The following is a 564,391-nucleotide window of genomic DNA, read 5'->3' as shown; positions in this document are numbered from 1 at the left end:
GCACATTGCGAGCATCGATGGGAAGCGTGGGTTGTTCACAGGCTTAACTCCAAGACTGTGTTCAGGTGTCCTTGGAACTGTGGTCCATGGTAAAGTTTTACAGGTAAGAATATCAAGTTATCTTCCCAAAGATTTAGATTACCTTTTATGCACAGTTTGTTCTACTGACCAAGAGCAATTTCAAAGATATATTTATGACCATGTCCTTTCTTCCTCTTGAAAACACTTACTTCAAATACCCATTCTTAATTCTTCCCTGGGATGCAAGGGGAATTTATATAAAATGAGGTGATAGATTTTGATCTGTAAGCCTTCTTCCTCTGAACCAGTCATTCTGAGCAGAAACACTTGATCTCCTGTATAGCTCATTTTATTTCTTTAAAGGGGGAAAGAAGCTGATTGAAACACATATTTCCTTCTGGAGTTATTTTCCTCTTATTTCTAACATCACCCCTAGTAAAATGTTTTTGTTACAAACTTATTTTTTTGTGTATTTATTTTTTAAAATATTTAATTTATTTATTTTTAAAGTAAGCTCCACTTCTAGCGTGGGGCTTGAACTCCCAACCCTGAGATCACAAGTCACATGCTGTACAGACTGCACCAGCCAGGCACCCCAGAAACTTATTTTTTGAAAAAACTTAACAAGATGAACATAAAAGTCAGGATAGTGGTTATTTGTGGGGAGAGAGTGGGGAAAAGGGATCATGCATGGGGCTTGGGGGTAATGGAAATAATTTTCCTTGACCTGGATCATGACTATATGGATATTTGCCTTTTATTTATTTATTCCATTGTACATTTGTATTTTGTGCCCTGCTTCTGCAAATGTGTTATGTTACATAAATTTGGGGGCAGGGAGAACACCTTTTTTTTTTTTTTTTTTAAGATTATTTATTTATTTATTTATTTGACAGAGAGAGACACAGCGAGAGAGGAAACACAAGCAGGGGGAGTGGGTGAGGGAGAAACAGGCTTCCCGCAGAGCAGGGAGCCTGATGTGGGGCTTGATCCCAGGACCCTGGGATCATGACCTGAGCCGAAGGCAAACGCTTAACCACTGAGCCACCCACGCGCCCCAAAAAACACCTTTTTTTTTAACCTTACCAAAGTGCACATCAGTTGCAGGCTAGTGGTTACTTTTGGGAAGTGGGGGAAGAGATGAGAGGTGGAACTTTGGCTATCTATTTCTGTGGCATTTTAAGAAGGCCAGAGATCTGAAGCAAAAAGGGCATATGTTAACAAGTTTAACCTTGGTGATGGATATGTAGGTGAATTATTAATTTTTCTTATGTTTGTAGTGTTTCATAAAATGTTTGTTAAAACATCAAGGTTACATTTCTTTCTCACTTATCCTTTTATTTTGCCAGCTTCTTTTCATCTCAAATGCCAAAGCTAATGATTCTGATGGTACTGGTTTCTCAGTTGTACCAGTTACCATTTAGGTCAAACAGAATGGCCCTTTATTGTATTTATAAAGGTGTTATGAATATAAATTCTGTACCATTTAGAATAGTCCATGGGAAGGTATTTAGCATGAGTGTAGTGAAGAATATAAAACTAAGGGATTTCTAGTTAATTATTTTTTGTCTCCTACTGGCACCAAGGTATGTTATCCTCTGTGCTCTTCATGCTCAAAAAATGTCACAGTGTATGCTAAACAAATCTATATAATATTATCAACCTATATAATACATCAGATGTGTTAAATTCCAAATGGTTACTAACTGCTTTTTTAAATAGTACTTGGCACAGGGAGCCTGGGTGACTCAGTCATTAAGCGTCTGCCCTCGGCTCAGGTCATGATCTCAGGGTCCTGGGATCGAGCCCCACGTGGACTCCCTGCTCCACGGGAAGCCTGCTTTTCCCCCTCCCACTCCCCCTACTAGTGTTCCCTCTCTCGCTCTGTCTCTCTGTCAAATAAATAAATCCTTATTGAAAAAACAACAAAAAAAACATTAACCCAGTTCTTATGTTTTATCATCTGATGAGCATGTCTTGATTTTGTTAAACAGCTTCATGATCTAATAGGCTTAGATTTTTTTTTTAAGTTTTTATTTGAATTCCAGTTAGTTAACATACAGTGTAATATTTTCAGGTGTACAATATAGTGATTCAACACTTCCATACATCACCTGGTGCTCATCAGGATGGGTGCCCTTCCTTAATCCCCATCACCTATTTCACCCATCCCTCCACCCACCTCCTCTCTAGTAACCATCAGTTTGTGCTCTCTAGTTAAGGGTCTGTTTCTTGGTTTGCCTCCCTTTCTCCTTTTTCCCCCTGTGATTGTTTGTTTTGTTTCTTAAATTCCACATATGAGTGCTAATTGGCTTAGATTTTAAATTCTCCTCAGCCTTCCTTGATTTTTGAGTTGGAGAGGTTCTTCGGTAGGTTCCTCACATGGAAGCTCTTTCACCCTTCAGTCATTTTGTTACTCTTTACACTCATTCTTTTTCTCTTTTTTTTAAGTAAGCTCTGTGCCCAGTGTGGGGCTTGAACTCACAAGCCCCATGACACTGAGGTCAAGAGTTACATGCTGTACCCACTTTACACTTCTTCCTCTTGTTATGCCTGTGGGCCAAGTGTGGAAACATGCAGGTGGCCCATGGGTCAGAGTAATGGAGTCTTAATGGGCCCATGTTTTTGGTGGATTGATGACTGGTCTTTTGTCCCCAGCCACACCCTCCCCTAGGCTCAGTAAAGTGTTGCCCTTACTTAAGTGAGCTTTACGTATGGAAAGACAGCTGTCACCTAGTCATCAGGCTTTGTGTGTAGACTTAGAGCAAAAGTGAAAGTACTGCTAGAGAACCAAGTTCCTTTACATACAGGAAAAGTAAGATAAAGTCGAGTTAAGCAGGTACCCTGAATGTGTGTTTCACAGGTAACATGGCAGGCAATTGGTATTACACTTAGTATCAAAAGCAGCTTTATGCATCAGAAAGAAAGACCAGTTCAGGGTTGTTGAAATTGTTAGCCTTTTATTTATTTATTTATTTTTAAAGATTTTATTTATTTATTTGACAGAGAGAGACACAGCAAGAGAGGGAACACAAGCAGGGGGAGTGGGAGAGAGAGAAGCAGGCTTCCCGCCGAGCAGGGAGCCCGACGCGGGGCTCGATCCCAGGACTCTGGGATCATGACCTGAGCCGAAGGCAGACACCTAACGACTGAGCCACCCAGGCACCCCTTGTTAGCCTTTTATAAGAAAGAGTTTTGTGTATCTGAACAAGAATGAAATTGAATTCTGTTCAGAATAATGTAGAAAGGACAAGTAGAAAATTTTATTAACGGGGTAAAAAAAGCAAAGTCTAGAAATGAGCAAGAATTTTTAAATACACCTGAAATTGAAACTATTAGAATTACTGTAACTAAAGACCTGGAATTTGACCCAAAAACATCATTTTGCTTAGTCTTGAAATTTGTTCTCTTTCTTCTGATTTTCTTTTAAGTCTTTTTACAAAAGAAAGTGGTGTCTATTTTTTTAATCTGGTATGTCTAGTGGCTCTGTTGTCTGATTCTTTTATTTCACCTAGCCCGTCTTCTATTTCTGAAATATCCCACAAATAATATTTCATCTTCCAATAAAGTCTGAACTCTGGCAGTATTTAGTACTTTAGAGGAGAACAAAATCTTCTCTCTTGCTTGTTTTAGAAACAGATACAAATGGAAAAGTGAGACGATTTTAGCTATTCAGACTTGGCACCAATTTCTGTTCTTTTGTGCAGTGAAGAAAAGAGCCTTGCCCTAATTTGGTATTGGTACTACTTTTTTTTTTTTTAAGTGAGGTAAAATCAGTACATTTTAAGTTTCAGGTGTACATTATAATTTGACATCTGTATTCATTACAAGGTGATTTTCTGGTTATCATCCATCACCGTACATTTGACTCCCTTTCCCCACTTCACCCATCTTCCATCCCCTTCCCTTCTGTTAACCTATTCTTCCTGTCTGTGAGTTTGGTTGGTTGGTTTGTTTAGAGTCCACATGTGAGTGAAATCACAGCTTTTGTCTTTCTCTTTCTATTTCACTTAACTTGATACCCTCAAGATCCACCCGTGTTGTCACAAATGGCAAGATTTTTTTTTTAATGGCTGAGCCATATTCCTTTGTGCATATACACCATAATTTCCTTATCCATTCATCCATCGATGGCCATTTAGGTTGTTTCTGTATCTTAGCTATTGTGAATAATGCTGCTGCAAATACCAGGATGCATATATTTTATCAAATTAGTATTCATAGTCTTCAGATGTGGAATAGCTGGATTTTATGGTAGTTCTTTAAATTCTTTTTGTTTGTTTGTTTTATTCAGTAATCTCTAGGCGTGGGGCGCCTGGGTGGCTCAGGTGGTTAAGTGTCTGCCTTTGGCTCAGGTTATGATCCCGGGGTCCTGGAATCAAGCCCCGTGTCAGACTCCTTTCTCAGTGGAGAGCCTCATTCTCCCTCTCCCACTCCCTCTGCCTGTTGCTTCCCTTGCTTGTGCTCTCTCTCTCTCTCTGTCAAATAAATAAATAAAATCTTTAAAAAAAAAAAAATAATCTCTCTGTACAACATGGGGCTTAAACTCACAACCCCGAGATCAAGAGTCCCATGCTCTAACAACTGAGCCAGCCAGGCGCCCCTATGAAAGTTCTATTCTTAACTTTTTTAGGAACCTCCACACTGTTTTCCACAGTAGCTCTACTAGTTTACATTTCCAACAACAGTACTGGCTCATTTTTCTGCACATCCTCTCTAACACTTGTTATTTCTTGTCTTTTTGGTGGTAGCCAATCTAACTGGTGTGAGGTGATACCTCGTTGTGGTTTTGGTTTGCATTTCCCGATGAAGAGTGATATTGAACATCTTTTCATTTGCCTGTTGGCCATCTGTATATCTTCTGTGGAAAAATGTGTATTCAGATTCTCTGCCCATTTTTTAATCAGGTTGTTTGGCATTAGTCCTGCTCTTTCTTTTCTTTCTTTTTTTTTTTAAGATTTTATTTATTTATTTGACAGAGAGACACAGTGAGAGAGGGAACACAAGCAGGGGGAGTTGGAGAGGGAGAAGCAGGCTTCCCGCTGAGCAGGGAGCCCGATGCAGGGCTCGATCCCAGGACCCTGGGATCATGACGTGAGCTGAAGGCAGACGTTTAAGGATGGAGCCACCCAGGCGCCTGGTTCTGCTTTTTCATGAAAAAGCCATGAGGCTTTTTCCATAGCTTTTGTGCTAGGTTATGTTTTTACCAGCTTATTTCTGCTAAATGTGTATGTGTAGTAAATAATGCCCTTGGATTTTTAGTTTTGGTTTGTTTTTCTATTCTTTTAGATAAGAGTTTTCATGAGCATTTGCTTATTCCTCCAACTGGCCAGTATGTTAAACTTAGCAATAAGATCATCATAGAGACACTTTTTTCCAATTGATTAATTAGAAATAGAAATTACTGGAGATATGCAGCCAAAAAAAAAAACAACTTTTATTTTCATTTTATGTCCTCTCTCTCACACTATGACAGCCCTAATCCTTTCTTTTCTTTTTTCTTCTTTGTAGCATTACCAGGAATGTGACAAGGTTGAGGTATGTTGGAGCTGATTTGTATGCGTGGGCCCATTTCCCTTGCAAGTTGTTATTGCTCTTTGGTTGTCTTTCGGAGAAGGGACCAGCAGTCAGTTCCCCTTTCATCTCAGTGAGTGTTGGCATACAGGGTGGCCACCGGTTTGAACAGTTCTATTTAAAACCATCAAGATAGGGGTGCCTGCCTGGCTCAGTCAGTGGAGGGTACAACTCTTGATCTTGGGGTTATAGGTTCGAGACCCATGTTACATGTAGAGATTACTTTAAAAAAATAAGGCCTTTAAAAAAATAACAGTATCAAAAAATAAAACTATCAAGATACCTGTCTTCTTTCATTTTGATTTCCAGGATTTAGGCCCCGGAAATGTACAGAAAGAAGTCACACCTTCCTTTGACCAAGTTATCAAAGAGGTAAGAGACTGATTATGTCCTATGCTGTTTCCCTAAATCACAGTGTATGCAGTGTGGCAGTTTGTGGAATCAGGATCATCAGGCCTGTGTGTTCAGTGTTTATTCCAAATGAAACTAGACCTTCAGTTTAATTTGGGCTTTTCTACATGTATACCATAAAAAAAGAGAAAAAAGCATTGCTTGCTATTTGGGTTAGATGTATTTCAAGGAAACTAATTTTGTCCACTCATTTCATCTTTAAAATTGGAGAGGTTTCTACTGAAAGTCTTCTAATAGAGGTGTAAACCTCTGACACAGGTGTGTTGAAGTAGTGGCCAGGCCCTTCGTGTGTTAGATATTATCTATCTGGAGATGCTTTTACAACATTATTTTGACTCGGGATTGTTCCTCATACCCATTTCCCATTCCCTTCTTCTGCCATTGCAGCTTGTTTCGTGCCTGACTTAATATTTATGGCTTTCAAAACTACTCTCTTATTTCTTAGTCTTTACATTGTTTAATTGTCTTTAGTAAGATCACAGTCTTTAGTAAATGCTGCCTTCTAAAATATATATTCCAAAAGAAGCAGGTCTGGATGTCAGATGAATCAACTTTGTTTTCTGTAAATTTTCTACTTTATTTTAAAAGTAGAGGTACACGTATTAATAATTTTTTTTTTAGTAGTTTTTGTGTTTTCTTAACTTGAGTTAACCCATCCTCTCCCACAGGCTCTTCTCACGACTATCATTGGCGTAGGGGCGAGGGATGTCTTAACTAGATGACTGAAGATAATGTTTAAATGCATAAATGAATAACAGGCCTGCTCTATTCACTACCTACCTCCCCAGTGTTGTAATTTAATTTTCTCTGCTACTTCTTTACAGAGCCCTGGGCAAGAAAGATAAATTAGGATAAATAGCAGCTCTGAGATACTGCACAGTCACAGGGTGGTGGTGGAAAAACTAATCAGAGTTGTTATGTTGGCACAGATTAAACAGAGCCTGACATTTGAATAACATAGATGTCAGAGATCTCTGAAATCGCTCACAGGGAGAACGCAGCTTAAAAATCTAAATACCAGGCCTCATAGTTTTATTACCACTTGGTTACTGTTTGCTAGTGACCCTCTTCGTCTTCTTTGGTTTTGTTTTTTTTCAATCTGTAAAATTGAGAAGATAACAGAAATCTGCTTTGCATATCAATTTTGAGAAGTAACCATAACAGAACATTGAAATCCATGAGGAAAAGGTATGCGAGGATCGACAGTATATTATATTGTATCACAGTCAGGGCAGGAGTGCAGTGTCACCCATGTTATTTCTCACAGGAATCTGAGTGTCGTTTATTTAGATTTCAGACGTGTGTGTTGATTGTTTCTAGACAACTCGAGAGATGATGGCCCGTTCTGCTGCTACCCTCATCACACATCCCTTCCACGGTAGGTTTACCATTGGTAACTGAAATCTGATTTGTGACCTTACTTTCATAGCATGATCTCTCCTGACTGCTTAGATAGGTTGATATGGGAGTTCACTAAAGTGCCTTGCGTACGTTGTTTTTTGTTTACTTGCTTGTTTTGGCATTTATCCGGTTTATCCAGAGAGCAAAGTGTCTTTAGATGGAAAAACTTTTTTTCTTTTTCAGGGCTATCAAAATTTATCTCGACGTAGTTTTAAAAATCTTTTCTCTATGTTCTGCAGTGATCACTCTGAGATCTATGGTACAATTCATTGGCAGAGAATCCAAGTACTGGTAAGTGTTTTTGTTTTCCAGTATTCAAAGAGATCTGTTGAAGTGCTTTACATTTTTATGGTGCCTTAGAGTTTACAGAACAAATTGATAGATCATTTGTTCTGCACAAAAATGAACAAAAACTGGTAAAATAGAAGAAAATGGCCCAGGCAGGTTTAGGAACCTACCCAGGATCTCAGAGTAATTTGCAGAGCCACTGAAGCCAAAACTCACCCTGACTCCATGTGACTACACCCTTAGGTCATGATATCTCCACTCCTGTCTCCAAATGCAGCTGTCTTTGCAGAGTGAGGGTGGCAGAAAAGGGATGGGACATAAAAAGTGATAATTGAACATTTTCTTTAATAGCTCCAAAATAATCTTCATGTATTTTTGCCTTTCCATCTTCTGTACCTAGTGGACTTTATGACTCCATAGTAACCATCTATCGCGAAGAAGGCATCCTAGGATTTTTTGCGTAAGTAGATTGTTGATTTACGTGTGCAATTATTTGTGGGAGTAGAAAGCTTTAATGAAAATCAGGACACGACTCTGTTTAGTCCTTGGAGAAGATGTACTGTCTGGGTTTACTTCACGGGAAGTTCTGTTAAAGCCCCTCTGACTTCGAGAATTCTTTTGTCAAGATCCCAAACCTTTGCTTCTAGACATCTAAAACATTGGATATTAAGGGTTTTTTTGTTGTTGTTGTTTGGGGGTTTTTTGTTTTGTTAAAATTTTGTTAAATTCATTCCAAGTTTCTACCTTTATAGTAAGTTCCTAATGATATACAGTTGATAAACTGGGGAAACTTAATTTTTGAAAAATGAGAAAATTATCTTCTTTATCCTGAGAGTAATACATTTTTGCAAGGCTGTATTCATTCCCTTGGGTTTCCTTTGGAAGAACTTAGACTACCAGTCTCGTTCTTCTGTTGACAACAGAAACTAGAGATGGTCCTCTTTCATTTTCAGAGTGTTTCCATTAACTGTTTTTATTTGGGCATCATAGCCTCAAATAAAAGGGGGCCCCTGGCTCACTCAGTTGGTAGACCATGTAGCTCTTGATCTCAGGGTCTTGAGTTTAAGCCCCACGTTGGGCATGGAGCCTACTTTAAAAAAAAAAAGAATAAAAATAAATAAGTAAATCTTCTAGGAGATAGGATAGCTCTTATATTCTTATTCTAGAGATTAGAAAAAGTTGGTGCTCTGGGGAGTTCATTTGCTGCCGTCAGACAGCTGATAAGTGATGGGAGTGGCATTTGAACCCTGGTCTTCAGTCTGTGGGGTGAGGTTCATCCTGCTGCCTCACCTAGGCCACCTAGGCCACCTAGGCCCTGGTATTTTTTGATGTCCCTCACCTATCTGTTTATGCCATTCCCATTTTGTAATTTTGTGGTCAATTTCGGCCCTGTCAAATTTGAATATCAAGTAGCTTAGCCAAAACTGTATTTAAGTCTCTTCTCCAAAACAGGCACATTTTTGTCCCCCCGCTCATAGTTCTTAACAGTAAGGTGAGCCATTGCGTGTAGCTTTGAGGGGATATAGCTGGCCTGCATTTGAAAAATAGGAATGAAAGTCATTAGAGGTTAACCTCAAGTACAGTTATGTTAACTAGAATGAACTAGTTAATGCTAGATTCTGGCATTCAGTGTCTTTTCAGTTCTCTCAAAGACTGAAATCTCTCTTTGAGAAGTGTTTGTATTGAGTGGGTTATCTTTTTACTGATCACAATTCTTGGTTCTTATTTTTGTTTTTTCTTCATGTAGGGGTCTTATTCCTCGCCTCCTAGGTGACATCATTTCTTTATGGCTCTGTAACTCACTGGCCTACCTCGTCAATACCTATGCACTGGACAGTGGGGTAGGTGTGATCTTGATAAGATGTGCTGGTGCTGACTTTATTGTATTCACTGGGCAGCTTGGTTAGCTTTATTTTTTTATTTTTTATTTTTTTTAAAGATTTTATTTATTTATTTGACAGAGAGAGACACAGCGAGAGAGGGAACACAAGCAGGGGGAGTGGGAGAGGGAGAAGCAGGCTTCCCGCTGAGCAAGGAGCCCGATGCAGGGCTCGATCCCAGGACCCTGGGATCACGACCCGAGCCGAAGGCAGACGCTTAACGACTGAGCCACCCAGGCGCCCCAGCTTGGTTAGCTTTAAAGTAAGGTGGTGGGGCACTTGGCTGGCTCAGACAGTAGAGCATGTGACTCTTAATCTCAGGGTCGCAAGTTCAAACCCCAGGTTTGGCATGGAACCTACTTAAAAAAAAAAGATAAGGTGGCACTTTGCCAGACTCATCGTTATGTGACTAAACATTGTCAGTCAAGTTTTCAAAGGCTAATGGGATGACCTAGTCTAGACTATGTACCATAGAAAGATGTACCTAAAAAGTCCCTAGGGTATAGCTAAGTAAGCCGAAGAAATCTAGCCCTGTCTCGGAGCTGCAAAGAGATCACCTCTGTACTGATCCATGATTTTTGAGGACACTGCAAAGCAGGACGGTTTTATAGTGTATCAAGGCTCTTTCCTCTAATCTGAAATGTTAAAGGGACTCCTGGTTTGGGCTTTTTAGAAACCTCAGCCTGGGAGGTTTTGAGAATTAGCCCTTCCTGGAAGCTGCGGGCCTCTCTGTACAGAGGCAGCCCCATAGCATGGTGGGAGATAGAACACACAGAGGGAGGACTAAACCCACAAATACATTGCGCTTCTAGAGTACGGAGACTGGTCTCTGCAGCATCTGGGACACAGCTGGGCGCATACAGAGGTAGTGACTTGTCCCTCGGATACACCACAGATGTCGTTTCCAGGGATTGGATTTCTAGGACATGGCAAAAGGTTACCAGTCTCCCTGCCTTTTTTTTTTGCTCCTCAGCCATCATAGTCTCATGCGAGTTTTCTCTTCACGTTGAACGAAGTTGATCCTTTTGTCCACTGCCTTTTTATGCTCATAATCAGTATTTTATGTTTTCATCTTCAAATTAATTTTGCGGCTGTCAGAGAAACTAAAAATTTAGAATAGATTGATATGGTTGGGGACAATTCGCTCTTAACATCATCTTCATTTTCTTACTCATTCTAATACAGGCTTTTTTCCTGTTTTAGGTTTCCACCATGAGTGAAATGAAGAGTTATTCCCAAGCTGTCACAGGAGTGAGTGTTTTTAAATCCTCTTAACCTAGGGATAGTTGTGTTTTGTTTTCTTTTAAATTTCACCTGGGTCATGTGTTATCGCTGCTTTAAGACAACGAGATGTCTCAAAGGAGAGTCTCTTAAGTTCGTTAATGTTTGTCAGAGATGAGAATAACCCAGAGTCCCTGCGTCACAGGAATGGCACTAACAATCCCACATGGTTTGGTCTGTTTGGCTTGCTGCGGGGGTGGGCATTTCTCACCATAGCCTGGCCTCCAAGTCTCAGGCCTGCTTCCCACTGCACCCTGCTGATCCTGCCCCGGAGAGCTTCACCCTCTTGAGTCGTGTGAAGTCTTCCAGTAGTTGACTTCTGAAGTAGCTTCCATCATCTTTGGAAGGACACTCACATTTTCTTACTGTCTCCAGGGGTGTTTCGAAATGCTTCATTGTATTTAATTGTGTTTACTTTTTCTGTTAAATAATGTGCTTCAGTTTACACAAAAGAGGACTCAATCACAGTAAGAGAAGCCTTCTGGCCTTTTGTTAAATTGTTGGATGTAGTGGGATGTTAGGAAGAAGCATCTCCTCCTATTCAGGCTCAAAAATGTGTGATTTCGTCTTTCCTGGGATGCTGAGAAAGCAAAACCAGCGTTGGAGTATTGACCGCAGTGGCACTAGGACTTGAAGGGAGAGGAAAGAAGAGACTAAAGATGCGGAATGACCTAATAACTTAGCTGTCTCTTACCACTTTACAGTTTTTTGCCAGTATGTTGACCTATCCCTTTGTGCTTGTCTCTAATCTCATGGCTGTCAACAACTGTGGGTAAGTACCTTGCATTTCTTATCCTGGTAGTTGGCTGCCTGAACGCCTGACAGGCAGAGCAGTCCAGGGAGAAATTTGGGGTAGAAAAGTACAGTTGATGCCATTACTGGATTTCCTGAATTTTTTTCTCTGTCTGCTCCATGCACAAGCAGTGGCGTCAATTTATATTATAAGCAGCCCCTTCATGTCCTCTTTTAGAATAGAGAAGGGCATAAAAATATTTCTCAAGTACTTACAGATAATGTACAGTTGCCTGTAGTTTAGGCGGGATTGTGATCAAATTACTTTTATTTCCACATCCTTCCTTTATTTTAAATCTTTATCCTCCTTCTTATGAAAGTTACAAAGGGTATGTCAGGGATCGAATGATAGTCTGTACCTGTTTTTCCTAGGGTCCACATGGAGAAAGTAAGTTTAAAGAAAGAAAAATAGGAAATTTGGTCCCTAGAAAGGTTCTTTTTTTTCTTTTTTTCACGGGAAGCTTCTTAACCTTTCACTGTATTGGTTGGGAGGGTGGGTGGTGGTATGGCGGTAGACACCACTGATTTCCAGCTTCTAGATGCCAAGTGCCTGCACCACATTGGGCAGAAATTTTGCCTCCTGCTTTAATTCAGGACTATTCCAGTACAGTCCCTGACACAGTGTGCCGTGAGACCTGTCATGGTTTTCAAACAAGAGGTCAAGCAGAGAGTCGTGTGGAGTTTTGAACATAGTTGTCATATTTCATATCATGTCGCATTCTGTTTGTTTTGTGATTGGTAGGGCGGTGGCCACATTTTAGTCCAGAGAATACTTGAAGGATGAGTTGAACGTATTACTGTTCCTTACAAATGTTTAGGGAGGAAGTGATTATGGGTTATACGTGAGTAAAGCATGTGGTAGCCACGGTTTAGATGCATTGTCCTATTTAGGTTCTTTTGAACACCGCTTAGTTTTTAGTTTTTAAAGATTTTATTTTTTTATTTATTTGACAGAGAGAGACACAGAGAGAGCACAAGCAGGGGGAGCAGCAGAGGGAGAAGGAAAAGCAGGCTCCCTGATGAGCAGGGAGCCCAATGCAGGGCTCAATCCCAGGACCTTGGGATCATGACTTGAGCTGGAGGCAGACGTCTAACCGACTGAGCCACCCTGCCCCCACCGACTTAGTTTTTAAATCCCCTTTCTCTGCACTTTAATCATATAATTGCTACCTTCTAGAATTATATTCATCCTCAAATTAAAAACCCGGATGTTTTTGAAAATTCATAACTGGTTGAAGTTTCTGTTTACTTGTTGTTTCACAGCCTAAATGTGAAGGGCACCTGGCTGGCTCAGTAGGGGAGCATGTAACTCTTGATCTCAGAGTTGTGAGTTCGAGCCCCACATTGGGTGTAGAGATTACCTAAAAATAAAAATTCTTGGGGCGCCTGGGTGGCTCAGTCGTTAAGCGTCTGCCTTCGGCTTAGGTCATGGTCCCAGGGTCCTGGGATCGAGCCCCACATCGGGCTCCCTGCTCTGCGGGAAGCCTGTTCTCCCTCTCCCACTCCCCCTGCTTGTGTTCCCTCTCTTGCTGTGTCTCTGTCAAATAAATAAGCAAAATCTTTAAAAAAAATAGAAATTCTTAAAAAAAAAAACCTAAATATGAGGGAGGGAAATCCTTTTTGGATGCTTTTTCTTTTCCCTGCCCCAGTATAATTTGTTCCATTAAAACTAAAATTGCCTCTTGGGGAATTTTCTAGGTAGGAGAATATTTTGACAAAGATTTATTGAACTCTGAGAGAATGCTTTGGAAATGTTCATTTGAATAGCTCTCCCCCCCCCCCCCCCCCCCGTTTTCAGGCTTGCTGGTGGATGCCCTCCTTACTCCCCAGTATATACTTCTTGGATAGATTGCTGGTGCATGCTACAAAAAGAGGTACTTCTGTCTCATTCTCTCTCTCTCCATTCTTCCCTCCCTCCTCACCCCTCTCTCTCTCGTACTTTGTTTTGTTTTTGTTTGTCTTCTTAAATAATGTCTCTGGAATCCCAGGTTAATTTTTGTAGGTTACCCTTTAGTTACCAGTTAATGTACCCTTTACACTGCTCTGTATGTCACCCCAGCATAGCATTAAGGTGTGTTGCTTAGAAGTATCAGGAGGGGTAATGAGTTAAGAATCCCTAGATGTGACCTAGAAGCCATTTGAGTGGTCACATTCAAATTATAAATAGGGTCTGGGTAGACAGTTATCCTGGTTTTTAAAACGATGACCTCAATTTCAGATTATTTTTTTCTAACGTCACCTCTTTTTGTAACTTCTCAGGATCTCCTTATATATTCATGTGTTTTCCTCCAGTATAGTAGAGAGGAAACTGAGAAATAAGGGGTTGTTTATGACATTGTCACAGTGATGATGATGGAGCTGGTCTCTTACTTCTAGAGTCTTTTTAGAGAATGATTTCATCCAGACTCCCAATTTCTTCTTTCTTACTGCTGTGAGGTGTGTCATCTACAACCAAAAATTCTCAGCCAGTCTAGGCAAAGCTTTATTAGGAACCAAAATAATGGGTGGCTCTGTGCTAAATTTAACACAGGATCGCTTTAAATGGCCATCAGTTTAAAGCTGTTTTTAAGTAGCAAGCACTTTTTCAAGGATTGTAGAAGATAGTGTATGAGGAACCTCTTTGCCGCATTAAATTATAGCACTAGTAATGCGTGTGAGAAGGGCCTCTGTTCACAGAGCTCGGGCTCCCCCAGCCTGAACTCCAAATGAAAAGGCCTAAGTGTTACTATAGTTGCCTTTGCTCAGCATGCAGGCCAGGCAAGCCCCTATGTGGAGCCAAGCTGCAACACCTGAATCATTTCCATACAGACCTAACAGTGAACATTTTGGGTTTCATTCTGAGTCTTACACTCTCTGTTGGGCAATCTCCTGTTGTGGTCCCCATTTAAAAGGAAAGATGGCCCTTCTTTCCCTACTTTCTAACTAACCCTCTGCTGTACAAAGAAAGTAGATAGAAAATGTATTAGGGTATCAGATACCTTACCTAGGGAGCTGTCAGTCCTCTAAGTGCTTAGGACAACAAGTCTTGATGGGGTATTTACTATACATCAGGCATCGTGCTGAGAGCCTCCTATATATCAGCTCCTGTAATCTTCAAAATAACCATATGAGGATAGGTACCATTCTTTATCATCCCACTGCACATCTGAAGAAATTGGGACTTTGAACCGTTAAATAACACTAATTATATAATCCAGGACTACACAGCCTGTATTTGTGAGAGTGGGATCTATGTGCAGTCTATTCCATTAAGCTTACAACATTATTACTCTAATTGTAAGATTTTATAAGTACTTCTTGGAGATCTGACCATTCCATTAAAAAGTAAATAAAAGCTAGCCCTTAGTGAGTGGTGGGACCGTCTCAGCACTCTATATGTATTGACTCATATGATAACCTAGCTAGCAAGTGGCAGAGCCAGAATCTGAACTGGGAGTTCTGTCTAAATAAGAGATCCTTGCCTTATCCACGTGGCAACATTGTAGTGAATTCCCAGAAAGCTCGGCTGGGGTCAGAGTGCACACTGCTGCTCCGTGGTGAGAGCCCCAGTCTTGTCCTGGCCCTTTTTAGTTACAGCTCCAGAAAAGTGTCCAGGTGCATCTCTCTGCTGATTTGGACTGGCTGATCTCATGTTCACACTAGACTTTATTTGTTTTTATTTTATTTTTTTTTCCAGGGAAATATGAGCCGAGGAAATAGCTTGTTTTTCCGGAAGGTCCCCTTTGGGAAGACTTATTGTTGTGACCTGAGAATGTTAATTTGAAGATGTGGGGCAGGGACAGTGACATTTCTATAGTCCCAGATGCACAGAATTATGGGAGAGAATGTTGATTTCTATACAGTGTGGCGCGCTTTTTTAATAATCATTTAATCTTGGGAAAATGGAGGTGTTTGGTGTCTGCCTTTTTTGTTCTTTTTATCAGCACTACATAATTTACCACTGATGTTCCCCCTTTAGTTATCCTGAAATGGGACATTTTTGCTCCAGACTCATTCTTTAAACAGGGAAGAAAAAAAAGTTGCATTTTCCCAAAAGATATAGGCAGGTTGTTACGTGATTTGAGTCTTAATTTTAAGGCTTTGTAAAATGTAGAGTACATTCTCAAGAAGAAAGAAAGAATTCTGTAAAACTTGAGAAATGTAATAGTGTAAACTATATGGGAGGTTATGAATTACCTTTTCTTTAGTAGACCCTAAAACGTCAGCATCCACCAGAATCTGCCTCCCATTATATGCTTCTAACCATGTTTCATTAATCCTGTCTCTCATTCCTGAAAAAGATAGTCCATTGCTAATGACCCTGGAAAATGTCTACACAGGGTATGTACTCCTTCATCCTTACTGCAAAGTAGTAAATTATTGCCAACAACAAAAAAGGGGAGGGGGGCTTACAGAGAACAAGCAAGATTTGGAAAGGAAGCATATTGGCTTCTTTTTCCCCCAAAAAGAAATTCTTATATAAAGTATGAGAAGCGAATACTGCAGCAGTAGCCACTTGTCTAAAAGCTAAGTGTTTGCCAGTCCCTAAATTATATCATTATACAGTTCTATGCGTATATAATATTTCTGTACAGATTATCATCTTATAATCTTTTGTTCAGTTTTTAATTTTGTTTCTTTGTTGTTGCAGAAGATGAGTAGTTTGCTTTTCTTTCCTAGTGACGCCCTTGGAAAGTGTACTTAAAACTTCATACCTGGTAATGCACACTTAGGTCCGCAGGGCGCTTAGGATATTGACCACTTCGCATGTCATACCCTCAGTTAGTCATGTTAGCATTCATAGGAGGAAAAAACCATTTTAGAAGGAAATCATTGCAGCTCAAGCATAAAGCTCCTATTTCCTCAGGCCTTTTAAAAGCAGTTCAGATGCTCGAAGATGAGAAAGCATATGGTTTCACTTAAATAATCCACTGGCATTTTGCCAATGAGTAAGCACTTAATTTGCTACTGCTCAGATTTCTCTATCAAAAGAGCAGCACCCATCATATTAGAGTGAGCATGCAGGGGTCTCCTCCCTCCCGCAGGGTTTGGGACTACGGCCTGAAGCTCATGAGCATGAAATGTCTTTGATGTCTCTTACTTTGTCTCAAAAAGTAATGTAAATTTTATATTCTATTCAATATTATCTGCATTTGTTTTCATATAAAAATGTTTTGCATTACCCACTCCCCCCCCAAAAAAAATCTTCAGTAAAGATGATCTAGGAAAATGTGCCATGTTTATTATCCTGTGGCTTCTGTGCTCATCCATGCCTGCCTATTCCTACTGGAGAAGCTTATGACTGTTAAGAACCAGTCTGCCGCCAGAGGGCGCCAAGGCTTCGGTTTTTGCCTATGCAAGTTGGGCCGTGAAGAATTTTAGGAAGGCCTGGAATTTTTCTAAGTGTTGTCTAGTCAGTCAGTCTTACTTCCTCCAAGCTATAGATCCAATAAGGGTAGCTACACCAGTGGTCCTCCATAAAATTATATAGGCTGTTAACATAATCAGATATCTAAAGTTTATTCAAGGGTTAAATGGATGTAGGTATTCTTAAGATCCACCTGCAAGAAATAATGAATTGACTCCTGTGTAAATAAGGATCATCTAGTAAACTACACCTGTGAAAATGGGCAAATGGTTTGCCTTGGGAGTGCTGAGCTGAGTTGCCAGGACATAGTCCCCCAGGGAGTGTGATGGTCATTGAAGCCTTGATTGAAGAAAAGAATCTGGGGGTTTCCTGCAACGTCTGGAGTGGCTGTAAAAGTAGGGCATACAAGCAGCCTTAGGGTGAAAGAAACTTTAAACATACCCCTGCGTGGGGCTCCTGGGTGGCTCATTCGGTTAAGCATCCAACTCTTGATCTCGGGTCTTGATCTCAGGATCAGGAGTTCGAGGCCCAGGCTGGGCTCCACTTGGCATGGAGCGTGCTTAAAAAACAAAAATCATAGCTCTACATTCCAGATTCTTACTGAACCTAAACACAACCTCAGCTTTACTATAATTTTCTACTCTAAAAATACCCTGCTTTCCCTCTCTGCATTGAGATTCTCCCTGTACAGTGAGATTCCATCTTAGTAGCCATCTCTTTGTGAAGTCTCTCAGTCCTCCAGACCAGATGAGGTCCGCCTTCAAACTCCCCTCCTCCACAGCTTGTAATTACAGTACAGACTAGTCTGACAAAATGGAAACTGCGTCTGTCACTCACTGCTAAGTTCAAGGCTTACACAGCAGTGGCATTATTTCTCTCTGATCTGAAAATCTGTGGGGGGAAAAAAATCATTTAGCCCTTTAAAGCAGGCCCACCAAAACGTCAGCCTTGCTGGGCTTTAGAGAAAAACTAGACTGTCACATTGCAGTCTGTGCAGCTGGTCACTTTAAGGTGCTGTGGCAGGTTAAGGGAGCGAGAGAAAAAAACATTGGGAAGGAATGAAAGTAATGACTATCAAGCCTGTCGTGTAAGTTTTAATTCTCAGAATCTTTGGTAGAGGAGGTATCCCCACTTCAGAAAGAAAGTGAAAATGTAGGAACAAGGAAAATTAGTAATGCATTCAAAATTACATAGATAATTCCGAGCTGGATTCACACCTGAGCCTTTCGAATCCGAAATATGTTTTCTGCTTCACGGAGGCTATGAAATGCTGAGAAAAAAGTAGCCACTGAACCAGATGATGAGTAATTCAGGCACATAAGCAAAAAGGCCCTGCATTTTGGTCAAAGCAGTGAAACCAAAAAACATGCCGCCCACAGAGTAGAGTAGAATGGTCGGAAATCAGGACAGACCTAGTTCTTGCCTCTGCAGAACGACAAACAGGTGAAACAGCCGAAAGTAGGAATGATCGCCAGTGCTTTTCCCCAACCGTTCTGATAGTTGCAGATGGAAAGCTGAGTTATTATTACACGGTGAAGATTCCTAGGAGGACCATTAGTCCATGTGTGTGGACTCCCTACTACACTGGGGGGATAACATTTCTTGAAAGTGATTGATGTGTCAGCTCCTCTGATGGATTCTTCTAGAACATCCTTGCATATTGAATGGGTTCATTCAGGCTGCCTCCCTTAGTGCCATAGTGATTTATATCTTCGGAGGTTTTTGTTTTTCAGATATAGACAAAGACATGTGTTTTATCTCCTTTGCAGAGATTTTTAGGCTTACCTGAGGATGTCACATGTGACTTCTCATTTTATTTTTTCTCCATTGATCCTTCATCTTATTGTCTCTTCAGACAAGTGATCCAGAATCTTGCATTCTGGTTTTTGTCCTAGAGGGAAAGTTGTGAATGAAAGATTCTTTTGTCGCCAACCAAAAACTACCCTCTTTCAGAAAAATATCTTTGATGGTAACAGCGATTAATTTTCTAAGGCAACTGAGAGTGTTTTCCTTCCAGCCACCTCTGTGCATGTGAATCCCATTCCTCATCTGTTTGCTGCCTAAAGCGATGTCTGGAGGAGGCCCCCTTAGCAATGCTTGTGTTCAGTCTCCCCAGCAGGCCCTGCTAGTCTGCCATGATTGCATGGCCAGGTGACAGAATCTTGAAAAGCCCATTTTTCCTTAGTCTCATAAGTGGATTCACCTGCAGTCCAGGCCCCCAAATGTCCTGTCTGGGACCACTTAAGCAGATTTTGCATTAAAACCACAATTGTTCTGGAACAAACTTACTGCAACCCTGAAAAAGAATGTTTTCAGTTAGGTGCAGATCTGTACCATACACCAAAATGTGGGCAAACAGTGCTTCAGAGAGTGGCAAGGGAGAGAGGGAGAGAAACAAATCCGACTCAGAGGTGCTATTCAAGATTAACCACCTTCCTGCGGGGGAGATGGGGGAGAGCAGGTCGTGGAACAAGGCCTGCCCCTCCCAAGGTCCGCAACAGGACAATGGGTGAGAAAGTCTTCGAGCAGCACCAGCTCCTACCTTGCTAAGGCAGCCGGAAGAACAGACTCTCCCCTGCTAATGCTGCATTTTTATGGAAAAGCTATTCGGTATTGCAGTTTATTTCCAGAGTAGCATTAGGAGCCAGAGGTTAGATAAGGACAAGAGAGAAAGTACCTACTTGCTTTCCATCCAGTCTGGGGCCCTGCCCTTTTGGTGTTAAAAGACTGGAGAGAATGTGCTTTGGCTGGAAATGAGTAAGGAGGGTGAAAACGGGAAGAACAGAGCCGCACCTCACTTCAACCGGCTCACCTCCCACTGGAACGCAGTATCATTCATGCCTTCTCCCCCACCCCTGCCACCCCACAGCGGCCCACATTTAGAGTTTGTAAATGCAGCGCTCAGTTATCAAGTGCGCAACGTGCGCACAGTCCTGTGCCAGGGGCTTGGGGACTGAAGGCATGTAATCAATCCCATCCCGGGGCGCTGGCTGGGCAGCGGGGGAGGGGTGCAGCATGGCAAGGCCGTCAAAGCTAGGAATGTTGGGAGGATTAAATGGAACCATGTGTGGAACGGCAAAGCTGAAAGGGCCCTCCCCGAGTCTCCAAGCTCCCTGTGGTGGCTTGTACAAAGCAGGGCAAGCCAGCAGAAGCTGAAACCGAGCACCGCAGGATCCACTGGAGGGCACACTCGCATCCCGTTCGGGGGAACTCAGGGAAGGCGTCATGAAAGAGTGGCATTTCAGTTGGTCTTTTAAGGACAGTGAGGATCCTGGGAGCAATTTCCAGCTCTGTCACTTTGCAGCCCTGTCACTTAGCAGCCACATGAACTTGGGCAAGTTGCTTGATCGTTTGAAGCCTCGAGCTCCTATCTCAAAAACAAGAATACTGCTTTTCTTACTGGAGTGTTTCATTTAACGCAGCGCCTGATGGAGTACATTTGGAATCGGGAGCTGTTATTACTTAAGAATTAGAAGCGGGGGATACTCGAGTACAGACAGTAGGGGCAAGGTCACGGAGTCCGCAGCAGAGGCTGAGTCGAGGGCAAGGGGAATTGCATCTCCCAACAGTCGTGACCTCACCTCAGAGCTGTACTCCTGCCATGTGATAAACCCCCAGAGCGGGAACTAACACGTAGTGTGCCGTAAGCATTTGTGGCCTGAACGGACGTCCTTCAGGATCCTCAGACTGATGACGTCTCAGCCCCTCGCCCCAAGCCTGCCTCGATGGAACTTGCATTCTCAAACCTGACTAAGCCCACCACTGGCCCGGTTTCCCAGACTAAAAACCCCGGAGATGACCTTGAGTTCTCTCTACCCCTCCCTCTACTTCTGAGAAGTCACAGTTGGATTCCCAGAAATGCCTCTTGACTTTGTCATCCCAGCGCCCGGGTGCCTGTCTCTGCTCGGCAGCCGCCTTCTATCTTGTCTTCCCGCCGCCCGCGCAACACAGGGGCCTGAGATAAAGCTGGAGTGCCAGGGCCCGCCCGGGTTGTGGCCGACCCTACTGCTTTTCTCTGCCTACACAGGCTTCCAGCAAGGGATCAAAGGCGCTTGGTGACCCAGTTGCTTAAGATTTCTTGCCATTTCATCCTTAAATCCTTACACCCTGTGCCCAAGCCTGTCCCAGTGCCCCGCCTACGACCCCCTCTGCGCTGCACACTTGTACCTACTAGCAGCTGCTCTGTGTTCTCTTCTCTGAAGCTTCGTGCAGGCGGAGCCAAGCTCGGAGACAGAGACAGAGATGTATTTATAAGTACAAAGTGGGTGTAAACTTCTGCAGTTGCCAACGTTTTAAACAAACCCAATTCCACCTCCCTTCCGTTCGAACGTTGAAATTCCTGTCCACCACCTCCTCTTCCATCTCCTCCCAAAGCCTGTGAGTTCCTGTCCTCTTGATAAGCCTGGAAACCTTGGTGGCTACACGATGTGACCGGGGAAGAAGTGAGGGAAATACAAACAGCATCTGTAGGCAACTGCGCAGAGTAAAAAGTATTGAGATGACATAAACGTACCTACTACCTAATAGGATGTTCTTCTGATGGCCTATCTCATGTCCTGCCCCTACCTATATCCATTAGCGCACACCCATCAAACACCCACATCAGCAAAATGTTACCCCCATTTTACTGAGAAAAGTGAAGCTCAGAAGGGCTAAGTCACTTACCCCAAACTAGTAAGTGACAAAGCCAGGATTCAGACCTGGGTCTGCGAGTCTGAGGAACTTCTAATAGTATGCCACGCGCATGTATTGAGTCTTGCTATTTTTTTCTGCATTAAAATAGGGGGACAGACTTAAACGAGAAGTTAAACACAAAACTCCATGCAGGGAACCCGTGACTTTATAATAGTGAAAGGGTCAATGTCGCATGTTACGCTGGCATACTGAGAAACCCAACAAACTGGCTTAATGACTAAAAGGAATTGATTGGCCCAAGTAACAGAAATGGCCAGTAATTAATCCAGTGGTTGGAACAAGGGCATCGGGATTCCCACTGTTCTCATGCCTTCTGTCCATGGGCCTCTGCCTGGTTTCCCTCTCAGACGGGCTCACTCAGTGTAGCAGCAAGAGGCCAAAGGGCAGCTCTACTCATGTGACTTCTTAGAGCTTGTAATTCCAGAGAACAAATTTATCTCCTAAGGAGGCTCCAGTAGAAATCCCCTGGAGGAGCCTGGCGGGAAACACAGGGCTTTTGGTAAACCATTCGGCGCGTCTGGAGCACTCCGCCCGCTCTCCTGGCCACACCTGAGTCACAGGCCCAGCCTGAAGGGCTCGGGATCCGGGCTCCACCCCCCTGGAACCATATACTTTGAGCTGGAGGGGCCTGGCTCATCAACGGAAGGTTCTGCAGTCCAGTCAAAAGAAGGAGTTTGAATAGAAGGGGAAAGAAAACAACACGATCCACCAAGAACATGTAACTCCTGAAGACCCGTGAACCTGAGATGAGCACGGGGCTTGACGCGAAGCCTATGTGCCGGTATGTCCATAGATTATCTCTGTCACCCCATCGAGCAGATTCTACCCCCATTTTTTTTTAAAAAGTGTGAAAAATTGAAGCTCAGATTGAAACAACTTGCTAGGAAGGGGCAGAGCTAGAATTCAGACCCGGCTATGTTTGACTCCAAACCCTGCGGGCTTTCCACAGCGGGACACTGCCAAGCTGGGAGGAACCAGTCGCAAGACTGATAGAGGAACACTGGGGAGCCATGGCCCTGAGGGCAGCATGACACCAGGCTGGGAGGCCGCGGGCAGCTACCAGCCGAGCTGCTGAGAAATGCTTCACGTGCATCAGCACAGTGTCCTCTCAGCGGGAAGAGCGAGCTACCAGGGAGCCGCCCCCAATCCTTACTTCAGACCGAGGCAATGTCCTGTTGGTATCACAGGGGCCACAGGAGAAAGTTGGATCAAGAAGGAAGAGCCATCGGGGGGGGGGGCACACAGGGCATGGAATGAATGGGTGAATGAATACATAGTCCTAGAAAAGAAGTCCTAGAAAAAAAATTGGGGAAAAGTTATGATCCCATGTTTAGAGGCCTACATGGGAATGTGGCCAGAAAGGGATAGAAAGCTCTAAAAATGGGAAATGAGGACAGCCCATTTCCAGAAACCCTTGCACAGTGCAAGGCCGTGAGCTGAAGAAAGCGTGGCACTGTAGAAAGGCCTCTTGACACTCGAAGAGGCAGGGTGTAGACGTAGAAGGAAGAGAAGGAAGTCCTGGATAAACTGAGACTTGGAAAAGGTGCAGACAGTAAAAGACACCTTTGGTTATGTGCAGAGCGTGAGGAATAAAGAGAGGATTCATTATATAGGGTTCCGCCTGGGGGTGGGGGTGGGGGTGTCAGGTTAGCAGTCAGAAAACAAAATACTCAGCCCCGATTTGCTTCATTCTCCCGCAAGGAAGAGCATTTCTAAACTGAGTCGAGTAAAGCAAAACATGATTTAGAGGATATTGACACTCCAAATAGAAGATAGTAAGGGAAAACCTAAGCACCTAGCCATTTATAATGAGGTGCAAATCCCAAAGCCTCGAAAACCTTTGCAGAGAGGATCCCGGAACGCTTGCCGAGGTAGGTGAGAGAGCTGGGGAGAGAGACAAAGGGGCCACAAGAGCCTGAAGGCTGCAGATGTCCTGACACTGAGAAAAGTGGAAAAGGTAGATTCTGGAAACTCGAGGTGGGTGTATTTGAGGTGAATTCCTCCCCAAAATTTATTCTAGTATGTATTAGACTGGGTTTGAGAACCCCTAGAAAAAGAATCAGAATCTTCACTAAGAGCAAGATAAGGTAGATGATAATACCAACAGTAATTTATTATTTATTTGGATGGCCACCAGGAAAATTCCCTGGACATGGTGTGCCTCGTTTCCAGTTAGACATCGGAATGTTTCCCAGTTGAGGAGATTACCAGGGAAACCGTGATCTCAGAGATCACCCAGTCAGGTGGATTTATAACCCATTCACCACTGTGCCCCTCTCCCTCCAGTTGGTGACTCACTGGATGCACATCTGGGGAGAAGTCTTAAAGTTCCATGCTCCTGACTCTGCGTTCGGTCAGCTCAGTAGTTTCCCGTGCCTGCCACACTCACCATGTTTGCAGATGGCACTGCTACTGGGAGGGAAGGTTAACATTGGATGTCAGAATCTAGCTTCTAAAATATCTTGAAACGGGGCTGAGAGCAGCAGGATGAGTGAACAAGCAGTGGAAAGACTTGCATTTATTTTATCTATTTATTTTAGCTTAAAACAGTGCACATTCATTGTCTTACAGTTCTGTAGGCCAGAAGTCTGGAAACAGGTCTTACAGGGTTAAAGTCCAGATGTTGGCAAGGCTGCATTTCTTCTGGAGGCCCTAGGGGAGGATTCTGCCATGCCAGGTTCAAGCCGTGTTCCTTGGCCTGTGACTTCATTCATCCTCAGAGCCAGCCGCGTAGCATTTTCCAGTCTCGGAAAGACCTGCGTTTAGACTTGATTTGATTTCTTTAATGAGCTGCACAAGCACAGGATGGAGGAAGTTTGTCTTGACAGTGGTGCCCGTGGAAAAGGCTGGGGGCTTTCCACGGATGTCCGTTGGAATTGAAACCAGTAGGAATAGAGCCGCTACCAGAAAAGATAGTAGTTCTCCCCATCCCTTCTTATTTTAAGTGCAAAAGGATGAGACTGAAAAGTATGTATGTCTCCCTATAACCATTCCTCTCCCCAGGAGGAGTCAGCCTGATGTAGATCCTCCAAGAGGTATTCTATGCACATAAAAGCAAATGGGTACTTTTTTATGTAAATGATAGCATACTGTACACCTTTTTTTTTTTTACTTAACAGTAAATCTTAGAGATTATTTTATGTCCCTTATATGAAATAATTCCTCATTCTTTTACAAAGGGTGTATAGTATTCTATTGTATATGTGTGTGTGTATATATATATATATATAGTCTAATATATATATACCTCAGATGTGTATATATATACACATATATATATCAATTTATTCGATGGGTCATCTGTTGCTGCACATCTAGATTATTTCCAATATTCTGCTATTACAAACAATGCTACAGTGAATAGCAGCATGTCATTTCAGACATATGGGCATGTATCTGAGAAGCAGCTTTTCAAGAAGTGGAATCACTGAGTCAAAGGGCATGTACATTTTTGGTAGGCATTGTCCAGTTACCCAGTTGTTCCAGTTGACCATCCCACTAGCAATGTATGAGTTTTTCCATCTCGTCACTAATAGAGTGTGTTATAAACCTTAGCGCTCTTTGACAACTTGAGAGGTAAAAAAATGATGGCATCACATTATGATTTTCTTATTCTAATAGTTATTTGTATTTTCTTTTTTATTAACTGTTTATATCTTGTACCCATTTTTTACTGAGTTGTTTTTTTCTCAGAACTCTTTATATATTAAAGAAATTTGCTCTTTGTGATATGAACTACAAATATGTTTTCCATTTTGTAGTTTGTCTTTTGATTTTTTTTTTTTTTTAAGTACGCTTCACACCTAGTGTGGAGCCCATCGTGGGGCTTGAACTCAACCCTGAAATCAAGACCTGAGCTGAGATCAAGTGTTGGACGAATTGAGCCACCCAGGTGCCCCTAACTTTTGATTTTGTTTCTGGCAGTTTTGCTGTGTAAATATGTTTCTCTCTTAAGCTGTAGGAAATGTATCCATCAATTTTTTTTTTATGACTTCTGGATTTTATGTCATACTTCAAAGTTCTTCACTCTGAAATTTTTAAAAAATTATCACTTGATTTCTTTCAGTACTTTTTTAATTTAATTTTTACGTTTAAATATGGAATCCACTTGTTATTTGTTTTGGTATAAGACATGATGTATGGATCCAACTTACTATTTTTCCAAATGGCTACACATTGTTCCCATACAATTTATTGAATCATATATTTCTTCTCTGATTTAAAATCCCACTTTTAGGGACACCTGACTGGCTCAGTAGGTGGAGCTTGTGACTCTTGGGGTTATGGGTTTGAGCCCCAGGTTGGGTGTAGAGATTACTAAAAAAAAAAACAAACTTAAAATGGGGCACCGGGTGACTCAGTTGTTAAGCATCTGCCTTCGGCTCAGGTCATGGTCCCGGGGTCCTGGGATCGAGCCCCGCATCGGGCTCCCTGCTCAGCAGGAAGCCTGCTTCTCCCTCTCCCACTCCCCCTGCTTGTGTTCCTTCTCTCGCTTTGTCTCTCTCTGTCAAATAAATAAAATCTTTAAAAAAAAAAAACTTAAAATCCCACTTTTGTAGTATTCTAATTCCAGTATGTATTTGGATCTAATAGTGGATTCTACATTCCATGCCACTGATCTACTTCTTTTGATACATTTGAAAGAAATTACAGTGTGTTGATATTTTAAATTACATTTCAAATGAAAGCAATAAGTTTGTTAGAAAAAGTTTGGGAAATAAAAAAAATTCTACAGAGAAAATGTCGTCCCTGAACCTACCAAAAATAACTAAATATTTTGGTGTTTATTCATCCAGGCTTTTCCTATGTAATTGTATTTTTTTACCCAACTGAGATGATACTATGTAAGTCTAATTTTCCATCCCCCAAATCTAGTGTGATGTGATCTCACTGCCCTAAGTGAAACCAATGATCATCTTACCCAGAATCCACTCCTTTTTTGCCATCTTCCCAGATACCCATGCAAGAGGTGGACTCTTCCAGCTCCTTCCCAACCCCCTCATTCTAGTCACCAAGCCCTCTTCTTTTCCTTTCATAGACTCACAGGCCCTAGTCTGTGACATCCTCTCAATATACAGTTGAAGAAGACCAAGAGAGGGGAAAATATCCTGTAAAAGTTAGTGCTTTTAGCCGCAAGGAACAGAGGATTCAGCTCAAAATGGTTCAACCAAGAAGGGGATTTATCATCTCCCATAATGAGAGGTCCATAGGAGGGTAAATCCAGAATGTGTTAACTCAGTGGCTCAGTGATATCATCGAGGACCATGATCCTTGACATCTGTCCATTCTGTCATCCCCAGTGTATTAGCTTTTGTCCTCATGCTTTTCCCCACGTGGTTGCCAGATGGTGGCAGTAGCTCCAAGTATCATCTTCTCATACCATGTTACAGATGGCCTGGAAGGGCGCCTGGGTGGCTCAGTTGGTTAAGCGACTGCCTTCGGCTCGGGCCATGATCCTGGAGTCCCGGGATCGAGTCCCATGTCGGGCTCCCTGCTCAGCGGAGAGTCTGTTTCTCCCTCTGACCCTCCCCCCTCTCATGTGCGCTCTCTCTCTCTCTTTCTCGCTCTCTCAAATAAATAAAAATTAAAAAAAAAAAAAAAAAGATGGCCTGGAAGAGGGCATGCCCCTTTCTAATCCCACATTGCCCAAAGCAGGAGCTGAGGGTAGTTGGGAAAGGTGGGAGAGCATTTTGGGTTGTCACAATGATTAAGGGATACTATTGGCATCTAGTGGGCAGTGGCCAGGGATAGTAGATGTCCTATGATGTTTAGGACAGTTAAGCAAAACGTTAGCTCTCATTCCTTACAACATTAATGTAGGTAAAAAAAACAACCTGGTTTTCCATACAGAACAAGCTTTTTTGCATGGTTTTAGTGCACACTGAATTTTCCAAGAATGCAACTTTCCTGCAAATTGGGGAAGGATTGTAATTTGTTTTGTTTACAATTTCACCAAGAGTTGTTCATGTTAGACATCATAATGGTGTTGGGGCTCTGGACAGCACACCCTTGTATCAGCATGTGTTTGTGGTTCTTGCACTTGTGGTGATTCTGTGGAAGATTCTATACTTCTAGAGGTATAAACATCCATCTATATTTGGTATTTATTCTAGTGTGGCAATGTGCAAGTATTTACATATTGAAAAACATTATTTTAATAAAATTACTTTCCTTTTTTTCTTCTTTATGTCACGCTTGGAGCATTATATTGATTTTTTGAAAATATGTGTCAGTAGACTTCATTCTCTATGAGTTTCATTTCAGTGTAGGAAAGACATTCCAAAATACTTACAATAAAAGAAATTAGGTCAGACAGGATTGAGACCCACGGGCTAGGAGAATAAAGTCTAGACAGCTTATCCTGGCACTTAAAATCCTTCACGATCAAATTCAAAACCCATTTTTTGGACCTGTTTCCCAGCAGCATCCCTGGATTTCACACTTCAGCCACACCAAGATTATTCATTTTTCAAACACACCAAGCAGTGTAATAGCACATATTGAGCGCTTACAGTATGCCAGGCTCTGTGCTGGCATTGAGTAGGTCTTTCAGTGCTGTCGACAAGCCAGCGAGGCAGAGATGACTTTTCTTGTCCCCATTTCACAGGTGGGGAACCTGAGGTGAAGCTGGGATTCAAACCTAAGCAGTGTGATGCCAGTCACCGCACTTTACCGGGACTGTATTGCCTCTGAGGGGGATGGCCCTGCTCCCTGTCTTTTCTCCCAGGATGCCTTTCCCATCTCTTGCTACCTGTCAAGGTCTAGGGCAGCCTTTAGGACTTCTATCGGTGTCGCTTTGTTCAGTAACTCTTGGGTCAGGGCCAGCTTCACGGGAGGCAACTTTTGCAGCTCCACGAGCCCCGCCCTTCAAAGGTCTCAATGCCTGGTTGAATGCTCTATGGTTACCATTTAAATCCTTAATTTTTGAACAAAAGGCCCAGCATTTTCATCTTGCACCAGACCTTGCAAATCTGGTAGCTGGTCCCGACCAGGGTTGCTGGCCACCACATCTTCACATATGGCCTTTCCATGTGGCCTGGGCTTTCTCACACCAAGAGAGTTTCAAGAGAGAGAGTGAGCACCAGGCAGAAGCGGTATCTCCCTTTACGACCCAACCCAAGTCCTCCTCTTAAGAGGGGAGTGGCAAGGTCAAGGTATAAAAAGAGCATGGGGGATGGGAGATACTGTCATAGCTGTCTTTGGAAAATGCCATTGGCCACAACTGCTAAGAGCAGGTCACCTCCCCATCCCAGGCCTCAACCTCCCTGTGTGTAGAAGGGGGCTGGGGGCCCAGTCCCCCTCTGGGAAAAGGCCAAGGCAGAGTTGGGAACCTGATCCTTATAGGCACCCCAGCTTTCCCAGTCTGGGGTCACTTATCAAGCACTGAGAGGACCTGGAACCCTGGGGGATGGGACTAGAACCCCCACCCAGGAGCTCTAAATGTCTGTCCCCCCCCCCCCCCGCCCCGAGGGCTGAAATCTCTGAGGAAGGCAGAGACTCCACACACCCTGACATCTGTTTCTCCTGCCAGCATCTCTGCTGGGCTAACAATTCCTCGTCTTTCATTTCTCCCTGGGGCATGTTGTTGTCTTTCTCATTAACCTCTCCTCAACTCCCAGCAAGGTCCCTAGACTCTGAGCTCTGCTAATTCCCTTGTAATCCACTGGCAAGCCAGGAAGCTAATTAAATTGTGAACTTGTGCGGGTACTCTGTCTGCCAGTCTTTGACAGTCTCTCTCCCGTCAGTCTCCTGCCTTGCTTTTCCTTTCTGGCTAGCCCTGCATAGTTTAGATTCATCGGCACACTTGTCCTCTTGCAGGTCTCCCTGATGGCTCTTCTTCTGTCTCCTGTCTTTCAGCTAGAGTAATCTTTAAAATCCAGCTCTGAGTTCTGTCCCCTCTGCTGCAGGATAATCTGAGCTCCTTAGCTGGGCATTTAAGCACATGCACCTTACCTGCCATAACTTCCAATCACAAACCCTTCCCTCCGGAGTTGAATCATGGAAGGTCTCCTCCCCAAGCCCTGACACCTTTGCTCATATTATTACCTTTGTTGGGATCCCACCCCGTACTCTTCCATCTCACTGTCAAATCCTTGCCATTATTTAAAAATAGCCTTCTCTGTGGGGCACCTGTCTGACTCAGTCAGTAGAGCATCAAGACTTACTCAAAAAAAAAAAAAAAAAATTTTTTTTTAAAGAGCTAAATTAAAAAAGAAAAAAAATAGTCCCTTCTGTGACATCTTCCTTCCACCAGCCCCCCCCCCCCCCACACTGCTGGTGGAATTCCTCCCTCCCTGAGTTCTCATAACAGTTACCAGCTCAGCTCCTGAGGCTGATCTCTTTCCACCTATTATGCTTCTATCCACATCCAGCCACTTCTACTAAATGCTTAGCTCCTTGAGGGCAGAGTCTCTAGGTCTTTTTCATCTCAGCGTCTTCCTGAGCGCGTACCTAAGACCGTGCCTTAAAACCCTTCATTGGTGTTTACTGGCCCAAGATGGCAACTGGGGCTGGAAGAGGGAAGAGAAAAGGGAGGGCAAAAGAGAGGGCCTCTGAGCTGAGTCGGTCCCTTTCAAGCACTTTCTCTCCCAATAGCTTCTGTTCACATCTCATTGACCATGCCCGACGGCAGGAGAAACTGGGTACATGGTTTCCCTTCAAACTCAAGAGCACATCCCTTGTTTTACAGATGAAAATATAAGATCTAGAGAGGATCAGAGAATAGGGGAGGCTGCTGAACATGGTTAAGGATCAGGCTTCAGAGCTAAACACACCTGGGTTTGAATCCTGCCTCTCCCTACATAGAACCTCTTCATTCCTCGTTTGTAAAATTGGGTTAATGGTATCTACTTCGGGGGATGTTAAGAAAATTAAATGAGGTTAACGGATGTGAAAAAGCACTTACCGTGGTTTAAGACACAGTTATTGTCCATTGTCTTAGTTTGGGTTCCCCCAAAAGCAGCACACTTCAAGACAAAGATTTGGGTGCGAGTAGTTTATTTAAAAGTTAACCCCAGGGCTCCTGGGTGACTCAGTCGTTAAGCACCTGCCTTTGGCTCAGGTCATGATCCCAGGGTCCTGGGATCGAGCCCCGCATCAGGCTCCCTGCTCTGCGGGAAGCCTGCTTCTCCCTCTCCTGCTCCCCCTGCTCGTGTTCCCTCTCTCGCTGTCTCTCTCTGTCAAATAAATAAATAAAATCTTAAAAAAGGGCGGGGGTTGTGGCCGACACAGTTTAGCATTCTGCCTTCCTCAGCCCTCTGGCCACATCCCTGCGTGACTCATCCCACCCTCACCCTGCTTCATGACTTCCCATAGGCCCATGACCCAAGCTTTTGAAACTGGTGAAGGAGACAGTCATGATCTAACTGGGGCTAGACAAGTACTTCACCCTAGGCCCCAAATACCCCCAGTGCCCAGCCTGAAATGCCTCCATTCATTTCCTTACATTGAGGCACATATTCCTCATCCTTCACCTAACACCCTGAAGGAAATTTAACGAGCCCATCATCATTATCGACGCCTTCATGAGGACTAACCTGCGTCAGACTGACTGGGGTCACATAACTTTTGAGAGTTGCAAAAGGAAAGCTCCAGAGGGCAGAGGGCTTTCCAGGGTGCCAGGCTTCTCTGTGTCCACCCACATCTGGTCTGTGGCAGAGCCGGGACCAGAGTGGAGGCCTTTGGCATCAACCAGGGGCAGATGGAGGGCACCAGCTCCTGGTACATGAGAGCCATCCACTCAGTCAACATCTACTGAGTGCCAGGCCGGGGGGGGGGGGGGTGGGGGGGGGTGTGTGGGGGGGGTGGGGGGGTGGGGGGGTGTGAGACTCCGCCCCCAGGCAGGAGAGACCCCCACAGCTGTTGGAAGACAACAGCAGCCCTGATGAAGGGAGTCCGAGATGGCTGCAGGGGTCAAAACCCAGAGTGGAGGCCATGGGGGGCCCTGATGAGTGCTGGGGCGGGAAGACCACTGTTCCCAGCCCTGATGTCTGGCCGGATCCTGCTACCCTAGCCCCAGCTAGGCAGGGTGTCCGTGTCCCTCCCCAACAGGCCCTCCGAGCCCTCCCAGTGCCTCTCTCAACCTTCCTTCGTGTGGGCACCAGGGAAGCAGTGTACTCAGCCAAACCTCAATTCTGCCCCAAGGATGCCCTTCCTTTGCATCGCCTCCCCAGGGGACCGAGGCTGACCCTCCGAGGTCTGGGGGCATGGTCTCCCTCCTTCCTTCCTAACCAACTACGGGCATTTTCAGATTCAGAAGCAAGGAAGAAAAACTAGGTCACTTCAAGCTCTTTCTCTACTGGTGACATTGACCCATTTACCCTTCTCTTCCCTCAGACCCCCTCCCCCAGTGCCACTCAGCCTGGACATCTGGCCCAGACAAAATCTCACCTTCCACTGTCCTTGCCGCCCAGGGGCTTGTCCAGGGCGTTCTGCGGCAGTCCCCTCTCCTCAAACCGGGGAGGAGGCCGGTCTGGGGAGTGCCCTGGGCCACCCGCAGTTTGTCCTCTACCTCCGGCCTCAGTTTCCCCGCCTGCTAACTTGGCTTGATGGTGCGTGTTCTGTGGAGCCAGAGGATGAAGCTCCAGGGAGGTCACGGAGGAGGAAGAGCCCAGGGCGGGGCGCAGCCTGCGCAGGGCCCTCCTCGGTGCGGTGCCCCTAGGCCCAGCGCGGCTCCCCTTCCTCGGCGCGCCCCTCCCTCTCCCTTCTCCTCCCCTCTCCCCCTTCCCGCCGCTCCTCGCGCCGGTCAGCTCGCCTCGCTCTTTAGCTGTCCTCGTTCCCTGACGCCTCGCTGCCCCGCGCCCGCCCCGGGGTCCCGGGGTCCCAGCGCCCCGCCGCCGCCGCCGCCGCCCCCGCCAGGCCGGGCCCCGCCGCAGCGCGGGCGGTCAGTGCGCAGCCCCGGCGCCCGCTCGGAGCCGGGAGCCCGGAGCCCGGAGCCGGATCGCGGGCTCGGAGCGACCCGACCCGCCCGCCGCCCCCAGCCAGGTGAGGGCAGCCCAGGGCCGGGGAGCCAAGCTTTCTCCCGTGTGGAAGCGGGGGCGGGCGAAGGCGCGGGGGAATCGGGCTCCTTGTTCGCTGAGAGGAGGACCGGAGAGCTTTTTTATGAAAGAGGCTCAAGGGCTTTCACTCGGAAGGGATGGATGAAGGAAGGTTGGCATGGGGGCGGGGGGGTGGGGGAGCTCTAGGGTATCCCCTCCTGAGGGATTTCTTTTTTCAGGAGGAAGGGTTAAGTGGCTTCTGTAAAATGGGGACTTATCTTCTTGGGAACATGAGGGGCTTTCAGGGTGGGAGGAGGCTCCGGCGAGGCTTGAAGGAGGGGGTAATTGGGGAGTGCGGTTTGGCGGGGAGCGGGGCTCCGAGATCGCCTTCGCCTGACACCGCGGCACCTCCCGCGTCGGTTCCGGGGCTCTGGGTCTGCCTAGGTCTCCGTGTCCCAGTTTTGTCTCTTTGAAGATGACTATTTTGAGCCCCACCTGGACAGAGCTAGGAACAGCCATTTCCTTTCCCGGAGCTGTGAGGCCCACCTGACACCCTCCCACCTCTGACCTGACCAGGGAAGGGGGTTTAAGGAAGGATGGGGACTTAGGGATCTGGGAAATGGCAGTGCTGGGTGAGAAATGGGCAGAGGCTGGGTACTGAACACACGGAGGACCCTCTGGCCCTCGTGGGGTGCACCAGACTCTGCAGGGAGATTGCTGAAGGTAGGGTGGGCAGGTGCTCCTGGGGCAGGACCTGCTAAGGGAGACGAGCAGGGTCGGAAGGAGTTGAGATGTTCCCATACTCCTAGAAGGCAAAACGCTAGAGTTCTTGTTTCATTGGTTTTATTTGCTTTTTGCTTTCTTTCTCTTTCACCCTGGATCCCAAGATTCATTCCACTTATCTCCCCTCCTATTTTTGCAAAAAAGGGAAACTGAGGCTAAGGACAGGTTGACTGGAAATATCTGTGTCTATGAGGAATAGATGGGGGAGAGGAGGGTGTACTGAATCTGGAATCAAAAGACCTTGGTTCAAGGTTGCCTCAGTGTGCATGATTACCTTGGGCCAAAATGCTTCCCCTGTTTGGGCCTTGACTTTCTCATCTATAAAGTGGGAGAGGGCCCACCTGTCTCGAAGGTTTGCCGGGAGACCAGATGTGCCCAAAGAGCTTAATGAAAGGGAATACTCAGGAGGTGCAATCGTCATCACCGTAGATGGGTCCCCTCCTTCCTCCCTGCCCTCATCAAGAGTATCGGCTAGCCCATGGGGTGCCTTTGTAGGAATTACAAAAGGTCCCTCCTCTGGAGGGAGAGAAGGTTCAGCTGGGTTAGGGACTTGGGGTCTTTATTATGAAAATTAGAAAAAGGCACACTTTCCCCAGGTGCAGCAGCTCCACACTGTGGGGCAAGTAGAACGTGAGCTAGATTCCAGTGCCCACCTACCCTAAGGTGAATGTCCTTGTGTAGGGTACATCTGCCCCTGGCAGCCCTTCTCAGCAAGCCCCCCGTGTCTCTAAGAGACACAGAGCCACACACACTCCCAGGGTCCTTCCCAGAGAAGCCCATATCCAGGCTGTTGCCAGCTCATTTTCTTTCCTACTTTGTCTCCACTTCAGGGCCTTTGGGTATTCAAGCCCCAAAGCCTATGCCCTACTAAGAAGCATGATGGAGTTAAGCATTGCTTTCACAAGCTCCCAGGGGTAAGAGTTACTGAGTCCCTAACTCCTTATGTCAAGAACTCTATCAGATCACTTTTCTCAAGGCCAAGAAGAGAAGCATCTGCACACCTGGGCAACACTGCCATTCACAAATGGTGTTTGCACCTGCTATCTCAGAGCATCCTCACAGTAAGACTGGGGCAGGTCTCCCCATTTACATAAAAGAAGCCATGCCCAGAGAAGTTAAGGAATTTGCCTAAGGTTTCACAGCATTTAAGTGGTAGAGCCAGGAAATGAGCCCAGGTCGAGCTGCCAGTCTTTCACTCCACCACTACTGAGGAACAAAGCTGCTGACCTCACAGTCTTGCCAAAGCCTTGCTGCAACTGTTGCTCTCCTTCTCTATTCACAGGAGCCCCTGGTTCTCTCCTTCTGCTCAGTGACCAGCCCTCAAGCCCAGAGGAAAGAGTCACTGTCTCTTACTGTGATTTCACGGGGAGGGAGCTAGGTCAAAGCCCAACTGTTCTGGCCTCTTTACTGCAAGAAGGGCCCCCGGGGAGTCCAGAGGTCCAGAGTGGCGGCTGACCCTTGTGGGTCAAAGGCCAGGAAAGGGGTCAATGAGCAGCTATCTCCTTTCCTGTCCATATGGGGGCTGAAAGAGTGGCCATCAGTACAGAGAACTAGTGCCTGAGTGAGGGGCAGGCCAAGGTCCATAGAATAGCCACAGGAAAATTCAGCAAACCAGGCTGAAAGAAACTGAGACGCCCTGACCACCCTCTGTGGTGCCAAGGTGGGGAGGGGGGAAGCCCAGCGACAGGCTATATAGGCCCCTTCCACCAAAGCATTTCTGCTTGTATCTGTGGTATAGGTGTGTGAGCTTTCACTTGAGAAGGGGGTTCGTTTCTTACAAAAAAAGGAGAATCACTGGCCTAATCTTCTGGTTCCCAAAGTGTGGTCCCTGGACCAGCAGCATCTGCATTACCTGAAATTTGTTAGAAATGCAAACTCTCAAGCCTCCTCCTAAACCAAATGAATGGAAACTCTGGGGGCGGGGGCCCAACAACGTGTGTTCCAGCAAGCCCTCTATATGACACTGAGGCCCGCTGAAGCTTGAGAACCGCTGACATAGTCCAAGTGTGTAGGAAACCGAGTCCTAGTTGTGGGTCAGGGGCAGAGCTGTGAAAGTAACGCGTCTCCCAGTCTCGGAACTCGGGGCATCTGGGGGCCGCCCCTGGCACAGCCCCCTCTCCTTCCCCTTCTGCCTCCCCTCCCAGGCGCCATGCTGCTGCTCCTGCTGGGCCTGCTGGGCCCTGCCGCCTGCCGGGCCCTGGGGCCGGCTCCGGGCTCGACGGAGCTGCGCTCGGCCTTCTCGGCCGCACGCACCACCCCCCTGGAGGGCACATCGGAGATGGCGGTGACCTTCGACAAGGTGTACGTGAACATCGGCGGCGACTTCGACGCGGCCACAGGCCAGTTCCGCTGCCGCGTGCCCGGCGCCTACTTCTTCTCCTTCACGGCTGGCAAGGCCCCGCACAAGAGCCTGTCGGTGATGCTGGTGCGCAACCGCGACGAGGTGCAGGCGCTGGCCTTCGACGAGCAGCGGCGGCCCGGCGCGCGGCGCGCCGCCAGCCAGAGCGCCATGCTGCAGCTCGACTACGGCGACACGGTGTGGCTGCGGCTGCACGGCGCCCCGCAGTACGCGCTCGGCGCCCCGGGCGCCACCTTCAGCGGCTACCTGGTGTACGCCGACGCCGACGCGCCTGCGCGCGGGCCGCCCGCGCCCCCCGAGCCGCGCTCGGCCTTCTCGGCGGCGCGCACGCGCAGCCTGGTGGGCTCGGACGCGGGCCCGGGGCCGCGGCACCGGCCGCTCGCCTTCGACACGGAGCTCGTCAACATCGGCGGCGACTTCGACGCGGCGGCCGGCGTGTTCCGCTGCCGCCTGCCGGGCGCCTACTTCTTCTCCTTCACGCTGGGCAAGCTGCCGCGCAAGACGCTGTCCGTGAAGCTGATGAAGAACCGCGACGAGGTGCAGGCCATGATTTACGACGACGGCGCGTCGCGGCGCCGCGAGATGCAGAGCCAGAGCGTGATGCTGGCGCTGCGGCGCGGCGACGCCGTCTGGCTGCTCAGCCACGACCACGACGGCTACGGCGCCTACAGCAACCACGGAAAGTACATCACCTTCTCCGGCTTCCTGGTGTACCCCGACCTCGCCCCCGCCGGCCCGCCGGGCCTCGGGCCCCCGGAGCTCTGAGCCCCGCCCGGGGAGAGGAGCCCAGCGGCGGCGCGGGGCGTGCATGCCGAGAACGCCCGGCCGGCGCGAGCATGACGGCCCGCCCAGTGCGGCTGACCCTGCCAATAAAGTGGGCCTGCGCCGGCGCCTGTCTGCCTGGGGTCCTGCGCTCTGTCTTGTCTGCGACGCTGTGGTCTCGGGCGGGGCGGGAAGGCACTGACTACTGCAGACCGGGGGTGGGGGTCGGAGGGCCGAGGGCAGGATTTGGTCAGGCCCGGCGAGGGCGAGGAGATGGGAGTTTGAACTGAACCTGACTCGACCAGCCCCCTGCGGGACTCCCCTTCACGTTACTTTGTAGTCAGTCCCTCTGCCTCCTTCCCACTGACCTACCAGGTCGCTTAGGGTCCAGCTGGTTCTTTCTTGTGACAAGGGACCACACCCTGCTCCCTTTCTGGGAATACGGGATTCAAGGAAACAGAACATTCTTTCTTCTAGCAGGGTGTGTGTGGGATGAGACACTGATACCTGGTTGTTCCAACTCCTGCCCTTCCACAACGGGGAGGGTGAATCGCCCAGGGCAGGGGTTAAACAACTTACTTTGGCATAAAAGGGCACAGGCTGCAGACCAGAACAAAACATTTTATGGGACAGCTACACAGGATCAGGAGGACTACACCAGCCAGACTCAGCTTGTCTCTCTCAATCATTTCCCTCGCAGCCTCCCTTCCCCTCTGAGGTGTTCATCTGAGACTTGAGATGGACCAAAAAACCTGCTCCCTCCCCACCCCGCCCCACCCCCACCAAGGAAAGGTAATGTTCTTCCACCTGCTTTCCTCCATTCCTCCAACAGACTAAAAATGTCCAGTCTATTCTAGTCCAGATGGGGAACTTGGGGCACAGGGACTCCAGAGCATTGGTTGGGATTTAAAAAGGTATGTAAATTAGGACTGGGTGCTGGGCATTCACAAGGTTCCCACAGATTCCGCAGGACTTGTCACAGACTGCCAGGGTAGGACTTGGAGCGTCGGACTTGGCCTTCCTTGGGGGCAGCTTTCTTTTCAGCATCCTTGAACACACTTCTCAACCCTAACCCCAACACATACCTGCAATTCCTGCTTTTAGCTCTGTGCCTGTGTCCTGAGACCCAGGCTCTTAGCCTACCAGGGCTCAGGGAAGAAAATGGGGCAGGGGTAAACTGCGTTCAGGGTACAATCCAAGCCCAGAGACCTGAACACAGTGGGAAGGACCACATGCCAGATGAAAGCCACTGCCCAGGCTGGGTCTGGCTTGGGCCACAAGTTGGGGGGCAGTGGTGGGTTGGCAGGTGGAAGGGGAGAGTCAGGGAAAGGGGTCAAGGATCAAGGCCCAGGGCCCCAAAGATGGGGGCTGCCCCTGGGGGCAGAAGCCCTTGCACAGGTCCCAGAGTGTTTCCTGTGCCAGCAGGGCGAAGACCTGAGCCCAGCGACCCCTCTCTTCAGCCTCACTAGCCTCATGGAGCCGGTAGACACAGGACAGGCCTGTGAGGAGCAGATGTTCAAAGTCCCAAGGGCTAAGAGGAGGCCCTTTCCGCAGGTCCTGGAACCGCCGCAGCCGCTGCTTAGCACCCTCCAAGTCACTGGGCACGTGTTGCTGCAGGAGGAGCCTGAGTCGGCGGCCTGGGTGTGTGGATGCCAGTTCCTCGTCCTGGATACGCAGCTGCCCCATGACATCCAGCTCCAGCCCAGCCCAGAGCAGCTGCAAGGGGAGCCATGTAAGGGGTGGGCTGGGGCCTGGGAGGGCAGGGCAGGGCAGGGAACAAGAGTGGGCCAGGGAGGGCATAAGCAGGCAGTAGGACCCATGCTGGGTTACCCTCCCACCTCCCCACCCAGCAGGACTAGCTTGAGACATCCCCCCTTCCCAACCCTAAGCTTAGGGACCTCTGGACACTCCCTCCCCCATATCCCAGGCTGGAGGAAAGACCTCAAACATCACTTCCGGGGCCTCTGGCTCCTGCAGGCCACCTCCCACGCTGGCGCTGTCCATGGGCTGCCCTGGGGCAGCAGAAAGGAGTCAGGCCCCTGCCAAGCTCCACCCTGAATACCCCAGCCTTCCAGAAGTGCCCCTTAGCTATTTGGTAGGAATGCCTAGAGGTTCTTCTATCTACAAAAGAGCAGGAATGCCATCCCATGTCCCCCTTCCCTTACACACACACACATATACACACACGCATGCACATTGACATTCAGCCTCCCAGGCGTAGGTCTTGTGATCCCCAAATCATCATCCCAAACCCAGATACCACCTCAGCAAATGTCCAGGACTCCTCCTTGAACTTCTACAGTTCCCTTGGCAGAGAACTCGACCATTGGGTCACAAGACACTTCACTTCCCACTTCCCCTCCCTATAATCATCTGGGACAATGTGACCTAAAACAGTGCCAGTGACTCTCCCCAAGGGTCAAGGACCCCTTTAGGAAGAAATCTACTCCTTTCTTGCTCCTCAGTAGTGATCATGCAAAAGGCAGGGAAGCCAGGCACGGCAGGTTGTTTGCTGCAGCTTCCTTCATCTCACACTCTGGTGTGCCGCCCAGCCCTTAGAATGACGGTCCCAAGCCCAGGGCAGGTCCAGAGGTCCTGCTTTGCACATCTAGAATAAGGCCACTGTCCACCTCTGTCCAGGGCTGGCACTGAGGGCACCTGGAACTACCTCCCTTCACTTGGGCCTTTCTGGTTCCAGGGTTGGAGCCCAGACTATTACCCCTGTTGCATAGGTTAATCTGGTACCACGCCCACAGTGCCTACGCCCCGCTACGTTCAGATAGAACCGACTTTAACTGCTATCAGCCAGCAGCATTCCTTGGCTCCCATCCACGCCACCCTAAAGCCCTGGTACCTGGACGGTGCTGGGTTGTAGTCACCCCAGGGAGAAGGCAGATGGTTACTATTAGCCAAGCCAGGAACTGCATCGTCCCAGCCATGCCCCACCACGTCCCGAGTCTTCCTCTCCCCGGCTGTTCTCTGCTCCTGCATCCACCCGCCACACAGCACGGCTCCAACTTTCCACCGCAGGCTGCTCAGGCGTTCCCTATTTTGTGTGTCAGCCTTCAGTGCTAAACAGGGAGGGGTTGGCTCTGACTTCCCAGGACCTTTCCATCCCATGGAAACGTGGAATCTTTAGTTGCTGGCAGTAGGAGTCTGGCTCCCTGCTTGTCAAGCCCTCAGCCTGTTCCTGTCCAGATGGGCGGGATGCTTGCTTACTAGAAAAATGGTGCTTGGTAGCAAATAGCTCTAGCTTGGCCCTCCCAAGAAGTAGGAAAGAGCCCAGGCAGTAACACTACCTTACTATCTGTCCTCACCCCCAAAACATCCTGCAGCTGAGCTCAGGCTCTAACACCCAGTCCAGCCCAGCCCAGCCTCCAGGGAGCCCCTCGGCAGCCAAAAGCATCAGCTGCAAAGCTTGGTTCTGGAATTGCAATGGTTCTCCAACTACATGACAGGCTGGCTGCGTGGTCCCATGGACCAGCAGAGCTGAGCACTTGCACCTCAGGTGCCATACTGACCCCAGGCTGGTTAGGGTGGAGTCCTGTCACCTAGAAGACGTATCTGCAGCTTCTGAGTATCTTCTGCAGCAGCCCTGGGACTTCCTTTGCTTGCTTACAACATTCTCAGCTCTGGCTGGAGTCTAGGAAGATTACCTTAGCCCAAGCGTGATGAGCTGTTAAGACAGCGGGGACCAGGATGCAGGGTTCAAGACTCTAAACTGAGCTGTGGCTCGTGGAACCCTGTGGATGCTTGGATGGGATGGGGGTGCGGGGTTCCCTGGTTCCACTAGACCCCTCGACCCATCAGCTGCCACCAGTCTGCTGTGACCAGGGGTTTTCTCCTGCAGTTGTTGAGGGCCCTCCAGTTTTCAGGAGACACCATGCCACACCCATCCTAAGCCCTGTGGACAGTGAGAACTTTCTGTCTCAGCTCCAGAATCCCTCTCAGAAGTACATCCACGCCTGCAGGTCACCATGTCTGCAACTGTACTAAAAGAGATGCCTGGGTTGGTATTCTCTTTAAGGGACAGGGGGGAAAAAAAACCCTCTCCCGAGTCAAGCTTCACTTGTACCGGTAAGCACACAAGAACTCATTCACCTAAGGATTTTATTTACAGAGATGCTCAGTTATAGATAAAACGCTTTCTAGTATCCACATGCCTTCCTTGGAGCTACTTGGTTTCAGGTTTCTTGTCTCCTGCTTCAAGCTTGAGACTCTCAGGGGGCTGGCGATAGGCAGGGAAAGCCTCCCATGGGCTGTTCAGGTCAAACTTGCGGAACTCCTGGGCCAACTCCACCGGCTCAGCCACCACCCGCTTCACCTCATCGTCATAGCGTAACTGCAGAAGAGAAAGACACGTTTAAGCACTGAGGAAGACCTTGTTCAGAGCTACTGAGCCGCTAAGGAGCCTATGCTCCCAAGGGCATGGGTGACTTCACCAACTGCATTACTTCTCTGTCCTTGAGTGCTATTCCAGCCTCTGTCAGCAAGTCTCCATGCACTTCAGTATTACCGATCAAGTCACATCCCACCCTTAGTCCAAAATGGCCTGCTCTCACCCAGCCAGGCTCCCCTGCTCACCATCCCCACATCATAAGCTCTGAGCAACTTTTCCAGCACCACTGACTTTGCTCACCCACCCACTCTTATAAGGAAATGGTAAGCATCAGCCCAGGATTAGGAAGCAAGTCAGTGGCTGAAAAGAGTGAACCTAAACTAGTAAGCACTCAGGTTCAGACCATGTGGCTTTGGCATTATCACTGTCAAGATGCAAGGCAATAAATTTGGCATTGCTTTTCCTGGTGGGAGGATCAGCTGGATAAGGTACAAACAGGTGGTGCGGTGAAGAGGCAAACCAGATAAGGGAGACAGTGAAAACAAGGAGAGGGAAGTAGCCCTCCCTAACCAGAAGTAGCTGGAGAAGCAAATGAGACCATGCAAAACACTGAGAAAACAGGCATCTTTGGGTACTGAAGAGAAAGGGTGGATTGCTACTAGCTCAGCATTTCTAAAAAGTTACTTTGCTACAAAATCACTGTTTATGTATGCAGGAGACCATCTTCCTGCTCATGAACAACTTGTAGCACAAGGGTGGTAAAGCAAAGCACTGGAATTCTTCATAAGGCCCTTGTAGTCACACGTTACTGATCCTGCCTCTGACCATTCTCAAGGGCTAAACATTAAGTGTCTTCCCTGTCAGGTGCCTTCTCAGAGGTCCAGGGCAGGGTAAAATGGTTCTCTGCTTTTAGATATTGTGGACAGACAAAGTGTGTCCTCAAGGTCACCCTGGTCATTAAAATGATCATTTTGATAATGGCTGGTGTCAACTGAGAATTTACAGGACACCAGGCTGTAACCATAAGTCATTTAGCTCACCATAAATCTTATTAGTTAAGTACTATTGTTACCATTTTGCAGCTGAGAAAATCGTCATAAAGAAATTAAGTAACAGGACCCAGATTACAAAAGCAATGCTAGGATTTGAATCCAGAGCCTATGTTCTCCCCGCCCCAAGGCTATGCTCTTAGACCCACCACAATACACAGACCATGTTCCCTGCCAGTCCTTCCCCGAGGCTGCTGCCCCAGTTTCAAGGTTCATCCTACCTCAATGTAGCCAGACAGGGGAAAGTCTTTCCGGAAAGGATGTCCCTCAAAGCCATAGTCTGTCAGGATCCTTCTTAGGTCAGGGTGGTTAGCAAAGAAAACTCCAAACATGTCCCAGATCTAGGAAAAAAAGGCCCTCAGGCAACTAGTCCATCATGGCCAACACAGGGGTGAGGATGCACTGCATGCAATAGTTTCAACCAATTCTGCAACTCTGGCCTAGAGTTACTATCTAGTAACATGTCTAGTAACTTACCTCCCTCTCATACCAGTTAGCTGCCTTGTACACAGAAACAGTGGACTCAACGGGTGTCAGCTCATCTGTATAGGTCTTCACACGGATCCGAGAGTTGAAGCGCAGAGAAAGCAGGTTGTAAACAATCTAGGGAGAGCAAAAGGAACTGGAGGACCAAGATGGCCACACAGTCTGGGGTGGGAGTCCCTGAGTGAGAACATCAATGACGAGGATACAGTGTGGGTTAGGATTCTACCTGTGAATGTGTCTTCTGTCCTGAAGCTCAAAAACCTCAAGATCCTCCTATATTTACAACTACTTCTGAAGGCCTAAGCCATGCTATAGCTTAGCATGTCAGCATGCTTACCTTTGCTCATGGTATTCCCTTTGTCTGGGATGACACTGGACCCCCACCACCCCCGCCAGCCCCAATCCTTTCTGGGCTTATTCCTGGTCTCTTGATCATCCATGAAGGTTCAGCACTAACTTTCTCTCTCTCTTCAAAGCCTCCCAACAGAACTGAGTGCCTCTCCTGTGTTCTCAGAGCATCTAACATCCCATGCATTATATGTTATCACGGTCAGCCCTTTATGTGTCCTTCTCCCTCACTAGAGTTGGCGGGGGGGACTCCTTGAGGGCAGGTATTGGGTACTACTTCTCCTCTGATCCCAAGATCTGGCAAATAGATGATTAGTAAAAATCAACAGCTAAACGTATTAAGAACATACCACGTGCTGGCAATCTACCCGTACTATCTCATTTCATCCTCACAACCACTCTATGAGGTAGGGACAATTTTATGCTTATTTTGCACATAAGAAATCTAAAGCTTAGGGGCACCTGGGTGGCTTGATAGGTTAAGCATCTGACTTTGAACCGAGGTTCATGATCTCAGGGTCCTGGGATCAGGCTCCCCACTCAGCAGGGAGTCTGCTTCTCCCTCTCCTTCTGCCCCTACCCCGTTTGTGCATGTGTGTGCTCTCTCAAACAAATAAATAATCTTAAAAAAAAAAAAAATCTTAAGCTTAGATTAAACAAGAGGCACTGGGTGGCTCAGTCGTTGGGTGTCTGCCTTTGGCTCAGGTCATGATCCCGGGGTCCTGGGATCGAGCCCCGCATCGGGCTCCCTGCTCTGTGGGAAGCCTGCTTCTCCCTCTCCCATTCCCCCTGCTTGTGTTCCCTCTCTCGCTGTTTCTTTCTCTGTCAAATAAATAAATAAAATCTTAAAAAAAAAAAAGACTAAACAAAATGTCTGAAGTCACGTAGCCTATTAGTGGCAGAGCTAGGATTCAAACTTGAGGTTTGCTTGATTTGAGGCCCTAGTTTAACTGCTGTGTGGCATTGTTTGTATCGTTGTATTGTTTGACCTGAACTAAAACTAAGGAGGCCTATGGTTCCCATTGGTAGCTATCACCCTAAGACACACAAGCCTTTTCTTTACACACCAAATCTTCTCAAATTTCCTGACTGACCTCAAAACGATTCTGCCGAGTAGGGATGTCCACTGCTGTCAAGTCAGCCAAGGATTTGAACTGTGCATTGGTGTGATCCCTAAGGAAAGTCAGCACTGGGATGACTCCATCAGGATGGATACAGATCTCTAACTCATTGAAGCAAGACACCTGCAAATACAGAAAGAGAAAAAAGAAGGAACAAAGAGCTATTGAGAGAGCAGCTAACTTCAGATGGAGTCTCCTGGTTTAAGACAGAAAAAAAAGTCCAAGTGGGATAGAAGAGACTGGTTTCTTTCATACCAGGCTGCCTACTCCTACATACCCTGAGAACATGGTTCTTTCTTGACCCATGACCAAACCACGGTTGTGAATATTACCTGAACTTGTTGGACATACTTGGGCAGGATTTCAGCCACATACTCTCCAAAAGCTGAGAGCTGCTTGTGGGCCACATCATCCCGTGGTCTGACAGTGGCTGGAAGGAGAAGGCATATTTAACAGAGGAATGGAGAAGGCAGCAGCCACGCCTGCATTCAGTCTCTTGGGCTCCCAAGGGGTGTTGCCTCCCAGCAGGGCTCCCTGCAGAACCCTGAAGAAGGTGAGGGTGGAGGGTTCCTCATCCAGGGAAAACTTAGGAAAAATGTCACCTACAGAGTCCACAAAGACGCTTCTTATTACTGCAATTGGGGTATTTGCCGCTTCTCAAAGCTATTCCCTGGTTCTTCCTTCACAACGCCTGCATTTCTACTAAAGCAGCATATTATCTCAACTCTTACCAAACCAGGAACTCATTAAGGGTGGGAACCAGAATGTTTGCTTCTCTGTTATCTCCTTAGCACCTGGCTCACAACAGGTTCTCAAGCTAAGAACTTCAGGGCTGAAGAGCCCTCAAAGATTATCTAGTTGAAACCTTTTGGGGTGGGGGGCTAGGTGGTTCAGTTGGTTAAGCGTCTGCCTTTGGCTCAGGTCATGATCCTAGGGTTCTGGGATGGAGCCTGCTTCTCCCTCTCCTCCCTGTTCATGCTCTCTATGTGTCGCTCTCTCTCAAATTAATAAAATCTTAAAAAAAAAAAATTTTCCCGCCCACTGATAAGGAAACTGAAGTCCAAAAGGAGGAAATGCCAGGTCTCCTGACTCCCAATCTGCTTATGTTGATTGTAATATATCTCCATACATCCATTCACGCATCCCTCAATCACTGAGTACCCACACATCATAGGTTGCACACACCGTGGTTAAGTGTTCTCTGCCTTTGGCAGCAGGCAGGACTACTCTGTCACTCACTAGTTCTGTGACTCTGGACAAGTTACTTCTCTGAATTGTCTCCTCATCTATAGCAAGAGGATCACAATGCTATCTACCTCATAATATTGTTCTGAAGACTAAATAAAATCATTTCGCTAAATCACTTAGCAAGCTGCCTAGCACACAACCTAGCACTCAATGCGAACTATCTTAACAGGACTCTAAGACCCAAACGCTGTTTCTTGCTCTCAAAGAGCCGACAGTTTAATCAGAGAGAAAAAGAATCATGGAAACGGACAAGCAGTAATCAGGGCCAGAACAGGGAGACACATAAGGACACAGGGAGAGCCCGATTCTGCTCGCAGAATGAGGCCTACTGCAGTCAGGTTTCCACAAGCAGAGATCTGCCAGAGGACACAGGGAAGGGCATCCCAGGGCAGGGGGCAAACACCTGACGAAAAGAATGAAGGGTCCCCCGCCTGTAGTCCCGAGAAGGGCCCGGCCCGCACATACTCACGGCGCGTGTCGGCCGCGGCGCTTTCCCTCCTCACCGGCAGCAACAGCACCGAGGGTCGCCCGGCCCCTGCACCGGAAGATAAAAAGACAAGCGCAAGGTGAAGCTTAATGGGCTCCCTGCGCTAAGCGCGCCTCCGCTCCCGCCCTGGGCCTCAGCCAGCTGCCCCTGGCTTACCCCTGGCCAGCGCCACGGACCCCACTAGGCCCCGCCACCACCCCCTCGCCGCCGCCGCCGCCATGTTCCGGGATGCAACCAGGCAGGCAAGGCAAGACCCACAGGGCACGGAGCCCCAAGGGCACGGACCGGAAGCGGAAGTGTACGTCCGATTTTTCTTCCGGGCAGACGCGGGGCCGAAAGCAGAGGTTCCGGATTCCGGGCTTCAGAATGAAAGGGTAGGCAGGTGAGAAACCGAGGTAGACAGGTGGGCAAACCGTGAGGTGAACGTGGTCCTAGACTGGTGTAGCAGAGGCTGGAGAGAAGGCGAGGACCCTAAAGAACCGGACGGGTGAGAGGAGGGGAAGGGGCCGGGGTTCTGGGTTCCACATTCCACTCCCCGCCCCCGCCCCCCGAGCTAAGCTTTTGACTGGGGCCCGCGGGCGCCGGGAGGGGGCGTGGAGAGGAGCCGGGGGCGGGGTGTTGGGGAGAGGGAGAGAGAGGGAGAGAGAGGGAGAGAGAGAGAGAGAAGAACGGTTTCCCTAGCCACCGTTTCCTAGGCGACTCAAGGCGCTGGGCCTACTCTTGAACCGGGCTGAGGACGGCTGGGCTTCCGTCTCGCGTTCTGGGACGGAGTCCTGGGGAGTCATTAGGGCGAGCAGGGAAGTGCAGGAGAGAAGCAGGAAAGAGAAAATGTGGGGCTAACAGATGTCCCAGGCCAAGCCTCATTTTGGAAGGTCTGAACTCCATGCGTGGGGGAAGAGGGACCTTGTCCACAAGAACACGGGGGTCTATTCTGTCGGGTTCTGCTGCTCAGAGCCTCACTAGTTTTGTGCCCAATAGTCATTTGGTTAGTAAGGCTTTTTGCCAGGCTTAAGATCATAGGCTTCATCCAGCGCCTTGCTTTCACGTGTTGGCCTAAATACCAAGCCTTTTGTTACATCATGGAAAGGAATATTCTGTTTTCTTAGGGAAACACCCAGAGTAGGAAATTTTATTGATTTCATTAGGGATGGAGTGCACTGCAGAATGAACTCAGCTTTGGTTGAAGGAGAGCTTCCGAGAGGTCATTAGGACTAAGGTCAATCTCCGCCTACTTTGCTGTCACTTTTATCTTCTCCCTCCCTGAATTGAACAGTTGGATTCAAAGACTGTGGATTCCCCATTACTCAGGGTGGTGTTGCTTTGCAGACAGCTGGCAGAGAGAGAAGTTGGCTACCATGGAATCACCAGAGGAGCCTGGAGCATCCATGGATGAAAACTACTTTGTGAACTACACTTTCAAAGATAGGTCACACTCCGGCCGTGTGGCTCAGGGCATCATGAAACTGTGTCTGGAGGAAGAGCTCTTTGCTGATGTCACCATTTCAGTGGAAGGCCGGGAGTTTCAGCTCCACCGGCTGGTCCTCTCAGCTCAGAGCTGCTTTTTCCGGTCCATGTTCACTTCCAACCTGAAGGAGGCTCACAACCGAGTGATTGTACTGCAGGATGTCAGCGAATCTGTTTTCCAGCTCTTGGTTGATTATATCTACCATGGGACCGTGAAACTTCGAGCTGAAGAGCTGCAGGAAATTTATGAGGTGTCAGACATGTATCAGCTGACATCTCTCTTTGAGGAATGTTCTCGGTTTTTGGCCCGCACAGTGCAGGTGGGGAACTGCCTTCAGGTGATGTGGCTGGCAGATAGGCACAGTGATCCTGAGCTCTACACTGCTGCCAAACACTGTGCCAAGGCCCACCTGGCCCAGCTGCAGAGCACAGAGGAATTTCTCCACCTGCCCCACCATCTACTAACTGATATCATCTCGGGTAAGTTGAGGGAGGGGGCACACCATACTCAACTACTTGGGTATGATGTTTAGTGGAGCTTCTAGTTCAGGAGAAAGGAATCTTCAGGCTTCCTGGTATTAATTTACATTATTATTCCTGGTAAGAATTTAGATCCCTTTTGAGAGACTGAGGTGAGATTTAGCTGCTGTCCTAGGCAGTCCTTTCCAGAGCAAGAACCCTGGAAAATAAAAGCAGTACTTTGCGATATACAGTTAACCCCTGAACAATGTGGGGATGAGGACTGCGACCTCTGCACAGTCAAAATCCATATATAATTCTGACTCCCCCCAAAACTTCACAAATACCCTGCTATTGACGGGAAGCATTATCAATAACATAATCAATTAATGAAACTAGAGAAAAAATGTTATTAGGAAAATCATAAGGAAGAGAAAATACATTTGCAATACTGTACTACATTTATTGAAAAAAATCCACATATAAGTATACCCACACATTTCAAACCCCTGTTTTTTAAGGGTCAACTATATACAAGTATTGAATTAAAAAAAAATAAAACCAAAAGGTAGTGAGGAGCTGTTTTGTGTATAAATGTTCTCATCTATCCTGCACTTTGCCTGTACCTGTGGGACTGGTTACCTAAGTAAATTGATGATGAGTCAAGATATTTACATAACAAACATTTTAAGTGATGGGCCTACTTTACATAACAATCCTGACCCTGGGGGCGCCTGGGTGACTCAGTCGGTGAGCCTTGTTCTCTTGGATTCAGCTCAGGTCCTGGTCTTTGTGTTGTGGGATCAAGCCTAGTGTGGGGCTCTGCACTCAGCAAAGAGTCTGCTGGAGATTCTCTCTCCCTCTCCCTTTGCCCCCCCCCCCCGCTCATGCGTGCTCTCTCTCTCAAATAAATAAATAAAAAATTTTAAAGATTTTATTTCTTTTAGAAAGAGAGTGCCATTGTGTGAGGGTGCAAGTGGGAAGGGCAGAGGGAGAGGGAGAAAGAATCTGAAGCAGACTATGCACTGAGCAGAGAGCCCCATATGGGGCTTGATCCCATGACCATGAGATCATGACCTGAGCCCAGACCAAGAGTGAGATGCTAAACCAACTGAATCACACAGGTGCCCAGTAAATAAATCTTTAAAAAGGAAACAAACAAAAAACAATTGTGACCCTGCAAGTGAGGTATGCAATTTAGGTTAATTTCTTACACACACACACACACGCGCGGTGATAGTCCGACAAAGTGATTCACAAAGTGATCACAACAAAGTGATTTACAGTGGCTTTAAATTTCCCTTTTGGATTGTTGGATTGCCATCGACTGTCTTTCCTCTGACTCTCACAGATGGAGTTCCATGTTCCCAGAACCCAACAGAGGCAATAGAAGCCTGGATCAATTTCAATAAAGAAGAAAGAGAGGCTTTTGCAGAGTCACTGAGAACTAGCTTGAAGGTAAGGCAGATTTCTCTTTAGGGTTGGGACACCATAATATCTGTGCATTCCAGCTATTGGTCTGGCCTCATTGTTAGCTGGTTAATGAGTCATCTCTGGCTCAAAGTTAAGAACCGGGGAAGAGGATGTGTGCATGAGCCCAGACACCAGCCTCTGAGCTCCACAAAGTTCCTTGAGAGAACTACTTTTACCATTGCACTAATCCTAAGCACCTTTTTTTCTAAAGCACCAGCTCAGGATGAGAGCAACAGATTCTCTGCCCCAGCATAAAATGCCTGAAAGAAAATGATTGGAGGACAGTCAGAATGGCACACAGTAACTCAAGGGAAGTAGGTTTAGAGCAGGATACAAGTGTGCGGTCCAGAACCTTAAGGGTAGGCTTCTCAGCTGAGCCTTAGCCTAGAACTGATAGATGTCATCTATGATTTTAATTTTGCCAATAGGAGATCGGGGAGAATGTGCACATTTACCTGATCGGGAAAGAGTCATCTCGTACCCACTCGTTGGCTGTGTCCTTACACTGTGCAGAAGATGACTCCATCAGTGTAAGTGGCCAAAACAGCTTGTGCCACCAGATCACTGCAGCCTGTAAGCATGGCGGAGACTTATACGTGGTGGGAGGGTCCATCCCACGGCGCATGTGGAAGTGCAACAATGCCACTGTGGACTGGGAATGGTGTGCACCTTTGCCCCGGGACCGGCTCCAGCACACCCTGGTGTCTGTGCCCGGGAAAGATGCTATATATTCACTGGGTGGCAAGACACTGCAGGATACCCTCTCCAATGCAGTTATCTATTATCGGGTAGGTGATAACGTCTGGACAGAGACAACCCAGCTAGAGGTGGCTGTGTCAGGGGCCGCTGGTGCCAACCTTAACGGGATCATCTACTTACTGGGCGGGGAGGAGAATGACCTGGACTTCTTTACCAAACCCTCCCGACTCATCCAGTGTTTTGACACAGAGACAGACAAATGCCATGTGAAGCCCTATGTTCTGCCCTTCGCAGGTCACATGCACGCAGCTGTGCATAAGGATCTGGTGTTCATCGTGGCTGAAGGGGACTCCCTGGTGTGCTACAATCCCCTGCTAGACAGCTTTACCCGACTTTGCCTTCCTGAGGCCTGGAGCTCTGCCCCATCCCTCTGGAAGATCGCCAGCTGTAATGGGAGCATCTATGTTTTTCGGGACCGATATAAAAAGGGGGATGCCAACACCTACAAGCTTGACCCTGCCACTTCAGCTGTAACTGTCACCAGAGGCATTAAGGTGCTACTTACTAATGTGCAGTTTGTGTTGGCCTAAGGCTGTGGGGGGAAGAGCAGCTGACTTCTGCCCTCCCATTTTCTGGCACCTATCCATCCAAATTCAAAGTCCCTGGGGCCCTGATCAGAGTACTATGTTATTTTTTTGGCACACGTTAGAAAGGGCAGCACCTCAGTCCTTCCTGAACCCACAGGGGTGTTCCCTTTGGGGCTTTTTAGACCGATGCTGCTCAGCTGGCTGCTCCAAGAGTAGGCCAGCCGGCCCTCTGCCGTCCCCTGGTAATCCTGTGCCTCACTGCAGATGGCTCTGAGTAAGCCAGTTCTCAGACCGTAGGCACAGCCACCTATTCCCTGATCAATGTTAGGTAGAGGCACCTCTGATCCACGACAGAAGGAAAGATGCCCCCATCTTCCTTTTTTTTATAACCTGCAAAGTGGCTAGTTGATAATTTTCCCACAAAGAATTAGGTGTTAGAGTTTTCCTTCAGGCTTTGGTTGGGAGAATGGTCTAAGCTGAAGGTGTCCTTCACCAGCAAGCACCGACTCTAGAATTCAGGACACTGCATCTTGTGTTTTCTCACCTGTCAGGAAATGAACACTGGGGATTTTTTTGTTTGTTGGTTTGGGTTTTTTGTGTGTTTTTTTTTTCTTTTTTCCCTCAGTATACATGCTATTTATTTATTTATTTTTAATTTTTCTTTAGACTGTATTTTTTGTTTCAGGGATACAGCTCTGTGATTCATCAGTTTTACACAACGCCCAGTGCTCACCACAACACATACCCTCCCCAGTGTCCATCACGCAGCCACCCCATCCCCTCACCCCCTCCCCTCCAGCAAGCCTGTTTGTTTCCTAAGATTAAGAGTCTCTTATGGTTTGTCTCCCTGTTTTCGTCTTATTTCATTTTTTCCTCTCTTCCCCTATGATCCTCTGCCTTATTTCTTAAATTCTGCATATCATTGAGATCATATGATAATTGTCTTTCTCTGATTGATTTATTTCACTTAGCATAATACTCTCTAGTTCTACCCACATCGTTGCAAATGGCAAGATTTCATTTTTTTGATGGCTGTGTAATATTCCATTGTGTGTGTGTGTGTGTGTGTGTGTGTGTGTGTGTGTGTGTGTGTGTGTGTGTGTGTGTATACCACATCTTCATTAATTCATCAGTCGATGGACATCTGGGCTCTTTCCATAGTTCGGCTATTGCGGACATTGGTGCTATAAACATTGGGGTGCACATACCCCTTCGGATCACTACATTTGTATCTTTGGGTTAGATACCCAGTGAACACTTTGTTGGGTTTTTTTGGGGGGGGGGTTAAGATTTATTTGAGAGAGAGAGAGAGAGAGAGAGAGAACGAGTGGGGGGAGGGGCAGAGGGAGAAGCAGACTCCCCAAAGAGCAGGGAGCCTGATGCGGGACTTGATCCCAGGCGCCCAACAGTTTGGTTTTATTTCGGGCTTACTCCAAGGAGTAATCCAGAAAGAAGTAGAAAGTATTATTTCTGATTAATAGCAGAAATTTTTTTCAAATTTAAATATATAAGGTCTTTACTCTTTTAAAAGCACTAAGGTAAGCCAAGAGCTAGGAACTGTTCATACAAATAAAAGTTTTGGAAGGGATATGTGTGTCTGTTTTGAATTCTGAAGGAGTGATTCCCTAAGGTAAATGGATTACATATGCGCCACAATACTGACTGGATCCTGTACTTCCTTTTCTACATACAGGATCACTGCGCCAAAAGGGGAGGAGAGCCCCATGGGGCCCATGAATTGGGGTCTGACAGTGGCAAAGAGTCTGAGCTGAGTATTTCTCCTCTTTTCCCAGTGTTAAATGTTTTTGAGTCGTGCTAAATATCATTGGGCACAGCGTTAGATACACAATAGATTTCTTTGACCCTCTTCGAGAAAACAAGGACCCTCATCCCATATCCCCATAGCCAGTGAATTGAAGCCACACTAACTCTCTCCAGGCATACAACAGTGTTACTTCAGGAAAGTGAAACAAGACAAAAGGAGCAAAATTATCCATTACTTAGCACATTTCTGCTATGTCAAGTCTGGGCTTTATCCCCCTTGGTCCTGTTAAAACTATTTGAATCTATAGCAAGCAGGGTTGTCTTGAGTTCTTTCTAATCTGTGTATTTCACATCTGTGATGTGTGACCAGTCTTATCCTTTGCTGCCCCTGCAGTAATCTCCTTGTGGAACTCTTTGAGAACTTCCAACTGGCCAGATCTGATGTGGATGTGTGACCGGATCTTGGTGATGGCTCTTATAGCCTCCTCTGGACTCCAGTTGTACACCTGAAGTACAGGATTGGGAAATCAGAAAAAGAAAGCAGGTGTTAAGGTGTCCTTGACCTAATAATGTGCTAATGGACTCTCAGAATTTCATTATTTTAAAAACTTCATTTTGGGGGGGCATTATAAAACATGCCCCATATATTATAAATGGGGGGGGTAGTATAACCCCCTCAGTTAACCAGTCCCAAAATACTTTGCAATAGGCTGAGCGAACAAGTCAGTCTTTCTACCTAATTCTTGCTCTGCCAAACCCTGGAAAAAGAAAGTTGAACATGCAAAGCTGAGATCCTAATTCAAGCCTGCATAGGCCTATTAGATGTCCTCTGGGAGCTGGGCAGTTGGTTATAAGTTTCCTGGAGATAGTATATGGTAGATGTTTTTATTCAACTGGTCATCATGGCTAGGAAAACAGCACTTTTTAGATTTAAGTAAGAGAGTTATCTTTGTATCCTAAGGATACCTATTGGTTTAGAACTCTACAAAACCAAGAAACTACAGATTTCAAGCCCAGCTGGGTCAATTCTCACCAAGTCCAAAATACCCTCCTGAGAACCCATTTCCAGTAAATGGAGTCCTAATGATCAGAGCTTTAATACTGTTAAATCACATACCAGTCCACAGTAACTCAAAGCCAGGCCTGTTATCTCTACATTTCCTTTTTCCTTAAACTATCCATATAACTTAGTAAATGTTCTACAGGGGCCAGACAGGTAACAAAAAAATGATTTAAGTTGGGAGTTGTGTAACAGGGAGTAATGGACTAGAGAGTATTTGCTTATAAATATTCTTAAAAGCCTCACACCTGCCAATCATAAAGTGATAGACAAAATTCCATTGGATCCTCTGTTTCTAGAAACTAATGTCTGGAACTTTATTCTGAAATACTTCAAGAAATCTTGAGTCCTACAGAGCTGTAAGTGACCAGCACTACTATCTACAGTACTAGATTTCCTGACGTGCTATTTATAAAAAATGCTTTTATTTTAGTCTTTTACTGGTGTTAACATCCTTTGCAACTTCATTTTTTGAGTGCCTGTTGTAGGTAGGTCAGTGCTTGACATACTTTCTCATTCAAGCTTCATGACACATTTAGTTTGAGGATCAGAGAGGGGAAGCCACTTTTGCCTAAGGTCACACGGCTGTTAGGTGGCAAAGCCAGAGGTCAGCCTATCTGCAAACTTCAGGTGCTTTCCACCTCCCAACAGCCAGAAATTGGGGACATGGCTCCTTCCAGCAAGGCCTTCCAGTAGACCACACCACTGAAAGTTCTAGAAATATGCTATGAATAGACCAGTCCAGAAAGACCTTTCCTACCTGAATCAGATATGCTGCCACCATAGTGGCACTTCTGGAGCGCCCAGCCTTACAATGCACGTAGACAGACTGGCCCAGCGCCTGGTACTTGAGAGCAAACTGGACTCCCTTCTGGAGGTTAGCCAAGGTTGGGACTCCAGTCATGTCTACTGTGCTGAGGCGCAGCTGCTCGACTCCTACGTTCCTCCATTCCTGGAACCAGGTCCGCCAGCATAAAAAAGAGAATGAAAAAAGCCTGATATGAGTAGTATGAATACAGGCTCCCGAGAGATAGCAAAATAACAAGGAAGCTTAGGGTTTACTACAATGTGGATATACTTAAGAAATTTCTTAGAGAGATGTCTTTAAAATGGCTGACCTGCATGATTGGTCTTTCATCAAACAACAGCTGTGCTACTGAATTAGAATTATGTTCAAGATTTAAAATGTTCCTAAAGTACCCCTTGGGTATTTGAATTTTTTTTTTTTAAAGATTTTATTTATTTATTTGACAGAAAGCGCAAATAGGGAGAGCGGCAGGCAGAGGGCGAGGGAGAAGCAGACTCCCTGCTGAGCAGGGAGCCTGATGCAGGGCTGGATCCCAGGACCCTGGGATCACGACCTGAGCTGAAGGCAGACGCTCAACGACTGAGCCACCCAGGCGCCCCCGGGTATTTGAATCTTTAGCTGCAAAATATTACCTGTATAAAATTCATCTGCAAAAGTTGTGTAACTGTTTTTGCATAATCTTGGCACCCGTGCAGTGACCCAGCTGCAGGGCTGGACTACTGTATTTTGCAAGAGTTTTCTATTTCTCTGTCTATAAGTCTCTTCTTTGCCACTTTTTTTTTTTAAGATTTTTTAATTTATTTGACAGAGAGAGACAGTGAGACAGAACACCAGCAGGGGGAGTGGGAGAGGGAGAAGCAGGCTTCCTGCGGAGCAGGGAGCCTGATGTGGGGCTCAATCTCAGGACCCTAGGATCATGACCTGAGCCCAAGGCAGACGCTTAACGACTGAGCCCCTCTTTGCCACTTTTTTTTTTTTTTGAGAGAGTACACGGCAGAAAATAGAGTTACCATTTTAAAATTAAAACAACACACCTACCTTTGTTAGTACATTTTCACTTCAGAAAAGGAAAAGAATAAGTGATAGAAGAAATAAGGCCTCTGTCATATCAAGCTTTTTTTTTTCTTTTCCCCCTTTTTTGCCTGTAAGACTCCAGATAAGGTGGTGCCTGTCTGGCTCAGTTGGTAGAGCATGCGACTTATGATCTGGTTGTGAATTCAAGTCCCATCGTGGGTATAGATTACTTAAAAAGTAAAATCTTTAAAAAAAAAAAAAAAAAGACTCCAAATAGGCTCCAGCTAATGAGTGAAGCTATTTAGTTGGAACCAAAGACTTTATGACTGAGTGAAGGTCAATATTTCATACTGCTCATGAAACTAACAAAAAAACAGTTTTGCAGCATGGGCCTTTGCATCAATTATGCCAGAAATACCTCGGGAGTTTGCTAACTCTTCAGATTCCTGGATCCCACCCTAAAGTTCCTAAGTCAGAATTTCTGGGGGGTTGTACCTAGGTATCTACTATTTTAACAAGACTGCCAGACAATATTTATGCTTATTAAAATGTGAGAACCATGGGCGCCTGGGTGGCTCAGTTGGTTAAGCAACTGCCTTCGGCTCAGGTCATGATCCTGGAGTCCTGGGATTGAGTCCCGCATCGGGCTCCCTGCTCAGCAGTGAGTCTGCTTCTCCCTTGGACCCTCCCCCCTCTCATGTTCTATCTCATTCTCTCTCTCAAATAAATAAAATCTTAAAAAAAAATAAAAATGTGAGAACCACTGCCGTGGAGATTTCTTTTCTCTAGGCTAGTTGGATAATATAGCTCCATCATACAAGTGTCAATGCCTCAGACCCAAGGACTTTTTGTGATTTACTCCACAGGACTGACCACACTAAAGAACATTTAACATTGTGGCTAATAATTCCTGAGGCCTTGTAGCAAAGTACTCTGGGAAATCCAAGGAACTGTTATCCATTTCCTAAAAATGTATGTCATCACTAATGAATATATTTTAAATGTGAGTCCATTTCTAAGGTTACCGGTTGAAATAATAGCCTCTTCATCAGGTTGTATCAGTAAACAAGAAAGATGATTGTGTAGTGCTGATAGATGTCAACACGATAAAGATAGGGCAACATTGTTATTTATTTATTTGACATGGGGAGGGGAGGGAGAGAGACAATCTTAAGAAGGCTCCACATCCAAAAGAGAGCCAGAGGTGGGGCTGAGATCATGACCTGAGCCAAATTAAGAGTCCCATGCTTAACCGACTAAGCCACTCAGGCATCCCAGGGCAACATCTTTATATAAAGATAGTGCAATGTCTAATAACCGTGTGGAGAGTTACACAAACAAGTATTGAAACTTAATGAAAATTGTTTTAGGTCTGAACTCTTATGACAATATTTTGGAGTTCCGCTTTATCGTTAACATATGAATAAAATCAATGCCAAATGAAGCCTATGCAATTTTTCAAGGGGTTGTTTTATGATAAACATACTTGGGGACTCGGCGGGTGGCTTTTCTTCTTAGAGAGTATAGGGTCTTCATCTTGAATGCCTAAGGCAGTGCTTGATAGTGCTCAGTAAGTGTTTGAATGAATGAAATCAGCAAGCCATCGAAAAATTGCCTTTCGATTTGGTTACTGACTTGATTTACGGAAATTAAGAATACATTTGTGCACAAAGGAGTAGTCAGACTTTGTCAACTACTTTTAAATGCCTTTCACATCGGTTTCCCTTTCACAATTAGTTTCTACCTCCAGCCACAGCCATTTAAGCTTAGAGGGCGGACCCTCCTCTTGAAGAGGCGGAAAAGCCTGGGGCACGTGTCCCTGGAGCACTGTCACCTGCAGCTTGCAGCTCCCTCTCCCCCGACCTTCCCCCCGCCGCCCCCCCGTCCCAGGCCCAGCCAGGGTAGTGGACGGGGCTGGCGGTTGCCCCTGCCCTTGTCCCTGCCCCGCTCCCAGCCCCTCACCTTTGAGGAGTTACACAGGAACCGCGTCTCATATTCCTCGTTCATGGTGATCACCCCGCGCACGTTCTCGTCCTGTACCAGCTGCCGAGGCAAAGAGGGGGCTCAGAAAGGGCCGCCGAGGCGCGGGCGGCTCTCGCCGGCTCCCAGTTCCGCCGCGGCCGGGCCTCCCGGCCCGGCTCCCCCGCCGCGGCTCACCCGGCGCGTCATACTCCGCAGCGGCAGCGCACCCAGCAGCACCGTGGGGTCGATGCGGTGGTACCAGTCGCGGTGCGCCCGGCCTGGCACTTTCCCGCGGAACACCGTGTACAGCAGCGTCGGGTAGAAGAGCACGCGGGCCAGGCCGGCCTCCAGCAACGCGCTGGCCGCCATCCCGCCCCACCCGGCCTGGCGCAGCCGCGACCTGCCCACGCCTAAACTCGAGGTCGGCGGCCGCGAGGAGGGCCCCGAGGGCGACGGGGACGAGGGCGGCGAGTCGTCTGCCGCCTCCCACGAAGGCGACGCGGTCGGCGCGGGCCCCTCGGGCGCCGAGACTTCGGGCCCGGCCTCCCGGCGCTCCGCGGAAGAGCCCGGGGCCCCTGGGCCCGGCTCCATGGCTCCGGAGGAGGGGCCGCCGGCCTGGGGGAGGGACCAGGGATTCCCCCGCCGGCAGGTGGGACCCGGCCGTGGGAGGGCGCGTCCTGGGCCCGAGCCCTGCGACTCTACCGCGGGTCAAACAGGGACCCCTGTCCGAGGCCGGCGGCCTCTCTCTCGGAGGGGGCTGGGACCCCAGGTGGGGGGGGCTCTGACCCCGCGTGTGGAAACGGGCCCCGGGCCGGACCGAGGAAAGGCTGGCCCTGGCCACTCTTCCCAGTCCCCGGCCAGAGGGAGGGGGCTGCGACCCCAGGTGACGGGGGATTCCACCAAAGGAAAGACCAGTCCAGGAAGAGACTCTGATAGGGGCAGCCCTGAAGGGGAGAGTTGAAGAAGGGGCTTTAAGCTTTTAGGCCGTGGGGGTGGAGTGGGGGCTATCTTGGCAGAGAGGGCTAGAGGGGCACCTGGGTTGATATGGCCGTTCCCCCACCCTCCCCATCTGCCAGAACTCATTGCTCCCTACTCCTGCCCAAACCCCAGTGTGTGTGTGTGTGTGTGTGTGTGTGTGTGTGTGTGTGTAAAGAAACAATATATAAAAATATCTAATTATGAAAATATATTAAAGTATTATAATAAGCTTAAATGTAAAAACCACACCCTACAGAGAGGTAAGAGCAATGATTGTGATGCTGCTTATTTACATTTAAGTAGAACATGCATCTGGTGCTATTTATTTATTTGCACCTGGTGCTTTTTTAAAAAAGGTTTCTTTTCTCCTCATAGAAGTAATACATACTTGGGGTGCCTGGCAGGCTCAGTGGGTGGAGCATGGAACTCGTTTTTTTTTTAAGATTTTATTTATTTATTTGACGGAGAGAGACACAGAGAGAGAGGGAACACAAGCAGGGGGAGTGGGAGAAGGAGAAGCAGGCTTCCCACCAAGCAGGGAGTCCGATGTGGGGCTCGACCCCAGGACCCTGGAATCATGACCTGAGCTGAAGGCAGAAGCTTAACGACTGAGCCACCCAGGCGCCCCGAGCATGCAACTCTTGATCTTGGGGTTGTGAGTTCAAGCTCTACATTGGGGTTAGAGTTTACTTAAGAAAAAAGAAGTCATACATACTCATAACAATTGGAAAATACAGTGAGGTAGAATTTACTCTAATTACCCATGATTTCACCACCTCAGATACATTTTTTCCTCCAATTCCCTATGTGTACCACTAGACAACTTTTGTAACAACTTTGAGATCTAACTCACATACCATACAGCTCACCCATTGAAAGTGTACAGTTCAATGGTTTTTATTATATTCAGAGTTGTGCAGTCATCACAATTTTATTTTAGAGAAAGAGTGCGAGTGGGTGGAGGGGCAGAAGGAGAGCAAATCTCCAACAGACTCTGCCCTGAGCTCACAACTGGATGCGGGGCTCAATCTCATGACCCCGAGATCACCACCTGAGCCGAAACCAAGAATGGGATGCTTAACCAACTGAGCCACTCAGGCGCCCCACCACAAAGGATTTTAGAACATGTCATTATTACCCCGCCCCAAAATCTCATATCCCCTTATCCCCCAGCCCTAGGCAACCACTAATTTACTTTGTCTCATAGATTTGCCTGTTCTGGACATTTCAAGTAAGTGGACTCCTACAATATGTGTCTTTTGTGTCTGGCTTCCCTCACTTAGCATAATGTTTTCATGGTTCATCCATTTTGTAGCAGGTGTCACTACTGTATTCACTTAAGTAGGCTCCACACCCAGCGTGGAGCCTAATGCAGGGCTTGAACTCACGACTCTGAGATCAAGACCTGAGGTAAGATCAAGAGTCAGACACTTAACCGACTGAGCCACCCAGGCGCCCCAGTACTGTGTTTTTTTAAATTGCCAAATAATATTACATTGTATGGATATATCACGTTTTGTTTCCTCATTTATCAGTCGACAGACATTTGACTATACTTCTTGGCTATTTTGAATAATGCTGCTGTGAACATCTGTATACAAGTTTTTGTGTGGACATACGTTTTCATTTCTCTTGGATGTCTATCTAAGAGTGGAATTGTTGGGTCATATGATAACACTTTGTGGTCTATGTATACCATTTAAAAAAAAACACCATAGGGGCACCTGACTGGCTCAGTCGGTAGAGCATTGCAACTCTTGATCTCAGTTTTGTGAGTTCAAGCCTTATGTTGGCTTTAGAGATTACTTAAAATTAAATTAAAAAAAAATTTAAATCATTGTAATCATGTTGACAAAATTTTATATCATTTTTTTTCACAAAATGTGCTATGAGGACTTTACATATTATTACATTGTTTTTACCATTTGGAATGAACCTAATTACTAAACCATAATATGATCATTCTCCTATTATTGGACATTCAGGATATTTCCAAATATTATTTTATAAGTCCAGCATGAAAATTTTTTCTATATTTCTATGTTTTCCATATTTAGAATTACTTTATTAGGATAGGTTCCTTTTTTTAAAAGATTTTAGGGGCACCTGGGTGGCTCAATCGGTTGAGCGTCTGCCTTCAGCTCAGGTCATGATCCCAGGTTCCTGGGATCAAGTCCCGCATCAGGCTTCCTGCTCAGCGGGAAGCCTACCTCTCCCTCTCCCTCTGCCTGCAGCTCCCCTTGCTTGGGCTCTTTCTCTCTCTGTCAAATAAATAAATAAAATCTTTAAAAAATTAAAAACATTAAAAAAGACTTGGGCGCCTGGGTGGCTTAGATGGTTAAGCGTCTGCCTTCAGCTCAGGTCATGATCTCAGAGTCCTGGGATCAAGCCCCACATCGGGCTTCTGGCTCAGCGGGGAGCCTGCTTCTTCCTCTCCAGGAAGGCAGACGCTCCCTGCTCATGCTCTCTCTCTCTGTATCTCTGTGTCTCAAATGCATAAATAAAATCTTTAAAAAAAAGATTTTATTTGACAGCATGCCTGAGCACAAGCAAGGGGAGCTGCAGGCAGAGGGAGAGGGGGAAACAAGTTCCCCATTCAGCAGGGAGCCCGATGCAATGAGGGTCTTGATCCCAGGACCCTGGGATTATGACCTGAGCCAAAGGCAGATGCTTAACCAGCTGAGCCACCCAGGCACCCCTATTAAGATAGGTTCCTAAAGTGGAGTTACTATGTCAAAGAATCATTTACAATTTTTGCTTCATAGAAAGTACATAACCTGAAAAATTCCATCCGTATCCCCAAACCCACTCTTCAGAAATACAAATTTTTATAAACATATTTTTCCAACATTTTCTGATGAACATTTTCATGATAAATTAACTGAATAACTGAATAAATTGAACAGGAAAAACCCATATAACCACCATCTAAATTCTACAATTAATACTTGGTTTTATCACATACTCACCTGTTAATCTATTCTATTTTTTTAAGTTACTTACTTACTCACCTATTTATTTATTTATTTGTTTGTTTGTTTGTTTGTTTATTTTAGAGACGGGGGCAGAGAGAGAGAGAATCTTAAGCAGGCTCCACACCCAGCACATGAGCCCAACGCAGGGCTCAGTCTCACAACCCTGAGATCATGACCTGAGCCGAAATCAAGAGTCAGATGCATAGTGGACTAAACCACCCAGGAGCCCCTAAGATTTTATTTTTGTAAGTAATCTCTACACCCTACTTGGGACTTGAACTCACAACCCTGAGATCAAGAGTTGTATGCTCCACCGACTGAGCCAGCCAAGTGCCCCTAATCCATTCTATTTTTGATAAAGTATTTTTTTATTTTTTTAAGATTTTATTTATTTATTTGACAGAGAGAGACACAGCGAGAGCAGGAACACAAGCAGGGGGAGTGGGAGAGGGAGAAACAGGCTTCCCGCTGAGCAGGGAGCCCGATGTGGGACTCGATCCCAGGACCCTGGGATCATGACCTGAGCTGAAGGCAGACGCTTAACGACTGAGCCACCCAGGCGCCCAATAAAGTATATTTTATAAAAATTGACTTATCCTAGGGTGCCTGGGTGGCTCAGTTGGTTAAGCGACTGCCTTCGGCTCAGGTCATGATCCTGGGGTCCCTGGATCGAGTCCCGCATCGGGCTCCCTGCTCAACAGGGAGTCTGCTTCTCTCTCTGACCCTCCCCCCTCTCATGTGCTCTCTCTCTCATTCTCTCTCTCTCTCTCAAATAAATAAATAAATAAAATTAAAAAAATTGACTTATCCTATATTTACTGTTGTGTAACCTGCTGTTTTACTCAACAATATTTGTAAGTATTATGCCGTGTCTATGTAGACACATGTATATTTACTTTATGCTTTTCAAAGAATTAGTATTCCAATATGTGGATTTCTTTTTTTCTTTTTTTTTTAAGTAAACTCTACGCTCAACGTGGGGCTCAAACTCACAATGCAAGATGAAGAGTTGCATGCTCTACAGACTGAACCAGCCAGGAGCCCCCAGTATATGGATTCCAATTCAATTGAAAAACACTTGGCATATGTCAGTGAACAGTATTCCTGTCTCAACTGTGTTTCAGGGCAACCAAGTATCCCCAGTTGGTGAGGGAAATTTCTTTACAGCAGACTTCCTGTTAATGAATGCAGAAGGAATAATAAAATTAGAAATTCAGTATTTCGTATCCCAGCTAATAAATGTGGAAGGAATGATAGAAATTCAGCATTTTGCATCCCTAGTCAAATAATTGATCCAGTCAATGGTCATCAATGGACAAAAGCATTAGATGCAACACTGATAGGAAACTTTACCTGGAGGGATCGAGCTGTAGCCATCTGAACCGCTCCCTACATTGTTAAAAGCAGGACAACCTGCCATTGTATGTCTCCAGACACTCATCGCCTCAACCTCAAAAAAGTCCAACCTGAATTTAAACAAGCCTCAAGAACTTTCTTTCTTTTTTTTTTTTAATGACAGCTCTTTATTTTTATTTCCATTTCACTACTTAAAAGGGCGCCTGGGTGGCTCAGTCGGTTGAGCGACTGCCTTTGGTGCAGGTCATGATCCTGGAGTCCTGGGATCGAGTCCCACATCGGGCTCCCTGCTCAGCAGGGAGTCTGCTTCTCCCTCTGACCCTCCCCTCTCTCATGTGCTCTCTCTCTCTCATTCTTTCTCTCAAATAAATAAAATCTTAAAAAAAAAGACAAAGTATTTTATTTTTACACACGTATGTGTAAAACACGTTTTTCTAATAGATTAATTTTTATGTGCATTTACATACTATTTTATATTTTGTAGTTTAATACATATGCACACACACTTTGGTCTTATATTGTTTATGCAGTGAAACCAAAATCTTTTCCTCATGCTCTTTGTTGTCGGTTTTTTTTTTTTTAAGATTTTATTTATTTATTTGAGAGAGAGAGAGAGTGAGAGACAGCACCAGAGGGAAGAGGGTCAGAGGGAGAAGCAAACTCCCCACTGAGCAGGGAGCCCGATGTGGGACTCGATCCCGGGACTCCAGGATCATAACCTGAGCCTAAGGCAATCGCTTAACCAACTGAGCCACCCAGGCGCCCTGTTGTAGGTTTTTTTTTTTTAATTTCAATTCCAGCGTGGTAACAGTGTTATAAGGAGCTTTTTTTTTTTTTAAGATTTTTAAAATTTATTTATTTGACAGAGAGAGAGAGAGAGAGGGAGAGAAGCAGCAGAGGGAGAGGGAGAAGCAGTCTCTCCCTCTGCCTCCTCCCCCCTGCTCATTCTCTGTCTCTGTATCTCTTTTAAATAAATAAATAAGGGCGCCTGGGTGGCTCAGTTGGTTAAGTGACTGCCTTTGGCTCAGGTCATGATCCTGGAGTCCAGGGATCGAGTCCCACATCGCGCTTCCTGCTCAGCAGGGAGTCTGCTTCTCCCTCTGACCCTCTTCCCTCTTGTGCTTGCTATCTCTCATTCTCTCTCTCTCTCAAATAAATAAATAAAATCTTTAAAAAAAGTAAAAATAAATAAAATCTTTTTTTTAAAGATTTTACTTATTTATTTATTAGAGAGCGAGGGAGAGAGAAACAGCATGAGAGGGGAGAGGGTCAGAGGGAGAAGCAGGCTCCCCACTGAGCCGGGAGCCCGATACAGGACTCAATTCCAGGACTCCAGGATCATGACCTGAGCCAAAGGCAGTCGCTTAACCAACTGAGCCACCCAGGCGCCCTAAATACATAAAATCTTAAAAAAATAAAAAATAATAAGAAGGAGTTTAGTGTTTTTTGTACTTTTTTTTGTTTTTTGATTTCAGCTTTTATGCAAACATTTTATTGCATTCCCTCTACCCTGGTTTTACTTTATAGTTTCTGATTATAATAGTAACATATGTTTATTATAAAAAATGCAAGCACTTCAAAATTATATATAAAAAGTGAGAGTTTCCTATAATCTTACCTCTGGAGATAATTAATATTTCAGTTAGATGTATATTCCCCCAGGGATTTTGGTTTTTTTCTTTTTAAAGACTACCTGTCCACCAAAATTCTTTTTTTTTAGATTATTTATTTATTTATTTGAGAGAGAGAGAATGAGAGACAGAGAGCACAAGAGGGAAGAGGGTCAGAGGGAGAAGCAGACACCCTGCTGAGCAGGGAGCCCGATACGGGACTCGACCCCGGGACTCTGGGATCATGACCCGAGCCGAAGGCAGTCGCCGAACCAACTGAGCCACCCAGGCACCCCCACCAAAATTCTTTATCTACTTCTCTTACAATATCTGAGCTGTCATATGCTCAGTGTCCCTTGCAGTAAGAGGTGATATGGCACTCAGTCACCTCCAATGGAGTGTGAGAGGAAGTGATGTGTGCCAGCATCAGGACCAGCAGGCCTAGTCCATAACTCCTCCATGAGTCTCCTTCACACTCTTTTTCTCCTCTTGGGGGCTGGAGTAGTGATGAGGATTGCTGGAACCATCTCAGCAGGAATGAGTTATACGTAGTAGAGTCCCCATTAATGTGAGTCACTAGGAGTGCCTGGGTCGGTTAAGCATCTGCATTCAGCTCAGGTCGTGATCTGGGGATCCTGGCATGGAGCCCTGGGTTGGGCTCCCTGCTCAGCAGGGAGTCTGCTTCTCCCTCTCCCTCTGCCCCTTCTCCCACTTGTGCTCTCTCTCTTGCTTGCTCACTCTCTCTCTCTCAAATAAATAAATAATAAAAATCTTTAAAAAAATATCTGGGGTACCTGGGTGGGTCAGTCAGTTAGACATGTGCCTTCAGCTCAGGTCATGATCCCAGGGTCCTGGGGTTGAGCCCCGCACCTTGCTCCCTGCTCAGCGGGGAGTCTGCTCCTCTCTCTCCCTCTGCTCCCCCCACCCTCTCTCTCAAATAAATAAAATATTTTTTAAAAAAATTTGGGTCACTAAATAATGACTTCGAGTAGAAGCTATCTCTCTTCACCCTCCCACTAACTGGGAACATCTTCCCCAGTCTGTTGAGGGAGAGAGAAATAAGCTTCTTGGGACACCTGGGTGGCTCAGTCAGTTGGGCGTCTGCCATCGGCTCAGGTCACGATCCCAGAGTCCTGGGATCGAGTCCCGCATTAGGCTCCTTGCTCAGCAGGGTTCCAGCTTCTCCCTCTGCCTGCTCTGCCTGCTGCTCCCCCTGCTTGGCTCTTTCTCTCTCTCTGACAAATAAATAAATAAAATCTTAAAAAAATAGAGAGAGGGTGCCTGGGTGGCTCAGTTGGTTAAGCGACTGCCTTCGGCTCAGGTCATGATCCTGGAGTGCTGAGATCGAGTCCCACATCGGGCTCCCTGCTCAGCAGGGAGTCTGCTTCTCCCTCTGACCCTCTTCCCTCTCGTGCTCTCTATCTCTCATTCTCTCTCTCTCAAATAAATAAATAAAAACTTAAAAAAAATAGAGAGAAATAAGCTATTTTGTTTCAACTATTTACTTTAGCTAATGTAAGTGCACTAGTCAGTTGCAATGTGAAGCCCAAATCTTTTTTTTTTTAATTATATCAAAATATACATGCTATAAAATATGCCGTCTTGGGGCACCCGGGTGGCTCAGTCTGTTAAGGGTCTGACTTAGGCTTGGGTCATAATCCTTCTCCCTCTGCCTGCAGCTCTACCTGCTTGTGCTCTCTCTCTCTCTGACAAATAAAATATTTTTTTAAAAATATACCATCTTAACCATTTTTTTATTATTAAAAATACTTATTTATTCATGAGAGACAGAGAGAGAGAGAGAGGCAGAGGGAGAAGCAGGCTCCCACTGCGCAGGGAGCCCGATGCGGGGCTCAATCCCAGGACCCTGGGATCATGACCTGAGCTGAAGGCAGACGCTTAATGACTGAGCCACCCGGGCACCCCACCACATCTTCTTTGTCCGTTCATCTATGGATGGACACTCAGGTTGCTTCCATATCTTGGCTGTTGTAAATAATGTGGCAATAACATAGGGGTGTGTGTATCTTTTCAAATTAGTGTTTCCATATTGTTTGGGTAAATACCCAGTCGTGGAATTACTGGATCATATGGTGACTCTATTTTTAATTTTTTGAGGAACCTCCATGCTGCTTTCCAAAGAGATGGCACCAATTTGCATTCTCACCAACAGTGCATGAGGGTTCCTTTTTCTTGGCAACACTTGCTGTCTCTTATGTTTTTGATTTTAGCCGTTTTGACAAGGGTGAGGTGCTATCTCATTGTGGTCTTGATTTGCATTTCCCTGATGGTGGGTGCTGATGAGCATCTTCTCATGTGTCTGTCAGCTGCCTCCATTCTACTTTCTGTTCTTGGAATCTTAACTACACTAGATACCTCATATAAGTGAAATCATGTAGCATTTGTCCTTTTGTGACTGGCTTCTTTCTTTATTTGGGAGAGAGAGCACATAGGTGGGAGGAGGGACAGTGGGGGAGGGAGAAGCAGGCCCCCGGCTGAGCAGGGAGCCCGATGTGGGACTTGATCCCAGGACCCTGGGATCATGACCTGAGCTGAAGGCAGATGCTTAACCGACTAAGCCACCCAGGCGCCCCATGACTGGCTTATTTCACTTAGGATAATGTCCTAAGAGTTCATCCATGTACCAGGTATCAGAATTTGCTTCCTTTTTAAGGCTGAATAATATTCCACTGTGTGTATGTGTATGTACATATATACATACGTGTGTGTGTGTGTGTGTGTGTATAATATGTTGCTTATACATTCATTCACTGATGGACACTTGGGTTGGGTGATGCCTAACTTTTTTTTTTAAGTTTATTTAAGTAATCTCTATACCCAACAAGGGGCTTGAACTCACGACCCTGAGATCAAGAGTTGCATGCTCCTCTGACTGAGCCAGCCAAGCACCCCTTGATGCTTAACTCTTAACTAGCTTGGGCAACATGGGTGATCTATTGACTCGTATAACAAACTTCAGAAAGGGCAAGTAAGCAAATAGCAACAATCCAGGGACTCAAATGCCATCCAGACCTTTTGTCTCTCACTATTCCTTCCCAGGTCCACATTTCCCCATATTTACCGCCCACAAAAAACTACCTCCCTTCCCTTAGTTGTTAACAACACGGAAAATTTGAAATATTGAAATACATATAAATATGTATTTCTATATATATATTAAATACATATATATATATGTATTTCTTTAAAACAAAAATGGGAATTTTGTAACTTGCTTTTTAGTACTAAATCATGTATTTTTAACATATTTCCATGGCAGCTTATATATATTTTTTCTTTTTTTTTAAGGATTTTATTTTTATGTAATCTCTCCACCCAATGTGGGGTTTGAACTCACAACCCCAAGATCAAGAGTCACATGCTCCACTGACTGAGCCAGCCAGGTGTCCCATATAGGTTTCTAATAGCTTTTGATAGGCCAATGTGTAATATTGTACTATCATTTTTTTCATTTCTCAAAGTTATAACCTACATAGTTACAGAATATTTACTTTAAAAAAACAGCATTTTACAAATATATATATGTATATATACAGAAGTGATTTAAATGAAAACCTCCAAGGTACGTAGTTTCAGGTAGGTATTATTGCTATCTATACTTTCACTCCATTTATTAAGCTGCTTCAAGTTCATAAATTTACAGCGAGGTACAGAGCCCAACCAAGATGGGACAGAATGTGTCTCAAGTTAGAAGGAGAGTGCCTGGCTCCTCAGTGACATCTCTCGTAGAGGGCCAGTGCCCCATTGTACAATTAAAGTTTTCTTCCCACATATCTGAATGGGACCTTCTAGATCCTCTGGCTGTGGCTGGTTTTGTCTCTTGATTCTTACAAGCACGCTGCTTTGTTGCCTAGGACATTGATCCAAGCTTCCCGGCCTCTCTCCTTTGGGCTCCTTCCAGGCCCCTCTATTACATATGTGTGAGATTCAGGAAAGCTGACCCATCGGAAGGTTGGGAATGCTTGCTTAAAGGTGGAAGCTCCGTACCAGTATACACTATCCTGAATCCTACTGCAGAAACTGTTTTCCTTCTGGGGATGGTGAATACTAGATCATGGCCAACAAGCAGATGTTCTAAGTGGCTTCCTCTGAGACTTTCTCCCCAAGAGGGAGCCATCTGGCCACTTGCTTTTTATCACATTTCTAATAGCTGCTCCATTTCCTCAAGGGCTGTTGTAAAATCATTTACTTGACTATTACATAAAATCTGCTGTTCTGCGAACCGGGCCCTCTCTTCTTTCATCTTCAACTTTACTTTCAGGGCCTAGAACTCCTCCATCTGTTTTTTGGCTGTTTCTTTAAAAAAGCTTCAGCTCATCTTGCAAAGTTTCTAACAACAACATAGAGCCCACGGGATCCGTGTGGATTCTTGCTGTGATGCCAGGGTCTCGCTGCCTAAAACTGCCTGCAACATCTCCAGCGGCCCCACTCATTGGGTCGGGTCCTTCGGTTCTTCCTGAGTTTCAGTCCACTTCTCGCACAACTGCTCCTGGACAGCCTCGAGGAGGTGGTTCTCATCCTGGAGCTCCCCTCTAATTCTGCTTACTCAGTGGTTCGCGGCTCTTTCTGACCTTCCTCCTGATGGCGGTGTCTGCAGCCTCCACCTGCCCATTCTCTTCTTCAGTTTGATAATTTTTTTTTAAGATTTTATTTATTTGTGAGAAAGAGAGCACGCGAGCAGCGGCAGAGAAAGGGGCAGAGGGACAAGCAGACTGCCCGCTGAGGCGGACCGGGGGCTCTATCTCAGGACCCCGAGGTCATGACTAGAGCTGAAGTCACACACCCCTCAGTTTGATGATTTTTGTACCATCATTCTTTGAATGTCCTGAATGAAGAAGTCTGGAAACATTGACTTCTTTGGACTTAACAGATAATAGGCTCCAAGAAGTGGTTCACATTGGGGGGCGGGGGTGGCGCCACTGAGCATGGAGGGAGGCTGCAGTGTATACACTATGTTAACCATGCAGGTCATCGTAGAGGCCACACTGGCTGCCCCCAGGTGTCTGCTACTCCTGCCCATGGCTCTGGTTGCTCTGGTTTCAAAAGACACTCCACAGCATCTACCGGTACCATTTCCATAACCATTTCCCTATTGATGGATAGCACCTTTTTTTTTTAACCAATAATAAATATAGTTGGTTTCATGAGGGCAGAGACCTTGTCTATTTTATTCATGCCTATAACCCCATTTGTCTAGCCCAGTGTCTGACATAGTTGGCATTCAATAAATACTAGTTGGCTGAATCAAAGAATGTGGCAGAAGATGCCCTGTATATGCTTCACCCACTTATGTTTCTGAAGGAAACATTTCCAGAAATGCAGTGGCTATATTAGAGGATATGTGCATCTTTTTAAGAGGGTCGCAGGAAATTTTTTATAGTTTTCTTGAGTATAATTGACATACCCTAAACTACACATATTTAAAGTATACACTTTAGGGTTGCCTGGCTGGCTCAGTGGGTGGAGCATGTGACTCTTGATCTCAGGGTTGTGAGTTCCACACCCATGCTGGGTGTAGAGGTTACTTAAAAAATGAAATCTTTTTAAAAAGTTTATTTTTATTTATTATTTTTTTAAGATTTTATTTATCTATTTGAGAGAGAGAGAGAGCCCGTGAGCATGGACAGGGGGAGGGGCAGAGGGAGAGGGAGAAGCAAGGCTCCCCCTGAGTAGGGAGCTCCAAAGCAAGACTCGATCCCAGGACCCCGGGATCATGGCCTAAGCTGAAGGCAGACACTTAACCGACTGAGCCACCCAGGCGCCCTAAATCTTTTTTTTTTTTAAATAAAGTATACACTTTAATACATTTTGCTATATGTATGTACTTGTGAAACCATCACTATAATGAAGATAATGGAACATATTACCCCCAAATAAGTGTTCTCACATTCCTTTGTAACCCCTTCTTCCCATACCTCTTTACTCCCTCACCCTGTTCCTCAGCAACCACTGATCTGCTATAGATTAGTTAGCATTTTCTAGAATTTTATATAAATAGATGTGAATGTTTTTAATTTTAATGACTATTGTTATATTTCTCTCCAATATGGCTGTGTGCGCATACACTAAGACTGCCTGTTGCTCACAACTCCACCAACTTCTTAAATTTAATTATTTATCTCCCATTTGACAGTCCAAAAAATCCACATTGTTTTAATTTTTTTTTTTTTAAAGATTTTATTTATCCGACAGTGAGAGACACAGCGAGAGAGGGAACACAGCAGGGGGAGTGGGAGAGGGAGAAGCAGGCTTCCCGCGGAGCAGGGAGCCTGATGCGGGGCTCGATCCCAGGACCCTGGGATCATGACCTGAGCCGAAGGCAGGCGCTTAACGACTGAGCCACCCAGGCGCCCCTTCACATTGTTTTAATTTTAATATCTTTAATTATTTGTTAAGATTGAATATTTCTTGTTTATTAGCCATTTGTATTCTTTCTATGAATCATATATTCATTTCCTTGTCCATTTGTCTAATGGGTTGTTTGTTGTTATTCTTCCTGGCCATAGAAAACACACAAATTCCAAGGGCATGGTGTGATAAATTTCACATATTTATACATCCATGAGACCACCACTCAGACTAAGATATAACACATTCCAATATTCCAGAAAGTTCCCTCCTTCAGTCAATTCCCTCTTCCTGGCAAAGATTACCTCTATTCTGACATTTCTTATTATTTTTGCCTCTTCTCAAACTTCAATTAAATAGACTTGTACAATATATGCTCTTTCTTTCTGACTTGTTTTGCTTAATAGTACGTCTGTGAGATTCATCCATGTTGTTATGTGCAGTAGCAGTTTCTTCCTTGTCATTGCTATATAAATAGTCCATTATAAATATATTCTACAATTTATTTATCATTTCCAGTTTGGGTTATTATTTTTTGGGAGGTTATTAATAAAAGTGCTACAAACAATTCTTTTGGTAAAAAAAATAAAAGTACTCATTTCTGCTGGAAATGGAATTACTGCCTCATAGGGTATAAGTCCATTTAGTTGTTTGGGTTTAGTAGATACACTCAAACAGTCTTCCAAAGTGGTTGTACTAGTTTTTATTCCTACTAACAATATATGAGAGTTCAAAAAAAAAAACTTCAGGGCACCTGACTTGCTCAGTTGGTGGAGCATGTGACTCTTAATCTCGGGGTCAGGAGTTCAAGCCTTGGGTGTGGAGCCTACCTTGAAAGAAAAAAGAAAAAAGAAAAGGAAAGAAAGAAAGAAAGAGAAGCTTCACTGCAAATCTCAGTAGGAAAAGATGTCTTTCCAAATGGTGATGGATCAACTGGATATCCACATGAAAGACAAAAGAAAAGAAACTTGAACCTATCTCACACCATACACAAAAACAGCGGTTGGATCTTAGATCTAAGTGTGAAAGATTAAAACAATAAAGGAGAAAATTTTCATGACCTGGGTAAACAAAGATCTCTCAAACAGAGCACAGAAATCACCAACCATAAAATAGGACCAAAAAACAGGGCCTTGAAAAAAACAAAACAAAAAACAGGGCCTTATTAAAATTAAAAAATATTTTTTCATCAAAAGAAACCATTAAGATGGTAAAGACAAGCCACCCTGGGAGAAGACATAAGCACTACACATACCCAACAGGGAACTTGTATTCAAATATGTAAAGAACTGGAGCACCTGGGTGTCTCAATTAAGTGATCTCAGCTCAGGTCTTGATTTCCTGGATCTTGATCTCAGGGTTGTTAGTTTGCCCCACATTGGGCTCCTCACCAGGCATGAGCCTACTTAAAAAAAAAAAAAGGTATATAAGAGAGAGAGGGAGAAAGGCTTGAGTAGGTGATTCACAAAACAGCATATCCAAATAGTCAATAAACACTTATGTAAAGTCTCTCAACATCATTAAGGAAGTAAATATTTAAACCACAATAAAGGGCGCCTGTCTGGCTTCGTTAGTAGAGTGTGTGACTCTTGATCTTGGGGTTGTAGGTTCAAGCCCCATGTTGGGTGTAGAGGTTACTTAAATAAAATAAAATTTAAAAAGCCCACAGTAAAATATCACTATATCCTACCAAAATGACTAAAATTAAAAGGGCAATGCCAAGTGGTAGTGAGGATTCAGAGCACTGTTAATTTTTTTTTTTTAAAGATTTTATTTATTTATTTGAGAGAGAGAGAATGAGAGATAGAGAGCACGAGAGGGAAGAGGGTCAGAGGGAGAAGCAAACTCCCTGCCAAGCAGGGAGCCCGATGTGGGACTCGATCCCGGGACTCCAGGATCATGACCTGAGCCGAAGGCAGTCGCTTAACCAACTGAGCCACCCAGGCGCCCTCTTTCTGGGTTTTGTCACTCTGCACAAACACACTCTGTAACAAAGGTGGAATCATATTGTAACTATATTTTGCTACCTGCTTTATTCACTAAGCATGTGTCATGAACATTTTCTCCACAATTGTATTTTCCTCTATCATTGTTTGAGCTTATATATAATATTCTAGGCTATGGATATACCATATTTTATCAGTCTCCTTATGCTATTTCAACAGTGTTTTGATCCATACACACCACTGGTACATCTCTGCACTTATCCATGATTATTTCCTTAAGAAAAATTCCTAGAGGGGCGCCTGGGTGACTCAGTTGGTTGTTTGCCTTCAGCTCAGGTCATGATCCTGGGGTCCTGGGATCAAGCCCCACATTAGGCTGCTTGCTCAGTGGGGAGTCTACTTCTCCCTCTGCCGCTCTCCCTGCTTGTGCTCTCTCTCTCTCTCAAATAAATAAAATCTTAAAAAAAAAAAGAAAGAAAAATTCCTAGAAAGGTATGTAAAATTTCAAATTTAGACAGACTATCTGAACTTTACTCTCACCAGCACTTGGAGAGGGCCTGTTTTTTTGCACCTTTGATAACACTGGCTATTTTAAAAAACTAATCTTTAATATTATTGTTGTTGTTATTGTTATTTATGTATTTATTATTTTTTAAATGTAAGCTACATGCCTAACGTGGGGCTTGAACTCACGATCCCAAGATAAAGAATCACATGCTCTACCGACTGAGTCAGCCAGGAACCCCTTTTTAAAAAATTATTTATTTATTTATTTATATTTATTTATTTATTTGTTTTTTGTTTTGTTGTTTATTTTTAAACAAATTTAATGAATTTCAAAGGCAACAAATGAAATAGGGGCACCTCGCTGGCTCAGTTCGTAGCGTCTGTGACTCTTGATCTCTGGGTTGTAAGTTTGAGCCCCACGATGGGTGTAGAGATCACTTAAAAATAAAATCTTTAGAGGCGCCTGGGTGGCTCAGTTGGTTAAGCGACTGCCTTCGGCTCAGGTCATGATCCTGGAGTCCCGGGATCGAGTCCCGCATCGGGCTCCCTGCTCAGCAGGGGGTCTGCTTCTCCCTCTGACCTTCCTCTCTCTCATGCTCTCTACCATTCTCTCTCTCTCTCTCTCAATAAATAAATAAAATCTTAAAAAAAAAAATAAAATCTTTAAGGGGCGCCTGAGTGGCTCAGTTGGTTAAATGACTGCCTTCAGCTCAGGTCATGATTCTGGGGTCCTGGGATCAAGTCCCACATCGGCTCCTCCTGCTCTGTAGGGAGCCTGCTTCTCCCTCTGCCTCTGCCTGTCACTCCCCCTGCTTGTGCTCTCTCTGTCAAATAAATAAATAAAATCTTCTTTTTTAAAGATTTTATGTATTTATTTATTTGAGAGAGAGAATGAGATAGAGAGCATGAGAGGGAGGAGGGTCAGAGGGAGAAGCAGACTCCCCGCTGAGCAGGGAGCCCGATGTGGGACTCGATCCTGGGACTCCAGGATCATGACCTGAGCCAAAGGCAGTTGCTTAATCAACTGAGCCACCCAGGCGCCCTAAATAAATAAAATCTTAAAAAAAAAATAAAATCTTTAAGTGAAATAGGGAGCTTTTCATACTTGTTTGTATCTCAGGCTTTTTGTATTTGGGCTGTTTAGTATTTTGTCTGTGCCCTGAAGCCCTTTGAAGTTATAGGAGCCTATTTGTGCTTTTCATGTAATTATCATGCCCACTGGTCTCCACCCACCCACCACTTTGGGCTGGTGGGCTGTGGCCCTCACTAGTACCCTGCAACAAGGGTTAGTTCCTCTCTGCCAATGGGAGCCATAAGTCAAGAGACAGATAAAAAAGGGAAAAGTTTCTGGTTGCCCTGCAAGAAATATCTACTGAGTCAGATACTATGAAGAAAAAAAGCAACAAAAACCTGGAGAGACAAGAGAATAAGAAAATGGGTGTGATCCCTACCTTCATCTAACTCATGGGTAGGTTCCAGGAAGCTTCTGAAGGCTAAGCAATTCATTCTCTTTTTTCATACCCAGCACTTAGATATGCTTATTCATGAATTCAACAATATTTATTGATGGGGGAGGGGAAGTGGATGAAGATGGTCAAAAGGTATAAACTTTCAGTCCTAAGATAAATAAGTACTAAGGATATAATATGCAACATGATGACGATAGTTAACACTGTGGTATGGTATATGGGAAAATCGTTAAAAGAGTAGATCCTAAGTTCTCATTACAAGGAAGAAAACTTCTTTTTTTGTATCTATATGAGATGATGGATGTTAACTTATTGTGGTAACCATTTCACAATATATGTAAGTCAAATTTAAAAACTAGTATTTATTGAGCATCTATTACGGTTAGGCATTATTCTAGGCCCTGAGGATATAAAACAAAGTCCCTATTCCTGTAGAATTTACCATCTGATTGGGGTGGGGTTTACAAATAAAGTAAGTAAAATATGAAGTATAAAATATACTCTGTTAGATGGTGATTAGTGCTTTGGATAAAAATAAGGCAGGAAAGGGGGATTAGAAGCATGGGAGTATGTGTGTGTAATTTTAATTTTTTCTGTCTTTCTCTGTGTGTGTGTAATTTTATTTTATTTATTTTATTTATTTTAAAAGATCTTATTTATTTGAGAGAGAGAGCATAAGCAGAGGAGGGGCAGAGGAAGAAGCAGATTCCTTGCTGAGCAGGGAGCCTCACATGGGGCTGGATCCTAGGACCTGAAGGCAGATGCTTAACTGACTGAGCCACCCAGGCACCCCTGTGTATGTGTAATTTTATTTTTTTTAAAGATTTTATTTATTTATTTGACAGAGAGAGAGACAGCGAGAGAATGAGCACAAGCAGGGGAAGTGGGGGAGGGAGAAAGGCTTCCTGCAGAGCAGGGAGCCTGATGGGGGGGGGCTCCATCCCAGACCCTGGGATCATGACCTGAGCCAAAAGCAGACGCCTAACGACTGAGCCACCCAGGCGCCCCGATGTATGTGTAATTTTAAATGAGGTGGTCAGAGAAGGCCCAACGAGAAGGTGATATTTATGTCAAGACTTGAAGGAGGTAAGGAAGTGAGCCAGGTGCATATCTGGATGATTCTGTGGCCCACAAAGACAGTCTGTTTACAAAGTTTGTACAATCTATGGCAGCTGGGAGACAAATATAAAATTAATTGTGGTAATGTATATGACAATATTCTATAATTTGTAATGATCTATAAACAGGATGTTTTCAGTAAATTACACATATAATTATTAACAAGAACAAGATCATATATCAGCATTATAAATGTATATAAAATCATAAACTATATGGTACAATTAGGGAATATGATAATGCATAATTTAGGGGCAAATTGTTCCTGTCTGTATAGTACCAGAAAAACTGTGTTTAGTTTTTTTCCCCCCAAAGAGGAAAGAAGTGTTTCCAACACATAGGGAAACCCTTGAGGCTTCTGCTTGGGAGTGCCTTTATTATTTATTTTTTTATAAGATTTTATTTATTTATTTCAGAGAGAGAGAGAGCGCAAGCATGAGCAGGGGAAGGGCAGAAGGAGAAACAGACACCCTGCTGAGCAGAGAGCCTGACACTGGGCTGGATCCCAGGACCCCCGGATCATGACCTCAGCTGAAGGCAGTCGCTTAACCAGCTGAGCCACCCAGGCGCCCCCCTTTTTTTTTTTTTTTGTGGTGTGGTATAATCTGTATTTGTGGAAATAGGAATTATTTGCTCTGGGAAGCCAGGTGATGTTACAGAGAAATCATTTGCAACCCTAGGAGTTAATTGCCTGTTGCTGGGGCCAAAAGGTCCCAGAACTAAGTTTTCTTTTTTTATGTATATTTCACTGTCACATAAGATGTAGGACCTGCATTAGCCTTTTTAAACAAACAAACAACAAACAGTTGTGGTTTGAATTCCACCTAGATCTTGGGATTCCTGAGTCACTCTGAAGGAGGTCTTTCAGGACCTAACTTGCGTTGTTAAAAAATTTTTTTGGGGGGGGCGCCTGGGTGGCTCAGTCGGTTAAGCGTCTGCCTTAAGACTCAGGTCATGATTACAGAGTCCTGTGATCGAGTCCCGCATCTGGCTCCCCGCTCTGTGGGGAGCCTGCCCCTCCCTCCCCCCCCCACCCGTGCCCCCTCCCCCACCATCCCCGCCTCCCTCCCCCAAATAAAATCTAAAAAAATTTTTTTTTTCTGGGAAAAGTAGGCTAGGGCTGGGCAATCAATCTTTTTTTTTTTTTTTTAAGATTTTATTTATTTACTTGACAGAGAGAGAGAAGGACAGCTAGAGGGGGAACACAGGCAGGGGGAGTGGGAGAGGGAGAAGCAGGCTCCTGGCCGAGCAGGGAGCCCGATGCAAGGCTCGATCGCAGGACCCTGGAATCATGATCTGAGCCGCAGGCGGACGCTTAACGACTGAGCCACCCAGGCGCCCCGTGGGTAATTAGTCTCTTAATAAGAGCCCTTTGAGCTTCCTGGCGCTGCAGGGATTTTTGCAAGGTTGTGCGTTCACACAGCAGATCAACCTGCTAGAAAGCACTCCCCTAACTCAGAAAGCTTGCAATATACACTCACGTTCCACATCTCAGCAAAGAATGAGGGAGGCCTGGATTCCGTTGCTTGTTTGTTGGGGCAGAAGGAGGGTGTGTCATGTGCCCAAACCTGGCCAAGCACCAGTCCATTCACTCATTCATTCATCAAATATTTTATTATGCGCATGATTCAGTGCCAAGCAGAGGTCCTCGCCCACTAAGTCATCCAGAACTCCTGTGGGTACGGTGCTCAGGGCCGAGAACTTCAGATTCTCAGGCCGGGTCTTTCCACCCTTTCCATCAGTAGAGCTCCGAGACAAAGAGATGCGCTCCTGTAGCTCCCCGGCCTGAGGGTTCCGCCCGCAGCCCCGGGGGCTTCGGCGCGGCTGCTTCTCCACTCCCCAGCCCGAGGGGGCGCTGCAGCGCCGCGCCTCCGCTCGCCCCTGCGCCACGTTCTGCTCCGCTCTGCTCTGCGGGCCGCACCGCGGTGGTACGTTCCCTCTCACCGCCCTCCCCCTCCTTCTCCTCGGCCCTCCCCGCCGGTGGTAGGTGCCGGAAGTGCCGCCATTTTGGGGTGTTCTGCTCTGGCGGCAGCGGCAGCGGCGGCGGGACGCGGAGGCTCCCCCGGGACTCGGCCTCAGCAGCGAGGCGGCGGCAGCGGCTGCGAAGGCGCAGGCAGCAGCTGAGGCAGCGGCGGGCTCAGGTGCAGCCGCTGGTGAGTGCGGCAGCCACGGGTTAACGGGCCGTGGGTGGGAGGGAGGGAGTGAGGGAGGGAAAGGAGGCAGGAGGGAGGCGCCGCGGGGCGGGTCCGGTCCTGGCGGCTGCGGGTCACAGGGCCCTTCGGGCGCGGCCGCTCTTGGCTCCCTGCGCCCCGGGGGCAGGTCGGCGATCTCCTCCCGCGTGTCGGGGCCCTCCGCTCCCCGGGTCCCGCCGCCCTAGTCCGGCGCGTGCCCCCGCGCCCAGGGAGACCCGCCCTCCTCGTGGCCTTGCCCCTTCTCCCCGCGCCCTTTGCCTTCACCCTCGGGGCCCCGAGGGCTTCGTTCCCCACCCAGGGGTAGCTCCTTTCTCTTTTTTCCGGCCGCCGTGCCAGACCCAGGCTGTCTGCCCGGGACACCCCTTCCTTCCTCCTGACGTCCCACGTGTTCGTGGTGCCGACCCCTGGAGGGGGGCCCAGGACCCCTGCCTTAGTAGGGGGGGCAGCGCTTCTCCTCGGGAGCCTCGAGAGCCCCCCGTTCCTCGACCCAGATCCGCTAGGGCCTTGGCTCGCCCTCCCCCCACATCAGGTGCTCACCCAGTCGTGGCCTAGTAGCAGGGCTGGAATCTCGCACCCGAGAGCACGGAGAGCACATTTAAGAGCAGCTTTTTTCTCTAGGGACCTGGCTTTGGATTTAAAGCCGGTGTGGTGTCTTGGTTGCGGTCTTTGGGGCAGGATGTTTTAATTCTTAGGACTATAGCACAGGCTCCAAGGAGCTTCTCGTCGGTTCAGGCTCATCCTCCTAGTTGACGGGAAGGTGGTGAGATTTTGGTCGGAGTCTGTTTCAAGCAAAATGGAATCTTTTTCTCTCCAGCAGAGTTAATGCTGTACTTTTATTACCCTCGAGTAGGAAGGCTGTGTAACAGTTTTAAATAGCGGCAGTGCTTTATAATGTCTGCAGTGTAAGAGGTTACAGGTACTCAGCGAATCCTTTACAGGAACTTCATCTTTTAAAGGTCTTTTCGCTTTTTTCGCTGTCTTTGATTCTTTGTAGATTGGAGAGGCTTTAATTGCATTCTTTCACCTTTTTCCTCAAGTGTGGCGTCTCTTAGAGGACTATGCAAGTTCAGCTTCTCCTTAACATTCTTGGGGAGAAAGAAGGCGTCTCCACATAGAAGCACACAGGGTTTCTTTTTGTTTTAACATTAATGGGTCCACTCGGAAGATGATGAAGTTGCCATAGCATGCATAAACTGTTGCCAGAGCCCCCCCACTCCGCATGCCAGTTTTTATGCTCTTCTAGCTTTGCTTACAGTGTGTGGTTTCTGATTATGAATTAGCCAAGATTGAAGCATTGCTGTTAGTAAAGCAGAGCTGGAGCTTTCAGCTGTTGCTTTAACCAGGAAGTTTGTGGTTCCCCCAGTGGTTTTTTTCCTCTTGACTGTCCACCACCTGTTTCCATTAAGAATGGCTTTGGCCCAGAGCATAGGTCTCAACTTTTCTCCAATCCTTCATTCTTGTGCATAGGGTTTTCTTACGCTAGATGGTATCTAGGCTTAAAATCTATTAGCATGTGGGGCTGTTAGACATAAAATATCTTTTCCAACTCTTGCTTTTCAGATGAGGAAACTGAGGCCCCCAGAGGTTAAGTGACTTACTTGCCCAGTTACATAGCAAGTATTCTTAAAAGAGTCCCATCATAGATTTAAAAAACAAAACAAAACAAACAGTATTAGCAATAATGCAAATTGCCTTTTAAGATGTGATGCAATGGGAAGGGCCCTGGGATTGAAGTTAAAAGGACTGATGATTCTTGCTTTGTCAGTTGCTAGCTATACAACCTTCACCAAGTCGCTTAACTGTTCTGAGCCTCAGTTTATTCTCATCTGCAAAATGGAGGAAATAGTGTCTATCTCCTAGGGTGCTAATTCAGCTTCAGTGCAGTATGTGTGAAAGTGCCTGTGGTGTAAGAGGCAGACAGTGAGATTTTGAGCCAGAGTGTTTATTTTTCTAAAGATTTCCACTTAATTTTCTTACTACAGAAGCTACAGATTCATTATAAAAAATACAGAAAAGAAATGAAGAAACTCACCCTTAGTCCCATCACTCATAAATGATTGTTAGTCCTTGGTCTTTATCTTGTCCTTTTTTTATCCTAGACAAATGTTTATTGTTTTTCCAAAATAATAAGTTTATCCTACACACAGTTTTGTGATGTGTTTTTAAGATTTAATAGTATATGATAGGCATGGTTTAACAAACACAGTTAATTTATTATTTTTTTAAACAAATATATTTTAAATGGTGCTGTGGATTTAATAGCTCCAGCACATGTGAGGTGGGCCAGTTGGATGTCCGGCACAGGCACAGAAAAGTTGCTCTTTTTATTTTTAAGATTTTACTTATTTATTTTAGAGTGAGAACACCTTCGTGTGTCGGCAGGGGGAGGAACAGGGAGAGGGACAAGCGGACTCCACTGGGAGCGTGGAGCCGGATGCCGGGCTCAATATCATCACCCCAAGAGCCGCATGCTTAACTGACTGAGCCACCCAAGTGCCCCAGAAAAGTTGTTCTTTTAAACATATGCTGGGATGGAAGAAGAGAAGGAAAGGAAGGGCAGAGACCTAACATTTATCATATGTCTACCATGAAAAAAAATACATATACATATATATTTTTTTAATAAAGATTTGGGCTCTCCTGCTAAATGTTGGTGGTGAGTTCTGAATTCTGTCACCCTCCCCATGACACTGCTGTTGAAGTTTCCTGTGAGACTGGACCTAAGGAAGGAGTGGAGGTTAGAAGGTGATGCTATGCCTTGCAAAGGGGGAGAAGAGTTGTCACTTGGCGGCCCTGGTGAAGACGTTGGAGGAAGTAGGAGCATAGTAGGAGCAGAGTCACCTCTGCTCAGGGCTCAGGGTACTTTGAACAAATTGCTCTTTCTTTTTTTTTTTTCCAAATTGCACTTTCTAAGCCATGGAATTAAGGATTTAGGTAAGTTATTTCCTCAGCTTTTTTTTTTTTTTAGCAGCTTTATTGAGATACAGTTCATATACCATACAATTCAGTGGGCTTTCTATTACCTTATTAATTTTAAAAAATTGTGGTAAAGGCAGCTCTTTCTGCCCACAGGTCCTGTCCCTGTGCTTTAATAAAACCACCTTTTTTGCATCCCCCCAAAATAAATGAATAAAAAATTGTAAATTATTTGTAACAAAAATTGGCCATTTAAATCAGTTTTTGTATTTGCATTTTTTTAAAAAGATTTTATTTATTTAAGAGAAGGCAAGAGAGCACAAGCAGGGTGAGCGGCAGAGGGAGAGGGAGAAGCTGGCACCCTGCTGAGCAGGGAGCCTGATGCCAGGCTCAATCCCAGGACTCTGGGATCATGACCTGAGCCGAAGGCAGACCCTTCATCTACTGAGCCACCCAGGCAGGCACCCTGATATATTTGCATTTTTTAATGTTAAAAAAACAACATAAAGCTTGCTATTTTAACTATTTTTGTGTAGTTTTGTGGCATTAAGTGCGTTCCCATTGATGGGAAACATATCTTCAGAACTTTTTCGTCTTGGAAATCTGAAACTTTATACCCATTAAACAACAACTCCCCTCTTCTTCCTACCCCCAGCCCCTGGTAACCACCAGTCTGTTTTCTGTTTTATGAATTTGACTGCTTGTGGATACCTCATGTAAGTGGAGTTATATAGTATTGGCTTTTTGTAACTGGCTTATTTCACTTACCATAATATCTTTAAGGTTCATCCATGTTGTAGTATGTGACAGGATTTCCTTACTTTTAAAGGCCAAATAGTACTGGGGCACCTGGCTGGCTCATTCAGTGGAACATGCGACTCTTGATCTTGAGTTGGAGCCCCATGTTAGGTGTAGAGATTATTAAAAAAAAAAAAAAGTCTGATTAATACTCCATTTTATGTATATACCACATTTTGTTTATCCATTCATCTGTTGATAGACATGAGTAGTTTTTACCTTTGACCATTGTGATTTGTGCTGCAATGAGTATGCACATATCTCTTAGAGACCCTTCTTTCAATTCTTAAAATAGCCAGAATTGGGACTGCTGGATCGTATAGTAGTTCTATTTTCAATTTTTAGGAACCTTCATAGTGTTTTCCATAGTGGTTGCACTTTACAATCCCACCAACAGTGCACAAGGGTTCCAGTATCCACATCTTTGCTAACATTTGTTATTTTATGTGTACGTGTTTAAATAGTAGCCATCCTAATGGGGTGTGAGGAGATATTTTTTTTAAATTGTCGTGTAGTTCATGGAGATATTTTTTTTAAATTGTCGTGTAGTTCATGTTCAATATTATTTTAGTTTCATGTAAGCAATATGGTGATTGGACATTTATATACATTACTTCATTGTAGTTTTGATTTGCATTTCTCTTATTAATGATGTTAATTGAACATCTTTTCATACGGTTGTTGGATATTTATGTATTATCTTTGCAGAAATGTCTATCCAAGTCTGAAATCAGGTTATATGATTTTCTTGTTGAGTTGTAGTTGTTTTATGCATTGTGAATATTGATCCCTTATCAGATATATGATGTGCAAAAACACTTTTGCCCATGTCTTTTCAGTGTTCATTTTGTCTTTTGTCTGATTTTGCTTTTGTTGCCTATGCTTTTGGTGTCTTATCCAAGAAGTTACTTCCAAGTCTAATGCCATGAAGTTTTTCGCCTATGTTTTCTTCTAGGAGTTTTATGGTTTTAAGTTTAAGTCATTTTAACTTTTTTTTTTTTTTTTAAGATTTTGTTTATTTGACAGAGAGAGACGGCGAGAGAGGGAACACAAGCATGGGGAGTGGGAGAGGGAGAAGCAGGCTTCCCGCTGAGCAGGGAGCCCGATGCGGGGCCAATCCCAGGACCCTGGGATCATGACCTGAGCTGAAGGCAGACGCTTAATGACTGAGCCACGCAGGCGCTACAACTTTTTTTTTTTTTAAGAGTAAAATTTAGTGGCATTGAGTACATTCACAATGTTATTCAGTCCTCCTCACCACTGTTTCTAAAATGTTTTCTTCATTTGAAATGAAAATTATGTAACCATTAAGCGATAACTCACCATTCTGCCCTCCTCCTAGCCCCTGTTAACCTCTAAACTACTTTCTGTCTATATGAATTTGCCTATTGTAGGTATTTCACGTAACCGGAATCAGAATATTTGTCCTTTTGTGTCTGGATTATTTCACTTAGCATGATGTTTTCAAGGTTCATCCGTGTTGTAGCATGTATCAGGATGTCATTCCTTTTTGTGGCTGATTTTCTCTACTTTTTTGAGCTCAGGGATATCTCCTTTTTTTTTTTTAAAGGTTTATTTATTTGAGAGAGTTCGTGCTAGAGCAAGAACAGGGGGAGGGGCAAAGAGAAAGGGGGAGAGGGAATCTCAAGCAGTCTCCTCTCTGAGCACAGAGCCTGATGCAGGGCTCGATCTCATGATCCTGAGATCATGAACTGAGCCGAAACCAAGAGTTGGACACTCAACTGACTGAGCCATCCAGGAGCCATAGGGATGTCTCTTTCAACTTGATACCTCACCCTCTCTTGGAGCTCTTTCATAAAGCCTGTTGAACTGATTCGAATTCATGTTCTTAATGTGGGTTCCCAGTCACGGGGGATGTCCACCGACATACGCAAAACTCTTGAAAATTCAAACATACTAGTGTGTGTAAAAGTCAATAATGGTAACCCAACCAAGCCATAGTTATTGGCATCATTTCTAATTCTAAGCTAGTTGTAATTTCCAGTCTTTCAATGTACATCATTTTCAGAATATTTTGTGATGTACAGAAAAAGTGTCACATGAAGGGAACAAGAGTAAAGAATAGGCAAATTTCTGCCTTTGCTTTTTAACTATGTAGTGGTTTTGTTAGAGGGGTGGTTTGATATCTAAGTATTGCATATTGTGTAGAGAGAGGTTTTTTATAAACATAGAATTTAATGGCCTAGTTAGAGTAAATAACTAATGCTCTTAGGGTAAGAGCATTTTGAAAGTAATCATAAGGTCTCCTGGTTTGTTTCAGTATGGACAAAACTTTTCAGAGTATTCTCATGCATGAAAGGCTTTTTTTTTTTTTTTAAAGATTTTATTTATTTGACAGAGAAACACAGTGAGAGAGGGAACGCAAGCAGGGCGAGTGGGAGAGGGAGAAGCAGGCTTCCCGTGGAGCAGGGAACCTGAGGCGGGGCTTGATCCCAGGACCCTGGGATCATGACCTGAGCTGAAGGCAGACGCTTAACGGCCACCCAGGCACCCTGTGAAAGGCTTTTTTTTTAAAGATGAGCTTCTGCGTGCCTTTTTTTGGGAGGTTAATAACTGATTTTTATCTGCTTATCTACTTTTCTTCTCTTTACTTTTTGGACTTAGCCTCCCACTCCATTTTCCTCCTCTCCAGTTATCAAGGGAATTTTAATATTAGTCCTTGGGGTATGGGGCTGAACTGGAAGTTTTATTTAGTCAGTCGTTGTCCCAAAGCTATTACAACCCTCACAGTACTTAACACATGGGACTTTATTTAGGGTCAGGGAGGACATACATAGTTTTTCTTCAAACAACATGAAACCATTCTTTTGTTCAAAACTATTTTTTGATTTTTGGTTATTTTTAATAAGTTATTTTAATAAAATAATTTTTAATAATATAATAATAATTTAATAATAGTTAGAATGTATTATGAAAGTTTAAGTATTTCAGAAATATAGTTTGAACCAGAGATTAAATCCAGTGTAGTTTTTTGGAATGGGAATTCTTTTTAAGATTTTATTTATTTATTTATTTATTTGAGAGAGAGAGAGAGAGAGAGAGAGCGAGCGCGCGCGTGTGCACCGGGGAAGGAGCAGAGGGACAAGCAGACTCTGTGCTGAGCAGAGCTAGATGCAGGGGGCTTGGGGCTCAAGCTCAGGACCCCAAGATGATGACCTGAGCCAGAATCAAGAGTCAGCTTAACTGACCGAGCCACCCAGGCGCCCCTTTGAATGGTACTTCTCACAAAGGCCAAGGTTGATTGCTCTTAGTATAATCTTGTATTTACCTGTGCATTTTTTCCTAGAGGTGCTATGGATGCTGAAATGGTCAAGTAAAATAGAAACAAAAAATTTGTTAAAACCTGGAAAACTAGTCTCCCCATAATTGAGATTTGATCTTTGATTTTCTAGTCCTTAAAATGGAAACTTGTGGCTTGAAAGAATGATGTGATTTGAAAGAGATTTATAACCATAGCCTGGGAGGGATAGGTGTGACTGTTGCAATCAAAAATTAGTACCTTCACTGTGTCACCTTCAACATTTCTGGGCCTGTTTTTCCATCTTTAAAATGGAGATACCAACTTGGAATGGTAATATGAGAATTAATTGAGATAACTAATGCTTAGCACTGAGCAGTGCCTGCTAAAGTGTTGATAATGTTATTTTTCTTCATCTGTAAAAATGGGTATATATTTATCTCATGAATCAGTAACACAGTTCAGCCAAATAAAACAGCACAGTTAAAATGCCTAGCAGGGCCATGCATAAACAGGCAGTAAGTTAGTGTTCATTTTGTTTCCCCTTTTGGGTGTATTTTGTTTCACATTTTCTTTTGTGCTGGCTTAAGGGATAAGATTGTTTCCTAAAGTTCAATTTGTGCATCTGAAATGTTTTGCTACACAGGGCATCCTTCCCCATAGAACCTTTTAGCTCATTGTTCCCTCTGGAATATTTGGGTAGTGTGGTTTCCTAGATTCATTTTCACTGTATTTCTCACATGAGAGTCTGTTGATAGGAGTCTTCTATGTTCATAGAAAACTGAAAAATACAGGTGAGCATATTACTGGATTTGTAATAGGATCACCTGGGTCTCTTTCTAATTAGATGTAACTAGTTTCAGGCATGGAGGGAGAGAGCCGGCTCTGATTATTTAGAGTAGTAATATAGATGAAAGAGTTAATCATAATCAGTTTAGTTGTTTGCTTTGTAAGCTATGTTGTAGGAAGAATCCTTATTTGAGCTTTGTAATTTGCTAGTTTACGTGATGAGTTCTTTGTAATTGTTAACTCTGTCCTTGTCATGAAATTGGCTGTTAAAAATGTCTTTATTTTTTTTAAGATTTTATTTGACAGAGCGTGAGCGAGAGAGAGCAAGTGAGAGAGCACAAGCTGGGGTAGGGGCAGAGAGAGAAGCAGACTCCCTGCTGAGTAGGGAGCCCAATGCAGGGCTCTATCCCAGAACTCCAGGATCACGACCTGAGCTGAAGGCAGACACTTACCTGACTGAGCCACCCAGGTGCCCCTAAATTGTCTTTAAAGTAGAGATTTTCTTGCAGAATTAATGAGCAGAACTGTTCTGTAGTTATTTTTAAATCTCTGCTATGCTATGGAGGCCATGTGTGTATATCTGTTTATTTTAAACTTACTTGAATTCCAGAACTGTAAAATTTTTCAGGAGTTTTATATCCATCATAAAATTCATATTGACTTAACATATTCTTTCTGCTAAGGAAGTCTTTAATTCTCCTAAAAATTTTATCTCCAGGTCAGAGGGATAAATAGCAAAATTTTCTTGAGGCATTGAGGCATGGGTGTTTTTTTTCCTTCAGACTGACCATTGTTTTACCTTTTTTTTTTTTTTTTTTCTTTTTTAAAGTAAGCTCTACACCTGATTTGGGGCTTGAACTCACGACACCGAGATCAAGAGTCCCATGCTCTGGGGCACCTGGGTGGCTCAGTCCTTAAGCGTCTGCCTTCAGCTCAGGTCATGATCCCAGGGTCCTGGGATAGAGCCCTGCACCATTCTCCCTGCTCAGCCGGAAGCCTGCTTCTCCCTCTCCCACTCCCCCTGCTTGTGTTCGCTCTCTTGCTGTCTGTCTCTCCGTCAAAAAAAAAAAAAAAAAAAAGAATCCCATGCACTACTGACTGAGCCAGCCAGATGCCCTGATTGTTTTAAAATTTTTATACAGAGAACATAAATTTTATAAATACGAAAAGTAACATTAAAATTAGACATTTTTTTTCCCTCAAGGGATGAGAAAGCCTAGTTAGGGGAGACTGTGAATACTGCGTAAGTTATTTCAGTATCTAAAATGATAGAAAGCATTTTAGCTCTTAGAACTTTGTGAAGTTCTGGGGCGCCTGGGTGGCTCAGTCATTAAGCGTCTGCCTTTGGCTCAGGTCATGATCCCAGGGTCCTGGGATCGAGTCCCATATCGGGCTCCCTGCTCTGCAGGGAGTCTGCTTCTCCCTCTGCCTGCCGCTGCCCCTGCTTGTGTTCCCTCTCTCGCTGTGTCTCTCTCTGTCAAATAAATAAATAAAATCTTAAAAAAAAAAAAAGAACTTTTGTGAAGTTCTGATGTGACCCTCTATCAGCTGACCTCCCCACTTTGTGGGAAATGGACTCACTTTCACAACAGCTTTTGGATTGTAACATTTTGATTTTTCTTTTCCTCCACTTAGAAAATAATGGTAGCAAATATAAAGAAAAATGGTGAGTTCTAGTTTAGAGACTGCAGTGAGATCTGATGGATCTCACTTAATTTTAGTATGTCACTTGGGGATTTGTTCATAGGTGCAGAGTGGCTTTAGAAGGAACTGTTGACTAACTTTTCTGACCTCCATGGACTGCCAGCTCTTCTTTTAACAGCTGTGTTCAGCTTTGAAAAATGGAGTTGAATATCACTTTTGCCCTATGTTGAAACTACTGAAACTTTATTTTCAAGTTGGGAAATGTCTTTAGTTTGGGGATTATACAAAATGAAATTTTTTGTTTCCAAAGCTGTTTAACTTTATAGTGTTATACTTTTAATTTTGGAAGGTTACTAGTTTCCATTTACCTGACACTGCTACTCTTCAGCAAAAGAATCACTAAATTAGAAGCTGTCACCACTTTCTCATTGTTCTTTTACCTTTTTGTTTCCTATGAGACTGAAGCAAGCTCTCACCGAAGACTGGGAATGTGTGATATTTTGGCGATATTGTGGGGTAACTAAGAGTCTACAGTGTGTAGACTGTCTTTTTTAACCCATTATTTGGACATCTGTTAAGTTTTTGCTAGTTTCTGTTTTGTACAGATAATTTACTATAGGCTTTTCCCAGTTTCTTTGTGCTTGTAGCTTTTGTGTGTGGAAAACACTCCTCTTTTTTGCTCCAGTTCCCTCCCCCCACACTACCATCACATAGCTTGGCTACTGTTTCTTTCTTTCCTGCATGACTTATGTCTGCGCGATGCTGCCAACTTACCATGCTAGATGGGGTGGGATATTACTAGTGAGAAACACCTGTGCTTCCTATTGGCTGCCTGCCTGATTCTGAATGCTGTTGTCTGAGCAAGAATCTTAGGGGTCTGGAGAGTGAAAGGAAGTCAGGGTAGTGGTGACAAACAACTTGAAAATCCGTAACTGACATCATCAGCTAGCTTGTTATTACTGCATATTCAAGCAGTACTGTTTTGTGATCATATAGCCATTGTAAGCCTTATAGAGGTTTTCAACAAGGATGTTTCACTGGAGGTTGTTTATGTGGTAAAAGACTATTCCTTAGGTCTGTATTTCTTAGACGGCTAGAGCAAGAAGAGCAGGCTTTACATTTTTCATTTGTCAGCCCTTCCCTGCTCATGGTTCGATTTCTGTTTGTCATTTAGTGCACAGTTTTTCATGAAGCTTTTTCTGTCCAGCCATCCCAAACCTGTATTGTAGGATGTTATTTAGTATTTTACTAGACACATTTTTTCATTTCAGCAAGATTTTAAGTTTTGAGCATGGAGTTTGCTTTATTGCTTCGTGTATTATATAACTTAAAAAACATTTTTTAAAGACTTTATTCATTTGTCAGAGAGAGAGAGAGCGAACACAAGCAGGGGGAGCGGCAGACAGGGAGAAGCAGGCTCCCTGCTGAGTAAGGAGCCCGATGTGGGACTCGATCCCAGGATCCTGGGATCATGACCTGAGCTGAAGGCAGACGCTAAACCGACTGAGCCACCCTGGCGTCCCCCCAAAAATTTTTTTTAAAGTAAGCTCTAGGCCTAATGTGGGGCTTGAACGCAAGATGCCAAGATCAAGAGTCACATGCTCTCCTGACTGAGCCAGCCAGGCACCTTGTGTATTATATAACATTGAGGAGTCAGGCACACAGTCCCTACACTAATTACCTAGCCCTTCTTGTAAAAGCTTATTGGACCAGAGGTAGACACCTAATTCAAGCTGGGTAAATCAGTTTCTCCTAGGAATTTGAGATTGTGACTGAGATTTAAGTCTTTTTTTTTTTTTTTAAGATTTTATTTATTTGAGAGCAAGAACACAAGCAGGGAGGAGGGGCAGAGGGAGAGGGAGCAGACCCCCTGCTGAACAGAGAGCCTGATGTGGGATTCCATCCCAGAACTCTGGGATCATAACCTGAGCTGAAGGCAGACGCTTAACCAACTGAGCCACCCAGACGTCCCACGATTTAAGTCTTTAGGGAACAAACAGGTAACCTGTTTCAAGAGAACTTGAAACATATCAATTCACATGCACAGTCAAGTCCAGGCTTGTCATATATCAGGAAGCAGTGAAGGCCAGTCTGCAAGGAGGGATAATTAAGTAGATTCATCCTGAAGTATAGATGAGAAATGCATCTCTGGAGAGGGAGGCAGCCATCCACATGCAGACTAGAAACCTAGGTGCTTAAAGCCTTTTTAAGTGTGGCCTGTTGTACTTTCTGCCTTTGGATTCTTTGAGATACTCCAGTATCCTTTCAATTAATTTCATTTTTTTGCTTAGGCTGGCTTGAAGGTTTCTCTTAATTACAACCAAAAGCTTTGAAAAGAGTACAGAGCTCTAACATTTCTTAAATTCATTTGAATTTTAGAATAGTCAAGCCTAGGATCATGGCTTTTGGAAGATTGTCCTTTGCCCCCAACAGGTGCCCCCCACACTCCCTTAGGGTGCTTGAGGTCTTGGCTCCTCTGTAGTGTAGACGTTCACCTATGTTGTAGCTTTTGGTGTATAGAGCGCTCTTCTGGTGCTTTGCCAAATCAAGATTGAGGTTTTGTTTTTACGCGTTTTTAATGATTATTTGTTTAGTTTATCTGTTTAGTTTATTTGCTTAGATTATTCTTTTCAGCATATGTGACTGATAATAAAATAATACTGCTATTTCAGATAGGAAACTTAAGGTGAGCCATCATTTTAAAAATAATTTTTTGTGAGGCATATGGATTAAGTTCTTCTTTTCTAGTTGAGTAACACATTTGTTTTAGTTCCTGATTGTTTCCTCTTAAGAAAAGTTGATGGACTTGAATGGAATACAATAATGTGAGTTGAATGGCAGTTGAGACTTTAAACAAAGGGTAATGGTGAATGGCTGTGTGCCCAGTTGATGGAGTCTGTCTCGTCTCGGCTCAGTTAGTAACTTCATGAATGATCTGTAATAGGAGCATCACAGTGGTGTTTTTCTCTTTGAGAAATGTTAATGAGGGAGAGAGGGAAGCTCTGAGAAAGATAGTTTAAGTTTTCTAATTTTTTTCTTCCTATGATCATTTGGTATTTATTAAGTTGAAAGAAAAATGTAAAATTTCCCTGTAATATTAAGGAGCAAGAATTAAGAGACTAGAGCCAGCTTTGAAATGTGGGTTTGCATACAATCGGGAAGGAATGGATTTGCAGGGTGGAAAAAACTGGAAGACAGTATTTCACAGTGGAGGCCGACCTAATTGTGACTGTGTACCTAACCAATGTTACACCTTCATGGAGTGCATGTATGATACTGAGTTGACTGCTCTGCATAGAGCAAGTTTTATTGTCCTTAGTGCTCAGTGGTATTGGGCCCTTGTGCAAAGTAGAGACTTGATAAATATTTTTTAAATATTCTATGTCTGGTCAAATGGCACTTTTGTTTTGAGACTGTTTAGTACTGAGGAATAGGAAGAAAATCTTTTGAAATTCTAAGAATTTCATTTGTTCACATCATTGTCTTCTGAAGATAATCAGTACTAGAAGGAGTTTTCTGAAAAAAAAAAAAAGCAGCTTTCCATTGAAAGACATTAAGTTGGCTAAGATTTGTACTATAAAAGCCTTTGTGTACCTCTGTAATCTTGAAACCTCATATTGTATATTGCCTGGACAAAATCAGAAGGCTTTTAGACAACCTTGATTCTGGCTCTGTTTTCTCTAGCTCCAGAGAATAAGAAAAGGAGAATCTGATACTGCTGGCAGTCTATGCTCTCTTGCTTTTCTGGGCCAAGACATGCGTTTAAAAATAAAATCAAGGAAATTGTAAACCAGTAGTAAAAACGAATAAAGTACCCAGGGGTTTGCTTCCTCTCATGTCCTGTGGCCTGAGTCTCTCTTTTTTCAAGCCTTTAGGCTGGTATTAAACTAAGGTGGCAAAACTGTGCTCTGGCTTTGTCCTTCTTTACATCCCCTTTAAAATTTATAGGAAATAATTATGGAAAGACACCATGTTTATTATGTATTTGTTTTTATCATATACTATTTCTGTTTAATACCCTCTGGGATACATTTACAAGTGCAATTAAAAAAAAAAAGCCTGCAAACTTCTTTATTGAAATCAAGTGCTGTTTTTTATTTATTAATGTTCATTTGTCTGGTGTAACTTTGCTCTGGCCTAAGAAAGACCTAGAGAAAGACTTCATTCTGTTCCAGGAAGCGTACAACTTAGAAAAATGTTTTCTTTTGAATTCTGACTGCTCCAACTTCTGTGAACAAACCAGATCCACAGATCAGGTTTGTAAACGATCTGTTTTCTTAAGGTATCTTCTAACAGAATGGGTCTCAGGGGAAGCTGAGTGGCAGCACACATTTAGCTGGGAGTAGCAGTTCATCTCCCTGACATACATCCCCTTTGTCCGCACAAAGCAATTTTGGAGGCAGGCTTGGAATTTAAATGTACACTTCTCTGTTCTGGCCCAGTTTGTCTTATTTAATCCATTTTATTTTTTATGTTTCATATGTCTGATATATTTCTAATATAATCATGTAGAAACCTGCTTTGGAGAACTCTGAAGTCTTGATAGGAAGAATTCTAAATTTATTGTATGCAAAATGGTGATCTGGAAAGAAATAGTATACATAGGTCACTGAAACTATTGAATTTGTATTTATTTGTTTTTATGAATGGGGGAAGGTTAAGACTTGAATATATTTTATTCTTTTGTAAGAGAGTCACTGAAACAGTTTCTGATATTTCTTCAGCATTGTATACTACGTGGTAATATTTCTTGAAGATAGCTTGCTGAAGAAAAAAATTGAATCAGGCTTTCTGAATTGCCAGATCCAGAACATCAAAAAATGCTTTGGACCAAAAAAAAAAAAAAAAAGAGGCCTGCTGGATCCACCCCCAGGAATCCTAGTGGGTCCCCATGGTAACAGCCTCCTTGCTTACAACTTGTCACTGTGTAACTGTCACTGGAGTTCAGAGAAAAGCCAGTATATCAAGAACTGTGTGGCATTAACTACTCCTTGATAAAATGCTGTTGCACATTTGAAACGAGACAGAAATAGAAAGTTAAAGGTTTTAATTTCTGTGTTCCATTAATTAGATGCTTTAAAAAGCTGCCTAATTATGGTAAGGTGCAGCAGTGGGAAGGTGGTGGGTGGCCGAGGCAGGGCATAGGAGGAAGCCAGAGTCTCAGAAGGTTAGAATCTTCAGGGTTTTTTCTTCTCTAATCCCTTCATTTTTCAAATGAGGGAAGTGAAATGCCTTACTTAGGTTCACAGAGAAGCAGAAACAGGATTCCAGCCCAGGCCTTCTAATTTCCAGCATAATGTTCTGCTGTCTCTACTCACACCTTGCATTTACCATGCCTCTATGTTTCATAAATGAAGTCTCAATTTCTGAGGTTAGAAAAGGACCTTAGAGGTTATGTAGAGAAACTTTCTACCCTGCAAAGGAGTCCCGTTTGCACCATCATGGGCAGTCAGCCTCTGCCTCTTCCCTCAGGTGGGGGTTATCTGTTCAGTTAGCAAGAACCCCCTTGCCTGAGTTCAAAGAGAAGATAGTTTTAATTTTAAAGCTATATGCCTTATTTTTCTCCTCTAATAAAATAGCAATTGAAAATCAGACCCAGTGTTTTTTATTAGCATGTTTATCTCCATTTAAGTCATGCTTGTCAGTCATGACAAGACAGATAATTCTTTAAAAGAATTATGTCCTTATGTCCTGCCTAAACCCTAGAACTTTGAAAAGGTAATGCCATATTTGGAACAAGCTAGTCTTCTAATGGGTGGGAGGGAAGAGATTGATAAATGTTATATTCAGCTTAAAGTATTTTATAAGGTGCTTAATAAGATGAAATTGATTATAAGCTAGAGTATCAAAAGAGGCCTCAATGTACTTTAAAAGCAAAATCAAAGCCAAATACGCAAGTGGTTTTGAATTCTTGCAGTGCGTTTTATGAATGCTTTTGTATAGAGTAGGTTCATTTACATAAAAGTGTGAGTTTTGGGTTCAAAACCAACATTATTTAGGCAATTATTAATCACCTATGCCAAAACACTTTTTGGTCTATTTTTTGGATGTTCTGTTGCTCAGTATGCCAGTCATCAAATGCCCTTGTCAAAGAGGGCTTCAGCTTTATTTCACTTTTACTCTTTCAGAGTAGCTTGAAAGGTAGTAATAGGTAAACATTTAAAGATTATAAGCTTCAGGGGCGCCTAGCTGCCTCAGGCGGTGGAGCATGTGACTCTTGATCTGGGGTCATGAGTTCAAGCACCACCTTGGGCGGAGAGCCTACTAAAAAAAAAAAGATTATTAGCCTGAGGGTTTTTTTTTAATACCTTTTAAGAAAAGCACATATGCATATTTTCTAAGATATACAGAAATGTTTTCAGTTTCTCATAACACAGATATTTTTTCCTCGAAGAATTTACCATACCTAAAAATGGAGAATTTGGCTCCAAGATTAACTTTTCTTTTTGTCTTACCAGAAAATTAAAGTGAAAATGCTGTTGGCAGTCTTTTGCTGTCTTGACTTCAACACAGTAGAGAATGCTATAATGAAAATGTGGCTGAGTTTTTAATATTCTGGGATTTCATGACCACCAGCACTTGTTGTGCAGCCAAGGTAATTAAGGTAATCAAATATTTTAGTCATTAGTAGGTTTGGCCTGGCTCTTAAAGAAATCTCTAATCCTAGCTATATCCCCAGTGCCCTTTTCATTTTTAGTCTAAAACATATTTATTATTTAGTTGTTCTGGCTCTTAATTTGACCAGTGAATTTTTGCATAAAAATTCATTTGTGAAGTTTTTCTTGATTAGAAAGTATGCCAAATTATAGTGTAATGAAAGAAATTGTTAGACTTCACATTGATGGGGGAGGGAGGAGAGACAGAGACAGGGGTGGGATGGGAGAAGAGATACGGTTGCATCCTTACCATTTGTTAGACAAGGAAATTCGAAGTGTTAGGAACCTCTTTGAGGAGAGTAACTTATTTGGGGCATCCGGCTATTAAGTGGTAGGACACTGTGGGACTGCCAGTCCACACTGCAGATGCTGTACTCTTTCCCTATACTTTTCTGGCTTGTTGAGGCCCAGTCTCCTAACAGTAATGAAATAATTTATTTTTGTAGCCATTCCTTTTCATGTGGTAATGTAATTTTTAACCATTAAATCGGTGATGTAAATTCAGTATCTCATTCTAGAAGTTCTTAGGTTGAGAGAGTTAGGAAAGTAGGCACATCTATTAACTGCCATGGTGTAAGATATTTTTTGTGTACCTTAACTAAACTGTTTACCTGTTTTCTTATCAAAAAGTGGGAGTAATTTACCCTTAACAGAAGTGGCATGGAAATGTGATTTTAAGGTAGGTAGCATTCATAGCATCCTCAAGTCTTTTAAAAGAAATGCATGGATCATAATATAAGTTCCTATTGGAGGTATCCCTCTCACGGGTCATTTAATAGATCAGAAAACTGGGTGTTAACAGCTTTATTTGGTTCCCTGATGAGACATGATGTGACATTAAAGATTGTCATCTCCTCCTACCCCCCTTTTTAAAATCTAGTCACTCTCTCCCAACTCTCATGCCCCATAGCCATCCTTTTGGCTCTGATAATTACTTCTTAATTTTTTTTTTTTTTTTTAAGATTTAGAGAGAGAGAGAGGGTGCAAGGGAGAGGGAGAAAGAAAATCTCAAGCAGACTCCCCACTGAGCATAGAGCTCCGTGTGGGGGCTTGATCTCATGACCCTGAGATCATAATGTGAGCCAGAATCCAGTTGGGTACTCAACTGACTGAGCCCCCCAGGTGCCCCAGAAAATGACTTCTTAATTCTAAGCAGCCATAGTCCATGAGCTCCTAGAAAAGAGAGAGAAAGAGAACCCCAGTCTCTCCAGGGGGCCTTTCAGTCAGTGCCATATTTACCAAGCAGTCTGTCTGGTCTGTGACCACGTCCTCTTTTGTCTGGGCCCACATGAAAGAATGTCCCAAATGCTATCTTGATATATGTCCTCACTAGCGATCTTGTTCTTTAAGCCTCCTTTTACAGGTTGATTCACAGTAGGGGAGTCATGTTCAGAAACTTTCTGTGATAGCCTGAATTTTCTTGTCTTTCATCTCTTTGCTTCTATTTATGTTCTTTTTACCTCTTCCTTGAGCTTGCACCTTCTGCATAGTTGACTCTATTATATCATCTTTGGGGCTGAAGAATAAAGTTGGAAGATTTTAAAGTTAAAGTTCCCAGAATAATGTAGTCGCCCACATTGCACATATGTCACATTTTGAGTTTACTAGTTAAGCCTCTAAATATGTGCTTTATATACAGTATGTGCAGTGTGATGACTTAGGTTGCCATGAGAACCTAAAAATTTTAGGCTTAAATTGTTCAGTAGCAGACACACATTTTTCCCTTATTGTCTTAGAGGGAGGATAATTTCTTCTTTTGTCTAATATACCTTTTACAAATTGAGATATTAGGCAGTGGTCCTTCTCATATATTGCCTCCTGCTAACAGGATGGGTAGCTTCTTTGTCTATTATCAGTCTCCTTCACTGCAGTCTTCCATGCTCTAGTTTTTTTCCTCTGTACTTGTCTCCTTTTACTTTCTTGCTACAGGATAGAATTAGAAGTAGGAAACTGGAAGCTTTATCTTTTAAAAAACTGTACCTAGTATGAGAGGAGCTATATAGTGGGATATCCCTAACACACCTGAGGAATTCTGGTCTCATGTAAGCCTCCTGAGATGAGTGTTGGGATAACATTGGCTTGAAAACCTTTTTTTTTTTTTTAAGTATTATGATGTTAGTCTGTCATCTGAAAACAATTCAGGTTCAGTTTGAATTGGAATACGTTATTTTGAGTAATTTTTGGCCAGGGTAACTTGTATATTCTTGTTTTTTTTTAAGATTTTATTTATTTATTTGACAGAGAGCGAGCGAGCACAAGCAGGGGGAGCGGCAGAGGGAGAGGGAGAAGCAGACTCCCTGTCGAGCAGGGAGCCCGATGCGGGACCCGATCCTAGGATCCTGGGATCATGACCTGAGCCGAAGGCAGATGCTTAATGAGCCACCCAGGCACCCCTAACTTGTTTATTCTTGACCGGGTTTAGTCATGAGGACTCCCTTCTTTTTGGACCAGGCAGTACAAGAGGAGATAAAAGGATGTTAGAGGTGGAACAGACTGTATATTGTTTAGTCTTAAATCTGTTTTGGATCATGGACCCCCTTTTGAAAATCTGGTAAAAAGTTATGGACCTATTTCCCTATAAATAGAAGTAAATAAGTACAGTTGAACAGTGCAGAGATTAGGAATGTCCTGATCTGGCACAGTAGAAAACCCACTTACACCTTTTGATGCTCTAGAAACTTTACTAATAGCCTACTGTTGACTAGAAAGCCTTACTGATAACATAAACAACACATATTTTGTATGTTATATGTATTATGTATTGAATTCTTACAATAAACCACAGAAAATAAAATGTTACTAAAAAAATCATAAGGAAGAGAAGATACATTTGTAGTACTATACTGTATCAAAAAAATCAAGTAAGTGGATCTGTGCAGTTCAAACCCATGTTGTTCAAGGGTCAACTGTGCATAAATACATTCTAGTATATATGTAAAATTTTGCACATAATGGAGTTTATGGAATATCCATGAACTATCCAGGAATTTTGAATCCTTAGATATGGACTGCTGTTCTGGTCTGGTACTATTTTTCACTTGAGGAAATGGGAAATAAGAAGTGACTAGCCCAAGACCACACTATAGGTGTTTATAGCCATTTTGATTTTGAGGTTATACTGTAATCACCTTGGTTTATACAGTTGTGGTCTTTTGCATCGTGTTCTTTATTTTTACCTAGTTGTCTTCACGTAAGTAACCTCGGTAAAGTATGTAATAGATAATTAAAGCTGTGCTCTTATGCAAAAAGTAGCATATTAATTCACAATAAGTTAACTTTTTGGGAAATCAAAACAGGCTGCTCAGAAAAACTAAATATATATAAACCACTATATACAATTAAGAGATTTTTATTTTTTTGTTTTTTTATTTTCTTTAAAGATTTATTTATTTAACAGAGAGAGAGACAGGAACGCAAGCAGGGGGAGTGGGAGAGGGAGAAGCAGGCTTCCTGCTGAGCAGGGAGCCCGATGTGGGACTCCATCCCAGAACCCTGGGATCATGACCTGAGCCGAAGGCAGACGCTTAACGACTGAGCCACCCAGGCGCCTCCCCCCCTTTTTTTTAAAGATTTTATTTAAGAGATTTTTTAATAAAATGTTGAACGCTTGCATGTCTGTGTTTTGTTGGACATGAAAAGTGCCTCTTCTGCAGGAATCCTGATGTGTTCTTTTCTTTTTCAGCATATAAGACGGTGTGGACAGGGCTTTGCCTTGCACTAGGAGATCTAGGTAGTAGGATTGAGAGGTCAAGTTTGCTGTCATTTAGCATTCTTTGCTCATCGTTACAACATTACAAGGGGCAAAGAAAAATATCAAAATTCCCAAATGGTTAGTTTGCTGATAAAATATATTAGAGCAAGTAATTATGGTGGATATGTTTTATCTTGAGAATTTGAAGAGTTTTCTTAAGTTTCAGAGAAAGGGGGGGCTCCCTAGTGTATTTGTTTATTTATGCCACATAAGCTTGGGCTCATGCACACATATATATCAGACAATTCAGTGATGGGAAGGAACTAGGCAGGGCTCTGTTCTCTGGAGCTCCCCATTGTGGCTGAATGACTGGCAGTATTTTGTAATCAAAGATCTCAGAGTATATCAGCATCAACATTTTATTTTTATTTTTTAGAGAGTTGGGCGTGGTCAGGGGGCAGTGGGGGAGAGAGAGAATGTCATCTTCAGCAGGCTCCATGCTCAGTGTGTAGCCCGACACAGGGCTCAGTCTCCCCTGAGCCAAAAATCAAGAGTTAGATGTTTAACTGACTGAGCCACCTAGGCACCCCTTTTTTTTCTCCTTCTTTTAAAGGTGGTATAAAATTTCCTCAAAAGGCTAATCAGAGATTTCTGAGATAGAAGAATATGTTCCTGAAAGTATGATAAGAGAGATGTTAGCATGGATGCTGAATTATGGTCTGAATTCATTTTTCTTTTTTTAGAATATATTTTCTCCGAAGTCGGCAGAAACTATACATTTTTTTTAACTTTACATTTTTAAATTACAGACTCAAAGAATTCCAGAAATGGAGGGACCTTAGAAATCATCTAGTTAGGGCGCCTGGGTGGCTCAGTTGGTTAAGCGACTGCCTTCGGCTCAGGTCATGATCCTGGAGTCCCGGGATTGAGTCCCACATCGGGCTCCCTGCTCAGCGGGGAGTCTGCTTCTCCCTCTGACCCTCTTCCCTCTCATGCTCTCTGTCTCTTATTCTCTCTCTCTCTGAAATAAATAAATAAAATTAAAAAAAATCATCTAGTTCAAATATTATAGCCTCATGTTTAAGATAATGGCGGGTGCCCTTAGAGTACTGGGAGGTGGGACCTGTGGAAAAAGATCTATGTCTGTCTGTCCTGTCTTTTTCTTAATTTCTGTAGTGTTTATAGTTGGTACCCCACACTTTAGCACTAGTCAGATGCTATCAGCTTTTATTTTCTCATGTATTAATCTTATCTCAGAACTAGATATTAAGTGTTGGGAGTCAGTGATTACAGTTGATGTTTGTGCTGCAGCCCCTGTAATACTGAATATAGACAGTGCCTGGTAAATACTCGGTTGATTCATTATGAACTAAAGTATGGAATCATATGAGCCAATCAGCCATGCATTTTTTTTTAATCTTGGGAGAGCTCCCTCTGGCCAGAAATTGAGCTGCTCATACACTTCACATTGAGATGAATCTGAATGAATTGTTTTAAGCAAAGTAATTCTTGGGAAATAAATATTTGGCTTCTGATTATATAAACCAGCATCTTGGGAAATTAAAATTACATGAGAGGGGCGCCTAGGTGGCTCAGTTGGTTGAGTGTTCGACTTATGATTTTGGTTCAGGTCATGATCTTGGGGTCAGGAGATCGAGCCCTGCATTGGGTTCCACGCCCGGCAGGGGAGTCTGCTTGAGATTCTCTCTCTCTGCTCCTCCCCCCTCTAAAATAAATAAATCTTTTTTAAAAAGTACATCAGAATTTATTTTAACTTGTACCATCTGCTGCCCTCCTCCCCAGGAGACCCCAAAACATAGTCTTAGAGTTGGGATGAGATCTTGATTCTGAAAACAGCAAAGGGCCAGTGAAGGTTAGGGTTGTTCACACAAATGGGGAATAACCTTTTTTTTTCCCATGTTCAATTTCATACTTTAAATGATATATTAAGCCTCACGGCTACTGCTGATCTGGTAAGAATCTGACCTAGTAAAGTTTTCACACTGTCTTTTCTGTTCCCATGGCTGGGGGATTCTTGGTGTAAGTGACTGAGATTATTGGGAAGTTCCTTGACTGAAATAGAATCTCTCAAACCCTTCTTCAAGTACCAGCCTGTGTGTTTCTGGTTTTTGTCTGGACCATGTGAACAGAATGCATGTGTGTGAGATAATTGGGCTTTTCCTAACGGCCCCCTTTCAGCAACCATGTATGGGTAAAGCTGTTCAGGTCCCTGCTCCTCCCTCTCTGAGCAGGGAGCAGAATGTGTTCTGCTGAAGCTGCTGTTCCACTTCTCAGCTTTCTATATTTGTACAGCACCAGCGGCCCACTAGCGAGGCGGTGTGGCCGCCCTGTGCACCCATGCTGGCGCAGGCCTGAGCAGGGCTCGCAGTTTGTGTTCTTACGTGCGTCCCTCTGTCTGTCTGTGTACATTTCTGTGGAGGACTGAGGTTTTCAAGTGAAGGAGGTGATCGTTCGTCTTTTCTGTTTTGTCAGTTATAAATTGTAGAGAATGTTTCAGAATCTTGGGGATGGGGCAAAGAGACAAGATTTGTATTATTTAACAAAATATGTTTTAGGGAGGAAAGCCAAACTTGTAAATAGAGGGTCAGAAATGGTCTTTGGGTTCTCTTCGAAACTTATCTTTTTAAAGAAATCGTGTTTTTTTTTCTTATTTTTTTTTACTGGTCACAGAGATCAGTTCTTAGGGGTGGAAGTGAATTCCTTGTTTGGCACACAAATTTCCTGATACAAAATTTGAGTAGAAAAGACTGAGACACCTCCACCTCTTTTTTTTTTTTTTTTTTAAGTTTTTATTTATTTATTTGAGAGAGAGAATGAGATAGAGCATTGGGGGGGGGGGTGTCAGAGGGAGAAGCAGACGCCCTGCTGAGCAGGGAGCCCGATGCGGGACTCAATCCCAGGACTCCAGGATCATGACCTGAGCTTAACCAACTGAGCCACCCAGGTGCCCCACACCTCCACCTCCTTAAGAAATCATTTTGTACACATCTTTTTGGAAGAGGGTGTAGTAAGGGCTAAGTCTCTTAACTCGGCCCTTTGCTGGGTAAGGAACTGTGGGAAGTGCCCTGTTGTTTTGGGCTTTGCAGCAAGTGTCCTACGCTGTGTTGCGCGGATTCAGAGTGCTTGGTAAGTTTGGCCTTACAGAGGGCTTGTAATGTTTTTTGGTGTCATGTCTATTTAAGGAATAGTAGGGGATGTGACATGTAGACAGATTTCAGGCTGTTTTCAAAGAGTATTGGGTTTGTTACTCTATTTTTAAAGGATCATTTTCTTGGTTTGTTATGAGATATTCTAATTAGGCAGAAATGAATTCCTCACTTTCGATCAGCTTCAGTCTAAATTCAAGTTTGTTTCTTTGTTTTACACTTTCTTTTTACTCCCCTCCCCCCCCATGAGTCATAAGCATGCAGAGTTGGGAATAGAACTTGTCAGCTGAGTAAGGATGAGACAGTTCTCTGCACATATTTGTTGCTGTGGCCGATGAAGAGAGAAAAGGGCTTTAAATGCTGGAGGAACATAGTTCCCTGAGGCAGCTTTTTCCTGTGGCTGTGTGGTATGGTTGGAGAGTTTGTGTGACTATTTGCTGATAGATTCTGGCTTTGAATCACTTAGGAATCTTTTCAGTGACTTGTCCATTGTTGGCTTTGGGTGTATGTGTTTGTTTAGAGTTTGAGACCTGGTGCTGAGTCTCTGGTGGGTCTTGCATACTTAATGACTTTCTAAAATTCTGTTGAGTATGACTTTAAATTGGTTTCACCCTCCCCTTCTTGGCAACTCTTAGTGCCCATCTCATTTTACCATCCTACTAATGTTTTCCCATTTATACTATGAATCACGATACCCTCTGTAGGGGCTGTCATTGGAGATTAAAATCAGTGGCAGCTCTTTGATTTTACAGCTCAGCCTCAGTAAAGGACACTAGCTAGCACATCTCAATTCCTGCTTTCCCTTTGTTTTTGACATTTAAAAAATATATATGTATGTAATTTCCCTGCTCTCATTAGTTTATATTTTCTTCATTGTATGCATTTTGAAAGCTTCCACAATTTTTTTTTTTTGGTATGATGGGGGTAATAAATGTTTACAAATAAATGCTCTTAGAACAAGTGGTTCAGTATTTCCTAATGAAGGTTATACTCACTGGTTGCTAACAGGCCTAGTTGGAGGTTGAAGATGGGTCAGCCAGTCATTGCTTTCTTATCTATTCCTCCCAACCTTTTTTTTTTTTTTTTTTTAAAGTAGGCTCCACACCTGGCATGGAGCTCAATGTGGGGCCTGAACTCACGAACTTGAGATCAAGACCTGAGCTGTGAGCAAGAGTCAGACGCTTAACTGACTGAGCCACCCAGGCACTCCAACACACCCCACTTTTAATAAAAAATATTTCTGTAGAATCTTAGGTATTCTATTATGTAAAGATAAAACTCATCCTTTTTCACCATAGGCACGAACTTTAGTTTCTGTTAATGATAGCAAACATTTGTTGAGCACTTTATATGTGCCAGGCACTATTCTAAATGTTTTATGTATATAAATCCTTTAATTCTAAGAAACACCCTATAAGGTAGATACTGTTATATAGCCATTTTCCAGGTGAGGAAACAGGTATAACAGAGTTAAGCAATTTGTCCCTAGTTACCTGGCTAGTAAGCAGCAAAATTGGGTTTAGAAAGTGGTGGTGTGACTCCAGTGTCTCAGTGTAGGATATAAGGTTTATAGTAAATACTTGTCTGTTAATTTTATTAACATGTATGGAATATTTGGGATTATTGAATTATAAATTAGTCTGACCCACCTTAATTTTAGAATTTCCTTAATGAAAATGATTATGACTTTGGTTTTATGGCTCGCTGTCAACTAACTCATTTATTGATGATAAAAAGCTGCAAGGCAAATAGCAAGTTCATGGAGTATCCCCAGAATTACTACTTTATCTCTGCTAGTGCCTGCCTGTTTACTGAAGATACTGCAAGCAGAATTAACTTTAGCTTCTTTAACTCTTGTTACCTGCACTGTTCATCATCAGATGTCTTGACAGGAGGAGTATGAGAAGGGGGAAGTTGGCAGGTTTTGCCCCATCCATTAACTGTGATCTGTGTGAGTGTAACAGGGTAACGGGGAGATCTGTTCAAAAGGAATGATGATGGGAGAATTATTGGTAGGCTGAATAATTTCAGTTGAGGGTAGCAAAAATATTACTCTTTCCTAGACAGTGTGATTGAATAGCACGAAAATTTGAGTTAGGGAAATAGGAATCAGCTCTCCTGAGATGTTTTAGTCTCTCTCAAATTGATGGCAGATTTTCCCTTGGATGTATGCTGTCCTGTGCTTCTTGTTCTTGTTCTTTTCTTGTTCTTGTAAGTCATGTCTTCTGAACAAGATTTAAAAACTCATTAAGGACAGGGATTGGACCTTTTTTGTGACCTCTCTAGTTCTGAATATATAGAAGATTTTTTTTTTTTAAGACTTTATTTGAGAGAGGGAGAGAGCAAGGGTACACAAGCAGGGGGAGTGGCAGGCAGAGGGAGAAGCAGGCTCTCCACTGAGCAGGGAGGCCGATGTGGGGCTCGATCCCAGGACCCCGAGATGACCTGAGCTGAAGGCACTTGCTTAACCGACTGAGTCACCCAGGCGCCCCTAGAGGATGTTTTCTATATGGATTTTTGATTGATAGAGCTCCCATTTTATAAAGAGCTTGTTTTTGTAGAAATGAAATCAAAGTACTGACAAGTTTAATTTTGTGGAACAGTGGGATTTTTTTTTAAGTAGTGTTTGTTTTTTTTTTTTTTAAAGATTTTATTTATTTGACAGACAGAGAGAGAGGGGACACAAGCCAGGGGAGTGGGAGAGGGAGAAGCAGGCTCCCCACTGAGCAAGGGAGCCCGATGCAGGGCTCGATCCCAGGACTCCAGGATCATGACCTGAGCTGAAGGCAGACGCTTAACGACTCAGCTACCCAGGCGCCCCTTAAGTAGTGATTTGAAGGAGGTGAAGGAGATCATATAAATGGGTATTTAAATGTGAGGAACACTTTTAGGAGCACAGTTCAAGAGTGATGAAAGGATGATAATTGAAGTCACTTTTTAAAAAAGTGACAGTATTAAGGAGATATTTAGAATTTGCACCTAAAGCTGTGTATTCTTTGGGGTGAGTCAAGCATAACCAAACATGCTCCGTGATTGGCTGAAGCAAAGGTATAAGTTTTGTTCTTTCTGGCATATAACCTAACCATCTCAGAAAGCATCTCCACAGAAAAGTTGTTTTGTAGGATTATGATATTAAGAACAGAAAGATTAAATAAAGTTTCCTGCTATTCAACAGAATGGGATAAACTTCCTGAGACAAGACCATATGGAAGCATCCTGCTTGAGTGACCCTGTGTTTGGGGTGAGGTTGGGGCAGATGGTACAGGCAGGGTTCTTGGCTGCTTGGTCAAGGGTTTTGGAGATGATAGAAGTTAGATGCGAGGTGCTGTGGAGGGGCTGTTGTATGTCGTGTGTACTGGGTATGTCTGCCTAAGAGGTGGAGTGAGCTCAGTGAAATGATATTCATGTGTTGGGTAGTGTGGGGGTAAGATAAGGGAAGAGGCTGACTTGGAATGATACCTGCAATTCGATCTTAACCTCCCTCAGAGATTAGGGAGAGAGAGACAAGATATGGTGTGAGAAACAAGATTCCAGATCCCTAACCTCTTCTGTTCTTTAGAGCCTTCAAGTAAGATATTGCAGGACTGTAGGATTTTTCTATTTAAGCTTGAAGCTGTTTTGATTCCTTTTTGAGATACTAGGCCAAAAGCTGTATTTATAGAACTTGTTTTGACATATTATCTCACCCTGTCCCTTGCCTTCCTTACTGGAAGCCAGCTAATGTTGCACTCTGCCTGGCAGGAAAGGTTGATTGAAGAAAATGTACACACAGATATACAGCTGAGTGATTGAAAATAGCTCCAAACTTTGTAAATAGGCCAGCCATAAGGTTTGCAGTCCAAGCTGTGTGAACATCAGTTGAGTTGCTGGGATAATTTTCAGATGGTGTAAGGTCCTTACCCAACCAACTCACATGTGGTGTGGATACTGCTTCACCTGGACAATGGCTGTTTCCACACAGAAGTTTCAGGCAGAGCAGGAAACAATGCAAAACAGAGTGCTTGTTTTGGAATAAAGCATGAGTTGGGATTTTTCTTTGTCCCTCATGGTTTCAAGTTTTTTTTTAGAATAGGTAACACCCATATTCGAACAATTCAGCCAGTATTCCACTTCTGCAACCTTGTTAACAGTTTCTTCTTTATCTTTCCAGACCTGTTTTGTTCCTATACAAGCCAGGTATAATTCCTTTCTTACCATATAATCTTCTTGACCAGTCCTTAGTGTAGTGTATTGGAATTGCCTTAGTCTCTTTAATAGCTGCAGCATTCCATCACAGTGCTATAGTATAGTTTATTTAACCAGCCCCTAACTGATGGACATGTATATGTTTCCAGTTTTTCCTATTATAAACAATGTTCTCATTAATGCCCCTTTGCATACTTTGTGTACATCAGATACAAGTGTATTTAAAGGCTATATTTCTAAAATTGGAATAGTTGGATTCAAAGAGCATGTGATGTTTTCAATATTGATAAAATACTTGAGATCCTTTTTTAAATTTTGCGAGGATATTATCCACTGAAGAATGTTATTAGTGGATAGAAAGTTCTTAATGCAATGATAGTCAGACTACCACCCCAGTTACTTGAATGAACATGTATGACCTGAAATGGAAAATTTAAGAAACCTTCTTGAGATAAGTTTAGTTATCAAATCCAGCAATCATTATTGTTGGAGAAGAGGCAGATTGCTCAGAGTAGGGAAGTCCAATATTTCTCTTACTCTCAGAATGTTAGTTTCACCTGTTTATGATCTCTACCAATTAGAAAAACATTAGTGGTCTGTGGTTCATCCAGCCCTCTCTTAAAACAACTCGGATGGATATCATGAGACCATTTAGTCATCAGAATTAGTTGCAAGTAGTTGTGATATCTGAAGTTTAATAATCACCTCAGAAAATAAAAGCAAAGTAATATTCTGAACCCCCCCCCCCAAAAAAGGGCATTTTACAAACTGACTTATTTTACTAAGTAGAGTGCTGTAACTCCAGAAAGTACAAGCCTCACTGGCTGGTGGTGGAACTTGGGTCACTTAATCCGTTCTCTTCACTTTATTTCCCTTGTCTGAAAAATGGGAGTGAAAATCCTGAATCTCTGAGTGCTCGGAAAAATAATTATAAAGTCATTTCCAGAAGGTTATGCATTATAGAAATGAGCCTTTAGAGACATCAAGATTGTAAGGTAATTTAAAAAGTAACTCTGACAGTGTTTTAGAAAAAAATTAGTCACATTCTGCCTACATGGAACTAACATATGGTGCAGCCCTGATGAGCTGCACAAGTGGGCTGAAATCAAAATGCATTTGGAGAGAGGAGCAGTAGTGACTCACTAGATGAGACAGATTTGGCCTTATGGCAGGGCAGGGAAACTAAGGCGGAACTGGTGGTCTTAGAATATGCCAGGTTTGAGCAAGTGATACATGAATATTATGGGAAAGTAGAAGGACTGAACTGTTGTATTTGGATTAGGTGCTTTGTCCTGGGTCTCAGTCCTTGTAGTTAGGCTCCCTCCATCTGTGTCTGTAGAGCCCCTACTTCTCCACACAAGGGGGAATTTTTGCTGCCTCTCACTTCTGTGTGCATGGTTCCCTGTGTCTTTGAAGGTAGAAGCCACTAGGCAAATATTTAACATTGATATGCCGGGAACATCGGGATCAAACTAGAAAGATACATAGAAGAGTTAGCAGTTCTGCCTGAAGAAAGCTGCCTGCTAGCTTGGCTACCATATGTAAATTGCTCCTGCTACATCCAGCAGTTTGTTGCCCAGCGCTGACAGTGCTGCCAAGGAAACAGGAGGAGCTAAAGGCAGAGTGAGATTCCTGCACCCCACTCCACCCCCCAGTAGAGAGCTGTATGGGGAAGAGAAGGGGAATACTTAATGGGGATTTGAGAATTACTTTGAGGGTATAGACATTTTGGAATGATGTAGGAACAGATTTTTTTTAAATTTATTTTATTTATTTATTTATTTTGTAGTGGGCTCCACACCCAGTGCAGAGCCCAGTGTAGGGCTTTAACTCACGGCTCTGAGACCAAGACCTGAGCTGACACCAAGAGTCAGACATTTAACTGACTGAGCCACCCAGATGCCCCAGGAACAGAGATTTTTAAAAATGTATTTTGTAGGGGCGCCTGGGTGGCTCAGATGGTTAAGCGTCTGCCTTCTGCTCAGGTCATGATCCCAGAGTCCTGGGATCAGCTCCTGCGTTGGGCTCCCTGCTCAGTGCAGAGCCTCCTTCTCCCTCTCCCTCTGCCATTCCCTCCTCTTGTGCTCTCTGGCTCTATATCTCTGTCAAATAAATAAAATCTTTAAAAATAAAAAATTAAAAATGTATTTTGCCTTCCCTGTATGCCTCACCTGACCACCTCCAAAATGGGATGCCTCTTATTTAGAAAGATATGGAAAGATAGCTAAACAGGAGATAAGATGCCAGATCAGGATTTTTTTTTAAGGTTTATTTTATTTTTTTAAAGATTTATATTAGGGAGTGAGCGATGAGCACATGAGTGGGGGGAGGGGCAGAGGGCGAGAAGCAGACTCCCTGCTGAGAGCGTGGAGCCCAGCACGGGGCTTGATCCTAGGAGATCTTGATCCAGGGAGATCACGACCTGAGCCTCAAGACCTAAGCCTGAAACCAAGGGTCAAGACGCTTAACTGACTAAGCCACGCAGGTGCCCCTCTATTTTGGGGAGGGGCAGAGGGAGAGAGAATCCCAAGCAGACTCTGTACCCAATGTGACGACCCTGAGACCACAACCTGAGCCGAAACCAAGAGTAGGACACTTAACCAGCTGCGCCACCCAGGCACCCAGAGATGGCAGATCAGGGAAAGGAAGAACCCATAGCCCAACTCACCCATCCCCATTCAGCTTTAGTATACTACTTTTTTTTTTTTTTTTTGAGCACTTTCAGGGGATTTACTATTATGTGGCTTTATGAAATAGGTTTTATATTAATTGGTTATGACATAAAGGTAAGGATGCTGTTGGCAAAGTTAGTCTTCAGGCCAGTTGTGACTCTTGATGCTTAAATACGGGCTGTTCACAAGAAAATGTTTATAATTGTTAAGTGAGAAAGGTATGTTATGCAATAGTATATACAGTACGATTTGTAATTTGATAATAATTGTGTGTATTTGAGTATGTGTGCATAGAAAAAAGCCTGGTAGGGAATGAACCAAAATGTGGTTTTATGTAAAAATGAACAAATAGATAAAAAATTTTAATTGAAGTGGAAAAGTTAAGGGGGAATAAATATTAAATATTACTTCTGTAAAAGACTGCTCACAATGTTGTTTTTACCCAAATGCCACAATTTAAAGGGAAAAAAAGGACTTTTTACTAAAAAGTGCAAATATTTATGTGTAGATATCTCATTAAGAATATGTTAGTGTACGGGCGCCTGGGTGGCTCAGTCATTAAGCGACTCTTCACCTTTGGCTCAGGTCATGATCCCAGGCTCCTGGGATAGGGTCTTAGGATTGAGCCCCACATCGGGCTCCCTGCTCAGTGGGAAGCCTGTTTCTCCCTCTCCCACTCCCCCTGCTTGTGTTCCCTCTCTCGCTGTGTCTCTCTCTGTCAAATAAATAAATAAAATCTTAAAAAAAAATTGTTAGTGTAAAATTTACAAATTAGAGCAGATAAGCTAGGGAACGAATTTCAACAGTTGAAGGTCTCATACCTGTAACCTTTTTTTTTTTTTTTAAGATTTTATTTATTTAGGGGCACCTAGGTGGCTCAGATGGTTAAGCATCTTCCTTCGGCTCAGGTCATAATCCCGGGGTCCTGGGATCGAGCCCCACATTGGGCTCCCAGCTCAGCAGGGAGTCTGCTTCTCCCTCTCCCTCTGCCTCCCCCTGCTCGTGCTCTCTCTCTCTCTGTATCTCTCTGTTTCAAATGAATAAATAAAATCTTAAAAAAAAAAAGATTTATTTGTGAGAGAGAGAGAGAGCACGAGCAGGGGCAGCAGCAGGCAGAGGGAGAAGGAGAAGCAGGCCCCCCGCAGAGCAAGGAACCCAATGCAAGACTCGATCCCAGGACCCTGGGATCATGACCTGAGCCAAAGGCAGACGCTTAACCAACTGAGCCACCCAGGCACCCCTAATATGTGTCATCTTTATTCCGGGTATCCTGAAGATAAATAAATAGAAAAGAGAAGGAAGGACTCGTTACTTGTTCTCAAAATGGTAGCATTTGAAATCTATTTCATTAACAAAAATTTAGAAGTGAGATTTACACAATAGTTTCTCCCAGGTGTATCTCATGTGGCAGGGACTGAACTAGAACTAGAACTGTTTGAAATCAGAGAAAATAGAATTAAGCTTTTAGATGATTTAGTGATAGTCTGGATTAATCTAGTACCATCTTATAGTTTTATAGATCAGGAAACTGAGGCCCAGAGAAAAGTGACTCAAGGGCATGCAAATGGTATCAGATCTGGTCTTTGTCTAACATACTCTTTTGTTACCTCGAAGCAAGGAGAGTCAGAAGGGAACATTCTAACAGTAATCATGAGCTCCTTAAGAGAATCTGGTGAATGCTGTGGATTCTCTCTTCAGGAAACCTCATGTGTCCATCTACACGCAGTTTAGCAAAAAAATATCACAGTGTTCATAGACCTACTCCTTCTTCCCCAAAGCCCATGACTTTGAAGAGATGTGAGGGTCCAAGATTAAGAATCTTTTTTTTTTAAGTAATCTCTGCATCCAACATGGGGCTCCAGCTTATAACCCTGAGATCAAGAGTCGCACGATCTCCCAACTGAACCAGCTAGTTGTGCTCCCCAGCTTAAGAATCTTGATGAAAAAGGAAAGTTTTTAAAATTGTTGTTACGTTGCACAATAATACTGAACTGTACACCCAAAAGTGAGTTGAAATGATAACTTTTATGTATGTGTTTTTGACCACAATTTTTTTTTAAAGATTTTATTTATTTGCCAGAGAGAGTGCGTGCACGCACACAAGCGAGGGAGTGGCAGGCAGAAGGAGAAGCAGACTCCCCGCTGATCAGGGAGCCCGATGTGGGACTCCATCCCAGGACCGTGGAATCATGACCTAAGCCGAAGGCACACAACTGACTGAGCCACCCAGGTGCCCCTGACCACAATATTTTAAAGCTGGAAAAAAGTTATTACCACTAGAGTGCATACTGGCCGTTGGAGAAGGAGTTGAGATTGAGATGTTTATAAATTTCTCTACTAGGGTCAGGAAAAGGAGCACACATTGATAACTCCGTCAGTAGAGTCAGAAGCCCCACACCTAAGCCTGAATCATGGAAATGGTAGCCACAAAACAAGTGTCACGAGGGGGAAAAAAAGATTTTTGTAGACCCTATAGAGAAAGTGTTAAGTTTTATCCCTTAGGTCAGAACTAAGCCTGATGTAGTGCAGGACCTGGACTGTTCAACATGGAGCAAAATTACAGTGGAAGGAGCTGCTCTGGGAATGAGTGACAAGCAGGGAATTTACTGTGTGCTTCAGTGTATCTCTTTAATCCACCTAACCACCTCAGAGTTACAGGGAAACAGTTAACAGTTTAGTTTCTCTATAGTCATTCAGACTAGGGTCCACCAGTTTGTCTTAATGTTCTCACACAATTTATTTCATTTAACATTAGACTCTACCTACAGTTAGTTGTCATGTATGTTCCCAGGACCCTGGATGAGAACCTGGTGGCAATTGTTTCCCTGCTACAGATTCCTAAGGAAGGTGGGGAGATTTGGGGAGATTGGAGTACTATGCAAACTCTATTGGATCTTAGCACGAGGCCCTGGTGGCGTTTTGCATCGTAATGAGCTGGGCTAGCCAGGAAAGCTTCCCTTTTGATCTTTTTATCTGGTTACTCGGCTTTCTAGGATATGTGGGTGAGAGGACATAGAGTTTCCCAGTGCACTAATCCCAAACTTTTTATTGAATTCGTCATATAATAGGAAAAAGAAGCGAGAGTATTGCAAAGCAGTCTAAAAGGTAACATTTTTTAAAAGAGGACAGTTTTCCTAAGTAATTTCTATTGTTTCTTTCCTCTTCTATTTAGAAATTTGTACAGTGACTTGGTGTTGTATTCTGGGCATCCATTTGGTTCCTTTGGAGGTAGGTAGTTAAGTTCTCTAATTTTACAGATGAGGAAGCTGACACTTGGAGATATTGATGAACTTGCTCAGGTCACACATCTACTCATTAATGGCAGGAGGTTTTCACTACCTTAACCATATTTCTCTTGTGACGGTTAAAACTTTGGGTATTTACCTACTTAGATTTGCCTTAGAAAAATGGTCAGAGTCAACTTTATGGTCCTCCATATTTAAACAGTCTTTTCTGTGGTTTGTGTGCATGATCTTCTTTAATCTGAGTCACCTTTTCACCCAAGAGTCGAACTGCCTGACTATATATTCCAACTTCTTCATTGTCTGGATTCATGTGATCTTGAGAGTTACTTCATTTGTGTCTTCTCTCAATTGTAAATGGAGATAGGTCAGGTATGAGGATTAAATGTAAAGCACCCAAAACACCACATGGCATAGAGTAAGTGTTCCGAAAATGTGAGCTCTTAAAATTATTGCTACTTTGGGCACCTGGGTGGCTCAGTTGGTTGAGCGACTGCCTTCGGCTCAGGTCATGATCCTGGAGTCCTGGGATCGAGTCCCACATCGGGCTCCCTGCTCAGCAGGGAGTCTGCTTCTCCCTCTGACCCTCCTCCCTCTCGTGCTTTCTATCTCTCATTCTCTCGCTCTCAAATAAATAAATAAAATCTTTAAAAAAAAAATTATTGCTACTTTGTAAATGTTTGGACATATCTCCCTACTTCCAGGTGATAAGGTTTACAGTTTTGTTTTTTAAAGTAAGCTCTGCGCCAATAGTGGAGCTTCATCTCATGACCCAGAGATCAAGAGTTGCATGCTCTACCAACTGAGCCAGTCAGGCACTCCAAGGTTTATAAATTTTAAATACTATATTCTATCAACTCAAGCAAGCACACATTTATTACCATTAATGGCATTGGAAATTCCTTGATTTTTGGTAACCTATTAGATTCTAAATATAGAAAAATCTGTTCAAAAAACTTACTCATCTCAAAGCTGGATATAAAATTGGTGAATTATCTGTTGTTTTGAATTATTCCAATTTTAGTATATGTGCTGCTGAAGCGAGCACTGTTTTGAATTTTCCAGGTCTATTTTCATTTCTCCCAGGAGACCTGGGGTTACCCTGAGTGCAGGAAAGGCAAAAGGTGGGGCCTGCCTTGCCCTTTTCTGTCTTCAACCTGAACATCAGCTTCACTTTTATGTTTAGGGGAGAAACACTTCTGTCTTTAAAAACATTTTGAGGGCGCCTGGGTGGCTCAGTTGGTTAAGCGACTGCCTTCAGCTCAGGTCATGATCCTGGAGTCCCGGGATCGAGTCCCACATCGGGCTTCCTGCTCAGCAGGGAGTCTGCTTCTCCCTCTGACCCTCTTCCCTCTCGTGCTTGCTATCTCTCATTCTCTCTCTCTCTCAAATAAATAAATAAAAATCTTTAAAAAAAAAACAAAACTAAACTAAAAAATTTTGAAAGTCTCTGGGTGCCTGGGTTGCTCAGTCATTAAGCGTCTGCCTTCGGCTCAGGTCATGATCCCAGAGTCCTGGGATCGAGCCCCGCATCAGGCTCCTTGCTCAGCGGGAAGCCTGCTTCTCCCTCTGCCACTCCCCCTGCTTGTGTCCCCTCTCGCTGTGTCTCTCTCTGTCAAATAAATAAATAAAATCTTAAAAAAAAATTTTTTTTTAAAGTCTCTGATCTGGATATCTGTTGAGTTCTTCATTAGCTTCCTGCCTTATATGAAAAAAGTTTTTCAAAGTGTTGAGGGCATTTACTAACAATTGTTAGTAAGAATTGGTGAGTCGGACTAATGAGGCCAAGGTCATGAGTTCAGGCCTTAATGTAGGTCATTGAGCATTACTGTGCCTGCGACCAGCCCCTGTATCTAGAGTTTGTGATTCAGTGCATACTTTGTAAGAGTTGCTGATGGTGAGTGAGTCAGTGGTCATCTTTCTGGGAAGGATAGTGTTTTGTCATTCACTCAACATACAGGCTCTGTAGGCCAACAGAAAACTCTGAGAAATAAAAAAAGGTTCATTATCTTGCCTATTCTAAGGAAAGTGTATAGGAGATGTGAGTGCTTTTGTGTCAGAGAGGTAATGCTGTTCATTTGCTCTTGCATCTTTTTTTTTTTTTTTTTAAAGTAATTTCTACACCCAATATGGAGGCTCAAACTCACAACCCTGAAATCAAGAGTCGCATGGTCTACTGACTGGGCCTGCCAGGTGCCTCAGCTGTTGCATCTTTGAAGCATGTCAAGATCATATAAAGTCCAAGATATATTCCAAAACCAAATATAAATTCTTTCCTGATTATTTATCTTTCCTTGGGGGAAATTGTGGGATAGGTAGTTTGCCTTTTAGAGTACCCTGTACCACTGACTTGCTAAGTACAATTTTCAAACTCGATAGGAGGTCCTATTTTGAACATGTTAATGTTTCACAAGTAGATTTATACTGCCTGTTTTTGTCAGCGTTAGCTTGCCCTCATCCTTCTCTTGTCTTGTGCAGCCCCCCAGCCCCACTTTCGGTACACCTTTTCCCCCTTAACTCTCTCTTTCTTGAGAGAGAGCGTGTGAGTGCACAAGCAGGGGGAGTGACAGGCAGAGGGAGAAGCAGGTTCCCTGCTGAGCAAGGAGCCCAAGGTGGGACTCCATCCCAGGACCTTGGGATTATGACCTGAGCTGAAGGCAGATGCTTAACTGAAACACCCAGGCATCCCTCCCCCTTAAATTTTTTCACCTCTCTTTGGAACTGCCTTTATACCTCCCCTTATGCTGACTGAGAAAGGTAGAGATAATGTTAACAGAAACAGACTTCTGTGGAGCTCCAAGGAAGTACAAGACAAATGTGGTCCAGGTTTCCTCAGAGAGTGCATGCATTTTGTTTGGTTCCCCACAGAAATGAAAGATGTGAAAAGCAAACCTAAAGCTTTTAGTTTCCATTCAGTTTTCCTCTCTCCCCAAAGCATGTTTTCTTACAGACTAGGCAACAGTAGGAAAAGCAAAAGTGGGAAGGCAAAGCTTTTAAAGAAAATACCTTCTTGTGTATTAAGCTTCCCACTGTCCTTCAAGTGACAAGGGTCTGTGTGGAAGACAGTGCTAATCCTTTTTTGTGTGTGTCTGAATTTTCCTTTAAAAAGTCTTTGGTGACGGGCGCCTGGGTGGCTCAGTCGTTAAGCGTCTGCCTTCGGCTCAGGTCATGATCCCGGGGTCCTGGGATCGAGTCCCGCATCGGGCTCCCTGCTCAGTGGGAAGCCTGCTTCTCCCTCTCCTACTCCCCCTGCTTGTGTTCCTGCTCTCACTGTCTCTCTCTGTCAAATAAATAAATAAAATCTTTAAAAAAAAAAGTCTTTGGTGACTTAGGAGTAGGGTGATTAATATCCTACTTATGTGTTTGGTTTTTTTTTTTTTTTTTTAAAGAATTCATTTTTCTCTTTCTCTTGGCTAGGCAATTAGGGTCTTCCTTAGCCCCTTTAGGGCTGCTGTGTTCTCTGGGACCTAGATATGTGTCCTTCACTCTTCTGTACATTGGCCCTTCTTAATCCCAGGCCTCTCTTTTGCTCCCATGCTCACAGCTAGCATGCAGTCTGGTCTCAGAGCTTCACACAACAGCAGTGTTTCTCAACTGTTCCATGCACGTTTCATATGACATTTTGGGAAACATGACTCTGGTCTTTTCTTTGTCCTTTACATCTTCCAGAATAAAATGAACAGAAATTTAACTTGCTCTCTACCCTCCAAGGTGTAGCCACTATTCCAGAGCCCTCTCAACACACTGTCTCAGTAAAAGTTTGTACCTCCTAGGTCATGGTCACATGTCTCAAGAGAGACCGACCATGGGCTCTGGGGTTAGAATCCCTTATACGGATTATTTTAACATCTAATTCCTTAGAGTAGTCCCCACTTTAAATGTTGTTGATACAGGTTTAAGTGAGGTATTTTGAACTTAGTAAATATAAGTTCCTTTCCTCTTAATAACTTTTGGTGATGTAGGCAGCTGCAAGTAAATCCTTTTAGAAATTATTTTGTTTTGCCTTAAAATGATTGGAAGCATCACTACTTCATTAACAAAATTGGAAACCAATTAGATCCATGTGAAAAGTCAAGTACGTAAGCACCTATTTTGTGTCAAGCAAGAAACATCTTTGTCTTAGGAAGGGTAGGTAGAGTGCAGTGTCTCATAGTTCTGGTTCTGGCTTTGTCTTTCAGAATTCTTATTTTCCAAAGTAGACTTCATCCTTGATGACTTCCAGCAGTTCTTTGTCTTTAGGCCAGGGCCAGACAGAAGTCCATCTGGCAGGGGGTATAGAAGAAAGTTTGAAGGAATTTGGGCAGCTTTATAGAATCAATCTTTACTTGCAAGATTGTTCGATAATGTTTAAAAATAAAACAAATTGGTTTTGTGGTTCCTCTGTTTGCTTTTAGCTTCAATTAACTTCCCCATCTTCTGGATTTTTTTTTGTTTGTTTCAGTGGTTCACCACCGCCCTAGGGCCACTGGAGATGCATTTACACAGGCAGGAACTTGGTTGTCTTTGAAGAGTTTTATGCCTGGCACCTACCTATTCAGGAAGGTTGCTTTGGTGAAATAGCGTGGTCTTTTCACATTAATAACATGATCCTTGATTGCTAAAAGAATTATAAGGCCTTTAGCTCTATTGTAGTTTCTCATCCAAAAGCAGATGCTAAAAATGATTTTTTTGGTGACCTAAATGTACTGAAATTCAGCCTCATAAGTTGTAATCATTGTTTTGCTATTTGTTGTGACATTTGGGGACAAGCCTGTGTGAAGTCTTTTAGTATTTTTATTTCCCCATCTTTTACAATGATGGTGTTTTTAAGTTAACTTTGAGATGTTAAATGCAATTGATATTTTAAGGTATTGTGTACTTTAAAAATGGGAGAGGGAGGAGGTTTTGGGGTTTTTTTGTTGTTTTTTGTTTTAATTCTCGGACATGGTGACAAAAGGGGGCTTTTCTTAGGAAAAGAAGCTACATATCTGGAATTATTAGAAGTATAGTCATGGCCCACTTATTTTTCTTTCCTTGGTTTTTTAGAGTGAAGACATAGTCCAGAAAGGGAGGTGTAAAGCCACAGGTATGGGCTAACTGCTGGATGAGTGTGCTCTCTGGTCATCTCTTTAACCTTCTTGCATGAGGCCTGTTGTGCAGATTTGAAAACATTGCATTCAGAAAGGTGATGGCTTTTTTCCTACATTGTGGGATGTAATTTCCTGTTCCTAGGAAGCTAGAAATATTTTCTTGCTCTTTCTCAACTCTTTCTCCTTAGCTGTTTCCCAAGGCAGGCTTATCTCCCACTTGAATTAGCTGCTGCCTGGTTCGAGAGAGAGAGAGCGCGCGCGCGCGCCTGTGTGCGCGCGTGCGTAGCAAGTACTGTACACACAGCAGCTACCCAGCTAACTTTCTTTCCCCATTCTATTTTGTGCCTGAAAGACCCTGCGTAAACTAGAACAACGATGAGGACAGAACTTAGTGGATTCCACACAAACGTTACCCTCCTGGAACCAGAATTTGTTCAACGTACTGATTTTTTAATCGGCACTGGAGCTTAAAGTTTAAACTTATATAGTATATTGTTACCAACTAAGAATTACACTTAAGTTCCAAAACCATTTTGGGATCTGAAAATATGACCTGATTTGAAGGGTGGTCACCATTTGACAGGACAGTTTATTAGGTCAGAGTTAGTTTCAGAAAGTCCAAGGGAGGCTCTGAGTTTATACTTTTGCTGACAGCACTAAACACAGAAGAATGTCTTTCCGCCAGTCCTTATCTTTGACAGTGATTGGGGGAGGAGGTAGTAGTGATTAAGGATACAGGAGGAGGAAGTGGAAAACTTTTTAGGTTTCAAAAAAGTGATAGGTTTCCTACCTTCAGCCTTGTCATATTCTCTCAGTGTACCATAAATGATAATTTTATAGTCGAACCAGTTTGAATACAACAGTAACTAAACTTGGTGCTTTTTTTTTTTAAGATTTATTTATTTGAGAGAACTAGCGGGAGCAGGAACACAAGCAGGGGGAGTGGGAGAGGGAGAAGCAGGCTTCCTGCTGAGTAGGGAGCCCGATGCAGGGCTGGATCCCAGGACCCCAGCACCCTGGGATCATGACCTGAGCCGAAGGCAGACGCTTAACGACTGAGCCACCCAGGCGCCCCTAAACTTGGTGCTTTTTGTCTCATGTCAGTTGTAGATTTAAAATAGAAAATTAAAAAAAATCTTTAAAAAAGATTTATTTATTTTAGAGAGAGAATATGAGCAGTTGCGGGGGGGCTGCGGAGAATAGGGGGAGAGGGAGAGAGAATCTCAGGTAGACTCCATGCTGAATGCAGAGCCCTATGTGGCTGATCCCAGGACTTGGAGATAATGACCTTAGCAGAAAGCAAGAAAGAATGAGACGCTTAATCTTCACTGAGCCACCCAGGTGCCCCATAAGTACTTAATTTTTGAGGTGAAATTCAAGCCCATAAAGGTTTTTGTTTTTGTTCTAAAGATTTTATTTATTTATTTGACAGAGAGAGACACAGGGAGGGAGGGAACACAAGCAAGGGGAGTGGGAGAGGGAGAAGCAGGCTTCCCCGCCGAGCAGGGAGCCCGGGATCATGACCTGAGGCGAAGGCAGATGCTTAAAAGACTGAGCCACCCAGGTACCCCGCCCATAAAGGTTTTAAGCTAAAATTTTAAGTTAGTCTGGTTGGTTATTTTTTTTTTTCTTTCTTTCTTTTCTTTTCTTTTTTTTTCTTTCTCTTTCTTTCTTTCTTTCTTTCCTTTTTTTTCTTTCTTTTTCTTTCTTTTTCTTTCTTTCTTTCTTTCTCTTCTTTTTTTTTTTTAAGATTTTATTTATTTATTTGAAAGAGACACAGCCAGAGAGAGGGAACACAAGCAGGGGGAATGGGAGAGGGAGAAGTAGGCTTCCCACTGAGCAGGAAGCCTGATGCGGGGCTCTATCCCAGGACCCTGGGACCATGACCTGAGCCGAAGGCAGATGCTCAACAGCTGAGCCAGCCAGGGGCCCCTATTTTCAAGTAGTATCAGTAGCTTCTTTTCTACATCCCTTCTGTCACCTAACTGCTAGAAGCTTTGGGGGGGAAATATCTAATCCATTTAACTGTCTGAGATGTCATGAGTTTTCCCTAGATTATTACACTTTTCCTTATATAGACTGTTGGTGGTTTTTAATGACATAGGTTCTCTTTTATAATTTGGCAGTAGGCTCTGATTTTCTTTATGCTCATATAACCAGACGTCACATTTTGCCCTTTAAAACTCATTTAGATTATTGGGGTAGAAGTATAAAATCCTTTCACTTGTCATTGAACTCCCTGGTTCTATCAGTCAAGATAGACAGCCTGACGTTTGCATGTGCTACCTGGGCCTTTGTGCTCAACTATGCTTTTCTTTGCTCTTTCACTCTTTTGACAAAACAACTGCTGTGATTTCTAGCATTTCTCTCTCCTAATCCAGTTTTTAAACTGTTTATTCCATTCTGATGTTCTGAATGCCATGTGTGCTGTTCTTTAGAGGGTTTCCCTTATCTACCAATCAGTTTTAATGATTTTGGTTCTTAATGTTACAGCAGGCTGATTGCCCCTACCCTCACATCATTGGGCTTTTGAATTGTTGCCCTTAGAAAAGAAGTAGAGAATATTCAAGGCAAAGAAAACTAACACAGACCATCAGGGAAAGAAAAGGAAACCATGTATGTAAATTTATAGTGAGAGGACAGACAGTAAAAAGGGAGTGAGGGAAAATTAAAACCTCTTGCAGTGGACCCTTGGTTGTAAGCTTTCCTGCCATGTCTTTACTTTTAATGCATCCTTTGTGGGAAAAGCCTGGAATGTGTTTCTGATTAAGAAATTTAAAAAACAACCTATGGGCAGTTTTCTGTGAGTAACTGCTAATTCTACTTTTTAATTTTCCCTTAACATCTGCATTTTTGTATTTGAATAATTGTTTTTATCATCACTTGACTTTTTAATCTTTGTCTAAAATTGTGACTTGTGATTAATTTCCATGCTTTCTTTTCCCACAAGCATGTTGAATTTAATTATACTGAGATGACTCTTGTGACCTGCCTAAAGAGAAGCGCCCTCCTTCATGTGATAACATTTCCATCTTTTAAGTTTTTAAAGCAGTCTTGTCTTATAAATCATAAAATGGATTTTAAAATGTTACTCTAAAACCAGTGCTTTTCAACCTTTGGCTTGGTAAAAATTACTGTAAGGAGTGCACATCCTTCCATGCACTGAGCAGTGCCTGGCTGCTCAGTAAAGTCTTCCACATTAAATACTTTCGTTATACATGTGATTCTGATTAAAATGGGGATAGAACTAGATATATTTTTAGTGAATAGTGAAAGCATAACAATAACCAGTGAGATTCCTTATTGTTGATTCCTTTTTAAAGGAACCCTTGAACTAAAAAAAAACCCAAACAACCCTAATTTAGTTGTTGACCGGCCTCACAAAGTTACTCCTTGGTCCTGATAGCTTTCTATAGGAAGAGGCATGTGATCAGCTCCAGGGTACATAGAAGAAGCTAGGTCAGAACTAACCAGTAACTTAACCAGTCCCAGCTAGGGTTACTGTCTTCTGCCTGCCTGGCAGTCAGCACTTGATGAACTGTGTGCTCTGTGTGCTCGTTGCAGTCTCCTCTCACTGCAGCCTGGTTTAGCGTCCCCCTTTAGTAGGTGGAAAAGATCTCCTGCAACTTCTCTCTCCAAAGTAGTAGGTCAAAGGAGCCAGGGTCTCTGACAAAATAGAAAAGCGGTTAGCTGTTGTTGTAGTTCTAACTTTCGGATGGTTATGCCTGTTTATTAGGAGACACACTTTCTACCTTCCATGGTCAGATGCAGATGGGGGTCAGGCACTGTTAGCCAGGCTACAACACTTAGGCCTATGCAATGACATGTTGCCTTTCATTATTTTTGTTTTTAAGTAACGCTATACGTTTAGGAGTTCATTTGTTTACCTCTTTACAGGCTGAACATAACTTCCTTTTTTCAAAATTCCCTGTGTTGTGAACTGAGCTTGAGTGAAGTGAAATCTTTGAGGTAAGGCGATCCTAATGATAAAAATGGAAAGAAGGCCTGCGCAATTTGGGAGCCTTCAGAGATATAGTTTTAGAGTCACTGCCTAAATATTGAAATGCCACCATTTGTTGTTTGGAGGATGGGAAGCTAAATTGAGAACGGGAGCACCACATCTGCCTTGACTGCTAAGTATATCCATTTCTACTGCTCACCCATAATAGAATTTTTATGTGTGTGTTCATTAATCTTGGTTTTAGCATCAGTTTAAAGGAGGATGGAGAACGAAGAGACTTAGTTTACATTCCTCTGTCCTTCCCTTACATGTTTGAGTGTTTGCTCCTAGTGGGCCCCGCTTCTTTCTCATTATCATCACTCTGGTGGTTTTTGTTTCTCTAGAAAGGTCGAACAACAGAAAAGACATTGTTTCCTAGTATTCTATCAAAAGGCAGAATATCATTTTTATTTTTGCTTTTTAAATTTTCTGGTAAAATAAGATTCAGAGTAAAGTTTTGCCTGTCCCACCTAATGAAGGTCACTGAATCAGGAATTTTTAAAAAGTCCTTCACTCTGATGAGGAACCATTAGGGAGCACATTTGCTCTCAGCACACCATCAAGAAGTTGGGGTTGGTCCAGTGCAGGTAGTAGTTCGTATATGAGCCCTTAAGTTTTTGGTGACCAGTTCTTCAGCCAGCTGGCCTCTGGCCTGCTTCTGACGGTCTGAACCATTCCTTATGTGACTATGCTGAGGTTAGTTTGGACCCAGCACTGTGCTCATTGCTGTCTTTGGCACATGGTAACTAAGTTTAAACCAAGGCCAACAACCCAGTTTTCCTTTCCAGAAACATTTTCAGACCACATGAGGTGAGCTTTCTTTTTTTTTTCCTTAAGCTGTTTTCATTTTTGGTTTTTGAGTTTTGTTCTTTTTTTATTTGTTTGTTTGTTTGTTTTTTTGCTTTAGGTAGTTTTTAGGCTTTGGGGCCCCTCAAAACCAGATTCGCAGAAAGGAGTTTGGAGGATGTGAAACAAGTTTGTGTTTCTTCTGCTCTGTTAGCCACTGCTATCTTCATGGATCTGACACTGTATTTATCTGACAGTGCACTTAGTACTGCTTCGCCAGGGAAAATCACACAAACCCAGCCTGGCGCATCAGCACTTTCATTGTGTGCCGGGCTGAGCCTCCCTTCACATGCTCACATCCCCCTTTTAATCCAGTACTCCCCTTCCCCTCCCCAGTCCTGCCTGTTTCTGTGGCACTTACTGCTGGTTTCCCTGAGCTCCTCTTTCCACTTTGTGTTTTTTGTGGGGCCCAGGAAGCTAAAGCTGTGTGTATTTGTGGATCAGACAAGTGCAGCAAGTTAATATCATTGGCTTCTGAAGGGGAGAGTGAGGTGATGGCTGCGTTTAAGTTGGATTTCCTTCCAGAAATGATGGTGGATCATTGCTCTTTGAATTCCAGTCCTGTGTAAGTATTTTTGTCGTCTAATTTTTATCATAAGCAGAGGAACTGGGCTATTTTCTTTGTTATTTGATGAAACTGGTCCCTTTCCCTAAGAGAGGGAAGAAAAAATTGGGTGAGGAAGCCAAAGTCCACACTATTATTATTTTCTATTGTAGTCTGATTCTGTCTCATCACTGCTGATTTCCTTGGGGCTGTAACTAAGTTCTCTACAGAAGGGTGTATTTGATATATGAGCAGCAACATCAACTCAAGTGTGTTGGCTCCAATCCTTCAAGCTGTAGTGTTTTCCCATATGATAGATTCCAAGGTATTTTTTTTTTAACCTTAGCTTTACTGCTTTGCATTGGGTATGCAATTTCAAATAATCTTTTGGGAAGTTATGTATGTGAAATTCTTAGATCACAGAGGAGACTGGTTACTAGAGTGTATTTAGTGTTGTATGCAGAATGCTGTATTGGTATCTAAACTGTAACCCTGGGCTCTGATTTTTTTCCCAGTCTAATTGAAAATACAACACAATACATGATTTCAGGGATGTCAGATTGACCCCCCCCCCAAAAAAGCAAAACTGGATCAATCTTGATTGGCAGTTTGCCCAAATTTTCAACAGAGGAATGAGAAATCTAATCAGTGTGCAGTACTGTTCAGGAAGTGACGCTGCCATTGTACACAGCTAAATTGCTAACCTGGCCCTGAGCTGTAGCTTCAGGGAACCTGAATTCTGCACTTGGTAGAGAAGAACACATTTCTGACTCCTGATTTCAGTTACTTTAACCAGGCTTCAGAGTATCTTGAAACCTCAAGCAGATGAGCCTTAGGTTATTCAAAGCCAAGAATATTAAATGCTAGAATAGTCCCTAGATAACAGGTGGTAGTGTAAGGCCTTGAGATCAGGGCCTCCATTGGAAATCAGTTTACCCTTGGGATTACATGTAACAGGTGTGGATAATAGCATATTCTAAACAGTGCTCTGTGGAATGGTTTGGGGGATCTCAAAGTTAGCTGGCTTGCTCCTTTGAAATGGACGCTATGCCTTCTCTGTAGTATCCAAAAATAATGGTAATTTAGATGTGTCTTTTTATGCAAGTTCTTTACTGCTAAAATTTTATTTTAGCTGTAGATAACAAGTGAAATCACACTGAATGCCACCGTAAAGACTTAATACATAATAGAAGGACTCCCATGTACTAGATATATCTCCTTAGAAAGAGGACTTTGTGGCTCATATTGTCTTTCATTGTAACAGTTTCTCTCCATGCTTTGCCACTGCCTTTATTTGGCCTGTAGATACAGCATTTTTCCTCAGCCTGATTTCTCATCTTTCATGAGGTTAGACTAGTTCAGTATCCCATGAAATCTGGATCACAGATCACTGCAGGAAAGTTACCTGGAATGTAAAAGTGCTGATCCCTGGACCCATGCCCAGATAGTCTTATGCTTAGAACAGGACCCCAGAATCTGTATTTTAGCAATGTCCCATGAGGTTTTCATGCACACTAAAGTTGGAGAGCTAATGGACTGAATGCAGCTCATTCTGTTAGAGGTGATGGGACACCATCGCATCATTTCTTCCCTAGTGCGTTTGCATTTGTTTAGTCCTCCATCCTATAAAAGCTTCAGGAAGTTAATTGGTCACAGGCTATTGCCCCTGTTTTACAGATGAGAAACCCAGTTGAGAGAGGCTATAGCTGACTTGCCTGGGGACAGTTGGTGTCAGCCTTGGACCTAAAACCAAGTTTAATGATACCCTCTTTTTATTTTTTACCCCTAGACCAGGTTGTCTCAGGTGTCATTGAGCCAGGTACCCATCAGCTCCTCTCATTATTGCAAGTCCTCGGGCCCACTCCCATGGGTATTATATGCCAAAACACCACAGAGTTAAGGAAGTTCTTGATGATGTGTTTGCCACTTTTTTGTTGGATTCTCAGCTCTTCTTTTAACTCATACTCATTAGCAGGAGACTTGATATCACTGGTTTTCTCTCTCAAGTGATTTTGCCTGGGAATATAATTGAGCAATGTATCTTTTTCAAAATTTCTTTACAACAAAGAAGAGAAGAATGGCTGGTGGAGGCGTGGAAGGGTCAGGGGACCTGAACTGTAGTTCCTAGTCTTATTTTTTTTTTTTAAGATTTTTATTTATTTATTGAGAGAGAATGATAGAGCATGAGGGGGGGGAGGGTGAGAGGGAGAAGCAGACTCCCTGCTGAGCAGGGAGCCTGATGCTGGACTCATCCTGGGACTCCAGGATCATGACCTGAGCCGAAGGCAGTCCCTTAACCAACTGAGTCACCCAGGTGCCTGTTTCTTTTCTTATTTTTAACAATGTCCTTGATTCTGCTCTGACCACTCTTCAGCTTCCCTGGTTCCTCTTACTTTGCTTATATCCTAGGAGCTGGGTGTTGTTCAGGAGGTGTAGCTCAGGCCCTTTTCTCTTGGCTTTCCCTTGGCTTAAGGGGGTACCAATGTACTTCTCTGATTCTCAGATCTCAGTATTTAATCACCCAAATGTCCCCTGAACTTCCCATGCAAAAACACTTTCCCAGATTGTCTCTACTAGAACCCAAGAGTGATCAGTAACTTCTTCCCTTTTCCTCTTTTTCATCAAGGGATCTCCCAAGTTCTATGAGTCCTGCCCCCAAATTTTTCAGCATTGCCTGAGACTGAGCCCTAATCTTGGGAGCTAGTTTGTATGGAAATCTCCGTATTTTCCCATTTTATTTCATCCTCTGTATTATTGCCAGGTATCTTTTATTTTTTTATTTTTTTCTTAAGATTTTTATTTATTTGACAGAGAGCACAAGCAGGGGGAGCAGCAGCTGGTAGAGGAAGAGGGAGAAGTCAGCTCCCCAATAAGCAGGGAGCCCAATATGAGGCTCTATCCCAGGACCCTGGGATCATGACCCGAGCTGAAGGCAGACGCTAAACAACTGAGCCACCCAGGCACCCCTGACAGGTGTCTTTTAAAAGATAAATCTGATCACTTCCTTGTTTAAAAATCTTGGAATAAAGTCCAAGCCTGTCAGTATCACATGAAAAGCTCTTCACTGGGTCTCTCCAACCTGTCTGTTTATTCTCATTGATTTTCTAATGTTTTCTCTCTTTTTTCTAATCTTTTAAAATGTTTGTGTACTCTCCCCTCGCTTTCTCAGGTCCTTTTCTACCTTTCTAATGCTGTCTGTCTCACTCTCCTCTGATCTCTTTTTCCTGAGTTCTTACCATGCCCTCATCATTCCATGCTATACAGCAGTGTTTCCAGCTCCTCTGTCCATTCACCTTAAACCCCTGCCCTCCTCCCCCAAATAAAAAAACCTATCCTAGCCACTTTCTTTCACAGAACTTTTATATATCTGTGAAAATATTTGTAGGGCATTATAGTTGTGTCCTTCCAATTGTTCAGTGTCATTGCCTTCAGGGCAGTGTTGCTCAGTCCCCTTCTATAGCCCCCTATAGTGTGTGGTATCTTGCACATAGTAGGAACTTGGGAAGTACAGCTGAATGAATGATAAGCCCTGTGAGGTTTGTTGTTTTTTTTTTTTATAATTAAAGGTAGTTACTGAACTAAAGTCTCCAGATGCTACCTCCCTTCCTCAGAAAAGGCTGAAAACCTTCACAAGCAGATCGTTAGCCTGAAAGGTGATTTAAAAACCTTTATTACTAGCCTTTTCTAGTACCTAACACCCCAACTAACAGGAAGATTTCCCTTTATCCAAATGGAAGTTCTTCCTTCCAGCGTACATGCATTTTGTCTGGTTTGCACTAGAGAACAGCTGGTAAGTAATTCAGGCCAGTGTTTCTGGGTCCTTTCTATTCTCATGTTCTTCTGTGCCAGTTTCCACAGCACAGAGAGGGACCTGATAGGGGTGGGTGGGTGGCTGGAGATCGGGAAGCAGCAAATATTTATGCCCCTTGGGGAGTTGGAAGGATTGGTAAGTATCTGAAATTTTTCTGTTTATGTAATGAACAAGTGGAGGTCAACAGGTAGTGAGAAGGGGTGAGAGAAAAAAATGAGTAATGAAAGGTTTTGGAAATGATTTTTTAAAATGTATTGAAGTACAATTGACATACTAGTTTCAGGTGTGCAGCACAGTTTTTGACATTTGTATTGTTGTGAAGTGGTCATGACAATAAGTCTAATTACTGTCCGTCACCTTGAAGAGTTAATAGTTTGTTTTTTTGTTTTTTTAGATTTTATTTATTCATTTGACAGAGCACAAGCAGGGGGAGCGGCAGAGGGAGAGGGAGAAGCAGGCTCCCCACTGAGCAGGGAGCCCCATGTGGGGCTCAATCCCAGGACCCTGGGATCATGACTTGGGCTGAAGGCAGACGCTTAACCAACTGAGCCATCCAGGTGCCCTGAAGAGTTAATAGTTGTATTTACTATATTCCCATGCTGCAACCCCATGACTTACTTATTTTGTAACTAGAAATTTGTACTTACTTAATCCCCTCTACCCATTTCGTTCCCCCCAAGGAAATGATTTTTAAACAGATATAAAGGCAGTATTTGCCAGCCTGTTTGGCTGCAAGGAACAGATACTCAGTCGAGCTAGCATATATTGATATATTAAAGGGTTTTCTTGTAAGGACACACATGGACGAGACTGTAATGTAATCAGGAACTCCACAGCCGGAAGACCTGGAAACTCCCATCTTTCTGGCCCTGGACACATGTTCTGCTCTCTCTGCATGTGCTGCCACTTCTGCTTTTCACTCACCTCACAACTGTGGGTGCAGCACAGCTTTGCCTTGCCACGGTCCTTCCAGCCTGTTTTCTCCTCTTGCTCTGTATAGGTCTCTCTCTCAAATTAAGATGTAATTCACACAACCAAATTTACCCTTTATTTATTTAGTTATTTAAAGATTGTATTTATTTGACAGAGACACAGTGAGAGAGGGAACAACTGAGCCACCCAGGAGCCCCAAAATGTACCCTTTTAAAAGTGCACAGTTCAGTGACTTTTACTGTATCCACAAAGTTGTGCAGCTTGTCACCACTGTCTAATTCCAGGACACTTTTATCACCCCAGGAAGAGATCTTGTCCCGTAGCAGGCATCCTCCCCACCCCCAGTTCCCATTCGTAGGCACCTGCTAACCTGCTTTCTGTTTTTATAGATTGATCTGTTCTGGAAATTTTACATAAATGAAATCACACAGTGTGTAGCCTTTGGCGGTTGGCTTCTTTCACTTGGCATCATGTTTTCAACCTTCATCTGTGTCATAGGATGACCTCTTGTTATCTCTTGCCACTGCCCTTTTATCTTGTCAACTTATGCTATCTCTAGTTGCAACTCTCCCACTTCTGACTTGACCACTGCCTATTTCTGTTAACCAGTTCCAGATTCTTTTCTTTTTTTTTTTTTTTAAAGATTGTATTTTATTTATTGGAGAGAGAGAGCACAAGAGGGGTTAGGGTCAGAGGGAGAAGCAGACTCCCCACCAAGCAGGGAGCCCGATGCGGGACTCAGTCCCGGGATTCCAGGATCATGACCTGAGCCAAAGGCAATCGCTTAACCAACTGAACCATCCAGGTGACCCAGTTCCAGATTCTTTAGAGCAATGTAATGTGCCGTAGAACTTTCTGTGATGATAAAATACCTCTGCTGTCCTGTGCAGTAGCCACATGTGGCCAGTGGCTATTGACTTGCTCAGTGTAGCGGTAAGGAACTTGATTGGCCAGGCCTGTCTTTCTGTTTTAGGCATAGGTCTTAGATTTCTGGCTAGCCAGTAGATCAGTTTGTTGGGTTAGGATCCACCCCCTTGTCTAGTTGGCTGGGGTCAAGGGATGGGAGAGAGGGACAGAACATCAACTCTGTGCCCCTGAGCTGGCCTTAGGCCAGGAAGTTTTGAAAGAGAGATAGGAGAAAGAGAAAAGAGGGTTTAAGAATTCTGAACAAGTATGTGCTTTGAAAATAAGTTTTCTCTTTCCTGTCTCTCTTCCAAATTGGTTCTCTGTTTTATTTTCCTGGGGCATGTTCCATCAAGAATCAGGGTAGACAAGGCAGCATCTGGTCCTGATTTTTCATAATTTCTCATTCCTAATGTTATTTGCCAGTTGCTGCCAGAAACATTAAAAGAGGTGGGTTGGTGCTGTTCCTGTCCCCTAAAACACTTGCTGCCTCCTCATCTCTCTTCTTCCCTCACTGCTATGGGCCCTGCTTTTCCTCTCTTCCATCCTACTCTCAGGTCAATACTTTCACAGAGGATAAGAATTTCCATAGACTTGGGCGCCTGGGTGGCTCACTCATTAAGCGTCTGCCTTCAGCTCAGGTCATGATCCCAGAATCCTGGGATCAAGCCCCACCTCGGGCTCCCTGCTCCGCAGGGAGTCTACTTCTCCCTCTGCCTTCCGCTCTGCCTACTGCTCTCTCTGTGTCTCTGTCAAATAAATAAAATCTTTAAAAAAAAAAAAAAAGAATTTCCATAGACTTGCCTCTTAGGAATGACAGGGACAGTATAGGTACTTCTCCAGGGGGCTGCTGAATTCATTGGTTCTTGAGTCGGCATAATAAATAGCAATAATTTATGATCATGGACTCTGAAGAGCTCCCCATCAATGGGGAGGTAAGGCACATGTTTGAGAGTGTTTTTAGTGATACATGGAATAAATGCCATACATGGATGATGTGGGGTCCTTGCCATATCACATTGAGAGTCTTGTCCCCAGGTGACTTTTGTGCAGTGGTGACTTTTAACTAAGGGCAACATGCATACTGGAACTATGTGTGGAAGGTTGAGGATAGAAGAACATTGTTCTCTGACACAGTAACAGTTGATATCCACATTTTCCTTATTCAACAACATATACCACATTTCACACAGTGTCAGGCCTGTATAACTAAGTGCCCACTATTTGTTAGAGGAAGGGATAAGTCAGTGCAGAAACTCCACAGTTACCTGATGTCCATGGCATCTTCAGCCTGGCCTGATAATTTGCTACACTCTACAAGTGCTTCTCAGATTGGTGAAGGACAGTGAGAACACTGTCCTGCTGCCACCCGACTTATAAACCACAATAAAAACATTTTAGTAGGAAAACAAAATAATAAGGCGTAAGCTTGCATTTCGTATCTTTTTATTATCACTAGATGGAATATATATATAAAGTTACTTAGCTCAATTGCTGTAGAAGTTTCTAAAGGGTTAAGTTTGAAGATTTCCCCTGCTCCTTAGGCACTTTAAATAGCACTGGTCTAGGGGATTCTTCCCGCTAATGAATTGGGATACACAGGGGAAACCATGGTTCATGGAGTGGGTGGACATGAAGAAATGGAGAAAGATTTGGAGAGTAAAGAGAAAGGGAGGGCATTTGTCTAGAATGCCAAGTCTCCACTGTACTTTTGGATAAATCATAATTCATATATATTGACTGTGCTTCTGCTTGTGCACTAAACTGTGATGTAGAAAATTTAGAAAGGGCACACAAATGCAGAAGGAAGGGACAGACTGAGAGCTGTTGCCTCCAGTGTAATTACGAATTGATAAACCCCCACCTCTTTTCAAAAATAGTGTCAGCGTCCTTATCAAAACATATTCTGAGAGCCATTTGGGTTCTCTGTTAACCCTCCCTAGAATAGAAATATGATTAAAGACCAGCAGCATTTTAATAAAATGATAATTAAACTTGTTGGAGGCAAGTTGTAGGGAGCAGCCACCATTGTTTGATTAGTCATGAGGCTTGTTTTTTTTTATTTATCACAGTAGCATGATTTCTGTTAGAACATTGCGATTAAGCTTCTAAAAGTAACTACAAGTATATTTTTACAACAACTTGACACACTTGGTTTTGAATTAGTAAAGGAAAGCCAATAAAACAATGCATTTCAAAACACTTGGGCAAAAAAAGGATATTGATCCTGTGAGAATCAAATAATGACAGGCGATACTAGCTGCTGCTCTTTAATTTGTGAGCCCTCTTTGTGCACAACATTCATTTTTATCAGAATTAGTTGCTTAAAGGGGGGAATTAATGAGAAGAAATTGCTCCCATCCCAGATCTGAGTACTTCTTTGAGCCACAGCCTATATACCAGGCTGTAAGAATGAATAGCCAATAAAACAGTTTCTGCCTTCAAGGAACTGTCAGTCTAGTTGGGAGAGGTAGATACAGCCAGATGATGCTAAAAGGTGGTAAATACTATAATGAAGGTGGGAATTTAGTACTGTTTGAGTCCTGACGAGACTGACTAACCTGAAAGAGTATGGGAAACCTTTACAGACATCGTGACAAGAGTTGGTCTATATATGCCATTTGTCTTACACTTTTGATATTTAGTGCTAGATTCAGGCAAGGTGACGTGTAATAGTCCCTGTGGGTGTTCAGTTGTAAGAAATTTAATGGAGTGCCTGGGTGGCTCGGTTGGTTAAGAATCTGACTTGATTTCTGCTCAGGTCATGAACTCAGGGTAATGGGATAGAGCCCTGAGTCGGGCTCCACACTCAGTGGAGAGTCTGCTTGAATTTCTCCCCTGGTCCCTCTGCCCCTCCCCCTGTGCTTGTGTGCGCGTGCTTGCACGCGTGCACACACACACTATCAAATCTTTTTAAAAAAGACATATAGTAATTAAAATACAGAGGTTGAAATACCTGCATAGATCCAGCATTTTCAGGGGTCTTCAGTTATTGTTCAGAAGATAGCAGTGGTGGAAAAACTATTGTTTTGCTAGAAAACTAGCATTTTATTTAGTGTTGATGTTAGGACATGGCAAATTTGAATATGATGAAGTGATTTCTGGATTAAGCAGACACAGAAAAGTTAACAATGCTAGCTATTTGGAATTTAAGTTGTTAATGGTTGAGATGAAGGCTAAAGAGGAAGATCTTGGGCAGTGGTAGGAGAAGGACTTTGATTCATTCTGATTGGAAACATTTGTAGTCCAGGAAGGAATCTCCCTAGGTTATTGGTAGTGGGAGGGATAAAAATGAAGGTATTAAGTAGGAGCATTACAAGTTTGATGTGATAGGGTTGTGACAGTTTAAAAGGCAAAGCTTTTTTTGCCTTCCTCTTCCCACCCTCCCCCCCCCCCCGCCCCCACTAAAGTGGGGCTCAAACTCAAAACTCTGAGATCAAGAGTCACATGTTCTACTGACTGAGCCAGCCAGGAGCCCCGGGCCAACATTTTCCACTCTTTTCTTAGCTCAGGCCTTGGAAATCAAGTGTTCTGTTCCGATGTCTGCTGAAAGAAAACTTTTACCTGTCATTGTATACATTGGGAGTCCTGAATCTTATTCCATAATCAATAGTCCTTTGTGATTTTTATGTACATTTTTAAAAGTTTTGTTAACTGTGCTTCAAAACTATGAAAACTTGCATTAGAAACTTTACGTCTTAAGTTCTGAGAATTCTCATGCTAGTCAAGGAATGAGTGATGCCTGGTTCCTTAGTTAAAACCCAGGATGTCCTAATCAGAACGTGACTTCAGTTTGGGATCTAATGGAAGGCATGGCCATGGGTGAAGGGGAGGACCAGGGAACTCTGGTGTATTGAATGGCAGTAGTAAAAAGAAGTAGAATTCTTTCCCCCTACTTTTTCAGGAAGTAGTTGAGATGTTTAAAGAAAAGAAACATCCCCCTAGAGAGCACCATGAATACGTAATAGAAGCTATATTTTGTTTCATGCAGCTCAAAGAAAATGAACGGCACGCTGGACCACCCAGACCAACCAGATCTTGATGCTATCAAGATGTTTGTGGGCCAGGTTCCGAGGACCTGGTCTGAGAAGGACTTGAGGGAACTCTTTGAACAGTATGGTGCTGTCTATGAAATCAATGTCCTAAGGGATAGGAGCCAAAACCCCCCTCAGAGCAAAGGTAAGGGCTTTGGGTTTTATAGGTAATTTCTGTCAGTGTGCTTGCTATCATTGCCAGAATGCTCCTCTGATCACATTCTAAAGGGAGGAACTCTGTCCTTTTATAGTAGTTATATCTTCCAGCCCAAACACATTTAATGGCATAAAAATAAAAAGTTAAGGTGACATCATGAGGATAATTTGTAAATTGGATTGTAGGTGGTCCTTTGCGAGAGCTCTGAATTCAAGAGACAGACTCATGAGTGTGTGTGTGTGTGTGTGTGTGTGTGTGTGTGTGTGTGTGTGTGTCTTTTTTTAATGTGAGTGTCTCTTGATCTTGGGAATGGAATGACAAAGTTGAAATAAACCAACCACATAAGGTTTTCTTTGGTGTTTTGGCTAGACTAAGCTGAAAGAAAAAGACTGTCCACACCATACCTGTGGATTTCTGTTAGTGTTACAGAGGCCTTGCAGAATGGCTTAGCAACCAGGAGGGACCTGTTTGTAGGTAACCTGTTTGTTGTAGCCTACAAGATGAATGGAAGAAAGGCTGAGCTACTTGCAGAAATACCTACCAAAGTAGAAGCTTTATGGAAACAACGGTAGAAAAGCCATTAGCTTTGCCCTGTACACGCACATATAATATTCTTTTCCAAATAATCTATTTCATAATAATTTTCTGTGGAAGCTGTTCTACAGTGCAGATGTAAGCAAGCAGAATTGTTATGTTTGAAGCCAGTTTAATAACAGAGGATCTAGAAGCAGAGAAATTATTTTCCTTTTCTGGCATAGTTAACCAAAAATATAAAGTATTATAGTTTCTGAAAATGACTGGCGATGTAACATGCAGTGATTTAGAATCTTAATTGCACTGATTTTGAAAGGAATCAGTGTTGTATCTCCTGGGACTAGGAGCCCATATTTACAAGACAAACTTCTCCCCTCCTATCCCTAATAAAGATACAAAGCACAAAATCTGCAGATCTCCTCAGTCAGGGCCATGTGCTGTTAGAAGCTTAATTATATTTGATGAAAACCAAGGGTCCAAAAAAAGATATTAAGTGTTTCTTGCTCTTTCGTCATTTTATAATTTAATAAATGGTAATTATGTTTGAAGCATATGGTAGAAATTGGCTACAATGTAAGGAGTGATTTATTCTGAGAAAGAATGAGTTCCTGGTAGACTACAAGCCGCAAGAGTGCAGGGCCCGTCTCTTTTGTTTGTTCCTGAATGTCTTACCCCACATAACCTGGTGCTCCAACTAGGGTGGGTTGAATGGCATGGTACAATGACATTTGTAAAGGAAGTTATCTTTCCCAGAGAAGTTAGAGGAGCAACTAAAGAATTTTAGTAGAACTCAGAGACTATAACAATAAAGAAAATGCATAGAAAGTAATGTAGGGTTTTTTCTGCTTCTCTCCCCCCCCCCAGGAGGGGGGTTGCTAATTTTAATAAGTTTAGCCTTCTCTTTGAAGTTCCAGTATGTCCATGGAGGAGGGAGTACTCTAGGGATTATCTGCTTTCAAAGGAGTTTGATTTGGTGAAATTTTATTTATTGCAGGGTGCTGTTTTGTTACATTTTACACTCGCAAAGCTGCATTAGAAGCGCAGAATGCTCTTCACAACATGAAGGTCCTCCCAGGGGTAAGAAAGCTCCTACTAGTAAGTGGAACTGTGGTGGTTTCAAATATGGAACATACTTATGCATGTCACGCACACACTGAAAACCATTTTGGGGAAAAGGTGACTGCCTGAGGGATTGATATAAAGGAGGGCATAAAGGGAACATTACAAAGAAGATAGGCTGAAAGTGGTTTAGTTCTCTCTTAACCAAGGGAATTTTGACTTCCTGATTCAGATTCTGTCTATTTTGATATTTTGGGAAGAAATGATCATGAGGCAGATGTGAGGTCAGAGAAAACTCTTAAGGCTCTAGTTTCGGTATTTCCTTTAGAGTCCTCGTTTATATTTCTGAATGCCTTCAGTGGGTACAATGATAATATGTGTGTGTTTTCCTTATTAGATGCATCATCCTATACAGATGAAGCCTGCCGACAGTGAGAAGAACAATGGTAAGCAAGTGTGTAAAGCCCTCCCCTTATAAGGTTTCTTCTAGTTTACTGTTCGTTCTGATGGCATCTGGATTGTATTTGCTTTAAGCAATTGTTTTTAAGATTTTATTTATTTGACAGAGAGAGACACAGCGAGAGAGGGAACACAAGCAGGGGAAGTGGGAGAGGGAGAAGCAGGCCTCCTGCCAAGCAGGGAGCCTGATGTGGGGCTCGATCCCAGGACCCTGGGATCATGACCTGAGCCGAAGGCAGATGCTTAACGACTGAGCCACCCAGGCGCCCCTGTTTCTGTTTTTTTTTTTTTTTAATTGCCATCTCAGTGACAAAATACTAAATTTGTCTCAGGTGTGGAACATAATGATTCGGGACTTGTATATATTAGAAATGATCACCCATGATAAGTCTAGTTAGTATCTGTCACCATACAAAGTTCTAAAAACTTTTGATGAGAATTTTTAAGATCTACTTTCTAAGCACCTTTTAAATATGCAGTATAGTACTATTAACTGGTAAGTTTGTACGTTTTGATCCTTTTCGCCCTTTTTGCCCACTCCCTTATGCTCGACCTCTGGCAACCCCCAGTCCTGTTCTGTGTATCTGTGAACTTCGTGGGTGGGGGGTGGGTTTGTTTGTTCGTTTGTTTTTTAAGGTTTTACATGTGAGATCAGACAGTATGTTTCTCTGTCTGAATTCTTTCACTCAGCATAACGCCTGCAGGGTCCTTCGTTCTGTGTTGTTACAATGGCAAGATTCCATTCTTCTTTATGGCTGAATAATATCCGAGGTGTGTGTATGTGTGTACCCCACATTTTCTTTATCTGTTATCTGTCAGTGGACACTTAGGTGGTTTCTGTCTCTTGGCTATTGAAAATAATGCTTCAGGGCGCCTGGGTGGCTCAGTTGGTTAAGCGACTGCCTTCGGCTCAGATTATGATCCCAGGCTCCTGGGATCGAGTCCCGCATCGGGCTCCCTGCTCAGCAGGGAGTCTGCTTCTCCCTCTGACCCTCCCCCCTCTCATGCTCTCTCTCTCTCAAATAAATAAATAAAATCTTAAAAAAAAATGCTGCAGTTAACATGGGTGTGCAGCTTTTCTTCTTTTTTTAAGATTTTATTTTTACGTAATATCTACACCCAATGTGGAACTCGAACTCAAAACCCCAAGATCGAGAGTCGCACACTCCACTGACTCAGCCAGCCAGGCGCCCTGAGTGTGCAGCTTTTGGAGTTAGTGTTTTCATTTTCATCAGATAAATACCCAGAAGTGGAATTGCTGGATCATATGGTTAGCTCTCTTTAATTTTTTGAGACCGTCCGTATTTATTTTTACAGTAGCTGCAACCAATTTATATTTCCACCAACAGTACACAAGGGCTCTCTTCTTCACATTCTCACCAACTCTTGTTATTTCTTGTCTTTTTGATTATAGCCATTCTGACAGGTGTGAGGTGATACCTTATTGTGGTTTTCATTTGCATTTCCCTGATAATTAGTGATGTTGAGCATCTTTTCGTATACCTGGTGGCCATCTGTATGTCTTTGGAAAAATATCTGTTCACATCCTCAGCCCGTCTTTTAACCAGGTGTTTTGTTTCATTTGCTGTTGAGTTGTATGAGTCTTTATTTTGTTTTATTATTTATTTATTTATTTTAATCTTTATGTTCCTTTATTGGAGCAAGATTCCTGATGTATTACTAAACAAGACCTGTGGAGAGATTACATACTATCCATCTAGACAGGTTTTCATTACACTTTGCCTATTGATGGAATAGTTCCGTTTATAAAGTTTTATACATCAGAAAGCTTTGAATTTTGACCAGACTGTCCATTAATTCATCTCTGAAAAAGTTAAGTGGTATTTAATTTTAGCTACTATAATTTACAGCATTAAAAAGCTTATGCATTAGGCAGCTTCCCAAAATGGTATTCTGTGCCCAATGGCATTTAGCAGAGCAGGGCCCGGCATCTCACCCGGATTCACACAGACAGGCCTCGCTGGAGAGCTATATGCTAAGTAGCTAGTACTTTGAGACAAAAGTACTCCTGAGTTTCTTACCACCAATATGGACTTCTTACTCTGAGAGCCTGTCTTCTCGGCCACATTTCATAGTACCAATGAAGACATGCCAGTAACTGCCTTGTGTGTAACTTGGCATTAGAGCACCAGGTTTGTCTGATGGTGGTGGCAGGCACTATTATTATATCCAGGTAAATAAAGGCCCATTTTTAAAAATGCCAATTTGAGACACAAATCAAGGGCACAACATAATCAGAACTGAGTTTTGAGCAATCTGGTATCCTGATGGATATGAAGATTTCAGAAACTGACCACAAATTGTACCCACTATGGCTCCTGGCTTTGGAGACATTACTACATTGATTCAGATCCCTTTCTCAGTCCACACAGCCCTGAGGTCATCCTGCAAAGTGCGGATCAAAAAATATGATGGAGTCAGGGTGACAAAGTTTGACAATACGTTATACAAGTCATACTTGGAAAATCATATTAAATAAATATACCTGTTCTGAGAGAAAAGCTCCAGATCCTTTTTGTACACATTTAGTTTCATTGTAACAAAGCAACTTGTACACTTTTAATGTTTAAAACAACATCATCTTTCCTTTCCAGTGAAACAAAAAGAAAATTTAAAAATAAACAGGAACAAAATTACAATAGAGAATGTCAATTCCAAATAAGGTCCTACAGGTTCTGCTGATTCTCCCATCAAGTGGCAGGGCTCAAGTCATCATTAGTAGAGAGTTTTGTTTTAAAAGTGTCATCTTAAACTGCAAGGATGTCCGTTAAACATCACAGTTAAACATGCCAAAGGAGAAGCCATGTCACAATGCCCACTTAACCCACCCAAACATCTCAAACCCGCCCTTTGCTGTCCTCCTATAACCCCATTTTTTAAAGTTTTTTTTTCTGTTTTTTAAACAAGAGTAGACAGGTACATGTTGGTAAATGCTAACTGTCCATATTCACATAGAGACACAGTGTAATCTCTGAGCCCAATATACAGAGAAAGGAGGAGAAAAGCTAGAATTCTGTGCACTACTACACAGGGGCCTAGCACCCTCCAGCTTCCAGCAGAGCTAAGGGAGCAGAAGGTTTTTCTTTTTTCCCACAGAGCATGGTGGTGTTGATTCCATAAAGTTTTTTGAGACAGGAAGGGATAAAAATGAATTTGGAACAGAAAGGGGTAGAGATTCTTTTCCCACTGTATTCTGCTCAAGGTATTTCCCCCCAAAATAAGTTGAGAACCATGGTATAAAGGGAGAGAAAAGAGACTTCAAAAAACAGGGCGAATGAGCACAAGAGGAGGTAAAAAAAAACAACTGTAACTTGCTCCCAGGGACTGACGAAAATTAAAAAAGGAAGGTTGGAATCCATCAGCGTTCCATTAGTTGTCTTCTCCTATATCCTCCTCGCCTTCCTCCCGCTTATCATCACCTTAATCTTCTTCACCTTCATCCTCATCTCCTCCTTCACCGATATCTTCCAATCCTTCTTCTTCTTCATCGTCATCATCATCATCTTCCCCTTCTTCATCATCCATATCGGGAACCAAGTAGTACTCTAACGGATTTGGCCAAGTACCATCTTTGATGACCCCTCCTGACTCATCTGCACCTGCATCAGAATGGTCCGTAAACCAGGTGAAGAAGCTCTCTGGTTCCTCATGCTGTCTCTTCCTGCTGGCTTTATTCTGTGTTTGACTTGAACGTTTCGTCAAATATGAGTCTTTATTTTAGATATTAACCTCTTACCAGATAAATGATTTACAAATATTTTCTCCTATTCAGTAGGTTGCCTTTGCATTTTGTTGGTGGTTTTCTTTGTAGAAGCTTTTTAGTTTGATATAGTCTCACTTGTTTATTTTTGCTTTTGTTGTCTTTGTTCTTGGAGTCAGATCCAAAAAATCATCTCTAAGATCCATATTAAGGAGCTTTACTACTTACGTTTTTAGGAGTTCTATGGTTTCAGGTCTTATAGGTTTTATGGTTTCAAGTCTAAGCCATTTTGAGTATGAAGTAAGATAGTAGTCCAGTGCACTAAGTAATCTATCATCTAGATTTTTCTTGTTGGGGCACCTGGGTGGCTCAGCTGGTTAAGCATCTGCCTTCAGCTCAGGTCATGATCTCAGGGTTCTGGGATTGAGCCCTGCATCGGGCTCCTTCCTCACTAGGGAGTCTGCTTCTCCCTCTCACTGTCCCTCTGTGCTTGCTTGCACTCTCTCTCTCACTGTCTCTCTCTTAAAAAAATTAAGATTTTATTTATTTGAGAGAGAGAGGAAGAGTGAAACAGAATGAGCGGGGGGAGGGGCAGAGGGAGAGGGAGAAGCAGACTCTGCTGAGCAGAGAGCCTGATGTGGGGCTTAATCCCAAGACCCTGGGATCATGACCTGAGCTGAAGGCAGATGCTTAACTGACTGAGCCACCCCAGGCGCCCCTAAATAAAATCTTTTAAAAAATAGTTTTTTTCTTTAAATATGGTAAATAATAGGTAAACAGTATAAGAACATTTTAGAGTAATCTAGGATGTCTTTGATCAGTATGATTTCTTCTGGACAGAAATGGGGGTGGGAGGATGGACAAGTTAAGGAGGAGAACATGGTCCTCAAGAGAATAATCAGAAAAGGAAAGTGACAGGCTCACTGAAAGGTGTTGTGTTTCTCTTGTTGTATCAGTTAAATGTGAAAACTCATCTTTTGGTACAGTAGTACTGCTAGTAAGAACAAACATCACCAAGTGCTAGGCATGTGCTTTGCATGTAATACCTATAGCTACTTTTGAAATAAACTCGTTTATCCCTATTCATCAGAGGTGACAGCCGTGGAATGGTTAAGTAACTTTCACAAGCTCACAGAACTACAATATGTCATCTAAATGCTTCCAATTTTAATCTTAAGGTACAATTGATTATAAGAGGAGGTGCTAAATGATGAAAAAATGCTTATCTTGAATCCAAGTAATATGGTCTAGAGGCATAGGATTCAAACATAGTCTGACTCTAGAGTCTGTGCTACACGATCTCTTGTAGTAACGTTCAAGCCTTTTGTGTTTTACTCTCTTAGCAGTGGAAGACAGGAAGCTGTTTATTGGTATGATTTCCAAGAAGTGCACTGAAAATGACATCCGAGTCATGTTCTCTTCATTTGGACAGATTGAAGAATGCCGGATATTACGGGGACCTGATGGCCTGAGCCGAGGTGGGTACATTTTTGGCTTTTAAAGATATTTAAATTTGGAGTCTCTTTTAGTTGGACCAGTGGAAACCAGTGTTCCCTAGCCAACATGGCCTTGTCATGATGGAGAGGTTGGGCTTGGTGTTGTAAATCTAGGTCCCATCATGGCTCCTCCTACCAGTTGATTCCTTTAGAATCGTCCCAACCCCCTAAGGAGTCTACATTCTACACTTCAGTTTCATGTGTTAAAATTTTCTCTCTTTGTGCTTGGAGAGGTCCTTAATGCCAAAATGGAACACTTTCTTCTCAAGAGGAACTAGAGGACTGTGATTCCTCCTTTATCCCCTTATCATGTTACTTACTTTCCTATTGTGCTTCCCTGTTTTTTCATGAAAGCACTTAGCACTGTTAAGATGTATCTGTCTCCTCCACTAGATCGTAAACCCCCTGAAGGCAGGAACCATAACTGTATTGCTAGCATAGTACTTGGCACATAGTAGGTGCTCAGTAAATGTCTATCAGGTAATTAATAAGCAAATGAATGAATGAGTTATTGACACTTCTCTTACCAGGTTGTGCATTTGTGACTTTTACAACAAGAGCCATGGCACAGACGGCTATCAAGGCAATGCACCAAGCACAGACCATGGAGGTAGGGAGCAGATGAATGAAAGGGAAAGTTCCTTAGCCTGAGAGTACTAGGACAAGTTGGCCATCAAAGCTCTGCAGCATGTACAGCATCCGATTGCCCTAAAGGTTAAGCAGGCTAAACATCTTAAAGTTAAAAAAATGATGCTCTCTTGAAGTTAACATATTAGAAGTAGCCCTTTTAAATTTGTCTTTTGCCACTTGTGTCTGTCAGGAGAGAGTCATTTTGGCAGTGAATGAAATTAGAATGCATCCTGTGTGTCACTACAAAGGATTTTTTCTTTCACCCAGAAGGAGGAATTTGACCCTTTGGCTTTGGTGTTTTCATAGGGTTGCTCATCTCCCATGGTGGTAAAATTTGCTGATACGCAGAAGGACAAAGAACAGAAGAGAATGGCCCAGCAGCTCCAGCAGCAGATGCAGCAAATCAGCGCAGCATCTGTGTGGGGAAACCTTGCTGGTCTAAATACTCTTGGACCCCAGTATTTAGCAGTGAGTCTTTGTGGTTTGCTTTCTGCAGACTGTGCAAGCTCCCAGCTGTTTCTTCTTGTGCTGTCCCTAGCTAATAGACACAATGGCATTTACGACTTTAACGTGTCGGGGTTTTTTTTTGTAAAACTTCAGGCAATGCAATATTCTTTAAGTTACGTTAGTGTATCTGTCTCACCATCTCTCTTTCTCTTTTCTCTCTCATCACACATCTTGGGTTATATCTTGAGATTTCCACTACTATTAAAGTGAAATCCTGATTTCCTGATACAAAGATTTAGAAAGATCTCATATGTCCCTGTCCCTTTAGTTTTTTTAAAAGAAAATCTTGAGGGAATCTTTTTAATACCTTAATACCAAATACCTTTCTCCATTTCTTTTTCCCAGATGCAGAAGGCTTCTTTAAAATCCTAGTTGAGTCTTCCCTGAAGAGTATGATAAATGTTTCTTCCCACCCGCTGAGAGGTCAAGATATTGATACAGACATTATTAAATGAGTATTACAGGTGTATATTTGAGTTTACTACATTGTAAATAGATCCTTTAATTTGATCTCTCTTTTGTTGAGTTTGAGTCATGTAGTCCAAAGGCTCCAGTTTGTTATTTAGATTTACTAGATCTACAATATATATTATAGGGGATCACCACTGATTTAACCCTTGAAAGAATAGCAGACGGTACAAGACACTTAAAACTGTCTCATCTGTGAAGCTATCACCGAAGGAAAATCAGTGCTGAAACCATTAGATTTGTATGGATAGTCCCAGAAATACACACATAAGAATAAGTATAGTCCTTCACTCCTCATCCTTTAAAACATTGTTCTATATAGAAACAGAAGAAAGGCAATGATTTCTGTCCTTCGGTACTGAGTTTTGGCTAATTTGACACCAAATATGGCCTTCATATTTCTAAAACGTTAGAAGAAATCCCAGTTTTCCAGCTAGTATTTCTCCGAAGTAAAAAAATGTAGATGGGGGGCGCCTGGGTGGCTCAGTTGGTTAAGTGTCTGCCTTCGGCTCAGGTCATGATCCTGGAGTCCCAGGATCGAGTCCCGCATACGGCTCCCTGCTCAGCGGGGAGTCTGCTTCTCCCTCTGACCCTCCTCCCTCTCATGCTCTCTCTCATTCTCTCTCTCTCAGATAAATAAATCTTAAAGATCATCACATATCATTTAAAAAAAAATGTAGATGGTTGATATATCTCAACAGATTAAAACGTTTCTTAGTGCTAGAACATTGCTTATATAGTTCAGAAAATTCAGGAAGATTTTATTTTGGTCTTTTGCCAAAATGATAATATGTTGAAAATGATCTCCATGATAAACATTTGCTTTTCTTAGTTTTGAAGCTCTTTTTAGGGAAGACTCCCCTTTTTATTGCCATTGACATATCCAGCAGTGCATGATGGTATTTGTTGAGACCTGAAAGTCTCTTTGTTTTAGTTAGACATGATCCCTGCCCTCAGAGCTGTTCTCATTTAGGGAGGAAATGAAGGTGCCAAGTACAGTATGCACAGTCCACCAGTTGGAATTGAGCACATTGCCCGAGGTATTTCAGACAAAAATAAAGACGTGGGTGTATAAATGGTATATTATCATTAATTGTGAGGTTCTTTCTGGAATAGGTGGACTTGAACCTGATCTCTTTTGGACTAGAGCAGTGGTTCTTAATCTTTGTGGGGTGTGGACCCCTCTGAGAGGCTGATAAAAATTATGTGCATGCACATTTTTTCATTCCGTATCGGAGGTTTGTGGACCTCCTGAAACCTATGTGGACTAAAGAGGTTCATGATGACAGGGGAACCAGGTCAGGTGTTTATGGGAATGAGCAGCGGGTTGAATAAAGGATACAGAAACAGGAATATCAGTTGTCCATAAGGAAAAGTGATTGGCTTTGAATGGAGCAAAGGTTTTTAGCAGGTTTATTAGACACAGATTATTATATGCTAAGATAGTGAATAAGGTCACAAAGATCCATAAGCTCATGGACAGGCCCTCTTGTTTTGTTAAGGAACAACCATTGAAAGGGAATACACACTGAACTGATCTATCAGTCTGTCAATCATTTGGTCATCTGCAACAGTAGAGACCGATTTGGGGGGGAGGAGATAAATGGGGCTGGATGGGTGTGTGGAGAGTGTGGGAAGACTGATTAGTCATGGGTCTATTGTGACCAGCAAAGAAGGACTCCAAGAAAGAAAGACTCTGAAATGGTTAGATTTGATATTTAAAATAGTTGTGTGAAGTAGAAATTGAAAATTTAGACGGAGACAATCTACAAAATAAGATGTGTGGCCCGAACTAAGGAGAACTTGGGAGAGAGGAACTAGAAGTGGCGGTCATCCATGTGTGGATGCTCATTGCAGTGGATTGCATAGCTGCTTGGGTTAAGCTTAGTTCTCTGCTCTCCTCCTGTCCTCTGCTGTGCTGCCCTCTATTGCCCAGGGACTTGAGCCTGGCTCAGTACTCAGTGAACATAACTGTCTCCTGGGGCAGGGCTTTAGCCGTGTCGTATTGTCCTGTGCTGTCATAAGCCTCATGTTTCTGTTGTGTTGGCTTGGGTTCTTGTCTTCAACTCTCTTCTCTCTGGGGGCCTCTGCACTCTCGCTTTGCTGTGCTGTAGAGTTATCCCAGATGCAGAACCAGCCCTCACTCTCACTCTTGTTCTGTTTTTTGGTGTAATGTCTAGCTTTATTTGCAGCTCCTTCAGCAGACTGCCTCCTCTGGGAACCTCAGCACCCTGAGCGGCCTCCACCCGATGGGAGGTAAGTGTTTCACTGCTGTGGAGGAGCGGCAGCAACCAGGCCACGAGGCTCAGCCAACAGCAGTCTGAGAGTTTTGCACCGTTTGTACAGAAAACAGATGTTTTCCCACCTGTTTCATAAACCCAACGTGAGATGAACATCCCAGGACTCAACTGCCTTGTCTCTGGAAGGTGGCTCTTTTAGTTGCTATACAAGATCGCTCTGGGGTTGTCTGATGCTCTCCACCCCTTTAACTGTTGAGGAGGAAGATGGAGAAGAGCTCTTTGCACAAGTAGACTATCTGAAGACATTTTGATAAGGAGAAAATTGCAGGAACTCTTTATTTCCCCAATAAAGTGATTTTTCCAGTGACTCTTTGAAGCCTAAGACAGCATTCATGCAAATGTCTTACCAGAAACTGCTAGAATCTAGGTAGTTAGTTTACCTCTGTGTCTTACACATGTTATTTCTTAGGTGAATTACCTTTTGTTGCTGTTAATGTGCACGGAAAACTTAATTGACAAATACCTAAGTTATGACAAAAGATGGGGCTCCACAGACAAACTTGAAGGTGGGGCTGTCAGACAAGTTAGTGGAGTTGGGGAGCGAAGCATTTCCAGTGCCCCCTGCCGCTATCCCTTCTGCCATGGATTAAATGCCCGTGCTCAGCAGGTGCATTTGAGAAAGGGGTAGTCTTAAGTGAACTGCATTTTGCTATATGAGAAACTTTGATAGGGGTTCACTTTGGCTCAAGGACTTGGAGTTTGCTATGTTTTTGGAAATTTGCTAGATTGTAAATCTGTGTTGTAGTTCAGTTTTATTCTCACTAACTCTCCCCCCAACCACCACCACCCATCTGCTTTTCCATCATCTAATGAGTGGTTTGCAGCACACTGTCAGTGCAGTTCAGATTTCTTGCTCCTTTTAACTGTTGCTTGGAGGTTTTTTCCCTTGGTGTTTTTCTCTCCTCCTTCTAATGAGTAATCTGCTATTCAAGTGGTGGTTTTTCTTTAGTCTTTCTCCTATTCCTTTTCTCATGTGCATCCTCCTCTGTCATTATCCCCCTTGGTCACCTGGATCCTGCTGCGTTTTCTGCCTGTCCACCTCCATTGGAAAGAGCAAATCCCCTATAAAGTACGAGTGAGGGGCTCGGATGCAGTTCCATTCTGTGCCACAAGTTTTGTCATTTGTTGTTCTCTTGGACACCTGGCTTTGTGGTGGACCACAGACCTTACCCTGTCTTGGTTTCCTCATTGCCAGTCCCTTTTATGAATATTCACTTGGGGTGGCATGCTATTGGATTGGATATCTTCTCTTGAGGCAGTGATGTCAGGTTTCTTAATGAGTGATATCTGAATCTTTTTTAGAGCCTTGTAGTGTTGCTTGTAAGGCTTACCTAGAATAGTTCCTCTTTGGAACCAGCCTTCACCAGTGTGTGCTGTCATTGATGGAACGGATACAAGGAACCTTTATGTGCTGGCTGATCTCTTGCTTTGGATGTTGCAGGGTTAAATGCAATGCAGTTACAGAATTTGGCTGCTCTTGCCGCTGCAGCTAGTGCAGCTCAGAACACACCAAGTGGTACCAATGCTCTCACTACATCCAGCAGTCCCCTCAGCGTACTCACCAGTTCAGGTAAGTGTGTTATTGGAACCAACATGCCCTTGTGTGCCTTGGGCAGAATCCCCAGAGAGGGGTCTGTCATTCTAGAGAGTAGTTAACATCTATTTCCAAAGGGGTCAGACTATGAACAGTTAATTTTCAAATGTCACCTTCTGACTTAAGAGAAATCTCATAATTTTTAGTTTGTTATAACTGTCATTTGACTTTATGTCCTGCAGCAACAGTAATCGGAATCTGAAAACCTTTTTACTAAGAGAATACTTGAGTAGTATCAGTCTTGTGCTTTGGTTCCTGTTGACATGCGAAGCAAGGGTTGGCTTGACTTTAACATCTGGGTTTCTGATCACAGGGTCCTCACCGAGCTCTAGCAGCAGCAGCTCTGTCAACCCCATCGCCTCCCTGGGAGCCCTGCAGACATTAGCTGGAGCGACAGCGGGTCTCAATGTCAGCTCTTTGGCAGGTGAGGGACGGCCCCTGGATGTCATCAGGCCATTCGTTGTGCAGGTAGCACATTTTAAACAACCGTGGTAGGTCACCATTAGAATGAACAGGGTGGCCTGGTAAAGTTAGAAATAATCATGGGATTTCAAGTTAGACCTGAGTTAAATCCCACCTCTGCCCCTTAACTAGCTGTAACATAATACCACCTAAGGTCATTTTCTCATCTGCGAAGTGGGAAAGGAACACTTTGAGGGTTGTTAAGTAAATGAGAACATAGGTAAAGTGCTGAGCACATGGCTTAGTACAGTGTCAGGCATGTAGAATGTGTTTAAATATTAGCTGCTATTTTGATGATAGGGTTTACCCACATCTTGTCCTAGACCACACATACCCCTTTTAGCACCCAAACCTGAGATGCTTATTTTACCACGTTCCAACTCTGTGTGAGAAAGTGACAGAAAAGTCAGAAGATGGAGCAGGTCATGTGTAAGTGATATCACTTCCTGCACAGGTTGGAAAAAGGTAATGGGGAGAGCCACAGGTGGGTGTGGCATTTTTAATGTTCCCATGAGCGATAAGGCCTGGTGAGTGTCCTGAGATCTGACCAGTCAGATGGGTGGTCCTTCTCAGGGAGAAGCTGAGAGAGAGCAAAAAGGGAGAACTCTGGAGTTTGTTTTTGGTGCCACTCGAGTCTTTTCAATATGTTAATCCCGGTCTTCCCCACCACCAAGGGATGGCTGCTTTAAATGGTGGCCTAGGGAGCAGTGGCCTTTCCAATGGCACTGGGAGCACCATGGAGGCCCTCACACAGGCCTACTCGGGAATCCAGCAATATGCTGCTGCAGCGCTCCCCACTCTGTACAACCAGAACCTGTTGACACAGCAGAGTATTGGTGCTGCTGGAAGCCAGAAGGAAGGTGAGTAGAGAAGGGAGGCTGCAGTTAGGGACTGGGAGGACGGGGGATCACTCTACCTGCAGCAGAGGTGAGGCAGGGCAAAGGCCCAAGAGGACCAGTCAGGCGGTCAAACCCATGCTTTTCTTTGCACTGTCCAAGGTAGACTGATAAGCTCTGTAAACTGTACTCTGCTTTTGGAATGTTCTCTGGATGTGGCTCAGATCAGAACCTCTGTTTACCCTCCTGTGATCAGGCTGCAGGTTTTATTTTTTTATTTTATTTTTTAAAGATTTTATTTATTTGACAGACAGAGAGGGAGCACAAGCAGGGGGAGGGGAAGTGGGAGAGGGAGAAGCAGGCTTCCCGCTGAGCAGGGAGCCCGATGCGGGGCTCAATCCCAGGACCCCGGGACCATGACCTGAGCCGAAGGCAGATGCTTAACGACTGAGCCACGCAGGCACTCCCAGGCTGCAGGGTTTAGATGAAGAAGCATACTGACCTTACTGTTTGACAGCATTTCGCAGTCTTTTGTTGTTGTTGTTAAGAAGTCGTCTTTGTGGATTACAGATTTGTCAGAGGATGTTTTCTGTCTGGGTGTCCCTTTTAAGCTCTGTTATTTGGCATTTTCCTCATTTTTTGATCTCCATTTTTCCTAATTGAGGACACACTGAAGAGGATGGGACAGAAAGAGTTATGGCCCATGTGTTGGTGAATTGGGAAGTGTGTGCTTTGACATAAGTAATATTAAATGCAGGAGAGACTTTCTAGGCAGAAAGAGGCCTGACAGTGGTTTGCATGAATACAGAGTCCTGCTGACACCTCAGTGCTCGTAGTTGACTGGATTTCTGTGGCCAGAAGCTGGCAAGGTTTAAGCACTAATGTGGGGGAAAGACACGTATCCTCTCTTGCCACAGCAGCAAGGACTCCTGGTATTGTGCATCCTCACCTGCTCTGTTCTGTTCCCTAGGATGTGGTAGTAGGGGAACTGAAAGAACTGTGGAGACAGACAGTAAAGCAGGAAAGGCATGAGGTGTTCCACATGATGCTCTGAGGACTGATGAATGGGAATGAGGGATGGAGGGCTGGAGAGTGGCAGAGGCACAGCATTTTGTGTAGAATGGTCAGAGGTCTCTAATTTCACATCTAAGCAGAGCCCAGAGGAAGAAAGGAAGCAAGCCATGCCTAAATCTAGAGGAAGAAGAGTAATGGGAGCAGAGGAGCACCAACTGCAAAGGCCCTGAGGAAGCACTGTTCTGTAATGTGTTTGGTAGCGGCAGGGAGGCCTGGTGGCTGGAGAATGGCTGGACTGCAATTGTAATAAGACTTCTTTGGTTAGAAAGTCATTGAGCATAAGTGGTTGGAAAAAGAAAGCATATTCTATTTTGAGCTCAGTGTTAGTCATAGGCACTTTTTATTTATTTATTTATTTTTAAGATTTATTTATTTGACAGAGAGAGACATAGCGAGAGAGGGAACACAAGCAGGGGGAGTGGGAGAGGGAGAAGCAGGCTTCCCGCGGAGCAGGGAGCCCGATGCGGGACTCGATCCCAGGACCCTGGGATCATGACCTGAGCCGAAGGCAGACGCTTAACGACTGAGCCATCCAGGCACCCCTGTAGGCACTTTTTAAAACGTAATTTCTTTTTATTGAGGTGCACTTTACATATGGTAAAATTCACCCTTTTGGGAATATATAGCTCTGTGAGCTTTAATGAATGCATATAGTCATGGAACCACATTCACAGATGAAGAATGTTTCCATCACCCCCAGAAATTCCCTCATGTCTCTTTGCAGTCATTCCCTGTCCCCACCGCCTGCCTTGCAACTGCCAGTCTCTTTGCTGTCCCAGTAGTTTCTAGCACAGTTTTGAAACCTGTTTTGTTTGTAATCTCTTTCTACCTCTTTTTCTGTGTTTCTGTACAAGCCTTAGTCTCCGGTTTTGCGCCACACACAAGTCTGCCTACTTTGTTGTCCTAGCACTCACTCCTCCCGTAAGGTCTAATTCTGATACCCCTCAATGGGAAGGAGTCTGTTCCAGTGATTGCTCTTCAGTTTCCTGTTTTGTATTTGGAGAATCTTTAGTTCTCCAAATGAATCTGTTTGTTGCGATACAGACAGGTTTTGTTTTTTGTTTTTTAAGATTTATTTATTTATTTGAGAGCAGGGGGGCGGGTGGAGAGAGAGGAAGGGCAAAGGGAGGGAATCCTTAAGCAGACTCCTGGAGCAGTGCGGGGCTCGATCCCAGGACCCTGAGATCATGACCCGAGCCAAAATCGAGAGTTGGCTGCCTAACTGACTAAGCCACCCAGGTGCCCCAGGATACAGACAGTTTTAACGCAGGTAGAAATGAGAAACAGTGGTACTAGGGTGGGGGCGGGTGGAGCGGGGGTAAGCTTGACACTGATGCCTTTTCAATCATTGGGTATTTTGAAGGTCCAGAGGGAGCCAACCTGTTCATCTACCACCTGCCCCAGGAGTTTGGAGATCAGGACCTGCTGCAGATGTTTATGCCCTTTGGGAATGTCGTGTCTGCCAAGGTTTTCATAGACAAGCAGACAAACCTGAGCAAGTGTTTTGGTATGTTGGCTTCTCTTCTGGTGTTGGGAGAGTTAAGTATCGTTACCACTGAGAATGAGAAGGGGCTGATAGCAGGAAGAACTGGGTTTGAGTTTGGGTTACTGTTTAACTCAACTTTGGGCAGACATCATGACCTCTTGTTGAGCCTCAGTTTTTTCGTTTCTGTAGCAGGGTGGTGGGTTTCTACCCACACTGTTGTTCCAGAGGTTAAAAAATAATAATAATGTATGGAAACAGCTTGGTCAAAAAACTTAAAAGTGCCATGTAGATGTCAAGTGGCACAGTCGGGAACCTAACCTATCTCATGTGATGTAATTCCCGGATTGCTTGTCCCTGCTGAGAAAGTTGGGATATCAGACTGTGCTCACTCATAAGGTATCTTCTGTGTAAGGAGGACCCAGAATCTCCTTGCCTCATCATGCCCCTCCCCCTGTGTTCTGCTTGGACACACAGGTTTTGTAAGTTACGACAATCCTGTTTCGGCTCAAGCTGCCATCCAGTCCATGAACGGCTTTCAGATTGGCATGAAGCGGCTTAAAGTGCAGCTCAAACGTTCGAAGAATGACAGCAAGCCCTACTGAGCGTGCTCCCCTCTGAGACTGGAGTGAGAGGGTCTTCTGGTAAGTGGGGGAGGAGCACCCTTAATGATTCGAAGCCCTAAGGCTGTGTGTTGACAGCCCTGGACCCTGACCCCCGCCACTCTGCAGGCACAGCTTTGCCCTGAAGACTCGGCTACTGCCTTCTGTGGGAGTTTCGCTTCGTACAGAGGACGAGTTTGTGCTTTGGTTTCCAGTGTTTTACTTTGGAGTTTAGGTGCCATATCCTAAGTTTTTTTCTTTATTTAAAGTTTGCTGTGTTTGTAACCAGTGTGTGTTGAGAAGGACCAACATCAAACCGCCCTGGGGGAGGAGGGGGAATGGAGAAACATTAAAAAAAGAAGATGAGAGCTTTCCTCAACCTACCCCAAGAGAGAGGACTGAGTGAAACCAAAAACTGACCCCAGAATCTACCTTAGTGCAAGAGTGGGTGAAATAACTGGCGCCCAAGAGCCTTGGGGGGCGGAGGCAGGGCTGCCTTTGGAGGTGAGGAGAGTTGACCCACACCCAGCGGCCCCGGGAGCTGGAGGCTGGAGCACCTCCCTCACTGCCTGCTGAGTTCTTGCCACCTATTTTGCAAGATTTCTGCTCCACTTTCTCAAGAAGGGGATGACAGTTCTCTGGGAATAAAGCACCTGTTAAATTAGCCTCACATATGCAAAAAGCAGGGAGACGTCCCCCATTACCAGCTTTTCCAGCCATCCATTGGTGTTGGATTGGCTCTGCCTGGCTGGTGGCTGGCTGTTAGGAAGAAGCAGCCAGTCAGGTCGTTTTTAGTTTATTTCAAGACCACATGGCCCATTTCTAACAGGTTCCTTTAAACAAGGCCTCTAGGGAAGACACTGTCTGGTTTCCTTCTGTGTAGTTGACCACAGCAGAGAGTGTCATTTCCATCCCGAGGCACAGTTTTTTCTTGAGGGTAAATCCAAGAGGGGCTTATAGTATCTAGCTGAAGGGGGCACCTCTCCTGAGCAGAGTAATTGAAAGCCATCGAGTTAGGGGAGGAGGAGCCTGCTTCTTGGTGTACCTGAATCAGAAGGTCTCTTTAAGCCAGAGTGCTGCATTGGTCAGTGGCCAGCACTAACTACTTAAAAAGATGAGAAATCTACGCTTGCCTCCTTGGTTGAGGGGTCCCAGATGTAGTATTCCCCCCGAGGCAGGCCCCTCTTCTAACCACTCCAGCCCCTTCTGCTCTTGGGGACACAGGAGACAACAGGACGTTTACAGCCTCCATATGGATTTAGTGTTCATTTACCTCAGTATTACCATGTTCATTTTTGTCCTCGTGCTTACAGTTAGCTCCCTGCTGCCTCCCACAGGTCTTACTCCAGCCCTTGCCTGTGACCCACACAGCCTCTGGGCCCTGCCTCAGCTCCAAGAAATGCTGTGGGGGTGGAGAGCCAGAAAGGACGTGCTGTTGGGAATGTGCATCTGGGCAGAGGTAGCCCTGTTGGGATCTGACTCTTAGCCAAGGCCAGGGACTGGGTCCCTGGGATCTTCAACCTCACAAACATCAGTCCTGACCCCTAGCAGCAGAGATGAGATTCAAGGGGTTGGTTTGGTATTAAGTCAGATTGGGGTGGGGGGGCGGCTCTTTCCTTGTCATGCTGTCCGTTTGGGTCACAGACAGGGATTGACCATCTTGCTGTTGTACAGGTAGTTTGGTGGTGTTGGATTATCCCATTGAAGCAGGGACAGCTGTTCCCTTCTCATAGTGATATCTTGGGTTTGTTGTCCTCTAAGAGACGTGAAACATACTTCTTAAGCTGAACCACGTAAACTTGAATTCCGCGCACTGGGAGAAATGTGTCCTGTGTTTCAAGGATAAAACTGTTCCAAAGGCTTCCAGGGTCATGATGGGATTTTTTAAATAAATGCAAAAAATAAAAATAAAAAAGAAAAAAGAAAAAAAGAAAAAAATGCTAGGTTGGGGAGGCGCTGTTCTGAATCCCAACCGGCTGGAACCAAGAATGTCGTTTCTATTTTTATAGAAGTTTTATACAGCTCCTGGGTGGAGAATATTTATTACCTAAATTATATCTCTGGAAAAGGCCAGGATTTTGTAGAATCCAGAATGTGATTGTTGTACACACAGGGTGCTGTGTATGATTGAAACTACTGACTCTCTGTGGCCCGTTTGCAGCCCAGCTAATAATCTGCCAGAGGGGAAGGAGTTAATGCTGTGAATTGGCAGAGGAGAGAGCTGTGCTCCCCAGGGTGCTGCCGGTGCTGCCATAGCTGACCTTCTGTTCCGTCTTCCTCCTTGGCCATCGCGGGGTTTTCCAAAGCCCAGAACTCCACTCCCTTCCTACACTCTCTCCCCTCCCCCTCCTCCCCCATTTCACTATTATTTGTCCTGGGCTCTGGGACCTTATGAAACGCCTTTTCGAATAACATGAAAGGCAAAGATGCAATCAGCCTGCCTTTGCTAGCAGACCCAGAGGTTCCATATCTGCTTGTGGGGTTCTCTTTTCTAAAAGGGGCGTGTACCACAGCAGGGCCCTGGGCTGCCTTAGCCGCCAGCTGGTGAGACCAGGCACTTCTCTCTGCTCTCCTCCCCCTCCCCGGTGAGTGCGCATAGTAGCACTGCCCTTGAGCACAGTTCTCTCCCCAGGCCAAAGATGGTTTGTGAAGAAGCTGCTCCCCTACAAGTCTCATGGTGTGGAAGGGTTCAGCTCGGAGAGTGGAGACTAGCAGTCAAGTCTTAAGCAATCCTTTTCTGTTGTGTGGGGGTTTCACCTAACATAAATGTGTTTTCTGCCTATAGTTTTGTTTCTTACTGGGTTTCATCATGAAATTGATTTGCCTTGAATGCAGCCAGACATTGTCTCCTGGGTCCCACATGAGTGGCCAGGGCCTGCGTGGAAGCTAAGAGCTTGGATTTCTGGAAACACAAGGCCATCCCCATAGAACTGAGGGGAAATCCTGGCCCTCTCCCCTAGAGAGTTCCCCCCCACCCCAGCCATTGTCTTCTACTTTCTCCTGGGTTTGAGGAGGAGAGAGGCTGGAGCTCTGTTCCACCAGAGACCTATCTTCTTCTCCCACCACGGACTTGTTTGGGCGCCTCAGGGGAAATCCAAGCCTTAGGTTCCCTTCTGTCTCTGGCACTTGGATGTTTTCTTGGTGTCCTCCATGTCCTTTTTGACTTTTCCCTGTGTCCATTGTTAGCATGTGCAAAAGTTCCTTGTCATTACCCAGCCCCTGCCCCGCCCGCCTCCTCATTTCAGGGCTGTACACAGTGAGTGTTCCTCTTCTCTCTCTCTCTCTGTTTGGATGTATTGCTCTGTGTAACTCAGTGGGTCTCCCTCTTTCTGGTTTGTTTTTTTTTCTAGATTCCTGCCGTTTGTTCATCGTTGTGCCTAAAGCATGTCGATGTGGCGTCAAGTACATCGTCCAAATCCCTGTCTCTTCAGCTTCTCTGATGCTTGAACTCTCACCTTTGACCTTGTGTTGACCTTTGATGCTGACGTGTATTTTTATTATGTTTGTTTCTTTCTTTGTTATTTCTTTTTTCTTTTCCTTTTTTTTTCTTTTGTGCTGCCAAATTGGTTTTGCTAGAACGACTGCTGAAGGGGAAATATTTAAACTTGCATTTGAATATAAAAAAAAATCTATTTTTCTAGAACTTCATAAGATAACCACTTGATTTTGTGATTCCAATTCTTTGTAACTGTCTTCAGAGCAGCCCTACTAGCACATACCGCGTGGTGTTTGTATTTCTGTGAACACACAGCCAGTCCGTTTCTAGGCTTTGTTTCTCTGTGTGCTTAGTTTTAAAGACAACTTTGAAGTAAACAATGAAATAAAAGATGTCACTAAAACCTTTGAGGCTCCTGAGCACATTTTGCTGATAGTTTGTGGGGCTTGAGGAGACTGCATGTGTTCTTTTGTTTTTCTGAGTTCTCAACTGCAGAAAACACCTGAACCCCCTTTCCTTTTTGACCGCAGGCTGCAGTTTTGGGCCCCAGCCAGCCCTTTTTCTTTTTCTTTTGTGGTTCTTCCCTGGAGTGACCCTGCAGGGAGCCTTCAAGTCCCTCTGGCCCCTTCCCCTCAGCCCCACTGTGCCCACCTCCATGCTTGTTCCTACAGTCTCCACAGCAAAATGTGATGCTTTGATTTTTTGTTTTTGTATTGTTTTGTGTTTTTGTTTTGAATTTTTTCCTTTCCTACTAAGATTATGCCCAGAAAAAACAAGTTTTGCATGTTTCCTGCTGTTTCTTCACACCTTCGTATATATATCACCTTCACCTCTCTGTTTTCTATAGTTTGTGCAAAAACTGACCGATTTAAAAGGGTTTCAAAGAAGCTGTTTTAAATTGTTGCGGGGTTGATTATTTTTTTCAAGATTGTATTGTTTTATTTTGAAGTGGCAACTTTCTCCTCTATTGCCCTTAGAGCGTTTGCCTGTGCACTTAGACTGTCACCTCATGTGGCCTCCAGGCCTCAGTGGGGCCAGGGGAGGGGGGAGCCCCCCAGGAGGCTGGCTGCTCTGCTCAGAGATGGGTGGGAAGGGGGCCTGGAGAGGCACAAGGAGCAGAGGGTAGAACCCAGAAGGTGGCTGCGGGGGTGGGGGTAGGGGGCGGGCAAGAGGTTTTTAGCGCATTAGGGGTAGTGAGCGCCCCTCAGCCCCGAAGAAGGAGGGTGCTCTTAATCGCTCGGAGGAGGCCATCTGTGCACTAAGCGGCAGTATACCTGCCTGCGCCTCTCCCTAGGTGACAAGCACAATACTACAGTCTTCACACTGTTTACAGCCCTGGCCACCAACTACCCCACACTGGCTCTTCACCACAGCTCTGCTCTTGCTTAGCTAGTGGGGTCGGGGGGAGGGCAGGGATCTCTTTCTTTCTTTTTTAATTGAGTGAAGAGCCAAATAGCTACTGTCCCTGGGTGCCAGGCAAGCCAGTTCCTTGGTTCCCTGAAGGGAACTTGCTCTCCTCTCTTGTGGCACCATCAAGCCTCAGGGTCTTAGGGACTTTTGAGTAAGAATGTGAATGGTGGAGGGAGAGGCCAGAGGAGACAAGAGGTCACAGGATGGATCTGTGGAGGTAAGAGGTTGCAGAGGGAGGAGTTTGTGATGGATTCCACCCAGACCTAAGCTGTTGGTGGGTGGGAGAGCTGGGAAGTAGGATTATCCAGGGAAGGGTGAAGAGGGGGTAGCCGAGGGTACTGGGGAGGGAGGGGGGTGGGGAAGGTAGAAGCACTGTTAGCATCATCCATGCAGGGGTTGATGAAGGGGAAGGGTTCCTGGCAGAACTTCTGCCCTGGGACCCACAGGTTGCTTAGTATTATGCTGGAGGCCACTCTTACTAGGAAGAGAGGGCGGCCAGATGGAGGCCCAGTGTATGGTAGGTTGCTTAATTTCCTGGAAGGGGTGATTGGGTGGAAAGAGGCCAGGAACCCCAGCCTGAGCGAGACTGCCGTGCACCCCACAGTCTGACTGCACAGAGCCGCCTCTGTTGGCAGAAGGCGCTGAGGCTCCCTTTCCTGTGTATTCAGAATCCGTGTTTGCCAATATATTTTGCTTTCAATTCCAAGAGGAGCTCTGGGAAAACCTGTGGATAAAACCAAATGCCAAACGTTGGACGTTGTTTCCTTTTCCTTTTCTCTCTCTGATTGTTTTAATTGTTCTGTGGTGGTTTTAATGGATTTGAGACCCTGGAGCGGCAGCTGCCTTTCTGATTTCCAGCTGCTTTTTGTGAATAATTTAAAAAGAAAAAAAAAAAAGAAACTTTACATTTTGGAGACAAACCTGTGTGAGTTTTTTATTGGTACAAACGTTGTATTTAACACTAGGGGTTTTGTACAGTTTTTTGCCTTTTCTACTAGAAAACAATGTAAAGTGATTTCACAATGTGAAGAGAAAAAAAATTGCCACTATGACCAAACGCACAGTCTGTTCTGCAGCAACAACGGGATTCAATCAACTCAAAGTCGTGATTCAGCCGTAGAAATGCTTTTCCTTTACCTTGTTTGAGCTTTTCCTTTCTTTCCTGTTTTGATTTGCAAAAGAAAATGTCTTTTTTGTGTGAACTTGTGTTGTACTATGTAGAAAATTATGGATTTTACTTTAATGGTTTAAAAAAAAAAGCAAGAAGAGCCTTTGTTGCTTTTCTGACTTGATCACAGTTTGTGTAGTGGATTAAAAAAGAAAAAATTGTTACAAGTTTGGAGCAAGGGAGTATGTGTTTAAAAGGAATCTCCTTCCTTTTTTGTGTGTTTTTCCTTTTGTCCCAATGGGGAACCTAAATCTGTTTTAATTGCACAGACACACGGACAAAAAGTCATTTTGTATCTGCCAAGTGTGGTACCTTCCTTTGTTTATTTGCTATTAAACTGTTTGAGAAGAACTGATGTTGTCTCCAGAGTTGTTATTGACGGTCGGGGCGGTCAGTAGGGTCCTTGGGGCTGGTGCGGGTTGGTGGCATCCCCGAGGAAGGGGTGGGGATCCTGGTAAGGTTTCAGTTTGGTGTGCCAGTTTCATGAAACTGAACTCACCTTAAGGCTCCTGCAAGAACGTAATTTCTCCCAGAAAACTACCTTCCCCATCATTCTCCATTCTTCTAACAACGTCCCTGCTGACACAAGAGCACCTTCAAACTTTTTTGGCAACCTTCATTTTTGTGCTGCTTCCATTTCTAGCATCGTGGCCGCCACACTGCAGAATTGCCAACTTGTGAGTGCACATCCCTTCTCAGGGCCTTTTTTTTTTTTTTTTTTTTTTTTAAAGATTTTTTATTTTTATTCGAGAGAGAGAGAGAATGAAAGATAGAGAGCACGAGAGGGAAGAGGGTCAGAGGGAGAAGCAGACACCCCGCTGCGCAGGGAGCCCGATGTGGGACTCGATCCCGGGACTCCAAGATCATGACCTGAGCCGAAGGCAGTCGCCCAACCAACCGAGCCACCCAGGCGCCCTCTCAGGGCTTTTCATGCTCCAGCCGCTTTCCCCCTCATCCTGAGCTCAGAACAAGGTCACAGAAGGGCATTTCTAAGATTGCGTTTACTACTCAAGTAATTGTACATCAGTCTCCAAGTGAAGCCCAACATCTGAGCCGCCTCAGGCATCCGAGAACTGCAGGCTCAACACTGGGCTGGGAGTCTTAGAGGCTTGCAACCAGCACATGGGCTGTGAGGTGGGGTGGGGTGGGCCAGGTCTTAACCTCCTCAGAGTCCCTCTCTGTGGGGTGTGTCTGGAGGAGCATTTCTCAGTGGCCGTTGCACTGAGTACTAGCCCAGGAAATGTTCTATGAAGTAAGAGTTCTGAACACAAATGCATTTGTGAATAGTGCTTTCTCGTTTGCTTTCATTAAAAATAAGTTTTTTCTTTTTTTTTTTTTTAAAGATTTATTTATTTATTTGACAGAGACACAGCGAGAGAGGGAACACAAGCAGGGGGAGTGGGAGAGGGAGAAGCAGGCTTCCCGCCGAGCAGGGAGCCCGATGTGGGGCTCGATCCCAGGACCCTGGGACCATGACCTGAGGAGCTGAAGGCGGACGCTTAACGACTGAGCCACCCAGGCGTCCCCATTAAAAATAAATTTGGGGGGGGCGCCTGGATGGCTCGGTTGAGCGACTGCCTTCGGCTCAGGTCATGATCTCGGGGTCCTGGGATGAAGCCCCGCATCAGGCTCCGTGCTTGGCAGGAAGCCTGCTTCTCCCTCTCCCACTCCCCCTGCTTGTGTTCCCTCTCTTGCTGTCTCTCTCTCTGTCAAATAAATGAATAAAATCTTTAAAAATTTTTTTAAAAATTAAAAAAAAATAAGTTTAGGGGCACCTGGGTGGCTCAGTCGTTAAGCGTCTGCCTTCAGCTCAGGTCATGATCCCAGGGTCCTGGGATCGAGCCTCACATCGGGCTCCCCGATCTGCGGGAAGCCTTCTTCTCCCCTTCCCACTCTCCCTGCTTGTGTTCCTCTCTCGCTGTGTCTCTCTCTGTCAAATAAACAAAGTCTTTAAAAAAAAAAAAAATTGGGCGCCTGGGTGGCTCAGTTGGTTAAGGGACTGCCTTCGGTTCAGGTCATGATCCCGGAGTCCCAGGATCGAGTCCCGCATCGGGCTCCCTGCTCGGCGAGGAGCCTGCTTCTCCCTCTAACCCTCCCACCTCTCATGTACTCTCTCTCTCTCTCTCTCATTCTCACTCTCTCAAAATAAATATAAATAAATCTTTAAAAAAAAAAAAGAGGGCGCCTGGGTGGCTCAGTTGGTTACGTGTCTGCCTTTGGCTCAGGTCATGATCCCAGGATCCTGGGATCGAGCCCCGCATTGGGCTCCCTGCTCAGCAGGGGAGTCTGTTTCTTCCTCTCCCTACCCTCATGCTCTCTCTGGCTAGCACTTTCTCTCAAGATCTTAAAAAATATTTTTTAAGTGGAAACTTTGTATTACTCTGTAGTAATTATCCTAGCTAATGTTCATTGTTTACCACAATCCAAGTGCTGTGGGAAACACTTGATACATGTTACATGTTTTAATCTTTATAACATCCCTGGGAGGGAGCTACTGTTCCCATCCCCATTTTGTAGATGAGCAAACTGAGGTTAAGAGAAATTGGGTTGGGGCGCCTGGGTAGTGCAGTCGGTTAAGTGACTCTTGGTTTCAGCTCAGGTTGTGATAGGGTCGTGAGGTTGGGCTCTGCGCTGAGTGTGGAGTCTGCCGAAGATTCTCTCTCCTTCCTCTGCCCCTCCACTGGTGTGCTTGCTCGCTCGCTTGCTCGCTCTCTTTCTCTCAAATAGCAAAAAGGGGATTGTGTTGCCTACCAGAAAGTGGTGTGCGCTGAGAATCAAACCAGGTCTGCCCACCTCCCAGGCCCTTTCTCTTAACCATGACTGAGGAGAATATGCCAGAAAAGCAAATAAATGTGCTTTAGTTAACCTGTGCCTTCTCATCACAGGATTGCACAATGTCCTCTAAGCTCTAGTGAAGGGAATGTGGGGGGCCTACAACTTGTGCGGCTCCCTCAGGTGGTGAAGCATTGCAGCCTGGTCCTCCTTCGAGCAGCTGTCTTGGTGTAGAAGGGATTTACTGATAACTCACTGCACCCAGGTAGGTGGTCAGCATGATCCATGAGGTGTTACTTCCTGTGAGGAATGGGGTGCTTCCTGTGTCATTCCAGCCGCTCAGGTCTTTCCTGGATGTGGTACCACCTAAACTATTCTTTACCTATTTTTTTTCCTTTGTGGCAAATTACATAGAACACAAGATGTTTTTCTTAAAACCCCTCATAAGTAGATCATTCAGTGGTATTCAGCACATTTACAGTCTTGTACAATCACCACCACCTGATGTTTTAAATCAACTTGAAATGCACCTATTTCAACTTCACCTCATTCTGACCATTAATATTTATGAAATCACAAGTTTGGTATTTTGTTTTTAAATGTACATTAATTATATGTGTTTGAATGCACATTAAACTACATAACCAATATATATATGAAATGCCCATAAGGCGCCTTCTCAAAGAGGTCGTTTTACGTGCTGGGAAATGGGGCCAAGATGGAGAGTCAGGGGCTTTGAGGACTCCCTTCCTGACTTGTTTTCTCTGTAAGGACAAGGTGGCTGAACCCGAAGTTCTCTCCCATCCAGCACAGATTCTTCTGTCACTCAAGAAAAAGGTGGCAGATCGGGGCGCCTGGGTGGCTCAGATAGTTAAGCGTCTGCCTTCAGCTCAGGTCATGATCCCAGGGTCCTGGGATCGAGTCCCGCATCGGGCTCCTTGCTCAGCAGGGAGTCTGCCTCTCCCCCTGCTTGTTCTCTCTCTGTCTCTCTCGCAAATGAATAAATAAAATCTTTAAAAAAAAAAAAAGAAAAAGGTGGCAGATCTTGCCTTTAAGTCTTTGCCTTGGGACTTTATTCTCCTGAGATAGAACTTGGTATAAAAATAGAATGTGAAGTACAACTTACATCTTTCAATGTGACATCGTACTTAGGCTGTTGTTTCTCTTTAAAATTTACCAAAAGAATATGCCCAAAGTACTATTTTTTAACCTTTTAAAAATGTAGGTTTGTGCACCTTTATAATCATACAGCTTTGTCTGAAACTGTTTGTATTCCTTTTTGAAACCCACATGCAGTCATCTTTTATATTTGAATAGATTCCTCAGCACCTAGTTGTTGCCACATTCCTGGTTCCCGGCTCACCACAGAGACAGCCCCTGCGTCGGCTTTCCCAGCCAGCACGCGGCTGCCCTGATGCTCCCAGGTCTTCCACACGATGTGTCCCCTGAGCCTCTCAGTCCCTGATGAAGAAAGGCATGGGGAAGGAAACGAGATCAGGTTTGTGACTTCACCGCTGGGAATGTCACACTACTGTCTGACAGCGTTGCCCTTCCAGGAGGGATCGTAGATGGCTTTTTCTTGCACCTTCTGCCTTTCTCAAGCATCTTCCTTCTCTCTCAGGAGTCCTTTCCAACCCCCACCATCTGGTGTTTAATTTCTTCTGCATACATTGACTTTCTCTTTTCCTGGTAAAGGCTTCAGCTCTAGGGATGGCTCTTGCTTTTTTATATCAAAGTCAGAGTCTTGGGAGGGGAAGTGGAACAAAGCCAGGGCTTTAGGCCTGCCTGCATCCGCACCAACACCCCCTTCCGCCCCTGAGGGGGTCCCACTGTCCTGAGGCCTCCTGAGATTTTGGTGTTTTTAATCGCTACCATTCACCCACATCAAGGGGACAAGTCCTTGGATTTTAGCGTTGTGCAACCATCACCACAACCTAATTTTAGAACATTTTCATCACCCTGAAAAGAAACCCCGTACTCATTAGCAGCCACTCCCCTTCTCACCTCCCCCTCATTCCCAGCCCCTGGCAACCGCGAATCTTTCTGCTCTACAGATTTGCTTATTCTGGACTATCCTATAAATGCAGTCATAGAATATGTGCCTTTTGTGTCTGGCTTTCACTTAGCCTACCTCCCAAGCCATGTTCTTTCCTCCTTGAAAGCAACTCACAGCCCTAGGCTTGTGCCACCCACGGCTGCCATTCCTGGTCCTTCTGAGCGGCCTGCTCGCAGTCCAGCCACATTCCTGCAGCCCCTGTCCCTTCCCCTTCTCCAGTTGCTCCTGTTTACCTGCTGCACCATCTGCCTCACCCTGCATCTGGCTGTCTTCGGGACCTGTCTGCACTGTCCTGTTCGACCAGCCACTAGCCACTGTAGCTGTTAAACTAAGAACTTTCATTCCTCACTTATGCTACGAAGCTCCATGTGACCAGGGGCTACTGTACTGGACAGTGCGGGGCCTAGACCATTTCCATCATGGCAGTCAGTTACAGTGGTCAGGGCCATTCTAGATCTTAACTCTGCATTTAAGAAGACAAAATAGGGGCGCCTGGGTGGCTCAGTAGTTTAAGCGTCCGACTCTTGATCTCGACTCAGGTCTCGATCTCAGGGTTGTGAGTTCAAGCCCCGCATTGGAGCTGTTCTTCTCGTCCACCCAGCACCTGGCAGCATAGGAAGGTAGACGCTGAGGCACAAAGAAGCTACAATCCTTGTCACATAGCCATAAGTAGGAGAGTTGGGTTTTTAACCCAGGCCAACCTGATTCTGAAGTCCTGCTGGACTGTATTCCTTTGGGAGGGTCTAAGGTGGGCCCTGGTTTAAATTCCACCTCTAGACTGGAGCTGCATGAAGGCAGGGACTATGCATGTCTTGTTCGTCGCTGGAGCCCCAGGGGCTGGCAGGTAATCAGTATTCAGGAAACATTTAATGAATAAATGAACAGATACCAAAAAATGATAGTTGCTTTTGTTCAAGAGCTTCCTGACGTGCTTCCCCGCACCCCCACTACGTTAGAGTTTGATTTAGAAATTTCCATCCACTCCAGAAGAAAGGGAATAATTTCATACCTTGTTTATAGATTGCTAGCCACCGGCCAATACCTGAGTTTTCCGTAGGCCCTCAGTAGCCATGTAACAAATGACAGCCAAGTCCCTTAGAGCCACTTTACAGGAATTCTAATACAACTTCCGAGGCAGCCATGGGGGGGGAGGGGGACGTCCCGTGAGGAAGTTGGTACCAGCCCCTGCTTGGCCCTCAGCTGCTGGAGAGCCCCTTTGGCAGTCTGGGAACTCCCCAGAGAGGGGCACCTATCTGCAGTCCTCTGGCCTGGAGAGTGCCACAAACCCAGTCATCCTTAAAGTGTGCCCAAGTCTCTCTCTCTCTCTCAAGTAAAGCTTTAAAAATTTCATTTTAGGGTCTGAGGGTTTTTTATTTATTTTTTTTTTAAAGATTTTATTTTATTTATTAGAGAGAGAATGAGAGATAGAGAGCACAAGAGGGAAGAGGGTCAGAGGGAGAAGCAGACTCCCCGCCGAGCAGGGAGCCCGATGTGGGACTCGATCCTGGGACTCCAGGATCATGACCTGAGCCGAAGGCAGTCGCTTAACCAACTGAGCCACCCAGGCGCCCAGGGTCTGAGGGTTTTTTAAATGCAAAACATTAATATAGTTATATAGAGGAGACTTTAGAGTATGGTGGGAAAAGCTTTGTTCAGGAGTCTCTTAATCTGGTTATACCACCAGTCCCTGTGACCTTGGGCAAGTGACTTGAATCTGTCAGCCTCAGATTCCTCATCTGCCAAAGGGAAGTGAAAACACCCACCTAGCAGAGCTGGGAAGATGAGAGATTGGCTCAGGGCCGCCCCTGGCAGACACTTGTTCAACTTGCTAACAGCCCTAAGTATATAAAAGTTAAAAGTGAACGTTTCTCCATCCCACAGCCCATTGATAACTGTTAAACAGATGGGGTAAGTATGCTTCCAGAATTTTTCTCTCTATATACAAAAAATATGTACATATATAATTTCTGTTAATAAAAATGAGATCATGCCATAATGTACAGAATGTTCTTCATGCATTTTTTTCAGTTACTATGTCACGGGCACCCTTCCATCTGGGTATGTACCACCAGGATCTACAACTTTCATTTTTAGAGGCTATAGAGCATGTCATGGTTTCTTAACCACTTTCCTACTGGACATAGATTATTTCTAGTTTTTCCACTCTTAGAGACAGTAAAAGCCAATTCCAGGAAGGTTCAGAAGGCCCATTATAGGGGCGTTAGTTCAATGACTTGTTTCTGCCTGCCTGCCTGCCTGCCTGCCTGCCTGCCTGCCTTCCTTCCCTCCCTCCCTCCCTCCCTCCCTCTTTCTTTTTTTTTCCTTCCTTCCTTCCTTCCTTCTTTCCTTCCTTCCTTCTTTCCTTCCTTCCTTCTTTCTTTTTCTTTCTTCCTTTCTTTCTTTCTTTCTTTCTTTCTTTCTTTCTTTCTTTCTTTCTTTCTTTTTCTTTCTTTCTTTCTTTCTTTCTTTCTTTTTCTTTTTCAGATACTCATTTGAGAGAGAGAGCGAGCACGAGAGTACAGAGGGAGAGGGAGAAGGAGACTCTCCCACTGAGCAGGGAGCCCAACACGGGGCTCGATCCCAGGACCCTGAGATCATGACCTGAGCCAAAGGCAGATGCTTAACCAATTGAGCCCCCTAGGTGCCCCCAACAACTCGTTTTCAAAGCAAGTTCTTGTTTTATCTTTTCATTTGGTTTTCATAGAAACCTTACCAGAGAGCTGATAACCCCATTTACAACCAGGAAAATGAATTCGTCGAGAGGGACAAACTGCCCAAGGATCCCACAAATTGTGGCAGAGGGGGCCTGGGACAGTCCCCTCGGCTTATGTTTGTCATGCTTCTGGAACAGGTGATGCACGTGAGTGGAAGGAGGCCCATATAAGATGACAAGTGACACTTGGCTTCAGTGTCAAGGCGAGAATAGTGGGAGCAAGATGGGGTCTGGACCGTGCAGAATCCCAGGGCCCGGTTTGCCTGAGCCTCTGGTCTCCAGGAGAAGCAGGAAATGCAGAGTTTTGCCTGTAATCTCCCAGGTGACAGAAGGGGCCCAGCCAACACACAGCTCTTCAGCGCTCACATGCCACAGGGGGAGACAGAGACCCCCTGCTTCAGGCCCTAACTTAGATTTTCTACTTTTGACTGGAAAGCAGGGGTCTAACCTGCAAGGCCTGTAGCTGGTACCTGACACAGATGGCACTTGGTAGAAGGCTCTGTGCCCCTGCGCCGTACCCCCTGGGAGGTTAAGTGGCCAAGAAAAGACTGTTTGATTTTGTGGCTTGTCCTTCCAGCTTCCAGGGGCCATGTGTCTGCCTCCACTGCCAGGCACTCACCAGAGCAGGCTTGACTCTTGAGCCTCTCCTTAGCCTTCTTTATATACAGTTCTTCTGGCCACCCTGACCAGAGCCTTGGCTAAGGTTCCCAGGGAGCTTGTTGTGTGTTAGGTAAAGATCACTGTGATTTCCGAAAATGGGTCCCATTCCCCTTTACTTCTCTCCCTCTCCTCCTTTTCGGGAACAGTATTGTGGTTAAGAGTGGGACCCCTAAGTCACATTGCTCAGTCTCTAGCTGTGTGGTCTTGGGCTGGTCGTGTTACTGCTCAATGCCTCAGTTTCCTTATCTGTAAACTGGAGGAAATTATTAGCTCAGAAAATGTCAGCTGTCATCTGTTGGTCTCTCACTTTTCCAGGGGTTGTGTAGGTGCTCAGGGTACAAAGACAAACCATAGCCCTTGCCCTTTAGAACATGACCTTGACGTAAGTGTGTGCAGTCATCAGCAAAGAGCTGACTCTGGGGCAGAGGAAACCTTTCTCCCGTCAAGTTCAAGTTTTGAGATCATTTGAGTTCCCAGGTACCCAAAAGGCTCCCAGACTCCTTTGGGGCACAGATGCAGGCTGCCCATGTCCTTTCCTTCCTGCCAAACTCGGGTCTGGACTAGTGAGTGGGAGAGAATCTGCGAGCCCTTCAGCACTTCCCGAGTGGGCCCAGCTTCCTTCCCCTTTGGAGGTTAACTTTCACCAAGGACCCACCTTTCCAGATGAGAGGAAGAGCCCAGACAACTCCCCTGTACCTCTCCCTCTCGCCCCCTTTTCCAGCTCCCTGGGGTGGGGGTTCAAGAGCACTTTCCCCTGGGGAGTCTTGGTGGCCTTGCCCAGTCCCAGGGGTCTACTTCTAAATCCCCTCCACCTCTGCTGACCCTTGACCCCTGAGCTGGCGATGTGCCCCCTGCTCCAGATTGCCCCTCTCCGGACCTGCTTTGGCTCACAATAAACAAGAAGCCCTCTCTGCCCGGAGCTGGGGCAGGAGGTCATCACAGATTGGCTGGGAAGCCTGCAACAGTTGCTTTAAATTTCAAAATTAGACTTTTGTTCCTCTCCCTTTTCCCATTCATTCGTTCAGTACGTGTATTGAGTAACCCCTGTGTGCCCAGCCTTGCTCTGGAGATAGTCAGTGGTGGCTGAGACAGTCACTGCCCACACATTTGAGTAGGGGAAACCAATGTTAAGCAAACAACCATATTGATGACTATAAAATTGTAGAGAAAAGTCTTGTATCAGAATGGAATGTAATTCTCCATGAGAGTATACTAAGCTGACTCACCCTAACTAGAATGTCACTGGGCAGAATGTTGGGGTAGGGAAGAGGAAAAGATTCAAGATGTACAAAGGCCCTGGGGCAAACAGCTCGGCAATTCCTCAGAAGCTGAACAGAACAAAAATGAAAGTAGGAAGATTTGTACATGAATGTTCATAGCACTGTTACTCTCTACAGCCCAAAAAGTGAAACAACCCCCAAATGTCCACCAGCTAATGAATGGCTAAATAAAATAGATCCCTACAATGAATACTACTCAGCCATAAAAAGGAATGAAGTACTGGTTTACAGTATGGATGAACCTTGAAAACATGATGCCAAGTGAAAGAAGCCAATTACCAAAGGCCGCATATTTACTGAATGATTGCATTTATGTGAAATGTCCAGTATAGACAATTCCATGGAAAGTAGATGGGGGCTGCAGGGTGTATGAGTTTGCTCGGGCTGCCATCACAAAGTACCAGCAGGGCGCCTGGCTGGCTCAGTGGAGTGTCTGGCTCTTGATCTCGGGGTCCTGAGTTTGAGCCCCACGTTGGGTTAGAGATTGTATAAATAAATAAACCTAAAAAACAAAAAGTACCACACACTGAGTGGCTTAAACAATAGAAATTTGTTTTCTCACAATTCCAGGGGCCAGAAGTCAGAGATCAAGGGGTCGAGAGGGTGGATTCCTTCTGAGGCCTCTCTCCTGGGCTTGTAGATGGCTTGTCCTTTTGCTAGGGCTTCACTTGGTCTTATTTTATTTAGCCATTCATTAGCTGGTGGACATTTGGGGGTTGTTCCACTTTTTTGGCTGTAGAGAGTAACAGTGCTATGAACACTTGTGTACAAATCTTCCTACTTTCATTTTTGTTGTGTTCAGCTTCTGAGGAATTGCCGAGCTGTTTGCCCCAGGGCCTTTGTACGTCTTGAATCTTTTCCTCCTCCCTACCCCTTCACTTGGTCTTACCTGATCTCATGACACTAGTCCTGGATTAGCGCCCACCCTAATGACCTCACTTGACCTCTTTAGAGACGGTGTCTCCAAGTACCTCCCATCTGGGGGTTAAGAAGTCAACATAGGGGCGCCTGGGTGGCTCAGTTGGTTAAGCGACTGCCTTCGGCTCAGGTCATGATCCTGGAGTCCCGGGATCGAGTCCCACATCGGGCTTCCTGCTTAGCAGGGAGTCTGCTTCTCCCTCTGACCCTCTTCCCTCTCGTGCTTTCTATCTCTCATTCTCTCTCTCAAACAAATAAATAAAATCTTAAAAAAAAAAAAAAAAAAAAGTCAACATAGGAGCCTGGGTTCCTCAGTCAGTTAAGCATCTGCCTTCGGCTCAGGTCATGATTCCAGGGTCCTGAGATCGAGCCCCACGTCAGCGGGGAGGCTGCTTCTCCCCCGCCCTCTGTCTACCACTCCCCCTGCTTATGCTCTCTGTCAAATAAAATCTTAAAATACATATATATATATATATATATATATACACACACACACACACACACACACACATTCAGAGGAGTCTCTGAGGTTTTAAAAACAAAAAAGAATTCAACATATGAGCCTGGGTGGCTCAGTCAGTTAAGTGTCTGACTCTTGATTTCGGCTCAGGTCATGATCTCAGGGTTGTGAGATCGGGCCCTGTGCACTGGGCTGCATGCTCAGCAGGGAGTCTGCTTGAGATTCTCTCCCTCTTCCTCTGCCCCTCCCATGGGTTCATGTGTGCACACTCTCTCGTACTCTCAAATAACTAAAAAAGTCTTTTAAAGATTTTTATTTATTCATTTGAGAGAGAGAGAGCACAAGAGAGCACAAGCAGGGGAGAGGCAGGGAGAGGGGGAGAAGCAGACTCTCCGCTGAGTGGGGAGTCTGATGTGGGGCTCGATCCCAGGACCCTGAGATCATGACCTGAGCCGAAGGCAGACTCTTAACCGCCTGAGCCACCCAGGCACTCCACTAAATAAATCTTTAAAAAAAAAAATAAAAAAGGAGTTGGGGCACTTGGGTGGCTCAGTCAGTTAAGCATCTGCCTTCAGCTCAGGTCATGATCTTGGAGTCTTGGGATAGAGCCCTGCGTCGGGCTCCCTGGTTATTGGGGAGTCTGTTTCTCCCTCTGCCCCTTCCCCCACGCATTCTCTCTCTCTCTCTGTCTCAAATAAATAAAAAGAATCTTTAAAAAGAGAATTCAGCGTATGATTCAAGAAGGACACCCATTCAACTGTAACGGGAGGAATGGAGTGACTGCTCATCAGTATGGGGCTTCTTTTTGACATGGTGAAAATGTTCTGGAGTTAGTGGTGATCAATGCACAAATTTGTGAATGTACTAAAGACTGTCCACTCTGAAAAGATGAACTTTGCCCTGGGGCAAGAAGGAGCATGGTGTACAGAGAGGAAGGAGAAAAATGGGGGGAGACGAGATGGTGAAGTTGGGGCCCTATTCCCTAGGGCCTCTCAACACTAGGAGCCCCCATATTCCAGGAGTCTGCTCCCTGCATAAGACTTTGCCCTTCTCCACAGTGTCTGGCATTAAAGCTCATTTTTTGGGACCCTTTCAAACTGGGTTGGGGATTGGAATTAGGACACCTCTTTAACCCTTCAGGGATCAACTCCTGTCCCTGGTGGGCAGTAGGCCATGGAACAGTCGGACACAGCTCGGGACAACCTCTTGCTGTTCTACGTCCTCTTCAGCTAGTAAGTCCTTAGTTCTAACAATCCACTGCGGTAGGTAGCAGTACGCTCTTGCCCAAAGTCACATGGCCCACACAGCTAATGGCAGAGTCTGCCTGGCTCCAGGGTCCATGCTGTTCCCTACTACCCTGTGCTGCCTCAAACAGCCCTCTGAGTCAGGGTTTATTAGCCTATTGTTATCCTCATTTGACAGATGAGGAGGCTGAGGCACAGAGAGGTGAATGACTTGGCTTGGGTCATACTGTGAGCTAGGATGAGATGTTGGGAATGGTGTGGGCATACACATGGGTAAGAGCCCTCGGTGCCCGGCGCCCAGCGAGTCCCAGACACAGAGCCTGGGGGAGGGTAGGTCTAGGGGGAAGGTTGTGATGGGGAGAGGCAGGGCTCAGGGCTGGCCACCTGCTTCACGTCCTTCCCACTTCCGCCGGGCCCTCAGCCCGTCCCTGGGGGCGGCTCCTTGGCCAGGCTGCCGGGAGGGCCCACACTGCCAAGGGAGGTTGGGGCCAGTGTCAGAGGTGCTGAAGAGCCACCAAAAGGGGTGCCCAGGGAGCAGGGTGCCTGCATCCTTGGGAAGCCACCTCCCAGCTTGGGGGTGGGGGCGGCAGAGGCCCGCGTGACAGTGTGGCTGACATTCCTCAGCGGCCACGTGGCCCCAACTGGCAGGGACAGCTGCGGACGGGGGCCGGACCAGCTTTGTTCCCAGGGTGGCGCCCGCTCTCCATCCAGGCCCTGCTCGGCTCCTGCCTGGCACTGCTCTCCTTCCTGGGGCTTGTGGGCAGCTGACCCTGGGGTCCCCACCATGAATGCCTAGAAGCCCAGAGCCACCGGGGTCTCTCCGTCCTCGAGCGGCACAGGGCTCTGGAAGGATGGGGCAGGACCAGACGAAGCAGCAGATCGAGAAGGGGCTCCAGCTGTACCAGGCTAACCAGACGGAGAAGGCGCTGCACGTGTGGATGAAGGTGCTGGAGAAGAGCGCGGACCTTGTGGGGCGCTTTCGCGTGCTGGGCTGTCTGGTCACTGCACACTCGGAGATGGGCCGCTACAAGGAGATGCTAAAGGTGGGCCCGGGCTGGCTACCCCCAGGCTTCGGACCCTCCCGCCTCCTCAGACACCCACATGTCCCACAGGCTAGCAGCCCCGCCCCGCTGGGGCTCTGAGTACGGTCGAAGGCCCCTGTGGCCTTGAACTTTGCTCTGAGACTGAGACAGAGCTTCTCAGCTTCAGGGTTCGAGAATCTCCAGGCTGGGTCTCGGAAGCTAGGTTCCAGCCTTCCTGTTTGGGGTGCTGAGTCAGAGCCTGAGGGGGCGTGAGCTCCAGCTTTGGGGCTGGGGGTGGGTGGGTGGGTGGGTGGTGCGGGTAGGCTGGGGTCAAAAGGTGAAGGCTATGGGTCTGAGTGTGGCTCCAGGTCTGACACTTCTAGCCTATGGCTGGGGAGCAGAGAACTTGTCTGAGGCCTTGGCTGGAAGCTCTGCGTCTGAGGCCTCAGCTGCGAGGCAGGGAGGAGGCCCGGGTCCGAGGCTCAGAGTCCAGGCTGACCGCACTGCCCCAACCCTCCGGGCAGTTCGCTGTGGTGCAGATCGACACTGCTCGGGAGCTGGAGGATGCTGACTTCCTTCTGGAGAGCTACCTGAACCTGGCACGCAGCAACGAGAAGCTCTGTGAGTTCCACAAGACCATCTCCTACTGCAAGACCTGCCTCGGCCTGCCCGGCACCAGGGCAGGCGCCCAGCTCGGAGGCCAGGTCAGCCTGAGCATGGGCAATGCCTTCCTGGGCCTCAGCCTCTTCCAGAAGGCCCTGGAGAGCTTCGAGAAGGCCCTGCGCTATGCCCACAACAATGATGACGCCATGCTCGAGTGCCGCGTCTGCTGCAGCCTGGGCAGCTTCTATGCCCAGGTCAAGGTGGGCTGGGGCCCCAGGGGCGGGTGGGGGAGGGCTTGGGTCCCCTGACACCCTCTTGCAAGCCGCACTCCTCATTCAGGACCTTGCTCAGTCCTCCCACGTAGGAGAGTCTGAGAGGGAAGACTCCCCCAGGAAGGTGCAAACTTACCAGGAAGGGCAGGGCCAGAATTCAAACCCTGGTCTGTCTGCCTTCCTGGGGGAATGGGAGGCTCCTTCTGAGGACTGGCCATGAACCCGTACTGCCCTGTGTTTGCTATGTGGTCTTGGCACCTCTCGTCTCCAAACCTTGGTAGGTACATCTATAAAATGAGGGAGGGTAGGGCCCACCTTCCAGCACAGTTGTAAGGCCTCATTAAGTATTTATTGACTCTTTATGCCCAGCTCTGTGGGCTTGGGAGGCAAGCAGTGAAAACAACGGCAAAGCCCCTGGCCTTGTGAAGCTTGCGTTCTAGAAAGAGTCAAATAAACATAGTAAGTCAATCACATAGCGTGCTAGAAAGTGCTTAGGAGGAAGGAAAGCGGGAAAGGGGGTGGGAAGTGCTGAGGATGGGGTGTTGCAATTTCAAATCAGGTGATTGGAAGGCCTCATAGAGGTGTTATCAGTCTGATGATTGGAAGCACAGAGAGGGTAAGCCATGCAGAAATCTGGCAAGAGCCTGAAAAAGCTCCTGGGTGAGGAGGGGGGCATAGCTGATTGGAAGCACAGAAGAGGGTAAGCCAGGCAGAAATCTGGCAAGAGCTTGAAAAAGCTCCTGGGTGAGGAGGAGGGCATAGCTGGTCTGTTCCAGGGATGGTGGAGACCAGCATGGCAGCAGCCGGTATGTGGAAGGTGGTGAGAACCAAGAGGTAAGGGGGGAGGGGAGAAGGCAGATCGCTTTGAACTGATGGAGCCAGTGACCAATGGCTGGTTTCTGGTCGAGTGTTTGTTCTCCTGGGACCCCCTAGGCATCCAGGCTGCGCTTGGCCCACGGGAGATGTTGATGCCCGGCACACAGTAGATGCTTAATAAAATCTTGGGGTAAATGGGTGTATAAGTGCTGATGAATCAGAGGTGGGATGCGAGGAAATGAGAGTCATCCAGGACGACACCGAGGATTTTGTTTTCAGCAACCAGACACAGGAAGAACCCACTCAGTGAGACTCGCTAGATGGGAGAGGGACAGGGTGTTTTAAAACCTTTTTTATTATGAAGACAATTAACCGTACAGGAAAATCGAAAGAATAATATACTGAACCTCCATATCCCCACCACCTAGATTGAACAATTATTAATATTATGCCATATTTGATTTACATATTTTAACTGAAGTGTTGTGACATGAAATTATAGACACCATGATATTTTACCCCGAAGTACTTCAGTATGCATCTCAGAAAGAAAAAAAAAAAAGACATTTTCTTATATAAGGACACTTTCTTACATAATCACAATTATCTCTTGAATTTCTCTGCTTATCTTGAAAACACGCCTCTACCCTCGGCTTCTATAAATTGGAACACAGACATGAGGCACACGAGCAGTGGGCATTATGTGTCCTAAAGTCTCTTTCAGTAGAAGATTTCTCCCCTCCCCGTTATTTTCCAGGATTTATCTAACAACAGACTGATTGCCCTGTTAACAGGTTTCATCTCATGTCCCATTGCTTCCGCAAGGAGTCACATGACTGGTCCCCCCGACCCCCCTTTGCTCCCAGCGAACTGGAACTTAGTGATAAGGGAAGACTCGGGTCACACCTCTTTGGTGAGAAGATTATGTAGGCGCTGCTGCGTGCTTCATCACATCCGATAGAGGGGGCGACAACGCCATCCCTCGGTTTCAGGGTTAGCGTTTTTTCCTTCCCTGACCAGCAGGTGAACTTGGGGGGCGGTGATGCTCCGGCCCCCTGTGAAAATTCAGTTCTGCGGCCACAGTTTTCATAATGGATTTAGCATCCAGTGATGCTTGTTGCCCGAATCAGCTCTCTTATTTCGACTGTAAGGAAATGGCGATTTCCAAGTTCTACCTTTCCTTCTACAGTTGTTGGCTGGAATTTTCTCTAAGGAAGAACGCTCCCCCATCAAATAGGGCTAGTTGGCGCCTCTGAAATGCAGTTCCTACAGGAAAAACAGGATACTTTTTCCTTTCCTTTAGTTCCCACTTTGATGATAAGGAGTTGAGGTCATAGCTGCTTCCAGTGATCATACTTATTTGGTTTGCTTTCTTCTTTTGGAGTACCGTTATGAAATCCTGGATTTTTTTTTTCTGGACTTTTTTTTTAAATATTCGGTCTTCTTCAGTTAATTGCAATAGTGTGCTTTGTGATGCTCAAATTATCTTGACTTTAGTTAATGGAATTCCTTCAATAAGTCTCCTGTGTCCCTTTGGAGACACTTCATTTAAACACTGAAAGTGTTCTTGTTTTCTGCAATGATTGAACTGTCCCAGGCTCAATTTGTATATTCCCTGCCCCAGACCTGGAATCAGCCATTTCTCTGGGCTCTTTTTGGTGGGAAATTGTATTAAAGACCAAATGTGGGTTCTCAAGGTGCTTACTGCTACTGGGTTGTGATGGCTTCTAAATCTTTTTAGTTGCCAAGACAACTGAAGTTTATGCTAATATTTGGAATTCAAGTCTAATGTTTCAGGATTTTCCTTAATTTATTTTAATCTTGATTCTTTTCTCTTAGACTGAAAATGTTGGCTTTTAGCAACATAATTACACATTTATTTTATTCTACAAAATACTTTCCAAAGACAATACCAATATTACTTTTAAAAAAAAGACAACTGAAGGAAGTTTAAGATTTCTTTGCCTTCCGTTCTTTTGTCTTTATCAAATATCCTGCTATGGATGAACTGCCCAAGGACATACATTCCAAGGTCATTTGAAATAGTTATATTTTTCTATGTGGTTATATTACTATAATGCAATATAATCCATTATAATGTAATCATATAGCATTATGTTTTAATAGTATATTATTACATTATACTAATTCTATAATTAAACTTATAATTAATTAATTATATGAATATGATGATATGTAGTTAGGGTCATTTATTTCCATTTTCTATTTTTAGGGTTTAAAAAAAATTAAAAAATTCTGGGGCGCCTGGGTGGCTCAGTTGGTTGGGAGGCTGCCTTTGGCTCAGGTCATGATCCCAGAGTCCTGGGATCGAGCCCCACATCAGGCTCCTTGCTCTGCGGGGAGCCAGCTTCTCCCTCTCCCTCTGCCTGCTGCTCTCCCTGCTTGTGATCTCTCTCTCTCTCATTATCTCTCTCTCTGTGTCAAATAAATAAAAAGTCTTTTAAAAAAATTAAAAAATTCTGAAGCTGTAGAAAATTTACATGGCTTCAAATTTAAAAAGTGCGTCACGAGGGGCACTGGGCTGGCTCAGTTGGTGGAGGGTGCAACTCTTGATCTCAGGGTCGTGAGGTCCTGCCCCATGTTGGGCATAAAGATTACTTACATAAATAAAACTTTAAAAAAAAGTATGCAACAAAATTTCTGAGGAACAGCTTTTTATTGGAGTTATCGAGAGTTCTCTTTTGGTCATATTAACTTGGAGATGCTTGTTAGATATGAAGTGAAAGATCAAACAGATTTTCTATGAGAAAGAACAGAGCGATGGGGCTATAGCTGAAGGGGACATGAGGTCAAAAGAAGGTTGTTTGAAATTGATTTTTTTTAATGAGGCAAGAAATGCCAAAATGTATTTGTACGCTGATGGGAAGGAATGATTGAGTGGAAAGAGATGGGGGCGGGGGGCGCCTGGGTGGCTCAGTCTGTTAAGCGGCTGCCTTCGGCCCAGGTCATGATCCCGGCGTCCTGGGATCGAGCTTCCTGCTCAGTGGAGAGTCTGCTTGTTCCTCTCCCTCTACCGCTCCAGCTCACCCTGCTGTGCGCTCTCTCTCTGTGTCAAATAAATAAATAAAAGCTTTAAAAAAAAAAAAAAGAATAAGAAAGAGCCAGAGGATTTGTTCCCAAGCCCCGTGGAGGGACTCGCATCTGTAGGAGCAGGGAGTCCTCCACCAGAGTGGCAGGAAGAAGGCAGAGGGGTGGAGAAGGTAGTCCTCTCTGACTCTCTTCTGTTTTCCCTGTGGAGTATGAAGCAAGATCATTAGCTGATAACGGACAGGTAGAAAGAGCTTCTGGAGGTTTGAGGAGAAAGAAAGGATGAAGGAATGATTTCATTGCCTCAGTGAGTCTGTTCCAGTGTTCTTTGGAGCAGACTGTGCTGGCAACCAGACCCTGAGCCTTTAGTGAGCACCTGCTGCGGGGTACCAGGGGGCAAACACTCGCGGGGGGCCTGGCACCCCCCTTTGTGTGTCTCTGAAGATAAGGGGCCCAACTGGGATGAAGTGAGAAAAGAAGCCAACTGTATTTTCTTGCCTTCTCATTCATCCCTTCATTCAACAAATATTCACTATGCATCTACTAAATGCCAAGAACTGTGCTAGGCTCTTGGGATGCATCCGCAAACCCGATGAAAATGCCTAGGTTCACGGAGCCCACACCTTTTCAGTGGCTGTGCCTTCTGCCTGGATCACTCTTTCCTGGGACACCTGAATGAATGAGCGAACACTGGCGGGGCCCTGGAGCCCTTGACTTAAGGGCAGCTCCGGCCATTCAATGGGCCCCTTCTTGTCCCACCTCCTCCCTGTGTTCCCCCTCCCTGCAGGACTATGAGAAAGCCCTGTTCTTCCCCTGCAAGGCCGCAGAGCTCGTTAGCGACTATGGCAAAGGCTGGAGCCTCAAGTACCGGGCCATGAGCCAGTACCACATGGCTGTGGCCTATCGCCTGCTGGGCCACCTGGGCAGCGCCATGGAGTGTTGTGAGGTAGGCCAGGAGGGAAGGCGGGCAGGCGGGGGTGGTGGCGTGGGCTTGGGTGTCCTCCCACATCAATCCACCTAGGGCCCCAAGATTTGCCCTTGGTCCCCCTTCTCCATGTGCCCCGAAGGATGCATTTGTTCTGCCCACTCCCCTGTCCCAAACCTCACTCCCTTCCAATCCATTCTCAGGGGAGGGGCTTCCCTCTGCCCTCCCCCCATACACACTCTCTGTGGGGCCCTTTCAATAGGAAGAAAGCCAGTCTCTGGAGTGCCACTGACCTGACCTGGCTTCAAATCCTGGCATCACTACTTACTAGCCAAGTGCCCTTGGTCAAGTCACTTCTGTCCACTGGGTGGGTGTGGTGAGGCCTCAGTGGTTCCATGTGTGGGGCCTTGGCACCGTGCTAGGTCTGTTGGGCTCCGAGAATGTTGGTGATCCCTGGGCTGCCCTGTCAGAGGGGCCCACTGAGTAATGACACACCAGTGGTTGGGGGGGGGTGCAGATGTGCAGGCCTGAGCTGCCAGCCTCCCTTCACAGGAATCTATGAAGATTGCTCTGCAGCACGGGGACCGGCCACTGCAGGCCCTCTGCCTGCTCTGCTTTGCTGACATCCACCGGAGCCGCGGGGACCTGGAGGTGAGGCCCCTGGAGTGCGGAGGGAGGGCTTGCAGGCCTGGTCCAGTCTGACTGCACTCTCCCCCCGGCTGTGCAGACAGCCTTCCCCAGGTACGACTCTGCCATGAGCATCATGACGGAGATTGGAAACCGCCTGGGGCAGGTGCAGGTGCTGTTGGGCGTGGCCAAATGCTGGATAGCCAGGAAGGCGCTGGACAAGGTGAGATGGGGCTGTTTCCTACAGCCCCCGGCTCTCCCCGGTGCTCCCATTTGGAGCCAGTAGGTCAGCCAACACTCTGTGGGGCTGGTCCTAGGCAGGACTCTTTCAGACATTTTGTCTAACATCAGCCTCACCCGAATCCCATAAGGTGAGTACATTCCAAGCCATTTTCCAGACTCAGAGAAGGCCCACGACGTGCCCAGACCCACAACTAGTAAAGGGCCAGAGGTGGGTTGGAACTCAGGATGCTTTAACGGCTTTCACGATATCGCAACACCCAATGAGACAGGAATATTCTTCCCATTCTGTATCTGAGTAAACTGAGGCAACAGGTAACTTGACCACACAGCTCTGTGACTGGGCTCCAGCCTCCTTTTGCTACCTTCACACGCAGGGCAGCTGCCCAGCCATGATGTCCTCCCCAGGCCCACCCCTCCCAGCCCCTTCCTTTCCTGTGAGCCAAGGCCTCTGTCAGCTCTGCCTGCAGCCCTGGCCTGTGCTTGCCTTCCAGGCTCTGGATGCCATCGAGAAAGCCCAGGACCTGGCCGAGGAAGTGGGGAACAAGGTCAGACCTGATTTCTGTTTTCTGGGTCTGGAGTCAAGAGCCCAAGGTGGGATCTTGGGTGTGTGGAGAGGGCTTCCCTGAGCCTGCACATGCCCTGAGCCCTTCTGGATCTCCAGGAGCTGCCCCCACCCATTCCCACACCCAGGCTATTTCTCTTCCACCCACAGAGCACTTTGGAGGGCAGGGCAAGAATTCTGTAGTTCAGAGGACCTCAGAATTCCTCAGAGCTTCTTGATGGTCATTTAATCTTCCAACAGTGGGTCCACTCATTAAGAGCTGGACACACACACGTTCTTCTAGGTATTGGTCCCACTCCTCACTGTCTCCCTGCAAGGTGGGCACTGCAAGCCCCATTTTACAGGTAAGGAAAGCGAGGCTCAGGGAGGTGCTCCAGGACCCACACTTGGTACCTGATCCGTCTTAACTCCAAAGCCCGTGATCCTCGCATAGTGTCTGTGGCCTCTCAAATTTAATAGTTATATCCAAACCTTTAAATGTTGACAATAGGCTCAGTGTTTCTTGAAGCCTTCTAGAAGATACGGATTTCTCTGGGATCCAGTGCACAGCCCAACTAAAATGCCAAATATCTTTGTTTTGGGATAGATTATAGCCACTCAGTTTTACCCAAGTATCTCAGGTCGGTCAGAAATGCTGATGAGCTGTTGTGCGTATTTAATTAACAAAAACAGGAGAGCAAATTAATCATTATGGTGTCAACGCAGCAGATCTGATCAATAAAATCCTTCAAAAACATGGGGTTCCCAGCTAGTTCTAGGGGTGAGCACTGACTACCTCCCCCCCCGCCCATTCTGCGTGGGGGAGAAGCCAAGGCCCAGGGAGCGTGGGACGGTTTTCCTAGGCCCATCAGCGAGGCAAGAATGCTGCCAGGACCAGACCCTGTGTGTCCTGACTGCTCGGTGGGCCCCCGGGGACAGCTTCTCAGGCTGGGCAAGGAGGGAGGCTCACCAGTACTGATGTGGTCTTGTCCCCCACGCCCGCTCTCCGGTCCCTGCTGGCCCCAGCTGAGCCAGCTCAAGCTGCACTGCCTGAGCGAGAGCATCTACCGCAGCAAGGGACTGCAGCGCGAGCTCCGCGCCCATGTCGTGCGCTTCCACGAGTGTGTGGAGGAGACCGAGCTCTACTGCGGCCTGTGTGGCGAGTCCATAGGTGAGAGGAACAGCCGGCTGCAGGCCTTGCCATGCTCCCACATCTTCCACCTCAGGTGAGGGCTCCTGGCCAGTGGGCAGGGGGCACCCACGGTCTCTTTGGGGTACGCTAGGGTCCCAGCTGCCCTAACCACAGTAGTACCACTGAATGTAGAGTACTCTGTGTTCTAAGCGTGTTCTAAAAGCTTCCCCTGTAATAACTCATGGAATCCTCCCAGTAGCCCTATGAGGTGGCCATCATTATTCCCCCCAAAGAGAATTCAGAGAGGCCTCTCAAAGGCCATGAGATTCGGACACCCAGGGCTAGACCTGCCTCCATGCCGACCTCCTGACTCCTGACCTCCTGGAAGGCCCAGGACAGAGTGTCAGGGGCAAGCAGGGACGCTGGGAGGAGCCTGGGAGCCCTACCCTCTCCTTTGACACCGTTCCAGCTCCTGCAGAGGGGAGGGGAGGAGAGAGAGCCCAGGCCCAGGATGGAAGCCCTGGGTTCAGTGAATGGACAGAGTCCTTTGCCTCCCAAGGTGTCTGCAGAGCAACAGGACGCGTAGCTGCCCCAACTGCCGCCGCTCATCCATGAAGCCTGGCTTTGTGTGAGTCCCACCAGCAGTCTTGGGCTTCTGCCTCACTTCCCCCTCCTCCTTGTCCGTCATCATGCTGGGGGCCCCTGATTCGCCATGCCTTGGACCCTGTTTGCTCCTGGGGCAGCTGCCAGGGCCTCCTCCAACCTGTTGGGGCCCAGGACCTGCCCACCTGTTGTTCCTCCAGGTTCCACTGCCCTCCCTGCCTCTTTGTACTTTGCTCTTTGTAGAAAAATAAACTGTTTGTACCTGAGCCCAGCGATTCTGACTCTTTTTGCCAGTGTGCTGGGGCCAGCACAGACAGGACAGCTTCTTCCCCAACTGGTCTTCTTGACTCCAGTCAGGCAGCTCTGACAAGTGTGAATTTGGGGTCAGCAGCTCCTGTGCTGACACCAAGTCACTGAACAACCTTGGACAAGTCACTTAACCTTTAGCAAATGCTGTTATTTAAAGAAGTTTCTGCTTTCAACTGCTTCCAAGAAAACCACTAGTTTTCCACCAAGTTTAGGGGTTCTTAGTGAAGGCTTGACTGAAAATATATGCCATGTGGCTCACATGAAGTTCATTTTAGGGGTGCCCTGGGTCTCGCCTTAGAGTCATAAGCAGAGATCCTCCAGAGCAAGTCACACAGATACAACAAAAATGGGTCTCATGATCCAGAGAACTGCCCTACTCCTTGAGATGACAAGAAACGTTTACAGATGTGAGTCATAATGTTTTTAATTGTAGAGGCTGTTGTCAATTCAGCTCTGCCCACGTGGGCAGGTCTGTGGCGCCTGCTCAGAAGTTAACAGCAGCGATTTCTCTTTAAAACTGGTTAATGATTCTCTCTGGTAACCTTGGGCATGCCCTTTTTTGGCTCTCTGCACACGTCTGGCGTATGTTGCCTATGGTTTGGGAAGCAGAGCCATCTCGCGAATCCCCTAATTCCTAGCTGCGCCAGATTCTGAGGTCGAATCATTCCTTCCAAAGCGCCCTTTCAATTACTGGCTAGATTAAGACTACATTTCCCAAGGGCCCTCGAGGTTCCCATCGCTTCTCCCTCCCCTTCCGGTTTTACATCCAGGCTCCGCCCATTGCGCGCACCGACCAATAGCGCATCCACCTGTCGCTCCCGGCTTAAACTGGACGAGGGTGGTAACGTTTCAGGAGCGGCGGCGGGGCGGGTCCTGTGTCCCGGGCTTGGTCTTTTGAATCGGAGAAGCAGATTCGCTCTGGCAGTGGCGGCCGGAACTAATTCGGTCAAGAGTCAGGAATTGGAGAGAGAGGTTCGCCAGTAGTCAGGAGCAGGCCTTCAGAAAGATAGTATTAATCCTGGCTGAAGTTTCTCTCCAGTCCGATTTTCGGTCTTCTCCTTCGGGATATGAATCTGCTGCCGAAACTCGAGAGTCCAGTGACTCGGCAGGAGAAGATGGCGACCGTGTGGGATGAGGCTGAGGTGCGCGCTGGGAGAGTTGGGGGCGTTGGAGCCGGGGCCAACGGGAAGACGCCTGTGGCGGGAGGGTAGGAAGTGGTTGGGGGAGTCAAGGTCTGGCCTGGTCCCGGGGTCGGGGCCGCTTGGAATGTGGGCAAGGGTCTCGACTCCTTCATTTTGGTTTTTTGGGCGGGGAAGCTGAGGCTGTGAGTGGGCTCTGAGGATGCGGAATCCTTGACCTGAGTTTAAAAAAAAAAAAAAAAATTTTTTTTTTTTTTAACAGCAAGATGGAATCGGGGAGGAGGTGCTCAAGATGTCCACAGAAGAGATTATCCAACGCACACGGCTGCTGGACAGTGAGATCAAGGTGGGCTCACAGCCCCAGTGGCGGGCAGCGAAGCCCCCACAGGGCAGGCCCTGGATCCCAGCAGCGTCTTTCACGTTGTTCTCGGCCTTTCCGGGAAGACATAGGGCCCACGGATTAGAAAAAGTGAAAAGAAAACTAAGCCTTAAAAGGGACACGAAGAGGGACAGGGTGGTGGGAGGGCAGGTCTGAGAGAAGGATTCATCAGACTGCCTTTTCCAGCGAGGTCTTTATTTTTTTATTATTTTTTAAAGATTTTATTTATTTAATTGACACACACACAGCGAGAGCAGGAACACAAGCAGGGGGAGCGGGAGAGGGGGAAGCAGGCCTCCCGCCGAGCAGGGAGCCCGATGTGGGCCTCCATCCCCGGACCCTGCGATCATGACCGGAGCCGAAGGCAGTCGCTTAACCGACTGAGCCACCCAGGCGCCCCGCCAGCGAGGCCTTTAAATACTACTTTTGAGAATCTTTCTTTCAGAAAGTCCTCATTTTACAGATGAGTAAACAGAGAGGTTTTTACTGTGGTGAAGTACCCAGCCCTTAATTAAGAAGCAGAAGCTAAAACCTGTATTTGTCTGATGCAGAGGCCTGCTCTTTTCCCTCTGCTACAACTACCTTCAGGAGGTTTCCAGACTGGCCTGTTTTGCCCTCTGCTGGATGTGGACACAGGTTCACCCTTCAGCTGAGTGAATGGATGTTGGAAGGTCCCCTGGGCAGCCTGGGCCTCACCAGTTACAGGGCCCTAGGTTAAGCTGAGCCCAGGCTGAACATTTGCTTCCACTCGCCCTCATCCCAGATCATGAAGAGTGAAGTATTGCGAGTTACCCATGAACTCCAAGCCATGAAGGACAAGATCAAAGAGAACAGTGAGAAAATCAAAGTGAACAAGACCCTGCCATACCTTGTGTCCAACGTCATCGAGGTGTGTGTGTATGTGGAGGGGAAGAGAAAAGGGTCAGCTGGGCTTGGGGACAGCCTGCGATGGGGCCATTGGAAAAAGGGTGGGTGAAAGGTTTTGAGGCCCAAGTTGCACGTTAGAACTACACCTCCTGGGGCCCCCTCCCTAGTGGGCATTTCCAGGGTGCTATATATACACACCTAGACACCCTGAAAAGGCCTCAGAAGCCACACATGTTTCCTCTTGGACGGTAGAGAGCCCTTGGGGGACAGAAAAGCAACACCTAAAGGGACCTTACCAATCCCCTGGCTTATCAGCCACACCTTTGCTGAGCCTGGGGCTAGTCTGAGGAACGGAGTGGATTGTTTTCACCTGGGAAGTGCTAGCCTCTGAGGAGTTCAGGGGGCTGAGCGGGGCCTCTTGACGTGAGCTTTTTCCCTTCCCAGCTTCTCGATGTTGATCCCAATGACCAAGAAGAGGATGGTGCCAATATTGACCTGGATTCCCAGAGGAAGGGTAAATGTGCAGTGATCAAAACCTCTACACGACAGGTGAGGCTAGCTCAAGGGTAGAACTAGGGAGGGTGAGGGGTGGAGGTGGGACAGGACTAGGGAGCTTTATTACTGAAGGCAGTAACTGAGATTCAACCTAGAATTTTTCCTACAGACATACTTCTTGCCTGTGATTGGGTTGGTGGATGCTGAAAAGCTAAAGCCAGGAGACTTGGTGGTGAGTGGTGTCCCTGAGCCTGGGCAGGGCTTTTCCAGTGAGGTTTCTCCCACTGACTAGCTGAGCCTCTGCCACAGGCCCAGGTCACTGTTGGCCCTGAACCTTGGCAGAGCAGCCCGGGGAGTCCGAGCTCATCAGCTTGCTCTTTGGTTCTTGTCTTCCCTAGTCCTGTATTTTCCTTTCTCTTTACAGATACCTGCCACCCAGCCAGTTAGGTCTTGAGCTGGGACAAATCTGAAGGCTTTGTGCTCTGTCCCCAGGGTGTGAACAAAGATTCCTATCTGATCCTGGAGACCCTGCCCACAGAGTATGACTCTCGGGTAAAGGCCATGGAGGTGGATGAGAGGCCCACAGAACAATATAGTGACATCGGGGGCCTGGACAAGCAGATTCAGGAGGTGAGGGAGGCACGAGCTGCTAGTAGCAGTGTTGCCCACCTTTTGTGTTTTTCTGCTTCATTGACCAGAGCACTTACTGCCAACATGCCTCTTATCATAGCACCCCAGGGAGGTAAGGAGGGTGCCATGTAACAGTTAAGGAGACTGAGGTCCAGAGAGATTAAACGATTTGTCTCGAGGGTCACAGAAGGTTAGGACCAGAGCCAGGACTGGAACTCAGGCTTCTCGTTCTTCTCCTGGTGCCTTTCTACCATGTCCTGCTGTTCCTGGAGCGGCCGTAGCCAGCCTTGGTGGGAGTGAGCATTCTGTGTCCTTCTGATGCAGGGGAAGGAGAGGCCGTGTCCCTGAATTGGCGTTAGGAGGTTTGCGGGTTGGGGTTGAAGTCATTAAGTGTCAGGCTGTAGGAGCCCTCCAGGCTTCACTCTCCTCACCCAGGACTTCTTCCTGGCAGCTGGTGGAGGCCATTGTCCTGCCAATGAACCACAAGGAGAAGTTTGAGAACTTGGGGATCCAGCCTCCAAAAGGGGTGTTGATGTATGGCCCACCAGGTACGGGGAAGACCCTGCTGGCCCGGGCCTGTGCCGCACAGACCAAGGTGAGTGCTTTGGAAGGGAATGAGGAAGAAATGGGCAGAAGCTAAAGCTCTACCAAGCAGGCTCAGAGGGACCTCTCTTGGTGCCTTTGGCCTGACTCTTGTCACCGTGCCCCTTTGCCAGGCTACATTCCTGAAGCTGGCTGGCCCCCAGCTGGTGCAGATGTTCATTGGGGATGGTGCCAAGCTGGTCCGGGATGCCTTTGCTCTGGCCAAGGAGAAGGCTCCATCCATTATCTTCATTGATGAGCTGGATGCCATTGGCACTAAGCGGTAAGGGGTTGCTGAGTGGGGCGCCTGGGTGGCTCAGTCGTTAAGCGTCTGCCTTCAGCTCAGGTCATGATCCCAGGGCCCTGGGATCGAGCCCCGCATCGGGCTCCCTGCTCTGCGGGAAGCCTGCCTCTCCCTCTCCCACTCTCCCCGCTTGTGTTCGCTTTCTCGCCGTCTCTCTCTCTCTGTCAAATAAAATCTTTAAAAATGGGGGGTGGTGCTGAGTGCCACCAAGGAGATTGTTTTAAATTCCAGCTATTTCCCACCCTGTCCCCTCCTTCCCCTGGAACAGTGGCAACTCTACTTTTGTGGTTCTGTGTCCTGAAATCTGTTCTAACTAGCTTCCTTGCTTCTTTTTTCCCCTGACCGTCCATTCTCCTCACGGCTGCCAGCCGTATGTTCCTTTCATACCTGCTTGCTTCCCTCACATGCACCCACACTCCCTCACACAGACATCCTACTTGAAACCCTTTGTGGGCCCCCATTGCTCCTTGGGATAAATGCTGGACTTACCATGGCCTGCCTGGTCTGCTCTGTGGCTGTCCCTGTTCCCCTCCACTTCATCCTGGACCTGTCCCTGCCCCCACCTCTTCCCAGCATCCATTTAGTTATTTTTTTAAAGATTTTTATTTATTAAGGCCATTTATTTGAGAGAGCAATTGAGCACATGCACTTGAGGTGGGGGGGGCGGGGCAGAGGGGAAAGGAGAGGAAGAGGGAAAGAATCCCAAGCAGACTCCACCCCTGAGTGCAGAGCAGGAGGCGGGACTTGACCTCATGACCTTGAGATTATGACCTGAGCTGAAACCAAGAGTAGAACACTTAACCGACTGTGCCAGCCAGATGCCCCAACATCCCTTTGGGTAATAGGTCCGCTCTATAATCCAAGTCCATCTGGCCCTGGTGGGAGAGAGTTTGCACCTGTTCCTTTTCTAGAATGTACTTTTCCTGTTTCTTAGTGGTTGGTTGCCTAGCCTCTGTGTTCTCAGCCTGAGAGATACTTCCTCAGGGATGCCTGCTTGGGCTCCCCTTTACACTCCAAGTCTGGATCCCATATTTCTAAGCTTTAGCTCAGTTTGCAGTGGCACATTCATTGGGGGATAGCCCAGACAGTGATTGGTTTTGCTCACTGTTTTATCCTCAGCCTGGCTGATACCAGGAGCCTTTCCAGTCTCTGACACCTGTTCTGTGTCAGTCCTGGGCTGGGGGCCCCAAGTTGAGCATGACCTTTCCCTGCCCCGGATAGTTGGGTTAGACTTCTGGTGGCTGGAGGAGGGGAAGGCTCTGCCCGAGTTGTGGCCTCATCAGTGTGTTGGGCCTCTTGTGTGCCCCAGCTTTGACAGTGAGAAGGCTGGAGACCGGGAGGTGCAGAGGACAATGTTGGAGCTTCTGAACCAACTGGATGGGTTCCAGCCCAACACCCAAGTAAAGGTGAGTATTGTCATCACAGATGAAGAAAATGGAGCTTAGAGGGCAGGGCACCTTCTCGGTCACCCAGCTAGTGCAGCTAGAATTAGAAATGAGATTGTCTTTTAACACCCTTGTTTGATCTGGACCCTGGGCTGCCTCTCTGCTCATCATGGCCTTGACTGTTGTCTGGGAGCCCCATCTTCCTCAGTTCACGTTGCTGCTTCTCCCCTTGCTCAGGTGATTGCAGCCACCAACAGGGTGGATATCCTGGACCCAGCACTGCTCCGCTCAGGCCGTCTGGACCGGAAGATTGAATTCCCCATGCCCAACGAGGAGGCCCGGGCCAGAATCATGCAGATCCACTCCCGCAAGATGAACGTCAGGTGAGCAAGGACATGAGCAAGGCACTGAGACCTGAAGGGGCAGCAGCAGAGCCGTCTCTGTTGTCTTTCTCGTACTGAGTGTCCCCAGATCTCTGCCCACTCCTTCTCTCCTCTCTGTTCACACACAGCTATTCCACATGCCAGCCTCCGTTTCTCCCCACAAGCCTGAGATAGAATCTTGCTCGGCTCCAGGCCCCGATTCTGGGTGCTCTGCTCCTTAGAATCACCCTGCCTCTTCTTCCCCTGTGGTCTGAAGGTGCACAGGATGGGGGCCCTCAGTTCCTTGACTCCCCCAGCCCAGCGGCTGAGCACAGCCCAACATGGATCTGGGGCAGGGGCCGGGTGGACTTAGACTCAGATCTGTGTGACCTCCAGTAGGTGGTAATCCCCATCGAAGCCTGAGTTTCCTTGTCGGGTGCTTAGGGGTAATGGCACTGACCTCACGGGGTTGTGGCACGACCAGGGAAGTGCTCGGCACAAGAGAGACCAAGGAAGCGCTGTGCTGATGCAGGGCCGGCACGACGAAAGGGGGGGACAGCCATCCTTGTGCTCCCCCGCCCCAGGCTCGCTCAGCCCCTGGAATCTCAGGTGCAGGTTTCTAGAAGGCTAGAGCTCAGAAGACAGAAATAATCTGTTCTCTGCTTTGACCTAACTGCCCTCCATTCTGTATCTCGTACTGAGAAGAGGACAGGCACGGGGGGGAGGGAGGGATTTGCTGATGTCACGGGCCGAGTGGACCTCACTGCCCGAGGGGGAGTATGGGAGGATATCCTCTCCCGCCCCTCCCCATAACCGTAAGTAACTGAGTCCTGTGGTGTTTGTCCCCCCCGCCCCGGCCCCCCAGTCCCGATGTGAACTACGAGGAGCTGGCCCGCTGTACGGATGACTTCAATGGGGCTCAGTGCAAGGCCGTGTGTGTGGAGGCGGTGAGTGGTGGCATGGGGGAGTGGGTTACTTCATGCCTTCTTGCCCCCCTTCCCTAAACAGGATGGGGTGTTTGGTGGAGACTGCTGGGTGGGGGAGAGGCTCAGAAGGCCGAGGCCTCTAGGAGCCGGGCCAGGGGTGCGGGAAGGCACCCTAGAGCCTGTCTGTCCTGGGTGCAGGGCATGATCGCACTGCGCAGGGGTGCCACGGAACTCACGCACGAGGACTACATGGAGGGCATCCTGGAGGTGCAGGCCAAGAAGAAAGCCAACCTGCAGTACTACGCCTAGGAGGTTGCCTACCACACGTGCTCCCTGGTCTGGTGCTGGTTAAAATCCATAATAAAAGATGGTTGCAGGTCCCTGCCACCTGTCTGTTGCACCTTTCCCGGGGCCTGGCTGGAAGGAAGAGTGGGGCCTGTGCAGGAGGCTCCCACCCCACGTGCTGCTGCCTGGAACCTCTGAAACCACTGTGGGCCTCAAAGCAGTCATTAGGCGAGGCCCTCCGGGAAGGATGGGTGCCTGCTACAGCTGCTGCCTGGGGTCTTCCACCCCCCCACCCCCCACTGTGCCCCTCCCCACCCCCTTTCCCGCTCCCTGCCCCACCCCTCCACTTTAGAGTCAGGGCCCTGCAGCTCCAGAACCAAGGCCCTGAAAGAAGCCCGCCTTTCTCCTTTGGCATTTTGGTCCCTCATCATTGCTTCCCTGTAAAGCCAGGCTCTGCGTCTTTGCTCCTTGAAATTCCTCCGGTTTCCTGGCCCCTGAGCCTCCTGTTTCTCCACGTCCCCATTAGCTCTCTTGGCTCATTCCCTCCTGCTGAGAAATGAACCTTGAGCAAGAGCACTGAGAGCCCTTCTGGGCCTACCTTTGGTCACAGTGTGTTCTCCCCCCACCGCCCAGTTCCGCCATCAGCCCCGCTCCCCGTCAGGTCCCATGTCCTGTCTGTTTCCTCGAGTATCTCGTTGGTCCTCTTTGTCCATTCAACCTTCCAGCTCCCCTGCATCGTAGCTGGCCTCGTGTGGCTCACTGAGGGCCTGTTCTGGGCCCTGTGCCCAGTGGATCTTGTGCATAACTGGATCTAGTTACTCCAGGAGCCCCCAGTGGGGTAGTCCCATTTCCTAGATGTGTGTGGGCAGCTGGGATTTAAAAACCCAGGACAGTAAAGCACGTCTGCTTTCAGGGACCCCAGAATGCCTTCCAGAGTAAGAGCGTCTGAGGACGCCTGTCAGCTCTTACTTGCCCCCTAGCAAAAGCCCCCCCCCCACTCCTTTTCCCTGCCCTCTCCCTGAACGGACGTGCCCACGGTGAGCTACTGACAGAGCCAGCTCACCCGGAGGGCTCGGCTCCCGGCTGGCTTTCCAGCCCTGGAGTCCCGTCGCCTCCAGGCCGCCTGCTAGAGTGTGCCAGTGCTCGCAGGGGTGACCCCCCCGGGGCAGTCCCATTGACTTCCACTCCTTGCCCACGGCGCTCCCAGTACAGCCTCCGAGGGCTTCTGGTTACTGTCCCCCTGTTCGGGGACAGACTTGGCCGGGGACAGACTCTGGCCGCCATTACTTATGCATTCTCTGGTCCCTCTCCTGACCAGTCAGGGCGTTCACCTCCTGACCGTGGCACTGCAGTGAACCCACAGTCCCCCACCCCCCCACCCCCCACCAGCTTCCTCACTCCTAAACGGGGGCCTCACTGCCTTCCCCGGGCAGGCTGAGTCCTGTGATTGCACGTGTACCTGTCACCTGGAAGGGCTCAACACGGGTGGGAGTCCCAGTGCCACCAAGGGGAGGGTGGGGGCGGGACACCCCGGATTCCTTCCTTCCTGGGGCCCTGGACTGTCACAGCCAGGTGGGGTGGCTCCCTTTCTGCTGACAAGCCGCTGGGTCAGAGCCAAGCACTCCCTGCTGAGGATGCTGCTGCCTGGGGCTTCAGCCTGGAGCGGCCTCCAGGCCGGACGGACGGGGCAGTGCTCAGCCAGGGGCTCCTGAAGGCCGGCCTGGATGGCTGAGCACAGTGGGACTCTGCTCTCCCCTTCCTGCCTTCTCTGGCTAGTGCTGTGGGGAAGCAGCACCCCCCGGTGCCCGGGGCCGCCTTCACAACTCAGAGGAAGTGAGAATCTGTGGAGTAAGGACCTCATGGTCTTTCTTTCTAATTTCACTGAAGCAAAACTGGAGATGACTTTGTGGATGGACCTCCCTTCCTCCGTTTATTCAGGGGACAGGCTGGGGAGAAGCCCCTGGCTCTTAGGTCCATAAAACGAGGACAGCCACCCTCGGGGTGCTGTTGGCTACAGTGGCGTGGTGCCAGGTTTGTGGCTTTGGGCTCCAGAGCTGACAGGCCAGGTAGAGCATGAACGGCTATGCCCTGTTCTGAGAAACACTGCAAGGGTAACTGTTCAGAAAGGGGCATGAAGCAGAAGAGATGGAGTGGGGCAGGGGATGCCAAGGTGGGCAGGGTGGCCCGCTGAGCTGGCGGGGGGGGGGGACACAAAGCCACCAGCCTGGCTGGGGCAAGGGCATCCAGGAAAGCCCTGCTCAGACCACGGACTGTGGTGTGCAGAAAAGAGGCAGCCAGTTTGTATATAATATTTATTTTTATCTACAGTTATTTACAAAAAAACGGAACCACAGCACGACTGCTGTAAACCCATTCAGACCCTCTTGATGGCTGCTTCTCAGAACGCCCACGGTTGAGCAGCAGGGCTGAGCCTGGCTGTGGAGCGGGCTGGCTGAGTACCTGGGTGTCAGCCAAGGGAAATAGCTGGGGATTACGGCTTCAGCGCTCTCCCAGAGCACATTCCTGCGTGCTGGCAAGGCGGGGCCCTCACCACCCCCCAACCTACCCTCAGCTGTGGTGGGACAGGAAAAAGGGCCTGGGCAGGGAGGGGCGGCCACAGCCCACTCTTCCTGCCTCCAGGGTATCTCCGCCTGGACCAGCGTGAGCGCCCCTGAGCAGGACCAGCAGGCCTCTCTGGCCCAGGGCTGCTCACTGCCCTGCAGGCTGCTGTTTGGCAGCGGGAGGTGGCAAAAGCTGCAGGCGCTGCCAGGGAGCATTTCCTGGGGGCACAGGAGCTGGCCCAGGGCCAGCAGCCACGAGGAGAAGGTCTTGGGAAGCACCCCCAGCTCCATCTGGGCTGGGTGGGACTGTCAGTGCTGAGTGCGGCGAGGGGCGAGGGGCTACACGAGCACCTGCCTCTCCTTTCTTTGGCCTTAGAACTGACAAAGGAAGGGCCAGGACAACAGACACAGCAGAGAAGGCTCCCCAGCCTCAGCCCTCAGGCTGCCCAGGGCTTGGTGCCCGAGCAGAAGGCCGGGAACCCCAAGGCCCCAGAGGGAGACAGCTTTGGGCTCCCCGAAGCCCTGGACTCCTGGGGCTCTTCTCACTCCCTCTGTGGTCTTGGTGGGGAGAGGCCTCCGCTTGGGAGCAGGGCTGCTATTGCTCAGTGCTCGCCGCGGGAAGTGCCGGATGACGGGGCTAAGGAGACAAGACCACAGTGCGGCTGGGCGCGGGCATCGGGCCCTGGGCCCAGCGCACGATCACAGTGTCGGTCTCATGCGTACCTCTGGTCACACACACACACACACACACACACACACACACACACGCATGCGCGCGTGCGTACACCCCGTCCTCTAATCTGGTCAGAGGGGCGCTCTCAGGCACTCGCCCCGTGCCTCACACATGGTCACAGACTGAATCCGAGTCTCTTATTGCTGGGGGCGGGGGGGGCCGTCAGGGGCGGTCACCCCGTGAAGAGCGAGAAGAGCACCATCACCACGATGCCTGTGCAGAGCAGCAGGACTTGCTGCAGGGAGCGCCTGTGGGGAGAGGGGCCGGGCTCAGGGAGGCGCTGAGGACAGGCCAGAGCCCAGAAGCCCCTCCTCCCCCACCCCCGGGGGGCGATGGTGACGGGCGCTTACCACGGGTCATCTTCCTCCAGGAGGTCGGGCAGCACGTTCACCAAGGCGATGTAGAGAAAGCCGCCAGATGTGAAGGGCAGGATCCAGGCCACGGTCTCCTCTGCAGTGGGAGCAGAAGTCCCGACCGGCTGGGGGCCCAGGCAAGCCGTGTGCAGCACCCGCTCCCACGGGGGACACTTGGGGCAGATCCTGGCCTGGACACCGGGCCAGTGCAGCTGTGCCCTCTGGCTGGGGCCCCTCCGCTGACCACCACCTGCCGCCACCACCCACCATGCCCGTACCTACTCCCTTGGGGGACTGCGTACAGATGGCAAAGCAGGCGCCCAGCAGGCCCCCCAGCGCCGTCGAGAGCTGCAGCTTGGCTGCGCTCCATCGGTCAAAGCCGGCCCGGAGCAGGATGGCAAAGTCGCCCACCTGAGGGGAGGTCCAGATGATCACTCTGGGTCCCAGGGGGTCGGGTACGGACCTGCACACCGAGCCCCCTGCACTGGCCCTGCTGCTGGGCCCCCCAGGCCGCATCGCCGAGGCTGGGACCCCATTCACCACCACCCCCCACCCCCACCCGGAGGCTGGAGCACAGCTGAGATGGTGGCCACAGCCTGGTGGGCTGAGCAGCTCCAGGCCTCCAAAGCCTCGTCCCCAAGCCTGCTGCTTCTGGGCTTCCCACCCCAAATCCCTCTCCCAAGTCCCACGCCCACACTGCTGCCATAGAAACCCTCTGGCACACACCTCGTGGGGGATCTCGTGCAAAAGGATGGCCATGGTGGTCAGGAGCCCAATCTGCAGGGAAGGGAGTCTGTGGGGTTCTGGGCCGAGGGCCAGGCACCCACTTGTCCATTCAGTTTACAAATATTTACTCTGCGGGGTGCTCTGGCTGGACACCATGTGGCTACTAGAAATACAGCAGACAAGGAACCTGTCTTCACAGAGCTAACAGTCTGGAGGGGGAGGCGAGGACTGAATGAACACACAAAGAACCACAAGATTACACAGTGACAGGTGCTGTGGGGGAGGAGATGGACCGGGTGGCATGGGCATGAGTGACAGGAGCCTCATTTAGATGAGGGGCCAGCAGAGGCCTCTTTGAGGAAGTGCATGTCAGCCGAGGCCTGAAGGATTAAGGAGCCAGGATTTCAAAGAGTGGGAGGAAGAACATTCCAGGCAGATAGAATAGCATGCGCTGGAGGCCAGGAGAGGGGAAGGAGCTAGGCCAGCTCAAGAGTAGGCAGACCACTAATGTCAGAGAGGGCCGAGGGAAGAAGTGGGTGAGAAGCATCTAGAAGCGGGCAGGGCCCAAGCCTAGCAGCCTGGCAGAGGTATGCAATCCCAACAAGGAGTGTTCACAGTAAGAACAGACCACTGGCTCAGACAAAAGGCGGCCACGTGCAGGGGCCCTCAGGGCTTGGATGAGGGTGTTGGTGATGGAGAGAGTGGGAAGTGCACAGACTGGAGACCTATGTTGGAGGCAGAGCCAACTGGTCAACACAGGCACCATCATTCCCACCAGAAAGGCCTGGGGCCCACCTGGCCCAACCCCCCCACTCACCTTCTTGCTCACAAGGAAGCTGGCAGCTACAGCCAGCCCGTGAGTGAAGTTGTCTATGGTGTTGGCCAGCAGGTTGAGATAGCCACTGACCTGCGTGAGGGGAGAGGAAGCCAGGCTGAGCCAGGCGGGCAGGGTTCAGCTGGGCCTGCCAGTTGGGGGGTGGGGGACAGCTGCAGGAGGAGGGGGCCCTGAGTGGGCCACTCACTTTGATGGTCCGGACCACAGCACTCACGCCGGGCTCTGCAGCCGGCTGGGCCAGACAGTGGCCTCCACTGAGCGCGGCAGCAGCAGCGGGGTCTTTACTGGGGGCCTAGGGCCGGGAGAAGGAGGGAGAGGGGACATGAGATGTTCCCCCACTTGGCCGGGGTAGACACAGGAGGGGAGTGGGAGATGGAGACACAGAGGCAGGAAAGAGCCCTTTGGTCTAGCTACACTTCTCTGTTGCTCAGTCAGCTGTGTGCCCCCAGGCTCCAGTGACCACCTTCCACGCCGCTGTCACTCCCAGTCTAAGAGAACAAGCCACAGCAGGGGCCCACGTCGTCACTCCCCGGATCTTCCCAGCTGGCCCAGCCTCCCAGAGCCCAGAGGGAACGGCCAAGAGACCCTCTTTTCAGGGCTCAACTCAGGACCTGCGCCTCCAGGCCCTGGCACCACATCACAGAGGCTGACCTGTGCAGGCCCCGGGGCTTGGGGCTCACCTGGCTGGTCCCCTCCTTCTCCTTGCTGTCCGGCAACATCTTCTCCAACGCCAGAAAGGTGAGGAAGCCAGCAATGACCCACAGTCCCAGCTGCTGTTGCTGCTGCAGGCTCTGCCCCTCACCACCTGCAGGGGGCAGCACTGACAGGCCAGGCCAAGCCAGGGCCACAGAAGCGGGGGCCATTTGGAATGGGACGTCGTCAGGGGCAGCGACAGGGGAAGCGGGACAGGACTAGCTGGTGGGGAAGCTGGGCCCCAGGGACTCCCCCAGGGGCCAGGGTGCTGGAGCAGGACGAGTTCCCTGCCAGATGCCCAGACCCCCTCTCCCAGTCATTCTGGCAGAGCGGGCAGGGCCTAGGCCAACCTTGGGCGTGGGCACCAGCTCCCTCTGCCCTCCAGCCCGACTGTGGCCTCACTCACCAGGGCTGGCACTGCATGTGTAGGCCCACGCCTCGGGCAGCAGGTGGAGAAACACATTGCCCAAAAGTCCCCCCAAGGCAAAGCTGAGCAGCTGCTTCAGGCGGCGGGCCCCAGCTACGGAACAGAGATGCGGAGATGCGGGGCTCGGGGGCTGGCCTATCAGAGCCCCCGGCCAGACCTCTGCCCTACCCAGCTTGCTGGGCGCTGCGTATTTTCAACCAGACTGCAAGCTTCCAGAAGGCTGGACTTGGCCTGCTGCCCTTCCTGGATCGCTCCCCCCCAACCCCCACCCCCACCCCCAGGCCAAGCCCTGCCTGGGTGCTCAGCAGGAAATACATCACGACCCACTGGACGACTGTGGAACCACTATGGCTTCATGGTTAAGAGACAGGGTGTGGGAGCCCGATGGGTCCCAGCTCCCCAGCCCAACAGCTGGTGACCCTGGGCAGGTTACTTCTGGGACTCAGTTTCCCCATCTGTAAACCGGGGCTGATTGTTATCTGATAGGGACCTTGTGGGAATTAAATGACAATACACATAGCAAGCGCTCTTTAAGTGGGAATTTCTCTCTTCTCAGTCACTGTTACTCTCAGAAAAGTGGCAGAGATTCAAGGACTTTTGTAGACTTGCAGCATCAAGAGTTGGAAGTGCCGGAAGGCTGTCTCCAAACGCTTGGCTTGATAGAGAAACAGGCCCAGAGGGCAGAGGCCGCTTGGGGGGTCAGGTGGGATCCCAGGGGAAGCTGCCGCTTCCAGGCTCTGTGACCTCAGCCTGGTCAAAGAATTCCTCTGTGCCTTTGTTTCCCCATTTGTGAAATGGAGTTAAAAATCCCAGTCCCCCGGAGGCTGACCTTGCAGGGGCACTCTAAGAGGGGTGAGATGCTGCACAGGCCATGGCAGCAGGGCCCCACGAGGGCTCTCTTCACAGCTGTGGCGCCAGCCCTCAGCCCGCGTGCACCACAGATGTGCTCATAACCATCTGTGCACAGTTCCCGGGCCAGGCAGGCGGCAGAAACCTCTGGAGCACGCATTCCGAACAGACTGCTAGAGCCCCGGGGCCAGGCCTGCTACGGCGCACTCCTGGGACGGGCAGCAGGCACCTGCACTTTCAGCAGCTACCCATCTAGTCTTCTGTAGTTTTCATTACGAGTTACGATGTGTCATCTGTGCATCGACAGTGCACAGCCGCGTGTGAGGTGCCAAAGGGGAGCCTCTGCCCCGGCCTGTGCCCCGCCCCCCAGGTCCCCTCCCCAGAGGCGGCCCGCCACCAGCCTCTCGTGTATTCCTGGGTAAGGCCGACCCAGGGGCCCTGGGTGGGGGGGCTTTTCTGCACTAAGGGTGGGGCAGCACATGGCTCACCAGCACATAGCGGTGCGCCCCCCCCCCGCCCCAGCACCAGGCCCCCTTCTGAGTGCTCCGTCCGTATGAGCTCCTCTCCTCTTCACAGTAGCACCTATGAGGCAGATACTAGTATTTATCCCCATTTTTAAGGATGGGAGCCTAAAGTGAAGTAACTTGCCCCACGCTACCAGCTGGTGAGTGGCAGAGCCAGGCGTGGAACCCAAGCGGCCTGGCACCCATGTTTCCAACCACAATCTATATTGTTTCTTGGTGAATGTTTGGTGGCTTTTATTCTTTCAGAATAAACAAATGCACAAGTGAACGAATGAGCGTGGCGCACCCTGGTCTCACAAGGTGAGAAGTTATGTGTTCTATCCCTGCCCTCCACCCCAGACAGACGTGAGACCCCACTCTCCCGGGGCCCCGGGCGCCAGAGGAGGGCCACCTACCTTCTGAGCGCAGCATGGTCCCCATCTCCAGGGGGATCACGAGCAGTGGGAAGACTCCGCTGAGCCCCACCATGAGTGAGCCCAGGAGGGAGCAAATCCAGGTGTCCAGCCTCTCTCCGCTCAGCAGGGCCCCCCAAGATTCGCTTTCCTTGTTGTCCAGGCGACAGGCAGCTGCAGGCCCCCGGCTCCGGAGGGCCGGCTGGGAACCCCCAGCCCCTCCCAGGAGCTCTAGGACAAGCGCAGTGAAGAAGAGGAGCCTTCGGCCCGCCATGCCACAGCCAGGACAGGGACATGCAGGCATGCCACGTGCTGAAAAACACAAAGGCTCTTACGTGAGCTGCCACCCTTGGCCGCACACCTGCTTAGCAAACGTGGCCTCCTAACCCTCCCCCCAGACAAGCGGCCATGGCATCCACTCTCCCACCGGCCTTGCCCAGGGCCTCTGAGGACCCCAATGACGGGTGCACAGAGCAAAGGGGCTCTACTCTTCCACACCCCACTCCCGAGGACCACACAGTTTTTCCTCCCGAGCCTACTCCAGACTGTGTGTCAGCGTATCTGCCTGGGGCTAAACTTTCCCTAATGACGGGGTGAGGCGCTGGCTGGGTTCCCTTCAGCCACCGGCAGGCCCAGCCCAGTCGGGTGTCTCCAGCTGCCAGGAGAGGCTCTGCGGCCGGGATGTGCTCCAGCGAGGACACCCCGGGGACTGAGGCTGCCACTGTCTGGCCTGATGGGCAACACTGGATGGTGCAGGTGTGGAAAGCAAACAGCGGAGCTAGGGCAGAACCATCAGAGCTTCCTCCTCGGCAGTGAGCCCCCTGTCCCCAGGGTGCAGAGACAGACAGGAGGTGGAACCGAAGAGAAGGATCCTTCAGGCGGGAGCTGCGTCAAGGATGTGCAGAGCACAGGCTTTGGAGACCAGCCCGGAACTCTGTGCTCTGCACCTATAGCGTTTTGAGTGCGGGCAAGTCCCTGAAGCCCCTCTCTGGGCCTCAGTTTCCTTGTCTGTGGGACAGGAGAAGAACTGCCTCCCTCACAGGCTGTGAAGATGAGAGAAGCTTGCTAAGGCCAGTGACCGTGCCTGGCAACGGAGGAGGCCCGGGAAAGCCCTCCTCATACTGCAGGCGGCCTGGGACACCCCCGGAAGGAAGGTTCCCAGACACTGGATCACAGGACCTGGATGTGAGTCAGCCAACAGAGAAGTTCAATCTGGAAACTCGGGGGTGAGGGTTAAATGTGGTCTGCCCTGCCTCATCTGGCCGTGACCTTGAGCCAGCGATGTCCCTGCCTCAGTTTCCTCATCCCCTGATGGAGGTGGGAGGGTGGAAAAGATGCCCGCGTCCAGGAGCTCCGGGCCTTTACGGGGGACCCTGACGAACCCCGCCGGGGCTCCCTGGGGGCCAAAGGCAGGACTGGGCCAAGCCAGACTTGGAGGCCAAGGCGGGACACGCAGAGGTGCGGGGACCGCAGTCTGGGGAGCGGGGAACGGGGTAGGGAGAGTGAGAGAGGAGAGGGAAGGGAGAAGACAAGACAAAGTCAGGAGTGAGAGAGCCAGAGTGGGAGACGGACGCGGAGGAGGAAAGCGAGGGAGCGATGGGCAGCGACGTGCGGGGCGACAGGGGAGAACAGGAGCCCAAGGAAGTCGAACTGCCCGGCTCTGGGCCAGAAGGGGGGCCAGAAGCCCGAGTCTAGCCCGGGGCCGGCAGGGCCGGGGGTCGGGGGGCGTGGGGGAGCGGCCGGGGCGTCCCGCCCGGGGCGCGGGCCCCCGAGGGTCGGGCGGTCACTCACCGTGCAGCGGCGGCGGCGGCGGCGCTCCGGGCGGCCCCGGCCATCCAGCAGCGGCGCCGCGCCCCGCCCCGGGTCTGCCCCGCCCGGCTCGGCCTCCCGGCCCCCCAGCCCAGAGCCGCCCCCGGCGCGCGGCCACGTCACACGGGACCCGTCCGGAACCCGACGCGCAGTGCGCCGCGGGGCCGGGGGGGGAGCGGCGGTCGCGGCGCGCTTCCGCCTCGCGGCCGTGGGGGACCCGGGAGGCCGGCGCACTTCCGCCCGGGCGGACGCGGGAGGGAGACGGCGGGGAGGGCCGGGCGGAAGTGGAAGCCCCAGGGGCAAGGCGCTCAGCCCCGCTGGGGAGGGCGGGGGCGGCGGCCCCGCAGGGACCGCGAGCGGCTGGGTGGCTGGGCTTGCGGGTCTGGCCGCCGCTTCCTCTCTCGGGCCGCAGCCCCGCGCGGCCGCACGGGGGCGCGCTCGGTTGCTAGCAGGCGCCGCCGGGAGCCCGGCCGGGGTCGGGTGGGTTCCTGGCTCGGGCGCTCCAGCTCTGAGTCAAAGCGGCCTGGCTCCTCCATGAACAAGGGAAAGGGGAAGTGCCTGCCGCAGGGAGGGGCCTGGCCCCGGGAACCTCAGAAGAGGGAATTTTATTCTTACTCATCGAATTATTTTTATGCTTTGGTTTTTCACTGGGAACCTCAGGCCTTTGTCTCCAGGGCTTGTAACCCTTTGGGGTCCAATGCATGGTGTCTTGATACTGCTGCTCGGAACCCCAGACCTGGGGGAGCTGTCGCTTGTGCTTCCCTCACCAGGAGGAAGCTAGGCCTGACCCCAGCCTGGGGCAGCAAGCAATAGCATTATTTACTGAACACTACTACGTGCCTCACTCCATTTGCACTGCCTCGCTGAGACCTTTGATCCCATTGAGGTGTGTACTGTTAGCCCAGGGCCACACAGTGGCACAGATGACAGAGCCAGGTTTGCATCTGGGTGTCCCCGAACCCAGAGCATGTGATAGCACCTGTCACTTCTAGGGGGTGGGAGTCTTTCTCTCTGGGAATCAGGCAAGACTGTATAATATTCAGGATGGGGCATGTGGGGGCTTGGGCAGAGATTGTCTCAGGATGGGGGTCTCCAAGCCTCTGACCCTCCTGTGTCTCCCTTGGTAGCTCCCTTCAACTGTCCTGTGTGGCTCTTGCCTACTGAGGACTCTGAAGGCACACTGGGCTCTCACACACTGCACCTGGTGCCCTGTTTCCACTTCACACTCCAATGTCTGCTCTTCTTAGACCCCCCCAACTCCTTCCAGATGGGATCAGCTTTCCTCCCAAAGCCTCTTGTCTGCCTCAGCACACCGGGCCCATAGGTCTGCCAGAACGCTCTCCTGGGCCTGTCCCTGAGTTCTGAAGTGGAAGCCCTGGGTTGGTTTCTTTGCAAAGGGAGGAAGACAATCGTGGATGCTGCTCTGGGATCTCAAAGATGCCACCCCCCCACCCTTTATGCAAATCTCTCCATCCTATGCAAAGCACTTCACAATATACAAATGATTTCACAATAACACAGTCAGCATTCCTGCCTCTGGGGGCCGAGGGCTGCGGGCCACCTGCAGGAGGGTAGGCAAGACCCAGCCCGAAATGTCACTTGCTGCCTTCTCACTGTCCTTTCCTCTCATCTGGCCTGGAATTTCCACCATCAGATTCCCTAATGGAGTCAAGAAACAAAGCACGTTGGGGGGCTCTAGAAGAGGATCGCGAGCAGGGAGGACCAGGTGGAAAGACATGGTGGGTGGCCTGATGTGTGGCTGTTAACACCAGTGAATTAGATCTGCCAGGGGCTTCCAGGTAGAGATGAATGAGAAAAGAAAGATGCAGAAATGATTTATTTAATATGATCTATTTTTATTTTTTATTAACATATAAGGTATTATTTGTTTCAGGGATGATCTATTTTTTAAAAAGATTTTATTTATTTATTTGACAGAGAGAGCACAAGTAGGCAGAGGGGCAGACAGAGAGAGGGAGAAGCAGGCTCCCTGCAGAGCAGAGAGCCTGATGCAGGGCTCCATCTCAGGACCCTGAGATCATGACCCAAGCTAAAGGCAGATGCCCAACCGACTGAGCCACCCAGGGGCCCCGATCTACTATTTTAAAATAATGACAAAAGGGGGGTGCCTGAGTGGCTCAGTCAGTTGAGCATCGGACTCTTGATATCAGCTCTGGTCTTGATCTCAGGGTTTGTGAGTTCAAGCCCTGCATTGGGCTCCACTCTGGGCGCAGAGCCTACTTAAAAAAAATGACAAAAGAAACCCTGTATAAGTACACGTGTTTATAGGTATCTATAAGTCCATGTATAATTGTGAATAAGTAAAAAATATAGAAAATCATACATTGGGTGATAACATGGATTCCATGGTTGGGGGAGGAAAAAATTTTAAAGGAAAAATTTAAAACATGTATATGATCACATTTATGCAATTATGTAAATTTATATGCATTTGTGTGTGTATAAAATCTCGTGTGTGTGTGCACGCACGCACACTATGACCTCCTAGCTTTTTTGCTAAGGCTGTCAGATTCTTGTACCAGACTTCCTGGAGCAAATTATTTGACTTCCTGGGGCACCTGGGTGGCTCAGTCGGTTGAGTGTCTGACTGGGTTTCAGCTCAGGTCATGATCTCACAGTTGTGAGACTGAGCCCCCACATTGGGCTCCATGCTCAGCTAAGAGTCAGCTTCAGATTTTTTTCTCCCTCCTTCTCCCTCCCCCCTGCTCCTCCCCCTGCTCACGGGCACACACGAGTACACACACACCCTCTCTCAAATAAATAAATAAATAAATAAATAAATAAATAAATTGTTTAAACAAAATGCTTGACTTCCTATGCCTCAGTTTCCTCATCTGTAAAATGGATTACGGTATCAGATTGTTGTGAGGAGTAAATGAATGAATATACACAGAGCACTTAGAACTATGCCTGGCATATGAGAAGTTCTACTTTAGGGTTAGATATTATCATCATTCACATGTGTGAGTACATGGGTATAAAGAAAATGTTACAGGGGCACCTGGGTGGCTCAGTCGGTTAAGCGTCTGACTCTTGATATCGGCTCAGGTCATGATCTCAGGGTCATGAGATCGAGTCCTGCGTGGGGCTCTGTGCTGGGCGTGGAGCCTGCTTAGGATGCTCTCTTTCCCTCTCCCTCTGTCCCTCCCCCACCTCTAAAAAAAAAAGGAGGGGGTGCCTGGGTGGCTCAGTCTGAGCCACACATTCACACATTCTTCCCAGCTCTGGTATCTTTAGTTGGGGCTTTTTCAGCAACCAGGTCTCACCCCTCTATTTCCTGAAGGTAGGACTGCCCTTGGGCCCGGGCCTGCTGACAAGGTGGTGGCTGCAAGACCACCATGGCCTGGAGTTGTCAGTGTTAAGATGACCTTCGCCCTCCTCTGGCTGTGCAGTGCTGGATGCTCTAGGCTGGGGGTTGATGCACAGTTTCTCTGCTTCCAGAGTGTGGACTTCTCCCTCTCAGGGCTTTCCGTGGGGTCCATGGGCCGGCAGCACCTCTGTAGAAAGGCATCTGAAGCTCAGGGCCACGATCACCTTGTCCAAGGTCACAGCTGAAATGAGGCTGTTATTACAATGGACTTGGGCTCCACCTCTCCACACCAAACCTGCCCCTGGGGAACCCCTGACCTTAACCCTCTCTCAAGTCATTCTTCCTAGAGTAGCCTCAGCTTCCTAGTGAGTTTCTGGAGTGTTTTCTCCCCCAGATCCTGAGCCCTGGCCAGATGATGCCCCAGCAACTCCACAGCACCACCCCTTTCCCCTAGCCACCCTTCCTGGGCAGCCCATGGGCAACCAAGCCTCATTACTTTCTGTCCGGCCTCTCTGCCTTTATTTTAATTTTTTTTTTTTTGACTTTTCTTTCTTTTTTTTTAAAAGATTTTATTTATTTATTTGAGAGAGAGAGTGAGAAACAGCATGAGAAGGGAGAGGGTCAGAGGGAGAAGCAGGCTCCCCGCTGAGCCGGCAGCCCGGTGTGGGACTCGATGTGGGGCTCGATCCCAGGACTCCAGGATCATGACCTGAGCTGAAGGCAGTCGCTTAACCAACTGAGCCACCCAGGCGCCCCTGACCTCTCTGCCTTTATAAGCCCCTTCCCATCCCCTGGCAGGCCTGGCATGTTCTTCCCCTTCTGCCATCTATTGACTGAAATCCAGCACGTTTACAAGGCTGCCCCTTCCTCCTGAAGCTTTCTGGATCTGTCCAGGCTGAAGGCCCTCAGTGTTGTGTGCCTTTGGGGTTCTTAGCCCCGTCTCCTGCATGCACACGCATCCCCCCCCCGCCCTTGTGGGCTTCTGGAAGGAAAGACAAGCTTTTGCCTATACCCTGAATAAAAATCTGTCCAAATGAATTTAATGTCTTTCTTTCCCCTTCAGGAGCGCAAATGCAGATACTTCTGTATTATGCACGGTCATTTGGGCCTTTGCAGGGCCCTCTTGTACTTAATGTATGTGTTTATTGAGGTATTTTCTTCCTTGTCACCCCTTCCCCATTCCATCTCCCTGCCTCCTTCTTGGGGGAACCTGAATTTTGCAATGATCAATTTTTTCTTTTTTAATGAGTTTTCTCATATACCTGTATGCCTGGACAATATTGTTTGATTTGACTTATTGATTGATTGATTTTTAAAGATTTTATTTTTAAGTAATCTCTACATCCAATGTGGAGTTTGAAATTACAACCCCAAGATCGAGTCGCATGCTCCACTCACCCAGGCACCGCTTGTCTCTTTTTAAGACTAAGGAGAATAAAAGTTGTTATAAGGTTCTCTTTTACATTATTCAGTGAATTTTACAATTGTTTTCATATAGGACCTGCATAATTGTTAATACGTTTGCTTTAAAGTATCTTACATTTTTGCAGCTATTTTGAATAGGATAATTCCCATTACATTCTGGATGATTTATTGATAACCCACAGGAAGGCAAATTATTTTTATGTATTCCTTTGATACCGGGTAAATCAACTACATTTTTTTTTACAGGTTCTCATAATTTCTCAGACTTACTCTTAAGTCTTCTGTCATCTCCTAATAACAAAAGTATTAAAAGGAAGGAACCAACATTGCTATTTGTAGAGGTATGTTTTGGCTTGGTTTTGAACTTCACAGGAAGGGCAAGTATTTGTTTTCTGGGACTGGCTTTTTCACTCAACAGTATGGTACTAAGATTCATGTTATTATGTGAAATTGGTTCATTTGCTTGCTTAGCTGCTGAACCATGTGCCTCTGTGTGGATGAATCCACTGTAATTTATTTACCCACTCTCTTGTCGGTGGACTTTTGGGCTATTTCAAGACTTCTGCTATTAAGAACTGAGCAGCTTTAAACGTTCTTGCCCGGTGTCTTAGAGCACCTGCCAAGGTCCTCTTGATTTTACGCCTGGGGGGTGTGGGTGTGGAGACAGGCTGGGCCTCCGCTTTATGAGATAACGCCAGATTGTTTTCTCTAGTGGTTGCAGAGCTGACTAGCAATGCCCTGGAGATTGCGCAGCTCTATCTCTTCTCCAACACGTGGTGCTGTCGTCCGGCTTGTTCATTTTCGTCCCCCCAGGGGTGTCAAAGAGCATCCCACCCTGGTCCGTCTTTGTGGTTCCTTCGACACCAATGAGCTTGAGCATCTCTCAGATATTCACTGAACACGTGTGCTTCCTCTTCTTAAAAATGTCCGCTTATATCTTTTATCAATTTTTCTGCCGGATTCCTTGTTTCTTTTTTTATCCCCCCCCGCCCCCCATGGACTTGCAAGAGTTCTTTATGTATTTTTGATGCTTAACCTTTGCCGGTTGCACGTGGCGGGCGTCTCCTCCCGATTTTGTGGCTGGCTTTTCACTTTCTCCAAGGTGTCTCCACTTCTCTCTTCCCTCCCACATCTGTGTCAGGGACGCCCATGGGCGTTGCTAGTGCGCGCGCGTGCGTGTGTTTGGGGGGGCTCGTGTCCCTCAGAACCCCGCGTAGGCCCACCCCGCCGCTCCTCCTGCTCCCGGGGATTTTGGGGACCCCGCTCCTCTCCCCTCGTAGCCTCCCTCCCAGCTTCAGTAGGGGAGGCCCGGGGCGGCGGGCTGAGGGAGGGAGGCCGCCCCGCGCCGGTGCCCCCGCTCCCCCCCCCCCGGAGTTATTGATCACTTCCGGCTCCTCACCTGGGGGCCGGGCCCCTCTCCGCTCCGCGGGGCAGCGGCCCGCGGCAGCTCGGCGCTCCCTGGGGGCGGGGCGCCCGGGGAGGGGCCCTCGGGCCGGCGCTCCGGAGGCGGGGGCGGGGGCCCGGCCTGCGGCGGGGGGCTGGGCTGGGGGGGGGCGGGCGGAAGCTGCGCGAGCAGATAAGCGCCGAGGTCGGTCCTGCGGTGAGACAGTGCGGGACGCCGCCTCCTCCCCCTGCCCCCGCCGCGCCGTCTCCGCACCCTCTGTTCCCCACTGCCCCACGCCGGGCTCGGCATACTGGGTGGAGATCCCGGGGCGGGGAGGGGGGGGGAAGGAGGGGCTCCGGTCTGCGCCTTCATTTCCCAGCCTCCGTGATCTCAGCTGGAAAGTGGGGGTAGGAGGCTCCACTTACTCCTCCCGGGGCTGTTGGAGACGGAACAAGTGGAGGCTGGTGAAAGCCCTCGGAGGATTTGAGCCTTTTGTAAAGGATGGGTACCCCGAGCCCTTCTCATTGGTCCTGCTGTACGCGCCTGACGCCAGGCTTCATTCTCCTTGCATAGATGGGAAAGTGAGGGTCTCACCTAAGGTCACACAATGCAAGTGCAGAGGAGGATGGAACGCTTTCCACTGTCCCCAGCCTGGGGACAGAGCTAGGTTTCGTAGAGCGCGATGCTTATACAATTTGAGTCTTTACGAAAAAGACTACAAAATCACAATACAAATTTGCTGAGGTCTCTTCCAGGGCCTTGGAAGGTGCCTAAACAAGAGAGAAGCTCAAGTCTGGCTTCTCCATTTGGTTGGCTTACCGGCAGGCCCCCTAGAAGGACTTACATCCCTCCACGGGAGAGAGTCAGACACCCATCATGGGTACAGGGTAGGGTGGCCCCAAACAACATGGCCGGGGAACCGCCTGGAGGAGTCCCTGCTGCAGCTGGTCCCAACCCCTTGCGTGCCCAGGAAGCCATCCGCAAGCCCAACCCAAAGGCAGTCAGGCATTTGGGGACTGCACCACAGCTGGGCAGGGCCATCCAGTCATGGTTGAACTTGTCACTCAGGGCCCCGGACCCTGTGGGTTGGCGGTGGCAGAGAACAACAGTTCCTAGGAAAGAAGGAGGGGGACCTCTCTGAGGCAGTGTAAATGCGTCTGACTTGTAGTTACTCAGGATTGGGGTTCAAGCCCCCGCCAGGCTGTGTGACCTGGGGAAGACTCGTTCACCTCAGATTCCTCATCTGTAAATGGGAGTTATAATAATAGTACCAACCTGTGAGAGCTGTTACGAGGCTACATGAGACCATGCATGAAGAGGGGCTGAGCCCTTGGCTTCTAGAAACAAACTTCCCTTCTGTGAAATCTCCAGGCCAGGAGAAGCATTTTTCTCTCTCTTCTGGGGTTCAGTCCCTTACCTAGGGGATGGACTCTGTTGTAGAGCTGAGATTTAAACCCATGAATGTCTGGCACCAATGCCTTGCTTCTAACTGTCAGGGAACACTGCTCCCCTAGGGCTTTCTCCCCAGGGGGTTAAGTGCCCCTGCTTAGGTGTGCATGCGCAGGGCCAGAGCCAGGAGGAGCATGGATAGCGTTTGATTCAGGAGACTGTTCACCTTTCTCTCGCTTTTATACTCTCTGCTCTCACGGGCACCCGAGGCTGGAATTTTTCCAGCTCTGACATCCTACAACCTGGACCAGGAGAAGCAAGAGACTCTGGCGATGGAGACAGGGCAGGGGGAGCTGGGAAGAGGCCATGACCACGGGGCCTGGGCAGCAGTGACATCCCAAAAGGCTCAAAGTCTTTTTCTTTTCTTTTTTTAAAGATTTATTTATTTATTTGACAGAGAGACACAGTGAGAGCAGGAGCACAAGCAGGGGGAGTGGGAGAGGGAGAAGCAGGCTTCCCGCTGAGCAGGGAGCCCGATGCGGGGCTCGATCCCAGGAGCCTGGGATCATGACCTGAGCCGAAGGCAGACGCTTAACGACTGAGCCACCCAGGCGCCCTCAAAGTCTTTTTCCAAACAAAGAGGTGCTGCTTTGCCTCATGGTCCGCACAGGATCCCCAGCAGGTTAGCGGACAGAACTCCGCTCTCATCTCCGAGCTGCTCCTTTCTGGCCCGCTGGCCTTCCTCCCCTCTGAGCCTCGGGGTTTTCCATATTTGAAATGGGGGTAAGGACAGTCGCAGCTGTGAGGATTATGAGATGTTAGTGAGTAAAGTGCCTGGCGAAAGCCACGGGTGGTTCAGATGGGTGTGGCTGTCTGCAGACAGAAGTGGGGTGTTGCGTGAGGGCATGAGGGGTGTGAACAGCAGTGGGGAGTCCTGCCAAGGAGGGAATTTGGGCCTCCAAGGTCTCTCTCGCAGAGGGTGTGCCTTGGGGGTAGGGCTGGGAACCCCAGCTCTAACGCTCTCCCAGATCAGGACAGGTCAGAGCAAGGCCAGGGGCCCTGGGGGTGCAGAGAAGAGCAGGGAGCAGAGGTTCTCACCCCACCTCAGGCAGGTGAAAGGGAAAGGAGGGAGGAAGTGGGTGCTTCTGGGAGGAGACGGGAACGGCGGCCGCCGTGTGACACAGGCCCCACCAGCACCCCAAGGCCCCATCCCATGAGCTCTTTGGTCTTTCTGTGTGGATTTTCAAGGCAGGCATTTTCCAAGTAGGGAAACTGAGGGTGGGAAGGGAGGTCCCTTGGCCAGGATCACGCACTGCAGGCTGTCGATGTGTCTGGCCCTGCAGCCTGGGCTCCCAGCAGTCCTGGTGCTTTCTGATCTTATCTGCCTGACAAGGTTGTGAGTGAAGCAGCGATCTCAGAGGCTCAGAGAGATCCCGGGTCCTGCCCCGCTTTCTGGTTAGCCGGGCGCTCCAGGCTGGCGGCTGCCCAGGAGGCATCTTCTGGAGACCCAGGGCTGAGGCTGAGGAGAATTTGCTCCCAGGGAGAGCAGAGACCCCTGGAGTACGGGAGTGAGCGCACCGTCTCTGGAGGGCTTCAAGTGGAGGCATCCTGAGTGTCCACAGGCACCCGAGTGGCTGAGGAGGCTCTGCTGGGCATCTGGGGGCCTAGCTCAGTGTCCCCCAAAACTAGCTAAAATGCTTCTGAAATTCCTTGTTTTATCTTAAATATTCATACAGATTTGCATCCTTCTTTTTAGTATGTGAGCTCTCTTCCTGCCTTTAAAAAAAGTATCTTGGGGGTGGGAGGGGAAAAAAAAAAGTTTCCCCTCTCAGTCTCCATGGTGAGTGGACACTTCAGAAAGATGTGCCGGGTACAAACAGTGGCCCCCGGGCCCTGGTCCCCTGGGTCTGGCTGGAGAGAGCACAGGAGCTGAGTTGAGGTCAAGGCCCTGCCTACTCTCACAGTCTAGGGCTCTCCCCACCTCTGCTCTGTACTCCTGCCTCTTGCCTCGGCCCTCCTGTCTGCTCTCACAGACATCTGTCCAGCCGAGCCCAGCTGTCCACTAGGAATTTCCAGAATGCCTCACCGTCCCTTCATCTCTGTGATCCCTTTGTCCTGTCCAGAGGGGCAGCACCCAGCTTCAGCCCTCTCTGCTGGGCAGCCTGACCCTTCACTCTCCAAACCAGCACGCACCCCCAGGGATTTCTGTGTCCACGAGGAAGTAAACTGAGGCCCCAACCCTAGAGGTGCCTGGGTCCAGGATGCACAGCAAGAAGTGTTGGCTGCCCGGGAGGTCTCTGGGCGGGGGGGGGGGGGGGGGGGGGGCGGGCTCCCTAGGCCCGAGGAGCAAGTACCAGATCTGGGCGCTGGCCAGGGAGGCAGGAGGGAGGAGGGAAGGCCATGGGGAGCCGGGGGCTGCTGCTGCCTGGCAGGTCCTTGTGCCCAGGGTAGGGAAGTTTCTTATTTCTCCTGCTCTGACTTCCCCCTTTGATTTATTATAGCCATGAAATGCTCTGCTCTCTTCTCTTTTCCCGGCTGTCCTCGGGGCTGGCGGAGCACGGGCCTCCCCAGGCACGGGGCCTCCGTGTTGCTGCACTCCCATCTCCTTCCGAGGGTTGAGGCCAGGTGGCCAGAAATGGGAGGTGAGTCGGGGCAGGCAGGGCGGGATGAGGAAGGGCTCAGGTCTCCTAAGGGCTAGCCTGGGCAGGACCCCAGGGCCAGCGAGGTCTTGGTTGGGAAGGGCGGGGGCTCGGCACGGGGTGTGGCAGGCATGGACTTGACAGCGGATGGCTCCCTGGGGTCATGGGGGTGGCGGGATCCAGGCCAGCTGCCTCAGTGAGGCTTGGGGATCAGGCCCTGTCAGGGGCTGAAGGCCAGGCACGGAGTCCTCCAGCGCCAACCACCAGGTCAGAGAAATGGCTTCCCCATGACCCCTGACCCCATATTCTGATTTAATGATGGCCAAAGCAGGCCTAGCTTAGGCCAGCCTGGGATGGGGCTGAGAATCCAGAGGAAGGCATGAGGTGTGAACCCTAGGAGACCCCAGGCTCCTCGAGGCCACAGCTGGACATTCACCCTGTGGCCCGGCCCAGGCAAGTGAGGGCTGGAGTCTTTCTGTCCGGTTCTTCGGGAGGCCTGGCGGCCAGAGCGTTTCTGCCTGCCACTGTGTGGTGCCTGTGGTAATGGGGCTGTTGGCGTTTTGCAATGGGCCGGGGGTGGGGAGGCTGTGCGCACACGCTTCCTGTGGTGACTGGGCGCTTCCTGTTTTCTCAGGCGCCGGACTTGCTACTGCCGATGTGGAAACAGGGGCAGCTGCGGCCCAGGGTGCCTCTGGGCTGGGCACCCCGACCCTGCGCGGAGGGGCCTAAGGAGGCCTGCCATCCCGGGCCCCAGACCTGGGTGGTGGATGGCCTGAGGTGCCCCCCCCGCCCCCCCCCCCCGCACCAGGTCCCCCTCCTTCCCATCCCCATCAGCGTTCACCAAGTGGAAGGGGCCAGGCAGGGCCGTCACGCAAGGCCAGGCTGGGGCCGGGGAGGTCAGAGGTCTGGGGGTCAGGGCTCTGGGCCAGGGGTCAGGGCTCTGGGCCAGGAGTCAGGGTGTGTAGGTTTGGTCTCAGCTCTGTCCTTTGCTCACTGAGTGCCTTTGGCCATCCCTGGCCCACGCCAGATGTTGGCTTCCTCTTTTGTGTAGTGATTGTGGCACCCAGGATCTAAAATCTCTCACCCATTTCTGCTCCAATTCTGGCATCACCCCTGAATTTTATATTTCAAGAGCCTCTGCTTTGGGAACAGGCGAGCTCTGAGGCTGGGACCCTCAGAGCAGGGCTTAGGCATAGGCCCTGACAGAGAGGGGACTTGGAGAGACTGGGGGGAAGGAAAGGGCATGCCAGGCATGGCGCCAGACTGGAACAAGGCTTGGAGGTGGGAAGGCCGGGACCTAGTTTGGGAGACAAGGGTGTTGATGGGACAGAGAGTAGTAGGTGAGAGGGTTGACCCGGGATGATTCAAAAGTGGGAGAAAGATTTTAGGAACCTCTTTATATCCTGCAAACCTTGGGAAGGGGACTGACACCCCCCTCACATTCTTACTCAGAAGAAAGATAAGTGGTCTTTTGGAGGGTGGGGGTAGGGCCAGGCTTCCTGCCCAAGAAGGAGATGGGTACCCATGTGGGGTGACGTGGGAGGCTCAGGAGGGACCCACATCTTTCCTCCTCTGTCAGCTGCCACCCTGAAGGCCAGGCCTCAGGAGCTGGCATTGCCCTCTTCCCGAATGCGTCTTGTTTTGTTTTTAAGCTCAGCTATTGCAAGAAGCAGAGGGGAGATGACTTTGCTTCTTGTTGAGTTTGCTGACAGCGCCTGACCTCTGGAGGAAGAGTTGCTTTGCACGGAGGCCAAGGCATGAGCTCCCTGGGAACTGACCAGTCCACTGACTGAGTTCCGGCACCCTCTTGGTCTAGGAGGTTCTGGGACACCCATCTTGCCCACAGAGCCCCTAAACCTCAAGGCCTGCACAACACAGAAAGCACAAGGACTGGTTCCAGCCAGAAAGGCCTTGGGGCTCCCAAGACCCTGAGGCCCAGACTTGGGGGCCATCAGGTCAGGCTAGCCCCCACTGTCCTGTCCCCTGCCTCGGTGCCCTGGGCCAGCCCAAGTGCTGAGTTGGCGGCTCAGCAGCTGCTTCTGCCCGCGGAGGCCCAGTTATAAATAAGCCCAATATGGCCAAGTCATCAAGTTCTGTCCCAGCTGCATTACCTCAGTGACCACAGGTCGGGGCTGCCCAGTGCTGGGCCCACCAACCCTGCCCACCCAGGCGAAAAGCCAGGCCAGCCTCCCTGACTCCTGGGGTCCTCAAATCCAGGGTTTGAGCATCTACAGCTACTCAGACCTGGGCCTCCCTGGACACAGGCCACAGAAGGGGCAGGGCCCATCCCGCCTGCACGGAGCCAGCAGCTATTTACAAACCGAAACCGGGAGAAGTGAAGTGGCTGTGGCAACGTGGCTCCAGGCCCCCAGCCCCCACTCCCACTCCATCCCCAGCAGCCCCACCCCCCTCCCCCCATGGCTTCCTCTTTCCTTCTCCACGCAGCTCCCCAGCCTCCCGCTGCCCGGCCAGCTCTGTCTGGACAACCTGCAAACACCTCACGGTGACCCCCAGCCCCACAGTCACTGGCCAGCGGGCCCCCTTCTCCCCTTCACCCCCCAGGACCCCGTTGTCGGTCTGGCCTCCTCGGAGCAGCCGCTCCCACCCGGACCCAGCCCACTCGGGCCTGCCCGAGGCACATTCCCACACTTCTCAGTTCCCCTTCGCGCTTGGAAAAGCTCCAGCGCCAATGGCCGCCACCGTGGTACCCGTCCCTCCTGAGGATGGCTTCTCCGGGCACCCTTACCCTCCACGGGAGCCAAGGAGTCTGGGCCCTTCGGGGACACTCTGGGCACCTGGGGACCTCAGAGGGCATGTTTCTGGACCGAGGACCCAGCCACTACTCTCCTTGAGGCGAGCTTCCACTCACGCCCTGGGCTGGTGTGGGGCATAGGCCGTCATGCGGTGCCGAGCGAACTGGGACAGACGGACACCGGGCCTGAGGCCACAGCACAGCCTGCTTGGGAACCGGCAGGCTGGAGGGCCCTGCAGCAGGAGCCTGCTCCCAGGACAGATGACAGGCGACGCAGCACTCATTGCTAATAACAGCCTCCCTCACATTGGGGCAGAGGCTCACAGTTTACCTCAGTGTCTGTTCTTTCTGTCCCCAGAAACAAGCCTATTCCAAGGCCTCCAGCATTAAGTGGAAAGCAAGGCTCAGAGGGGAAGCCACACGTGCGAGGCGACATAGCTAGAGCGTGTCTGGATTGAGATTCGAGACTCATCCCCTTGTCACCCTGACTGCCTCTCGTTCCATCTCATAGCCCATAGCCCAGTCTCCCTGGTGGCAGGACAGACGTCTCCCAGCACTGTGACAAGGGCAGGAGCAGGGCCGGGCTGATGCTTGAGAGAGAAGCAGGCTTTGGAGGGCACGGTTGTCAGATGGCCACCCACGGCCGGGCTTCTGAGGGAAGAACGCCTGCCCCGTTTCTTCTCTCCCACGAAGCCCCAGCTGAGGCCAAAGTGCTGGCCTGAGCCCCACTCAGCCAAAGCCAGCTGGCTGACTGCGTTTCTCCCAACCTCTCTGGGCCTCAGGGTCCCCTTCTGTGGAACTGTCATCTCACAAACAGCAAGTGCCTCCTAGGTGCCGGCTCTGTGCTGGGGGCAAGCCGCCTCTAGAGCCAGGACGCGGCCCCTGGCCACCGGCCTGTGGAGAGGGCCGATGAGTTACAGAATTCTGAGAGCTCCCAGAAGGAAACTGAGGCCTCCAGACATGAAAAGGAAGAGATGTTGCTTCCTAGGGTGGGGAAGCCTATCACTCGGGATGGGTCCTAAAGGACAGGAAAGAGTTCCCCAGAAAAAGCCTGGGGGATAGACTCTCGTGCTGAGTCACACCCCTATGCTTTGGTGCCAGCAGTTCTGATGGCCTGAGGGCCCTCCCTTCCTCTGGGCCTGGCGAACTCCTACCCATCCCTCAGGGCCCATGGGCACACCATAGAATGGCCAGGCCTGGCCCTCACCTTCCTTTTCCCACCCAGGGCCTAAGCAGAGCCTGAGGCCAGGCGTCTTTGGTCACAACACCCTCGCCAGCCCCACCCAGGCAGGCGTCTGCTCCCGGGCTCCAGCCCCCGCCGTCCCCTGCTCCGAAAAGCACCATTTCCCTTTTCTGGGTGACCACACGCCATGCATAGGGAATTTCCATCTCAGCCTGCGGAGCCTCTGATTCACTCAGACCCCTCATGCAGTTAACTCCTTCCAGGCCCCATGCCTTCTGCTCCACACCCTGGGCTGCCCACACCCCCACCCGAGACCCCTGGGCAGCCTCAAATCAGCCTTGGGTCTCACACCTTGGAAGTCAAAGTTGCCCCCGACCACTGCTCCCCCCAGGGCCTTCCCGTCATATGCACAGAGACCCCTTCCCAAGGACTCATGGCATACACACTGGGCGGCTTTGGGCTGAGAGCGCAGGCTCTGGGGTAGGACAAGCCTGGGTCCAATCTGGAGTCTGGCCTTCTCTGCCTTGTGACGTGGAAGAGTATCCGCTCTGAGCCCCATTTCTCACCTGTGAGATGAAGATCATCCCCGTCCTATAGCCTTGCTGTAAAGATCCAATGTGCTGGGCCCGTGATGGCGGCTGTATAATTATTACCTTTCCTTTTTCTTTCCAAAAGGCCCTCTCACCCTATCACAGGGTCCCTGCTCCAGACCTGGGCCGCTTTTCTGTCTGGCTTTCTCTTTCCGAGAGCTGGTTGCTCACACAGGGAGGGTGAGAGCAAAGTGCCAGTGGGGCTGTCTCGGGTCTCGGCCCTACCAGCTTCCCGGCTCCCTGTATTTCTGTTTTCCCAAGGAGGCTGTGCAGAGGAGCCCTGCTGGGATCGTGAGCCCTCAGGGACAGGCCGAGCCTTCCGCCCCCTGGGAGGACGCCGGGCATGCACGTTGCCCGTGAACATCATACTGGCTGTCTCACTGAATTCTCACACCCCTGTGAGGTGCAGCCAACTATTGCCCCCATTTAACAGACGGGGGCCCTGAGAAGTGACTTGCCCTCAGCCGCACAGAGAATGAAGGGCAGGGACAAGATTCATGTCAAGGTCTCCAGAGCCACACTCCCAACCTCCACAAGGCTCAGGAAACGTGTGTGGAGGCCAGTGAGGGCGATGGGCCCTAAATGAACCCCTACTGTGTATCCGGTAAAGACTTAGACAGATGATCTCTTTCAGTCCTTTGAACAGTTCTGTTAGGTGGGTCTTGTTGATCCCTCTATAGAATTGAGTTGTCTGAGCTTCCCTAAGGGGAAGGAACTTGCCCAGAGGCCACACAGCCAATCGTGGGGAAGGATCCAGGGGTCCCTAGATAGAAGAGGACAGTAGAAGGGGCTCCCTGGAGGAGGGGGCCTGTGCCTGGAGGGGAAGCCATCCTGGCCTCAGTGAGTGAGCAGGGCAGGGGTGGGGGGTGTTGCCCGTGGTGAGCAGAAGGAAGTCGCTGTGGGTGGTGGTGGGTTTGAGGTGCCGGAGCCTGAGTGATGTGGCCAGGAGGTGAGCTCCCAGTCTACAGCCCTGGTCAGCAGGAGACAGGGGTGAGGAGGGGTGGCCGAGATTCAGGCCTCAGAGGAGGTCGGGCTACTCTGGAGACCTGTGCCTCTTGGCTGCTGGGGCTGGGGGGCTGGTACAGAGTAAGAGGAGAGACTGGGGTGGGGGAGCTGGGGAGAGATGGAGGTAAACGGGAAGGGTGTGTCTGGGGGGTACCCTGGAGGAGGAGAGCTCTTGAGAGACTGAGGCCTGTGTGGAAGGGGTGGGCCTGTGAGCAAGGCCTGGGAGATTGAGAAAGAGGTTCTGGGAATGTTGAGTAGCGTCTTCTGGCTGGAGGAGGGGGTGGGGCTGGTCCACATGGGTGGGGGAGGGTGGAAAGGTGGGCGGACCCTGGGTGTCGGGGGCTCCAGCAAAGCCCTCAGAGCTTTGTACAAGCAAAACTAAGAAAGGTTTTTTGCTTTGGACAAGCAAGAACTAAGGAAGGTTTTTAGGTAGGGAAATACCCAGGGAGAAACTTGAGGTGGGGACATTGGCCCCAGGGCCACTGCAGTCACCTCCCACCCACTCACCAGCTGTGTGTCTTTGGGTGCACCCCCCAGCCAGCTGAACCTCGTTTCCCTCCTCCATACAATAGCCACGGTAATAAATGCCTGCCCCACAGGATTAAGTGAGGGTGGACCGAGTTAATGCGGTAGACAGCAGGGGCTCAACAAATCCTTGTCTTTCCCTTCTGTCGCAGCCCACGAACACTTTCTGAGCGCCTGCTATGTGGGCAGGGGCTGGGGTCTCAGGCAGACCTGGGGTGAAGCCTCGCCTGTGCCACAGATGGCCCGAGCCAGGATGTACGGGGCAAGGGCCACTTCTGAGCCTCAGTGTTCTCATCTCTACCACGGGGGAGACAATGGCACCACCCTCAGATGCGAGTGGGAGAGAAGGCACCCTGCCTGCAGTGTGCCCTGGGTTTCACTCAGAGTCCAAACGAAATGTCACACGGGGTTTTCCTCTCAGGCCCTACCCGCCTCAGCGGATGGTAGCGTCTCTCCCCTCCCCTCCCACAAGCCCCTTGCTGTTCGGGCTCACACTTTGTGCGGCCTGGGGTCCCTGCCTGGAGCTCTTCGCCCAGGTGTCCGCTCAGCTTGTCCCCTCGCTGGCTTCCAGAGTTTGTTCAAATAGCCCCTAGTCTGTGAGGCCTGCCCTGCCCACCGGCTCCTCACCCAGGCGGCCACTCTTCTCCTATAGCGTTCGGCCCCTTCTAACCTGCGGGGAAACGCTCTCAAGTACGGGCTTCTCCCTGTCTTTCCTGCTCGAGAACAGGCCCCACGAGGGCAGGAGTCTTGTTGGAGGTCCTCATGAACCAAAGAGCTAGCCCAGTGCTCTGACCAGAGCTGGGGAGCTCTGAGGGGCCCAAGCAACGCGGGCTGTGGCCCAAGGAGCCTCTCTCATGTCTCAACCGTGAGAGGAAGTTGCAAGACGGCCATTTCTGTACGCGGGCTCAGCTCTTTTGGGTCAACTTTCCCAGCTCTCCGTCTGAGGCCTGAGTTTTCCCACACCCTCTGTCCACTCCCCATAGGGACCAGTTGCTGGGAGAGCAGGGAGGAGGTGCCAGTCCCTTCTTTTAGAGTTCTTTGGGGCTGAGGCTAAGGGGTCTGCAAGGTCCGGGGTCATGTCCCCCCTCTGTGGACTCAGCTTCTAGGACGCAGCACCCACGTTTCCTGTTGCCTGCTTGCCCTGAGATTGCAAGAGCACCCAGCCTACCCCCTCAGCAGCCCGCCCAGTCCAGTGAGGGCAAAGGGCTGCCTGGCCGTCCACTACCCAGGCCTGCCCGGCCTCCCTGTCTCTCCACAGGGTTGCCCACTTGTCCAGCGGAGTGGGGAAACAGCAGTTTTCATATGCTGCTTGTAGGAAGAGGGTAAGTTGGTACAATTTTGATCAAGGGCAATATGACAACATGTCTACCTATCTCAAGATTTCTAATGCAGTACAACTAAAACTAATATAATAGTATGTGTCAATTATAACTCAGTAAAGAAAATACATCTCCTCTGACATCAAAAGAAGGGAGTCAAAAATTCCTTCCAAATAAATTACCTGGTCTTTTTTCCAATGAGTTAAGATATGAGAGATATGTCATTTTCAACATTACTTATAATTTAAGGGCTTTTAATTTCAATTTTAGGTAATTTCTTTTTTTAATTTTTTAAAGATTTTTGTTTATTTATTTGACAGAGAGAGCAAGCAGGGGGAGCGACAGAGGGAGAGGGAGAAGCAGGCTCCCCACTGAACAGGGTTAGGGTTAGGGTTTGCAGAGCCCAATGCGGGGCTCAATGCAGGGCTCTACACCAGGACCCTGGGATCATGACCTGAGCTAAAGGCAGACGTTTAACCAAATGAGCCACCCAGGTGCCCCAATTTTAGGTAATTTCTGACACTATTTATTAGTGTCTATAGGGAGGTCACAAGGTTTTTTGACTCAGCCTGTATTCAGTTGTGGTGACTTTCTTTCCAGTACTAATCTTTAAAAAAAAAATTTATTAAATGATTTCTTTCTTTAAAGATTCTATCCGTTTATTTGAGAGAGAGAGAAAGAACGAGTGGGAAGAGGGGCAGAGATAGTGGGAGAAACAGACTTCCCACTGAGTTCAGAGCCCAATACAGGGCTCTATCCCAGGACCCCCAGATGATGACCCAAGGCGAAGTCGGACACTTAACCAACTGAGCCACCAGGCACCCCTCTGGTACTAATCTCTTAACCATCAAAATTAATCTTGAAAAATTAAATACAGAAAAAAGAGAATTTATAACATTTTAATTTCCCTTCAAACATTATTTCCGCAGGAGAAAGTCTGTTTCCTACATTGTTTTCACTTAAGGCAGAAAAGTATGTTTTGTTATTCGCTGTTGAAGGGTGCTTTTTTAGAGACAAACAAACATAAAAGCATGAGAAAAGACATCCTGAGCCAGCGTTCCAAGTCCATCCAGCCCAGGAAACGTGTAACTCAAGTCTTCCCTATATTCCCCTCTAGCTTCCTTAAAAAAAAATAATAAATAAATAAATAAATAAATAAATAAATAAATAAATAAATAAAAAAAAATACTGCCTTTGACCCAGCATTTCAACTTTTGGTGAATTTATCCTAGACATATGCTTGCGTATGTGTAAACTAGCAAATTTTATTGATTCCAGCAAAAGACTGGAAACAACCTGAATGTCCATCCCTGAGACTGTTTAAGTAAATAAATTTTTAGACAATGGGATGCGATACAGCAGTGGAGATAGACCACAGCTACGTATGTGTGGCAACCAGATGATGGGAAAAAGTAGTAGGACCCAAAAGAATATTTACACCATGATTCTTTTTATATGAGATTAAAATCTGTTACAATAAAAACTAAACTCTAGAGATGTTTACGTAAGTGGTAAAACTATAAGGAAAATCAAGGAAATAACGACTGAGAAAGTTAAGGACAGCGTTATTTCTAGGGAGAGGGATGTAAGGGGACATTTGGGGGATGCTTCTGGAGTGCTGGGTACGTTTTATTTCTTGACCTGGATGGTGGCTACGGAAGTGTTAGCTTTTTTTTTTTTTTTTTTTAAATAGGCTCCACACCCAGCGTAGAGCCCAATGTGGGCTTGAACTCACAACCCTGAGATCAAGACCTAAGCTGAGCCACCCAGGCACCCCAAGGGTTAGCTTTATAATCTCTCCTTAAACTCTACAGAAATGTTTCGTGCACTCTTCTCTGAATGAGGTCTCTCGTGATTTATAAATATCACTATCTAGGGGCATCTGGCTGGCTCAGTGGGTGGAGCACGTGACTCTTGATCTCGGGATCGTGAGTTCAAGCCCCATGTCAGGTGTAGAGCTTACTTTAAAAAAAATCACAATCCATTCAAACAGTGAAATACTATACAGTCATTAAAAAGAACAAGACAGCCCTCTATGTCTGGACATGAATGGATTTAAGGGAAAAATAAAACCAGAGGGAAGTGCAATGTGTTCAGTACACTACCTTCTGTGTAAAATTTTAAAAATAATATATCTGCCTTTATTTTTGTGTCTGCTCAGACTTCTCTAGAAAAATGCACAAGAAGCAGGTAATGGGGAGGGAGCCTCTGGAAGGGGAACTGGGCAGCCGTTTCCCTTTTCATGCCTTTGAGTTCTGTACCATGTGTATATATCACCTATTCAAAAAATAAAATAATTTCAAAAAATGTTTTTTTTGCTTCTCATTCCCTGGAGCTCCCAAGATTTTTTTTTTGTTTCAAATCATTTCTTACTGATGAGAATGAGAGCCACGGCGCAGGCCCGAGGCACCCGCCGGACCCTCTCTACTGCCCTGCAGAAGAAGGAGGCTGTCCTGGCTCCTCTTTCCCTCCCCTTTGCCCTCCCCTTCCCCCATCATCCTTGCTTGTTTTCTTTCTTTTATCACCTCTCTCTGCTCCCTTCCCTGACTCTTTCTCCCATTTTTTTCCCCTCTTTCTCTTCCTCTCCAATTCTCCCTCCTGCCCGCCGCCCTCTCCGCCCCCGCCCCCCCCGTCTGCCTTGCTCTCTCTGCGCTTGGCTTCTCAGTCTTTTTCCTTCTTCCTTCTGCTTCCCTCCCTCTCCATAAGGACCCAGAAGGCAGATTTGATGCCCCAGCTCTCCATGCACACGCTTGACCTTGGGCAAGTCACCGACCTCTTGGGCCTCAGTTTAACAGATGGTTGTCTTGGTTACGTGAGATCACAAGGGTGGAAGCACCCAGCACAGAAAAGTATTGCCCACTACTGCCCCCCCCCACCCCTTAGGAGCTCTTAGCCCTGGGGTGGTGGATTATCAGATTATCAGACCCTTATTGCTGCTCCAAATTGCTTAGAATCTGGGAAGAGGCCCCCGGTGCATTTTGGGAGGAGGGGAAGTGGAAGGAAAGGTAGGGAGGGCTTGCTGCTGTGTGAATGGACACACAGATACCGGTACTTACTGCACAGAGACTGAGAGTCATTCTGCCCATTTTTAGAGATGGGTGGCCCTGGATCTTATTTGGGGCTTCTGTATCCAGGCCCCTTGGGCTTGGCCAAACTTGGGATAATGGAATCTCTTCCTTCTCCTGGGGCCCCTCGAGACTTAGGCCGCAGGAACACCTAGCTGACGGGGCATGCTGCTTGCACCCGAGGAGCTGAGCACCACACTCCCTAGGGGCTCCCAAGCAGCGAGGGCTCCACATCTGCCCCCAGACGCAACCCAGGCTCCTTGGCCTGACACTCAAGGCTTTTCACTTTCCTGTATTGTCTTGTTTCTTGTCACAGGATGGGGGCTCCCTGTTTCCTTGTTTTCTTCCACCTTCTTGCCTTGGCTCGGGCTTCTTCCTCAGCTTCCTCATTTGTTTTCCTACCTGTGAACTTGACCAAATTAATTGTTCCCTGGTGCACCTAGCAACCTCTGTCTTGTTCCCTCACCTCCTCAGAGACCAGACTGTCTGTTTCCATGTGTGTTCTCTTTGCAGGCCCGTGAATTCCTGGGGGCCCAGGACATGCCTTGTTCATATTTGTGCCCCCTTACCAGGCCCAGCCCATGGAAGACCTTCAATAAAAAGTTAGTGATTAAATGAATGAATGAATAGATAAATAACATATAAACAAACTAAACCAAGACAGGGATGAATGAATGAATGAACGAACGAATGAACGAACACATCAAGCAGGATCTGGGACTCATGAAGTAAACCTACCCCACGCACATGCAGTCAGCTGGGACATGGCCGTCTTGTTGGGGAAGTGGGGAGCAGGGATGGGACTGATGCCAAGTCAGCCGCCTCTCCCCTACCCGTGGGAAGGGGCATTGGTTAGGTTCCTAGGGAGTACTGAGGACTTGGGACCTGGACCCCTTGGAGAGTCCCAAGTGCAGATGCAAAAAATCAGTGAAGATGGAAGTGAAATAAATCTAATAGTGAACCCAGACCTTGCCAATCCCTGGTCTTTGCTGCCAGTGAAGAAGCACTTGGGGGCCTGGGGTTCCACTGACGGGAAGGAGGCAAGCTAGTCTTAGTGGGAAGGGGATATAAAACAAAGGGTTAGACTACACATGGAAGGAAATTCAATGCTCAAGAAGTTCTTCCCCGGTAGAGTGGACTCACCAGAGATCAATGGATCAAAAAAATGTCTCTATTCATCCCTGTCTTCCAGACTAGATCAGGAGCCCTCTGAAGGCAGGGATCTTGTCCAGTACTTATCTATTTTCCCAACATTCAGCATAGAGCCTGGATCTCAGTTAGTATTGGCAAGATGCAGAGATGGATGGATGAGTGGATGAGTGGATGCATAGGTGGATGAATGGATAGATGGGTGAATGCATGAATAGGTGCATAGATGGATAGATGGATAGATGGATGAATAAGTGGATGGATGAGCCAATGGATGAGCAGATTGAGAGCTGGATATACAGTGGATAAGCAGATGAAAATATAAAGTGATGGATCAATAACAGATGGATGAGCTAACATATGAGCATATCAATAGCTAGATGGACAAATAGAGAAACAGATAAGTGGATGGATGAACGGACTAACAGATAAATGGATGGATGAATGGACAGCTAAATAAACTGATAAATAAATGAATGTATGGTTGGCTTGATGGGTAAATGGATGGATAAAAAATGGGTAGGAAAATGAGAGTGGATGGACAAGAAAGGTTTGTAAACTAGGAAGACTAGATTGATACTCAGGTATCAGTAAGGGGTGGGGAAACTGGGAAATCTGGGTTGGGAATAAAGCCCCTAGGGATTTGGAAGAAGCAGTGGTACTCAGGAAACTGGGAGGGGAGGGTGTAAGAACTCAGGACCCTTCTCGGGTGGCAGGGAAGATGCTGTGAAGGAACTCAGAGGGAGGGGCAAAGCGGCACTGTGCTGAGCCCTGGGCTGGACAGAGCATAAGGGTTGGGGACCCAGGACCCAGAAGAGCCGGGCCTGGCACTTTGCAAGATCAGAGCTCTCAGCCAGCCAGGCTGGCCCCAGAAAGCTAAGGCCCCGAGAAGCCACCCCGACCAGCTCTGACCCCAAGCAAGTGACTGTTGGCCACACGGGGATCTCAAGAGCAGTGGGCATCTGTGGGCTGAGGGGGCCTCAGCAGGCCCTGGGGGAAGCAATGGCCTCCCTGTGGTACGGCTAGCCTTCCCCCGTCCCACTCTTTCTCCCCACCCCAGCCTCCAAGACCGCCCCTCACAGTTCCAGCTTCCTCTGGGCAGGGGGCCTGGCCCCCATGGCCTCCCAGGCCAGCCCCTGGAGCACCACCTGCCCCAGCCGGCCTGAGACTTCCTGTAGCGCAAGAGATTTATGCAAACGGGCTGGGGCGGTGATGTCACCCCAAGGGGACTATCTCCCAGTGGCAGGCCCTTCGATAAAATCAGGAACTTGCGCTGGCCCTGCAATGTCAAGGGAGGGGGCTCACCCAGGGCTCCTGTAGCTCAGGGGGCAGGCCTGAGCCCTGTGCCCGCCCTGAGTTCGTCCAGCCCCTGACGGGGCGCCCCATCCTGAGGGGCTCCACACTGGCCCCCACCGAGGCAGGGGACCTGACTGGCTCGGAGCTTGGCTGGATGTTACAGGCGTGCAAAATGGAAGGGTTTCCCCTCGTCCCCCCTGTGAGTACCGGGACTCCTCTACTAGCCTGACCCGTGGCCCTCCGATGACCATCCGTCTGCCCACCAGCCAGCCAGCTGGTCTCCCGGGCTCACTATCAGTGGGAAGTTGGTGTTTCCTCCCCGGAGCTCCTGGCCTGAGACCCAGCGAGGGGGCCATTGGCTTCTTCAGAGCGTGCCCTGGCGGGCTGAGGGCTGGGCCCATGGTGGGGCTGTGATCGGTGGGGCCTGAACGGTTATTTATAGATGGGGCTTGGGCGGCAGGCCGAGCTCCTGGGCAGGGTGCTGGGCTGAGGATGGTGAGGGCGGCGGCAGAGCGGTGGCAGAGGAGGAGATGGGGAGACTGGTGTGGGGGGAGAAGCCGGTCCCCCAGACAGTAAAGGCTTGAGGCCAGGAGGCAATAGGCCAGAGGTCTCAGCCCGTGACCTGGGTGCTCGTGGAGATGGAGGCTGGCTTATGTCTGGGTCCCCAGTGCCCGATCTGGGGCCTGGCACAGGGGACATGGTTGTTGAGCCGAGGGTCTGGGCCTGGGGCCGGCAGGTCCCTAGGGGCTGGGTGGCAGCAAGAAGTGGAGCAGGGACTAGGACGGCAGTTGGGTTGGGGCACTGGCCAGGGAGCGGGGAGGGGAGGGCAGGGCCGGAGCTGGGCCCATCTGGGGCTGAGCTCAAGGGAGCTGGGGTAGAAGCCCGTAGAGTGGAGGCTGGAGTGAGGGCAGGCACTGAGGGTGGGCCGAGGACGGGGCGGGGGGGGGGGGGGGGGGGCTGGAGGTGAGGCAGCAGGAGTCCCACGGGAGCCCTGGAGGGGAAGGGCAGCAGGCCGGGGCAGATCCCCACTGCCCCTGCTCTCCGTGACAGCTGCAGCCTCAGGCAGGTGCAGACCTGGGCCCCTCAGAAAGGACCCCTCTCTCTTTCTCACCCCATCCCCACTCAGCAGGGGTGGGGAGCCCTGGGGGAGCCGGGAAGTGTTTAGCAGGGCCTGCCCACCTGACTCAGCTTTCCCGGCCTAGAGGCAGCTCCCTTCCCCACCCCCCAACCCGCCCCACCCCAGCCAGGCCTCAGAGCCCCGGGAGGCACCCCAGGCCTGACATCCTGCTATTGGGCTGCGCTGCCTGGAAACCCGGTGCTGGGTTCCTGGCCTTCGTACTGGCCACACGCACACAGCTCCTGCCAGCTGTCCGGGCCTGAGCCTTGTCCCACCCTCCACGCCCACCACCAGGAAGGTGGGAGAGGGGGCAGGCAGGGGGGGTGGAGGTGGTCCCAGGAAGAGCCAAGTTGGCCTCAAGAAAGCCACAGGCCCAGAAGCTGAGCCACACTGTCTCTGACCCTTGACCTCTCAATCCCTAACTCCAGACGCAGCTAGGCAGGAGGCACATCTTCTTGGGCTGCTACACCAAACCCCTCAGGAGCTACTCCTGGGAAGGTGGGCTCCCAAGGCACCCTTGCCCCCCACCCAAGCCTTGAGGGCCAGAGTAACTGTTGTGCAATCCCTGGGCACACGCTGCGGGGGTGGGGAGAGCCCTGATGACTCTGTGAAGACTGGGTGTGCTGTCCCTGTGCCTGCAACGGGACAGGGAGGAGTGAGGGGTGGAGGGGCAGGAGGGGGAGAGGAGGGCAGGGAGGAGTGAGGGGAGAGGAGGGCAGGGAGGAGTGAGGGGTGGAGGGGCCGGAGGGAGAGAGGAGGGCAGGGAGGAGAGAGGGGAGAGGAGGACAGGGAGGAGTGAGGGGTGGAGGGGGAAGAGGGGGAGAGGAGGGCAGGGAGGAGTGAGGGGAGAGGAGGACAGGGAGGAGTGGGGGGTGGAGGGGCAGGAGGGGGAGAGGAGGGCAAGGAGGAGTGGGGGTGGATGGGGAGGAGGGCAGGGAGGAGTGAGGGGAGAGGAGGACAGGGAGGAGTGGGGGGTGGAGGGGGAGGAGGGAGAGAGGAGGGCAGGGAGGAGTGAGGGGAGAGGAGGGCAGGGAGGAGTGAGGGGTGGAGGGGCAGGAGGGAGAGAGGAGGGCAGGGAGGAGTGAGGGGAGAGGAGGGCAGGGAAGAGTGAGGGGTGGAGGGAGAGGAGGGGGAGAGGAGGGCAGGGAGGAGTGAGGGGAGAGGAGGACAGGGAGGAGTGGGGGGTGGAGGGGCAGGAGGGAGAGAGGAGGGCAGGGAGGAGTGAGGGGAGAGGAGGACAGGGAGGGGTGGGGGGTGGAGGGGTAGGAGGGAGAGAGGAGGACAGGGAGGAGTGAGGGGAGAGGAGGGCAGGGAGGGGTGGGGGGTGGAGGGGTAGGAGGGAGAGAGGAGGACAGGGAGGAGTGAGGGGTGGAGGGGGAGGAGGGGGAGAGGAGGGCAGGGAGGAGTGAGGGGAGAGGAGGGGGAGAGGAGGGCAGGGAGGAGTGAGGGGAGAGGAGGACAGGGAGGAGTGGGGGGTGGAGGGGCAGGAGGGAGAGAGGAGGATAGGGAGGAGTGAGGGGAGAGGAGGACAGGGAGGAGTGAGGGGTGGAGGGGGAGAGGAGGGCAGGGAAGAGTGGGGGGTGGAAGGGCAGGAGGGAGAGAGGAGGGCAGGGAGGAGTGAGGGGAGAGGAGGACAGGGAGGGGTGGGGGGTGGAGGGGTAGGAGGGAGAGAGGAGGACAGGGAGGAGTGAGGGGAGAGGAGGGCAGGGAGGGGTGGGGGGTGGAGGGGTAGGAGGGAGAGAGGAGGACAGGGAGGAGTGAGGGGTGGAGGGGGAGGAGGGAGAGAGGAGGGCAGGGAGGAGTGAGGGGAGAGGAGGGCAGGGAGGGGTGGGGGGTGGAGGGGTAGGAGGGAGAGAGGAGGACAGGGAGGAGTGAGGGGAGAGGAGGGCAGGGAGGGGTGGGGGGTGGAGGGGTAGGAGGGAGAGAGGAGGACAGGGAGGAGTGAGGGGTGGAGGGGGAGGAGGGGGAGAGGAGGGCAAGGAGGGGTGAGGGGTGAGGGCAGGAGGGCAGGAGGTCGGGGACGAAGAATGAGGGGTGAGGGCAGGAGGGCGGGGAGGAAGAGAAGGCAGTACCCCAGCGGGTGGGGCAGAAGGAGGAGGGAAGCCCAGGGCTGCGCTGGCCCCCGGCCCCCAAGCCCGGTGACGCAGTAGAGCCCAGGAGTGTGAGCGGCCATTGGTCACGGCCCCCGCGGCTGTGGAGATGTGGCAGGGGGACAGGTGTGTGTGCCGTGAGGACGGCTGTGCAAGCGGAACGTGAGTGGCCATGATGGAGGTGGGCCTGAGCCTGTGTTTGAGGGCCTGAAGGCAAGTGTGAGTAGACGTGTGCTCACTCGCGTGGCCGCGTGTGCCTACAGCGTGAGTGGACACAACGGTGTGTGCGCGTGTGACCACACGTGTGTGAATGCGAGTGACCGCAGAGTGAGTGTGGGCAGGCACGTGGGTGTGAGTTCACGTGTGGGAGTGTGGGCGTCGTGGGGCCGAGCTGTACGTGTGGAGGTGGGGGTGTGTCCGCGTGAACATGAGAGATTTCGTGTGTGAGAAGGGGACCCGGGGCCCTCCCCTTTTGACCTCTGACCTTTGGAGTCCCTGTCAGCCCCTTTCTGCAGGAGCCAAGACTCTTGCTGTCCTGGGTCCCCCTGTCCCCACTGTGGCGTCTCCCAGTTCCAGGCGGAGGGAGGGCTGTGGGCCTGACGCAGTCCCTCGGTGTGGGAGGGTGGTGTGGCCCCCAACATTCCAGGGGCTGCCACCCTGGCTGGGGTCTTCCCGCCACCATCTGGGTCCTGACAGCCTCCTCTCTCAGCAGCCATCGGAAGACCTGGTTCCCTATGACACGGACCTGTACCAGCGCCAAACACACGAGTACTACCCCTATCTCAGCAGCGATGGAGAAAGCCACAGCGGTGAGTGCCGGCACCCCGCCCCCCGCGCCCCCAGCCTGCATTTACCGAACATCTTCGGTGTGCCAAGGCCCGCGGTCAGCTTTGTCCACGTTGATCTTCTGGTCCAATCCGTGTAGCTTTTCACAAACAAGGAAGCAGAGGCTCAGGGAGCCAAGCGACTTGTACAAGGTCACACAGCTGGTCAGGGGAGCCCAGTCTGTCTGCTCCTGTCCAGGGGACCTCTCCTGCTTTCCTCTCTTGCTCCTCCAAACCTTCCTTCTTCCTCTCTGGTGTTGTCACCCCCTTCACCCAACGGGAATTCTTGCTCCCTGCTGTGTTCTCGACCTCTCTTGACATTTGGGGCTGGAGAATTTCTTTGTTGTGGGGGCCTGCCCTGTACGTTGTAGGATGTCCAGCGGCATCCCTGGCTTCTGCCCATTAGGTGCCCGAAGTACCGCCAGTCATGACAACCAAAAATGTTGTCACACATTGCCAGATGTCCCCCCGGGGGACGGAATCACCCCTGTTCGAGACCTGCTCACTAAGGGAAAGACTCTGAGGGCCCCCTCATTCAGTAGGGGCTGGAGCCCCAGTTTGCTGGGATGGGAGTGAGCATAAGCCAGGGGATCCTTTTGTCTGAGTCTCACTGCCCATCCAAGGCCCAGCCTTGACCCTAGAGCACATTCAGGGTCGATGGGGACAAGGATTAGGGGCCTGGGACCTGGGCAGGGCACTCGGAGAGGCCACCCAAAGGGGATCTTGGTATATTGCTGGGACACCCCCGAGCCAAAGGAAGAAGGCCTGGTTCATAGGTCTTCCTTGGGGGATTCTCCAGGAGTTCTGAAATCTGGGCAGGCCAGACACTGGGGTGTCCGCAGCCGCAGAGGGAGAGGCAGGCCGGGTGCCACCGCAGAGGAAGGTTTCCCACCTGGGGGCCAGCCCCACCTGCAGCTCCATTCTTTAGACGCATGGACGGCGGTCTCCCCTGGACGGCCCCGCCCGGGGATGCCACAGGAGGCGGGTCCTTATTAGGACCGTCACACCGGGAGGCCAGATCTCATTTACAGCTGCACTGGGGACACACGGCTGGGACCATACCTGGGAGCCATGTCTAGGGAGTAGGTGGTGGAGAGCCTCAAGTCCGCAGGTGGGAACACAAAGACTTCTTTCAGAATCCCGGGGCTAGGAAGGTTTTAAATATCTTCCTTTTCTCCTTTAAAGCTTATTTATGCTTCCGCAAGCAATGTATCCTCTCTGTGCGAAAGCCGGACAATTTAGAGAGAACATCGACCTCTCTTCCCGGCGCCCCCAGCCAGGATCAAGGGCAGATCTCCCTGACCTAGAGACCAGCCCTTGGTGACCCTTGCACCTAGCAGGTCAGGACCCGAGAAGGTCCCTCTGGACTTGAGGACTGGCTCCCCCTGGTGGCTCCAGGCAACAGGACGGCCAGGTCCCAGCCATCTGCATCGCCTGGGACGGCTTAGGGACCCTTTCCCCTCTGGCCTAACCTTCTCTCAGTTTCACTGGGTTTGGGGGCATTTTCTTTGGGCCTGTTGCAGCCTTAGTTTCCCCTCCTGTAATATGAGGGTGTGTGCATACATCTAGAAACCAGCTAGACCGGGGGCTGTGGCTGATGGAGTGAGCACTTTAGAGAAAGCCTGAGCTTTCCTGGCCCTGTGCCCAGGCAGGCCCCTTATATCCGGCCAGGGGCTCTAGGGATGACTCCTGATTAGATGCCTGAGCACCCTGTTTTGGTCTTGCCCCAGTTTCTTCAGAGACTCCTCTGGCATCCCCGGGTGTCCAGGCCCCTACTCCCCACACCCCTGCTCCTGCCATTTCCAATCTGGGCATCTGTGCTGACCCGGGCATCTGTTTTGTTCTGTCCTTTCCTTTTTTTTTTTTTTTTTAAGATTTTATTTACTTATTTGAGAGAGAGTGAGAGAGCAGGGGGAGAGGCAGCGGGGGAAGTAGACTCCCCGCTGAGCAGGGAGCCCGATGTGGGGCTTGATCCCAGGACCCTGGGATCATGACCTGAGCTGAAGGCAGCTGCTTAGTTGACTGAGCCACCCAGGCGCCCTGTTCTGTCCTTTCCTTTTTTTTTTTTTTTTTAAGATTTATTTATTTATTTGAGAGAGCGAGAATGAGAGAGAGAGAGTACATGAGAGGGGGGAGGGTCAGAGGGAGAAGCAGGCTCCTTGCTGAGCAGGGAGCCTGATGTGGGACTCTATCCCGGGACTCCGGGATCATGACCTGAGCCGAAGGCAGTCGCTTAACCAACTGAGCCACCCAGGCGCCCTGTCCTTTCCTAATACCTGTTGGAAGGTACTGTCTGAAGACCCAAGAGTAGAGACACCCCACATTTTCCCACCAGTTCCCGAATGTCCTCTGAGTCTATGTTTTCAGGTGGTTGAAACTTACTAAAAAGGCACTGGGGCTGGGCCTGGGGCTGGTCCTGGTTTCATCACTCACCAGTGTGTGACCTTAGAGCAAATGACAGCCTCTCGGAGCCTCTGGTCCCTCATACATGGAAGTGAGAGCATGGAAACACTTATCTTGTCACGTTGTGGCGATTCACTGAGGTCACGCATGAAATGTGCGAGGTCCTGAGTCCAGGGCCCAGGGAGCTCTCAGGACCTAGTATGTTAGCTTTATGACTCCCCTAGGCAGGACAGAGGAAGCGGCTGGGAGAGTGGGAGAAGCCCAGAGGGCTCTGTGACAGATCCACTGCATCAGTTTCAACTGACCGAGGTGACAGGCAACCGGCCAGCCACCCACCCATTCAACGACCCACGCTTGCAGCCTCGCACTCATCCTTCCAACACATATCATCTTTCCACACGCCCGCTCATCCCTCATTTGTCCATCCACCACATAGCTCCTGATTATATGCCGTGTGCCAGGCACCGTTCTAGACACTGGAGGTTCCATGATGACCGAGTCAGACAAGGCCATGACTCTCATATAGAGAGGAGGCGGTAAACAGTCACATACACAGACACACAATAGTAAGTCCCATAAAAGGCAAAGTCATGTAATGCAGAGCGTCTATGTTGGGGGCTACTTTCCCTTGGGTGGTCGGGGAAGGCCTCTGAGGAGGTGGCAGTGGAGGTGATAAGGACTGTGCACGCAAAGGATAAAGATGCTCTAGGTAGAGAGAACCGCAAGTGCAAAGTACCACTGACCTCAACAGAGGGCTAGAGTGGTAGGTGCACAGGGAGAGGGCGTGGAGACAAAGGGCAAGCCAGAGGGGCCTGCCGAGGACACATCACACAGGGCCCGAAGGCCATGGCAGGAGTTTGGGTTTTATCCTACAAACAATGGGGAGCCATTGTAGGGTTTTGAGCAGAGAAATGACATGATCTGAATCATCTTGTCTGAGTGTGTGTACGTGTGTGTGGCGAAAATCTAAATACATTTTAAATCTTTAAGTTTTGATTGTTAAAATAACAACTATTGCAAAAAGTGTAAAAATACTTATCACGTAAAATATTTCCCTCTTCCTAACCTCCCTCCCCACTGATAGCATCTTTGTCCATCCGTGCAGACATTTTATTCCACATATATACTCCTGTATGTCTGTCAATGCATACATGCGCGTGTGTATATTCTATCCCCGCAACAATGGAATTGTAACATCACACTGTTCTGCAAGTTGCTGCTTTTTACTTAAGCTTATCATAGACATTTCTCTGTGACATACATGGCTCAGCAGAGATGGAGAAAAGCTATTTTTCCAGTCTTCCTATTCCAGTGCTAAGTAAACGTACACATGAAGATTTGAAATGGAGACTTAGAACATTGTCCATTTATTCATTCACGAGCATTTATTGAGTACCTTCTATGTGCTAGGTGGAGAGGAATCTAGCTTGAATCTTCAATTTGAGATATTATCTAATGTTCCATCTTGTTCTAGGTAAGATGAGACTCTGATTATAGTCATTCAGAACACACACACACTCACACTTCACACATTCCAAAATGATTATACACCAACTTTTTTCCAGTTTTATTGACATAACTGACATAAAACATTGTGTAGGTTTATGACACACGGCGTAATGACCTGACGTACGTAGACAGTGTGAAATGGTCACCACAGTAAATTCAGTTAATATCCTTCACATCATAGAGATACAAAAAAAGATTTTCTCCTTGTAGAGAGAACTTTGAGGATCTAATCTCTTAGCAACTTTCAAATATACTGTACGGCATTGTTAACTGCGGTCACCACATTGTACGTCGTGTCCCTAGTACTTATAACTGGAAGTTTGTCCCCCCACCTTTTTTTAAATTTATTTATTTATTTTTTAATTTGTCCCTTTTGACCCCAGCCTCTGGCAACCACAAATCTGATCTCCTTGTCTATAAGTTTGGATTGTTTTTTCCCCCGATTTCACATGTAAGTAAGATCATGCAATATTTGTCTTTCTCCCTATAGTAACTTATGAAATCAGTATCTGCATTTTCCAGTATTATGGCCATGTGAAGATTGCTCAGCTGAGCCGCATGGTATACTTTGATATATACCATGCGGCTCAGCTGAGTATACTTTGATCTATATCTCCCTTTTTTTGGGAACCATACCTCATTCCCGAAAAAGAGGATGAGGGGCCAAGTAGCAAGGAGATAGAGCCCTTGCTCTGGAGCCAGGCTGCTGAGATTCACACCCCTCCCCATTACTCTCTGGGGTGACCACGGGCAAGATATTTCACCTCTCTGTCTCAACTTCATACTGGTACCTACTTCTCAGGATTGCTATAAGGCTTGAGTGAGTCACTGTACGTAAAATCCTTAAAACGGTGCCGGGCACGCGGTGAATGCTACATAACGTGGAGAGGACTTGTTAGTCTTCTGATCACAGTGTCCTAAGAGAGGGTGTGTGGGAGGTAGGGTTTTGTTGTATTCTTGTTCTCATGCCTTCATGGTTAACAGTAGTTTGGCCGTGTACAGAAATCTAGGTTGAAAACCCCATTTTCCCTTAGAAATTTGAAAACATTTCTCTATCTTCCGGTTACTGGAGTTTTTCCTTCGAAGTCGGAAGACTTTTTATGTCCTCTTTTTGGAATGTAACCTTATTTTTTGTTTTTGTGTGTTTTTCTGCTTGTTTAGTTTCATTTTGTCTCTCTGGAAGTTTTTAGTACCTTCTCTGAACACTCAGTGGTTCCACTGAATAAGAAAAAAATCACTCTGGCTGTTATGGGAAAATAGATGGAGTGGGGGCCACAGTAAGAACAGGAGGAAAGTACCGGGAGGGGGCTCCTGGAATAATCCAGGCAAGAGATGATCGTGGCTTGGCCAACGGTGGTGGCAGGAGAGACAGAATCTGGGATAGGGCGCCTGGGTGGCTCAGTCGTTAAGCGTCTGCCTTCAGCTCAGGTCATGATCCCAGGGTCCTGGGATCGAGCCCCACATCGGGCTCCCTGCTCGGCGGGAAGCCTGCTTCTCCCTCTCCCACTCCCCCTGCTTGTGTTCCTGCTCTTGCTATCTCTCCCTCTGTCAAATAAATAAATAAAATCTTAAAAAAAAAAAAGAATCTGGGATAGATTTTGAAGGCAGGGCTCATAAAATTTACTGGTTATTCTTATTATTTTAAATTGTGGTAAAATAGACATAATATAAAATGGTAGTTCTTTTTTTAATTTTTGAGGACCTCCATACTGTTTTCCACAATGGCTGCACCATTTTACATCCCCACCCCCAGTGCAGAAGTGTTCCAATTTCTCCACATCCTCACCAATACTGGTTAGTTTCTGTTTTTTGATAGTAGCCATCGCAATGGATGTGATAAGGTTTGCTCTTTGTGAGGGGATTGGTGAAGGAACTAGAGTCCCAAAGCATGACTTGTCTCCATCCTTCCATCTTTCCAAGTACTCTTTCATCCTCTCATACCACTGACCCTCTACCCATCCCCCAGTGTATTCACACACGCATCTAGTCATCCACTCATTCACCTTTCCAGGTGTCCTTCCCTTCACCTGCCAAACCCTCTGGCCATCTCACACAGACCTATCCATCTAATAAATGTATACAAAGCATCACTTGTACACCAGGCACATTGCCTGGTGCCTCAATAAAACACAAGTCCTACCAGATTTATTATTTTAACAGGGGAAATAACTAAAACTTTAATAATTAGGATTCAAAGTAGAGAGTAACAAGTGTGATGAAGCCTGGAGCTCTGGAGCTCTGGACTTCTGGTTCCCTTATCTGAGCGATGTGCCGGGGGGCTAGGCTTCAGGAGCTCATGTCCAGCAGTCTGTCATTTCCTAGTTTTTTTCTCAGCTCTTGTCTTCTTAATTCCTCATCTTCCTTCTCTGTCTTGATCTTACTTCTGCTTCCCTGGGGGAGAACCCTGGGCTTAAGGCTGGAATTTCTGCTCTGAGGAGATAAGGTCAACTGAATGACACGTAGGGCTTAAGTTCTGTGTATGTGTGGAGTTGTTTGGAATATCACTCTTTGTCCTGGTGACATACAGGTATTAGGGACACCAAAAATACTAAGTAAGAATAGGGATGGGTGGGTAAGACTTTGGTCCCAGATAGGGAGCTTGTTTAGAGGGAGGTAATGAGAGATCAAGATGAATGGGTTATTGCTGGCTGGCCGGATGAGGGATAGGCAGATGAAGGGAATGACGGATGATGAACGGTGGCTAGCTGGTGGATGCATGATGGATGGGTGGATGATGGATGAGTGATGGATGGATGAATGAATGATGGATGGACGGAGGACAGATGATGAATGATGGTAGACAAACAGATGGATAAAAGCAGGCGGTAAAGTCGGTGTCACCCTGGGTCTTAGTTAAAGCTTTCATTAACAGTCTTGTCTCTCAGAAGTTTTATGATGTAATGGTAAGAGTTCAGTCCCTGGAGGAAGACACGGGTGACTTTATCAGTGCTTGCCAGTGGACAAGGGACTTAATCTCTTTGAGTCATAGTTTCCTCATGTGCAAAAGAAAGATCATCCTATGGTGGCCACCTTGTCAGAGCTAAGGTGAGATTGAATGAGAAATGTGGTGTGAGTACTCAGCATAGTGCCTGGTACATAAAAATACATGTTAAAAGCTAATTTTTATAGATCATTTGCTCGAATATTGATTGAGGCCTACTATGTGTTGGGTGGCCTAACAGGCTATGAAAAGGAGGGTCCAGAGCTAACTCCAGATATGCAAATGGCATTGTATTCTTTTGAAGAGAAGAGTCGTGCTAAGGAGGCATATTGCAGGATGACCCAGGTAACCCAGTGAAGGGGTAAAGCAATGTGTTTGCGAACAGTCATCTAGAATTGAGGTCCAAAGAGCCCAGGAGTGCTGACCTTTGCACTATGAAGGATTTCTTGTGTCCCTTCAGAGGGCCCCATATTTGGAACGTTTCTGCCTACCAGACAGCGTTTATTACATAATTGCCTGAGCACCCAAATCAAGGGTAAAGGCGAGGTTTCCGTTGGGCCTTTTGAAACCTTAATTGTAGCTCAAGTCCCCTTTGCAGCTTTCAGGGGACCCTGGGGCAGGGTTCCAGAGTTTCAGTGAGCAAAGGAACCTCTTTAGGGCCCTGTTAAACTCCATTTCCCAGCTTCCCTCTCAGTGCTTCTGATTCCCTGGGTCTCCAAGTGGGGCCCCAAGCCCCCCAGAGCGACTCTGATGAAAGTGTACTGAGAATCCCATGGGAAATGCTGGTCTCAGGCTGGGACCATTAGATTGAGCTCAGAGGTCTCATGCAGAGCTAGAACAGAGGGGGGGAGGGGTGGGGAGCAGGAGGGAAAGAGAGCAATCGGGGGCCCCTCACCCCACACCTGGAGTGCTGCACACATGCAGGGTCCTCCAAACCCTGGACCTGGAGTGGGTTTAAGAGTGGGGGATGGTAGGCAGGATAAGGCATTCTGCCAAGATCTGGACAGTTCAACCTGGGTGGGGAAGGCAAAAATGGCAGGGGCCAGGAGTGGGGCCGGAGGGCGGATCTACCCCTAAAGAAGACACCGGATTGACTCACCAAATCCCAGAGCCCCCAAAACGGCCCCTGGCTCCAAAGCACAGAGCCAATTCTCTGTTAACTTGCTGCAAGATCAAAGTACCAATGAAGTGTTGTTTTGTTTTCCCTTCAGGTTTAGATAATTTTGTGGACGAGAGTCAGAGAGCGTTCTCAGGAGGCTAGGGTTTATTCATTCATTCATTCATTTGTTCACTCGTTCAGGCAATATTTGTTGAGTGACTACTGGGTTTGGCACTGGGAGTAAGAGGAGAACAAAACCAGTCACTGTCCTCACGGTGCAATGCTGAGGCCCCAACTCTAGCGCCTCTGGGAGAAAGCGACAGCCATGCCCCCCAAAATGATTTCTCTGGGCCACTGACCAAGGTGGCAGGGAGCGGGAGGAAGAAGAGATAAACGTGCATGAAAGTGTCTGCCATTTGCTCAAGTGCTGATCTAGGTTCTTTAGAACAACACATTATAGTAGTAGTAGGTGTTTATTGAATGGAATTTTGTGCCAGGTTCTATCCTAAGTACCTTGCAGGCATTAGCTCATTTAACCTGCACAAGACTACGAGATGGGTGTCATTATTAGCCCCATCTTACAGATGAGGAAACTGAGGCATATAGACGTGCAATGACCTGCCCAATGGCACACAGCAGTAAATGGCAGAGGTGGGATTTGAACCCAGCTCTGCCTGACTCCCAAATTGTGTACTTTCTCTCTTCTGTGCCATGTAGCCTTGTAGAGGTGAGAGTGTGGGCTGCCTGGATTGTGGGTTCAGGTGATTTCAGGTGTGGACAGGACCTCTATAACTATCCAGTCGGGTCTCTGACTTTTAGATTGGGGGTTGGAGACTCGAGGAGATAGAATGTCTTGTCCAGGGTCACACAGCAAAGCCACCACAGAGCAGTATTAGAAAGCAAGTCTTCTGAGAACTGGTCCAAAGCCAAAAAAACACATGTCATTTTTTGGGGGATGTGCGAGTGAACGAGTATGTGCTTGTGTGAAAGAAAAAAAAAACAGACACACACACACACACACACACACACACACACCCATGGGGCTGGTGGTGGTCCCCATGGAGCCTCCCAGAGATGCTGCCTTGGCCTAGCATCTTGGACACTCCCTCTTGGGTCACATGAGAAAGTCCCTCTTGTCGCTTTATCACCACGTCTTCTTTTGGACCCAGATTGTCCCCAGGAATTCCATAGACATGTGGCAGGTTTTTTTTTTTTCCTGGAAAAGATGTCCAGAGAAACCATGTCCTAGTCCCAAGACAGGGCTCCCAATGGCATGTGGCTCTTCCCCAAACTCGAATCCCCCCCACCGCAGACTCTGAAAGCACCTCTGGGGGAGTTTCCAGCACAGCCCTGTGTCCTGGCAACCTGGCTGGGAGACAGACCCAGCAGCGCAGGGGCACGGCTTTGAAGGGGCAGAGCTGTGGGCTGGGACAGGTTCTGGTGTGCGAGGAATGTCAGCCGTGTGACTTTGTGATCATACCTTGGCCATGTGACAAGACCGTGTGCGTGTGACTGTGGCTCCAGGAACCACTCTGTGGTTTCCAGGGGAGTGGAGGGGGATCAGCATTCCCTGAGGGCCTACTCTGGGGCTGGGAGTTTTTACAAATGTGAATTCATTTGTATCCTCCCAATAACTATTATCCCCATTTTACTAGTGAGTCAAATGAGGCTGGAGAGGTCCGTGCATGTGCCTGAGGTCACACAGAAAGCAAATGGCAGAGCCAGGATTCAGACTCTGCCTGGGTCCTTGTGACCGCGGGGGAGGCAGGCTAGAATGGTTGCTGGGAGCGCAGGCTTTTTGCCTCAGAGCTGGGTCTCGGCTCTGCCCCGGCCCCGGGGCCTCTAACTGCCTGGCCCAGCCTCAGTGTTCTCATCTGTAAAATGGGGGTGGTACCTAACGAGGTGGGTGGTGAGATGATGCCTGTCCACTTGGAGCCCAGCCGGCTCTGTGGTCACAGCCCCCTCCGGCCCGGCATGACGATGTTTTGCATTCTGACGACCTCCCCTCCCCCTGCCCCGCACACCCCGGGCTCACCCCCACGCTGCCTGGCTGTCCCTGCAGACCATTACTGGGACTTCCACCCGCACCACGTGCACAGCGAGTTCGAGAGCTTCGCCGAGAACCACTTCACGGAGCTGCAGAGCGTGCAGCCCCCCCAGCTGCAGCAGCTCTACCGCCACATGGAGCTGGAGCAGATGCACGTGCTCGACACCCCCATGGCGCCGACCCACACGGGCATCGGCCACCAGGTGCGTGCGGCCGCCGGTCCCGCGGGACCCGGCCTGTGGTGAGGCCGGCTCTTCACAGGAAGCTGACACAGGCTCTTACTCAACTCGGCTTCCTGCCCCACAGTGCCAACGGCGGCCGGAGCCCCAACGGCTGCCTCCTGACCCTCCGACTGACCTCGTGACCCCACACCCCTTATCTGCTCTCCCCCGATAATTCCCACCCTCCACTGATCCGCCCGGCCACAGTGGCCCTCCTGATCCCCACTGCACCCCACCCCATCTGCTGGCCCCTCATGGACCCGGCCTCTGAGTCGCTGGACACTGGCCTCCACTGGCCTCCAGTGGCCTCCCTGCCTCCACTGACCCCCTTTATTGACCGTCCTCAGCCCCACGCACCCGAATCCCAATCAGTGGCCTCCGTTAGCCTCTGCCACCCTTCACTGACCTCCACTGGCCCTTCCCTCACTTCTCACCCACTTCTTAAACCCCATTCACTCCCTTACCCAATCCCTCGGCCCCTCTTCCCTGCCAGTTGTGACCCCAGGAGTGCCAGGCCACATGGCACCCCTGGGCGTCTGGGGTAAGGGCGCCCTTTCCCCTGGCCACGCAGCCACGAACCAGGGGGCCCCAGGGCGGGCTGGATTCCAGCAGCCCCTGGCCCCCCCACAACCCACTTGCTGTGGAGTCGACCCTGCCTGACCCCTGTAACCTGACTGACCTCCAACTTCCCCAGCCTTCTCCCAAACCTTTCTGCCCCTTGCTGGCCTCCCCACCCTCCCGACTCCCTCTTCTCTTGCTCCAATGACCCCTACCCGGCAGCCCTGAGCTGTGAACTGGGCTTCCCTCACCTCCACCCTCTTTCGCTGCACTTCCAGGTCTCCTACCTACCCCGGATGTGCCTCCCATACCCCTCCCTGTCCCCGGCCCAGCCTAGCTCGGATGAGGAGGAAGGCGAGAGGCAGAGCCCCCCGCTGGAGGTGTCCGACGGGGAGGCTGATGGCCTGGAGCCGGGGCCCGGCCTCCTGCACGGGGAAACAGGTAGTGTGGCCCAGCCGCCCAGCCCACCCCGACCCTGGCGGCGATGTGCCCCCCCCCCCCCGCACCCCAGCCAAGGCCACAGCGGCCACGCCACAGAGCGGAGTGTGTGTCCGTATCTGTGCGCGTGGGAACGTCTGCCCAAGCCGCCTCGGTGACCGCCGGTGCCCGTTCGCGTGTGGCGCTCACCGCACACTCGTGGGCGCAGGTGTGTGACGCGCACGCACAGGCCCGTCTGTGACGGAGCGTGGGTGCGTGTACGTGCGTCTGTGCCTCTCCGCGCTGCACGTGAATGGGTGGGAGCGGGTGTGGGTGCCAGGACCACCCCGTCCCCCCGCCCCCCGTCCCAGCGACCCCCACCCCCCCCGGTGGGGGGGAGGGTCCCACATCAGGGGGGAGGCGAGGGTGGGTCCCCGTGTTGGGGCGCTGACCACCTCCCGCCCTCAGGCAGCAAAAAGAAGATCCGCCTGTACCAGTTCCTGCTGGACCTGCTGCGCAGCGGAGACATGAAGGACAGCATCTGGTGGGTGGACAAGGACAAGGGCACCTTCCAGTTCTCGTCCAAGCACAAGGAGGCGCTAGCGCACCGCTGGGGCATCCAGAAGGGAAACCGCAAGAAAATGACCTACCAGAAGATGGCGCGCGCCCTGCGCAACTACGGCAAGACGGGAGAGGTCAAGAAGGTCAAGAAGAAGCTCACCTACCAGTTCAGCGGGGAGGTGCTGGGCCGCGGGAGCCTGGCCGAGCGGCGCCACCCACCCCACTGAGCCCAGGCCCGCACACCCCGCCGGGCCCGCCAGGCCTCCCCACTGGCCATAGCATTAACCCCTCGCCCGGCCCGGACACAGGGAGGCAAGCTCCCAGGGGCCGGCGGCAGGACTGTGGCGGGCCGGGCCTCGCCTCACCCGCCCACCCCCTCCTCCGAGCCCGCTCCCCACACCCTCTCCTCGCCTCCCAGCAGGACTCCAGCCCCGGCTCCAGGGGGGGCCACCTGGGCGTCTGACCCCAGGGAGGGGTCGGCCTTGTTCAGTGCGACCCCCCCGGGGGGGGGGGCTACCTTGGAAGTTCGAAGCCATCATATTTGTGTACATTCTTCTTAAGCGTCTCTCCCTTCCCCCACCTCTTCCCCATTAGCTTCCTCGAGGAACGAAGTTATTAAAATTATTCTCAGTGAGTCCTCCTGTAGCACAGAGTCTCTTTTACAATTTTTTCTGCATCTTTTCTGGGTGCCTCTGTCTGATCTCTCTCTTTCTCATTTGTCCATTGGGCGTTTACTGAGGACCCCCACCCGGGGCTGGGCGCTGGGGACCTCAGGACAAAGGACACACGGTGCCTGACCCGGAGTTAGAGCTGGTGGAAGAAGTCCTTGGTGGTTCTGAGGGGAATGAGTCGTTAAGAAGCCCTCTGTAGCTGATAAATGGGCTTTTTACAAATGCCTCAGTGAGACAAACTAGGTTACGGCCCCCGTGAGGATGAGAATAGTAATCATGGCCGCAACACTGGATTTTCTGGCCGTTTATTACATGTCAGCCTTGAGGGGCAAAGTCTAATATCATCCTATTTTATAGACTGGGAAACTGAGTCTTGGAGAGGTCAAATGATCTGTCCAAGGTCACACAGCTGAGTGAGGGGCGGGCCAGATCCTGCAGCATGTGGGCTGCTAGGTCCATGTGAGGCAGGAAGCCCCAGGTGTCTGGAATGGGGTGCTGGTGAGCATGGACCTCCGGTGGGTAGCTGGTGTCTGATGTCTCTGGCTTCTAGTCCACAACAAGGGAGAAACAGAAAAAGATAAGCCCGGAAGCCTCAAGTATCTTGCTTCCAACAGTAAGTAGCGAGATGTGGCGGAAGGAAGCCTGGGAGTGAGGAAAAGTCCCAAAGCAGCCAGCAGGCCTCAGAGAGCCCAGACTCGGGGGGGGGGGGGGGGGGGGGGGGATTAGCATCAGGGCAAACACCCCCAAACACCTCCTTGCCCTGAGGGCTGAACTGTGACCTCCTCTCTCAGGTCCCCAAGCCCCAGGAGAGGGTAAGTGGTGCTCAGTCCTCTTTAAAGAAGGTTAAGGAGCAAGGGATACAGTTATAAGTAGTTGAAAAGCCCTGGACAGGGGCAGAGAAGAATGCGTGGGGGTGGGGGAAGGGAACGGTAAGTTCCAGCCACGGGGCGAGGCTTCTGTGGAGGACTCCTCCCCCACCCCCGGCCGGGCCATGAGGGGCGAATGACCGTTCCTGATACTGGATCTTGCTTGGAGAGGGTCACACGAAATTTGCTTCTTTCTCTGCAGCCACTGATGCCCCTGATGCGATTGGGGGGGGGGGTGAGGAGGGGGGAGGGGAGATGCAAAAGTTCATAGAGGAAGAGTGGGGGGGGTGGGTACAGAATATTCTGGCAGTAGTTTTTGTGTGAATCCTCGTGACTTTGGCAAGAGCCAACTCTGCCTCTGACTTCCACTTTGGGGTGTATTTGGAGATTTACCCCCATGCCCTCACCTGCAGGCCCACCCAGTCCTTCCCATTGGGTGGTGCCCATGTCCAATATTGCCCTCTGCCCACCTGGCCCTGGGCTGAGCCCACCCAGGACTCCGCAGCATGCGGCCAGCCCAGGGCCCTGTGAGCCCCAGTGGGAGAGGCATTGTCATCCAGCACTTTCTAGCATTTTCATTTATAAACCTGCTTCACTCACGGGACAATCCTACACAGTGGGTGCTACTATCATCACCCCACTTTACGGATGAGGGAACTAAGGTACTGAGGTTAAGGAAGGGGCAGTGCTAGGACTCAGGGCGGCCGGGCCCCAGGACCTGTGCGTGTACCAATCCATCACACCATTTCCCTGTCAGATGGACATACATACAGGCCATGGGGGTACCCCTGTGGCTCACCAAGCGCTGGGGGGGGCAGAAGCCATCATATTGGGCTGGAAGGGGGAAGGGACTGAAGCTAACAGGGAACAATGTGGCCCTGCCATCTCCCTGGAGAGCCTCGCTCTCTGGAATTTGTCTATATTTAGCAGGTGGCTGGGGCAGGAGGCAGATAAGAAATCCTGAGGAGGGGGTGGGCCCCTTATATAGTGTGGGGGACGGGTCCTGCTCAGATCCTCTTTGGGTGGCCTGTGTCTGCTCAGTTCCTGGTGTGACCTCTCTCAAGATGCCTGAGCCGGGGAAGAAGCCAGGTAGCTTCAGGCCTGGGGTTGGGGCTGGGTGTGGGGCAAGGAGGGCTGGGGCAGCTACTGTTGGGTCGTAGGCCTCAGAGTGAGTTCCTGAGAGTGGGGGCTGTCTTCCGGGTCTTTTTCTGATTCTCAGTTTCTCCTTCCCGTCCTTCTGGTAGAGTGAGGGCAAACCAGAGGACCATTTCCCTGTCCCCATCCCATCTCTTCTGTAGCAAGATGAGGCCCGGGCTGGCCTTTTGGGAAAAGGCCGCCACAGGCAGGAGCCCAAGTTGAGTCTAGACTTGAGCCCGTCTTGCTGAATGCTCTTCAGCAGGCCCTTGCCCTCTCCCGGCCTCAGTTTCCCTATCTGTACAAGGAGGTATTGGGTTGGTTCTCTCCAGCTGTGAGATTCTCTGCTTTATGAGCCTGCACCCCCGTGGCCCCCACACCAGGCGTGACTCCCATGTTGAGGTAATGCAGCCTGTCTGTTCTGGGAGAGGGTGGTTAAAAAAGGCCCTAATCCTGGGCCAAGGGCAGAGAAAGTCACAGCCCAGGGACCTGGTCCTGGCCTGTGCTCTTACCAAGGTCGTGCAGGGCAGGGATCCAGCCCCCCAGCCCCCAGCCCCTCCCAGGCCAGCTTTATCTCAGTTGCTGATTCTCAGCCTGAGGCCCTTGGAGAACAAATTTAGCCACATTCAAGTAGGCAGAGTACCTGCCCCTTGCTAAGGGCCCCGGATGGTGGGGGAGAGAGGGGGCTGGGCTTCCCCAGGCAGGGAAGACAGGGACACACCTAGCAAAATTCTTGTGTGGAGGTTAGGAACACAGCCCGGGCTCTCCTGCCTCCTGGCTGTGTGATCCTAGATAAGTCACTTAACTTCTCTGAAACTCAGTGTCTGAGAAATGGGCATAATAATTGCGTCTACTTCACAGAGCCACTGGAGCATTAAATGAGGTGACGCATTAAAGTGCTTATCGCCGTAGTTAGGAAGAGGGGGTGCAGGGGCGGGCTGCATGGGAAAATCAGGGGCTCCTGCAGCCTCCACGGGCCTGTCTCAGTCTCAGCCTTCAGCAAGAAGCCGAGGTCAGTGGAGGTGGCCGCCGGCAGCCCTGTCGTGTTCGAGGCCGAGACAGAGCGGCCAGGAGTAAAGGTGCGCTGGCTGCGCGGGGGCAGCGACATCAGTGCCGGTGACAAGTATGGCCTGGCAGCCGAGGGCACGAGGCACACTCTGACAGTGAGGGACGTGGGTCCTGCCGACCAGGGATCCTACGCAGTCATCGCTGGCTCCTCCAAGGTCAAGTTTGACCTCAAGGTCATAGAAGCAGGTAAGACCCTGGTCAGCCTTCCCTGAGGTTTGAGCTTCTGGGGGCAGCCCTGCCATGTCCCCGTCGCCCAGGGTATAGGAAGGGCTTTTCTATTTTGGCTGTGCCGTCTGCCAGGAATGCCCTTCCCATCTTTTTTGCAGCAAGACCTCTCTGAAGGTCCCCATGTGCCTCCCTGGCCTGTTCCAGCCTTGGTGGAAGTAGGGGAAATTCAGGGATGACTAAGGCACAGTGGCCACTGGATACCCACTCACAGATGGGGACTTGGCGGCTGTGGGTGCTGGCAGGGAAGCCCTGGTTGCTGGGGGTGTGGAGGGAGCCCCAGCCCAGCCTGGGGAAGGAGAGGAAGGACAGAGCTCAGAGCTGCTGGGGCTGATCCGCCAGGACGTAGGCACACAGTCAGCGAGGGGGAGAAGGCGAGATGCACACTGCTGATCTAATCAGCCCGCAGAGACGGAGGGGGACCAGGGACGGGAGGAGCGCTCTCTGGTGAGAAGCTGCTCCCCCACCGCTGCCCCTGCCCCTTCCAGAGAAGGCAGAGCCTGTGCCCAGCCCTGCTCCTGCCCTTGCTGAGGCTCCTGGCGCCCCCGGCAAAGCCCTGGCCTCAGCCACTGAGGAGAAAGGAGGCTCCCCGAGTCCTGAAGGTGAGAGGGGTGGTGCAGCGAGGGCCAGGGCCAGTGGACGGGGTGACCCAGGGCAGGTCTCAAAGGCCTCCGTTCATAGGGTCAAGCTCAGCAGTCCCTGATGGCTTGGGTGCCCCTGATGACCCCATTGGCCTCTTTGTGATGAGGCCACAGGATGGCGAGGTGACCACAGGTGAGTGTGGGCTGCAGAACCCGGGGGTGGGGTGGGGAACCAGGCAGCAGGGCACCCCCCAAGCCCAGCCTGGCGCCCCTCTCTGTAGGTGGCAGCATCACCTTCTCTGCACGTGTGGCTGGAGCCAGCCTCCTGAAGCCACCCACGGTCAAGTGGTTCAAAGGCAAGTGGGTGGATCTGAGCAGCAAAGTGGGCCAGCACCTGCAGCTGCACAGTAGCTACGACCGGACCAGCAAGGTGGGGCCTGCGGGTGCGGGGAGCCCCTGGGAGGCCCCAGAGGCACAGGGAGTCCTGGGGCTCACCCTGAGACTGAGGGCACACAGGAGGTGCAAGGAAGAAACCTGGGGAGGCTGGGAAGCAGGTTGGGTGGCCAGGCGTACACGGGGAGGCCGGGGAGGCCCAGGGGACCTATGGGACCTGGGGGGCTGGCAGGGCATGAGCATCTCAAGGGGGCGTAATAAAACTGGGGGAGGCATCAGCCAATGAGGACGTAAAGCCCCTGGACAGATGTGTATCAGAGCCCAAGCGGCCCTTCATTATACAGATGAAGATACCAAAGCTTGAGAGGTTGGTCACCCAGAGCCAGGCCTTGAACCTGTGCTTTGACTCCCAGCTTCTGCTCCTCCTCGCACTCTTCCACGGTCCTGGCCCAGGCAAGTGGGCCTCTGGCAGGGCAGGGCCAACCTGCTCAGTTGCGTGGGTCGTGCACTGCACAAAAGTGCCTCATCTTAAGTGAACGTCATTTGCCTTGTAGGCATCACAGATTTATATTTTATCACCACCCTGTGCCAGCAGAGGGCAGTCATGTGTCTTGAAAAGGGGCTCCTTTTCCTGTTTGCACAAAACCCTATGGGTTAACTAAACCCGGAGGGCTGAGAAGGTTGGTGGCCATTAGCCACTCCCAGCCTTCTTTAGGAGTGAAGGGCCTCCTCTTCTGGCCCCTGGTCTCCCCTGACACCTCACCTCCACAGGTCTACCTGTTTGAGTTGCACATTACAGATGCCCAGGCTACATTTGCGGGCGGCTACCGCTGTGAGGTGTCCACCAAGGACAAATTTGACAGCTGCAACTTCACTCTCACTGTCCACGGTGAGGGGAGCCTGGCGTCTGTCCTGGGCTCGGGGTCCCCTGGGGTTCTATCCCCCATGTCTGCCCCCATTTCCCAACGCGAAGGAGGGTACCTGGTCCTGCTCAGTGCAGCTCATACAGGGCCATGAAAGAAACCCATGGAGGCTTCCAGGGTTGGGGTGGGGTCTGACAGCCACGTCCAACTCTCACCTGGGGTCTCAGTCATCGTGGTGTCCCAGGTTCCTGGCACAGGTGGACAGGCGAAGGGTGAGCCCAGAGCTGAGTGGGAGATCAGCCACCTCTAAGGGACTGGCAGCCAGCAACTGCCCCATCAACCCCAGAAAGGCTCAGAATGTGGGGTCCCAGGGTAGACGGCCACTCTCACGGGTCACGGATGGGCAGGTCTGTGCTACTCAGAGATCCCAGGGCCAGGCTTCTGGGATCCCTTGGTGCCCCTTCCCTGTCTCACCTCCCTCTCTGCACCCAGAGGCCGTTGGTCCTGGAGACCTGGACCTCCGAACAGCATTCCGCCGCACGTGAGTGGTTCTCTCTCCTCGGGGCCCGGGGGAGGCCAGCGCTGGAGTCTGAGGCCCCTCGGGGTCAGGGCTGCGAGTGATGTGGTGGGGGGTGTGGGGGACAGAGATGAAGCTGATAAGGATGGGGGACAGCAAGATCCCCTGCGCAGGTGAGGAACTTGTTCTAACCCCCACAGGAGCCTGGCTGGAAGTGGTCGGCGGATCAGGTACCCCTCTCCCAGCCCCTACATACATGCACCCCGGGGGTCAGATGGGTAGGGAGCCCCCATCTACATACATACACCCCGGGGGTCAGATGGGTAGGGAGCCCCCATCCAGCCAGTGTCCCTTCCTCTCCCCACCCCCACCCCAAGCCCATTCCAGTTGGCTCCACTGCAGCCTTACTGGGGGTCCCTCTCCACAGCGACAGCCATGAGGACGCTGGAACTCTGGACTTCAGCTCACTGCTGAAGAAGAGGTGAGCCCCTGGGTAGCAGCGCCTGAGGCAGATGGCCAAGCCCCGGTTCAAATCCCGGCAACGCGGTTTTCTGACTGTGCGGCCCGGAGCCGGTTACTGAACTCTCAGAGCCGGTTTCCTAGTCTGTCAGCGGGGACAGTCCTGGTGTTGGGAAGAGCAGAGGGCTCTGCAGACATTGTATCCTGTGAACTCACATCCTCACGGGGTCACCCACGGTCCCCGACACCTGAGTCTACGAGAGCTTACCTCAGTAGGCTCCGGGGACCCAGAGAGGCTGGGAATTGCTCCGCCAGTCCCTCCAACTGACTCTGTGTCCTCTCCCTCTCTCTCCTGGACCCTGCGTTATGGCTGATGCTGCCGCGGCGCAGAGAGTAAGCATCAGGCGGGGGCTTTGGGGCAGCAGGGTGCCGGCCGGGGCTGGGAGTCAGACGGACCTGGGTGTGGATCCCCACTGACCAGGGCTCTGAGCTTCGGGTTCTCCCGATACCTACCTGCCAGAGCTCAGGAGGGGCAAACAAGGCAATGTGTGCGGTGCAGTGTAAATGGAGGGGCAGGGGTGTGTGTGGGGGGAGGCGGACGCAAGGGCCCATGGGCTGTGGCCCCAGGTCCGTGTGGGCAGGTGGCCCACGCCTCTAACGGTCCACTGCCTTTCTGCCCTGCGGAGCAGCAGTTTCCGGAGGTGAGTGCCTGATGAAGCCCGCACCCCTGTCACCCCCGCTTCCGCCGGGACTCCCCCATACTGAACCTTAAGTCCAGTGCCAGCTCAAGCTGCACCGGCAGAGGGGAAGGGGCAGAGGGGTGGGGCAGCTCCTTGGTCCTGGGCCCCAGGGGAGGGCGGAGGGGTCCACGGGGTATCCCTTGAGGCCTCTTGGCCGGACTGCGGATGCAGGGACTCGAGGCTGGAGGCGCCAGCCGAGGAGGACGTGTGGGAGATCCTGCGGCAGGCACCCCCGTCCGAGTACGAGCGCATCGCCTTCCAGCACGGCGTCACGGACCTGCGTGGCATGCTCAGGAGGCTCAAGGGCATGAAGCGGGATGAGAAGAAGAGCACGGGTGAGCCGGCGCCTGCTGTGCGAGAGGACAGGGCACGCTCGTGCGCACACACGGGGCGGGGGGCGGGCGGGGGACAGTCCAGCTTAGCCCAGAGACACACAGCAGAGACCCGGAGACAGAACGGGGGGGGCCGGGGGGGTGGAAGGACACTGCTCTCTGGCACAGCCACCAGCCACCACGGTGGGTGTGTGCCTTCTGGGGAGCAGGGGCGGCGGAGTGGTGGGGGGCAATGACTGCGGTGCTCAGCCTTTCAGAAGAAGTTGGAGCCGGCCTACCAGGTGAGCAAGGGCCACAAGATCCGGCTGACCGTGGAGCTGGCCGACCCTGACGCCGAGGTCAAGTGGCTTAAGAATGGGCAAGAGATCCAGATGAGCGGCAGGTGCGGTGGGGTTGGGGGGGTGGGAGCAGGCCCGGGAGCTCAGGGGGGTTCCTGGAGGCTCCCCAGCCTGCTCTCCCTGCCTCTTGCGGCCCATGTTCTCTATCTCTGCCCGGTTCCTGCCTGTCTCTCCCCATTTTCCTCTCTCTGGGTCTGATTCCCCACCTTCCTGTCTCTGCCTCTGTTCTTGCTCTTTTTCCCTTCGTCTCGCTTCCTCTCATCGGGACGCTCCCGTGGCCCCTTCTGCTCCACAGCAAGTAAGGCCTGGCTCCTGGGGGGAAGGCTTGGGGTGGGGGCACGGGGGTCCCAACAGGAGGTTGGGCAGGGCACCCGGGGCCCAGGAGGTGAGTGATGGCTTTCCCCCGACTCTCCTGCGGCCCGGGGCGCAGGTACATCTTCGAGTCCATCGGTGCCAAGCGCACACTGACCATCAGCCAGTGCTCACTGGCGGACGACGCGGCCTACCAGTGCGTAATGGGCGGCGAGAAGTGCAGCACGGAGCTCTTCGTCAAAGGTGGGCCTGGCCCGGGGACCCTGGGAGCCTGCGGCCCTGGGGGGCAGGGCTGCAGATAACCAGGCCATCTCGTACTGCCTATGTGACAGAGCCCCCCGTGCTGATCACTCGGCCCCTGGAAGACCAGCTAGTGATGGTGGGACAGCGCGTGGAGTTTGAGTGTGAAGTGTCCGAGGAGGGGGCCCAGGTCAAATGGTGAGTGCCAGGGGCATGGGGGCGTGGGCAGGGCTAGGGGTGCGCACTGTGGGCCTCCCCGAAGGAGGCCACAGTACTTCCTGCCTGCCCACTGGCCAGGCTGAAGGATGGGGTGGAGCTGACCAGGGAGGAGACCTTCAAATACCGGTTCAAGAAGGACGGCCAGAGACACCACCTGATCATCAATGAGGCGACGCTGGAGGACGCTGGGCACTATGCGTTGCGCACAAGTGGGGGCCAGGCGCTGGCCGAGCTCATCGTGCAGGGTGAGGCCGCTCAGCCCCAGCGCCACCCCCAGCCGTGTACGGGAACCAGGCACACCCAGGATGGAAGCCTGTGTGACCCTGGGCCAGTCACGCTGACGCACTGAGCCTTCCCTTTCTCATCTGTAAACTAGAGCTGCTGAGGTGGCCACCTCAGAGAGCACTGAGGGGTCAGACGGGCCTGGTTAGTGTCCCCCCCCCCAGAGATTCCTTGTGTGCACTGTACCACCATCTGCACACACACATCACTCTCATGCGTGCACACGTGTTTTCACATGCCCACGTGATCGCCACAGGGATTCACGCCCACACCCCCACACCCCCTCCCCAGCTCACTGGCTCTGCCCCGCCCCCCAGAGAAAAAGCTAGAGGTGTACCAGAGCATTGCGGACCTGACGGTGGGCGCAAAGGACCAGGCGGTGTTCAAGTGTGAGGTGTCCGACGAGAACGTGCGGGGCGTGTGGCTGAAGAACGGGAAGGAGCTGGTGCCCGACAGCCGCATAAAGGTGTCCCACATTGGGCGGTGAGTGTGCGGGGCTCAGCCCCATCGCAGACGGGGGCGGGCAGATGGGGGAGGGGAGACGCTGAGACAGAGACAGGCAGAGAGACAGAGGGAGAAACAGAAAAGCAAACAGACAGAGACAGAGACTGAGATAGAGACACATAGAGAGATAGGGAAAAACAGAGACATAGAAAGAGAGAGAGACAGAGAGACTGAGATGGACAGAAAGAGAGACAGACACTGGACAGAAACTGAGATGGACAAAGAGAGAGAGACAGAAGCATACAGAAGGGAGACCTGCAGAGGCCGAGGACAGAGACAAGAGAAGCGGTGAGAGAGACAGACAGGCTGGGAGCCCCCCGGTCCCCGGCCCCCAGCTCATGACAAGGGCAGGGCAGGAGGCCACCCGGAGGCCAGCTCTGGCCAGGGGCCCTGACTCTCTCCCACTCTCTTACTCATGCCTCGAACATCTGGGCTGGCCCATGCTGGGCCCAAGGTCACAGAGATTAGTAAGACCAGCCCCTGCTCAGTCTCCAAGGGCCCAGCCAAGGGGCACTTGTAGATTGTCTACCTCTGAAAACACGTGAGGGACTGGAGAGTCAAAAATAGAGAAAGAAAGCATTTAAAATACCAGACCGCCACTGAGCTAGGGGTGGGGCAAGGGCCCTTGGAGCCCTGACTATGGTAAAGCTGCTGGGGGGTGGGTGGCCCAGGGGGGTCCCCTGAGCCACCACTTCTCTGCAGCGTCCACAAACTGACCATTGACGATGTCACGCCTGCGGACGAGGCTGACTACAGCTTTGTGCCCGAGGGCTTTGCCTGCAACCTGTCGGCCAAGCTCCATCTCATGGGTGAGCTGGCACCCGGCCGGGGTGGGGGCCCCTTTGCTGGGCTCTACCTTCGCCCCCCTGCCCCGTGCCACTTGCTCATCCTTCTTTTGCAGAGGTCAAGATCGACTTCGTGCCCAGGCAGGGTGAGTGTCGGGACCTCTTCCCTGCGCACCCCTCCACCCATGTCCCCCTCCAGTCCCAGGCAGAAGGAAGAGCAAGGAACCCGGGGTGGGGACCCCAAACCCAGCCCCAGCTCTACCACTCACAACTATGGGCCAGTTATAATCTCTAGAAACCTCAGTTTCCTCATCTCTAAAGTGGTAATCCTGATAGGACCTCCTCCATGGGAGGCAGGAAAGATGAGATGAGAAGATGTGAGACTTCATTATTAAATCTTTTCTGCCTTTATTTTTTTAAATTATTTGTTTTTAGAGTGGGGAGGGGCAAAGGGTGAGGGAGAGAGAGAGAATCTTAAGCAGGCTCCACACCCCGCCCAGAGCCCGACTCAAGGCTCCATCCCACAATGCTGAGATCGTGACCTGAGCCAAAAGCAAGAGTCAGGATGCTCAGTGGACTGAGCCACCCAGGCGCCCCAAATCTTTTCTGCTTTTAGAAGTACCCCTGCTGCTTGTAGATTAAACATCTATCAGGCATTCTGGAGTCCTAACTTCAGGAGAATAGTCCAGGCTGAGGCATGCTCTAGGTCAGTGCTTTCCAAACTAAGTTCACTGACTAGGCTACTCCATTTTAAAAGGGGTTCCATGGTGAAGTAAGTTTGGGAAGCACTGAACCCTGCTCCACCTCTTGCTGATTCAGAAACTGTGTTAGCATGTCAAAGGCTCTAGAAAATCCCGTGGTAAGGAAATATGCTAAACTGTGTTTTAATCCAGGGTTTCCTACTTGATTTGACCATGGAAACATCTTTTTTCTTTTTTCTGGCGGGACATTGGTGTTCCCCCTAAACACAGTGTGAGAAATGCTACAGTAGGCGACCCAGCGTTACAGACCTCCCTGGGAACTTCCTGGGGGGAGCGGGGGGGAATGGAAACGTTCTAGATCTTGACGGAGGGGTGGTTGCTCAGGTGTACACATTTGTCAAAACTCGTCAAGCTGTGTGCTCAAATGTTGGCATTTTATTATGTGTAAATTTTACCTCAGAGTGATTTAAAAACAACCAGGGACACATGCTCCTTCCAGTTTCCCCCTCTGTCATGGGCCTTTCTCCGACCTACGCCATTTCCCCCCCACCCAGAACCTCCCAAGATCCACCTGGACTGCCCGGGCCGCAAGCCGGACACCATTGTGGTTGTGGCCGGGAACAAGCTACGCCTGGATGTCCCCATCTCCGGGGACCCTGCGCCCACTGTGATTTGGCAGAAGACCATCACACAGGTACTCCCTCCTCCACGTCCCCATCTGTCAAATGGGCGCGTGGGACCGCCCGTCCCCGACCCACGTGGGGGCACAGCCTACAGCCTGTCACTGACACTCAGCTGGCCTGGGGGTGGGGGGTAGGCGAGGTGGGCAGCAGAGTGGGGGTGGGACAAAGGGGGGGACAGAGGTGCCCCTGGGCAAGGATTCCCTCTGGGCTGAGTCAGCACCTGTCCCCACCCCACTTCCCTCCTGCTCTGTTCCCAGAAAAACAAGGTCCCGGCAGGGCCGGCCCCCGATGCCCCGGGGGATGCAGGTGCCAGTGACGAGTGGGTGTTTGACAGGAAGGTGAGTGCGGCTGATGGTGGGCTCGAGCTCGTTGGCCTTCTGTCCTCTTCTGCCTACACGGTCTCCACCCTTCTGTGAGGTCTCTGTGAAGGCGCCACACCTGGCTAGCTGTGCTCCTGCCCCGGGCACAGTCGCCGTGGGGACCCCCCCGAGCCTCAGTCGGGCGCCAGTCCCCTTAACATTGCTGGGACGTCCTCCTGACGGGGCTGTTCCCTGGCTCCCGGCTTCCCCACCAGGGAGTGGGTTTCCCTGTACGACCAGCTGCCTGGGCACCACTCAAGTCAGCTTTTCCGGGCACCGTCGGCTCCTCCACCCACCTGAGAGGTCTTTCAGGTTCCCCAGCTCTGTAAGGTCATGTTATTCCCATTCAGCAGATGAGAAAACTGAGGCACAGAGAGAGAAGTTCCACGACAGAGCTAGGGCTAGAGCTAGAGCTAGAGCCCAAGACCCTCGCCCCAGTGCTTTGCCTCCGGCAGGCACGAAATCAAGGTTTTGGGACTAGACGCTCACATGAGAGGTTTCCACTCAGGCTGCGTCTGCACCCCGGACCCTGCTCTGAGCTCTGATCTGATCTCGGGCCACCGCAGAGGCTGTCGAAGCCGGTGGGGTCCGACTGGGGCCCTTCTCCCCAAGTTCCCCTGCCCCCCCCAGCTGCTGTGTGAGACCGAGGGCCGGGTCCGCGTGGAGACCACCAAGGACCGTAGCATCTTCACTGTCGAGGGGGCAGAGAAGGAAGACGAGGGTGTCTACATTGTCACGGTGAAGAATCCCGTGGGCGAGGACCAGGTCAACCTCACAGTCAAGGTCATCGGTGAGGCTGGCTGACCCAGGGCCAAGAGGGAAGACAGAGGGGCAACCAGGGAGGGCCCATCCGTTCACTCATTTAGTCGTTTGACAAACATCACAGGGCGTGCTCTCAGCTCCGTGGAGAGGATTGGGATTAGGGCACAGGGTGAATATGGGCGGCGGGAAACCATAAAACATTGATCACAGGCTGGTGACATGATCAGAGCCACATCCTAGAAATGTCCGTGGGGCAGTGGAGGCAGGCTCTAGCTATTGGTTGGGGTAGTAAGAGAACTAGCAGCATTGGTCCTGGGCCCTGGCAGGGCTGATGTGGGTCCACCCACCCCCCCCAGATGTGCCAGATGCCCCGGCGGCCCCCAAGATCAGCAATGTGGGTGAGGACTCCTGCACGGTGCAGTGGGAACCACCTGCCTATGACGGCGGCCAGCCGGTCCTGGGTGAGTGGAGGGCACGGGGATAGAGCCCAAGGGCCGGGGTGTGGGGGTGTCTGGGCCCCAGACTGGAGCTCCTGCCTCCCCTCCATCAGGCTACATCCTGGAGCGCAAGAAGAAGAAGAGCTACCGTTGGATGCGGCTGAACTTTGACCTGCTGAGGGAGCTGAGCCTTGAGGCCCTGCGCATGATCGAGGGCGTGGTGTATGAGATGCGAGTCTACGCGGTCAACGCCATCGGCATGTCCAGGCCCAGCCCTGCCTCCCAGCCCTTCATGCCGATTGGTGAGGCTGCCCGGCCTGGCACTGCCCCTGGCCCTCCCCGGTCCGCGGCTGCGCTGTGGGCGGCCACCACACTAGGCACTTACACCATGGTCCCCTTTAAGCCTCAGCAGGGGACAATCCTCTTCATTTCACAGATGAAGAAAGGGGGTTCCCAGAAGTTAAATGACTTGCTCAAGGTCACCTAGCTGGTAGGGGTGGAGCCGAGACTCACAGCACTCTGATTGTTGGTGCCTCTCAGGCCTCACTTTCCACATCTTTAAAATGGGGATGATGACAATATCTACTTTATGGAACTGCTGTTAAGATGGCATAGAGCAGGTGCTCAATAAATGTTAATGGTCCCCTCTTGCCCACTCCCTTCAACCAGGGTTTGTCATACATGGGACAGAGTGAGGGCGCTGGCTGCCTGGGGGTCCAAGGGGCTTGGGTCTGTGGAAAGGACCCCGGACTGGACTTGGAGATGGAGTTTGCAGAGTCGGCTCCATCACCCCGGGGAGGGCCATCTGGGGTCACGGGGGGTCGAGAGGGAGGAACAGACGCTGAGGGTGTGCCAGGCTCTTGAGCACAGCTGTCCCTACCAGGACGTGACAGGGGGTGGGGCAGCTGTCGGGGCAGGGGCAGGCACCCCCCTCTGGCCCCAGGACGGGGCACAGCTTGCAGCAAGGACGGGGTGGCAGGGGCGGGGCCGGGGGTGGGGGGGTGCCCAGGCCTCTCTCTTTAGGGACTGACTCCCAGTTTGCTGAACTCTTAGTCAACTCGTCTAACCATACAGCGCCAGGAAACTCCCTGTTTTAGGCCGGTTTTTCCTTAAATGCTACATTTATAGCATTTCCTCCGTTGTTGGATGGAAGAGGCTCCTTGTAAGCACGTTTGTGTTCTTTGGGGTATCATTTCCTATTCAGAGCTCTCTTTTGTGTTGCTGTTGCTGTTTGTTTTTAAGCCTATCTAGAGACTTGTCTTTTCACGGAGCTGAAATATTTCTGACAGAGCTTGGAAGCCAGACAACAGGGAAAGTGCCCGTGTGACCAGTGGCTGGTCGAGGGTCTGGGTCACAGCCCTTTGGTTTTCTGGGTGGTGCTGGCCCGCCCGGACCCCTCTCTGACTCGCCCTCTGCTTAGGCCCCCCGAGTGAGCCCACCCACCTGGCGGTGGAGGATGTGTCCGACACCACCGTCTCCCTCAAGTGGCGGCCGCCGGAGCGCGTGGGAGCCGGAGGCCTGGACGGCTACAGTGTGGAGTACTGCCAGGAGGGCTGTGAGTGCCCCGGCCCCGCCCTGGGCCCCCACCCAGCACCCTCCTCTGAACCAGCCTCCGGGCCAGGCCCCTGTCACCCCGCTGGGCCCCAGACGGCCACGGGAGGGTGCGCAGCGGGGTGGGCTGCTGATGCTGACGCTGCCCGTGGGCTTCCCCCCGCCAGGCTCGGAGTGGGTGGCCGCCCTGCCGGGGCTGACAGAGCGCACCTCGATGCTGGTGAAGGACCTGCCCACCGGGGCCCGGCTGCTCTTCCGTGTGCGCGCCCACAACATGGCAGGGCCTGGAGCCCCCGTCGCCACCAAGGAGCCCGTGACGGTGCAGGAGATACTGCGTGAGTGGCCCCTGTGCAGTCACAGGACAGACCTGCCACGGGCGCCCTGGTCCTTGGGGTCAGTGGAAGGGGGCACATCCAGGGAGCCCCTGCTGGGAAAAAGGACCGAACGCTGTGCAGGGACAGGAGGGTCGGAGCCTTTATTCGTGCCCCCGGCCCAGGGCAAATATTTGGAGAGGGCTTCCTGAGTTTTTCCGGGACAGGGTTCTGGGACAAGGAACGTGGAGGTCCTTACACCATTGTCTTTGAGCTCTGTTCTAGGAGCCTCTCAGTTCCACAGGTACTGTCCCTGTGCTCATGACTCAGCATCAGATTGGCCCATCTGGGGTCCACTTCCCATCTTCTATTCCCAGCAAAGGATCAATTATGTAAGGATTGGAAAGAGGCAGCAGACCGGCGGAAATAGCCTGAGGGATAGGGTAGAGACCCAAACCCTACATTTGCATCCTGGCCTGTGACTTGCTAGCTGTGTGACCTCGAACCCGTTGCTCACCCTCTCTGATCCCTGCCTCTCAGAGTGGTGTGGTGAGGCTGAGGTGGAAGCAGGGATTTTGTAGATGATCTGGGGCCGGGGCTGGGGCTGGGGGAACTAAGGGAGGGGCATTTTCCTGCTCGCCTCCGGAGGGGAAGGGCTCTGGCGCTCCTCGGGGAGAGCTTTCCCCTTGCTGAGCCACCCACTTGGCACCCACAGAGCGGCCACGGCTCCAGTTGCCCAGGCACCTGCGCCAGACCATCCAGAGAAAGGTTGGGGAGCCCGTGAACCTCCTCATCCCTTTCCAGGTAGGGCCGGCCACCCTCCCTGTCTCCCCCCGCCCCCCCCCACCGCATGTCATCTATGCCTAGCAGGGAGATGATGTGTCTCGGGGCTGACCAGACCCTGAAATGCCACCCAGTCGTGCCAGGCTCGGGGGTGAGCTGTCCCTCCCCACAGGGCAAGCCCCGGCCTCAGGTGACCTGGACCAAAGAGGGGCAGCCCCTGGCAGGCGACGAGGTGAGCATCCGCAACAGCCCCACAGACACCATCCTGTTCATCCGGGCTGCTCGCCGGGCCCACTCTGGCACCTACCAGGTGGTGCTGCGAATTGAGAACATGGAGGACAAGGCCACGCTGGTCCTGCAGATCGTTGGTGCGTGGCGCTGGGGCCCCTCCTCTGGGATGCCCGGAGCCCCCACAGAAGGTGGGGGGCCAGGTCAGGAGGTGAGTTCCAGCTGGGCTTTCTCCTGCAGACAAGCCAAGCCCTCCCCAGGATATTCGGGTCATTGAAGCCTGGGGTTTCAACGTGGCTCTGGAGTGGAAGCCACCCCAAGATGATGGCAACACGGAGATCTGGGGGTACACAGTACAGAAAGCCGACAGGAAGACCATGGTGAGCCTGGGGTCCTGGGCCCCCCATATATACCCTGCCTAGGGCCAGGCAGACCTGGACCCAGCTCCCGCCTCAGTCGTTAGAATGGACCTGCCGCTCATCCTCCCTCTCTGACCTGGTTCCCTCCACAGTTGGGGTGCAGACAGCAGGGGTACCCAGAAGAGGCCCCTGGCAGATAGTAGGGCCGGCCCCCAGAGAGCCCCCATTTCCTCCACACCCCCAGGAGTGGTTCACTGTCTTGGAGCATTACCGCCGTACTCACTGCGTGGTGTCAGAGCTCATCATTGGCAATGGCTACTACTTCCGGGTCTTCAGCCATAACATGGTGGGACCCAGTGACAAAGCCACCACCACCAAGGAGCCTGTGTTTATCCCCAAACCAGGTGCTGTACCTTTACTCCCACCCCCAGCAGGAGCTGGGGCAGGGAGGCGGTGGGAGCAGGGAGGGGGCCGAATGTGGGATCACACTCTTGGTACGAAGTCCTATCACCAACAGGCATCACGTATGAGCCCCCCAACTATAAGGCCCTGGACTTCTCTGAGGCCCCGAGCTTCACCCACCCCCTGGTGAGCCGCTCAGTCATCGCGGGCTACAATGCTACTCTCTGCTGTGCTGTCCGGGGTAGCCCCAAGGTAAGGAGCTTGGGGTCCTGGGCCAGGCCGACTCAGGAGGCAGGGTTCAGAGGCTCCAACCACCAGCGGTCCTCTCCCCAGCCTTTCCCTGCGTTCTATCCCACGGGGGCTCAGGGCCAGGCGCCTCTGCCTGAAGAGGGCCTTTGGCAGTCTCCATTGGCTCCCTGTTCATTCCCTGCTTGGGTATCGTGTGGACTCCAATGGGAGCCCCTAGAATAGAAACAGGTTCCCGCGAGGTCTCCTGTCAACCTGAGATGGTCTCCCTTCCTCCCATTACCTGACGTACAGCCCAAGATTTCCTGGTTCAAGAATGGCCTGGACCTGGGGGAAGATGCCCGCTTCCGCATGTTCAGCAAGCAGGGAGTGTTGACCCTGGAGATTAGAAAGCCCTGCCCCTTTGACGGGGGCATCTATGTCTGTAGGGCCACCAACTTACAAGGCGAGGCACAGTGTGAGTGCCGCCTAGAAGTACGAGGTGAGGAGCCCATGGGACCAGGGTCCGGGGTGGTGGAGAAGGCAGGGAATCAGCTGGGACCCTGCTGGCCTGGCCCACGCAGCTGTTCTGGCTGAAAGAGCAATGACCCTGTCGTGTCCAACGTGGGCATTGGCTTCTGGGCTCTGCTGCCACAGCTGCCCCCTCGGCCTCCCAGGAGCCTGTGAGGGGGGGGACATGCAAGGTGCTGGGAGAGGGAACACACATGTGGCATGGCCTCCTTCTCCCCTGCAGTGCCTCAGTGACCCAGCTGGCTCCCCGGAGACGGCCAGGTACGTCCTCCAAGCCATCCCGACGCCCCCGGCCCGAGTCAGAGGTCGAGCCCTGGCCCTCGGTTTGGGGGTGGCCATCAGGAAACAGAGGCACAGGTGCCTCTTCCCAGGGTTTCAGTCAAGTGCATTCACAAGGGAACATGTGTTACAGGTGCTGCAGGATGCCGGCCCATGTCCCGGGAGCCTGGAAGGACGCTGAACAAGCCGCCTTCCTGCTGTTGGATGTGTGTGCTCAAGTGTGTATCCGGGGGCTGGGCTGGGGAAGCGTCAGGATGGCAGGGCCGTGAAGATGAGCAGGCCTGGGGCTCCGCACAGACAGAACCACCTGAGCTCCCCCTGGAAGCTCTCAGGACTTTGGGGCAGAAAGTGGCTGGGCTCAGGAGATGGGTGGTTGGGGATAGGCCTTTCTGGCCTGCCACGTCGTCTCAAAGGGTAAGGGCAATAAAAGACGACTGCAGTCAGAGAGCCGGCTCTTCTTGTCCGATGTGTTTGTTTTCACAAAAAGCCCAGGGAAATACACTTAACCTTCCAAGCAAACTGAGGCAGGTATTCTGTCTCCCGGGTGAGAGGGGAATCCTAAATTCACAAAACACTAGAAGAAACCTCCGTCTTCCCCCATGGCGTATGTTCTTCCAGTGAGGAAAGCAAGGGGCAGTGATGGAGGGAGGTGTATTAGCCCCAGAGCCGACACCCAAGGCTCTCCTGCCTGGTTCCCTGTGCTCTGTACGCTCTTCGTCCTGCTGACCTGTGCTCACAGCAGCCTGGACGTGGGGCGGAGCTGAACTTCAGTGTGGGGTCTGGGCCCATAAGGCCTGGAATGGAGCTGCCCCAGGCTGCCCTGGGGTCCCAGTGCACGAGAAGCCCACGGCCCTTCCACACCTGTTTCCCAGTAGGAGAGGGCAGTCCTGTCCAGCACAAGATATTGGGAACCAGGGCCCTCCTCTGCTCTTCCTTCCCCCATGGGAGCCTAAATCCAGTCATCATACTTTTGGGAAGAGGAAGCCAACGGGTCTCAGAGGTGCCCTAACAGAATGTGGATGGTCTTGGGGCACCTGGGTGGCTCGGTCAGTTAAGCATCGGACTCTTGATTTTGGCTCAGGTCAGGATCTCAGGGTTGTGAGATTGAGCCCTGCATGGGGCTCCATGCTGGGTGTGGAGCCTGCTTAAATTCTCTTCCCCTGCCCCCCACATTGCTCTCTCTCAAAAAAAAAAAAAAAAAAGAAAAGAAAAAAAGAAGCGGATGGTCTTTCTTGTCCTAGGGAGTGCCAGAGGTCTCCCCATGGCACAGAAAAAAACAATACCAGGAAGCCTGGTCCTAGGGTTGCTTCTGTCCAAGTTCTACCCAACCCAAGGCACTTCTGGCCAAGAGCTCAGAGCCCAGGGCCCCAGGCCCTGTCCGAGTCACACCCCAAGTCACACCCCCCTCTCTGGACCACGCCTGTGAGGGGCAAGGGGAGCCTTGGTTTTTCCTTCACTGCTACATGACTCTGCTCAGGTGTCTTAGCCGGGTTTGGCTGCTTCCTCTGGTGGCCAGTTCTCAGCTCAGCAGCCCCCTGCAGGGCTAGGGGGCAGAGGGCAGGAAGCCCTCCCCAACCTCTCCCTGGGTGCCCAGGAAGCCAGGTGAGGGGCCCTGCTGGGTCAGTGGGGTGGGAGGCTGGGCCTCCAGCACGCCAGGACTCGGAGGGCCATGATCTCATCTCTCTCCTTTTAGGCCTGACGGGCCTTTGTAGAGTCCAGGGACAGCTTTCCTCAGGCCCGGGCTGAGAGCAGGCAGCGTTAAATATAAGGCAGGCAGGAGCCCAAGGTGAGTTCAGGACATTTATTTCACATTCACACATCTGTACATTTTCTATAAATAACGTAGAGGTGAACTATGTACAACCCTCTCTTGCCCACTCCCAGGCCATCCCCTGCTCTGGCACCCAGGGCCAGGGGCCGCTGTCTGCAGACACGGGCCACGTACACCAAACGTGGCCCCGGCCCACGCTGCTCCCTGGGCACAGGAGCCAGGGGCCTCTGCGGCTCTCCCAGCCCAACCACTTTGCTCTCTCAGGCCAAAGGCCAGGCAGACCTCAGGGAAATTGCTGCTCGGCAAAGGAGAGCCCCTCAGTGCTGCCCCCCTGCAGGGGCCACGGCAGGCAGCAGCCGCCAGCCTGGGAAATGCGTGAGAGGGGAGGCTGCTGCTCACCCTGCCGCCCCGTGACTCTCCTGGCCTTTCCCTGCCCACCTCTCGTCTGCGCGGACAGGCCTCAAGCTTCCCTCCCTCGGTATCAAATGGGACTTCACCCGACACCCAGGCACGCTGGGCCCCAGAGGACGGAGAGCCAGAGTCCTGCACTGGAGCTCATAACGCCAAGGATGAGGAACCACAACACGAATGTCTCAGGGACACGCAATGGTGGGCTCATACTGTGCTCAGAGTTGTCAGAAGCCACTGGCCCCAAAGACAGACACACATGGCTCTTGAGCCCTGAGGGGACAGCAGCCTGGTCTGGGAGTGGAGAGTGAGCAGGCGGAGGAAACCCGCCGAGCCCTCTGACAGACACTAAGACACACGGAGACACACAACTGTGAACCAACTAAGCCACGGTGAGGGGCTCGCAGAGAACACACACGCAGCATCGTGCCCTGGCGAGCAGAAGACACAAGGGCACCCCCTGAACTGGGGGCTCTTAACCCCGCCCATCAGCTCGAGACGGGCCGGGGTGGGGTCCTGAGATCTTCCTCACTGCTACGAACTGCAGCCACATACGAGAAGAGACACAACACAGAGTAGCAGATCTCATGGGCCTAGAGGGGAGAGAAAAACCAGACCGATCAAATTCCTGAGATTCCCACATCTCCACGCGGGGAGATCTGACCAGCTGAAAACTCTGCCCTCGTGCTGGGCTCAGCCTCACAGCTGACTGCTGGGACAGGGGTGTGTGCGTGCATGCGTGCGTGCGTGTGTGTGTGTGTGTGTCTCTCCCAGGGCTGAAGACTCGTTTCGGCTTCCAGACCAAACTCAGCTCTCCAACCAACCCTAGTGCGCCTGACCCTGTGCTCTCAGAGGGCCCGCCCCACTCCTGTGTGAGGGTCCCCAGGGAGCCCTGCGCAGACCGGACTGTGGGGTTGGGTGGCATACTCACCATGGGCGTCTTGTACTTGTGGCTCACCACTTCTTTAATTTCAGGAACTAAAACCGGACGGGCAAGAGACAAAACAGAAAGTTCAAAACTAAGAGCGATAATGCCAGGCTCCCCCAGGCGGCAGCGCCCGGCACCGGGGTCCCCTTCCCCACGGTGGCCTGTCCCAGGGGCTGCAGCAGCTTACGCTCTGACGGCACCTGCCCAGCCGCTGCTGGATGAGAGGACACTGCCCCAGACTCCGCAGCCAGACCTGTGGGGTCTGTTGGGGCTCCCTGCTCGATGGCCACGACTCTAGCCGCTTCTGGGAGAGCCTCCACACAGGAGCGGGCTGGCCTTTCACCAGCCTGCTCACTGCTAATGTCCAGGGCCCCGAGGAGCTGCAGTGGGGCGTTCCCCCATGTTGGTCGGGTGAAGAGAGTTGTCTCTAGCCTGCGCCTCACCTTGCTGAGATGCCCGAGAACTCATCCCTGTTACCAGCCCGACACTCTGTTCGTGTTAAGCATGGTTCCCTGTACTCCCAGCCCCTACGCAGAGGGTCCTTAGGCTGGATGAAGAAGTGGCATGATACTAAAACCCAGCAGACTTGTAAGTGTCCTTCCCTGAGTGGCAGGAGAGGCCCAGGCCTGCTGTGTGAGGGAGAGCGTCAGAGGGCTCTGGAGCAGACACACCGAGCAGAAGACAGGCGAGTATAGCACCCGGGGAGGGAGGTGACAGGGAGCATCAGGCAAAATACACACATGTCCACAGCCCAGAATGCAAGACTAAGTCACCCCTGCCCCAGCCATGCAGGGGTTCTGCTTGGCCAGAGGAAGGAGGAAGGCCCCCCCAGGGGCCCAGCCATCCTGATGGCCCCTGGAGATGGGAGCAGAGGGGCGTGGCGTCCCCCTGGGGGCCAGAAAAGGTAGGATGAGAGTTGGCCACACCTTCTTCTGACCCTGGGAGGTAGAATTCGGGGGGACCCAGGGTTAACAGGGAATAAACTCATCATAGGTAGAGCAAGAAGCCCAGGTCCTTCTCCTGAGTTGGAAGATTCCCCCAAATATCTCTCTGGCAGAAGAGAGAAGGGAACACACAGGGGAGAAAACTCAGAACCAGTGAGCCAGCACGGGGATGGGGGGGTGGGGGGTGGGGGGGGGGAGAAAAGGGCAGTGTGAGCAGCTGGTCTGGTTGAAGGGAGCCCGTCCCGCCCACGGCAGGGCCCAGGCAGGGGCCTGGGGGGGAGGCAGCACGAGCCGAGGTCACTTTACCTGCTGGAGAACGAAGGTTTTCATAGCAGCGATGAGGGGCACAAAAGAATGAAGCACAAACACAGCAGGAACTCAAAGCCCCAGGGTGAGAACCCACTACACCACCGGTCAGCGTCGGCGCCTGGCTGCAGGGATGCAGGGAGGCTGGCCGCCAGCCTCCCGCGACAACTGCCCTGCCTGCCTCTGAGGCCCACTAGGCTTCCCTGCCCTCTCGAGTGAGGCTGCCCGGGCCACCGCACGGCCCTGCTCCCGCACAGAGGCCAGGCGGACACCAGGGCGGCACCGGGGTGGCTGGACGGAGCCCCGGGCTGCTAGGAGGAGCTCAGCAGGCGACACGAACACAGCAGAGCTTGGAAACTGCCCGTCTGCTCTGCCCCAGAACTTTCTGACCACCAGCTGGCCGAGAAGGGAAAGCGGTGCCCACTCCCGGAGCCTCCACAGGAGCGTCTCTGACCTCTAACCCCGTCTAAGGCCACCTGCTCTTCTGAGACCCGTTCCCTAGCAGCCACTGTCTCACTCTTCCTTCTTCCTCCTTCCCCTCGCTCATCGCGGGTTCCCTTCTCTTCCCTGTCACTCCTAAGCCTCCTGACCTCTCTGCAGAGGTGGTTCTTCTCTCTGCCTCTAGTCCCTCCTCTGGAGCGCCGAGGTTTGAGTTACTGCCATGTGAGTCCAGACCTAAGAGCAAAATAGTGTAATTACCAAATTCCTCCAGGACAAAGACGCCTCGGACTGTATTGCACTTTTTAATGTGATTCAGCTCTATGAAAACCTGCAAGAGAGGGAGGGAGGGTGGGGTCAGGCCCGGAGGCTCCCCCCTGCCCCACAACTGCCCGCTCTCCCGGCTACAGCCCCGCCCCCACACAGAAGACCTAGTTCCCAGAGCGAGGGCCGGAGAATCCACACACACGCAACTCAAAAGCGCTAAGAAGCGAAGACAGCAGAAAGGGCATGTACCTTCCGCTCCTGGCCGGAGGAGAAAGCATGGGAGAGAAATGAAGGCGTTAGTTTTAACGGTCAAACCCAACCCGAAGGCCCCTCTGCTGTCCTGGGCTGCCCGCCCATCCCCTCTGCCCAGGGCAGCGCTTGGAGGACACGGTGCCCCGGGGGTCTCCCCGCTCAGCCCATCAGCTCTCTACCCTTCCATGCATCCTCCTCCGGCGCAGAGGGCTGGCACGGGTGCAAAGCTCCCCTCGGATTGTCCTTGGGGTGGGAGATGTTGATATCTTCCTTGACACAAGATCCAGGCTCTCCCAAGAAGTACACGGAGAGAGACTAACGGCTATTGCTTAGGAGTCCGACTAGGAGTCCTACAAATCCTATTTGCAATCCTCACATCCATGTGGCCCAGTGTGTAGTACGACCCTCGTTTTATAGAGGAGCACACAGGATCAGAAAGTTTATCTGCCCATGAGTAACGAAGCTGGGCTCTGAATCCAAGCACATCCTGACTCCAAAGATCCGTTTGTTACCCCACCCTGTAGGACTCCACCAGAGGGTCCAATGCTTCCTCAACTCCAACGGACCATTCGTGGTAGAAGATGGACCCCATGGCTGTTTTCTTGTGATCGGTCGGGGCCTGACTCCCCTCTCTGCAGGATCTCTCTTCTAGGGCAAAGCCTTAAACTACAGACCAGCTTGTACATATCCGTGGACTGGTCAGACACTGGGTTGGTCCAGAGCGGGGGACCCAGAAGGGGGCTGGCTGTTGTTTAACAAGATCTCCTCTTCTGAAGGTGAGGCATCAGGGGAAGCCACGGCACTAAAAGGCGGTCAGAAGCCTGCTCCCCAAGAAGTGCTGACACCTTCGTGCTCCAGAAAAGTACTCCAGTAAATCTCTCCTTGGGCTGACCCGAAGGTCTCAAGTATGCTATTTAATATATTAAAATCACGGATAGTAAAGGTACTGCTGGAAATACACTGCCTGAGCAGCTGTTTCCCATCACACCGAAGCTGCCCGGTTGGGTTCCTGAAAGAAGAAACTAAAATGGCAAAGGGAGGAAGCAAGCCACGGAGTCCAGAGGGTCACCTCCCCTGAGTGTCTGCTGCCTGGCCCGGGGCTGTGGTGCTCACACATTCAGACCTGGCTCACAGCCTCAAGGAAAGGAACCAGGACGTCAGGGAAGGGGGAGGGAAGGCACTTGTGTGAAGAGTCAGAACGGGGAACGGACCTGGGCTGATGCGCTGGCCTCAGAAAGGATTAGCTTAAGGAATGTCCACTGAGAGAAAAAGTAACACTGTGTTAAAAGACCAAGAGAAAGAAAAAAAAAAAAGTCAGCTCCTATGGTGGAATCACAATGAGAGAAAGATGTATTCTGAAGTGCTCCCCAGTCACAAGAAGGGGAATGGGGCCCGTGGAGGAGGGGACAGAGTGGGGACACTCAGAGGAACGAAAAGACTAGGAAGAAGAATCAGCAGGAGAAATAGGCAAATAAACACACATACTCCAGATAGGACGGACACAAGCTACACACACACACGCACGCGCACACGCGCACACGCACGCGCACGCACACAAGCTTCACGCATACCAGAATCACGCGAGGAGACCAGCTGGTCTAGACTCTCAAAGCAAAACCACCAAGCGGAAGCACCCCCTGGGAATAAGGGAAGGCAGACATTGTGCGAAGAAGGGCCAAGTGAGACGCTCCCACTCACACTGTGCTGAGTCTAACGGACGGAGGCAGCCCAGCTACCACGGCTCCCTCTCTTTCCCCGCCTCCCACAGAGGCTCCCCACTGCACCTTCCAGGTGGCTGCCAACGTCACTGTGCCCTCCTTCTGATTTCTCTCTCTGGTCCAGCTGCTCCCATCCTCCCACTAGCCCCAAAGGCCCGCAGGCTCACTGGAAAGCACTGGGACCTGGACACCGAGCCTTACTGCAGATGGAAGAACTGGGCCAGGCAGCCGGTGCGGCCGCTCCCACCTACCTGGTTGTGCATGAACTTGAGATTGATCCCTTCTAGGGTGACCTGCAGCAAGCCACCCTCACCAGTCTTCATGTCCTGCACGGGGAACTCGCCACCTAGTTCAGGGCCTGCGGTGGGGGAGGAGGTCATCAGCTAACTGGGGAGCTGGGGAACCCCATGCCTGACCTCCTTGTCAGGCCTCTGACACTGAGAAGGATGGATGGAAACAAACAAAAGGCCCTTGCTTAGGGAGTCCTTGTCTCCTCACCGGGCTTGATGCTCTGCTGTCGGGCAGCGGCTCGCTCCATGCTGTCCTTCACGCAGTAGTACAGCTCCCGACACTGCGGCACAGGGGTGAGGACCATCCTGTCACCCAACCTGCCAGGGTACCCCCGCTCTGCTCTCCACCGTCTGCCAAGGGCCGGGGCCAAGGCCAGGGCACCGGGCACCGGAGACAGCTTTATGCATCCCACACAACAGCCGGAGGCCAAAGGGGGGCTCTTGACATGGACTGTGGAATTTTAACTTCCTTGCCAGAAACTTGACGCTTGGCCCTCAACACCCACCCTCCGCCCGAACAGAGCTCGTGGTACCTTCTTGGTATAGAACTTGTTGAGCTGAGTCTCAGAGCCGTTTCTACGCCACAAACACAACACCTTCGTCTTGGGGCAGTAGGTCATGTTGATGAGCTTCTCATACCACCAGCGCTCATGCACCGTCCCAAGGTTACTGCGCAGCACCACACAGTCGTCGCACACCTGCGGGAGGACCCAGCGCGTCAGCGGGGCCTGTCACTTACAGCCTCCATCGCTGCAGGCCGTGCTGGCCTGTCCCGGGGCAGCACGGGGCAGCTGGGCCTGGGAGCACCCCATGGTCGGCTGCCCCGCCTCCCGCTCACCGTCCTCCTTCGCTGGGGACACAAACACTGACCTGCTGGACATAGTGTCCACTGGGAGGTTTGCTGAAAGAAAAGGAATCATGGAGAGGAGCCGGCGAGCAGGGAGGGGGAAGCAATCAGTGTTTCAATTTTCACCTCGCGCAACGTCTATCACCTCTCATATGCTCTAGACTTATGAGGGTGTCTCCCGCCGCCAGGTACCAACCTTAGGGACCATCTCTGTGGATGAGCGCAGACGCAGGGATTACAGCAGGCTTAACCAAGGAGAAAAATACGGAACCAAGGCATTTTCTAATACTGGCTCAGCCGCAGTTCTGCATATATCTTTTCAATAATTAATCACATTAGTGACACTTGGGCAACACTTACCACAAAAGATATTATATAATACAGGGTGATATAATTAAAAGGCGAACTCCTCCTTCACATTCTCTTCTTAATACTGTAAGTCCTTTGTAATTAATTAATTTTGAGAGAGTGTGCGTGCACGCAAGTGAGCATGAGCGGGGGTGGGGATGGGCAGAGCGAGAGAGAGAATCTTAAGCAGGCTCCACGTCTAGTGTGGAGCCCGATGTGGGGCTCGATCTCATGACCCTGAGATTATGATCTGAGCCAAAATCAAGAGTCAGACGCTCAACCCACTGAGCCACCCAGGTGCCCCCTTCACATTCTCTTCTTATTCAACATTCTCCCTCTAAGATCAGACTGTGTTAGGTTTCCAGCTGTCCATTACTTAGCTGTGTCACCTTGAACAAGCTGCTCTGCATCTACATTTCCTCATGTGAAGATTAAATAAGTCAATGTGCATAGAATTCTTAGAACAAAGCCAGGCATATAGGAAGTACCCTAGAGTTAGATGTTATAACAACATAATAATATAAAAAAATGTAACAATGATTATTATGACCCCACTGATGGTTCTCAAATCCTTCTCCATACATCTTCCTGAGTTCCTGAACCACTCTCTATCTGGATGGCTCACAGGCAGCACCTCGATCTCATCATGTCCAAATGTGAAGTCAGCATTTCCTCCTGGGCAGATCCTCCTTCTGAGTCCCCTAGTTGAGTAAATGGTGTCACCATTCACCCAGCTGCCGAAGCCAGAAATGAAGGAGTGATGTGAGACTCCTTGTTTTCCCTCTCGCTACACCACTGAGTCCCATCCATTTCACCTCAAATACCCCTGGAACTCTCCCCCTCCCCCGCTCCAGCCATTAATTCATACTTCTTTCAAGTTTCAGCTCAAAGGTCACTTCTGAGAGGTCATCCACAATTCCTACACCCTCTACCGTGTATTCCCATCCTGCCTGCCTATGCCCTAAGCATCTTCTCTCATAACATTCATCATACTTTATGACACTTTGTTTCATTAGCTGACTTCCCCAATGGCTTGTCAACCCCATAAGGGCAACAGAAACCATGTCTCTCATTCACTGCTATAACCACATACTCAAAGTACTTGGCATATCGTATGTGCTCCATAAATATTAAGTGAATAAGTGAATTAAAAAGGAATACACAAGACTACCAGGTTTAATCTACTACCTAAGAGTTACAAGGTTCTAAAAGGTCATATAGTAGCTGAGTAGAAATTAGAATTCTAGCCCTAGTCTGACTCTAGTTTTCTCCAGGTGAAAAATGAAGACTACTACATCCACTTTCCATAATCCTTTAAGAACACCATGTAAAGGAGAGGGGCAGGATAGGTATTTAGAACATATGATTTCTAGGCTAGAGAGATGACAGTAATAATGTACCATACTCGCCTATGCTGCTGGTGGAGAAATAAACTGGTATAGTCTTTGGGATGGTATTTGGCAGAATCTATACAAATTTTAAATCTATATAAGCTTGATCCAGAAATTTCACATTAAGAATCTAGCCTATAGAAATTCTCATGTGAGGGGCACCTGGGTGGCTCAGTTGGTTGAGTGCCCAACTCTTGGTTTTGGCTCAGGTCATGATCTTATGGGTTGTGGGAGAGAGCCCCAGGATGGGCTCCACGCTCAGCAGGGAGTCTGCTTGAAGATTCCTTCCGTTTGCCCCTCCCCCAATGCATGCCCACGCACATTGCTCTCAAAATAAAATAAAAATAAATCTTAAAAAGAAAAAGAAATTCTCATTTGTATTTTCAAGTATATTCAATGAAACATTATTTTAAAAAAAGTGAGAGGGACTAGTTGAATGACTTATGGTATACATCCATATAACACCTAATAGCTAAAAATACAAAACAAAACAAAATTAATCATCCATTTAAAAAACAGGGACGGGGTGTGTGGCTGGTTCAGTTGGTGAAGCATGTAACTCTTGATCTTGGGGTTGTGAGTTTGAGCCCCATGTTGGGTATAAAGCTTACTTAACAAAAACAAAGCAAAGCAAAACAAAACAAAAAAAGAAAAAAGAAAAAAACAGAGATAGATTTAGGTAACATGTAGACATGGAAAGATGTCAGTCATAAATTAAAAATCAAATTATATCTCAATATTTGTAGTTTGATACCACTTTTGTAAACACTGAAACAAAATTACACATAAGTAAATTGTATTTATACAAATATGCGTTTTTAAAATTCACACCAAACTCTTTAACAGTGGTACCTCTGAGACATGGCATGGAAGGAAGTAAAGGGAAACTTTTACTTTTTATTTCATTTACTTCTATATGGTTTGAAACTTTCACAGCATATACTGTTCTACTTCTGTAACTTACCATTATATTTTTGGGAGAGAGAGAGCGCGCACATGCACAAGCAGGCAGGGGCAGAAGGAGAGGGAGAATCTTAAGCAGGCTCCATGCCCAGTGTGTGGAACCCAACTAGGGGCTCGATTTCATAACCCTGAGATCATGACCTGAGCCGAAATCAAGAGTCAGACACTTAACTGACTGAGCCGCCCAGGCGCCCTAGTCTACTTCTTTAATTAAAAAAAAAAAAAAGTAATAAAGGGGACTTTTAAAAGTCTTTGCAATCGCTCTCCCAGTGCTCCTGCAGCCAGCAGGCTGTGCAGGGATGAGAAAGGCTAAATCAGGCTAAGCGTACCAAGTGGCTAACGGGGTGAGTGAGGTACAGTCTTATTTGACACCTTAAGGGAGAGGCATCTATAAGGTGATGGATCCACCCATACTCCAGGAACTTTGTATGAGGCTCCCCTGTGTGGTGGTGAGAGTTAGTCCTATACTTCAAGGAATCTTCTGGATTTATTCTTTAAAAGGAAAAGGAGAGGGTGAGAATCACCTTGCCACCTCTTTGTGGTGCAGATGTCCAAAGTTAGTCCTCAGCTCAAGGAGACACCTAGCCAAATTCTAGAACTTCACAGTAACATGAAAATGACTCTCTTCTCGGCTACAACAACATGCATGTTTCTGCTTCAGGGCAGAACCCCTGCCCCATGTTTGATAAACCACTCGTTCAAAAAGCTGTGGATATAAAAATCAAACTCAACTAAACCAAAAGAAAACAGAATACTTGTAAAATTATTTAATTTTACTACTTTATATAGGAGTTGTACTTGATTCCTACAATTATGTAGAAGAGATTCATTTTAGAATTAAAAATATAGCAATAAAGAAACCATAGCCAATTTCCTTTACAATCTTGGAATAAGGAAGGGTTTTTCTACCTAAGACTCAAAATCCAAAAGCTATTAAAAAAAAAAAGACTAATCAATTCAACTACATAAAAGTAAAAAGATTCTGCCAACAGATGGAGGGAGGGTAAAAAGAAAAAGTAAAAAAATTCTGCATGGCAAACAAAGAAAAACAAACAAAAAACCCATAGGCAAACTCAAAGGACTGATGAGGAACTTCACAGGGAACAACAGATCAGGCTGCCCACATCTCAACCTACTGATCTCTAAGAGAGAGAGGTGACCATATGGGGCAACAGGCCACATACAGCACCAGCCATGAAGTATTCTTGCCAAAATGTTGAATCTGAAACTCATCAAACCCCTAGGTTGAACTACTAGTTTATAAAAAATACAAGTGATGGAGAAACATGTTAACACCAAAGAGATGCAATCAGCAGAAAGTCTAGAATGTGAGATACTCCGTGGGGCACATTTCTTCAACGAAATAAATGGCAAAGCGGGAGGGGAGTTATTATATGTTAAGAGATACGTCTGAGTCCTATCAGCCAAAGCCATCAATGCATTCTCCCTTCGGTGGGGTGACGGCCTCTGGGAGCTCTTACAGAGCCTGTGCGTGTATGGGGGGCAGCAGGCGCACACATAGATACTGACTGGTTAAGTCAACTGCTGTACAGCTGCACCATGGAGTGCCAGACAGCTATAAAAAGAATGAGAGCCAGAGGAAATACAGTGAATGACATCATAACGATGTATGGTGACAGATGGTGACCACACTTATCATGGTGAGCACTGCATAATGTACAGAATCGTCGAATCACTACGCTGTACGCTTGAAACTAATCTAACATTGTACCTCAACTCTTCTTCAACTAAAAAAAAAAAAAAGGAAAAATGAGAACCCTCTTTTTGTACTGACATAGAGCTCTCCAGGATATGTTCAATGAGAAACGCAAGGTACAGAGCAGTGGATATGATGTGCTACCTTTCTGTAAGAAAAAAGAAAAAGAAGAACTTATGTTCATATTTTATCGTGTTTGTATAAAATACCACTGGAAGATACAAAGGAGACCACAGAAGTGGTTACCTATAGGAAGAAGGGGTGAGGGGGATGGGAAATTGAGAGGAAGGAGATAAAAAAGACAGCAAGACTTCCCAATGCCTACCATTTTAAGTTGTCCTGACTTACAATGTGACTACATCATGTATTCAACGTCTATTTATTTATTTATTTAATCTTTTAAAAAAGATTTTATTTATTTATTTGACAGAGAGAGAGAGAGAGCACAAGTCGGCAGAGTGGCAGGAAGATGGAGAGGGAGAAGCAGGCTCTCTGCTGAGCAGGGAGCTGGAGGTGGGGCTCGATCCCAAGACCCCAGGATCATGACCTGAGCCGAAGGCAGCCGTTTAACAGACTGAGCCACCCAGGTGCCCCTCAACATCTATTTAAAACAAATGATGGTGAATTATCCATTATATTACTTGCATAAGAGTCTGACAATTTAATGATAAATGGATCATGAAGATGAACGAGATTAAGTGGGAGAAATCAGGTATCAGGTCTAGAAGTTCCTCGTGACTCTCAAATGTCCCTTTGAGACATATGAACTAGCATTTACCTCCATGAAGAAGATATCTCCATTTGTGTCTGTCCCTGCATGTACCACAAATGTCTGCTTCTTCATGTGCCGGCTGCCACTGGACCGGATACAAAGATCACGTCCATTCTGAGAAAAGAGAGATCTGTTAGGGACATCCATATATTTCTCTCACAGAGCTCCCTGGGCCAAGAATTCTGCTCCCACCCCAACTTCAGCAATTAAATTCCTATCAGCTTACTTAGCACAGTGCCATCTGCTGGTCACAGGCCACAAAGGACGTGTTCTCAAACTTTAGGGTCTTAGGACTCCTCTATCTCTTAAAAATTATTCACAACCCCCAAGAGCTTAGGTTTATGTGGGGTATATTTATAGATATTTACCATATTAGAAATTAAAACTGAAAAATTTTTAAAATGAATTCATTTTAAAGTCATTAATAATATACCCGTTACATGGTAATATAAATATTTTAAATAACATATTTCCCAAAACAACAAACAAAAAAGAGAAGACTGGCACTGTTTTACATTTTTCACATGTTTGTCTTTAAAAAATAGCTGGATTCTCCTATCTGCTTCTGCATTCCATCCATTGTGTTATGCTGCTTTGGGAGGTATATAAAGAAAACCTGGTCTCACAGATATGTATTTAGAAAGAGGAATATTTTAATAGATTTTCCAGATAAATATGCATATTTTTCTTTGGTAATTATACCAAAACTTGAGAAGTAACAGTTTCTGATAGTTGCAATATGAAATCTGAAAACCCATCAAAATGAACATTTTGTACTTTGTTACATGAAATCCGTTTGTCTGCCTTGCATTTTGAGTGGATCTTTACTTATACTTGAATTTCTAACACCACCCAATGGTCTTTTGGAAAATACTGGTTTAAGGGGTAATGCAGCTCTTCCAAATATTGACACATTTCATTAGAGAATATAAAAAAAAATCACATTGATTAATATCATCAATCTCATTACAAAAGCCTTTAAATATCAGGAAGCTTCATGCTTAAAAGTCTGCCAAATAAACACCCAACTCTGAATGACCACAGTTAGTCATTCTTCCAAGTAAAAATGATGTCCCATGAACAAAACTGACAGTTTACCTTGCAACTCAAATTGTCACAAACTGGTTTTCCTTGAAACAATCATATTTTGGTTTGTAGCACAAATACTTCCTGTATATTTCTCATTTTGTTACATTAAATATTAAAAAGATGTATAATCAATGATCAGATTTAGTAAAATTAATGATTTTAATGCTTTCATCAAGAACATTCATAAGTGCAACTATTTTTTTCTCTTTTTTTTTAAACTGAGAGAGCACTGCACGGCTCCTAGCATGGTTTAGCACCACTGCCTTCACTGTGTGAACGTAACCAGCAGTTTTATCCATCACTGCTTTTGTACCACCAGTTAAAAAAGGCAAGCATTTTAGTACTATTATGAAAATAGGTTTCAGCTCGTGGATCCTTAGGAGTCCACAGACCACATGCTGAAATGGCTGCATCAGGATGGTTTTAGTACAGAGAATCCTATCCCAGAACAGAAGGACTAAACCATTACCTAGGCCCAAAGCCCTATTTTCAAAACTGGGGTCTTGAAAGTATACAGGCCAAGAAATGACCCATGGGGAAGCCTCTGCATTAGGTGACAAGGCCCCAGCCTGGGAGGCGACAAGTGCAGTGGGAGGGGAGCCTAGCGGACGGCGCAGACATGCTTACCAGGTTTGCCAGCTGATCAAGCACTTCATTGATTTGCTGGCTGTACACAAGCCCAATATGGGACTTTCCCATTAGGCGCCTCACCTTCTTCCGGATGTCATTCTTATTTACCTGGAAAGCCAAAGCGAGATCTTAATGAGGGATCTGCTCTCCTTGCAAATGACGTAGAGGGAATGTACAAGCAAGTTTCCTACCATTTGAGACCATTTGGAGTCCACACACTGAATCTGAGAGAAAACATTCAACTGTCTATTCTGCCAACAGGCTGGGAAGGAAAAACCTGGCTGTCTCTGGGTGGCTTCTATAGAAAAGTAGCTCTAAAGCAGGTCTGGTTCAAATGGACTGGGGTTCAAGGAGACACTTCCTCCCTATCCCCAACCAATACCGTAACTTCACCCCTGAAGGGCCCTAAGAACCCCGGGGGCTCCTCAGAGTATAGTTCAGAAATGAGGCCTCAGAGTTGTGACATTCTGGCTCGGCTGTAGCACAGACACCTTCCCGGGGTTCAGGATCACCACCCTTCCCAACCAGAGTTCACTGGGACCCCTGGAGTTCAACAGAGAGGAGTGAACCTTACAACAGAAAATGAAACAAACTAAGTCAGCCTGTCAGGTTGCATCTGATCAACTAATCCCTTCATATTTTGAGAGGCTAAGAGAAGGGGAGGAGAAGAAACCCAAGGGCTCTCTCTCAAAATAACTCTCTTCTAGGCATCGACCCCAAGCTTATGTTGCCCTTTCAAAGCAGGACTCTTCTTAACAACCAAGTACAACCGAGTCAACCTAGAACCTACTATTAATTTTTTAATGAGTAGCTCTTTTTACATCTATGGAAAATTCTATATGATAAAGGGCTAGTGCTGAAAACTGAACTCTGACTATCCTTCCTAAGGTTTTAGAAACTATTACTTAAAATTTTTTTTAAATTCATTGTATTCTGTAGGGAGTTCTACGGGCATCCTAAAACTACTTAGCAAAGGAAGCCCATTTAAAAATTCAAAATAGGGGCGCCTGGGTGGCTCAGTCGGATAAGTGTCTGCCTTCAGCTCAGGTCATGATCTCAGGGTCCTGGGATCGAGCCCCATGTCAGGCTCCCTGCTCGACGGGGAGTCTGCTTCTCCCTCTCCCTCTGCCCCTGTTCATGCTCTGTCCCCCTCCACTCATATAAATAAATAAAATCTTTAAAAATAAATAAAAATAAAATTCAAAACTTGGTAGAGTATGCGACTCCTTTTTCAAAAAGATCATTTATTTATTTTAAAGATTTATTCATTTATTTTTGAGAGAGCATGCAAGTGCACGAGGTGGGGCAGAGGGAGAGAGAAAGGGAGAAGCAGACTTCCCACTGAGCGGGGAGCGTGATGCGGGACTCAATCCCATGACCCTGAGATCATGACCTGAGCCGAAACCAAGAGTCAGATGCTTAACCAACTGTGTCACCCAGGTGCCCCAAGTGTGCAACTCTTAATCTTGGGATTGTGAGTTTGAGCACCATGCTGGGCATAGAGATTACTTAAAAATATTTTTTAAATTTTTTATTTATTTAAAAATATATTTTATTTATTTATTTGAGAGCGAGAGAGAGAGCACAAGCAAGGTGAGGGACAGAGGGAGAAGCAGGCTCCCTGCCGAGCAGGGAGCCCGATGCAAGGCTTGATCCCGACTCTGGGATCATGACCTGAGCCGAAGGCAGATGCTTAACCAACTGAGTCACTCAGGTGTCCACCCCTAAATTTTTTTAAATAAAAACAAAATAAAATTCAAAATAAACAAATGGTATGGAATCACCAATCATCTTTACAACATTCCTTTGCAGCTTCAGACAAATGGGTCATGTGTAAGCTGCAGAGGGACCTCACACTTTCAATCAGGAAGAGAGCCCTAGTAAGATGCTCTGACAGCTTCCCAAGTGCCCCAGAATTTAGGTCACAGGAACAAGCCTTGCCCTTCCGGCATCAGCAGTAGCTAGGCACAAGCGAAATCGACATTACCTTCATCAATAGCATGTAGGAGATGAGGTTATGCAAAAGCGTGGCCAGCAAACGATCTTCATCATCCTCCAGGCGCTTCCGGTCATGTTCTCCCAGGGACAGGTACCTAAGCAGGAGACCAGCGACAAGTCAGTCCTCAGGTGGGAGATCACAGAACTAACTTGGAAGAGGCTGAATTTGCATTTTCCAAGTGTTTACTAAGTCTTATACCTGTCGATCATTTCCTGGGGACCCTGGTCCATACCCATTCCTTCTCTCTCCAACATCACAGCATCTAAGAACGCATCTTCCCAGAACTGCATTTGGTCCCATAAAGTAGAACGTTCTTTGCCTGCACAGAACGGAATTTTTCTAGGGGCTTATTTAACATATAAAGAACACAGCTGCCAAACCAAAGTAAAGAGTAAACTCTAGATAAAAGGGACAAAATCTAGGACAAAGCAAACGTGAGCCTCTCCACCCCAGAACTAACATTCCTGCCACCAGCCCCAGCTCCTCCAAGCGAGACCCAGCCCCTCCCGAGGAGGAGGGAGGAACACAGCACACAAAGAAAGGTGGTTACTTATAGAAAAGGTCTCCATAGCCGCGTCCTCTAACTGGTCCCACATCGATCCTTTGTCCCTTCCTGCCCATTTGTGAGCAGGAAGGACCATGGTAGCAAGAAAGGAAAGACAGACAGACAGAAAGACAGAGGCTGTTGATTAATACCAAAATCCAGTCTCTTCTAGTGCTCACCTACGGCTTTTTCCAGACCCAGTAAGTCACATTCTTCAGATATAAACACGCCCTCTAACATCAGCACTGAGATCAGCACAGAGCTGAGCAGCTACCCGTTCAGTGCCACCCTCTTCCCCGTCTGAGTCCAGCTTTCCTCCAGTGCAAGAGGCCTTCCCAGTCAGTGTCTCACCTAAGAGTCCCTCGTAGAGATAGACTCGCTGGCTTACATCTTCAGACGAGCGAACTGGGCTGCCCACCAGCTTCTCCTTGACACTTGGCTTCAAGTTATGGGCTTTCCCCTACAACGAGGTGATAGGCCAGCTGACCAAGGTACAGGGCAAAGTAAGCCGCGCAGCGCATTAAGAGGCCCACACGCCCACCACTCTCCGTTAGTAACATGTGCTCTAGCAGTCCTGCTTTTGCTACTGTGCTTGCCTCAAGGATTTGACCAGAAGTCAATCTGATAATGCTGCTTTCTGTTACTGCCTCCTAAAACATGCAATTGAGTTTTCATTCTGCTTATCTTTACCCTTTAGTCTCTGTAAGACTCTTTGTTCTTAAAAATAAATAAATAAGAGGCAAATCCTCTGTAGCAGCATGATGCAGCAGAAAAAAACACTGGTTTTGAAGTCAGACTGACCAAGGTTCAGATCCCTGTCTCTTACTAGCTGTGTGACCTGAGGCATAAAACTTAGCTTCTCTGAGTCTCGTTTTCCTCACCTATAAAAGGAAGGTTATATAATATCTACCTCTTAGGACCATTATGGGAATTAAATTAGAAAATACATACAAAGCACTTAACAATGCCTGGCACATGGTTAGTATTGGATAAATGTTAATTTCCTTTTTCCTACCATCTCTTAGAAATATCTGGCCCTTAGAAAAATCACTAACTTTACCTGCTATTTCTGCAATATTAGACTTTCTATTCATTCAAAAAAGATTTCAAGTGGGTAAGAGGCAAATTTCATGCCCATTTCACAACTCATGCGACAGCCTAAGCGGAGAAGCGATCGATCAAAAGTTATTAGGCAACACCTAATTAGTGTGTCTACACGCCACTCTCCAGGTTCACAGCCTAGTTCTTTGTTCAGTGGACCATACTGACTTCATAGAACTCATTTCTTGCTAAAACAGCCTTTTTTTTGAGCCAAGAAATTTAGGTAATTGCTCTCAGCAACTCAACTGTACAAAAACAGCCCTTGCCCACCAGCACAGAACAAGTAAGAATTTGTCCCAGGAAGGTGCCAGGAAAGGCAGCATACAGCTGAATGGCTTCTTGCAAGACTGCTATCCCATAATGTCTATCTTAACATCCAGAATGGAGGCATGCTAGAAGGATTTAAAATACTCTCAATAAAACGGTCTATTTAGACTCAAGGAGAGTTAAGGTCCATTAACTCAAATGGCTTTGCTGACCCTCAATCCCATGCTCTACCTTTGCTCAGGGATGTCATTTGCTCTATTAGAAACATACACAGAAAGCCCTGAGGGTGGGAATGATCACCAGTGTTAAATACTTTAAATTTCATCTTCCATTCTCCCCACAAACCAAAGATAAGGACTTATAAGCTCCTATAAGGAATATCCATTCTCAGGGCGCCTGGGTGGCTCACTCAGTTAAGCGTCTGCCTTTGGCTCAGGTCATGGTCTCCAGGTCCTGGGATCAAGTCCTGCATGGGGCTCTCTGCTCAGCAGGGAGTCTGCTTCTCCCTCCCTCTGCTTGTGCTCTCTCTCACTCACTTTCCCTCGCTCAAATAAAATCTTTAAAAAAATTATTTAAAAAAGAATACTGATTGGGCGCCTGGGTGGCTCCGTTGGTTAAGCGACTGCCTTCGGCTCAGGTCATGATCCCAGAGTACCGGGATCGAGTCCCACATCAGGCTCCCTGCTCAGCAAAGGAGCCTGCTTCTCCCTCTGACCCTCCCCCCTCTCATGTACTCTCTCTCTCATTCTTGCTCTCTCAAATAAATAAATAAATCTTTAAAATAAAAAGAATACTGATTCTTGGGGCGCCTGGGTGGCTCAGTCATTAAGCATCTGCCTTCAGCTCAGGTCATGATCCCGGGGTCCTGGGATCGAGCCCCGCATCGGGCTCCCTGCTCCTCAAGAAGCCTTCTTCTCCCTCTCCCGCTCCCCCTGTTGTGTTCCCTTTCTCACTGTGTCTCTCTCTCTCTGTCAAATAAATAAATAAAATCTTTAAAAAAAATAATATTGATTCTCAACTCTAATAAAGTGACAAGTGTATCAGAGTGCTTAATGCTGCCTAAAGAGGCATGTATACACCAAAACGCAGTGTGTCTAAAGGCAAGGACTAAACAGAATTACTTTAATCCCAACTGATCACTGGCTTTTTTTTTTAAAGATTTTTTTTTTATTTATTTACTTGAGAGAGAGAATGAGATAGAAAGAGAGAGCATGAGAGGGGGGAGGGTCAGAGGGAGAAGCAGACTCCCCGCTGAGAAGGGAGCCCGATGCAGGACTCGATCCTGGAACTCCAGGATCATGACCTGAGCCGAAGGCAGTTGCTTAACCAACTGAGCCACCTAGGCGCCCCTGGCTTTTTTTTTTTTTTAAGATTTTATTTATTTATTTGACAGAGAGAGAAACAGCGAGAAAGGGAACACAAGCAGGGGGAGTGGGAGAAGCAGGCTTCCCGCTGAGCAGGGAGCCCAATACAGGGCTCGATCCCAGGACCCTGGGACCATGACCTGAGCTGAAGGCAGATGCCTAACGACTGAGCCACCCAGGTGCCCCAGTAAAATGCTATTTTAAAGTGCTATATAAATAGGGGCGCCTGGGTGGCTCAGTCGGTTAAGCGTCTGCCTTCGGCTCAGGTCATGATCCCAGGGTCCTCGGATGGAGCCCCACGTCCAGCTCCCAGCTCAGAGGGGAGTCTGCTTCTCCCTCTCCCTCTGCTTGTGCTCTCTCTCTCTCTCTCCCTCTGTCAAACAAATGTCTATAAAACAAAAAAAAAGTGCTATATAAATATAGCACTGGAAGTGGCCGGAATAAAACCAAACTATCCCCCAGCAAGAGGCAGACTGACATGAAAGGAGAGTCGCTGTTGTCCTGGCATTGCCACAAGGACTCCTATCACCTTGTCTACTGTAAATACGGGGATAACTGCTACACAGGATTTGAAGTCCTGATCTGACTGGGCGGGGAGCCCGACTCATCAGTGATTCAGGAGAGGGCCCTAAAAGCCCCAGATCATGGAGTAAAATAACTCTAAAAAAAGCCTTAGAAAACATTTTCTTTGAAGCCAAATATATGGGGATAATCCACTCCTTACTTCTTTTCCTTCTAGTTGCCCCTAACGTTTCATTCTTTTCTAACCCACTCCCCTCTCATGAGAGAAATGATCTCCTTTTGTTAGTAAACCAAACTTACAAAGATGGTGCTGGTAGCAGAGTTGGTCTCAATCTCACTATCGGACAAGGTGCCCCGAGAGCTTGCCAAGTGGGCGCTGCCCTCACCGCCTGGCCCATCACCTGCGTTGCTGCTCAGGTCACTGTCTGCTCCAAGGGTCTCTCCAGAGCTATTACTCACCTGGCAAGGAAAGAAGGTAGTAAGGGATAGTCCCAAGCGAAGGGTTCCCAGAAATGCCCAGCTGTTAGAGCTCTCTACTGCCATTTAAAAAAAAAAAAAAGGCACTGAACATCAAAGGTGTGTCAGGTAGCCTCTGGAAGTACCTTCTTTACAAGTTGAGAAACCCTGGGTGAAATCTCAGGGTCTGATCCCACGCACACAGACCTATGCCAGGTGAGCATCTCCACCGTGAGAATCAAGCTGACATGAGACTAAGAGCCTCCAAAGGAGAAAGCAGCCCCCTTTTCCAAAGGGGCACTCACACCCCCACCCCCCAAGATGCCAGTGTGGTGTTCCCCTACCACGGTGCTAACTTCAGAGTCCTGACTTGAGCTTCGGATCATAACAGCTGGACTCACACCAATGACAGAGTCTGCATCAGTCCTCTGAAACGACATGGGGACTCAGACACATTAGAGGAGGTGTCCCATCTACTCTCATTTCCCTAAGAAATACTGTATCTTCTTCCTTCTTCTCAACGCCAACCTACTATTATCATCCCTAAACAGGTCATAAGAAGATTATTTTTTTCCGGGATATAAAATATACATGACTTGCATGACAAAAAATAATAAACATTAAAGGAATACATGCTCACGATAGAAAATACATGAAAGAATACAGAAACAAAAATAAACCATAAACCTACCACTAACATTAATCACTGTTAAGGTTTTAGTATACTTCCTTTCAGTCTTTTCCATATACATTTTAAAAATAAAATGGGAATTATACTGCATGTAGCTTTGTAAAACATTTTCCCATATCACTAAATTTTTGAAAACACAGTCTTCAGTAGATACTAGTATCGTATTATGTAGATATATGACACTTATTTCATCATTCTCCCATCACTGGGCATGCATGTTGTTTTGACGTTGTAATTCACAACAAGGTTGTCACAAACCTGGGAACCAGATGTCAGGCTCACGCCACTGTCTGCGCTGATCTGGGATTTTTTCTCGTCTGTCTCACGGAGGTCAAAGACAGGTTTGATTACTTCAGGCCCTGGGTAGGGGAAAACCTCTGTCACTCCATACACAAAGGCCAGGGGCAGGCTGGTGAAGGGAGTGGGACAGCACACAGCCAGGTCCCAGACCTCAGCAAGCCCCAGCCACCTTTCCAGGTACTGCCTCCACATCAGGCCCCACCAGAAGAAGTCCCCACAGGCCTTAAGACCCAAATAGGACAAATAAACCTGGTCTCAAGGGGTTCTACAGCCTTCTTTCACAACCTGAGAAAATTCTCAGCAAATCATTCTAAGACAGAAAGTTCCACAAACAAATGTCTACACCACATTCCCGTATACTCAGAGTCGGAGCTTCCCTGGAGTGTGAAACCAATTGAGGGTCCCCAGGTCACTCAGTGCTTCCCCAACAAATGTGTCTAAAGGGGCTAGAAAAGGACAGGCCCAACGAGATACAGAAACGGCAGCTGTTTCTGTGGACACTAACTACCCCACCCCTACACCTTTCTACATTTGAGATAAAAACCACCCTCGTTTTTTCCCCACCCACCCACAATGGTATGGCAGAAGGACAGAATGACAGAAAGCAAGAAAGCGTGCCTAGGCAAGCCACCAGAGAGAGCTGGGAAGCTACAGACTCAACACGGAGGGACAGCAACCATCTCTGCCAACTGTGCCCACAGGCCTTCTAATGGGTGAGGGAGATACCAGCCAATGAGGGGCACTGAAATAGACAAACATTCTCCCCACCAACTCTGGAGCAATAGAGAACCACGTTCTAAGGGACTTTACTCAGTAGACGCCCTGATTACAGCCTGATTGCTAGGAGGAGAGGGGGAAAGAAGCAGCCTACAAGTCACATACCTGTGAATCACACACCACCTACCTGCTTTTATTCCAAATACCCCCCAAGAGCAAATTTGGTGTGGGGCTGACAAAGGGAGCCTGCCCCAACTGGGCCTGGGGAGTTGGCAGGTATGGGAGATTTGGGAACAGGAAGGGGCATTTGTTCCTTACTCTGTTTTTCCAAAGCTTTTTGCTTTTTCACTTCCTGGTGCTTGTTCCACAATTCTACCCCAGATGCAATGTAAGCAGGAGAGAAAGACAGACAGAGTCAGAGGCTGGTCAGACAGAATGGAAACCCACCCACCCAAGCCGATTCAGTCTCAGGCACAGGATTACAAATCAAGATATAAAGAGATCTTCATTTTGGGGGGTTAAAAATCAAGAGATCTAAAGCACCCCCTCCCCCACTCATGGACTAAAGACCCTAAATTCCTAACCCGAACCTGAAAGGGATAGTAAAAACCCTGCAGAACATTAGAGATGGAGCTGCCTTCGCTCAAGCTCCTCCATTTTGGCCTGAGGAAACTGATCCTAACAAGGCTGGAGCACTCTGCTCGAGATCATGTAACTTCGGACTAGTTTAAACTTCCACCACGCCATGCTCTCTCTGCAAAATGAGCTGGGCAACAATAATTTTCAAAGATTCCAGACAAGACAGATGATCACCTCAAGCAGCCAAAGGGGTTCGGAAGCGTGAGCACCATTCTGTTTGATTTGCTGGACTGGACAGAGACCACTCATGCAGGCAGTTAGCATCCCTCCTTGCCACTACCAAAAAATCCAATTCACCCACAAAATCAGTGTCTTCCCTGCCAAGTGACCCATTCTTAGCCAGTCATCAGGAAAAATGCTTCCGGTAAAGGTGACAGAGAACACGAAATGGTCAAGAATAGCATATTTGTTGGGGTAAAGAAGAGAGAATACCGATGATAGCATTCTTTTCCTGGAAGAACTTGAGTATCTACTTAATCCGATCTCCTCATTTCCCAGATGAGGAGATAGAGACCCTGAGAGACGAAGTGCTTTGCCCAAACACTCATTCCTAGCTGGAAGCAGATACGGGACTAAAACTCCAGGCCTTCAGACTTGCGGGTGGGTACTCTTTCTAGAACAGCACATCATGCAGGAGAAAGGCAGGGTTGACCACCTCTAGGACACTGTTCTGCTGGCTAGAGAAGGGGAGCTCCCCAACGAAGGAAACTGATGCCTCATCTCCATTTATGGGAGCACAAGACAAATGCTAATGGTGTGGCAAAGAAGCATCCATTAGAAGCATAATGCCCACGGAAACAGAACCAGACAAAGAAAGACACAACCTAGATAACCCAAGGTCAAGTACACAGGGGGTCAAGTGGAGGTGCCACGCAGAGAGCTCACTAAGGCACTGCCTTAGGGGGAATGGAGAAAACACTCAATGTAAACAAGCTCTTAATCAAGTCCAGTAAGGAAAGGTTTAAAGAAAAGCTGATTCAGAAATCTATACCTTGAGGCCTAGAGCCCAGGGAAATGAGGTTGCTGGACACCCCCTAGAGAAGCAAATTTGAGGGTAGTGTCATGGTTGGATGGGGGTAAACCGGCCCAGATGATCATAATTTTATAGACCAAAGATGTATCTATAAACTTTCTTACAGCTTCCAGGAGCTCACATGGCTCTCCACTGTGTGAAGAAATTCAGATGTAAATAAAAAGAGGGACCAGGAATAGAGCTCAGACTCCCTGCACTAAACCTCACCGAGCCTTCTAAGCAAAACTTCCCTTCTTCCTCTAAGATGTACGTGGGGATGCCTAAAAAGGAAGCATAAGGGATAAAGAAGTACAAAGATATACCATCAGAAATGGATGCAGACCTATCTCCCTCTCTAGAAAGCAAAGCATGAGGGAAAAGAAAGACAGGATTCTGGATGAATTGAAAGGAGGGAGAGGTATTTAAGAAGCCAGAACCCTCTCTCCACCACACCAAACACAGTGATACATACCAACAGATGCTACAAAGTTCTCTTCCTTTAAACTTCTGGTGTCTAGTTCTTTAGGACCCTTTCCTGCAGCACTTGGCGCCCGAGGTCCCAGCTGGGGAACTCTCAGCTGTGCCGTAGCCTTTGGGGCCCCCCGCCCAGCCAGGCCAGGATCCTTGCCAACTGGGGTATGTACACTCTCTGTTGGGCTTCTCTTCCGCTTGTCTGGTTCTAGGAAAAGATCGAATAGAGGAAGAGGTCAAAAGAGACAGTAGGTGGAAATCGAGCTATGGGAGTGAGTCAGGAGAAACAAGGCTGCAGGAGGATGGAGAATGGAAGAAGTGCAAGGAAAGAAAAGTGGACATCTTTTTCATGACAGAAAAATACCCAGTACAGACAAACGTGCATTAAAAAATAAAATCCTGAAGTCTGATGGGAAGCAGCCCGGCCCTGGGAAACTTGTAAAAAGAACAAGTTCCCTTTCCTTGGAGCTCAGTGCGAGAGCTGTGGACGGTGCTGGCCCAGCCAGTGTGATCCTACCTTTACTATAGTAGTGGGTCTGGGCAATCTCCAGAAGCCCAAAGATGCTGGCCATGCCACCCAGACCTGCGTGGGCATAGGACTGCTCCAGGCTGAGTACCGTGCACTTGAGCAGGTCTAACATTCCCTTGTACACCTTTCGACTGATCTCCTGCAACAAGCCAGGGGTGAGAGTTGGCAAAACTGCCTTTGGTGTCCAGGTCCCGCTTCCAGCTGATTCCAGCTCCCCACCCCAGACACTGACCACGTCGGGGATGGCATCCTGCCGGGCATCATCCTCTGACTGCACTGTGCGGTTCAGCTTGCTCAGGACAAAGACTCGCAGTTGCTCGCTCTCCAGTAGCCGACGCACCTTTTTCATGTTGAGCCAGCCAACGCCCTGGCCATCCAGCACGCTGTGGACCACCTCCTTCAGGAACTGCTGGTTCTCACTATGGGGTCCACACACCACTTCTGTGGTCATCAGCTTCTGTGCAGAGCATTCCCCCCACTTCACCAGACTAGATGCTTGCCTCCAGGGGCAAAGCACAAAGCCATGTCTCCAGGCGTCCAAGTCCCCCGCACCCCCTGCACCCCCACCCCGCATACCCAGCACTGTGGTTTCATTCTCCTCACTGGCGTGGGCTACTACCATCACATAGGCAGTGCGCACAAGAACTGATTTCATCTACCCAACTGAGAGGTGCTCTCCCACTCCTGAGCATCCCTAAAGTGGTATAGGAATCACGACCTCTAGCATAGAACTTCCGAAATAGCTCAGCCATTTATTACCTAGAATTGCTGGATCGACCCTGAGGTGATGGAGGCTCTCTTTTCACTGTTGGGCTGTGTTTAATAACAGACGACTTCTGGTCCACTAAGGCCCTCCTGTTTCCTATAGCCAGGAAGGTAGGAATGAGAGTAGCCTGTGTCAGCACCGCCCTGGGGAGCCACGGTCCACACCCATTCCCCAGAAGGGCTGGGTGAGGGTGGCCCTGGGGCACCACACATAGGTAGAAACCAGCCATGGCAACGTGGAAGAGGTGGGGATGGAGACTCAGGCCACTCCACATGCACCAGCAGCACGCCCATGGGCAAGCACGGGCGTCACAGGGGACGGGGCAAGGCAGGTCACTCATGTGATACTGCTTGCCCCATGAGGAGGACGGCCCTCAGGCAGGCACGGAAGATGCTAGGAAAAAAAGATCATGCACAGCTCACGGGTAAGACCCACCTTCACCACTCCCGGGGCCGGCTTCAGTAACAATCTCCATTAGAGTATTTAGCCCAAATACTGGGACACAAAATACACAATTAGTAGGTGCACCATGATACCACAACCCCTGTTCCCCTCAACGGAGCTGTAAGTCAGACAACCTGAGGATTCTCCCAAAGCTTAGTGCACATGACCTTAGTTCTCAGGCACCTCAGAGCTGGAAGCCAAGAGATCAGGAAACCACCAAGGCTCTAGGAAAGACCATCCTTAAGACTATGGTCTCTAAAAGCCAGGGGCAGGGTAAATGACATGAGGGACCTTCAGGTACTACACAGGCACATGCATGAAAGTGGGACTGCTGGTTTTCACAAAACATCTAGCACAGGGGTCCAGAGGGCCTGCCGGTATGCGGGGAGAGGAGACCCATCTTGCAGATGCTGTCATGGGAAGTGGGGCGGGGGTGTGAGGATGGGAGGTGGATGGGAGCAAGAAGGACAACAAATGAAGTGAAGCATCAGCATGCGATGGAGGCATTTCAACCGCTTTCCTCCCCAGCTGCATCAAAGCCAGGGATGCTAACACTTTCCCACCCGAGCTACTGAGTTGTGTGTGGATTTGCGCCCTACACCTCTAGCTATCGTGTGCCTCTGCCCACCTACCCTATGTTCCCATCCCCACCAGAGGACACTCCTTTGATTCCTGAAGTTTTTAATCATTGGGGAGAGAAGTCAGTTAAAATATACACAGAGCTGCTTCTCACTATGCTTTCTATTGTAATTAAATATTTCAGCACAATAGCTAGAGAAAACAAACAAGCGTCAATAGAGTAAATTCCGAAGAGCCCTTCAGACTCTCCGAGATCACAAATGAAAATCAAATAAGGTCTTAACTTCTCTTAGAAGCCAACCAATACTACCTGGCCCACCCACAGGGCCCATCGACGTGAAGCCAAAGTAAGAGGCTTCTTGGCTCTATGAACACCAGCAGGCTCTCTCAACCGCCCCAGCAGGCCAGCTCCCTGGGCTGGAGCTCCTCCTCTGCTCACGCGGTGGGGACCTGGCAGATGACTGGTGGCAGCTGACGATGCCTGTGTAAATTATGGATCCCGCCAGAAGCAGCAGTAACCTCACAGTTGCTCTTATCCTGAATGACATAACAGGGCCTTCCCTTCAGCTATGAAGATTGTTTCCGTCTAAAAAACCAGAGAGCCCACCATGTGCAATGGAAGCCACGAGAAGCGGTATGGGGGGCCACAGCCAAATCAAACGAGTCATCACACACAGGGCTCCTGACAAGCACCCAGAGGCCTGAAATAGCTCCCGGAGAATCCTGGTTCGGCAGAAGGAGGGCTGTAGTTACCTTTCAGACTGGGGAAGGGTGTGGTCTTCTCTCGGGCACTTTTGGTGGGCAGTGTGAGGTTTGAAAGACTGAAGCTTGTACTGTGGTTCCGATATAGGCTGCCTGTCAAGGGGAGGGTGGGAGAGTGAGCAGTTAGGAGCATGAGGAATCAAAGCTGATGACTGGACCATCAACTCCATCTTCCTCCTTTTCAAACATAATCCCAGTACCTCTGATCTACCATAGAAAGGACTGAGTCTATAATTTAGGGCAACTGCCAGGATGGCTCAAAACCCAGTAACAACCTTCTCTGACCACCTCCCCTGGTAACAGCCGAGTCTCTCATCAACTGCTAACTCAGCATGAAAGCTGACAGTTTATGCACTTTTGGTCAGAAGCTGGTGCTGTCCCTACCTGGCTTCTGAAAAAACTCACAATCACCAAAACAAATTATGTAATATATGGTGATTAACATAACAATAAAAAATTTAAAAAAATTAAAAAAAAACCTCACAATCATAATTATCTGGTCCCTGGTCTGTCCTCAATCTTTGACTGACACCACCCCTCATTTCTGGAGATATTCTCTAGGCACAAAAGTCAACCTCATATAGATTTCAAAGTGTGTTCATGGAAAAGTCCTTCACCAGGCAAAGAAGGTATTAGATACAGAACCCAAATCAAATTTGACCACTTTATTTCCACAAAATATATGACTTTCAATACAATGACTCTTTCTCAGTTGACCAGCTATCTTACCTGAGACAGACTGAAACCTCTGGGGATAAAGACAGAGACTAATCTGTCCCTGTCCTTTACTGACCTCCCGTGAAAATACTTTATTCCCTGTCACCCAAACCACCTGGATTGGGGCTCGGTAACACCAATCCAGCCCTACATCTGAAGTTCTAAGCAGCATCCACCATGGCCAGGCCCTACTGCAGAGAAAACGGGGACAGAGGCAGGAGAGCTAAAGGCACTTACTGGCAAAAGACATGATGCCCCCGAAGCCCTCGGTGCTGTTGTTGGAGACGGTGGAGGTGGGTGAGCTCGCTCGAGAGTCTGACTCTGCGTCTGAGTCGCTTGCCAGTTTCAAGCTGTTGGGCCGCAGCAGCTTTTGAGCCCTTGAATGCACAGTGGCACCTGTGAGCTCCAGGCAGGGGTACCTAGTCTTGGGAGTGTGGGCCTGACGCTACACTGCCATCACAGGTCCCTTCCCACAACTCCTATGCCTAGATCAAAGCACCACCTTGGGATGGCGGGCCACCAGAGCATTTGGACTTCTCCAACTTTCTGATTAACCCTCACCCAGGCTCCACTGTAGTGAGGTCCTTCAATCACCCATCTAGAAGGAGTCCCCAGGCTCTCACCGACTGCCATTGACATGTTGGCTGAATCGGGGAGTGTAACTTTCCCCCTGCTCATCATCATCTTCCTCAGGGGGAAGGCCATATTGGGGCTCGAAGTACGGATTGTCATAGGTTCGCTGGCGCACTGACCCCTCTCCAATTTCTGTCTGGCGCCTGTCTGCGTTCGATTTGCCAGTGCTGGGAGGCACGGTCGGGAGGGACTTGGAGACACCTCCTGCTGCCTTATCGTCCACCCCTGTTGAGTCGGCAGGTTCCTAAAGGCCACATTAAATAAAAACTGGTCACCCGGTGCCCAGTGATACTTTCCTGTATTCTCAGTTTAGCAGGGCCAAGCCAGGCCTCTCAAGTTCCCATCTCCCATCCTAAGGGAATGTGGGAGAAAAGATCTCTGTGACACCCCTGTTCTCTGTGCCCACAAACTAGGCAAGGGGGATCTTAGCTAAGCCCTGAACAAAGCCCGATGAGTTCCTTCTGGGGTCAAAACTGTGTCTCCTAGGCTCTAAGCTAGGAGACCTATGGAGACGAAGACAGGAAGAATGTGAAGAGGCAAATTAACAGCTTCAGCCTCGACTTTCTAATAGAAGCGTGGCCCACACCCACCCTTATCCATCCTTCCAAGTCCTCACGTACAGAAGTAGCTCCATGGATGCCCATGCTGGGGCTACTGCTGGTGGTGGTGCTGGAGCTAGAGCGCAGCGGCAGGTTTTCCTGAGAGTTTTCGCCGTCTGGGCCCGGTTCCTCTGATTCCTTCTGGTTCTGCAGCTCATCAATCTCCACCTCACTGGCATCCCCCAGGGCTGCGTGTGTCAACGGATCCACATCTGCCAAAACCCCAGGTGGCAGGTACAGACCACACGGTCCCAGAGCCCCAAACCCTGCCCAGAGCCGGCCAATCTCCCCAAGTACACTTACTAGGAGTATCACCATTGATGTCACATTTCATCATTTCACTGACAAAGTCACCAAGGGAGGAGTAAGAAGAGCTTGAGTCATCATAATCCATACTATCACTGCCACTGCAGAGTGAAGAGCATAAAAATAAAAACAAAAAAAAAAATAGAACGGAAGAAAGGGGCAGGGAAAAGAATCAGCAGGAGGAAAAATAAAAAAGGAAGGACTCTCACACACACACACATACACACACACACAGAGGAATATTACTCATCCATAAAAAAGAATGAAATCTCGCCATCTGCAACAACGTGGTTGGAGCCAGAGTATAATACTGAGTGAAATAAGTCAGGGAAAGATAAATACCATATGATTTCACCCATATGCAGAATTTAAGAAAGAAAACAATTGAACAAAGGAAAAAAAAAAAAGACAAACCAAGAAAGAAACTCTTAACGATACAGAACAAGCGGATGGCTACCAGAGAGGAGGAGGGTGGGGGTGAAATAGGTAATGGGGATTAAAGAGTACGTTTATCACGATAAGAACTGACTAATGTGTAGAACTGCTGAATCACTGTATTGTACACCTGAGACTAATATAACGCTGTATGCTAACTACACTGGAATTAAAATTAAAAACTTAAGGGCACCTGGGTGGCTCAGTTGGTTAAGCGTCTGCCTTCGGCTCAGGTCATGATCCCGGAGTCCCAGGATCGAGTCCCGCATCGGGCTCCCTGCTCAGCAGGGAGTCTGGTTCTCCCTCTGACCCTCCCCACTCTTGTGCGCTCTCTCTCTCTCTCTCTCTCTCTCATTCTCTCTCTCTCAAATAAATAAATAAAATCTTTAAAAAATTTTTTTTTAAAAATTAAAAACTTAAAAAAACAGGGGGCGCCTGGGTGGCTCAGTCGGTTAAGTATCCAACTCCTGACTTCAACTCTGGTCATGATTTCAGGGTTGGGGGATCGAGCCCCATGTCGGGCTCTGCGCTCAGCGGAGTCTGCTTCCCTCCCTCTCTCTCCGCTCCTCCGTGTGCTCTTTCTCTCTCTCTCTCTCAAGTAAGTCTTTAAAAAAAAAACTTAAAAAAAAAAAAAGAGGTACACTCTTTAATCAAGGCCAGGGAACAAGATAAAATAAGTAAGCTAACACAAAACAATCAACCAGAATATAACCAAGGCTTCAAAGACTAACCTAACGTTTAAGTCCTATAAGACTTCACCATTGTGCTCAATAAGGGCTAGTGATAGCCTCTTTACCTTAAAAAGCGGTTTTGCTGCTCACCTGTCATCAGTGGGGTCTGAGTCAGAGTCGCGCTCTGGGGGCACACTCAGCGCCTCAGCCAGCTGGGAGTTGCTATCGTAGACTCGATAATGGATAGGCTGCAGCTGATGCGCATACCACTTTGGCTTGTCACCAATCAGGGCCGGATCAAACATGTCTACCCAAAGAGAAGAAAGAACAGAGTTAGCAACAAGGAGGAAAAAAAACAAGCGAAACATAAAAGAAAGATAGGAAAAAGTCTAAAGTGAAATAGGAATGGAAGGGGCAGGTCAAAGATGAGAAAAGGCAAAGGGAAGAGCCATCAGGGGACAAAGGCAGAAGGTGAGGCAGGACAGAGCAGAGGGCAAGTGCACTCACTGTTGTGAATTCGCTGGAAGGCATAGTTGGTGGGGTTAAGGATCCATTCTCCAAAGTACTCTACAGCCTGAGTCCTGGCCAGCTTCTCAGCAAAAGGAGTCTGCCGGGGACGTGAGGCTAGAAAGGAGCCAGCTTGAAAAGCTACCACAGGCCGAGGGAAGAGACGCAGGGTACGTGTGTGCATCTGAAAGCCCTGTAGCACGTTGGGGGAGTTGAAGAAACGGACCATGGCCACTCTGGGGAAAAAGAGAATGGTGAGATAATCTGAGTCCCACACCCTGCACTGTAAGGACTGCTGCAATCCAAGGTCTCAGACCACCTCCCCAAGCCATCACTTCAGAGGCTTCCAACATCCAAGGGAGAGGGATCTTAATCATCAATCTCTTTCTTCACTCGAGGTCTAAAAGGCCTGAGAGTATGAGGAACTAGTTGTTCTCTTTGCTTTTACTAAGGTGGCAAATACAACTACTGAGAGAGCAGAACCCAGTTTAAGAGCTCGTGATTATCCAGTCATGGTGGTCATACCTAGTTGCAACATCCACAGAATCCACATCATTGCCATAGATGAGTGGGTTGAATTCAGTGGAAGGTGTGGACTGCAGGTCGTTAGAAGGTCTTCCCAAGAGAAGGGGGATCTCCTGGCCTTCATGGAATTTCTCCAGATTGAGGATGGGCTGGGTGTTGAGACTCATGCTGGCAAGGGCCTGTGGAACAACAAGGAATCCCCTATGGAATGCAGATTTCTGTGCAGCTGGTCAATCTCATCTAGGAAAGAGCCTTTGACAAAAGAATCCAAATACTTTAACCTTTAGAAGATAATCTGAATTATATAGCCTTTCAGTTTAAGCCAACCTAGCTCAAGGCAACTTGATCAAATCTGGAACCCAGGGCAATAGTTTTCAAATTTATTTTAGCCATGAAAAGTTGTTTCAGTTGAAATCTATATGAAAATATAAACAACTGAAACACTTAAAAGTAAAGCTTATCTGAAGGACATAAGGAACCCAGAACCTCACATGTTGTGTTCTCAGCCTAAACCAGCCCCTCAGAAGCTCCTTGGGGCAGTTTGAAAACCACTGGTCTAGACTAGGAGGGCTTCTTAAATATTAATGAGCACAGGAGTCACCTGAGAATGTTGTTAAAATGCAGATTCTGGTTCAATATATCTGGGGAGATCCCGCACTTTTAACAACCGCAGGCAATGGTAATGCTGCTGGTCCATGAATCACATTTCAAGTAGCAGGGGTAAGAATACAGGATTAATGAGCCCAGGGATCTTAACTCCTATAAACATTTAAAGTACAATTCTACATATCAACTTCTCCATCTCATTAGTCATACTAAAGCAATCATCAAGAATGAAAACACAGAAAAGGAAGGCAGAGAACTTTCTCAACTTGCAATCCTCACCAGTCTCTGCAGTAACAAGACACCATATTACATCAGCAGGGATGAAGCAAGTGAGAGGGAGAGGGATGCTACAGAATGGCCCATTTAAACCCAAAGATCCAGAGGTACCGCTGAGCAACAAAGACAATAGGAAGATTCCTGAAGACCCTTCAGATGAGAACAAGGATTCCTATAAAAAAATACGGAGCCATCTACTGGTGGTCCTACATAACACACACAAAAGGGCAAAGGAATGGGACCCTGTCATATTTTACCTTCAGGTACTGTGTTCAGCATGCAGAAGAGGAAGAAAATCAATCAGTGAAAAATGTATTTAAAGGATTACTCAAAGAGAGGAATTTTTTTTTTAAGATTTTATTTATTTGACAGAGAGAGAGACAGCGAGAGAGGCAACACAAGCAGGGGGAGTGGGAGAGGGAGAAGCAGGCTTCCGGCGGAGCAGGGAGCCCGATGCGGGGCTCGATCCCAGGACCCTGGGACCATGACCTGAGCTGAAGGCAGACACTTAACGACTGAGCCACCCAGGTGCCCCAAAGAGAGGAATTTTTGAAGAAAGCATTCTACAGGGACCTAGGGATCAATTCAAGAGGAAAATATAAAAGGAGTCAGATTGTCCAAATGACTAGCTCCTTCCTTACAAGACTGACAGAATGCTCTAAGGCCATAAGGAATGGCTGACATGAGGGGAGCCTGGGTGGCTCAGTCGGTTGAATGTCCGACTCTTAGTTTCAGCTCAGGTCATGATCTCAAGGTCGTGGCCTCCAGCCCCGCGTTGGGCTCCATGCTCAGTGGGGAGCCTGCTTGAGATTCTCTCCCTGGGCCCCTCCCTCTCCCCACGTGCTCTCTTTCTTAAAACCAATCTTAAAAATAAATAAATAAATAAAAGCCCGTTTTGAGATTCATCCTGACACCCAGAAATGGGACACACCTCTTCTTAGCTAAGAAAATCTATTCCACTTGACGTCTGAAAGGGAAGTGGCTCTTACAATACCTACAGCCTACGGCCGCCCTAGAGTAACCACTGCTCCCTTCCTTTTCGTCACTCTTCACCCACCTGCTTCAAATGCTTTTTCAGCTCTAAGGATTCCGGTTCTGGCAGGGTTGGGAGCACTTCTGCATTGGTGGGGGCAATCACCTGCACCAGGAAAAAGTTAAAGGCATGAGCTTAGAATTAATTGCTCAGGAGTACTCTTACACAGAATAAGTAACAAAAATAATAAGTTGTATACACGATATTTTCACCTATATGTGAGTCCATATATTACATATATATACATACGTATAAAATATGCACATACACCCTAAAAAGAAATACACCTCAATGTTACCGGTGACTATCTCTACATGATAGGACTGTGGTTTTATTTCTTTACACTTATTTGTATTTTTAAAGTTTTACAATGAACACATATAAGGGTTCCTGCTGAAGTTTGAATGTATTCACACCACAGAATATTAATATACATTTTAAGTCTGCACTGAAAGACACTTTCTTACTAGAAACCATACCCCAGGAAAACCATCAGGTGAGCTATGTGTAGTGTTCCCACAACCACGACTACCCTGCTGCTCCTAGATGCAGGGCAGCACTTCATTCTGGCAAAACTGAATCTTACCCTCCTTTGAGCCCTAACCAAGGGACTATTAAGCCAATAAAGTAAAAGCTAAGCATTTAAAAAAATTGTTTCAATGAGTCACACAAGAGAAATCACCCAACTGAGGACCTTCCTGGGAATAATCTAGAAAAAGAAAACACTAGAGAAAGAAATCCTATTCTAGACTCTACAGTCCCTCAGCCAAGAGCCTCACCCTATTGCTGTCCAGATCCACCAGCCAGGCATCATCAGGCATTCGGAAGTCCAGTTTGTAGAGGAAGAAGCTAGCAGGGACCCCGATGATGTACGGAGTTGGAGCCAACAACAGCTGTGGAAAGAAAAGAGGGTAAGAAACAAAAACTAAACCTATTGTGATCACTTAAGGCATCAGGATCTTTTCAGATAAGGAAATGCAGGTCCACAATCTCTTTTCCAAAACTCTTGAGGGTACATGTGTTTCAGTATTCACAGTTTTTCAGATTTTAGAAAGGTAACAGTGTATATTCTGTATATTATGTAACACCTGCAACAGTGTACCCAGTAGCCTATGATTATTAGCATTTACTTTTTTTTTTGAGATTTTTTTCACTTATTCATTGGAGAGAGAGAGAGATTGTGTGCACAAGCGGGGGGGGGGGTGGCGAGCGGCAGGGAGAGGGAGAAGCAGGCTCCCCGCTGAGCAGGAAGCCGAACTCGGGGCTCCCTCCCAGGACCCCAGGATCAGGACCTGAGCCGAAGGCGGATGCTTAACCGACTGAGCCACCCAGGCGCCCCAACATTTACTTTGAAAGTAAAAACCATAAATAACGTAGGTTTTGCCATCAAATCAGTTCAAGTTAGGTCATGTTTTACAGACAAGTAAGTTATAATAAGGGGTTGAAGACGAGTACTGATTTTCAACTTCTTGGTATTGATCGTTCTCCCTCAGACCTGGACAGAGCTGGAAGACAGAGGTGACGAAGCCAGAAAACACCTGAAACTCACCTGTTCTGCGGATGCCATGCAGGTGGGCAGCAGTGGGATTACAGGAAACATATACTCCAGTGGGTAGATCATTGCCACAAATGCCATCACAGACATGGAGAGGGCATTGTAGTCTCGGGACTGTAGCACCACCTGCCGCAAGCCACACCACAAGGATCATTCAACAGCACAAATAAGGTTGATGAGAAAACAGTTTCCAGCGCTACCACTTAATTTCCATTTCACCACGCCCTAGGACTCCACGAGCGTAGCTTCCACAGTGATCTCTGCCCCATGCCTTACCTTCCTGGTTCTTGTTCTCCCAATTCCAGGACCACCCATTGGAATAGAACTACTGATATTTTCAGAGAATTAGGTCAGTCTAGTTAAGGATAACTCAACTGAGTGGCAAACCCTCTGACTACATGCCACTGACAGTACCTCAATTCAACCCACACCTACGGGGGTACCTGCTGTATACCTGGCATCATGTTACCTCCTAGGGACAAAAAGATGCAAAAGATGTAGGCCCTGTCCTTAAAGGTCTAGAAAGCTGGCTCTCTCACCTTGTGCTCTAACAGGATGCAGGTTAGCACCTGAAGACAGGCATCCACACCCAGAAGTTCCAAGGGAAGGTGCAGTGGGAAATCCACTAGGGTGAATCGAGAAGGGTCTGGAAGAGCAAAGGTCAGAGCTTGTTGGAGCTCCTGGGGTAGGACCTCAATGTCTACTCGCTTCTGCCCAGAGACGGGCACTGGGGAGCGCAGCAATCGATAGATCCAGGCCTCAATTTCTCGAAGGTCATGCAGAAGGGCACTTGACTTCTCCTCCACTAGCAATGATCCGGTAAAGATGCGCCACATAGTGTCCCTGAGGAGCAGACAGCGGGAAACAGACACATAAGCACCAAGAGCTCATACCTCACTACAACACAATACAGTAACCATATGGTAAAAATGATGACAATTGGAAAAGCCCACTCTTTGGGCTCAGCTAGGACCAGACGGTATATACAAGAGAACAGATGTAAAAATGTGTACATAGCAGGACTTAGATTCCTGCCTGCCATGAAACAGCAAACTCCAAACATTATTACGTTAGGAAGTCTAACTCTGCAGCAGTCTTCCCCTTAGGAAGGACTAATATATGCTTAAATAGGTGGATGAAGGGCCTCAGGCTATTTTTAATGATTGATTTTTTTTTTTTTTTTTTTTTTTTTACAAAAGTTTATTCTTAAATGTTCAACAGGATCTAAGACAACACTTCCGCAGTGGTCGGTTAGCTCAGTTGGCTAGAGCGTGGTGCTAATAAGACAACACTTCCTTCTAGATATACGAAGGCCCTCAGGCTTCAGAGGAAACTTCCTGCCCCTCACAGACCAGTTACATCTCATCGCTAACTGCTTCCCTCTCTCCTGAGCGTCCGGGGCAAACCGTACCTTTGTATGCCTCGAGGGATGCCCAGTTTCTTGCCCAGCAGCCGCTCACTGCAGCAGTCCACCAGACGTTTGAGGGTGTACAGACATTCTCGGAAGGTGGAGAAGAAGGGATAGTGGCTGAGCACACACAGGGACGTCAGAGTACTATTGCGGGAACGGCTCCCTGCCTTGGCCCGGGGTTTGCCCCGAGGAGACTGATTCACATCGGGGGCGGCGTCAGCAGTGGGGGGCTGCAGGGACATGCCACTCTCTGAGGTCTCAGTGCCAACCTCTTCTGAGGCACAAGTGGCACGGGGTCCTTCCTTCCCACGGGACCCTGCCCCACCTTCCCCCTTTTCCTTAGGGATACGCTTCTGGAAGGAGCGGTAGAAGTTAACACAGATGCCATAACGAGTGACTCCAGTGTCCTTGTCAGTGAGGGTGAAGACAAAAGAAGTGTCATCCCGCAGGCTCATGCGCCGCTGCCGCACACTCAGACAGCCCTCGGGCTGGCAGAAGAACACTACGTCTGGGGGCAGGGGGAACTCGGCATGGTCCTCCAATGGGTATCGCCGCAGTAATTCAGGAGTCTGGGCCACACTATCACTGCTTGGGTGCCTGAAGAACATAAAGACGAGTTCAGCAGCCTGAAGGGATAGGATGCCGTCTCAGATGTCAACCGCGGTCCAGAAATAAAGCTCAAAATGCTATTTTGGATAAAGTAACCCAACTGCATGACCTTGAAAAACATGGGTGCGGCTTGCAGCACTTAGCTGGCAGGCTAAATGAGATCTGTACTGTCATGAAGATACCTATCTTGAAATGCAAGGAAAATTGCAGCAATAGAATTATTACTAAGACCTTAAGATGATTAGCACTTGTAAAGGTGTATTAGCTAAAGAATTACCAACAGGGGGCATATAGGTAAAGAGCATGGCCTACTTTTCTTTTTTACAAAACCAGGAAACTGAGGTATGCAGAGTATATTTGCCCAAGAACACAAAGATGCTAGGTAGGAGCAATTTTGCTCTGTCTCTGTTCCTCTGGGCCAATACTCTCAATCCACCTGACGCTGTTTTCACTACTGGCACCAGTATTCCTGCCAAGGTAAAGTAACAGAGGAAAAGTGAGATATGCAAAACGATGTGGGTGTTGGCAAGGGGATAATGACACACGTCGTGGTTATCGCAAATGACAAAACAAAAACCAGGCTCTTCTTGGTTACCTGGCCCCTACGATCACCAGATAATCAAGTAACCGAGGACAGAGCTTCTTCTTTTGCACCATGGTTCCAATTCATCAGTTCATTTCAGAGAAACTTCAAGGCACCACACAAGGAGTCAATGTTCCCAGGAGGAATTCTGATGTTATCTGAAAATTCAAGTCCAATAGGAAAAAAGTACTGATAAAATCCACTGCTGTGCCCAAGGGACTCATCCCCCTCAGCTTTATTCCAGCCAGGGTCAGAGGTCGGCAGGGCTTCCGTTGTAGTCCTGACGATGGGAGAACATGACACTTTCCCTAGCCCAGAGCTCGGTCTAGGCTTATGAAATCACAGAGCCAAATGTCAAGAAGTAGGATACATAATGGCTCACCTCTCCCATCCCTACAAAGCAGCCCATTTCCAGCCTCACTCCTGATGCTCTGTTTCTGAAAAAACAGACCCAGTTAGTCTCATCAGGACTCAGTCATTATGATAACAAAAACTAAGTCACTTTAAGGACAGGTCCAGGCTGGATCAGGATCAAACCAGACTCTCATCAGCACTAATCTGTACTCCTACCCCTGGATGAAAACCTAATTATTTTCTGTTTCAACATTCTGCATTCAGCCTCATGTGAAACTACCATAAAAACTGTATACTTCATGCACTCAGACAGTAACAACGGCGGGCTACTTTACCCTGTGCACTCTCAGATGAAGAATATCTATGTCCCAATTGCTTCATCCAAACCATTTTTCTCTTCCCTCTTCAAGCAAGAAAGGGGCCCACTGGCTACCGTCACTAGCTCTGCCCTTGGTGCTGAATCATAGTCTTTCTCCTCTGTTCTAGGACTGGAATCAGTGATACAATACACACAGATGAGACTTTGTCCTTGTACCTCTTACACAAATTAAGAATTAGATGCAGAAATAACAGGATTTCTGCAAGGACAGGGAGAGGTGCTCAGAGGAATTTCTAAACCATAGTCCAAAAAGTAGGAAAAGCTTACGTGGTCTTAATTATAATTTATGTCCTGTTGGGTCTCCATACTCTTCTCTAAGTAAAATATTTCACTCCACTACAAGGCTATCTTCAGTGGGTAGAGGATTCTACCTCTGTACTCCACATATGATCACACTAAGACCTCCTTCGCTATACACACAGATATTCCCATTACACTACATACACACACATCACTCCCTTCTCTGCTGTGGCGTGCACTCCCACACCCAGACAAGCATAATCCCTGTGTGCTTAAGATTCTATCTGATTTAGATAATGAGAAGTTCTATCTTTCTTCTTCTCTCCTTAATAATACATAGACTGCTTTGCAATACTCTCGAATCCTCAAAATACTGCTCCCTCCCTTCTCTTGCGCCCAATAGAGGACCTGCAGGTAATAGGATTTGGTGTTGTCTCCATAGTGACTGTGGCGCCCAGGACTATTTATAGCATAGCCACAGCCCCTCCCCTGCTTGGTGACCGCACAGTGCCAGCAGCTGCTACTCCAGGGTTGGCCAGGGCCATAACAATTCATTCTCCTTGAATCTAAAGACACCTCTTCCACTGGCAGCACCTGCTAATTATTAGATTATCTTCTCCCCCATCTATTTTTAGTTTATACTCTGTTCTAGTTCTGGATTTTGATAAAGATATCTTCTTTCCATGCAACCAAAACCAAGTTTCTATGCATGCCATATACTCATTTCTAGGTATTACTACCACCCCAAAAGTCCTTTGGTTCTCTCCAGTGCCATGGAATCATGAGCAAACTGCAGAGGTGGGGCACTGTTATAAAGTTGATCTCTGGTCCTCCCAAGCAGAGTAAGAAGGGGAGGGAAATAGAGAAATGAAAAGGGACATGGGTAAAAAAGCATATTTCTTTAATTATATGGAAAATGCTTAGGGTGAGAGCCAATGTATCTTAAAACAGAATTTACAGGGCCAGAGCTCAAGGCTAAGACTTGAAATCTATGTTTATACTGAAAACCAGGAGGCCTTTCCTGCCAGAATCTCAACAATCACACCTGAAGTATCTTCTACTAATATATTATTAGTGCATCAGGCCTCTAGCCTTAGTGGGATCTCAGCCCTGCCACTGAGAATCATTTGCTACAACTCAAGTCATGATCATGCTCTACCATGTTCCTCTCCCTCCAGAACCACAAGGACCCTGAGATCTTGTGACTACTCCAGCACTAGTGACAGGATAGATTTTTAGCCACACTTCATATCTCATCAACAGCCACTACCTCCGGTTATTCAGATTGTAGAGATAGGCTTTTCTCCACATTCTCTCCCCTCCCCATAAAGACTAACATCACCTATAACTCACATCCGGTCTTCATATCAACCCAGACTCAGACTCTGCCTTTTGCTTCAATCATGTTTACTAATCGCGAGTCCCTGGTTCTCACCACCTATATTCCAAAGGCATCAAGCTCAAAACGCATACCTATCTGCTTCCTCATCCACTCCATCCAGACGCAGATTTAGAATCCACAGACTTTTAAGTCCTCTATGTCTTTTCAGCCTACAAATGGCCACGTTTAGCAACGCTTTGGATTAGTCCTTCGTTTGGGGCAGAATGTCATAGTAAAACCACAGGAATCGGAGAGCGAGATGACATCTTTGCTGACGTGAGCACAACAGAAGACTCTCTCCCCTCCTACCCAGGCAGTGACCTTGCAAGTGCATCAGCACAGACCGGTCAGCGTGGGGGAGAACGAGAGCAATGAGGCAGGCAATTGGCAGGGTTGGAGAAGAGGGCTGGAGAGGAAGAGGCTGGAGGACAGGAAGAGGAAGAATTTAGAGATGCACGAGGATGGGGAGGGAAGCAGTTGCAGGAAAGATGAAATGGTATGTCGACTCTCCAAAAAGCCTGTTTTGAAACACCCCAAAATTTTTTTTTTCTTTTTCGGAAAAACATGTTTGGAGATCACACATGATCTCCAAACCGTGATCAAATACAAGGTGCACACTCAGGCGCGCGGGGCGCGCCAGGTGCTTATCCCGGCTCGGTCCCCGGCAAGACAACTCTGCCCGCCCCCTCACCTGCTGGACAGTTCTCCCTCGCCCACGCCCCGAACCGGCGCTACCCGCCAGCCGGGCAGGAATCGAGCCCAGCCTCTGTGAGCTGAGCCCAGTCCGGCAGCCCGCACCTCTTCGGCGGCTCTGAGCGCCCTCACTTCTAGCCCTGCCCCCTTCCCTACGGCCCCCCCCTTCCCCTGCGACCCCGTGCCCCCCTACCCACACTCCTTTAGGGCCTCTTCACAGAGGCAGCTTCCCCCTAGAGCCCCTGTTTCCCCTCAAAGCCCGTTCTACCGGGGAACCCCATCCCAAATACCCTTCCAGGACCCCCAGTGGCCTGGACCTTCTACCTCCCGAGCCTTGGGGAACAGGCCAGGGCCCAGCCAGACGGGCCCGGCAGCAGAGGCGTCGGAAGCTCGCCGGCGCCAGCGCCGCTTCGAGCGCGCGCCAGTTCCGTGTCTGCACCGGGGGCCGCGTACCACTCGGAGCCGGTGAGGGAAGGGGAGGTTGAGGGGGCGGAGGCTGTACCACGCACCACCGGGGGGGGGGCTACAGGGCTGCACCAAGCCGAGGGCTGAAGGGTGGAGCCAACCTCCGGAGAAAGGCGGCTACGCACACACCTCTCCGTGTGGGAGTGGGAAGGCGATGGGAGCGCTGGGCCAGCCCAGCGCCAAGCCAGCACGGGGAGGACCCAAAGGAATACCTTTTGTTTAGGTTGCACAAAGAAATTTTAATTTGACATGGTAATAGAGCCCATTTCGACGAGATGTGGAATGATCTGGAAGCGACTTCTCAAGATAAAACTGCTCCTGAGACTTTCTGAGCGTCCCCCACACCTCACCCCTCCTCCCCCCCGCTAAGCGGCTTGGAAGTGCCCAGCAGCCTGGGCTGCAAAGCCGGCTGACCGGAGGTGGAGCCCTACCAATTCAGGGACGGCGGGGGGGACCGAGGCCGGAAGGCCCGGCCGCAGTCTCACCTACACTGGAGCGCGCAGAGCGAAGGGGGCGTGACGGTTGCCGCGCGTCCTCTGGGAAATGGAAGTCCAGCCCTTCTGACAGGCCCAACCACAACGGAGGCAGCTTCCCCCTGGCCTCAGGGCACTTGTCTTCCCGTCCCACAGGGCCTGGGGCTCTAGAGCACGGACTGTTGTGCCCCCCCTTTTTTTTTAGGTACCAACGGAAAACCCGAGGCATTATGGGGGCGCGCACGAAGACAGGTGCACGGCTGGGGTGTTAGGTTCTAAAAATTCACCCACACTCCCCTTCAGAAAGACAACCTGATCCCACCTGGATCATTAAACAGGAAAGGGGTATCTAAGCCTCAGCATTTCATTTACCCTCCTAGGACTAGTAAAAGGAGGTACCCTCTCACTGCCAAGTCTGTCACTTGTGCCTTTTCTCCCTCTTCTGCGTCTGGAGGCAGATCCTAAAGGACGGTTTCCTCCTCCGTGGCCGTGCCCCCACCCCCAAGAGAAATGGTTTCTCTCATTCTATCTTCCTTTTGGTCTTTCTGTACAAACAGCGCCAGGCCTATCAGTGAGGCAGCCCCGAGGCATTTATGGCCAAGCCGCAGAGTGACAGTGGAGAATTTCTCTCGGGGCCCTGCGGGGAAAACAGGAAGTGGTGGAGGCAGGACGGGCAGGGCGCTGCAGAACCTTGTGCAAAGTGGCCCCCAGGCCCATCCATTTGGTTGTGGCAGTACAGTCTTCAAATGGAGCACAGTTTTAGCAGGACCCTCCACTGCCCAGCAGCCACAAACTCCCAACCCTTTGACTCTCCTTTAATGCCACATGAGGATCTCCTTTGCCCGGCTCCCAGGAATGTTTGCCCTTCTCAGTCTGCTTCACCTCTAGGAAGCAGCCAGGCGCCTCAGCCTTCCAGCCCAGAAAACAGAAGATATGGGGGATGGGGGTGGGTGGAAGAGCCGTCATTCGTGCACATCCCAGATCTCAGAGAGCAGCGGGGGAAGCTTTTTGTCCTGCAGGCGCAGTGCAAACACTTGCTCTGAATGGACACTGCTCAGTGTCCGCAGGCTCACCAGTTTCATTAGCATCCGTGGGAACATCAGTCGGTCCTGGGGGAAGGAGAGAGACAAGTACAGTTTCTGTCTCTATTCCCAGGGAAGGGGGCAAGGGTAGGGGAATTGTAGGAAAGGTAGTGAATTGTCTGTGCAAGATGTAGTCAGGGAAGGATTCTAGAAGGGAAAGTCGGTGTGTCAGGGGATGAGTCTGTGGGGAGGAGGAAAAAGGGGGGAACACAGGGGGGAGACTCACATGGGGGTGGTGGATGGAGACATAGGCATGCAGGGCCTCCACATATGTGTGTTGCAGCCTCTCTACCTGGAGCTGGTCCTGCACGTTGGGCCGGTCTATAGGTCACCAATAGAGCTGAGGAGCAGGTCTGGCCAAGGTCTTAGTTCCATACCCCAAATCATAACCCCAAAATAGGGACATGCCCCACCCAACCCCTCCCCAAAGTAGCACAGCAAGGGCTTCCACTCGCACAATTCCTGCCCCATGGGGCCTGCAGCCCCCTTTGGTGCAAATCTCTTGTCCCTTTTCCTGCCTGCACCTCCTCGCACCTGCAGAGAAGATGCTGATGGCAATGAGCAAAGCAAACTCGGCATCATTGAGTTGCAGCTCATTCATGGCTCTGGAGAACTCGAAGATGGGGTTGATGAACTCCACCTGCAGCCCTGGGGAGGAAGAAGGGAGGCTGGGACACGCAGCACGGGCAACAGGAACTTCCTTCTCTCCTCCAACTCCTCAACTTAGGGGAACTGTTAGGAACTCGCTAAGAAGGCTTCAGGACTCTGCTGGGCTACATTAGGCAAGTTTCTTAACTTTTCTAAGCCTCCTCTGTGAGCTGGGAGTCAGTCCTATCTGAACTTAAAAGATTGTGGTGATGGTGAAATCACAAAGCAGGCAAAGCATGTAGTGCTGTGCTTGGCACACAGGAGGTGCTGGATTCAATGATAATACCTGCTATCCCTGGAATTCTCCAGGGCCCCACATTACTAGAAATAGAGGCAATGCTTGTTTTTGTTTACAAAGAAAACTTTTTCACTGGCAATTGGCCTTACTTATTTGAATACCAGAGATACATTTCATGTTTCACGTCCCAGCAGGAACATAGCAACGTGGTCGAGGGCATGGACTGTGGCATCACAGTGCCTGGCTTTGAGTCCTGGCTCGACCATTTATTAGGCTGTGTGACCTTGGGTAAGTTATTTAAGCTCTCTGGGCCTTGGTTTTTCCATCTGTAAAATGGAGATAATAATAGTACCTATCTCATAATGGGTTCTTAGAATGGTAAACTACTATATAAGTGTTAAATAAATGAATGAATAATGAATAAACGTAAAACATAGAACCAATCTTCTTGCCGAGGAGAGTAAAGTTCAACAAACCATGACCTACAGTCATGACATCTAAAGAACACTTCTCCCATTACAAAGTCTCCCCACCCCACCCCACCCTGTCCCCTAGGCTTTCTCAGATTTCTTTTAGCAGCCATCTGCTAACTTTTCCATTCGAGGCTTCCTGATTAGTCACTTCCTGTACTTTCACCCTGATGTTTATCAAGTGTGTGTTGAGACAGTTGAGACATTTAATGGATAAGCACCATTTTATAAAGCCTTTCTTGGTGGAGTGTTGAGCCTCCAAATGTGCTGAACGGCCCCTTTGTACAGAGAGGATGAGGAGGTGCTGGAGTTGGGCTGTGCGCCCTGCCAGGGCCGCTCATGCTCGCTGAACGCGCCCCTCCGCTGCTATCGATCCACATCCTGAGTTGTCCACCGCAGGCAGCATACGGTAGTGGATGCAGATGGACAGAGACCTGACAAAAGAGAAGCCCTGCCCCTCCTCCCTGAGACCTCACTGACGAAAAGAAAGGCAAACATGATGGCATCTAAACTGCTTATGTCAATGAATCGATAAATAGGTGCTGATTCAGACGGCATGAGTCCACACGTGCTGAAGGAACACCCGTAGACGTGAGAATGGCAAAGGGTTCAGAAAGGAGGGTGTTTGGAAGGAGGCGGTGCCATGCTTTGGAAGGACGAGGATAATAAGCATTTGGGGACCAGGCAGATAAAGGGAGCAGGGCTGGGCTTTGAAAGCTGGAGAAAGTCATCAAATTGTCCCATTAGGTGCCTACACACTCCAGCAGTACACAGGGCCCTACAGAAGGCAGGAGATACCCACAGAGCTCGGCCATGCCCTAGAGTTTAAGGGAGGCCTTCCTAGAAAGTTCACTGGGGGGCCTGTGTTGGAACAAGAGGCACATGAGCTGCTCTGTGTCACCAGAAACCAGAGAAGATTATGAGCTCTGCCCTGGAAACCAGGACCTACCGACCCCGAGAATGGAATCATAGCCTCAGCCCTATTTCACAGACCCACTCCCTCAGGTGTTCAACTACTCGGCCTCCTGTTGAGCCGAAGTTCTAGTCTCTCCAAAACACTCTCAGCCTTCCATTCTTTCCCACCCCCATTCCCATAACACAAACATTACCAACAATTGAATATGAGGAAACCAACATTGCTTAGCCCAAAAGCAAGTAGCAAAGAGCAGCATCGTGAACTAATTCCCCAGGTACAGCATGGGGATGGGAGTGTTTACTCATCCTAAAACTGCCCTAAAATTGCCATGTTTCAGCATGTTTTTAGCTTTTCAGAAAAAGCAACTGAAAAAGAGTAGGGGGCAAAATCCGTCCACACGATCCTTAAAGAGCACAATCAAGTTCATCAGTAAATACTAAAAGGCTCTGTGCAACGGTTTTCAAGCTTTCTTTTTTCTAGCTGCGAAATCGTTTCTTCAAGCAAAACATTACACAGAAGCACAATATTAAATAGAGTTTCTTGTTTGACTAAAGAGAGGATGAAAGACAGTCCTGTGCCTCTCTGTTCCTCCTCTAAGTTGACACTTCTGTGGAGCCCCTCAGGCTCCCCGAAACACTGAAAACCACTGGCCAAATGCAACAGAGGACAGGGGTCTCTTTGCAGCTGCCGAGAGAGGCCTATCACCAACCCCAACTTTCTATCCTGGAAAAACAAGTGTAGCCTTCCCCATACAGCCATCCAAACCCTGGGCCTGTGTCTCTGTAGTCACTATGAGCCCGATGACAAAAAGTGTCTTTCCATCTAACCTGATCCTTTTTTGATCTCAGTTCTTACCTGCTTTGGCAAAGTCTTCCCGGTTATAACTGAAATCCTTGAGGAAGGTGATACTCTCACTCCCGGGGTTGTACCTCCGAGATGTCTCCAGAAGCATCACCTGCACACAAGGAGCAGACCTCAAACAGGGACTCAGAAGGCTGGTCTTGGCATGGGGCACCTTGGCTCCCCACCTGGCTGCCTGGAAGCCCCTGCCAGAGACAGTCCCACCCTGGTGCTCCCTTCACCCCTCGGCCTTGCCAGCCACCTCGATCGCAGAGGTTTTCAGCAGGGCAATCTGGTCCTCCCGGCTGAGCTGCAGGAAGCCAGGCAGCTGTTTGGCAAAATCAACGATCTCCTGCACGGAGACGATGGCTAGCTCGGTGAAGTGGGCAAAGCGCTGCTGCCGGGCCTCCCGGCTCTGGGGATCGGGTGCCATGGGCCAAGGCTACGCAGCAGGGCAAGGGTGGAAAAAATGACCAACAATGAGTCAGCTATCCAGAAGTCGCTGGGCGCAGCCACCTCGCTCCAGTTCCCTCGGTTACCGTGACTCGAAGCCGGTCAGAGAAAGAGCGTTGGTTGCACTGTTGCTGGGCGGCCACCAGCTTCTCAATCATGCCTTGCTGCTCGGGGCTGAGCTGGGGCAGGACTTGGGGAGGTGAGGACACCCTTGGGGTCATGGACGTGGCCTGAGCCTGTTCCTCCTCTTGCCGCTTCAGTTTCTTCAGGCGGATCTGCTCTTCGGACAAGACACCTAAGGACAGGGTTGGACATGCAGACGGGAGAAGCGGAGGAGACAAGAAGCAAGGATGGGGCAGGGGGTAGTTTGAGGCTCTAGAAAAGCAGAGAGCATCGGGTAAAGTCAAGGAAGAGATTTTAACCCATACTTGGGGACCATGCAGGAAGACCCTGTAGGCTCAGCTGCCTGTCTGCTCTCACACCCCAGCGCCCCTTTCCCACCAGCCTCTTCCCCCCACTCCTGTCCCCAGACACTCACACTCCTCCCGCATGCCGGCCTGGCGGCATTTTCGAAGACGACACTCCTGACACTTGCGGCGCATGTAGGTGTCCATGGGGCAGTGGCCCCCGCTGTGGCAGACATAGCGCGCCCCTTTGATAACGCTGCGGCGGAAGAAGCCCTTGCAGCCCTCACAGCTCAGCACGTTGTAGTGGAAACCGGAGGCCTTGTCCCCACACACACTGCACAGCTCGTTCCCCAGCATTTTGGGGGCTGGCCCCTTTTTCCGCTTTTGTGGACGCAGCTCTGGATATAGGGGAGAGCCTTCATGTTCTTCTCCAGGGAGAAAGCATGGTGCCCAGTTGGCCACTGCCCTGAGTTCTCAGTGACCTTCATCACCTTCACTGTATGCTGTCTAGTCTGTTATGAAAAAGTAGCTCTCATGTGCCAAGTGCTATTCCGTCCTAGGTACTGCCTGAGCCCTTTACATGCATTGATCCTCACAACTGTAACAGATAGGTACTGTTATTATTTCCATTTTACAGATAAGGAAACTGAGACTCAGAAAGACCCAAGGCAGAGACATTTCACACTCAGATCACTCAAATCTAGTAGAATCCAAAGCCTTTGGACTTAACAGCCCTAAGGTACCCCTCCCAGATCCAGGGGGCCCCTACCTGTTCCAAATCCAACAGCTCCTCACCTGTAGACTCTGGAGGGGTATCCACCCCAGGGAGCAGGACTGTGGGCTCTGCTGCCTCCAGCCCTGCCCCCAGAGAGCCCCCAGCAGATTGGGGAGTGCTGGCTTCCTCCCTGAGGACGCCAGTGTTGCCTCCCAGCGCCTGGCTGCCGGCATCTTGTGCATTTGGCTCCCACAGCTCCACTGCAGAGTCTGAGCCCCGAAAGAGAGGCACAAGGGGGTCTCAGGTCTCTCCCATCCACTCCCTCAGCGTCCTTCTGGGAAACTGCAAATTTATCTCTACCCCTAGAGGGCAGCAGGACCCTGGAGTTTGTGTGGGCTTCAGGACCCTGCAGTTTGTGTGGGCTCTAGGGCTAGTCACTTGCAGTCCCCTGCACCTCAATACCTTACATGAGGATGTTAACCTTTGTCCCCTTGAGGGGCTGATGTGTATCCACTTCAGAGGTCAGACAGAACTCTTCAAAGCCAGTGCTGGTAAGCACTAGACAAGCCAACTCTCCCCAGCAGCAAGCCCACATTGAGAAGGACCAGCACCAGACCCAGCATGGAGGTAGTCTTGGCAGAAGGAGGCAAGCAATACTGAAAACGACTCTGGACTGCTCTCCGGGGCACGGCAGAAGGCAAGTAGTGAAGGAGGCTGATTCCTGAGGGAGGAGAGGAGCTGGGACCTGAGCGCAGAGGAGAGGGCTGGAGTGAAGAAGCTTACCAGGAGAAGCATCAGGCACAGGGGCCTCCAGCCACAAGGACATCTCTTCCCGGAGCCCTGGACATTACCAAGGGGGCTGTCCTGCGGGAATGACCCATGTTACAGTCTTCAGAACTGGGCTCCTTTCTGGCCTCAGCAACCTTCTCCTCCTGATCATACGAGTACTAACATACCCGCTAACATTTACTTGCTGTATACATATATACCAGCCTGTGCTAAGGCTTTATCTGCCTTCCTCTTGATATGCCTATGATGTCATGTCTATTCTTAAGCCCATTTTATAGATGAGGAAACTGAGGTTCAAAGAGATTAAGTAAATTGCCTATAGCCACACAGGCAATGATAGAGCCAAGATTCCAACTCTGGTCTCTCTGAGACCAAAGTCTTAGCTGTTGGCTAAGGTGGCCACCTTGCCACATTTTCTTCCCCCGGGGATCCCTCCAGGCCATCACAGAGTGTTTGGGCACATATGCCCAGCTTCTGTCAGAGCCCCTTCTCCCCGCCTCCAGCATTGGGGACAGCGGAAGTTGGCCAGGACTAGGGCAGGGGATCGAGGCTCACTCACCCAGTAAGACTTTTTGTTAGGTAACTTCACTGCTGTCACTTTCCAGGGTCCCAGAACAAACCTCCTGCCTCCAGGCGTCGCTCCATTTCACAGCCAGGACCCCCTCCCCCAGAACCCCTCAGGAATTATTCCTGAGACCTCCCCGGAGACCCCTTTTCTAAGATCTACAGGCTACCCCCCCCCCCAATCCCAGACTCACACACAGAGCCCCAGGCCAGTGCTGAGGAGCAGACCCACCGAATCCCCCAGGCCACCAGACTGCCTGGCTGGGGCAGTCTCTGGAGCCCCCTTGCTGGGAAGGGAGGACGGTGCAATCCCGTCGGGAGGCCTCACGCTGGCGGAGCCGAGCTGGAGTTGAGCAAGTGAGGGACCGGAGCCCCAGGGAAGTAATGTGGGGAAAGGCTGCGGGGAGGGACTGCCAAGGGGTCGGGCCACTTCTCCTTCCTGCTCGGCAGAGTGGAGACAACTGACCAGAGCCCTGGCCGCCGTCCCCCACACCCACAGGGCAGCTTCCCCACCATGTTGACTCCTCCCCGGCCCGCCTGCCCGCCCCCTCAGCCCAGCCTCACCCCTACCGCCACCCCCCCCCAACCATGATAGTCGCATTTCCCTGTAGACCAGCCCAGTTTCAAGTCTCTCCCCTTCCTCTCCTCACCCCGGTGGCTCTTAACTGCTCTTATAGAAGGACTGCCTCCCTGGCACCCCTACCCCAATCCTGGCAGCCTCCAGAGTCGGTGTTCCCTCCGCTCCATAGACACCTCGTAGAGCAAAGGTCCCGGCACTGCCTGGAATTGCGACACTGAGCCCCAGCCTGCTTTCCCAGCCTCCCTCCTCCTCCCCTGCCTCTGGGAAGGGGCCAAAAAGCTCCCCCCACTAGCCCCAGCCTTCAGCCAAACTAGTATAACTCCAGGGGTAGAGAGGCAGGTGCTTATCCTTCCAGGGAGTCTCTGAGTGACGGTACCCTGCAGGGGGCCACCGAGATGGGAGCAATGGCAGGCCTGGGATGGGGGTAGGGGCGGAGATGGCAGGTGACCCAGGTGCCAGCCCAGGATGGACCTGGGAAGGTGTGCAGGTTCTCACATCTGGGAACCGTCCCATCTGAAGTGATGGTAGGTTCTATCCGGCATCTACCGAGACTGGCCATAGCTGTCCTGCCCTGTCCCCTGGAACGTGAGATCCATCCCTGAAGGGAGATACCATGCTTTGTTGACTTTATTGCCCATGGAGCAAGGCTTAGCACAGAGCCGGCAACAGTGGAGGTACTGTGTTCCTGTCTGTTAAATGAATAGGTGAACAAGAAAACTAATATGATCCTCCTCTACACCTGTCAGCTCTAGTTCATTTAATTCCATCATGTTGATTTAGCACCCGAGCTCTGGGCCTGGCTTTGCCTCTGCCTCTTAGGAACTGTGATCTTGATTAAATGAGTTACATAATGTCTCTGAACCTGTTTCCCTACCTTTAAAATAGGGATGATATTAATAATGGTTTTTGCCACATAAGGTTGTCATGAGAAGTAAACCACGTATTACATAGCTCAATGTGTGGCACATAGTAAGTGTTGAAGAAGGGGTAGCAGTTATCATTCCTCTCTCAATCCTTTCATCTACAGGTCTTCCCATCACCTCGAATCTGTACACTGTTAACCTTCCAGTGCTTGTTTCCATATACAAACCCCTCACTATCTCGTTTGGTCCTTAAAGCAGCCCCAAGAAGGAGGGAGGGTAAATAAGAGGAGCACCATTTCACAGAGAGCACTGAGCTATGGGAGGGCCCTTTCCAAGACCACACACAGTGACCAAGCTGGGATCAGAATCCAGATGTCCTCACTCTAGTCCCTGTGCTTGCTCTTTCTCCTGTGTCCGAGTCCAGGAATACTCGTCTGGTTGCCTCTCAGGTCTGGGGGACCAGTGAAGCACTAAGATGGGAGAAGCTAGGGCTGGTGGGCTGCATGTGGGAGAGACAGAGCACCCTGGGATGCTTCAGTCCAGATGTGGGAGGCAAGGAGCTGAGGTTACTGCTGGTTGTTCACCCCCTGCCCTGCTCCCAGTTTCCTGCTCCCAGGCTCTTCCTGTTTTGCTGTGAACTCCAGTTCCCATGGGCCCCACATTAAAGGACAGAAGGACAGAGGGCCAGGGCAGGCAGCCAGGGGGATTGAACCAGATGAACAGGGCACCAGGGAAGAGAGGGAAAAGGGAAAGAGTGGACAGAGGGTGTGGAGGAACAGGGTGGGAGAAGGACAGGGAAAGCAGAAACGGAGGAGCTTGGTGAGAGATGGGAGGAAGCACAGGGTGGGGCGGGGGAACAGGCGGGGGTTGGAGAGCAGAGACTTGAGAAGACAGCAGGCTGCGTGGTGTTGCAAAATCTGCCCATGTATTCACTTTCACATTTCAGAAAAGCCCCTCTGACACCCACCCCCATCTCAAAGTTCTGCCTCCAGTTTTAGCTCTTGTTCCCTCTTATCACAAGGTCATCCCCTCATAAGGCCACCACCCTTGTCTGAGCATCTCTGAGTCACAAGCACAAGGCTCTCCATTCCTCTTGCATGTGTTCCTTTCCTGATTTTCACAAGGCCCCAGCTGTCCTGGGAAAGTAGACACCAGGGACTCCAACCCCTGGGAAACTGCAACCACCCTGTCCCAGCACCTACACCATCCATCCAGTTCCCTCCTCCACCTTTTCCCACCCCCCTGACGTACAGCCAGAGATGTCATCGCAACACCTGGTTACAAGGAACGAGGGCTGTAACTTGGTCTGGGGCTTGATGACCTATCTTCTGGGAGCTGGAAAACACCTCTCTCATCTACTCCTCAGCTACATCCTACATCCTCAGCTCCGTCTCCTGACATTAGTCTCCCTGTAGCCCAGGACCCACGAGCACGCACGAGCCCCATCGGGAGCCCTCTTGACCCAGGCTAGCACCAGTTGTTCAACAAACAGGTCAGGGCACCATCCTCTCCAAGCCAGGGAGTCAGTTCACTTTATCTCAAGTAGAGAAGGAGGAAGCACTGGCTGTGCTTTACTGCCAGAGCTACCCCTTCAGGTTACAGGGGTTCAGGAGCTTCCCCCACCATGAAAAGGGAAAAGAGAGGAAAACGGGAGAAGACCAAAGCCTGTTGGCACTATCTCTACAGAGTTTCTGCAGGCCAACCACTGGGACTTCTCTCCCAAACCAGAGCAAGTAGTCAGATGATCAGCAGCTGGGGTCACGTCTCATTTTGCCAGACCCACCCCCACAGAATGGTCCCACCAGCCCACAGGTGTTAAGTGCAAAGCCTCCCAGTGCCATAGGGCCTTTCCGAGGTTTCTTTGGCTCCTAGGGGATCCTAGAACCTTTCGGGATCTTCCAGGTCACATTTGTGACCCCTAGAACCTCCAGAGGCTTTTACTTGAAGCAAGGGGAATCTTGAAGCAAAAACAGAGGAGCATTCACCAGTTCCCAATCATATGTACAACTTGATAATTCCCCTGAAAGTACTTGAAATCCCATGAAGCAGGCCACAAGGTACGGTCTGGAGGGACAAACTGGGGAAACTGGGGGGAAACTGGTGCTTGCTCCCTCCTTCACCATTCTGGAAAAATGCAGAGTGTGGGGGTCATCTTGCAGGGCACTCAAACAACTTCTGCCCAACCTCCAATCACAAGATAGAGAAGAACCCAGGAATTTCTGCTTCCCAGGCCTATGAGTTCAGAGATGATATACCAGACAAAAAGGAGAAAAGTAACTTTTATTACTACATATATTTATCTTTGCATGTGTTATTTTATTTATCCTCATATATAACCCTAGGAGATAGTTACTAGCAAGTGGGCAAATACCAAATTTGAATACAGGTATAACTGACCCAAAAATCAAACAAACAAAAAAAATACCTCACTCCATCACACAAAACTGCCTCCCTAGATGGAAAAAATGGTTAACTCACCTGGATTTAGGTTTGCTTCTGACAACACAGGGTGGAACAGTGGTTTCCAAACCTGGCCTCATTTTCAGAGATTCTGATTTATTTGGTCTGGGGTAGGCCCCTATATCTATCTATCTAACTATCTATTTATATGCCTAGTTTTTTGATTCTGTAGTTAGGAACCAAGGTATGCAGACCACGGAATCATCTGGTAAAAAATTTGTAGAAGTTGGGGGTCAAGAAACCAGGGCTTAGCTCTTGGTTCTACCATGTTTGTGGTATAATCTTCACTCTTCCTGGATTTGTTTCTCCCTACAGAAATGAAATAATATCTGCTCCATCAATCCCTCCTACATAGGATACTTGCAGGCACAAAGGATACAGACATACTTTAGCAAGTGGGAAGAAAAGCAAAAGATGAATTTGTTCTACTCGCCAAAATTTAACGAACCCAAGATTTACATTCTGAAATCACAAAGGTCTGGCTACAGTGCAAGAAGAGTAAGGGATATATTAAAAGAAACATTCAAGAACTCCCACTAATATGCAGAATTTTGCCTGTTAGCTGTGCCCCATTCAACCCCACCAATGTGAAAAGGTTTCCTTTGTCAGAATCTCTATTGAAAGTATTTGGGGGCCACCCAGTACGGTTTAGCAATGCAGTTTGAGTAGCCTGCAAGAAGTAGCCCATTATAAAGACGAATTGGGAATCAGAAAACTTGAATTTTAATCCCTTCTCCTAAACTCTGTGACCTTGGACAAGTTCCTCTCTGGCTTTGTTTCCTTATCCTTTAAAGTAAGGGGACTAGGTGAGAATGGGGATTCAGAGATGCTGACTTATGAAAACTACTGACAGTCTTCATGAACCTCTTGAGATTATGTGCAAAATTCCATTTGTGTGTGTGGACATTTTTCCGGAAGACAGGGGAGTAAACTTTCATCTGATTCATAAAGACCCTTGTGACTAAGTAAGAAGATTAAGAACTATTTGACTACCCATTCTTCAGCTCTCAATTTCTATTCACTCTTCCATTACAACTCTGTAAGGTATATATAAACAATTGGATCCGAAGGCCTAGGGCAAAATTATGACCATGCTTTCTCCCATATAGTTTTTTTTTTTTTAAGATTTTATTTATTTATTTGAGAGAGAGTACATGAGAGGGGGTAAGGTCAGAGGGAGAAGCAGACTCTCTGCCCAGCAGGGAGCCCGATGCGGGACTCGATCCCGGGACTCCAGGATCATGACCTGAGCCGAAGGCAGTCGCTTAACCAACTGAGCCACCCAGGCGCCCTCTCCCATATAGTTCTAATCAGGTTTTATTTCTCCAACCATCTGAAGTGATTTTACTTCCAGGGGGCAGATCTGAATCGAAGCATCCCAAGGGCCTGTGATCCTGGAGCTCTGAGTCACACCAAGCTCAGTCACAAAGTCATGAAGCTAAATTGGCTGCACCTGGATCCTAATGGCCAATGCCTAGAGGGCCTCTGATTCTGTGGAAACTCCACTTGCTCCCACTTTATGATATGTTCCTTCCCCTTATCCCTATAGATCTCCCCACTGGTCTGAAATTCCTCCCCTGTGGATTCACTGCTTTGGTTTCGCAAAGTCTGAACATACGGTGTAACCCACTCGTTTCGGAGGAAGCATGACACCTTGCAAGACATCCAAAACTCGGAAGTGGAAGGATGGGAGGGCAGGGAAAGGACTGGAAGGGAAAGTGAGAGGTCTCCTGGAGCTCTGTTCGAAGGCTCGAGCTGTAGGCTACACTGGGACTAACCTCAAGAGCTCGGGGAGTCCAAAGAACTGTTGACACGCTGTGCCCTACACCAAACGGGCCCTCCCCCGGGGAACAGAGCCAGGGCCAAGGCTCAAATTCCACCAGAAGGCAGTAGGGCGCCCTACACTTCCCAACCCTCGCCTCAATTCGGCAGCGGCTCTGGCTCTGAGCTCAGGCCCGGCGGCACCCCGGCCCGAGGGGGCGCTCGCTCTCCCATCCAATGTCCGGCCCACAGCAGGCGCCACCTTGTTACTGGATCTCCGTGGCAGAGGCCAAGCCGAATTCGGGGTTCTCTTTACCATGACGAGGTCTTCAGCATCTTCTGCCGCGCGAGGTTGCGCTACACTTCCACGCTCCTCCGCCGCGGCCGCATCGCGAGCCCCCTACACGCATTCCCTCCCAAATTCCTCCTTCTCCCACCATCTCTGCCCCTTCTTTAGCAAGATGGCGGCGAAGGCACTTCCGGCGTGTGTCCTTACGGGTGCGTCCGGGCGGCAGCTAGAGGTGCCACGCACCGAGTTCCAGCCTTTTTGCAGCATAGTCTCTAGCGGTGATGGCGGGTAGACAGTTTGCGTGGAGCGGGGCGTCTCTTCTCCAGCTCCTTCTTGGCGTGAACCTGATAGTGATGCCCTCCACCCAGGCCCGGAGTCTGCGCTTCGTTACGTTGGTAATGAGAGATGCGGTGGCCCAAGGGCTCGCCAGAGCTGGAAGGGCACAGGCCCGCTGTTGGAGGGAGGGGCGGGGCTTGTGCTGGGGTCGGGGTCTTTCAAGGAGCAGGAGCCGGTTTAGGAGGAGACGACTGGCCTGGAGGGTGGGGGTCCGGTTCGGAATTGGTGTGGAGCCCGAGTTATTTTCGGGGAGCAGGCAGGGTGTAAGTAGTTCTATATCAGGGCATAGGTCGGGTGAGTCTGTCCTAGGACAGGGCTGTTACAGAACGAACGGTCAAGAGACGCACCCTTCACCCTTAAGCCTTTGGTGATTTTCCCTCTATTTCCCCCACCACCTGCATTGCTTTCCTTTCTCTTTTTCTTTCCCACCTGTATCTTTGGCTTCGTCTATGGTCTCCAGTGGCGTTGGTTGGCCAAATTAGAATCTCTGGAACCTGTTCAAAGTTACTGACTTCCGAGTTGGGGGTCTTTTGCAGTGGGCAGAGTTAAGACTTCACAGGAGTAGGGCTTCCCTCCCCAACAGGGGGCTCTGTGTCCCCATCGAGGAACCCTCTGACCTGTAGGCAAACCATTTTCTTTTCCTCAGCTGTACCGACATGGAGACCGTTCGCCAGTGAAGACGTATCCCAAGGACCCCTATCAGGAAGACGAGTGGCCTCAGGGGTTTGGTCAGCTAACTAAGGTGGGTGGGAAGCCAGCCCCCACTCTGGGGGTGCTGTAGAATGAGTGACCTCGAGAGCAGGCTACAGAACCAAACTGTAGTGACCTCGAGAACCTGTACAGAACCAAACCCACCAAACTGTCATTTCCCATGTAGGTGCTGACTTTGATCAGATTTCTTAACCTTACTTTTCTCTGTGCCCAGGACAGGTGCCATACACAATGGGCCACTTAATAAATGACTTCTGTGATCAGATTAACCCACTCCTACTTCCAGCCAGGGTAAATTTGGAAAGCAACAGTGCCTAAGCCCTGTGGGACTTGCAAGCTGTCCCTTCCCTGTTAACTCTTGGGTTTGCCCACAGGAGGGGATGCAACAGCACTGGGAGCTGGGCCAGGCTCTGCGGCAGCGCTACCACGGCTTTCTCAACACCTCTTACCACCGGCAAGAGGTAAGGCTGGGAGCTCAAGAGACAAGGGAAATGGAACCTGCTGTTCTCACCCTCTGCCCTCAGGGAGCCTGGGGCACTCTGGCCTCCTTCCATGCATTTTTGGTTATACCTACAGGACGAGACATCCAAGAGCTGTGTAGAGCAGTTCTAGAGACCAAGTTGCCCCTCCTTGACTTGGAAAGGGCAAAACAGATCAAGCATCCAAGCTCAGACTTAAGGGCCTGGCAAAGTCTTTTCTGATTCTTTGAAATAACCTGGATTTTCCATCCCAGACGCTTATTGATTACCTACTAAGGGCAAAGTGCTGTGCTAGCATTTGCATGTAATGGCGCACCACACAGATATGGTCTCTGTCTTTGTGGAGCTTAGAATGTAGTGGGGGTGACAGACGATAAAACGCCCAGGGCTCACATGTAGAGAAGGCGTGTCGGGGAAGATTGGCAAGTGTTGCAGCTCCTTGAGGCCCTCTACCCAGGGATGGGGATCACTGTTCCTCTGGTTACCACTGTGGGCCACAGGCATCTCAAGAGTCTCTCGATGTTATTGTTCCCTTGAGGTCCAGCTCCATCCTGGTCTTGCCCTGCCCCACTGCTTCCTCCTCCCTTTGCACAAGCAATTATCTCTGTTCCTTCTTTCCCCTCCCTGATCTCTAAGCCACTTCATAAAGGGGTATGTGTGGTTGGAGACAGTTTCTGCCCTCAAGGACCCTGATGTTGATAGGGAGATAGGCGTTGTTAGAAAACCAGACAGAGACAGAACTGACAACCTTAGTGACTAAGCACTTGGGACTGGGAAGGCATTTGAACTAGAGCCATTCCCACAGGAGTTCTTCACAGAGTGGTGACAGCTAGCCCCTAGCTGAGTGTTTGGGCCTTTGCTGAGAAGAGGGACAAGGAAGGTCAGAGAAGGGGAGAGGGCCACAGTTTGCTGGGTAACCATCAAGAACAGGTTCTTCTGCTACGGCCCCACTGAGGGGCCAAAGCTCGCCCACCCCACCCCCACAGGTGAGGCTGGTATTGTCCTCTGCAGGTTTACGTGCGAAGCACAGACTTTGACCGTACTCTCATGAGTGCTGAGGCCAACCTGGCTGGACTCTTCCCTCCCAGCGGGATGCAGCGTTTCAACCCAAATATCTCTTGGCAACCTATCCCTGTCCACACTGTGCCCATCGCTGAGGATAGGGTAAGACTGGCCAGCCCTTCCCTGGAGGCGGTGAGAGGGATGACTCTGGCCATGAGCATGTCGATCCCCAACTCCTTCTCTGCCTCTGTTTCCCCACTTTGGTCTGCAGCTGCTGAAGTTCCCGTTGGGCCCATGTCCCCGTTACGAGCAGCTGCAGAACGAGACCCGACAGACACCAGAGTATCAGAATGAGAGTATTCAGAATGCAGTGAGTGGGGCTGAGGTGGAGGTCAGCACACTGGTCCTTTCCCCCAGGGCGGTACTAACCCCCTTGATCCATTTTTCATAGCAATTTCTGGATATGGTGGCCAACGAGACAGGGCTTACAGACGTGACACTGGAGACTGTCTGGAACGTCTATGACACACTCTTCTGTGAGGTGAGCCCACTTAGGGCCCCTGGTATGGCCTTTCTTCCCTCACACCTCCACAGGCCCGGGCGAGCTGGACAAGTAGCATACAGTGCCTGGATTCCACTCCCACTGGGGAGGTCCAGGCAAGCCGCTTCTTGTGAAACAAAGGAATTTCCCTCACGGGTGAAAAAGAACCTCAGAGTGGGAAATGGTTTATTACATGTCAGCAGTTCTTGCCCCTCTCCGCCCAGAACTCTCGTGGTATCCAACTCCATTCTGCTGAGTCACACTTTTCGTGCCTGAGCTTCCTTTCCTGTGTCCTGTCTGCCATGTCTTCTGGTTCCAGTCCCTCAGCCTCAGGTCTCCTCTCCCTTCCTGACACACACACAGGCACCTTCCCGCTGGGGAGGAGAGCTGTCCCTGGAGAGGCTCTGGCCTAGGCCTGGGGAGCTAACCTGCCTGCTGCTGCGATACACAGCAAACACACGGGCTGGTCCTGCCACCCTGGGCCTCACCCCGAACCATGCAGCGTCTGAGCCAGCTAAAGGACTTCAGCTTCCGCTTCCTCTTCGGGATCTACGAGCAGGCGGAGAAGGCCCGGCTTCAGGGGGGAGTGACAAGAGCAGCGAGTCACTCCCCTCCTCAGGACCCTGCAACATTAAAAATCTTCTCACACACTTACTTCTCCAGCTGTGGTACTCTCTGCCTCTTCAAAACCAGACCTCCCCCGTTAGCCACTGAGGTCTCCCCAGTGCTCCAAATGCTTAGCTTCTCTGTCACTGTAGAATGACCACTGTCAAGTTTGTGTGCTTCTTTTCTACCATTCATATTCTTAAGCGTCACCCATGTCAGAAGACCCTCTGTCTCCTTAAATGAATACCTACCGCCAGAGAGCCACCAGGGGCCACTTTACAAGAAAGCTGAGAGTAATACAGATGCCAGTTTCTTGATCCGAGCACCGAGGGGAGGGCCGGTTGTCACACCTTCCCGAGCCTGCATGTGGCAGGGCTCCCATTCGCAGCCGCCATCTTGTGTGTTCTGAAGCAACCTGAAGTTTTTATTTGTTCCAGACTGGAGTAATTGTTCAGTTACGGGCAGGGCCTTGCAGCTCGTTTATAAATGGGCAGGTCTCTAGATCTTTGTTGAAATACGGATATCTCATTTTATCTTGCTTCCCTCTGTAAATGTGAACGGTCTTAGAGAACGGGGTGCTGGAGAGCTTCCTGCGTGGTTCCCATGCCCCCAAGAAGAGCTCCCTGTGCAGGTGATCAGACCCAGCACTTAGCACAGGGTGAAGGGCCACAGATAGGTCTGGTCAGAGGGGGGGTAGCTGGCACCACTGACCCTGGGGACTCTTCTCCTTCAGGAGTCCTGCTGGCTCAGATACGGAAGAACCTCACCCTGATGGCTACCTCCTCCCAGCTCCCTAAGCTGCTGGTTTACTCTGCGGTAAGCTCCCGTAGTCCCCAGTGTGCCGACGTCAAGCAGGGAGCTGGATTTCCTCTCTCTCCAGCGCCTGGGTGTGGGGGCTGGGGGTGGGGTACGCAATGCTGACGGGGAACTCCCCTCTCTTACAGCACGATACCACCCTAGTTGCTCTGCAGATGGCACTGGACGTCTACAATGGGGAACAGGCCCCCTATGCCTCCTGCCACATATTTGAACTGTACCAGGAAGATAATGGGTGAGTGTAGCCACGGGTCTGCCCTCTGGAGGGACCCTCATGTGGTGGCTGTGGGCAGCCCAAGGGCTCAGTTACAGGCCTGCGGAGCAGCTTCCGTCTCATCTCCTGTCAACCCTCAGGAATTTCTCAGTGGAGATGTACTTTCGGAATGAGAGTAACAAGGCTCCCTGGCCCCTGGTCCTGCCCGGCTGTGCTCACCGCTGCCCACTGCAGGACTTTCTTCACCTCACAGAGCCCGTTGTGCCCAAGGACTGGCAGCAGGAGTGCCAGTTGGCGAGCGGCCCTGCGGACACAGGTGAGCTGCTGCCTGCCTCTGTGAGGAACATCCCAGAACAACTTGCAGTTCCTACACACGGGTCTCCAGAGAGCGGCTGCATCTCTAACCCCCTCACTCATTTCCCCAGACGGTTCACGTCCCCACCCTGAGACCACCCTTCACGTTCTCCCTCCTCCTCATTCTCAGGCGATGGCCTCCCTTCTCACATCCCTGAGAAAACAGTGCTGTCCAGGAGAGCAGGGGCTCATCCTCCCACCAGCAGATCTTCCAGCTCGCTTGCTGGTGTGAGCCACTACCTAAGGCCAAGCTCTCCACGGACGCTCCGGGTCCATCTCTTCTCACTTCCACAGGGACTTGTGGGGCCTCAGTGTTTCCTGTTTACTGGGTCAGTCCCATCTTGAAAGTGTAAGGAAGACCTGTCAGGGCCCCATCTTCCTCCAGCCACCACTCTGTCCCTGTTCCCTGTGAAAGTGGAATCCTTTGCCTAGACTCTGGTTTTGCTTGTTCAGTGCCCGTTCTGTCAGGCTCATGCTAGACAGCCTTGCGTCACCTTCTCCAGTGAAGCCACTTTCGTAAAGGACCAGTGGCTGCCTCTTGTCAAAGCCTGACCAATTCTTAGCTTCTCTCATCTCTTAGGGGCATGATATAATAAACTCTTCCTTCTTTAGACACTTCCTTGGTTTCTCTTCTGACTTAGTTAGCTTCCTTACTGGTTTTTTTCTCCCCACTCAACAATGGATGGCCCAGGTCTCATCCTGGCCCTTCCCCATCTGTGCCCACTCCCAGGGCAATCCCAACCAACCTCGTGGCTTCACATACTACCTCCATGCAAAGTTCTATCCTTTTATGACTCAGATTCATGACGTTTTCTCTGAGCTACAGACTCACATATTCAGTTGCTAACTTGAGATCTTTGTGTGACCCTGAGTCCTCTTGAATACCATCTTTCTCAGACCCCATATGCAGTCCACTAGCAGGTCCTATCAGCTTGACCTTTAAAATACATCTTCTTGGAGCGCCTGGGTGGCTCAGTTGGTTAAGCGACTGCCTTCGGCTCAGGTCATGATCCTGGAGTCCTGGGATCGAGTCCCGCGTCAGGCTCCCTGCTCAGTGGGGAGTCTGCTTCTCCCTCTGACCCCACCCCCTCTCATGCTCTCTCTCTCTATCTCATTCTCTCTCTCAAATAAATAAATAAAATCTTAAAAAAAATAAAATACATCCTCTTGGGGTGCCTGGGTGGCTCAGTCAGTTAAGCGTCTGCCTTCGGCTCAGGTCATGATCCCAGGGTCCTGGGATTGAGCCCCACATCGGGCTCTCTGCTCAGTAGGGAGTCTGCTTCTCCCTCTTCCTCCGCCTACCTCTCTCCTCTCTCTCTCTCTGTCAAATAAATGAAAATTTTAATATATATATGTATAAAAATCAGTTCACATCACTACCCTTCTCAGAATCTTCCAGTGGCTTCCCATGACAGTGAGAACAAAATCCAAGTTCTTTCCCATGGCTTTCCAGGTGTTTCTTGTCTGATCCTCTGCTCTGATCTCTTTGCTCCTCACTTACTCTGCTACAGGGATACTGATTTCATAGCTGATCCTAGAATATGCCAGACTTACTCCCACATCAGGGCCATTTGTACTTGCTTCCTGTCTACCCACCCCCTCCGCCCTTGCCCCAAGACCCTGTTCTCTCAGGTCCAGGTGTCTCAGTGACTCCAGGTCTCTGGTCAAAATGTCATTTCCTCGGTGATCCTTTCCCTGACTGACCTACCTTTCCATCCTTTTCTCTTTGCTTTGCTTTGTTTTTTGTTTTTGTTTTTTAAGATTTTTTATTTATTTTTTGACAGAGAAAGAGACGGCGAGAGAGGGAACACAAGCAGGGGGAGTGGGAGAGGGAGAAACAGGCTTCCCACCGAGCAGGGAGCCCAATGCGGGGCTCGATCCCAGCACCCTGGGATCATGACCTGAGCGGAAGGTAGAGGCTTAACCATCTGAGCCACCCAGGCGGCCCTGCTTTGTTTCTCTTTATAGCATTTGCGTTTGTCACTAACCCGTGTATGTCTCCATTGTAAGAGCACCTGGCGTACGGTAGATAGCTATTTGCCGGGTGAACACTGAGATGCCGTTTTTCTCCCTCCCGCCGCGCAGAGGTGATTGTGGCCCTGGCTGTGTGTGGCTCCATCCTCTTCCTCCTCATAGTGCTGCTCCTCACCGTCCTCTTCCGGATGCAGGCCCAGCCTCCTGGCTACCGCCATGTTGCAGACGGGGAAGATCATGCCTGACAACCACTCAGCCCCCTTCCCTCAGCCTCCTAGGGGAGGTGGGCTGGGCCCTTGCTCCTGACTGTTGCTGCTCCCCAGCCCATGGACAGGAGACCCTGGGATGGCCTCCCTCCGATGACCCCAACCTAGATGAACAAGTGGGACTCGGCTTGGCCCATGGCACCTGTCACTCAGCATTCGCGTGCCTCCCTGTTCACCAAGTACTGTGTTGGACTTTGGCTTCCTCCAGACACGATTGGCCTCCACCACGCTTACTAAGGACCAGAAGTGTAGACAAGTATTCAAGTTTCACTCAGGACCTGAAAAACTGAAGGAGTTAGTGCTTGATCAAGCCCTGCTCTCTCTTCAGCCCAGAGTTTTTGGCAAATAGTTCAGAGGACACAGTCTTGCCTCTCAGTGCTTATTTTAGTGGGAAAAACTGCACAACATTGGAGGTACAGACACTGGCCACTAAGGAACCGGATCGCCCAGAGGCCAGCCAGGCAAGTTTTCCTTTGCCCCCCCCTGAAGCCATAGTCAGACATACTGCTTCAGGCCTGTGTGTCACGCTGCAGATGGAGCAGGTTAGAAGGGTGTTTGTACCGGGGTGGGCGGGGGTGGGGGGTGGGGAGTTGTGGTACAGTCATGGCACCACTGTCCCTCTCAGCTAGGCTGGGGTCTCCACGGACCAGAGGCCAGTGCAGGTCGTGAGCTGGACAGCTTGTGACTGTGGCCCAGAATAGGGCTAAGGCAGCTTCCAGAGAAGGAACGTTCTAGACTCTTAGTGCTGTTTCTGTGCTTTTTCTTCTTTTGGGGGCCCCAAGGAGCGCTTTGACCAGGTCAGTGCTGGAAGATCCACTCAGAAGCTCAGTTGGGTATGGTTTTATTAGCCAAGTCAATAGTGAGCACAAACCAAAAACCACTACCTGATCCCTCTGTCACTGCTCATCAAAGAATAGAAAAGTACCTTGGCTCCAGGAGAAGCTTGGCTCCAGGCTAGATATAGCAGGGACCCTTGGGGCACCTGGGGCACCAACCCTGGAGAAGTTTCTGGAGCTAAGTCCAGAGCAGTAACCTGCTAGTGTCCCAGTCCCACAGTGTCCCTGCTCCGACCCTAAGACTTGGATACCTTTGGCCCTTTAACACACAGCCGCCTCTTCTCAGAGGATTTGTTCTCAGGCGGCTCCAAGCTCTGGCTTGGCCCGCACCTTCATTAATGTCTCTCATGTCCGCATCCCAGCTTCCTCCTGGCTCCAAATGAGAATGTGATAACCTAGGAGGAGTGAGACCAGTCTGACTTGCACCTTCCATGACCAGTCTCTCAGAACTTGGGGCTGGCCCAGGGAACCCAGGACTTGGTCAGGAAATACCAGGAAACCAGACAGCAGCCAGGCACTGTCATGACCAAGACAAAGCAAGAGGCATGGAGGGCCTAGGCCAAAGAGTCCACTGTCTCCTGTAAACCTTTACTGACTCCTACCCTGGGGTGACTGGCAGGGCTAAGCTGAGGGGAGCCTGCACTCAACCTGGGGGGGTAGGGTAGGGCTTGGCCAATCTGAGATACAACCTGCTTCACTCACCCATCACAGAGGCCAGCGTGTCCCCCATGGGATTGAACTCATTGAGCTGCAGAGACAAGGGCATAAGCGTCAGGAGGAGGTGAGGTATTGGGAGAAGGGCACATGAGGATTAATTTCTGGTCATTTTTGGTCAGTTAAGGTAGGTTGAAGCCCTGCTTCCTCCCTCATTATTTGAGGGCCCAAACCTCACCGAAATGATACCAGAAGATTCTGGGTCATAGAGCTGATACATCATCTTCCCTGAGTGTCCATCAAACACATCGATCGTCCTTAATTCATGGGGGGTACAGCTTTTGAAATTAGGATCTGGGTATCGGCCCACGACAATGAGGTTGTACCGAGGATGCCAGGTTGCCTAGGAGATGGAGAGTTGTCATGAGAGTAAATGAGTACTATCAAGAGGGACACCAAAAGTATTCTTTGCCACTCACAACTGTTAATACAATTGCCAGCAATTTAATAATGGAGATAAGACCCACATGAAACTACAGGAACAGCTTTCAAGTGCATGTGCCTCTACCATCCCAAATTTTTAACCCCAAATTGGCGTCTCTGGACCTTGGGACGTCTTCAGGCCTTTTCTCTCTTTTGTGTTTCCTGCGATCATACCAACTGATAAATGTTTTAACATCAGCTTGACCCAGACATTAACCAAAGCCTGCAACCAAGCAAAGACCAAGTAGGACATACGTTCTGAAGTAATCCTACTACTGTCCCTCCTCTATCAACACGAATGATGAGGAGTTGAGCAGAAAATGGCTAGTGGCCAGGAAAAGGAAGGAAACCTATGTTCCCCTATGTTCCAAAACAAATCTGGCAGTTGGTCAGAATGACAGAATCAGATGGGGTTTTCCTAAGAAATTGCAAGGAAGTGTTGAAGGAGGAAAAACATGGTTAGCAGGACGGACAGAGTGGTATGTGCCGTGGCTTGGAAATAGGTCACAAGTCCCACCTGGGAAGCTGGAAATTGTCCTGGCTGGATACAAAGTGGGAGATGACACAGAGATCAGTGGGAACCAACCAGTGAAGAACGCTTGTTCTGAAGAGCCTGTATTTGATGTGAGGTATGCGGGAGCTACTCTAGTATTAAATGATCACTGCTGACATTGCACTTCCCAGACACTAGACAAGTGCTTTAAGTATACGGATTCTTCCCACAACCCTGTCCGTCAGATACTCTTATTCACTTTTTAGAGATGAGGAAACCGAGATCCAAAATTCAAGCAGCTTACCCAAGGACTCTAACCGGGGGTGTCGGCCTACCTGAAGCTGGTGCCCCCACCACTATGCTATGTTGATGAAAGAAGTACAGGCATGAAACCTGGCGGTCTGGAGAGGGGCTGCAGTGCTAGAAAAAGAACAGAAACCAGGAGAGCAGAGGAACGGGCAGAGTTGAGGCTGCTTGGGGCGTGTGCAGGAAGGAATCAGAAGACTTAAAGACTGTCAGTCTTGGGGGCTGAGGTCAGCTGGGGGACCAGCAGCACATGCAGATAACTGGAGGTGACGGCAGAACAGCAGGGAGGTGGGCTGGGCCCAACGAACCAGGAAGAGCTTATGGGAGGCCAAGAAAACCCAGCCCAGTGGGGCTGCAGAAGGGGGACAGAAGTTGCAGAGAGTGCCGGGAGAGAAGAGATGGCTTTGTGTGGGGGCAGGATGAGATCTGGGATTAGGAATTTCCAGATCTGGCCTCTCCCTACCTCGGGCAGACCCGGCCCGTCCCTGTGATCACAGCTCCCTGCCTCCATCACTTACCTTGATGGGCGTCAGGTGCTGGAAGTGGCGGTGAGGGTGTGGGATCAGGCTTGGGGGGCAGTCCCACTGGGAGGCCGAGTAAACCCGGAGCTCACTCTTCTGGTCAGTAGTCAGGAGCTGGGCTCCATCAGGACTGAAACAAGCTGGCAAGTGAAAAGCCCCAGAGCTGAAGGAACCCCAGGCCCTTGTTATCCTGGCTGCCACAGGCCTTCTCCTGCAGGGGCACCCCTCTCTCCCACTCCTCTCTAGGCAGGGGTGGAAGGGAGGAGGTGACTCTGGACTGTGAACAAAAACATTCTAGAAACTTGGGGCACCTGGGTGGCTCAGTCGGTTAGGCCGCCGACTCTTGATTTCGGCTCAGGTTGTGATCTCAGCGTCCTTGCTCAGCGGGAAGTCCGTGTGTCCCTCTCCCTTTGCCCCAACCCCTGCTTGTGCTCTCTCTAAAAAAAATAAATCTTAAAAAAAAAAAACAATTCTAGAAACTTAGCAGCTGTTGGAGGCAGCTAGAATCAGAAAGTTTCCAAGACATCCATTTGGCTGATGCTCTCAGGGTAGAGGTTTAACCTAGCAGCTTCTAAACATTGAGGGAAAACCCCAGAAGTGGTTGGACAGGCAGGGTCTGCAGGAAGGATGAGGTCTGGTATATCACACCTGCATTGACAGGATGGCTATGCGGCAGCGAGTGGAGGAAGCTGGATTTCCCTCTAACCTGGCGCAGGTCCCAGATTTTCACTGTTTGGTCTACGGAGGCTGTGGCCAGGAACCAATCACAGCATGGGTTCAGGGCCACGTGGGTCACTTTCTTTTTGTGCATTCTCAGATTCCAAAGCTGCAGAGAAGGGCTTGGTTCAGGTGGGGCGCAGGGAGGCCAGGGTGGGGTGGGGGGTGGTTAGGGAGAGAAAGGGAGGACCTGGGCTCGAGAGAACGCACCTCCCTGCCATCCATGTTGAGCAGGATCACGTGCCCCACATTGTCTCCTGTGACCACCATTCGGCTTCTGGCAGACACATCCAGGCTGCAAAACCAGAAGCTGGAGGGAGAAACTGTGCTGTAAGATTCTTGGGGACAGAGGCAAGGTCCATTCAGTCCCTGTTGTAGCTCCAGTGTCTAGTGTACAGTAGACGTTCCATCAGTATTTGCTGAAGGAGTAACTGTCTTGCCACAGACTCCCAGTGAGGAGCCCACGGACTTGTCTACTGTCTGACAGAGAGGATGGGGTGACGGGGCTTAGAAATGTGCCCAGTTAGTCAGAGTCCCTGAAGCAGCCACTGCTCAGAGCCATAAGGCAAGTCCCCCGGCTAGCCTGCCCCCTAGAGCCCTGGGTTCTGAGGAGGACTCGTTTATTGCTCTCTCCCTTCCCTCTCTACCGTTTGGGCCAAAGGAGATGGCAAACCAAACGGGCTGTCCAGCTCTGTTCCGCAGAGCTGGTGAGAAAGGAACTTCTGCCCCCTTCTGAACATTTTGGGAAAAAAGTATACACAACTTTAGGAGCTCTGTCTTGCTCTTTTGTCTCTCAGACTACTTGAGGATGAAGGGATGGGGTTGGGATTGCTTCAGGGATCCTAAAACCCGGCCAGGAGAGCTCAGGTTCATATTTTTTTCTCTCAAACGCTCAAATCCTTGCTACAGTGCCTACAAATCCCCTACAAATGTCTTTCAGAGGGAGTGTTTCTTGTGGAGCTGAGTCTATCCCGTCTCCTGCCCCGACCTCTGTGGGGCCACCCAGGATAACGTCCAGTGCTAGTTAGACCCCCCTCACACATACCCTGGATTCTTTAGAGAACAGTAAGAGGCATGTCTCTGGCCAGAAATCCAGGTGCCGAACATTTTGTCATTTCTCCAGCCACTTGCTCTTGGGGTGTCCCATGTGCTCTGCAGACAGGACTCTATCCCTTTCAGCTTCCATCAGGGAACTGGTCACGTCATCACACCCCAGGAATCTTAAATTCCTAGTTCCTGCTCCAACCTTTAAGTGGCTTTCCAGGCCAATGCCATGTTGACTAATGAGAAATAAGGTCTAGTCTAAGCCAGGAACGCCTTACAGAAGAGCCGAAGCCCTTCCCTCACTGAGAAGAGCGGAGGTTCTAGAACCTCTCCCTAAAGCAGTAACACACCCGGAATGCAGGAAGAGCGGCTACGGAAAATCTCAGAGGGAAGGGTAAGGACATGGCTGCCACCCTGCAGTTCTCCCCTGTGTCAGGTATGGGGGACACACATGAGATCTGGACGCTCTCACCAGAACTACACCGAGAGCCCAGAAGCCCTTTCCCTCCTAGTGAGGCTACTCACTTGCAGGTGCCTGAGCTGGTAAAAACTCGGAGAGTGTTGCCTTTAAAGTCTTGCAGCCTGGTTGTTCCCTCCATTGAGGAGGTGAAAAACTGGTTGGTATCAAGAGGGTTAAACTTCAGCCCAGTGATGCTCCCTCCAGCTCCGATCTAACACAAGGAAGAGAAAAGCCAGTGAGTGATGCCAGCTCAGGCGGAGGACGAGGCCTGGGTGCACAGGCCCCGCTGACCAGAGAACCAGGCAGGCAGCGCGTGCAGCCAGGCCAGCCCAGAGGCCCTGACACAGCGATGTGCTCCATGACGCTCCTTCTTACTTAAGACTTGAGTTTTAATTGAGTTGTTAAAAAATTAACAGATGGTACATTTGGTTGTTTTTAGAATATGGTTCTATGAATCTGAACACATAGTAGAGGTTTGAATAACCACCACCCAAATCTGGAGGCAGAACAGGTCCATCCCCTCAAAAAACTCCCTTGTGCTCTCCTGTCTAGTCACACCCCCTCCCCACCTGTAACCCCCTGGCCACCGTGGCTCTGTTCTCCATCATTATGCTATGGTCTTGACTTTAACAGACTGGGTCATAGAAGTGAATCCTACAGTAGGCATCCTTTTGCAACTGGCTTCTTTCATCTCACTAAGCATAGTGCCCCTGAGATGCAGCCAGGTTTCTGTGTGTACCCATTGCTCATTCCATTTTACTGCTGAGTGTTCCATTACATGGATGCACCACAGCTTCCTTATTATTGCCCAGTTGCTCTTTAGAAGAGCTTCAGCTCGAACAGGCCTGGATTAGGAGGGCAGGATCAGATCTGAGCTCCTTCCTATTTTTTTCGAGACATCCCAGACAAGGATGATGAAAACAATCATGATAACATCAATAACATAACCTCATTAAGTGCTTATGATGTATCAGGCACAGTTTTAAGAACTTGACAGCTTCCAGAGCTCCTTCTCTACCTCTTAGGCTGCCGCTATCCCAGCCTCACAGACCTAGCGTCCACTTAGCTCACTCAACGCGCTCACCGGCACATTCCGTCCCCTGTACAAAGCATTCTAACCAGTGCCCGTGGTCTGCCCAACCCTTGCTGCTGGGATCATCTTCGGCTCCCAACAGCTGAGTCCTGTGCTCACCCAGGCTTCATGGTGTCTGTTCTTAAAACCCGTATGTGCACATTGTACTTTTTGTTGTAATTATGTCATTTAATTAAACATGTAACTTAATTACATGTCATTTATTAACCATTTCATTAAAAATTTAAACTTTAAAACATTTCAACAAAACATTTAAGCATTACTTAAACATGTAATTCAGTTAAACAGAAGAACTATGCGCAAAAGGGAAGACCACTGTTATTTCTATGAAAGCCACGTTGAATACTTTGGAAAAACTAGGTAAAAATGAGTTGCTAAAAAATGGACATTGGTTGTCAAATTAAGCATGGGTGGAGATACTTATAAACACTTAGGGTGGGAAATAATAAAACTTTCAAAAGAATCTGTAATCAGATTGCTTCACAACTGCCTTAAGATTATGTCTCCATGGGGCACGTGGGTGGCTCAGTCAATTAGGCGTCTGACTCTGGTTTTGGCTCTGGTCATGATCTCATGGGTTGTGGGATCGAGCCCTATGATGGGCTCTGCACTCAGTGAGGAGTCTGCTTGGGATTCTCTCCCTGTGCCCCATTCGTGCACGCTCTCTCTCTCAAATGAATAAATAAAATCTTAAAAGATTTTTTTTTTTTAAGTAAGGGGAGAGGCAGAGGGAGAGGGAGAAGCAGACTCCCCACTGAGGGAGGGACCCCAATGCAGGGTTTGATCCCAGGACCCAGAGATCACGACCTGAGCTGAAGGCAGATGCTTAAACATCTGAGCCACCTAGGTGCCCCAATAAATAAATCTTAAAAAAAAAAAAACTACGTCTGCACTTTTAGGGAAAGGGAAACTAGACCCTATAAAGAATACATTATGGGTGTGGCTTATGTAAGAGCTGGTGAACCCTAATCAGTGGACCGTTATTACCAGAAAAGGACTGGTCCTATGTCAGAGCATCAGTAATAAATACATACATAAACACTTTAAGTTAAAATGCATGTGTGTTCTTCTAGTAAGGGTAGACTTAAGTGGTTACGACTCCAACTCTTGAACTGAGAACCAGGGCAAAGTATGATAAAGAAATATATTGGAGACTTCCAATACCAGAGATGCTGATTAGCTCAGGTCAGACCAGCCTTCTGTTGAGAACTAGAAAAGGGAAACAAAATCAATATCTATAAAGAAAAGTTTCTGAAGTCAATGGAGAGCTATGAAGGCATCAGGGACTTGAAGACCGGCATCCTAGAGAGAGGAGGAGCAGAAAGTTAGGCCTGACTTTGGATGCTGCTTTTCCCCTTGAGGCCTATGCAGCCCAGAAAGCTTGGCTTGAAGCAGAGGAACCGAAAGGGCAGAGAAGCTGAATGGAAAGTGGTGGGTGGCTTCAAAGCTGAGAAGCTGGGCTGAGGTTTTGCCAGTCTCGCAGGGCAAGTGGGGAGGTCATGGAAGAAATCCAGCTTTTAGTTAGGATCCCTGACACGCTAGAGATAAGAACAAACTGGAAATAGCCTGACTCTCACAAGACTGAAGTCCAGATTCAAATCATTTCTTCTTTTTTTTTTTTTTAAGATTTTATTTATTTACTTGACAGAGACAGAGAGAGAGCAAGAGAGAGAGAGAGCACAAGCAGGGGGAGCGGGCAGGCAGAGGAGAAGCAGACTCCCCGCTGAGCAGGGAGCCCGATGCGGGGCTCCATCCCAGACCCTGGGATCATGACCTGAGCCGAAGGCAGGACGCTTCACCGACTGAGACACCCAAGTGCTCAAATTCAAATTTGAGATTCAAATCATTTCAATCTCATTGGAGTAAGATCATCTGATTCCATCCTAACCTGCCTGTCAGAAGGAAAAAGAATTGTCTCTGGAGGAAATACCACCACTCAAAACTTCAAATTATCTCTACAAGTTTTCATATGCAATATTTGGCATTATATCTAAAATCACCCAGCGTATCAGAAGATAAGGCCAAATAACCAAAAACTAAGAGGAAAAAAAATAACATTTGAAAGACACAGGAGATCCAGATATTAGACCTATTATATACAGGCTTTAAAATAATTGTGATTAATATACATTAAAAAGATAATAATAAGACCTGGGGCGCCTGGCGGTGGCTCAGTCGGTTAAGTGTCTGCCTTTGGCTCAGGTCATGATCCCGGGCCCCTGGGATGGAGCCCTGCATTGGGTTCCCTGCTCACTGGGGAGTCTGCTTCTCCCTCTCCTTCTGCCCTCCCCCAATCATGCTCCCCCCAACTCTCAAATATATAAGTCTTTTTAAAAAAATAGACCTGATTTGAACAGACATTTTTCCGAAGACATGCAAATGGCAACAAACACATGAGAAGATGCTCAACATCATTAGTCATGAGATACTATTTCACACCCACTTGGAGGTGATAAGAAAAAAGATTGGACAATAACAAGTGGTGACAAGGACAACACCTGAAATGGGAGAAAATATTTGCAAACTAGATCTGATAAGAAGTTAGTATCAAAAATATATGAAGAACTCAATAGCAAAAAAACAACCCCCCCCCGCAAATAACCTAATTAAAACTGGTCAAAGGGGGCGCCTGGGTGGCTCAGTTGGTTAAGTGACTGCCTTCGGCTCAGGTCATGATCCTGGAGTCCTGGGATCGAGTCCCGTATCGGGCTCCCTGCTCGGCGGGGAGTCTGCTTCTCTCTCTGGACCCTCCCCCCTCTCGTGCTCTATCTCATTCTCTCTTTCAAATAAATAAAATCTTAAAAAAAAAAAACTGGTCAAAGGACCTCAATCAACATTTCTCCAAATAAGACATACAAATGGCCAACAAGTATATGAAAAGGTGCTCAACATCATTAATTCTGACATCACGGAAATGCAAATCAAAACCACAATGAGCTATCACCTTACACTTGTTGGAATGGCTATTATCAAAACAACAAGAGATAACAGGTGCTAACAAGGGTGTGGAGAAAAAGGTACTCTTGTACTCTGTTGATGGGAATGTAAATTGATAGAGGCATTGTGGAAAACAGTATGGAGGTTCTTTGGAAAATATACCATATGATCCATTAATCCACTTGTGGGTATATAGCCCAAGGAAATGAAATGAGCTTTTCACGTGTTATCTTCCCTCCTGGGTTCGCTGTAGCTATTGACAATAGCCAAGGTAGGAAAACCACCTCAGTGTCTGTTGACAGGTGAAGGGATAAAGAAAATGTAGTATGTATATATGATGGAATATTAGTGAGCCTTTAAAAAGAAGGAAATCCTGCCATTTGTGACAACCAGGATGAACCGGGGAGGACGTTATGCTAAGTGAGATAAGTCAGACACAGGAAGACAAATACAGCATGATCTCACTTGTATGTGGATCTACAGATAGGAATTCATAAAAGGTGAGAGCAGAATGGTGGTTGCCAGGGGCTTGAGGATGGAGGAGATGGGGAGATGTGGGTGAAAGGGTACAAAGTGTCAATTATGCAGGATGAATAAGTTCCAGAGAGCTAATGTACAGCATGGTGACCATAGTTAATACTATATTGTATATTTGAAATTTACTAAGAGAGTTGATCTTAAGTGTTCCAGAGAACACAAGATAATATGTGAAGTGATGAACGTTAATTAGCTTGACTGTGGTAATCATTTGCAATGTACACATGTTAAAACTCACACTGTATGCTTTAAATATGTGCAATTTTTATTTGTCAATTATATCTCAATAAAGCTGGAAAAGAATACAAGTGTTGTTAAGGATATGGAGAAGTTGAAGTCCTCCTACATTGCTGGTGGGAATGTGAGATGGAGTAGTCACTCTGGAAAATGGTTTGGCAGTTCCACAAAAACTAAACATAAAGTTACCATACGTCCCAACAATTCCACTCCTAGACATATACCCAAGAGAAATGAATATATAGTTCATATGAAAACTTGTACACAAATATTCCTGAAAGCATCCATAATAAAAGAAGGCTAAAAATCAATGACTCAAAACATCCATCTCAAGAAGATGTGAAAGTAATAGGAGAAGAACGTAGGAGAGGGGTGCCTGGGTGGCTCAGTCAGTTAAGCAACTGACTCTTGATTTCGTCTGGGTTCATGACTCAGGGTCGTGGGATCGAGCTCCAAATCAGACTCTGCACTCAGCATGGAGTCTGCTTGTTCCTCTCCTTCTGCTCCTCTCCCTTGCTCTCTCTCTCTCTCTCTCTCTCTCTCTCCCTCTCTAAAATAAATAAATAAAATCTTAAAAAAAAGTAGGAGAAAGAAAGAACAGAAATGAATGAAACAGAAAACAAATATATACTGTGAGAGAATTAACAAACAAAAGTTTGGGGATGCCTGGCTGGCTCAGTCAGTAGAAGCACATAACTGTTGATCTCAGGGTTGTGAGTTCAAGCCCCACAATGGGCATGGAGCCTACTTAAAATAAAAAAAAAAAAAGTTGGGTGTTAAACGAAAAGACTATAAAATCGATAAATCTCTGGTGAGGACTGACCAAACGGAAGTCACAGATAACTAATGTTAATAGATCAAAAAAGACACATCAATATAAATCCTACACATTTTAAACAATTATAAGAGGATATAATAAGCAATCTTATGCCAGTAAATTTGAAAACTTAGATGAAATGGGTATAAATTCCTTAGAAAAATACAAATTTGCCAAACTGACAGAAGATGAAAGAGAAAATCAGAATAGTCTGATATCTATTAAAGACATTGTATTCACAACTAAAAACTTTCTTGCACAGTAAATTCCAGATCCTGGTAGCTTCACTGCTGAAATATACTAAACATTTAAGGAAGAAATAATATCAGTCTTTTTCTTAACTTTGTTTTCCAACCATCTCAAACTCTTAGCAAAGTTGCAAAAATTGCACAAAGAACTGCTCTTCTGGGAAAAAATGCTTTTCTGAAAAAAACCCTGCTTTCTGAACGATTTGATAATAAATTGCCAACCATGATGTCTCATCACTCTCAAATACTCTACTGCGTATTTCCTACAAGAACCACAATAAGGACAATCAAAACTTAGGGGTATCTAAAGTAGTTCAAACTCCCAGAACAGAAAGTTATAATTGTGGTTGCCAAGGGCTGAGGGAAGGGGAAAATGAGGAACTTATTCAGTGGGTACACAGTTTCAGTTTTACATGATGAAAAAGTTCTACAGTTCTGCTATACAATAATATGAATATAGTTAACACTACCATACACTTAAAATGGTTCAGTGATAAATGTTATGTGCTTTTACCACAATTTTTAAGAAGCAATTATTACTTACTTGTTAGAGATATAATTGGAAATGTTAAAAAGCAGGGGGGAGAAAATTTAAATAAAAAATTTGAATATAATAAACGAAAACAAACATACAAAAATCACTCAGTGTAGGGGTGCCTGGGTGGCTCAGTTGGTTAAGCGTGTGCCTTCAGCTCAGGTCATGATCCCAGGGTCCTGGGATCGAGCCCCATGTTGGGGGTCCCTGCTCAGTGGGGAGTCTGCTTCTCCCTCTCCCTCTGCTCCTCCCCACTGCTCATGCTCACTCTCAAATAAATAAAATATTGAAAAAAAATCTCAGTGTAACATCACATTAGCAGAATAAAGGGGAAAAATCATAGCTGATCTCAAGAGATACAAAAAAGTATTTGATGAAATTCAATTACCATTCATGATAGGAACTTCTGGTAATTTATTTTATTTAGAAATAAAAGGGGAACTTCCATAGTCTGATAAAGAATATTCAAAAACAGACAAGTTTTAAAACACAAACAAGCTCCTATGTATATACCCAAGAGAAGTGAAAACAGGTGTTCAAACAAAAACTTGTACATGAACATTCACAGCCGTTGTAGTCATAATAGCAAAAGGTGGAAAAAACCCAAATGTCCATTAACAGATGAATGGATAAATAAAATGTGGCATATCCATATAATGGACTATTATTCAGCTATAAAAAGGAATGAAATACTCATACAAGCTACAGCATGGATGAAACTTGATAACCATTATGCTAAATGAAAGAGGCCAGACCCAAAAAGGACAAATATCATGTGATTCCATTTATATGAGGTACTTAGAATAGTCAAATTCATAGAGACAGAAGGCAGATCAGTAGATCTAGGGGAGGGTAATAGAAAGTCATTGTTCAATGGGTACAGAGTTTTATTTTAGGAAGATGAAAAAGTTTTGCAGATGGTTGGTGTTGATAGTCGCACAACCGTGCAAATGTACTTAATTGTGTACACTTAAAATAGCTAATATGGGGGGGATGCCTGGCTGGCTTAGTTGGAAGAGCATGCAACTCTTGATCTTGGGGTTGTGAGTTCAAGCCCCTTATTGAGTGTAGCTATTACTAAACAACAACAAAAAAAACCTTAAAAATGGTTAAAATGGTAAGTTTATGTTAGGTGTATTTTACCACAATAAAAAGTAGAAGAAATCATACTTAATGATCAAATATAAAAGCCTTCTATGATCAAGAACAAGACAAGCATGTCTGCTATATTTAATATTCAACAATGTACTAGAGGTCTTGCCAATGGAATAAGGCAAAAAAGAAGTATAAGAATAGTAAGGAGAGAAAGCAAACTCTCATTATTTGTAGATGACAAGATTGTGTAGGAAAAAATTTTAAATCTTCAGACACACTATTAAAATTAATAAGTGTGGATTTCTGCTTCCAACCATGATGGAGTATCATATCCTCCTGCCTTAAACAACTAAAAAAATGGACAAGCTACATGAACTAGGTTCTCAGACATTGGACAACAGGCAGCACCAGACAGGAAGGAAAGAAAGGAGAGAGCTCTGCCATTGCCCCAGCTTAACTGCGTGGAGAGAGTCCTCAGGCTGCAAGACAGGGAGGAACCACACAGCCTAGCAATCTCACTGAGCTGAGGAGACAGAGTTTTAGGAAAGCCAATATAGCAAGAATTGGTGGGCAAAATGCTGGGGAGGAGAGAGACACACAGAAGGAGCATTCTGGAGAGTTTCACAAGGGTCCCCTCAAGTCTTTGGGGGAAGTATTAATGTATAAATGTATCTGAGGAAACTACCCAAGACTCAGGGAGGGGGCAGGGAGAAACACCATAAATAAGCAGGGGAGAAATCCTCAGAACAGTCTGTATTCTCACTGTCCAAAAAGAAAAGACTTAATATACAAAACATCGAGTCCTCAGAAGGGTATTGCCTCAGGGTGAGGACAGCTTATATTTATAGGCTGCCTTAAATCCATGCTAACTAGGGTAGACTGAATAATGGTCCCCAAGATGTCCATGCCCTAATCCATGGACCCTGTGAATAATACGCTAGATGACCAAAGGGACTTTGCATATGTGGTTAAGGATCTTGAGATGGGAAGATTATCCTGGATTATCTGGGTGGGACAGATATAATCAAAATCAAAATGGTCTTTATAAGAGGAACACAGGAGGGGCGCCTGGGTGGCTCAGTCGTTAAGCCTCTGCCTTCGGCTCAGGTCATGATCCCAGGGTCCTGGGATCGAGCCCCACATCGGGCTCCCTGCTCTGCGGAGAGCCTGCTTCTCCCTCACCAACTCCCCCCTGCTTGTGTTCCCTCTCTCGCTGTGTCTCTCTCTGTCAAATAAATAAATAAAATCTTAAAAAAAAAAAAAAAGAAGCAGCAGAAAATTGGGGTGATACACTTTGAAGATAGAAGAAGCAGCCATTGCCCAGGAATTCAGATGGTTACAAGAAGCTGAAAAAAAAAAAAAAAAAAAAACAAGGAAACAGATTCTCCCCTCAGAACCTTGAGAAAGAACCAGCCCTGCCAACACTTTGACCTTAATCCAGAAAAAAATAATTTCAGACTTCTGACCTCCAGATCTCCAGAACGGTCAGAGAATAAAATTGTTTTGTTTTAAGATACCAAGTCTGTGGTAATTTGTTATAGAGGCAATAGGAAACTAATATAGTAACTATATTAACAAAGCTTAAAAACAAGCCTTCAAAGTATCAAACTGATTATAAGTAACAGCATCTCAGAACAAAGCCCGACAATATTTAAAAGAATACAACACTATCCAGCATCCAACAATGTAAAATCACAATGTCTGGCATCTAATGAGAAAATTACCAGGCATGCAAAGAAGGAGGAAAATAGAACTCATAACCAGAAGAAAACTAAATGAATAGAAACACCCTCAGAAGTGACACAGATGATAGAATTAGCAAAACCATTAAAACAACTATTATGAACACACTCTATGTGGTCAAGAAAGTAGAGGAAGTAGTGAACATGAAAAAATGGAAGCTACTTAAAAAGGCCCAAATCAAACTTCTGGAGATGATATACAGTATCTGAAAAAAAATACATCTAATACAGATTAGATAATGCAGATCAGTGAAAGACAGACAGCAATAGAAGCTATGCAAAATAAAATGGGGGGATTAAAAAATGAACTTTATCAATGACCTGTAGGAAAACACCTAGTAGCCTAACATATATATAATTGGAGTCCCAGAAAATAAAGGGGGGGAGAAACTATTGAATATTTATGGCCTAAAATTTTCCAAATTTGATGACAAACCCATCGATCCAAGAGGTAAAATGAACCCCAAAGAGCAGAGACATATCGAGAAATATAGTAGACAAATCACAATCATTTTTAAAGTAGCCAGAAGAAAAAAAGAAAAGAAAAATCATGTAAAGAGGAACATAAGAATGAGAGAAGACTGCATCAGAAATCATCTCTAAGGGTGCCTGAGTGGCTCAGTCGGTTAAGCATCTGCCTTCGGCTCAGGCCATGATCCCAGCGTCCTGGGATCGAGCCCCGCGTCCAGCTCCCAGCTCAGAGAGGAGTCTGCTTCTCCCTCTCCCTCTGCCTCCCTGTCTGCCTACTTGTGCTCTCTCTCTCTCCCTCCCTGTCAAATAAATAAAATCTTAAAAAAAGAAAGAAATCATCTCTTAAAGTAGTAAAAGCAAGAAAACAAAAACAAAAGCCTGTGAACCTAGAATTCTATACCTAGCAAAAATATCTTTTCCCCTAAAAAAGACAAACAAAAGAAAAAAAATGTATCAGCAGCTAACCTACATTATAAGAAATGTTAAAGGAAATTCTTCAGGCAGAAGGAAAATGTTACCAAAAGGAACTCTAGGGGTGCCTGGGTGGCTCAGTCAGTTAAGCATCTGCCTTTGGCTCCACAACTAGGTACTGAATTCAAGAAAAATGAAAACATATATCTACACAAAGCTTGTACATAAATGTTCATAATAGCTTTATTTTTATTTGGAAAAAATCCAAATATCCTTCTGCAGGTGAATGGATAAATTGTGGTATATTGATATAATGGAACACTATTGAGAAAGAAAAAAAAAAAAACCCTACTGATGGGGTGCCTGGGTGGCTCAGTTGTTAAGCGTCAGCCTTCGGCCCAGGTCATGGTCCCAGGGTCCTGGGATTGAACCCCAAGTCGGGCTCCCTGCTCAGCCGGAAGCCTGCTTCTCCCTCTCCCACTCCCCATGCTTGTGTTTCCTTTCTCACTCTCTCTGTCAAATAAATAACATCTTTTAAAAAAAAAAAGAATGTGAGGGGAGGTATCACTAAAGATCACGTAGACATTAAAAGGATAGTAAGGAAATACTATGAACAAATTCATGTCACTAAAATCAATAATTTAGGTAAAATGGACAAGTTTCTTGAAAAACAAACTACCAAGCTCATTCACAAGAAACAGAGAACCTAAACTGCCCCATAGCTATGAAAGATATTGAATATATAGTTAACTCCCCAACAAAGAAAACTCCAATCCTAAAAATACTACAAAAATTTTAAGAAAGAGGGGTGCCTGGGCGGATCCATCAGTTAAGCGGCTGCCTTTGGCTCGGGTCACAATCCCAGAGTCTGGGATCGAGCCCCGCATCCAGCCCCTTGCTCAGCAGAGGACCTGCTTCTCCCTCTCCCTCTGCCTGCCGCTCCCCCTGCTTGTGCTCTCTCTCTCTCTAATAAATAAAATCTTTAAAAAAAAATTTTTTTTTAAGGAAGAGATAGTATCAATTCTACACAAATAATTCCAGAAAATACAAGAGGTAGGAATACCTCCTATCTCTTTTTAATCAGGCCTGCATTACCCTGATACCAAAGGCATTACAAAAAAAAAAAAGGGAATTATAGGATATTTTTAGTGGTCATCTGGTATATGATTTTAAACTAGAATATCTGATATAATAAGTAAAATACAACAGAATGTAGGGTAGAATATTTATATAATAATCTAGGTAGAAGTTTGGGTGTGTATAATAGTGTATACACACAGAGAAAGATGCCTCAAATGGAGATTTCAAGTACTTTTTATTCTTTATGCTTTTCTCTGTATTATTTGAAATTCTCATAAGCATGGATGATTTTACAATAAGAGTAAAACCAAGTTACCTTCATTATGAAAACGTCATACGTGTTTCCTTGTAAAGATCAGAGCCAAGGTCAGAGGACTAAAGAAATAACAAAATGAGGGGCGCATGGCTAGCTCAGTCAGGGGAGCATGTGACTCTTGATTTCGGGGTCGTGAGTTTAGGCCCCACGTTGGGCATGGAGCCTACTTAAAAAAAAAAAATTTAAAAAATTAAAAAAAACTGTAGCAGCAAAATGAGGCACTGCTGTGCCTTCAGTCCCTGTTCTCAAATCAACTTTCTGTCAGTGTCTGGGAGTAAAAACAGAGAGCTCTCCAGACCACCATACTCTTCTTCTGCTCCAATCTAGCCTTTTGCTAGTCTCAGCGTGCAGATGCTCAAACCAATCTCCGTGACGGTATGAAGAAATGTCACTTAAAGGCACGTTATACTAAAGAGCAGTATAAAACCAAAGTATAAACCAAAGCAGCCTCAGCCTGGCACAAGTTTAAAGCAGATGTCATTTCCCTTTGGTCAGGAGGCTCTTCCCCTAGGACACCCTTAGGCTACTTCTTAAATTTCTCTATTCCCCTGTCCTAGATTCCGAGGAGGGAAAAAACCCAAAAAACCAAAAAACAAATCTCTTCCTGTCTGAGCTCTGGGTTTTGACTTCAATTTAAAACTGCCCCTTCTGGTGGTCACCTGTCTCACCAGCTGGGCAGGAAGCTGAGCTCTGTCCACAGCATTCCTCTGGCTGCCCTTCTTCTGTCTTCAAAGCACCTGTTTTCTTGAACACCCATCTCATCCCAAGCCTGTCTAACCTGGCCTTTTATGATGGGCTGCTTTGAGGAAGCACTTAAGAAAACCCATCCTGGGTTCGCCCTTGGCCTCATCTATCTCTTCTGTTCCATTTCTGGGTATATACCCCAAAGAACTGAAAGCGGGGATTTGAAGAGATAATTTGCATACCCACATCCACAGCAGCATTGTTCACAATAGCCAAAAGGTGGAAGCAACCCAAGTGTCCATCAGCAGATGAATGGAGAAGAAAAATGTGGTAGATGCATCAAGTGGAGCATTATTCAGCCTTAAAAAGGAAATTCTGACACCTGCTACAACACAGATGAACCTAGAGGATGTTATGCAAAGTGAAATAAGCCAAAGGATAAATATTGTGATTCCACTTATGCAAGATACTCATGAGAGTGTCAAAATCATCAAAACAGAAAGTAAAATGGTGGTCGCCAAGGATGGGGAGATGGAAGAATGGGGAGTTAGTGTTTAGTGGGTGCAGAGTTTTACTTTTGCAAGATGGAATTCTGGAGACTAGCTACACAAGAACTCCAATGTACTTAAGGCCGCTGAACTGCACACTTAAAAATGGTTAAGAGGGTACATTTTAGGTGTATTTCATCACCATCTTTAAAAATCAGAACATTTCATGTAAAAAAAAATTGGGGCTTCAGGCTTCATTTGAGCAAATCAGATCTGATACCATCATGGGACCTAGATTCTTGCATGTCAGCCATCTCCAGTTTACCCCTGACCCCATTCCCTATCATTCTTTTTCCTGTTTGGCTTCCTTAAGCATGTGAGTTTGTGGCTTCTGTTCTAAACCCAGAGCATCACTTATTACAGTACAGCCCTCCACTGTCAGCCCCCCACTGGGCAAACTAAGGGTCTTCTCTTTGGTGGAAGAGCCATCACCTTTACCCCCTCAGCAATTAATGATAAATACTAACCATCCCTAAAAATCACGATGCCAATCTTTGCCCTGAACATACTCTGCCTTTCCTTTTTCTCCCCATTTACCTAATCATTGTTCTTCCTCATTCCCCACTCACCCATGAGCCTTCTCTGTTGACTCTAACTCACAGGACGTTCTTCCTTCTCTCACGTTCTGTAGCATTTACCATCGGTATTGCCAATTATCTTGTATGTATACGTCCCATCTACCCAGTTACACTTCAAGGCCCTCATTTGTTCAACAAACATAAAGCGGCTACTCTAGGCCAAACATTGTTCTAGGCACTGGGGATATGGTGGTGAACCAGAAAGACAAGGTCCCTCTTATCATGGAGCTTACTTTCCAAAGACATTTGTTTGGGCAGAGACAAACAAATAAGTAAAACATTTCAGGTACTGATAAACATTGTTGGGGGGGGAGTGAAGCAGGGTAAGCAGGGAGGGAGTGAATGAGTGAAGTAGAGGCTACTTTAGACAGAGTGGTCTGTTTGAAGAAGTATATTAAGCCAAGACCTGAATGGTAAGAGGGAGCCAGCCATGAGAAAACCATGGGAAAGAGTACCCCAGTCAAAGAGAAGAGCAAGTGCAAAGATTCCGTTTTAGGAATAGAAATAGCTAGTGTGGCCAAAGCCTAGGAACCGAGGAAAGACAGGAGGAGAAGACGAGGCCAAGAGTTAAGAAGGGGCTCAGATTCTGTCCTATGTGATAACTTACAAAAGGGTGATCAATATTTTATACACTCTCATGTTTTAAGGGCTGGCACTCAAGGAAGATTTGAGTAGCATTACCATTGACTTGTTTGGAAAATACCCAGTTCCTTCTGATCCCAATCATCTCCCTCGTTCCTGAATAACTTTTCATTCCTTCAACAAACACTTCTTCAGCACTATTGACTGGCACAGGGAACTGCTCACCCCTTTAATGAAGGTGGGTTTGTCCTTTATGCCAAAGTTCCAGAGCATGATATCTCCCCCTTTGGAACCCACAGCCAGGGTGCTGGGGTGAGTTGGGTGCCATGCCAAGGATGTGGCCCTCCTGTCAAAGGGGGCAGCCTTTTGGAATATCCGGTAAGAAGCCAGAGAGTGCAGAAAGGCCTGCTGGAGACCCTGACACAGAAAAAAAAAAAAAAAGAATTAAGTTGCATTAAAACCCAAAGTCCTGGGTAAATTGCCAATCTCTGCCTCCTCCATAGACGAGCTCTAGGGCCAAGTCCTCCCACCAAAGGAAAACTAACTGCCTGGCTCTGTGCTTGAAAATATTTGCAGTGTGCATGAACTCATCCTGGAAAGCAAGGGGGCAGAGTGCATTCCAGATGAGACCTTTACAGCATAAGACTTCCACCTGGCTGAATGCCCAGTAGGTCAGTGCCCAAGACAGAGGTGATCTGACCACTCTGACAACCCGCTGAACCAACCCAGCATCTAACTTGAGAACATCCCAGTAGTGAAAAGGTACTGGGCAACCCCTTGAGCTCTTCAGCCAGGAAACGCCTCACCTGCTGTAGTGATGGCCGGACAGCATTGCCCAGCTTATGGTGGTGGAGGGCCCTGACGATGCTGCATGATGGCGGGACCTGCAGGCTAGCCAACCCCGCCCAAAGGCAGCCTGAGTCAAATCTTCTGCTAGAACCTGCCAAGCAGAACAGACACATATTTTCCTCTCTCTTCTCACGCACGGAAGAGTTTCCTGCTGAAATCTCAGAAAGAAAGCCTTGTTTTTTCATGCCGCATAGCCAGACTCTCCCATCACCTCCTAAGGCCTTTCCATGGTCTGCTCACTCTCACCCAGCACAAGAAATAAAGAGTGAGAAGGGATTCAGCCCCTTACCCCAAACACTCCCCAAAATAGTAATTCTGAAGTTAAACTAAATATGAAATCATATGAAACCAGATCCTTGCAGGGTTTCTGAGCAGGGAGCCAAAGAGACACATAGGAATAAAGTTTACATAGAACTCTTCCCCGTGGGTTGGAAAACTCATACTAGGGTTCGGTGGCAATTTTAAAATCACATTCGAGGGCGCCTAGGTGACTCAGTTGGTTAAGCGACTGCCTTCGGCTCAGGCCATGATCCTGGAGTCCCGGGATCGAGTCCCACATTGGGCTCCCTGCTCGGCAGGGAGTCTGCTTCTCCCTCTGACCCTCTTCCCTCTCGTGCTCTCTATCTCTCATTCTCTCTCTCAAATAAATAAATAAAATCTTTAAAAAAAATTAAAAAAATAAAATCACATACGATGCACAATAAAAGGATTTTAAGATAGCACAGAAGTGACTGGGGAAAGATGTATCTTTAAATCCTGTATTAAAATGATGTAGAGGTGACCAGTTGTTGGCCCCAAGTCCAATCTGTTCTTTTGGAAACCAGCAGGATCCAGAGGGTCTGGCATGGCTCTAAATTAACTAAGCTGCTTTTGGAGAGGTAGATCCACTTAGAATAGGAATACAGATGTATCTGAGGACCTGGTCTCTATGAATCTGGCCTCTTGACAACCCATTCCTTCTTCTTATGGACAAAAAGCACTTCATCAACAACCCCCTGCTCCAGTCTTTTATGTTCCCCCACACTCCTTATAGCCCCAGGTTCAAGCCCCAATAAACCTCAGAGAGTGAGTTTTCTAAGGAAGGAAGTTGAGGGTTCTTACAGCGGAAACCAAGGACACACAGCTAGCAACCATGTCTATCGAAATTCAACACACACACCACCAGGCAAGGTAGGATTATTTTAAGCAGTCCTTCGTGTGTAAAAATCCTGGTACAAACAAGGAATTGGAAGGTCTGTTGTGTCTTATGTAATGGAGCTCATCTGCCTCTTCCCGGCACCTGAGGGGGGTTAAGCCAGCTCTATGATGTCAAAGGACCTGCAGAAAAATGCACAGCCCGAGGCATCCGAAACTTGGGGCAGCCTCGAGAAACCAGTAGCACCCATCCCCCACTCCAGCCTCCTGTGTGAGAACCCCAAAAGGCGGAATTATTAAAGCAGCAGGCGCAGGCAGTACCGGGGGCCCTTCACACAGAGCTTCTTGGCCTCGGGCTCCAGCTCCCGGGGGCTTCTGCTCCTCTTGCTCTTGGGGCGCACTGCTACCTCGGGGGTCTTCTGGGTTTCTGGGCGTTTCCTAGGAGCCATCGCGTCCTCCGTGCGAAAGGGTACTATGCCCTATGCCGAGATCGTGGAGGGAAGATTGTGAAGCCTCTGGGGAGAAACAAGGCGGGGACCGGGGAACTTAGCCAACTTCCCGCCAAACAGCCTCACCGCTTTCAATCTGGCTTCTAGCTCCGGCCCCGCCCCTCTCGGAGAGGCCCCGCCCCTCCCGCGAAGACTGGGGCACGGGAGGGGAGGAGCTCATGGGCTCCCTAGGGAAACGGGATAGCGTCGACGTGCTGGGCCAGATTGTGCCCGTCAGCTGATCTGCCAGAAATAAAGATGGCCGCCACTGCTAGGTCACCCAACTTGAAGCCTCTTCAGAGTCCGCGCTGCCCGGCCTCCGCGAGTCCCCAGGAGACCCGGTGCCAATCAAGGCTTCGGCTCCGCCTCCTCTGGCTTTTAATCTCGGGCTTTAGGATTGGCTGGTTCTGGAGATAGGCAGCTTTGTAGAAAGCTGGCCACCTCCCTGCGGTGGAAATCAAACTCTGCCAGCCCGCTTTGCCAAATGGAGTACTGCTGTTTCCCCGGCGTCCCGGAATCTCAGCTTCTCTGCGCAGAGTGGGTGAAACTTGCAGCTTTTAGCTAAGGTTTCCCCAAACCTGCTGAGTGTCCGCCTAGGGAGTAATGATGAGCCGGAGAGGGGCGCCTGGGTGGCTCAGTCGTTAAGCGTCTGCCTTCGGCTCAGGTCATGATCCCAGGGTCTTGGGATCGAGCCCCGCATCGGGCTCTCTGCTCAGCTGGAAGCCTGCTTCTCCCTCTCCCACTCCCCCTGCTTGTGTTCCCTCCCTGTCTCTCTGTCAAATAAATAAATAAATAAAATCTTAAAAAAAAATTGATGAGCTGGAGGACTTGCAGGCTAACCGGGCTAAGAGGTCTTGTGCCCTGACTTAAGCCAGAGTTGGCCAAGGCATTGACTCTCATAGGTGACTCTGCTCGGCCCGGAGGAGACAGTTCGGGTGTATCCTACTTTCTGCAACGAGCCAGACAGGAGCTGCGGTTAATGGTGGACTGCTGGGCCTTTCCTTCTATCTGCTAAACTCTACAACAATACATTAACGGTAGGTCCTACACTCACGGACAGGTAGGGACAGAAGACATTTACAAAAATAACTCTTGGGAAGAAATGAATGCTCCAAAAGAAAAATTCAAAACATGGTTTCCTGATGGGAAGGTGGGAAGATAAGGTCAGAGTGTTAGAAAGGTGAAAGGGAAGCCGTTGGCTTCTCCCCTGCTGGCTGGTAGCTGTGTTTTCCGAGCAGACTCACCCCCTTTCCTTAGACCAGCCACTGGTTTTACCTCAGGAAGGTTCTCAGTTCTAGGGGGATGCCAAAATGTAAGAAATGACCCTGCCCCTAGAAAGGTTTACAACCTGCCAAGCAGAGGAGAAAAACACATGTGAAACAAGTCAAACCATTCCAGAGAGAAGGCAGTTGAATACTAAATTGTGGTGTGCTGGCCAGACTTTTAGATGCATTCAGAAAAGATAATCTAACGGAGAAAAAAGTATTTAGGAAAGCCTGGAGGGGAAGATGGGATTTTGTGGAGTTCAATTTGAATTTAAGTAGGGTTTGGCTGGAGGAGGGAGAAGAGCATCCCGGGGAAGAGCTTGGTGAAAGTTAGGAATGAGTATTAGTTATGAGAAAGACAGAGGCAGCCCCTGGCATCTGGGGGCTGGCCTGGTATATCAGTTAGACCGTGGGGTTCTGTCGAAATAAACAATTGCACAAAACAACACCAGACAAGGCCACTCTGACCATGATCAGTCAAGACAAAAACATGATCACTCATGTCTGAACACAGGCAGAAGTAAGAACATTGTCCAGGGGCACCTGGGTGGCTCAGTCATTAAGCGTCTGCCTTCAGCTCAGGTCATGGTCCCAGGGTCCTGGGATCGAGCCCCGCATCGGGTTCCCTGCTCAGCTGGAAGCCTGCTTCTCCCTCTCCCGCTCCCCCTGCTTGTGCTCCCTCTCTCGCTGTCTCTCTCTGTGAAATAAATAAATAAAATCTTAAAAAAAAAAAACATTGTCCAAACCACAAAAATAACCAAACATCGCCCTATTGATTTGGCTAATATGGAAGCAGCTTCTTTGCCAATCACAGCTTTAGCTTTGCTTTTGCTTCATTCCTCCCACCTTGTGGATTAGATTTACTGATACCCAATCATAGAATCACTCCCATTTCCTGACAACCTCCAATCCAGAGCAATGCCCCACTTGCCTGAACCCTTATCCAAATCATCCAACACAAACCAAATCTACAAGTCCTTCCTAACAACCTCTTACAGAGATGTTCCACCATATGCATTCACTGTTGCATTGAGCAATAAACCCCAAATTCAACTACAGGGGTGTTCTTTTTTTTTTTTTGAGATTTTATTTATTTATTTAATAGAGAGAGAGAGACAGCGTGAGAGGGAACACAAGCAGTGGGGGTGGGAGAGGGAGAAGCAGGCTTCCAGCCGAGCAGGGAGCCCAATGCCGGGCTTGATCCCAGGACCCCAGGATCATGACCTGAGATGAAGGCAGTCGCTTAACCAACTGAGCTACCCAGGCCCCCCCACAGGGGTGTTCTTGATAGTGTTTGAGCTGGAGGCATTGATATTTATGAGTAGGGTAGGAGGCAGCTTGAAGAGGAGAAAGTTGGTCATATTGAGGATCTGTTCCCAGAGGCCAGATTGAGGGGGAGGTTGAAAGGCAGGCAGAATTCAAATTTCATTCATTTTACTGACATTTATCAAAACCTACTCTGTTCCTGGCAGAGTAGTTTTTTTTTTTTTTCAGAGTAGTTGTGTTCTTTATTGTTATTGCTGTTCACAGTAGGAGTGTCACTGCTGAGAACATTTTCTGAGGGGAGGCTCAGCCAAACCTGATCGGACCAGGGGCCAGGGAGGGGGACAGTGGCCCCCTGAGACAGGGACTCTGGAGCCCGAGGCCTGGGTCTTCCACCTGAGATCCCCTTCCTGAGTTGGGCCTTGGCGGGGGCCCAGGGACACCCCACATCTGCCACATAACTTCTTGGGCTGGACACTTTTCCTGGGCACTAGCCAGCAGCTGGAGCAGCGGGTGCCATATTTCTTGTACCTGATACCACAGGCATTGCAGAGAGGGGTCCCATCTTCAGCATCTCTCCAGTGCGGGGTCCTTTGGGTCCTACAGGAAGCACAGCACCGGGGCCTGAGGGCCTCACCGCCTCCTGAGTTGGCCTATTGGCATAGTTGGAATACTGGCAGTATTCCAGTGAAAGAGAATGCTGAAATGAAAAATGCTCTTTTGGGGCACCTGGGTGGCTCAGTCATTAAGCGTCTGCCTTCAGCTCAGGTTGTGATCCCGGAGTCCTGGGATGGAGCCCCTACATCGGGCTCCCTGTTCGGCGGGAAGCCTGCTTCTTCCTCTCCCACTCCCCCTGTTTGTGTTCCCTTTGTCACTGTGCCTCTCTCTGTCAAATAAATAAATAAAATCTTTAAAAAAAGAAAAAAAGAAAAATGCTCTTTGCCCCTATGGAGTGTGCTTTCTATGGTGGGAAAGACAGGTAATCCTACTGCTACAATTGGGTGTGATGAGTTTAATGAGAGAGGAAGCATGGGGTTTGGGCAGGGCTGGGGGTGGGCACAGAAAGAGGACACTAACTCAGCATGGAGTGGCGTTAAAAAGGAACAGTGTCAGAGAAGGGGCCCACTTAAGCTGAATCTTGAGAGATGGGAGGGGTGGGGGGGGGGATGTTCCAGGCAGAGAGAGTAGGAAATGGGAAGGCAGTAATTAGCCATGATGGATTCATGAGCAGAGGACATGTCCTGCTTAATGCCAGGATTTCTGTTTTTAGGATAGGGAAGGTTTTCCATGGTGAATTAAAAAAACAAACAAACAAACAAAACGCGTGTGAGAAGTGGAAACCCGCCTTGAACATGTCAGGAAAGTGTTTTGTTTCAGGTTGTGCTTTGGGGCATTCTTACCCTGGGTTTTGCTGTGTTTCACCACAAAACAACTGTCTAGTGACTTACTGTCATCCATTTGCATCCGATGAACCATCAGGAGCATGTGGACAAAAGTATTTAATACTTTTTTTTTTTTTTTGATGCCACTAATCTGATAAGGGGGTAATGGTGCAGCACGGCTCTGGTTTCCTGGCTATGCTATGAAGCCCTGTTTATAGATGCTTTGGTCTTATCTGTGACATTACCTTTGACATAAGGCATCACAAGGCAATTCATTCAAAAGCTGCTGGTGATAGCAAATGAAGGTCTCGTGTTCACACTGGAAGCCGGGCAGACCACGAGCATGACCCTAAATAATGCCAGTTTCTTTGATCTGCAAAACAATATGTGGCTTACGTGTTTTCTGGAACAGAGTATGGCACAGTGGGAAGACCGTTGTTCTTAGATGATGTCTCTTGGATTCCTCCTTTCACTTCTAAGTTTCGTCATCATGAAGTCCAGAGGAGGTACTTGCTGGTCTTTCAGATCCCTCCCAGTTTGAAAACCTGGGATCTTGTGAGCTGCTGCAGAAACCAGTGACTGCTTCCACTCTGACCTCCCTGTGGGAAGTTTCCATCTAGTAGGAATCATTTTTCTGGTGCAGGCCAGTACATGACTCTGATTCTGATCAAGCCGTCTATGGATCCAAAAGCTCTGCTGAGTCTGCGAAACCATCCATAATCCACGAGGATGGTGTGTGCAGGCTTCCCACACACAGTTACTGCATCCAGCGGTTTGCAAATGACAGCCTTAAGGGTTCTGCCGAGCTTGCAGGGAAATGACATTTAAACTCCTCCTCAAGGATCGGAAATGGACCAAATACAGCCTCTGGAGTCCTTGTACCTTGGCATCTCTGATACATAGTTCAGTGCCCAGATATGAATAAATTCTGGAATAGTGCTAAATGAAAACATGGCTCTGACCCTCTAGGATGCCTCTGGCATCCATTTTCAAAAACACAATTTGGGGTAGCTTTGGAAGTGTCAGACAGCTGTGTAAATACCAAAAAAACCCCCACCTTCTGTCTTCGCTGTGGGGCATGAGGCACCATCCATGCTCTAAATCAATATCCTGTCGTGCAAAACCTGGGTGTGGGATGTCAGGAAACTTCCCCAGGCAACTGCCAGAGTCCTGAGGTTGTCTGCATGAAAGTGCTCTGTGAACTGTAAAGTGTTCTACAAATAGAAGTTGTTATATAATCTCCTGGCAATACATTATTTACCCATAAGAGCTGAATGAGGTGGTGAAGAAGCTTATGCCATCCTCAGGAGCTCGTACCAGGCAAGTAGCCATTGTGGGAAGTGCAGGGACGAGAGAATCAGAAACCAGGGGTTTGGATTCTGGCAGTGCCTTCTACTCACTCTCTTCCAGACTCTAAAACTCCCCAGTAGCAGAAATAAAAATGCTTCTCTCTGTGGTAGAGCCAAGCCAGTTGCCTATGGGTGGATGAATCACAGGCTCGTGGGACTGGGGGACTGCATTTACATTCCCCTTACCTTCCCATCCTCCCACTCCAGTCTCCACTGCCCCGCTTTGGCTCCTGTCCCTAGTATGACATTGACACTCCCGGAGCATGTGACAAAAACCTGGCCCAAGGAACCACAGCTTACTTTCTGTCTATAGAGGAAGGCAGTGGGCTGCTTGGGTAGCTGTGGTTCTTCCGGGTGAAGCCAATGGCCTGGAGGAGGCTATCTTGGTACGATCTGCTCACATCCTCCCCAACTCTTCAGACTTTCAGGGCGCATCTCTGCAGACACATTTACTGTACACTGTCCCTTTGTGTTTGGTTTTCCCTGTGTCATAAGGCCCTGGAGTCTGAGAGTTTTGTCATAATTCTAGGCTGCCTACCAAGCCACATTTGTGTGGGCAGCATGGAGGCTGCTGACCTATTCTGCAAAGAGGCACAGTAGCGAAACTGGATGAAGAACATCTCTGAAAGGCAGCCTGCTTTTTGAAGTTCATGTCGTATTTTACTAGATTTCCCAGGCTAGCAGCTGTGGCCTCCTCCAGGTTGGTGTGGTAGGTTGGTCCCTGAAAAGAGAAATCCATATCCAAATTCCCAGAACCTGTGAATGTTACCTAGAAAAAAAGGGATCTTTGTAGATGTAGTTAAGGGTCTTACGATGGGGCGCCTGGGTGGCTCAGATGATTGAGCATCTGCCTTTGGCTCAGGTCATGATCCCAGGGTCCTGGGATCAAGTCCCGCATCCGGGCTCCTTGCTCAGTGGGGAGTCTGCTTCTCCCTCTGCCTCTCCCCCTGCTTGTTCTCTCTCTGTCTCTCTCGCAAATGAATAAATGGAATCTTTAAAAAAAAGGGGGGGGTCTTACGATGAGGAGATCATCCTGGATGATCTGAGTAGGTCTTAAATCCAGGGGTAAGTATCTTTGTAAGAGCGAGGTGGAGATGACAGAACATTGTGTGTCAACCATAATTCAATTCAAGACAACAACAACAACCACAAACCATAGCATAAGGTGTTGAGTTGTAGAATCGCTGTGTTGTACACCTGAAACTAATGTAACATTGTGTGTCAACTATACTTCAAAAAAAAAAAGAGTAAAAAAATAAAAACAGTAAGGCAGAGGGGGAATGAGACACAGGCAGAGAGACAGACGCACAGAGAAGACAATGTGAAGACAGAGGCGGCAATGTCCAACCTTTGGACAGAATTGCAGACCTGGAAAGAGTTGCGAAAAGGTTACAAAGAATTTCCATATACTCGTCCCTCATTTCCTAAATGTTATATCATATAGAAGTACAATACAGTGATCAAGAGGAGAGAATTATGGATTTTCTGGCTGGCTCAGTCGTTGGAGCATGCTACGCTTGATCTCAGGGGTCATGAGTTCAAGCCCCATGGTGGGCATAGAGCTTACTTAAAAAAAAAAAAAAGATGAGAAAATTAGTACTAAGGACACTATTAACCAATCTACAAACTTTCTTCAAATTTTACCAAGTGCCCCAGTCATGTCCTTCTCTGGTCCAGAACCCAATCCAAGATCACAGGTTGGGATTCATTTTGAAATGTACCTCTCCCGTACCATCCACACTTAACCCATCTAGAAAGTTCTATCAATTCCTTCCCCCGGATACTTCTTCAGTCCCTGTACTGAGGAGCTGCACCTAGAACCAGCCCCTATCCTTGGTACCTAGATGACTGAAGCGACCTCCTAAATGGTCTCCCTCTTTTTGTCTCCCTCTAATACAGGAGCCACATGGTTTTTGTGTGAAGGGCTTGATAGCAAACATTTTAGGCTTTTCTGGCCCTGCGATCCCCATTGCAACCACTCCACTCTTCCACTGCAATGTGGAAGCAGCCATAGACAATATGTAAACAAGTGAGCGTGACTGTGTTCCAATAAAACTTTATGGACACTGGAATTTGTCCTTAAAACCTTCACATATCACCAAATCTTTTTCTTTTGATTCCTTTCAACCATTTAAAAATGCGAAAACCGGGACGCCTGGGTGGCTCAGTCGGTTAAGTGTCTGCCTTCAGCTCAGGTCATGATCCTGTGGTCCCGGGATCGAGTCCCGCATCGGGCTCCCTGCTCAGCTGGGAGTCTGCTCCGCCCTCTCCCTCTCCCTCTGTGATCTCTCTCGATTTCATTCTCTATCAAAAAAATAAACAAAATCTTTAAAAATAAATAACTAAGTAAATGTGAAAACCATTCTTTACTCTTGGGCCATCCAGCCTACTCTTTGCTGATGCCCTGTTCTGATCTGTCCCTCACACAAGATCCAGAAAGACACTCCGTCACTCCTCTGCTTAAATTCTACACTCAGAATGAAACAAAGTCTGCAGTGTTTGGGTGCTGCCTGCCTCTCTTACCTCACCCTTGACCTCTCACTCTCTCCTTCACCACGCCCTACCTACTCTACCTTCTTTCCCAGGAGGTCGAGTTCCCCTTTCTGGTCTTGGCACATGTTAGTCCTTTCCTATAGCATACTCTCTCTCAGGTTCCCTCTTTACCCAGCCAACTTCCATTTGTCTTTGGGGTCTGTTGGGCTGTCTTGGGGCAGAGAAGCTGAGACTTCCTGAAAGAGTTCTTCTCCGACCCGACCCTCATTGAAATTATGCTCCCCTCATAGCACTATATCTTAAATGTTTTTTTTTTTTTCTTTAGAACACTTATCACCATTTGTAAATACGTATGCAGGCCTCTATTTGGTTTTCCTGGAAAACCCCACAAAGCCAGGCTGCATGTCTGCTTTGCTTACATTGTGGACCAAGCACCTAGCCTGGTGTCTGGCATCGTGGGTGTTCCTTGAAAGTCAGCGAAATAAATGGATCCTCCACTAGAATTCCTTTTTGGCCAATCAGGAGGCCCCCAGGGGACTTCAGAGAAGGGCCCCAAATGAACCAGAGCAGGCAGGCTTCCCGAACAGAACCCTCCGCCTACTGAGCTGATACCTGGGCTGGGCCCTGGCAGCTCAGGGCACCTTCCAAAGAATCTGCCCCGGGCAAATTCCTGACCCTGGAGTAGCTTTCTCTACGGGCCCCACAGAAGCCGGCTATGCATTTTTATTCTAATGCCCTCCATCTGCTGTTCTTCCTGCCCAGAACAGCTTCCCCCACTGAGGTTAGCTCCTCCCGATAACTCTGACCATTTTTTTCTACCTGGGCTTGCCTGCGATCTTAAAAAACAGAGCTGTTGAACCAAAATACTTTACTCAGCTGCCCGTCAGGAATGCTGGGGCAATGTCCAGAGGCCACGAAGAGTAACACAGCAGCTCGCTTGCAGCCCTCTGCCTGCTTTCCTCCGCCCTTCTCAGGGCTGCCTGCAGACTTCTTTGGCTAAATCTCCTCTAGCCCCTCCACGCACACTTCCCACCGCCTGTAGGATAAAGTCCGAACTCCTCAGCCCACCTTGCAAATCTTCACTGTTCAATCTCAACTCATTTTCCAGCTTCATCTTCCATCTGCCTCCACCCCATCCTGAACTCAGTATTCTAGATATTCTAGATCGGAACTGTCCCATACAGTTGCCACCAGCCACCTATGGCTGTTAAATTTTTAATTAAAATTAAATTTTATTAAAATTAAAAATTCAGTTCCTAACTACAAGTTCGAAATAGCCACAGACGGCTAGTGGTTACATATGGGTCAGTGCAGCTCTACAGCATTTCCATCATTGCAGAAAATTCCATTCGGACAGCACTGTGTTAGACAATAAGATTCACTCATGATTTCCTAAAAACTCTTTATCATACAATTTACATATAAGTACATGCTCATTGCTAATTTTCTAACACTACAAGAATCTCTTTTACCAATTCTAGACCTCTCCCTAGAGATAGCCACCAAAATCAGTTTGGTATATATTCTCCGAATTTTTTGTGTGTTCTGCGTTTTGGTTTTTTTTTTTTCATTCAACAGGGTCTTGGAGCTCTTCATATAAGAACACATCTTGGGGCGCCTGGGTGGCACAGTTGGTTAGGCATCCCACTTCTTGGTTTTGGCTCAGGTCATGACCTCATGGTTGTGAGATGGAGCCTGGAGTTGGGCTTTGTGCTCAGCCTTTGCCCCTCCCCCTGCGCGCGCTCTCTCTCTCTCTAATAAACAAATAATCTAAAAAAACAAAAAACCCAGCTCCATCTACCTTGTGCTTCAGGTGCTGCAGAGTTTAGCCATAGCATGAATGAATACTAGGTTATTCAACTATTTTTTTTTTCTTTCCGGCACTTTGGTGTTTATCGTTATTTCCAAATCTCTGGTGTATGTACAGGGTTTTTTAAGTGGCTGGTGTGGCCAGTGGGCCACTCTGAGGGGCAGGGCTTGGGCCCCACCACTCTGTCCCCGGAGGGAGTCCCTGGGCCGGGGGCTTCTCAGCACCGTCTGACTTATGCACTTTGGTGACCCGCTAGCCAAAAGCCTCTTGATGGACATTTGCTTCCAGTTTTCCCTTACTACAAACAATACTACATGCAAACAGCCTTGTACCTTTTTCTGCACTTCTACACATGTTTGTCTAGGGTAGATTCCAAAAAGCGAAATTGCTGGATCACCAAGTCATATGCTTACACCTCTGGGGCTTGGCACACCCTGGTGCTCCCGCCTACAATGCCTCTTCACATGACTAATTCCTGCTCATCAAGCCCAATCAAGTGTCATCACCTGGTGAAAGGTGGTCTCTTCTGGCTGTTTTTCCAAAGTACTTCCTACCCACACTGTATCATTAGCCTACACCTAAGACTATGCCTTATTTATCTTTTTTTTAAAGATTTTATTTATTTATTTGAGAGAGAGAATGAGATAGAGAGAGAGCATGAGAGGGGAAAGGGTCAGAGGGAGAAGCAGACTTCCTGCCGAGCAGGGAGCCCGATGCGGGACTCGATCCCGGGACTCCAGGATCATGACCTGAGCCGAAGGCAGTCGCCCAACCAACTGAGCCACCCAGGCGCCCCTATGCCTTATTTATCTTGTATTCTCAATACCTAGAAGAGGGCTTAGCATAGAACAAAAATTCAAATGATTTCTCCACTGGATGACTGAATGAATAAATAAACAAATAAAGGTACAGTGGTTAGGACATTCCAGAAACTCAAGGTGAAAGAGTCTGTGAGTGTTGTGAACTTAGGCGTTGGATCAATCTGCCACCTGGTGCCCTGAGCTAGGCTGCCTCTCTCGGTTTCTGTCTATCCAGCTTCTGACCCCGGGCGTCTCATGTTGAACTCTGTTTAAGTTCAGTATTGCGCAGATAGAGCCGCATGAGTATGCAGGGGCTCTCTGGCCGCAGAGCATAGAAATCTGAGCCCTTGGGGACAGCACTAGCAGGGGGTTGGTGTTCCAAAGGCAGCTCTGTCTCCTTTCACCTTTGAAGCAGCTCCGTATGCTCTGGGTTTTAGTTTATTTTTTCTCCCTACAGTACCTTAGGGGCAATTAAAATCAGCTGCAGTATTTCTGCTTTCTGCCTCCTGATTAGAATCTAAGAGAAGCCAGATGCTTTCCAGTCCATGTCCCCTTCTCCTTGTGATCTGAGGAACAGCCCAGCCCTCTTTTCTGAATCTCTCCCTGACCTGGCTTTCCCAGATCCCAGTCTGGCTTGCAGCCTTTATTTTAATGGGGTTTTAATAGGCGGTTCCTGCAATTAATTTCATTCCTGTGTTTTCACACTTTCTGTCTAGGTGCCTAAAGGCCCCCAGGCACTAGGTGGGATGTTAACTGATTTAAAATAATACAGGACAGTATAGCTGTCATTATAGATTAGCCCAGCTCCTCTCATTTACAGCTTTTACAATCAGTAATTAGCTGGGGCACACGGTCCATTTGGGAGGTCAGCCGGGTCACCTGTCATGTTTCATAGAGGTAGAAACAGAAATATGGAAAAAAAAGTGACTTTTTCATGCCCCGACAGAGACTGGGTGTTGAAACTGGTTTCAGAAGCCACATCCTGCTGGGTACACACCCTGTGAGCGCTAAGGCCAGGATCCACTGCTCAGGCTGGATTTGCCAAACGCGCTGCGTCCTGGATGCCCACAGTTTCACCCTCCCACTAGGACTGTGGAGCAGCTCAGTCCTCAGCAGCTAATACTACCACCTGAAATTACCCTCATTCATTCTCTTCCGGGCCCTTTTCCATTTTATGAGCGAATTTATCTGCATAAAGAACGCATCAGCGGTGCCTCTCGGATTCAGAAAAATACTTTTGCTATTTTTAAAGCTCCAATTTAAAAATCCGCGCACACATACTCACACTTCTCGGGGGGTGGTGGTGGGGCGGGGAGTGGGGACGAAGAGTACGTGCTGGAGAGAGAACAGTTTGGCCTTTGGCTTCCCAGAGCGCCACGCCGTCCCCCTGGGGGCGCACTCCTTGGAGCCCGCTGGGGCTCTCCAGTCCCCAGCGAATTTGCGCCATCAGGACCCTCTGAGCGCCCCGGGCGTTGGACCCTGCTAACCCGCCCCCCCCTCTTCTGCCAGGCGGAGGTCTCGGTCGTCGGGTCCCCCGGCCCAGGAGGGATCGGGAGGGACGGAGAGGCCAAGCAGGTGGCGATTAGGTCAGCCTCGGAACATTCTTGGACCGCTCCAGTGGATATAAATAACAGACAGGCAGGCTGCGAAAAATCCCAGGGTGGGGGCAAAGAGGGTGAGGGAAAAGGGACTTATTAAGGGTGGGGTGGCAGCGTGGCGATCTGGAAAAAATCTACCAAATCTGGTGACTGACACGGGGTGGGGGTGGAGGGGCAAAGGGATTTAAGAATGAATCGTGGTACAAAATCTGGGAATAAGAACACGGAGGGGTAGGAGCTCACGCCTTTTTGCCCCACCCCCACCGCGTGTCCCACGCAGTCCTCAGATTGGCAGGCAGGGCTGTGCACGGAAAGGGCACGGCTTTGGAATCCGGGTCTTGCCCGACTACGGATCTTTTGCAAGCTGCTGAAGGTCTCCGGGCCTCAGTTTCCGCATCTGTACAATGGGAATCCTAATGTAAAAGGGGGTGGCTGTGAACCTCGCCGTAACTAACTTATAAGAAAAGCGTGCTCAGCAAAGAAATGTTAAGGCAGTGTAGCCCCCAGCCCTCCCTCCAAGGGGTACCCGGGCAGGCCCAATCCCTTCCCGCTTCCACGGGGCTCCCAGGCTCTGCAAAGGCCGGGAGGGGCAAAGCCGAAATCCGACTCCCCTGAGCCGCGCGGGGCCACCCTGCGGAGCGGGCCCTGGCGCTTCTCCCGTTGGAGCCGATACCCCACGGCCCGCGCTCCGGGAGCCGCGGGTCGCCGCGATGCTTGCAGCCCCTGCGCCCCGGCCTCTGGCGGGTGGGGTTGGGGCAGCGGCCGCGAGGAGAGGGCGGGGCCGGGGGCCGGGCTTCCCGGGGGAGGGCCGGGCGCGCTCCGGGAGGCGGTGGCCCCGGCCCGGGAGCGGCAGGACTCCGGCCGGAGCGTGGCCGGGCCCCCACCCGCCGAGACGCCCAGGAAGGACGCGGTGAGTGCTGCCCCCGCGGGAACCGCGGGGAGGCGGCGGCGGGAGCCGCGAATCGATCCCGCCCTCTCCTCCGGCTCTTGAAGTTTGCAATGGGACCGACTCCCGCCCTGGGAGCCCCCGGCTACCCCACTCTACGCGAGGACGGGAAGAGCGCCGCCGAGCCGAGGGGGTGTCTCATCTGCGGCGCGGCGCACCCCGCGATTTCCCAGGCCGGCGGAGGAGAGGGGGGCATCGGGGCTGGAGGGCCACACCATGTCCTAGGGCTCCTTAAACGCCCCCAAACACCCCGGGGACCCCTCGCTCTTTGCAAAGAGCCCTAATTCCTGGGCCGCTGCCCCGGGTCACCTTCTGGAGTCCACGGCCGGGCTGGCCCAGGAAGGGTGCGCCCCCTCCCCTCAGCGGTGATCGGCTGGCCCCACCCCCGCCGAGACCAAGTTCAACAAGTTTGGCCAAGAAGTCCTAGAGCCTCCATGGCTGGACCCGGCCCGGCCGCTCCGCGTGGGCTCCACCGGCTCCGAGTGGTGCAGCTTCGGGCCGGCAGGAGGGCCGGTCGAAGGGCGCCGTCCATAAGGGCTGAGGCCAGACACGGGCAGCCAAAGGGTTGGTGTAGAGGCTCCGGGTTTGGAGTGCGTCATCAGGGAGCAGGCACCTCGGGCGGCAGGTCGGGTTTCCAAAAGTGCCCCTTTGTTATGCCCCTCCCTGGCCCTGCCTCCTCCCCTTTCCCTGCGCCACCCCTTCCCCCACCCCCCGGGGCGGCTCTGGCTGCTGGTTCCAGCCACTCTAGCCTAGGCACCCCTCTCTGGACCAGTGGGCCGCCCACAACTGTGCCTCGGCATCCTAGGGCTGCGGGCCGCCCGGGAGGCGCTGCTGCAGGAGCCCTTGGGCGCAGCCTGTGACTCAGGAGGACGGGCAGGGCCGGTCGGCCTTGCTCCCTCCCAGGGGCCTGCCCCCAGCTTCTGGGAAGGTGGGGGCTGTTCTGCGCGGGGGTGGGGGTGGGGGGTACCTACCTGCCTTAGGTAGGGAGAGTGGGTTCTTCCCCGAGTCTCAGGACTTCCTACCTTGGCCCGAGCAGCTCTGAGGAGACCGTGCCAAGCCCCCTCGCAGACTTCTGCAGGCCCAGTAGGTCCTGGCTACCTGGGCTGGGAAGCATTCATTATCTGCCTTCAGAGCTCTTGCCTGTGGCCAAGTGTGTTCTGGGCACCAGTCTGGGTCTCTGCTGAAGTCAGGAAGCTCGGGGTGCCCCTCATGGCACGCAGGGCCCACACCCATAGCTAGATGCAGCCAGGGCTGTGGGGCCTGGCTGTGCCTGGGACTCGGGCTTGTGTTTGCTCTGGGAGGCGGGAGGGAGCAGTGCCAGCCCTGCACACACAGCTTGCTCTGTTCTGGGGCCAGAGAGAGGGACCGGGTGGGGGGCAGGTCTCCCGGGAGCCTGGAGGCTGGAGCAGGCAGGGGGCCCAGGCCCCTGGATGCCTGACTGGGACTGCTCCGAAGGCCCTGTGATTTACAGCTGCGGCTCTGTTTCTCTCCATCTGGTCGGCAAGTCCTTTCTGGGTAAATGGGGCAGGCTCAAGAAGAAGCAAGGGGAAGTGCTGAGGACCCTGGTGGGCCAGCCACTCTGTCCCTCTCCTGCTCTGTACCCAGGCCGCTCCGCTGCGCGCCTCAGCTCTCTCTCCTGTTAGCTTAGGGCTGGATCCCACCTAGGCCAAGCTTTCTCACAGCTGCTATAGCCAGCAGGTTTCCCGGTCCTTTTCCCGTTTCTTCATTCAGCTACCACCTGCCAGTGCCCAAAGAAACCCGCAAATTGGACCCCCTCTGTCAATGACTGGGGACAGATCCTCTCCTGTCAATGACGATCCGATGGAATACATAATATATAAGCCTGACAGAAGGCTCACAAGGGGCTGTGTGAATGCGGGTAGAGGAATGGGGTCTGGGAGACTGGAGTTTTGAAGGATGGATAGTGGCTTGTCAGTTTGGAGGGGAGCAGTGTGATAGAGCCCTGCTTGGGGGCAGTGGGCACCTACTCTGTCCCCCTGGGCCTGGCGGTGTCCCTTGGGCTTGCTCAGAGGAGGAAGCGGTTTCCTTTTAGGGGCTTGAGTCAGTGCTGGGGACAGCTGAGCCGCTGCCAAGAGGCAGGAGGGGAGTGGCTGCATGCCACTGTGTCCTCTAGCCTCTGGGGTGGTGGCTCTGGGGTTGGAATCTACCTTGCCCTCCTCTACGGTTCTGGTGCACACTCTTAGAATTGGCTGAGGGCCTGTTGGCATCCCCTTGCTGCCCCAGACTCTGGGCTCTTTGAGGGTGGGGCTGAGTTATTCATTACCCAGGGAGGCTTATGGGACCTCAGTGGATGCTGTGGGAAAGGATGAATGTCCCTTGTGACTGTCAGGCCCCTCACATTTCTTGCTCATTGCCTGGTTTGAGTCTGAGACCAGCCCTGGCGCAGAGGACCAGGAGGCAGAATTTCTACCTCACCAGGGCAGTAAAATGCACTTGTTCAAGCTTCTTGGCCAAGACCGGACTCAGGCCTCCTGGCTCCCAGTCTGCTCTTGCGGGCAAAGGGAGTCACTGGAGTGTGGCTGGGCACCCTCCGACTTGGCCTGGTCTGGTAAAGGGTCGTCTTGTTGTTCAGGGGAAGGTAACAGGGCCTGGCGTGGGCAGGTATCCTCCGCTCTCATCTGTAGTGGGGAGGGGGGGCAGCGGGGCCCTATGCCCACCACCCACCCCCGCCTGCCACCTAATCCCCAGTTGGATCGTGTGACCCGCCTGGCATTCTCCTGGCTGGAATCTGGCGCTTCTGACAGCAGTTGCTATATCGGGGGAGCCGGGCACCGCCCTGGACGCTCTAGGTCCCTGCCCTCACCCCCTGCCTTGCTTTTGTCAGCTTCAAGGCAGAATCACAGTGGCAGCTTTGAGAGTTGGACATCCAGGTCCCTGAAGTGATCTCTAGGCCCCAGGTAGGTGGAATGAGGCTGGGTGGGGGAGGGGGTGGGCAGACTTAGGGCCCAAGGAAGAGCTTTGAAGTGGCCATCCTTTCTCCTATCCCAGCCCCTCCTGGAACCTTCCAGACCCCCCACCTGGGGAGTCCTAGCTCTGACAGCTCCTTGGATGGTAGGGATAGCCGTGGGGACAAAGTCCAGGGATAGGAGAGGATCTTTTCCTCTCCCCAACAGCGTATATCTGGCTTCCCTGCTTACCCCTTTGCCCTCCATAGCCCCCATCCGCCACCATTCCGTGCTGCGGGGACACCATGGCTCCAGAGGAAGACGCTGGAGGGGAGGCCCTGGAGGGCAGTTTCTGGGAGGTGAGCAGCTGGGTCCTAGGTTTGGTGGTGGCACTGAAATGCCCCCCTCCCCCCGGGCCCAGCCACCTGTCCAGGGGAGGAACTGAGCTGTCAGCCCCAGCCCTGGAGGGGGCTTCTCCCCGGTGACACGGGCTTTCTCCTGTCTGCCCCAGGCTGGCAACTATAGGCGGACCGTGCAGCGGGTGGAGGACGGCCATCGGCTCTGCGGGGACCTGGTCAGCTGCTTCCAGGAACGTGCCCGCATCGAGAAGGCCTACGCCCAGCAGCTGGCTGATTGGGCCCGCAAGTGGAGGGGCACCGTGGAAAAGGGTGAGCCAGTGCTCAGGCCTTGCCGGCAGCAGAGGCCGCTGAGGGTGGGGAGATCAGGCGAGGCAGCTTCTCTTTTGCAACGCTCATGAGAAGTTTGAGGACTCTGCGTATGCCTTCCCTTTGAAGAGGGAAGAGCTTCTTGGTTATTCTTACAGTTTTTAAGAGTTTTGCAGAGTATGGTCGTGAGTTACTCTGATGTTTCTAACAGCCCTGTGGTGGAGATGGTCCTGTTCTACCCATTTTCTAGAGGAGAATCCAGAAGTTCAGAGAGGCTAGGCGACTTGCCTGAAGTCACAGCTAGGAAGAGCTGAACCTCGAACCTCGAATCAGGCCTTCTGATTCGGGAGCTGGGGATCTTTCCATTCTAAAAAGCTTGTTCTTCCCTCTGAGGCAATAGTAGTGGTTGATGCCGCAGAGTTGGGTTTGAACCTCAGCTGCAATGTTTTGGGCAGTTGACTTGTGGCTGTAATGCTTTGAGTGATTAGTTCACTTTTCTGGGCTGCTGTTTTTCACCTGTTAAATGTTGATTGTGACTCTGTTTTCATGGTGGTGGATAAGGATTCGGTGAGATGGCGTATATCCCTAAGTAGCCGCTGACCTCTTCGTTGTTCACCTTTGCATCCCCTGCTGCGGGCCTGGCACCCAGGGCAGTCCCCTGTGGTGAGGGGGATGGGAGGGGGGTGGGCTCATTTCTGGCGGCGTCCCTGGCCGGGTCCCAGCCCAGCCCTTCCCTGCAGGCCCCCAGTACGGCACGCTGGAGAAGGCCTGGCACGCCTTCTTCACGGCAGCCGAGAGGCTGAGCGCGCTGCACCTGGAGGTGCGGGAGAAGCTGCAGGGGCAGGACAGCGAACGGGTGCGCGCCTGGCAGCGGGGTGCCTTCCACCGGCCTGTGCTGGGTGGCTTCCGCGAGAGCCGGGCTGCCGAGGACGGCTTCCGCAAGGCCCAGAAGCCCTGGCTCAAGAGGCTGAAGGAGGTGAGACTGGGAGGGATGGGTCCCTTCCCGAATCCGCCCCGGGGCTGGAGGGGGCCGGGGCTTGGCATTGCAGGGTCTCCGGATTTGTCCCCGTGTGTGCCAGGTTGAGGCTTCCAAGAAGAGCTACCATGCAGCACGGAAGGAGGAGAAGACAGCCCAGACTCGGGAGAGCCACGCAAAGGCGGACAGCGCCGTCTCCCAAGAGCAGCGGCGCAAGCTGCAGGAGCGGGTGGATCGCTGCGCCAAGGAGGCCGAGAAGGTACCGGCAGCGGGCACGCCTCTCCCAGGCCCTGAACTCAACGCTCTCATCCGCGTGGGCCACCCGCTCTCCAAATCATCACTTAAAAGAGGAGCCAGAGAAAAGCTGATGCTTTACCCAGGGAAGGAAACGGTTCAGTTTCAGGCATTGGGAGCATCTTAGCAGTTGAGGGGACCTTCCAGCTCCTTTCCTTCCGTTGTGTCTCCAACGCCCCCACCAAGCTCTCACGTTGCCTTCTCTACCAGAGCGCCCTGTCCTCCAGCTCTGCCTATCTGCTGCTCAGTTTCTCCCTCCTCCAGGAAGCCTGTCCTGATTTCTCCCTCCCTGTCCCTCGAGGTTGACCTCATCTCACCCCCCCATTTTCACTCACCAGACTCTGAAAGTGGCTGTGCCCAATGTCCCCTCCCCTGTTCGGCTGCTGGGGTGTTGGAGGGCTGGAGCTGGGGCTGCGGCCTAATTGCCGCAGGTGCCTGGCCCGGGGTCTCCCCGCAAGTCCCCCACCCCCTCCCGCCGCGGCGGTGGCGCTCGGTAAATACTAGTGGAGTCCTGAGTGGAAGAAGTCTGGTCCTCACCAGGCTCCTCCTCTCCCACCCAGATGAAAACCCACTACGAGCAGACATTGGCGGAGCTGCATCGCTACACCCCTCGCTACATGGAGGACATGGAGCAGGCCTTCGAGAGCTGCCAGGCGGCCGAGCGCCAGCGGCTTCTCTTCTTCAAGGATATGCTGCTTACCTTACACCAGCACCTCGACCTCTCCAGCAGCGAGAGGTATGGCCTGCGAGCTGGACATGGAGGCCTGGGGGTAATGCTGGGTCTGCTCCATCTCCCCCAGGCTCTGGCCAGGCAGAATGAGTTTGGGGGGGGCGGGTACTGGGGCCCAGGGCTTCCCAGGTTGAGGTTGTGCCTTGGGCCACAGATTCCATGAACTCTACCGAGACCTGCATCAGGGCATCGAGGCAGCCAGTGATGAAGAGGATCTGCGCTGGTGGCGCAGCACCCACGGGCCAGGCATGGCCATGAACTGGCCGCAGTTTGAGGTCCGTGTTCCGGGCTGGCTGGGGCTGGGAGGGGCGGTGGGCTCAGCCTGGACCTCAGGAGGGAAGCTAGGGCTTGGGATGAGGGCTGCCACCACAGCCTGCAGCCCAGCCTGACCCTAAGCACTGTCCTCACAGGAGTGGTCCTTGGATACACAGAGGACAATTAGCAGGAAGGAGAAGGGTGGCCGGAGCCCTGATGAGGTTACTCTGACCAGCATCGTGCCCACAAGAGATGGCGCTGCACCCCCACCCCAGTCCCCGGGGTCGCCAGGGTGAGAGTCGGAATCCTGGCTGTGGGAAGGAAATAGCTCTGCCCCCTGCCCTGCCCTCTTTCCCTCTGTCTCCTTCCCTTCATTCCCCTCACACCTGAAGTGGGCTGACAATTGGTGCCAGGAACCTTAGGACCTACTTAGTAGTTGTCATGATGCCAGTGTTCATGGTGGTTTAGCTTTGCCAGGCGGTTCCCACATTCGCGCTCATCTACTGCTCACATCAGCCCCAGGTGGCGGGAAGCGCGCCAAGCTCACAAGCATGTGTGGCAGAGGTCAGACTAGGATCTTTCAGTTCTTTCCCACCTGCCTCTCCCAGGGTTCTTCCAGAGGGTGAGCCCTTGGCCCTGGGTCCTAGGCTCTCTTGCTCAAAGCGGTCCTTGTGCCCTGAGCCTGCCGCCTTCTGTCTCCCCTCTCTAGCGGTGGGCAGGATGAGGAGTGGTCGGATGAGGAGAATCCCCGGAAGGCTGCCACTGGGGTGCGGGTGCGGGCGCTCTATGACTACGCCGGCCAGGAAGCTGATGAGCTGAGCTTCCGAGCAGGTACCCAGGGACCCCTTTTCTGCTCCTCTCCAGCCTTCAGCTACCCCCTCCCCTCCTTTACAACCTGAGCAGGGGTGTGGAAAAGGGAAGCCTGATGCCTACTTCCCAAGGGCCAGTTGTCTGATTCTGAAAGGCTGCTCTCGGTCCAGACCCAAGGAGTCGAGTGTCTGCTCTGAGCCCGCACCTCCCTCTCAAAGTCACCAGCTGGGGCCTGCTTGATGCCTTCAGGGTCTGGGGTGGGGTGGCTCGCAGAGTTTGACCTCTCTTTGCCTGAGGCATGTCTCTTCTCCGGGCTGGGTTCTCCTACCACCTCCTCCCCCTCAGTCCTTGACCCGATTGCAGGATTGGGGCTGGGCCAGGGCAATGGGTAGTGACGAATCCCCTTTCCCCCAGGGGAGGAGCTGCTGAAGATGAGCGAGGAGGATGAGCAGGGCTGGTGCCAGGGCCAGCTGCAGAGTGGCCGCATTGGTCTGTACCCTGCCAATTATGTGGAGTGTGTGGGGGCCTGACCTCCTGTGACAGCCCTTCTGCAGCATTTCTCCACCTTGCATCAGAGCCCAGCTTCTCTTGGACCACCGGACCTGAGGGCCCTGGACCATGGTGCCCCTGCTGCCCTTCTGTCCATTGAGGAGGAAGGAAGTCCTGGGACCCAGGGAGGGGATCGGCCTTCATCTAGGAAGGGACTGGTAGGGAAGGGCCAACTGAATCTAGGCTCAGGGGGTAGGTGGGGAGGTCAGGTGATGACAGAAGGGCTCAGGGGTGCCTGAGCCTCTCCAGGAATGGGTGGGTCTCCCCAGGAGCTGTGGACCCAGTTCCTGGTCTCAGTGTTTTGGGGTTCCTGGGGTGGTCTTGGGGTGAGTGTAGTTCTGGGCTAGCAGCACTCTCTTGTGGTTTGTTCTAGTGTGTATTAAACTTGGAAAAAAAAAAAGGCACTGTCAGGCGTGTGTGCATCTTTTCTGATACTCCACCCTTGGCAGGCTGCAGAGAGCATCTGGGGAGAGGCACTGAGTGGGGAGGTCTGTGGGCCTAGAGTTTGTTATGGGCAAAGGTTTGGCAGCTTGGTATCTGCTCTGGCTAGTATCTGCTTTGAGGACCTTAATCTGGGGTGGGAGGTACTCAAGATCGGGCTTGGTGTGAGCCCGCCAAATTCGAGGCTGGGTATTGAGTTCTGGGCTGGACGGGAGCCCAGCCAGTTTGTCTTCCTGTCCAGGCCGGTGGGACCGTGAGTGCTTGGTAGAACTGTTAATCATTACTCACGCATCGGAAACTGGCCCCAGCTGGGGTCCCCGGCCACTTGCCCCCAGGCTCGCAGCCCTCACCTTCCGGGAGGTCGCGCCACCTGCCGGGGGTGGCGGGCCGTCCGGGTGGCGCTCGCGCGAGGTTTGGGTCGCCGGTGAGCCGTCGCTCCGCCCTGGCTGCGGGTTGGCCCCCGCGTGGCGCGGCGCCGGTCCCGCGACCATTGTAGAGTCCCGGGCCACCGCCGTCTCCGCTCCGGTTCCGCCGGCCCTCATTGGTCCAGATCCGGACAAATCGCCCCACCGCGCGGCTGGCGAGGGCGCTGCTGGCGCCGCGCCGGTGCCCCGCCTTCCCGGCCGCGGATTGGCCCGCGACGGGACCCGTCGGTCGCGCTGGTGTCTGGGAAGGAGAGAAAATGGCGGCGGAACCAAGCAAGACCGAAATCCAGACTCTTTTCAAGCGGCTTCGCGGGATTCCGACCAACAAGGTGCGCGAGCCGGAGGCGCGCGGGGTCCGGCGCTGGCGGAGAGGGATTCTCCCGTCTCCCCTGGGGCCTGAGGGAGGGAGAGGGGCGGACGTGGGCTGTCTCCCTGGCGTGTCTGTGCCCGGCCTCGACTCGGGGGCCCCTGACCATTGGCTCATCGCCTCCTCCACCCAGGCCTGCTTCGACTGTGGCGCCAAGAATCCGAGTTGGGCCAGCATCACGTATGGTGTTTTCTTGTGCATTGACTGTTCTGGGGTGCACCGCTCCCTGGGCGTCCATCTCAGCTTCATCAGGTGGGGTCGTCTTGCGGCTGCTGTGCTTCTATCCGGCCGGCTGGGGCTGGGGGCTCAGCAAGGGAGAGTGGCTGCCTCGGTTGGACCGATTGGCCAGGGAGGGGTCCGGTGGCCGCCCACGGGAGGGAGCCGCCTGTGTGGGCCCCTTGCCACATAGGCGGTTTGTGTCCGCGTGTAGGTTAAAATTTCCTTCTTTCCTGTTGGTTAAACTTGACACTCCGAGTTTTAGTTTCAGGGAAAAGTTAGCTGCATTGACCTTATTGCTGATCTGTTGGTCGAGTATGTCTGGAGTGAGACTATGACTGTCCTTAAGGGGAAAGCCAAATCCAAGCTTGAGTGCTTGAGAATTCGACCTTCTTTCGGATCTGGACAATAATTAGTACTCTTTTGACTAGATAATTGAAGAGCAAACCTTTCACGGACCAGGTAGAGTGGAGGAAATAGGGTGGTGGCTGATTAATGTTTCCTGGGCGCCTACTGCAGCCCGAGGCCAAATGACAGGTGTGGGTCTGCCAGGGAAGCGTCTCCTGGTATCTGCTGGTGGGTGACATGCAGCCCTTGCACACAGGTCCACAGAGTTGGATTCCAATTGGAACTGGTTCCAGCTGAGGTGTATGCAGGTCGGCGGAAATGCCAATGCGGTAAAGCTCCTTCTTACCATCCTCCCCACCCCCATTCTTCTTCTGCTTGGGTACTAACTTTACAATGTCTTCCTAGGAGGCCCTGTCATTATCTCTTTTCAGAGGATTTTCTGGTCTATAGTAACAGTGTACGCTATTCTCTAAACTTGGAAATTGTTTTTTCTCAAATGCACTTCAGATTCAAACTAAACTGGACAGGTGTTCTTGGGGAAAGGCTAAAGGAGTTGGGGCTGCCACAGTCATCCAGATCTCGTGAGCCTGGATGAAGGATGGGCACCGTGGGGATGGCGTGCTGTCTTCAGGCAGGGTTGAGTGAGGGCTGAGGTTCAGTCAGTCATCTCAGAGGATGGGAGGCCTTTTTTTTTGCAGGCATTTCTGGGGATCTTTACCTCTGTGAAAAACTGCTGATGTCAGTAGGGTGTATTCATCATGTATAAATAATAACCGGTTGTTACAAGGGGGTGCCTCTTTGGCTCTGGGGAATCACCTGTAGCATGCTCTCCTCTCTTCCTTGCTCTCCAGACAGCTTTCTTCCGCCAACATGGATGTACAGCCAGTGATGCCAACACCAAATACAATAGCCGAGCTGCCCAGATGTACCGGGAAAAGATCCGGCAGCTGGGGAGTGCAGCCTTGGCTAGGCATGGCACTGATGTAAGTGGCTGTTCCCCGGGGCGAGGGGAGTGGGGTGAGTGGGAATATTCAGAGCCCTGTGTTTCAAGGGTGTCTTCTTCCTTCTAGCTTTGGATAGACAATATGAGTAGTGCTCCCAGTCACTCCCCAGAGAAGAAGGACTCTGATTTCTTCACGGAACACACTCAAGTGAGTACCCACAAGGAATGTTTCACATGATTGTTGCTGGCAGGTGGCTTACTTACCAGGCCAAGGCCTTCTGTGATCACGTGGCATGGAGTCCATTCACCTTGGGATGAGACCTCAGCCAGGGAATGTCTGCGGCTCACTGCTGGGTAGGCCCGGATGTTTCCTCCTCCTGTGCGTAGGTGTGTCGTGTGGCCCTCCTGGGGAATGGACCCCTGCAAAGTGGGATAGGAGGGAGGAGGAGAAGCTTCTAGAGAGCTCAGGAGGTGTCTGGAGCTCCACACGACCTTTCCTGGACCCTTTCCCCGTAAGGAAGGTACTGTGACTGGGGACAAGGAAAGGATTTCCTCCCCAGCAACCCACCCCTGGCGGAAGGTTTCCTGTCTACTGACACTGGGTGCTGAAGTCAGACTCTTAGTCTGAATTCCTGCTCCTCTCCTCTCCTTGGCATTTCTGGGACGGTGGCTAAGTCACGTAACCTGTTAAAACCTGCGTCTCTGAAAGAGCTGTATCTGCCTCGTAGGGTTTGTCATGATCGCTAAGTGTATTTATATGTGAAAAGGCTTTAGACTTGTGCTTGGCAGGTGGTAAGTGCCCAGTAGTTTAGTTGTGAAATGAGGGGAACGAGCTCTGACTTGTGAGTAAGTAGTGGAGGGTGGGGGTGGCTGCGAAGTTCCTGTTTTGTTCTTCCATCGTCAGTAGCAGCTATACTTTTACTCATTTGTGTCCGGTTTTCTTTTCTCCTGGGCTTGGAGGAGGGCCTCATACCTACAAGGTACCTGTAGTTTCCTGGCGCTCCTTGCCAGGAGGAGTGGCTCATCCAAGCTTCTGTGATCTGGCTTCTTTTTCAGCCCCCTGCCTGGAAAGAACCAGCCCCCAACCCGGCAGAGACCCAGCAGCTAGCCCCTTCTACAGAGATCAGTAGCCTGGCACGTGAGTTCAGTCCCGATTTCAATCAGGTGCCCTGGTATTGGCAGAGGACTTGGGGCTAGGAAGGGGACACCTGGCCAAGGGGATCGGAGTGTGTGTGTGTCGGGGGGGGGTTCCTATATTTCTCAGTGGGCTAGGACTCATTTCAATCTCTTGGAGGAAGTGGTGGGCATTCGTTTTATCTTTCAGTGCCCTCAGCAAGCTGAAGAAAGCCAGTTCTCCCTATTCTTACCCTATCACTTCCCTTAAGGGGAGGTCACTGCAAGCTTTGTGCCTTATACCTAACCCCCACCATCGCATCCACAGAGCCGGAGCACGGCCCCAGCATGGACCTGCTTGGCACCTCACCCAAAGCCTGTCTGGGTCAGTATGCCACCTGGCAGATACGGGGTGACTGGGAGAGGGTGGGCCTCCAGCGTTCTTTTTAGGTCTGCTCTTGCCTGGTCATGTGGACTGAGGTCATGAGATTGTGCATCTGATCTCTCTGGAGTGGGGACTGGGATTGGGTTTGTGGCTGCAGCATCAGCTGCAAGGACTTTAGAACCAGGCCCTTTGAATTGATAAACCTGGTAGCTGGTGGACAAGGCCTGGAGTCTGCCTCTGAATGTGGAGCTGGGTCTAGCCAAAGTGTGGGGAGGCCAGTATGAGACTGGACACCTAACCCTGGAGTCTGGGGCAAGACTGGCCTGTCTGGTCCATTTCCTGGGGTGGGGGTGCGGCTCTCACAGCTGGAGGCAACACTGTCCTTTCCCAGCCTGTGGCCTTTCAGTTCTTTTTTTTTTTTTTTTTTTTTTTTTTTTTACTTTCTTTAGTGTTCTTTAGTCTTGATTCAGCGTTAGAACAGTTTGTTGGCTGACCTCGGTGGCTCTGTTGACCCTTGGGGGCTGGGGTGGGAGGCTAGCAGAATGACTAAAACTGAGCCCATGCAAAGGCTGGTATGGCTTGGTCTAAAGTGAGGCTCTCTAGAGGCCCCTGGGCTTGGGAGTTATATGGAGGCTCTGGGGTGGGCCCCTTGTTAGCCACGTCTTTCTCTTTAGAGTCCATGCGTCTGTCACCTAAAGGGGCCCTTCCTGCGAGAGGTAACCAGAAGCTGCTTGGGGAGCCCAGCCCCTTGCATGGCAGCTCCCTGCTGTAGGAGCTGAGGCTGGTATTTAACACCTGCCCCTTGCCTAGTAGTCTTCGTGTTGGTTCAGGGACTGTGACAGTCTCTGGTGCTTTGGGTCCAGGTTCTTGTCTCAGTCTGCTGGGAGTCAGGACCCTCGCCTAACCTTGTCTGTCTGTCTTTGGCTTGGACTCTGCCTATGCCATCGGTTGGGACTGGTGGGTGGCAGCCTTGCCTTCCTCTGCCTGAAGCTGTTCTTTGTGGAAGCTCTTGCCAAGAAGCTGCATGATACGGACTGAGCCGCCACCTCTGACCCCCCTTTGTCTTCACTCCTGCCCCGTCTTCTTTCTCACACAGAACCGAGAACCTCCCTCATTGGCAAGAAGAAGCCAGCAGCAGCTAAGAAAGGGGTAGGCGAGAGAGGCAGTATGGTGGTGGTTAGGAGCCGGTGTCAGACAGCCTGGATGCACCCCTTGACCCTGCCACTTACTGGCTGTGTGACTTTGGCAGAAATACTTTTCTGAACCCTGTCTGTGAAAGGGCTGTCAAGATGTCTGTCTTTAAGGGGCTCCTGGGAAGAGTCAGCGCGATGTGCGCCTCGAGGGCCTGGCACAGACCGGTCCTGGTCAGCATTACCTGCTGTTTGCAGGCCCTGGGGCCTCTGCTGGCCTGGTGTGGGCCACCTCGTGCCTGGCTCCAGCAGAGCCACTCTTCTGCCTCTTGCCCATGCTGGCTGGGCTCCCTGTTTTTTACCCTAAACATTAAGAAGGAATGCTCCCTTTGGGGGTGTGGCTAGAGGACCCATGCTGGAGGGGGTGGGGAACACAAGACATTGTGGTTGTTGGCAAGGCCCCCATCCCATCATTCTCCTCCCAGCTGGGTGCCAAGAAAGGCCTGGGGGCCCAGAAGGTGAGCAGCCAGAGCTTCACTGAGATGGAGCGGCAGGCCCAGGTGGCAGAGAAGCTCCGTGAGCAGCAGGTGGCTGATGCCAAGAAGCAGGCCGAGGAGTCCATGTGAGTGTTGGCCCCAGGGGCCCTGGCTCACGTGGGGTTGGGTGGGCAGGTAGGACGGGAGCTGGCCTCTGACACGTTTATTCCTTCAAGGGTTGCCTCCATGCGCCTGGCCTACCAGGAGCTCCAGATTGACCGTAAGAAGGAGGAAAAAAAGCTACAGAATCTGGAAGGGAAGAAGCGAGAACAGGCTGAGAGGTTGGGCATGGGCTTGGTGTCCCGCAGGTGAGGCTCAGCTCTGGGGTGTGGCGGGGAAATGCCACTGTTCTCCTGGGAGCCACTGCAAATTCTTCCCAGGAGTTTGGGTTTCCAGGCTCAGTCTTCCCCCAAGGCTGAACAGATAGATGGCTTTGTTAATTGTCTTAAAGTGCCTAGTATAGTGCTTGTCACAGAGTAGGTCTGTGCTCACTGTGTTTGTTAAATGAAAGAAACATAGGACTGGGTGCTTTTTTGACATACCTAAAAGGGTAGGTGTTGCTTAAGACCTCCCTGAGAATTACAAGGCTCTCAGCATCCCTAATCCTTGACCACTAAACGCCATTGCTGCCAGGCGCGCTAACACCCAGAAATGCCCCTAGACACATGCCCTTTGGCATTGACAATATCCTGCCGTTTCAGGACCACTGGGCTTATGTTGCTGTCGTTTTCTTAAACACAAAACAAGGACTGCAAACTAGTTCTCTTACGCATGTTGTTTGCTCTCCACTAAGAGCTTGCATCTAGAGATTTCAGTAACACTAGACTTTTTGATAGCTCTTAAAAACCAGAATATTGGACAGCACCAGGTCCCGGGGCCTCTGTCTGGTTTCCCAGTGAGAAGAGGCAGAGTTGGGCAGGTGGTACTAACTCCTGAGAACTCGCTTTCCTCCTGTGTCATGCTCCACAGAGGCATCTTAAGGATTAATTTCACTTAAACTCATTACAAAATAGCTACAGCTTTTAGCTGGCAGAACTCTAAAGACTATTTTACAATAGGGTTTTAAATAGGGTAGGGTGGGTTTAAGTTAAAGATTCTATTGCACTGCAAAAAAGAACAAACCAGCTAAAAATTGTTCAGACCCTTTAACCCAGTAATTCCTGTGACTGAAACAGGGAAAAGGAGAAGACCTAAAGTCCTTCCTGGGATTAAAATGTGATGTTTCCCTGATTAGCTGTGGGTTACACAAGTAGCACACGGACGGAAATGGAGTTACTTAAATTCGGCTGACACATGGTTTGAAAAGATTAAGCAGAAATAGCCAGCCTTACCTTCTTTCAGAGAAGTAGAGGATAAAGGCAAAAAATACTGAATTTGGAATCAATAGTTCTATGTTCAAAATCTAGTTGGGCCAATTAAGAGATCTGTGGACTTTAGGCAGTTGTTGAGTTGCTTGGAGTCCATTTTTGCACCTGTAAAAAGACCTAGTAATACCTCCTGCACAGGACTGCCGTACTTAGTAAATCAGGCCCCTGGCGGAGCTCACGAGTCCCCTGTAGCCAGGATTGCTGTCCAGTATTCCAGTTTTTAGGAGAGAGCAGAAGTCTAGAATTCCTCCTTTGATACCATTAGACTGCTTTTCCGGGTTCTGGGGCATTTTGCATCTTTTCCATGTGAACGTGTCCATCTTGGCAAAGGATATGGCTCACGGTTCAGCAAGTCTGCTGAGTTGTTTTTAAGGACTGAGAGCACTACCGTCTGGTGCATGGCATTATTAAAATAAGAGGCCAACGAGCAGTCCTTTGCCAGGGAAGCCCTGCTTTGAGAAGACAGAGCTGATGTGTGGACAGTTGAGGATGCACTCCAACTCCGCGGGGCTCCGAGCACTCCCTGCTAGGTCTGGCCCAGCCTAGGGTGCGGGCCCGGGGAGAAGGCTGTGGGTGGTCCCAGTGAGAGAAGCCAGGGTCCTGCCGGCAGCGGGGTGTCTTCTCTCGACACCGCTGCTCACCGCTGCTCTCGGGTGGCTCTGCTTGTCTCCACAGCTCCGTCTCTCACTCGGCGCTGTCTGAGATGCAGGTGATCGAGCAGGAAACCCCCGTGAGCGCAAAATCCTCCCGCTCGCAGCTTGACTTGTTTGATGATGTTGGTACTTTCGCCTCTGGACCCCCAAAGTAAGGCTGTTGGGGAGCAGGCTTGGCCACCATGTTCCTCATCAAGCTTTTCTAAGTCACTCTACTGTCTCACCAGGTACAAGGACAACCCCTTCTCCTTGGGGGAAAGTTTCAGTTCCCGCTGGGATACGGATGCCGCCTGGGGTATGGACCGGATGGAGGAGAAGGAGCCAGAAGTGACCATCTCAAGCATCCGGCCTATTTCAGAAAGGTGGAGTGGGCTAGGGCAGCACAGTCCAGCAGGATTTTCCTGTGATGGGAACGTTCTGTGTATCTGCTCTGTCCGGGTTGTGGTGGCCGCTAAGTATGTTCCTCCTGAGCTCTTTACCTGTGGCCGGTGCAGCTGAGGAACTGGGTTTTTAATTTAATATTAATAAATTTAGCCACATGTGGCTGGTGGCTGTCAGGTAGTGCGGGAATTAGACTTCGGTTTGAGCTGTGCTTTATCATCACAGAAGGCTTAGCAGCTTCTTTTGTTCAAGGTCTGTTTCTCTGGCAAGAGGGGCCTGATTTTATGCTTCAGTCCTGACCACCCGGGGGTTGTGTGTCTCTGGTCACCACGTTATTTGTTATTTGTTTTTTTTTTTTTAAGCTTATTTTATGTTAATCTGGGCAAGACTTAACTGATAAATGATCTGCAAATCATTTGTAAAATGGGGACATAAGTATTGAGTTCACGGGGTCCCTGGGAGGATTAAATGTGGCGAAACTTAAAAAGCACCTAAGGCCAGGGTTTGCACGTGTTGGCGGGAGGTAGGCGTGACCGGACACTTTTACATCCACACTGGGATGCTTTTGAGGGTGAAATGCCGGGAGAGTCGGCATAAACTCAGGCATATGGTCACCTAGTGTTAGGCCAGTTGTCACTCGGAGGAGACCGGCGGTAGTGATGTTCTGATGTCCTAGACTTTGATGAAGCTCTGGAGGTTTGGGGCGGAAGACCAGTCCCCTCTAAACTGTATGTCCACGTGGCCTGGGGGGGGCACCGTTAGCTCTCTTGTGCCCAGGCTTCGGTGTGGAGAAGAGCGGGGCCTCGTCCAGGGGAGAGGGTCCATGAGTGCCAGGGCCACAGCCAGATGGGGCCATAGTGAGCAGCCCCAGGAGGCCACTGGCGCTGTTTTCAGCCTCCATTAGTAATGGGACTAGTACTACTAGGCTCAGATAGGAATGGGAAGGATCAGAGGTATCCACATCCACCCCCTCAGAGTCACAAACAGAAGAGAGGTGGAAAGCCGGAGCTCAGGCCTCGAGTCCAGTGAAGCACGCCAGAAATTTGCAGGAGCCAAAGCCATCTCATCAGACATGTTCTTTGGGCGGGAGGTGGATGCTGAGGTAAGTAGAGTTGTCTGTCCTGAGCCTGGAGGCCGCAGGTGGAGTGGAGTTTCCTCCTTGCCGCTGCTTTGGGCGTTAGCACCAGGGTGTCTCGGCCAATAAGGAGTTTTTGAGTTTGGTGAAGAGATCCCCAGGCCTCCGTGTTTCTTCACTGCAGCATGAAGCCCGGTCTCGACTCCAGCAGCTCTCGGGTAGTAACGCCATCAGCTCTTCCGACCTCTTTGGGGACGTGGATGGAGCTCATGGAGCAGGTGGGGCCTCAGGGGTAAGGTGCACACCGGGCCCGGCCTGTGAGCAGGGCTGGAAGACGCTGTGGGCTGAGGAGGGCTGCCCGCAGGGCTCTGAGCCCGCCTTTCCCTTGCTTTTACAGGTAGCGTATCGCTGGGCAACGTGCTCCCCACAGCTGACATTGCCCAGTTTAAGCAGGGTGTCAAGTCTGTGGCTGGGAAGATGGCGGTGCTGGCCAATGGTGTGATGAATTCTTTGCAGGTGAGCCTGGGGCTGTTTGGCCTGGGGCAGGCGGGTAAAGCAGTAGAAAGTAGTCCTTGGAGGATGGCCTTCACTTCCAGACACTGCTGCTGGCTGGCTCCTGAGCCCGAAAGAGAGCTTTTTTTTTTTTTTTCTGGAGGGGCAGCTTCTCTCCTTCGAGCTGGGCACCGGGGCAGGGCCGCTCCCTGGGACAGTGCTCTGTCTGCACTGATTTCTCCAGCCTTGTCATCTTCCCTCTCTTTCTCCTTCCTCCCCAACTTCAAGATCAGGCAGGGCTTCCCCCTTGGGATCTGGCCACAGCCCCTTTCCTGAGTTGCAATAAAATCGAAAACTGTCTCTGCCGTAGTGAGATTGGAACCCGAGTCCCCGGAGTACCCTGGTCCTGCAGGGGTGTGGTGGGGGGTGCTGCTGCAGGTGGGAGACTTTGACTTTGTCTGTCCTTCCCCATGTCCAGGATCGCTATGGTTCCTACTGATCCAGGCGCTGCGGCTCAAGCGTCTGGTGGCAACAGCAGCAAAACCCCCATGATTCCAAGGCCAGGGGCGCTTGCCTTGCGGAAGCTGGGGAGGAATTGTTACTTTTTATGTGTTGTGTGTGAGTGGGGTGGCCTTTGAGGATCTTGGGTGAGGGGGACGGGCGGTCCCAGCCTTGACCTCTGTCTGTAGACTGAGCCCTTTATTCTCCTCCCCTCACACCCCTGGCGTGTGTGCTCGACACTGTCCTCCGATCCTGCCCCCCATGCTGCCCCCCGCCGGCCCGGCCACCCTGGGAGCAGGGGGAGAGGGGGAGGAGTTCCCTCAGGCGGGCTTCTGCTGGGTCCAGCCCTTCCCTGAGGAGGGGAAGTGAGACGTATAAGGCTTTTTTGCCAGCTCTAGGATCCTTCCGGGTTGTCTGGGGTTTGGCCCCCGTCCTCTGGAACCCGTGGGCACGACTAGAAGGAGTTCTGCCTTGGACCAGCCCCCAGGGGGAGGGAGGCTCTGGACTCGCTGCAGTTGCGGCTCCAGTGGCCTCTTCTGCGTGCCGGGAGACGGCAGGGGAGGGGAAGGACCTTCGTCTGGGCCTTACTAAGGGCTAGAGACTTTCCCTGGTACCTAAAGGTTTCATTTGGGATCAGACTGGAGGCCCGAGTGATCTTCTCCTGTCTCACCGCCCCCCCCCCCCCCCCTTTTACAGTGATCCCTTGACGGGTACTTCTGAGTGTCTCGGAGTCCTCCCATGCCATCCATTGTGGAGCATGGGCCCTCTGTCCCTTCTTCCCTTGCTTGGTGGCCATGGTGGGTCTCACCTGCCCTGTGCCCCGCTCTGGATGCTGTGAGCGTAATGCTGGCCAAGGAAGCAGAGGACATGAGGGACAGAAACAGGCTCTTGGGGCTCAACTTTCTTCTGTATCATCCTGGTCTTCGGGGGGGGCCTAGACAGCACCCCCCCAACCCTCAGTGAGAACTTGAGGCGTGACAGAGCTGCAGGCCTTGCCCCCTGGCCGCTGGGCGGTGCACTGTGTCCTCGGTGCCATCGCCCCCTGCTGTGCCGCCAGTCTGGGCCCACCGTGCCCGCAGGGGGTTGGGGGTTGGGCTCCCAAGCAACACAGACCATTCTTCCCTCGCCCCCTCCCCCAAAGGGATTTGACTTTCTTTCTGGACTGTTTGTATTGAAACAGTGGTGTCAAATAAAGCCTTGACAGGGCAGTGGGCCGTGTTGGTCTGAGTGAAGTACTGTCCTTTCTGGATCCTGCCTCCCTGCCCAGTGCAGGCCCCTGGCCTCACTCTCTGGGCTCCCACCGATACGGGCAGGGCGATGGTGCCGAAGCTGAGGGCACGCTCTCCCAGGCCTCCAGCTTGTCTCTTCTCTGAAAGCCAAAGGCCCTTGGCTCCTCGGCCCTGTGCTGCCACGAGGTCCGGTGCAGCCTCGACCTCACCACCCTGTTGCACGCGGAGGAAAGAGCTGGTGTTAGTTGGCCCTTTAACTCCTCCAGTGAGCAAGCCTAGCAGCCCCACACCTCATCCCAGCAGGAGGCTTGACTGGGGCGTGTTTCTCAGGGGAGTTTAAAGACAAATGAAATCTACGGCCTTAATGGAACCCTTTTAAATCCAGGAAAAAAGGATGTATGTGTGTGTGTGTAGAACTCCCTAGCTTAGTAACCTTTTCCCCCACTAGGGGCTCCTGGAATCTATCTGCCACCTTAGAGGTCCTCAGGGTACGGGGGTAAATCACTGGTCTGGGAGATGGATGATTAGAAAGGACGGCAAAGGGGCCATGGGGCTCTAAGCCATTGGTACCTAAAGCGCGGGTGTGGGCCTTCCAGCTCTGGAATCATCTGGAGTGTTCATGATCCAGATTTCTGTGCCCCCACCCCAAGCCAGAACTTGGTTACTTGTGTTGTAAACCAGCTCCCCAGGTGATTTGGATGCCCACCAGGATCTCCACGCTGCTGTCGATCAGCCAGAGGCTGGAGATGGTGGTGGGCCTGGAGAGTTCACAGGGCTTGGATCTTCGGTAGGACTGGACCTTCCAGTCCCGGCCTGGCTCTGCAGGGCTTTGGGAGCCAGTTCCTGAAACTATCTGGGGGTGGGGTGGGTGTGGGGGCTGTCCTAGGCAGAGAGAAGCCCAGGAAAATGTGTGTGCCCAGTGTGGTGACCCCCACCTTAGGAGGCAGCCTGTTCTGCTTGGGTTCCCTGGGTGGCTTTTACTTTCTGGGTGACCCCTGGCCAATTCAAGGAAGTTGAAGACTACCATGTCCTTACCTTCCTCCAGTCTTGGCTGGAAGCTTGTCTTCCTCAGGCCTGTCATTCGCAGCTGCATCCCCATTGCCCCAACCCTGAGCAGGTGCTTAGCAAACATTTAATGAAACTCTGGCTAGAAAAGATTCTGCAGTGCTAACCCTTTGGGACCAGGCTCTTTAGAGTTATGGGAACCTGGCCTTGAATCCTCTGAGCTTGTTTTCTGAAGGCCCATTCCAGCCATGAGCCCATTTGAAAGGCTGTTTGCTGTTCTGTGCAGGAGGGTCCGTCTTCGCTCGGTAATCTGAGGCTGGTCTCCAGGCTTCAGTGGTCCCCCGGCCCCCACCTCCCAGCCCTGCCAGAGAAGCTGGGACTCGGCACCACAAACGCACACTCGCCCCTTCCCTTCAGCCCCTCCTCAGTCTGGTGGCTCTAGATTGACCACTTACCAGATACAAGGGACTTTATTCATTTAACATATTGAACTGTTAGACACAGAGGGGACACGGAGCAGTTTTTGAAAGTGGACTTAATCTTCTTGCCTACCCTTCATCCTCTCATGCTTGTGGCTCTTCCTCCAGCAGAAAGCCAGCGTGTTTATGTCCACCCTGTACCTGAACCACAGGCGTCACCCTTGGCCATGCAAGCAAGGCCCTGCACGGTTATTCATGGTAGCCCCTTCCTAGAGTTGCTGTGAGGAGATCACCCTTATGTGGTGGGGACTATCAGCGAAAGTCACCTTCCTGATGGCCTCCGCTCAGTCCGCTGTCAGCTCGGGTCCTGACTAAAGTGCAGAGGCTGACAGGGCCAAGGAGAGTAGGCTGTTACTTTTCAGGGTCACTGCTGGACTTGGCTGATGACACCGGAACCCCTCTGGCTGGTCTTTGGGCTTGGGCTGTCATTCAGGCTTCTCACCAGCAGAGGGCAGCATGGCACAGGAGTGGGGGAGGCGGTTGGGTGCGAGTCCCACGGGCTGGGTGGGAGCTGGATACACGGGCGTTGTGGACAGCACCCTTCAGACTCCTCAAGTCTCGGACTCGTCCGTCTCTTCAGTGGAACCATCGCTCTCTGCGTCCACCTTGCGGGCGTGATGGAGGGGTCTCCAGGGAGAGCCAACCCGGGGAGGGGTCCGGGAAGGAAGGCAGCCGGCCTCTGGGTTGGCAGGGGCCGAGTTGACCAGGCCTGGGACCTGGGCCAGCCTGAAGGAGGGAAGAAGCCCAGAGGGTAGCTAGGTGCCTCCTGTCTAGAGACCAGGACCTCCACGTTCACTCTTGCATTTGGATGAAACCATGGGCTGTATTCCCCAAGGACTCAAAGAGAGGCTACCTCAAGCCTCTGCTGGAGCCCAAACCCCGCCCTGACTGACGGGGCTGTTGCGGAGAATCGCTGTGTGACCCACAGTAGGGCACTGCCATGTCCAAGGGACGTATGGCCTTCCCCACAAGGGGGCAGCATCTTCCCACCTGACACTTACAGCCGTTCCAGCTCCTCATCCATGGCTGGGTCGTGCATCAGGTCCCCTTTGTCAGGCAAAGCTCCTACAAGATAATTGGGGGGCACAAACTTAATCTGAGCGTCTTCTAGGCAGGCTCCAGTCAGCCACATTCCCAGCAGATGCCTCCATGCCCCTCACCTTCATGTCTACCTGCTCAGCTGACCCTGGGAGGGCTCATCTAAGAGATTTGAGAAGAGCTCTTTCTTTCTGAAGAAAATTTTTTTTTTAAATTTGAGTACAGTGGACACGTAATGTTATATTAGTTTCAGGGGTACAAGGTGGTTCTCCATCTCTGTACGTTATGCCGTGCTCACCACAAGGGTGGCTACCATCTGTCACCATGCAACATTATTACAATGTCACTGATGACCCCCATGCTGTACCTTTTATTCCCATGCCTTGTTCATGGGGAGGGGCTCTTAAGTTTTAAGAGGACTGTTAACGGGGGCAGGAAGTTGTGGCTACTGCTAGATTAACTTGGTGAACGCATGCCTCCCCTCTGCAGCTTGGGTAGGAACCACAGCTATGAGACGTCCTCACACTCAAGGTCACTGCACACACAGGATGATCCCCTTCCAAGACTGGGTAGTGGGTTGCGGGCTGGTGCGGGGGGTTCAGTTCCTTCCTTGAGACCCCTAGGTCGTGGGAGCGAGAGACAGAGTATGTCCAGCTAATCCCCAAGTCAGAAATTACCCAGTTTTGTGCCCCCCAAATCAGAGGGAGCCCACTTTGGAGACAGTATGGTCAAAAATGCTGCCTCGGCTCCTCAGAGACTCTCTGAGGGGCGAGAAGAGCAGGCTGGGTGCCTTCCGAGGGCCCGGAGCCGCCGGGCCAGGAGCTGCCTCATCTCTGAGCTGCTCTCAGCTACAAACCGAAGGGAGTGATGCTTGGCTACTGGGGAAAGGTGAGCGGAGACGGTCTTGGATTCTCCCCGGAGCTGTGAACAGTGGAGGGAAGGTGGAGCTGAAGTCTGCAGACAGAAGGCTTCTCACCAGCAGATCGTTGAGGGAAAAAGCTCACTGGTGGTCAGAATGTAGATCTGGCAGCTAGCAATGCTGGTCTCTAGAAAGCCTCAATCTTAAACTTACCTATCTGACTCTAGTTCAAGTCCCTACTTTTCCAAAGCTTTTTCAGATAATGCCTCCTGGCCCCTTTTGCTCTTAGTGGTTTTCAAGCTATGTCCCACGAGCCCTCTCGTTTTGTGTTCATGAGCGTGTGTGTGTGAGTGCCTTGAGAACTAAGGGAACAGGACACCCCTCTCCACAACTGGCTGCGCCCCGAGTAGCTCCAGATCTCTATTTCATACACTGGAGACGCGGGTGAGGGCGGATGCTTCTCTCCATCTCCTGCTCGACCCAGCAGTGCTTGGTAAAAGTGGTTGACGGAGTGATTGCCCTTTTTAAAGGCCCTAGAAAAAGTGAGGGCCTGACGTTGTCCAGGCTCTGATCCCATGCTAGTTAGCTTTTCCTTTTCCTTCTGTGGGCTGATTGGTGGAAAGGAAGGGAGGGCAGTGAGTTACCCCGGTGTGAAAGGAAACCTAAGCAAGTCCCCACCTGCTGCCCCCTTACTCCTGACTTCTGACTCCTATTTGCCTTTCTACTCTGGTCCGGCCAGAGACCTTGGCGACTGGCATCACTTAGTTGAAGCGGTCCCTAGACCTGTGCACACCCCAGAGCATCAATTCAGAATAAGGAGGCTGCTAGGCAGCATCGTGCCTCAGTGGACCTCAGTCAGTCCTGCTGGGGCTTGCGCTCCTGTGTGCATCCCCAGCAGGCTTTATATTTTGAAAGATCTAAAGCAACTTGGCCTACTATGGTTGGCATTTAAAGAATATTAGATTTCCTTCCCTGACCCCTTTCTCTCAACTGGCAAAAGGAAGGGGAAGTCTGTGTGTTCTTTGGGACTCAGGAACCTAGAGCCTCAAGCACACCTGGACACCTCTGGAAGACAGAGACAAATAACAACCCCTCCAGCTCTGCTGGACGGTGGCCGGGTGGCTCTTCCCTTGGGAGAGCAGCAGGTGGGAGAGGGAGAAGAGCGGGGTGGGTGGAGAAGGCCAACCAGTAGGAAGAAACGACCAGACAGGAAAAATTGGGCCAGTGCAGGCCTCTCCCCCCATTTTTTGCTCCTTTTCAGATTAATCAGTTTTCTTTTCTTTTTTTTCCCAGCTGGGAAAAAAGGCCACCTCAGACACACCTTTGCCCTGCTTACAAATGGGATTCAGGTCTCTTTGATATATAATCTCCAAAGCCACTGAGTAACTAGCCCTGTGTCTGCCCAGCCTGCAGGCCACTCCCCAAAGCAGAGCTGGGGATTCGGTGAGGAGGGGCTGGGCACACCCCTGCCACCAGCGGCGGCTTCATGTTGGGGCATGGCCTTGGGTGGGGAAGGCTGTCCCTTCCCATCCGAGTGTGAGAGGCCTACGAGGGCACCGTCTTCCTTGTGCACGTTCTGGCTCCCTAGGCCTCCCAGTCTGACCCTGAGAAGTCAAGGTGCAGGTGGGGATGCCCCTCCCCCAAGGGGCCACGTCTGCCAACAGCAACCGGCTCCGACGTGGCGTCGTGCAGGAGGAGCAGGACAGCCTAGCCATGGCTAGCCCTGGCTTACCTAGGGCTTGGTTGATCCCATGATGTTTTGAAAGAGCCACAAGGAATCCATAGAAGGTCAGTCTCTGGACGTTGCTTAGTACCTCTTTGACAAGCGCTGGGGGTGGACAGCTGGAAGGGAGAATACAGAGCCAGCCTCAAAGACCAGCAAGTCTGAGAGCCATCTTTTCATCCAGCGCTTCAGGCTGAGGAGGGGGGCCCAAAGCCAGGGCTGAGGGACCCTGCCTGCCCCCCGGGGGGGGTGCCCTGAGCCCCTGGGGGAGGGGGAGCAAGGCCTTGACTGGGGCCGGAAGGGGCTGGTATGTTCCCTAACTGGCGCTCTCCCTCGGGGAGTGGGAGGAAGGGAAGGGCGAGCAGCCTCTTCTGGGAGGGGACCCAAATGGGCCGCTCGGTCTCTAAGGCGATCTTGTGCCACATAGGACGGCTTCGCCCTCCCTTTCTGCCGAGTGAATTCTTTGTACAGTGAATGTTTGCCCCTTCTCTCCAAGAAGCCAAGGCCATTCTATCTCCTGGCGAGGAGAAGGGGGCCAGGCCGGTCATCTCCAGCGGGTCTCACCACATGCAAGCATCCTCCCCAGGGGGGCCCCCCGGGAAGCGCTTCCGTCAGCAGCCTGGCAAGCGTGGGACCATGGAGGGCCCCCCGAGGCCGTGGCCCAATCAGAGCGTCCATCCTGGCCCCGGGGCGCTGGCTCTCACCTGTATTTGTGCCGGTCGCACAGGTTCTCCAGGCATTGGGAGAACAGCGAGGCCTCCACTCCCTCCAGCATGCTAGCCTCGCCCAGGGGAGGCCGCTGGCGGTGCTGCCCGCTCGATGACGTCGGCACAATCACCGTGTTGGGGTTCTTGCCTGCCAGCAGGTCCTGATAGATGGCAGCCACACTCTCCAGGAACTCTGCGTCACGCCATGGGGGAGGGACACAGCTCAGGCAAAGGACGGCACGTGGGGTCCCTCCTCTGCGAGCTCAGCACCCCACCAGCCCAGGAGCCCCTGACCTCGGGAGCGGGGACACCACTGTGTCATTCCGCTGCAGCGTCCCCTCCTCGGGGCAGCAGCTCCTAGCCCAGGCAGATGCCCGATTCCATACTTTCCAAGCACCCTGAACCCCTTTGTTTTGGGGGTATTTGCTCTGTCTTCTTGCTGGAGTGGGAGATCCTTGAACAAAGGCGGGGATCGTGCCTTGTCCCCCTTCCTACCCTAGCAGCCGCACAGTGCTGGGCACACGTTAAGTGCTGGACGTATTTTTTAGAGCGTGAACGTGTGCCCACTCATGCTGGCAAGCCCCATCTCGCCCCACCTCACTTGTGAGGCCACTCGCCTCTCTGCCTCAAGAAAGCGCGGTGCAAGGCCAGCGTGGAAGAGAAAGCCTCAAGTTGCTAACTTATTGCACATTTGAAAGGTGGGAGCAGAAGCTTCTCCCAGACGCGGCTGCCTTGTCCAGGGCCCAGGAGCTTCAGAGAAATGGGAAAGAGCCGCCTGCGGCTGCTAAGACCAAGTGACAAGAGCCCAGGCTCCAGCCCCTGCCAGACCAGGCCCTTGGGCCACCATCAAGAAAACAGAATGTGGCGCCTGAGAGAGGCCAAGGCTGGCTGGGACCACCAGTTGGCAGGGAGGCCACGTCCAGGCTCCAAGGACAGCCTTCTGTTTACTGGAAGAGCCCATTTTAAACAAGTGTGTTTATGGACATAGCAATTTCGGACCCCAGCATTCATGCGATGTTGCTGCGTGCACTGCGTGAGCTGGTGTGCATTTGTGTTTATTCGTCTATTCCTGTTACACCTGATTCCAGAAGGGATTTAAAAGACACAGCCGGTGTGTATGGGGAGCAGCACAGGCTGGTGTCTGCTTATGAAAGGCTGTGTGCCCGCACGCATGAGCCGGGGCCACGGGACAGCCCCCCGACAGTAGGAACAGCGCCGAGGGGCCCGGAGCCTGGCTTTGGAGCGAGCCCTCTGTTCCGTCTGGGCTCCGCCACTCACCAGCTGTGTGACTTCAGCTCCTCACGTCTCAGTGGGTTTCCGAGAGGACCTAACTCCTAGGGCTGTCGTAAGCATTGAAGTCAGTGCCATGCCCGGCACACGGCGGGTGTGCCGTGTGCTCCAGCAGCGTGCACGGGTCTAGTTACTGTCGCTATCACTTAGATGGAAGCGGAGGGAGTTGGCTGTGCGGACCGAGCCTTATGACCACTAGTGGGAATGAGACGTCCTGTCCGTGACCCATGGTGAGGCACCCCACCGAAGGCGGGGGGCCGGGGGAGAAGTGTGTGTGCCAGGCAACAGATGGAAAGGACACTGGGGTGGGACAGGCAGACACGGCCCTGACGGGAGCCCACATGGGGCCCTGGAAGGCTCTCACCTGAGTAGTAAAACTGGATCTGGAAGGCAAAAAGGAAATCTGAAAAAGACATCAAGCAGTCCATGGCGTCATCCATGAGCACAATCCTGAGGGAGAAAGAGGGCGAAAACGTGAGAGGATGTGTGTGTGTGTGTGGGGGGGTGGGGATGGGGAGCATGTGAGTGAGCTGTTTCTGGGGCTCCGGTCTTTCTTGGGACAGCAAGACATTCGGGAGAGGGATCCTCCCAGTCACCTCACTTCTCCATCAGTGGGACTCTGCCACCAAACTGCGCCAACCACACGACCAAGGACAGGCTCCCAGTTCAGTCTCTGTGGCACCAGCTAGTGGATGGAGCATTGGGGGTGGGGGTGGGGTGCAGACAGCAAGGAGGGGGTGCAACTGTAATGCAGCCAAGATTTCTTCTCTTATACTTAAGCAGTAAATCCTTTCATCCTGCGGTGAGGACCATTTAGTTCAGAATAAATACAGCTGAGTAGAAAAGGCAAAAAGAACAGCCAGGAAGCTTAAAGAGATCTTGGCAAGTGGCACTGAGATTTAATAAGCTACCAAGGGCCCAAACAACTACAGGCACCTCCGTCCTGGGACACAGATGGCAGACAAGGGAAGACGGTACAGAGCTACTGGGGACCCTGCACTCGAGGGGGTCAGGGACACACCCCATCTTGCGACCCTGCAGCGGCCATGCCCCTCCTTGCTGTCTCCCTCTCCCTCCGCCCCACCCGCTGGGGGTTCCTCCCCAGGCCCTCCCACCTCATAGGAAGAAAACCATCTGACGACCAAATGATCAGACCAAGGCCATGTTCATACTCTGCTCAGGGCCTCGTACAAGAGGGCACAGGAAGGGAAGGAAATTAGCACTTGCTGGGCTCTATGCAGGTGCCAGGCCGGGCGCCAAATTTATCTACCAAGGGGAGCGGCACCCCCCATCTGTTTCTGACTGGCCCTCCTGGCTTTATCTTTCCTGTTTTGCAAAATTATTTTATTTTGCTCTCTCGTGTCCAGAGAGAGCCAGCACTGCACACCTCTGAGTGGGGGCGGCGTTAGAGTAGAATGTCAGGGGTCCCCCGCAGTTGTGCGAGGCAGCTGGCCCTGCTTTCAGAGCTCCCCGAAGAGAGAAAGCGCTCCTCCATGTAGTCTTTAGTTGTAATGACGATAGAAACGGGTAATGTATACCGAGTACCTACTTCATGGCAGGCACTGTGCAAGGTATTTAACTATGGTAAATTTTATTCCTCAACATTCCTATGAGGTAGGTCTTGCAGTTATGTACATTGTACATGTGAAGGGACTAAGTCTCAGAGGAGTTGGCTTGCCGAGACCACATAGCTGGGGAGTTTACTCCACAGGCCATGGTACTTTCCATTAGGGCACACTGCATCTTTTATTTATTTTTTAATTATTTTTAAAAAAAGATTTTTATTTATTTGAGAGAGTGAAAGAGAGAGTGCACAAGAGGGGGGAGCAGAGGGAGAGGGAGAAGCAGACTCCCCAGTGAGCAGGGAGCTGGACACACGGCTCCATCCCAGGTCCCTGGAATCATGACCTGAGCTGAAGGCAGACGCTTAACCGACTGAGCCACCCAGGTGCCCCTCACACTGCCTCTTCTAAAATAAAGATAGAGAAGTGTTAAAATGCCAAAAAAAATAAAAATAAATAATAATAAAGATAGACAATATAAACACTAACATTTTATTTCTTAATCTATGTGGCTAATTTATTTTCTTTCTTTTCACCTATATTTTAAGGTCTTAATATTTCTTTTTTTTTAAAAGATTTTATTTATTTATTTCACAGAGAGAGACACAGAGAGAGAGGGAACACAAGCAGGGAGAGTGGGAGAGGGAGAAGCAGGCTTCCCACGGAGTGGGGAGCCCAATGCGGGGCTCAATCCCAGGACCCTGGCATCATGACGTGAGCCGAAGGCAGACGCTTAACGACTGAGCCACCCAGGCGGCCCAGGTCTTAATATCTCTAATGTATCTCTTGGGGAAGAAAAAAATCTGCAGGAGGGCAGATTTTTTTGTTGGGCCCCAACTACCAGAGTTGAACATTGAAATTCCAGCTGGAAAAAAATCCAAGGCCAGAAGGCTGATGGCCACACGGGGGCGCCCTGGTCACTCCATCAGTGGCTCCAGGGACCAAATGCAGAGCCATAGGCCAGGTAGTTGCCCCCTCTTCTCCTAACCCAGGAGAACCGGGGCAGACAAAAAGTAAGAGAGAGGGCACAAAGCCCAGATTCTGATATCTCGATGGGGAGGGAGAGGCGACAGAGGGCAGAGAGAAGGCAGGTAGGGCAGACTGCGGTTAGCAAAGACACCCAAACTTCAGAGGAAGAGTGAGCTCTCCCAGAGCACTCAGGGGGCTAGAGCCACCTCAAAGCTTTTCCAACCCAGGCGCAAGCAGAGAAGAAAAGGTCCCTGTGGAGGGAAGCCAGTGACTTTTCCTTCCTGCCCTACTCCCAGGACAGCTCAGAACCTGAATGGCCTGAAGTTAATTACTAGGGAAGAGCACTGAGCTGAGAATGTCCCCAAGCAGGAAACCACGAAGGGGAGCCAAAGCCTTTGAAGATGTTACTTGGCTTCTCTTCTTTATCATCAACCTGGACCCAGTGCTCCTGTTTATAGCAATTACCTCCATGTACTATTTCTTTCTTTATTTCTTCATTTATATTGCAATACAGTTCAAATACCGTAAAATTCCCCTTTAAAAGTGTACAGTGTTTTTCAGTATATTCACAAAGTTGTGCAATCATCACCACTGTCTAATTCCAGAAGTTGTAATTCTTGCTGATCAGCATGCTCCTGAGACAGGCCCTGCCACACCAGGGCTTTGAAGCCAATTGCCATAAGCATCTTCCTCCCTCAGCCACAGAGAGGACTAGAAGCAGCAAACAGGGCCCGCCCTTCCAGCTTCAGGACTGGCCTGCAGCCTCTGTCAGGGCCATTCCATACTGTGAACGTTAGCAGCCTCTTTTAAGATGGGCATCTGGGGCAGGGGGCAGCTGTCAGAGGGCGGGAGGGCCACCACATAAGTGTGGCAGGCTCCGTGGCAGCAGGGCGGCTCTTCGGGGGGCTGGAACTGACACTGGTCGGGAGGGATCAGCAGGGTGGTTGGGGAAAGCAGACCATGGCAGGGGCTCTCTTTCTCTTTCTAAGGATCCCAGCAGCATGTGTGCAAAGGACGGAGGGGTTTTCTCGGCCGCGGGCAGTGAGACTGTCTGCCAAAACAGCCAACTGGGTCTCAGCTCTCAGGAACAGCAGCACCACCCCCTATTCTGCCCAGCCCGAGACCTTGAGTCTTGCGGGCTTCCTGGAAACGGCCTCCTTTGCCCGCCCCACGGCAATCAGTCACCAGGTCCTAGCCACCCCCCCAACATGCCTCTTGAGCCTGCCGACTTCTCTCCACGTCCACGGCCACCTCCGATGCCCACCCCCGCGTCTTTCTTGTGCGCCGCTGGATGCCCTCCTGCCCAGCTTCCTGCAACGACTCTTGCCGCCTCCTAGTTGACTATCCACACTGTGCTCACAAAAACTTTCTTTTTTAAATGCGATTTTGACCACTTTACAACTCTGTTTAAAGCCCTTCACGGGCTTCCCATTGACCTTAGACCAGGATCCACCATTCTTACTCTGACTTATGAGTCCACGTGATCCACTCCCTGCCTCCCCTCATCCCTCTAGATGCACTGGAGGCCACAGGCAGCCTCCCCCACCGTGTTCCAGTCACACTGACCATTAATAATCTTCCCAATGCTTCCTCCTTCCTCGTGCCCTTCAGACCAGCCAGTCCCCCTCCCTGTAACGCTCCCTGCCCTTTCATGCCACCCTCCTCAACTACCGGATGCCCACTCCTTTGCATCGTAGCCTACAGAGCACCTCTGTGGGGAGCCTTCCCCACTCCACACTAGGTAGAAGTAGGCTTCCCTGCTACCAGCTTCCGCAGTTCCCTGTGACCTCCTCCTCCCGTTCAGGTCTGTCTTTGCCCCAGGACTATAAGACCCACCAGGTGGGACCTCTGTCTCTCAGCTTGTGGCTTGACTCCAGGGTCTGGCATGTGCCGGGCCCGAGGTAGGTGCTCAGGAAATATTTGTTGAATGAAGGAAAGCATGAATAAATACCTAAGAGGGGCCACAGTACTCTTTTCTTTTCCCCTGGCCAGCTGACATCTGGATACTCCATTTAAGAGGAACAAACTAGAGTCATGAAATAGGGGTGGTGAGTCACAGACCACGACATCAGACAAATGACTGCATTTAGATCCTTTAGCTTAGAAGAAAAGACTAAGGAGGAAGTGTGGGCTGAGACCTGACTTTTCTTTTCTGGGGGCGTGGGGCAGAGGGAGAAAGAATTCCAAGCAGGTCTCCATGACCCTGAGGTCATGACCTGAGCCGAAATCAAGAGTCAGACGCCCAGGTGCCCCGAGACCTGACTCTTGAAGACCAGCCTCTGAGGAAGATGTAACAGGGATCTGAAGTCTGGCCCTAGAAGACATTCAAACTGCTCAGCTCTGCGATTACAGCTGTTCTGTGAGGGGGTGAGCTGCCTGTGGCTAGAGATATTTAAGCAGAAGGCTTGTACTTCCCCAAAGCATGAAAGAGCTCCTTCCAGCTCTGACAGTGTGTGGTCCCAAGGGCGGGACAGAAGGGGCAGCTTTGCTGTTAGAGCTGGTTCTGCAGTTTGCTGTTCGGAGGGCCTGTGGCCACCGAAACGTCTGAAAGACTTACAGAAGAGGCTTTTAGAAATATAACTTGTTGCACTGTCCATCTCCAAATGAATGCTCGGACCCATGAACATTCTGGGTATCTGGCGGTGGAATCTTGGCGGAACTGTGGGAAAAGGCAGGCAGGAGGCGACAGGCCTGTCTTTGCCTTTGGTGACAGGGAGAAGCCCAGGTTGTAGGCCCTGCATCCCACAGGCAGCTCCTTCATCCTGAACTCACACTTGTCACTGCTGCCAGAGGGGCTCATGAAGAAATCTCTTGGAAACGAGGTCACCCACATGATGGTCGTTGGCTCCACACTGCTTGCTGCCAGAAGCCTCCTGCTAACGGACCCCTGGAGGAGCCTGGCGGCCACTGCTTTCACATGCAGCCAGCAGGGAGCCCTTGCCAGCAAGAGTGTGCCCGCATCCATTGGATCGTGGAAGGATCCTTGCAGGCCATGCCGCAGGACTGGAGAGAGGGGCCGTGGGAGAGATGTCAGGCAGTGCAGTTCAGGTGGGCTCTGAGCAGAACCATGTGGAGGGTGGAGTCCGGGGCAGGCAACATTCTGGAATGAAGAAAGGACACTTGGCAGGGTCGGAGCTAACCCTGAGGGGGCTGGCCCCTCTCTCCCTCCCTCGCCCGCTTCCAACAGCTGGGATGGGCTGGCTGGCCAGGCGTTACGTGGGCGCCGATGACAGCTTTCAGTCCGAATCTACTGACTTGCCAACTTCCTCTTCACGGCCCGGGTCAGTGTCCCCGGACTCAGGGCGTGAGCTGCCCCGTCTGCCTGGCGTTCTGTGTTGCCAGCAGCCCGGGGATCAGGGGCCAGCTCCACTGCTCACTGGTCATGTTATCGTGCCTCTCGGAGCCTCAGTGTCCTCGTGTAAGAGAGGAGATGATCATAGTTCCCATTTCACAGGATTCTGGTGAAAAGTCCATATGATGATGCACTCACTGTGTTCCGTGTATAATGAACACTCAAAATAAGTGTGAGTTGCTATCAATAAGTGTATTCTTGTTGGCTTAAGGTGCTGGAAGAGCTCAAAATAGCAAGTAAAAATAGAGCTCGGAGGAAGTGAGCGCTACCAGCACCCAGCCACGCGGAGGCTCTCAGCGGAAGCCAGCTATTTAGTTTCGAGCCCACTTTGTGGGGAAGCCAGCCCTTCGCCATGGTCAGAAAGAAGAGCCACATTCCATGACGACAACTCTTTTGGGAGGTCAGATGGCTGGGGTCTTTCATGGGTGAGGTGGGTTCCCAAGTGTGCTGGGACTCAGGATGCACCTCTACGGGCTGTGCTTTTGTATCCATGAGTGAGATAAAACCACGTGCTGGCCACCTTCTGCAGGTAGGGGAGGGGGAAAAGCTGCTGCTGAGGTTTCCTGGGACGCTTCCTTAGGGTCGCCCCTCTTCTGGACTGTGGGGGGTGCACCCTCATGCTGCACGAGCTGCCGCAAGACCAGGCCCGCAGAGCTGCTTGGGATGTCTGGGCCACTGCTCTCCCCTGGCTCCAGCCTGCACCTCTACGGTACTCCAAACCCCACCTGCCCTGCGGTGCTTAAGCAGGTTGATCCAGAGAGTGCAGAGAATCAAACAACAATGGTTAATATTCATTAGGGCCTTACTGTGTCGGTAAGCGACATACTTAACAGTAAGGAACATACATCCGTCATTTCACCTCCTTCTCAAATTAATCCTATGAAGTCAGCTCAAGGAATATCTTCACTGAGAACACACAGGTTCAGAAAGATTCAGAAACTTGGCCAAGGTCACAGGTTGAAGGGCAAGGGCTGTAATTCAGACACAGGTCTCTCTGACTCTAATCACAGCTGTACCCGGACAGAACATGGAGGCTCCGTGCTCTCTAGTGACAATACCACCTTCCTGGGGACGCTGTCCCTTCTTCCCCTCTCGGACCCCCGCCCCCAGCAGGGCTGCGAAGCTGAGGCTGCTTTTCTCGGCACAGATCTTGAAGGCCCTAGCACAGCCATTTTAACCCCACTCTCCCCGCCCCTCCCAAGAAGCCTGGCAGCCGGGGGCCAACTGTTTCTCGCTCTTAGGATAAATACCAAATCCAATGCATGGCCTCGTGAGACCCTCATTTCCCCTTCTGGTCCCCAAACTCCTCAAACTCCAGAACCACCGGCTTCCTGAAGCTCCTCTAGGTCATCACTGGTGAGAGCCTGGCGTCTCTTCCAGGCTGCTGATTTCCCTTTGACTGCTCTTCATGCCCATCACTCTCTACCTCCATCCTGCCTGTCCCTTTTGTTGTAAATGAAATATTTAAAATGTCAGAAAATGACACAGAACAACATAACAAACACCTGTGGACCCCTAGCCAATTCATCAAACCTTACCATTTTGCCATCCTTGCTTCAATTTGGAAAAGTTTTGGAAAAGATTACACACATCGTTGAGGCCACCTGTGCACCCCTCCCTCACCCCACCCCTCCACCCTTCTTCCTCCAGGAGCACCATGGGAACTTGGGGGTTGAGCATTCCTCCGCGTGTTTTTTATATCATAATAACTCACACAAATGCCTATATTCTTAAAACATTATCTGCTCTGTTTGGCTTGTTTTCAAACTCTATCATTTTGGAACTTGATATTCTGAGATGTATCAGTGTTGCTGCACGTATTTCTACTTGTACCCATTTTCGTGCTGCACGTCATCGAGCAGTACGAAGGTACCGCACTTTGCCCTTTCTTCTGCAGAGGGGCGTGCAGAGCGCTCCAGCGGTAGCTATTACAAATAGTGCTGCGTATTTCCTTATAACCAGGTATACCTGTGAACTAGACAGGGAGCCCGACACAGGGCTCGATCCCAGGACCCTGGGATCATGAGCTGAGCCCAAGGCAGATGCTTAATGACTGAGCCACCCAGGTGTCCCTACTTGTGAACTTTTTTTAGATTTTCCTAAATTGCCTCAACGTGATGGTACCAATTTATACTTCCACCAGCACTTTGAGAGTTTCACATCCTCACCAATTCTTGTGTTATCAGACTTCAAAATTTTTGTCATTTGACGTGAGGTGGCATCTCGATTTATTTTTTTTTAATTTTTATTTTTTTAAAGATTTTTTAATTTATTCATTTGTCAGAGAGAGAGAGAGCACAAGCAGAGGGAGAAGCAGGCTCCCTGCCGAGCAAGGAGCCCAATGTGGGACTCGATCCCAGGACCCCGGGATCATGACCTGAGCGAAGGCAGACGCTTAACCGACTGAGCCACCCAGGCATCCCAAGTGGCATCTCGATTTAATTGGCATTTCCCTGATTCCTAGTGAGTTTGGGCACGAAAATATGCCCATATGCTTATTAGCTCTTAGGGTTTTCTGTGTATTGCCTGCTCATATCCTTGGACTATTTTTATACTAAGGTTCTTCATCTTTTCCTTATTGATTTGTAAGAGTTCTTCAAAATTGTTTTAGACTAAAAATTCTGCAGACCAATCTATTGTTAGTTATACACATAAATATCCTCTTCTAGTCTCTGGCTTATCCTTCAACTTTGTTTACGCTATCTTTGGTTGAGCAGAAAATTTTAAATCTTTTTCTTAAAAAAAAGATTTGTTCATTTATTTCGGAGAGAGAGAGAGAGAGAAAGACGGGGAGAGCAGAGGGAGAGAGTATCCAAGCTGACTCCTCCCCACTGAGCACAGAGCCCCACGTGGGGCTCAATCTCAGCAGCCATGAGATCATGACGCCAAAACCAAGGGTCAGATGCTTAATTGACTGAGCCACCCAGGTGCCTCTTGGCTTTTTGTATCTTAAGATACCTGTTAGCCATAAATTGATCTTCCTTTCTTCTAAGAATATTATAGTTTTGCTTTCCACATGTAGGTCTGTCATCTATGTGAAATTGACTTCTGAATGTGATATGAAGTAGGAATCTAACTTTATTTTTTCCTATGTGAGTAACCCACTGCCCCATCAGTGCTTATTGAATCATCCTTTTCCCTACTGCTCTGAAATATTATCTTTTTATATATCACGTTTTTATAAATGCGTGGGTCTGCTTTGGCCTGTCTGCTATGATGCATTTGTCTGTCCTTACTCTGGGACCATACTATCTTAGCTACGATGGCCTCGTAACTAAGTCTTCAGAGCTGTTAGGGCGTGGTCATCTCTTCCTAATCCTTTAGGCCCCAAACTCAACGTCTCTTCCTCATGGAAAAGCCTTTCATGATCCCCCAGGTTAGGTCTAGTCTCCTGTTTGTATGTTCCTATAGCACTTGGCACTTCACTTATTTAATGTTTGTGGCTCTATCAGTTTGTAAGCTCCTTGAGTGGTAGAATGACATCTAATTTGCTTACCGTTAGCCTCTTCACAAGCATAAGGACCAGCACATAAGAGGCACTTGATAAATATTTGGTGAATGAAAGAATGGAGAGGGAAAGGATGGTCTGTTTCGACAAAAGCCCTTTTGGGGCAAGCCGGGGAAGATATCTAGGCGGAAAGATCCTGCCAGGGGGAGGTATAAAGTAAGACAGGCATTAAGAAAGCATAAAGCTGTCTCCTCAGTGCAAGGCATGAAGTTTGGCAGATAGTAGATGCTCAGGAAACATTTGAAAAATGAATACAGAATCACTCCCCATTCACTCGTTACAATTTCTTAAAACATGTGATATTTTTTGAGGGCCGTGTGACAGGCATTTTACATGCATTATTTCATTAAATCCTAAAAACAATTTTATGGGGCAGGTGTTATTATTATTTCCATTTTACAGATGAAGAAATTGAGGCTTAGAGAAACTGGTCAGTGTCACAAGCCAGTAAGTGAAGGAATTGGGATTTGAGTCCCGGGCTGTCTGGCTCCAGCACCTGAGTCCTTCACCGTTAGGTATCTGGCCTTTGTGACACAGGGCCAGCAGAAAAGTGACCCTCTTAAATGGGGGTGAGTTGTTATGTCTAAAACCAGATTCCTAAGGAGCTTGTGTGTTTTCAGGTCACTATGTGTATTTAGCACATAACCATGATAAAAGAGCTTTCCCTGTCAAACATGTATTACTCACTAGGGAATCAGGCTTCAGTAAGGGAGAAGTGAGTTAAATCGTGTTTTAGATGACGAGAGAGAAGGAAATGTAATTCCTTTCGATGCAATGAATTCTAAAAATGCCAGGATGAGGCTGGCCTGCAATACCCTGAATCAGTACTTCTCCCAGTGTCGTCCCAAAACCGTCAGCATCACCCGAGAAGCTTTTGGAATATGAATTTTAGAGCCCCACCTCGGATCCACCAAACTCTGGGGATGGAGTGCGCCATCTGGGGTTTAATAAGCCTTGCAGGTGACCCCATGTCACTTGTGCCTTGAATGGGTTACAGGTGTGATGATCCTCTTGGCCCAGGAGGGAGGAGGCCAGAGCCTGCAGGCTAATCACGGGCAGTTCTATCTCTACTGACTTTTTGTTATATGTATATTCTTTTCTTAGTGTTCTGAAGTGAAAAAAGGCCAGAAATAATGCCTTAGGGAGCTGAGGAAATTCTCATTTATTTTTTTAAAAATCTGTTAATAATAATGCCAACATTATTTTAACAGCAAGAAACTATTATATATTGAAGGTCTACAATGTGCCAAACTATATATATACAACATATGTATACAACAAAATTATATATATTATACTATATATGTATACTATATAATATGTAATATATATGTATATCATATTATATATTATATGTATATTATATATATAATATATATAATATATATATAATTTTGTTGTTGTTAAAACTTATACCACCCTATGGGTTATTGTCTGTTATTCTCCATTTTACAGATATGGAAACAAGGCTTAGAGAAATCATGAAAAATCCTCAAGGTCATCCAGGTAATAGCGCACCAGTGGCATGGACCCTCTGGTCTGGTCAGGGTTTTAGTACTACTACTTCTAACGTTGAAAGTTTACTCTGTGCCAGGCATTACTTTAAGCATATGACATACTTCTTCAATTATTACAACTATTACTCTTTCCATTTGACAAACGAGGAGACTGAGGCTCAAAAACGTTAATAACTTTCCCAAGGGTACAAGCTGGTAAACTGTGAAATGGGGATTTGAGCTCAAGAAGTCTGGCTCCAACTGCATGCTTCTCACCTTCGGGGAGAGCCTCGCAGTCCATGGAGGATGGACACAGAAATTTAAGGATAAAATTACTTCATGCGGCGTGCCTGGGTGGCTCAGTTGTTGGGTGTCTGCCTTTGGCTCAGGTCGTGATCCCAGAGTCCTGGGATGGAGCCCTGCACCAGGCACCCTGCTCAGCGGGTGCCTGCTTCTCCCTCTCCCACTCCCCCTGCTTGTGTTCCTGCTCTTGCTGTCTCTCTCTCTGTCAAATTAAAAAAAAAAAAAATCTTAAAAAAACCCACACCTACTTAATGCCCCCCACTGCTGCAGGAATGCATGAGGTGGGGGACATCTGTGGCTAGGCCTGTCCTACAGCCCATTTGCTGTCTTTCCTTTCCTGTGCTTCCCGCTCACACCTGCTGCCCCAGGGCCCAAGCACAGGGCTTGTGGCCCCTAAGTCAGGCACATGTGAGACGCTGTGCCCTGGAACAGGCTCTGGTGCACAGCTGCCTGTGGATGACATTCTTCTCTGCACACATCATCACAGACTGGAGCCTCCTTCTGCGGCCTGTCCCCAGACCTCGGGGCCCCGAATAAAGTCAGCCCAGCCATGAGACAGGAGAGTGCAAGGCCTCTTCCAGCAATAGTAATTGCCTTGGAGGCCTGACCACCCCCCACTGTGATTTTGATCAGAAGCCTGGTCTTGTGTGTGAGCAAGGTGGGATCTTGACCTTCAGGACAAAATACAAATAGCTTAAACAATTAGAAAGCACTTTCTGGGATATATACAATTTTTTTCTATACACACACCAGCTGGAGCAGAGTGGGGAAAGAATGGCACTGGGGAGGCAGGGTTGACACAGAAGCCTGATACACAGGGAGCCAACAAACTTCCCCCGGTTCTGAATTCACCTTTAATTTCATAGCCAGTACCCTGAGGATTGCGCTGGGCCCTTCTTCTTTTTTTTAAAGGTTTCTTATTTACTCATTTGAGAGAGAGAAAGAGAGCACTGGAGGGTGAGAGGCAGAGGGAGGGGGAGAAGCAGGCTCCCCGTCGAGCTGAGAGCCCAACGTGGGGCTCGATCCCAGGACCCTGAGATCATGACCTGAGCCGAAGGCAGACGCCCAACCACCTGGGCCACCGGGGTGCCCAGAGCGCTGGGCCCTTCTGTTGCTTATCCTTGCATCAGTCCCCTCGCACTGCTACTGACGAGGACTGGCTACAGTGCTTTCTCCTCCTCCTGGAAAGGTCTAAATTTTCTGTCACACAGTAGGTGTCTTGGTGAGGAGGGGATAAGCTTCACTTCTGGCCACAGCGAGGGGAACACCACTCCAGAAGTCAGCTGGGATCAATAATTGTAAGAATCCATGAATTGGAGGGGCGCCTGGGTGGCTCAGTCATTAAGCATCTGCCTTCAGCTCAGGTCATGATCCCAGGGTCCTGGGATCGAGCCCCACGTCCGGCTCCCTGCTCAGCGGGAAGCCTGCTTCTCCCTCTCCCACTCCCCCTGCTTGTGTTCCCTCCTCTCTCTGCCAAATAAATAAATAAAATCTTAAAAAAAAAAAAGGAATCCATGAATTGGAGAGGACTGTGCGACTTCTGTTCTAATTTTGAGTATTTACACGTATCAGATTGTTGGGGAGAGTATGGGAGATGGGCGGGACAAGTGCAAAGCTGTGGCTGCTGGGGGTTGAAAATCGTCCAGAAGTTCACCCTCATTAACTTGCCATCCACCTTTCAGAAAAGGAGGTCAGAAACCAAGGGGAGATGTCACAGAGTGGTGGCAGATGGCAACGGAGCCCAAGTGATCCTCTTCTAAGCCCAATGTTAAGCTCCTCGAGGGGCTCGAACTATATCTGCTCATCACTGTACCCCCAGTGTGCATAAGAGCTCCTGGCACAAAATCAGCACTCCAGAAACATCTGATGAAATCAACTACGGACTCCTGCTATGATAGGGTTGAACCCTGAAAACATGACACTAAGTGAAAGAAACTGGTCACAAAGGACCACATCTTACATGACTGGATTTATTTGAAAGATCGAGAACAGACAAATTTATAGAGACGGAAAGCAGATTAGTGGTTGCCCAGGGCTGGGGACGAGGGAGGAATTGGGGAGTAATGGCTAAGCAGTGCAGGATCTCTTCTGGGGGTAATTAAAATGTTCCAAAATTAACTGTGGTGACGGATATGAATATCCTCTGTGACTATACCAAAAGCCATTGAATTTTATACTCTAAATGGGTGAATGACATGGTATGTGAGTTGTATCCCCAAAAAGCTGTGAAAAATTTGTGATGAATATATAAGTGAATGAACAAATGAATATAGGATACAGTTGATTTTTGTTCTTAGAGTTACTTAGAACCATGGACTATTAGAACCATGTAAAATGCTTGACAAGGGATATCATTCATATGTTCATTCAATCGGGAGACACAGAGTGTGTAGCATGCATCTAGGTACTGTGCTGAGTAACAGGGATCCAGCCGCAAACGGGTCTGGTATAGATCCTGCCTGCCCTTAGGGAGCGCGTGCGCACGCGTGCACACACTCACACACACTCACACGCACACACACACACACACTAACTGTTCTCTAGGAATTCTTTAGTTAGAGATCCACAGTTGATTTTTATCATCCAGCTACGTAGAAATCATAGTATGATCTTTAAGAGTACTGAGTTTTCTCCCCAAAATTTTGGGGCTGACTCTTCCTTAAAATGATCTGACCCTGAGGGGAGCTGTCATTAGAAATCTCAAGATAACTCTACTTGGCTGCTTTTACTTACTTACTTACTTACTTATTTATTTACTTATTTATTTATTTATTTAAAAGGCGTTTTTATTTTTATTTTTTTAAGATTTTATTTATTTATTTGACAGAGACAGAGATAGCAAGAGCAGAAACACAAGCAGCGGGAGTGGGAGAGGGAGAGCAAGCTTCCCTCAGAGGAGGGAGCCCGATGTGGGACTCGACCCCAGGACCCTGGGATCATGACCTGAGCTGAAGTGAGATGCTTAACGACTGAGCCACCCAGGCGCCCTTACTTATTTATTTATTTTTAAAAGATTTTATTTATTTATTTGCCAGAGAGAGAGAGAGAGAGAGAGAGAGAACGCAAGCACATAAGCAGAGGGAGTTGTAGGCCAAGGGAGAGGGAGAAGCAGGCTTCCCACTGAGCAGGGAGCCCAATGCGGGGCTCCATCCCAGGACCCTGAGATCATGACCTGAGCTGAAGGCAGACGCTTAACCAACTGAGCCACCCAGGTGCCCTTACTTAGCTGCTTTTAAATTGCAAGAGATAATCTCCCACATTTTATTTTCAACTATGGGGAAAAACATCTAAATCTCCTTTGGATAATAGGCAAGTTAAAATGATAAAAGTTGAACTGCAGCTTTTACCAGTGGCCAATTGCCCCTGGAAGAGGTAAGTATCCACTGAACAATGTGGGGGGGGGAAGATTTTGGGGTGCGTGGTCACTAAACAAGTTTTGCACACGGCAACGTTTTGACCAGCAAAACCAGTGCATGAGCCGTGAACCGCAAAACAGCCTGCGCCAGTGAGAGGCTGGTGCCATTGTTGGCGGCAGAGGACTTCCTATCTCTCTAGTTGGCAGAGGAGCTGGTTGGCTCATTTCAGAAGGACTGAGAGGGCTCTTGGGGTAATGTAGCCAATGCAGCTGTGGTTTCAGTGGGTTGAACCACCACGAAGAAATGATTTCACAATACGAGCAGGTAGGAGCATGAGGAGGTTAAGAGCAAAGTCTCTGGATTCGGGCAGTCTTGGGTTCAAGTCATGCCTCTGCTACTTCCAAGCTAACAGTAAATTCAGGCCACTTACTTGACCTCTTTGAGCCTCCGCTTCCTGTTCGTTTCGTTTTGTTTTGTTTGAGTTATATCAGTTTCCTCTTCAGTAAATAGGAAGGTAACAGTTTTTATAAGGATTAAGGGAGATAATTAAAGTAAATGAATTTAAATGAAACAATGCAGGTAAATGCGTACATTATGATTTAGGTAAGATGGGCATTTAAAAAAATATTATTAAGAGTTTGCTTTTTTAGAGCAGTTTCAGGTTCACAGCAACATGGAGGGGAAGGTGCAGAGATCTCCCATATGCTCCCCACTCCCATCACGCACAACCTCCTCCATTGTCAATATCCCACACTGCGCGGGAGTGGAACGTTTCTTACAACTGATGAGCCTACGCTGATACATCATTATCACCCAAAGTCCGTACTTTACATTACCCTTCACTCCTGCTGTTGTATGTTCTCTAGCTTTGGACAAATGTATAAGGACAGGTATCCATCACGTATAGTACAATAGTTTTCCTAAAAATCCTCTTTTCTGGCAATTTCAGACAACACAATTTTTGAAGTCCTTACATTTGCGACCTTAGCTCAAATTCCGTGTTAAGGAAAAGTTAACGGAGGCATAGTCTAAAGACCTCATTTGGTTAAAAATGTGAATGACTGTGAAACCAAATGCAGAAATTAGGGGGTTCTAAACTATTTCTGCCAACTCTTCCTGGTTCTAATCTTGAGAATCTTTTAGCAGGAATAATACAATTTATCCCTCCCTCAGATGGGCTTTATCACCTTCATGCCTTTCCAGTCTCCAACCTCAATCCGCTCCTTCACTGGTCGCTGCCAACTCTTGTCTCTTCTCTTCTCAGAATATTCTCTAGAGGTTTCTGTGTGTGTGTGTGTGTGTATGTATGTGTTTGCCTCTTCATCTCACCACCCCTCAACTCTATCTGCAGACCTGAAGTCTCCCCACAGGAACCACAAAGGATCATTTGGCTTGGAAATGGCAGAAAGTGGGTATTATGTTTTGGGGCAAATTCCAAATAGACCCCCCTCCAAATGCCAGTTTCTCCCTAATGGTTTTTATTCTTCCTAATGGTTTGTTTGTTTGTATACATTTCCGGTTTCTCTAAGAAGCCCCAGCACACAGAGGGCTGAGCTGGCTTCTAGAGCCCAGGGGACATACCTGGCTGCTTTCTGAGTGAGCTCCAGCGGGAAATCCGGACACAGCAATTGCAGCAAGCAGTGATACTCTCTCATGGTCAGCAGATCTGAAGTTGAAATGGAGAGGAACACATTAGGTCCCTGTGTGGGAAGGTATTGCTCTCTCTTTGGCCCTTTCCAGGGTTTAAGACCTCGTCTCAGCAGAGCTGCTCTCACAAAGGTGAGTCAGCGTTATGGGTGCGCAGGCCACTAACCTCCGGGGGTGGCATTTTAAGATCACTGTTTCTACAAAGTTTTTCCCGGGTGGAAGACACCCAGCTACAACATTTTGGCTAAAGGAGCTTTACTGGTTTGAAAAATGGTCGGGTGAGAAGAGAACAAGAGGAATACCTTGATCAGCCTTCTTAGTTTGGTTTTCCTTGGGTATGAAAATCCACAAGAATGAGTCATTTCAAAGCTGGTTAAATCTGCTGAAATTCTCTGGCATGGTAACATTTGCCACAACATGCCCAAAGACCATCCACAGAATATCTGGAAGCACTACCAAGGCAGTATATGGAGAAGAATACATCATAGCAACCCACAGGCCGTATTACTCTGTCATCAGGATTGCATACAAATCTGGTCATCCTGTTATAGGAAGCCAAGACAAATGTTCCAGATACACAATCAAGGCAACCAAATGATTCCTGATATACTGAAGCAGTGGTCTGGGAGAGATGAGCCCGGATGAGGCTCTGTTAGCCCATCAGAAAACCAGAGAGGCAAATCTCAGGATCCCAAGGGAGAGGAAATACACTGACGTGTAAAGGTTGTTTTGCTATTGCATGGACCAAAGCCAAAAGGTTTTAGACCGGCCAGGCGGCAGCAGTCCACGGGTATTCTGTACACCAAAGCATTTCACATATGGAGGGACAAGCTAATGGTAGAGCAAGAGCGGGTAACCTGCCAGCTAGCCTAACTGGGAGAACGAGCGAGAGAAGGGAATCCGGAGGGCATGGCCACATTTGAGGAATGAAGATGATGATCACAGGCACTTGGTTTCTTTGGACCTAAGTTAGCCCAAGCCACAGGAATCCAGATCTCCTGCCCTGCTAGTTTGGTTGATGCTTTTCCAGAATAAAAACCCCAAATCTCCAGGGAGAGGCCTGGACTCCTACTACTTTTTCATCAAAGCTCAATTCAAGGTGGGGGCAGAGAGTTAGACTAACCACACTGCCAAAGTCAGGGACACCAAAGCAACAGACTCAGTGTCAATGTAGGTCAAAGGATCAAGATGGCATTTGTGGCCTTCGTCTTGGCCACAATGGGGTGTGCACTTTCCTCTCCTCACTTGCCTGACCTCGGGCACAGCCTGGTCAGAGGTTTTGTTCTTCAAGGGATGGAGGAAGAGCCCCTCATGGTCTCAGAGGTTTGAGGTAAGGGAGAGGAAAGGTGAAGGGAAGGGAGAAAAGCTATTGAGTCTAATGGGTTCCCACATTATTCTCACTCCAGAACTCCCTGTATAAAGAGGAGAGATTTCTGGCAGGAAGTAAATCCAGGCATATCTTGGAGATACTGTGGGTTTGGTTCAGAACCCTGCAATAAAGCAAATAGCTCAATAAAGTGAATCAAATGAATTTTTTGGTTTTCCAGTGCATGTAAAAGTTATGGTTACACTAAACTGTAGTCTATTGAGTGTGCAATAGCATTATGTGTAAAAAAAAGTACACACTTTAACTTAAAAATACTTTATGGCTGAAAAATGTTAACCATCACCTGAGCTTCCAGCAAGTTGTAATCACTGATCACAGATAACCATAACGATAATGAAAAGGTTTGAAATATTTTGAGAATTACCAAAACATGGCACAGAGACATGAAGTGAGCAAATGCTGTTGGAAAAATGGCGCCGATCAACTTGCTCAATGCAGGGTTGCCACAAACCTCCAGTGTGTAAAAAATGCAATGTCAGCGAAGCACAAATGTGCCTGCAAAGGAAAGTTCTATCTTTGAATCGTCATTGCTTTCCTAGGCTAAGCTTTGGTGGATATATCTGATACCATTCTTGGGGGTCCAAGTGTTTCACAGAAATCCATATTTGTCCCCCCAAATTACCTATAAGATATCCTTGGGAGGATAAACCGGGTAGAGAAAAATGAGAAGCCCAGAGAACTGTGTAACTCTCATATTTAATCAAGAAAAACAAGGTTGGGCATCAATCTCAGCCTCCTGGTTTCCAGACCCTCAGCTCTCTTTAGATTCTTTTTTTCAAAAGATTTTATTTATTTATTTGACAGAGAGAGACACAGCGAGAGAGGGAACACAAGCAGGGGGAGTGGGAGAGGGAGAAGCAGAGCAGGGAGCGCGATGCGGGGCTCGATCCCAGGATCCTGGGACCATGACCTGAGACAAAGGCAGATGCTTAACGACTGAGCCACCCAGACGCCCCTCTCTTTAGGTTCTTGAGGATATTATAACTCATGTACTTCAAATACTTGCTTCCAAGGACAGAAGAATGATTTATAAAAATCATTCTGTATTTCTCTAATGCAACAATAGCTCTTGGAAATACTAGATACATCAGAATAACAGAGCACATCCTGTTCACCACTTCTAGAACTTGACTTTCCTAAATGTAAAATGAGGAATAAAGAGATGAATGAAAGTCCAGGCAAATAGAGAACTTTTGCCACCTTAATTGTGGAAGACAGTTTTTTTTTTTTTTTAGGATTTTATTTATTTGAGAGAGAAAGAGCACGAGTGGGAGCCAAAGGCAGAGGGAGAGGGAGCAGCAGACTCCCCGCTGAGCAGGGAGCCCGATGCGGGGCTCAATCCCAGGACCCCGAGATCATGACCTGAGCCGAAGGCAGATGCTTAACCGACTGAGCCACCCAGGCGCCCCAAAGACAGCAGTTCTACTTCTATTAATGTAATGGCTGGATAATATCAAGGCCACATGATTTTGAGGGAGAGGCATCTGCTACTTGGAGACACTCCTCAGTTGTGTAGTGGGTATTTGGGGGAATGGTGAGTGATAAGACTTGTTCCAAAATCAGAACATTGATGAGCAAATGGGAGCTGTCCCTGTCCTGTCCCTCAGGTTAGGGTTCATATCTCAGCTCTGCAATTTACTGGTTATGCAACCTTGGGCAAATTGCTCAATCTCTAAATCTCAGTTTCTCATCTGTAAAATGGGAATGATGATGCTTACCTTTCAGGATTGAAGTCAAGATTAAAACAGATGATGTCTATAAAGTAGTTAGCAGATTGTCTAGAACCCAGGAACACGAAACATTGGGGGATATTTTAGTTTTGTTTTTAAGTCCTGGGGGCAAAGATAGGAGTGAGGAAGAGGAAAGTGTTCCCAGCTGAGTTTAAACGCTTAAATACCCAGGAGTGGTCTGCCTTGAGAATTCTGTCAGGTTGCCTGAGCCAAATCTGTTTTTATTTTTTTAAGATTTTTAAAATTTATTCATTTGAGAGAGAGAGAAAGTGCACCAGCAGGGGGAGGGTAGGAGGGAGAGGGAGAAGCAGACTCCCCGCTGAGCAGGGCACCCAATGCAGGGCTCGGTCCCAGCACCCCGGGACCATGACCCAAGCCAAAGGCAGATGCCCAACAGACTGAGCCACCCAGGCGCCCCTGAACCAAATGTGTTTTTACACACTCTTTTGCAGTATTCATTCGTTTACTATTACCACGGGTCTGCTCAGCTCCAGCCACTGTCATAGCAACAAACAAGCCAGCAGTCTCCCCAGCTCCTGAGGCTTACACTCAGACCCTAGTTAACCCTAAATGCCTACTTTGGGCCTTCTAAGAGCTCTCCAAGATCTCAAAACCCTTTCAGGCAACCCTTTGTGCCTTAGGAACAACAGTAATGAGACTGAATAGTCACCAAGCCTTGAATTAACTCACTTAAACTTCACAACAACCTTATGAAGGAGACTCCATTATTCTCAGTCCCACTTCACAGATAAGGACACGTGGCTTAGAGAGATGAAATACAGTTGGCCCTTGAACAATGTGGGGTTACGGGCACCAACCCCCTGTGCAGTCAAAAATCCCTGTATAAGTTTTGACTCCCCCCAAAACTTAACTACTAATAGCCTGCAATTGACTAGAAGTCTTACTGATAACAGTCAGTAATTATAATTAAACTTATATTTTGTATATGTATTCCTACACTGTATTCTTTTTTTTAAGATTTTATTTATTTATTTGATAGAGAGCAAGAGTGAGAGAGCACAAAGCAGGCGGAGTGGCAGAGGGAGAAGGAGAGGCAGAGAAGGAGAGGGAGAAGCAGGCTCCTTGCTTAGCAAGGAGCCTGATGCGGGACTCAATCCCAAGACCCTGGGATCATGACCTGAGCCGAAGGCAGATGCTTAACCATCTGAACCACCCAGGCGCCCCTTTATACTGTATTCTTACAGTAAAGTGAGCTAGAGAAAAGAAAGTGATATTAAGAAAATCATAAGGTGAAAATACATTTATGGTACTGTATTAAAAAAAAAATCCACGTACAAAGGGACCTGTGCGGTTCAAACCGTGTTGTTCAAGGGTCAATTGTCATCTATCTGGTGAGTGAGAAAAGAAGCGTCCAGAGCCTGGGGGACAGGAAGGGAACATGGCTTCCCAGAGCAAAATCCTAGGCTGGGAGGGAAAGATGGGGGTGTGAGGGCTGGATGAGCTTAATATTGAGAGCCAACATTTTCTGAGCACTTACTAGGGGCCAGGCAGTGTTCTCGCAAGGGTTTTTCCTATGTTGTCTCATTTAATCTTCACTATGGTTATCCCCATTTCACAGACACAACTCAGGTCATGGATGCTTAAGAGGTAGAACTGGAATTCAAACTCAGGCAGTCGGGCTCCAACCTTTACCCAACCAACATTTTCAGCACCTTGATCTTATCAGCTGTAATGTGTGAAGGCTTAAGAGCTTGTTTTTCCCTCCAAACAAACTGCAGGAACTAAATAGCTCCAGGTGAACTGGATCAAGGAGACAATTCAAGTGAATTGGGATTTTTTTTTCATGTAAGAAATTTAGTCTGAAAGGTCTAATTACTGTCAACAGGAAAGACTGTAGCCCCAGAAGCAGAGCCAGTGCTGGGCCAGAGGCCACAGGAGGGTGGGGGAGGAGCACACACCCGTGTGCCGCCATTTCCCAGCCCCGCCCACCTGCCACGCTCTTGTCCTCCTGGCAGGTGCAGGGAAGCTAAGTGGTATGTACCAACATACGCCTTCTCCAGAAGAACCCCACATCCCCAACTGGGAAAGCTTCAGCCCGCAGGTCCCGAAAGCTCAAAGGCAAAGGCACAAGACGGCTTTGGTATAAGATCAAAATTGGGAACACTCTCCACAAACTCGTGCCTTTCTTTATGTGGGTGGTCAGAGCTGTTAAACATTCTTATTCTCCACCTTGTAACAGTCCCACCAACTGTGTGCCTGGCTCTGGACCAGGGGTCTTTACGTCCTTGATTCTCCTTTCCGAGGCAGCACAGTGTAGCACTGTGGCTTGTAGCATGGACTCCAGAGTTATCTGGCCTGGGTCCAAATCCCAGCTTTGCCACTGACTTCAAATTACTTGACCTTTAAGCTCTCTGTGCCTCAGTTTCCCCACCTATAAAATGAAGATAATGATAGTACCACCATCATACAGTTGTTTTTTTTAATAAATATTTTATTTATTTATTTGTCAGAGAGAGAGAGGGAGGGAGTAAGCACACAAGCAAGGGGAGCAGCAGGCTCCCCACTGAGCAAGAAGCACGATGAGGGGCTCCATCCCAGGACCCTGGGATCATGACCTGAGCCGAAGGCAGATGCTTAACCGAATGAGCCACCCAGGTGCTCCCATCATACACTTGTTGTGAGTTAATGTAAAGTACTTAGAACAATGTCTGGTCCATCAAAAGCACTGTTAGTATTTGCTAATATTATTTTAGAAATAAAGAAACTAGGGTTTCTTGAACTAAGGTTAATTACCTTCTCAAGGAAACAGAGCGAGTCAGAGGAGGGAGAATGGTGATTTAGACCTAAGCCTGTCTAGCTCCAAAGGTCCTGCAAGTTCTACTCCAGCAGGTGGGATCCAGCTGGTTTGTGGAGGACTTGACTTCTGATGGTAGGACTGTTCCCGCCAGGTGACTGACAGACTTTCTGTTGAAGTTAAACATATAGATACCCTCCAGGTGGGCCACAGTAAATTGCACAGGGCCCAGACTTTGTAATCAGATGACCTGGCTTCAAAGCTCGGCTCTACTACTTAACCACCAGTATGATTTGGACAAGTTACACAACTTCTGTGAACCTTGGTTTCCTCTTCTTAGAAACGTGAATAACCACAGTACCTACCTGATGCGGTTGTTGTAAAAATCAAATAAGGCAATTTATTATTTTTAAACATTTTTTTAAAGTAACCTCTAACCCCAATGTGAGGCTCGAACGCACAACCCCAAGTTCAAGAGATGAGGCCTCTCCAGGCACAGGAGGCATGTCTACAAATTTGGGGGGATGTGAGGAGATGCTAGGAGCTGTAAAGTGCTGAAAATGGGAAATGTCCTGTTCGGTGGGTACCACAACTCTCAGCGAACACGATACATCCTGGCAGGTGGACTATATTCCATGTGCTTGCTGACTCCTAGCACCTTCTTATTAAGTGCTCAATCCGGTCAGCTTACATACTTGTTTTCATAGAAATATATATCCAATTCTATCATGAAAATCAGAGGAAGCCTAGGGTTTACTTCATATTAATTCCCTTTACCACTGTTACGACCCTAGCGTGAATACTATAGTTTTCAGGATAACCAGTCCTGACTCAGAATATTCTTTTGTTGGTTATCTCCACTCTAATCCTAGATAGGTGAAGTTATTTTGGCAAAGAAAATGAATCTAATCAGAAATTAAGTGGTGCCCAATAATCAGGGCGAACTCGTTCTCACCTCCTTCTTTCTTGGAAAAGAAGGATGAAGACCTTCTCTTGTCTTTTCCACATCTGGTCTGCCTTCTTGCTGTTGAAATTCCTGTCTCTGAAGCTCTTTGGGGCCAGCTTAGTCATCTCTACCTCCTCTTTGAAGACCACCATGTGTGCCCACACATTTGCTCAGAAGAACTGCGGTTGTAGACTCAGATGCCTCTGCCCTTCTTGGGAAATGGTGCCTTTTCCAGGGTCAGAGTGGTGTCATTAAAGGAGACCAGAGGAGGAGTGCCAGACAGAAGGAACTAGGGCCATATCTTTGTCCCTTACTTAGAGAAAGCCTTTCCCAAAGCTGAAATTAAGCGTTTTTAGCTCCAAAAGGATGGGGGATGAAGTGGGGTTTAGTCTGAATTTATTTGTGTAAGTGCCTACATGTTGATGGCTGGGTGAGCTTGTGCCAGGACAAGAGCTAGAGATAATGAAATGCTACCAAGCCATGGGGAATCCCAGTGGACTGAACCTCTAGTTGGGTTGGCTGGTTAATCTCAATGGCAATGGGAGGCCACAGAGGCCAGAGAACACCACAGCCCATGAGTGGACTCTCCAATTTTCAGTTGCAATTGTTTTTATGTTCTTTTATGCAGGGCTTGTGAATGCTCATTCTAAATGGCACTCACCCTCAGCCAGCCTGCTCTGCCAAGGGATGCTCGGAAGGACATGGATAGTTTGGGGCATGACCACACCGCCCCTTCCTACCCTCAGCGCCCTGAGGCTTTGGTACCAGTCCGCAGCTGAGTAAATACTTCTCAGTGCTACTCCGCAAGGCGGTGGGGAGGGGGGAACAGTGAGGGAGAGTGGGGAGGAGAGGAAGGAGGCAAGGCTGTCTGACAGCTTCACTCTCCATGTAGCATGTGGTCCCACAAGTCACAGGAAGATTGCTAACAGCCTAGAGCCATGTTCCTGTCAGGCAAAGCCCCAGAAGAACAGCAGGCTGTGTTCTGAAATTTTGTCTTTTTTGACAGCACTGTTGTTTTATACTATAAATGGAGGGAAATGATCATTAGTTCCCTGAAAGGGAAACAATTTTACAAAAGGAATGGAGAAGCACTGGCTTTCATCGACACCTGTGGGGTAGAGTAGTTGGGCCATTATTAACACTATCCTTTGCCAACCCATTACTCCCCAGAGCATGTTTAGTGCATTTAAACAGGGGCAGAAAGCCAGATTCTTTCCTTCTTTATTATGACTAAGCCCAACATCAAGTGACTCTGTTTGACCAGTATATGCATTCTAGGCAAAGTATTAAATCAAACATAGTAACAATTACATGACAATTTTTAGAAAGAACAAAAGAGGCTCCCTAGGAATTGTTTGTATTATCAAAGATTTAAAGAAATGTGAGCATTTCTAATCCGGGTCCGAAAATTCTTCCACAGGGATTGTGTATGGCACATCATGGCCATCTGCTCTTGTTGTTAGGCTAAACCTGGGCCGTCCCTAGCTCCCACTGTGAGACTGAACCAGACAGAGGTCTGATCTGATCTGGTAAAGATCCCCCATACCATGTTAGACCCTCTCTTTTGTCCATCACGATGGAGCTGTTGGGAGTTCAAGGACCAAGGCAAGGCTTGGTTCTGGGGAGGACATGGTCTTCGACAGCTTTGATGCCGTGAACCACAACGGGCTGCGCATGGCCAGGGCGGGCAGCCATACGGCGTTGTGGAAGGAGGCACCAGTGCCAGGAGAAACGAAAGCCTCTCTCCAGGAGCAACAGGGCTCGCCACTCTGGCACGAGCACAGTCTCCTGACAATTTATTGAGGAAATGGGAGGCAGCTCTGGACACCAAAATGTGCAGCAGGATATTGGCACTATAAGCTCTCGGAGGGCCCAGCGGCTTATCAGGGAAACTATTTCAAGCCTAGTATCTGCACCCATTCACATCTTAATTACAGACCAGCGAGTCCAGCTCTACCAGGTGTTGCTACTTTACATTTTTGTTGGAAACAGGAAGATAGGAAGTGCTCCTTGAAACAGAGACTTCGGAGCCAGGGTGTAATTATTATCCAGGGAGAAGCAAGTGCTGTGTCAAACTCCTGTGACCCAAACCTGTTCTAAACTGAACAGAAATGGTTAAAGAGGTACAAGAGGTGAGGCGGAGATAGAACTTCAGTCCCTCCTCATGGTAACTGGGAGTGACAGGAAACGTCCTGCCCTCTCAATGATGGTGTAGCTGGAAAACCTCACTCAAGCTTTGAAAAAGAGGCAGTATTTTAAATTTCCTTACACGGGTTTTTATGACCAGAATGAGGGTTTTCATTTTGTTTTGAAGGGGGGAAAGGTCTGATCTCCCACAGACACATGTTATGACATAGAGAAAAGAATTCAGCCTGAGTTCTGCTAATAACTAACCACATTATTCTGGGTACAACGCTTCTGGGCCTCCATTTTCTCACCTTTAAATAAGAAAGATGTGGTATGTGAGGGTTGAAAAAAATTTTAAAACAGATCACCTTTTTTTCAATGGAAATCTTATAAGGAAACTCAATGTATAATGCAGATAGAAACAAAGACTTTTTTAAAAAAAGATTAATTTATTTGAGAGAGAGAGAGCGAGCATGAGCAGGGTGGGGTGGGGGGCAGAGAGAGAGGGAGAAGCAGACTTCCCACTGAGCGTGAATCCCGACGTGGGGCTCGATCCCAGGACCCTGAGATCATGACGTGAGCCGAAGGCAGACACTTAATCCACTAAGTCACCCAGGCGCCCCAAACAAAGCCTTTCTTAACCTTCTCCTCACCTAGCCTAGAGGTGCAAGGGATGAAGTGGCTGGGAGAGAAGGCCTGAAACACTGCCTTAAGACTCTAGGGCTCTCTGAAGGATGGTTTACAAAGCCCTGACTCTAACTCCTAAGTGGGACTCACCCACTAAACCCCCAAGTGCCTGCTTAAGTAGCGCAGCCTCCTGGATTGGCCAACCAGGATCCAAATCCTGGTTCTTCAGCTCACTAGCCACGTGACACTGAGCAAGCCACTTAGAAATAAGAGTGAATATTAATACAAACACCAATGATAACAGTACGCACAATACTGATACTAATCGTGAAGAGTTTTTGAGAAGATTAAAATTGATGATTTAAAAAAAGAAAGACTGGGGACACCTGGGTGGCTCAGTCGGTTAAACGTCTGCTTTCGGCTCAGGTCATGATCCCAGGGTCCTGGGATGGAGTCCCGCATCGGGCTCCCTGCTCAGCAGGAAGCCTGCTTCTCCCTCTCCCACTCCCCCTGCTTGTGTTCCCTCTCTTGCTGTGTCTCTGTCAAATAAATAAATAAAATCTTAAAAAGAAAAAGAGAGATTGGTAGCTACGCTGGTGGTAAGCATAGCATAATGTACAGAAATGTCCAATCACTATGTTGTACACCTGCAACTAATGTCACATTGTGTGTACTATATGCAAATAAAAAAATTTAAGAGAGATAGTAAACTTAAAGTGCTAGTATATGGCCCAGGGTAAGTATTCAATAAACAGTACCTGCTCTTGTTATCACTCTCCTGCTTTTGAGGCACACAGGTGGGATGGCACCTGTGTAACAAAAAGGAACAATTCATCCAAGTCCTCCAGCTCAAGCCAGTGGGTGGCTAAAACAATCTTATTCCTTATCTCATGTTTATTTTATCTTGCCTTTGTTCTTATTGATGAGAGAATAACAGACTTCCTGCCTGAAGGCAGGTGCACACCACTTTCCTTGAGAGTCAATGCACTGCCAATCTTCCATCATCTCAGACTGAAAGTACTGATGAGTCATATTTATAGAGAGACTGTATAATCATGAAAACCATTTTCATATGCATTATCACTTTTGATCCCCATAAGAACCTTGAGAGGTGGGGAGAGGAAAATGGTATTGTTCCCATTTTTATAAACAAGGGAAATGAGCCTCAGTAAGGGACAAAATCACCAAGTAAATGGTAGAGCCAGGATCTAAGCAAGCCTTCTCTTTCCAGGTCAAGGGCTCTTTCTACAACATGGGCCAGTTCTTTATGATGCCCTTTCTTTCTTGCTATATGGACCTGGGACCCTGGGACCTCAGCTTGCTTTTATGTCTTCTTATGGGTGAAAAACAGCCAGCACAGTGAATTCCATAATGAGAATGCAGTAAATGTTAGCTGCAACTGCAGTTATTGTTAGTATTACTGTTAATATTTAAATCTTCTACCAGCTAGTTCATCTTTTTCTCTCATCCTTCTCCTAGGCTGGCTCCAGGGTCAGATGTGGTCTCCCTGGCTCTCAGCTTCCTTGCTGCCCCCCAAACAAAATGACAGACCCTTTCTATTTTAGGTGACTTGCTGCTAATCTCTATAAGAAAATAGAGAAGGGAACAACAAAAATAATAAACATTTGAAGCCATTATAGAACTGTATCTGCAATTTTAACAGGATTGAACACAGATTAGCAAGAGAAAAGTATATTTAATGTACACACAAATATGCTTCCAACTACCTTTTTCCTTTCCAATTTAAAACCAGGCTGGAGTGCCTGGGTGGTTCAGTCGTTAGGTGTCTGCCTTTGGCTCAGTTCATGATCCCAAAGTCCTGGGATCGAGCCCCACATCGGGCTCCTTGCTCTGCAGGAAGCCTCCTTCTCCCTCTCCCACTCCCCCTGCTTGTGTTCCCTCTCTCGCTGTGTCTCTCTCTGTCAAATAAATAAATACAATCTTAAAAAAAAATAAAACAGAATCAGGCTGACGGGGTGACTGGGTGGCTCAGTTAAGTGTCTGCCTTCGCCTCAGGTCATGATCCCAGGGTCCTGGGGTCGGGGTCCCTGCCCGGCGGGGAGTCTGCTTCTCCCTCTCCCTCTGCCCCTCCCCCGAGCTCATGCTCTCTCTCTCTCTCTCTCTCTCTCTCTCTCTCTCTCTCCTATAAATAAATAAATAAATAAATAAATAAATAAATAAATAAATAAAATCTTTAAAAAATCAGGCTGACGGTTGGGATGGAATTTTATTAATATTAATTAATATTATTATTTGTAGGTAATCTCTACACCCATGTGGATCTTGAACTCATGACCCTGAGACCCAGAGTCACACGCTCTACTGACTGAGCCAGCCAGGTGCCCCTGGGATGGAATTTTAAAAAGCTATCAGCAAAACTGATGACTTGTCTGAGAAAGCAAGCCACAGAAAACAAAAAAACAACAAAAGTATCTCTCTGGGCTTTCCACTGTCCAAAGTAGCCGTAGAATAAATAGGAAGTGGAAAAGATTATGCATTTGATTTGCTTCAAAAGCATCTTCCTTCTCTTCTAAATAAATATAAAAAGAAGCAGTGGTTAACAGAGTTACTCACTAAGAGTGAGTTGAACCAAGACAGACTAAAAAGAAAAAAAAACAAGCTAAGGCCCTGGTTCTCGATGATTGTGTGAGTAGGGGAATGCTGTTGCCAGGATGTAGGCGTATTTATAAAGACCACAGCCTGTTCTCTCATCAGAATCCACTAACTTCCACCAATGATGACGGATTTCTGGCTACCCATCAACTAAAAAAATAGACTTAAGAAACAAAAACAGAAGGAACCAGAAAGAGGGTTGGACATAGATAAACACATATATCTCTTCAGATGAATCCACCTTTGTCTTTCCTGCTGTTTTCTGTCTTTTGTGGGCATATATAATGTACCCTATCTATAATTATATGTATATGTGTGGCTAAGAGAAAGAGGCAGCCAGAGACAGAAGAGTGCCTGACTTTTTTTGGGACTGGAAATGGCACTGGGATGGGAAAGGAAATTGACGTTAGCAGTTATTCTTCCTTAAAGCCATCAGCTTTGTTTTTCAAAGTACGGTTTTCCTGGTAAAAGATTCTGCCTGTAATGTGAGTGAATCACTCATCTTATTTTAATAAAAATGTGAACCAAATGATAGTGGCTCTGCACCCTGGGAAAGGACACAATGGGTAGGCTTTCTGAACCCTGATCCTTATCTTTCAGTGGGACTGGCAGGCATACAAAAAGAAAGGAAAAAGATGAAAAATATTCCAGTGGCATCAAAGGATGGACCCACCCAATTTCTTTCATGCATGGATATTCTAAAAGACAAAGTCTGATCTCACTCACTGGGGTCTGGACAAGGTGCCTCATTTCCTCGTGGATGGCTGGCCTTCAATTGGACACCAGCTCCTTAGGTCTCAGTTTCCTCTGCTGCCATGCATCATGTGTAAATGATCAGGGTCGATTAGACTAAGTTAAATAGACTTTAAAGTATTTAAGATTGTATACCCTTTTGACCTTTTGAATTTTGTCACCTTCACGGTGCCTGGGTGGCTCAGTCGGTTAAGTGGCTGGCTCTTGATTTCGGCTCGGGTCATGATCTCAGGGTCCTGGGATCCAGCCCCTTGCTGGGCTCCGCTGTGCCTAGCCAGGGAGTCTGCTTGTGGATTCTCTCTGTCCTCTCTCTTCACCCCTCCCCGGCTCACGCATGCGTGTGCGTGCACACACGCACACAAACACACACACACTCTTTCTCTCTAAAATAGATAGGGGTGCCTGGGTGGCTCCGATGGTTAAGTGTCTACCTTCAGCTCAGGTCATGATCTCCAGGTCCTGGGATCAGGCCTCACGTTAGGCTCCCGACTCAGCAGGGAGTCTGCTTTTCCCTCTTCCTCTGCCTCCCCCCGGCCCCCATCCTCCCTCCAGTGCTCTCTATCTCAAATAAATAAAATCTTAAAAATAAATAAATCTTTGAATTTTATCACCTTCATGTATAACCCAGTTGAAAAATTAAGAGAACAAAAGTATAAGCACTGGGAAGACATCAAAGAGTCTTAAAAGAAAGCATAACCATTCAGAATTATTTTTAAAAGTGCAAACCTTTTGTCTCAATAATCCTCAGGGTTCTATTTGAGTCTAAGGTTCTATGACTCTTTCATTGTAATTCTCTGTGGTTGAGGCAGGAGCACAAAGAACAAGTAGGGAATGATGTGAATACAGGTAGCATGGAACTTGCTAGAGGAGTGGGAACGTTACGAATCTATGTTATTGCATTCTAGTGTAGCACGTGTGGTAGCTAAGAACATGAGATTTGGAATTAAGATGGGCCTGGGTTCAAAATACCTCTCTTATTTCCTAGGTATGTGGCATGGTCAAAATTCTCTGAGCTCCAGTTTTCTCATCTATAAAACTGGATAATACTTCTTTCTCAGACTCTATACAACGGGGACCCCTGCTATTGCCCTAACTGCATCTCCTTTGACTCATTTCTTGCTCAGACCATTCCAGCCACACTGGCTTGGTATTCTGTGAATATGTCAAGCATGCTCTTGTCTCAGGCTTTTATATCTGCTCTCCCTTCTGCCCCCAATCCCTGTATAGCTCTTTCCTCCTTGGGGTCTCTGCTCAAATGCCATTATAAATAGTAAGACCACCTCTGGCCATAGTATTTAAAACAGCAGAGCTCTCCCTACTCCCTGTCTCATTTTCCTGCTTGATTTTTCTCCGTAGTACTTATTGCTGTATGATCTACTAAATATTTTTTAACTAGATTACCTGTCTCCCTACTAGAATGTAAGCTCCAAGAGGGCAAAGAATTTACCTCCTTTATTCACTGTTGGTTCTCAGTAAATAACTGTTAGAAGAGCAAGACTGCTCTGATAATTAAGGGAGCTTCGGCTTATGAAGCTCTTCACACTCACTGTCCGAGACAGAAATCAGCTGGCAGATTTTGTTTGGCTTGAACTATATATACATATATATATATGCATATATATTTTTTTACAGATTTGTTTTGTTTTTATCATTTATTTATTTATTTATTTTAGAGACAGAGAGTGGGGGGAGGGGAGGAGCAGAGGTAAAGGAAGGAGAGGGACAAGCGGACTTAGCGCTGAGCGTGGAGCCTGACCTGGGGCTCAAACCCACGACCCTGAGATCATGACCTGAGCTGAAATCAAGAGTCAGACGCTTTAACTGACTGAGCCACCAAGGTGCCCCTGACCTGTATTTTTTTTAATTTGAGGCTAAAATATTAGAAAAGTCAAGACATTTCCTACAATACAATCTAGATTCCAGATATCTCTTTTCTAAAAAATCAGGGGACCTGCAATAGCGAGCCAGCATTCCTGCATGACCACAGTGGGCTGGGGCTGAGGCAGAGGCTACCCTTGTAAGTCTGCCACGGACCCCTGCAGTGCTTCTTACATTACCTGTCTGGTTATTGCCGGCACCTGAATTTTTAACCCCAGATGTAGAATTTCTCTGGAGAAGCATTTACAATGAAGGTTTAATTCATGTGACTAGATGGATGAGTTTAAAATGAGAATACATAAACTTAGCTGACCTCATAACGTTAAGAGGAAAGAGCAAAATAAAAATTGTTGCATATACTATGATCACATCTTTGCCTTAAAAGAAAACAAAAGGAGGGACTCCTGGGTGGCTCAGTCGTTAAGCGTCTGCCTTCGGCTCAGGTCATGATCCCAGGGTCCTGGGATCGAGCCCCGCATCGGGCTCCCTGCTCTGCGGGAAGCCTGCTTCTCCCTCTCTCACTCCCCCTGCTTGTGTTCCCTCTCTCACTGTCTCTCTCTGTCAAATAAATAAAATAAAATCTTAAAAAAAAAAGAAAAGGAAATAAATTTGCATAGGAAAAAGAATGTAATATACCAAAGTGTTAATAATGGTGGTCGACTCTGCACTTGGGGATTATGGGTGCTTTGTGTTTTCTTACAATCAGAAGAATAAATAAATAAATAAATAGTCCCCAAGATTTAGGGTATGAAAATTATATCTCAATAAAGTGGCAGAAGGAAGGAAGGAAGGAAGGAAGGAAGGAGGCCATCTAGAGAAATTGGCACCTTCCTTCAGATATTGATTTCCATGTCTCCATTCTCAGTGGTTCTGTGTTCCCCCCCCAAATCACCTTGTTTTGTCTACAATGAAAAGAGGGTGCAAAGCTGATCTTTGCATTTTATAATCTTTTATATGCTTCTGGATCTTATTATAATGCCCTTGGTCCTTCCTTATATATGCTCACAGTTCAGGCTCACTGGGGGCACATTAAAGTTATACATCCCTTCAAATGAGAACAGGGGAGAGAGGAAAAAAAACTTTTATCAAAGTCAAGGCTAAAACTGATTAGTTATAATACTAATGACATCTTATTTTTCTGATTTTTAGTGATATTTATCGATGGTTTTCCTTCCTTTCCACAGCCCAAGACGATTCTCTGTTTCTTCCTGGGAACAGTGTGGCTGAGCAGAAGGGAAGGCTTGGGAGACTCAGAACCCTGCCTTGGCTCTGCTGGACTACCTCACTGGAGCAAGGTACTTACTCTTTAGGTCTTAGTTTCTTCATCTGTAGACTGGAGATAACCATCAATTGTCTACTTGAGAGCAAAAAGGCCAGATCTAGGATCCTGTGATTCCCAAGGCTCTTTTAAGTTGTGGAGCCACAGAATGGACTAACTTCCAATGCTGAGAACAACAAAAATGGTTTCTCCAGGTATCTGTAGCCTGCAGAATAATATCTAATGTATCTAAAACTTAACTAATAGGGGATCTCAAATATCTAAATGCCAATAAGTCTCTAAGTATGCAAAACGGATGTTACAAAGGCCACACACTAAAGCTCATGTGGTTAACCTATAGGCTTCCAAGATAACTCTGATTAGACTCACAGTTTTAATACACTTGGCCATCTATTTTCTAAGCTCAATATGAACCAGACACGGTAAACTGGGGGAGGAAAAGGAACTGTAATAGGCAGGTGCAAGGACAGCAGTGAGAAAGTAGGCATTAACAGCATGACAGGAACACAGAAGAGGGAAAAAAAATTTTTTAAATGCAATCTGGATGCATTTGGGTACACTTCAACAAACTCGAAAGGCAATGGTGTTTCCTAGCATAATACAATATTTTATGTTTGTTAAGATGATACTTAGATGCCAAGATAAATTATATTTAAGAATGCAGGGAAGGGCATTATATGTATATTTAAATATATTTTGAAAAGATTTCAATGTAAATTATATTCAAAACAACAAAAAATTGGTACCCAAACTTTAATTATTAAACAGTAGGCTGTAAAACTCTTCTGAGATTTTCTATATTTACTGTCTCTAAGCCATTTATTTATCCTTTCTTCTACACTGTGCACTGCCTCCTGGTGTTGGTCATGTGTTTTTAAGCTACCTTCCTGAGTGCTGTACACTCTTCATCTCATCTGAGTCCTCGTAACAGTCCTATTGGATAAATATTGTTGTTCTTTTTTTACTTGCAGACCACAGGGAGGTTAAGTCACTTCCCCAGTTACATAACTAGTGTGAACATGTTTAGGCTTTGAACCATGGGTCCGCCTGAATCCAAAGCACGTGCTTTGAAGCATCCCACGATTTATCAGTGGTCTGATTATGATATATGTGTTTGTTTGTGCCATCGCCACCAACACACTGAGTCTTGAGAGTAAGGACTTGGGACGCCTGGTGGCTCATTCGGTTAAGCATCTGCCTTTGGCTCAGGTCATGATCCCAAGGTCCTGGGATCAAGCCCTGCATTGGGCCCCCCGCTCCAGGAGCCTGTTTCTTCTTCTCCCTCTGCCTGCCGCTCCCCCTGCTTGTGATCTCTCTCTCTGTCAAGTGGATAAATAAAATCTTAAAAAGAGAGAGAGAGAGAGAATAAAGACTTGATTTTATTTGCTTTTCTATGCTACAGAGACTGATACATAGTGGCACTCCAAAAATGTCCAAGAGATTTTATCTTTAGGTCTCCCTATGTAGATTCCAAACCTTAAAGGCAATGCAGTATATCCCAATGTTTCTCCAAGTATGAGTCATGGATCACCTGTATCCCAGGCCTGCAGAATCAGAATAAGAATCCTCAGGGTGAGGGTATGTGAACCCGTGTTTAAACAAACAGTTAGGCTGACTCTTAAAGTTTGAGAACTATTGATCTAGTGGTTGAAAGTACATTCTTTGGAATTAGTCAATCCCAGCTCCACTACTTCCTAGATGAATGATCTGGGGCAAGTTAGTTATTTCAATTCTTTGAGCTTCAATTCCATCATCTTTAAAATGGGGATAACATAGACAATTATCATACGGTTTCGCTCATATGTGGAACATAAGGAATAGTGCAGAGGACCACAGGGAAGGGAGGGAAACTGAACAGGAAGAAATCAGAGAGGGAGACAAACCATGAGAGACTCTGGACTCCGGGAAACGAACTGAGGGTTACAGAGGGGAGGGAGGTGGGGGGTGGGTGATAGGTATTAAGAAGGGCATGTGTTGTGATGAGCACTGGATGTTATATGCAACTAATGAATCATTGAACATGACATCAAAAACTAATGATGTACTATATGTTGGCTAACTGAACATAATAAAAAAATAAAAAATAAAATAAAATGGGAGTAACATAAACACTAGCCTCACAGGGTTTTTGAAGGGACAAAGTTCTTTCATTCCCCAGGAATTATGGAGCATCTACTATGTGCCAGATATTGTTTTTTAGGTGCTTAGATACATAGGGAACAAAGAGACAAGCTCCTTGCCCTCATGAAGCTTACCTCATATTGGAGAAGACAGATAATAAATGATAAACACAAACAAATATACTATAGATTAAGTTAGTGATACCTATAATGGAAAAAAATAGAGTAGAGCAGATCAAATAGGGAGTGTGAGGTGGTAGTGGTGGTACAATTTTATCCCAGTTTTTTTTTTTAATAATCTCTGTGTCCAACGTGGGGCTTGAACTCACAACCTTGAGACTGAGAGTCACATGCTCTACTGTCTGAACCAGCCAGGTGCCCTTCAATTTTACAGAGAGTAATCTAGGTAGGTTTCATGGAGAAGGTAAGACCTAAACAAAGATTTGAAGGAGGTTAAGAAGTAGCCTAGGCAGACATCTAAGGGAAGAAGGGAAGAACATTCCACGCAGAGGAAACAGCCACTACTGAGGGCCTCTTAAGGAGCGTGTATGTCTGTTGGGAAAGAGGAACAGTATAGAAGCCAATGTAGCTGCAGCTAGAAGAACAAGGGAGAGAGGAATAAGAGATGAGGTTAGTCAAACACCTGGGGCCAGTTCATGTAGTGGCCTTTTAGGCTACAAGTAAGGATTAAACAAGACAGTCATGTTCAACATTTAGAACAATATATAGCACATAGTAAACATTTTTTTTGAAGATTTATTTATTTATTTATTTTAGAGCACACGCGCGCGCGCACACACACACACGCGCACATGAGTGGGGGGAGGGGCATAGGGAGAGAATTTTCAAGCAGACTCCCTGCTGAGCAGGCAGCCCAACTCAGGGCTCGATCTCACGACCCATGAGATCATGACCTGATCAGCTGAAACCAAGAGTCGGATGCTTAACCGACTGACCCACCCAGGCGGCCCTAGCACACAGTAAACATTTAACGGATGGCATCCACATCTTTATTTACATCAATATCTTCTGGTCCCTAAGCAGAGCTACTCTGGAAGGTCAGGCTACAGGGACTATAGCACTTTTTATGTACTTTGGTGGGGTTATAGAGTCCTTCAACATTTCCCAAAGCACAGAAATCAAATAGATCAAAGGTGATCCCCAGCAGCAAGTAGAGTTGGTTAATTCTCTGCAGGTGTGCAGAAAACTGAACTAACAGAGACCCACAAAGTCAACACAGCATCAATAAAAGATGGAAAGAGTGGGGTGTGGATGGGGTGGGCTTGGCTGAAACCAACAGAAGAGTCATTAGCAACGTAAGAGAAAAAGTAGTGGAGCGTGGAAGGATCACCTACAGCAGTTGAAACACATGCTCATATCAATGAGACCACAAAGTCAGGAGAATAATGACTACAAACTGCCAGGGAGTAAGCCAGGGAGCCCAGCAACATGAATGCGCTTGTATGGGGGGAGAAGACAAAGTAAGAGATTCAGGCAAAACTATCCCCTTTCCTGGTGGAGGTTCTTTAATCTTTAATCTCTCTCTCTTGACACTAGGCACTGATCTTGCCCCAACAAGACAAAGGATAACTTCTGAGGAGCTAATACTTCTTGTTTGGGCGAAGGACCTCTGAGGAGATAAGCGCCATGTGTCTGTCAGACTAAAAGGATGAGTTCTCTCAGTCATCTTGTCTCATAATTGGGCAGGTCAGAGCTAAGACATACCTACCCACCCTCCATGGCTCTCCTAACAAAAAGAACTGCAGGGCTCCGGAGCTGTGCAGACGAATGCAGTCTCTTTGGGACCTGGAGGCAGTCAAGGATGTAAGGAAGGCTGGATGAAGATACCCAGACTGGGCTTTAAATTGCCTTAAATTGTTGTGCCAGGGATGCCCGGATGGCTCAGTCGGTTAAGCGTCTGCCTTCGGCTCAGGTCATGATCCCAGAGTCCTGGGATCAAGCCCTGTAACAGGCTCCTTGCTCGGCGGGGAGTCTGCTTCTCCCTCTCCCACTCCCCCTGCTTGTGTTCTCTCTCTCTCTCTGACAAATAAATAAATAAAATCTTTAAAATAAACAAATTGTTGTGCCAGTTTCTTCTGGCACCTGCCCTACAGAAAGCAACACCAGACGCAGTCCAGTGGAAATATGGAAATGCGCATCCTTTGTGGCCTCCATTATTCCAGCTTGGCAAGGGAGAGTGTAGTACTTCGTCTCTGTGACCCTGATTTAACCGACTCAATAGGGAACAGTTTCCTCTGAGTCAGAAGAAATGAAGAGCAACTCAATTTATGTGATCTTTGACTCAATACATTCAATTTATCATTAAAAACATTATCAAAACCAGTATGAGAGGGGCGCCTGTGTGGCTCAGTCGTTAAGCGTCTGCCTTGGGCTCAGGTCATGATCCCAGGGTCCTGGGATCGAGCCCTGCATCGGGCTCCCTGCTCCGCGGGAGGTCTGCTTCTTCCTCTCCCACTCCCCCTGCTTGTGTTCCTGCTCTCACTATCTCTCTCTCTCTGTCAAATAAATAAATAAAATCTTTAAAAAAAAAAACCAGTATGAAAAAACTTGTATTTTTATTCCATTCCTCAAACCATTTGTCTGTCTGCCTCTACCGTCTCCTGAGAGCAACCACGTATCTGGGGAGTTGGGGAGTTCTTTTTTTTTTTTTTAAGATTTTATTTATTCATTAGACAGAGAGAGAGCACACAATCAGGGGCATCGGCAGGCAGAGGGAGAGGGAGAGGGAGAAGCAGACTCCCTGCTGAGCAGGGATCCCGCTGCGGGGCTCAATCTCAGGACCCTGGGATCTTGACCTGAGCTGAAGGCAGACGCTTAACGCCTGAGCCTCGCAGGCACCCAAGTTGGGGAGTTCTTAATGGCTCCATTCTTACCTATTTATTCGATTAATAAAGATTAAGTGCCAGCCAACTGTATTCTATGTTCTGTGGGAAGAGCAACGGAGGAGACAGAAAAAAATCCCTATTTTCATGGAACTTACATTCTAGTACGTGTATATGGGTGGAGAGGTAAACAGTGAACAAGATGAATAAAATACTTGCAGAAAGTGATTAGGGCAATGACATGTGCAACACAGGGGTGGTGTGACATGGAGTGACTGAGGGTGGGACGTTAGATGGGGTGGTCAAGGATAATCTTTTTCGGAAGCTGTCAGTTGAGCTGAGACCTCACCAGAGGAGACGGAGTCGGGCATGCTTGCAATCCAGCAAATGCAAGACCAGGAGGTGGGACCCAGCAGCGAGTGTTTTGCTTGCCACTTGCCTATTCTGCACACAAATGCTGTTTCTCTGTCACTGGCATGTTACGATCTGCCAAAGAAATTGCTCTCTGAGGCCAGGGAAAGGAATAATAAATATTGAATGAAATGGAATTTCAAGGCGTGCCGATGACTGGACACACATACTGGCACTGGGGAGGGGGGCGGATGTAGGTACGCTGATCCCAGAGTTGAGATAAGGCAGGGGCTGCAGAAACTGCTTGCCCCCCACTCCCCACGTTGCGGCGCCTCCCAACTACCCCGTTAATTGGCAGAGCAGTCCGCGTGAATGAGCGCAGGATGTCCAAATCGCAGCGCTGTTTCACACAACATCATTTCAAGTCACCAACTGACAGGATTTAGCACTCTGTGTCTGGCAGCAACCAGCAGTGAAGCAGAGAGAATTCCACTGGATTATCCAAAGCATCTGACCCGCAAATGAGGAGTGAGAAGAACGTTTTTTAAAAACAACTCCTGAATGGTGCAGTGAGCCAATTCGACATTGAACAGAGACACACACATATCCAGCCGCCTCTGAGGCAAAGGGTCAATTTCTTGAGCTTGTCCCTGTTCTTCAGAATCCAAGTTCTTGATCTATGCTCAGTTCCTCATTTTCCTAGCCAAAGGGGTAGATGTGAAGTCGAGATGGGCCGGATGGGCTGCTCAATGGCAATGCTCTGTGTCTGACTCCGGAGGAGCATTAGAACTGGGGTGGGGGACAGCAGGGTCAGTGGGGAGAGGAAGAGCATGCCATCAGAAATGCAGGCCATGTCTCCTATAGATAAAGTTCTAATGGGCTGGTTTTTCACCTGAAGAAGCTGATCTTTGCGGCCAGAGCTACAAAGCCCACCACAGACCCCAGGTTTGCAACGAGGGCAAAGAATGCAGGGAGGAAGCATATTTCCATGTAACAAGAAGTGCACAGTACTCAACTGCCCCCGCCTTGTGGATTTCTGAACTTTCTCTTTCTAATTCTCCTGCCCAAGTCCCGAGACCCCCCACGTCTCATCCTTCCCTCTTCCAAGCCCTTCTCACACAGCTGTTAGGTAAGATTTACTGATGGAATGTGTTTGCAAAATCTGTTTTGTTCATTGGAACATGTTTATCTAGAAAGAAAGAAAAAAAACCTGTCCCTTCTCACTATTTACTTTTTGGTGACTGCCTTCTGGGATTTGGAACTGGATAAACAGATGGACTTCGTGGAAGGATTCAGGCGGAACGCCAGGGTGTGTATATAGATCTTGGTCTCCGTGTATATATGGCAAATAGGCCCAACCACACAGCTGTGCTGGTTGTAGAGGGAAGTGAGGCGACGGTATTTTCTGGATGAGAGAATCCCATTGCTCCAAGGTGTACCTCCTTGGGGAAACTTTGGGCTGAGGGATGCCAGATGGTTTCTAGAGTTCTAACCCCAGATATATGACCCCAATTTCATTTTCTGGCCTCTGGCTGTGGTAATTAAGAGGTCTGCCAGATTCAAAGCTATTGCTTATGTGTACTGGATTTGTATGAGATATATATGCACATATATATCATATATATATATATGGGCACCCATAATGTGCGGGGTGTTGCACTGTCTACAGTGATTAGGGAGCTTCGAGCACTTTGCAATATTCTGGCTGCTTCTGTGCTAAAGGCGTGCCCACAAGGGCTGTGGTTGTGTTGTGTGTGTGTGTGTGTCTGCCCACAGAAGTTGTGGAAGGCCTGGAGTACAATACTTCCCAGGCCACAGGAAAAGTATAACTACCAGAGGGAACAGGGGACAGAGATCACTCATGGGACAGCATGCTGCTGCTGAAATGGGGTCGGGAGGGGTGGTAGGGAAGCAGTCTCCCTCCGAATTTTTTGACCTACTCCAGTATAAATCTCTACTGCAGGGAGCAGTAGTAGGGGAGGTCTGTTTTTCATAATTCAGTAAGTTTCAACTCCAAGGTTTGAAGAAACCTCATTACAGTTCAGGGTAATCTTCTGGAAGGGCCAAAAAAAATCTTCCTTTGCTTCACAGAATAGGGTTCAGGTGGATGTTTTCTTCCTTCCTGGCAAAATTCCTTTAAACAGCCATGAAAAAAAAAGATGACAGTGCTGCCCAAACAGAGAACTGGTGCCAAACAGAGCCAAAGAAAACAAAAACAAAACCAGAAAGAACCCCCCAAACTCCCAACAAAAAACCTCCCTGGGACACAGTGGACTGTGTTCACTAGGTTCAGGTAGCTCAAAGACGAGAACATTCAATAATTAGACTCTACCAGACCAAGGTGCTGTAGGTAATGGGACGTCAAAAAGACAGAACAAAAGATCCTATTTCTAACAAAGGTCCTGCAGACCTTTATACTACAGTGAGCAATGAGCATGAGGGATGCTGCCCAGGAAATGAAAGGACTCAATCGTTCCTCTTCAGTGAGTGGAGCCCAGAAGGAGTGTTCTAGGGCGCTCTCCCAAACACTCTTTAATAATACCATCCAGAGCCTTTGATTCAAGGAACATGCTGAAGAATAAACAGCCTATTAATCTGAGTTTTCTGGTGTGCCTGAGTATACAAAGCAGCAATGAACTAATCCCTTGGCTCTCGCAAACGTCCCCGACTGCACACCATCCGCTGCTTCACTGCATAGCTTGGCTCCTCCTCTCCACCACTGCATGCAATTTGTCCCTGGAAAAGCTTCAGGGTTTGGGGGCCCTGATGGTTTCAACTGAGCATGCCCAGGCCAAACCCAGGGTGCGAGGAACTGGAAACAGCGCATCCTTGTTTGGCCATAGTGGCTTACCCATGTGACTTCGGGCTCAAACGAGAACTGTGTGGTGGTGTGACTGGGTGAGGAGACAAAGTCATTAGTCTGCCTCTTTCTGAGCCAAGTTAACAGCCACAGGCCTGGGAAAGGAAGGCCCAGTTTCAATTGCTTCCCAGTCTTTGTTACCTTGGTGGCAGGAAGGGCTCCTGCATGGGTGGGCTTTGGGTGCCATTCTGTGGAGACATTCCTGGGCGTTTTGCCTAAGTAAAAATTACCAAGTAAGGTCCCTGAGTTTTCAAGGAGGAAAGAAGAAGAAAGATGGTGGCTGTTTCACGCTCAGATCCTTTCACTATGAGGTGTTCTTTAAATAAACAATCAGGTGTAACTTCTGTGATGACAACCATTTGGTGAAGCATCAGGTTCATCTTCTGCCCCCAGGGAAATCATAGATAAGGAAGTGGATAGTATGAAATCTAAGTAGGAAGCCAGAGTTCAGTGGCTGAAACTGTGTGACTGAAGCTAGGATCACAGACTCAAATCAGCCACGAGAGCCAGGCAGCTTCTCTGTGTTGCAGTCACTGACCTCACGCAAGGTGTGTGCTTAATCATAAAAGGAACTGGCCTGACGAGGTGGATAATTGGTTTCACTGCTACCCAACACACACACACACACACACACACACACACACACACACACACACACACACACACACAAAACCTCAAAGCATATATCCCACTGACCCCAAATTTATATACAAAGGAAAACACATCTAGTGAAAGTTTCCTTTCGAAAAATAATTTCAAAGAGGTCCTTTGATTTTTGAACAATTAATTCTAAAGTCCTCTGATTCTACTTTCAGAGAATGACTTTGTGTTTGGTCTCTTGAACTGGAGAAGAAAGGGCACGCATCTTACAGAAGAGAAGGAACAGCACAAAAGCTCACACACTTGGCAGGAGTGAGTGTGAGACGGCACAGGATGCAGTGGTTAAGAGCATGGGCCCTGCAGGCAGACGGATGGAGGCCTGTCACTTGCTACCTGTGTGATCTTAGGTTACCTAAAATCAAGGAGCTTCAACTTCCTCACTGATGAAATGGATTTATCCTCACAGGATTAGTGTGAGGATTATACGACATATCAGAAATGTTTAGTGCAGCCTGGGACACAGTGAGTGCTCAATGGATGATAGCTGTACTTACTACTCTTTGAATCTTCTAAAAATAGGCACAGGAATCAAACATGGCTCTGTGGAGGGACCTGACTGGCAGTTGGCACCTGAGCTACACGAAATGGGAGTTTTTCATCTCCTTATGAGGCTGGGCTTAGAAGGTCTCCAGATCTTTCCTCAGTGCACTGGCAACAAGAGTTTGAGTTTCATGGGGTTACTGATGAAAGGGCAATGAGAGATTGAATCCTAGTACTCTGGGGACCTCAGTTTTGACTTGGGAGCTGCAGATTGACCTGGAGCTTTCCCACCAGAGCCTGGCTTAGCAGATACAACCTCCTTCCTCTAGGCTTCCACCTGTTGAGACAAACAGATGTAATCTGAACACAAGAGGGGCCTTGCAAGCACAGATCTGGTATCAGACAGCCTTTCTCTGCGGCATTCCTGGGGTTATAAAATGACAAACATTTCAACAGGCTGAATCTAACCCTTCTTGCCCTGTAACTGGGGGCCTTAGGAAACTCCTTCTTGTGATTAAAGCCACAGTACCTCCCTCCAAGGCTGTGAGGTGGACTTCATTAATATTGATGAGCTGTAGCTCGTTAACCTCATTTGATGTTTATTTACAACCATTCTTCTCATATGCTAATGAGGGACACTGGGCTCTTCAGATAGAAAGGAGAGAACGGGACCCTCTCTGCCAGCATCCCCTTGGCAAACTCCTGTCCCTTGAAACAGAAGTTTGCACAGAGGGAATGATGCCAAATGGAGGGAATGCAGCAGAGAGGACAAAATGATGTGAAAAGAATGTCTGCAATGTGATGGGGGAGAGAGAAGCCCAGCTGCTGGGGCCACGGTGTGACTGAGGTTTGGTTACACTCACACAGGGCGTAACAAAGAGAAGTTGAAGGGCGGGGATCCGAGGAACTATGAAGGAAGCAATACGTTAGATTTTGGAATTGGGGGGGTGGAGATGAGTGGGCCCCATGGGTGTCAGGGGGCTTGAAGGACTCTCTCTAACTCATTTAATTTTCTTCTATGATCTTAACAAATCAATAAACAGGGGATTGGGGTAGATTTCTGTAAGGCAGTTAAATGCCACAGCAACTAAGGCTTAGCAATGCTTGGCTTGGACAAAGAGTACTGCTCATAGTCCGATCATCACTGGGAAATGGGCAAGCAGGGAGAAATAATCACTGTTTCTTTTCTCTGTAAGTCATGGTTGTGTCTATTAAAGAATAGGATGATTAAGCAAAGAAGAGTCAGAGGCTGGGGGAAAATATATATATTTTTAAATATGGCCATTCTATTGTTTCAGGGCTGCTGAGCCTAATGGGATACAGGGCCTCTTCCAAATTTCACAGCACATAGCAAGTCAGTTTTGGGTTGGCTCCATCCATTCAAAAGGTATGAAAGGACCATATGACATATGAGGGGATGGAGGGAAAAATATTTCAGATATATAAATTGTTTATTAATATAAATGTTTATTAATATTAATATCCTAAGCAACATCAAACTTAAAATTTCTTAAATACTGAAATGCCAATTCCCATTGTATTGCTTATCTTCACGGCTTTGCACTTTACATTGCTGCTTAGACAATTATTTCCTTCCTGCCTGTGGGGTCCACACCCTCTCCTTTCTCCCAATCTGTTTTTTTCAGTAAAGTACTTTGAAGATCATTCCTACCCTTGATGTGCCTTTCTGGAAGGCTAAAGAAGCAGGAAAAAAGGAATCTCTTACCCTAAAGATTTAACCACATTTATTTAAGTACAAAGTATTGGTTCTAACAGGTAGATTTTATGTTTGAGTTGTTTGTCTGAGATCATTATCCCTTAGGGTATAAATTTCATCTCTTTCAAGTTTTGTATGAACTCAGTTGCTGTGGGACTGAAGGAATCAATAGCAATCTGCATTCAACCTGGCAATCTGCAGCTCACCTATGTTTAGGGACAAACACGTCTGGAAGAGTAATTGACTAGAGCTTTTTTCTCCATTTTGTGCCTGCCTCTACTGCTCCCACCCCCCCGGCCTTCATAGATATTTTTCCCAACTGTCCACCCCTCATGAAATTTCCTCTCAAAGAACCAGTATTTGCCCCCTTAGGGGCAATACTGCTACCATTGAAAATTCATGTTCTAGAGACTTTTTAAAAGTATATCATCTGACTTAATGTGTCTGGGTTTGAACCTAACATTCTCCTAAAGTGAACCATCGAACACAATTATACCTCTGTTCTGATTTTGTAAAAAGAAAGAAAGAAAAAAGGACATTTTTGTGCCTATCTAGTGATAGTTCTTCCAAAGAAGAGATCAAAATCCTTTTTTTTTTTCACACTGGACTTGATCTATCCACAGAATAAATGGCTTACTTTTTGGCAGTGGGTTAGCTTTTTACAATAGTTCTATTTGAGTGCAGGAAGAGGTAATAGATTGTCAGGTCCCCTAGGGACCCCCAAATAGTTCACTCTCCTAAAAGTCAACAATATCTTCCCTTGTAAGAGTAGAATTAAGTTCCCCATTATCTCATTAAATTTCTCCCAAACTCCAGAGGAAGATAGGACTGGCATTGCTATTCCCTACTTACAAGCAGAGAAATGATGACATGAGCCATTAAGTAGTTTAATTTAGGTCAAGGGACTGAAGTTTCTTCATATAAATATCTTAGCTGTCATACAAGGTCACTCTGAAGATTTCTAGACCCTACCTATGTCTTCTGGTTCCTACTTCCTAGGATCATGGCGTTCTGCTAGAGAAATGATTATAAAGGTGGTTCTGCCTCTGCCAGTCACTTTTCTCCATCTGACAGCAGAAAAGCAAAAGAAGGTGCAAACGGATAAGAACTGAAATGAGTGAAATGAAGTGACCTCAGGCTATTGTCCTAAAGGTTACTGTTTCACAAGTAAATGGCTTAGGCAGCATAGAACACCGCACAGGGAGGTGCACAAGGTTTTTCTTTTCTAAGATGAATACCACCATCTTTGCAGGGTTCAAATGAGATGTATTAAACCATGATGCACTCCTCAGAAGACGCAAAGACCGAAATCAAGACCTCCCACAAGTAGACTTCAAGTAACATGAGAAATTCACATTTTATTTAGCAGGCATGGAAACTGACCACATCTTAGAATTATCTATACTTGAAACTCACCATAAGTGAGTAGGAATTAGCAAATGGCAAACCAAATAAAAAACACCATCTACAGAGCTCTCCTCTGTAAACTGGCTTCAGGATCATTTAATCCTCCCAATTAAATCAGTGCTAAAATTCCCTCAGAACAAAATAAACTTATTTGTTCTAAAGAGTAAGAGAACTCAAGAGATGACTTGTCTATCTCATGCCTTCAAGTAGATCTGTAGGTAATCCATTCCTCATAAGCAGACTCTATTCTACTAAAAACGAAACAAAGAACTTCAGAGAAGGGTATTCTGCAATATTCCTTAGAAACCCAGTCTGACATTAAATAACGTCATCTCTAATAAATTTGCCCTCATGTGTGACCTCACTCCTTCACACTGTGATAGAAGTTAGTTTCCTTTTTGTTTGAAGAGATGGAGATGAGCTAATTAAGGGTTAAAGGCTTTAAAGTTTAATTCAGAATGCTCAGAGCCAAAAGATACACCCTAGATCAACACAAACACATTAAGGCAAAGATCAAAGTATGTGCATTTAGCTCAACTAGCTTCTGATACAGAAATGTTATGCTAGTGCTTCTGCTGCTATAAGCCAGAGCAAATTTACTTGAGAAAGGGCAAAAACCAACCAACCAACCAACAACACCTCACAGTTTGCCTAGAAGAAAATGAAGCTTGAACTAAAACAGAACCTAGAAGATACAAGGTATGAAATTGAAACATTGACTCTTGTGTTACAGAAGAGGCATTTAAATGAAAAGCCATTTCCTACTGGATGGCATAACTCAGGAACAAAGGGAGGGTGGGGAAGTCCTTTAGAGTCTTGGACATCCCAGCAAGGAAACTAAACTGAAAATCCTCTGGCTTGGACTAGTTGAGCATAGAAAGAGAGCCCCACCCAAACCACCATTCACATTGGTTGCAGGAGCTGTCAATGAACTGGAAAGGGCAGTGAGCAGAAAGAGCGTGACCATGCTCCAATCTTGATTTGTTAATGTCAGCAGCATTTGTCTATCTTGTTCTACCATAACTAGTTAAAGAAACAATCCTAGATTCAGGAAAAGGCTAATCTTTTTCATTGGCAGGTGACCAAAGAAAACACATTCTCCAACGAGCAGTATAAAGCAATAAAAACAAGACTGTACTTATCAAACATTTTTATCTGAAGTGTTCAAAACATTTACCAATATTTTACCCAGTTCCCACTTCCCCTTCACCGCTTTCCCCCCAGCTGTGGGAGGAAAAACAAGCTTTTTGTAGGAAGGATGTCTCCTCTGCACATTGATGTAAGTCTGAATACAACTTTAGGAAAAGAACCTCCCAAAGAAGGTGTGGGTGGGGATTCTCCAGGGAGCCAGATCCTCCAAGCACCCTGGTAAAAGCTTTGCTCTACCACTTCAAAGGCAGTGTGGTAAAGTTCCTGTTGGCAGCCATAGATGAAGAGCAATTCTTCATTTGGGCCGGGGTCCAAAAGGGAGAATTCAGAAGGAAGCGTAAGAAGGCATTTTCCCATCCAGATATAAGTAAGGAAACAGACCCACTGACTCATTAATCCTTTTTTCTAGAGGTGGTATTATTATCCTGGCTTTATGCTTAATGAACAGTAGTGTGGAAAGTTGTTTAAAATAATTTGCTCAAAGTTACAATGTTTGTGACAAAGAGCGGCATAGACTCCAGGGATCAACTTCAAACAGTGATAGATGTAGGTTATCCGAAGAGCCCTTAGAGGTTTGAAAACTAGAAGTGAGTATACTTTTTTCTTTTACTGGAGAACAGGAATGGGTAGAAAGATCTATAAGGCTAATACACCCAGTACAGTAGTCCAACCTCAGGGGAATAGATTTAAAAAGCAATACTGCAATGCAAGGTTTAAGTAAGCAACAGGGAATACTATTTGTTCCACAGCTTTGCACAAAACACATAATTAGGTGCTGTCATACTATATTACTGATGGGTCAGACATACTGTAGTGATAGTCAGTGATAGTTGGCCTTAAAATTTTGAGAAATACGGTTAAAAGAAACAAAACAATCATTTCCTTTGCTCCATATTCCAAGTGGTGGGTCTTTCCTGGACACAGATATCTGAAGTCCTACTCTAGACAAGATGCAGAGACTTTTTCCCCACAATAATATGCTGGCCACTGAAGAAGTTCCTTGCTTCATTGGGACATCTAGAAGAAGCCAAAAAGGGCCTCATTCAAGTATTAAGTCTTGTGGATAAGATGATTTGAAATGTTAAATTTGCAATGGCTTGAAGTAGATGCCTTTTATAAAAATTAACTTGAAAGTCCCAATTCGTCTTTAACTTTGGAACCATTTTAATAGTAATCTTATTTTTTTCTGCAGGGCCTTGATATTGCAGAAAAAGCTTAGAATGATACAACTGAGAAGGGATTTTCAAAAAGATGCTTATTAATTTTTATGAGGAAGTCAGACTGAATATCAACTAATCAGTAACCATTTTGAATGAATAGACTTTATAATGAACACATAGGTCATGATAAAAATAATTAGGATAAAAGGAATCTCTATGATTCCATGAAACCAGTTTATAAATTGCTTGAGATAAATCTAGTAAATCTGAATGTGACCTTGGTTTGTCATAGCAAAGGCACCCAATTAATGTTTGCTTCCCTTCACCCTGACTCACACCTCCAGGCAAGAAAGCAATTAAACTTTCGTTAAAAATCCATTATCTGTCCAATTTTATGAGGCACCTAGAATAGGCAAATTCATAGAAACAGAAAGTAGAATAGAAGTTACCAGGAGTTAAGGGTGGGGTAGAGAGAAATGAGGAGTTATTGTTTCATAGATACAGAGTTTCAGTTTGGGATGTTGAAGTCCTTCAGGAAATGGATAGTGGTGATGGTTACACAATATTATGAATGTACTTAATGCCACTGAATTGTACATCTATCAGTGATTAAAATGGTAAATTTATTATGTATATTTTACCACAATTTAAAAAAAGATCTGTCTTTTTTTTTTTTTTTTTATTTGAGAGAGAGAGAGAAGGAGAGATAGAGAGCACAAGAGGAAAGAGGGTCAGAGGGAGAAGCAGACTCCCCGCTGAGCGGGGAGCCCAATGCGGGACTCGATCCCGGGACTCCAGGATCATGACCTGAGCCGAAGGCAGTTGCTTAACCAACTGAGCCACCCAGGCGCCCCAAGATCTGTCTTGTTTTAAAAAATATCCAAATTAAGGGGCTCTCCAATCATTCCTTTATAATAATGTGGTCTAGAAAGTTCCCCAAATTCATCTGTTCATCAGAATCACTTGAGGTGCTTATTAAAGTTACAGATTCTCTGGCCATACCCCAGACTGGCTATTTGGGAACTACTGGGTCCTAAGGTAGGCTCATGAAGACAGGGTTGGATGCTGTCCATACTGGGGTACAGTGGTGCCAATTCAAGAAACTTACTAACCCTTAGACTTCTTCCCGTCTGTGTTTTCTTTTGTTTTTGCTTTTTTCAATTTTTTATTGTGATAAAATATGTAAAACAAAAAATTTACCATCTTAACCAATTTTTTTTTTAAAAAGATTTTATTTACTTATTTGAGAGAGAGAGAGCATGAGCAGAAGGGAGGGCCAGAGGGAGAAGGACAAGCAGACTCCCCGCTGAGCAGGGAGCCTGATGTGGGGTTTGACCCTAGGACCCTGGGATCATGACCTGAGCTGAAGGCAGATGCTTAACTGACTGAGCCACCCCGGCACCTCCATCTTAACCATTTTAAAGTATACAGTTCAGTGGTACTAAGTACATTCACATTGTCATGCAACCTTCACCACCATCCATCTCCAGAGCTCTTTTCATCTTGCCAAACTGAAACTCTAAACCCATTAAACAATAACCTCCCATTCCCACCTTGGCCCTGGCGACCACCATTCTACTTTCTGTCTTTATCATTATGACTACTCCAAGTACCTCGTGTTAGGGGGAATTATATAGTATTTATCTTTTTGCGACTGGCTTATTTCACTCAGCATGATGTCCTCAGGGTTCATCCATGTTGTAGCATATGTCAGAATTTCCTTTGTTTTTAAGGCTGAATAAAATCCCATTGTATGTAGACACCACGGTTTGCTTTTCACTGATCTGCTGATAGACACTTGGGTTGCTTCCACATTTTAGCTACTGTGAATAATGCTGCTATGCACATGGCTATGCAGATATCTCTTTGAGACCCTACCTTCAGTTCTTTTGAATATATACCCAGAGGTGGAATTGCTGACTTAATACCTGGTAATTCTGCTTTTAATCTTCTGAGGAACCACCATACTCTTTCCCATAGTATCTGTACAATTTTACAATCCCACCAACAGCACTCAGGTTTCCAGTTTATCCACATCCTTGCTGACACTTGTTATTTTCTGTTTTTTTTTTTTAAGATTTTATTTATTTATTTGACAGAGAGAGATACAGTGAGAGAGGGAACACAAGCAGGGGGAGTGGGAGAGGGAGAAGCAGGCTTCCTGCGGAACAGGGAGCCCGATGCGGGGCTCGATCCCAGGACCCTGGGATCACGACCTGAGCCGAAGGCAGACGCTTTAACGACTGAGCCACCCAGGCACCCCTGTTGTTGTTAATAATAGCCATCCTAATGGGTTTGAAGGGGGTATCTCATTGTAGTTTGGGTTTGCATTTCCCTAATGATTAGTGATGTTGAGCATCTTTTCATTGCATCCTTTCATTTCATTCATGGCTGACTGGTGATTTGTAGATCTTCTTAGGAGAAATGTTTGTTCAGTTCCTTTGCCCATTTTTTAATTGGGTTGTGTGTTTTTTTGCGTGTGGTTGAGGTCCTTGTGTTTTAATAGTTGTCAGATTTAATTTACCTAGAAAAGGGTCTGGTTTGAACCTCTGATATAGAAGTCTTTTTTTTTTGAAAATTTTATTTATTTATTTGACAGATAGATAGAGAGAGACAGAGTACAAGCAGGGGGAGGAGCAGAGGGAGAAGGAGAAGCAGGCTCTCTGCTGAGCAGGACCCTGGGATCATGACCTGGACCGAAGGCAGACACTTAACCGTCTGAGCCATCCAGGCGCCCCATAGAAGTCATTTTTGAGAGATAGATGTTACTGTTCAATTACAGTTCAACAATTATTAAGAGTCCTCTCTGTACCAGACAGTGGGCTAGACATTAGGATTATAGAATTCAATAAGTCATGGTTTCTGTGCCCAAAGAACTTAAAGTCTAATGGAGAAGACAAACAACTGATTTCAAAACATGCTGATAATGTAATGACAGGGAGCTTAGAACATACAAGACAAGGTTTAGCCCACTTGGTAGGCTGAAGTAGAGGGATGCTGAAGCAAGGGGTTCCAGAGAAGGTGCTACCTGCGATAAGCACTGGAGTGGGGGTTTATCCAGGTGAAAAGACAGGATGGTAGTGCTAGAGGCAAAGCCTAGACAAAGGCATCCTGATGGGAAACAATATGTGAGATGAGGGAACTACCAGTACTTGAGTTCAGTAAAACTGAAGAGTAGATTTCAAGGCCAGGGGTTGCTAGAAATGAGATTGAAGAGGGAGGCAGAAATCAGGTCACACAAAGCCTTATGAGCTTCATTCTATAGATGGTTTTAAGTAAAAGAAGAATAGCAGCACAGTTAGATTTTCTTCGTATATAGATCACTTGACTCCAAAGGGAGCAAAATGGATGGGAGACTGTGAAGTTTCAAGTGCGACCTGGGGTAATGATAATGGGAATCAAAGGGAAAGGTCAGGGATCCAAGAACTATTGTAAGGTAGGATCAGTGGGACTTTTTAGCTGACTGCATGTGAAGGGGGAGAAGAAAGGAGGAATCTAGAATGTAAGAGTATAACTCTGAGAACTGATAGGGGGAACCCAAGAGGAGAGGCAGATCCAAGGGTGAGGGTGAGGAGTTCTGTTTCTGCTGTGTTGAAATGAGGTAACTGTCAGACACACAAGTAGAGATTGTATGAGCCTGATAGGACCCTGGATGTGTGGGACTGGTGCTCAGGAGCCATTTAGGGCTAGAAATAGAGACTTAGGAGTCATTTGCCTAAGGTAGTGGGAAAAGCCAAAAGACACAAGACTGCTAGTTACTGGGTAACTATATGTAGTGAGAAGGGTAATGAGCCAAGTATGGAATCTTGGGAAATTCCAACATTTAAGCTGAGGAACAAGGGACAATGGGACGGACTGGTCAGAGAGGGAGGAAGGAAGGGGTAGTGGCAAAAGGGTATAACTTTGAAGCCAAACAGAATCAGTTTTAGAATTTCTTCTCCACTACTTCTTGTATGTCCTTGAACAAATTAGTTGTGAGCCCCAGCTTTCCTATTATATAGGGATAATACAGTAATCCCCTCCTTATCTGCATGGGATACATTCCTGGACCCCCAGTGGATGCCTGAAACCGGGGATACTACTGAACTCTATATACGGTTTTTCCTATACATACATATCTATGGTAAAACTTCATTTATAAATTAGGACAGTAAGAGGGCGCCTGGGTGGCTCAGTTGGTTAAGCGACTGCCTTCGGCTCAGGTCATGATCCTGGAGTCCCGGAATCGAGTCCCGCATCGGGCTCCCTGCTCAGCAGGGAGTCTGCTTCTCCCTCTGACCCTCCCCCTCTCATGTACTCTCTCTATCTCATTCTCTCTCTCAAATAAATAAATAAATAAAATATTAAAAAAATAAATAAATTCGGACAGTAAGAGATCAACAGTAATTAATAATAAAATGGAACAATTATAACAATAAACTGTAAGAAAAGTTATATCAATGTGGTCTCTCTCTTTCTTTTTTTTTTTTTTTAAAGATTTTATTTATTTATTTGACGGAGAGAGACACAGCGAGAGAGGGAACACAAGCAGGGGGAGCGGGAGAGGGAGAAGCAGGCTTCCCGCGGAGCAGGGAGCCCGATGTGGGGCTCGATCCCAGGACCCTGGGATCATGACCTAAGCCGAAGGCAGACGCTTAACGACTGAGCCACCCAGGCGCCCCGTGGTCTCTCTTTCTTAAAATACCTTATCGTACTGTATTCACCCTTCTTTTTGTCATGATGTGAGATGAGAAAATGCCTACATGGTAAGATGATAAAATGCGATGCAGTGAGGTGAACGGTAGGCAGTGACACAGTGTTGGGCTACTATTGACCTTCTGATACCTGTTAGAAGGAGGATCTGCTGTTTCCGGATCCCTGTTGATCGTGGGTAACTGAAACTGTGGAAAACAAAACTCCACCTAAGGGGGCACTACTGTCACACCTTGCAGATTGTGATGAGGATTAAGTGTGATACTGTTTAAACTATAACTTGAAAAAAGTGCCTTTCACAATGACTGCCTCACTGTAGGCACACAACAGATGTTATTTCCTTTTTTTGTTAGTCTGGACCTTTTATGTTTCTTTCCCTGTAAGTAACAGGAAGTAGGGTATCCTTAGTTGTTATGTAGTTTTTAGCTTAACCAAGGGTCAAATTGGAGACAGCCTGGTCTCTGCCAATCTACAGTTACTCTAAACTGAAGCCACAAAGATGCAAAAAATTTAGGTTTGCAATAGTAGTCTCGATGTCCTTATAACTACTGCTCTTCTTCTGTGTTATTTCTGTTTTTCCAGGACACTAGTCCTTGGGAGCTGCTCTGCAATGAAAAAAGTGAGCAAATAATAACATATTTGAAATAAGCCAGGAGGAATTCATAGTTGTTAGAGGTGATACCAGGTTCACTTTTGGCTCAAGGAAGATATGGGAGTTTGGTATATGGTAGGTGGTGAAAAGGTGCTAGAATGTCCCAAAATATTAAAATTAGAAAAGAAAAAAATTCTTCATGATTCAAAGATTAATTTAGCAGAGTTGTTGTTGTTGTTGTTGTTTTAATTTTATTGGAAGCTAAAACATGTATTACATCACCCTGGCAGGCCTGTTTTTAATGATCTGTAAGCTTCAATGAAGCAAGTATCATTTAAGGCTTTGAAGGGAGAGAGAAAAAAGGGTGTTTCAAGTCCCTCAAACAATTTACTGCTCCAGTATTTCTAATAATCATGTGAGTATTTTTCCTTTTGACTGGAGAGCAAAGGAAAACAGAAACCTGTGGAAACTGGAGTTGGACAAGAGAACAAAGTTCATAGATGAAATCCTGTCTAATATTGGCAGCTGAAACGAGACTCACCCCTTACGGCCTTTAAAACACTGATCCAGCACAGTCCCTTTTGTTCCCCTTAGTGGTTTTTAAGTGTCACAAAAGGCTCTTCAGGCTGATCTAAACAATCATGGGAAAGTTCTTTCAGGAAAAAGATGCAATGCAACGATTACTGTACTTTGTCATGGTCATACCATTGGTAGGCCATTTCCCTTCAGAGATGTATTTCTCTAATTAGAGTGATGAGCTGAAAACAAAAATTTTTAAGTCAAACAATACAATTAAAATATCTCCAAATAACACAATAGTTTTATTCTTGTGATAACTACCTTCCTTCATTCCAAAATGAAACTATCTTTCTACTATTAGTGTATGGTTAAAAAAGATGACCCCCAGGAACCTATGAAATAGTGCCTGTCATATAGCAGGCACTCAATAAATACTTGCTGAATGAAAGAATGAATACACAGAGCAAAACAAACATCTTCTCTTTATGGACTCTTCTTTTTGTATTAATCTGAGGCTAATTTAGTTCTTGAGAATCACATCATTCTGTTGTTCGAGACTCAATTCAAGTCTCTTGTAGTTTCATTGTTAAGGTGCATGTTATCATGCCTCTTTTTCTTGACCAATTTTTTGGGTGTTTTAAAATTTTTTTTATATTTCTTATTTTATATTTTCCCATTTTAGTTGTAAAATGAGCCTGTTGCCCAAGCCTGGAACCTGTCTAACTGGAACATAGAGGTAAGAGTTACAAACAACAAGATTAGCTTCTCAGTCCCCTTGGCATCCTCTAAATCACCTTTCATGACACTCATTATACTCGTGTTACTTATTCATTCACTCATTTATTTATTCGACAAATATTTACTAAGTCTTAATGTGTGTCAGGCACCATTTTCTATGTGGAGGATATAGCAATGAACAAAAGGGACCAAAATCCCTGCCCCTGTGGTGTTTACATGTGGGTGCAAGGAAAGTCAGGCAAAACAAGAAAAACATGTCATGAAAAACAAAATAGTAGAGGACTTATTTCAGATTACAAGAAACTAAAGAGATGTTACCAAGTACAATGTGTAAACTTTTATTCTATCCTGGTTCAGAAAACAAACAGCTAAATATATTTGAGAACAACTGGGAAATGATAATTTGCACTGGATGTTAGATGATGTTATGGAATTGTTGTTCTTTTTTTGGGTTTTTTAGAGGTGGGGAGGGGCAAGGGGAGACAGAGAGAGAATCTTAAGCAGGTTCCACAACCAGGTCGATCTCATGACCCTGAGATCATGACCTGAGCCAAAATCAAGAGTTGGATGCTTAACTGAGCCACCCAGGCACCCCTGTTGTTCATTTCCTAAATGTGATAATAACATCAAGGTTATGCAGGATGATAGAAGAATGCCCTTACTCCCAGAGCTATGTCAGGGTAAGGTGTCAGGATTCCTGTAACTTAGTTTCACATGATCTATCTATTTATCTACCTATCTATCTATCTATCTATCTATCTATCTATCTATCTATCTATCTATCATCTATCTATCTATCATGTATTGTGCACAAACATAACAAAATGTTAGTGTTTGGTGAATCCAGGTAAAGGGCATACAGGTGCCTTTATAATACTCTCATAACTTTCTGGTAGGTTTGAAAATTTTTATAATAAGGAGTGGTAGGAGTGGGGGAAACCGACTGCATTTCTAGTCAGAGATGTGGGTCACAATTAATTAGTTTGACTCTCGTTCCTCGACATTTTTCTGTAAGTGTGTTGATCCCTCATCTAGAAAGACTGCCTTTCATTATATACCTAGCAACACTTTCCCTTTTCCGTTGCAGCCATAGGAAAGGCTGGCATATGGGAGAGCCACAAGATATTCTCTCAAAATATCTCTTTGCTATGGCTTTGTTAAATTAACGTTTAATAGGTGGAGTACAGGGTGCTAGATGGTGAGTCTTGGGTTCAACAGTAGACTTATTCTTTGAAAACACATTAGAAGGTACAATATCATTCCTCCTTAGAAAGGGTATTCCTCATCACCATAAACACTTAGACTAAGATAGTAAACCTGGATGGATGTTCTCAGACCTCACTTTCCTTTTGGCTCTACCACTTACTATTTATTTATTTTTAAGATTTTATTTATTTATTTGAGAGAGAGAGACAGCGCACAAGTGGGGAGGAGGGGCAGAGGGAGAGAGAAGCAGACTCCGCACTGGGTCAGGAGCCCGATGTGGGATCATGACCTGAACTGAAGGCAGATGCTTAACTGACTGAGCCACCCAGGCGCCCCTACCACTTACTATTTAAACAATATCAGACAAATTATTTATCGGCTATGCTTCAATTTCCTTGTCTTTAAACCAGAGATAATAATATTTACTCAAATTGTGGTTGAAAAGATTCAATACTATAATGTGTGAAAAGATTTAACACAGTTCCTGACACATTTAAATGATGGTTGTTATTATAATTATTTTATTATTCACAGAACAGGATGTGCAAGCTTCATGATGCTAAGTCAGTACATAGCATTTCCAGAGGCCTCTAGTGACCCCTTCTTCTATGAGCATTCTATATAATAAGTAAAGCTTACTCAAATGTCAAAATTTTTTTCCAATTTTAAGCATATTTGACAGAAGTATCTCTAAACTATATCAGAAACTTGTCTTACCAAAAAGATAATAGTGAACATAGTTCCCTTTTGCTTAATCATTCTGGCTTAACATTATGAATATGGCTTACTGTCCTGGAACATAACAGAAAGATATCCTCAAAGAGCAAAAAGATTAATAAAATCATTTATTTGTCCCCTACATGGTAAATGACCTTAAAATACTGCTTTTAATATGGATTTTCTCTTCACTGTTTGGATCTCTAGTGACTCTCTTTTCTGATAACATTTATCATGATTGTTGGTGTGTGGCTGTGATATTGTGATTTATAAAAAATATATTTTTGGTCACTGGGATGACCAAAATATTTTTCTCATATATGTTTGGTCTTTGGGCACAGTTCCTGTCTCACATCTCCCAAAACCCTTGGAATTTCCTAAATGTTGAGAGTGATAGAGTGTCTTTTGTTTGTGAATGAGGTGGCTTTCGAAAGCACAGAAGGATGTGGTTGCCAGAACCAACCTTGTGATTAGAGGGTTGGAACTTTCAGTCCCATCCCCCTACTGCTGGGGAAGAGAGAGGGCCTAGAGATAGAATTCAATTGCCAAAAGCCAATGATTTAATCAACCATGCCTATGTAATGAAACTTTCATAGAACCCAAAAGGGTGGGGTTCTGAGAGCTTCTGGGTTGGTGAACATGTGGAGATTTGGGGAGAATAGTGCAGTTGGAGAGAGCATGGAAGCCCCATGTCCTTTCCCCACAGCTTGTCTTATGTATCTCTTCCATCAGGCTGTTCCAGAGTCATATCCTTTTATAATAACTAGTAGTCTATTAAGTAAAATGCTTCTCTGAGTTCTGTGAGCTGCCTTAGCAAATTACTCAAACCTGAGGAGGAAGTCCTGGGAACCTCAGATATATAGTTAATTGGTCAGAAGTACAGATAACCACCTGGGCTTGCTACAGGCATCTGAAGTAAGGCGGTGGGGGGCAGGCTTGTAGGCCAGAACCCTTACCCTCTGGAATCGGATGCTATCTCCAGGTTGATAGTATTGGAATTGGGGTGAACTAAGTTGAATTCTTGGACAACCTGCTGGATCTAAGAATTGCCTTGTGTTGTGTGGGAAGCCACCCCCCTATGTTGGAATTGGGTCCAAGAACCTAATTTAGTGGCTAAGGCTAGCAATACTTTAGACCACTCTCACTACTTTTTTTTTTTTTAATCTGCAGCTGATGACCTGATCAGTATTTGAAGATTATGCATTTATGAGACGCTCCCTGTGAAACTCTTAGGAGACTTCCTGCCTCGCCTATGAAGACACATATAAACTCTGTAAACACTGGCTTTTCAGGGACCGTTTTTTACTCACTTCCAAATTAGTGGCTATGTTTTGAACACCTTAGAAGTTTGATTGCTATGTTGGTAAGATATTAAGAGAGTTCAACCATGTCGGACACTAGCCTGAGGATCTGTCTAATGTTTAATGCAAATCAAAACACTAGGAAAAAAAACACTAGAAAATTAATCAGTTTAAGGTGTGACACTATCTTCTATTTAATGATCTTATCTTCTCAAAGTGACCCATTAAATTACACAGTCCACCTGGAGTTGGAGAGTTCTTATGTTTTTGTTTACAATGAACATCAGACAATCCTTGAGGCTAAAGATGGACATTCTACACCCGATGTATACCAATGTATACATAAACAGAGGAAATCTAGATTACCCAGTGATTTAGCCATATTAATTCTTGCTTCGACATTTTTACTGTCAACATTAATTCTCCTGCTTAATTGAGCCCTTTGTTGATAAAATACTTTTTTGTTTGTTGGTTTATTTCCTCCTTGCCCTCAGGGAAGGTATGTGAACAGCAAGTCTTATCTTTGCTGTAGACTGGAGCCTCTGTGTCAGTTTTAGTGGTGGCCCATTCTTAAATGGAAAGGAGAGCAGGACACTCAGAAAGACAAGCTAGTACATTACACAATTAAAATTTGATGAATACTCAGATGAGCCATACCTACATTTAAGTATAAGTATAAAATCCTTAATAAAATCAAACAAAATCAATTTTTGGATTAACTGTCATTCAAATTATCCATGTCACTGGTATTTGCAGGCTGCCTATGCATTTTAGGTTCACCCACTAAGTATTACTAAACTGTATTTTTATTAGTACTGTTCTTAAGGCAACATAGTCCATTCATTTTAATTTACAAAACAGATGTAATGAATTACAGCGATATATGATGCTTCTTTCTCTGTATTTTCCAGGAATCTGAAGAATCATGAGTTTTTTTTTTTGTCCTGCCCACAAGGGCTTTATAGTAAAGAGCACACGTATTAGGTATATACTAATAACAGTTTAATAACAAGTGTCATTTACGGGGTACCTACTGTTAAGCACTGTATAGAGTACTTTTTATACTGTGGTGGTTTTAAGATATGTCCACAAAATCTCCTGATACTCCCTTCTCTTCAAAAGGTGGATCCTAGGGACGCCTGGGTGGCTCAGTCGGTTAAATGTCTGCCTTCGGCTCAGGTCATGATCTCAGGGTCCTGGGATCGAGTCCCACATCAGACTCCCTGCTTAGCGAGGAGCCTGCTTCTCCCTCTGCCTGCCACTCCCCCTGCTTGTGCTTTCTCTCTCTCTCCCTAATAAATAAATAAAATCTTTAAAAAAACAAAACAAAAGGTGGATCCTAATTCCCTTTCCTTCAGTATGGGCTAAACTTAGGGACTCACTTCTAAGGGACAGAATAAAATGAAAGTGACAGTATGTGACTTCAGAGACTGGGTCATAAAAGGCACTGTGGCTTCCTGCTTGCTCTCTCTTTCTCTGAGATCACTTTTTCTGGGGAAGCCACTGCCATAATCATGAGGAATATGTGAACTACCGAGGCCTCCTGCCAGCAGTGACACAAGTGAGCTTAGGAGTCCCATTCAAGCTTAGGAGTCCCATTCAAGCTTCAGATGACTGCAGCCGCAACCTAAGTCTTGATTTCAAGCTTATGAGGGACCTTGAGCCAGAGCCATCCAAGTAAGTTGCTCCTGCGTTCCTGATACTTAGAAACTGTGTGAAATAATGTTTATTGTGTTAAGGCTCTAAGGTTTGGGGTAATTTATTACATAGCAATAAATAACTAATACATACACACACATATATATTTTATTCTCACAACCACCATGGATAAGTGGTATTCTGAGAAAACAAAGCCTTAGGTGGTTACTTAACTTACTCAAGGCCACACAGGTATTTGGTTGCAGACCCATGATACCATGCCCATATTTGCTCCACTATATTATACTATCTCTTTTCAGGTCCTATTTCTTTCAGGCAGCTTATTAGCTATCTCTCTCAACTTGCATTAGCTTGCCATCAATGTCCTCATTCAAACAATGGATTAGGGGAAAAAAAAGAATGGCTAAGGATGTAGTCCAAAATTACACTTCTGGAGATGTCCCTTTAGGATGATATGAACCCATTAATTAGCACATTTTTGGTATGACTGTTCAACTAATTATTTATCATCCATGCTATATTCCTTCTGCTTATTCACAAGGATATCATGGAGATGTTATCAAGGTCCTGCCGAAATTCAAATAAACTAAACGAATATAAAAAATATAGCCATACTAAGTACAGCTTTCTCCCAATTTACCAGTCTAGTAATCCCTTCAAAAAGGGAATAAGTTTGCATTGACTATTTCATTTCCTCCTCCTTCAGTATTATGGCCATTACCATCATGCATCACCACTCCCATCACTTCACAATTATCACTGATTTTGATAAATAACCATTTTAGACACATTATTTGGTTTAAACCTCAGGACTACCCTATGAAATAGGTTGTTCTCTTACTATTTCTACTTTACCAATAGGGAAATTTGGCTTATAGAAATTAAATAACTTGACCAATGTCATTTTACTAAGAGGTGAAAGAGCTGGGGTTGAAAGCAGACCTTCCTTACCCAAGTGTGGCCTCTCTTTCTTTCCCTTTCCCCTCTTTTCTTCTTCCCTCTCCTCCCCTCCCCTCCTCCCCTCCCCCTACTTCTTCAATAAACTCTGATAGCTTTACAGTTACCACAGCTTCCTTTCCTGAATATCTACAGATATTTATTCATTTTAATAAACAGTTAAAGAATCTCACACCAACCTTCAGTCTGCTGAAATGACCTTCTGAATATTAGTTCCCTGACTCCAATCTTTGGAGCTTCTCTCCCCCCCCGACCCCTCCCCATAATGGGCACAATTTCCACTTTCTAAAGACTGCCAGCAGTGGTTCAGCCAGCTTATCTACTAGGTCTCTGTACCCTGGAATGTAAATTAGATCCAGAAACTTGAGTTCATTTAAAGCAGTTAGGTGATCTCTTACAATTCCAGTCATGTTTGATTTCATTCCCTGGAACTACTGTTCATTCTATCTTTTCCAGTCCAAACAGCATCCTCTTTAGGGATGCCTGGGTGGCTCAGTCGGTTAATCATCTGCCTTCAACTCAGGTCATGATCCCAGGGTCCTGGGATCGAGTCCTGCATTGGGCTCCTTGCTCAGTGGGGAGCCTGCTTCTCCCTCTGCCTGCTGCTCCCACTGCTTGTGCTCTCTCTCCCTCTCTCTCTGACAAATAAATAAATAAAACCTTAAAAAAACAAATTAAAAAAGCCAAAAAACAGCATCCTCTTTGAGAAGACTAAATCAAAATAGGAGGTGAATGCTGTTTTTTTATTCATTCATTAATAGTATACCATCCACCTAGGCTTCATTGTTCTTTTTGCTACAATGTAATTTTTAAAAGTTTTATTTATTTAAGTAATCTCTACACCCAATGTGGGGCACAAGCTCAAGACCTTGAGATCAAGAGTTGCATGCTCCACTGACCGAGCCAGCCCAGCACCCTGCTGCAATGTAATTTTTTAATAAGGAAGACTTTTATATATGCACCACTATGTTTATTGCAACATTTAAAATTTTTTAATTTAAATTCAAGTAATTAACATATAATGTATTACTGGTTTCAGAGGTAGAGGTCAGTGATTCATCAGTCTTACATAATACCCAGTGCTCATTATATCACATGCCCTCCTTAATGTCTATCACCCAGTTACTCCATCCCCCTACTCACCTCCCCTATTGCAACATAATTTACAATAGCCAAGATGTGGAAGCAACTTAAGTATCTATTGATAAATGCATGGATAAAGAAGATGTGGTATACGAGTGTATGTATATATATGTATCAGATATGTACATAATGGAATATTGCACAGCCATAAAAAAGGATGGGCTCTCGCCATTTGCAACAACATGGATGGGACTCGATCCTGGGACTCCAGGATCATGACCTGAGCCGAAGGCAGTCGCTTAACCAACTGAGCCACCCAGGCGCCCCCTAGATGGTATTATGCTAAGTGAAATAAGTCAGACTGAGAAAGAGAAATGCCATATTATTTTGCTCATATGTGGAATTTAAAAAACAAAACAAATTAATAAAAAAACAAAATGCAGGGGCGCCTGGGTGGCTCAGATGGTTAAGCGTCTGCCTTCGGCTCAGGTCATGATCCCAGAGTCCTGGGATTGAGCCTGCATCAGGCTCCCTGCTCAGCGGGAAGCCTGTTTCTCCCTTTCCTTCTCCTGCTCCCCCTGCTTGAGCTCTCTTGCTCTCTCTGTTGAATAAATAAATAAAATCTTAAAAAAAAATACAGAATCAGATCTATAAATACAGAGAACAAACTGATATTTGCCAGAGGGGAGGGAGGCAGGAAGATGGGAAAAATGGGTGAAGGGGAGTGGGAGATACAGACCTCCAGTTATGGAATGAATAAGTCATTGGAATAAAAGGTATATCATAGAATATAGTCAATTATATTGTAATAGTTTTATAGTGACAGATGATAAGTACACTTGTGGTGAGCCTAGCAAAACATACAGAGATATTGAATCACTCTGTTGTATACCTGAAACTAATGTAACACGTGTGTCCACCATAATCAAATAAAAAATTAAAATTAAAAGGAAGAGTTTTAGTTTTTTTAAAAAAGATTTTATTTATTTATATGAGAGAGAGCACGAGTACATGGGGCTCAATCCCAGGACCCTGAGATCATGACCTGAACTGAAGTCAGATACTTAACCCGTGAGTCACCCAGGCACCCCAAAGGAAGACCTTTTATATTGTCTTCAGTATTTTGCCACAAAAATTCTCAGTTTTTCTAGTCTCTTATTTTCCCTTTAATTTAATACAATTCAGTAAATATTCATTTATACATGCTTTGATCCAGGCACTTGGCTAGATGCTAAAAACATAGAAGTAAGCAAAACAGATAAATGCTCTCACAGAGCTTATAGTCCAATAAGAAAGGCAGAATTTAAGGTAACAATTGTATGTATGAGAAGTGTTAGGAATAGAGTGTATAAGAAGCATATTAAACCTGTGGAAAGAGCGAAGATGTCCATCGACAGATGAATGGATAAAGAAGATGTGATATATATACACAATGGAATATTATGCAGCCATCAAAAGGAATGAGATCTTGCCATTTGCAATGACGTGGATGGAACTGGAGGGTGTTATGCTGAGTGAAATAAGTCAATCAGAGAAAGACATGTATCATATGACCTCACTGATATGAGGAATTCTTAATTTCAGGAAACAACCTGAGGGTTGCTGGAGTGGTAGGGGGGTGGGAGGGATGGGGCGGCTGGGTGATAGACATTGGGGAGGGTATGTGCTATGGTGAGCGCTGTGAATTGTGCAAGACTGTTGAATCACAGATCTGTACCTCTGAAACAAATAATGCAGTATATGTTAAGAAAAAAAGAAGAAGAAGAAGAAGAAGATAGCAGGAGGGGAAGAATGAAGGGGAGTAAGTCAGAGGGGGAGACGAACCATGAGAGACGATGAACTCTGAAAAACAAACTGAGGGTTCTAGAGGGGAGGGGGGTGGGGGGATGGGTTAGCCTGGTGATGGGTATTAAAGAGGCCACGTTCTGCATGGAGCACTGGGTGTTATGCACAAACAATGAATCATGGAACACTACATCAAAAACTAATGATGTAATGTATGGTGATTAACATAACAATAAAAAGAATAAAAAAGCATATTAAACCTAATTTAAAAGTTCAAGTCTTCTTAGAAAAAGAAGCACTTAAAAAATATTACCAATTATATATAAACTCTTTAGGAAAAGACAGGAGGATATACTTCCAAACTCACTTTATTGGGCCAGAATAATCCTGACTCTCAAACTTACAAGAAGAGAAAACTGTAGCCTAAAATACCTCATGCAGATAGATACAAAAATCATTAACAAAATGTTAAAGGAATCCAATGACATATGAAAATGATAATAAATCATGACTAGGGTGGATTTACCCATATGAACAGCACAAAAGAGAAAAATCATGTCACTCAATAGATTCAGAAAAATAATAAAAAATTGAATACCAATTTACAATAAAAATTCTCACCAACTAAGAATAAAAGTAAACTTCCTCAACCGAATAAAGGGCATCCATGAAAAACCTCCTATTTAATTCTAAAGACTGGAAACTTTCTGGCCAAAGCAAGGTTATCTGCTCTTACCACTTCTTTTTAATATTGTAATGAGGTCCTACTCTGTGCAATAAAGAAAGAAAAAAGAAAGACCTCTACAGAGATTGGAAAGGAAGAAGTAAAACTGCCTCTATTTGCATATGACATGATTTTGCATGCAGAAAATTCTAAGGAATCTACAAAGAAACTATGAGAACTAATAAGTGAATTTAGCCAAGTCACAGGATACAAGAGGAATATACAAAAGCAATTATATTTCCAAAGTCTTGCAATAAAAAATTGGTAAAGAAAATAACTTTAAACAATTATACTATTTATAATATTAGCAAAAAACATGAAATATTTAGGGATAAATTCAACAAAATGTATAAGATCCATATATTAAACACTATAATGCATTGCTGAGAGAAATATAAGAAGACCTAAGGAAAAATGTACTATGTCCATGGATTGGAAGATTCAATATTAAAAAGTGAACAATTCTCCCCAAATTGATCTACAGAGTCTTCAAATCTCAATCAAATTCTTCTCAGGATTTCTTTTCTTTTCTTTCTGTCTGTCTTTCTTGTTGTAGAAATTGACAAGTTTATTCTAAAAGTTATATGGAAATGCAAGGGACCCCTAATGACCAAAACAATAATGGAAAAGCAAAAGCTAAAGTGCATACACTACCTTACTATAAAGCTAAATTAATCAAGACTAAAGTTTAACAAATAGATCAATAGAACAGAATAGAAAATCTAGAAATGCACCCACATATATAAAGTCAACTAACTTTTTTTTTAACAAAGGAACAAAAACAATTAAGTGAGAAAAGTAAAGTCTTTTCAACAAATGGTGCTGGAACAAACAACTAGCTATCCAGATGGTACAAAAAAGAAACTTGACCTCAACCTCAAACCACCCACAAAAATTGATTCAAGATGGATTATAGACCTAAACATAAAAGCTAGATTTCTAATGCTTTCAGAAGAAAATGTAGGGTAATACTGTCACAAACTTAGGGTAGGCAAAGATTTTTAAAAACTGGACCCAGAAGGCACTAACCATAAAAAGAAAAAATTGATCAAATGGACTTTAAAAACTTCGGCTCAATGAAAGACACCATTAAGGGAAAAAACAAGCCAAAGAATAGTAGAAGTATTTGCAATATGCATATTTGACTTGCAACCAGAATACATAAAGAACTCCTACCACTCAGTAATTAAAACAACCTACCCAAAACTGAGCAAAAGATTTCAAAAGGCACTTCATAAAGAAAATGGCCAATAAACAATTAAAAAGTGTTCAAATTCATTAATCATCAGGGAAATACAAATTAAAACCACAATGAGATACCACTCCATACTCACTAGAAAAGCTAAAATTAAAAAGTCTTTGCTCACTTCAGCAACACATATATTAAAATTGGTATGACACAGAGATTAGCATGGCCCCTGTGTAAGGATGACACGCAAATTTGTGAAGTGTTCCATATTTTAAAAAATAACCTTATAGTGATAATCATTTCACAATATTTACATATATCAAATCATCACATTGTACATCTTAAATTTAAACAATGTGACATGTCAATTATATCTCAATAAAGCTAAGGGAGAAAAGAAGACTGAAAACACCAGTGTTACCTAGGATGTGTTAACAATAGGGATTTTTCAGACATTGTTGGTAGGCATGTAAAAGAGTACAACCACTCTGGAAAAAGTCTGCCACCAATTCCATCCTTAGATATTTACCCAAGAGAAATAAAAACATATGTCCACGAAGTTCAGCATCCTTTCATGAAAAAACTCAGAACAAATTGGGTATAGAAGGGAATGTACTTCGACAAAATAAAGGCCATTTATGGCCTGCAGCTAACATACTCAATGGTGAAAATACTGAAGGCTCTCCCTCTAAGATTAGGAACAAGACCATGCCTTTTCAATATAGCACTGGAAGTCCTAGCCAGAGAAATTAGGCAAGAAAAAGAAATGGACACTATCCAAATTGGAAAGGAAGAAGTAAAACTGTTTCTGTTTGTAGATGATATCACCTTATATAGGAAATCTTTTTTAAAAAAATCCATGAAGGGGCACCTGAATGGTTCAGTTGGTTAAGTGTCTGCCTTCGGCTCAAATCATGATCTCAGGGTCCTGGGATAGAGCCCGAGTCAGGCTCCCTGTTCAGCGGGGAGTCTGCTTCTCCCTCTCCCTCTGCCCCTGCTCGTGTGTGCTCTCTCTCTTGCTCACTCTCTCTCTCAAATAAATAAAATCTTTAAAAAAATAAAAAAATTAAAAATATTAAAAATCTGTCAAAAAACTGTTAGAACTAATAAATGAGTTCAGTTAAGATGCAGGATACAAAATCAATATATAAAATTCAGTTGCATTTTTATACACTAACAACAAACTATCTGAAAAAGAAATAAAGAAAACAATCCCATTTACAATAGTATCAAACACAATAAAATACTTAGGAATAAATTTAATCAAAGAGGTGAAAAATCTATATACTGAAAACTGTAAGACTTTGATGAAAAAAATTGAAGAAGATACAAACAAATGGAAAGATATCTGTGTTCATGAGTTGGAAGAATTAATATTGTTAAAATATTCCTATTCCTCAAAGCTATCTATAGATTTAATGTAGTCCCTATCAACATTCCAAAGGAATTTTTTACAGCAATAGAAAAAAAAATCCTAAAATTAATATGAAACCACAAAGACCCTGAATAGCTAAATCAATCCTAAGAAAGAACAGAGCAGGAGATATCACACTTCCTGATTTCAAACTATATTACAAAGTTACAACATAATCAAAACAGTACGGTACTGGCATAAAAACATTTACACAGACCAATGGAACAGAATCAAGAGCCTAGAAATAAACCTATGTGTATATAGTGAACTAATATTTGACAAGAGAGCCAACAATACTCATTGGAGAATGGATAGTCTCTCCAATAAATGGTGCTGAGAAAACAGGATATTCAGGCAAAAGAATGAAATTGGACCCCTATCTTACACCACTTACAAAAGTTAACTTGAAATGGATTAAGGACTTAAATGTAAGGCCTGAAACTGTAAAACTCCTAGAAGAAAACATAGGGGAAAAGCTTCTTGACATTGGTGTTGGAAATGATTTTTTGGATGTGATACCAAAAGCACAAGCAACAAAAGCAAAAATAAATAAGTGGGACTACATCAAACTCAAAAGCTTCTGCACTGCAAAAGAAACGGTCAACAAAATGAAAAGATAACCTACAGAATGAGAGAAAATATTTGCAAACCATATATCTGATAAGTCATCAATATCCAAGATATATAAGGAACTCATACAACTCAATAGCAAAAAACCCAAATAATCCAATTAAAAAATGGGCAGAGGACCTGAATAGATATTTTCCCAAAGAAGAGATATTAATGGCCAACAGATAGATGAAAAGATGGTCAACATCATTAATTATCAGGGAAATGCAAGTCAAAACCACAATGAGGTATCACCTCACATCTATAAAAATTATTATTAAAAAAAAAGAGGTAACAAGTGTCAGCAGAATGTGGAGCAAAGGAAACCCTTGTGTTGGGGAGAATGTAAATTGGTACAGTCATTCTGGAAAACAGTATGAAGTTCTTTAAAAAGTTAAAAATAGAACTACCAGGGGCGCCTGGGTGGCTCAGTCGTTAAGCATCTGCCTTTGGCTCAGGTCATGATCCCAGGGTCCTGGGATTGAGCCCCGCATCAGGCTCCCCGCTCAGGGGGAAGCCTGCTTCTCCCTCTTCCACTCCCCCTGCTTGTGTTCCCTCTGTCTCTGTGTCTCTCTCTGTCAAATAAATAAATAAAATCTTTAAAAAAAAAAAAAGAACTACCAAACAATCCAGCAATCCCATATTTGGGTATATACCCGTAAGAAATGAAATCACTATCTCAAAGATATATCTGGACTCCCATGTTCATTACAGTATTATTCACAATAGTCAAGTCAGGAACAACCTAAGTGTTGATGTATGAATGGATAAAGAAAATATGGTATATGTATATAGTGAAATACAATTCAGCTATAAAAGAGAAGGAAATCCTGCCTTCTACAACAATATGGATGGACCTTGGAGACATTATACTAAGTGAAATAAGTCAGACAGAGAAAGACAAAGGCTGTATGATCTCAAGTTATATATGGAATCTAAACAAGCCAAACTCATTGAAATTCAGAGTAGAATGATGGTTGCCAAGAATGGGGGTGGTAGAAATGGGGAGATGTTGGTCAAAGGGTACACTGGAGACATTATACTAAGTGAAATAAGTCAGACAAAGACAAAGCTGTATGATCTCAAATTATATATGGAATCTAAAAAAGCCAAACTCATTGAAATTCAGAGTAGAATTGTGGTTGCCAAGAATGGGGGTGGTAGAAATGGGGAGATGTTGGTCAAAGGGTACAAACTTCTAGTTATAAGATGAATAAGTTCTGGGGATGTAATGTACAGCGTGATGAATATACTTAACAATACTATATTATATACTTAAGAGTTGCTAAATCTTAAATGTTTTCACCACCAAAAACAACAACAAATCCCCCCCACAAAAAAAAAAAAAAAACACACAGGTAATTATGTGAGGTAATAGAGGTGTTAACCTTATTGTGGTGATCATTTTGCAATATACATATGTATAAATCATCACTTTATACACCTTAAACTTATATAATGTTACATGTCAATTATATCACAATAAAGCTGGGGAAAAATATATGCACAAAAAGAGTTGTAGACAAATGTTCTTAGAGACTTTATTCATAGTAGCCCAAACCACATAATTCACATGTTGATTAACAGGTGAACAAAAAACACATTGTGCTATATTCATATAATGGAATACTACTCAGCAATTAAAAGGAACAAACGTGCTGGTACATACCACAATGTAGATGAACATTTCTCCAAAGAAGATACACAAATGACCAATATGCACATGAAAGATGTTTAACATCATTAGTCATCAGATAAATATAAATTAAAAGCATAATGAGATACCACTTCATACCCACTAGGATGCCGAAAATAAAAAAGACAGATGATATCAAGTGTTGGCAAGAATGTGGAGAAACTATAACCCGTGCATTGCTGGTGGGAATGTAAAATAATGCAGCTACTTCGGAAAACAAGCATCTCCTCACAAAGTTACACAAAGAATTACCATATGACCCAGCATTCCACTCCTAGGTATACACCCAAGAGAAATGAAAACATATGTTCACACTTGAATGCAGATGTTCATTGCAGCATTATTCATAATAGCCAAAAAGAAGAAACAACCCAGACGTCTGTCTCTGGATGAGTGGATAGCAAATGTGGTACACCCATATGATGGAATATTATTTGGCCATAGAAAAGTAATGAGGTATGCATCCGATACACACTATGCATGGATGAACCTTGAAACCATTATTTTAAGTGAAAAAACCAGATGCAGAAGCCCACACATTGTATGATTCCATCTATGCGAAATGTCCAGAATAGGCAAATCCAAAGAGACAGAAAGTAAATTAGGGGCTATAAGTGAGTGGGTGGGGGAAAAGTAGTAGGTAATTAGTAGCTAGAGTTACTGCTAATAAGTATGGGTTTTTTGGGGGGGGCGGGGGGAGTTGGTGATGAAAATGTTCTAAAATTGGTCGCACAACTGTGTATGAATACACTAAAAACCACTTTATTGTACATTTCAAATAGAATTTGGGGGCATCTGGTTGGCTCAGTCGGTAGAGCATGCAACTCTCAATCTCAAGGTTGTGAGTTCAAGCCCCATGCTGGGCATGGAGCTTACTTTAAAAAAATTAAAAAATAGGGGAGCCTGGGTGTCACAGTTGGTTAAGTGTCTGACTCTTGGTTTTGGCTCATGTTGTGATCTCAGGGTCATGAGATGGAGCCTGGCGTCAGGTTCTGTGCTCAGCATGGAGTCTGCTTCAGATTCTCTCTCCCTCTCCCTCTGCCCCTCCCACTTGTGCTCTCTTGCTCTCTCTAAAATAAATGAATAAATAAATTTTATGGCATTCAATTATATCTCAAGCTATTATTTAAAAAAATTTTAAAGAACCATTTATACAATCCTTTTCTGTGAGTTTTCTGTTCATTTCCTTCATTAAATTTTCTACAGAATTTTTAGTATTTTTCTTATATTCATTTATTTGAAAGAGAGAGAGAGAGAGAGAGAAAGAAAGCATGAGCAGGGGGAAGGGGCAGAGGGAGAGGGAGAAGCAGACTCCACACTGAGCAGGAAGCCGGACTCCATACTTGATCCCAGGACCCTCGGATCATGACCTGAGCCGAAAGCATTCACTTAACGGACTGAGCCACCCAGGCACCCAAATTTTTAGTATTTCTATAACTTATTTTTAGGAACTCTGTATGTATGTAAGGAAATATCTCTCCCTATTTGCTGTTAATCTTTTGTTTTTATATATAGGGTTTTTTTGGTCAAACAGATTTTTCATCCTTTTTTATCTAATGAAATACATCAATAGTTTCTTTTATGACTTCCAGGTTTTTTGTCATTCATATTTAGAAAGGCTTTTCTCTCTGTGAGATTATAAAAACATTTTCCTGTGGTTTCTTTGAGTGCATTTATGGTTTCAATTTTTACATTGAAATTTTTGATCCATCTGGAATTTATTTTCATATAAGGTGTGAGGAAGGAATCCAACTTTTTTAAAGATGGCTACTAGTTGTGCTCATTGATTTAAAATGCTCTCCCTCCTCCAACATAGGTTAGTACCATTTTCATATTTGGGTCAGTTGGGGGCTTCTCCATTCTGGTCCATTGATTTTTACTTATCTATTCATGTGCCAATAATGAATGTTTGTATAGAATAGTGATGAAGAGCATGTATATTGGAGCCAACCTTCTGAGTTTAAATTCAACCTCTGCAACTTATTGGCTCTGTGAGTTTGAGCAAGTTCATCATAATGGGCTGTTGTGAGGATTAAATGAGTTATTTTATCTAAAGTGCTTAGAACAGTACCTGGGACATAGTGTTTTGTATTAGCTATTTTATTAATAAAATTTTATAGCCTTATAATAGATTCTAAAACTGGTGGAGCTAGTGCCCCACTATTTATTTTCTTTCTCAGGATATTCCTGGTTATTCTAGTCTATTTAGTTTTTCTATATGATCTTTACAATCAGCTTGTCTTAACAAAGTAAGCAAACAAGCAAAAAAAATCCTGTTTTTACAGAGATCATGTTAATTATAGATTAAATTAGGAGCACTGACAGCTTTATGATTTTTAAGTCTTCCTTTCCAAGAACACAGTATGCCTTTCCATATGCCCAAGTCTTCTTTCAGGTTCTTCAGTAGTGTTTTATAGCCTTCTTCATATAGTCTTGCATATTCTTGTTGGGTTTATTGCTAGGTATTTTATCTTCTCTTGCTGTTGTAAAAAGGGACTTTTGTTCTTATCTGAATATATAAAGGCTATTGTTTTTATTATTTTTAAAGATTTTATTTATTTGACAGAGAGAGAGACAGTGAGAGAGGGAACACAAGCAGGGGGAGTGGGAGAGGGAGAAGCAGGCTTCCCGCTGAGCAGGGAGCCCGACGCGGGGCTCCATCCCAGGACCCTGGGATCATGACTCGAGCCGAAGGCAGATGCTTAACTGACTAAGCCACCTAGGGGTCTGTCCCAAGGCTATTATTTTTAAATAAATCATTGGTTTTAGTATATTTTGTCTAATTGCCTTGTTGAAGTTTCATACTGTTTATAATAGATTTCAACTTATTCTGGGGGCTTTCCAGGTTAAGTATTTGTGTCACCTGCAAATGATGTAATTTTCCTTTTCCTTTAAAATTTTTATGTCTCTTATGTCTTTTTCCTAATAGTATTATTGTCTGAAATCTCAGAAAAATGTAAATAATGGTAGGAAACAGTAAAGAGTGAAACTGTTTTTATAATTATATCTAGAACTTCTATCTCATATTTCCTCCTTCTGAGATGAAGATAACATAAAGGCAAATAAAAGATTTAAAATTTTAAAGAAGAGGGGCGCCTGGATGGCTCAGTCGTTAAGCGTCTGCCTTCGGCTCAGGTCATGATCCCAGGGTCCTGGGATCGAGCCCCGCATTGGGCTCCCAGCTCCGCAGGAAGCCTGCTTCTCCCTCTCACACTTCCTCTGCTTGTGTTCCCTCCCTCACTGTCTCTCTCTGTCAAATAAATAAATAAAATCTTTAAAAAAAATAAAATAAAATTTTAAAGAAGAAAAAAATAAAATGAGATTTAAAAAGAATTTTAGATATAAGAATTTTAGAAAAAGCTCGCATAATCTATACTGTGTAAAAACACCCATGAATAAAAAAATATCAGAACAAGGAGCGAGGCCTCAGGAGAAACCAAACTTGCTGACACCTTGATTTAGACCTTTAGCCTAGAGACAGTCAGAAAATAAATTTCTGCTGTTTAAACTAAAAAACCCCACCAAAAACAAAAACAAAGAAACCCAAAACAAACGAACAAAAAAAACCCCCACTAGGAATAACAGCAAGTATATAAATGGTGAGTGCTGTCTGTAGTGGGTTTGGAGGTGATTATTTTTCTGCTTCATTACACCTTTCTGTACTACATTTCTACAATAAGCAAGTATTTCTTTAATGATCAGAAAAACACAAACAGAAAAAAAAAAGAATTAAGTATACTGCTTTTTGGCTGAATGTGACTTTGAGCTTATGTCTTGACATTTGAAATCCCTATCACCATGTTCTCCTCAGTCCAGTTTTGTGATCTACATCAAAAATGCTTTATCTATATCTTCCATCTGGCTAGGTAGTCTACGGTCTAATCCCATGATGATGTCACTTCTCTTCTGCTCTTCTTTTTATCTGAATCCAGATGTTCTCCAACATGCTTCCACCCTCAGATTTGTGACTAGATACACATGCAGCTATAGATCTTTTTGATACCAAACTGCTTTGCTTCTCTTATGTATCTTATATATATTTCTTTTTCTTTGCCCATGATTCTTCCCACAAGACCTCTGAATGACACACAGATGGAAGTATCTCAGCGGCAAATCTGCTCTTTGGTACTCCTGAGCATTAACTCTTCTTGAGCAAGCATTGTTCTCAAGTTTTTGAACCCTGGGATGTCTCCTATGACACTCCAAGGAAACCCTCTCCAGCCAAGATGATGACTAATACAACTGTTGGAGATACAGCGTTCTTGGAGGAAGTCCAGAAACCATATCGATTGGCTTTATTACAAATTCATACTATCTAACCTCAACTGGATGCTCATGGCTACTGGGTAATCTTTTAGTCATCTCCTTCTGACTTTGTATTGCATTCCTTACAACAGCTGCCCCAGACATTTTCCATTCTCAAATTACCAAACTAACCCTTTGCCCCAACTCCCAACTCTAAGTAGATAAACTATTTTACTGAGAAGATCGAAGTCATCGGATTTTTTAGTCCTTCAATTTCCTTCCCCTATGCCTTAATATTTCTTTTTGTCTTCAGTTAATCCTCACCTCTTCCTTCCCTCTCTGAGAAAGAATCTTTCCTATTTCTTACTAAGATTAATCTCTCCACCTGTGCTCCTGAGTCCATGTTCTTTCAGTTTCTCGGGGACCTTGCTCTATCAATTATCCCTTACATTTGCATCTTTAATCTTGCCTTTTCTATTAACTCCTTGCTATCTACCTGCACATGTTTAAGTGATCCCTTAATCTAAAAAAATCTTTCAAAGGCTACTTGCTGAAGCTTTCTCCTCCTTTTGTTTTTCAAAGCCAAATTTCTCAGAAGGGTGTGCTATATTCATTATCCCCCTCTTTCTCACCACCCATTCATTCACTCAGTAATCCTTTCAGTGTTGCTTCCATCATTCGACTCAACTATTCTCTTGAAAGTTATGGATGATCACTCAATCACTGTAGTAGATTCGAAGGAGCTCTTCTTAGTTCTCCACCTGTGACAACTGAAACTGTTGCCCATCTTTTCCTTGGAACTCTCCTCCTTGGTTTCTGTAAGGTCATATTATGCCATTTCTTTTCATACATTCTGATGTTTCTTCCCTGATTCTTCTTCCTTCTCTCACCCCCCCTTTTTTTTTTTTAAGATTTCATTTATTTATTTGACAGAGAGAGAGGACAAGCAGGGGGAGCGGCAGGCAGAGGGAGAGGGAGAAGCAGGCTTCCCGCTGAGCAGAGAGTCTGATGCAGGGCTCAATCCCAGGACCCTGGGATCATGACCTGAGCCAAAGGCAGAAACTTAGCCGATTGAGCCACCCAAGTACCCCAAAATAAATTCTGGAGGTCACTTTAGATAGCTTTTCAATTTATTGAGCAATGCCAATTTAGTTAGAAATTAATTCTCAGCATTTCACATTTTTTTTAAGATTTTAAAAACTTATTTATTTGAGAGAGAGCAAGCATAAGTGGGAGTGGGGGGCTGGGGGGGTGGAGAGAGGCAGAAGCAGACTGCCTGCTGAGCAGGGAGCCCGATGCAGGGCTTGATCCAGGAACCCTGATATCATGACCTGAACCAAAGGCAGGCGCTTAACTGACTAAGCCACCCAGGCACCCCTCTCACCCTTTAAATATAAGGATCTCCCAAAGTTCTGCCCTTATCCCCCTCTCTCACTACACTTTCATTCCTCAGTGATCTCATCCATTCACATGATTTAACTACTGACCATATTTCCTCTTCCAATCTCTGTATCAGTCTTGAATCCCTGCTGACAAGTTCATTTGAAAGGTGTGCTGGCTTTTCAAACTCAGTTGATTCTAAATCAAACTATAGCAGTAAACTTTTAACTAACTCCACTTAACAAATTCACCTAGTCTTCTGTTTTTCACTTTTCATTTTTTTTAAAGATTTTATTTATTTGACAGAGAGAGAGAGAGCACAAGTAGGCAGAGTGGCAGGCAGAGGGAGAGGGAGAAGCAGGCTCTCCGCTGAGCAGGGAGCCAGACGTGGGGCTCGATCCCAGGACCCTGGGATTATGACCTGAGCCGAAGGCAGCCGCTAAACCGACTAAGCCACCCAGGTGCCCCTCACTTTTCATTTTTTAATAATATGCTTATGCTGCTCTTTCTTGATTTTTAAGTTTTAGACATTATCTTTGGACTCTTAGTTGAAGATAAAAATTATCTTTTTTTACCACTTATACATACTTCCCATCTTCCAATCTCTCTAATATATAGTGTCAACTTTAGCTTAAAATATTCAGTACTTATATTTTTATGCTATATAAATATTATTCATAACCAAGCTGCAAGGTATATTATTAGTACATTGTTCCTTCTTATACAACTTTTCGTTTTTCTTGGAATAATTGCCACTTTCTTGGTTTGCTTGGAGTTTCTAAGTGTTAAACATGACTTCTTTTTTTTAAATTAAAGATTTTATTTTCAAGTAATCTCTACACCCAACGCAGGACTCACATTCACAACCCTGAGATCAAGAGTCACAGGCTCCACTGACTGAGCCAGCCAGGTGCCCCTAATCATTATTTCTTTAACTGAAGTATTCATCTCTAACTCTCCAACTGAATGTAGTCTAACACAACAGGCTTTTTAAAAAAGATTTATTTATTTATTTGAAAGAGAGAGAGTGCAACGGGGAGAGGTAGAGAGAGAAGAGAATCTTAAGCAGACTGTGCTTAGTGTAGAGCCCTACATGGGGCTCAATCACGTGACCCTGAGGTCACGAGCTAAAACTAGGAGTCAAGACGCTTAACCGCCTGGGGCCCCCAGGTGCCTCTAACACTATAGTTTTATCAGTTGTATTTTTTATATTCTTGTACACATTCCTCTAGGAGTTTTCTGCTGCTCCAGTTTGAATTGGTTGTTTTCTAGCTCTTCTACACAAATGGTTGTCCGGGACTATGCTTCATTATCATCCTAAGACTTCTCTTAACCTCTCTCCTGTGTTGTTGGATCTCTTGGTTCTAGATCCCGTAATTTCATCTTTTTAGATTTATTTCCATTTTTTGAGGAAACACATCCTCCAGTAGTTCCATGAGAAAAGCTGTATGGGAGTTAAAATTTATAAGCTCTTGCCTATCTAAAAATCTACATTCTATCTCAAGGATGATTGATAATTTGGCTTGGTACAGAATTTTAGATCAGAAATAATCTTCCCCTAGAATTCTGAAAGTATTGCTCTATTGTTTTTTAGCTTCCAGTGTTGCTATTGAGAAGCCTGATGGCATTCTAATTTTTCTGTTTTCTTTTCTTTTTCAGTGTTATACTCCTGGACTGGGCCTCTAAGTTTCTTATATTATTTCTCCTACTTTCCCTTTTTTGGCCTCTTCTGGGCAATTTCCTCAACTTTACCTTTCAGCCTTTATATTGAATTTTTTTTCTTTTCTTTTTAGAGGGGGGAGGGACAGAGGGAGAGCAAGAATCCCAAGCAGGCTCCACACCCAGCGCTGAGCCCCATGTGAGGCTCAATCTCACAACCCCCAGATCACAACCTGAGCCAAAATCAAGAGTCAGATGCTTAACCAACTGAGCCACCCCAGTGTCCCTGGATTTTTTTATTTCTGGCATTCTAATTTCTAAGAACTCTTCTTTTTTTTTCTTTATAGCAGGCTAGTCTTGTTTAATGGATCCAGTATCTTCTTTTTCCTCCTGAGGATATTAATAACAGCTTTCTTAAAGTTTTCTTTTCCTTGTATTGTCACCACTTCTTCTGAGTTTCCTCCTCCTCTGCCCGGTCAGTTTTGTCTTGGCTTCTGACTATCATGTTCGAGACTTCCTCCACATGACTGGTGATCCTTGAGTATGTCCATCCATATTTAGAGTGAGATATTAAAAGACTGGTTATCTGAATGGATGGAACTTGTTAACATTGATCTTTTACTGTACAATGAATAGGTTGAGACCTGGTCATTTCACAGTGGAACTCCTAAACATCAGATTCGTAGGGACTTTTTCTGGGGTTACTTTAGTTTCTCCAGAAAATATTCCAGACTTATGTCTGGAGGGGATCCATTTGGCAGCCAGCACTCTGAGAGCTAAGCAAAGGAAGGGAACAGGGTATCAACATTTGGCATATAGACACTGTCTTGATCTCCTTGTTTTCTTTTTTTTTTTAAAAGATTTTATTTATTTATTTGACAGAGAGAGACACAGTGAGAGAGGGAACACAAGCAGGGAGAGTGGGAGAAGGAGAAGCAGGCCTCCGTGGAGCAGGGAGCCCGATGCAGGGCTCCATCCCAGGACCTCAGGATCATGACCTGAGCTGAAGGCAGACGCTTAACGACTGAGCCCCCCAGGTGCCCCAATCTCCCTGTTTTCATTAGACCATCTTACCTCTGCTCTGAGTCTCTCATTCCTGAGTCGAGAGTTCCTCCAGTTTAGTTTCTCCAAACTTCTGCTGGATTCAGAAGGGCACTGACCTTGATGCTTGATGAAGGGGAGAGGATCTGGGGACCTAACTGCTCCTTATAGAGACTTTCAACACATCTTCCTGTTTTCAGCTTTCCTCACACTCCCAATTTCAGAGTAACTGTCACTTCCAATTCCTGACCCCTGGACTTCTGTGGCACAAATTGACATCTTTCCTTGTTGTAGGTAGCCATCAGCTTTCTCTGCTAAATCAGTTCCTACTTAACCATCTGCTGTTCCGCTTCTAAAATTTAGTTGACGCTTGTCTGTTACTGTAATCTCTTCTCTTGTTGTGTTTGTCCTTTTGGCTTTCTATCCTTCTTCCCCTTTATTATAATTTTAGTGTGTTCTACAGAGAGAGCAAATAAACATGCATATTTGGCCTGACACTTTCTAGTAGTGATCTGTAACTGGTTACTTACACGTCCATTTTCTCTCCAACTCGATTATGAACTCCTTAAAAAGGGAACTATATTCTCCTATCCTTTTAGTTCTAGCACCTGGAGTAATAACCCTGCACAGAGGGCGCATTCAACAAATACCGCTGAGTGGATGAAGGGACGAATGAATGAGTTCTCTGCATACCTTTCATCACCTAGCACAGTGCTGTGAACACCAAAAGCATTTAATAAATACATGAATTCAAAAAGGAAAGCCTTATGATTGACATTTTGTATTTAAAATTTCAAATTTATGGTTCTCAGAAAAACTTGTTTGCATGACACAGTTTACATAGCTCCAGTATTTAGGGTACATACTACAAATGTAATCATGCTAACCAAGTAACTACTGAAGTGAATCCCGACTTCGTTGTTTGGAAAAGTCTCAATCTTAATGTCCTTTTCAAAAATAAACTTTTGTTTGTGTTTTGGCCACATCCTTCATGTCCTACTTTTTATTTTTTGTAATAGAAGAAGAAAGGGATAGGAATATATTAATCACAAATTAAAAGACTATACAAAAGCCACTGGCTGAATTGAGAACAAGCTTCTGGACAGAGATGAGAGAATTACAGAGCATTCATACTGAAGTCTTCCATCTTCAATACACTAACATAATGAAATGCAGCCATAGTTTTTATGTCACTTTAGGTCAATATTCAGAATAATAATATTGACTTTTCTAGGATCTGCTTTTAAAATGCTCAAGTATAGGGCACCTGGTGGCTCAGTCAGTTGAGCATCTGACTTTGATTTCGGCTTAGGTCATGGTCTTGGGGTCTTGAGATGGAGCCCTATGTAGGGTTCTGAGCACAGTGGGGAGTCTGCTTGGGATTCTCCCTCTCCCTCAGCCCCTCCCCCTGCTTGAGTTCTCTCTCTCTCTCTCAAATAAACTTTAAAATAAATAAATCTTTAAAAATAAAATAAAATGCTCAAGTATACTAAAATATAGTTTGCAAGGGCACCTGGGTGGCTCAGTTGGTTAAGCGACTGCCTTTGGCTCAGGTCATGATCCTGGAGTCCCGGGATAGAGTCACGCATCGGGCTCCCTGCTCAGCGGGGAGTCTGCTTCTCCCTCTGACCCTCTTCCCTCTCATGCTTTCTATCTCTCATTCTCTCTCTCTCTCAGATAAATAAATAAAATCTTTAAAAAAATAAAATAAAATATAGTTTGCAATAGATCCAAATAAAGACAGCTTATGCAATAAGCTTGGTAAGAGAGCAAATTTCTCTACCACAAATCATATTCGCTTATTACTCTAGGTAAGCTGGTTTCCTCACTGTCTGCTCAAATACCATTATCACTGCAGTGCTCACACTGCCTAAAACGTCCTCTTCCCTCCTCCTAGTCAAATTCGGCCGTCTTTCAAGGTCCGACCTGAGCCTCCTCTCTTCAGTAGAAGCTTCCATGTGACCTCTTCTTCCTGGTGACCTGGGGCACTTCTTTGAACCACATATCCTGACACCTGGTTACATTCTATACCACTCTTGAGTCATCTTCCCAACTAGCTTGTATGTATCTTGGCAGCAAGGCCACACATTTCTTTTTTTTTTTTTAAAGATTTTATTTATTTATTTGACAGAGAGAGACACAGCTAGAGAGGGATCACAAGCAGGGGGAGCGGGAGAGGGAGAAGCAGGCTTCCCGCGGAGCAGGGAGCCCGATGCGGGGCTTGATCCCAGGACCCTGGGACCATGACCTGAGCCGAAGGTGGATGCTTAACGACTGAGCCACCCAGGTGCCCCCACACATTTCTTTTCTATATCTCATAACTCCTAGTACTACTTTGGGCACATAGATGCTCAAACAAAAGGTTTTTTTCTTTTTTTTTTAAGATTTTATTTATTTGAGAGAGAGAGAGTGAGTGAGAGAGAGCATGAGTGAGAGAGAAAGAGAGAGAGCATGAGCAGGGGGAGGGGCAGAGGGAGAAGAAGACTCCCCACTGAGCAGGGAGCCTGATGCGGGGCTCAATCCCAGAACCCTGGGATCATGACCTGAGCCAAAGGCAGACGCTTAACCGACTGAGCCACCCAGGCACCCCCCAATTTTCTTTTTTTCAAAATAAAAATAACTTCATTTTTATTGTGATTGTAGAAATGTTGCATGATCATTATAAAAAAAACCTCAAACATTACAGAAAAGTGTGAAGAAAAAGTAACATGCCAGCACTGAGAGAAAACCACTAATAACATTTTGGTAAACCTCTTTTCCAAACATTCTGGTATACATATAAACATGCACAGACATAAGATATATATAATTTTATATAAATGGTATTATACCATTCTGCTGTTCTGCAACTTGAGGCAACAAATGTCGATTTTTCAGTATTACTTCCTTGTCCATCATTGCCTCCTGAGGCAATGATGGACAAACTTTTAATTTTATTTTAAAAGTAGCAATGTGCTTCCAAGGAATTATTGGCCAATTATCATGACAAATAGGGCTGCGAACACTGGAATTACGTATTTCTCAGGCTGCTCATTCTTTTGTCATCAGATCCACTGTGATTATAATGTGACTAAATTCATCTATCTGTTCGTATTTTAAGGTATCGGTCACCTGGTAAATGTCTTCATGGACTACCCATTAATGTTTGCATGTTTTGTTACACATCTTTCCCGAGGTTTCAGCTAGCGAGTACATTCTTACATTCCTCCTGCAACTGATGGAGGTGGTGATAAATAGTTTCCGGTATCAGTTTCGTCCCACTTGCACGGCCTCTTAGTACTAAAAGACTTTTAAATGATAGTGGTGATGGCAGAACCTACTTCATAATTTGTTCATGTAAAATCCATTAAAACTGGGTTTTTGAGAGATAATAATTTAAAGCTCTGAAGGTCCTTTTTGGTTCGTATGTATCTTGAAAAACAGTGTGCAACCCATGAAATTCCTTCGCATCAATCTCCATGCCAGATGAAAACTTCCAGAACTGTTTTTTAAATCAGGGCAAGGAGAAAAGAACAGGGCAGGGAATCCTTGGCTGCAAGAGCCGGCTTCAAAGAATTCAGTGTGCTGGGAGCAGTACCCAACTGGGCGCGACTAACTGCACCCTTTTGCACCAAAGCCAGAGAACAAAGATAAAGGGTGAGGAAATGAAGGAGATTCTTGAAGTGACTTCCCAGGAGGAATCTCAGACCAGCCACACCCAGTCCCTTCATCTTGGTAAATAAATGAGCAAAACTGCAAATGGGCTGAGCAGCGTCCCTGCAGGAACCTCTCCCACAGAGTGGGGATTTCTTCCTTACTGCTGCTACATGCAACTTCCCAGACCCGCGCTTGCCTGCAGGGGAAGTGTGTGCTCTCCCCAAGTCGTGGCATGTTTATCAGATGAACAAACAAACAGCAAATAGCTCTTGGAGGGTTTTCCCTGTTTCCTGGCAGCAGAAGGACAGCAGCTGTTGTATGGTTAAACTGGGGATTTGGACTTTTTAATATAGTTTTAGAAGTTTGGTGTAGAAACCCTCCTTTCTGTTCCTATTTGATGGTTAAATTGAAATTTGAACTGTTCCTTCCAAGACGCGCTGATCTTATTGGAAATGGACTGTAAATAAGCATGGCCCATCGAATCATCCATTCATCAGGCATTCATGAATTTATTCATCCAGCATTTAGAGCACCAAAAACAAGCAAAGGCACTGAATGAGGATTCAGAGATAAAATATGCCATCTCTGCCATCAAGGGAGTTAACGATGATACTTATCACAGTGACATAAGCAGCTGGCTTTGCTGGAGCGGGTATTATGTGCCAAGATTACTAACTGCTTTAATCTGTTATCTCACTGCGTTTTCACAACTTTGAAGTCATATACTCTCCATTTTACAGATGAGAAAGCTAAGGCCTGGAAAAGCACAGCTGTATCTAATAAAAAGTCCACCTGAACCTAAGGCCACTTAACTCTAAAAAGGCTTTCTCTTCAGTGCTTCATGGGGAAGTGTGACACTACAAATTTATAATCTAGATAGGGATGTAAGAAAGACAGAAAAATCCCTTTCTTCTCAACTCCACGTGATATCTTAGGAAAGAGATTCTATGTTTGCCAATTACTACGTGTAAAATATGATAGAATAAGTGCCATGAGAGATCACTTTTAAAAAAAATATTTTATTTATTTGACACAGAGAGAGTAAGAGAGAGAGAGAGACAGAGAACAAGCACAAGCAGGGGGAACGGCAGGCAGGGGAGAAGCAGGCTCCTTTCAGCAAGGAGCCTGACTCGGGACTCTGATCCCAGGACCCCGGGATCATGACCTGAAATGAAAGCAGCCGCTTAACCGACTGAGCCACCCAGGCGCCCTGAGAGAGAGCACTTTTGAATGGAAGTAAGGGAGGGCAAGGAGGAGAGGATGTGATAATCACAAGGACTGTTAGATGTGTTACTTGAGCCGGGTCTACCTGAGAATGGGCAGGAACGTGACAGACGTGCAAGAAAGTTCTACAGAGAAAAGCAAAACAAAGGTGTGCAAAGGGAAGAGCATAGGAGTGTTTGGGGGGAAAGTGAATGTCTTTGTGTGGTTAGAGTCTAGGCTATGAGTAGGAAAGTAACGGTTGGAAAGGCTGAGGTTAGATCATGAGTGGCCTACAATGTAAGGTAATGGAATTCCTATTTCCTTAGTAGGCAATACAGAACTATGGACATTCTAAGCAGGGATGGACAAGCCCAGAGCTGTGCTTTAGAGAATTATATTTATGAAAGATTTTGCAGTAAGTAGTTCTCAAGCTTCAATGGTTATCAGGATCACCTGCAGAGCTTTTAAAATGTGTGCGCCCCACAAAAAGTTTCAGAGCCACAAGAACTCTCATAAACTGCACTTAAATGTGGAAAATGATACAATCACTTTGGAAGCCTGGGAACATGTGCTAAAGCTGAACATACACATTCCAGCAATTTCACTCCTAAGTACATACCTAACAGAAATCTATATACCAAGGGACATAAAAAAGTATGCTTATAGTAACATTGTTTGTGCCAGTCCCAAATTGAAAACAACCCAAATGCCACCTACTGTAGGGTGGATAAACTGTGGTTTAAATAGAAAATGGAATTCTGTATAACAATGAAAAGGAACTGTAGCTAAGCCCAACAACAAATGAGAAATACAACATTGAGCAAAAGAAGCCAGACACTGAAGAGTACATGCTCTATGATTCTAGCAATGGAAAGTTCAAAATCAGGCACATAAAGGTTATGGTGATAAAAGTGAGACTAATGAGGGGCACCTGGGTGGCTCAGTCGTTAAGCGTCCACCGTCGGCTCAGGTCATGGTCCCAGGGTCCTGGGATCAAGCCCCGCATCGGGCTCCCTGCTCCTCGGGAAGCCTGGTTCTCCCTCTCCCACTCCCCCTGCTTGCGTTCCCTCTCTCGCTGTGTCTCTCTCTGTCAAATAAATAAATAAAATCTTAAAAAAAAAGGTGAGACTAATGATACCCTAGAGGGGATTAATGACTGGAAGGGGGCCTGGGAGAGGCGTCTGCGGTGCTGGTAATGTTCTCTATCTTTATCCGGATGAATATTATATGAGTATGTTTATTTTGTAGGAATCCATTGTGCTATATGTTTATTACTTTGCACGTTTCTCTACATATGTTATACTGCAAAACACTTTTTTACTTAAAACTTTTCAAAAAATAAAATAGCATAGGCTCCAACCCAAAAAGATTCTGATTAAATCAGTCTGGGACAGGGCCTCGGCATCACTATTTTTTTTTTTAAAGTTCTCTAAGTGAACTTGATATGCAACTAGGGTTGAAAACCACTGATGTAGAGCAAGGACTGGAGCAAAGAAAAAAAAGTTCAAAAGTTATTCAATGTTTCCCACACTTGAGAGATAATAAGAATCACCTGAAATGCTTGCCAAAAAAAAAGTCCCAGGTCCCTCCCTTGCTGACTGATTTAGTAGGTTGGGAGATGGGCTCAAGGAATCTGTCTTTTTGACAACCTCTTCAGTGTTGGGTTAATTAGGACAGCCTCTCCGATTAATTAGAATTCTAAATTAGGGTCAGGTGGTGGCAGTGGGAATGAAAAGCCGGTTATGCCAAGCAACATAATACCGGAAAACATTAAATTTTCAACACTACTTATACTTGCTTTTATATACTGCCAGTTTAAAATCCACCAAAACAACCAAATTTGAGTATGGTTTATTAAATTGACATCTTTAACCTAAGGTGGTTTTATTTTGATTCACAGTGTTTAAGTTTAAATTAGTCATTTACTTTTGTTTCTAACAGAACCATGAAATCAGATTTCAGAAGCCTAAGGCATACCATTCTGTTTTTGGTACATCTACTTTAGAGAATGGGTTTAATAACATCTCATAGTACAGTCTCACTTCAGCCTAACTTTTAAAAAATCCTTGGTTCTATTTTCAAAGAACTTCTAAATTCTGTTTATTATGCCCTTCAAAGCATGAACTACGTAGTAAAGCAAGTACTATACTTCCCCCAATAATAAGAATCATGATTTTTAAATTTTAAATAAAAGATGGAATAACTATATTTTTTTCTCTTGAAGACAGGTAAAATAGAACTTAAAATTAAAGAATTTGTAGCTACTTTCCTCTGTCTGTAAAAGCAATGAAAGCAGATCACAGACAAATGCAATACATTCTTATGCCTTAACTCCTTTGATCACATTTTAGGCTTTCAGGAAATCACTCATTGATCTCAGAACCGGAATGTCATATTTATGTCTATTTAGCATCAGAGCAGGAGCACTTGATCCTAATGGCAAGAGCACTTGACTGAGAGAATGCCTGAATTTATCAACTGGCTGGGAGACATTGGGCCCCAATTTTTGTGGTGGGGGCCCTGATTTTTTTATCAATATGATGGGGGAAGGGTTGAAGTATCTCAATACTTTTCAAACCAGAAGACTAGAATTCTTCAGAGGCATTAAAAGTTTCTACAAATGTTTAATTTTAATATTTTTCTTATTAAAAACATAACTTTATTTAAAATCTATGAGAAAAATAAAATGCACACTAAATCTTTCACATAGTAAATTTTATTATACAGACACAACTGACCTGTGCTTTCATGTAAACTCACTGTGGAGCCTCTCCTGTTCCACAAATGTGTATATATATATATATATATTTGAACCTGTAAATGTGCCACTGATTAGAAAGCTTTTTATCTGCCCTGCTCATTTTCTTTTCTTTTTAATCCAGGACTATATTGACATAAAGACTGAGATTACATAAAATCTTTAAATTCTACTGGGTGAGAGTACAGATGTTAACAAGCGCCCCTTTTACTTGCCTCTATATGATGTGGTTATGGAACCAAAGTAGGTTTATTACTTTATAAAATATTTGATAATTATAAAATGGAAATCTTCAAGTGTTAAGATACTAAGGTGGTAAAAAAAATGTAGTCATGTTTGAACTGGGACTGGAAAAGCAATGGCAGAAAAAATTTATGGAGGGGAGGATCATATAAAGGCAAGGCACTAAAATGTCCTCAGAAGTTGTGTAGATAAGCACTAGCCGTTAAAATTAGGCAAGCATTATTTCAAAACACTATAGGATAAATGTTATACGCATTGATATGGACTGTCAATTTTATTAGGATAAGACTTTTAGATTGTAGGGGCGCCTGGGTGGCTCAGTCGGTTAAGCAACTGCCTTTGGCTCAGGTCATGATCCCAGGGATCGAGTCCCGCATCGGGCTTCCCGCTCAGCAGGGAGCCTGCTTCTCCCTCTGCCTGCAGCTCCCCCTGCTTGTGCTCTCTCTCTCTCTCTCTCTCTGTCAAATAAATAAATAACATCTTAAAAAAAACTTGTAGATTGCAGACCTTTCAGAGTTACTTGCAGTGATGTCAGTAGTGATACCAGAATTTATTCTTTTATACTAAAGTTTTCTAACAGACATAAGGCAGTTGTCAGAACAACAGTCAATGAAATCAATTGCTATTATTTCTAACTTAAATAAATGCATTAAATATAGGTTTATGAACTTGGAAATCTTGCTGATATTGTAGATAAATCAAATAGCTCAATTAAGGCTTATAACACTGCCACACTTATAGCCTCCGATAAGATGTTAGTAATGAATCAAAACAGGATTTGGACTCAGCATGCAAAACAAAATTTTTCTGTGCTGAAACTGTGAGTAAAAAGATGGCCTTGGTATTAGTCTGCTTGAACTGCCATAACAATACCACAGACTTGGTTGCTTAACCAACAGAAATTTATTTTCTTCCAGTTCTGGAGACTGGAAGTCCAAGATCAAGGAGCTAGCAGGGTCAGTATCTGGGGGTATCTCTCTTTGGCTGCGGAAGGCCACCTTCTCACTGTGTCCCCACATGACAAAGAGAGGGCACAGGCTCTGGTGTCTCTTCTTGTAAGGACACTAATCCTTTTGGATCAGGACCCTATCCTTGTGACCTCACATAACCTAAATTATGTCCTGATAGGCCCTACCTCCAAATACAGTCACCTTGGGGTTAGGGCTCCAACATATGAATTTTGGGGCACACAATTCAATCCATAGCAGCCTCTGAGATACCTGATTTTTTTAAAGAACTAACACCATTAATCAACTCATATATAATGTTATAAGACACATTTATTTTTCTTCAAACAATAAAATTTTTAAACTAGTTGTGAAAATTGTTAATTGATTTCCCCAAAGTGATTATTCATCAATTAGGAATGTGAGCAATTGTTAGGTACATTAGTTACTCAGCTTTGACACAACAATTTACTATCACTCCTTTTTTGAATATTTAGACATATAACTAAACTAATTCAGTTTAACAACAAAAAAATTGACTGGATGTCAAGATGTTAAAAACAAAGCTATAAGTATCGGAAGCTAATTATCTGTGTGAATCACAATTTTCTTGACAAGCTTTTATCTCAAAACCAAATACTGGAAAGCTTTCCCCCAACATCAGGAACAAGACAAGGATGCCTGCTTTTGCCACTTCCACTCAACACAGTACAGGAAGTTCTAACCAGAGCAATTAGGTAAGAAAAAGAAATAAAAGGCATCCAAGTTGGAAAGGAAATGGTAAAACAATCTCTATTTGAAGATGACATCATCTTCTATGTAGAAAACCTTAAAAATCTCTCTCTTTCATACACACACAAGATTACAACTAATAAATGAATTCTGCAAAGACGGAGGATACAAAATCAACATACAAAAAACAACTACAATTCCACAAAGTAGCAGAGAAAAATGTAAAAAGGAAACTAAGAAAAACAATTCCATTTACAATTGTATGAAAGGACTAAAATACTTAAGAATAAATCTAAGCAGGGAGGTGAAAGACTTGCATATTGAAAACTATAAAACACTGCTGAATGAAACTAAAGAAGACTTAAAAGAAAATCATAGGCCCCAAATCGTGTCACTTAGATTAAGGTCCTATGTCAATAAACCAAGACTTAATACCTAACCTAACTGCAGTTTTAACCCCCTAGGAATGTAACTTTTAACCAGTCAATATGGGAGTTACCTGGTGAGTAAGAGGAAATTTACTGATAGACCTCTTCCAGTCCCCTTAGGAGGGTGACCCTTAGTGGATTCTTTACTAATAATTTCCTTTTCTCTGCTCCCTGTTTATCTTTAAAAGCCTTTCTTTTTCAGCAGCTCAGTGAAACTCCCCTCTACTTGCTAGATGGGATGCTGCCTGATTCATGGATCTATTTTTTTTTAAAGATTTTATTTACTTATTTTAGAGAGAGAAAGTATACAAGAATGAGGGGGAAGGGGCAGAGAGAGAGAGGTAGAGGGACAAGCAGACTCCTGCACTGAGCACAGAGCCGGACTTAAGGTTCAATCCCACGACCCTGAGATCATGACCTGAGCCAAAACCAAGAACAGGATGCTCAACTGACTGAATGACCCAGGTGCCCCCATGAATCTATTAATAAAGTCAATTAGATCTTTAAAATTTACTTGGTTGAGTTTTTGTTATTTAACAGAAGAATTAACATTGTTAAGATGTCAATACTATCCAAAGAAATCCACAGATTCAACACAATCCCTATCAAAATCTTAACAAACCTTTTCACAGAAATGGAATAGCTGATCCTTGAGTTCATATGGAATTACAAGGGGCCCTGAATAGCCAGGACAATCTTGAAAAAAAGAATGAAGCTGGAAGACTCAAACTACCTAATTTTGAAACTTAATACAAAGCTACAGAACTTAAAACAGTATGGTACTGGCATAAAGACAGATATATAAACCATTGGAATAGAATAGAGAGCCCAGAAACAAATCTTCACATGTATGGTCAATTGATTTTCAACAAGGGTACCATTCACCAGGGAAAGGACTACTCAAGTCTTTCCAGCAAGTGGTGCTGGGGAAACTAGATACCCAGATGCAAAAGAAGGAAGTTGACCCATACCTTATACCTTATATAAAAATTAACTCAAAATGGATCAAAGATCTTAACTTTAAAAGCTAAAACTATAAAACTCTTAGAAGGACACTGAATTTGACAATGATTTCATAGATACAACACCAAAACCATGGGGAACAAAAGAAAAAATAGATAAATTGGGCTTCATCAAAATTAAGACCTTTTGTACCTCAAAAGATACCAACAAGAAGGCAAGAGGACAACCTGCAGAATGAGAGAAAATATTTTTAAATCATATATCTGATAAGGGATTCATATCCAGAATATATAAAGAACTCCCACAGCTCAACAACAGAAAAACAAAAAATGTTATTCAAAAATGGACAAAGGACTTACACATTTCTCCAAAGAAGACATACAGATGGCCAACAGACACATGAAAAGATGCTCAGCATCATTCATCACGAGGGAAATGCAAATAAAAACCACAATGAGATATCACCTCATACCTGTCAGAATGGCTAAAATCAAAAACTCAGGAAACAAGTGTTGATGAGGATGTGGAGTAAAAGGAACCCTTGTGCACTGTTGTTGGGAATGCAAACTGGTGTAGCCACTCTGGAAGACAGTATGGATGTTCCTCAAAAAATTAAACATAGAACTGCCCTACGATCCAGTAATCACACTACTGGGTGTTTACCCCAAGAATACAAAAACACTAATTCAAAGGGATATATAAGCTCCTATGTTTATTGCAGCATTATTTACAATAGTCAAACTATGGAAGCAACCCAAGTGTGTATCCATAGATAAATGGATAAAAAAGATGTGGTATATATCTATACACACACACACAGAGGAATATTATTCAGCTGTAAAAAAGAATGAAATCTTGCCATTTTCAATGGCATGGATGGAGCTGGAAAGTATTACGCTAAACAAAATAAGTCAGTCAGAGAAAGACAAATACCATACAATTTCACTTATATAGAGAATTTAAAAAACAAAACAAATGAGCAAAGAGGGAAAAAAAGAGAGAGAGACAAACCAGGATACAGACTCTTAACTACAGAGAACAAAACAGATGGTTACCAGAGAGGAAGTTGTTGGAAGGATGGGAGAAATAGGTGAAGCAGATTAAGAGTACACTTATCTTGATGAGCACTAAGTAATATACGGAACTGTCGAATCACTATATTGTACACTGGAAACTAAAATAACACTGCATATTAACTACACTAGAATTAAAATAAATTTTTAAAAATGCAACTGGTAAAAAAAAACAAAACCCAATAGCTAATAAGTACATGAAAAGATGTTCAACATCATTACTCATTGGGGACGTGCAAACCAAAACAATGAGATACAACTTCATACCCATTTGGATGCCTTTTATCAAAACAACAGGAAATAGCAAGTGTTGTTGAGGATCTGGAGGAATTGGAACCCTTGTGAATTTCTTGTAAGAATGTAAAATGGTGAAGCCACTATAGAAAACAGTATGGCAATTCCTTAAAAAGTTAAACATAGAATTATCATATAACCCAGCAATTCTACTCCTAAGAATACGGCCAAGAATCAAAGACCAGGACTTACACAGATACTTGTACACCCATGTTCATAGCAGTGTCATTCACCATAGCCAAAAGGTAGAAGCAACCTAAGTGTCTGCTGACAGATGAATGGATAAACAAAATATGATATATACACACAATGGATAGAAAGGACTGAAATTCTGACACATGCTACAACATGGATGAACTGTGAAAACATCATGCTTAGTGAAAAAAGCCAGATACAAAGGGGCAAATATCGTGTAATTCCACCTATATGAGATACCTACAATAGTCAAAGACATAGAGACAGAAAATAAAATACTGGGGCTAGAGGATGGGGAAATGGGGAGTAATTTTTTAATGGGTAAAATGTTTCAGTTTGGGAAGATGAAAAAAAATTAGAGAGATGAATGATGGTGGTGGCTCCACAACAATGTGAATGTAGTTAATGACACTGACCTGTACATTCAAAAATGGTTAAAATGGGGGCACCTGGGTGCTCAGTGGGTTAAGCGTCTGACTTCAGCTCAAGTCATGATCCCAGGGTCCTGGGATCGAGCCCTGTGTTGGGCCCCATGCTCAGCAGGGAGTCTGCTTCTCCCTCTCCATCTGCCCCCCCTGGCCCCCAGCTCATGCTCTCTCTCTCTCTCAAATAAATAAATCAAATCTTTTTAAAAAAATGGTTAAAATGTTAAATTTTTTTCCTTTAATTTTTTTGTTGTTATGTTAACCACCATACATTACATCATTAGTTTTTTAAAATGTTAAATTTTATGTTATTTCTATTTTATCACCAAAAAAGATTTCTCTATTTAAAAAGTGGTTAGAAATGGAATATTATGCAGCCATCAAAAGGAATGAGATCTTGCCATTTGCAACGACATGGATGGAACTGGAGGGTGTTATGCTGACTGAAATAAGTCAATCAGAGAAAGACATGTATCATATGACCTCACTGATATGAGGAATTCTTAATCTCAGGAAACAAACTGAGTGTTGCTGGAGTGGTGGGGGGTGGGAGGGATGGGGTGGCTGGGTGATAGACATTGGGGAGGGTATGTGCTATGGTGAGTGCTGTGAATTGTGCAAGACTGTTGAATCACAGATCTGTACTTCTGAAACAAATAATGCAACATATGTTAAGAAAAAAGAAAAAGAAGAAGATAGCAGGAGGGGAAGAATGAAGGGGAGTAAGTCAGAGGGGGAGACGAACCATGAGAGACGATGGACTCTGAAAAACAAACTGAGGGTTCTAGAGGGGAGGAGGGTAGGGGGATGGGTTAGCCTGGTGATGGGTATTAAAGAGGGCACATTCTGCATGGAGCACTGGGTGTTATGCACAAACAATGAATCATGGAACACTACATCAAAAACTAATGATGTAATATATGGTGATTAACATAACAATAAAAAATTTTTAAAAAAGTGGTTAGAATGGTAAATTTTATGTTATGTATATTTTACCACAATCAAGGGATAAATATATTTTAAAACCCTTAGTCCTAGTTTCAAGACAAGATGACTTCTAAGGTCCATTTCAATTCTAAAATTTTTTGAGACAGCAAGATAACAAGGCGGAAAGAGAAAGAGAATCTAGTCAAGGAATAAGCTCCTGACTCCTCATTCTGAATTGAGAGTGTAACTCTACCTTTCAAGTGATTATAAATGGACCAAGAAGTTCTAGCAATGGTAGCAAACTCAAATGCCTACAGAGGCCAGGCAGGAAACGTAAGCAGATGAAGCAAGGCAGCTGGGGATGGTGGTAAATCTAAGGCCACCACATGCCCTGTCTAAAGGGAGCAGCTGTACCTCCGCCCTGGCAAACTGCCTCTTTGTTGGAATGTGGGCATGGTATTGGGATGATTTTCCATTCTTTAAGTGAAATTGAATTGAGATTTTCATGTTAAATTTTGGCATCTAATTTTAAAAAATTCTAATTTTTTAAAATTTTTTATTTTATTTTTTTAAGTAGACTCCACACATAGTGCAGAACCCAGTGCAGGGCTTGAACTCACCACCATGAGATCAAGACCTTAGCTGAGATCAAGAGTCGGACGGTTAACCGAGTGAGCCACCCAGGCACCCCCTAAAAAAATGATTTTTAACATTGCTAGCCAAAGAAGACATAACTGCAGGCCAAGGCACATGCTGTCAGCTGACCACTACTAGTTTGTGATTTCTTTCAGAGCATAAAGGCATGACTCAGAATACAAAGGAAAGGAGGTAGTATAGTTAGATCCTTGCCAATGTTTAAAGTTTGCATACAGATCATGGCGTGCATGGGTGGTTCAGTCAGTTAAGTGTCCAACTCTTGATTTCAGCTCAGGTCACGATCTCAGGATCGTAAGATTGGGTTCAGTGCTGGGGATGGAGCCTGCTTAAGATTCTCTCTCTCCCTCTTCCCCTCCCCTCCATGCTCTCTTTCGCTCTCTCAATAAATACACAAACAAACATAAATAAATAAGTTGAGTAAGTAAGTAAATAAATAAATAAAAATAAAGTTTGCATACAGACCATGATCTAAATCTTTTAATCCTTGTTTGGAAGCACCAGAGGGTACTGAATATTATTTTAATTAGGTGTCGATCGATACTGTATAGCTTTGAATGGGCCAGTTTTTAGTGGGGCACTTTGAATGTGAAGTTTATGCCTCGCCTACAGTAGGTGATCAATAAGGAGTAGCTATTATTATTTTCAGTCAAAGCCCCTACACAATATCGAAAAGAGTATAAAGCTCTTCTGAGGGGCGCCTGGGTGGCTCAGTCGTTAAGCGTCTGCCTTCAGCTCAGGTCATGATCCCAGGGCCCTGGGATTGAGCCCCGCATTGGGCTCCCTGCTCTGCAGGAGGCCTGCTTCTCCCTTTCCCACTCCCCCTGCTTGTGTTCTCTCTCTTGCTGTGTCTCTCTCTGTCAAATAAATAAATAAAATCTTAAAAAAAAAAAGCTCTTCTGAAACCAACCCTACCCTCTAATATAAGAGATAATAATATAATCCATTCAATAATCACAGATTAATGAATAGTGATTGGAAAATGGTGAGCCTTCATATTAAATAACAAAAAAAATCATTTACATATGTTAGGTGCTAAGAATGTAGTTACTGGCAAAACAAACAAGGTTCTTGCCCTCATTAAGCTTACAGTTTAATAAGGGAGGTGGGCATTAAGTAGAGTCATCCAAAAACACTTAGCCAGAAACTGTAATAAACAGTATGACTAAAAATTACAGGATGATTTGCAAAAGAATAATGAAGGGATCTAATTCAGATGAGGAAGGGAGGGACAAAGAAGGTCCTTTAAGGAGCTGACCTTTAAGCTAAGACTCAAAAGGATGAAGAGAAGTTAGCAGCTAATGGTATTATGCATGGAGGGCGAAGAGGGTTGGCTGGGAAAGGAGGTGGTGACAAAAACATTCCGGGAATCATTGTGTGACACGTGTGATAGCCCCAAATAACCGAAATAGAGAAAAAATAAAGGAATATTAAATAGAGGGAAAGATTAAAGTTATTGGAGGTAGTGAGGTGAAAGATTTGAGGTGACATCACACGTCAATGTTCTCCCTGGAGGAAAGGTTTTGAAGAAGGAAGTAAAGATGGAAAAAGAAAAAAATTAGAATTGAAAAGAAATAAGTAAAACCGCAGACAGGAACCAGGAACTGAAGGTTGAAGAAGTTGTTTATTGGCCACATCAGTTTCTGGGACAAATGTGGAGCCGTGGAGCTCTGGTGGGAGCAGGTACAGAGGACAGGCCAGAGGAAACCACAGGACTGAAGAGATGACACGGAAGGATTTTTGTTTGTTTGTTTAAAAAATGACAAAAGTAACAAATGCTCTTTAATATTTCAAACAAGACAGCCACCCATTCCTTAAGTAAGCACTGTTAATCCTCACAGAATGGTTTTTAGTGGTGAGGCTGAGGATTAGTGACAAGCAAAATCAGGTGGAAGTTTGAGGCAGTTCACAGAGGGAAGTCAGACCAAAAGCTTTATTTCAGCCTAAATTGTCTGCATTTTCCCTTGAGATCACCTTAACCACCATAACATTAGATATTTTAGGAAAAACAGTTTTTATCATATGATTATATAGACCGACTGCAAGTCTCTGATCCCTAAACTGTGATCTTCTTTCATAAATGCAGGGATTTTGGGGCGCCTGGGTGGCTCAGTCATTAAGCGTCTGCCTTCGGCTCAGGTCATGATTTCCAGGTCCTGGGATCGAGCCCCGCATCCAGGCTCCTTGCTTGGTGAGCCTGCTTCTCCCTCTCCCACTCCCCCTGCCTGTGTTCCCTCTCTCGCTGTCTCTGTCTCTGTCAAATGAATAAATAAAATCTTTAAAAAAAAAAATAAATAAATAAATGCAGGGATTTTTTTTTTTTTCAAATCTCTGATTATCAGACCACAAACTCCATGAGAGCAGGAATTTCTGCTCTCACTCCCTGCTTTATCACTAGCAACTAATACACAAATGTTTGTTGAATGAATGAATATACCTAGACTATGAAGACAAATCACAGTGAATTCAGAGTAAAACATAAAAGGTTAAAGAATTGGAGGGAAAAAAAAGGAAAGGAAAAAGGAAGGGAGGGATGAAATTGGCAATACTTTAGATTCTGGCATTTATTCTCTACTCTTCTCTCCCACACTCCTACCCAATCAATCAGCAAGTCCTGTCAAATCAACCCGAAACAGCTCTTCCTCTCCCTGCCACTTCCGGTTCTGTTGTATTGGCTCCTACCTGGTCCTATTTCTGCCTTCTATTCCATTTTCCATGCTTTTGCCAGTCTCGTATGTGAAAATACCACACAGATTGGTAAGATTCAACTGACTGGGATGATGTTTCCTTCTTATGTACTAAGCACCAGCCACAACGAACTTCTTGCAGCTTCCACAGGAACCATGTTGTTTCATGTCATCATACTCTAACTTTCTGAATCTGTTTCATTTTCTGTGAAAAAGTGATAATAAAAGCATCCACCTAACAGACAGGATCGTTGTAAAGAAAAATTAGATATTCCACATATGAAACAACTTCATAAATGTTAATTGCTATCATTATTTTCACTTCTGATGTTATATTTTTTACATCTAGAAATTCCATTTGCATCTTTTTAATATCTTCCATTTATCTCCTAATTATAGCCATGTTTTCCTTTACATATTTGAGCATATTTATGATTTAAAATAACTGTTTGAAGGTCCTTGTTAGCTAATTCTATTATTTCTGTCTTTTTTGGGTCTGTGTTTCTACTGATTGATTTTTCTCCTGGTTATGGGTCATATGTTCTTGCTTCCTCTAATGTCTGGTAATTTTTAATTGGATGTCAGACATTGTGCATTTTATGTTATTGAGTGCTCGATTTTACTGAGTTCCTTTAAGGAGTACTGAATTTTGTTCTGGTATACAGTTAAGTTACTTGCAGATAAACGCGTTTAATCCTTTTTGTTTTTAAGCTGCTGAGGGCTCTATCCAGTGTCAGTGCCCTATGTACTTTGAGGTTTCTCCACTTTGGCTGGTAGCGGCATGAACTATTCCTAGCCCTGTGTATACTCCAGGAACTGTTTGGCCTACTACTGTTTTCTGGTGGTTCTTTTTCCAACCCACACATGTGCAGAGTTTGTAGCCAAAGACTCAAATGCCCACTTGCAGCTCTCTGGAGCTTACTAAGCAACTCCCTCCTCTTTGGTACTCTGCCCTGCAAATTCTGGCCACCGTGGCCTCTCCAAACCCCAATCTCTGCCTCCTCAACTCAGTAAGACTGCTGTGCTCTTTGGATCTCCTCTCCTGTACTGTTGCTTGGCAACTGCCTCTCAGAGACCACAGTCCCACATTAACTGTTGTTCAGTATCTGAAAGAGTTGTTTCAGATACATTGTTTGATTTTCTAGTTGTTTATGGCAGGAGGACAATTCCCTAAGTTAGTACTTCTTCATGGGCAGAAGAGGAAGTAGCTCTCGTTCTTTTATTAAATGAAATACATATACATACATACATATATATATTTGTTCATTTGTAAAAGCACAAAGCTCAAAATTAAATTCTAACAAACTAAACTGTGGACAATAGCTTTTTTTAAAGATTTTATTTATTCATTTGAGAGACAGACAGAGGAGAGCACAAGCAAGGGGAGAGGCAGAAAGAGAGGGAGAAGCAGACTCCCCGCTGAGCCAGGAGCCAGACATGGGGCTCAATCCCAGGACCTGGAGATCATGACCTGAGCTGAAGGCAGACGCCCAGCCACCTGAGCCACCCAGGCGCCCCAACAATAGCTCTTTTGTGCCAATATCTCTAAACAGAAGTGAAGATTTACTTCAGGGAATTTTAATCTTTGCCAGACTTGGAAAATTCAGATTGATCTTTCACACTGAAAGAAATACCAAAGTGAGAAGTTGAATTTTAAAGGCTTATTGCATATGAATAGGTCTTTTTGCTTCCAAGATTCTAAAGTTGCCTAGATAGCAAGAGGTTCACTATAACCTTCATGAGGTTATTTGAATTTCAGACACAGGAAAATTAGCATCATTCAGTACTCAGTCATGCAGAAATGACACTGCATCCCTATACTTGCTAAAAACTGGGATAAACAGTTTCTTGCCAGAAGGCATCAGGTCCTTAGTTTTCTACAGGTGGCTTCATTTTTAGATATGTTATGCTGGAACTCTGCTCTTCTTTTGCTGTTTCCCAGAAGACCTAGTTTCTTCTTGATAATGCTAAAATATGTACAAGATGTTCTAAGGAAGTCATCTGCAGAAGAATAATATAATATCAGCTCCTCTGAGTAGGAGTCAGGTACGTGGCGTTCTAATTGAAAAAATGGGGCTTAATAAGTACTTTCTTTTGGAACTTTGCCTCTGAGTGTTTTTGCTTGTTCTGGATTAAAATTGGGAACTAACACACTTCAGGACTGAAAGCTGTTCTAAAGTTTCCTGGAAGAAACTGAGAATATATTAAAATCATTTAACCAAAGATTTTAGGATCACCTAGACGCAAATGTTGCATTTGGTCTTTAAGAAATCAGAGGCTGGGGCGCCTGGGTGGCTCAGTTGGTTACGCGACTGCCTTCGGCTCAGGTCATGATCCTGGAGTCCCTGGATCGAGTCCCACATCGGGCTCCCTGCTCAGCAGGGAGTCTGCTTCTCCCTCTGACCCTTCCCCCCCTCATGTGCTTTCTCTCTCTCTCATTCTCTCTCTCTCAAAGAAATCAGAGGCTGTCTGAGTAAGAAGCCTAACAATAAATATCCAGCATAAAATCTAGGTCTTGTTTATGGTACAGGAAAAACAGGGAGAACTTGGAGCTGCTTCCTCTTAGCAGCTGGATGAATCACTGGCAGCTGCTGTATGAAAGGTAAAGAAACCTACATCTGCTCAGAGTCCAAATGCTATATGGATCCCTTGTGATAGTAAATAAATTCTGGAAGAGGCCCCACTTCTAAATCAGGAAAAGAATTAAGGAGATCTAAAGACTGTTTTCCATAGTTATCTCCATGTGCCTATTCCACAAAAACCAGCTCTAGCTGTATGCACCATTCTTCAGTATAGTGAGTATTCAATAAATATTTGCTGACTGACTAAAGGACTGGGAAAGGATTGGGAAAAACAGGTTCTGATGAAATACTATAGACTTTACCTGTACACTCACAGATCCCAGTTTTGTTTATGTAGAGACCAATGGGTTAGTTTCTCTGAGGTAGTTCACTTAAAATTGAGTCCACTTTGATTTTTGTCCACTAGTGCATATAGTCAATAAAAGATGATGCTATTCTCAGTACACTAAGTATTTCTGCTCAATAGTGTAATTGAGATGGATAGTGTCTTGAGTTACACGTCACAGAAGCCATGATTAGAGTAATAAGAATAGAAATAGCATATTAGCATCTTAGTAAATTTGGGTTTGGTTCTTATTATCTCTCACTACTGCAAATCTCCTAACTATGTTCTCTGCCTCCAGACTCACCCCCTAAGTAATTTCTTTTCTTTTTTTCTTTTAAAGATTTTATGTATTTATTTGACAGAGAGTGAGAGAACACAAGCAGGGGGAGCTGCAAAGGGAGAGGGAGAAGCAGACTTCCCGCTGAGCAGGGAGCCCAACACATGGGGCTTAATGGCAAGATCCTGAGAGAGCTGAAGGCAGACGCTTAACCGACTGAGCCACCCAGGCGCCCCACCCTCTAAGCCATTTCTATACTGCCTTTCAAATGATCTTTCTAGAACTCAGATATCATCACACCATTCTTCTGAATAAAATCCTTTAACCTACAGAATAAAATCCGACTTCTTTTTTTATGGCAAAAATGGTCTTTCAGACCTGACTCTTCTAGTCTTCACAGGCTCATCTCCGCTAACCCCCTTCACAAACTCTAGCCATTCTGATCTTCTCAATGTCTTAAATATTCCAGGTTCTTTTATGCTTCTACAGCACAGCACATGCTCTACCTAGAATGTCCTTCTTTCCTTTATCCATGTAGATAACTCCTATTCTTCCTTCCCAAATTAGACCAAACAACCAGTTCTCAGGAGAACCTTCTCTAATCTATTTGTTCCCCTTTCTCTAACAATAGTGCCCCTATCCTACCCCCACTCTCCACTCAGGAGTTCCCTTCTTTGTATTATATCATTTCTTCAATTTGCTGCATGTATTTTAATATTTGTCAAGAGCAAAAGCTCTGGAGTCAGATTGCCTGGGTATGAATCCCATCCCAGCATTTGTTGTATACCCTTGTCAAGTGACTTAACCTCTCTGATCCCCAGTTTCATTAGTTATAAGATGGGGATGATAGTATCTACCATAGAAAGCTGTTGTGAAGAGTAAATAAATCACCACACATAAAGTGTTCAGAACTGCACTTGGCTCCTAATAGATATCATTAGTGATGGTGCTGGTACTAGTAATGGTGGTAGCTTCTGTGACACAAGACAATAGCTCCTCAAAAGTAAGGTGTTCGGGGAGCCTCGAATAGCTTGTACTCAAACAGTATTTATAGGAACAAAAGAAAGACAGAAGTTTGGAAGAAAGAAAAGAAGGCAAGAAAAGAATTTAGGAAGACTTACCGCCATTTTTGCCCACAGTTCGGAAGCATTTCCAGAAGGCCCGTAAGAATGATGCCCTATTGTGAGGGGTGGCTTGGATGAAGCTGAATTCCCGAAAGAGAATGTGAGTTCCCTGACATACACTGTTAAAACTGCAAAGAGAAAAATCAAGGAATCATCATTAGAGGAAGAGATATGGAAGGCTGGAATCAGAATAAAAAATCAAGACCACACAGAACCATTGCCAAAAAGGAGGAAAGTCTTTTCTCTCCAACAAAACTCTGAACTATAGATTAGACCAAGTCTTTCAATGAAGAAATCCCTTCATATAACCATATCCTTCTGACAACTCTTGGAGTCCAATTCCTCTGAGTGTTTCCTACCTCCCACATATATGCACTGAGGGAGTTTTAATCAGTCATGGGAGCATCTCAAATAGAGGGAAATCTTTCAGTTAACTGGGTGACATTGGCACTTGTATCTTTTTGGAGAATACTTCTCCTTCTACCACATTTGGAATCATTATTTCTGTACTCTCTCTGACCTACATCAGCTGCCATAAGAACAACACGGCTCGTGGGCACATAACTGGATTGTCTGTTCCAGTTTGGGGGTGATGGATACCTTTTTGACAATAACCTCAGAGGCAAAGCCATGTGCCAAAGGATATGAAAGGTTTCAAATAGAATATTAAGGCAAATAAGAGGAGCAAGGGTAAAAAGTGGCCCCTGAATGAGAGTATGAAGCAAAGCCCCAGGGCCCAAGTGAGTCATTGTTTAAGCTGGGCCGGATAAGGGGAAAAAATATACTCCATTGCCTTTGGGTTCTTCTGCCAAAGAAATAAAGGCTGTAGAGCCTGGCGTAATCTAAAAATGGAAATTCCACCAAAGAATAGGCAATTATCCAGTAATCATCACAACTAAAGGCAGACTTCAGGTTCCAGAAAACTCCTAAATTCCCTGACAAGTAAATCATGAGTGGAAAATATGTTAATTTTTGTAGAGAAGCAGGCATTAAACTGAAGATGGCAAAGCAATAGAGAGACAGTGGAAATTCCAAATGCCACTTTTCATTTGCTGACAATTTAAAGTGGGAGCAAAGCTGAATCTCTGAACCAAACAGGAAAAAATTTCAGGAGTCATCTGTTCCATTTTCCTTTTCCCTGACCAAGTTCTGAGGGAAGCATCTAACCTGTCTTTAACATAGAGTATGTTATCACTTAAGATAAAATTAGCCTCTTCCTGTTAATATTAACAACATTGTATGAAAAAGCAAATTACATGCTCTTCTCCCTGTGGAAAACTAGTGTAGAAATCTACTTCTGAGACACTATGAGTAAGCATGAGGAAAACATCTGGTAAAGAATTAGGTTAGAAGATAACTTTTTAAAAAAGTATTGAAAGTGTTAAACATGTAGTTTGCAATGCTGTTGTCTTGAGCAAAGGAAAATGAAAAATAAAGCAAATGAGCTGTTACAGGTAAATGGAGTAGGTCACATTTCTAGCAAATGAAGTCTAAAATGATAACAATCTAGTTTAAATTTATGAAGCTATCCAGCAAAGAATTAGTCCCAAAGTATGCTTTATACCCACCCCCCCCACCCCCGGGAACAAAAGCTGGTGTCTAGGTCATAATCTGGGCTGTAAAGAAACTCACACTAGTGAAATTATATCCTTAGTGTAGCTTTTTAAAATATATTTTTTAGGGGTGCTTGGGTGGCTTAGTGGGTTGAGAGTCCGACTCTTGGTTTCAGCTCAGATCATGATCTCAGGATTATGAGATTGAGCCCAGCCCTGGGCTCCATGCTCAGCGGGGAGTCTGCTTGAGATGCTCTCTCTTGCTCTCCCTCTGCCCCTCTACCATCACCCCCCCCAAGCTTGCTCGCTTGTGCTCTCTCTCTCTGTCTAAAAATAATCAAATCTTTAAAAAATATATATCTTTTTTAAAACTAGGGAATAATTTATGCACTGAAGAATCTGGCTGAGACTCATTGTACGGATAAGAATTTACATAAGAAGTTATAAAATAAGAATTTTAAAAAACAAACTGATAGACCAAGGACATATAATATTGAATACAAAAAGATTTATAATTATATTTCCACTACTGTCTTCAGATCATCCCTACCAATAAAATTTAGCTGGTCAGTATAGAGATCATAATCACTTTACTTAAAGAGTTAATAGATAATATAATCAGTGAAAATTCTTTTAGATAAGATGGCTGTAAAAAAAAGCAGAAAATACAATATATTGCTCAAAGCTTTACTGTTTCTCCTCAACCTGAAATAACTTTTCCCTACCTCCATCTGTTAAAATTCTATACAGTTTTTCAGGACCATCTCAAATGCCACATTTTGCATGAAGTTTTTTCCTGATTCTATACTCATGCCCAATTCTCATCATGCCTCACTTTCTAACTAACTCTCTACTGGTACTCTGAATCTGCTGCCTTTGAAAAAAGTTACTGGACTTATATCCCCTACAAGACTGTAAGTTCTACGGAGTAAGTAATTAGGTTGTATTCATCTTGGTCTCCATCACATTATCTAACTATATAGTACATGCTACTCTTCATAAATGCCTTTGGTAGTTGATTTAGAAAGATTAGAAAGAATAGATAAGTAATACCAGGGAAAAAGTATCAGATTTATATTTGTAGTCAGCCACACTGGAAATACTGAAGTCAACATTTTATAAACTTTTTAAAAGTCCAGGACTTTGGCCTGATATTAGCATTGTAATATTGCAATACCAACTTTGTTTTGACTAGTATTTGCCTGGCATATTTTTCCTATGCTTTTAATTTTAATCCTTCTGTGTCATTTTGTTTTAGATATTTCTCTTGTAAGTAGTATGTAGTTGGATTTTGCTTTTTACCCAAACTTACAGTCTCTGTATTTTAATAAATGAGTTTTTAAAAAATATATTTGATTAATTTTTGCCATCTTATTATGTCTTTTCCATGAATATTTTTTCTTTGGCTTGCTTTTCTTTTCCTGCTTTCTATTGTTAGGAAAGTTTTTTCTTTTCTTTTTTTTTTTTTTTAAGATTTTATTCATTTCGAGAGAGAGAGAGAGAGAGAGAGGTGGGGGGGGGCAGAGGCAAAGAAAATCTCAAGCAGACTCCACACTGAGAGCAGAGACTGAGGCAGGGCTCGATCTCAAGACCCTGAGATCATGTCCTGAGCTGAAATCAAGAGTTAGACCTCAACCGACTGAGCTACCCAGATGCCCCAATTTTTTTCTTTTCTTTTTTTAAAGATTGTATTTATTTATTTGACAGAGAGAGAGACCCAGCGAGAGAGGGAACACAAGCGGGGGGAGTGGGAGAGGGAGAAGCAGCCTTCCCGCAGAGCAGGGAGCCCGATGCGGGGCTTGATCCCAGGACCCTGGGACTATGACCTGAGCCAAAGGCAGACGCCTAACTACTGAGCCACCCAGGCGCCCCTAATTTTTTTCTTTTATAATCATTTTCTCCCCCCCTTTGTTAGATTGGAAGCTATGACAGAATCTGTAACTTCTTAGAATTCCTCTTAAAAATTCAACATACATATTTAGCTATGGTTTTCCTCTTTTTAATTGAAGTATCGTTGACATACAATGTTATATTAGTTTCAGATGTACAGCACAGTGATTTTGATAATTCTATACATAATGCAGTGCTTACCACGGTAAGTGTAGGCACCATCTGTCACCATACAGTTATTACAGTATTATTGACTATACTACCTACACTGTGCTTTTTATCCCTGTGACTTATTTATTTTATAACTGGAAGATAGTACCTCTTAATCCCCTTCACCTATTTTGCCCATCCCCCACCTCCTCCTCTCTGGCAACCATCAGTTTGTTCTCTGTATTTATGAGACTGTTTCTGTTTGTGTATGTCATAAGCACACTATGAAGGTACACACATGAGTTATGTCTTTCCACATTGTCAGCTTTATTCAGTCATAAAACAAGGTTAATGTGATTATAAAGCAGGTTCAGGATTCCAAACTCAATGACATTTCACCATGTGATTAACTTGGCTTCTTACATGGCACACAAAGCAAAACACAAGACCTAGGTCACACAATGAACAAGATAACACGGTGGGGGGTGTAGGGTAGGAAGTGAACAAACCAAATGCAAAGACAGTCTGTGGGTGCACAGTTGAGATAAGGCCGCAGGCCAGTCTGGGTCAGCTCTTGGCGCTTACTGCTTATTCTGTTCAAGCAGTGGAGGATCTCAGTTCTGTTTGGAGATCAATCAGGTAGAGCCTTCAGCAGTGGCTGCCTTTTTTAAGTGCTCAGACATTGAGGGGTCAGTGTCTGGAGAGTCTACAGTTTGCTGCAAAACTCCTTCCTTTTTAAAGGGATTTAATCAGTCTTGAGACCTTGCAGACCTCTTGTGCTTCTCCTAGTTACCAGTTCTGGGGTGTTGTCAGCTGGTGCTGGTCTCAGTGATATCTGATAGCTTCAGAACCCTTAACTGCTTGCATCATGGCTTGACATAGGCCCCTGATTGACATGAATGACTCCATCTTTCTACAGTGTATGTTTGTTTGTTCATTTGTTTTTTAGAATCCACATATAATTGAAATCATATGGTATTTGTTTTTCTCTGAGTTATTTTACTTAGCATAATACCCTGTAGGTTCATCCCTGTTGTCCGAAATGACAAGATTTCCTTCTTTTTATGGCTGAGTAATATTCCATGGTATATGTACACCAAACCATCTTTACCCATTCATCTATTGATAGACACTTAGGTTGCTTCTATATCTTGGCTACTGTAAATAATGCTACAATAAATGTGGATGCATAAATCTTTTCAAATTAGTAGTTACACGTTTTTAAAATGTCAAGTCACCCATTATTTTTATTACTCTCCAAAGCAAGACAAGAAGCAAAGCACACTCTAAATAACCTATGAGCACTTTTCTCATCTTCTGATATTATTTTCTAGATTTTGACTTCTTTTAAATTAAAAACATTTTTAATATGGTAAAATGCTTATAATACTTACTATTTTAGCCATGATATTTATCATTTTAACTACTGTAAGTGTACAATTCAGGGGCTTAAATACATTCACAATGCTGTTAACCATTACCATTATCTATTCACAGAATTTTATCATTATCCCCAACAAAAACCCTATATATATTTGACAGTAATTCCCCCTTCCACCTTCCTCCCAGACTTTGGTGTCCTCTATTCTACCCTATCTCTATGCATTTGTCTATTCTAGGTAACTCTTATAAGTGGAGATGTACAATATTTGCCCTTGTGTGTCTGACTTCTTTCTTTTTTCTTTTTTAAGATTTTATTTATTTATTTGAGAGAGAGTGAGAGCACAAGTTGGGGGGAGAAACAGAGGCAGAGAAAGAAGCAGGCTCCCTGCTGAGCAGGGAGCCTGATGTGGGGCTTGATCCCAGGATCCTGAGATCATGACCTGAGCCGAAGGCAGACGCTTAACCAACAGAGCCACCCAGGCGCCCCTTTTCTCTTTTTTTAAAGATTTTATTTATTTATTTATTTTAGAGAGAGAGAAACAAGCACCAACAAGCAGAGGGAGGGGCAGAGAGGGAGGGAGAGAGAAAGAGAATCTCAAGCAAACTCTTCACTGAGTGTGGAGCCCCATGTGGGGCTCGGTCCTACAACCCTGAGACCACGACTTGAGCTGAAACTGAGTGGAAACCCAACCCCCTGAGCCACCCAGGTGTCCCTGGCTTATTTCACTAAGTTTTTAAGGTCCATCCATGTTGGGCTTATATCAAATTTCATTCCTTTTTAAGGATGAATGATATGCCATTGTATGTATATGCCACATTTGTTTATTCATTCATCTGTTGATGAACAGATGGGTTGTTTCTACCTTTTGGCTACTATGAATAATGCTTCTATGAACATTGGTGTACAAATATCTCTTCTTCAAATATCCTGCTTTCAGTTCTTCTGGGTATATACCCAGAAGTGGAATTGTTGTGTCATATAGTAAATGTATTTTTAAATTTTTGAGAAAACACCAAACTGTATTCCCAGTGGCTGCACTATTTTATCTTCTCATAGCAGTGCACAAGGGTTCTAATCCTCACCAACACTTTCCCTATTTTCCTATTTTTTTTAATAGCCATGCTAGTAAGATGTGAAGTGGTTTTTCTCACTGTGGTTTTGATTTGTATTTTCTCATTGAGTAATGATGTGCTGATCATCTTTTCATGTACTTATTGGACATGTGTATATTTTCTTTGGAGAAATCCCTATTTAAGTCCCTTGCCCATTTTTTAATAAATTTTTTTGTTGTTGGGTTGTAGGAGTTCATTATATAGTCTGGATATGAATCCCTTATCAGATATATAATTTAAAAATATCTTCTCTCATTCTGCAGGTTGTCTTCTTGCCTTCTTGATAGTACACTTTGAAGTACAAAAAGTTCTTAATTTTGATGAAGTCCATTTTATCAGTTTTTTTCCTTTGTTCCCTATGCTTTTGCTGTGATAACCATAAAATCGTTGCCAATTATAATGCCATAAAGACATTTGGTTGTTTTCTTCTCAGAGTTTTATAGTTTTAGCTCTTCAGTTTAGGTCTTTGATCCATTTTGAGTTAATTTAAATTTTTATTTTTTAATAATTTATTTATTTATTTTAGAGAGAGTGAGCAGGAGGAGGGGCAGAGAGAGAGGGACAGATAGAATCCCTCAAGCAGACTCCCTGCTGAGTGTGGAGTCTGATGCAGGGCTAAACTCCAGGACCCTTAGATCCTGATCTGAGCCAAAATCAAGAGCCAGCCGCTTAACCAACTGAGTCACCCAGGCTCCCTGAGTTAACTTTTATATAAGGCATAAGGTCTGGGTCAACTCTCTTCTTTTGCATGTGAATACCTAGTTTCCCCAGAACCATTTGCTGGAAAGACTTGTTGAATAGTCCTTTTCCCAGTGAACAGCACCCTTGTTGAAAATCAATTGACCATACATATGAGGGTTTGTTTCTGGGCTCTCTATTCTATTCCAGTGGTCTGTATGTCTGTCTTTGTGCCAATACATACTGTTTTCAGTACTGTAGTAAGTACTGTAGTACTGTATATTAAGTTTCAAAGTTAGGAAGTTTGAGTCTTCCAACATCATTCTTTTTTAAGATTGTCCTGGCTTTCTGAAGTCTGTAGTAATTCCATGTGAATTTGAGGATCAGCTATTCGATTTCTGTGAAAAGTCTGTTTGAATTTCGGTAGAGATTGTGTTGAATCTGTAGATTTCTTTGGATGGTACTGACATCTTAACAATGTTAAAAGTCTTCCTACCCATAAACACAGGATGTCTTTCCATTTATATAGGTCTTTTTAGATTTCATTTAGCAGGGTTTTGTAGTTTTCACCAGTGTGCAAATCTTTTACTTTCTTGGTTAAATTTATGCCTTGGATGCCTGGGGTGGCTCAGTTGGTTAAGCGTCCGACTGTTGGTTTCGGTTCAAGTCATGATCTCAGGGTGGTGGGATCGAGCCCCATCTCAGGCTCCACACTCAGTGTAGAGTCTGCTTGAGAATCTCTTCCTCCCCCTCTGCCCCTCCCTCTGCTCATGCATGCATGCACTCTGTCTCTAAAATAAATAAATAAATAAATAAAATCTTCAAAAAAATTTATCCCTAAGTATTTAATTCTTTTAGTTGCTATTATAAATAGAGTTGCTCTCTTAATTTCCTTTTGACTGTTGACTACCAGTGTATAACAACAAAACTGATTGGGGCACCTGTCTTTGGCTCAGGTCATGATCCCAGGGTCCTGGGATCAAGCCCCACATGGGGCTCCCTGCTCAGTGGGGAGCCTGCTTTTCCCTCTCCCTCTGCCCCTCCCCCTGATTGTGCTCTCTTGCTCTCTCTCTCTCAAATAAATAAGATCTTTAAAAAAAAAACCACACAACTGATTTTTGTGTGTTGATTTGGTATCCTGCATCTTTGCTGAATTTATTAGGACTAGTAGCCTTTTTGTGGATTCTTTGGGATTTTCTACACATAGGATCATATCATCTGCAACTAGTTTTACCTTTTCCTTTCCAATTTGGATATACCTTTTATTTCTTTTGACTTCTACCTTTTTAAATGTAAAAAATTACTCATTACTTTTAAAGGTCAATAGTTAATTAAGTTTATCAACATATCAATTTTCATGCTCACGACTATTCTTCATTCTGTTCCTTCCCTCTTGGTTCAATTATTTTCTTGCTAAAGTACATCATCCTTTCAGACAGGTCCACAATCACTTATCACTATTTTGGAATTGACAAATTTTTGGATTTTATAAAGGCAATATATCGCACAAACCAGATGTGATATAGCACCTCCAGTGGGGGTGGGGTAGCAGCCCATAGTCAAGCATATTAAAATTTCCACAGTGAAATATATGTTTACATTAAGAAGAATAAATAAAGACCAAAGATAGCCTCATAAACTAGTCCAGGTCAGGTTTGCTCCCAAATGAGTCTGCAGAAAACTCAGCAAAAACAACTTCAGGTTTTCTATGCTCTTTTGATTTCAAATTATGAATTTCTGAATATTCACAGACCTGCTGTTTTTGCAAAAGCCTGTGGGTGGTAAATGCTCTCAGTTTTCATTTTCTTGAAAATATCTTTATTAACCCTCTGGAGTAATGGCTTAACCAGGTGGAGAATCCCGGGTTGTCATTTATCTTCTCTCAGCACTTCAAAGATACTACTCCATTGTCATCTAGCATCTATCACTGTTGTCAAGGGGCCATCTGTCAAACTCCTGTCATTCCTCGTGGAGTTAATCATTCTTACCATTCATATAAGCTATTTTCTTTATCATTAATGTTCTGTGGATTCTACAGTGTGTCTATCATGTAGGTATATTTTTAGTTATCTTGCACAACACTTTAATCTGACTTATGTCTTTTGTCTCAGAGAATATCTTTTAAAATATTGCTTCACTGCCATCCTCTCTATCCTTTCCTTCTATTAGATGTACATTTTAGTCTCTCAGTTTCTCTTCTGTGTCCTTTCATAATTTTCATCTTTTATCTTTGTGTTGTACTTAGTATTATTTTCCAAATTATGAATTCTTTTTTCTTTTATGTCTGGTCTAAAGTTTATTCTCTCTGTTGAATTTTTTATTTATTTTTATTTATTTTTTAATGACCATGTTTTAATGTTCTTTTCTTTTAAGATTTATTTAGGTGCGCCTGGGTGGCTCAGTCATTGTCTGCCTTCGGCTTGGGTCATGGTCCCAGGGTCCTGGGATCGAGCCCTGCATCGGCCTCCCTGCTCCGCCGGAGGCCTGTTTCTCCCTCTGCCTCTCCCCCTGCTTGTGTTCCCTCTCTCTCTGTGTCTCTTGTCAAATAAATAAATAAATCTTAAACAAAAAAAAGATTTATTTATTTTAAAGAGAGAGAGAGAGAGAGAGCAAGAGCACAAGTGGGAGGGCCAGAGGGAGAGGGAGAGAGGATCTCAAGCAGACTCTGCACACTGAGTGCGGAGCCCGACACGGGGCTTGATCGCACAACTCTGAGATCATGACCTGGGCCAAAACCAAGAGCTGGACACTTAACCGACTGTGCCACCCAGGAGCTCCTGTTGAATTTTTTAAAACAGCCATAACTTTTTTACTTCTAGAATGTTTAATTGTTGTTTTAAAGAATTTACATGGTTTTGTTTCTGCTTCCCAATTTTTGTTCTCTATTTTTCCCCTCAAGTTTTTATTTCAATCCCAGTTAGTTACCATACAGTGTAATATTAATTTCAGGTTTAGAATTCAATGATTCAGGGGCACCCGGGTGGCCCAGTCATTAAGCGTCTGCCTCCGGCTCAGGTCATGATCCCAGGGTCCTGGGATCGAGCCCCGCATCAGGCTCCCTGCTCGGTGGGGAGCCTGCTTCTCCCTCTCCCACTCCCCCTGCTTGTGTTCCCTCTCTCTCTGTGTCTCTGTCAAACAAATAAATAAATAAAATCTTAAAAAAAAAGAATTCAGTGATTCAGCACTTACATACAGCACCTGGTGTTCATTGCAAGTGCCCTCCTTAATCCCCATCACCCGTCTAGCCCATCCACCCACCCACCTCCCCTCTGGTAACCAGCAGTTTGTTCTCTATAATTAAAAGTCTGTTTTATGGTTTGCCTCTGTCTCTTTTTTTCCCCCATGTTCATTTGCTTTGTTTCTTAAATTCCACATATGAGTGAAATCACATTTGTCTTTCTCTGACTTATTTCGCTTCGTACAGTGCACTCTAGTTCCATCCACATCATTGCAAATGACATTTCATTCTTTTTTATGGCTAAGTAATATTCCTGTGTGTGTATGTGTGTGTGTGTGTGTGTGTGTGTGTGTGTGTGTGTGTGTGTGTACTACAGCTTATTTATCCATTCATTAGTTGATTAACATTTGGGCTCTTTCCATAATTTGGTTATTATTGATAATGCTGCTATAAACATCAGGGTACATGTATCCCTTCAAATTAGTATTTTTGTATCCTTTGGGTAAATACCTAGTAGTGCAATTGCTAGATCATAGGGTAGTTCTATTTTTAACTTTTTGAGGAACTTCCATACTGTTTTCCAGATTGCCTGCACCAGTTTGCATTTCCACCAACAGTGTAAGAAGGTTCCCATTTCTCTGCATCCTCGCCAACATCTGTTGTTTCCTGCGTTATTAATTTTAGCCATTCTGACAGGTGTGAGGTGATATCTCATTGTAGTTTTGATTTGTATTTCCCTGATGATGAGTGATGTTGAACATCTTTTCATGTCTGTTGGCCATCTGTATGCCTTACTTGGAAAAATGTCTATGTCTTCTGCCCATTTTTTAACTGGATTATTTGTTTTTTTGGGCAATAGAACAGATCAATGAAACCAGGAGCTGGGACTTGGAAAAAATTAATAAAATTGATAAACTCCTAGCCAGACTTATCAAAAAGAAAAGAGAAAAGATCCAAATAAATAAAATCACAAATGAGAGAGGAGAAATTACAATCAACACCACAGAAATACAAATAATTATAAGAGAATATTGTGAAAAACTATATGCTGACAAATTGGACAATGTGGAAGAAATGGATAAATTCCTAGAAATATATAAATTATCAAAACTGAAACGGGAAGAAATAGAAAACTTGAACACACTGATAACCAGCAAATAAACTGAACCAGTCATCAAAAATCTCCCAAGAAACAAAAGTCCAGGACCAGATGGCTTCATAGGTGAATTCTACCAAACATTTAAAGAAGAGTTAATACCTATTCTTCTCAAACTATTCCAAAAAATAGAAATAGAAGTAAAACTTCCAAATTCTTTCTATGAGCCCAGCATTACTTTGATAACAAAACCACATAAAGACTCCACTAAAAAAGAGAACTACAGGGGCACCTGGGTGGCTCAGATGGTTAAGCATCTGACTCTTGATTTCAGCTCAGGTTATGATTTCAGGGTCCTGGGATCAAGCCCTGCATCGGGCTCCGCCCTCAGTGGAGAGTCTGCTTGAGGATTCTCTCCCTCTCCTTCTGCCCCTCCCCCCTGCATTTTCTCTCTGTCTCTCTGTCTCTCAAATAAATAAATAAATCTTTTTAAAAAAGGTAACTACAGGTCAATATCTCTGATGAACATGGATCCAAAAATTCTCAATGAAATACTAGCAAATAAAATCCAACCATACATTAAAAGAATCATTTACCACAATCGAGTGAGATTCACTCCTGGGCTTCAAGGATAGTTCCATATTTGCAAATCAGTCAACGTGATATACCACATTAATAAAAGCAAGGATAAGAACCATATGACTATATGATACTTCCAGTAGATGCAGAGAAAGCATTTGACAAAGTATGATATCCATTCATGATAAAAACCCTCAACAAAGTAGGGTTAGAGGGAACATACCTCAACATAATAAAAGCCATATACAAAAAACCCACAGCTAATATCATCCTCAATGGGGAAAAACCGAGAGCTTTCCCTCTATGATTAGGAACAAGACAGGGATGTCCGCTCTCACCACTGTTATTTAATATAGTACTGGAAGTCCTAGCCTCAGCTATCAGAGAACACAAAGAAATAAAAGGCATCCAAATTGGCAAGGAAGAAGTCAAACTTTCACTATTTGCAGATAACACGATACTCTATATAGAAAACCCGAAAGACTCCACCAAAAAATTGCTAGAACTGATACATGAATTCAGTAAAGTCGCAGGATACAAAATCAACATATGGAAATCTGTTGCATTTCTACACACAAATAATGAAGCACCAGCAAGAGAAATCAAGGAATCAATCCCATTTACAGCTGCACCAAAACCCATAAGATACCTAGGAATAAACCTAACCAAAGAGGCAAAAGATCTGTACTCTGAAAAGTATAAAACACAGATGAAAGAAATTGAGGAGGATACAAAGAAATGGAAAAACATTCCATGTTCATGGATTGGAAGAACAAATATTGGGTTTATAAAAAGATTTTATTTATTTATTTGAGAGAGAGAAAGCAGGGGAGGAGCTGAGGGGGAAGGAAAGGGAGGGGGAAAGAATCCCAAGCAGACTCCATGCTGAGTGCAGAGCCCAATGCAGGGGCAGACCTCACCACCCTGAGATCATGACCTGAGCCCAAACCAAGAGTCAGATGCTTAACTGACTGAGCCACCCAGGGGCCCCTGGAAAATCAAATATTGTTAAAATATCTAGATTACCCAAAGCAATCTATAAATTTAATGTAATCCCTATCAAAATACCAACAGCATTTTTCACAGAGCTAAAACAAACAATCCTAAAATTTGTATGGAACCACAAAAGATCCCGTATAGCCAAAGCAATCTTGAAAAAGAAAAGCAAAGCTGGAAGCATCACAATTCCAGACTTCAAGTTATATTACAAAGCTGTAGTGATCAAGACAGTATGGTACTGGCACAAAAATAAATAGATCGCTCAATGGAACAGAATAGAAAACCCAAAAATGAACCCACACCTCTATGGTCAATTAATCTTTGACAAAGCAGGGAAGAATATTCAATGGAAAAAAGACAGTCTCTTCAACAAATGGTGTTGGGGAACTGGACAGCAACATGCAGAAGAACGAAAGTGGACCACTTTCTTACACCATACACAAAAATAGACTCAAAATGGATTAAAGATCAAAATGTGAGACAGGAAACCATTAAAATCCTAGAGAAGAACACAGGCAGTAACCTCTGACATCAACGTAGCAGATATGTTACTTGAGGCAAGGGAAACAAAAGCAAAAATAAATAATTGGGACTTCATCAAAATAAAAAGCTTCTGTACAGCAAAGGAAACAAGCAACCAAACTAAAGGCAACCTACAGAATGGGAGAAGATATTTGAAAATAACGTCTGATAAAGGGTTAGTATCCAAAATTTATAAAGAACTTATAAAACTCAACACCCAAAACACAAATAATCCAGTTATTCTCTTTTTTTAATGATGACCATTCCTTTTTTATGTCCCTGAGGATCCTAAACTTTATTTCAAATTCAACTTAAAATAATTAATTAGTCTTAATTTCTCTGGAGTAAATTTATATTTCAATTGTAGGGTTTATTGGCTCTTTCTTAGTATTAGTTGTTATATATTTTGGAATTTCAGCATGTAGACTCACCTTAAGTGGGAGATTATCACTGTCTCCAGTTGCTCACTCCTTCACTCCCTCCTGAGGACAGATCCTAGTCTAGGATCAGATCGTATATTGGGTGAATTAAGGCTCCATTCCTAACGATATTGGGGATATCACAGAGACTGTCACTGAACCCTTGAGTAGCTCAGACCACTCCGTCCTGGTTGCAAGGTTGTCTGCTTCCTTTCCTAGATCCAGGTTTTATATAAGCCATTTTCCAGGTAGCAATCATAATTTTTAAAAAAAACCTCCCGCCCTGGGAGCCTGGGTGGCTCAGTTGGTTAAGCGACTGCCTTCGGCTCAGGTCATGATCCTGGAGTCCCAGGATGGAGTCCCGAATCAGGCTCCCTGCTCAGCAGGGAGTCTGCTTCTCCCTCTGACCCTCCCCACTTTCATGCTCTCTCTATCTCATTCTCTCTCTCAAATAAATAAATAAATCTTTAAAAAATAAAAAAATAAAAAATAAAAAATCTGCCCTGTGTGTGACACATTTAGTCTACTGTTCCATGAGAAATGAGCTCTCAGTTTCCTATGCTTGCTTCTGAACCCAGAACATAAGACACCTGTGGTTTTAGCCCCATTAGCATTGTGGTTTGTTGGTTTCTCGCCCATAGATGAATTTATATTGATTTTACAAAATGGCTATGTCCTTTAAATTTTCTCTTCAGAAAATTTTATGTATCATTACCATGTGTTTGTAATGGATAAGAAAGCCAAATCATAAACACTGCAAGCCATTATAACCAGAAATCCAAAACAAATTTTCTACCTGCATAAAAATGCACATTCTTGTTACTTTTTCATTGTATTTAACTGAAATAAAGTCTTTTAATAGACATCAATCTTACCTCTAAAATTGAACAAAAATGTTCCTAAAAATATTTTAAAGGCCACACAGAAGTATACCATAACGTCTTCTTCAACAGATGTCTCCAAAACCAGTATTCAAATTTCATTGAGTAAATTCTTCTATTCTTTAAGTTGTTGGGTTTCTCTCTTGAGATTTCAATTGTTTTGTATTTTTACATAATTTCAAATTTACAGAAAAGTTGCAAGAATAGCACAAGGGATTCCCAAATACCCTTCAGCTAGATTACTCAAATGTGAATATTTTGTTACATGTACTCTCACTCAAATGCTCTTTCTCACACATATATAAATATTACTATTTTTCAGAACTGTTTAAGAGTAAGTTGTAGACATGATGCTCCTTTAACCCTAAATACAGCATATATTTCCTAAAAAAGAAGGAATTTCTCTTCTATGACCATAGTATAATAATCAAAATCAGAAAATTAAAATTGATACAATATTATTATCTAATTTACAAGCCTTATTTTTTTAAATTCATGAGTTTTTTTTTTTTTTTTTTTTGAGAGAGAGAGCACACACAAATGGGGGAAGGGAGGAGAGGGGGACTTGCAGACCCATGGTGGAAGAGGGGGAGGGCACGCAGCCAATCCTAGGACCCTGAGATCATAAGATCATGACCTCAGCCAAAACAAGAGTCCATTGTTTAATCGACTGAGCCACCCAGGCACCCCTAATCTATAGGCCTTATGATGAGTATTTCTAACCCCTGTTAATTTATTTAAAACTATGAGAAAAATTAGGTTGATGTTTCTTGAAAAACAAGAACAAAATGAAGATGCCTCTTAGAACCACTATTATTTATTTATTTAGTAAGTAAGTAATTAGGCTCTATGCTAAATATGGAACTTGAGCTCATAACCCTGAAATCAAGAGTTCCATGCTCTACTGACTGAGCCAGCCAGGCGCCCCAAACTGACTTCTATGTCCTTTTGACATGTCCATACAATTCTTTGATCACTTCCTTACTTTTTGAAAGAAAAAGATGTTCCAGGCTCATCTTGTTCTTTCCCTACCCAATCCTAGAGCCAGCCATTTCTCCAAGAAGTACAAGTTGCTTTTATTAGAGGACTGTTTAAAAACCTAGGTAGATGTGGGATATGTTCCAAATGTATCATTGTTTCTAGGCTCTCCCAGAGTCAGGGTAAAGACAAATGAAGATTTATATATACCCACTCTGCACGTGTGCATACACAACACACACCTCTAGATTCATTTCTATATATCTAGCTATCTACATATATTAAAACCCATGAGTACATTGATTCAATTCCAGCGCTACACAGGGCACATTCTAGCCTTTTCCCTTTTCACATCTGAAACTTCCTCTCTAATTCTCTAGTTGGTGTGACTGGGGAGTTGTGTTTAATGAGTACAGTTTCAGTTTAGAAAGATGAAGAAGTTCTGGAGATAGATGGTGGTGATAGTTGCAGAACAATGTGAGTGTACTTGATGTCACAGAACTGTACACTTAAAAAATGGTTAAAATGGTTATTTTGAGGGTGCCTGGGTGGCTTGGTCGTTAAGCATCTGCCTTCGGCTCAGGTCATGATCCCAGAGTCCTGGGATCGAGCCCTGTATCCGGCTCTCTGCTCCGTGGGGAGCCTGCTTCTCCCTGCTTGTGTTCCCGCTCTCGCTGTGTCTCTCTCTGTCAAATAAATAAAATCTTTAAAAAAAAAAAAAAAGGTTATTTTGTTGTGTATATTTTACCATAATAAGAAATAAATTAATATATTGGTGTCAAATACCCAGTGTGTATATATATAGGATTGTCTGATGGAATGAGTAATTGGAAACTATAACCAAAACATTTTTTTAGAGTGATTCTGAAGTAAGAATGACTATGGCTTTGCTACTGGAAGAGTGGACCAAAGATAGCAACATTGGTATCACTTAGAAGCCTGTTAGAAAGCAGAATCTCAGGCCCCACCCCAGACCTACTAAATCTGATTCTGCATTTTAACAAGACTCTAGGTGGTTCACACGCACATTAAAGTTCAAGAAGCACTCCTCTGGGACAGATTCTTCCACTTCCCACTTTTGTGACTTTGGGCCAGGTACTTAATTATTTTGTGCTTCAGTTATTCTTTATCTATAAAATTTGTGGTAATAGGGGGTGCCTGAGTGGCTCAGTTGTTAACCATCTGCCTTCGGCTCAGGTCATGATCCTGGGGTCCTGGGATCGAGCCCCACATTGGGCTCCCTGCTCCGCGGGAAGCCTGCTTCTCCCTCTCCCATTCTCCCTGCTTATGTTCCCTCTCTTGCTGTCTCTCTGTCAAATAAATAAATAAAATCTTTAAAATAAAATGAAATAAAATTGTGATAATAGTAATGAAAGTTGCCAATGATGATTAAATGCAATAATAATGCATGTTGTATTAATGCCTGCCAAATTCAGGGACCATCAGCTATTATTATTACTTTGCTCAGTAGAAATCTGTGATGGTTGGTTTCAGGGGCTTTTCTAAAAATAGGAAACTTAGGAAGTCGATATTTTCCAGAGATGGTGCTTGGCTTTAGGAGGTAATTGGGGAAAAGGAAAACTATTAGCAGTTTTGGCCAAGTATGAAGAAGACCCAATACAGTAAAGCGGAGGTGTCACATTCAGTCACAGTGGGGCAATGTTCTTCTTGTTAAAGTATGGTAGGACCAGACAAAGGTTATTTACAAAATATAAATGGAATGGAAGCAGCTTTTGTTGAGACAATGCCATATTTTTAAGATATTTTGAAGCCTAAGTGGTCTGTTTTTCACATGTCTGAAATCCTGTGTGAGATATAATCTTTCAGCCGAAGTATCACTTATATTTGACTTACATGATCAAGGACCAGATAGGCTGGGGGAGTGAGGTGGCAGAGTGTGAAATACTGACAAGGTGGGGAGACAAAAGGACAGCAACACAGGCCCCACGAATTGCTAGCACTTGGGCCACGGCTCTCAGAAGATGTTGTTGAGTTCCTAACCTAATTTCTCTGGCAGGAGATCTTTCCTTGTCCCAGAAAAGACTTCTGGAGACAGAGAGGATTAAAAAAAATAATATTGTTAAGAAGTGAGGTTGCTGGGCTTGCACTTTACTAGCCGGAATCCCTTTATCTTTCTTGAGAGCCCCCCAGATCTCTTTTATTCTAGGTCAGTAATTTAACACTCTCAACTCTCAATTCAAAGCCTGTAATGACCTTGCTGTGCTGAATTATTAGCCCAGGATATAGAAAGAGAGAGAGAGGGAGGGGAAAAAAAACCTAAAAACAACAGAGGCCTTTTGATCAGAGCACCAAACTGCAGTTTGCTGTAACTCAAGCTGCCCATTCTTATATGGCAAGAATTAAGGACTCCCCCTGCCAGGCAGGACCCTATTAAAAGACAATAGCTGTTTGAAAAGGGTAAGCAAGTTGATATGGATATAATAGGCCACATATGGGGGCCCCTTTCTACTCTGAAATAAAGCTCCTTCTTAAGAGTTGTGAGCTGGGAAATCCACATTCAGTAAGGCAGGAGGAGGAGGTATAATAGAAGAGAGTGAGTGGGTAGCCATGCAGAAATGCTTGAAGGTGCTTCAGGAAAAAGGGAGGAGGGCTTTGGGGAGCCTGCAGAGATGAGCATCAATCACTGAGGATAGAGGCTTTCAGAATGGCCAGGTGCTCTTTGGTCCCCAAGAGGTTTTTAGGGCCAGTGATGACAAAGATTTGGCTGGAACCAATATAGTGGTTAGTTTCTCTAATGGGTTAACAACAATGACAGCAAAACAAGCAGGAACATAGTAAGCTCTTGACAGGAATGATGCAGCTGGCAAAAAGTGATCCTTTCTGCCTTGTTTTATACAATCTAACATGTCAACATCCTAAACTGATTAATACCATCTAGTGCCACTATATGTTCTTATTACCTTTAGGATGGGATTAAAAAAAAAAAAAAGGCCCTGTAAAACAGAGACAGTGGACCCCAAAGAAACTTTCTCTTGCCTACAAACAATACCCTTGTCAGATATAGAGAGGTAACCACAGGACACAGGACTCCTCACTCTATTAGTTAATCTATGTTTGCTTATCTATCACCTAAACAGTCTGCTCATTAGCAGATGCTGCTTTTGGAGGATCCTAATCCACAGCAGAATTTCCCAACCACTGTTTTTTTGTTTTTTTTTTTTTTTAGAACTATATAGTTTTCTTAAATTCATAACTACTTTATTTTTTATTTATTTATTTTTTTTTAAAGATTTTATCCATTCATGAGAGACAGAGGCGGGGGGAGAGAGAGAAGCAGAGGGAGAAGCAGGCTCCCAAGGAGCAGGGAGCCCGATGCGGGACTCGATCCCAGGACCCTGGGATCATGACCTGAGCCGAAGGCAGACGCTTAACCATCTGAGCCACCCAGGCGCCCTCCCAACCACTGTTTTAGCTACCTCTAAGATCTTGTTAGTATATTGCAAAACAAGGAATGATTTAAAGTGACCCAAAGTATTTAAACACATTAATCTAGTTATCTATAACTAAATTCTGAATTCCCAAATCCCTAAGCAAAAATATCAGAGAGATATTTTTCTTTCCTCTACCACCCTTTGCTAACTGCCAAATGAACAGCTCTCCAGTTCCCATCCACTACAATTAATGGGCTAGCTTGATGGAATTTACAACTAAAGAAAAAACACAAGGGATCTCTAACACTTGCTTGTTCTACTGAGTGGTCAACGGGGCACTAAACTGATCTTTAGCAAATTAAAGGGTTTTGCTGATTAAAGAGAAGGTCTGGATTCCTAAGAAAAAATCCTGCATCACCACTCAGCTTCAGACTCCAAAAAAAAAAATTATTTTTACAAAAGTTATTAGAGATAATTGTTTCCATAAAATATTGCAATTTTAAATGGCTCTCCAGTATGTAGACTCCTTCATTTAAGATGGGGTCATCATATAGGAAAGGAAGGATGAGCAATGGAGAGCACCAAACACTATGCTGATTCCCCAATTCATGCCTTAGCATATAGTAACCATATTTTTGGAAGTTCACATTGGGACACACAGTCTAAAAAGTTTTTATTTGGTGTGTGGGCCACTTACAGGTGTGAGAAACAGCTTAAAGATTCTCTATATATCAGTATGATTGGGTAAGTATGTTTAAATGCCATATCAGTTGATAAATATCAAATGTCATATTATTTGATAAATCTTAAAGGATATACAGCCTACGTGATCTGAAAAATAAAAATTATACAGAACAGCATGTGTAGTATGATACAATTTATATAAAACTACATATCTATGGGTGTATATGTAAGTAGACAAGTTGTTTGAAAGAACAGAGAAAATGAAGGAAAAAATATTGGAGAAAATTTCTAGGAATGGAAAGATTAAAAGGATCCTTATAAGCCTAGCACAGTGAATGAGTATGTGTGCACGCCAAGGCACACACTGTAAAAAATCAGACTCTGCAACTTGGATGGAACTGGAGGGTGTTATGCTGAGTGAAATAAGTCAGTCAGAGAAAGACCTGTATCATATGACCTCACTGATATGAGGAATTCTTAATCTCAGGAAACAAACTGAGTGTTGCTGGAGAGGTGGGGGGTGGGAGGGATGAGGTGGCTGGGTGATAGACATTGGGTAGGGTATGTGCTATGGTGAGTGCTGTGAATTGTGCAAGACTGTTGAATCACAGATCTGTACTTCTGAAACAAATAATGCAACATGTGTTAAGAAAAAAGAAAAAGAAGATAGCAGGAGGGGAAGAATGAAGGGGAGTAAGTCGGAGGGGGAGATGAACCATGAGAGACGATGGACTCTGAAAAACAAACTGAGGGTTCTAGAGGGGAGGAGGTGGGGGAATGGGTTAGCCTGGTGATGCGTATTAAAGAGGGCACATTCTGCGTGGAGCACTGGGTGTTATGCACAAACAATGAATCATGGAACACTACATCAAAAACTAATGATGTAATGTATGGTGATTAACATAACAATAAAAAATGAAAAAAAATCAGACTGTCTTTCATTGGGGGCATGGCAAGATCACTTTGTAGAAGATCATGTAGGATAGGAGATATTGGTACAGCTATCTTGAAAATATAATCAGCCACAGTTGCCCTCTGGTCACAACAATTTATATTCCTCCCAAATGCAAAATACACCCCCCACCGAAACCCCCAAAGTCTAATTCCATTTTAGCATCAACACAAACTCTAGGACATTGACATATAAATCAAGTCCAGGTACAGATGAAGTTCCTCCAGTGCAATTTCTTGGGTACAGCTCCTTGTTTAATTCCTCATTCTAAACACCTATAAACTAAAGAGACAAGTTATATGCTCCCACATACCCAGTATGTACCATGGTAATACAGTGATAGGATAACCACAATAAACTTCCATCCAAAAAGAGGGAGAATGGGAGGCAAGATAGCAACTGTTGGTTCATTGCAATTCTGATATCCATCCACCCACACGTCTCATTTCCATGATTTGAGCCTAGTACCTCTCCCTGATAATGACTTTCCATGGCTTTTGACTCTGTACTCTGGGCTTTTGGTTTCATCTTCTGAATCATACTTTTGTTTCCATAATTCATAGTCTCAGTTTGCAGCTGAAGAGCTTTCTCAGCTTGCTTCCTTCTCATAGAAGTCTAGGGACCACTTTTTATTTTATATCATTTATGTCTTCTTTAGCCCAAGCTAACGGGGCTTCCATAAATACAATTCTCTTAAAAACGATGCTGAGGTTTTTCTATTAACTTTATTGGGGTTTACTCCATTGGACAAAAGCTATACCCACAAACCTCTTTGAGACTGGCCCTTCCCTATTTGGGTTCCCTATGAAGCTGTTGCTCTTTAGATCCTTAGGCCTCTTGTCTATCTAAAAGAATCTATGAGGGGGGAAGAAAAGAAGTCTATAAGGCTCCACCCAGAAATCTTGCTGAGGTTTTAACAAAGGTTTCATCTTTACCCTTGGACCACATTTCTCTGCTAGCGCTCTGGATTTGATCTTTGTCTTGAGGCACTTCCTTACTTTGAATACTTTCTGCTGGTTAGAAAAATTGTCCTGAGCTCTCTACATTTCCTCTACATTCTACCTGAAAACAAAATAGTTCATTCTTTAGTTCATCTCTCTAACATTTTACTGTAGGTAGCTAGAAAAAGATAGGCAGCCCAGAAATCTCCACAGGTAGGATTGTCGTACTCACTATGTAGATTTCCTATTTTTCACATTACCAAAAATGACAGTATTGCCAAACTTTCTGTCATTACATAACAAGGGTCCTCTTACCTCCAAATAACATTTTCCTCACTCTCTTTTAAGCCTTCAATGATGGTCTCCTTGAGGCCCATCAGACTTTCACTATCAGTCTTTTAAAGGTCCTTCTGGTTTCTGACTGTTGCCTGGTCTCAAAGCCAATGACATATATTTTAGGTTTTTGTTACTGCAGCCCTTCACTCCCAGTAACAAATTTTGTTCCAATCATCAGTTGCTGCATAACAAACCATACTAAACTTAACGGCATAAAAAAATAACAATTTTATTATGCTAATAGATTGAGTATGTCAGGAATTATACAGAGCACAGTATAGATGTCTTGTCTCTACTCCATGATATTTGGACCTGAATTGGGAAGACTTGAATGGCTGGGGCTGACTCAAATAGTTGGGGATAGAATCATCTGGAAGCTTGTTCCCTCACATGTCAGACACCTAGGCTTGAAGACCAAATTTGTGGCTGGCCTTCTTACAACTTGGCAACTGGTTAATAAAAAGGGGTCTCCTGAAAGGCAATGTCTGAAAAGTGAGTTCCCAGAGACCAAGACACAATGTTGGGGAGGCTGCGTGGCTCAGTTGGTTAAGCATCTGACTCTTGATTTTGGCTCAGGTCGTGATCTCAGGGTTATGAGATTGAGCCCCACACTGGGCTCTGCGCTGGGCGTGGAGCCTGCTTGAGATTCTCTCTCTCCTTTTGCCCCTCCCCCCACCTTTCTCCCCTCCCCCCTCACTCTCCTTCTCTTAAAAAAAAAAAGTTCACATAGTGTTACACTCATATTCAAGGGAAAAGGACATAGACTCTACTTCTCAAAGGCAAGAGTGTCAAAAAATGTGAGGTCCTGTTTTAAAATGAGTACACCAAAAACAAGGATGAAAGATGACAGGAAATCCAAAGCGTAATGGTGAAAGTCCAGAGAATGCTACTATAAAGCAGACATAGGGATAAAATAATACAGATAAAGCAGGTCGGAAAATTCTGGGAGAGACTTTAAGAAGATAAAACTGAAAGAGAATGAATCCGTACAAAAAAATATCAATATACTTGCTTCAGTCAGAGTCCTGGCAGTTAACAGATAATATATTTAATAAGGGTATTTACAAAGGTGTGGAAAAGGTTAAGGGAAAGTGGATTACCCTGGAGCTAACAACAGCTAAGATCTGTTAAGACCCCAGCCCTGAAGAGACAAGTGGAAGGAGTGGCTTCTTGAATCTAGGAAGAGTAGGGACCATCTAACAGAAGCTGTGACCTTCAGTAGTGGAATAGAGCCAACCTTAACCCACAGCAAACTGGTAGAGAGAGAATATATACCCCAAGCTCACCCTGTCTCCTCCTGCCCTTCAATCTCCTGCTTTAGCCCAAATGGGAAGCCACAGGGCAAGGGAATCTATGGATTAAAGTCCGTACAGATCAGCCCTCCAGGGTAATGTGGAGAGTAGATCTGCAGGGGCAAATGGAAAATAAATAGCAAGTACCGAAAGGCAATTTATTCAGTTGGGTAGAGTTTGGAGATAAATTAGTGATAAGTTTATAAAAATTAATCAAACAAGGGGAAAAGAGGCAGTCTCGGGGGTGAGAAGATTGTGAAACTTAGTTCAAGTGTTAATAGTGTTTATATAGTTATAAAACATTAATAGTAACTATTGATATAACCAAAATCTTGATATATGTATATCGGGATATTGGGGAGTAAATAAAATTACATATGTGTGGTAGAGTGTGTTAAAGAGAAATAGATTTACATTTCACACAGTGGGAAGTCAATAGATAATGCCTGAATTTGAAAAAAATGAAGTAGCAACATAAGCAAGTAACTCAGAGATACAGAAATAAATGCCAAACAAATCACTCAAAGAAGTAGGAAGTGGTTACCTCTGAGGAATGGGAAACTAAATTGAGAGTTGGCATAATGCCTTTTTCTTTTCTTTTTTTTTTTTAACTATTTTACTCTTTAAACTGTATGCATGTATAACTTTAATTTTAATAAATTAGATAAAGAATATTCAGCTTAGAGGGCCACCTGTTCTGGGACACCCTTCCTGACCCCTCAAGCTTAATTAAGATATTCTTCCTTTGGGCATTATACCTTGACCCTCTAGTTAGCTCAAACCACAAGTTATTTAATTATTGACTTATTTCACTGTGAGTACACTCAAGGTAGAGACCATGCTTTATTAACCATTGTTTCCCCAGCACCTGTCAAAAACCCAGGCATATATGGATATGTAAGAAATATTTCCTGAATTGAATAATCTTAGCCAATGGCACCAATACCATACCAGGAGTACAGAGTAGAAAACTTCCACGACCAAACTCTCTTTGTAACCCCTCACATATCATCCTGAACTCTATTACCTCACTGTTATAGACTGAATGTCTGTGTCTCTTTCAAGTCATATATTGAAACCTAATCCCCAGTGTGATGGTATTTGGGGGTGGGGCTTCTGGGAAGTGACAAGGTTGGAGCCCTCATGAATGGGATTCTTGCCATTATGGAAGAGGCCCAGGAAAGGTCCCTTGGCCCTTCTGCAGTGTGAGTATACAGAGAAAGAAAGGCCATCTGTGAACCAGAAAGTGGGCTCTCCACAGACAAGGAAATCTGCCAGAGCCTTGATCTTGGACTTCCAGCCTGCAGAACCATGAGAAATAAATTTCTGTTATTTATAAGCCACCTAGTCCATGATCATTTGTTACGGCAGCTCAAATGGACTAAAGCATGGATCATAGACCTTTTGTCATTCTCTGAAAACACAAAACCTCTGTGCCCTTGCTCATGCTGTTTCCTTGGCTAGCAATGCCTTACCTGTTCAGTTCCCACTCTCTACTATTCATCTTCTAAGGAACACTTGAAGTATTATTTCTTCCATGAAGTCTTCCTTAACATTCATAGAATAAATCCCTCCTTTCATTTATCCCAAAACATGTTGCCTGAAATTCTACTTGGCATGTATTTAGTAGCATTATAATAGTTATGTTTATGTCTGATTTTCCCCTTGAGTTCATAAGTTCCTTGAGTTCAACTGGCTTACTCATCTTATATCCTTCACTAGCATGGTATCCAACATATAATAGGTCCACACTATAGAATAACAGTGTTTTTCTGGTATGAAACTGCCATTATTTTTGCCTCCCATGAGAATGACAGTGAATTCCTTGAGGACCATGTCTGGCACAGAGATTGGCACATAGTAGGTGCTTAATAAACAGTTAACAAATTTTAAAAATTAAAAGAAGACCAAGCAATGAGTTTATTTCTTAGCCTTTGCAAGGTGCTGTCTTTTATTTTGTCTTTCTTCTTATTTCAACATAATTGAGGCTTCCACAAACTGGCCCTATCCTAATTATACATTTCCTGTTTGTTGCTTTTCAACAGGTACTAGTCCTCCACAAGTCAAGTTATACTCCTTTATGACCTCTTCCTGTGTATGATATTTTCTACTTTTGCTAATATAATTACATTCCTCTAAAACAAAAGTTCCAAAATACTTTCTCTTACAATAAAGGTAGAGAAGGTAATTTAGACTAAACTTTCTGGCTGAGAAAAACTAGAGGAATTATTAAAAGCATCTGTTTGAAGTATCAGACAGCCACCGAAGCAAATGAAGAATGACAAGGCCAAGTTATGAAAGGAGAATAAAATCCAAAGAGATCAGCCTGGCATTTGGTGCCTCTTTTCCCCATAAACAGGAATTCTAAATGGAAGAGTCCATGGATTGAATTCAAGGGATCCACAAACTTGGATAGGAAAAAAAATGACATCTTTTGTTTTATAAACCATTAACTGGAATTTACTATTTCCCTCAGTTATGAATAAAAACATAGTGGAATTAGCAGTACATGTGATTTTGTCAGTAATAGAAACCTCAGATATTTTCATATCACATTAAAGTTGTCCCAAATATCTCACAGTATCATTTATACTCATTACCACTTCAAAAATAAGATATTATTACACCCACTAGTCGTTTCAGGGGCTTCTGCCAGTCCTGAAAGAGACAGCTGATAGACTGAACAGGTAATAGTTTTGAATTAATGTTAAGTTCCTGAATTTTCAAATGACTCTTGAGGCTTGGTGGTCAAAAAACTGGAGCTTAGGACACACCCAGGCTGGGAAGAGGGACTCTGGTGTATCCCTAAGGTTCTGCTTGGCACCCTGAAAGGCTATACCTAGAAATAGATCAGCCCTCCCTGATACTTAAGCCTAGCTTCAAATTATTTCAAGCCCTGACTGGATTGAGGTAATCCAGGATTGCTAGTGCTCAGGCCACCTGCCAGAAGCAAATGTAAATCCTCTCTGAAGAAAGATAATAGCATTCTAGGCTTTACATTAGCTCTATAATTTTTCATATACAATATACAACACTCAACTAAGGGGAAAAAAAGTATACTATAATTTAAGACAATGGAGTAAAGAGCCAAGAGACAGAATAGATAAGAGACACAGACCCATAAGGAATCCAGATTTTGAATTATGGACTTTTAAATAACCATGCTTTACCATGTTCAAGAAAATGAAGAATAAGAATTAGTAAATAAACCATTAAAAAAAATCTGAATGGTAATTCTTGAACTAAAAAATACAATAATTGTGGCGCACCTGGCTAGCTCAGTCAGTAGAGCATGCAACTCTTGATCTCAGGATTGTGAGTTTGAGCCCCACATTGGGGTGGAGAGATTACTTAAAATCTTTTTTAAAAATACAATAACTGGATGGGGTGCCTAGGTGGCAGAGATGGTTAAGCGTCCAACTCTTGATTTCAGCTTGGGTTGTGATCTCAGGGTCATAAGATCAAGCCCTGTGTTGGGCTCCACACTCAGTGTGGAGTCTGCTTGAGGTTCTCTCTCCCTCTCCCCCTCCTGCTTCTGCCCTCTCTTTCTCTCTCAAATAAATAAATAAATCTGTAAAAAAAGTAAAATAATTGGAAAAGGCTATATACTGTATGATTCCAACTATATAACACCTGGAAAAGGCAAAACTATGAAGACAGTAAAAAGATCAGTGGTTGCTGGAAACTGGGTGGGAAGAAGGGATAAACAGGGAAAACACAGATAATTTTTAGAGCAGTGAGAATACTCTGTGTGATACCATAATGATGGTTATATATCATTAGACATCTGTCCAAACCCATAGAATATACAATACCAAGTGAACACTAAGGTAAACTATAAACTTTGGGTGATGATGATATGTCAGTGTAGGTTCATCAATTGTAACCAAATGTACCAAAAGCAGGGAATGTTGGTAATGATAATAAAAATAAAAATAACTGTTGCCTTTGCATTTTGGCAGCACAGGATACATAGGAAATCTCTACCTTCCTCTCAATTTTGCTGTCAACCTAAAACTACTCTAAAGTCTTTAAAAAACAAACCAAAAAGTCATATTTAAGCTATATAAGATTTTCACCATAAACTACAGAAGTAAAGAAAGCAAAGTTAATTAAAATCTTCTTTGCTGCTGGAAATAAAAAAGAAAAATGAAGATGCACTATGGGAAGCAAGACTAAGAGAAGTATGAGAAACACTAGTAAACAAATCTTAAGGTTTTTCAAACTTGCTTTCAACATTCATGGTTTCCCCAGCTTGCAATTTCTTTTTTTCTCTCCTTTGTATTTAAAACAGATTAAAAGTGTCATGGTAAGATACAAAAAACACAAAAACAAAAATAAGACAATAACTGGAATTAAGAAAGTACATGGGTTTAACAGCAAATTACACAAAATGAAAAGAGAATTAATGCACTGCAAAATAGGTCAGAAAAAATATCTAGAAAAAAGCATATAAGATGAAATGATGAAAAATACAGAAAGTACATAAGAGAGGATACCATGAAAAGGTCTAAAGTTTGTGTAACTGGAATCTCAGGAGTAAAGACAGTGAAACAGAAGCAAATCTAAAAAGCTAAAAGTTGAGAACTTTCAAAAACTGATAAAAGATATCAAATTACTGGTTCAAGAAGCACTAAGAACATGAAGGGGTTTAAATATAAAGAAAAACACACCTAGGTACATTATAGTAAAACTACCAAACACCAAAGACCAAGGAGAAATATCCAAAAAGTAGCCAGAGATAAGGGCAGATTATTTTTCAAAGGTGTAGGAATGACTGGTAGCTGACTTCTCAACAGAAACTGTGGAAACCAGAAGAAAATGGAAGAGTGTCTTCAAAGCACTAAAAGACAGTAACTGCCAACCTAGAACTTATACCAGAAAAAACTACCCTTCAAAAATGAAGGTGAAAATTCCAATAATGTCAATGGGTAGTTAATAGTTTTCAATTAACTGATTTTCATAATTATACTATTATTATAGAAGATGCTAACATTAGTGGAAGTTGGGTGAAAGACATATAGAGACTATGTGTTTTTGTTGTTGTTGTTGTTTTTGTTAAGTAGGCTCCACGCCCAGCCACTGGGCTCCAACTCAGAGCCCCAAAATCAAGGCCTGAGCTGGGATCAAGAGTCAGACGCTTAACCGACTGAGCCACCCAGGCACCCCTATGCTAATTTTACACCTTTTCTGTAAGTCTAAAATTATTACAAGAGAAAAAAAGGTAAAATACAGTTTCAGAATGAAAGCTAATGTCAGAAAGGAAGCTCCACAAAAGTTGGGATTTCTTATCTGTTTTGTCACTGATGTATATCCCCTAGTGTCTAGAACACTGACTAACACGAAGGTATTCAGTAAATATTTGTCGAATGCACAAACAGCAGTAGTAGTAGCTACCACTTATCCAACACTTAGTGTATCTTAGGTAGACTATCAAGCACTTTACATTCATTATCCTTCCAACAATCATGTAACATGGAATTTCACATTTTATATGTGAGTCTCCCTATTTTATAGATGAGACTAAGCAACCTGGCTAAGATCACATACAGTAAGTGGCAGCCTTCAAACAAAGCCTCCAAAGTCTGTGTGGTTAACCACTATGCTACGGTACTTTAGTGTCACATAAAAATATTTATTTCTCATTCGCTTATTCAAATTCTATTCACCTTTCCAGGTTGTATTAGTCAGTGTTCTCCAGAAAAAGAGAACCAGTGGTAAAAATGTATATACAGTTGACCCTTGAACAACAGAGGTATGAACTGCACAAGTCCACTTATACACAGATTTTTTACAGTACAGTCCTATAAATGTATGTTCTCTTCTTTATGATTTTCTTAAAACATTTTCTTTTCTCGGGCTTACTTTATTGTGAGAATATAATAATATAACATACAAAATACATGTTAATCAACTGTTTATGTTATCAACTGTTTAAGCTTCTGGTCAACCGTAGACCATTAGCAGTTAAATTTTTGGAGGAGTCAAGAGCTATACATGGATTTTTGACTGTGTTGGGGATAAATGTCCCTAACCATGTGTTGTTCAAGGTAAACTGTATATACAAGAAGAGATTTAGCTTATGTGATTATGGAATTGGCTCATGTGATTATGGAGCCCAAGAAATCCAATGATCTGCCATTTGCAATCTGGAGAACCAGAAGAGTTGGTAGTGTAATTCAATCCAAGTCTGTAATCCCAAGAGCCAGGGCAGTCAGTGGTGTAAGTCCAAGTCTGAGTCCAAAGGCCCAAGAATCAGAGTGCCAATGATGTAAGTTCTACCCCAAATTCAAAGGCACTGATATCTGAGGGTGGGAGATAATGGATGTCCCAGCTAAAGCCAAAAGACAAAAACAAACAAACAAAAAAAACCCAAAAAGCCACATTCACTCTTCTTCTACCTTTTGGTTCTAGTCAGGTCCTCAAGGAATTGGATGATGCCTACCTACATTAGTGAGGGTGGATCTTCTTTAAAGTCTACCAATTCAAATACTAATCTCTTCTGAAAGCACCCTCACAGACGTACTCAGAAGGAATGTTTTACCAGCTATCCGGGAAAACCCTCACCTGGTCAAGATTACACATAAAATTAACCATCACATAAGTCAAGACACACTCCTCTATGTTGCCTTATTTAACTTCTCTAGTACCCATTATTTCTCCTTATTCTCAGATCTCAGAGTACAACTTAATGCCATTATATAAGGTCTTGAACTATTAACAATTAACAATTATTCTGTTAATCAATAAGCATTATCTCCTCAACCAAATTACATCCCCTTATAGGCAAGATGACCATATCTTACAGCCACATTTGAAACTCTGTAACGATACTTGGTATGTTGGTAAAGAGATAAGGAAAATATGTAGTTGGAAAAACCATGCAAAGAACAATATTTGGGGATGCTTTAGAGAGCAGGCTTGTATGGTTTAAGATTCTAAACATCAAATTTGACTCAGAAAAAAGCTACCTTAAAAAGGTAAGGGTTTTTTTTTAAGATTTTATTTATTTATTCGAAAGAAGGGGTAAGGGGGAAGAGGAAGAGAGAGAGAGAGAGAGAGAGAGAGAGAGAGAGAGAGGAGGGGGGAGAGGGAGAGAATCCCAAGCAGACTCCACACTGAGCATGGAGCCAAATGTGGGGCTCGATCCCAGGACCCTGAAATCACGACCTGAGCTGAAATCAGGAGTCTGATGCTTAAGTGACTGAGCCACCCAGGTGCCCCAAAAGGTGGTTTTTACATCAAATTTTCTATAATACCTCTTTTTCCTTATGTCAAGTTAGTAGGTGTTCAGGGCATTTTGGACATAGCGGTACAATTCTCTTGGCTAACCCCCCTTGAGAGGGCATATATATTGCATAGACGGTGAAGTTTGAGAGTGTGCAGATGAACAGTTATCCCCACATATGTAAACTGCAGCTTGTGTGATGTAAATATACTCTCCCTGCCTGGAACTGCCTGTGTAACATGGTCTCTTCGGGCTCTGTGGTTTCTCAGTACATTCCAACTGTTGGGAGGCTGGAGCTTGGCTCAGCAAGCACAGATAAACAGCTTCCTGCAGCAGGCTGCCAGGGTGAGGAGCAATGACCTCAGCAGAGAATGTCTGCTTTTCATTACCCTGAGCACATCGCTGCACTGCTAGAGCTAAGAGGAGGGACAATACAAGTTGGATAGACTTGACTAGCTCAGGTCTCCCACTACACCTTGAAGTTTTTAATCTTGGCAGCCAGAGAAAAGAGGGTATAGCCAGGAAGTGAGGAAATGGCTTATCGGTGGGAAAAGGAAAGACAAAAAAGCTTTCTTAGGCTATTCTCGGAATGAACTAAATGATGAGTCAAGTGGCTAATGCTAAATGGCTAATAGTCCTGCAGGAAATCATCAAATGTCTTTAATCTCCCAAAAAAGTACATAAAATGCAGGGTAAGCAAAAAGTGTTACAGAAAACGAGAGAGACTAAAAAGTCCTCAAAATCTTCAGCTCTAATACCATATAAAGAGAAAGAAGAGTAAGACTATCACTTTCTAGGAGATCCACAAAGTAGGAGAGAAGCAAAAATCCCAGAGAACTGGAGCTAAAGGGGAATGAGAATGAATTCTACATAGCCAGCCATTTTATACATCATTTTACCTCATCTGTACAACAACCCTGTGAGATAGGTATTATCACCCCTAGCAATGATCTTGACCTGGAAAATATAACACAAGGACATTAACAAAGACATTTGTTGTTGATGTTATTTAATGACAAAGGGATGAATTCCGGGCTGCTTCTATGGCCACCCGGAAATAGCATTACTGACTGTTGCAGCCCCAGAACTCAGCAACCCTGGGCCAGGGTGTCCTAAAATAAATTCACATGCTCATGACATTTTCTAGTAAGATAGTTTCCACTGTGCTGGTCAGAATTGCATCTGATAGTTGAAGAAAGGAATCACAGTTATGGCCTCAGACAGGAAATTGGTTGGACATGACCCCTCTTGAGGGATCCTGAGAAACAATTTGTTTTGTGGGGAAGTCATTGACTGGAAAGATGCACCTGCCATGGGGCTGGAAGCTAAGAGACAGACAAACATCTTAGCAAATCATAATAACAGAGAGAAGCTTCATTTGACTTTCATTTCACTTTTCTCGGGGAAGAAGAATCTTTGTGTGGCTGCCAAAATCCTAACTGTCCCCCCTCCTTCTCCTCTCTCCCCTTCACCCGTCTCCCAGTTCATTACAGACCTTCTGGTTAAAGGTGCCAGAATGTGTCATTCTTTCCTGCTCTTGTGCCAGGCCTGTGCAGCCAGCACCACAGATCTTCTAAGAGTTCTGCGCATATTATGGAAGAAATTAAAAACACTGATAAATTTAAACTGTTCTGTTGTTGATGAAGTAAAGTTTCTTAACTTCTGATGAGCTAATTCACATTACTAATAGCACTACTGTTCTGTAAATTCAGATTTGTGTGTCTACCTGATTGCCAGAGGGGTACTCAGAGAATTATCAGAGTGGGAGAATGAGAAGAAATATCAGTGCTTGGATGGGACCAAATAAAGATTCTTTATATTATTTATCGATTAACATAAATTAAGTAATTTCTCTAAGGGGAAATATTTTCGTGTAGAAAATTACACCTAAATTTTATACTAGCTAGCTGTAAAAGCTGCTCCCATGAAAAGAGAAATAATATCACTGGTTCTTGAGAATACTTCAGCCAAGGATGGAGTTCCTTCATTTCCTCTTATTGAACGGTTTCACAACAGCTAAATTTCTCTTAACTTGTAGAAGGGATGGGAGGGGAGTGAGGACCCTCCTGACAGGGAGAATCTGGGCCCAATTATTACTTCCACAACCTTTGACTCTGACTTCTAAATGAGTCAGGGGACCAGTGGGCTGTGAAATGGCTTCCTCAGTTACCAGGTCAGGTGCTGCTGGATGGTTTCCTGTAATCAAAACATGAAGGGACTGAAGAAGAGAGATGGATTCTAAGCAAGTAAGCAACTTCTTCTAACCTTGATGAACCTGGATTTTTAAGTTTCAAAATAGATTTTTGGTGACTCTCAATCACCACTATGTCTCCCTGCAGTACTTTTGCTCTGGATATTCCTAGTCACATAGAAAAGAACCAGAATCCTCTACAGATTTTTACAAATGACAGAAGTGCCTGGGCCAATAACAGTGAGGACAGGATTGCTCTAGTTGAAGGCAAAATCTATTCCTGGCAATTATCTGAGTCTGTGAGAATCCAGATGCTGACAATGAGAAATGGGTAATTTTCTGTTATAATGTGTCAACTCCAGCTAAGAACTGAACTATGGAAAAAAGATGGGGGGCGGGGCGGGGAGAAGCAATACCCTTTTGAAGAAGTCTATAATAGGATTAGTCACCATTACTTCACCATAGCACATTTTGGCTCGATTTAACAACAATAAGTAGGGAAAACACGGAGCAGAAATGGCCCAGAGAAGTCTCAAGGCGATCCCTCATTCAAAGCTATGAGCCTGGAAATCAGTGAAGCCCTGGTTTGTTCTGATGTGTTTCTTGTTGCTCCAAAACTGCTCCTCTGTTACCATGGGCACGAGAAGAACCCAAAACAACATTACTTAAATGCTGGATGATGGATAATCCTAAAAAAATCTGCCAACTTTAGAACTGAAAGTTTACACCCTGATTGTTCTAGATTACTTAGGAGAGAAGTAGGTCATCTTTCACAGGGTTTAGAGCACCTGTTTAAAAACAGAAGAAATAGTACATATTTTATAATGATGGTTTGTTTTCTTTAGAGTTATACTTTAAGTGATTTAGGAATATGCACCATTGGAACTTCCTTTTCATCTCCAGGAGTGAATTAATGAAGTTCACATTTTATGGCTATATTCTAATCAAAACAATTAAAAAAAAAAGGATTTGATGCTGGTATCTTTTACTATAAGAGTATATTAAAAAGGTATGTAAATTCCCAACTGAATTCTGATGATTAATATATATATCAAGATATAATAATGCTTTTTCTAAAAACTAAGATTTCAATCTTCATATTAATATTATATATAACACAGGTAATTTTTATGTCTATTTTATTACTTTCACTTATTGCATCTGAGCAATGCATAGGGAAACCAATTACTTGTAAGGTGGCTTTCCCTGATCACTGCCTGTTAAGGTTTTTCCATTCTGGGTAGCAGCAAATAAAATCAATCATATTATTGGGGCACCTGGGTGGCTCAGTCGTTAAGCGTCTGCCTTCGGCTCCGGTCATGGTCCCAAGGTCCTGGGATCGAGCCCCGCATCGGGCTCCCTGCTCACAGGAAGCCTGCTTCTCCCTCTCCCACTCCCCCTGCTTGTGTTCCCTCTCTCGCTGTGTCTCTCTCTGTCAAATAAATGAATAAAATCTTTAAAAAAAGAAAAATCAATCATATTATCTTTTTTGGACACAGAAAGCTTAGGTAACAAAGGTGGACAAAAAGGTGAGTCACCTGAACAGAGATAACTTATTGGCCCTTTAATGGGATGAGTCAATCATCCCATGGGATAAACCCTCAAATGCCATCTCCAAGAGGCCTCCCTGACTATCCTGTGTATCAAGTTACCCTAGTTATTTCCTTGTTATTTATCTTGTTATGGTCATCAGCTGTGTAACCTTGGTAATACTCTTTTTGTGTGCCTGAATCTCCTAATGCATAAAATGAAGAGAATATTAAAACCTCACCTCATGGTATTGTGAGAATTAAAGATTTTTTTTTTTTTTACTTATTCATTTTTTTAGAGAGAAAGAGAAAAAGAGCACGTGCACATAAGGGGGTTAGTGGCAGAGGGAAAGGGAGAGAGAGAATCTCAAGAAGGCTCCATGCCCAGTGCAGAGCTCGACGTGGGACTTGATCTCACCACCTTGAGATAATGACCTGAGCTGAAATCAAGAGTCAGACACTTAACCGACTGTGCCACCCAGGTGCCCCAGTATTGTGAGAATTAAATGAGAGAATACATGTTATGTGCTTAGAACAGTGCCTAGCACACAGCAGGTATTTATTAACTATTAGCCATTGTCGTCATCATCAGTTTACTTGTTTATTGACTATGTCCCACACTAAACCCTTACATCCATGAGAATAATTACTTTATTTGTCTTGTTCACTACTCTATCTCCACTGCCTATTACACACAGGCACATAGTAAGTGCTCAAAAATAACTGCTGAATGAATTCATGAGTGAATGCTGTCTTATATTCTCACATATCCTTGAAATAAACCTCTATCAATGAAGGTATCTGTGTACTTGCAACCAAAACAGACATCACGAAAGTATCCCCAAGAAGTTAAAACCATCATTTAAAAAAACAAAAACAAGACACTTGATCATAAGAAAGAGCCCTCCTGGGCCCACCAACCAAGACCACAGAGTATCATTCATTTCTATATTAGTATGGGGAAGTCAAGCTCCCTGATGCCACAGTGTTGTAACTATCAATTTAGCCTGTGAAGAATGGTTCCCAATCCTGATAGGACTTCTCAGATTTCAGCCTGTTTTTCTCTCATCATTATTTTCCAATGTCTTAAAAAACCACATTTCTCATTTTATCTTTACCACAAGAACCTGGTCACACTCTGCTGTGGTTTCTAAGTTATAACTACTCTAGCCTCATTTTCTTGGATATACTTCTTCAGAGGTCCTGACCCCATGCTGACACTTGGTCTATTCTTAGAGTGGCACCTCTAAATATTAATTCCTTTTACCTTCCACTGGTTGAAAGACAACATTCAGAGGTAGAGGTTGCATACAACATAAAAGAAAATCCTCTGGGATTTAGTATCCTTCTTTCAAGAGTGTCCAGAGGAATATGATCTAAAGAGCTCACAGTCTTGCAGACATACACACACAGTACAGCTTAGCTACTCATGTTTTGCAGCTTACCCAGATTTACTGGAACAATCATGGATTTGTTGGAAAACACCAACAACCAGGGAGTGAGAGCACAGGTGAGGGGACAAGCAGACCCAGAGAAGAAAATCAGCAGGAAAGCCTTCCTTCCAAAAACAATTTCAAAAATTGCCCAAGATTATAGAGTGAGGACTTTTAAGAATAAGGAACTCTTCTTCCTAGGGCAGTGTCATTATGCTGCTATGAATCAATACAAAACTGAAGCCTGATAAGGAAGGATTTTCACTAGATAAATAAAATTCATAATCAAGGAAAATCAGGAGCTTCTACCACTCAGGTCTCTTTGTCTACCAAATACTACTTTCAATTTCATCATACATCCATAGCTTTCAAGTCTTTTTTGTTTTGTTTGTTTTAAGATTTTGGAGCTTTGATGCTAGTTCATTTCTCAAAATAACTTGCCTTGGGCCAATATGCTTTCTGAAAAGGGTCAGGTATGTGCCACTCATAAACATTATGTAATTTTTAGTTTCCCGAGGACAAGAAACAGCTCACTTGGCAACTAGATTTCTATCAGCACTATGGAAAATCTTAAGATTTTTTTTCAACAGTGTATTGGTGGATAAAAGTTACAGTTGATAGCATTCAGTAGCATTTTGAAACAGTTATAAGATTTACTATTGGCTCTATAGAGTTCAGTATCAGTTATTTAGACCAGTTGGGTTCACTTTTGGAGTATTACATACATGGTATACAGCTTCTTATATGGCAGAATATAGAGCTTACTCAAAGAGAATCAATAAAAAAGAAAGAGAAGGCAAGAGAAAGTCCTTTTTACTAACAAGAACAAGAGTAAAGAGTGTGCAATAACTTAAAATATAGATACAGCTGTATATTCAACAAACATTCACTTAACATCTATTATGTGCTAACTATCGTGCCAGGCACTAAGAACACAAAGATGAAGAGCCTGTCCTCAAGGAGCCAGTGTGATAGGAAAGACTAATAAAGGATTTGGAGGGTGGGGGAGGTAGAGTAAAACGAAAAAACCAGGAAGAAGCATTGCCCCCAGAAGAATCATATTTCACTTGGCAAGGAGCCTCAAGAGTGCTGGTACAGATTAAATGGCCTAGAAACTTGACCCCTAGGCTTGTCAGTTCTGTAAGAGCAAGCAAGACTATTCAATCTCGGTCTTTATTCCCTGCCCACCTCATTTGCTTCAGCCCACACCATGAGAACAAGATTCCTTCCCTGATCCTCCTTTAGAGGACTGGGAAAAGGGATAGGCTCTGCTCCTAGAGAGCCTGTTTTTCCCAGGGACTCGAAATTCCAATCCATAAGAAATCTAGACTTCATTTGCAAGATCCATAGCTTGGCAAAAGAAGCTAGACAGAGTCAAGAATCCCCCTAACAGCAACCCAAGTTTAGGCCATTAGAACAGTTGTCTGATCTTTAAGGAAGCAGTGGAGCACAGAAAGGAAAAAATATGTTTTCAAGGAGGATAGACTTGAGCTCATGATTCCCCTTAGATAGAAGCCTGTTAGGGTGCCTGGGTGACTCAGTCAGTTAAGCTTCTGCCTTCGTTCGGCTCATGTCATAATCCCAGGGTCCTGGGATTGAGACCCATGTCGGCACTCATGGCTCAGGGGGGAGTCTGTTCCCCTCCCCGCAACCCCACTCGTGCTCACTCGCTCTCTCATTCTCTGTCTCTCTCTCCCAAATAAATAAATAAAAGCTTAAAAAAAACACACACACACAAGCCTGTTAGAGGCTATTCTTCCTTAAAATGTTCCCAATAAACCATAAAAAAAGGAAGGAGAATCCAAATGATTATACAAATGTGTGATGGCATTTTGGAAATAAAAATAACATTGTGTATTTCTTTAGCACACCCTTTCATGAAGACCAAGGAGTTCAAAACGGATGCTCTTTCAGCCTAAGAACAGTTCTGTGACATTAAAAAAGCAGTAATCATTTTGACTTTTACACACTGCAAGCATGCTTTACAAAGAAACACAACATGAAAGCTATTCTGCCTCTACATATACTCTAAAATCCTCAGCTGATTGACACAGCATCCTTTAGATGTAGAAAGAAAACTGCAGAAGCAAATCATCCTACACATTTCCACAAGAAAAGCCAGCTATGAAAAACACAGGCCAAGGAACACGGATGACAGGCAATCACAGTAAGTATTCTGAATAATGGAGAAAGTTAAAAATTATAGGAGGGACCTAAAGAAACCGATCTAACAGATGAAACAATTCGTTCTTGAGCTACTATAGTCATGACCACTCATAAGACTTATCACTGGATGGGGCGCCTGGGTGGCTCAGTCGTTAAGCGTCTGCCTTCAGCTTAGGTCGTGATCCCAGGGTCCTAGGATCGAGCCCCACATCAGGCTCCCTCTCCCACTCCTCCTGCTTGTGTTCCTTCTCTCACTCTGTCTCTCTCTGTCAAATAATAAAATCTTTAAAAAAAAAAAAGACTTATCACTGGGCAAAACTAGCTGCACCAAAAGCATGTTCCAAAACGTGTCTGGGCAGCCCTCAACCAACCTACCAAAACTCAGCATTCACTGCCACTACATCATCAGCAATACCCTGCTCTATTCTTCATATACCTTGCCTGCTTCCAAGTGCCTCCTCTGAGCTCGCCCTATTGGCCAAACAGGTACTTACTATTCGGTGAAGAACCTGGCCACGCCGTATTGGCTAATATCTTCCTTATTCTCTAGCAGCTGGCACACTGCATCCTCCATGTATGTGAGGACATGTCGCTGGGCTAAAAAAAAAAAAAAAAAAAAAAAAAACAAGACAGAAAGAGAAAGAGACAGAGAAAATTAAAGTCTTCCCAGTCCCAGTAGGAAGCCATGAAAATCAACGAAGATGTTGCTTCTGCCCTAGGAAGTGGACTAGAATAGGCAACACAAACTTGCTGGCCCTAACTGAGCTATGGTCTCAAAGGGCAGAATGGGAGACAATGTAGAACATGACCTATTGCCATCTGATTGGCTATTATTATTAATATCAACCCTTCACTCTTCATTTCAGTGATGAGGGTGACGAGCTTCAGCACCATTTAGCACCATTTAGCTACACCTGGGAATTCTTTTCTTTCTATCTCCTTCCACCCTCTTCCACTTCTGCATGTCTCAGAAACTTAACCCAGGGAGTAGTGATGCCATGCCTCAAGTGTGGATGATCTGCTTGCAAAGAAAACTCAATTCCTTAACAAAAAAAGTCGTGGAAAAGTTTAAGGAAATTTAATGAAAATGTCAGTAATGGTGCTTTAAATTATTAGCCTTAGGACCATGAAATCTGTGTGGCTCGAGTTACCAGAAATCACATTTTCTGCATTTGTTGTGATGGGAAAATGTGTGAATTAATCATGGGCTTGTAATAAAGGGTGTATTAGAATTAGACAGACCTTGGTTTGAATCATGGCTCTGTCTTTGGTAGCTTAATCCTGGATAGTTATTTAATCTCCACCTGTTTTCTTCTTTATCATGTGTGGAAAGAAACATAATTTAGCTCTTTCTCAAAATACAGTCAATCAACTTCTTGATCTGAATCACCAGAGATACCCTGTTAAAATACAGATTTGTAATCTGACACCATCTCAGACTTGGTGACCTTAAATTTCTACCTAGAGCCCAATAATTCTAAAAAAAAAAAAAGGTTTTTTTTTTAGAAACTTTAAAATATAACATTGTATGCCATGTTTCAGATGTACAACACGGTGCTTTGACAATTCTACGTATTACTCAATGCTCACCACAGTAAGTGTAGTCACCATTTGTCACCATGCAATGTTACTGCAATATTATTGACTATATTCCCTATGCTGTACTTTTCATGGAGCCCAGTAATTTTTAACAAGTATCCTTCATGCTTCTTATGTACCTGGAAGTTTAAGAATCACTGGTTTAGGGCGCCTGGGTGGCTCATATGGTTAAGCATCTGCCTTTGGTTCGGGTCATAATCCCAGGTCCTGGGATCAAGTCCCACATTGGGCTCCTTGCTCAGCAGGGAATCTGCTTCTCCCTCTCCCTCTGCCTCTCCCCCTGCTTGTTCTCTCTCTGTCTCTCTTGCAAATGAATAAATAAAATCTTTTAAAAAAATCACTGGTTTAGACCTTGGGCTTTGGAGTTCAGAGAGACCATAGTTCCATTCTCAGCCCTACCAATTCCTAGCTGTGTGACTTTGAGCAAATGACTCTCCAAGCCTATTTCCTCACTGTAAAATGTGGATAATGATACTATCACTATTCATGATTATAATATTAGTAGTTCCTACATCATAGGGTTATGAGAGTTGAATCAGATAATGCATGTAAAATACTACAGTCCCTGGTTTGCTTGATAATATAAATTCTTAAGAGCCTATCTCAAAGGTCTATTGGGGGTTTACTTCAATAAACAACATAGGCTAGAGTTACCATTATAACAGGTGCCCAACAAATGCTTGTTCCCTTTCCCTGAATTTTATCTTTAGGCACAACAGTGATATCCTGGCACACTTCACATAGAAACTTCCAATTCAGTATTTCCATTTACCATCCAAAAATCTAAAAATAAACAAATTAAAAAAAAAAAACCTTTCTTCTGGAGCAGTGAGAACAAAAAACCTCATAAGTAATGAGTATCTTGTCAAAAAGCAATGCCACAAAGTTGTTACCAAGATGGACATTTGTCTCTTTTATAGTTTCATCCCTCAGGAAAATATGGAGGAATTACTTAAAATTTATAAAAAATAGGTACTTCAAGGTACCTTGAGGTGGCTCAGTTGGTTAAGCGTCCAACTCTTGATTTTGGCTCAGGTCATGATCTCAGAGTTTTGAGATTGAGCCCTTTGTCAGGCTCTGCACTGGGCGTGGAGTCTGCTTGGGATTCTCTCCCTCTCCTTCTGCCCCTCCCCCACCCCTTAAAAAAATAGGTACTTCAAAAAACCATTCCTGAAGTCCTGGCAGTCTAGTGAAACTTAAAAAGCAAATAAGTTTATCTACTCAACCTGTACTCAGGAGAGTTTTCATTTAACAATGGTAACCTAAGGTTTTACCACCTTTGCATGGGCCTAAAGTCCAGATGAATGACATGTTTACATTCTGCGACTTATTCTGTCAATATGAGTGCTTCCCAAAGCTAATAAGTATCAATGCACTGCAAACATTCTCTAGCCCCTCCCCAAAAATAGGTGAAAATAAAGTCAGTGCTTCAGAAACAGTTCACCCAACTGGAAAACTTTCTTCAAGAAATCGCCAAAACTGAGAATGAAGAGATATCACATGCCAATTTCTGGCATTCATTGTTTTATACTTTAATATATATTAAATTGGGAAGAAAATGGCCAAACTCACATTAGAATCAGCGACACTGTCACCTCTGTATTCTCCTTCCCTTTTTCCACCCACTTATTCTGGTCTTACGAAAAGATTCCTTCCGGGGCACCTGGGTGGCTCAGTCGGGTAAGCATCTGCCTTCCACTCAGGTCATGATCCTGGGGTCCTGGGATTGAGCCCTGTGTTGGGCTTCCTGCTCAGCAGGAAGTCTACTTCTTCCTCTCCCTCTGCTCCCTACCTCGCTTGTGTGCGTTCTCTCAAATAAATAAAAATCTTAAAAAAAAAAAAAAGTTTCCTTCCTTGGACTAGATAGACTTTCTTTGACTTAGATCTACCTAAGGCTAGTACAGGAATGGAGTGTTTTGGATTTTGGTTTTGATTTGATGGTAGAAATGAAAGAGCTCTACTTAGTTGCAAATCCTGCTGCTTCTCCTCCCTGACTTCAGGGACTAAATGTCAATGTGAAGGCTCTTTAAGGAAGAAATATTTTCAGAGCAATTAGAATCAAAGTACTTTTGTTCTCCTGTGGGTAGGAAAGAGGAGAAATTTTCTGGAAAGCGACTTTGCACCAAAAAAAGGTTGGGGCATGGGGAGAGAAAGAAAGAAAAAGGACTATGTTTAACATTCACCTACCAATTGGATGTTTATAGAGTTTAATAGTATTACACATAATAATGATAACAATTTGGAGCACCTGTGTAACTTAGTGAACAATATGCCAGATACTGTACTCATTGTCTTAACATGCGTAACTTTAGTCTTTGCCACAATCCTATGATACATACATATTTTGCATACCTCCATTTACAAATGGGAGAATGAGATTTATAGAATTAAAGTAGCTTGCTCAAGATTACACAGCCAAGCTAGTGAAAGGAAAAGTCAAGACTCAAACCAAGAACCCATGCTCCTTACACTATACCACACTGCCTCATCATTAACACTTTGTGTAATCAGTTTTCCAGTAAATATGATCTTTATTTTACATAGAGCACAAAGGCAGGGGCATTTGTTGATAGTAAAATCATCTGAGAAATGTGGTCCATTTGTGTCTGTGTGAATGTGTGTGTGTGTGCACACGCATGCACGGGCACATCTTGTCCCCACCTGCGTAGGTGTGTATGCCAATCAGCATTTTGTGTGAAGTTAGAATTTGTCATCAAATTTAAAAGTTTCTTATAAAGAACCACTCTACCACAAAGTATTCACCACCCCCATTCCTCGTTCACAATGTGAAAACAGAAAGCGTTGCTGCCCTTTTTATTTGTGGGTGAAGGGAAGCAGCTAAGAAGAGCCAGAAAAGGCAGGGAAAAGTTCCTCCCTGCAGAGAATTTCCCACAAGCCAAGTTCGAGGAGCTTTCTCTAACCACTACTCTCTGGTGGTTTCCTTCACCTGCAGCTCTTATCAGTCCAATGTTCCCTCTGTGGGCACCACCCAACCCTGGAAAATCCTTGCAGTTTATCAAACTTCAATGAGACAGAAGTTCAAAGCTCTTGTCTGGCAATAAAACATGGAGAGTGTCGTTTTATATTATTTTTTAAATGCAAAGGAATAGGCTTTAATTTATGTGAATGATTAAAGAATAAAAACAGCACACCTGCACCCCTGAGGGCGAAGATATCTGGGCACCTTAGTTGCCCTCCTTGGAAAAGAAAAAACGTGTCAGATTGACTTTGCTTCTTCTGCTTTGCCGTGATTCTTACAACAAGCCCAGGGTTAACTTTTCTAACATGTACCAATAAGGCTCTATTGTTCTGAAATCCACACGACAGCCCAAGGTCCCTGTCTTGCTCAGATAGTATTGCTCTCTGAGATCACTTATAACTTCAACATGCTACACTGAAAAATCTAAGTGAAGTATAAGTAACACTGTATGATCGTTATATGAACCTCTCAAATAAAGGCAATGTGGATCAGAAACTTCTTGGTTCTGTGTAATGGCCTCCTGCTGATTGCTTAATCTCTGTATACCACAGTCACTCCTGCTATAAAATGGGTATGATACTAGGAATGATATGACTAATAATAAACTACTTCTTTGGAAAATATTTGGTATATACAAAAAGTAACACACTAATGATTATATTATTATTGCTACATACTGATTCTACAGATTAAAATGACACAGCAATTTTTTGCAATGGTTAAGAACACGGGCTCTGAAGTCAGGTTGACCTGGATTTGATTTCTAGTTCTGGCACTTACGAATGGTGTAACTTTAAGCAAGTTACCTAATCTTTCTGCCCTTTTCTATAAAATTGGGGAATAGTACCTATCACCTAAGCTTGTAGTGAGAATTAAATAAAATAATTTATGTAATAATCTTGACATAGTGCTTGGCACATAGTTAAGTATGCAATAAATATTAGCGATGATTTTTATTATTGTTGTTATTACTACAGTTATTACTATGTACCACTCCCAGACATTGCAAAACGCAGAAGACAGTAGGTTTTCAACACTAATAAACCACCAAGCAACCAACTTACTATAGCCCCCCCACTCCCTTATTTAAAGTTCTGCTCATCCAACCAAGGATGTTTACAGATTATCTTCAAGGATTCCTGGGCTATATAAACGTTACATGTATATAATACACATAAGTGTATGCCCATTTCAGATATAACCTTTAAACCTGTAGGAAGCATTCACTTATTAACTGCTAATTACTCAGGAGGCTCTAATTTACATGGGGAAAGTCCAGAACTATTTCTTTTCAACTCTCTTCCCAAGCATAAATACCATCAAAGTATTAGCTTGTTTGTTTTGCAATCAAATAAAGGGTCCTGTTTGGAAATTATTGCTTGAGGGGCCTAGAATTTCCACCTACATTAATTAGACCATTCATTTTATTATTATTATTTAATACAGAGTCCCTATACTAGAATAAACAGGTCTCACTAGAAAAATATTCATATGAATTACTACGTGATATTAATAGACACACAGAAAAGCAACAGCAGTGTAAGTGAAAAGCATAATATATACATATATTCAACTTTAAATCTCGCTTTTTCCTCCCTTGCCAGGCTCCTTCTGAGACACATTTTAGTCTTTGAAGCCTCTTGAAATTCAGATGCTGGCTGGCACAAATGTTGAATTAAATTAAGGCTGTTCTCTGAGATAAGAAAAGTAACCCTGTTAACCAAACAACTTGACATATAAACTGTTTAGAAGCTTCAAGTTCAAGATCATTTATAAATCACTAACATGAATTGATTTGATCTTGTGAAGAACAAATAGATAGCTTACTGGTTTAAAAAGTTAATAGACCTCTAAAATTAATTATTTACAACCTCCATTTTTACTTGTATGTCCCAATCCAAGGATATGGCATATTCTGGTGAAATATTTTATCACCCATAGAAGACCATCTTTGATCTTAGACCACACTAGGCCAATTTCCTCTGACCAAAGGAAATGGGAAATGAGGAAAACCAGCACATGTAATCCTTATACAACTCAATGAGGTAAGTAATAGACTTTTTTGAAGCTCAGAGAGGTTAAGGAACCTGCTAAAATCTTAATAAATGGCTGATCTAGGATTTAAACTTAGATTTTACTCCAGAGCCTATGTCCTTCCACTGTAACCTACAACCTCTCAAAAACAAAAACAAAAGCAAAACATAAGAAAAATCCAAAACCCTACAATGTGTCCCATTTTATACTGTATTAGCTAGAAATTGCTGGCTATCCATGTAAATACTAGAAAAGAAGCTTAAATTGGTAAAGCAGGTTAAAAGTATTTATATGATCTTTAAATTGTAAAAAAAATGTTTATCTCTATTAGCAATAATCGCGCCTCAGATAAACCTCATTGGCTACGATACTGCCACTGCGCAAAGCTAAAAAAATGTTTATTTCTAATTACACATGTACTTATTTTTAAAGATTCAAACAGTACAGAAAAAGTTAAAAACCAATCCCAGTTCCCATTGGTAACAGTTGTCAGTTTGGTACGCATACTTTAAAAAATATAGAAATATGTAATTTGTGAGCTTGGTTCAGTTTTGTTTTTAAATAAATGACATATACTTTTTTCTTAACCTTGGTTTTTTCACTCAACCATGTCTGGAGATCTTTTCTAAAATGATATGGAACCAACTTACCCTTGCAGTATTTCTCAATGGCAAATATTTCTCTATTGATAAATATTTAGGCTGTTTCCATATTTTCATTATAGCAAACCTTGCTGTGTTGAACATTCTTATACATGTTTCCCTGTGCATGTGTGGAAGAGTTTTTCTATGGAATTGGCATGCCATAGGACGCACACATCTTCGTGGGTTTTTTTCCAGCTTTATTAAGAAATAATTGACAAACATCATCGTATAAGGCATACAGCATGATGGTTTGATTTACATATATTGTGAAATGATTATCACAATAGGTTCTGCTAACATTCACCATATAGATAAAATAAAAAAGAAAAGAAAGAAGAAAAAACATTTTTCTCCTTGTGATGAGAACTCTTAGGATTTACTCTCTTACTCACTTTCCCATGTATCATACACCAGTGGTAACCACAGTCATTATGCTATAGGTTACCTTCTCAGTACTCATTTATCTTATAACTGGAAATCCGCACCCTGCCTCTCCACCAGCTTCCTCTAATTTCCTCTCCCCCTTCGCCTCTGGCAACCACATGTCTGATCTTTTCTTCAGTGAGTTTGGGTTTTTGTTTGTTGTTTGTTTTTAGATTCCATATATAAGTGAAATCAAACAGTATCTTTCTCCGACTTATTTCACTTAGCATAATGCCTTCAAGATCCATCCATGTTGTTACAAATGGTAGGATTTCCTCATTTTTTGTGGCTGGATAACATTCCATTATATATACACACCACAACTTCTTTATCCATTCATCCATCGATGGACACTTAGGTTGTTTCCATGTCTTGACTATTGTAAATGATGCTGCAGTGAACACTGGGGTGTAGATATCTTTTCGATTTAGTGTTTTCATTTCCTTTGGATATATTCCCAGAAGTGGAATTGCTGGATCATATGGTAGTTCTATTTTTAATTTTTTTAAGATCCTCCACGCTGTCTTCCATAGTGGCTATACCAGTTTACAATCCCACCAGCAATGCACAAGTGTTCCCTTTTCTCCACATCTTCATGTCTGCTTCGAGATACACAATTGCTTCACAAAGGGTTATTCCAATTTACCCTTCCCAGGCATAAGAATATCTGTTTTCACTATCCTTGGTCTAAGACTTTGTAATTTTGCCAATTTAACAGCTATAAAATAGCTTTTCACTGTTGTTTTAATTTTAGTCTTAAGTACAAATAAAGTTAAGCATATTTTCATGTTTATTTGTATTTCTTCTGTGAATAATCTACTAGTATCCTTTGCCCATTTTCCTCTCTGGTTCTTTTTTCTTCTCCTTGATTTGTAGGTTTTTTTTCTAATCCTATATATTTTGCAAATATATGTATCTACCTAATGGCTTTTCTTTTAATTTGTTTGTCGTATCTTTCATTGTACAGACATCTTAACTGTTGATACAGTCAGAAGTATTTTACTGTAGCTTTTGTGCTTTGTGTATAGTTCAGACAGGCCCTCTCCTCCAAGTGTATAAACCTATTATATTTTTTCTAGTATGATCTTTAAGTAATTGTGTCCTTTATCAAATCATGAATTCACAATTAAAATAGTGAGCATAATATAAAAAGAAATTTAAAACTTAGACTAGAGAAAAATAAAGTAAAAGTGTTAACCCCAAATCAGGCCTCTTCACACATTAACTAGCTCCAAATATAAAACAGCTGTGTGTCAAGTTTAACTTTGGGTGCCCAGAAAAAATTGTAAGTGAATCACACATTGCATATGAATATCCTGATAAACATCCTTGATATAAATGTAGGAGGCTTCCCTCCTTCAATAGCTCTTGATCATTACGGGGTTTGCTTAATGGTAGTTAAACCTATAAATATAATAATAACAGCTAACATTTATTAAGCTCTCTGTGCAAGACAGCCTTCTAAGCATTTTATGGGCATTAATTCATTTAATTCTCACAACAGACTTATGAGATGGGTACTTTGCTTTTATCTCCATTCTACAGTTGAAAAAAAGGAAAACTCAGATATGTAATTTACCTAAATGTTAATGGTCTGGTGAGTAGCAGAGACAGGATTTGAATCCAGGCTTAGGTCAGGACTGCACTATATCATAGCCCTTAAAGAACTATGCCATGGGGTGCCTGGGTGGCTCAGTTGGTTAAGTGTCTGCCTTCAGCTCAGGTCATGATCCCAGGGTCCTGGGATCGAGCGCTGCATCCGGCTCCCTGCTCGGTGGGGGAGTCTGCCTCTCCCTCTCCCACTGCCCCTCCCCCTGCTTGTGCTTTCTCTCTCAAATAAATAAATAAAATCTTAAAAAAAAACAGCTATGCCACAAGACATATGTCAAGTGGACTTTTCTAAGGACAGAGTTACAAATAAGGAAAGCTCTTTTACATTAATAGTTAATTATAAAACAGACAAAACTAATACAATGCATTTCGGCATCCAAACCACCACGTTGCTGCTACACAGCTAGTCAAACTCAAATACTAAAAGACATGCTGAGGGCAAACAAAGCATTACACATATGTTAACATCACCTGTGGCAACCAGAAAACAAGAGGTCACTAAAGATCTTTATGCAAAGTGGAGGATGAAAAACTGAAGCTCACTTCCCTCCACCAGTGGGGATCTTGTACAAGTTTACAGCTGGACGAAGCTGCGTGCTTTGATATTCAAACATTCGCTAGTCAGCCATTCATCCTTCCTTCTTCCCTTCTTCCTCAAACTGGTGATTTTTGATATTCTGGGGATATCAATGAAGGCTAAGTACTTAAATCCTATTGCTTCAGTATTTCTAGTGTAAATCTCATAATATAAAATTAGTAGGTTGGAGGGGCCCCTGGGTGGCTCAGTTGGTTGGGCATCTGCCTTCGGCTCAGGTCATGGTCCAGGGGTGCTGGGATCCAGCCCAGCGTCAGGCTCTCTGCTCGGGTGGAAGCCTGCTCCTCCCTCTGCCTGCCATTCCCCCTGCTTGTGCGCGCTCTCTCTCTGTGTGTCAAATAAATAAATAAATAAAAATCTTAAAAAAAAAAAAAAGAATTAGTAGGTTGGAGTCTTGTAATTTCAAGTGCCAGAAGCCACAGAAAATAAAAAAAAATTTTAAGGAGGCTTTTACAGAGATCCAAACTTAAAGCACTCAGCTAGCTGACCATAACAAAATGTACTCAATGAATGTCAGAGAAATCCGAAGTGGCACTTAAGTGTCCTACAGTTACAATCTATTGGACACATGAAGAACCAAGTAATAACTGTCATTACTATAGCTTTGCAAAAATAGTCACTCATAGAGCAGCACTGTTATCAAATCAACTCCATAAACAGTCATAGAACTATTTTCCAGAAGGTACCACAGGTTAAATAAAACCCTATAAATTGACAAACATGGAGTAAATCAAGTGCCACTCTTAATGTCATGTCAGGTAGGGGAGTATTAAAGTTACAAGGCAAGGGGCGCAGTCAGTTAAGCGTCTGACTCCTGGTTTCACCTCAGGTTGTGATCTCAGGGTTGTGAGATCAAGCCCCATGTTGGGCTCCGAGCTCAGCACGGAGTCTGCTTGAGGTTCTCTCTCCTTCTCCCTCTGCCCCTCCTGCTCGTGCTCTCTCTCTAAAATAAATAAATAAATCTTTAAAAGAAATTTAAGCTACAAGGCAAAAATTAATTGTGCTATATAGTCATCAAAAGTTGTAGCCTTTGGGGAAAACCATGCCTTTACAAATTATTAGCAATTATATTCGGTAATATGCAATTAACTATGAATATACAGATTAGTAGTATTAATGCAACAAGGTGCTAATGCAGTACCTTATCAATTACTTGTCATTTTATATTCAAACCATTTCAAAAAAATTAACAACTTATATAACACTAACAGGACCTCATTTAGTTTAATGGCAGAAAGATACAGAAGTGAGTTCTAATTTAAAGTAGCTGAGGGGCCCCTGGGTGGCTCAGCTGTTAAGCGTCTGCCTTCGGCTCAGGTCATGATCCTGGAGTCCTGGGATCAAGCCCCGCATCGGGCTCCCTGCTCAGCAGGAAGCCTGCTTCTCCCTCTCCCACTCCTCCTGCTTGTGTTTCCTTTCTCACTGTGTCTCTCTCTGTCAAATAAATAAATAAAATCTTAAAAGTAAATAAATAAATAAAGTAGCTGAAAACTCTCAGGCTTAGAGTTCCTGATCCTCTCCCTTCTGTTTGATACTGCCTCTGTATGAAGGTGGGGATACTCTTTCAACCATGAGTCTCACTTGTCAAATCCCCACTCAGAACTATGTCTACACCCTGCTTATGGGATATGGCTGTAATAATGCCCAATAATCCCTTTGAGTTTCTATTTTTGTTATGAAAGTAAAGATGCTATGTAGTTATTTATAGATGCTCCAGAGGCCTAGGCCAAAGTGCACAAAAGTGATGGGGTGAATGACTGGAACAGCGTAGGCTAGACCGGCCCTAATTTAGATTACACAGAAAACTCATGCCAACACTTACCATATCATCTAAATCACCAGTGTCAAACACCAAAATACCCTATAAAAATATACTTTGGGATCTATTCTACCAGACCAACATAATTTTTGACTCCTCACTCACGGCTACGTTGCAATGTCCAAGCCTACCTTTCCTGCCAGGCTCAAGTCAAATACCACCTTCTTCACGAAGCTTTCCCTGATTCTCTCCTACCCAGAAGCAATCTTTTTTTTCCTGAACTCCCTAAACACCTATTTTAAATATCTCCAATGGCACTGTCTACCTTGATACAGAGTTATTTCTGTTACACATGTGTTATCTTTTTTGTTAGACTTCCAACTCCTTACAGACTGTTACCATGACTCATTTATCTTTTATCCCTTTTAACACTCAGGACCATTCAGTGTCTTCCACATACCAGTCATTCAAATATTTACTGAATGAATACATAAACTGTATCACTATTTATACACTGTGGTGCTATTCTTTATTCAACTCAACCACTTCAGGATTGTGCCTCCCAGGTGGGAAACACTTAAGTACCAAAACACATTCTGCTACAATATTAGGGTTCTTACAGGAAGCCACTTTTGTCCCGTTCTCAGCCCCTTTCTGTTGCCTTTTTACTGTTCCTTCCCTCTATTCCAATGAGAAAGCATTTGCTCCTTCCATTGTTACTAAGGGCCTCATTATGTCCAAGGTAAAGTGAAAAAATGCATTCGATGCAATTACCAGTTCCTCACAAATTTGGGGGCTACTTGTCATTTCAACATCCAAGACTTGAATAAAAGAAAGTCCAAATTCTTTTCACTCCTAAGAACTATTTTCTTTTTTCTTTTTAGACAAAATGGAAGCACACAGCACAGGAAGCAGTCCTCAGTAAGCCACCGTTCATAAACAGCTTTGCTGAAAGCGTAACAAAGGTTCTGTTGTGCTCTCGCATGGCAGGGCCTGTAAGCAGCAGGGGCAGATGAACTCTACGAAACAAAGGTTCTGTCTTCATGCAAATGTTTGCATTAATAAAAAATGAAGAAAAAGATATAGAAAATGCAGGCTAGCTGGACATAATAGGTCTCTAAACGGGAGGTTTTCACATTTTTCAGGCGGAGTCAGCAGGTCTTCTAAAAACTTTGTCATTCTGAACATTTCACAGACATCACAAGAAAGACATGCAAATAACAGAAGCAAATCAAAGGACATCCCGCTGCTCTGCTGGCGCCTCCCTCATCCATGCCTGGTTTGTCATTTTCTGTTAACCCTAGAGCGGGCTGCTGTTTTGTTGAGGAATGGAGTCCCTAGCTCATGTGGTAGTGCGTGTTCAGCCAGCTGGCCCCCGCCCTGATGACATTACAATGCAAGCCATGTACTGCCGCTCAGGGCCACGTGCTGCCAGGCAACCAGTCCAACGTGGGTTTTTTACACACCCGGCTGGCAAATCTGTATGGGAAAGAACCTCTAAACTGACCACTTAATAAGATATGATCTTCTTGAGTGTGAACATCACTGAGTAGTTCTCTGCAGATGGACTTACTGAGGACCAGACACACAAAATATAAAACCTGTGAGGGGAGAGGTTTACCTACGATGTGCCAAGCACTGTCTTACGTGTTCAATCTGTGTTGTCTCATTTTATCTTCACAACCACCAGTTAAGGTAGATACTTATTAGCCCCATTTTACAGCCGAGGAGACTGAGCCTTCCTGAGGTTATACACTTGCCCAAGGTCACACAGCTAATAGTGGCAGGCCAAGACTCAAAGCTGCCTGATGGCAAATTCTGTTTCTTTCTATACATTTTTCTCATTCCTTACTTCTGGGTCTTGTGACTGACACCTAGCTGACTCTGAAAATATCACAATGACCATATTCACCCACTGCAAGGCCACTGAGGTGTACCTCTTTCTCCATTTTAATCATTAGGAGTCTTTATCGTTCATTTTTAAGAGTGAATGGCTTTTTTTGTTAGGTTATGATAAGAATCTACTTAGAGCTGCAAATACTTTCTCACAGAAAAATAGATATAATTTAATATGTTGTGCATAATTTAGAGGATTTGAGACACTCCTAAGGTTCATCTATAGCTCCCCTGAGAGTTTATGACCTACATGTTAAAAAAACAAATGAACAAACCAACCCAGAACCCCCATCTTTCTTCCCAGGAGCACATGGTGGGCTTTCTTTCACAACTATGGCCCATCAAATCCCCTGACCCAAAAATTCCATTTCCTCCTCCATTTCCACTAGTGAACACACTATTCCTCTTCAACAGGATTTGAAATCACTTAGGGCCTCCCACAGATTGTTCCACTGGCCTCTCTTGGTTGTACTAAACTTGGAACCAGTAGCCAATCACTTCATTACTATTCTCACCACTGCTCCTGAATTGCACAAGCTTAAGGAGTGGAAGGATTTTAAGATCATATCATTTAACTACCATCATTTTATAGATAAAGAAATTGAAGGGGCGCCTGGCTGTCTCACTGGGGCGTCTGGCTGGCTCAGTTGGAAGAGCATGCGACTTGATCTTGGGGTTGTGAGTTTGAGCCCCACATGGGATGTAGAGATGACTTAAATAAATAAAACTTAAAAAAAAAAAGAAATTGAAGTCTTTCCTCATTCTTTTCACTCTTGATTCGATGGAAAGTACCTGGGCTTGCTCAAATGTAGCTCTGAAGTTCTCCATATTTCCATCTATTCCCACATTGCCAAAGTTTTTCTTTGTACAAAGCAAGGAAAATAAGTCAGGGCAAAACTAAATTATTTTTAAATATATTTTCATACTCCCTGAACGGACCTAAACTTCTAAATAGAATAGTCAAATTATATTATTCAGGCTTCTTCTATTCTACTGATAGTCTATTCAGGTCTCTGGTGCCAATCATAATCCAGGAAAAATAATAAATAAATTTTTTCTTGAGCTATGATAAGTGATAATAGGTATTATAAAGAAAGTGTTACCTTTATTTAATATAATGGTTGGCTAGAAGATAATCTAAGTACTGATAATCAGACTAGTGAATTATGCTGAAACCTTAATTTGGAGACAACCAAAGGAGGCAAATTATTACATGCCTTTAAGATAAAGGCAGAACAAGAATGTATTTTAGAAAAAATAAAGAAAGAGGTCATTTCAGGGGAAAAAAGTGGCAAAGCTCAGCAGTACTGGAAACTCGGGAGAACCAAAAACATAATCATATCCTATAGGTTTAAAAGAGCTGGTTGAGGGGCACCTGGCTGGCTCAGTCAGAAGAGCCTGGGACTCTTGATCTCAGGTTATGAGTTCAAGCCCCACACTGGGGGTAGAGATTACTTGAAAAATAAAATCTTTAAAAAAAAAAGTAAAAGAGCTGGTTGAATAAAAGCAGTTGTCTACAGAACACAGGAGAGGAAGAAAGGGGTAAACTGGGACAGGGTGGAAACAATTCCACTCAAGGTATGCCTTATTATATATTTTTTGAACCTCTGAATGTGTTACCCAGTCAATGCATATGCATATATGCATATTATGTATATTGCACATTAAGCATGTATATATAAGCATATATTAATACTGTGTATGTGCACAGTTAAAAAGATTGCAGGTTGCGAAAATGCAGATCCCTTTTTCTCTTCTTCTTCTTTTTTATTAAGTAAACCCTACCCCCAACATGGGGCTTGAACTCATGACTCCAAGATCAAGAGTCACATGCCCCACTGACTGAGCCAGCAGGCACCCCAGAGGATTCTTTTCTTTTAATAATAGCCTTATTGAGATATAATTCACTTACCATAAAATCCACCCCTTTAACACATACAATTCAACAGTTTTTAGTATACTCAAAGAGTCGTGCAACCATTCCCACTACTTAATGTCTTCATTTCTTCAAACCTCCAAAACAAGTACCCATTAGTAGTCACTTCTTATGCCTTCTTCTCCCAGCCCCTGAAAACTATTCATCTCCTTTTTGTCTCTACTGATCTGCCTAGTCTGGACATTTTCTATAAATGAAATCATAAAATATGGCCTCTTGTGACTGGCTTCTTTCACTTAGCATCACGTTTTTGAGGTTCATCTCAATACTTCATTCTTTTTCTTACCGAATACATTTCATTCTATGAATTTACCACCTATTGTTTATCCATCCATCAGTTGTATTCACCTTTTGGCTATTATGAACAATGTCACTATGAATATTTGTATATAGATTTTTGTGTGAACGTTTTTCATTCTCATGGGCATATATTTAAGAGTGGAAGTGCCGATCATATGGTAACTGTATGTTTTATTGTCAAACTGTTTTCAAAAGTGCCTGAATCATTCTATAATCCTACCAGACATGTATGAGGGTATAGTTTCTCCACATCCTTGCCAATACTTGTTATTGCCCATCTTTTTTATTTTAGCCATCTTAGTGAGTTTAAAGTGGTACCTAAGGGCTTTGGTTTGCATTTCTTTGGTGATTATAATATTGGGCACTTTTTCATGTGGTTATTAGCCACGTCTTCTCAGTCTTCTACTGAGAAAGTCCTATTCAAATTCTTTGCCTACTTTTTCTTTTCTTTTTCTTAAGTAATTTTCTTTTTTTTATTGTAATTTCAGTATAGTTAACATACAGTGACACATTAGTTTCAGGTGTACAGTATGGTGATTCAACACTTCCATATATCATCCTGTGCCCATTCAAAGTGCCCTCATTAACCCCATCACCTATTTAACCCATTCTTCCACCCCCCCTCCCCTCTGGTAACCATCAGTTTGATCTTTATAGTTAAGAGGCTGTTTCTTGATTTGTCTCTCTCTCTTTTTTTCCCCTTTGTTTTGTTTCTTAAATTCCACATATGAGTGAAATCATATGGTATTTGTCTTTCTCTGACTGACTTATTTTGGTTAGCCTTATACTCTCTAGCTCCATCCACGTTGTTGCAAATGGAAAGATTTTATTCTTCTTCATGGCTGAATAATATTCCAGAGACAATGCTGATTCTTGTAAGTGATACAGTAGTATTAATAAAGCATTTATACAATGGGACTTTGATTTCCTCAGAGATGAAAAAAAAACTAAGGTAAAAGGAACTAAAGATATTTATAGATAAGAGACTTCCAAATTAAACCAGTATATCCCTTGTATTTTCGAGGTTTTTTTTCTTTCTCATTTTTCTTTTCTTTTTGGTTTACTTAATATTATATTTTTTCAAAATTTAATGTAGTACTTTGTTTTGACATTATAAATTTATTTATTTATTTATTTATTTAAAGTAGGCTCCACACCCAAGGTGGGTCCTGAACTCACAACCCTGAGACTAAGACTAAGAGTTTCATGCTCTACCGACTGAGCCAGCCAGGCACCCCTATAAATATTTCTTTATACAAACACTGCAGAACGTAAAAATATGTCCCTAGAATTTTTAGTTTTCCTGGCCCAAATCACTGTGCTATCTCCCTACTGGAGATATATTCTCTTTGATTCCTTCCCTAATTTGTCCAGTCTCTAGTGATCTCCTTTTTTTCCTGAACTCCTATTACTTATCACATAGCACTTGATCACACACGGACTCAGCATGTCACACTTATTTCATCTGTTAGTGTCCTCAACTACATTACAATACAATTGAGGACATTCCTTTATTTTTTAATAATTATTTAATACCTAAGCATGGTCTTCGTCCTTGAGCAGCTTACCATCTATTTGGAGAAGCAGACATACAAATTAACAATTATAATATAGTATAATAATTGTTATAAAGGAGGGATGTAAAAAGTATGTAAGAGCAGCTTTGTTGCCTTGGAGAAAGAGTTTAAAAGAAGGAGGAACATTTAAGCTGAGAAAGGATGTGAAAGTATTTAGCACATGAACAAGCAGAGGGAGGACATTCAATAGAGACATAGCACAGGCAGAAGGATGAAGGTATTTTTCATATTTGCATGGTGGGTCTGAAAAGCTAAAAATAGTTCAGTTTTGCTAAAAGATAAGTCTAGACAGCATCATCATTATGAAGGGTCTTACAAAAAGCACAGATTTTGGGAAACCATTGAAGGATTTCAAGCAAGAAAGTGACCATCAGACTACTACTTCTGAAAGCTCCCTGTGGCAGCACTGTGGAAGAACTGGGGGGAGAAATGCATAGATACAAGTACAGAAGTACGGATCCAAGACAAGCAGCTGCTGAAGAGTCTAGGCCAGAAATAACAAAGACCTGAATTAGGGAAGTAACGATGAGTATGACAGATCAAAACAAAAGAGGGATAACCAACAGAAATTGATAATTGATTGGATATGAGAAAAGATGAGAGGGAATTTAGGATGGTTTCTGGGTTCCTTTCTTGGGCATTTGGGAATATGATGACCCCATTCACTAAGAACTACAGGAGGAGGGGTCTGTATTATATCCCTTATAGGTCTTTTGCAGTATTAACCATAGTGCTGGGCACACACAGTCAATTTATTCTGTTGACCAACTGGCTGTATTGAAAAAAGACCACAGAGCCTTCTGCTGCTTAATCTCAATTGGCCACTCTCCTAAAGTTGGTATCGATCACCATGCATTGGCACCAGAAAAAAAATTCTGGGCACAGGATCACTGGAGTAGACTAATTTATCCAGGAAATAAAATTAAATAGACAGTGCCTATGTGAATGTAAGGAGTGTATGTGTGTGTGCATGCACATGTTGGGGAGGAAAGGGGAGGGCAATTCATAACAGAAGACATCCATATATTTATATAATGCTGTGACGAAGACTGCTGGTTGCCAACCCCAGCAACCTTTTCCTCCTGAAACATATTCCAATTTTTACCTGGGCTCATGGCCTCTGGCACAAAGATCATATTTTCTCATCTTCTTTTGTAGCTAGACCTTAGTCATGTGACTAAGCTATAAAATATAAGCACAGTTTTGTGTGGGTCTTCTAGAAAGTTCTTAAATGGAACTGATTCAGCTGAAAGATGTCCCTCATTTATCCCAGAGGATAATAGTCCCCATGGATCATAAGGTAAAAGATGGAATCTCTGGATAAGATGTTGGAGCAAAAAGATGGAAGCCTGAGTTGTTGATTATACCTTGGAGCATACCATACCAACCATGGACTGCCTATCTTCAGACTTCTTTTCCACAAAAAGAGAAATAATCTTCTAACTTGTTCAAACCATGTTATTTTAGGCTTTTTTCTGCTGTATCCAGACAAAACTACTGTTAACATAAAGCATCTGTATATTTTCCCAAAAGTATAAATGTAGGGCTCAAACTAACATACCAATCAGAATGCTCGTTGGCCTATTGGTGGATATAGGTTAGTGCATGCTAAGATGAGAACATAGAGCATTTCAGACACTATCCTAGCATTTGAAAAGATGTAATGCTTATTGAAGATCTCAATGCTTTTATTATCATTGTTGTGAACAGGTAAGGTATTAATGACTTTAAAAACTTGAACTGTAACATTTGTAATACCCCTGAAAGTTTACTAAATATTTTTACATACATCATCTCACTGAACCTTCCAACCAGCCTAGGAGTCAGATAAGGCTGGGATTATTATCACCATTTTACAAATGAGGAAATTGCCCAAGGTCACATAGCTTGTAAGTGATAGGGCAAAAATTTGAACTTTAATCTCATGAGTGTAAATATTTTCCACTGAATCACAGAATTAGGATAATTCTTAGAGAAATTTAGAAAGCTTAAAATGACCACAATTATCTCAAAAATAACTGATATAAACATGATTACAAAATAGACCACAAATTAATGTCTTGGTATTTCACAGAACTTACATAAAGACATCTTAAAATTAATTTTTCCACTTTTTAACTGAGGAAACATTCTGTTCAATTTTAGAACTGATGACGGCACCATTTCCTTCTGAGGTCCTATATTTTGCACTAGAGAGAAGAGTGAACAATGAGGGGGGCAGTGCATGAAGTAAGAGGTAGCAAAGGCGACGAAGTGGTCTAGTGACCACTTCTCTTTGGACAATGTAGGTCAGATCCTAACCAGTTCCACCTGATGGTGGTATAAGATGCTTCTACAGTTGCTTCCAGAAATCTCCAGAAAATTTATACGGCTCAAATAATTGACTCATGAAGGAGAAGTGAACTGACCTTAAGTCCAGCTCTTAAACAGTGAATTGATCCCAGTTCTGCTACAGAAAAGCATCCAGGCTCAACCGCCTAAGCAAGGGGGGTCTCATTATATGAGACCTAGTTTCTTTTTTTTTTTTTTAAGATTTATTTATTTATTTGAGAGAGCTCACACGAGTGGGTGGAAAGGCAGAGGGAGAGAATCTTCAAGCAGACTCCCTGCTGAGTGCAGAGACTGATGCAGGCTAGATCTCACGAACCAAGAGTCGGAAGCTTAACCGACTGAGCCACCCAGGTGCCCCAAGACCTAGTTTCTAATCTTTGTGCTACAGATGACTCCTTGGGGCATTATGCAAGGTATCTAACCCTTCAACTTCATGTCTTCATTAGATTACTGGGGAGAAGGATACTTTACTTCCCAGAACTATCTGGAAGCCTGATTAAGCATAAGTAAACATTGTTTAGATAATGTTTAATATAAATGGATATGGAGAATGAAATTCCTGCTTTCTTTTCTATTTTTCTAAATTTTCACTCTGTCTTTCCAAAACAAAATGACCCAATAGAAAGCTTCATTAATGGATCTAGTTTAAGGAAAATGTTCGGCTTTGGAGAAGAATCTGAATGATACTAGAGGGAGAAGGAAAAGAAGTAAAAGAGACTACATTCAGTTTCATTTTCTTGAGATTATAAAAGCATGGAGCTGATAGCAATCTTATTAGGTCATCTAGCTTAATCCTTTTTCAAATTAGAAGATCAATATGTTATTGCATTTTAAGTCAGTTCTTAGATACAGAATTCCTTTATTTCAAAATAGCAAGGATCTCCATATCTCTGTGGTCCCTTCTCATTGGTGTATACACAGATTTGTATTGGGGTTCTACTTTACCAAAATATTTCATTTCATATGCTTTTTCACATATATATAAAGTCTTCTTGGGAATTATTTAGTGATATAATATTCTACTCTATTAATCTACTTCAGTTTGCTTCTGGATTATTTCCAGTTTTTTCTTAAAGATAATGTGGCTATAAACATTTTTATACAAACAACTTCTTTTCTTTTTGAGTTACTTCCTTAGGATATATTCCCAGAAGTAGGACTTTAGGATCAAAAGATAGGCTCATTTTTATAGCTCTTGTTATGTATTGCCAAATTGCTCTCCAGAAAGACTGTACCACCTTCAAGAAATAGAGACCAATTTCTTTGCAGACATCTCACTATAAAGCTTTAATTTTAAACTAACTCAAAAGGGTCTTAATTGGCAAAGCTTAAATTATTGGTGAACCTGAATATTTAGTTATCTTTCCTCTTATACAGACTTTTAAAATTTAATTGTAAAAGCAACACATGAATGTAATAGAATACAGAATGGTATAAAGTAAACATAAGGCTTCCTTACTTGTAAGCACTCTCTTAATTCAATTTCCCAGAGTATTCACTGTTAACAGATTGTTATACATCCTTCCAGAACTTTTTCTACGTGTGACCATACATATATTTGCAAATGTTCCTAACGTGTTTACAGAAATGTAATCACTCTGTACTCTGTAACTTATTTTTTCACTTAAAACTTTGTGTACATCTTTCCCTATTTTTTTAATGGCTGCATAGGGATATCTATTATAGAATACTTATTACATGTATTAATTTATTAACCATTGCCTTAATGATGGGCATGCAGATTGACTCTAATTTTTCACTTTTACAAAGAATAGTGCACATGAGCAAACTCTTAAATAATTTCCTTTGGTCACTTGTCCTGAAGGGACTTAGTTACTATAATACAAATTTGTACCATTTATTTCCTTTACATGTCATATATTAACTTTTAGTTATCATATTCATCATGATTTTCCCTATCTTGTCACTCCCCTTTTATCTTTACTATTTATCCTATGAACATTTAAAAAACAAATTCTATATACACATCCATCTGCTCTCAAATATCTACTACTGGTTTATGTCATAAAATTATCTCAGGGGTAAATATACTTGATTATTTTCCCCTGGATATAAAAGTATTTTAACATCTTAATTCAACTAGAATTCATTGTACCCATAAGGTAGGAGGTGTGAATCTAAATTTATTCCTTCCACAGTCCTTCCAATTATCATGTAATAAATTTTTCACATTATCAACTATACTCAGTTTGTCACAAATTACATGAATATGTATTTTGGCATCTCTTTCTGAGATATATATAAAATCATACAGTATGCAGTATTCTGCACCTGGCTTCTTTCATTCAATACTATGTTTGTGAGGTTCATCCATAGAGCTGTGAGTAGTTGTTCATTAATTCTCATTACAGCATAATAGCCCACTGTTGCATATACCACAATTTATTTATTAATTTTCTTATTGACAGCATTTTTTAAGTTTCCAGTTTGGGCCTAATATGAATGGTGTCACTATGAGCGTTCCTGTATGAGTGTTTAGTAAACATATGCCTGCATTCAGCTGGTTCTGTGCCTGGAAGTAAATGAATAAGTCATAGGATATGAGTATGCTCAGTTTTAGTATAGACTGCCAAACAGTTTTCCAAAATATACCCATTTACACTCACACAAGCATAAGAAAAAACTTTGACCATTTATAATTTGTGGCCCTATATTCATCTTTTAAAAAAAATGTTCAGGTCTTAATATCTAATGCTATAAAAAGTAACAGTAGTTTGGTGTGCCTGGCTGGCTCAATCAGTAGAGCATGCAACTCCTGATCTCCACGTTGGGCCCCACATTGGGCATAGAGCTTACTAAATAAATAAATAAATAACAGTGGTTATTTATTTATAAATTATATATTATATTTATATATATTATAATATATATTATATATTATATTTATATTATATATAATAAATATATCTTTATATATATAATAAAATATATATATATCTTTGTTTTGTTCTTGTTTTTAAGAAATAGAAACTTAATTTTCTCATAGTTTTATTTTATTTTTTTAAAGGTTTTATTTATTTATTTGAGAGAGAGAGCACAAGCAGGGGTGCAGGAGAGGGAGAAGCAGGCACCAGGCTGAGCAGGGAGCCTGATGTGGGGCTCAATCCCAGGACCCTGAGATTATGACCTGAGCTGAAGGCAGATGCTTAACTGACTGAGCCACCCAGGTGCCTCTTTTCTCATAGTTTTAAATAAACACTTAATAAAGGTTAGAAATACTCTATTTTTAGTTCTGTGGGAGTTTATCAAGGTTAGAAACTTCAACAAATTAGATAGTTAATTTTGAGTCTTAATACCCATTAATATTCTCTTAAGGGTATATCCAGTTATTACATTTAATAAATATTTTAGAAATGAGACTAGTATTGCATTTCTGGGGTAGACATATGTCACACTATTTGCTAGAAATTTATTAAGGATCTTTCACACTTTTGTTTATATCTTAAGATAGTTTATAGTTTCCTCTTTTAGGATTATTTTTGCCAGGTTTGAGGCTCAATCAACACACTATTGCCCCTTTAACTGAACTGGAAAAAATAATATTAGCTAATATTTATGGAGCTCTTTCTATGTGCCAGGAACAGTTCTATGAGCTTTATTCATTTAATCTTCATAACAGTCTTGGGACACCTGGGTGGTTCAGTCAGTTATGTGACCGACTCTTGATTTTGGCTCAGGTCATGATATCAAGCCCCGCATCAGGCTCCACACTGGGCACAGAGCCTGCTTGAGATTCTCTCTCTCTCTCTCTCTCTCCCTTTACCCCTCCCCCACCCCTCTCTTTTTCCCTCTTTAAAGAAAAAAAATCTTCATAAGTCTTATTACTATTTAATTTGCAAATTGGGAAACTGATAAAAAATTAAAATAAAACAAAACAAAAACAAATTGGGAAACTGAGCATAAAGAGGACAAGTAATTTGCCCAAGTTGACATAGCTATTAAGAAATATCAAATCAGGGGCACCTGGGTGGCTCAGTCAATTAAGCATCTGCCTTCAGTTCAATCCTGGGGTCCTGGGATCAAGCCGTATGTCAGGCTCCCTGCTCCATGGGGAGTTTTCTCCCTCTGCCCCCCACTACCCTCTGCTTATGCTCTCTGTCTCTCAAAAAAATAAATAAAATCTTTTAAAAAAAAGAAGTATTAAATCATTAAAACATTTTGAACAAGAACAAAGAATTGGAGGACTTCTACCTGATTTCTCAAGACTTGTGATAAAGACAGTAATTAAGACAGTGTGGTATTAGCATAAAGATAAATATATATAGTGATGAAATAGAAGAGAGAATCTCGAAATATGTACACACAAATATGGCCAATTCGTTTCAACAAAGAAGATAAGGTAATTCAATAGAAAAAAGATAATCTTTTCAATAAAGAGTACTGGAACAACTGGATATTTATAGGCAAAAAAAAAAAAAGAGCCTTGACCCTTACCTCACACCATTAAAAAAAAAAATCAACTCAACAGGGCCATAGACCTAAATGCAAGAATTAAAACTAACCTGTAGGAGACAACACAGGAGATAATCTTAGTGACCTTGGGTTAGGCAATAATGTCCTAATCAGGGCATAAAATGCATAAAGTTATTAAAGGAAAAAATTTATAAATTTGACTTTATCAAAATTAAACATGTGTGCTTTCAAAAGATACAAATGGAAGGCTCAGCCTGGGAGAAAATAACTGGAAATCATATATACAACAAAAAACATATCCAGAATATATAATGAAATCTTACATCTCAATATCAACAAGACAAGCTATTAATAAAATAAATGGGCAAAAGATTTGAATAAATCTTTTGAATAAATAAATAAATAAATAAATCTTTTGAATAAATAAATAAATCTTTGAATAAATAAAACACATGACAAAAAATACATGAAAAGATGTTCAACATCATTAGTCATTAGGGAAAAATCTATTTTTTTATTTTTATTTTTTACTTTGAAGGGCTTTTTAAAAGTTTTTATTTTAATTCCACTTAGTTTACTACAGTGTTATTTTAGTTTCGGGTGTACAATATAGTAATTCAACACTCCCATATATCACCCTGTGCTCATTATGACAAGTGAACCCCTTAATCACACTACCTATTTAACCCAGCCCTCACCACCCCCCAGGCGGTAACCATCAGTTTGTTCTCTATAGTTAAGAGTCTGTTTCTTGATTTCTCTCTCTCTATTTTTTCCCTCTGCTTGTTTGTTTTGTTTCTTAAATTCCACATATGAGTGAAATCATATGGTATTTGTCTTTCTCTGACTGACTTATTTTAGTTAGCATTATACTCTCTAGCTCCATCCATGTCATCACAAATGGCAAGATTTCATTCTGTTTTATGGCTGGACAATATTCCGTGTGTGTGTGTGTGTTTGTGTATACACCACATCTTTTTTTTTTTTTTTAAGTAGGCTCCATATCCAGCATGGGGCTTGAACACATGACCCTAAGATCAAGAGTCACATGCTCTACCAACTGAGCCAGCCAGGTGACCCAATAACATGTCTTCTCTATCCATTCATCAATTGGTGGACACTTGGGCTGCTTCTATATCCTGGCTATTGTAAATAATGCTGCTATAAATATGGGAGGGGATGTGGATTCTATTTAAAAACATGAGATACCACTATACACCAACTAGAATGGCTAAGATGTAGAGCAACTATAATTCTCATCCATTGCTGATGGGACATAAACATGGTTCAGTCACTTCGAAAAACATTTTAGCAGTTTCTTATAAATTTAAGGATCATTTACTACATGACCCAGCCATTCTACTCCTTTGGTATTTACCAAATAAAAATGAAAACATAAGTACATATAAAGATCTGTATACAAATGTTCATAAGAGGTTTATTCATAATAGTCAAAAACTGGAAACAATCCAAATGTCTCTCAACTGGTAAATGGATAAATAAATTGTGGAACATTCATATAATAATATCCAGTAATAGAAAGAAACAGATTATTGCAAAAACATGCATATGCAACAATATGGATAAATCTCAAAAGCATTATGATAAGTGAAAGAAGCTAGACACCAAAGACTTCCTAATGTATGATTTCATTTATGATGAAATATTATAGTACAGTACTATACAATACAATACAATACTGTAGTGACAGAAAGCACATCAGTCGCTGCCAGGGAGTTAGGGGACAGTTTTGGCTGTATAGGAATGTATATTAGTCAGAGTTCTCCAGAGAAACAGAACAAATAAGATATATGTATGTATATATGTATGGGTGGGGAGGGGGAGAGATTTTGAGAGAAAGAGATTTTGAAGGACAGAGATTCATTATGAGAAGATCCAGAAAAGCCAGTGGTATGGTTTCAGTCCAAGCCTGAAAGGCTGAGAACCAGAAGCACTGATGGTGCTAGTCCAAGGGCATCAGAAGACTGGTGTTCCAGCTAATTGGTCGGGCTGAAAATTTTCCAGATCTTTAAGTTTTGCTTCCATTTTGCTTAACAATTCTGTCTTCAATTCATTTCTCTCCTCTCCCATTTTAAGCATTCAGGAGAAATCAGGCCACTCCTTCAACACTTTGCTTAGAACTCTCTTCAGCCAAATATCCAATCATCACTCACAAGTTCTACCTTCTAGAACATGAACACAGAATTTGGCCAAAGTCTTGGGCACTTTTTTTTTTTTAAAGTAGACGCCATGCACAGTGTGGAGCCCAATGCAGGGCTTGAACTCACAACCCTGAGATCAATACCTGAGCTGAGATCAAGAGCCAGACACTTGGGGTGCCTGGGTGGCTCAGTCAGTTAAGCGTCTGCCTTTAGTTCAGGCCTTGATCCCAGAGTTTTGGGATGGAGCCCCACATTGGGCTACCTGCTCAGTGGGGAGTCTGTTTCTCCCTCTCCCTCTCCCCCACCCCCCTGCTTGTGCATGCAAGCTCGTACTCTCTCTCTCTCTCTCTCTCAAAAACAAATAAATAAAAACTTAAAAAAAAAGAGAGCCAGATACTTAACCAACTGAGCCACCCAGGCACCCCAATTCTTGGCCACTTTTAACAAGGATCACCTTGCCTCCATATTTCTCATCTTCATCTGAGACTTCATCAGAATTGCCTTTTACCATTCATATTTCTGTCAATACTTCCTATTTACTATCCAACATTCTCTTCATGACTATGCATTCTCTAAGAAGATGGAGGCTTTCTCTCCAGGTCTCTTTTCTTTCTGGATCTTCACCAGAATTGCCTTTACCAGTTCCTTCACAGCAATATTGGCTTTCCCTAGCATGCATCTCAAAACTCTTCCAGCCTATACCCACTACCCAGTTCCAAAGTCGCTTCCACATTATTAGGTATTTGTTATAGAAGCACCCGACTGACTACTTGGTACCAATTCTGTCTTAATCAGCTTGAGCTACTTTAAAAAACATCATAGACTGGGTGGCTTAAACATTTATTTCTCATAGATCTGGAGCTGGGAAGTATAAATTTAAGATACTGGCAGATCTGCTGTCTGCTGAGGACCCTCCTCCTTCCTCCTGGTTTGCAGATGGCCATTTTCCTGCTATATCCTCACAGGGTAAAAAGAGAGATCAACTCTCTTGTGTCTCTTTTTATAATCCCATGATGAGGACTCCACCCTAATGACCTAATTACCTCACAAAGGTCCCACTTCCAAATATCATCATTTGGGGATTTGGGTTTCAAGGTATGAATTTGGGGGCAACACAAACTTTTTTTTTTTTTTGAGAGAGAGAGAGAGAACATGCCCATGCGTGCATGAGGTGGAGGAGAGGGAAAGGGAGAGAGAGAATCTTAAGCAGGCTCCACACTCAGCGGCTAGCCCAATATGAGGCTCAGTTTCTTGACCCTGAGATCATGACCTGAGCTGAAATCAAGAGTCAGCTGCTTAACTGACTAAGCTACACAGGTGTCCCACAACACAAACATTTAATCAATAGCAGAATATAAGAAGTTTCCAGGTGATGAAATTGTTCTATATCATGATTGGGGTAGTGATTACATGGCTATATACATTTGTTGAAGCTTATTACATTTTATCCTCAAAACTGGTAATTTTTACTGTATATAATTATATATCAATAAAGCTGACAGTAATGAAGATCACAGTTTTTTTCTTGGTTAATACCAAACTTTGTAACTTATGAATTATTTGTTTCTGAAAGTTTAGGCAAAGTCACCAGTAAATTTGCTTATTTCTATTTTTATGGTTTAGTTCTATTTTTTATTTTCTTTGATTTGTTATTTTGTTCCTTTTCTAAATTCTTTAAGTATTGACTTAATTATCTTTCTAAATTAGATATTTATAGCAATAATATTTCTTCTAACTATTGCTTTGGTAAATGTCTTTAGATTTTAATTGTGCTAAGGTTAAAAAAGTTCGTTTTTGGGGTGCCTGGGTGGCTCAGTTGGTTAAGCAACGGCCTTCGGCTCAGGTCATGATCCTGGAGTCCTGGGATCAAGTCCCGCATCAGTCTCCCGGCTCGGCGGGGAGCCTGCTTCTCCCTCTGACCCTCTCCCCTCTCATGCTGTTTCTCTCTCTCTTGCTCTCTGATAAGTAAATAAATAAATAAAATCTTAAAAAAAAAGTTTGTTTTCGAGGCGCCTGAGTGGCTCAGTCGTTAAGCGTCTGCCTTCAGCTCAGGTCATGATCCCAGGGTCCTGGGATCGAGTCCTGCATCGGGCTCCCCGCTCCGTGGGAGACCTGCTTCTCCCTCTCCCACTCCCCCTGCTTGTGTTCCCTCTCTCGCTGTGTCTCTCTCTGTCAAATAAATAAATAAAATCTTTAAAAAAAAAGTTTGTTTTCAAATTTATTATCTGACCCAGTTGTAAAGGAAAGTAATTTTTTAAAAAAGATTTTATTTATTTATCTGATAGAGAGAGAGAGACAGCGACAGAGGGAACACAAGCAGGGAAGTGTGAGACGGAGAAACAGGCTTCCCGCTGAGCAGGAAGCCTAATGTGGGGCTGATTCCAGGACTCTGGGATCATGACCTGAGCCAAAGGCAGACACTTAACAACCGAGCCACCTAGGCATCCCAAGGTAACCAAGGTAAATAATTTTTTAAATATCCTTATGGTTAGGGGCACCTGGTTGGCTTAGTTGGTGGAACATGTGACTCTTGATCTCAGGGTTATGAATTCGAGCCCCTTGTTGGGTATAGAGATTACTTAAAAATAAAATCTATAGGGGAGCCTGGGTGGTTCAGTCGGTTAAGCATCCGACTCTTAATTTCAGCTCAGGTTATGATCTCAGGGTTGTGAGACCAAGCCCCCTTCTGGGTGTGGAGCCTGCTTATGATTCTCTCTCCCCCTCTCCCTCTGCCCCTCCCCCCACCCTCTCTCTCTAAAAAAAAATTCTGTTAAAAAAATAAATAAAACATCCTCATGGTTAGGTACTTTTAAATTATACTTTCATTATCTTTTTTTTAAAAGATTTTTTTTATTTATTTGACAGGGAGACACAGCGAGAGAGGGAACACAAATAGGGGGAGTGGGGGAAGGAGAAGCAGGCTTCCCGCTGAGCAGGGAGCCCGCCCGATGTGGGGCTCAATCCCAGTACCCTGGGATCATGACCTGAGCCGAAGGCAGACATTGAACGACTGAGCCACCCAGGCGCCCCTATACTTTCATTATCTTTAATTTTATTGCATAATACAGTATACATAATTTCTGCCTTTTATTTACCAAAAATTTTTTGTATCTTGCAAACTATCCATATTTTTAATTCCCAAATTTTCCCATTTAATCCTTTTCCTAAATATTTTCATTGTACCTTATTGTTTGTAATATTCAAATTTATCAAAAAGAGATACTAATCATTCTTTCTTCACAGGTTAGTTAGTTAAGACAAATAAGATAATATACCTGAATGTACTTTACAAACAACAAAGTACTACACAAGTATCAGCTATTTATGTTTTGGTGATAGTATAATCCATTTTTTTAAAGAGTTGTTTATTTATTTGAGGGAGAAAGAGAGCCTGCAAAAGTGGGGGATAGGGGCAAAGGGAGAGAATCTTAAGCTGACTCCCTGCTGAGCATGGAGCAGTACATAGGGCTCAATCTCATGACCCATGAGATCATGACCTGAGCTGAAACCAAGAGACAGACACTTAACTGACTGAGCCACCCAGGTGCCCCTAGTCTAATCCATTTAAATGTAACATAAGACCTCTTTAGTTTAGGCCCATGCTTCATTCACTTACTCACTCATTCAAACATTATTTTTTTTTTAAAGATTTTATTTCTTTGTCAGAGAGAGAGAGAGAGAGCACAAGCAGGGGGAGTGGCAAGCAGAGGGAGAAGCAGGCTCCTCGCTGAGCAAGGAGCCTGATGTGGGACTCGATCCCAAGACTCTGGGACCATGATCTGAGCCAAAGGCAGACCCATAACTGACTGAGTCACCCAGGTGCCCCTACTACAAAGTTACAGTAATCAAAATTGTGTGGTACTGGCATAGAGACAGGAAAAAAAAAAAAAAAAGACCAATGGAATAGAATAGAGAGCCAGAAATAAGCCACCATGTATATGGTCAAATGATTTTTGACAAGGTTGCCAAGACTAAGAATAGGGGAAAGGACAGTCTTTTCAACGAATCGTGCTAGGAAAACTGGAAATCTACATGTAAAAGAATGAATTTGGACCCTTGCCTCAAATCATACACAAAAATTAACTCAAAATGGATCAAAGACCTAAATGTAAAGCTAAAACTATAAACTTCTTAGGATAAAAAAAAGGTATAAATCTTTTATTTAGGTAACAATTTCATGTAACACCTAAAGCATAAGCAACTAAAGGGAAAAAATAGATAAACTGGACTTCATAAAAATTTAAAATTTTTGTCTTCCAAAAGACGCTATCAAGAAAGTAAAAACATTACCCACAGAATGGGAGAAAATATTTGTAAATCATATATATGATAAGAGTCTAGTATCCAGAATATGTAAAGAACCATTACAATTCAACAGTAAAATGACAACCCAATTAAAAATAGGCAATTCAAGGGCATGGTATGTTAATTATATCTCAATAAAAGAATATATAGACTCATAAAAACAAAGAGTTGAAGACAGATATTCTTAGATAAGAAATATTAAGAAAACTTTAGAAGATGAAAATCAGGGAAACAAGTAATAACTATTGTAGGAGACTAAAAGAAGCTAAAAATTAACTGGCTGTATTAAGGAAACCTGGTGATAAGAAGCAAGCCTACCCTCTTACATAATACCAGAAAAGTTTAGGAACTGTAGGTACAAGTACCTTTGAAGGCATGCATGTAAATACAGGTAAAAACAGAAGGTTAGTGTGATGGATTGAATGTCTGTATCTCCCAAATACATTTGTTGAAATTCCAATCCATAGTTGTGGCTGTAGTCTGGAGTAAGGAAGTAATTAAGATAAAAAGAAGTGAGAAAGGTGGGACCCTGATCCAATAGGATTAGTGTCCTCTGAAGAAGAGACACTAGAAAGCTCCCCTCTACACACATGTATAAACTGTAGTACATAGCAAGAAGTACATAGCAAAAGAGTCATCACTAGAAACCAGACCCTGCTGGACCTTGATCTTAGATTTTGCAGCCTGCAGGACTGTAAGGAAATAAATTTCTGTTGTTTAAGTCTTGTAGCCTGTAATCTTTTGTTGTGGCAGCCTGAGCTAACTAATATAGTTGGGTGAAAATTGTACATAAGAAGCAGTTATATTTCTACATCCTAGCCCCAACCTTGTGTAGCAAAGTTACTACCATTCCTCCACCTTTAAAACATTACAGGCTTATTCTCTATTAAGAGGCTGAATCATTAGGACTTTGAACACAGAAACACCAAGAACAGTTGAAGGTAAAGGGGCCCTACTAAAAACAGGATGATTACATTAAAGTCTACATACTGATCTGTAAGACCCTCCCCTGCTTAGCACCTGAACAGAAATCCAAAAAGCTCCAAAATCTCAAGGAAAGCTTTTTACATGAAAAACACATTCAAAACAAAACAAAAAAAACAAATAAGGGGTGCCTGGGTGGCACAGTTGGGTTAGGCGTCTGACTCTTGGTTTCAGCTCAGATGGTGACCTCAGGATCATGGGATCAAGCCCCATGGTCAGGCTCCGTGCTTGGCTTGGGATTCTCTCTCCCCTTCCCTCTGCCCCTCCTGCTCATGCTCTCGCATCTTAAAAAAATAATAACAAATAAAAAAAGAAACTCAGGAGAAAAAAATGCAGGAGATGTGGACACAAGCAAAACAAAATAAAAAATAAATAAATACCACCATAGAAAGACAAGATAAAATCTTGTATTCATGAATTCAGAAAACAAAAAATAAGTAAAGAAATGTAAAATATAATAATAGCTATTTTTAGAATTCAACAAGATTAGAAAGGTCAAAAATACTCACAGAAAGTACAACAACCAAGAAAAAGATGGAAAAGAAGAGAGAATGATAGAAAAATTAGAGGATGAATCCATAAGGTCCAATGCCTGAGTAACAGTTCCAGAGACAGACATGAGAAAATATCAAACACATAATTCAATAAAACTTCTCAGAACTGAAAGATATGAATTTCCACACTGAAAGGGTCTCAAGACAGTGAATGAGAAAAGATCTGTACCAATAGACATCTTTATGATATATCACAAATCAAAACAGCATTAAATTTCTCAACAATAATATAAAAAGCTAGAAAGGGAGAAATGTTTTTAAAATTCTAAGGAAAATTATCTCTAACATAGAATTTTTTTTTATTTGTGATCAATTGCTTTGTAACGTTTTAAAGCCTATGTGCTTTTGTACATAGGCTTTATTTTTATTTATTTATTTATTTTTTAGATTTTATTTATTTATTTGGCAGAGACACAGTGAGAGAGGGAACACAAGCAGGGGGAGTGGGAGAGGGAGAAGCAGGCTTCCCGCTGAGCAGGGAGCCCGATGTGGGGCTCAATCCCAGGACCCTGGGATCACGACCCGAGCCCAACAACTGAGCCACACAGGCATCCCTCCAACATAGAATTTTATACCCACACAAACTATCTGTCAAATCTAAGGGTAGTATAAAAACAGTTTCAGATCCCCAAAATCTTATTTTGCATGCATCCTCTCTCAGAAAGCTACTGGAGGATGCCACCTAACAAAAAGAAGGAGCATATAAGGAAAAAGGAAAACACAGGCTTCAGGAAATATGGAATATAACTTGAGAGAGACAAATAATATATGTGATAAGGAGAGAGGATTTAGAGAGCAACCAGGCCAGATTGGAGTAGGAGAACTTAGGTGAAGGAGTGTTCCAGGAGAGTTCTCTTGAAGAAAATAAGTTGAAACTTAGAGAACACCTGATGTGTCTGCATAAACTGAGAGACTTCTTTGCTCTCCTAAGTCTTTTATTTCTGTTTCTCTAACTCTAAGAACAAAACCCTGAAAACCTGACTTCAAAGACAAAGAAGAGGTGGTCAAGTAAAGAATATCAACTTTCAGCTCCATTTCTAAGCTTAATTCTTCACCTTCCTTACTTTCCAACTCTGTTGATCAAATATATTTATTCCTTGTAGAGTCAGTTTTTTTTTCCTTTTTCTTTTTATTGAGATGTAAGTGACATGTAACATATTAGTTTCAGGTGTACAGCATAATGATTTGATATTTGTATATATTACGAAATGATCACTACAATAAGTCTAGTTAACATCCATCACCATATATAATTACAAATATTTTTCCTTGTGATGACAACTTTCTCTCAGCAATTTTCAAATATACAATACAGTGTTATTAATTATAGTCACCATGTTGTACATTACATCCCCAGGACTTACTTATTGTGCAACTGGAAGTATGTACCTTTTTCCCACCTTCACCATTTCATTCACCCTCTCCCCCCTCAGTTCTGGGTTCAGTTTATTTTTAGATTCCACATATTAGTGAGATTATATGGTATTTGTCTTTCTCTGTCTGCCTTATTTTAGCATAGTGCCCTCAAGGTCTATCCATGTTGTTGCAAATGACAGAATTTCCTTCTTTTTTATTGCTGAATCCTTGAAGAGTCATTTTATGACCATCTTAATGGTCTCAAGACCATTCCCACCTTGACTGGGAATTGCTACTAATTAAGAAAAATGTTACCTATAAATTGCTTTCAAATATAATAAAATGTTTTATACTAATTATAATAATGATATTATGTTTTATAAACATATAATTAAATATTTATCCATATTTGAAGATCAATAAATTTTTTTAGGACTCAAATATTTTCAAAGATCTCAGAACAGTTTATAGATTAGCTACAATACCAATAATGCTTAATGGATAAATGTGGCCCCGGTTCCCACCTCCAAAATAACCTTGCATCCCTGCCTTTGATCCCAGAATTCCTTTCCACGTCTTCTGAAAACATATTCAGTTAATTATCCTTTCCTTCTCCTGGATCTTCCCTCTCTCCTTCTCCAAGGTTCCCTTTCCTTCAGCCTATACACATATTCAAGTCTCTCTCATCTAAAAAATTAAAAACAACAAACTCTACTCTTGCTATCACCCCCTCTCCTTTTCTTTCCCCAATCAACCAAACATCTGGGAAAAAAAAAATGCTGAGTCTACCTATTGTCTCAACTCCATCCTTCCCATTTACTCCTCCATCCAGGAAAATCTGGCATCCTGCCAAACTCCTCCAATGAAACTTCTCACCTAATGCCACTAACAACCTCCTTTGCGGCTCTTATCTTGTTTGACCTCTCTGAGGCAAATGATATCACTGAACACTCCCTCCATAGTGAAACTCACTCCATCCCCAGTTTCTGTTGCACCACCTTTTTCTTGTTCTCCTAAATCTTTTACCAATCATTCTGAGTCTAGGAAGATCAGTATCTTTATTTATTGTAAAACTAGCCCTCTGGAGACAAGATTTAGATTCTTACATGGGTCTCTGACTCCCAATCAAAAAAAAAAAAAAAATTGGCAGCAAAGTAACCACCAACACCCAGCAACCAACACAATTATAAAGAACTAAAACCCTAACATTGTATGAGTTCACTAAAGTGTAGAAAGGGACTATTCTGATTAGTTGGAAATGTTTAAAAAGGAAAGAGAGGTGATACAAGAGAGATGAACGGAGACGTAGAGTTAAGAAAAAAAAAAGAATGAGAACAGGGATGGGGATGAAATACTTCAGCACTTTGATTCTGAAAGGTAGAGATGGGGAGAAAAAGTTAAACACCCTCCAGGACATCCATGCTTCACCCATGAATAAGGGTAATTAGCTACCAACACCTCACTTTCAGTGGGAGAGATGTCTCCACTGTAAATACCAGGTATGCCAGATTATTGTTTGCATTGCCAAAATCTGTGCTCCTATTCTTCTTGCACATGATTAGCTGAACTTCAATTCCCAGGCTCCTTTGCAATTAGCAGGGGCCTTATATTAATTTCTCATCTATGAAAAAGGTGTGTTTGTCACTTCTGCCTTACTTGCTTAAGAGATGTTTATCCTGGAGTCCTTCCCTCCCCTTAGCCTTTCTATCGGCTGGAAATGGCTACAACTGAGGCATCCTAGGAAATCTTGGGTCTCAAATCTTATGAAAATACCAACAACAGAAGAAGAGATGTCAGTGATAACTTTGTTGTTAAAAAATACAAATTCTTGGGGCACCTGGGTGGCTCAGTCATTAAGTGTCTACTTTCAGCTCAGGTCATGATCCCAGGGTCCTGGGATCGAGCCCCACATCAGGCTCACTGCTCAGTGGGAAGCCTGCTTCTCCCTCTCCCCAACTTGTGTTCCCTCTCTGGCTGTGTCTCTCTCTGTCAAATAAATAAATAAAAGCTTTTAAAATATATATATATAAATTCTTGGGGCACCTGGGTGGCACAGTTGCTTAAGCATCCGACTCTTGGTTTTGGCTCAGGTCTGATCTCAGGGTCGTGGGATCAAGCCATGTATCAGGATCCGCACTCAGCACAGAGACTGCTTTCTCTCTTCCTCTCCAACTGCCCCTCTACTCCCCTACCCCCACTTACCCTCTGCCTCTCTCTCTCAAATAAATAAATAAATCTTTAAAAAATATATAAATTCTTTTTTGGTGTCCCTGTTCTAAACATAACAATCAAAGCTGTTTTTATTACTCAGCTGAGTTTAAGAACTTTCTACTTGGGGAACCTGACATCAGGTCCTTCAACAATAATTATTTTCTCTTAACTACTAGGAAATATGGTAAGAAAAAGTTCACAAGGCGAGACAAATCAACCACTTCTTTTCCTTGTAAGTGTATTTCTCCTTTAGAAATATGAAATCAAAACCAAATATTTGCTGGAAAGGCAAAGGTCAAAACAATCCCTAGGTCCAGACATGGCAACAAAGATTAGCAAGACTCCATAGGCTACTCATAGGCATAACCTTGATGAGAAAAAAAGGCAGGACCATTGTCCCTGGAGACCTAACCTATTTTCTTCTACTTATAGATTTACAATTCTGTACCATGCCAGCCTTGAAGATAAGGCAGAAGATCAACTGCATATGTGAGACTTTGTAAGTTAACCATGTATCTAAATATCATGTTTGGTGGCCTATAGACTATCAAAAAAAGACCATTTTAGGTCTTATTAAATAGTTTAAGATACTTGATATATAAGCCCCCTGTGAGGTAGGTTTTATCAACTCCATTTTTTGGGGAAATTTGGTCAAGGAGAATAATAATAGCATTTTCTATTTACAAAATACCTTCCTTATAAAGAGCTCCATGTGTTTATCTTCTCCATCTTCTAACATTCCTGTGAGGTAGGTGGTAATATTAGCTTTTCCTTTCTTATAGGTAAAATGCTATGGCTCAAGGACCTTGATGACTTACTCATGTAGTAGCCTGTATTTTATCCACTAACTAGAACATAGTGCTTGGGATTGACACTAGACCATGGATTCGAGTTTGAACTGCACATAATTCAAAACTGTCAAGCTTCTAGTTTTCTCTATAGCCATCTTTCAACACATCACATTCCAAAAACGATTGGGGTCATGCTTGTTGTTTAAGCTCATGTGTGCGCTGTTTATAAAGCTTATTATCATTTCTCTAAACTGAACTATTCAAGGTTTGTCTAAATGCCCGAAAGCTAAATTATTTTTTGTTTACTGTCTGTGCACTAGCATTGTAAGTGATGTCATCAGGAATGTACAAAAACTCTTAGACAAAGCTGCAGGGCCAATAAAAGCAACCCACTTTGGGAAACGTGCATTTCTTCTTCTTCCTTTTTTTTTCTTTCTTTTTTGAAGTAGGCATCACACAAAAAGATGACTCATTAAGCCCAAAAGAGTTGACTCCACCATGTGAGGGCTTCTTATGCAGCCCTCTACAAAGAGACCTGAGTGGCAGCATGAGGCCTCCTCTTCTGTGCATTTTCCTCCAGGCAGAATGTGCATTTGTGTGGCTACATACACAATTATAATCTCCCCTGAAAAGCAATTCCTTCCATATGACAGGCTGAACAGTGGCCTGAGTGCTAGCCTCATGTTGCCTGTGCAGTTAACATGCTGAAATTCCAGACACATTTAATCTCTCCTTTCTGAGAAACTAAGATGGGACAGAAGAAGTGAAGCTGGAAAAAACTCCACACAGAGAGAAAGGAGGCCAGTCCAAGCGCCCAAACTCACTTTCTCATGGGCTGAGCTTCTTTGTGTGTTGTCTACTTACATGTCAATTTGCAGGACTTTGGGGCATGAGAACCATAGAGCCGAGTGGTTCTGGCCGCCTCTCCATTTGACAAGCAAAGCCAAAGACATGTGGCCTTTGGTACATTTCACATTCAAAAGTGTTATTGTTTCAAACATGCCTATTTTAAAATATGTAATTTTCCTATTTAGCATGCGTTGTATGTAAGTTGGCTACAGGAGGAGTTCTGCCACATGATTAAAAAAAAAAAAAGGCAATGTCCCTAATGCAGCCCTGTCCCTGCTAGATACCTCTGTTTACTGGGGGCCAATGGGGCTAACCCAGGTGAGAGAAGTCTGAATTTAACAAACACCTGATATGAAGGCCTGAGCACAAACAGATTTCTGTCTGAGATTACAGAAACTGAAGCTTGTGTTTTATCACAATTACCTGTAATCTCAGGGCCAGATAATAGCATTAACGAGACCTTGAGCTACACAATAGGACAGCTGGAAAAAGGCTCTTACTCTCCAAAGAATAGTGCTTTTAAAAAGCTAATTCAATGAAGAAAAAGAAAGGGCTCTGAAAGTGCCTTCTCAAACAATATTTACTTTTACCGGGTTCCTGCTAATCAAACAAAACTTAGTCAAAAGCTTTTATGAAAAATACATTTGATGATTTCAGCAGTAATTGCTTTGTTCAAAGAAAGGTGCTTAAGAGAAAACATAGCTAATGGGATCAGTAATTTGGTAAGTTCAGATGTGTTTGGGAAAATCCCCCTTCTCTTTGATAAATCATTAAAATTCTGCTCAGATAAATGTGTTTTGACTTGAAATTCCAATCATAGAATGAGCTATTTCCTAAGGCCCCTGGGGAAGTGGTGCAAGGGCAATCCCAATGCAGAGAACCCAGAGATTAGTTTGCAAGGGTAATTCCAGTGTTAATCAAAGCATATTACTCTGTCCAACTATAGTATGGGATCTCCTGGAGATATCCCAATTACCATTTTTTAAAAATGGGTTAAATCTTACTGTTATTTAACCAAAAAAGTAGAAATTATGGCATCAAGCAGGAAACTATCCTTAGGTATAATTAGAGTTTAAAACCAGAAGAATCCAGGGCAGATTTTAATCAGTCATCCTTTTTTTTTTTCCATCTGTAGGAGGAGGAAAAAAAAAAGTCTTGTGTCTCTCTATAGGAGGAATTCAGCAACTATTTGTTGAACTGGATTTTTCTCTCCCTTTTTAAGAAAAAATTATTCTGCTACTTAAAGCAGACCATTCATTTAACAATTGAGCACTTAATTTGAGCCAAGCAGTGTGTGAGATTTTGGAAATACTGAGAACAGGCCTGCCTTCATGGCTTACATTCTAGTAAGAAACAGACAATAACCAAGTATACAAATAGATAACCAAGATAACTGTGATAAGTGCCAAGAAGGATATGAACAGGATAATGAACTAGAGATAAGTTAATGGATCATTTGTCTCTTCTGATCTCTATCATTACTTTTTAAAACTTTACGGACTCAGCCTCCTAACATTACTCATTTAGCAAACATGGTATTTGTGTGAATAAAAGTGATGCCCAACTTTTGCACAGCAGTTGGAGGAAAGATTTTAATATTACTTAAATACATAAATGATGAGGTCAAAAATTTACAGAACCATTTTAAAACCCCAGAATAACACAGAAATCACCTACAATTTAGTTACCTTGAAGAAATGGGCATGGGTGAGGGTCTGGAACAACATGCCTTAGAACGCACTTGCTCTCTTTTTTTCCCCCAGTGAAAATTATCACTTGCTCTCTCTTTTTTTCCCCAATAAAAATATATTTATTACATGGGATGCCTGGGTGGCTCAGTTGGTTAAGCGTCTGCCTTTGGCTCAGGTCATGATCCCAGGGTCCTGGGATCAAGTCCCGCATTGGGTTCCTTGCTGAGCCAGGAGCCTGCTTCTCCCTCTGCCTGCAGCTCCCACCTGCTTGTGCTCTCTCTCTCTCTCTCTCTCTCTCTCTCTGACAAATAAACAAACAAAATCTTAAAAATATACATATATGTATATATATTTATTATATCTATTAAATAGCTTACAGAATCCTTGGAAAGGTTGAAGAAACAGAGCCTAGGCTGAACTTCCAAGAACAAGTCCCGAAAGTACATCCCGGAACTGGGCCACCTAGGGAACTGCTGCCCTTCCGGGACTGAGAAGCTGCTAGCCAAACTGGGAAACCGCTAAGACTGCGGCACACACCCAGTTCACCCACTTGCTCTATAATGACACTGGCTACACTGTCACTTTGTGGTGTTGTCATTCGTGAACATGTCCCATCTCCTCCATATGGAATTAAGTTTCTCAGGAGGAACACTTTATATTCATGTCTTGCTATAGGAGTGAGGGTATTCAGGAAAGAAGGGACAATTTGGAAGAAAGAAAAAGAAGGAGAAGGGGGGGAAGAAGAAATGATCTGTAAACATGCTCTTACTATTTTAAAGTGACCATTTTTATATGTTATAAACCTAGTTTCCAAAGATTCAGAAAGTCAATGTAACATCTATAATGTTTTATTTCATTTCTTTTCTGCAACAACCCAAGCACTTTAAAGTCCTAAGGGTATTTCTGCTAACTTATGGTCAAGAGCAATGTTTCCTAGCATATGGTTGAGTTTGGAAGGTGCACTAATTATATTCAAACAGAAATAAGTTTCCTCATCAGGATTCATCCATAAATAAATAAATAAATAAACAAACAAACGATTTAAAAAGTGTTTGGCAGTAAGACAAGTAAATATCATGTACTTTGATATCAGCAAATACAAAAAATAGGATTAGTAACACTTAAGAGTCTTCTACATAGAAAGAGTCCTATGTCAGAACCTCTGCCAAGGCTTGAAGAAATTATATTAACCTGGAGGCTGGAAGGGACTATATCAGTGATTGTTGGATGTTGTCTTAATCCAGATACTCTGAGAAGCAGACAAGACAGGATCAGACATGCCAGAGATATATTGGGGGAAAAACCCATGGGGCAACCGTTGTGGGGGGGAGGGGAGCCGCAGGAGGCTGGGATTGCTGATAGACCACAATGCAGGATTGACCTTTAAAGAGAGAGAGAGAGAAAGAGAGAGAGAGAATTTAGACAGCAATGCAATGGGAATCCTCAAGCCAAAGCCACCATTAAAAGAATAAGTCACCTATCTCATAGAAGTGGGTCTGTCCTACCCAGCCATTGGCTGGAAGCGGACTGTGGGAAGTGCAACCTCAGTGTGTACAAGGTGTTGGATTCAGAGCTGGAGTTGAAGGTCAATTACCCTCCCCTTCCCTCCCCACAGCAGGACATCTGAGAACACATTTTTATGGCTGCAACAGATGTATTATATTATTAAAAAATATATATTATAAAAAAAAACTTTTTTAAAAAGTTCTCCCTAGGGGCGCCTGGGTGGCTCAGTCGTTAAGCGTCTGCCTTCGGCTCAGGTCGTGATCCCAGGGTCCTGGGTTCGAGCCCCACATCGGGCTCCTTGCTTGGCGGGAGGCCTGCTTCTCCCTCTCCCACTCCCCCTGCCTGTGTTCCCTCTCTCGCTGTGTCTCTGTCGAATAAATAAATAAAATCTTTAAAAAAAAAAAATAAAATAAAAAAGTTCTCCCTCTCCCTCTGTACTCTCTCTCTCAAATAAATAAATAAAATCTTAAAAAAAAAAGCAGGGGGTGGGGAGCCTGGGTGGCTCAGTCATTAAGCTTTTTTGCCTTGGCTCAGGTCATGATCTCATCTGGGTCCTGGGATGGAGCCCCTGCTCAGCAGGGAGTCTGCTTCTCCCTGTCACTCTCCCTCAGTGTTCTCTCTCTCTCTCAAATAAATAAATAAAATCTTAAAAAAATAAAAATTAAAAAGTATAGTTATAATAGTTAATATTTATTGAGCACCTACCCCAGGTATTCTAAAAGATATCTAACTCATCTTTGTACTCTCTTTTCACAATGTAGACACAATGTAGCAGCCAAGCATTGCTCTAAAGGTTTACATGTATGAATAAGTACTATTATTATCCACATATTGCCCATAAGGAAACTAAAGCACAGAGAAGTTAAGTAACTTCTTCAAAATCACACAGCTACCCAAACTACATAGATTACTGTCAATAAAACTCTCCTGAATGGTTTATTTTTAGAAGTTATGTTCTTCATTGCCTGCCTCTACGAGATGAGTCCAGTGGCAAGAGGAAACCGGAATTTTACTATTCCCTGATCCATCCTGATTCCTAGTATGCCCCCTCCTGGCAGAAATGTTAAATTAAGCCTTTGGAGTCACCTGAACTTACTCCAGGATCCATGCATAGGTCTATACAATAGGGAACCTCAATTTTGGAGTTGCTCAAGGTATTTATAGCATGGAGTTTTACAATATGGACTCTGTGGAGTCAGACTGCTGGATTAGAATTCTGCCTCCCTGACTTTCTAACTAGTTTTTTAATATCTTTATGCTGCAGTTTCCTCATCTGTCAAATGGAGATAACAATTAAAATTATCGGGGCACCTGGCTTAGTAGGTTAGGCGCCTGACTTCTGGTTTCAGTTCTGGTGGTGATCTTGGGGTCGTGGGATCAAGCCCCGCGTTGGGCTCCACACCCAGCGTGGAGTCCGCTTGTCTCTCTCCCTCTGCTCCTCCCTCTGCTTACATGCATGCTCTCTCTCTCAAATAAATAAAATATTTTTTTAAGTAAATAAAATATTGGAGCACCTGGGTGGCTCAGTCAGTTAAGCATCTTCCTCCGGTTCAAGTCATGATCCCAGGGTCCTGGGATTGAGACCCCCATGTTGGGCTCCCTGCTCTGCAGGGAGCCTGCTTCTCCTTCTCCCCAACCTGTGCTCTCTAGCTCTCTCTCTCTCTCTCTCAAATAAATAAATAAAATCTTTTAAATAAATAAATAAAATATTTAAAAAATTTTATCTTCATTAATATATGTAAAGCACTTAAAATGTTACCTGGTACATAGTAAGAGCTTAATTTTTTTTTTTTAGTGCCTAATTAAGTCTTAATTGTTGTTGTTAGCTGCTCATATTTGGGGTTCCCGGTACCCTAAAATGAGATTATTCACATTCAATTTAACAGATCTGCTTGTATTGTGTCATTGTGAAAGGCAGGTATACAATGATGAGTAAAATACAATTCCTTGCAAGGAAACTTGCAACTAATGAACTGTTTAAGAGCTCTATTTCTAACAGGAAAGCAAGGATCACTACCTTTGCCAGCAAATAAGCATTTTGGTTTTGTCTATTTGCATCTTCTTGGTGGAAGGGCAAAACAGGCTATGGAATCGACAAACCTGGGTTTGAATCCTGGTTTTGCTATGCATCATCACCTATGTGACTCTGTACAAATTAATTAGCCTTTCTAAGCCTTAGTTTCCTTATTTGTAAAATGAGATGACATTAATAACTACCACTACTTTGTGTAGTGGTTGTGAGGAATAAATCAGATAAGGCACAGTGCTAAGTATATATGAAGTGCTTAAAAACTATAGCTTAAAAAAACTATCCAATTTACTCTGATTCCTCTAAAAGAATAGCCTGCAAAGGAGAAAGACCATCTCTGATTTCCTAGAGTTATCTATTATGCCAACCTAATACCAAACTTAGTGAGAATAAGCAGTTTCCATGGAAACAGAAGAGGTAACTTGGAGCGTGAGTGAAAGCATGCACCTCACCAAATTAGGTGGAGTAAAAAATAAACCTCACACCCTCATGCTTATACTCAGGTCAGCACGTAGGTGGTGTGTTTTGCAAATCTGGGACAAGAACAGGCTGCCCTTCGGCTCTAGAGAGCTCTCCACACCCAACCAGATACACAAACACACCTCAGCCTCTGGCAGAAGCTTCCAATGAGTAGATTTCATAAGGCTGGAAATCTTTCAAGGGTTCTATACTTATTTAATCTCCTTACCAGACTCTCCTCTCTCTATTCAGCCCTCGGCATTGACACAATTTCTATCATTACATTCTGATGACTGCAGGCATGAACATCATTGAGCTGATTCTGTAATGATGATCTGAAGATCCTAAGCCATTCCAGAGCATGATTACAGGTTTCTAATCCACAAAGTCAGCAGGGGAATGGATCAGTTTACCCAACTGATTATTTTCTTCACTAATAGTCAAAAGGCAAATATAAGGCCTGGCTAGCAGACAGAAAGGGAAATCTATAGATATTCATTGAATAGGTACTCCTGTAATTTCTACCATAATACTAATAAGAGGTCTTCTGACACACGTACCAAGGGGTACTCAGCTTTGGCTTTTCTGTTTCACTGAATGTGTAGAGCTTTCCTGTCCCTGCAATTTTCTTTTCTCTATATGTATTTTCTTCTCTAGGCCTATACATGTAAGTGACTTTATAATTTATAAAAGAAAGAAAAGAAAAGATAAACCCTCTACAGGTATTTAAAATTTTAAAACCAGGAAATATTTTATTAAATTAATCTATTAAGAGTGGCTTTCAATGGTCATTTAATTGAGGGTGACTACCTCAAAACCGCATCCTGTAAAAGAGACCAAACTGTAATGGATAGGGGTTGTTCCCAACTAAAGACAAATGCATTTCAGCAGAGTTGTATGATTTGATGAACCATGAGGAAGCCAGTGAGTAGTATGACCCTGCTTAGGGCAGTATCACTGTCCAGATGCTGAATGGGACAAGGAGTTAAGAGGCTCAAATATGCAACAGAGCCTGAAGAAGCACTTGCCCAGGGTTCAGATGTTAGGTGGACATTGAAGCTTTTTGAATCAATTTGAGACTCTGATTTTGTTTGTAGATTCATTATCAGCGTTGCCACTGAATTAGTCTTCCTGAAAAAGCCACTATGGAGGGGCCACCAACTTCTATTCACCAAAGCAGCAGTATATTAAATATGCCAAGACTGTGAGGTATATTATTTAAACAAAAAACACGCAAGGGACCAAATATTGGACTAGACTTTTCAAATATTTTATAGATTCATTGAGTATGGGGTAAGTAAGATACAATACATAAAATCTTTTGCAAAAGTCTAGGCATTGCTAGACATTGCTATTATTATTCATTTAATACAAAATTATCTGTGATATAACTATGCCCTTTTGACTAATTAACGGATGTGGTCAATTAATCTCTCTCTCTATATATACACACACACACACATTTATCACACATACATATATATTATGCATATATATACACCTCTTTCTATATATATGTATACCTTTAGAAAACCAAATAGCCCTTAAACTTGGTAAAAAGATGCTCAATTGCACAAAAGAAATGTACATTAAATCTACCCTGGGCTATTGCCACTTAACAGGTTGAAATCATTCAAAACTTTGATATATTTTGTTGGAAAGACTATACGGAAACAGGCATTCTTACATAGCTGGTGGCAATGTAAAATGGTACAACCTCTACAGAGGGCAATTTGGTCATATCCAGCAATATTTAAAATGCATATTCCCCTGACCTACCAATTTTACTTTCTGAAATCTGTCTTTGCAGACATACTAGTAAAGGAAAAAAATTGCAGGTTATTCAGTAGGGTATTTTTAGTAATAGCAAAAGGCTAAAAATAACTTGTCTACCAATAGAGAATTGGTTAAATTATTTAAATACCATGTAGCTAAAAAAATTTTTTTAAAAGAAGGAAGCTTTCTAAGACTGACATCTCACTCTAACATCTATTAAATTAGAAAAGTGTGCACTATACTCTCCCTTATGTACGTAATAAACTAATCTGGAAGGATACACAGGAAACCAGTAATAGTGGTTACTGCTGTGGCACTAAGGGTGGAGGAAGACTGGCAAGTGGGGGAAAGGGGATGGGAGGAGGCTTCACTATAAACTTCTTTATATTTTTAATCCAATTTCCACAGTACCATTTAAAAAATTTAAACTAGAATTGTTTTTCATTAAAAAAATTTTATAATACATCCATACTATTGGATATTATTCAGTGATAAAAAGAAATGGGCTATCAAGCCAGGAAAAGATATGGAGGGCCTTAAATGAATACTGCTAAGTGAAGAAGCCAGTCTGAAAAGGTTACATACTGTATGACTCCAATTGTATGACATTCTGTAAAAGTAAAACTTCAGAGACAGTAAAAAAGATCAGTGGATGCCAAGGGTGGGGGGCAGGAGGAAGGCTGAATGGGTAGAGCACAGAGGATTTTTAGGGTAGTGAAACTACTCTGCTTGATACTATAATGGCAGATACAGGACATGGAGTAGTCAAAACCCATAGAACTGTACAACACAAAGAGTGATCCCTAATGCAAAGCTTGGCCTTCGTTAATAAAGATGTATCAATATTGATTCATCAACTGTGACAAATGCACTACATTAATGGCAGGTGTTAATCATAGGGGAAACTGAGTGAGCAGGAGAGAGTATATGGGAACGGCTCTATGACATCTGCTTAATTTTATGTAAACTTAAAACGCCTCTAAAAAATAAAGCCTATGATTTTTTTAAATGTATGTGCATATATGTACACGTACACACACATATTCTCTTTGCACCCAGCAAAGGCCTTACACATTGAAGGTGCTCAATGAAGTACTACAGCTACTGCCTCAGGAGTCAAGAGCTCAAGCTCTGGAGTGGGCAGATTAGCTTCTGATTCTAGCTCTACCATATTCTAGCTGTGTGGCCTTATTTACCCAAGTCACCTCTTCAGCCTCAGTTTCACCGTCTGCAAAATGGAAGAAAACCACAGCATTTCTTCCTAGGGCTGTTGTGAAGATCAATTTTTTTAAAATGCACGTAAAATGCTTAGCATTGCGCCTAATGTCAAAGAAATGCTCAAAAATGTTAGTGGCCGCTCTAACGGTAAGATGATTGTTCACAGAATGACTGATTTGGCACTTCAGGTTCCAAGGTTACTCCACCACCAGCATGATCTATAATATTCCAAAAGGACCCCCAAATTCTCAACTCCAACCTATCCCACTTTGAACACAATCCACATTGCCTGAGCCCGTACACCTCAGACGTCCTTTGGCCCCCAGTGCTGTTTTCCCCCTGGCTCAGCCTTGCAAGTCCAGGCCCCGGAACGCGCCCCCCCCCCCGCCCCTCCCTATTCCGCGCGGACCCCGTTCCCACTCAGCCCCCTCCCCGCCTCCTCCCCAGACCCTGGCCTAATTGTCTGCACTTCTTTCCTTCTGCGAAGCTCCTACCCAGATACTCGTAGTCCGGTAGGGCTAGGCGCTCCGGACTCAGCATCCTTGGACCAGGGTAGCTTCCAAGCTCTAGCTCCCCGGCTTCCGGAACCCAGGTCGCCGGCTCCCTTCCGTTGCCAGGGCAACCACGGGGCGAGAGGAGGCGGGAGGTGGAGGGGGTGTCACGCAAACAGTCTCCGTATCGCAACCCCAAGCTGGCCACACCGGTTCCGGAAGCCGTCGCTTCACGGCGGTCGAGGTTTCTTAGGACTGCCATTCTTGAGGAGTTGGTTTTAGAGGAATTTGAGGTGGAGCGTTCTTTGGAATCTCTCACATTTCCCGGTGTTGAAAAATTATTGTCAGCCCTCCGCAGCCGCAGTTTCTGAATTTCATAACTATGGTTCCTACTTTGTACAGCTGTTACCCTAACTCACAATAATAGCTCCCACCCCGAAATTCCCATAAACATTTCATGTCCCATGACCTATTTTTATCTCTTTATTATTTACTGTCTTAAATTGCTACCGAGTGCTTTTCACAGGCGTATGTTTTGGGTGCATCTTAAGGGCAGGGATGTGTCTTTCTGCCCATGTCCAGGCTGGACACGCAGAAGGTGGTATTAAATCCTCTACAGTTCCTCTCAAATTCCTCTTTATCTTTAGTCCCTCCTTCTGCCCCTATCCCTTACTATTTGATATCCTCCTCCCCGCCTGTATTTCTTTTTTCCTACTAAGACACTTCACTTCTTGAGGGGATGGGGTGCACAAAGGAGGGCACTATTAGATTTTTTTCTTCATATGCCTTATTGCTCACTTCTCTTTTCACGAAGGGAGAGTATTAATTGGTATTTAACTTCCCAGATCTCCAGATATTTCTTTTTCTTTCTCCCCACTCCCCAAAACAGATTAGTGACCTGTAGTTCCTGTCACAGTTGAAACCTAATAGAAAAAGCCACTCTATCCTCACTTTTTAATTTTTGTGTAAAAGAAAGAAGGAGGAAAGACAAGAAGGAAAAAAGAAATGAAGGAAAGAAGGAAGAAAAGAAAAATCATGCTATTAGAGGAATGACTGTAAAACTAGCGGACCACCTACACTGGGAGGAAAGGGAAAGAGGAGCTTCTTCTCTTTGTGTCGGTTGTCTATTCTTAGTCTTCTCCCGCAGGAGCTTCAAACCTCCTAATTCTCCCTTTCCCTTAAAATTGTATATGTCTTATTTCTAGGCTCCCATGAGTCACACTGAGTTTGGCTGTGGTAAGGTTAAAGGGACAGAGCCAAACTAGGAGCAGCATTTATCTCGAGGTAATGAATTCACTAATTTGGTATTTAATGTCAAGTCCTGAAAATTTGATAAAAATATTTGCTTTTTTCCTCCTTTTCTTCCTCCACTCTTGCTTCTCGACCCATCCCATTGCTGCCCCCCCACCCCACTGCAGCTTGAGGGTATGGAAGTTTCATAACTTTCACACCTGTGGCTTATAACTATATTAATAAAGTAATGGGATAGTAATTATTAAGGCCTACAATTTCATTTTATTTCCAAGCAACCTGAAGCTATTTGCAGATCATTTTATTTGTCCTCATAAAAACTTTCTAAGGCACTTCCTTTTTTTAAGCAGGGAAACTGAGGCACAGGTCAGGAAAATGACTTGTCTAGTATCATCCAGCCAATCGGTGGGAGAGCTACAACTGGATCTCAGCTATCCCAACCTCCAGGCTAGTGGTCTGACCACTAAACCACACAGCCTCTTTTTTAAGGGTTTGTTGGCTTGGTTTTTATTTATTTATTTTTACTTTTGCTCTCCCCTGCCAGCAACTGGAAGCTCCCAAATAAAAGAAGAGAATTTCAAGTCCAGGCTGAACATTTGACATCCTCTCATTTGTGGAGCATTATCCTGGGACTTGGAGGGTGCTGCTGCTGGGATCTGTGTGGTGGAGCTGGGAACCAGCCCCAAGAATATAGCTTTGTTTGGGCATTAACCCATTTGCGGTTATAATAATGATAAGTTTCAGCACCAGTGGCGCCCGACTGTTAATGACTCAAAGAAAGCTAAATAAGAACAAGATGTCATCTCTGGAGCAATTTGTAGCTTTTTCCTACAGCTCCATCCCTTCCATAAAAATTCTGAGGACCCATATATTTAAAGTCAGTCTTCCACTCTTAATGTCTTCAACAGTCTATTGAGGAAGAAAAAGGTAGGAGGTTGCTAGACTAAGGCTTCAAGAAAATTTGAGGTTGCATAGAAATAACAGGTAGCCTTACGTTACTGACTGCTTACATTTTTCTTCTTTATCCTTTTATACATTCTCAAAATTTTTCTATAATAGGCATGTATTATAATTTGAAAACAAACAGTAAATGACTTGAAATTCTTTAAAATATATATATATATATATATATATTTTTTTTTAAGTAGGCTCCACACCCAGCCAGCAAAGATCCCAATGCAAGGTTTAAACTCACAACCCTGAGCTCATGACCTGTGCTGAGATCAAGAGTTGGATGCTTAATTGTTTGAGCCACCCAGACACCCCTCTTTAAAATACTTTTAAAGCAGAAGTGATGACCTTCCAGATAGTATTTGTTTTTCCCAAGAAGGAACAGCTACTTTTAGATTTCTCTTCTGCCATAGAGTAAGTGGTAACAGATTTTGGCCACACCTCAGTGGCAGAGGAAACTTTTTAGTGAAACATACAGACAAGGGTCTTAAGAAGAGTGGAAATATACAGGCAATGTTAAAAGACAGGTGTAATTGTGACTCCCTTGAATGTTAAGGAAAGAAAAAATGTCAGCTTTCAATTTAGATAGGTTTTCAGATTCTTACATTATTATAATATATTTGAAAATGTTACCTAAACAAATAATCATCCAGGTAAACAACTAAGTCAGAAGATAACACCATAATCCTGAATATAAGCAAGTGATATGAAATTGATCAAAGCATAGGGAAGGTATGAGATGTTAAAGTCATTACCACAACATAAGGAACAGAAATATCAAGCTCAAAGCAATCAGAAAAACACCCACAAGAGAGGATATGTGGAGATGTCAGTTTATCAGATTATAATTCCTAATTATAAGAAGAAAATTAATAGACATCTCTGGCTCTGCAGAGGACCTATAAAGAGATTGATAGGGAAGAAATTTCTCCCTGAAATTGAACACTCCAGGAAAGCAAACGTGAAGATACTAAATAGTTTTAAACTTCAAGGAAACAATAAGGAAAGAAAAAATGCAGGCTGAATTATTGCTACAAAATAGGTTCAAGAAACTAGGACAAGCTTTTATCGACTCATCAAGCAGAAAAGATGCTAAAGGCAAAGTAGCTACTAAGAAATGCAGGTCATGAAATTCATGCTGAGCTCCTGGGCTCTTCTTAAAAGACTCATATTCCATAAAAGCAAAGCAGAAACTAAGTGTGATGCCAGTGTATGGGATTAACATGTTTAAAGTAAAAAATGCTATTTACAGACAAGTCATTTTGAACTGCTACAGGCCAACAACCCAGCGATTTGGGAGAATTTGCAAAGAAAAAAGAAATGTTCACAAACTCTTAGTTAAAAATAACTAATGCATTACAAGAAAGTGGTTAAGAGGACATGGCTTAAACTGAACCAGAGCTCAAAGGTGATTACAGACGTGTACCTTCTTGTTATATTTTCAAATGCTGTAGAAAGAGTTGGGAATTATACTTTCATACAGTTTGAAAGGGAAAAAGATTTTCTGATCCTTCTTGGTAGCCCACAAAAATTAGCTCTGCCTTCCTCTGTCCTCGAGTATGCACCTTGATAAGCATTTATGTCATTAAAAAAGATTGTTTGTTTGAACTCTCCTACTAGATTGTGAGTTCCTTGAAGGCAGAGACAGTGTTCATTCATCTTTAAATTTCTTAGTGCCTAATAGAATAAAGCCTTGTTAAATAGATTTATTTTCCCCTCTAGGTTAAAAGCCTAGAAAATGAAGTCCATCCAATCCATAGGATTTATGGTTGCTTCATAGGAACCAATTCATGAAATAAATTCATTAAACAAAAAGGCCAGCAAAATGCAAGACATCATCGAGAAGGGCATTAAAAATCAAATAGAGGGGCGCCTGGCTGGCTCAGTTGGAAGAACATGCGACTCTTGATCTTGGGGTCATGAGTTCGAGCTCCATGTTGGGTGGAGTTTACTTAAATAAATAAACTTAAAAAAAAATCAAACAAAGCATCGGCATATCCTTCCTAGATCTAAATACTGTGTGTGAGAGATCACCATGTGTTAAGAATGCCCAGAAAAAGAAGGAACTAGCTCAACAAAAGGCATACAGATAATGCTGCATGTGGACAAGGTAAGAGACTAGTTCAGGAGGATGAGAGGGAATATGCTAAGAATCATTAAGTAAACTTAGGATATGAATTGGAACTTCCCAACCTTTAGAATCTTAGGACAAAAAGCTGCAGTCTCTGCATCTATCCCCCCCCCCCCCAGCCATCCCTAGATTGTTACAAGAGTTTATTGTTCTAAAACTCAAATCTGACCACATTACTTCCTTACTTTAAAAGTGTGGCTGAGTCACCATTACTAGGATGAAGCAAAATTCCTAAACATGCAGACAATGTACATCTCTTCACAATCTGATCCCAACCTACTTTTCGAGCCACCTTGCCATTCACTCTTCCCTGCGTACCAGCCATACTTTCCTACCCATTATTCCCAAACATACTGAGCTCTTTCCCACCGCCTTGCTTTGGTATGAGCTCTTCTTTCTGCCTAGAATGTACCTCTCCCACATTTTCTGCCTAGTAAACTCTTACATATCCTATAAGACCTAGGATAAATGCCATGACCTTGGGAAACCTTATCTACCTACCTAAATAAAATAGGATAAAGGCAGTGAGAGAGAACAAGGCAACTTTAGGGTGATAAGATGGGGTTTCTCTGAGGCTCGGATGCTGAGCTGAGACCAGCCATGGGAGGGTCTGGGGAAACAGTATTCTAAGTATAGAAGGCAGCTCGTGCAAAAATTGGAAGAAATGCTAGCATGTTGCAGAGCTGAAAGAAAGCCAGTGTGGCCAGAGCAGAATGAGTAAGGGGAGAAGTGGTCAAAGTAATAGGCAAAGGCCAAGTCATGAAGGACCTTGAAGGCCACATGAGAAGTACGGATATTATTCCAAGTGCAATAGGAAACCATCAGAAAGTTTTAAGCCCAGTAAGGACATGACCTGATTTATGTTTCTTAAGAAGTCACTTTGGTTGCTGTGCATATAGAGAATGAATTATAAAAGGGCAAGTGTGAAAACAGACAAACCACTTCCATAGATTCTTGATTCATGTTTGTTATTAAATGAGTGTTTATTCATTGATCCATTTGTTTATCCACCATTCTAAATTTATCTTTGCTGCTGAAATAAACAAGATATACTCAAATATTTGCTGCAAAGGCTCTACTTATATATGCCAGATGTGTGAATATCAAGCTTTCAGGAGATAAAAATGTGCTTAGAAAGTCTCGCTTTCCAGGGTGTGCCCCAAGTTAGGCCAGGGAACTGAATCAGCCACTGTACCCCAGCCCCTGATGTGAGTACCACTGCTGAACTGGAACAAGAAAAGTATTGGCACTAGAAATGGTGGTGAAGGGTTTGTGATTAAAGAAAATGCCAATCAGACTCTTTCCTTATACTTTCATTTTTCCCCCACTCCCCAGTAGTAGCCCCCTGGACTTAGATAAAAGCATCCATTGTTAAAAGTTAATGATACTTTCCCATAAATCCTCTGGACTCTTTCCTGGCTCAGGGCCTTTGCAGATGCTATTCCTTCTGCCTCCACTCCCAGCCTGATGACTCTTACTCAACTTAAGTGTCAGTGCCATTGACAGGCCTTCCTTGAATCCCCAAATCTAAATCAAATCTCTCCTTTCATAGAACTCAGTAATTTTCCTTGAATGTCCCTATCATTTATAGCTTTAAATTCATTTGTGGAATCATTCTTTCAATGCCTCTGCATACCTGTGTCCCCTCCCAACTCCAACCATCAGACTGTAAGTTCCAGGAACCCAATATATCTGTTTACCACTGCCTCTTCCTTGCCTGGAACATAATATGCCCTTAATAAATACTTACTGAGTGAACAAATACTGGAAATAGGCCTCCCTAGGCAGAAGTGGCAGGTGTAGGACTCCTTTAGCTGTGCTTTTTCTTGTTTTTCCTTCTATAGATTTAAGAACTCTTTCCCTCCACTGACACTGCGTTAACAAGGTGATTCTGGAGAGTAGATAGAGCAATTCTTTGTAGACTTATGTTAATCTTTTTTTTTTTAGATTTATTTATTTATTTGAGAGAGAGAGAGAGAGCTTGAGTGGGAGGGGCAGTGGGAGAGGGAGAGGGAATCTCAAGCGGACTCTGTGCTGAGCTTGGAGCCTGACACGGGGCTTGATCTCACAACCCTGAGATCACGACCTGAGCCAAAATCGAGAGTCAGATGCTTAACTGACTGAGTCACCCAGGTGCCCCTCATGTTCTTAATCTTTTAAAGCAGGGTCTCTCAACCTCAGTACTATTAAAATGTGGAGCTGGATAATTCTTGGTTATATCATTCTTTGTGGGGAGGGATGTCCTGCTCATGGGAGGATGTTTAGCAGCTTCCTTGGAGTCTACCCATTCACTGCCAATAGCACCTACTCCCAAGACTGTCTCTTGGGATTGCCCCAGGTCTGCAAAATCACTCCTGATTGAGAACCACTGTTTTAAAGTGTAAAACTTCAGGCCTGTTACTCTTTCAGGTGGATTATGTCTAGAAATTCAGGTTGTTGAATGATGCCTAGGTTATAAGAGAATTCTTCCAACCCAACCAGATCAAAATAGTGCCCATTTCTATCTGGTTTCTGTAGCACTCCCTGTGTTTCCTTTGAAAAGGCCATTAGTGATGGTCTAATTCAGGGCAATATTCTGATCTTGGAAACGCAGTTCCCTGGTCTGTCCTAGAAGGATGAAGGAAGGGGTGGTGTTTCTGGGGATACTAATGCCTCTGAGACCCCTCCGGAATTGGCAGTCCCCTACAACTTTTCTAGGGGCATTTCCCAAAGAACAATAAAAGGGAGACAAACAGCCCATTCTGGCACGCTTTTCAGGATCTCTCACTCCAAACAAGAAAGTCTGAGAGGCCTGGTAAAAATAAATATGGCTTAGCACTCCTGGCATAAGAGCAGTTTCTGACAGCCAAGACTTAACTCACCCTAGGGGGTGACCCAGGCAGGGACTATGCACGAAGTTCCTTTCTACCCATTGATATTCCCAATGACTCACAGCAGCCAGGGATGGCTCTGTGCACCAGAACCGTACTGAACCACGGAGGAGGAGGCCTTGGGATGCACACACAAAATGCAGTCTCTTGAGCCTGAGTCAGACGGGGACAGCCAGCCTCCCCCTTCCTCCTCAATCCCAGAAAAACAACATAAATCATGCCTTCTGGAAGGAAACCTATCCTTTGTATACAGATGTTTATAAATTCTTAATCCCCTGACATTGAAAGTATGGTGACTGCCTGTCCTGGATTTTTTGGGACAAATGTATTCATTATACCACATGTCCTTAGTTTTCATGTGGAAAAAATATGGTCTCCGGAATAGTTAAGATCTTTCTCAACAGGTCAAAAGGCATGAACAGCATGTATCGAAACTCTGAGACCAGCCCAAGGCCGCATCACAAACATTGTGGGGGTGAGGGAGATGGGTGTTAGAATCAGCTTCCACTTTTCACTTCTTGGATTTTAGGCTAAGGTGACGGAGGTCATCAAGGTCGACTGTCTTTCCTAGCAGTACGATCTCGTAATCCTGACCTGACTCGACTGCCGCCTTCAGTCAGCAAGAAGAACTACACACAGAGAAAAATGCCTCCGTATTAGTTACCATGGTGATGCTGGTTCAACCACATTTCATCTGTGTAAAAATTTCAGGCAGAACAGTATAGAGAAGTACTGGCTAAAGGAGTTAACACTTCACTTTTTGTTGTTGTTGTTGTTGCTGTTGCAAAGTTCATGTTAGTTTTGGCCAAAAATGATAATATGAAGTGAAAGCCTTTTGCAACATTGAAAACAAGCAAGGATGAAATGTCAACCTCGCCATTGGAGAAATCTCCTAATATCCACTTTGCACTATACCAAATTGCTCTCCCCTCAGCTGACGTGGAGCATTTGGGTCTTCCTGACTCTATTTACTACTAAGAAGAAAGTGGTTTAATGAGATTGCAGAAGATCCAAAGCCAGGGAATGTCGGCATACCAGCTTGGAGGGAAAGCTGATAATAGAACCCTAAGGAAGCTGGGGGCTTGGACAAAAGTAACAAGATAAGATTCAACCAAAAAACAAAATTAACTCATTATGAATACACTTTGGGGAGAGCATAG

At 46.1% G+C, this 564,391-nt stretch overlaps 19 protein-coding genes, 1 long non-coding RNA gene, 1 other non-coding gene and 2 pseudogenes across 121 annotated transcripts in view; 13 read left to right on the top strand and 10 right to left on the bottom strand.

Annotated features, from left to right (window-relative positions):
* Positions 1-15,534, top strand: part of MTCH2 (mitochondrial carrier 2) — a 19,398-nt gene extending 3,864 nt beyond the window's left edge. The window contains exons 3-13 of the mRNA XM_035722675.1: positions 1-103; positions 5,533-5,559; positions 5,905-5,967; positions 7,327-7,384; positions 7,647-7,698; positions 8,096-8,155; positions 9,443-9,536; positions 10,779-10,826; positions 11,561-11,628; positions 13,447-13,522; positions 15,325-15,534. The exon at positions 1-103 is cut by the window's left edge and continues 4 nt beyond it. Of these exons, the coding sequence (XP_035578568.1) occupies positions 1-103; positions 5,533-5,559; positions 5,905-5,967; positions 7,327-7,384; positions 7,647-7,698; positions 8,096-8,155; positions 9,443-9,536; positions 10,779-10,826; positions 11,561-11,628; positions 13,447-13,522; positions 15,325-15,411 (736 nt within the window). The 3' untranslated portion in view covers positions 15,412-15,534. The remainder of the gene's footprint in view (positions 104-5,532; positions 5,560-5,904; positions 5,968-7,326; positions 7,385-7,646; positions 7,699-8,095; positions 8,156-9,442; positions 9,537-10,778; positions 10,827-11,560; positions 11,629-13,446; positions 13,523-15,324) is intronic.
* C1QTNF4 (C1q and TNF related 4) lies at positions 10,779-36,706 on the top strand. Of its 2 annotated transcripts, XM_027578193.1 has the most exons (3): positions 10,779-10,826; positions 11,561-11,628; positions 35,594-36,706. In XM_027578193.1, exon 3 carries the CDS (start codon positions 35,599-35,601, stop codon positions 36,571-36,573), a length of 975 nt encoding a protein of 324 aa, XP_027433994.1. In that variant the 5' UTR covers positions 10,779-10,826; positions 11,561-11,628; positions 35,594-35,598; the 3' UTR covers positions 36,574-36,706. The 2 variants fall into 2 exon arrangements, with proteins under 2 accessions (XP_027433994.1, XP_027433992.2); XM_027578191.2 differs by lacking the exons at positions 10,779-10,826; positions 11,561-11,628 and adding an exon at positions 32,518-32,673.
* Positions 36,707-37,358: 652 nt separating this feature from the next.
* On the bottom strand, positions 37,359-39,690 carry FAM180B (family with sequence similarity 180 member B). 3 transcript variants are annotated; one of them, XM_027580547.2, is made up of 3 exons: positions 39,425-39,690; positions 38,512-38,582; positions 37,359-38,286 (listed from the first exon to the last, which is right to left on the bottom strand). In XM_027580547.2, exons 1-3 carry the CDS (start codon positions 39,507-39,509, stop codon positions 37,891-37,893), a joined length of 552 nt encoding a protein of 183 aa, XP_027436348.1. In that variant the 5' UTR covers positions 39,510-39,690; the 3' UTR covers positions 37,359-37,890. The 3 variants fall into 3 exon arrangements, with proteins under 3 accessions (XP_027436348.1, XP_027436349.1, XP_035578884.1); XM_027580548.2 differs by lacking the exon at positions 38,512-38,582 and having other exon boundaries at positions 37,359-38,321; XM_035722991.1 differs by lacking the exon at positions 38,512-38,582.
* A 973-nt stretch (positions 39,691-40,663) lies between these two features.
* On the bottom strand, positions 40,664-45,936 carry NDUFS3 (NADH:ubiquinone oxidoreductase core subunit S3). Its single transcript, XM_027578387.2, has 7 exons — positions 45,805-45,936; positions 45,631-45,696; positions 44,246-44,343; positions 43,887-44,036; positions 42,436-42,561; positions 42,180-42,299; positions 40,664-40,912 (listed from the first exon to the last, which is right to left on the bottom strand). Exons 1-7 carry the CDS (start codon positions 45,866-45,868, stop codon positions 40,745-40,747), a joined length of 792 nt encoding a protein of 263 aa, XP_027434188.1. The 5' UTR covers positions 45,869-45,936; the 3' UTR covers positions 40,664-40,744.
* Positions 45,937-45,938: 2 nt separating this feature from the next.
* On the top strand, positions 45,939-51,014 carry KBTBD4 (kelch repeat and BTB domain containing 4). Of its 5 annotated transcripts, none has more exons than XM_027578385.2 (4): positions 45,939-46,135; positions 46,979-47,592; positions 48,923-49,029; positions 49,473-51,014. In XM_027578385.2, exons 2-4 carry the CDS (start codon positions 47,004-47,006, stop codon positions 50,331-50,333), a joined length of 1,557 nt encoding a protein of 518 aa, XP_027434186.1. In that variant the 5' UTR covers positions 45,939-46,135; positions 46,979-47,003; the 3' UTR covers positions 50,334-51,014. The 5 variants fall into 5 exon arrangements, with proteins under 5 accessions (XP_027434186.1, XP_027434183.1, XP_027434184.1 ...); XM_027578382.2 differs by having other exon boundaries at positions 46,975-47,592; XM_027578383.2 differs by having other exon boundaries at positions 46,922-47,592.
* A 1,249-nt stretch (positions 51,015-52,263) lies between these two features.
* On the bottom strand, positions 52,264-57,706 carry PTPMT1 (protein tyrosine phosphatase mitochondrial 1). Its single transcript, XM_027578386.2, has 4 exons — positions 57,134-57,706; positions 56,939-57,019; positions 53,915-54,106; positions 52,264-52,600 (listed from the first exon to the last, which is right to left on the bottom strand). The coding sequence occupies exons 1-4, from the start codon at positions 57,527-57,529 to the stop codon at positions 52,442-52,444; spliced, it is 828 nt and encodes a 275-aa protein (XP_027434187.1). The 5' UTR covers positions 57,530-57,706; the 3' UTR covers positions 52,264-52,441.
* A 10,307-nt stretch (positions 57,707-68,013) lies between these two features.
* Positions 68,014-68,850, bottom strand: LOC113915508 (annotated as a pseudogene).
* Positions 68,851-77,251: 8,401 nt separating this feature from the next.
* On the top strand, positions 77,252-154,369 carry CELF1 (CUGBP Elav-like family member 1). 12 transcript variants are annotated; one of them, XM_027578089.2, is made up of 16 exons: positions 77,252-77,420; positions 115,504-115,543; positions 119,445-119,516; positions 120,807-120,958; positions 130,576-130,763; positions 132,304-132,386; positions 132,766-132,814; positions 137,892-138,026; positions 138,575-138,654; positions 138,981-139,142; positions 141,830-141,905; positions 143,391-143,519; positions 143,857-143,967; positions 144,680-144,865; positions 147,279-147,422; positions 147,876-154,369. In XM_027578089.2, exons 4-16 carry the CDS (start codon positions 120,888-120,890, stop codon positions 148,001-148,003), a joined length of 1,542 nt encoding a protein of 513 aa, XP_027433890.1. In that variant the 5' UTR covers positions 77,252-77,420; positions 115,504-115,543; positions 119,445-119,516; positions 120,807-120,887; the 3' UTR covers positions 148,004-154,369. The 12 variants fall into 12 exon arrangements, with proteins under 12 accessions (XP_027433890.1, XP_027433891.1, XP_027433892.1 ...); XM_027578090.2 differs by lacking the exon at positions 119,445-119,516; XM_027578091.2 differs by lacking the exons at positions 115,504-115,543; positions 119,445-119,516.
* Positions 154,370-166,746: 12,377 nt separating this feature from the next.
* RAPSN (receptor associated protein of the synapse) lies at positions 166,747-176,208 on the top strand. 2 transcript variants are annotated; one of them, XM_027580271.2, is made up of 8 exons: positions 166,747-167,160; positions 167,664-168,002; positions 172,666-172,824; positions 173,356-173,454; positions 173,531-173,653; positions 174,165-174,218; positions 175,241-175,385; positions 175,906-176,208. In XM_027580271.2, the coding sequence occupies exons 1-8, from the start codon at positions 166,906-166,908 to the stop codon at positions 175,959-175,961; spliced, it is 1,230 nt and encodes a 409-aa protein (XP_027436072.1). In that variant the 5' UTR covers positions 166,747-166,905; the 3' UTR covers positions 175,962-176,208. The 2 variants fall into 2 exon arrangements, with proteins under 2 accessions (XP_027436072.1, XP_027436071.1); XM_027580270.2 differs by having other exon boundaries at positions 175,241-175,440.
* A 932-nt stretch (positions 176,209-177,140) lies between these two features.
* Positions 177,141-183,714, top strand: PSMC3 (proteasome 26S subunit, ATPase 3). The gene is made up of 12 exons (XM_027581025.2): positions 177,141-177,400; positions 177,660-177,743; positions 178,540-178,665; positions 179,088-179,192; positions 179,308-179,370; positions 179,631-179,768; positions 180,220-180,363; positions 180,485-180,633; positions 181,964-182,060; positions 182,277-182,422; positions 183,267-183,348; positions 183,526-183,714. The coding sequence occupies exons 1-12, from the start codon at positions 177,326-177,328 to the stop codon at positions 183,634-183,636; spliced, it is 1,320 nt and encodes a 439-aa protein (XP_027436826.1). The 5' UTR covers positions 177,141-177,325; the 3' UTR covers positions 183,637-183,714.
* Positions 183,715-185,910: 2,196 nt separating this feature from the next.
* On the bottom strand, positions 185,911-193,615 carry SLC39A13 (solute carrier family 39 member 13). 6 transcript variants are annotated; one of them, XM_027581304.1, is made up of 10 exons: positions 193,497-193,615; positions 191,709-192,017; positions 189,920-190,033; positions 189,501-189,640; positions 189,008-189,112; positions 188,803-188,892; positions 187,986-188,036; positions 187,538-187,670; positions 187,257-187,356; positions 185,911-187,154 (listed from the first exon to the last, which is right to left on the bottom strand). In XM_027581304.1, exons 2-10 carry the CDS (start codon positions 192,007-192,009, stop codon positions 187,079-187,081), a joined length of 1,110 nt encoding a protein of 369 aa, XP_027437105.1. In that variant the 5' UTR covers positions 192,010-192,017; positions 193,497-193,615; the 3' UTR covers positions 185,911-187,078. The 6 variants fall into 6 exon arrangements, with proteins under 6 accessions (XP_027437105.1, XP_027437108.1, XP_027437110.1 ...); XM_027581307.1 differs by having other exon boundaries at positions 187,542-187,670; XM_027581309.1 differs by having other exon boundaries at positions 187,542-187,670; positions 189,501-189,625.
* Positions 193,616-203,554: 9,939 nt separating this feature from the next.
* On the top strand, positions 203,555-207,973 carry LOC113914990. The gene is made up of 3 exons (XR_003517566.1): positions 203,555-203,685; positions 204,317-204,459; positions 205,335-207,973. It is a non-coding gene; the product is annotated as an uncharacterized LOC113914990 (long non-coding RNA).
* Positions 207,974-216,514: 8,541 nt separating this feature from the next.
* On the top strand, positions 216,515-232,998 carry SPI1 (Spi-1 proto-oncogene). 2 transcript variants are annotated; one of them, XM_027580638.2, is made up of 5 exons: positions 216,515-216,765; positions 220,486-220,582; positions 230,612-230,799; positions 231,654-231,816; positions 232,261-232,998. In XM_027580638.2, exons 1-5 carry the CDS (start codon positions 216,721-216,723, stop codon positions 232,578-232,580), a joined length of 813 nt encoding a protein of 270 aa, XP_027436439.1. In that variant the 5' UTR covers positions 216,515-216,720; the 3' UTR covers positions 232,581-232,998. The 2 variants fall into 2 exon arrangements, with proteins under 2 accessions (XP_027436439.1, XP_027436438.1); XM_027580637.2 differs by having other exon boundaries at positions 220,483-220,582.
* A 1,872-nt stretch (positions 232,999-234,870) lies between these two features.
* On the top strand, positions 234,871-250,946 carry MYBPC3 (myosin binding protein C3). 2 transcript variants are annotated; one of them, XM_027581075.1, is made up of 35 exons: positions 234,871-234,979; positions 236,012-236,278; positions 236,806-236,919; positions 236,999-237,091; positions 237,180-237,328; positions 238,063-238,180; positions 238,647-238,695; positions 238,872-238,901; positions 239,099-239,152; positions 239,521-239,523; positions 239,820-239,831; positions 240,042-240,205; positions 240,452-240,584; positions 240,836-240,838; positions 240,971-241,095; positions 241,185-241,290; positions 241,390-241,556; positions 241,911-242,076; positions 242,800-242,906; positions 242,999-243,028; positions 244,138-244,277; positions 244,524-244,604; positions 245,256-245,415; positions 245,744-245,848; positions 245,938-246,126; positions 247,245-247,379; positions 247,543-247,710; positions 248,402-248,490; positions 248,642-248,837; positions 248,938-249,077; positions 249,301-249,460; positions 249,574-249,710; positions 249,999-250,185; positions 250,438-250,475; positions 250,627-250,946. In XM_027581075.1, exons 1-34 carry the CDS (start codon positions 234,955-234,957, stop codon positions 250,446-250,448), a joined length of 3,813 nt encoding a protein of 1,270 aa, XP_027436876.1. In that variant the 5' UTR covers positions 234,871-234,954; the 3' UTR covers positions 250,449-250,475; positions 250,627-250,946. The 2 variants fall into 2 exon arrangements, with proteins under 2 accessions (XP_027436876.1, XP_027436875.1); XM_027581074.1 differs by having other exon boundaries at positions 248,920-249,077.
* A 1,334-nt stretch (positions 250,947-252,280) lies between these two features.
* On the bottom strand, positions 252,281-292,859 carry MADD (MAP kinase activating death domain). Of its 50 annotated transcripts, none has more exons than XM_027578228.2 (37): positions 292,573-292,859; positions 289,214-289,359; positions 288,010-288,606; positions 287,138-287,441; positions 286,593-286,724; positions 285,823-285,936; positions 285,068-285,148; positions 283,129-283,307; positions 282,604-282,839; positions 282,247-282,403; positions 280,988-281,091; positions 280,706-280,896; positions 280,076-280,329; positions 279,690-279,829; positions 278,727-278,828; positions 277,386-277,445; positions 276,944-277,046; positions 276,417-276,603; positions 276,173-276,323; positions 275,657-275,863; positions 273,852-273,905; positions 272,775-272,875; positions 272,173-272,253; positions 271,670-271,828; positions 268,467-268,575; positions 268,122-268,184; positions 267,770-267,890; positions 267,560-267,665; positions 265,570-265,680; positions 263,860-263,967; positions 258,349-258,513; positions 258,024-258,096; positions 257,777-257,883; positions 255,805-255,813; positions 255,550-255,619; positions 253,604-253,650; positions 252,281-253,265 (listed from the first exon to the last, which is right to left on the bottom strand). In XM_027578228.2, the coding sequence occupies exons 2-37, from the start codon at positions 289,273-289,275 to the stop codon at positions 253,161-253,163; spliced, it is 4,950 nt and encodes a 1,649-aa protein (XP_027434029.1). In that variant the 5' UTR covers positions 289,276-289,359; positions 292,573-292,859; the 3' UTR covers positions 252,281-253,160. The 50 variants fall into 50 exon arrangements, with proteins under 50 accessions (XP_027434029.1, XP_035578514.1, XP_027434026.1 ...); XM_035722621.1 differs by having other exon boundaries at positions 272,182-272,253; positions 280,205-280,329; XM_027578225.2 differs by having other exon boundaries at positions 272,170-272,253; positions 292,573-292,858.
* A 1,054-nt stretch (positions 292,860-293,913) lies between these two features.
* On the bottom strand, positions 293,914-301,080 carry NR1H3 (nuclear receptor subfamily 1 group H member 3). 16 transcript variants are annotated; one of them, XM_027578263.2, is made up of 11 exons: positions 301,012-301,080; positions 300,503-300,651; positions 299,739-299,819; positions 299,036-299,224; positions 298,372-298,638; positions 297,920-298,128; positions 297,643-297,822; positions 297,396-297,495; positions 294,803-294,916; positions 294,495-294,589; positions 293,914-294,295 (listed from the first exon to the last, which is right to left on the bottom strand). In XM_027578263.2, the coding sequence occupies exons 3-11, from the start codon at positions 299,779-299,781 to the stop codon at positions 294,149-294,151; spliced, it is 1,344 nt and encodes a 447-aa protein (XP_027434064.1). In that variant the 5' UTR covers positions 299,782-299,819; positions 300,503-300,651; positions 301,012-301,080; the 3' UTR covers positions 293,914-294,148. The 16 variants fall into 16 exon arrangements, with proteins under 16 accessions (XP_027434064.1, XP_027434059.1, XP_027434067.1 ...); XM_027578258.2 differs by having other exon boundaries at positions 300,541-300,651; XM_027578266.2 differs by having other exon boundaries at positions 299,739-299,814; positions 300,541-300,651.
* Positions 301,081-305,420: 4,340 nt separating this feature from the next.
* ACP2 (acid phosphatase 2, lysosomal) lies at positions 305,421-316,202 on the top strand. 2 transcript variants are annotated; one of them, XM_027578254.2, is made up of 11 exons: positions 305,421-306,656; positions 307,244-307,339; positions 307,683-307,769; positions 308,799-308,951; positions 309,061-309,159; positions 309,241-309,330; positions 309,782-309,914; positions 310,670-310,752; positions 310,881-310,987; positions 311,107-311,282; positions 311,451-312,372. In XM_027578254.2, the coding sequence occupies exons 1-11, from the start codon at positions 306,543-306,545 to the stop codon at positions 311,663-311,665; spliced, it is 1,353 nt and encodes a 450-aa protein (XP_027434055.1). In that variant the 5' UTR covers positions 305,421-306,542; the 3' UTR covers positions 311,666-312,372. The 2 variants fall into 2 exon arrangements, with proteins under 2 accessions (XP_027434055.1, XP_027434056.1); XM_027578255.2 differs by lacking the exon at positions 311,451-312,372 and adding an exon at positions 313,406-316,202 and having other exon boundaries at positions 305,426-306,656.
* Positions 314,651-351,176, bottom strand: DDB2 (damage specific DNA binding protein 2). Of its 4 annotated transcripts, XM_035722644.1 has the most exons (12): positions 349,385-351,176; positions 347,660-347,813; positions 347,104-347,153; positions 333,792-333,925; positions 333,211-333,402; positions 319,140-319,285; positions 317,781-317,880; positions 317,502-317,679; positions 316,851-316,993; positions 315,289-315,453; positions 315,099-315,144; positions 314,651-314,791 (listed from the first exon to the last, which is right to left on the bottom strand). In XM_035722644.1, exons 1-12 carry the CDS (start codon positions 349,593-349,595, stop codon positions 314,742-314,744), a joined length of 1,569 nt encoding a protein of 522 aa, XP_035578537.1. In that variant the 5' UTR covers positions 349,596-351,176; the 3' UTR covers positions 314,651-314,741. The 4 variants fall into 4 exon arrangements, with proteins under 4 accessions (XP_035578537.1, XP_035578538.1, XP_035578539.1 ...); XM_035722645.1 differs by lacking the exons at positions 347,104-347,153; positions 347,660-347,813; positions 349,385-351,176 and adding exons at positions 335,292-335,483; positions 341,016-341,529 and having other exon boundaries at positions 333,792-333,926; XM_035722646.1 differs by lacking the exons at positions 347,104-347,153; positions 347,660-347,813; positions 349,385-351,176 and adding exons at positions 335,292-335,483; positions 338,516-338,535 and having other exon boundaries at positions 333,792-333,926.
* PACSIN3 (protein kinase C and casein kinase substrate in neurons 3) lies at positions 348,199-355,947 on the top strand. Of its 2 annotated transcripts, none has more exons than XM_027578273.2 (11): positions 348,199-348,326; positions 351,208-351,280; positions 351,538-351,627; positions 351,780-351,936; positions 352,674-352,909; positions 353,013-353,168; positions 353,764-353,939; positions 354,088-354,208; positions 354,344-354,480; positions 354,898-355,019; positions 355,413-355,947. In XM_027578273.2, exons 3-11 carry the CDS (start codon positions 351,574-351,576, stop codon positions 355,526-355,528), a joined length of 1,275 nt encoding a protein of 424 aa, XP_027434074.1. In that variant the 5' UTR covers positions 348,199-348,326; positions 351,208-351,280; positions 351,538-351,573; the 3' UTR covers positions 355,529-355,947. The 2 variants fall into 2 exon arrangements, with proteins under 2 accessions (XP_027434074.1, XP_027434073.1); XM_027578272.2 differs by having other exon boundaries at positions 352,656-352,909.
* Positions 355,948-356,505: 558 nt separating this feature from the next.
* Positions 356,506-367,138, top strand: ARFGAP2 (ADP ribosylation factor GTPase activating protein 2). 3 transcript variants are annotated; one of them, XM_027579525.2, is made up of 16 exons: positions 356,510-356,742; positions 356,914-357,032; positions 357,601-357,673; positions 358,196-358,327; positions 358,415-358,495; positions 359,344-359,425; positions 359,729-359,785; positions 360,882-360,934; positions 361,401-361,537; positions 361,628-361,759; positions 363,494-363,622; positions 363,699-363,833; positions 364,828-364,954; positions 365,112-365,205; positions 365,325-365,443; positions 365,898-367,138. In XM_027579525.2, the coding sequence occupies exons 1-16, from the start codon at positions 356,671-356,673 to the stop codon at positions 365,916-365,918; spliced, it is 1,563 nt and encodes a 520-aa protein (XP_027435326.1). In that variant the 5' UTR covers positions 356,510-356,670; the 3' UTR covers positions 365,919-367,138. The 3 variants fall into 3 exon arrangements, with proteins under 3 accessions (XP_027435328.1, XP_027435327.1, XP_027435326.1); XM_027579526.2 differs by lacking the exon at positions 359,729-359,785 and having other exon boundaries at positions 356,508-356,742; XM_027579527.2 differs by lacking the exons at positions 356,914-357,032; positions 357,601-357,673 and having other exon boundaries at positions 356,506-356,742.
* Positions 367,139-367,187: 49 nt separating this feature from the next.
* On the bottom strand, positions 367,188-556,305 carry C11H11orf49 (chromosome 11 C11orf49 homolog). 4 transcript variants are annotated; one of them, XM_027579529.1, is made up of 9 exons: positions 556,032-556,305; positions 510,022-510,124; positions 471,962-472,092; positions 390,378-390,462; positions 374,615-374,700; positions 372,958-373,153; positions 372,263-372,372; positions 369,635-369,698; positions 367,188-367,362 (listed from the first exon to the last, which is right to left on the bottom strand). In XM_027579529.1, exons 1-9 carry the CDS (start codon positions 556,288-556,290, stop codon positions 367,203-367,205), a joined length of 1,194 nt encoding a protein of 397 aa, XP_027435330.1. In that variant the 5' UTR covers positions 556,291-556,305; the 3' UTR covers positions 367,188-367,202. The 4 variants fall into 4 exon arrangements, with proteins under 4 accessions (XP_027435330.1, XP_027435329.1, XP_027435332.1 ...); XM_027579528.1 differs by lacking the exon at positions 367,188-367,362 and adding an exon at positions 368,540-369,359; XM_027579530.1 differs by lacking the exon at positions 367,188-367,362 and adding an exon at positions 369,234-369,359 and having other exon boundaries at positions 369,624-369,698.
* LOC113915556 lies at positions 438,614-438,721 on the top strand. The gene has a single exon (XR_003517710.1). It is a non-coding gene; the product is annotated as a U6 spliceosomal RNA (small nuclear RNA).
* LOC113915656 lies at positions 516,398-516,528 on the bottom strand (annotated as a pseudogene).
* Positions 556,306-564,391: the final 8,086 nt, after the last annotated feature.

This window comes from Zalophus californianus, chromosome 11 (genome assembly GCF_009762305.2).
Source record: "Zalophus californianus isolate mZalCal1 chromosome 11, mZalCal1.pri.v2, whole genome shotgun sequence".
NCBI classification, from domain to species: domain Eukaryota; kingdom Metazoa; phylum Chordata; class Mammalia; order Carnivora; family Otariidae; genus Zalophus; species Zalophus californianus.
The sequence above is the reverse complement of the archived record's forward strand: the minus strand, read 5'-3'. Positions and strand labels throughout refer to the sequence as shown.

Excerpts from the sequence above, each read along its gene's own strand:
- C1QTNF4 (XM_027578193.1), top strand. The coding sequence starts at position 35,599 with ATGCTGCTGCTCCTGCTGGGCCTGCTGGGCCCTGCCGCCTGCCGGGCC.
- FAM180B (XM_027580547.2), bottom strand. The coding sequence starts at position 39,509 with ATGGCTGGGACGATGCAGTTCCTGGCTTGGCTAATAGTAACCATCTGC. Across the intron at positions 38,583-39,424 it reads TACAACCCAGCACCGTCCAG|GGCAGCCCATGGACAGCGCC; the intron begins GTACCAGGGCTT and ends CTGCTGCCCCAG. Across the intron at positions 38,287-38,511 it reads CCCCGGAAGTGATGTTTGAG|CTGCTCTGGGCTGGGCTGGA; the intron begins GTCTTTCCTCCA and ends CTCCCCTTGCAG.
- NDUFS3 (XM_027578387.2), bottom strand. The coding sequence starts at position 45,868 with ATGGCGGCGGCGGCGGCGAGGGGGTGGTGGCGGGGCCTAGTGGGGTCC. Across the intron at positions 44,344-45,630 it reads CGCCGCGGCCGACACGCGCC|CCACTGTCAGACCACGGGAT; the intron begins GTGAGTATGTGC and ends TTCTCCTTCCAG. Across the intron at positions 44,037-44,245 it reads AGTATGTCCAACAAGTTCAG|GTGTCTTGCTTCAATGAGTT; the intron begins GTAATATTCACA and ends CTGTATTTGCAG.
- KBTBD4 (XM_027578385.2), top strand. The coding sequence starts at position 47,004 with ATGGAATCACCAGAGGAGCCTGGAGCATCCATGGATGAAAACTACTTT. Across the intron at positions 47,593-48,922 it reads ACTAACTGATATCATCTCGG|ATGGAGTTCCATGTTCCCAG; the intron begins GTAAGTTGAGGG and ends TGACTCTCACAG. Across the intron at positions 49,030-49,472 it reads CACTGAGAACTAGCTTGAAG|GAGATCGGGGAGAATGTGCA; the intron begins GTAAGGCAGATT and ends TTTTGCCAATAG.
- PTPMT1 (XM_027578386.2), bottom strand. The coding sequence starts at position 57,529 with ATGGAGCCGGGCCCAGGGGCCCCGGGCTCTTCCGCGGAGCGCCGGGAG. Across the intron at positions 57,020-57,133 it reads TGCGGAGTATGACGCGCCGG|CTGGTACAGGACGAGAACGT; the intron begins GTGAGCCGCGGC and ends TTGCCTCGGCAG. Across the intron at positions 52,601-53,914 it reads TGGCAGCATATCTGATTCAG|GTGTACAACTGGAGTCCAGA; the intron begins GTAGGAAAGGTC and ends CCTGTACTTCAG.
- CELF1 (XM_027578091.2), top strand. The coding sequence starts at position 120,888 with ATGGCTGCGTTTAAGTTGGATTTCCTTCCAGAAATGATGGTGGATCAT. Across the intron at positions 141,906-143,390 it reads CGGCCTCCACCCGATGGGAG|GGTTAAATGCAATGCAGTTA; the intron begins GTAAGTGTTTCA and ends TGGATGTTGCAG. Across the intron at positions 144,866-147,278 it reads TGCTGGAAGCCAGAAGGAAG|GTCCAGAGGGAGCCAACCTG; the intron begins GTGAGTAGAGAA and ends GGTATTTTGAAG.
- RAPSN (XM_027580270.2), top strand. The coding sequence starts at position 166,906 with ATGCCTAGAAGCCCAGAGCCACCGGGGTCTCTCCGTCCTCGAGCGGCA. Across the intron at positions 173,654-174,164 it reads CCAGGAAGGCGCTGGACAAG|GCTCTGGATGCCATCGAGAA; the intron begins GTGAGATGGGGC and ends CTTGCCTTCCAG. Across the intron at positions 175,441-175,905 it reads TCCCACATCTTCCACCTCAG|GTGTCTGCAGAGCAACAGGA; the intron begins GTGAGGGCTCCT and ends TTGCCTCCCAAG.
- PSMC3 (XM_027581025.2), top strand. The coding sequence starts at position 177,326 with ATGAATCTGCTGCCGAAACTCGAGAGTCCAGTGACTCGGCAGGAGAAG. Across the intron at positions 179,769-180,219 it reads TGGACAAGCAGATTCAGGAG|CTGGTGGAGGCCATTGTCCT; the intron begins GTGAGGGAGGCA and ends TCTTCCTGGCAG. Across the intron at positions 180,364-180,484 it reads CCTGTGCCGCACAGACCAAG|GCTACATTCCTGAAGCTGGC; the intron begins GTGAGTGCTTTG and ends CCCCTTTGCCAG.
- SLC39A13 (XM_027581304.1), bottom strand. The coding sequence starts at position 192,009 with ATGCCTGCATGTCCCTGTCCTGGCTGTGGCATGGCGGGCCGAAGGCTC. Across the intron at positions 189,113-189,500 it reads AGAAGGAGGGGACCAGCCAG|GCCCCCAGTAAAGACCCCGC; the intron begins GTGAGCCCCAAG and ends TCCCGGCCCTAG. Across the intron at positions 188,893-189,007 it reads CTGTGGTCCGGACCATCAAA|GTCAGTGGCTATCTCAACCT; the intron begins GTGAGTGGCCCA and ends CCCCTCACGCAG.
- SPI1 (XM_027580637.2), top strand. The coding sequence starts at position 216,721 with ATGTTACAGGCGTGCAAAATGGAAGGGTTTCCCCTCGTCCCCCCT. Across the intron at positions 216,766-220,482 it reads GGTTTCCCCTCGTCCCCCCT|CAGCCATCGGAAGACCTGGT; the intron begins GTGAGTACCGGG and ends CTCCTCTCTCAG. Across the intron at positions 230,800-231,653 it reads ACACGGGCATCGGCCACCAG|GTCTCCTACCTACCCCGGAT; the intron begins GTGCGTGCGGCC and ends CTGCACTTCCAG.
- MYBPC3 (XM_027581074.1), top strand. The coding sequence starts at position 234,955 with ATGCCTGAGCCGGGGAAGAAGCCAG. Across the intron at positions 245,416-245,743 it reads CCTCACAGTCAAGGTCATCG|ATGTGCCAGATGCCCCGGCG; the intron begins GTGAGGCTGGCT and ends CACCCCCCCCAG. Across the intron at positions 246,127-247,244 it reads CCAGCCCTTCATGCCGATTG|GCCCCCCGAGTGAGCCCACC; the intron begins GTGAGGCTGCCC and ends CCCTCTGCTTAG.
- MADD (XM_027578225.2), bottom strand. The coding sequence starts at position 289,275 with ATGGTGCAAAAGAAGAAGCTCTGTCCTCGGTTACTTGATTATCTGGTG. Across the intron at positions 280,897-280,987 it reads CATCAATGGTGATACTCCTA|ATGTGGATCCGTTGACACAC; the intron begins GTAAGTGTACTT and ends GGGTTTTGGCAG. Across the intron at positions 279,830-280,075 it reads CAACATGTCAATGGCAGTCG|GGCTCAAAAGCTGCTGCGGC; the intron begins GTGAGAGCCTGG and ends TGTGCATTCAAG.
- NR1H3 (XM_027578263.2), bottom strand. The coding sequence starts at position 299,781 with ATGTCCTTGTGGCTGGAGGCCCCTGTGCCTGATGCTTCTCCTG. Across the intron at positions 297,823-297,919 it reads CTGACCGGCTTCGAGTCACG|CCTTGGCCCATGGCACCCGA; the intron begins GTAACCGAGGGA and ends CCTGCTGCGTAG. Across the intron at positions 297,496-297,642 it reads TGAAAACCTCTGCGATCGAG|GTGATGCTTCTGGAGACATC; the intron begins GTGGCTGGCAAG and ends CCTTGTGTGCAG.
- ACP2 (XM_027578254.2), top strand. The coding sequence starts at position 306,543 with ATGGCGGGTAGACAGTTTGCGTGGAGCGGGGCGTCTCTTCTCCAGCTC. Across the intron at positions 308,952-309,060 it reads TGCCCATCGCTGAGGATAGG|CTGCTGAAGTTCCCGTTGGG; the intron begins GTAAGACTGGCC and ends TTTGGTCTGCAG. Across the intron at positions 309,160-309,240 it reads ATGAGAGTATTCAGAATGCA|CAATTTCTGGATATGGTGGC; the intron begins GTGAGTGGGGCT and ends CATTTTTCATAG.
- DDB2 (XM_035722644.1), bottom strand. The coding sequence starts at position 349,595 with ATGGGTGTGGGCCCTGCGTGCCATGAGGGGCACCCCGAGCTTCCTGAC. Across the intron at positions 333,403-333,791 it reads TCCGGCCATCACTACAGCAG|GGTCTCCAGCAGGCCTTTCT; the intron begins GTGAGGCGTTTC and ends TTTCTGTGTCAG. Across the intron at positions 319,286-333,210 it reads AACCCACCTTCATTAAAGGG|ATCGGAGCTGGAGGGAGCAT; the intron begins GTGAGCAGTTCC and ends TCCTTGTGTTAG.
- PACSIN3 (XM_027578272.2), top strand. The coding sequence starts at position 351,574 with ATGGCTCCAGAGGAAGACGCTGGAGGGGAGGCCCTGGAGGGCAGTTTC. Across the intron at positions 352,910-353,012 it reads GGCTCAAGAGGCTGAAGGAG|GTTGAGGCTTCCAAGAAGAG; the intron begins GTGAGACTGGGA and ends CGTGTGTGCCAG. Across the intron at positions 354,209-354,343 it reads TGAACTGGCCGCAGTTTGAG|GAGTGGTCCTTGGATACACA; the intron begins GTCCGTGTTCCG and ends CTGTCCTCACAG.
- ARFGAP2 (XM_027579525.2), top strand. The coding sequence starts at position 356,671 with ATGGCGGCGGAACCAAGCAAGACCGAAATCCAGACTCTTTTCAAGCGG. Across the intron at positions 358,328-358,414 it reads TGGCTAGGCATGGCACTGAT|CTTTGGATAGACAATATGAG; the intron begins GTAAGTGGCTGT and ends TCTTCCTTCTAG. Across the intron at positions 363,623-363,698 it reads TTCGCCTCTGGACCCCCAAA|GTACAAGGACAACCCCTTCT; the intron begins GTAAGGCTGTTG and ends CTGTCTCACCAG.
- C11H11orf49 (XM_027579528.1), bottom strand. The coding sequence starts at position 556,290 with ATGGCAGTCCTAAGAAACCTCGACCGCCGTGAAGCGACGGCTTCCGGA. Across the intron at positions 372,373-372,957 it reads TGCGACCGGCACAAATACAG|CTGTCCACCCCCAGCGCTTG; the intron begins GTGAGAGCCAGC and ends TCTCCCTTCCAG. Across the intron at positions 369,360-369,634 it reads GATGAGGAGCTGGAACGGCT|GCTGGCCCAGGTCCCAGGCC; the intron begins GTAAGTGTCAGG and ends TCCCTCCTTCAG.